Genomic DNA, 576716 nt, shown 5'->3' with positions numbered 1-576716 from the left:
CAGTGTATCACTATAGATATTCTGAGAAAAAGTTTGTAAGGGATCACCCATGCCTGGCATAGAGGTGCAAACCTAGATCTAATTGCCTAGTACAAATATTATAGGACAGAAACTACATGCAATCTGGAAGAAACTAGCAAATCAAAGATTTCCGTTTCATTCCTACTTGGAGAAAACATTTATATAGTAGAATCTTAAATAATTTTACCCTATCTTTCTGTATTATAGTTGTTAGATGCATGGGCTACAATGAGAAGGACTGTCCATTCTCAGTGTGATGAAGGGTCTTAGGATCTCTAGGCAGGAGTAGCTTCCTATTCCCACAAGAAACAATGTAGACTTCATGTTCATTGTAGCTAGGGAATATTCGATCTCTGAGATTACTTTAGTTCCTAAAAATTCAGACATTTTTAAGTGGGTTATTAAAAATTAAAATTATGAGGCAAATAGTACATATGGTATAAAAATTTATAAATATATTTATGTAAGTATGTATATATAATAGCACATATATGGGTATGATTTTGACAAATATATTTCTCCAACAAAACAGATATCATTAAAACCATGTGCTAGAGATTGATTTTTCAGTTACCTGCCATAATCAGAATCCTGGGTGAAGATAAAGCTTTATATTCAGGTTTCTTCCTGTTACCCCTAAATACTGTTCATCTCTATTGTTGTCTTTCTTTCTTTCTTTCCTTCTTTCTTTCTTTCTTCCTTCCTTCCTTCCTTCCTTCCTTCCTTCCTTCCTTCCTTCCTTCCTTTCTTTCACTTCTTTTTTTAAATTTTTTATCGTGAAAATACCATACAGAGAGGTTACAATTACATGGGCAAGGTAATGAGTACATTTCTTATCAAGCATTTTTACCTCCTCCTTTGTTTCCCCTTCTCATCTCTTCCCGTCCTCCCCATCTCCCCACCCCCACCAAAGTTGTAAAGTTCTTTTTTCAACATAAGACTTGTACATCTCATTGTTGCAATGGGTCCACCAGTATCCCTATTTAAACAGTTTGTTTTTGCCCTTTCCCTTTAAAAATTATACCAACATCAAATACAATGATAGCAGGGGTTATACCGTGGGGGAGGGACATACAACGCAACAAAGAAATCATCTTGTAAATATGTTAGAAACAATCGCAAGAAAAAAAAAAACATTTGAATACTTACCTTGGGGTTCATTTCACCTAACATGGACTTATCTGACCTTTTCTGCTTTTCTCAGACATGTACTAATTATTGCAAATAAGGGAAAGCATGGGACATGGGACCTATGTTTTTTTGAGCCTAGCTCTCTCTCTCTCTCTCTCTCTCTCTCTCTCTCTCTCTTTCTTTTTGGGACTGGGATTTGAACTCAGGGCCTCACACCAATCTAAAGTGTAATCTCCTATTTATACCTTCTTCATAGGTAGAATGGCAATTGCCATTAGCTTCTTTGTGTCTGTTTTTTGAAATACAATCTCACTAGTTTGTTTTTTGTTTTTTTTAAATCTTAGGGCTGGGCACTGTCCCTCAGCTCTTCAGCTCAAGGCTTAGCGCTCTACCACTTGAGCCACAGGGCCACTTCCAGTTTTCTGGTGGTTTATTGGAATACAAGTCTCATGGACTTTCCTTCCCTGGATGGCTTTAAATTGCGATCCTCAGATCTCAGCCTCCTGAGTTGCTAGGATTATAGGCATGAGCCACTGATGCCCGGCATCTCACTAGTTTTTAATCATCTAGCTAATCAGATATAGCTTTAGAAGATATTACGGATTTCTTTCACAAATTTGTTATATTAATTTAAACACCCAGTAGCTATATATGAAAATTCTAGCAGTTCCTATGTTTAACTGTTAGGTTCATAGTGAAACTTTTATTTTAGTTTTTCTTTCATTTTAGTTGTAGTCATTTGCATTTTAGATTCAAGAGTGGGACTCAACTCTGTACATAGGAGTTTTGATTATTGGCTAATGTTTCATTAATTGAAACCATACTTCCAATCCTATTTTAGTCATTTTTTCTTATATAATACTCTTTTATTTAATAAGCCAATTTATTTACCTATTTTCACTCAAGCCAAATCATTAACCAAGTTTCTAGTTTCTATTTTTATACGTTTTTTAATGTAAAAGTGCTGGACAGAGGGGTTACAGTTACAAGAGCAAGGTAATAAGTACATTTCCTATTGAGCATTGTTGCCTCCTCCTTTGTTTTCCCCTACTATCCCTTCCCTCCCATCTCCTCAACTATCCCCCCCCACCCGCCTAAGCTGTAAAGTTTGTTTTCAACATAGTGTTTTGTACATCTCGTTGTTACAATGGGTCAACTTGTATCCTTATTTAAGCATTTTGTTTTTTCCCTTCCCCACCCCGAATTTGAGAAGTGCATATACAAGATGCAGGGCACCGACATCAAATACACTGAAAACAGGGGTTATACTGTGGGGGAGGAACATACAAAGCACCAAAGAACACACATGGGACATTATAATACGTTAGAAACAATAGCAAGAAAGAAAAAAAGATATTTGTATCCCCATCTTGGAGTTCATTTCGCTTAACATAATCTTCTTTGGTCATATCTACATAGCTTTTGGCCTTTTCTGCTTGTCCTACACACATGATGTGGCCAGAAGGGAACCCTACTGCATTGTTGGTGGGAGTGTAAACTTGTTCAACAACTTTGGAAAGCAGTATGGAGGTTCCTCAAAAGCTCCACATAGAACTCCCCTATGACCCAGCAATCCCACTTTTGGGCATTTACCCAAACCATCACCAACAAGTCCATACTAAGGCTACCAGCACAACTATGTTTATTGCAGCATTATTTACCATAGCTAAGATATGGAACCAACGCAGATGCTCCTTAGTAGATGAATGGATCAAGAAAATGTGGTATATATACACAATGGAATTCTATGCTTCCATAAGAAAGAATGACATTGCCACATTTGTTAGGAAATAGAAAGACTTGGAAAAAATTATATTAAATGAAATAAGCCAGGCCCAAAGAAACATAGATCCCATGGTTTCCCTTATTTGCAATATTTTAGTCATTCTTATGTAGTCCTGGTAGAACATTTTGACCTAGCTTTCATTTCCCTGATGATTAATAAATTTAAACATCTTTATATATCACTGATTTGATTTCCTCTTTTGTGAAGTGCCTTTCTGCATCCATTGCCAATTTTTAAAGTTTGACCTTTTTAATATATTTTATGAATGAACATAAAATTATCAACTTCCTCCCTCATTGTAAAGTGCTGTAACTAATCCAGTGTAGAAAGGCTAAAACAGTCATTGGGTACTTGTCAGCATCCTTCTCCATTCCAGGACTCACTCAATCATCTCTAGAAAAAAGCAGTCAGCTGGCAGAAAGACAATCCAAACACAATCACAACATGTACTGTCAGTAAGTCTGACTTTGATTATAATTTCATCAAGTATAATTTGCTACCCCCAAAAGATAGAAATAGCTAGGAGGCTGTATGAAGCTTGCTACATTTACTGAGTGTCAATTCAATTATCTCAAAGCCTGGCTGCTGCTGTGGAGTCTAGCAAAGAGACAACAGATAATCCCAACACCAACTATAGCATACCAGCTCTTCTTTCACTTCTCTCTTTAGCCAGATGCAATGTTCTGATTTAAAGAATAAGGACACAGGAGAGGTAAGGATGGCTTTTTTTTTTTAACCTCTAAAAACCACAACTAGGAAGATACATGTTCTCATTATTTAAGCCATGTACATGGAATTGAGGCATTTTGGATTAGGGCAAGGAAATCATAATATGAACCTCAGAAGACGAAATGTTTCCCACTTACACAATAATTTATTATAATTTGGCTGGTATTTTCCATATATATATATATATATATATATATATATATATATATATATATGGGTTGGTCATGTGGCCTGAACTCTGGGCCTGGGTGCTATAATTCAACTTGTCAATTCAAGGCTAGTGCTCTAGCACTTGAGCCACAGCACCACTTCCAGCTTTTTTTGCTTATGTGGTGCTGAGGAATCAAACCCAGGGCCTATGCATGTGAGGCAAGCACTCTACCACAGAGCCACCTTCCCAGCCTGTTTCATCTTTTTATGCCAATACTTGAGCTTGACCTCAGTGCTTGGGCCTGTCCTTGAGCATTTTTTTCCTTAAACTAGCCCTCTACCCACTTGAGCCACAGCTCCAATTCAGGCTTATTTCTTAGAGATAAGATTCCCCTTTCCATCCCCCACCCCCTCTTACTTGTCTGGGCTGGCTTCAAACAGTGATTCTCAGATCTCACCCTTATTAGCAGTTAGGATTATGGACATGAGCTCTTAACTTTTCTTTTGTATGTTACTTGAATTTAAACAAGCTATTTAACTTTTATAAATATCACAATCTCATTTGGGAGGGCATGCACCATAGAAATGTTTCAATTTTTTCATAACTATTAATGACATACTGACAAGAGGCTGAGAATGGCATCTGATTCCATTTAACCATCATTTGGTAAATGTTAGCTGTGTATAATACATGCATTGTTATTCAAATGATTTTTCAAATCGTTTGAACTACAGAGGGAAAATTTCACTTCGGTTTCTGTACAGTGGTCTTCCAATTTTCCCAGCTCGACTCATTTCACTGGGAGCAGTGTTATTGTCCTACCACAAGTAATTTCAGAAAATGTCTTAATAACAACTAAAGTTCTAAAAGAACTTTAAAACTGAGGCAATAAAGGTACGCCAGCAAGAGTAAAGAAGCAGCAGAACTGACAGCATCTCCAAGGAAAAGAGTCCATACAGCCTTATTGCCAGCAGTCTGCTCCAATGCTTGAAAACTCAGAGAGGGTTACAGATGAAACAGCGTTTTGAGCTTCCCATGGCTTCCTCATGGTGCAAGTGTTTCTGCTTTGCTGTCAAGAGTAGAGGGTCCTAGAGATAAAAAGCTCTCTGCTGTGCTACTCCTTAGCAAACTTATTTGGTCAATGTACTTCAAAGATAAGAGGAAACAAGTGCATCAATGTATGCACAAGAGTGTGAGATCCAAGCTAGTACTGAATTCGTATTTAAATCTGCAAATTATAAATCTGACTTCGAATGGGGACAAACATATCGATGCCACATTTGCCATTAGTTATCACTGAAAAGTAATAACTATTCAGCTGCAATAGGGAGTGAGTGTACATGTCTTGTACAAGTGTGTCAATTCACAATGTGTTTTCATGTGCTTACCATGATTCTTGTTAAGAATCTCAAATGGCGTGTGTCTTCATTATTTGTTCTAGGTATCATTCTTGTCAAGAAATTCTGATTCATTTTTGTATGTGGATTATAACACACAACTTCGGGAAAGGTCCATAAAAGTCACACTTACTTTCTTTTGACTGCTGATGCTGAATGTGCTTTTGAGCAGGCACCAGTAATGCACATTTAATGACAGTCATAGCTATAGTTTATTTATCTTTCTGCCATCCTGACAGCAACAGAATAGCATGTAAAATCGTCCATTATCCAGGGAGATTGTTTAAATCTAGATAGTAAGAGATCAACAATATTCAACTCTCCTTTGTTGAGGATTTCGTCTAACTCATTTGAACATATTCCAAGTCAGTGAGCTGTGAAATGGCTGTGTATACATTGTAGGAAACTTTTCAAAGCAGATAGGATGACAAGATCTTGAGGGGACATTTGAAGGCATTACAGTCAAATTGAATAAATATTATAGGTAGTTGTGATAGTCACTCAAATTCCCACAAAATGCTAGTTTTTATTTGTTCAATAATCTACCAAATAAAAAGGCCTTCTTTTCTGTACATTTTTATTGTAAATATACTGTACAGAGGGGTTACAGTTACATGAGCAAGGTAATGAGTACATTTTCTATTGAGCATTGTTGTCTCCTTCTTTGTTTTTCCCTACCATCCCCTCCCTCCCACCTCCACAACTACCCCTCACCCCCCACCGAAGTTGTAAAGTTTGTTTTCAAGGTAGTGTTTTGTACATCTCATTGTTAATTCTTTTTTAATTTAATTGTCAAGGTAATGTACAGAGGGATTACAGTTATTTAGGGAGGTAGTGAGTATATTTCTTGTCGAACATTGTTCATTGAGAATTTCAATGGATTCAAAGGCCTTCCTTATTTTAAAATGTGGAGTAGACAGATATCTCTCCAAAGATGTCCACATCCTAAACTCAGATGGAGAAATACATTATTTTCCATTGCAAATGGGAATTTAGGCTGCAGAATAAATTAAATTTGCTAACGAGCCAATAGGGAGAGTTTATCCTGGATTATTCAGAGGGAGCCACATGCAATCACAAAGAATATGAAAGTGTAAGAAAAAGCCAGAGAGTCCCAACACGATGTCAGCATGGAAAAAAAAAAAGATTAAGAGAAATGCAATATAATTGTAAGGGGGTAAAAGAAAGTAAAAGAGGTAAAAGAAGTGGGGATTTACAAGCTTGAATAAAAAAACAACAAGAAATGGAATCATGCCTACAGCCTATGAACAGAAATACAACACATGCAATATTCAATGTACAGATGTGAAAATGAAACTAGGTAATTTGAAAGAACAAGTAAGTTGGAGCAGAGGCTTCAGGAGAATGATAGAAAGAGTGAGATTGATCAAGATGTCTTGTACTATTTTACTCGTAATGTGGAATGCAGAATTGAAATCTTTTTGTATAACTACTTAATACAAAAGGAAATCAGAGCAGCATAAAAATTTGTAAAATCCATCATAGAGAAGTTAGAAAAAGTTTAACTGAGTCAGAAAAACAAGCGAGGCAAAAGCAGTTCTTCACACTGAGAGAAATGAGCAGAGCTTCACAATATGGGCCGGGAATATTTATAATAGAGAATAAGAGGGTCCTACAGAAATGGGAGAGCTTAAAGGTCAGTTTTTATCTTGTGGATGAGGTCTGATTGGCTGACATCTAATGACTGACAGAGAAGCTCAGGGTCTCTGGGTACCAGAGACTCAGATACTTGTTAAAATAATATGCACTAAATATTAGTTTGCTTAGCTAATTGGGTATACTACAGTTTCCAAGGTCAGGATTCCTAATACTGACTAAAATAGCAGTTGGCCAATATGACAACATTTACTTTGCATATCAGGAAATCAAGTCACCATGAATTTCCTTTGTTTTTGTTTGTTTTTTTTTTTTTTGGTTGGTCATGGGGCTTGAACTCTGGGCCTGAGCACTGTCCCTCAGCTCTTCAGCTCAAGGCTAGAGCTCTACCACTTGAGCTATAACGCCACTTCCCAGATTTCCTTTGTTGTAGCCATTAATAAAAGATGTAGAATAAACAAAAAACAAAGTGAGATAGTCTTTTCACCTTCATATGTATATTAATACAGACTACCTTCTTTATGTAATAAATGACCTACTTCTTTGAATACAACACTAGTTTTTGTCTTGCATTTTATGAAAAGGCATTGTTGTTTAGCCTGGCATGTTGGCTCAACACACCTTGCTGTGCTAAACCTCATCTATGCATAGCATTAGGACATTGTACATCGCTAGGGATAACAGTGAAATTCAACTTTAAAGTACCATTTTAATAGTGTCAATAGTACATCATTCATTATCAAAAAAATCTCTAAGGTAACGAATTGTTTTCCTATCTTTTTCTATTTTTTTCCCAAAACAACTTAAACATTGCAGTATAGTAGATAATTTAAACTTTTTTCCTGATTCCAAAACAAGAGCATTTAATATCTGAATATTTATCTTGTCGTTTGTCCCTATGTTTTTAAAAGATTCATCTCAGACACGTGAAGTATAGGATTTCAGTATTCAGCTCAGCAAACAATGTCTCTTGCATATGCAGTTTGAATGAAGGTATTTCATAAATCATGGAGTCACATAATGGAGCATCTGGTAGGCATCAACAAAGATTACCAAAAATTTGTGTGGGAAGGGTGGGCCTCAAGCAAAACATATTTTGTTATCAGTCACCTGAAGAAATCAGGACTACATAAAGGGCTGTTTTACCAGGAGTGGAAGAAAAGTAAATCAGAGAAACAGATAAAAAATGATTTGATGTTTCCAGATGAAAGACAGAGTACAAAAGGAAAATGAACAGTTAAATTACAATGTTTTCCCCTTTCTCTGTTACGAAATGAGCACAAAATCCATTTGTTTAGCCAACATGCTTTACGTTTAAAGTATTCTCTGGTATTTTAGAGTTGTGATTTAGATAAAGCTCCAGGTTTGACTATGGCATAATGGAAGCTTCCAAATATATTTGCTACACTGAACTTTTTATGTATTAGTCATAGATATAATATTTAATATTCTATATTTTTCTTCACATTGTTTAATGATAAAATACTTATATATATCAAACCTATTTCCTAGAGTGAATAAATTTACATTAAAATTTGGAGGCTCTTATCTCTATCTTTAGTTATACAAGTTCTATTAATTCTATATTTTAATGTTTCAAAACACATGCATCTATGTTCTGTTTTTACATTTTTGTCTTCATCCAAACTATTCTGTCTCTCTCTCTTTCTCTCATGTCAGCACTTACAATCTGATGTCAACCTTTCACCCAGAATTACAATCTTTGATAGGAACATACAAATTTTATGGTATTATTTTGAATTTTTTCTTTCAACAAGATGCATTGTAATTATTTTTTTACTGTTAATTTTTATTGTGAAAATACCATACAGAGGGGGTACAATTACATGAGCAAGGTAACGAGTACATTTCTTATCAAGCATTGTTACCTCCTCCTTTGCTTCCCCTACCATCCCTGCCCTTCCATGCCCACCCCCTCGGCCAAAGTTGTAAACTTTGTTTTTTTACATAGCATCTTGTACATTTCATTGTTGCAATGGGTCCACATGTATCCCTATTTAAGCATTTTGTTTTTTCCCTTCCCCTCCACAAAGTATACCAACATCAAATACAGTGAAAACAGGGGTTATACCGTTGGGAAAAGACATACAAAGCAACAAAAAAATCACCTTATAAATATGTTAGAAACATATAATAGAAAATAGCAAGAGAGAAAAACCACTTGAGTCCTTATCTTGGGGTTCATTTCACTTAACATCAACTTATCTGACTTTTTCTGCTTGTCCCAGACATGTACTAGTTATTGTAAATAAGGGAAACCATGGGACCTATGTTTCTTTGGGCTTGGCTTACTTCACTTAATATAATTTTTTCCAGGTCTTTCCATTTCCTAACAAATGGGCAATGTCATTCTTTCTGGTGGAGGCATAGAATTCCATTGTGTGTGTGTGTGTGTGTGTGTGTGTGTGTGTGTGTGTGTGTGTGTGTGTGTGTGTGTGTGTGTGTATCACATTTTCTTGATCTATTCTTCTACTGAGGGGCATCTGTGTTAGTTCCATATCTTAGCTATGGTAAATAATGCTGCAATAAATATAGTTGTGCTGGTAGCTTTAGAATGGTCTTGTTTGTGATCATTCGGGTAAATGCCCCAAAGTCGGATTGCTGGGTTATAGGGGAGCTCTATGTGGGGTCTTTTGAGGAACCTCCATACTGCTTTCTAAAGTGGTTGAACAAGTTTATATTCCCACCAACAAAGCAGCAGGGTTCCCTTCTGTCCACATCCCCTCCAGCATCTGTTGTTATGGAATAGAATTGAAAACCCAGAAATGAACCAATAGACCTATAGCCATCTAATCTAAGGGAGGTAAAAAAACAGAATGGAAGAAAGACAGCCTCTTCAGTAAATGGTGCTGGCAAAATTGGTTAATCACTTGTAGAAAACTAAAGATAGATCCTTATATATCACCCTGCACCAGAATCAACTCCAAATGGATCAAAGACCTCGGAGTCAAAGCAGGCATGCTGAAAACATTACAGGATAGTATAGGAGAAACCCTAGGTCTCCTTAGCACAGGCCAAAATTTTCTTAATAGAGACCCAGAAACACAACAAATCAAAGAGAGGTTGGACAAATGGGATTGCATGAAATTGCAGAGCTTCTGCATTACAAAGGACATAGCCAGCAAGATCAATAGAAAGCCCACGGATTGGGAGAAGATCTTCACTAGCCATACAACAGACAAGGGTCTCATATCTAAAATATACTTGGAACTCAAAAAATAAAATCCTCCAACAACAAATCCTCAAAGAAACAACTGCCCAATAAATAAGTGGGCTAAAGACTTAAAGAGAAACTTCTCTGAAGAGGAAAGAAGGATAGCCAATAGACCCATGAAGAAATGCTCAACCTCTCTAGCCATAAAAGAAATGCAAATCAAAACAACACCAGTTAGAATGGCTATAATCAAGAACTCTAATAACAACAGATGCTGGAGGGGATGTGCACTGTAATTATTTAAAAGAACTATCCTGCGTCCATAGTACATAATGAATCGAGGACACAGAGAAAGGAAGGAGGGAAAGTAAAAGGGAAAGAAGGAAAGAAGTAAAAAAGGAGAAAGTAAATAAGGAAGGAAAGGATATGAGGAAATAATTCTATATTTCACCTGAAAATATCAAAGAATAATAATGATGTCTCATATATCTCATGGAATTCCAAATACAACAGCACAGCCTCAGATAGCTATCAAGTTTCATTTATGTAACTGTATTAGCTATTGATTATTTTCAGTGTATATTTAATTGCTCATAACACTTACCAATTAATCTTAAATAAGAAATATGGGTTTTCAAATCTCCTGCAATTGTTCCTTCTTTCATATTAAATGTTTTGATCCATACTTATTTCATAGCACATGCTATATTACTTTTCAGTATGTCATTTTATATACTTTTGATTCAGCTGGAATGAGTTGTTGAAAGTTTGCTTTTACACATTCATTTTTTTGTTCTCTGGGATAAGACACAGTTTTTCTAATATGTTAATTAAACCATCAAACTTACTTATTATTTTGATTTTTTTGTTTACATTTTGCAATTTGCATCCATCATCAGTAATTATTGCATAAAAATTAATAAACACCATTATTCATTTCAAGTAGACAACAAAGTCTCCTTATAGTCTAATCTATTTTACAGCTCAGAGTTTTAAAAAAATCTGACACAGAAAAGCAAAGTACCCAGAATTCTGATTTTCAGCACGGTAGGCAACACCTAAAGGGAATATTAGGGTACTGACTTGTTGCCTCCATTTTGGGCATTTTTGAGTTAGAGAATGTGTGTGCCTATGAGTGTGTGTGTGTGTGTGTGTGTGTGTAATTTCATTCTTTAAAGATGGCTGATTAAAGGAAAATTAGTGTTCTAGGGAAGAGGATGACTGCCTTGCTCTAATGCAAGGCACTCTATAGGATTCGTTGAAATGATCAGATCTTTCAGTTCAAGATGAAAGATAAAGCTCACTGACTTATTATCCATAGAAGAGCTTTTGATGTTTTCTTTTTATTTTCTGAAATTGTCAGATAATAAAAGAGCAGAAAATGAAAGGTCAGGAAATGTGGTATAAAGAAGAGTTGAGTCCTTTATTAAAAAATAAAGTTATAGTGAACGCAGACAAACATTTCATATGGAGATAAGTTAACAAGAAAACAAGACTGAAGCTTGTAGTCTTGTTTGTGCTTGGGATAGTTTCTGTTTTGCTTATTTTAATTTATTTTAATTTCAAAATAAGTAATTAATACAATTATAATGAATTGCTAAGAAAAATGAACTCCAAGACATGGACACAAGAAGTTTTTCTTTGTTCTTGTTGTTCTTAATGTACTACATGCTTTCTTTATTCTTTTCTGGTTTTCTCCTTATGGTTTATCCATGTTGTCATTATATGCAATATTGGTATCCTGGGTATTATATATACATTTATCTGAACTAGGGAAGGGAAGGGGAACGACAAAATGATGAGAGAAAGGATAAGGGGGAAACCAATGCAGCAGCGATACTCACAAGACAATACGGTGAAAATGATCTGTACGATGGGGTTGGGGTGGAATGAATGGGAGGGAAAGAGGTAGGAAAAAGAGGGAAGGGTAACAAGCTAGACAAAAAATGTAATCACTACCTTACTTATGTAACTGCAACTCCTCTGTACATCATCTTGACAATAAAATTTAAAAAATCATTACTATTTTATTATGGAAAAATTTTGTAGTAGGAATCAACAGCAGCAAGCATAATCGTTCTCCTATTAAAATTTTTTGCTTCCCCATGTTTCCATTAATTTCCTTAAAAAATATATATCAAGCCTGGTGTGGTGGCTCACGTCCATAATCCTAGCTACTCAGGAGGCTGAGATTTGCGAATCACATCCAAAACCGTTTTGAGTAGAAAAGTCCACATAGGGCACTTATTTTCAATAAACTATTCTAAAGAGCTGGAGGTGACATTATGACTCAAGAGTTAGAGCGCTTGCCTTGGACACAAAGGGGCTCAGGAAGTGCCCAGGCCCCAGGACTGAAAAAAAAGATATGTGTGTGTGTGTGTGTGTGTGTGTGTGTGTGTGTGTGTGTGTAATATATGTGTGTATTCAAAATATACTTTCTTTCTCTTACCTAACTTGCTACTGTTTCTACTATCGATCTAGATCTTGACACATATTCGCACAAGAACTATAGTGTATAATGCTAAATAGAGTTATATGTGATTAAATTTATCTTGCCTTATTTAAATATGTTAAAATATGTAACACTCTTCTCAACAAAAACACTTTTTCATTAAAAAATACAGTCATTTTATGAGAGGGAGGGGTTAGACTCTTGGCAATAAATTATTAGTAATTTATTGGGAAATCTGATTGAGTTAACATGTTTGTGATATTGAAACCAGAGACAGTCTCATCCTATTTCCTACAAACCTTTTCACTATGCTTCAGTTTTCTATGCCTATTTGCTATTGATAAATAAAAATAATAAAATAACTTCCCTAGATTTAGATAGACATCTTAATCTCACTTGATTTTCAGAGAAAATATTATTTCCATTTCTATGTTGCAAACAAAGATACTAAAAAATCAAAATAACTTCATATTATTAATAGATGGAGAGAGAGAAGGATAGAAGGCAAGAAGGCAGGAAGGCAGGAAGGCAGGAAGACAGGAAGGAAGGAAGACAGGAAGGAAGACAGGAAGGAAGGAAGGAAAACAGGAAGGAAGGAAGGAAGGAAGGAAGACAAAGGGAGAAGAAGCAAAATAAGAGATCACTTGCAAGGCCTTCCTTTGTGGAATAGCTATTTAAATGTCTCTTAATTATCTGGGTGCCAGTGGCTCAAACCTGTAATACTAGCTACTCAAGAGGCTGAGATCTGAGGATCACAGTTCAAAGCCAGCCTGGGAAGGAAAGTCCATGAGACTCTTAACTCCAATAAACCACTCAGAAAACCGGAAGTGGTGGTACGGCTCAAGTTGTAGAGCGCTAGCCTTGAGCTGAGGGATAGCGCCCAGGCCCAGAATTTAAGCCCCATGACCGACAAAAAAAAAAAGCTCTCTCAATTAAAACATTTTCTTTATCTTCTTAGTGTGCAGTTCTTAGAGTTATTTATCCATGTCAGTACCTAGAAAATTGGATACTCATATACAGAAAATAAAACTAGACCTCTATTTCCAATGTTACAAAAATCAACTCAGATAGAATATAGACAACCTGAAATATAAGAAACTATAACACCTCTCCCCTTCCAAAAAAAAAATCTAGAAGAAACAATAAGGAAAAAGCTTCAGGAAATTGGAATAGGAAAGCTATATTTCGAATGGACCCTAAAAGAACAGGGAAAAAAACAAACTGATTAATGAAATTATAAAAATAGAATGTTTCTGCACAGCAAGGAATGAAGAGACAAAATGTAAAATGAAAAATAAAGTTGTCTCTTTGTCATTAGGTCTCAAATTTTTGTCAAACATTTATATACATGTATATCCAATTTGTCATAATATTTATACACATATATAAATATATATCCAATTAGGCATTATTTTCTTTGGGGATATTACTTTTTATAAGTAGGGAGGAAAACTGTACATCTACAGTTGTAACAAAAGTCTTTCCTTTTGTATTCTAAAGATGTTTAGGTTAGATTCACATTCCAGTCTGTGATACCTCTCATGTGTATGTACATGTAGATGGTGTGGTGAGCCTCTTAGGTTCCCCACTACATGATATTTTCAGGTTGGTATATGAATTCTTTTTTATAAAGTATTTCCAGAATAATTGAAATAATAAAGGATGATGAGAAACAAAATTTTAGGATCTATTTGGCTCAATGTCATCTACTTGTCTACCTTTATTCCAGTATTATTTTTAAAGGTTGGTAATAGTGTGCTGCATAATAAAATCAGTTTAAATTTTCAACTCTATTTTTGTCTAGTTTACATAGGCTGGGTACCACCACCCTCATCCTGAGGGCCTGGGCACAGTCCCTGAGCTTCTTTTGCTCAAGGCTAGCATTCTACCACTTGAACCACAGTTCCACTTCTGGCGTTTTGCCAGATAATTAGAGATAAGTCTCAAGGTCTTTCCTACCCAGTCTGGCTTCAAACTGCAATCCTCAAGACTCAGCCTCCTGAGTAGCTACAATTATGGACAGAGCCACCCACTAATGCTCAGCTATGCTGGGCCTTTTGAATATCCAAATCATTTATGGAATTTTCTTTGATTTATAGGTATTTATCTATTTAACTCATTAAATTAGATTAAATAAAGAAGTGGCTATTTCAAGAACCATTTCCAAATATACTTTCATGTTATATAGTTCTTAATTTCATTTTATTAGATTATTGACAAAAATTGTATATAATTTTACTATATAATTTGTTTTTATTTTTGTGAACACTATAGGGCGGAAAAGTCACTCCATATTTTCATCTATTTTTGGACAGGAGCAATTTTACCTTTAAGTGTTTAGTCCTTTTAAAAGATAAACTGCTGTACTAGTAATTACAGTTACGATGCCTTTTTATGTGATTCTCAAGCAAGGAATTTAGGCTATTTCCATATTTTCAAGTTTACGAATTCCTTTACATTGGTTTAAATGACTCCAATGTGGGAACAAAATGTGCCATTTTCGTTTGTACAACCTATGTCTTGTGAGTTTTATTATTGGAAGTTTTCTATTTTGCTGAGAAGTCAGTTTTGCCCAATAAATGAATGCAACATGAAATGACTTTAAATTAGACCAATGACTTTAAAATTGCGGATTATTAAGTCAAACATTATAGGTGTGATTTCATTTTACTAAAAGTCTTTTTATAATAAAGATGAACTGCCTCATTTTAATATAACAATGCCATAGCAATGAAGAAATGGAGTTTGTCCAAGCCATTTTGTATTGCTCAGGTTGCTTATCTCTTAGAGCTACCACGTAGGGAACTTTGGTATTTCAATCTCAAGAGAACTGTAATCACTGCAGATAAGTTTATATGTGTTCTCAGGAGAAGCTACAGAGTATAATGTTTTTGTATTTTCACAATTCAGATTTTCTTTAAGTAGATAAACTATTTTCAATAGCATCTGTAGAAAAGACTCCTATTAGTGGAAATTTCCCATTTATATTCAACTTAATAAGTGAATCAAATAGGGAAATCAATGAATAATTTTAGATAACTTGATATTGTATAATTATTTTAATTCAATGCAATCAAATAAATATTGAATTATAGTGCTGCTTCCCCATTAAATAAATTAGCTGAATTATTTATTTGTATGAAATAAAGCATTCCTTTTTGGGAATCTCTTTTTGCTAGATCATAAAGTTGAATTAAATGGTTTAAAGTCTACAAAAGTACTTCAGCATTATAATAAAATTCATAATATACCAGAATACTTTCAAAAGTTAAGGTATAATATAATTTTATAGATTTAATTAACCACAGTGTTACTTTATTAAAAATAAAGAGTTCTTTAGCATTATAGCTTCATGAGAATCTATTTTTAGAATAATTCAAATCCGAGAAATAAAAACATTGAAAACCTTTTTCTTTTTCCTTTTTTGGTCAGTCAAAGGGCTTGAACTTGGGGTCTGGGCACTGTCCCTGAGCTCTTTTTGCTCAAGGCTAGGGCTCTATCACTTTGAGCCACAGCTCTACTTCTACTTTTTCTTGAGGTTGATTGGATAAAGATGTCTCACAGACTTTGCTGCTGGAGCTGGCTTTAAACTATGCTCCTCAGATCTCAGCCTCCTAAGTAGCTAGGATTACAGATATGAGACACCAGCCCCCAGCTGAAAATGTTTTCTACTAGTGCATTCCAACTCTTATTTGAGGATGAGAATTCAATAAATATTTACATTTTTTAAGCATATGCTTAAATGATCACTCTGGTCTCTCACAACAGTCCTCAGCCGTTTTTGTTTCTTCATATCCTAAAAGTACATACTAGACTCCCTGGATTCACACCACTCAAGACCTGTGTCCTTTTAGCTTTTGCAGACACAAAAAGCCCAAAAATCTATTATTTACAGATGTGTTCTTAGAGACTAGAATTACATTGAGCAAACTCACAAAGTAACAGTTGTACTCAAACATGATAGTTCATGTTGATAACATATTGTATATTTTGAAATGCCTTTCAATTACATTTTTATTTGTTTGATTCAATTAAGCAAGGCATTTTGAGTACAAACAAAGAAACTTTTCTTCTCTTATTCAGATATTTAGACTTCATAGTCCATCCATTTTATTATCACTAGAATGAACTAATTTTCAACATCATTTAGCAGAATGATTTTTCATTTGCAGAATTCAATCATACTATAATATTATAGTATATTTAGACATCAACATTTTGGTGTTTGAAGATTGAAATATTTTATATTACCAGTATATAAGACTTATTATTAAAAATTGTTGTCTGGGCTGATCAAAATTTATTTGAACATTTAGAAGAATGTCCTAGTTCTATTCAAGCAATTATAAAAGGGTATGATTTCAAATACATTAATTTCTTAACAACTTTTTAACTATTTTAAAGTAATCTACTTGGGGAAAGTTAAGTGTAATTCAATTAGTAAGCTATGAACATTAATGCAAGGGGAAACATTAATGTTTAATTTTGTTAGAAATGACTTTTCTGAGAAGACTACTCAGAGTAGAAAGTGATTTGTTTTTAAAATCTCCTAGAAAATATTTTGAAACAAGTTTCTTGAACACAGTTTATTCCAAACATTTTCTCCATTTCATGTTTCCCCAATACATTTCCTTCAAGCTCCAGATATTATGGGTCAAAAGAAAATATAAAGGAATAAAAGTGATTTATTTTCAAACTTTGAGGGCCTCCTAGTTTTGTAATAGAAGTTCTTAAGATGCCTTATTAAGTTTGCTATGGCTATCTTTAAAGAAGGAAACCAACCAACCAACTATAAACTGGGTGACAAATAACAGAAATATATTTACTCAAGCATCTAGGGGATAGTGGTCCAAGGTGAGAATGTAATAGATTTGGTGTCTCTACAGCCTCTCTCCTGTGCTTGCAAATGAACGTTTTATGCATCCCCTCATTGCCAGATAACTCTTCTTTTTTTAAAATAAATACCAATGTTGGTTTAGGCATCACTCATATTTATGCCTACTTACCTCTTTGAAGTTGCTAGATCCAAACACATTCATGTTAAGTAATGGTAATCAGTATAATATTCTTGTGAGTGAGGGTGCAGGGTCAGAATTCATCCCCTAAAATATACCAATGGGAGAGTTTCTAGTAATGGGAAGAAAATTTCAAAGTTATGGTAAAGCCAAGCTGTAGAGCAGAAAGTGACATATTTCTTTAGTGTTGTATAAAGTAATACAACATATGTAACTGCCCTAAATCATGTTTCTACAAACAACCAATCAAACAAGCAAAAAACAACCAACTGGTCAAAAAACAAACAAAAAACACTCCATATTTGGAATTCAATATACAACTTAATTTAAATAATAGAAAAAATCCACAGAACTATGAGATCCTACCATCCAAACTTTTATATTCAACTGAATTAAGCTTAATTTTGATATCTTTCTTTAAGAAAAAGTAGCTGAAGTTTGAGCACATTTCATTTTACAAAAGCTCTTTGATAAGTGTTAGTTCCTTTTCCTTCGGTTCTCTATTCCCAAGACTGAGACATCCAAGGAAGGCCATAGCAAAGACAGGTGTACGACATTGTACATGAAGGGGGAAGGAGGGAAGAGGAGGAAAGATGTGTGTGTGTGTGTGTGTGTGTGTGTGAGAGAGAGAGAGACAGAGAGAGAGACAGAGACAGAGACAGAGAGTCAGAGAGACAGAGAGACAGAGAGAGACAAAGACAGAGACAGAGACAGAGAGAATACTACCAATAGCAACCAAATTTTTAACTGGTTTTTGGAGGAAATAAGCCATATCCAAACCATAGTACTATGTCTTGAAGAAAGCCTGCAGGCAAATTGGAATGGTTAGCCTGCAGGAAATATTTAGAAGAGAAATCATGTTGTCTGCTTATGTTGGAGAATTTGTTCTATGGAAGAAGAAAGAACTTTGCTTTGTGTTGTCTGGAGGATAGAAATTAAACCAATTGGTGAATGCCAACGGGAAATTGTAAAGAAGATTGTTCTGATAATTATAGTTATCCATCAAGTGTGTACATTGTATTGTAAGAATGGGACTGTCAATTCTCCAGGGGAAGTAGCAGTTAGACAGCCATGGAGGAAACAAAGGTGGGTGGTGGGACATTAGATACTAAGTGGATATTTGAACTAGAAGGTTTCAAAAAGTCTTGTAGCTCTGAAATTCAACATTCTAAAATAATACAGTCCTTCAGGGTTTAATATGCTTGGAAGACATTGAAAACACAGATTTATTGAGACACTAAACAGGGACAGAAATTATGCTGCCTTTGTTCAATAATTTCAGCCCATAATCAATAATTAAGTTCAATTTACTCAACTACTTCTTGAATTTATTCTAAACGTGACTCATCACCCTATCATAATCCCTTGTAAAGCAAGTAAGAGGAATTCTGCATCATCATGACTGACTTAACTCCACAACATTTCAAACTTTCTTCTCATTGATCTTTAAATAAGTGCCTGGAAGAAAATTCTTTCAAAACAAGCTATACAAATGATGTTTGGGATGTGGCTCTGGGGACTAAACTAAGGATTTATGGTTACTAGGTAAGTGCTGTACATTTGAGCCACATATGTAGTCAATTTGGTCTTAGTGTGGTATTTTACGCAAGGTCTGGGCCAGCCTTGAACTTCATTCTTCCTACCTCTCCCTTCCACTTGGATTTCAAGAATGTGCCTATATGAATAAAATTTTCTTTTCTTTCTTTTTCTTTTTCTAAGCTGTTACTAGTAGCTGTTACTAGTAGTCACTCAAGGCTGGCTTTCTACCAAATCTCTATCTTTTTACTGGTTAATTAGAGATGAAAGTTTGGCAGATATAGTTGTCCACACTGGCTCTGAACCATAATTCTCAGGTCTCAGGAGTAAGGATTATAGGCATGAGCCTCTAGGGACCAGCTATCATTAACTCAATGTTTACAAAGAAAACGAGCTCAAAAGTTAACACAAAAAATAAAGGCTTTCATTTGCATACATTAGGGAGGAGGTAATTTTTCTAATGTCAGTTCATTGGGTAATTTCTTTATGCATCTAACATTTTTCCACTAATTTTGTATAAAACAAAATATATTGAGTGAATAGACTGAATTATTTTATGAGGCAAAAGATCCGACATATTCCTTCAATACAAACAATATCTATATTTGATTATACCTTTTTAAAAATGAAGAAAAGTATGAATCAGACCTTTCTATTTTTAATTTGCTTTTTAAAATTATTTTGCTTTGTTTTTATCAGTTTTGAAGTTTTAACTCAGGGCCTGGGTGCTGTCCCTGAGCTCTTTTGCTCATGGCTAGTGCTCTGCCACCTTGAGCCAGAGACCCACTTCTGGATTTGGAGTGGTTAATTGGAGATAAAAGTCTCAGGGGGGCTTTCTGTCCAGGTTGGTTTTGATCTGAGATCCCCAGCCTCCACAGGCTTGAGACACCATCACCCACCTTAAAATGTTTGTCTTATTATGCAAACAAAGATAATGAGATGAACATAGTTTGTTTTATACTAGTGTGTTTAATGCCTTGAAATGTACACACTAAATTGAAATATACACACTAAATGAAGATATTTCTTTTTTCTTTCCTTTTTTCTTTCTTCTTTCTTTCTTTTTTAATTGTGAAAATACTGTACAGAGGAGTTACAATTACATGAGCAAGGTAATGAGTACATTTCTTATCAAGCATTGTTGCCTCCTCCTTTGTTTCCCCTTCCCATCTATTCCCATCTCCTGCCCCCCTTCTTGACCTCCCTTCCCCCACCCCCAATCTGGAAAGCCCTCCTACTCAGATGTTTCAGATTTTATTGAGGGGCCATACATAGGCATATACTACTGCTCAATTCATCTATTTAAACAGCATCCCTGCAACCAATCTCCTCAGCAAAAGTGAATGTTCAGTGTATATCTCACTATGCAGATAAACTTACCAGGTGAACCTGATATACCACAGCCCAAATGTTTCAGAGCACAGAATCAGTCTTTTACCATAAATGCAGCCTGCTTAAGACCTCAGGCATACAGACATACTCTCATCAGAGAGAATATTCTGAAAGCTCAAAGTTTATATACCAGAAGCTAGGAGCTAGCTCAGGGCCTATACTGAAAAACAGCCTTTTTGGAAAGATTCAGAATTTGAGTGACACAGGCTTTTATTGCTGAAGTAACACTTTCTTGCTCGTCTCTTCCTTTCCATGAAAAATCCAAATTTATCACAAGTTAATAGCATCATAAATTAGTTTTACCTGATTTTGCACTTTCTATAGTAACATCTCTATAGATATAATAGATATATAGATATCATATATTTTATATATTTGCATACATATGATTGCATTGTGCTTAACTCCCTCTAAAAGATTCATCTATTCTTAGACACTTGTAGTTTATTTCCTTTGGTCTATATTCTATAAACATGTTATTTTTTAAATATTTCTACTTGCTGATAGATATTTGTAATAGATGCAGTTGAGATTATACAAAAATCCATAAATATCTGTTTTAATAGATATATGGAACCTTTACAATTCTAATGGTTGCATGAAATAGAGTCATGGACTCTGAATATGTACATCTTTATTTGGTACTAGAATTTTTTTCTGTAATGCTAGATAACATTTACCAACAATGTTGCAGATTTTCAGCTTCCTTGATTAAGACCTTGTTATATCCGAATGACATTTTAATAATCTTAGAGTGTATTTCTTTTAGTTTTGCTTATATTTGCTGATAAAGAATGAGGTTAATCAGCCTTTTATATTTGTTCATTGGCATTTGGGTAAACATTTTGTGAAGTATGAAAATTATGTATACTTACAATTTCAATTTACTTATTTCTAGCAGAACTTTAAGCATTATTCTCTATATTGAGAAGAGATGTCAAATATCATCTCTTAACTCTATGCTTGTTATCTATTCTACCAGAAACTCCTGATGAATAGCAGCTCTTTTCAATGTTAGTTTCCCAGAATCCCTCCTGGTATAGGTAAGAAACTAAGATTTGTTTTTTCTTAGCCATAGTTACCAACATATTGTCTTGCATTATGTCTTAAAGGATTATTGTTTAGTTTTTACATTTAAGTTTGTAATTTATCTGAAATCAAATTTTATGTATGATAGAGCATAGGGAGCAAACTTAATTCAGACTGTCTTTTCATTGCCACAAAGTGATAATCCTATCTGAGTGAGCTTGCACCTATTTTCTTTTCTCTTTCATTTGTCTGCTTATCTTACCTTGAACATACATTACTGCTGGAATTTTTATTTTAGCTCAGTTGACATTTATATGGATCACATATGTAAAATTGGATTTTGTAACAACAAGAGGAAGCAGAAAGCAAGCAATACTGGGGGATAAGGAGAACTACAGGAATCTTCCTCTCTGCATGTGTGTGGGTGTTTGCATATATATATATATATATATATATATATATATATATATATACATATCATAATGAAACACATTAAACACTGTTGTTCAATAGTACATATACTGTGCTGCAGAACTGCTATCATTATATATAATTTCCAATTAGTTAGGTCCATATTAGTACAATATATAATTAAACAAATATCTGAATTCAAAGTGAAATACCACTAAACAATATGCATATATTAATGACTACATACAATCTATATTACAGGTTACGTATATTACAGGTCACTGGCAGTGTAGTTCAATGGGAAGAGATTAACTTTTCTAGAAGACATGAAAAATCTGCTATGAGGATGAAATTAGATGTAGAACTATAAAAGTTGTTAGTATTATACATAAAAATCATAAATGGAGTGCTGGAAGTGAGGAAACTGAACTCAGAGCTGACAGTCTGGCAAGTGAGATGTGGTCCTAAGCAATGAGCATTCTTATGTGTTTAACATTTTTATCTTTTGAATAGCCAAAACGGAGGATGGAAAAATTACTCTTGGATTATTTAGAGACTTATTTAGTACTAGAGGCCTCTCCACAATTTTTTTTGACAAATATGTGTGCTTTTTTTCTGAGCTAGTTTATACCTTTTCCATTTTCTTTTTTACCAAGTAAACTGGGTAGATGAAAATATTATAGAGGACTTATCAAATTTACATCTTTTTTCAAGTTTTTCCATTTCCTTACAGATGGTACAATATCATTCTTTATATCACATAATATGTGATATATATATCACACACACACACATATATGTATATATATATATATATATATATATATATATCACATTTTCTTGATCCATTTGTCCAGTGAGGGGCATATGTATTGATTTCATATCTTGGCTATGGTAAACAATGCTGCAATGTACACGGTTGTGCTAGTAGCTTTACTATGGCCTTGTTTGGATAAATTGGATGAATACCCAGGAGTGGAACTTCTGGGTCACAGGGAAGCTCCATATTTAGTCTTTTATGGAACCTCTATACTGCTTTCCAGAGTAGATGAATAAGTTAACATTCTCACCAACAGTTGTAGTAGCATTCCCTTTTGATCACATCCCCTCTAGCATCTGTTACTCTTAGTTTTCTTGATAATGGCCATTCCAACTGTGGTGAGGTCATATTTCAATATTGTTTTGATTTGCATTATTTTCATGGTCAGCGCTATTGCACAAGAATATAATTTAAAAAATAAGAAAAGTTGCTGAGTGTCAAGAAATCACACCTGTAATCCTAGCTTCTCAGGAAGCTGAGATCTGATCATCGCAGTTCAAAACCAGCCCAGGGAGTCTGTTAAACTCTTATGTCTCAATTAACCAGGTAGAAGTAGAAGTAGATGTAGAAGTAGAAGGTAGAAGTAGAGCTATGGCTCAAGTGGTAAAACACAATAGCCTTGAACAAAATTAGCTTAGGGACAGAACCTAAGCTCTGATTCAAGTTTGAGATCTGGCACAAAAGAAGAAAAAGGAGGAAGAAGAGGTAAAGAGAAGAGAGGAGGAGGGGAAGAAGGAAAAGGAGGAGGAGGAGGAAGAAGAGGAGGAGGAGGAGGAGGAGGAGGAGGAGGAGGAGGAGGAGGAGGAGGAGGGGAGGAGGAGGAGGAGGAGGAGGAGGAGGAGGAGGCGGAGTTGTTGTTTATTTTCATTCCCTTTGTAGGCTCAAATCCATGGTCAATATTCTGCTTGCTGTAGAGCTTGTATTGAGGCAGTATATTATGGTGTTCCCATATGTTGAACAAGGTTGCTTACTTCTTAGCAAGAAGCAGAGAGAGAGAGAGAGGGACGGAGGGAGGGAGGGAGGGACAAGAAGAGAGGGAGGGAGGGAGAGGGAGAGAGAGAGGGAGGGAGACCAACATCTCTTCAACCTTTCCAAGTGCATTTCCTCAATAACTTAACATCTCACTAGGCCCTAACTATCAAACAATACCAGTCAGTCATGCAGACCAAGTGTTTAATGATTCAGATTTCAGGAGACACTTATCTGAATCATACAAACATATAGAAAGATATATAACATTAAATTTGCAAAGATTTAAAGTGTAGACTTAAAGAGAACCCTAGCCAATAAAGAGTAAGATAGTACGTATGTGTGTGTGTGTGTGTGTGTGTGTGTGTGTGTGTGTGTGTGTGTGTATTTCCATACACTATTTTCTTAACTGCTGAATTATGCTGTGCAATATTGGCCCATTTGTTCATGTGTATATTGTTAAATATGTCATTGATAATTTTATATTAATTATGTTTTTAAATAATGGTACTTTGTTAGCTAGTGTTAAATACAATATTAACATGGATTCCCTTAGGTTCTTTTTTATTATTTCCAATAAATTTGTGAGAAAATTTAAGGTTCATCCATGACTTATAAGGGGGCATTGTATCCATTAAAATTCAAGAAAATTTCAAATGCAGGGCATCAGCAAAAGCATAGATTGAAAAATATGTGGAAATTTTGTTCTTCTGAGATCATGTTGGAAAATCAAGGAGGTAGGGTGTGTAAAAATAAATGCTTAGGAAAATAAATTTACCTGGTTAAATATAGTAGAATTTATAAGCTCCATTATGGGACCCTATGGTCATAAATTTAAATTGGGACCTATTAGAAGGCTTGTGTGTTTTTTCTGAACACATGGGGGAAGCAGGCAGGGCTCTCAGTACTGAGCTCAGATTGGAGGTGTTTTATGGATGTTCTCTTAGAGAACAAGCAAATAACTTAGCTTATTGGGAGTCTTGAATCTAAAACAGGCAAGGAATAAAATGAGAATATGAAAATGACAATTGGTAGTAGAAAAATCAATGTGTAAATTGTCAATCAAAAGTTTTAGAGGTGAGGCTTGGATTGTTAGAGCAAGTGCTCTGGACTGAAGTTTGGCACAGCCCTTAAACTACATGTGTGAGAATGGGCTCCAGTTGGTAGAGTTGGAAACCAGTACCAGTGGGAGGTGTAACATATCATAGTAGAGACTTCATGAACCTTATCAAAAAGTTCCCCATCTTCTTCTGACATTTGAGGTAAACGAGACAATCAGTTGTCTATGAATGAAAATTAAAAAGAACTGGCCTTCATCATATATCTAGCTTGGTACATTTTGATCTTGGACGTCTTGGCCTAAAATTGTAAGAAACAAACCTGTGTTTTTCATGGAAAAGTATTCTTTAATATGTTATAGTTAAATATATTGGTGAATCAGTGTTACTGAACTAAGTCAGTGAAATTGAAAAGAAATAATTTGGACAATGCTACATGTTATACATTGGAAGGTGTAAAATCTCTGGAAATGAAAATGGTGAAGCAATGGGAGTGTTAAGCATGAGGAACATCAGACATAGGAGAAGAATACTCCAAAAACCTGAGCAGCCAGAGAACTGAAGGGAATAATTAAAATATAAATGAATGCCAAGGAATCTTCAGCAGCCAGGCTAGTAGGAGACAGTGCGATGATCTGTGAAGGGAAATTTTAGGTAAAAGAGAAAAGTTGTGGTAGACAAATGCAAATAAAGACCAAGATGTCACTTTCCTTCCAGGGGATGATTGTGAAATAATACTAGTACAAGATGTGCACATTCTATATTCAAGCCAGAGTTTTAATATGATGAGGAAGGTCAGAGGAGGTATTAAAACAGAGACAGTTTGCTGAAATCAGGCTAGGAATGCCTCACAGAAGGAATGTGTGGACTATGAGGAATTGAAATAGAAAGAGTGTTTCATAGAGATGGATTAAACATAAACGATGAGTACCAAATGCTTTGTGGCCACATGAGTTAGTATGGATATCATCATGATGAATTCACCCTGAAAGTCTATTCAAGGAGGCCAATGATCCATTCTAATCATATCCTCCTTCTTGGAATTGTTTCTCAGACAGATTGTAGTGGTCATTTGCATAGTATAGGAAAGAGAAAGGGAAGACTTGCCAAAATTTTCAGTTTTGTGCTTCCTCTTCTAAAGCCTGCCAAGTGTGGTGCCAATGCCAAGCAATTAAAGGATTTCTCAGAGATAGAAAGTTATAATGCCGTTGCTATGTATATATTTGCGCATATTTGGAAATATTTGGGCTAGAAAGCTTAACATATTCTTCTGTTAAACAGCAGATTTTCTTAAGCATAATTTTATCTAAGTATTTTAAGTATAATTATACTGAAATACAAACTGATAAGTGTTCAGGTGCTTATCTGTCCTCTGAGATAATTTGGATCATTGTTTCTTGGTAACAGTTTCTCTCAAACTTTTAATTATCAGATTGAAATAAATATGATTATATCTCTTGCAAAACTAGAAATCTAATTATAGTGAAAATTGGAGACTATAGAACATCTGGTATGTGTATATATATATGCGATATATGTTTGTGCATATATAAATACATATGTACAAATCTACATAAAGTCAGCTGTTCCTAAAATATTATCAGTAAGTCATCATTATGATTACCTAAGATGTTTATTTAGTATGCAAATATATGTGCCTAAAGATTCTCAAATATTTCTTGAATAAAAACATGTAAGGAATGCTAATTTTGATAAGTATTTTACACGTTTAGCATCATTCCATTCTAGTAGAAATGGAACTAAAATATTTTTCAAATGATTTTCATTCATCATTTGCTAAGATCTAATGGGAAGAATGATTCTTCAAATCTAACCCACCACAACTATAGGTAAAGCAGGCCTTGGTGACCAAAGTCCTCCATCCAAGAGACAGAACAGTTGGTGCCACTGACCTAAACAGTAGTGGGGCTAAGAAGATTTGTGGGTCACCAGCATATTTTTTTCGGAAAATCTTTTAAGAAATGGCCTTTTTAATCCTCACTTAAACTCTATAAAGTATAATCATTCTGTATTAATTGTACTTCTCTTATGAGGTAGAGCATGATGAGGGATGATGGTGTGTATCAATTGATAGAGTACTTGCCTAACAATATACGGTTCTAAGTTCAACCACAGTATGAGCAGAGAGACAGAGAGAGAAAGAAGACAGAGAGATTGATTGGTTGCAGACAAATCTCAATTCATCTTCTTCAATGCTATATAATTCTGTATGCAGCTGTGATTCTACCCAGTTGTGGAAGGAAATGGTCTTCACTTTGGAACTGATTACAGACTATTGTGGGCTGATTAGTTCCTCTGACCCTATCTGCATTATGGAGTCTCATTTTAAAATACATGGTGAACATCCTTTAAAAGCTCAGAAAGAGGTACACCTGAAAGAACAAGCACCGAACAAGGAATTGGCTTAAAGCAAATTATCCTTCCCTTTCTAAATTTATTTTTCTCTTGTTCTCACCACATATATTTCACTACACTTTTAGAATATGTAGGGAATAATGACTTTAATCAGAAGTTAGAAATAATTGTGTGACAAAGTCAGACATGTATTTCGGAACTCAGTTACGTAAAGACAGTGGTTCTAGGCTTATTAAAAAGAGGAATGGGAGAGATTGAACTAAAAGCTCAATAATTGAACCTAGTTCTGTTTATCAATTAAAAGAAACTACAGATGTAGACAATGAATATAACTAGGTGTAGAGAATGTGTGGGAAACAGAGGTAGATGTAGTAACAAAAAGTACCTGGGCCTCTGCTCTAGGCTTTTCCTCACAATCTCTGCTCTGTTCAGTTATTTGAAAATATCCTGGAGAACTATGCTCTTTTTCTCTGGAAGTCTGAACATGCCAATCCATTTGCCTGTGAAATATTTTCCTTTGTAACTAATAACATAGCCTACAATACTGAATGATGGCCTCCTACAGTTTGTAACAAGGCACAAAAGCCAGTGTTTTATCTGTTTAATTACTTACTAGCTAAGAAAAAAAGAAAACTTTTTAAAATATGGTGGAAAGATCAGAAATCTCTCTCTGTATATATATACATATATGTCATATATATAACTATTTTAAGATGCTATGAATTTTTACATAAAATGTAAGTAAATATATGACACATTATTTACCATCGCTAAATTTAGAAAGCTTTCCAAATACATAATCTATATTAAAAAATCAACTGACAATTATAAAATGGAACTTTACAAATTATATTCTTAAGGAAAAAAACAGAAAATGAAGAAGAATAATTTAGCAAACAGAATATATGACCACTGCCCTGAAAACCATAGAACTTTTTAAAGAGAAAGCATTTGGTCAGGAGGCAGAGATCTGAGGATCGTGGTTCAAAGCCAGCTCAGGCAGGAAAGTCCATAAGACTCTTATCGCCAATTAATCACCAGAAAACAGTGATTGTCAGGGATAAACAACTAGAAAAAGAAAAATGAAATATAATAAGAAGAGAGAACTAGATACAGTACATTGGTAATAACAAGGTGAACAACCAAATAAAAAAGAAACGAAACGAAACGAAAAGAAAAGAAAAGAAAAAAGACCTGTTGTTTCCATGTCTTGGAGTTCATTTCAATTAACATCATTTTGTAGGTCCTATGTACATAGTTATTGAGCTATATTATTCTTGACTCAGTTGTTGCCTGAGCCTGGGAATGGGAAAGAAGTGGAGTGCAGCATCTTTTCTGGAAGATCATTTGTTCTGCATCTTAGTTGTGGTGGTAGGGTGATAAGCATATGCACTAGTGTGATGGTGTTGACCAAAATGGATGCAATTTATTATACATAACCTATGCCAGAAAACAATAATCATTCCCCAATTGACAGTATTTTTTATTTTGAATCCATACGTTATTCCCTTAACAAAAAAGATTTGTGAGGTATTTCGAATTACAAAGTAAGTCAGATAATGTCTAATTCAGCTAATGTTCACATAGCTCAGTGGTAAGTGCTTGCCTTGCATGCATGAGGCCCTGGGTTTGATTCCTCAACACCACATAAGCAGAAAAAGCTGAAAGTGGTGCTGTGGCTCAAGTAGTAGATCGTTAGCCTTGAGCTGAAGAGCTGAGGGACAGTGCCCAGGCCCAGAGTTCAGGCCCCACAATCGACAAGAAAAATAAAAAGGAAAAAGAAAAAGAAAGAGTAATACTCAATCTAATATTTTGCTGCACCATGAAGGCACCAAACAAACAAAACTCACTCAACACCTTTCTCAACAGTAGCCTTACAGCAAAGAAAGAGTGTCTGTGGAATGCACAGGATTGGACCAATATGACAGCATTAATTTTCTTCATTTTTAATTGATAACTATGACGTAGTTATGTTTTCTAAGGTTATCAAAGTCGTTAAATAGTTGTAAATTGCCAAAGACAAAGTTTCATATTTCTTGACGGTAACCTGATGGTCTGCCAAAGCAACTTTTGCAGCACTAAAAACTCTGTTATTAAATGTGTCAGCCATAATTGATTTTCTACTTCTTTGTAAAATACTCATATAGAAGGTATACTGAATGTCTAGGAACTATGGCTGATTTTTCCCTTATGACACTGATACCTTTCAGGCTTTATGATAACAGCTATACATATGTCTCAGCTTCTTAAAAATCTATTTGAAAACATGTCCTTTATCCAGCTGCTAGTGCTCATGCCTGTAATCCTAGCTACTCAGGAGGCTGAGATCTGAGGATCATGGTTTGAAGCTAGACCGGGCTGGAAAGTCCATGAGACTCTTATTGTTAATAAACTACTCAGAAAAAGCTGGAAGTGGCACTATGGCTCAAGTGATAACCTTGAGCCAAAGAAGCTCAGGGACAGTGTCCAGGCACCCAGTTTAAGCCCCAGGACTAGCAACCACCAAAGCAAAACAAAACAAAAAACAAAAAAACCCACATCCTTCAATATATGAAAAAAATGATTGGCTTTGATATTCTCCTTTAATACAGCAGATCACCTTTGAGAGTATTCAGCATAAATAAATGATTTCTGCCTTTTGTTCCTGTTCTTATAAAAACTAAGTAACATAAATCAACAGATAGATGGCTTCTTCTGTCATTTGTTAGTCTAGTATTGTTTCAAATTCCTGGCTTTGATAATGGTTTAAATGGGAATAATTCCCAAACTGTGAATATTTCACAGATTTTTAAACTATATCCATGATTTTTATACGTAATTGTTAGTCAGTATAACATTGCATTCACTTCAATGTAAAGACATTTAGTGTAGAGTATATTAAGATGGATACTCTGACAAAGAGAAGCTGATTCAGAATCATATGGATAAGAAAGTAATCAAGGAACAGTGTTTTGAGTGAGAAAACAGGGGGGGAAGGATTAAAATACACAAAGAACCTTCTGACCATCGTATAGTTTTGACAATTTCAAAACAGTGAGAGAAATAAGCAAATACTGAATTAACAAGTTACTGCCTATTGAGTCACTCCAAGAAAGTGTGGAGAGCACTTAAATCAATTACTTCTCAGAAAATTGCATTATATTAAATGGAGTCAGATCCACAGAACATAGGCTCCTTCATTTGTAACAACTAGAATAGGCCTAGGATATTCTTAGCAGAAGATCACAATAGCTCAACAGCTATTTGTGTAGGGCCATATAAAATCATGCTTATCAAAATGAACCAGAAGAAATGGAAGCAAGAGGTCTTTTTTCAATTGTACTATTTGAAGTTATTTCTTTTTCTCTTATTTTTTCCCTTTAGTTTATTCCCTGCTTACACTGTTTTTGATTTCTGTACCCTTTGCTGTATATGTTTATGTGATTTGGAGAAGGGAGGTGGAATCACTGAAACACTAGAACAAAGGATGAACCAATGCAAAGGTGATTCTCACCAGACACTATGTTGGAAATGAATTTTACAACTTGGGGTGAAGAGGAGTCAGGAAGGGTGGGAATGGGAGAAAATGAGTGAGGGGGCAACAGTCCAAAATGAAATGTACATATTATCTTTCTTCTGTGACTGTTAACCCATTTCTATATCATCTTTACAATATTTTTAATAATCACATTTCCTGAAGGAATGATCCAGAGTTAATACCTCCACCATGTTCAGACCTTGAAGAACAGTCATGAACTATGCTACTTATATTAAATACCTTTCAAAATTCACAAGGCAACACCTGGTATCAACAATGCACAGTGAAGAATGTGTTTTTATAACCACAGTTCACCCCAGTAACTAGCTAGATCACCTTCTGGGGACATCTAGTGAACAGCTTCTTTTTCTGATGAAGAAACTTAGAAAATAAAGAGTAGAGTGTAATTTGGCAAATAGTCTCCATCACTGTGGTGGATTTTAGGTGGTCAGTGAGACTCTTCATTTCCAGTCAATGGAGTGTGTATCTGAAAACTGGCAAAAGACCGAGAACCCGAATTGGACCTGAATTGAACCTGTTAATGATTCTCCCCTCTTTTCTGCATGTTACTATTAAGTATGACCTCTACTGGCTGCTTTTACTTTACCACTGGAGAACATGTGTTCATTTTCATTGCCAACCCTCCCTCTAAGTCACGCTTTCTTCACTGCCTTTTAAACCTGCTGATAATGGTGGGCTCTAGGTTCCATTCTTTTTCAGTACATGTGACTTTATTACACGAAGTCCCACAGTGCCATCCAACATGAAAGAGCTCATCCCTGTGCCACCCCTCCCCATGTCAGGAATGACCTCTATTAGATTGTAGTGAACCATTCGAATGATTTTGATTCTAATGATTCTGTACCAATGTATTCCAAGTGGTCGGTGCAAAAAGTGTATTATTTGGGGCCTTCCATGGAAGATAAAGGCTTTGGTGGGTTTTTCTGTTCTCACATGATTTACTCAAGCAGAGCCAACTCAGCCTCTTTATTGCTTGTCATAGATTCTGCCAAGACAATTTCAAATATTACTTCATGTTCTCTCCATTATGTTCATTTTTGCCAGCATGCTTAAATCCTATATCCTGGCAAATGCAAGAGCCAAAAAATTCCAGCTGCTTCTTGACTTCTTAAGAAAAAATCCAATCCTGCTGGACACTAGTGACTCATGCTTGTAATCCTAGCTACTCAGGGGGCTGAGATCCGAGGATCACGGTTCAAAGTCAGCCCAGGCAGGAAAGGCTGTGAGTCTCTTATCTCCAATAAACCATCAGAAAAACAGAAGTGTCATTGTGGTTCATGTTGTAGAGCACTAGCCTTGAGCTGTAAAACTGAGGGACAGTGCCCAGGCCAAGAGTTCAAGCCCCATGACCATAACACACACATACACACACACACACACACACACACACACACACACACACACACACACACACACACATCCAATCCTGTGGATTCCTCTAGTTCTTCCCAAACTTTGAAACAAATTCATTCTACTTACTTATTTTATATTACTTTCCCTCCCTGATTACTCCCAGAATGCTACTGGCCAGCCTCTGGAGGAAATGAATCAAGGCTATCAACCTTAATACATAAAAAGGGAATTTGACATTAATTGAAGGAGAGACTTACAATTTAGTAGAAATGAATTATCGGAAACATCTTGTAGTATGTAGGCCTAAACCGTATTTATTGGAGAAGAGAGGTAAGCTTCTCTCCTGAAAATAGAGATAGATATGCTGAGATAACATTCTCACAGATTCCATAAAGTCATATTTTTGGGCCCCAGATCTTCCCACACAGTCCTGAGCTTAAAATAAAAAAGTTCGTGTTGGCTGGGACTTTTCATATATTTTTCAGAGTTCCGTGGACCTATTTTATTCTCCATCTACATCTTATATTTTCCAGTTTTTCTAGTTCCACAAATTAAAGTCTCTAGACATGATCTGGTTCTCACATTTTGGCCTCAACTGCATGGAAGAGTCAGATCCCTATTACAAGGCAGTAACCAATCTACTTCTCTTGTCATCGTATCTGTTCTTGGTACATATTTGAAATGTCTCAATCACTAAACCTAAATGTCTCCTTGTGTGTGTATGTGTGTATGTCTGTAATCTCAGGCATTGACAGGAACTGGCCAGTCTTGTGGTTGTAGGGGCTATATGATTGAGGATGTCAACTTCTGTGTCTGTGAGATATATGCCAGTCTCTGTGTTGTATCTCATGCCTTTTGTTCCTCCAGTAGCCATGCTGGCTGTACTTACGCTTTTGCAGGTCCTAAGTAAACTTGGTACTAAAGAAAGTATTATAGAAATAGACATATCTTAACATGATGACCTACAATGGAGAGTGAAACATGAGAACTAGGACAAGCCCTCATGGCAACACAATGCTTTTAGTTGAGAGAGTGAGTGTAGATGTCACAGGTGAAGGATTCCTGGTTTGGATAAAGCGCTGTGTGCAGGAGGTCTTGGCTCTAATTCTCAAGTTCTAGTTTCCTTGCCTAATGCCCATTAAGAAGGATTGGAAAGAAATACGATGCCCCAATCAACATTTTCTATGCTTCATTCTTCATTTCTAACTTAATTGACTTTATATGGGAAGGCTTTTTTTTCCTTATTTGACATTGAAATGTATAGAATTAAGCCTGCTGCCTAGATTATTCATATGCTGTCTGTATAACTGTTGTGAGCTCTTGGATTCTTTGTTGCTAATACTTGAACAAGTCTGAGGACAAAGGTGAAATGCAGCTCTGAGGAAACCTACACAGTATCTAGAAATACTTATTTAATTATGCATAATATATTTTACCAAGAGATCTGTTTTCAGGGATATTTTTGAATTAGAGGTACTTGTCACAAAAATACACAGCTTTTTTCCAAACACTTTTATTTTATGCATCGAGTCATTTCTGCCTGCGGGATGGACTTTGATTGTTCACAGAGAGCCTGAAAATCCACCATGAAGGATTATCATTTAAACTGAGGACTTCAACAGGCTCTTGACTTTTGATAACTAGTCCTTAGAGAAGGAACATAATTAAAACAACACAAGAGGACAATTTCTAAGTACTATTAAAAGAGAAAGTGGCATTTGTGGGTATGAGCTAACTTCTGGTGACATCATTCAGAAATCTATGAGTTTGTTTTACTAGAAGTAAAGAAAGTAATATCAAAGTTTTAGATATTTCTAAAACTTAAAAATATGAGCTGTAGAGCTTATTGAATTTTAGAACATAGAATAATCATGGAAATATTTTGTTATGTGAGAGGCAATATATTATCTAAAATAAAAAATCTACTTTATTATTAGAGGCCACATAAATCTCTAAGTAAAAAAAGAAAAACTATGCCTGATATTGACTGCAATCATGCAAAAAAATCTCTTATGATTGTGTAACATTCTCAACGTGGATCATATAAAATTTATTTGTCTTAGTTCCCAAGTTAGTGTTTTCTCTACTGCTCCATATTTCTCCCTGATAATGTCCCATCAAATCAGTTTGATAAACTGCCTGCTAAACTGCCTTTATGGGATACATTTTAATTACAATTTAAGTAATTATCAAAATTGCAGCCTTTCATAAAGTCATTTGAAGAACTGAATTTGGATAAATTAGTAATTAAGTTGGATTACATAGTAAAACATTACACTTGATATCTCATCTATACTTAATCATTTCGAACAAACTTTTAATATGTATACTGCAAATTAATAGTTCAATTACTTAACCCACTCTGATTGAACATTACAAATTTCATTTGCTTTCTTTATCTCAGGCACTGTGTTATTTTGCTATTTCTGCTCTGTCTCTCTGTCTCTGTCTCTGTCTCTCTCTCTTTTTCCCTCTTACATACCTACAATATTTTGTTACTTTTGTTTTCTATGTTAGGGACTGAAATATAGACCTTGAACATAGTATGGTAATGTTCTACCAAAGAACAATAGGCCCAATAGCACTCAGAGTTTTATTTCTTTTTCCCTTTTTTTGGTGTGTGTGTGGGGGGGGGGGAGTGTCTAGTCATGGGGCCTGAACTCTGGGCCTGGGAGCTGTCCCTCAGCTCTTCAGCTCAAGGCTAGCGCTCTACCACTTGAGCCACAGTGCCACTTCAGGCTTTTTTCTTTTTGCTTATGTGGTGCTGAGAAATCAAACCCAGGGCCTCAGGCACGCAAGGCAAACACTCTACCACTGAGCCACCTTCCCAGCCCAAGTTTTTATTTCTTGTATGCTACTTCCTATGGCCTCTGTCCATTTTCAGTGTATTCTATATAGATTGATTTTTCTAACAAAATTTTAATTTTAAACTGTATATATTTTAAAATATTAAATTTTGCCCATTTTCTAGGATGTTGTTAATTGAATGGAATGAGAATTTTAAAGATTTTTTTTAACGCTTGTATTAATCTTTGTTACGTAGGAACAGATCTGCTAATTTTGTCTTAATCCTAAACAGAGTCTCAATGGATACTCCCCTAATGACACCATTTTATGAGCAAACAAATACATTCACACTATTAGTAGGCTTTTGTACTCTGGGAGGCACAAGGTTGCTTTTTGTGCAATCATCTATATTCTTCTTGAATATAGATGCCAGTGATCCAGTGTTGTCTATTGTTGAATATAATTTTTTTTGCTTCTTTGAAGAAGAATGATACTTTTCCTTTAATGTTCCTGGTTTTATTTTGCCTCCTTTTAAAAAATCAAACTGCAGTCTAGGAATTTTTCCCTATGCATTTAACTCTATTCCAGCTCTTTTGAATATGAATAGTGTGTGACCAATTTCAATACAAAATGAAAAAGTTAAGAAACAGTAATAAAGAGACTTCATGAAGAGCATACACAATCAAAAAAGAACGTTTGTAAACTGTAGTTGAGAGCAAGATGAAGATAATTGTTAGTCTAGGAAACAAGAAGTCCCAGGATGGGAAATAAAGAATGGAGAGAAGCCTGGAGTTAGCTCTAAGTGTAGTGAAAAGTCACTAAGTACTGACCTACTGAATTATCAGTGCACTAGACCAGAAGAATAAGTACCAAAAATGTCTGTGTACCATGTGGTTATATTTGTGTGGTAATTTGGAAGAGGTAAGAGTTCTTTGGCCTGGATTCAGTGAACAGTGTTCTACAGTTGAAGAGCTTTTCTGGTTGACACTCTTTCATTCATTGGTGCCCTCTGAGAATGATTTTGTAAGTACTTCTGAATATGTCACATTTGATTCATGTCTAGTCTTTGTTGATCCACTATTCACATGTATCTTATGAGAGAGTTTTGTGAATAAAGTTTTAAACTAAGATACTTGTGGCTGAAATCATTACCTTGTTCTACCACCCAGAAAAAGAGGGAATGTTCCAGATAGATTAACTTTATTGGTTCATTGATTTCTTTGTCCAGATATCTGAGAAATATCTATGTAAATCTTCGCAGAATATATCAGAAACTTTGCTATTAAATTTATGAGATCATAGATTCTGACATTCACTTTAATCTGTTTTAGAAATGTAAGTAGAAGTAGGTTATTTTCAGGTTTCTGATGTCATATTCCCTATGGTTTTTATAATAAATTTTACATGTTTATGGCTTAACCATCTAAATTCCTTCAATAGAGGTTAGTAATCTCTGCAGTCATCTGTCTCGGGACTTATTGTCCCCTTTACTATGAGTTTTCAACCTTAACAGAATGGGAATGATTTTCCTTTGCCAAAGATGACAGTGTACTTGGAGCCCAGCATGAATTTTTTTCTGATATTGTCAATCATCTGAAACAATAGTTTTTTTTTTCATCTTATACTATTTTATACTCCAAACAATGCTCTCACTTTAGAAATCAACTCTAAACTCATACAGTAAGTTCACAGCGACATGAATCTCTTTTATAGGCCTATATACTAAGTGATTTTAGTTCATTTTAAGGGTTAGATTTATATACCATTGTTTAATGTTGTATACTGTTTTTGCAATATGAATTGTTACACCTTTTATGTTGATGCATTTTATTTTATTTTTTTCTGGAGAAGTGCTGGTACTTTTTTGGTATATTTCTTTATTGTAAAGATACTGTACAGAAGGGTTACAGTTACCTTAGAAAGGTAATAAGTACATTTCCTATTGAGCATTGTTATCTCCTCCTTCATTTTTCCCCTACCATCCCTTCCTCCCTGCCTCCCCAACTCCTCCCACCACACCCCCCCCCAAGTTGTAAAGTTTGTTTTCAACATAGTGTCTTGTTCATCTCGTTGTTACAATGGGTCAACCTGTATCCTTATTTAAGCATTTTATTTCCCTTCACCTCCCCAAATTTGAAAAATGTATGTACAAGATGCAGGGCACTGGATCAAATACAGTGAAGAGAGGGGTTATACCAGGGGGAAGAACATACAAAAGAAATAAATTCACATAGTATATTATAAATACATTAAAAACAACAGCAAGAAAGATAAAACCGCTTGTGTCCCTATCTTGGGGCTCATTTTGCTTAACATCATCTTATATGGTCATACGTACATAGCTTTTGACCTTTACTATGTTTATTACAGCATTATTTACCATAGCTAAGATATGGAACCAACCCAGATGCCCCTCAGTAGATGAATGGATCAAGAAAATGTGGTATATATACACAATGGAATTCTATGCCTCCATCAGAAAGAATGACACTGAGCCATTTGTTAGGAAATGGAAAGATTTGGAAAAAATTATATTAAGTGAAGTAAGCCAGGCCCAAAGAAACATATTTGCAAAAACTATATGTCTAGGACAAGCAGAAAAGGTCAAAAGCTATGTTAATGCATTTTAAAACCTACAAAGATACAAACTAATCCTCCCAGAGCATAAATTCACATTTTTGTTTTACTATTTGTATTATAGAGACCATGAACTCTTACCGTCCCTATGTTTCTATAGTGTCTTTGTCAAAATCAAATATTGCTAGATGCCAATGTCTCATGCCTGTAATACATTCCAGTCAGGAGGCTGAGATCTGAAGATCTGCTCAAAGCCATAGGAGACAGGATACTTTGTGAGACTTTGTTTGTTTGTTTGTTTTTATTGAGGTTTGAACTCAGGGCCTGGGTGCTGTCCCTGAGTTCTTTTGTTCAAGTCCAGCTCTCTACCACTTCCAGCAACAGTGTCACTACATGAGTCTAACAGGATTTTTTCTGTCTGGGATGGCTTTGAACTGGGATCTTCATATCTCAGACTTCTAAGTAGGTAGGATTACAGGTGTGAACCACTGGTACCTGGCTTCCATGAGACTCTTACTTCTAAAAAACTACCAAAAAATAAAAGTTGAAAGTGGAGCTCTGGCTAGCCTTGAACCAAAACAGCTGAGGGATAGCAGGAGCTGTCATACTTAAGCCTTACACTGTAGCTAGGTCTATGGTCCCATTTTCTGCGGAGCTCCCTTCTTCAACAAGCAATTCATTCAATTGTGCATTATCTTTTTTATCCAGGATTTTAAAATATATCCAGGAAAATCTGTCTTAGAATTACTGCATGCTTTGGCAGCAACTTTATGGGACTACAGATTCTGACATCCACTTAATCTCTTTGACAAAATTAAGTTTTTATTGGACATTTTCAGCACACATGTTATCATTGTGGGACTACCCAATGTCTAATTTAGTAAAGCAATCAGGTAAATTAATAATTACATATATAATGTTATATTCTATATGTATGCATTTTCATGTCCTATGGATTCCAGTTAATGCTGGCACATTGAGAAAACAGAAGTGGAAAAGAGCCAAAGGTAGCATTGAGTCATGCATGCATTCATCCAGAAGATTAAACGAAAGCAGGAGAATTTGCAGAATCGTGATTCCTTTTCTGTTCTTGTAGATTTGAATTCAACCAAATGTGTGTGTTCATGCCTTCTTTAGAGTCTATGGAAAAAACTGTGAACTTTAAAAGAAAACCCAGAAGCCCTCTCTGACAGGGCTTTGCTGTTTTAACACTGAAACTAGTAATGAAGATTATGATTTCCTTTCTGCAAATCTCTTTTCCTCATCATATATACCCTGCTAATCAGAAAAACTGCTTTCCTGTAAAGGAAATTAGAAAAAAAAGACATAATCTTTCATTAAGTCAAACTAGTTGCATTTATTGTTCTTTTGTTTCTCTGGCACAATTTAATATGTTTGAAATTTTTTTTCTGTCTTCTTCCTATGACTTTAAGTACCTGTTTTATTTGCTGCTGTTTTACATGGAAACATATAAGGGATTCTAAACATAAAACTAAATATGTAGATTTACAAATTGGTTGTGTTAATTATTCTTTTATGTAATGCAGAGTCATTTCTGTTATTTCTCCCTGAGATCATAAATGAAGAATCTTGGCAAGGTCAGCCTTCTGAATTTATTTATTTGAAAAATCGTATTTTATTTTGTGATTATAAAAATGATGTGTAGCCAGGCCTTGGTGGCTCACACCTGTAATCCTAGCTACTCAGGAGGCTGAGAGCTGAGGTTCAAAGCCAGCCCGGTCAGGAAAGTCCATGAAACTCTTATCTCCAATAAAACCACAGAAAACCAGAAATGGCGCTGTAGCTCAAGTGGTAGAGCGCTAGCCTTGAGCTGAAGAGCTGAGGGAGAGTGCCTAGGCCCAGTGTTCAAGCCCCATGACTGACAAAAAAAAAAAAAAGATGTATAGTGCTTATTCTAAAATCTAAAAATACTGTAAAGAATTAAGGGAGAATAAAGTTAAAATCCTATTGGACTATTTCATATAGTTTTGTGTTCTCTTTTTCTCCTTTCTCTAGCTCTCATAACATAATCAACAAATATCCTGTATTCTTTTGCATAGTAAAGATATCAACCATCTTATTTTAAACTAATAGAATAAAAATACATTTTAACAGTTCTTATTAAAGCTTCTTATGCAAAAGAAGAAACAGTTCCTTACCTTTATAGACTACTTTGGAAGTATTAGGACATAGGAATAAAAATGTCTACTATGTTCAGTTAGCAAATAGAGTAGAAAGAGTTTTAGCAACATCAAACAAATCTAAATATTACAGATAAAGATATCTTTTACCTTCCTACATCTTGTATTTACATTTCTCTAATTTGGGGAGGGGAAGGGAAATAACAAAATGCTGAAACAAGGACACAGGTTGACCCACTGTAATTATGAGACGTAGGTGACACTATGTGGAAAATGAACTTTACAACTTCGGAATAGAGGAGGGAAGAGTTGGGGAGATAGGGAGGGAAGGGATAGTTGGGGAAAACCAAAGGAGAGGTTAACAATGATCAACAGGAAATGTACTCATTAACTTGCTCATGTAACTGTAACCCCTCTGTACAGTATCTTTACAATAAAAAAAAGAAAAACAGATATCTGTTTTGATTTTTCAGTTTCCTGGCATGTTTGACACAAAGATATTTAAATGACACATAATTTAATTAATATTAAATTATGAGTGTTTAAAGACAGAAATTGTATAAAGCTTATGTCCACACAAAGACTTGTGTCCAAGCCTTAGATAAATGCTTAGATTAAAAAAAAATTCTGAATTGAGTGAGAGACAATGAATACAATGAAAATTTGTTTAGGTAAATTTGATAAAAAGGTACCTCATTCAAGGTATGTGTTGAAAATTCAGCTCTTGTAACAATACAGAACCAGATAAAATTAACAGTGCATACTCAGCTATACTGAAAGTCAACTTCATTACGTTTTAACTCTAGAATACTTTATTACAGCTTTGTTATCCTGACTAGTTTTCTCTTGACTTTTACCAACTGCATTTGTGCAATGTACATTAATGGATTAAGTTCTGGGTCCTGACGATATAGCAGCAAATTAACTACTTTGCTGTAACAAAACTTTATTATTTTGCATATTTTTGAGTTGTCTAAAAGACAGAGGAATGAAGAAACAGTGGGGTGAGTGTTAAAAGTTTTTCATGACAAACACTAGCAGTAAAAAATTGGCAAATGCAATATATCATTGCACTGTTTTTTGTGTTTTATTTGTAGGTTAATATACAGAATATGTCTCATCTCCTTTTAATAAAAGCAATTGAAAAAATACTCCTGCCCTACAGTTCACAATTGAGAACATTCCATAAATATATTTTGGTCAAGTTATCATTCAACTAATTAGTTACTTTAAAGTCAATCTCTAGTCACCAGAAATAACACCTTTTATATATTTTATATATTGAGATTACTGTAATGTGTATATAGATGTTATTCACAGATCAATATATACTTACTCTTTTATCACCTGGAAGTTCCTTTTTCCTCCTAGAGCAATTTGTTGCTACTTATCCCTTCAATGGTATGCCTAATATCTTACCTATTGAACATGAACTTTCTTTATGTGATATTGCTTTTAATTAAACTCTCTGATTTTTATGGTTCAGGTATTTTATCAATTATATTAACAATCATTAATGTCATCCATAATTAGAATTACACCCCCGACACCATTCTGTCTGCATTAGGAGTTAACAAAGCTTATATATAAGGAGATTGGAAATCTTTGTATTATGCTTGTTTGTCTGCTTTTCTAATTAACAATTACGCACTAGTCACATTATTGCATTAAACAATTCTTAATGGAATCTGTCTTTAACAGTTTTATTCCTGGTTTCCCATGTCTCATGTGCTTTGTGATGATCATTTGTATGTCACTTTATCACTTCAGATTAAACACTAATTATGATCTTAAATGCTTTTAGCAATAGTAAGATAATCCATTTGCTAACAATTATTGAATGTTCACAATGTTATAGATATTTATAAAGAATCATTAGAGAAACATCACATAAGAAACATTTCATATGGTCTTTGTATTCTTTAATTATGTGCTTTCTCTCATGAAATTTAGGTAACAGTGGTATAGTAATATGCAAATCACTGAAAATAATGATCAGATATTTGTTGTCATCTCTTTAGAAATGGTTGAGGTGATTGATGATTATCTTTGTCCTGACTTCAGTAAAATATATTCATTTATGTTGCTCACATTTTAGATTTTTTAATCCAAGAATTTCCAAGTAATGCAGAAAGAGCCTCAACAGAAGTCTTTAACTCTTGATTGGACAGATGTTTTCTCCATGCATGTACTGTTAGTGTAACAAAAGGTTGTTGGAGGGATTCTGCTCATTTTAAGCATTTAGGCACTCAGGCTAATAAAAAAAGATAATCTAGGCATGAGCTTCCAGACAACTTCAGCATGGAAAATAGCTGAATGCATAACAATTTTTCTAATATTAACAGTTTCTACCTCAAAGGGAGACCTGCCAATTGCATCCACTTCGCTGGCCATTGTAAGTAACATGATCATTCTCAAATTCAAAATAGGATGAGGAAAGACAATGATAATATTTCCATAAAGATATTTGGGAATATTTGATTAATGGGCATTTTCACTTTTATAGGCGTATGGTACATTTTATTATATCTGTTGCTTATCATTTCAAATTTTGATGAAAATACCTTTTAAAATCAGTACTTGTCAAAATTACCCAAATGCTGAGAATTAAATTGCTGTTGGAAAGAATTGTATGATAGATGAAAGAAAACTGTTTATTGAAAGTCGAGGGGCAAAACTTAGTAACTTATTTTCATATTTAGAGTGTTTATATACTCTTCTGTGAAGAAGACTTTTGTATTGACATAATAATATTTCAACATGGACCACAAAAATTTATTTTACCACTCTTAAAATACTTATAAGCAGTTAGAACAAAGTGATTATCACTGATTATTTCAGTTTTGACATTTATTTGAGTTTTATTTGCATCAAGTAAATTACTACAGGTGTAATTACTAGATAATTTTAGGACAACCTCTTTCATAAAATGAGAGTTATTATTCATCCATTTTTTGTGCAATTGTAATCACTTAAGTATTATTTGATACAATATAAATAAGTAAATAAATAAATCTCTTAATCTAAATGAGTAACTAAATTATCTTTAGGAATTTGTTTTATTTTTCTTCTTAAAATATTTTAGTAGAATTTTTCACATTAATACAGAGTAATATAGACAATAAAATCTACAGCCTCAAAGTGCTCTGTAGAGAAGAGAAAAAAATGGATAAATGGTACTGGATTAAATTTAAAAGTTTTCCATGTGAAAAAAAAAACAATTCCCATAGTCAAGAATCAATCCACAAAATGAAAGAAAAAATTTGAAAACTATATTAATGTCTAAGATATATACAGAATAAAAAAAGAAATCAATAATCCAATTAGTAAATGTACAAATGATCAGAAATTTTCTAAAGAAGAAATAAAAAAAAAACGGCAAGTGAGTACCTGAAACCTCTTTGATATGTTTATCCTCATAGGAAACAAAAATCCAGATAACACTGAAATCGCATCACCTACCCAGTCAGAATGAAAATCAACAAAAGGACAAACAATAATAAATTCTGGCCAAGATGTAGGGGAAAAGAACCCTTCCAGGATGTTTTGTGTGGATGTAAACTAGTGGAGGAAGTTACTATAGAAATCAGCTTGGAGCCTCATCAAAAGATGGGAAATAGAATTGTAATGTGATTCTGCTCTTCTATTGTTGGGCATATGTGCATAGAAATGTCTAATCAGCATACAATAGAGAAACATGCACAGCCACCTTTATTGCAATATTATTTGCAATAATAAAGCTACAGAATCAACTTAAGTGCCCCAAAACAATAAATAGGTAAAGAAATGTAACACATATACACAATGGATCATTAGTGAACCATAAAGAAGAAGCAGATTGTATCATTTTTAGTAACATTAGAACTGAATATCTTAAAGTTGAGAAAGATACACCCATCTTTAATAAGACAAATAGCATGTTTTCTATCATAGATGAAATCTAAACCTGAGTTTAAAAATATTAATAATCATAATAATAAACATAATAATTTAGCATACTTAACAAAAGAGACTGGGTAAATAACCAATATGAGAGGGGAAGGGAAAAGTAGAGTAAACTAGGGTGAATTATGTGAAAGAAGATTTGGTATGTACCAAAACTGCATAGTGAAACCTTCACAATTGTAAAATAGAAAAAGTATAAAAGGAATAAGGGGCAAAAAAGTGATAGAAGGTTGTAAATTGGATGACAATATATTATATTATGGACATATCACAGTAAAATCTTTGTACAATTAATGTATACAATAAAATAAAAATTTATGATAATTCAGTATCTTAATGATACTTTGGGGCAAAAATATGTCTAATAAATAGAATAGTAATTCTTACTTTGTCTAGTTAATCATTAGACAACCTAAAATGGCTAAATATAGATAGGTAATTGGGTTTATTAAATGTGAGAACACAGACTATAGAACATTTCCATCAACACAGAAATCTTAGTCTGTACCTGTTCTGGAGTCTGAGATGTATGAGAATTGAAGTTTGACAGAATGCTAGAAAGGTGAATTGACCCAAGCACCTCTTCCCACCTCCCCTTTATAATTAATACCCTCCTTCTTTATTTCATTATACTTTTATGTCATTTCCTTTTTTATTTTTCTGCATTTAAAAGCAATTGAATAACCTAGAAAGGCAGTAGTCTACTAATTGTTATTTTCTATTTGATGTCTAGAGACATTTGTTCAAGGTTCTTATCAGTAGCACTAAGAAAGTATCTCTCTACTTGTTTAAAATAAATGAAATATAAGACACTAAAGCCTTCTCCTGAAGTTTTGAATCTCTTATTTTACTGCATTTGTCCTGATTCATTTGTAATGGATCTTCTTTAAAGGTGTTATCATCACTTTCATTCACTACATTTTTTGAATCAAGTTCTACTCTCCCTACATCTTTAGATCATTTATGATCAAGACGATTCATTGTTCACACAGTCAAGTCACAGAGAGTCCAATGAAATAGGTTGTATGGCATTCAAAAAATAAAATGGCAACCCAGATGCCCCTCAGTGGATAAATGGGTCAAGAAAATGTGGTATACGTACACAATGGAATTCGACTCATCCATCAGAAAGAATGATGTTGTTTCACTCATAAGGAAATGGAAATACTTAGAAAAATTACATTAAATAAAGTAAGCCAGACACAAAGAAATAAGAGTTGTATGGGTTCCTTCATTTATGGTACCTAGAATATGCCTATAAACCTACAAATAAGCACATTGGATTTTGTTTTAAAATAACTGGGACATGATAAATATATGGTCTCTAGGCAATCACACAGTGAGACCAAAGGGGGATTTTCCTAGGAGCAGATCATAAAGGCTCAATAGCTATGTGCACAGGATAATATAAAATAATATTTATGAAACGGACTCCAACAAATGGAAAGAAGATTTCTGTTGCTGTGTGGCTGTTTTTGTTGATTTTTATTTTGTCTTATTAGTTAGTTTATTTGTATTTGGGATGGAAAGGGGAGCACAGAAAAGTGGAACAAATGAGGGACAAATACAGTAGTGGTATTCACTAGACACTTGTGCACAACTTGTGGATGGGGATGGGAGGGAAAAAACTGGGAGAGAACATGGGAAGAGGTGACATCTTCCAAAAATAAATATTCACTCTTTACCTGACATGTAACTGTAACCCCTCTGTACATCACCTCTACAATAACAATAAATACATTTTTAAAAAGTAGAATAAACATAAAACTGATTTATCTTCTCTCTTTTCATACTCATTTTTAAAGATCTTAATTTCAGAACACAACTCTCATTGTTACAAACTGGAACAGTTCCATTATTATAGTGTGGAACACTGTTAATGATAGCCTAATGACAGTTTACCACACAGAACTTGAAACAATTTTGAATAAAAACTTTGAATCTACTATTTTTGTCTTGGTATCATTTAACCTCTTCCAAACAGTGCCTAGAGAACTATTACCAAAGTCTTGGTCTTCTTTTGAGGTCAAATCTTCAGGTTCTTCGTTATCTTTTATAAATATAAGTTAAGACTTACATTTCTTTGAGCAACACAATATCAAGGATTTTGAGTTGAAATGTTGCTATAGCATAAGACTAGGGCATGGCTCAGTGATCCAGCTCTTACCTATCATATTCCAACACTTGCCTATCATATTCCAACACTTGCCTAGCATGCACAAAACCGTATATCTCTGGGATATTGGCAATAAATTGCCTTCATTTAAGAGGAACTTAAAGACTATTTCATCCTCCAGAAAGACTTATTTGCCTTTGAGGAAAGGAGATACCAATAATATTATGGCAAGAAGATAAAATATAGTACTATGGAAAAGAATGCAATGAAGATTACAACAGTTAAATGGAGGGTGCTGCCATCAAACGTAACATAGCTGATTTCGCTAGAGAAAAAGGATTTTCTTGACAGCCACAGACAACAGAGGTGAGCATGGTCTTTCTCTCCTAGAGATTTAATTATATTGAGGACTGAGTAGAAATAATAACCTTGAGAATTCAGCAGAAAAATTCTGTATTTGGCATGAATGTTATTGAATTTATTAAAGTAATTTCTGAACTAGGAGCAACAATATATAAGTTCATAAGCTGTTATCAAGACAGTTATTTGGCTTCATTGATTTTCAAATTTTTGGTAATGATTCCCAGCATACAGAAGGCTCAGGTCTCTCAGTTGTTATGGGGCTCAGCACAATCCCATTTATAGGATGCTAACATCTTTGGACAAGTAAGAAGCTGATGCTTATTAAATAATTTAATCAGAATTTGATGAATGTCCTTTCTGTCAAAATTATTATGCTAGTTGGTGATTTGGTTGATTAAAAAATCCATTCGGGCAAGGAACAAACAATCACTAGTAAAATAATTAAAACCATAAACAATCAATTAAAATCAATTGTTTTATTTTATTATGGTCATGGTGTGAGTGTGCCTCCCAATGAATTTTGTAAGTACTGTAAACCCATGTTATAGGAAAAGGTGTCCTCATACTGTGAAGGCAAGTGTTTTCTGGAGCAAGTGGGAAAGAAGAGACAAAAGGAAGGGGTTTTTTTGTTTGGGTTTTTTAATTATTTCTTATAAAGGAATAAAATCTCATCTGAGAACTGAAAGGAAATTAGTGTGAATAAAGGAAGTATATTCTAGCAGAGATTGTCAAAGTCCCTCAGGTAAGTAAAAGCAGGTGGCTCATTTGAGTAACTGGGAAAAGGAAAATTTGCCCAAGGCCCAGTGAATTAGAGAAAAAAATGACATTAATCTAACTAGTTCCCAATAAAATGCCTTTCTCTTTCTGTGTAGGCAAATTCGTGTACTTAGAGAGCCAAATCCAATTTATTTCTTCCCCAATCAAGTGTCCTTGTTTTTTCTTGCCCAATGTGTTCAGACAGCCTTTGGATTTCTATAATTATTTTTCTCTATGCTCCTTATTCTGAAGGGGCTCACCTACAGAGCCTCCTATTTTTTACTTACCTGGCTCATTAATGACATTTTTCTCACCTTGTGTCCCTGGATGACTCTGATCATTTCTCAGAATTAATATGTTACTCTGGAAATTTAACACACAGAGCTCTTCACAAACATTGTGTCTTCAGCTAACACTTTGTAGATCTGTGAGTTGCCTTGAGTAATGTATCTTTTTTATTGGAAACATAATCTTTATTTATTTTTAATTAAGTTTTTGATTGTGAAAATACTGTACAAAGAGGTTACAGTTACATGAGCAAGGTAATGAGTACATTTCTTATCCAGCATTGTTGCCTTCCCTTTTGTTTTTCCCCTACCATCCCTTCCTTCCCACCTCTTCAGCTACACCCCCCACTCCCGACTAAATAGTAAAGTTCATTTTTCAACATAGTGTCTTGCACATCTCATTGTTGCTGTAAAAACTATACATCTGACTTTTGTCTCAACAAATTCTTGTAATCACCACCCTTGTATTAGGCAATGAAGTAAACATTTATTCTGCAATTTATAATTAATCAACTAGAGGGATTGCAAATAGTGTACTGAAAGATAAGAAGACTGAAGTGAAAACAAATCTATTGCTATTTCACTGGAAGATGTCACGCAAGTTCACCAGCATCCTTTGAGCAAATACTTGTTGATGATTAGTAAGAAGCATTGCTCTAGAAACAAAGAATATACTAGGGAAAGGTAAGACAAGTCTCATTTATGAAGTACTGGCATTATGATCCAAGATACTCGAAGCCAAATTTATAAACAACCATATTCTACTTTTTATTCTAATTTGGTTTCTCTCTGGGTCTATTCTCAACCTACTTCATTGATAAAGATAAATTCTGAAGAAAAAGATTATGACCCCTAAAAATTCCCAGCTATCAATAAATAGTACTATGAGGTAATTAAACATTGACCTAAGGCCAATAGAATGTAGAGGTAAGGAAGAAGAGGCCACTGAGTTTCCTTCTCTATAGTCAAAGATCTCAAATGCTGTTTCCAGATGTTTTAGTAGTTGGTATGGCCTTCAAAATTGCCCTGTTAGGCTATTTTGTGATGTGAAAGAAACTACAGTTCTGCATTCTAGAGAATCATTTCTTTTTTGTTTTTTTAATTTTTTTATTGTGAAAGTACCGTACAGAGGGGTTACAATTATATAGGCAAGATAATGAGTATGTTTCTTATCAAGCCTTGTTGCTCCTCCTTTGTTTCCCCTTCCCATCCCTTCCCATCTCACCCCCCCCAAAAGTTGTAAAGTTCGGTTTTAACATAACGACCTGTACATCTCAGTGTTGCAATGGGTCCACCTGAGAAAAATCATTTCTGCCTCCTACGATAATTATGATGTGCAGACTTTTTTAATTTTTCTGTTACTGATACAGTTTTTCATCACAGAAAGATTTGAGTGATGAGTTGTTAATCCTTTCTCTGTTTAACCTACTCTTTCTAGAAACATCATGACAAATGTCTAAGTACTTAGGAAAATGTAAACTTGGTCACTATGCATGGAACATCCAGGACTAATGCATCACTAGGCTTGATTTCCCTGTAGCCAGGGTGGAACGTCAAAATGTGCCTTTTGAAAGAGAAGATTTCTTCAGTTTATCTGCCCTTCCCACATACAGTCCATGTCCACAAGGGATTTTTTGAGTCATAGGAACTCCAATGTGAATGTGATGGAGAATAAAGATATAGTTCAATCATAAAATCATCTGATAATATTCTACACAGACTCTTCTCACAGTTTACTTATGTGCAGGTCAATTCCCGTGGTTTTGATTCTTTATGATCTAGCTCATCTGGAGTCAGCTTTGCTCTGTTGAGTTTAATAATGTATGTTACAGGCTCCAACAGCTACTTCTTAACTACCTAGATAGGTAGTTAATATTCAATTAATATTATGTGTCTCTCCCATGTGTTGATAACCTGATCAATGAAGAAGGTGAGCAGAGTTTTGCAATCCCGTGCAATTCATTGCATCAATAATTGTATGATCATTGCTTTCTCAATGTTTTATTTTTGTATCCAGAGTGAGGCATATATGTATATGCATATATATAATATTTTGTTTCTTATTTATTTTGTATATTTTTATTGTAAAAATACTGTACAGAGGGATTACAGTTACATGAGCGACGTAGTGAGTACATTTCCTATTGAGCATTGTTGTCTCCTCCTTTGTTTTTCCCTACCATCCCTTCCCTCCCAACCTCCCCAAATACTCCCTTCCCCCAAGTTGTAAAGTTCGTTTTCAACATAGTGTCTTGTATATTTCATTGTTACAGTGGGTCAACCTATATTGTTATCTCAGCATTTGGTTATTTCCCTTCCCCTCCCCAAATTAGAAAACTGTGTATACAAGATGCATGCAACTGGAATCAAATACAGTGAAAACAGGGGTTATACCACGGAAGAAGAACATACAAAAGAAACAAAACAATCACAAGGTATATTAAAAATATATTAAAAACAACAGCGAGAAAGAAAAAATTACTTGTGTCCCTATCGGGGTTCATTTTGCTTAGCATCATCTTATACGGTTATATGTAAATACCTTTTTTAATCTATCAATAAAGTTTTAAAATTGCTAAAACACTTGTATGTAACCCGTGTTTTCTGTTTCTCATTTCATATTTCACATAATATTGTTTCATGAAGTCTTCAGAGTAACTGGCCATCTGTACAAAGAAAAAATATCAAAAAACTTTTTCTAAAAAATGTATTCTCAGCCAAACAATAAAAAACTGTCATTTGCATTTTCAAGTGTGCTTTTTGAAAAGCTATTTAAAACATCTTCATTGTTGATTCTTTGTGAATGTTGCAGCAATGCTACTTGCTAGAATGATTTTATTATCACTTTAACAAATGTATGTGATTTAAGAAATCTAATTTGTACTTCAATAAGAATTCCAATTGATTTTCAAAACCATAGGAATTTTCAGTATAACATTTATTTTAAAAACTTTAAAAATTGCCTATGAAGATAGTTACTATTAGATGTTACTTGACATGACTCAAAGAGGAATAATTAAGAATAATTATATTAATTATAAGAATAATTTCCTTTACAATGACTGACATTATTGTGTGTTCAGTTTATCATTGATGATAATTGAGACTAAAAATATTATTTAAAAATAGGTATTTTGTCTAAATATTTCAAATGAAATCTGATTTAAAAATTTTGTGCACAGATGCCTACTCCAGTTTTGTCTTTAAATTGAACATACTTTATTTAGAAGTTTTATGTAAATTAAATGTCTCACCATTTAAAAATCTGTTTTTCCTTGTAGCTGTGTGATTTGAAGAAAGCATAATGACTTGTACCAGCAGACTTCTTGCAAGAAGAAAAGAAATTTACTCCATGCAAATATCAATAATAATGGGAGTAACAATGTGAAACCTTTGAAAATGCTGACTCTGTATATAGTGTTCTTCAATTGTATAGAGATTTTAAGAAAATCACATATGGACCATCAAATTTATTAGCTGTTCTGAAAAACCTGTCAAAATAGTTATGTAAAGTCTCATAAAAAAAGAGCATATGTCGTTCAGGAGATAAAATATAAAAAAAGATGAACCTTTAGCTTTATCAGAAAGCAAATTGAAATCTCTTTTTTTTTCTTTTTTTCTTCTTCTTCTTTTTTTTTTTCTTTTTTTGTCATGGGGCTTAAACTCTGGGCCTAGTCGCTGTTCCTCAGCTCTTCAGATCAAAGCTAGTACTCTGAGCTGAGCAATTATTCAATTACTCAGTTGAGCCACAGTGTCACTTCCATTTTCTGAGTGGTTTATTGGAGATAGGATTCTTATGGACTTTCCTGCCCAGGCTACCTTTAACCATGATCCTCAGATCTCAGCCTCTTGACTAGCTAGGATTATAGAAGTGACTCACTGATGCCCAGCTGCAAGTTGAAATCTTTATGGAAAGTGCATGCATAATCAGCCACAAAGGTTTGATAGAGTTTAAATCTAAACATAATAAAAATTAAATGAATATGAAATATCCTTCAGATTCCAAACACAAGAACAAGCAAATTAACTCTACCTTAGTTTGTGAATAAATGGATAGTGCAGATGGAATAAAATATTCATAATTTCCCAGGCAGGGAAGAATGAACCAAATGTCATGAGAGATCCAAGAAGTAAGGTCACCACAGCATAAATCAAAATATTAATTATAGCTTATTTACATCCTGCTGTGTGAAATGTAGTACACAGAACATGAAAGGCCACTGGTCAGATACTGTAACAAGGTCCCGTAGGCACAGGTTAAAAAGAACTCAATTCTAACCACATGACGCCATGTCTCTACACCAGGCAGAGAGCTTGATCACATATCCTATATTTAGGAGAACTTTATGATATCACACAATATTAATTCTCAAAACAATCCTTATGTAGTTGCTATTATTGCACAATTTCATAGATAAGAGAGTAAAGAAAGGTTAAATGTCACCCCCCACACTCAGAGATACATATTTTCCCAGGATTATACATTCTTTATCTCTTTAATCTCTCTGTTAATATTTTTCAACGGCATATGTGCTCTAACAAATAAGACTAAAACAATGGTGATGAAACTTTGATTATAGATACTTCAACCACAAACCTTGCTTTTGTTGCATTATTAGGAACTATAAACGCTAACTATACACAAATGATTTGGGAATATTTCATATTCATTCGCTAAAAATGAAAGAACAAATCACATCACAGATACATTCTTGCAATTATTTCTTTTTCTTTATAATTCATGTTTCACACGTCCAGGCTCCTTTGAAGACAAAAAGGAATAATCTCTGCAACACAGTTACAGTCACTTGAGTAAATCGTATTTTGAACTCATAGCCCTTTATAAGATCTCATGTGCTCTCTATAAAATACTTCTATAAAGGAGGGATTTTAAGTTGACTTCACTGTAAACCTCAGAACACTTGTAAGGAATAAAGGTTTGCTTATTATTCCTGAGACCGTAATCCTCAAAACTCATATTGCATATCACTTATTTCCTAGACTTTTTCTCAGCCCCAGATGTATACATGCAAAGTATTCAAACAGAACAGCAGATGTAGATTTGAAAAAGAAAAAAAGACAAATTTGCTCCTAACGAGTGCCCTGTAGAGACAAGAGCAATTCCTTGAAATAAAAGAGAAATAAGGAACAAATGGTTGATGCCTATCATCCTAGCTATTTAGGATGCTGAGATCTGAGTACAGAAGTTTGAAGCAGGCAAATCTGTTAGACTCTGATCTTTATACTCAGCAAAACCTGAAACTAGAGATATGGCTCAAGTATTTCCGCTGTTGATGAGAGTTGGTGAGCAAATGATACTGGTCATGAGGTCAAGCCCCAGTCCTAGTGAGACTAAAATAAGGGCAAGGAATTATAAAAAGTCTGTCATTCTTCCATCTTGTGTTTTTGGCCTTTATAAAATATTAGGTGGCAATAGGTTTGTGGGTTTATTTCAGGTCTTATATTCTGTTCCATTGGTCCTCAGGTCTATTATTGTACCAGTGCCAAGCCTGCAAAAGAATTATATTTTTATTAATTTGTTTTCTCCAAGTCTGTCCATCACCTACTGCACTGATAAAGTTAAGTCTCAAAGAACAAAATCATGACCCCTATTGCAAACAATGATACTCACAAGACACTCTGTTGGAAATGAACTTTAACAACTTCTGGGGTGGAGGGCAGTGGGGTATGGGGTGAAGGAAGGGATAGTAGAAACAAAAACAAAGGAGGGGTTAACAATGTTCAACAAGAAATGTACTGATTACCTTATCTTATAACTGTAACCCCTCTGTACAGCATCTTTACAATAAAATAAAATTAAAATTAAAAAAGATCATGACCCCTAACATTTTCCAGCTATCAATACATAGCACTATGAGATAGTTCAACTCTGACCTAAGGACAACAAAATGTAGTGGTAAGGAAGAAAAGGCCACTGAGTTTCCTTCTCTATAGTCAAAGATCCCAAATGTTGTCTCAAGAAGTCTTAGTAGTTGGTATTCAAGTATGCCCTTTTTAGGCTTTTTAGGATTATTTTTGTTATTCAAGGTCTCCAATTATTCCACATGAATTTTTGGGTTGCTTCTTCTATATCATTGAAGAATGTTGTTGGGATTTTGACAGGTATTGCATTGAATTTGTAGATGGCTTTGGACAATATTACCATTTTCATGAGGTTAGTCTCGATCAAAGAGCATGGGAGGCTTTTTTATTTGCTTAAATCTTCATTTTTTTTTCAGGTTTTTTTTTTCAAGTTTCATCATGGAGGTCCTTCACATTTTTGATTAATTCTTTTTGAGGCTATTACAAATGGAGTTGCTTCATTCTTCTCATTGTTGTCATACAGATAAACTTCTGATATTTGTTCATGGATTAATTTTATACCCTGATATTTGCCAAAGTTTTGGATGAACTTCAGAGAGTAATTTATGTGGTTCTTTAAATACAGGATCATGTTATCTGCAAAGAGGGATAGTTTTACTTCTTATTAAGTGAAGTAAACCAGACCCAAAGAAACACAGGCTGCATGATTTTCTTCATTACAAGTAAAACCAACAGATAGTAAAGGACAAATAATTACACTTGAACATTATTAATTAAACCATACTCTAGACACTCATACTATGTTACCAAAGGAGGATATTCTTAGAAGAGGATCACAAGAGCTTAATAGTTATGTAAATATATTAAATGATGCATATTGAAACAAATCCCAAGAATTAGAAACAAAAGGTTTATTATTAATTATTATTATTATTATCATAGAGCTTGTGGTTCCTTTTTTTCCTTTGGTATATTCTTTTTGTCATTGTTTTGGATTTCTCTACACTTTATCTTATACATAAGTTTATGTGATTTGTGTAGGGGAAGGGGAAGCACTCAAATGGCGGGACACAAGGAGAAATGGTTCAGCAGTGATACTCACTTGACACTCTGTTGGAAATGAAATATAGAACTTAGAGGGAAGGGTGGTCATAAGGGGGAAAACTGGGAGAAAATAAGAAGGTGACACTGTTAAAAAATAAATATACCTATTAGCAGACATATAATTGTACACCCTGTATATCACCTTTCCAATAAAAAATTTTTAAAAATTAAAAGAAAATAAATTGTCTTATAAATGTTAGAAACAATAGCAAGAAAAGGGAAAAAAAGCATTTGAATCCTTATCTTGGGGTTCATTTTGCTTAACATCAACTTATCAGACTGTTTCTGCTTGTCTCAGACATAGACTTGTTATTGCAAATAAGGGAAACCATGGGACCTATCTTTCTTTGGGCCTGGCTTACTTCACTTAAAATAATTTTTTCCAAGTCTTTCCATTTCCTAACAAATGGGGCAATGTCATTCTTTCAGATGGAGGCATAGAATTCCATTGTGTATATATACCACATTTTCTTGATCCATTCATCTAAGGAGGGGCATTTAGGTTGGTTTTTCACTGTATTTGATGTTGGTATAATTTGTAGAGGGGAAGGAAAAAAACAAACTGTTTAAATAGGGATACAGGTGGACGGACCTATTGCAACAATGAGATGTACAAGATGTTATGTCGAAAAACAAACTTTACAACTTTGAAGGGGGCGGGAAAGGGGAGCACAGAGTGGGTGGGAAAGATGGGAAGGGATGGGAAGGGGAAACAAAGGAAGAGGCAACAATGCTTGATAAGAAATGTACCCATTACCTTGCCCATGTAATTGTAACCCCTCTGTATGGTATTTTCACAATGAAAAAAATGAAGAAATTGTATAAAGAAATTCAGTGATAGTAATATGAACTGCTGAGGGCCCATTTCACATTTATCCAATTCATTTTTTAAATTAGAATATCAGTAATGTAACATTATGCCAAAATTATGATGATTGGGAACTGCTTTTGTGGAGCTTTATGAAAATCAAGAATGTTTAAACTTGGGACATATTAAGAAAGTGTTTGCTTGTTAAACCTTTTCATCATATTAAGGCATCTAATTTAAATGCAATCTAAAATTTTATCTGTTGGACATACTCCATTAAATGAAAAGCTGGTTACTTAGAGAACATTATATAATCACTTGATCTAAGTAAATATATACTATTGTTTGTGACAGTATCTAAGTCCATTGGGATAAAGACTAAAGCATATAATGGACAAAGAGTAGTTTATTTTACAGCATGCTAAAATGAAAGTAATTTTTATTAACTCTAACGAAGGCTACAGAGTAGTTGAATGATCAGAAAGTCACTCAGAGTTCCCTAAGAAAGCATCCACAGGGATATACAAGGAATTAGCAGTCACACTGTTGGTGTAGGGAGGGGGCAAGTTTACTATCCTTAGGCACGTAGCAAATGAACAGCCTGTCATTAGTCCAAACAAACCTAAGGGAAGGAAAACTGAGCAAGTTCCAAAAGAATGCTTACTAGAGAGGCCTGATGAAATATTAATATGTCATGAATAAAGAAAGCAAAAGTGGTTCCAAATATGAATTTCAGATGAGTGGCAAATAATTATCACAAGAATTAATACTTGGGTTCCAGGAATCAGTTTTGAAGTCGATTTGCCTCTTATTCGACATTAGCATGTAATGTTCTCTTTGGTGACTGGGAATTACCCCAGCAAAGCCAAGAAACCATCATCTTTTCCACATACTTTGGGCAGGAAGCAGAACTCTTCTTAATGTAGCAGAAGCACACATCCTGCGCTGGAAATGTCTAAGGCACAGGTCCCAGTGACAGTGAAAGGGGCTCATAATGTGGTAGACTTTTTTCACTGTATGTTGATGATATTTCTTCAAAATACATTAGCATTTTTGAATCCTGAAGTGCCTACTTCAGGAATAATTTCAGATATAATTTAGAAGAAAGCAAGAGCACTGAAAGCACATTGTCCTCAACTTGAGCTCTGTTTCTCCAAGAAAAATAGATTAGGTCAACATTAATTATTAGCGTCTTTTCTTAAGTTCTCATTCTCTTTGCAAAGTGTTTTCTGGGTTTAAATTTTTCAGTGATAATCCTGATACGTATGCCTAAACAAGAGTGATAATCACATTCATTTCTGACATTTGCTATGTGTAGTAAATATTCCTAGTGGTCTTATTATATAAGAAAAACTATAGATAGTCAAAGTTTTAAGTACAGGGAGACAACTTATTGTATTGCATAAATGGAAATACAAATACTATTTAATAAAAAATGGATAACGTCTAATATAGAACTAGAATATTTAAATATCAAAAGCAAATGTTAACCCCCAAATCCAAAGTAGGTACTCATTTCTTGTATCTATGATTTAAAATGGAATGCCATTATCAGTGATATTGCTTTTAGATTTTTATTTTATGTATAAAATATTATTTTACCTAGTCTTAATATCTTGAAAGTGTGGCATGGATAAATTTAGAAACGCTTATTGAAAGTAATATTTCAAAGTTGGGTAGTTTGACATACATATTTTTCTAAGTTATTCTCCCATGCTTATGGAACATATATTACAAAACCATCATTTTGTATCTCTGCATTTCTTTCAACTTTGAATATATCTCAGAAATATTTTTTGCAAATATCTCTGTGAATTTCCAAGTTTGAAAATTACTGTACCATATGAAAAGTTGCCAACCCAGATGCCATTTCCAGACGAATCATTTGATCCAAAGGGCTCACATTCAAAATGGAATCTCAACAATCCCTATCTGAACAGAATCATTAACATGTTATAAATGACGGGGACTAACATTCTCAATACGGTTTACAATGTCAAATAGCAATGAACTATGAACAAGGGCTACCTAGGAAAATGATTATTTTTAGGATCTGAAAAATCTCTATGTGTGTGTGTATGTGTGTGTGTGTGTGTGTGTGTGTGTGTGTGTGTGTGTGTGTATGAGAGAGAGAGAGAGAGAGAGAGAGAGAGAGAGTATGTGTGTGTGTGTGTCATGGCTTGAATTTAGGGTCTCTCATTTTCTTGGTGCTTTTCTTTCTCATACTTGGTCCTCTACCATTTGAGGCACATCTTCAGTTATGAGTTATTGTCAGTTAACCAGAGGTATAAGACTCTCTTAGATTAGTCTGATTGGCTTTGAACCATGATCCCCTGAATTTAGGATTCTGAGTAGCTAGAATTTCGAATGGTGACCTACTGATACTGAGCTTCATTTTTTTGTAATTTACTTGTTTAAATACTAAAATCTATGTGATTATTCCTAAACATGCAAGATGAACAATTATATGTATATTTACTTTTATCTAAAGTATAAGAATCACTTTATAATCTTTTTCTTCATTCCGCATTTTTACCAATTAAGCACCATATTTATACTTTATGCTCATCCAACATTCATTCTAATGATATTTGGACTAATACTGCCACCCACATATATCAATGATTTCTAAATGCTTTCTTTATTGTTCAGTTGCTCTCCAAACTAGGCTGCACCTTTCCCTTTCCATCTTGGACAAGGCTATGTCTACATTGTGAGTATAAGCTTAACCTTAACTGGCTTATACTATTATTATAATGGATATGTTGTGGGCCCTACTCATTTTTCTACCAGAATATGAAAGTGTGGAAAATATGTTTCCAGTTTTCCACTCCTCTTTTTGGATCTGTTATGATAAGCTTGTAAGATATTTTGAGTCTCTGTCATAATGCTAATGGAATAATATCAATTATATATGTAAGACACTACTAAAGCTCTATAAAGTTCTGCAATATATTACAGACCACACTAAACACTGGGCTCCATCTTAAGGTACTATCAACTAATCTATAAATGAGAAACACTTCGAATACCATGCTTCAGAAACTTTACCACAATATAAATTAATTTTGTTTCTTTCCCTGGGTAAATATTTATGCAGATCTTGCTTTTCAAAATTAAAATTTTCACATGTAGACCTGGGGGATAAATATTCTCTATTCTAAAACTTAACATATTTAATAATTTTAAAAATCTGCCTATATAGTTCTAAGCTAAAGAATAGATTAATGTGAATTTACAGAAAACTGTTTATTTGTATGAATATAAATACATAAACATAACGTGTGTACATACAAATATATCTAATACAAATTAATTAAAATATTATAAGTACATATACATTTACTGCTCCTGATTTACCAATGTCTATTTTAAATTATTTTCTAAGAAGATATGTGGACCATGTAACAGTCTGATGATGAGACTCTCTCCTCATTGTGCCATGAATGAATTATCAGGAGACCAGAAAGCACGTACATGAAGTATAACGTTACATATACAGCATGCTTACATTTTACCTCAAACTGTAACATGATAGACAGAAGACAAACAGACAAACAGACAGACAGACAGATAGATAGACAGACTGATATATATTTGAAGTAGTTTCTTTTTTATCTATGCATACTTGCTTTTTTTCCTATTGTATTTCTCTCATTTTAAGTTTAAATACATTTACAGACGAACACATTATATAAGATTTTTTTAATCCAGCCTGCATTTTGAAACTTTAAAGTAAATATCTCTGACGTAGAATTTCAAGGGAAGACACAATAACACTTATAGAAAAATTCATATTTTTTTAGGTTCAGAACCTATGAAAATATCTGAGTGAATATGAGGTATTTTTCCAGTGCCTTGATAATATCCTCCTCAGTGATTCTTCTATGCTTAGGAGTCAAAACAGATTTGCAATGCAGGATAAATTTCTTCTTTGTGATAGATCACCACAATCCCAGGTTCTTGGTGTGATTAACCCTTTGATGTACCCTCTTTTTATTTTTTTTCACAATGTGAAGGCAAAGACATACAATAAAAGAGATATTTCATATATTTGCCGTAATATTTTTGGATTTTTAAAGAAATTTATTTGTGTGCTCTGTTTCAGAATAATTTGGAAGGTAAATTCCTGCTTGTAATTAGTGCTAAGCTGTAGTCAGAGAACAAAGGAGGGGATAAGAATGCTCGATAGAAAATGTACTCATTGCCTTACTCATGTAACTATAACCTCTCTGCACAACATCTTTACAATAAAAAGATAAAAAAGAACTGTGAAATAAAATATTAAAACATGTAAGCTAGTTGCTTCCTTTGAATGAGCATAAAGTAGACACACAAGGAAGAATCTACTCCAGGGCATTTCTTTAGGTACTGTACAATGTATTGGATTTTAAAACATGATTCCCATATTGATCATTGACATTTTCAGAAGGATTTCTTAAAGCAATGACAGATGGTGCAGTTGGGGGAAAGGCTAATGATATCTGAATAGTGGCTTCTACACACAAGTCTTTGTCTTTGTTATGTAGAGAGATCAGCGATTAGAGATTATCTTCTTGGTGCCAAAATATACACAAAAGAGGAAATTTAACATATTAATTATGACCTAATTTTGGTATCATTCTAAAACCTTACTCATATAACTATAACACCTCTTATACAGTATCTTTACCATAAAAAAAACCAAAAAAATTTCCAGCCAAGTCATATTGCCATTTCATTTTAACCATGTGACATATTTTGAGGCTAATCATGAATACCAATCCTGTAAAAATGATAGATGGTAAAATGGAGGAGGCAATGAGTGACTATAAAAGGTAGAGACCTGATGCATAAAAGTATGTGTTATATACCCACATACTTTTGAGAAAGCCCAGTAAGAATGATATTTAATTAAGTGAAGTAAACCAGACCCAAAGAAACATAGGCCTTATGGTTTCCCTCATTTGTAGTAATTAGAATATGCCTAGGATGGTCCTGGCAGAGAATCATAATAGCCCAATAGCTATGTACATATGACCATACAAAATCATGCTAATTGAAATGAACTCCAAGACATGGAAATAACAGGTCTTTTTTTCAGTTGTCAAACTTGATGTTACCAAAGTACTCTATCTGGTTCTCTCTTCTTATTTTATTTCATTTTTCTTTTTCCATTGGTTTATCCATGACAATCTCTTTCTTTATTTCTGGTACCCTTCATCTTGTATATACATTTATCTGATTTGTGGAAGAGAAGGGAAACAACAAAATGATGAAAGAAGCACAAAGGATGACCCATTACAGAAATACTCACAAGACACTGTCGGAAATGAACTTTACAACTTTGGGGGCCGGGAGGGGGAGGAATGTGGGGAGGGAAGGGATACAAAGAGAACAATAATGGAATGTATAACAATGTTCAACATGAAATGTACCTTATGCATATAACTGTAACCCCTCTGTACAGCATCTTTACAATAAAATAAAAATTTAAAAATAGTATTTATACTGCTTCATGAACTTCACTATTGGGCCTTCTTCACCATCTCCCAGGGTGCAAGTAAAACAAACCCAGGCACAGAATTGTTCTCATAGTACAAATTACATTATAAAAATTTATTTTTCTGAATGAATTAGTTTTCAATTCATACTGACATCTGAGGAAAGAAAGTGCTCAACAGCAGATATCATGCCCTTAGTTTTCTCCCCTTGCCCCAGTGGAATGATCTCTTACATAAAGGCTACAAAATGCAGAATTATCTTCTAATAAGATACAAAAATGTATTAATACCAAAGTCAAACTCCAATGAAAAATTTTCAGCTTTCATCTTTCTTCCCTATGACTATAACATAATCGATAATTACCTATGATATACAGAAAAATATTCAGTCCAATAATGTGTCTCAGTATTTGTTTTGCAGTCATTTCTCCATAAATACAATTCAATATATTATTCAATTATATACTTTATATCTATTAAATTTATATTTAATATATTATTTAAATTGTTTACTTCAAGAAAATAACTACATGTCAAATGGTATTTAAGTGTATAACACTTAAACAAATAACCACAAAACTATGGTTTAAATAAATACAAAAGGAGAAAAACCTGGTATGAGGGCACAATCCCATAAAATCAGCATTTAGGATACCGAGGCAGGAAAATCACAACTTAAAAGATCATATGAGAAACAACAAGAAAATGGTCAGAAAAAGATACTTAAGATTGTATGAAATAAATATATTACACTTAGCTCATATTTTAATATTAATAAAAATTAATCCAATATTTAAGCTTTGCCAAAGGATGCCAAGTACAGTAGCTCAGGTCTGTAATCCTAGATACTCAGAATCAGAGTAAGTTGAGGACATTATGGCAGACCACAGTGTATATGTCTATCATTCCAGCTAACTGGGAAGCATGTATATATAAGAGAATCATGATCTTGGCCAGTTTAGGCAAATGGCTAGAACCTATTTAAAACTAACAAGTGCAAAGGAGCTGGAGGCATGGATCAAGTGGTAAAGCCACTCTGTATTCAGCCCAAGGTCTTCGGTTTTAACCACACCAACTAAAAGAATGTATCATGAAGGGAAATTTCATAAATCACCGAATGTCTCACAATAAAACATTGGTATTCTAGCTTTCTCGACCTCGTGGTAATAATCCCTTTTAAGTATCTTTGGTACTTCAGAGATTTCAAATCTCTGAATTTGGAGGCCTAAAGCCATAACTAGTAAGAGGTGGCTTTTGCACCAGATTCTCCAGAAAAAAAAAAAGTCAGTGATGAAAAAAACACCCAACGTTACAGAAGTCGCCTAGCACTCAACTTCCCCAATATCATGGTGGGGCCCTGACATCAGCGCCAAGAGCAATTGGTCTGTAGGTAGATGACAGAAAAAAATGAAGCCAACAGGGGAAATGTTAGTAAAATATTCAATAGAATAAGTAAGATTCATATAGTGCATAGCTAAACTAACATAAGATACTTTGTCTTACATTGTTGTTGCAGAAACACTTACGTATAAGAATCTTGATACAAAAATTTCATCATGTCCAAAATTATATTTCTGTGCTACCAGAAAGAACTACATTCCATCTAAGCAAACTTTGAGGTAATGAAGAAAGTATTTGAATGGGATTTTTTGTTTATATTTTGTTTTGTTTCTTATAAAATAGAGCTTTTGTATATTGCAAGGATTGTTAATTTCCAAGTTGCAGCAACTGTAAGGTGCTCTTCAGAAGCAGAAGGCAGGAAGATCATGACTTTGAAGTACCCCAGGGAAAGTTAATGAGATCCTATATCAAAAACAAAGCATAGACAGACAGGCTGAAGATCTACCTCAAGTAGTACTGTATTCCCTCTCATCTAAAAATCAGAAACCATGAGGTCAATCTCTAATAGCAAAATTAAAACCCAAACAAAAAAGGATGCCCGTGCTATAAAAATGTTGTTATTTTTCAATTATACAGTTATGATTAGTTGATGCTTACATAACAAAGAAGAAACTATTCATTCAATTAAATAGCCACTCCATCCTTTGGCTTTTTAAATCCTCTCATCTATAAAGTGAAAATTTGGCAGAATTATTGACAGAGATCATTTTGGACATTTTCCATAGTTCTAGCCTAATAAAATTAGTCATACATTGCTCACCAATAGTTGGAGTAAAACTCATAATTCACATTGTGAAGGGAAATGTTCCTGGAATGTCCTGATATTCAAGGACAGAAGAAGAAGAATAGAGCAGCTCCAAGAGAGAATGTTTTATGGAAGAAAAAATAATTGCTGTTTTTAACAAATTAATTTGTAAATGATCTCAAGTTGACGAATGATGAGATCGATCTTAAGACATAAAAATGTACCACTTACTATTTTTGTAGATATGATGTGCATGTGCTGTGACTCATTAAAGTTTCACAGTTAATTTTTAAATGGTGCTAGTATTATCCACCTTTATATGTGGAAAAATAAGTAGCCAGAGAACTTTTGTGCAATCTCAAGATTAAAAATCCAAATGATAAAGACAAGTCACCTGATTTTCGTGGGCATTCTTATAAGATGTATTGCATTCCTCTATTTCATAACCATGTTGAACTTTTTTGTGGCCATAACATGGAACTTTTCTAACATTGTTTATCTGAAATCTTCCTTCTATATTCTAGCTTTTCATATTTGCTATATAAAATATTGAAGCTCTGATCTTGAGCCATTAGAATTAGAACCACGTTAGAAGCGTGAAATAGTATGTGCCTAATCGATGGAGCCAATACTCCATACATTTTCTTTATCTAGGAATAAAGATAGTTTATTATTTTAGTATGTAAGTTTTTCATTATTTAGAAATAAATCTATAACATATACATACATACATGCTTAATATGCATTATTTTGTATCTACACAATGATCTACCAAAACTTCTTTTATCTAATTTGAAACAAATATACATTTTCGTATTGATAAATGTACTTAACTGCTTCATGCAAGCAAAATATTTCAAATTTCACAGTTGAACTAGCAGGAAATTCATTCTTAAGGATGCTCAAGTATTCAAATGATTTAATTCTAAAAAGATTGGATTTTCAAAGTAATGATTTTGCTTTAATATTTTTCACATAAGAGAAGAAACTTAAAAGCTTTTCAGCATACCATATGAAATATTATCTATTCATTATTATTGTCAAAATGGCTGTAAAATATTTCCACTTATTAATTCATTCATAGTCTTAAAGGCATTCTATAATAGTTATTTTAGAGACACATTGGCACTAATTCATTTATGTATTTAAATGTAGATCACAGTTTCTCTGAACTTGAACTGTTTTTTGGCAAAAATCATGAGTGTTACATCTATTCTCTGATTTTTAAAAAAAGCAAATAGAAATATCTTCAGAGACTGTTTCTATTTTCACTATAACAGTAAACTGATTCAGAATACTGCATTGCAGTCAATTTGTCTGGGTTTAAGACCAAGCTTACCTATTTCACTGCCTCGGGAAAAGTATTAAGGTTCTCTAAGCCTTGATTTCTTCATCTGGAAAACACTGATAATAACATAATTCACTGAATAGAAAGGCACATTTAGGATTAAATGAAGACAAAAAATGCACATAACTTTCTTAGACCACTGCCTAGTCCTTAATAAGTAAATCAAATGTATGTATTAAGGAATTAAAATTAAAAGGAATACAGAGACCTAGATAGAAAACATTCTGGAAATGGGTGAAATAAAGGCAAAATTCTGTGATTGTGTTGGAAGAAAATATTTTTAAAAAGATTTTAGGAGACCAAAATTTAGGGCCAAGTGATCTTCCAATCCAAACTCCTACAAGAAACAGGAAGTTTATGGCTTGAAGCTATTGTGAGAATAATAATAATAATAATAATATTTATTTGGGCATCTGTGTGACTTTTAAAATTTATTACCCACTTTTCTGACTTTTTTTTATGATTCCAAATACCTTTTGGAAGTAGTAAAAATGTAAAAAATATATATATCAAATATATATTAAAATCATGTTATTACATGCACAAGAAAAATTAGTGTCTATAAGACTTAAAGCTATTTTCTAGACGTGAAATAAAAATAGTTATATCAGGAAAATCTTGGTTTGAAGACAGCCTGGGCAAAACTTTTACAACATTCCATTTTAACCAATAGCTGGGTGGTGGTTTGTGTTTGTCATTCTCATCTACATGTGAGAATCATAGCTCTAGGACAGCCCTAGCAATAAAAAAGTTCACAATACCCCAAACTAGCAGAAAGCTTGGCAGAGTGATGTGCATTTATTATCCCAACTACAGAGAAGAGTGTAAGGAGAAAGACAGTTTTTCTACCTGGCAAAATACCAGACCTATTTCAAAACTGATCAGAGCTAAACGTGTTGGAGGCTTAATTGGAACAGTATAGTGCCTGTCTGATATGGGTAAAGTCCTGAATTCAAAAAATATTCCAAAAAGAAATATACAGAGATACATATACACATATATAAAGAATTGGGGGGGAGGGATAGAGCAGAAAAGAAGGAAGGATGAAAGGATGGAAGGATGGAGGGGAGGAAGGGAGGAAGGGCAGAAAGGAGGAAAGGAGGAAGGGAGGGAGGGAGAGAGGGAGAGACAGAGAAGGAAAGAAAAAGAAAGAATGAAGGAAAAGAAAGAAAGAAACAAAGAAGAAGCAAAGAAACAAAGAAAGAAACGAAGGGAAAAGAAAAAGGGACCACAATCTTTAAGGGCACCATTCCAATGACCTAAGAATATCTCTAGGCCTAGTTCCCAGTAACATGTCCCTGGGAAGGAAGTATTCAAAACAATGGCTTTTAGGGTGAATGGATTCATTCAAGACCTAGACTATTGATTGCCATTGATCAAAGGACGACATTTTGAAAATTCATATTTAGAGAAATCACACTTTTTTTTAAATTTTCCTTTTGGGATGTCAATGGGTGAAGCCTAAAATGTGCCAAATTAACTCTTGATACAAAAGATTTTACAGAGTATCATCTTAATAACATCTTGAATCTTTCCAAGAGGGGCAAGGTTACTTTATAACAATGCAAAAAGCCCTGAAATTGCTCTGAAAGCACTTTGTTGGCATGAGAAACCCCCCTGAGATTCTTTATATTGCCTTGTGTTACTACCTCAGCAAAGAAAACCTAACTTTTCTTCATTACATTTTAATAGTTAATAGCCTGTATATTGAAACAATACATTGAAAATTCATAACGCATATTAAGCTTATAGGTCAAGAATATGGCTGATGAAAGAGGATTTATTTAATTCATAAAATCTACTAATGATGGTGGGCATAAATCCTAATACCCTGTATCTGTAGCACGAGGCTAAAACCAACTCAAAGTTTTCCTTGCACAACAAACACTAATATACTTCCAAAGTGTTTTTGTGTGTGAGAGTTGGGCAAGAAATATCAGAAATCAAAACACTACCCTTAAATACTGTTTTCGATTAAGAATATCAGTAGTAATTTGGATATGTCACTTTATCTAGGATACTGGAAATGGGATAATTGTTTCCTTAGCAGCATGAAGGCAAGTGAAATTACAACTAGATTCTGGGATAAGGACAGGAAGCAAATGCAGATGAAAAATGTTGAAACCTTTCACCTGTTTTATAGCACAGGCCTCCTAGTATAGTCGTTAGAAAATGGAGTCTCTTCTGCTATTAGGCTAAAAGAAGCATGGTAGCAAGGAAGGATTCCATCCCCAGAAATACCATCCCTCGAAATTACTAGGTCCAGTGTAGTGATTTGAGAACTAGAACTGGGGAAACTAAAGCAGTGCCCTAATGACACTTACTCAACCTTACAAATAAGCAAACCAGCCAATAAAAAGATTGTCCCTCATCATGGATGCAAAGCCACCAAATTGCACTGAATAAACAGTTGGATGTCTTCAGTGGTGATGCATACAAAGAAAAATTGACTCTACCATTTTTTTTTCTAAAACTGGAGATGTCTATAAGACTATGAAATAAACTGTGTTCAAGGAGAGGAAGTGCCAAAGAGATGGTTTGCCTTCAGTCACACAGTTCAAGAAAGCTTCCCAATTCATCGGCTTGTTGATATTTACATAGAGATTTTAAAGCCTATGAAAACAAATGACATATTTTGTATGAATTATAAAACATAAATTTAGATAAGAAAGTGCTTCCTGTTTTTTCTAAGTGTGGATACATTTCCATTATTGGTTTCCTAAAGAATTTAGCTCTGAATGCAGTAAAGACAATGTTCATGAGGTTTCAGAGAGGAGTCAGGATTCTATAAGGAATTGCTCTAGAAGTTTTGATGTACTCTAGCAAAAAAAAAAAAAAATCCAAAACAACAACAACAACAAAACCTGTCTATATTTTGCCCATGCTGTGAGTCTTTGGCGGGTGTGGAGAGGATGGGGTTAAAGTCAATGAAATAAGAAATTGAGGCATCATAGCATTCAGGTGTATCACAGAATGTTAGCTCTGATTTTAAACAATTTAAAGTGACAATAGGCAAAAACAGGCAAAACATTTGTAATGATTTTAGATTATCTAGAAAGGAGTTTGTGCTCAGGTCTAAATAATGATATAGTTGCTGAACAGATCAACACCAGTACCAAGAAACCAATCCTTTATTCAAGACAATGGGAAAGATGCTTTGAGAGTAACTCAGGGCTTGGTGAGTCCTATCTATTAAAACTGAAGAGTGTTGGGGCTGGGAAGTTGGTTCAGTGGTAGAGGGCTTGCCTTGCATGCATGAGGCCCTGGGTTCGATTCCTCAGCACCAAATAAGCAAAAAAAAAAAAAAAAAAAAAAAAAGCCAGAAGAGGCGCTGTGGCTCAAGTGGTAGGACGTTAGTTTTGAGCTGAAGAGCTGAGGGACAGAGCCCAGGCCCAGAGTTCAGCCGCCACACCCGACAGAAACAAACTGAAGAGTGTCAAGGTGCAAACTAATTGAAAGACTACTTTGAGAAAGAGTTCCCCCTTGGTTGGAACCAGCAAGGAAAACGTTTCAGAGTCTGAGTCTGCTGCAGCCTTGGCCTGACCACCATTCCAACTGATGCAGACAATGGTGCCATTTATGCAATTCTGATTTTATAGGCTTACAGAATTTAAGAACTGCAGACTCACGGAGACTTCCACCACTCAGGTTTAAAAGGAAGACCTGGGGGGCTGGGAAGGTGGTTCAGTGGTAGAGTGCTTGCCTTGCATGCATGAGGCCATGGGTTCAATTCCTCAGCACAATATAAACAAAAAAAAGCCGGAAGTGGTGCTGTGGTTCAAGTGGTAGGGCGCTTAGCCTTGAGATGAAGAGCTGAGGGACGGTGCCCAGGCCCAGAGTTCAGGCCCCACAACCAATAAAAAGTAAGCAAACAAACAAACAAAAAACCACTGGGCTGGGAAGGTGGCTCAGTGGTATAGTGCTTGCCTCAAAGGAAGATCTGGGAGATCAAGCAATGTCTTGTCAGGATCCAAATCCTTTCAGGCAACTTCTGAGGGGCTGTGGAAAGTGATGAGAGTAAACATAAAAAAGAGAGACAATCTTCATAAAGTTGGAGATGTCATGCTATCATGTGTGAAATATCTATTGAGGAAAACCACACTCGATAAATGTCAAGTGAACTGCAGCTCTTAAGCTTATGGGACACTGATGTACAAGCCACTCAGAATTAATATCAGTTTCACATTATATCACCATGTGGCCTGAATCTCAGACAGAAAAATACAGAATTTAATGTTTTGTTATTGTGAAAATACCATACAGAGGGGTTACAATTACATGGACAAGGTAATGAGTACATTTCTTATCAAGCATTGTTGCCTCCTCCTTTGTTTCTCCTTCCTTCCCATCTCAAACACCAACCTCCCCTGCCCTGGCCAAAGTTGTAAAGTTTGTTTTTCGACATAACGTCTTGTACATCTCATTGGTGCAATAGGTCTACCTGTATCCCTATTTAAACAATTTTTTTCTCTTCCCCTCCACAAAGTATACCAACATAAAATACAGTGAAAACAGGGGTTATGCCATGGGGGAGGGACATACAAAGTAACAAAGAAATCATTTTATAAATATGTTAGAAACAATCTCAAGAAAGAAAAAAACATTTGAATCCTTATCTTAGGGTTCATTCCCCTAACATCAACTTATCTGACCATTTCTGCTTGTCTCAAACATATACAAGTTATTGCAAATAAGGGAAAGCATGGGACCTATGTTTCTTTGGGCCTGGCTTACTTCACTTAACATAATTTTTCCAAGTCTTTCCATTTCCTAACAAATGGGGCAATGTCATTCTTCCTGATGGAGGCATAGAATTCTATTATGTATACATACCACAAAATTGGTTAATCCCTTGTAGAAAACTAAAGCTGGATCCTTATATATCATCCTGCAGCAGAATCAACTCCAAATGGATCAAAGACCTCAGAGTCAAAGCAGACAATCAGAAAACATTACAGGATGGAATAGGAGAAATCCTAGGTCTCCTTGGCACAGTCCCAAATTTTCTTAAAAGAGATCCAGAAACAAAACAAGTCAAAGAAAGATTGGACAAATGGGACTGCATGAAATTGCACAGTTTCTGCACGCCAAAGGATATAGCCAGCAAGATCAATAGAAAACCCACGGATTCGAGAAGATCTTCTCTAGCCATACAACAGACAAGGGTCTCATATTTAAATATATCTGGAACTCAAAACATTAAATCCCCCAACAACAAATCTTCAAAGAAACAACTGCCCAATAAATAAATAGGCTAAAGACTTAAAGAGAAACTTCTCTGAAGAGGAAATAAGGATGGCCAATAGACACATGAAGAAATGCTCAACCTCCTTAGCCATAAAAGAAATGCAAATCAAAACAACATTGAAATACCACCTCACCCCAGTTAGAATGGCTAAAATCAAGAACTCTAATAACATCAGATGCTGGAGGGGATGTAGACAGAAGGGAATGCTACTTCATTTTTGGTGTGAGTGTAAACTTTTTCAAACATTTTGGAAAGTAGTATGGAGGTGCTTCAAAAGACTCCACATAGAGCTCCCCTATGACCCAGCAATTCCACTTTTGAGCATTTACCCAAATGATCACAAACAAGACCATACTAAAGCTTCCAGCACAACTATGTTTATTGCAGCATTATTTACCATAGCTAAGATATGGAACCAAGTCAGATGCCCCTCAGTAGATGAATGGATCAGAATTTAATATTTTCTCAATAAAATTTTGGTCTTGTTTTGTTCTAATACTTCTATAGTAATTAATTATATTTCCCCACTAGAAAGGGAATATTCACCCAACATAATGATCTGCTAGAAGTATGTAATTTGCATTTTTGAATGTGAGAGAACTTTGGAGCTAAGTGTTTGTCTTTAGTCTCAGAGGAGACATTATACTTGTATACTTAATGAATCTGGAGACCCTAGGATACAGACTGAATACATTTTGGATTAGGAGATTCACATTATTTGGGAACCAAGGATGTCATGTTATTTGAATGTAAAAGGTCCTCATGAAATATCATGTGTTAAATTTTTGGTATCCAACAAGTAGCACTACTGAGAGGTTTGACTTAATCCACTGGTTGTTTAATAATTTGATGGGTTGTGGGGGAGACTGTGAAAATCATGAGATGAGCCTAGTTACAAGAAGTCACTAGACATTTGCCCTTAAAAATTAAACCTTATCCCTAGGCCCTCTTTCTTTCTGAGATGCACAGCCTCCTCAAATAACTGTTTCTCTGCTCAATGCCCCTGTCTTGTCTTAAGCCCAGAACAATGGTTCCAGCCAAGCTCATGTTGAAACACCTGACACATTGAACCAAAACATACCCTTTCCTAACTCAAGTTGTTTTCCTGATAACTGAGAAACAAAATCCCATTTTAGAAGTAGCAAAATATCTATGCAAATCTAACTGCATTATTTTGATCTTACATAGATTTTTTTTTAAAAGCTCATATCTTCTAGTTTGAGACGAAGACAAAAAGTCAGACAAAAGGTTTGAAGAGAAAGATGTTTCACAGAAAAGGATTGTGGTCTAGCTCTTGGGTTTTTCTTCTGCTATTCAGTGGGTCCTGTTCTTACATGTCTTGGGTTCTACATAACCAAATCAGATGCTACATAAAACACACAATTATTGGGTTAAATGTATAAAATATAAGGAAATTTTGGTTTCATAGATGTCTAGATGTTCACTTTCTTCTACTTAAAATATTTTGTGAGATGTTTGAAAGTTTTTTTTTCTGTCACTAGGTTTATTTCTCCTGAAGATTCTAATAAAAGGCCTCTTTTTACTCTGAGAGGCCAATTATGCCAAGTATTTTGGACCCAGGATTCCAGCACAATTTGCTTTCAGCATCCTTTTACACCTCCAGAATTCTCTGGATAAGGTCTTTCTCAAGTTGAACCATTCCTAGGTCCTTTCTACAAATTCCACAAGAAAGACACAAGTAAGGGGCCTGTTGTGTGTAGGTCCTGGTGAATCTGGAGACTTAGATAAAGACATACTACTTACAGATCTTGATAAAGGAATTCTGGCTAAAACTATCTTATCTGAATCCTCACTAAAACAGGACAATACAGATGAACGTGGCAATTCAAACCTATTTGAACACATCATACTAAAAATGAGTTGGGAGATTTAGTGCAGTAAAGTTTAATTAATATAGTCAGACAGTGGGTGTGTTATTTATAATGTTGTTGATCAATAAGAGGTTAATAGCTAGGTAATGAGAAGGAAATAGAGAAGTTTATTCTGAGGAAAATATATAATATAAATATAATATACACATATCTTAAATACCATGGAGGTTTCTTTATTGTGAAAGTACCATACAGAGGGGTTACAATTACATGAGCAAGGTAATGAGTACATTTCTTATCAAGCATTGTTGCCTCCTCCTGTTATCATCCCTGCCCTCCCATCTTCCCTGCCCCTACCAAAGTTGTAAAGTTCGTTTTTCAATATAACGTCTTGTGCATCTCATTGTTGCAATGGGTCCACCTGTATCCCTATTTAAACAATTTGTTTTTTCCCTTTCCCTCCACAAATTATACCAACATCAAATACAGTGAAAGCAAGGGTTATACCGTGGGGGAGGAACATACAAAGCAACAAAGAAATCATCTTATAAACATGTTAGAAACAATAAGAAAAAAGAAAAGCCATTTGATGTTAGGCAAAATGAACCCCAAGATAAGGACTCAAATGTTTTTTTTAAATTTTCTTGTGAAGGTGATGCATGGAGGGTTTATAATTATATAAGACAGGCAATGAGTACAGTTCTTTTTAAAAATATATGTGTATTGTAAAGATACTGTACAGAGGGGTTATAGTTACATAAGCAAGGTAATGAGTCCATTTCCTATCAAGCATTGTCACCCCCTCCTTTGTTTTTTCCCTCCCATCCCTTTCTTTCCCACCTCTCCAACTCCTCCCTCACCCCCTGAAAAGTTGTAAAGTTCATTTTCAACATAGTGTCTTGTACATCTCATTGTTACAGTGGGTCATCCTATATCCTTATTTCAACATTTTGTCATTTCCCTTCCCCTCCCCAAATTAGAAAATTGTATATGCAGGACAATGTGATGTTTGAAGATAATTTTGTCTACAATCTTAAGAAGAGACTGGATTTATGCACAAGTGTGTGAGAAGAATAAGAACTGAAGTTAATTTGGCATAAGATGCTAGTGATAGAGATGAAGATAAATAAATCAATGAGACTTAGGAAGCAAACTTGTCAGAATTTGGAGACTGTCGACAGCTAGGTAGGAGTAGATTTGGGGACTGTGTTATCTTTTATTAATGGAAAAATGATAAACTAGATGATAAACATTAAACTGTTATAAAACACACACTGATAAATGTTAACTGACTGGTGTGGCAGATCAACTTTACATGCATGGAAAAATTTTAATAAGCTTGTGTATCTTAAATACATGAATACTTATACATTGTTATCTATTCTGAAATTTATATTGAAAAGACTGAAATTGACCTCATATTTTTCTTTTAGTGTTTTTCTCCTCTTCTTACTAAATAGCTACCTCAATAATAAATGTTTTAAGAAAATTATTCAACTACTCTTCTACAATATAAACTAGAAATGCTATACTAAATGGCTTCTGTGATATCTGAAAGAACTATACTACTACTTTTTTTCTGAAAGACATACATTTTACTTTAATCATTTTTTAATTTTAAAATTTATTGTAAAGATGATATTCAGAGAAGTTACAGTTACATAAGTCAAGTAATGAGTATTCTTTTTTTTCTTTTCTTTTTTTTTTGTAAAAATAGTGTACAGAAGAGTTACAGTTACATCCTTAAGGTAATGAGTACATTTCCTATCAAGCATTGTTACCTCCTTCTTTGTTTTTCACCTACCAGCTCTTCCCTCCTTACCTCCCCAATTCCTCCCTCCCTCCTCTCCACAAGTTGTAAAGTTTGTTTTCAACATAGTGTTTTACTTCTCATTGTTACAATGGGTCAATCTGCATCCCCATTTAAGCATCTTGTTTTTCCCTTCCCCTCCCCAAATTAGAAAAGTGTATATACAAGATGCAGGGCATCAACATCAAATACAGTGAAAACAGAGGTTATATCATGGGGGAAGAACAACTGGCTTTGTTCCATATCTTAGCTATGGTAAATAATGCTGCAATAAACAGTTGTGCTGGTAGCTTTAGTATACACTTGTTTGTGATCATTTGGGTAAATGCCCAAAAGTGGGATTGCTGGGTAAATGCCCCAAAGTGGGATTGCTGGGTCGTAGGGGAGCTCTACGTGGAGTCTTTTGAACAACTTCCATCTGCTTTCCGAAATGGTTGAACAAGTTTACACTCCCACCAAGAATACATCTCTTTTCTTTCTTGCTATTGTTTCTAAAGTATTTATAATGTACAATGTGAGTTTTTAGGTGCTTTGTATGATCCTCCCCCATGGTATAACCCTTGTTTTCACTGTATTTGATTCCAGTGCCCTGCATCTTGTATATATACTTCTCTAATTTGGGGAGGGGAAGGGAAAAAAACAAAATGCTTAAAAAAGGATACAGATTCACCATTGTAACAATGAGATGTACAAAACACTATGTTGAAAACAAACTTTACAACTTAGGCATGGGGGGGGGGGATAGTCGTGGAGGTGGGAGGGAAGGGATATTAGGAGGAAAACAAAGGAGGAGGCAACAATGCTCAATAGGAAATGTACTCATTACCTTGTTCATGTAACTGCAACCCCTCTGTACAGCATTTTTACAATAAAACACATACAAAAAAGGAATGGCCAATAGACACATAAAGAAATGCTCAACTTCTCAAGAAAAGCAAATCAAAACAATAATATGTATTCTTTTTCAACAGTTACCCCCTCCCTCACTTTCTCTCAGTTATTCCCTCCTATCTCCCCAAGTTATAGTTCATTTTCAACATAATGTCTAGTGACTAACACTGATGAGTTAGTGCTCCCTTTGTCCAACTGATTCAGTGTTTCCCTTCCCCCCGCCCGGAAATCAGAAAACAAAAGGTACAGAAATAAGAACAGTAACAACAAGAAAAGGGCAAAATAAAATAACTGAAAACAGTACAATAAAATACTTCTTGTTTAAGTTTCTTGGAGCTCATTTTGATAAGTATCTTTGTACATGATCATATGCATGTTGTTATTAAGCTCTTCTGATTCTTTCCTAAGAATATCATCCTTTTGTTTTACTATGTGAATGTTTAGAGTTCTGTTTAATTAATCATGTCCAAGTGCATTTTTAAAAAAAATTTTTAATACCCACTGGATGTACTAGTAGATTTATAGGCACATTTTAATTATTACAAATGAGAAAAACCATACAACCCATGGATCTTTGGTCAGGTTAACTTCACCTAATGTACTTTTTTCCCCATTATTTCCATTTCCTCATGAATGAGACATTCTTTGTGAGGGAAGTACAGAATTCCATTGTGCATATATACCACATTTTCTTGATCCGTTCATCCACTGAGTGACATCTGGGTTGGTTCCATATCTTAGCTATCGTAAACAATGCTGCAATGAACATATTGTGCTGTGGCTTCAGTGTGGCCTTCTTTGTGGCCTATTACATTAATGCCCAGGAGTGGTATTACGGGGTCATAGGAAAGCTCTATGTTTAGTCTCTCTTTCCAGAGAGGCTGAAATTGTTATTGGGAATGTAAACGTGTTCATCCTTTTGTGATTATCTTTAATCCCTGGGAAGACCATTTAAATGTGATCGCTTATTTTTAAAAAGTCCAGCCTATTTTTTTAAGGCACTCATACTTGACCAATTAAAGTAAATTAGTAACTCTTTTTTTTTTTTCCAGGGCTGAGGACCGAACCCAGGGCCTTGCGTGCGCCGGGTGGGCACCCTTCCGCTGGGCTAAACCCCCAGCCCCTAGTCCAGCCTATTTTTACCTATTTATTTTTGCAATAAAATTAATTAAAAGAAAGGAAAAATTTTGGAACTTTCATAGACCTCATTATCATTAAACCAGTCCTTAGTTTAGAGAAAATAAATATATATATGGTTTAGAGACACTAAGCATATCTTCTCCATTTCTTTTAAAGATAATTATTTTGGATTTATCTCAACAAAACTTCATAATTCCATTTATGTTTTTTTCAAAAATTTTACTGTTAATTTTTTTGGTATTTAAAGTTAATGTGAGGGTTTTATTTGAGTGTCCTAAAACTGTTTAACTTAAAAATTCTAATTCTTTAGTACTTATTTAAAAATATTTGATCTGTGAAACACAAGGATTGGATAATTGTCACAAAATGTAGTCATTTATCCTTCAAGAAGATAGGAGTCTTTCTCTTATATTCTTCCCTGTAAACTGTTCAATTTTGTTCGGAATCATAATCACTTTCACGATAATTCACAGGTGTATAAATCTGTGATCTTTATTCATTAAATGTGTGTACTCTTTCACTCTTCATATTGGTAGAGCGGGGCTGCTCTTTGTTGTCAGGACAGTTTATTCATTTGTTTATTTTTCTGCATAGGTAATATTGCATGCTAAGCAGCAAATTTTAAAAAGTTATATTGAAATTCATGGAAACCCCTCAGAAGTGCTTAAGAGGCAGACAATATTAATAGCTGGGTATGTTAATATACCTATAATATGAAAACATTTTAAGTTATTCAGTGAGAAATTTATATAAACAACTTCCTGTTAAACTGGAGATGAAAACATTAAAATATTGAATGGTTGTAGGTAGTTTACATGTTGCTCTATAGTCTAACTTCCTGTAATTTTCATAACCTAAGATTTAGGAAATTTTCTTAAAAGTACACATGATATTGCGATAGTTTGTCCTAGAAACTGTTGTGGTTGTATCTGTCTCTTCTGTGGTCTAAAGTTGTAGAACCCACACCTGTGCTGCATTCTAGAAACCAAAACAACACCATCTGTGTTAATATTCTTTTTCCATGTATTTTACTGTAATAAACAGAAGGGTTACAGTTTCATAAGTCAGGGAAAAATGTTCATTTCTTTTTGTACCATAGCACCCCTTCCCTCACTCTCTCCTGGTTTTTCTCTCCTATCCCCACTCACAAATTATTTATTAATATTCAACATAATGTCTAGTGAGTACTATTGATGCATTTGTTGGTCCTTTGTCTCACCTTTTTGGCACTACTCCTTCCCCTTCTAAAGACAGACAAATGAACAAAGAAGATAAAAACAGCAACAAAAGCCCCTCATGTCTGAGTTAACATTTTTTAATTTACTTTTTCATTAACATTACTTTGATTTTTTAAATTGTAAAAGTGATATACAGAGGGCTTATAGTTACATAAGTAAGCTAAAGAATACATTTCTTTTTGGACAGTGTTAACCCCTCCTTCAATTTCTCCAGCTTCCCCTCCCCCCTCCAAGATGCAGAGAGTTCATGTCCAATACAGTGTTTTAAATTAGGTTGTTTTAAAGCCCTAAATCTATTTTAAATTAGGTTGTTTTAAAGCCCTAAATCTAATGTTATGCATACTCATTTGATAAATTATATTTTTAAGGGATGCAAAGGAATCAGATTTCCACTATTAAGTCAGATAAACACTCAGAAGATATTTGATTCTTAAGTTAATATGATCAAACTATTTTGGTTATTGATGATATTAAACATCAAAATAGTTGTTGTACAATATTTTATGAAGAAAAAAAATAAGTCCATAATAACATTAATAAACTGTTAAATCAATACAAGGAATTCTATTTGCTATCTCTGGTTTTAGTAAGGTTTTCAGGTGTTAGAATTGAGAGTAAGCTTTATACAATAAATACGAAAAATAATGAGACATTGTCATTCTTAGTCTTATTTTCCAGAAGTTATATCAAAAGTGGAATTTTTAAAAGTAAGAAACTTTCTACTTGGTGTCCAGGTGTATTCGAAGTTTGTAGTTACCTACCAATGTTGGCAAATAAAACACTGGAACACAGAAAAAGAAATATTTCAAAGATAAAGCAGAAACTCTCTCAAAAATCTACCTTATGCTACAGAATAATGCTCACAGACATTATGTGGTTTTTTAAATTTTATTCTTGCTTACCACTCTCTTTGTCCCCATATCTTTCTTTCTACTAGTTTCTTGTAATGTAGTCCCCAGGTTATGGGCCATGGTAGAACAAATTATGAGTACCTAGATTTTAAGCTGACTTTACCAACTCAGGACACTGTGACTTGAGATGTTTTATTGATCTCATCTGAAAGGCAATGTCATTGTCACAATCACATCTCCCTGCAACGTACTAGAAAAGTTAAGTGAGAAAATTCAGTTAAGCGGCTGAAATTCAGTAAGGCAGAATGGAAATTTCCTCCATTGCATTCCAACTCTCTCCTACAAAATTATTTCTGGGTTATTTTCCCTCAATATCTTTAACCTTTACTAAGCCTTTACAGAATAGAAAACAACTATTGTATTTTCTTTCAACTTCTAAAAAAAAGTAAAAATGTGACAGTCTTATTATACTTCACACTGTCTTTGAAACAGTTCCACGAGTTGAAAAGGATAAGACTGGACAGAAGGCTGTGAAGAAATGACAAAAGTCAATTCTTGCAATTATTTCTATGCATTTCTAGCAGGGTAAATATAGGATAAAATGGGCTTTATAAGGAGCATCACTCTAACTGGGAATATAAATTGAAAGGACTAGAGTGTTAGAAGGGATTCTTAAAAGATTAGAGATCATGTGACAACAAATAGATAAAATGATGATGCTAGAAATATATACAGGAAGATTAGAGACATATACAGTAGATAATGTTGACCTGGTGATTAGTTAGATTAGAGAAGGAAGAACGTTATGACAAGAATGACCTGGTGTTATTGCTCTGAACCACTTATCAGATGACTGTCTTTGTTTTTTATCGTTTTATTTTAGTGTAAAGCTGCTGTACAGAGGGGTTACAGTTATATGAGTAAGGCAATGAGTACATTTCTTGTTGTGCACTGTTCCCACCTCCTTTGTTGTTCTCCCACTATCCTTTTCCTCCCCCACCTCCCTCACTCCTCCACCCCCAAGTTGTAAAGTCCATTTCCAATAGAGTGTCTTGTGGGTATCATTGTTGAACTGGGTCATCCTATGTCCTTGTTCCAGCATTTTATTATTCCTCTTCCCCTCCCCAAATTGGACAAATGTATATACAAGATGCAGGGTACCAATATCAAGTACAGTGACAATAGGAGATATACTATAGGGGAAAGAACATACAAAGGAAACAAAACAATCACATAATATATTAAAAACAACAACAAAGAAGAACTTCTTGCGTCCATATCTTGGGGCTAGTTTCGCTTAGCATCATCTTATATGATCATAGCTTTTCTGTTCATTTAATAAAATCATCCTAGCTATACTAATTATTGCAAATGAAGGAAACCATGTGGGGGGGGGGAACAACAATAGAGAAAAAGAACAAACTGTATAGAGGGTCTAATGAGAGCCTCTTTTTTCCAAAAGTTGGAGTTCATGTTAATATGCTTCATTATATATAGTCCTTTGCATACCCATTTGGGATCCTGAGATATCCTGTTTAGCGTAACTTCTACATACTGGGGATAATGTGACCTGCTTTTCTTTAGTCTGGCTTAATTCAGTTCATATTTTTTTCCAAGTCTTTCCATTTCCTTATAAATGGAACAATGTTGTTCTTTCTGATGGAAACATAGAATTCCATTGTGGTGGGAGTGTAAACTTGTTCAACCACTCTGGAAAGCAGCGTGGAGGTTCCTAAAAAATTACATACAGCTTTATTATGGTCTTGTTTGTGATCATTTGGGTAAATGCCCAAAAGTGGGATTGCTGGGTCATAGGAGAGCTCTGTGTGGAGTCTTTTGAGGAAACTCCATACTACTTTCCGAAGTAGTTGAAAAAGTTTACACTCCCACCAACATTACTGTAGGGTTCCCTTCTGGCCACATCCCCTCCAGCATCTGTTGTTATTACATTTCTTGATTCTAGTCATTGTAACTGGGGTGAGGTGGAATCTCAGTGTTGTTTTGATTTGCCTTTCTTTTATGGCTAGAGAGAGATGTTTATTGAAGCATTTTTTATTACCATAGCTAAGATATGGAACCAACCCAGATGCCCCTCAGTAGATGAATGGATCAAGAAAATGTGGTATATATACACAATGGAATTCTATGTCTCCATCAGAAAGAATGACATTGCCCCATTTGTTAGGAAATGGAAAGACTTGAAAAATTCTACTAAGTGAAGTAAGCCAGGCCCAAAGAAACATAGGTCCCATGGTTTCCCTTATTTACAATAACTAGTATATGTCTGACACAAGTAGAAAAGGTCAGATAAGATGATGTTAAGTGAACGCCAAGGTAAGGACACAAGTGGTTTTTTCTTTTTTAAAAATAAGTTTTTTTATTGTGAAAATACTGAACAGAGGGGTTACAATCACATGATAAAGGTAATGAGTACATTTCTTATCAAGCATTGTTACCTACTCCTTTGATTTTCCCCTACCACCTCTTCCCTCCCATCTCCAAAACTACACTCCCCCCCAATTGTAAAGTTTGTTTTTCGACATAGCATCTTGTACATCTCATTGTTGCGATGAGTCAATAATTTGTTTACCCATTTGTTGTTGACCAACAAATTTGAACAATTTGTTTTTCACTTCCCCTCCCCAAATTATACCATGGGGGAGGGACATACAAAGCAACAAAAAAAATCATGTGGTGTCTTATAAATATGTTAGAAACAATAGCAAGCAAGAAAAAAACCACTTGTGTCCTTATCTTGGGGTTCATTTTGCTTAATATCACCTTATCTGACCTTTTCTGCTTGTCTCAGACATATACTAGTTATTGCAAATAAGGGAAACCATGGGACCTATGTTTCTTTGTGCCTGGCTTACTTCACTTAATACAATTTTTTCCAAGTTTTTCCATTTCCTAACAAATGGGGTGATGCCATTCTTTCTGATGGAGGCATAGAATTCCATTGTTTATATATAACACATTTTCTTGATCCATTAATCTACTGAGGGGCATCACTTGTAGAAACTAAAACTAGATCCTTATATATCATCCTGCACCAGAATCGACTCCAAATTGATCAAAGACCTCAAAGTCAAAGCCGACACCCTGAAAACATTACAGGATGAAATAGGAGAAACCCTAGGTCTCCTTGGCACAGGCTGAAATCTTCTTAATAGAGACCCAGAAACACAGCATATCAAAGAAAGGTTGGACAAATGGGATTGCATGGAATTGCAGAGCTTCTGCATGGCAAAGGACATAGTTAGCAAGACACTAGAAAGCCCACAGATTGGGAGATCTTCACTAGCCCTACAACAGACAAGGGTCTCATATCTAAAATATACCTGGAACTCAAAAAATTAAATCCCCCCAACAACAAATCCTCAAAGAAACAACTGCCCAATAAATAAATGGGCTAAAGACTTAAAGAGAAACTTCTCTGAAGAGGAAATAAGAATGGCCAATAGACACATGAAGAAATGCTCAACTTCTCTAGCCATAAAAGAAATGCAAATCAAAACAACACTGAGATTCCACCTCACCCCAGTTAGAATGGCTATAACTAAGAACTCTAATAACAACAGATGCTGGAGGGGATGTGGACAGAAGGGAATGCATTGTTGATGGGAGTGTAAACTTGTTCAACCACTGTGGAAAGTAGTATGGAGGTTCCGCAAACGACTCCACATAGAGACTCCCCTATGACCCAGCAATCCCATTTTTGGGCATTTACACAAATGATCACAAACAAGACCACACTAAAGCTACCAGTACAACTATATTTATTGCAATATTATTTACCATAGCTAAGGTATGGAACAAGTGGTTTTTTTCTTGCTTGCTATTGTTTCTAACACATTTATAAGGTACCATGTAATTCATTTGATGCTTTGTATGTTCCTCCCCCATGGTATAACCCATTTTCACTGTATTTGATTTTGGTATAATTTGGGGAGGGGAAGGGAAAAAACAAATTGTGGAGATGGGAAAAAGTGATGGTAGGGGAAAACAATGGAGGAGGCAACAATGCTTAGTAAGAAATGTACTCATTACCTTGTTCATGTAATTGTAACCCCTCTGTACAGTATTTTCATAATAATAAAACTTATTTAAAAACTACTATAATACTCCCTTATGACCCAGTAATCCCACGTCTGGCAATCTACCCATATGTGTACAAACAAGGCCACGCTAAACCCACCAGTACAACGATGCTCATCACAACATTAATTACCATAGCCAACATATGGAATCAACCCAAATGCCCCTTGGTAGATGACTCTATCAAGAAAATGTAGTGCATATACTCAGTAGGATTCTATGCTTCTTTCAGATGAATTTTAACTTTCTTATTATAGTAGATCCTTACCTTTGAATAGAAAACAATAAAATGGGCTGGGAAGGTGGCTCAGTGGTAGAGTGCTTGCCTTGCATGCCAGAGGCCCTGGGTTCGATTTCTCAGCATCACATAAGCAAAAAGAAAAAAGCCCGAAGTGGTGCTGTGGCTCAAGTGGTAGAGTGCTAGCCTTGAGCTGAATTGCTGAGGGACAGCGCCCAGGCCCAGAGTTCAGGCCCCACAACCGGACCCAAAAAAAAGAAAAAGAAAAGGAAAGGATAAAATGTAAGTTCTAAGACCCATAGATTAGGATTGCTAAATTGCTTATTTTTCATAGGTGACATTCATTAAATGTTTCATTGATTCACAAATGATTTAACAATATTATTTGAAGACAAAATCTATTTTGCATCTCCCTGGCTTTCTGCATTAGTAGGAAATTATTTCATTTGCATTGATTAAAACAACAACCTAAGTATACCTCTGAAGAATATATTCATTTAATGTACCTCAAAACAACAAATTTTCGTTATTTAGATTTAGATTTCTTTAAACAGTCTCAAGTCGACTCTGTAGTAGGTACAAGGGTATTTGGGGGAAACACACTCAAAGGAAAACTGATTTTTATCTTGCAGAAGAACAGAATGCTTACTGTCACTCAATTCCTTACTGACATGTATTCCTGTCCAGAAATGTATGTTTTTTGCAATTATTGGGATTTACAGTTGGCCTACCACCATGTAAGTGAGTGGTGCTATAAACGTGAGTGACACCCAAATCCTCATCAACACAAGAGTCTCTGTCATAGCAACATGATGTGAAAGTTAATAATTACACAAGCAGACTTGTCATGCATACATTTCACATTTCATCATTCTCTTTCATTCACACAAGGCAGACTTAAGTGCCCTTATAGTCCTGCTGGTAATGGACTTGGCTTCACAAATTCTTTCAAGCTCCTGTAAGCTCCAAGTTGCTTTTGCCAATCACTTGACATTGGTATGTGAGCCAAAACCTACTTGTATCAATGGAAGACTCTCAGTGCAGATGATATATGTATGTAAATGAAGCAAAATAACTTCTTTCCAATATTATTGACTCAATCAGTTTCTTTAAAAAACCCAACTGATATTGGCTCTTTTTGTTTAACAAATTGTTAAGTGGAAAACATTGAAAACCTTTATACATCTTTGTTAACATAAATTCATTTTTAAATGAGCCTTCCATAATAAATGGGTTCAGGTAATATTTTGAAATTGCATACCTAATCTATAGGGGATTTTTTTAGATCATATTACCCATATCTTCATTTTTGGCTTACAGGAAGTAATTAGTCATGCAGTATAATCCATTTATCATCTCTGGGAATTTTGGCATGCTCTTACTTGTCAAAAATAAATAAATAAAAAAAAATAAAGTGTCCTATTTGTTATCAGAGAACAAATACGAAAAGTCTGGAAGTGATTTTCACAGCTTCTTTATAAGGAGCTAGATAGAGTACTGCATCAAGGCCCAGAGTAGCTACTATTTGCATTGTGTGGAGGAATTAGATCAACTGCTGTGCTCACAAATGTCTTAGATTGGCTGATTTCCTATCTCTGTCTTTTCTCCCCTTTTTCCTATGTATGATATTGAAATATAATTCTGGTGCCTATGAACTACTCAAAGTCAACAGGTAAACTTAGGGTAATCTTAGTTTCAAGAGAAAATATGTTCATATGAACTAGGAATGGGAGACAAATGAGCAATGAGTGTTGGATGTGAAGACTTAAGGTTAATATGGCCTGATCCCCAATGGTACAGAATAGAAGGCCCAGAAATGAACCCACTCTAAAAGATTTCTAGGAAGCTGTTAAGTATCAATGCTATCCTGAATTAGGAGACAAAATAGTGAACTTTTATAAAAATATCTAAAATTTTCAAAGGTATTTATTTTGCTTTTAAAGTATTATTTTTATAAATTTATTTTCTTCCCATATTGAGGGATCTGATCTAATTAACTTCAGAAAAATTAGACCTGTTTAGAGAGATAGGAAACTTTGGAAAGCTTCTGTCTAAATAGAGGAACTCATCCTATTAAGAAATATTAAGGCAGGGGCTGGGAAGGTGGCTCAGTGGTAGAGCGCTTGCCTTGCATGCATGAGGTCCTGGGTTTGATTCCTCAGCACCACATAAGCAAAAAGAAAAAAGCCAGAAGTGGTGCTGTGGCTCAAGTGGTAGAGCGCTAGCCTTGAGCTGAAGAGCTGAGGGACAACGCCCAGGCCCAGAGTTCAGGCCCCACTACCAGAACCCCCCCCCCAAAAAAAAGAAAAATTAAGGCAATACTTGATTAGAAATGTGCTCATTATCTTGCCCATGTAATTGTAACCCCTCTGTACAGTATTTTCACAATAAAAAAAGAAATATTAAGGGGTCTAAGCAATAAATTATCTCACTTTATTCTTAATTTTGTTTTAGAATTCTTTTTCATTTGTTTTCTCAAAAACATTTGATGATGAAAGGGATACCACTGATCAAGATTCATTGCACTCAAATAGTACTTTTCTGAATGATAAATTCCTTGCACAACTACTTAAAAGATCAAAACGAAATAAAATGAACAAATAAAAAGACACTTGGTAAAGACAGTAATAGGGTCAGTAGGTGCTATATTGTATCAGATACCAGAAGACTGTGTTCTCGCCCTTTACCATCTATCCTATGCTTGGAATAGATTTTATTAAGTTGAAAATACTGAATGATATTTTAGAAATTAATCTTATGTAATATGAAGATAAGCTAATTATAGATGTTCAACTCCATGATATCAATATTTCAAAGCTCTTATATTCATGAAACCATTCATTCCCCTTGCCTGCTCACTCATAAATTAGTTCCATTAATTATCAAAAGTTATTTCGTCCTACAAAACAACTTTCACCAGCTACCTTAATAGCAGAGTGACTTGTTCCTTTGAAGTATAGAGACATATTTAGATGTATGCATTTTTTTCAATATTCAGACCATTTTGACCCTAGAAGGTAAAGTGAAACAAGTACAAAGCACTATGATATGAAATCAGAAGAGCCTAACAAGAGAAAATGATACACTAAATTACATTTTTATGTGAAAAGCATATTGTCTTATAAAACCTATAAAGCTTAAAATATCACAATAACATGTTCCAAATAGATTAATATAAACCCCTTAAAATAATGGTCATAGAAGTTAATAATAATAAAAATAGTAGATAGTTTAATCTTGAACCTTAGATCTTTATTTTACCAAATACACTTAGTTTATGTGCTTTCATTAGAAATATACATTCTACTTTTACATAGCATATAAACAAACAGAAAAATCACTTGTAAGATTAATTAAATACCTACTTATTTATTATACATCAAATACATCTATTTTATAGTCTAAACATCTAGATAACATACAAGCTATCTGTCTTTGTAAAACAGAGGACATGAGCAACAAAAACACCATATGTATTTATGTATTTTTTAAAAATTTTTTTCTGGTCCTGGAGCTTGAACTCAGGGCCTGGACACTGTCCCTGAGCCTCTCTGTGCTCAAGGCAAGCACTTTACCACTTAGTCATAGAGCCACTTCCGGCTTATTCTGTTTATGTGGGACTGAGGAAACAAACTAAGGGCTTCATGAATGCTAGGCAAGCACTCTACCACTAAGCCACATTCCCAGTCCCCCAAAATATATTTTTGAGATATCTTTTTTACTACCAATGCCAAAACTTTCAAATTCTTTCCTTGATATTTTATACTTGAATGTCTTTGTGCTTGTGTGTGTGTTTGAATGTGAACATATGCATGTGTTTGTTGTATTGTATAGGTTCTAGATTGTGTTTTCCAAAGTAAAATGTATTTAGTTAAAGTTACTGTGTTTAGAATTACACATGCAGGACTTCCTTCTGTTTACTTTCTGTATCCCATAGTCTGAAATGTGTCCATGTACAAGCTAGAAAAATAAGTTGCTCAGCCTAGGTTATTCTAGTAAATATCCAACCCATGAAACTTTTCAAACATCAGTTTCATTCATGCTGTTCACGTATTCTCCAATCTGTTTTTTTTTGTTGTTGTTGTTGTTGTTGTTTGTTTTTTGGGGGGTCCGGTTGTGGAGCCTGAACTCTGGGCCTGGGTGCTGTCCCTCAGCTCTTCAGCTCAAGGCTAGCACTCTACCACTTGAGCCACAGCACCACTTCGGGCTTTTTTCTTTTTGCTTATGTGGTGCTGAGGAATCAAACCCAGGGCCTCATGCATGCAAGGCAAGCGCCCTACCACTGAGCCACCTTCCCAGCCCCTTCTATGTTTTTTTTTTTTTTTTTTTAATAGTCAGTTTCTAAGCTGTTATATGCACAATCTTCTCTTCTCTGAGTGAGGACACTGGTTCATGTATGGTGACATACAGACACTATATTTTGAGTCAAATGTTAAGGCAAGTTCCAGAACAAAAGGTTTATATTTATAACTGTCTGTTCCTCAGTGCAAACCAATAATAACAAGCCCTCAGTTTTATTTTTAACAGTAAATATACACTGAATAAACATTCCCAAGTCCAGAATTCTTTTCAGTTTAACACTTAGAATCAGCTAGCACTGTTTCCTATGTAATTTTCCCATGTGAATGTTTATGATGTTTCTGAGACAGGTAAGAATGGGGTGTGTAATTACAGGAGAAGGAACTCAATATGTGTCTGCAATGGAGGAATAAGCACCTGGTGTACATAAACATATCTTTCAAAAGTTTTGTAACTTTGTGCTTTGGTGGAGGTGACTTGCCTTCCCCTAGGCTTATCCTCAGTGATTTAAATACATGTCCTATTTTCCTTTGAAATGTGAGATTATTTAAACATATTGGCACATTTGACTCTTTGTTTCCACTTGCCAAGAAAAATCAAAATGCTATAAATTGTACTGTAAGTCTGGAATTTAATAATAAAATTGTTAAGTATATACAGTTATGTCTTTTGATTTTTTTCTTAATAGCAGAGCTTCAGGGTATAGAAACATTGCAATATTAAGGACTTTGTACAGAAACACAGACACTATTAAAAGACTCATTCCTACAAACATACATCACAAAAAACCATGAAATATTGTCAGGTATAAATTTACCCTTATTTACGACTAAACTAAATGCAAATCCTTGTCTTAAATGTGTCAATATTAGCATAATACAGATTATATTTGAAAAGTTAGATGAAATAAAATAATGTAGTCTAATAAATCACAGACATTATTCATGGTATATCTTCCAAAAGAATTCATTGCTTGAACTACTCTATCCTCCACACACACAAGGTGGCCTTTGATCTTCATTAATAACTGGTACATGTGCTCCTTTGTATGTGGAAGCTAGATTTAGCTTATAAACTTCTAAGTAAGTAAGTTGCATGAGTTGAAAGTGTATAAAAATGTATTAACTGAAATATAGTAGATTCAAGGAAGAACTTAAAAAGTGTAATTCCATAGAATGGCAAAGTAAAAGTTCAGCAAAATAAAATTCCAGGAAGCAAAATGGGTAGAAAGGAATCGAGAGGAAAGGGCTGGACAAATAAAGAGAAGAAGGGATACATGCAGTCTAGAATCCAATGTGTGTCATACAAAATTACTAAGTAGAGTGTGGAATAGGGTAGGCTGGGGAGGAATGGTTGAGATTGTTTTAAAAGGTGACATCAGGGGCTGGGAAGATGGCTCAGTGGTAGAGTGCTTGCCTTGCATGCCTGAGGCCCTGGGTTCGATTCCTCAGCACCACATAAGCAAAAAGGAAAAAGCTGGAAGTGGCGCTGTGGCTCAAGTGGTACAGTGCTAGCCTTGAGCTGAAGAGCTGAGGGACATTGCCCAGGCCCAGAGTTCAGGCCCCCACGACCGGACCCCCCCCCCAAAAAAAGTGCTGTGAATACCCAATTAAGTTGCATAAGCAATGAAAAATGATTTGGCTTTAGAAGAAGGAGAAACTTCTATGGGCCAAGACTAAGTTCACCATGCGGCGCTCTGCCTCCAAGTTGAAAGAACTTTAGAACACCATTTTCCATATCACCCAGAGATAAAAATGTTGGCCTGTAATAATAAACATGTGTGTCCTTGTTTCTTTTTTCAATACTTAGGAAAAGACATGGGGCCTCTGAATGTGAACGCTACTGTCTCCTCATTGAACCTCACGTTTGACCTTCTACTTATGATATAGTTCAAGTATAGTTTATCTAACCTCACCTGGAATCACAATGAAGTAATTAGCTCTTGCCTTCAAAACTTACAAGTCTGTACTATCATGTCTGGTAGAAAAAAACGGCTGTACCTAATGTAAAATTGTATATGAATAAATAATTTAAAATCATAAGCTGGGGCACAGGAATTATTTTGAGGTACACTTCAGTATATTCATAAAGGCCTTCATTGTGACATATATGTACATATGTAAAGTTTGTCTTGGCCAAATTACCCCTCTTGTTCTCATCCCTCTCTTTCTGGAGACATGATACATTCCTAAGTAAATATGGGACTCTGAGTTCGAACTTCAATATTTCCAAATATTCCTAACCTTTTATATAGTTACATGCCACTTTCTCTTACAATACTATCTAATATATTTTTCTTCCTTTTTGTTTTTGTTGTTGGTCGTGGGGCTTGAACTCTGGGCCTGTGCACTGTCTGTTAGCTCTTCAGCTCAAGGCAAGCACTCTACCACTTGAGCCACAGAGGCACTTCTGGTTTTTTGATGGTTAATTGGAGATAAGAGTCTCATGGACTTTCCTGTTTAGGCTGGCTTTGAACCGCAATCCTCAGATCTCAGCCTCCTGAGTAGCTAGGCTCACAGCCAAGAGCCACTGGTGCCCAGCCTGTATTTCTTATTTTCTAGTAACCAAAATACTGGCATACAGAAGTTACTCTCAAAAAGTCTATTCAATAGTTTGGTAGTTCACATTACAGAGTTTGCAGTCAGATTTTCTAGCTTTAAAGCTTCATTTGCTCTTACTATCAATGTTAGGCAGGTTTACTTTCTACTGACTGCTTATGATTTCTCATTTTTTAAATTTTATTTTATTGTAAAGGTGATGTACAGAGGAGTTACATTTACATAAGTAAGCTAATGAGTACTTTTATTGTCGAACATTGTGATCCCCCTCATTTTCTCCCACTTTCCAATTTCCCTCCCTGATGACTCCTTGCCCCCACGTTATAAAGCTCATTTCCAATATAGTGTCTTGTGAGTATTGTTGTTGCATTAATTTAACCTTTGTCCTTTGTCTCAATATTGTGCTTTACCTGATCTATAACAAAAAGTCTGTTCATAACTGTGAAGTATTCACATACATGTCTACAGCAAAAAATGTCAAGGGGCTGGGAATGTGGCTCAGTGGTAGAGCGCTTGCCTTGCATGCCTGAGGCCCTGGGTTTGATTCCTCAGCACCACATAAGCAAAAAGAAAAAAGCTGGAAGTGGCTCTGTGGCTCAAGTGGTAGAGCGTTAGCCTTGAGCTGAAGAGCTGAGGGACAGCGCCTAGGCCCAGAGTTCAGGCCCCATGACTGGACCCCCCCAAAAAAAATATTGTCAAGAGAAGCTATTATCATCAGAGAAATATAAGATGATTTGTTATTATTTTTATTTCATTGAAGCAGGTCTTGCATCTTGGTCTGAAGTATATAATTCTTCACTTAATATACTTAGTAAGATCTCACATACTTAATTTTTATTTATTCAGTGACTAACTGAATCAATGCATCTATAAATTAAATACTAAACTTTTATTAGCACTAGAAAAAGGTTTATATACATGCATTACATATTTATAATGCCAACCATAATTCAAGTATTATGCTAAATGAGTCTATCATGACCTATTAGTCTTTGTCCTTGAGGATGCAAAAGACTAATGAAAAGAAAACAAATGGAAATATATGGAAATGAGTTCTCTAGAGGAAGGTACACGCAGTTATAAGAGCTAAAAGGCAGAGATCCAACCAAGGAAAGATTTGTTAAAGTCCTCTTAGAAAAGGTATGTGAAAGAAAATGTGGTATAGATACACAATTGAATCCTATGTTTCCATCAGAAAGAATCACATTGCCCCGTTTGTAAGGAAATGGAAAGACTTGGGAAAAAAAATCATATTAATGGAAGTAAGTCAGACCCAAAAAAAATAGGCTCCATGATTTCCTTCATTTGTAATAACTAACATGTTTCTAGGATAGTCCTAGAAGAGTACCATAATAGCTCAATAGTTATGCACATATGAACAGATAAAATGATGCTAAGTGACATGAACTAAAAGTTACGGAAACAAGAAGTTTGTTTTTAGTCTTTTTGAAATTTTTAGTGTCCTCTAGGCAATTAATTCTTTTTTTCCTTCATGTGTTCACCCCTACTTTGGTATACCCCCTGTTGTCACTATTTTTTATTTTATAGTATATGCGTTTGTCTGATTTGGGGATAGGAAGGGGAATCACAGAAATGGTGAGTCAAAGGACAAAGGTTGAACCCATGCAACAGTGAGACAAATGAACTTTACGATTTGGGAGGAAGGAGAGTCAGGGGGAAAGGAAAGCCTGAGAAAAGCCCTGGGGGAGGGAGGAGGGGGAGAGGGGGACAGGGGAGGAGGGGTAAATGATGTTCCAAAAGAACCTCATTCATTTCCTTAGTTTTGTAACTGTAACCACTCTGTACATCAATCAATCAATATGTAAATGAAGTAAACCTTTACCACTGTGTTGTTTACAAGTATAAGCAACACAATATTATAAAAGTGTCTTCAATGAACAAATAAATATTTATTTTTGCACCTCACACAGGATAATAACATAGGGAAGACTCTATCCCCAATGGTTTGATTAAATTTTGTTTTTATTATAATTTTAAGAAAATACTTCATTCAGCTTCCCAAGCCCATGGATCACATTTGGCTACCCTCTGCTTCAGATTGTTATTGGGGCTTTGAAGGCTTGGAAACAACCCTCACCCCAGACAAGAGAAAGGCTATGGAATAGAATCTAAAGTTGAGAAGTGTCTGGACTACTTTCATGAAGATCCTATCCATAAATTGGGAGAACTTATTAGATGCACTTAACTGTTTCATCCCCAAATGCAAAATTGCTGAGGCAAGTAGTCATACATTTTTAAAGTCAGATTTTTAAACAGTCACAGAGAGTAATATTATAGAGAAATCAGCAAAGTATCATTCTTCATTGAATAATCCCTATGAGACTCCATGAGAAGCAGAGACTTAATATCTTAAACAACAAAGAACTTACAAGCATGTAGGGTAAAAACATTATTAAAGGAACAAATGTGTAAAAGTTGGAATCTAAGAAACAAAGTACTTCTCTTATAAGAAGCCATAGCAATCAGCTGTTTGATGTGGTCAATGCAGAAATTGTTATGAGGGTACAATCTCCTGGATGATGCTTGTACATGAAATAGAATCTGTTCAACTTTTATCTTCAGGACAACTAGAAACACAAAGAGAACGATTCCTTCCCTCTAGTGCACTATTCCACAGACACTCTAATGTACAGTGCCAAAAGAATTGGGAGGAGAGTTAAGCTTCCTTCTAATAAATCTACCTAGCTCTGTTGGCAGTGAGTTATTGCTTTTTTGTAGCAGACAAAATTTGCACTCTTGGTTCCCTGGAACATCCTGCAATAGAGACAATATATTCCTTCTGGGGATTCACAGTGATAATGAAACAGAAAAAAAAAATAAGTTTTGCCTTCTGGATGCCTTGCTAGATTACAAAATAAAAACCTGGAGCTGCATTAGCTCTGTTATCTGCAATTTCAAGCTGTTCACAAATAGTGAAGCTGGATGATAAAGACTGGCACATTTAGTGCAGTGGCACTGACGGAGGAATAATAGTTAGCTGTTGAAATCCACAGTGGCGAGGCTCTCCAAACATCATTTTCAAGTAGAGAAAAAAAAACAAATATTAATAGCAGTTCTTTCTTTGCAAAAGAAAGCTGAATGCGTGCCAGCATGAACTTTGTCTGTAAAGACTCAAGTTTTATCACATTGATGATTCTCTAACAAGTCTGATTCTTTCCCTTTTATTTTAATCTGTGAATTCTTCATTATGAAATGTGATCTATCTCATAGGGAAATAAATTACCCCAAATCGTCTGTCCAAAGGATAAAAAATAAAACATGAAGTTGCCTCACAGCTTAGAGTATGTGAGCCAATTACACTTTCTCATTCTCTTCTAATCCTAATCCAATTGCTTAGATTTAGAGAAATGAAGGCTGATAAAAGAAAATGACATAATGACTTGTACACAATAAAAATTTAAAAAGACATTTAAATTGCTGGGCGCCAGTGGCTCACGCCTGTAATCCTAGCTACACAGGAGGCTAAGATCTGAAGATCGCAGTTCAAAGCCAGCCCGGGCAAGAAAGTCTATGAAACTCTTATTGCCAATAAACCTCAAGAAAACCAGAAATGGCGCTGTAGCGTAAGTGGTAGAGTGCTAGCTTTGGGCTGAAGAGTTGAGGGACAGAGCCCAGGCCTAGAGTTCAAGCCCCACCCGGACAAAAAAAAAAAAAAAAAAGACATTTAAATTATTTGTTTTTTAAATTATTGGGCTTAATTTTATATTCCATACTCTGTTACCTTTTTGCTGAAACACACACATGCTTACAAATATGACAACACTTTGTGCATAATAAGCTTTCTTAAAACAATTTTGTTGAACATAGTCAAATATTTGCTATATTTTGCATATACTTATTTATAGAATTAATATATTTGCTAGATATTGATTTACTCTCAACTTATTAAATAAATTAACAAAATTTCTATTATCTGACACTGTTCTTTTTCAAATTCTGAAACAAGGTTGGCTATATACTATTATGAGTATATTGTTGCCTATGTCTAATATACAGGCTATTTACTAAATGTACAATGTATGTTAATTAAATTGAATATTTATTTAAATATTAAACTAATATTCTATTGGAAACAAGTTCTTTGTAAGATGACAACACTTAAACTTTTTTTTTTTTGGTGGGTCATGGGCCTGAACTCTGAACCTGAGCACTGTCCCTCAGCTCTTCAGCTCAAGGCTAGCACTCTACCACCTGAGCCACAGCGCCACTTCAGCTTTTTCTGCTTATGTGGTGCTGACGAATCAAACCCAGGGCCTCCTGCATGTAAGACAAGCACTCTACCACTGAGCCACCTTCCCAGCCCCCAACGCTTAAACTTAAAATAATTATTCATAGACTGTTTTTTTAAGGAAAAACTAACACTTATTCAAACAATTGTTACTAAATGCCTACTATAAACAGGAAGTCCAAGACATTCATGAGACCCTATGCACAGAGGTTACAATTGCAGATTTGCACTGAAATTGGATGGAATTTTCACATGTCTAGCTTTCTAAATTGAAAGTTCTTGCCTTTGTCCCACTTTCAAAGGATTATGACAAACAGACTTCAATCATCACTACCCAGAAGCTAGAAAACATAGAGAACTAATTTTTTTATTAGGCTGTGTTGGCAAAAGAGAATCCCTTATGATTCATTAAAAGCCACAAATTATCCATGAATGGAACATCCACATTTTATTTGGCTACAGAATACATGTTTTCCAAGATTCTTTGTGATAAAAGTGAACATGTTAAAACTCGGGGAGAGCCCCTTTTCTAATTCTTCTCACCTCAAGATCTGAGTAACCAAGCAATTCCATTGCCAGTAACTAGTGTTAGGAATACCATTGATTTAGAATGAAGTGTTGAGGATGGTCTGTCAACTTTGTCACAAAGTATACCTAGTGGATGACATGTTAATGAAAAAGGGGAGTTTGTTCATTGCGGATCACATAACGAATTTCTATCACTTATACAGGTATGATAGTTTCAACATACAACAAATTTAATATGGTTGATATTTTGTGAATTAGGATACAGGATAGAAGTATAGGTCAGTGGTAGACTAACTTGCCCAGTAGGTATAAAATCCTGAGTTTGATCTCTACAAGTGTCATACACTTAAAAAGAAAACAGAATACATAAATGAATACATTAGTGTCTGCCATCATTCACATGCTTTTTCTGGTGTATGAATCATTGTAGATGAATAGGTTTGGGGAGGAAAAAATTGCTACTGTTCCAGTTTATATTCTTCAAGGACAGATGAGGAAGGACAAGAAATATGGTTTGGAAACAGGATTTGCCAGACTCTACATCCTGTTCTTCAACAATTAAGTCCTTCTCTCTCCCATTTCCTTCCACCTGCTCTTTTTATGTCAACATGGAGAGTATTTTGGAAGCAGTGGGGATATGAGGCTTAGCATAAAGATATGCAAATCTCATTTAAACAAATCTATTATTCCCAGTCCTTGGATGTCTCATTAGCAGGATTAAATCCCAATTCAACAGCCTTGTTTTGTGTACTTGAAATAAATGGAGCATTAAACATGGCAAACTGTTATACTTGTTTAGCTATTTGCCAAGTCTAAATATGTCTATTGTCTATTGGGTAGTATGTTAATAAATAAAATACTTGAGAAATGTTGCCATGGAAATATTGTATTGCTTTCCTTTGTAAAAATTATTCCTATGTATATTTACATCTAATTTATTCCAGATGAAGTATGTATATATATATATATATATATAATTTTCTATAATTCTCTTAATTGCTCATCTAATTTTGGGAGCAATTTTCCAGGTTATTGTAATCACAGCTAAGCTAGGTTTCTGTCATTCTGAGTACCTTCTTGCCACATACTTAACAGTAGCCAGATCTATATAGGTATAAATATCCACAGGGCATATGCTCTGATCAGGTTGGTTAAGCTTGGCAGCCAAAAAACCCTCAGTCTTTAGAAAGTGGACCTTTGTAGTACAAGTATGACCAGGTATTGTGAACAGGAGATAAACCATTTACTGTTATTCTGATGACAAAAGAAAACAAAAAACAGAAAAATAAAACAATTCTAAATGGGTTTCTGTCCTGCCAGAACAACCTGAAAGTATATGTCATACTATAACTGTGTTATCTTATAACTTGCAAAACTTTAAACTTGGAATATGTGACAGCTATTGGTACTCTGCCTGGGTAAGGCTTGACAGACAATTTTGCTGACCCAACAAGTGAGATTTTTCTTAATGCCCATTTGCTCGCATTGTATTAACACTAGAAACATAAATTATGACACAACTTCTTAACTTTGTACTTGATCATTTGTTTTTGGGGGTTTTGTTGTTGTTGCTTTGGTGCATTGTGGTTTGGTTTGGTCTTCAGTGATCACATCTCACTGGGTATCCTAGACTGATCTCAAAATTTTACTGTCTCGGTCTCCCAGCTCTCCAATTACTGACATGTACCTCCATGCTTGCCCCAGGAATTCAATTTCTATATGTTTTCCCCCATTTATGTTGTGCCCATGAAATCAAATCCAGTATCCCTTGTTGAAAAAGCAAATTAACTTCCAAGAGAACTAAAATATTACCTCTACCTTTTAGCATATTTTTATGGAGCAGTTGGTTTCACTGCAACATTTCCTTATTTCCATCCCACATAATCCCACATACTGCTATTTCCATGACTTTTTCCTGAATTTCAAATATGAAACATCATCTCTTCAATGAGCACTTTGCTAATCTCTTGTTTGTCCACTTTCACAGACATAAGTGATCCATAAATGATGCTTGATCTGTGACATGACATGGAATGTTTCTTCATGCATGAGGTTCTCTTCTGCCTGTTAATGTTTAAAGACATCTTTTTTTAAAAGTCTTCCCTAGCATTCAATGCTGTGCACACAGTATATTCTAAAATTGATAAATGTCTCATTTGTGAACTAAATGCAATTCATACCCATTCAAAATACTTAAAAAATTAAATTTTATAGAAATTTAAAGTGCACAGAAAATTAAATGCAAATGCTCAGTGAGGAGAAGAAAATAGTGCTGGTACCATTTTGCATTAGATATTAAACATTTCAGTTGCTCTAAATCCTTGAAAAACTTGGCATTATTACTGGCCTTTGCATTTGTGACTATAATTTGCCTCTCTCTAATGATTAATTATCTTATTCGCTGCTATATATTCTTGTGTAAACTTTATGTTTATGTCTATAATTATGAAAGCTTTGATTGATACATTCACTTTTTTGGATTCATTGAGTTGTAAATTTTACTCAGGCATCCTAGATAGAAATGATTTTTACAAAATCCATAATGCATATTTTAGTTGTTACAGTTAATTATTTTTTTATTTTCTCAGCAATTATTTTAAAGATTATTTTTCTCATAAAAAGCCATGCAATTACCATCATCCATATCATTACCATTTTACTTACTTATCTTTTGCATGTGTTATAGTACATATAGTAATTAGTATTGATTTTTATAGCATAATTTTACAAAATACAAGATAATTACTCTACTAAAGCCAAAAAATATTTAAGATATATACTTTAAATGGTAATTATCTAATCTATTCAAGAAAATCAACAAGTATTGATGAGCTCCTAGAATGGTGCTCACGCTTGCATTGTCTTATCAAAGTTTTTTGTGCAAGTTCTTACTTTTATCTCCAAATAATTGTACAGAAAAGATAATATCCATGACATTTATTTTACAATTAATTCATGTATCTTTATTTTTTATTCCATTTTTATTGTAAAGATACTGTTCAGAGGGGTTACACTTACATGAGTAAGGTAATGAGTACATTTCCTCTTGAGCACTGTTACCCCCTCCTTGCTTTTCTCCAGCCATCCCTTCCTTATCCACCACCCCAATTCCTCCCTCTCCCCCAAGTTGTAAAGTTCATTTTAAACACAGTGTCATGTATCTTTATTTAACAAAGTTTTTAATGTTTCCTTTTTTTTTTTACTATGAAAATAACTATAAAAATAACAAGCCTTTCACATTCTTGCTTCTGTAGACTATTGTATATTTTATCTATGCAGTGTTTTCTTTCTTTTTTTTTCTTTTCTTTCTTTCTTTCTTCTTTTTTTTATTGGTCAGTCTCAGAGCTTAAATTCTGGGCCAGGGTACTGTCCCTGAGCTTTTCAGCACAAGGCAAGTGCTCTACCACTTGAGTCCAAGCACTAGTTTTGGTTTTCTGAGTGGTTTACTGGAGATAACAGTCTCATGGACTTTCTTGCCCTGGCTGGCTTTGAACCACAATCCTCAGATCTCAATCTCCTGAGTAACTAGGATTACAGGCATAAGCCACCAACTCCTGGCAATATGATGCTTTTCTTAAGTGTTCATTAGTGTGCATGCCACATGGATTGGAGAAGATATATAAATAAATGAAAATATTAAACCATACACTGAAACATCCATTAGACTGATTCATGCATTAATCATCTTCAGTCAATGTTCCTATATTTATGTGTTTTAACAAAGTTAATATTTCTGTGGAAAGAAGGCAATGTTTCATTTGGATGGTATTTAATGCAGCAAAATGGATTCTGTGCTCACTTTTTTTCTGCTTAACTTTGCTACAGGAGTTTTCAATTTCCAGCTGAGAAGATATTGTTTTCTGTCAAGATAAAATATTACCAGAGAGTTACATTGATTTAGAACCTAGAAGCTATAGAAATGGGCCATTGACAGGTAACAGGTTTTCGATGTTACAAAATTAATTAGGATAATGACAAATCATGTAATCAATTGTTTATTTTCGTTCCTGAAAGACGAAACATAACCTACCACTGTATTACACTTGATATAAAAAAAAACCTTAAAACTGAGTGAGTGAATAATGTCAAGTCAGTGCCAAAAGTAACTTTAAAACATTTAAGATCTAGGGTTGAAAGTTTCCAAGGTGCTTTAGTGACTCAGGAGGGTGAGATCTCATAATCGCAGTTCAAAGCCAGCCCAGGCCTGAAAGTTTGTGGGACTCTTATCTCCAGTTAACAACCAGAAAACCAGAAGTGGTGCTATGGTTCAAAGTGGTAGAATGCTAGCCTTGAGGAAAAACAACAAGAAAAACATAAAAAAAAACACCAAAAACCCTCAAGTGCATCACCCAGCCCCTGAGTTCAAGCCCCATGACCAACAGCTTGCTTTAGTTGTATGATAATTAAGTGCTAATATGTGAAGATATTTCCAAAATTAGATTTATCAAACTCAATTCTTCCTCCAGTCATCTACTTGCATATTATCACATAGCCCTATTTTAAGTTTTAAATTAAAATACTAGGAAAATTAAGATAACTATCAACATCAAAACCTAACCATGTCAAATTATTTTTTTAAGTAATTAGATTGTTTCTATGGACATTTTGGTAGGGAGAGAAACTCCGGAAAGCTAGATGAAGATTTTCAGTTTTTCTGGATCTATCACTCTATACCATTTTCCTCAGATCAAAGTACTAGAATAAATGAAATAGGCAGACACTATTTATTTCCCTCTATGATTCTGCTTTTTTTTACTATGTAAGGAGGAAAAGTTACCTTTGAAACATGATATATATGCCCCACAATTTTCAAAAGTTTCAGCACTTTTTAATAAGCCATACGTATAGGCCAGTTAAGAGCCTGCACAAACAACTTTATCTGCTCATTTCAGAGACACAAAAGGTGGAATTTCAGGAAATTCACTTGTGTAAAACTAAATGCATTTAACAAACTCTATATATTAAAAAAAATCTAAGAATCCATCCATGCATTCAGAACTGGTAATTGTGTACACAAGTATATATTCTTTTTAGTGAGCATATGCTTCCAAATGAAAATGTGCTGGCTAATTGAAAAGGAAATTGCAGAGAAATGGCAACATCTGTCATTGAAGATTTAGCTCTTGAAATCAATAAGAACGAGGTTCTAAGAAACTTTCCTTTGCCATATAAGCATATCTTTGTTGTCTTCAAATGTTTTCTATATTAAAATTCTCTAAAATAATCAACCATATATGTTATTGACCTACTATTATACATTATTTTCATTTCTGAGCACATGATTAATTTATACTTGCTATGATACATGCATAAATTAAGTATCATTGTAAGAAAGAAGAGGTAGAATATGCAACTCAAATATATGAAGTTTGACAAAACTAATGTTTGACAAAATTAATTACATATTTGTAATTATTTTATTAGTCTCAAAATAATTTTACCAATAATCATCTTGAATGCATTTTTTCTTTGACTGCTCCATAGTATATTTTTACTAAATTTATATACATAGTCTCCAGAATTATTAACTTAGGTAATTATTATTTTTCTATTTAATACCAAAGTTTGTCCCATAAAATTCTACCACAAATATAACATTAATATAAAATCATCTCTTGCGCAACAAGAATCTGGATAATCTTTCAGTGTCTTCGAAGCCAACTGCATATATCATGTGATATCTATCTTATTTGATATCCTCTTTCTTGAAGTCACCCGAGAAAAGTAACTAGATTCATGCTGGTATTCAATCCAAACTCATTGCTTAGCTCTACTTATTCAAATGTAAATATATTGTTACTTATTCAAATGTAAATATATTGTTGATAGTCACTGATATTTTAGTGGCTCTGTGGGAATCATTGAATTCAACGAAGTGGATGGGAAATGAGGGGAAGAAACAATACAAATAGACAAGCTTTAAAATGGACTTCCCTTGGGATGATGAGCAAAAGACTAAATTTAGCCATCATTGGGCACATAGATTAATTCACAGCTTGAGTATTGTTAATAATGCAACAATAACATAGATGTGCAGATATCTTAATTTAATATAGACACACATCCTTCAAATACACCCACAAGAGAAGTTTAGCAGGATGATATGGTGATTCTGTTTATTTATTCATTTATTTAAGGAAGTTTCCATATTGGTTTTTACAGCGGCTGCATTAATTTACATTCCCAATAACAGTGTTTAAGGATTCCTTTTTCTCTGCATCCTAATCAGTATTTATTGTTTATTTCCTCGAGGATGGTAATTCTATCTAAGGTGTTCATTCCTTTAGCGCTAAGGATTTTGAAATTGTATCTAAATATTTATTTTTCATTTTTACTTTTCTTTGAGAATCTGATCAATTCATTTACCCATTTACTATTTCAAGTATTTGTTTTCTTGGTGTTCTATTTTCATAGCTTTTTGTACATAGTGGAATTTTATTTTATTCAATGAATGGCTTGCCAAGATTTACACCCACTCTATTTTTTTCTTTTGCTACAAATATATCTTTTGATTTGATTACATTCCATTTATCAATATCTTCTATTTCCAGAGGAAATAGACTGATATTCAGAAAATCTTTGCCCATATTTTTATCTTCAAGTATTTGCCTTATGCTTTCCTACAGCAATTTCAAAGTTTCAGGTCTTACGTTAAGTACTTTGTACATTTTGATTCAATTTTTAGAACTCATTTAAAGGCCACTGATTTGTTACTGTCCAGCACTGCAAAAAATAGACCAACTAAATATGGTGGCATGTCCAATGGAGGAGACAAAACAATGGGATAGGTATTTCTCCGATGGTGTGAAAAAAAAGTGTCCATTATGCCTAAAGCATTACATTTTAGGGGTTCTATTTAAAGAAACTGAGAAAATTATTTCTTTTGTCGGTCGTGGGGCTTGAACTCTGGGCTTGGGCATTGTCCCTGCGCTCTTCAACTCAAGGAGAGCGTTGTACCACTTGAGCCACAGCGCCACATCCAGTTTTCTAGTGGTTTATTGGACATAAGATCTCACAGACTTTCCTGCCCTGGCTGGCTTTGAAGCGTCATCCTCAGATCTCAGCTTCCTGAGTAGCTAGGATTACAGGCATGAGACACCAGTGCCCGGCTAGAAAATTATTTCTTTAGGTTCAAAAACAAATTCCTTTGTTGAAAATAAACTGAAATTTCTTAAGGAACTTAAAGTTTCCTGATATACACTCATCAAAAAGGTTTTATTTGCATGAAAATTTCTGTGTATACATGTAAGTTTATTATGTGTTTTACATTATCTATTATAAAATATATGAAACAAATTGTATATGTTTGTATACACAATGTAACAGAAATTTAAAGGAAGGCAACATAAAATTTTGAGATGTCTTTCTATAGAGAAAGAATTCGTGTTTTTACATCGAATGCTCCATTCATTAGGTGGTTTCAATGATTGTATTTCATTCTTTGAAGATATTGTTGGAAATATCATAAACACATTTTGAAAATGAGATTGTAATTACTAGTATTTTTACAAATGTTTTATTCAGTAAATTATAGTCAGGAACTCCACAAAGTCAGATATTAAAGAACTGCTTACATCTCAAGGTGACCAAAATGTGAACCAATGATTACTTGAAGTATGTTATGAATTTGTTTAAAATTAACTTTTCATGAAGCAATTCATTCAGTTTTAAATGACTCATGATTGTCAGAAACATATCTTTGTTTCAGTTTTTTCTTTGACACTCTATAAATCTTTAAAATAACTCTGCATGCTGTCTATCTATGCTTTGACTAGTAACCTTCAACCAACCTTAGAATGTAATAGGAAAAGTACATTATACAACTAGGGACAATGATCTTACCACTTTCTGTAAATACTCAGAAACACCATTTATAGGTATATGTTTGTCCAATAAATAATTTAAAACCACTTTATGAAGAAAATACAGTGTTGAATCCTTTAACTTTAATAGCACTCATTATTTGTATGCATAATTTACTTTTACGATTATGCTATCTAAAGAAATAGCTTTTAAATTGGGATATAACAACTTTACCAAGTGAATTTAAATTGCATTTCATTCTAAGAATTTTGAGTAATATCAGCATGGAGTCTTCAAATTAGTCTGTATTGTTAAAATCAGGAATATTCATCAGGCACATGAAAATTTTAGAAATTTTAATGTGACAGATGGCTATCTTCATTTCTGCTAAATCTTCATATGTTTAGATGAAACAGATATCAATGACCATCAACTTACGTGTTTTGAAAGTCCATTTTGAGATTACTTCCAGAGAATATATATTGTTATATATCATTTAAACATTAAATCCACCTACTTTGTGAACAGAAAAGAAAAGTTTCAGGGATGGAGGTGCAATTCAAGTAAAGAAGAACTTTTCTAGAAAAGTCTAAAAAGAAAAGAAAATCAAGTTTATTTTTTGATTGAAGCTCTCTCCTATTTCACCATGGTTTTATAGATAAGACAAGCTCCCCCTCTAAGTAGGTGAACTGAATAACAACTTAGAAAGACAGTGAAAGTCAAATATAAGGGAACGTTACAACTTATAACTTCCCATGTAGACCACTGTAAAATATTGACTAGTAAGGGAAAAATCATTTTATAAGCGAATCACAAAGTAATGAAAAAATTTTTTAAAGAACTAAGATTTTTATGTCAGAGAGTATATATTTACAGCAATATAGTATTTTATTTAAATTGCACTACACTGTTACACTTTTCAAAGCCAATTATGTATATTATCATTGAATGAGCTTCAATCTATCATCCATTTTTCATTTCTTACATTCATAATCAAATATCTATAATGCTTATTATATATCAGACATTATCTATGCCCTTTAACCTCTATTATTCAATAGCTTTCAGCGAGTTTCTTTATACATAGACATAGTGTACTTTGGTATTGTCTTCCATCATTTTGTGCTCCCATAATTTCTCCCACTTATTCCCCAAACCATATATTAATATGTATGTGTGTATGTGTGTATATGTGTGTGAGTTATATTTTGTTAAGCAGGTATTTTTTCAGTTAATCACTCTCAAAGGCTTTGAAAATTGAGAATAAAGATAGGGTCAGATGTCAAGTAATGGTATAAATTAACACATAATTAAATAGGGATACAGGTGGACCCATTGCAACAATGAGATGTACAAGTCGTTATGTCAAAAAATGAACTTTACAACTTTGGTGTGTGTGGAGGGGTAGCGGGGAGGATTGGGGGGGAGGATTGGGGGGGAAGAATGGGAAGGGATGGGAAGGGGAAACAAAGGAGGAGGCTACAATGCTTGATAAGAAATGTACTCATTATCTTGTCCATGTAATTGTAACCCCTCTGTACAGTATTTTCACAACAAAAAATAAAAATAAAAAGAATTAACACATAACTATTTGCCTGGAAGTATATTTAACAGCTATATTATTACAGATGCTGATGGCTCGTGCGTGTGTAATTCTAGTACTCAGGAGGTTGAGGTCAGAAAATGGAGGTTCAAAGCCAGGCTGGCAAGAAAGTATATTGTATCACTTGTAAAGAAATGGAAAAATCTGGAAAGGGTTATGTTAAGTGAAGTAAGTCAGGCTGAGAGAGACAAAGGTTGCACGTTTTCCCTTACATATGGAAGCTAGAATTAGTTTATAAATGTATTAGTAAATACTTTGGGTGGTTTGTAAGTGCATACAAATGTGTTAAGTGGAATAGGATCTAGTCAAGAAAGAATTCAAATACTGTAGTTCTTTAGAAAACAAAGTCAAAGTTCAACAAAATAAATGGCAAAAAATAAATACATGAAAGCGTTAGTGAGGGTAAAGGCAGGAAGATAGACAAATGAAGAGGAGAAAGAAAATGCAGCCAAGAATTAAATGTATATTCTATAAAATTAAGAAAATGAAGGAAGGACAGTTTTGGGAAAGATGGGTAGGAATGTCAAAAGAGGTGACATTAATCAAGATGAATTGTAATTATAAGTTGCTTTGTTAAATGTCAACTGTTGCACAAATATTTAAAGATAATAATAATAATAATGGAAACACCACACCAATCAATAGAATTGCATTGTATATTTAAGAAAACAGAAAAGTCAGAAATAGCTTGTATCCCATTAAAATGCTTATTATATGATCATTTTCATTTTTTGTTTATTAGATGTCCAGTACTGTTAGAAAGAAAAATGATAATCATTATTCACATTTAGCTAGTTGTCTTAAAACATCCCAATCCTATTGGAAGATGTCAAAGTGGAATTTTTAATTCAATTGCAATTTTTATTTCCAAGAAGTCTACTTTTTTGACAAGCTGCTATTACAAGTTCCAATTCAACTGACTAGTTAGACACAACTTCATTGACATAGAACACCTGTTTCCTGAAATCATAGTCATTACAAATCATCCCTTTATGATAAAACAGAATTTAATTCATAGTGTAACACCTCAGAAAAATTCACATCTTTTTAATAATAATTGAAAATATATGTTCAGTGTGATTTGGCACTGAAAACATATAGGAAGGAGATAATCAGCAGAACTAGATGTATAACAAACATCTATAGAGAAAGGAGGAAAGCAATCCTCTATTAATAACCGCATGTCCCCAGAAAAGAGATGTTTATATGGTAGATAATAAGCTGTTTTCAGTTGTATATTATGAAAATACCTATGAAATAGCAAAAATTACACATATAGTTTGCTAGAAAACTACATTCTGTTTTCAAAGATATGTTTAGGAAAACAGATGGCTGTAGAAATTTACCATGGATTTCTGAAAACATCCATATTTGTATTGTAGCATGTTTTAAGCTGTGATCACAGAATGCCAGAAATATTAGAAAAATAAAAGCTTTCCAAAATGTTTGTTTTGTTGAATCCAACAATTTGACTCATTTCTCATTTTTCATCCTTGCTAACTGAATAAAGGAATTGAAAATGTTTTAGTTTCATTCAAAACATTTAAAAAAGGATTTAATTTAGGTAAGTAATGATCAATGGCTCATTTTTGAAAATGTTGTGGCAAAAAGTAGCTTTTCTTCTAATGTAAAATATTCCATATTGTTGGCCACATTTTAACGGACTGTGTAAATCTTTGAGGATAAAATAAGAATATAATATCATATTTCTTCTACTTTTTGTAAAAAATGTGTTCAGAACATATAAAAATCTTCTTTATATATATATATATATATATATATATATATATATATTTGGAGAGATTATCATACAAACATAATATAAAAAATACAAATGTCTTTAAATGTCTATTTAAATGTCAATTATGGTGTGTTCCTCTTTTAAGACAAATTTAATGAATCTCATCATATTTTCAAAGCTTTTATTCCTATACTTTAACATATAGTGGGAAAGAATTAATGAAAGAAATAGTACAATTCACTGGGTTAGATTTAAGATTCATTCTTATAATAAGATATATGAAGTGTATTCTTGCTGCATTTTGAATATATTAAGATAAATAAAATTAGAAGAGAAACATTTTTTTCTTACCCCACACTTAGAGTTTCTGAAGTCAATGTTAACATTAACACAACTTCTTTATTAAAATAAGGAAAATGTACAACAACAGCCATATGAGCACATGTTCTTATTGGAATGACATGTGCATTCTTTCTATATACATGCACAATCAAATTTCTAAATAATCTTATTCCCAGACAAAAACTCTAAAGTGGTAACTAACAATAGACAGAAATAAGAAATACTACAAATGCATATCAATTTTCAATAGGTAAAAATAAAATATAACCATTCACAATTATAATAAAGACCCAAGGATAGAGGAAAGTGTAAGTGATCTAAAAAAATAGGAATACCATTGCAGGATGGCTGACACTATGTAAATTTCATGTGCAAGAATGTCTATTTCTCACTGCCAATATAAGTTATAAATTAAAATTTGAGCCATTGAAAACAATACGGAGCTGAGTGCCAGTGGCTCATCTGTGTAAACTTAACTGCTCAGAAAGTTACTATCTGAGGATCATGGTTTCAAGCCAGCCTGGGCAGGAAAGTCCATGAGACTCTTTATCTCCAATTAGCACCAGAAAACTAGAAATGGAGTTGTTGCATAAAGTGGTAGAATGCTAGCCTGGAGCAAAAACGTTTAGGCCCTGAGGTCAAGCCCCATGACTGACAAAAAAATAAAAATAAATAAAACAAACAAAAAAACGCTCATGAACCAATATTCAACTTAGTCCTCCAGTGAAAGCCTCAGGAGTAGCACAATAACAAAACACAATATAGAAATGTTATTTCATAGATAGAAATGTCAGAATTTCCAGAGTAGCAACAGTTCAGAGGGAAGGTAAGCTAAGGATTGTGCTCTTTATTAGACTTGCTGAAATAAATCACCTATTCAGCCTATTGAGATTGTTGTCAATTCAGCCTAGTTATAGGCATAAACTCCTATATGTAGCTGTTATTGGTGGAATCACAAGTTTATTATATATATGTATATATATATAATAAACTTGTGATATATATATATATAGGAGCTGTAAAGGGCCAACAAGAAAGTCATGTGACAAGTTGAATTCTCCCCGTATGTTTTGGCAAATTGATCCCTCAGTGCGAATCACTCGACCACCTTGAGCTTGAGATTTCTGTGGATCAAATATTTTTTATTGATCTTTTACATTTCCCTCATTGTCTGGTTTAATTCTGAAAAAGTAACTAGAGCAGAAGGCTTTAAGTCTGAAGAGAGGAATAATCTGTGTGTGTTTCACTTGTTTTGTTTATGTGTTATATATCTGACAAAATGCTCAGAAAGGGCTAATGAAGTTGAACGTGTTCTAATTAGATGTCACAGTCAGTCTTCTTGACACTCAATCACAGTGGAAAAAAATCAATCATGGTTGGAAAAGGTCAAATTTGTGCTTTTTCCAACTTCCATCCTTAGTTTGGCATCTGTATACCCCACGTGGCATTAAAAGTTGATTGCACAATGGATCTTTTGTTCTTGTGCTTATTTACTTGTTTGCAGGTATAGCTAGATGAGACAGAGAGACAGAGAGACAGACAGACAGACAGACAGACAGACAGACAGACTGACTGACTGACAGAATGATTATGAACTTTGTAGGATAAGTTGAGTTGCATTCCAACAGTAGGAGAAAACTAATTTCATTCTAACAGATCTCTTCGTGGTGAGAGGACATTACATTTTTGTCTCCTAATGATGCTAGGATGTCTCATATGACAGCATAACCTAGTTTGAGAATGGTTTATTTCTATCTGTGGCCTAATGTCTCCTAACATTCTAGAATATTTTAGCTTGCATAAATACAGAGAATCATGGGAATATATGTGTGTAAATTATGTTACCTAAAGCTGAGAGAAGAGAGTAGACTGTTATTTCTTTAAAGAACAGCAGGGATAATAGTCAATAGAGTAGATATTGATTAGGAATAGACACAGGAATTAAAATTTCACTGAGTTCTTAGTGTTTTACTTTGTGGGTTGTAAGGGAATTCAAATACATTTTTCTTTTTTAGGTGTTTTCCCCCCTCCTAAATCATAGCTGATCTCTGGTTCTCGTTTTCCACTTTGGTTTTTATAAGTGCTGCTTCACAGAGCTTTGTGACAGGATGGAAGCTCTTCTCACTCAGTTCATAGAATGCTGCAATACAGTTCAGAGAAAAGTACCTGTATTTCTTTGGATATATGAAATTTCATGCACAAATTTGTTGTTCTGTAAAATATAGTACTGGTCACATATTGTATAAGAAACAATAAATCCTGTGATTATTTTTATAAATATTATATAATCCTGGCTATTTTTTATTTTTTTAAAGACATTAGGTTTATCATGAATTCCTTGTTAAGGCTTTATATTGAAAGCTAATTCAATAAGGAGTTTATTTGCTAATAGACTTGTATTATCATATCAGTAGTCTGATACAAAATATTCACGTTATTACATTTATAAATTAGTAATGTACAACTGAGCGTGGAGGTAATCACACTACTTATACTTGGAGTCCTATATTCAGGGGTATCAGCAATAGTGAAAAAATTCACACATAACCTCATAACCCTTATTTACATGTGAGTTAAATAAAGAACTTAAAGGGGCTGGGAAGGTGGCTCAGTGGTAAAGCGCTTGCCTTGCATGCCTGAGGTCCTAGGTTTGATTCCTCAACACCACATAAGCAAAAAGAAAAAAGCTGGAAGTGACGCTGTGCCTCAAGTGGTAGAGCGCTAGCCTTGAGCTGAAGAGCTGAGCGACAGCGCCCAGGCCCAGAGTTCAGGCCCCACGACCGAACCCCCCGCTTCCCCCCGCAAAAAAAAAAAAAAAAGAACTTTAAAACAGCTGGCACAGGTGGCTCAGGCCTGTAATCCTAGCTACTCAAGAGGCTGAGACTTGAGGATAGTAGTTCAAAGCCAGCCCTGACAGGAAAGTCGGTGAGACTCTAATCTCCAGTTAACACCAGAAAACCGGAAGTGGCACTGTGGCTCCAGTGGTAGAACACTTGCCTTGAGCTCAAGAGCTCAGTGACAGCACTGAGGCCCAGAATTCAAGCCCCACAACCAACAAGAACAAAAGAACTTAAAAACAAAATGTAAAACACTCAAAATGAGTAAGGGAAGAGTCTGGATAAAAAGCAAGGAGAAATCTCTTAAGGAAATGGCAAGGTAGGAACATGAATGGCATCATACAAATTGTCTTTAAAGATCTGAACAAGGGGCCAAGAATGGTGGCTCATGCCTGTCGTCCCAGCTCTAAGTGAGGCAGATGTTAGGGCAATTGCAATGTCAACCCAGTGTCTGTGGAGAAGTTAGTGAGAAGCAATCTCAATCGATGTCAGGCATTATGGTGTGCATGGTTTATTCTAGCTGTTTGGAAATTATAGATAGGAAGAAGTCAGTCCAAGATGACACAGACAACAACCCCATCTAATGCAAAAAACAAAAGTGTTGGAAGTGTGGCCCAAGTGTTAGAACACCTACTTAGCAAACACAAAACCTGGAGTTTGACCCCCCAGTACCATCAAGATAAAATGAAAGAAAAAGAAAAATAAGAAGCAAAGAATGAAAAAGATCTGAACAAGGTGAGGGGTAATGGTGAAGATTTTGGCCATGTGGTTGGTGCCTATAATAATAGTGAGATTCTTTTTCTAATTTATTTTTATTTTTTATTTATTTTCATTGTGAAAATACCGTATAGAGGGGTTACAATTACATGAGCAAGGTAATGAGTACATGTCTTATCAAGCATTGTTGCCTCTTCCTTTGTTTCCCCTTCCCATCCCTTCCCATTCCCCTTTGTAAAATTTGTTTTTCAACATAACATCTTGTACATCTCATTGTTGTAATGGGGCCACCTGTATCCCTATTTAAACGATTTTTTTTTCCCCTTCCCCTCCACAAATTATACCGACATCAAATACAGTGAAAGCAGGGGTTATACTGTGGGGGAGGGATATACAAAGCAACAAAGAAATCATCTTATAAATATGTTAGAAACAATAGTAAGAAAGAAAAACCATTTGAGTCCTTATCTTGGGTTTCATTTTGCCTAACATCAACTTATCTGACCGTTACCCCAAATAGCAAACATGATCCTTAATATAGTGAGATTCTTAACTGCTTTTAACCAGCAAAAATCTGGATGTGAAAAGACAGTATAAAGAGTGCACAGGCTCTGAGTTCAAGCTTCAGTAATAACAAGAAAAAGAAAGAAGGAAACAAAAGAGAAAGAAAGGAGGAAAGAAAGAGAGAGTGAGAGAGAGAAAGAAGTGGGAGGGAGGGAGGAAAGAAGGGAGGAAAGAAAAAAGAAAGAAAGAAGGAAGGAAGGGAAAGAGGGAGGGAGGAAGGGAGGGAGGGGGAAGGAAAGGAGGGAGGGGGAAGAGAGAAAGGAAGGAAGGAAGGAAGGAAGGAAGGAAGGAAGGAAGGAAGGAAGGAAGGAAGGAAGGAAGGAAGGAAAGAAGGAAGGAAGGAAGGAAGGAAGAGAAAAAGGAAGGGAGAAAGAGAGAAAAAGAAAGGAGGGAGAAAAAAGAAAAAGAAACAAATGAAGGAAACAATAAGATAGACTAAGAATTCAGATTCCAATTTCTGAGTGAAGAACAAACTGTACAAAAGTACATGAGGCAGAATAAAATGTCCCCTTCCTCCATGCGTGCTTAAGTAGCATAAAGTAAATTTGAAAATGTGACTGATTTTAGTATCATGAATGGGGAGCTCACCCCTGGATGACTGAGCTAGGTTCAACTCAGTAACATAAGACTTCACAGTGAAAGATGAAGACAGAAGAGTTGGAGTCAAAATTTTTAAGATGAAAGTCTGTGTACTTTGAAGATAGAACAGAGCCATAGACAAGAAATCTAGGTGGTCTTTACATGCCAGAAAATTCACAAGTGGCTCTAACTGCATGGAGGGACTCTGGCCCTTGGTGCTATGGTTTCAATTTAATGAGACCCATCTTGACCTCTAATATCCAGAAAAGTAGTGTCAAACTTAGATTTAGGCTTATTAGAGCACACAGGAAATAAGTACAGTGAATAATGACATAAAAATAGGGGAAAAAATTCCTTCCAGGTAATTTCCATAGTACTGAAAAAAGAATTGTAACATAGATTTAAGAGATAATAGAAATGATCTATAGATAGCCTTTGATGTTTAAAAGGAAGTATCATATTGATTTACAATAGATTGGGTGTTAGATGTTAAGGGAAAGATCAAACACAAGGATATCTCCAAAAGTCAGACACTCAAATGAAGTTGCTGCCATTTATCCATACAGGGCACATGTACTGAAAAGAGTCTGACAAGCATCTAAGAAGATGTTCATGTGGCCTTGTGAAATTGTCAGTTAGCTAACATCCTCCTCATTTCAGTGATGGAATCTGGGATTGAGAGTGAGTAGCCACTTTGAATTTATTTTGAAGCAAAGCCAAAAATAGGATGAAAATATATTTTGTGTTTTCTTTTTCAAATGGAATAAGTGAAAAGAGAAAAGAGGTCCCAACCCTGAGCCCATTCCATTATAACATTTGAAAATCTTAAAACTATCAAGGAAATAACAAAACGAAGAAGTAGCAAATGCAGTTTGACTAAACAAGCGACTAGTGATGCCTGGAGAATGATAGAACGCAGGCAAGAGAAGTCAACATGTGCTTGAACCGCTAGGAGATGTCAAGATGAGAATAAAAGCTTGGTTTCAGCAGTTTATAAGTTATTGGAATCTTGACAGCAGGCAGCTTCAGGGAAGTGTCACAGGGAAAATAGAGTATTCGTAAGTGTCTCTGGTTTCTATTAATTTTGAAACCATGGATACATTCTGTAACCTCTATGAATGTCAATTTCTTTTTCCATGACATGAGGTACTTACTCATATGTTAAAATGTTTATGTGAAGATTAAACCATGCAGTGCTGATAAAGTGTCACTTAAAATTTCTAGGATACTAAAAAATGACAGCTATTTTCCTACTCAACAGGCTCTCTAGGATTGTACAATGAAATAAATATCATAGGATTATTCATGTGGTACAAGATGACTGTAAAAGTAAGCATCACAAATGTGCAATGCAGGTAAAGGGAGGATTTACTGTACAGATTACGTCATCAAAATGATTAACAGGCCTCCTCTTTCTTGGTTTACATTAAGTCCACTAACCTCAGACAAATATATATGAAGAGGTGATACAATTTTCATTTTATTTTTATTATCTTTAAAAAAGGATTCAGTTCAACATGCTAATTCATGAATATGATACCTTGTAATAAGTGTCACAATTTCACCATTTCCCCTCCTCTATTCCAACCTCTCTCATCACCTCAAGTTTCCTGGTTCCATTTTCACATATATGCATTGAATATCATGACCACCTTTTTTGATTTGTCAAAATACTTTGGCCAAAATATGGTCTACATTAGAGAAGAGTCCCAAGAGCTGATGAGAAGAATGTGCATTCATAAACTACTGCAAAAAAAATCTAGAACTTTTTTTCAGGTTCATCTGAATTATAACAATATCAAACTCCAATGCTTTTGTATTAATTTGTTGTCCATTGATTAAAGTGGAATTTTAGAATCCTCAACTCTTATTGTATTGAAATAATTACTTCCCCTTAGATTTAGTAAAGTTGTCATTGCAGAAATGGAAACTTTGATATTAAGTACTTAAACAGCAAGAATTGTAATTTCATCTTTTTAATCTGATACCAATATGACTATAAAATGATCAAGGTATCATTTTAAACTGTTAGTTCAAAACTCTTTTATGTTATAAACATAGCTAAGGGTGGGGTTTTCCCCTATGGATAGAATATCATTTTCCATCTTTCATTTTCACTCTTTGCTACCAGGGAAGTTCCTTTTGATGACTTTATAGCTTGTTACTGGTGTATTTAATCTATTTCCATTCTAAGTTATTTGGGGGACATAAACATTATCCTTGCAAATTTGTTTAGCTTTCCAATTTCATAAATTATTCATTGTTTTATTTATTAATTGCTGTTTTGTGGTTTATTGGTTTGGGATATATTTAGGTGATATTTCTCCTTTTGATACCTTCAGGTTTTTGGCTTGATCATTTTCAATGTGCATTATTTACTGTGTATATTGATTGTGGTACATACTATTCTTTTGTTTCTTAATATTGGACTCTAAAGCATTTTATATTGGGCTAGTATAATGGTGATACTTTTAATTTTTTATTTGAAAGTGATCAGTGAATACGTTATTTTCCATAATTTTTCAATAGCTGTTTTTCTTGCTTTCTTGTGATTTTTGTTGAAATATATGCCTGTGTGAAAACAGTTTCCTTCTGATCCTGTCAAACTCTTCCTGAAAAGGATGCCTAATCTTGTGTTATATCTCATTTCTTGTGCTTAGCTCATGGACATTGCAAGCTAAGAGTCATTGAGTGAGGCTAGGAATGAAAAAAAAAAAAAACCCATCTCAAAGAGCATAATCTCTACCATATAAGGGAAAGTAAGACCTAAGTGAGCTTCTTATGCCCAGAGATTGTGTTCTCATTCTCTACATGCATATCTCTTTTCATAGTGTATTTTTCTGATCCAAACTGATTATACAAACTTCCATTTGTTGCTTCTTGTAGTGGGAATTATTCCTTCTTTATAGTTTCGCCCAGATATAGTATAAAGCTTACCATTAGGAAGATATTAAGGTAAGAAGAATTTTCTTCAGAAGAGTATTTTGTATATTCCCAAATTATAATAGTTTGGCAATATTTTTTCCTAAAAATCAAAGGACCATGGATCTATTTCTAGAGTTCATAGAACTGCTGCTTAGATTACAGAATGAACAGGGTTTTGTCCATTTTGCTTTATTTTGTCTTGCTCTCTCAGGCAGTGCAGGATTCTATATCAAATTACTTCTCATAAATCTAGTTCTTTAAATAATCTTACATTACACTCTTATAATCGTCACATTTCTCAGCCAGTAATGGTGGTTGCTGCTGAGAATCTATCTCAAAATATCTTATAAAGCATTTGGTGGCCTTTTGACTGTCCATGTATTCTACCATGTATACTAAATTCATTGTCAGCCATCCAAGGACTGACTTCCACAAAGAAACTGTCTGTCTTTTAGGGTGTAATGTACCTTGATATTTTCTTCTAAACATTTTTTTGGGGGGGATCCAGTTGTGAGGCCTGAACTCTGGGCCTGGGCACTGTCCCTCAGCTCTTCAGCTCAAGGCTAGTGCTCTACCTCTTGAGCCACAGCGCCACTTCCGGCTTTTTCCTTTTTGCTTATGTGATGCTGAGGAATCGAACCCAGGGCCTCATGCATGCAAGGCAAGCGCTCTACCACTGAACCACCTTCCCAGCCCTTCCATACATTTTGTATAGATCTATTGTATATAGATCTGCTATTATATTATATGATCCACTATTATTATATGATCCTCTATTATTATATGATCCACTAATAATTACCCTCAGTTTGGAAATGAGAATCTATTCAAAGTTTATGACTATCAAAGTGTAGAAGTTATATTTTTAAAAACTAGTATTCTTTGATGCAAGAACACCAATAGTACTCTGTGGTTCAAAAGCACTCATCATCGGAAACATTCTAAAAGCAACTAGAAGACATGTGAAAACACAAATCATCAGGCTCTACCACCAGAGCCTGATGACTCTGATGGGCAACGCCAAAATTTGCATTTTCAACAACATCTCAGGTGGTGCTTAACTGTTGGTTCAGGGCAAATACCTTGATGATCCCCGGTTTAGGGGGGAAACCTTGAATTTCCATCTAATATTAATTGCATTGTCTCTTTCCTTTGAGTTCTGAGGATGCCCCCTTGTGGAAATATAAACTGAAAATAGGGAAGACTGCATCCAAATTGCCAGTGATGGAAACAGCAGATATAAACACATAAGTTTAAGATGTCTGCTCTACTCTGGTAGGATGGAAAGCAATAATTAGATTGTTACAAATCATAGTGACTAAAAGCCAGAACAAAGAGATAGATGAATCTGAGTTCAAAGGTCCATGTCAGTGTATAATGTTGAAAATGTTGGATAAATGACCCTCTAATCCAATGCTTCATTATCTGTAAAGGATAATAAGAGTCAGGGTGCCCATCCATGGCTCACAACTAATCCTAAATAGTCAGGAGGCTAATATCTGAGGATCACCAGTTCAGGGAAGGAATATCTATCTCCATTTAACCAGCAAAGACCAAAAAGCCAGAATAGAGGTGCAGCTCAAGTAGTAGAGAGCTAGCTATGAGAAAAAAAATGAGATTGTGAGACCACGAGTTCAAGCCCAGCATTGGTACACACACAAAAAACAGCAACAACAACCATAATGTAGTCAAAGTCATTTAACCATATGAACTTGCAAAGTCTGAATTATGCACTCTGCCTTATAATTTAGAATGTGAAATAACATTTCTTTTGAATGTTCTCAACCCACTCCTACACCTAAAATATTAGCCCATCTAATGCCTTTCTTTTAATTATCCAGTAATAAACCCTTATTCAAGACAAAGGGGAAAACTATATTCAGAACCCAAATATGCCTCTTATTTCCAGAAGATTTCAAAACTTTCTCCTGGCACCTAAGTCAGTTGCTCCACAAGAAGCTACTCTACTACACAGACTCTGACTAATGGCAAAGGCAAATATTAATTGACACATCCAACACCAAGATACCCCAACCCAAGTTATACCATTCTAACTGCTGCAGATGTCTCTGAGCTATGTAGTTAGAAAAGAGATCTGAACTTTGAGACCTGCCACTGTTAGATATAGAAGTACCTGCCTCAGGTTGCAGAAGTCCTTTGAAATTCCAGATAAGAACATTTAAAGCCCAGTCACTGATAGGATTGGCCACCGGTGTACTACATCCAGCCAAGACAGGCTAAATCCAATGGGGTGAGGGGAGACACATTAGAATTGTTCAATCAATTATTGTCAGCCTTCCAAAAAACCTCACACACCCACATAATTATTTTGCAAAAATGGAGACAAAAAAACCACCAAAATAGATACACTCAAAAACAAACCAAAACATGCACTTTACTTTAAAAACAAAATCGATGTATACCTTCATATTATTTGCCCATTTTCTGACTATGTGAAAAAGAATGTAAGTAAATTTAACTCATTAGCTCTTTCCACAAAGACCTCCCTGTGTAATGTGGGAGATAAATAGATAGTGAATTTCTTTAATTTGAAAAGACTAAATTTTCATCATTTGGACAGTTCTAAAATTGGGATGACATTTTTAATATGATGATGGTTCTTGTTCTTTGAAAGTAAAGACTGTTTATAGATCTGCGCTGCATTTTTTAATATGTGACATTTCAAAATTAAAACAAGAAAGGGAGAAATTGGTTATAATACAATCTGAGGGCTTATGTAAGAATCTAGCAAGATATTTTCTGGTTATATATCTATTGGGAGGCAATTTTCTAATTTTTTTAAAAAATAGTTATTGTAAAAGTGATATACAGAGCGGTTACATTTACATAAGTCAGCTGTTGAGTGCATATCTTTTTGAACAGTGTCATCTCTTCCCTCCTTTCTCCCAGTTTTTCCCTCTCAACCCTCTCCCCCACAAGTTGTATAGTTCATTTTCAATATAGTGTCTAGTTAGTATCACTGATGCATTTGTTCACCCTTTCTTCTACCATTTCTTTGTTCCACCTTACCCTCACCAAAGCTGATAAACTAATATACAAAAGATACAGAAATGTAAAACAGAGATAAAGGAGAAAAAAAGGGAACAAAAAATCATGTTTCCATTTCTCTGAATTCATTTCATTAAACACAATTTTATATGAACATCTGCACATAACTATTGAGCCTTGATGATCTTTCCTTGTGCATATCCTCCTTTGGTCTCACTGTGTGAATATTTAGAGTCCTGTATGTCCAAATGTAATTTTTTGTCTTTTACCATCCAGTGTGTTTACTTGTAGATTTATAGTCACATTCTTGTTACAAGTGAAGGAAACCATAAGTTGCAATAAGGTTAGCAATTTAAAATATAGTTATTAATTTCCAAATACACACACACTCATACATACATATTTATTTACACATACACATTCTATCCACTCAAAAGCACTACTGTCATATTGACTCTCTTCCACCACTAGCTCTATTCATAGTTATGAGCCTCAATTTCTTTGAGAGGAGCCATGAACCTACCCCAAAGCTATATTAATAAACATAAAATATTCCTTTAAGCCTTTTGAAGTGTTGTTGTAACGTGAGCTGCATCAAAATACTCATAAATTCTAATTGGACAAATGAAGCATACAAAATCTGCCTCTATCCTCTTCAAATTCAATGTCGTTTTTTTATACCTAAAGATAAATGTCACTGAAATAGAGTTGCAAACTTATCCCTAAAATTTTTATTGGAAACTTTTTAAATGAATGTCTGAATAGAATTGAAAGGACAACTATACTGAAATAAAGACTCTGAAAGCAATCTATTCAACAAGTGGAGGTAGAGAAAAGAGATGAATGGGGTAGGTTAATTGGACTATACTATAACATGCATATGTAAAGCTTACAGTGAGCCCTCTTGGTATAATTAATACACACCAAACAATAATAATATGAGTCATAGGAAAGAAGAACAGAATCTGCTCAGGTACCTGTATTAGCAGGAGGGTGAGAGTGAACAGAGACCATAGGAAGGTGTGACTGTAGTTGTGACTGTAGTAGACATTGGTGAAAATAAAAACATGAAACCTGTTAAAGTTGTTTTAAGTGGTAACGGAGGGAGGATGATAGAGCATTGAGTTTGATGAGGGAACTCGGTATTCTCTATAATATAGTAACATGAAACTCTCCTTGCTCAACTAATATATGCAAAATAAAAATATTCTCATAAAGACATATTTAGAGAAGAAGGACTCCACTTTACATTTGCCTAGGCAACGGTAGCAGGGGTGAATATTGCTGCCTGAGAAATGCTGTGTTGTCTTTCATGACTAATGTTTCATCTCTGGATCTGTTTTCTTCAAGTAGTCCTGAATACTCAGTCAAGCTGAATTCTTCTCTGGTCGTTTCTGATACTCACTTCCAGATTCATACCTAGAGTGAAAAAGACACAATGATTCTATAAAAATCAGTTTTTTAAATTGATTTGCACACTTGGAAAATGTGTGATTATCTTCCATGGAGAGAAAATAAAAGCTGTTTTCTTTAGACTGTCATTTTGATTTCTGTCTCATTTAGTAAAACATCAGTATATGATACAAAAACTGCTTATTAATGATGCATAGTTTTCCCTCCTAATCACTCCTTCCACAGAGGTAATCAGAAACAAAATAAAATAGACCTGCTTACACTCAGTGTATTTCAGCAGAAATTTCAGGAAAGATAGTCAGTGTATTCCACCATGGATGTCATGAAAGAGAAGTTTAGAGGATGATGGCAGACATTACTTAGTTGTGTGGATTTAAGAAATAACTCAACCATCTAAGCCCTACTTGTTTTTCTTATTTTTAAGAGAGATAATAATGTCTACCACACAGGTTATTGGAAGGATTTAGTAGGCAACGTATGTACACAACTGTCTGTCACCTGTTAAGTGTTCCCCAAATAATATCAAGGGTTTCTCATTCACATACAAAGTATCATAGCAAGTATACATTGTATAAATACTTTCTGAAAATTATGCACTTGTTCAAAATTGGTGCCTTTCTAAGAAAGAAGAATGAGCTTGGAACAAGAACATATTCTTTTCATTCTTTTGAGTTTCCTACATTAGCCAACCGCTGATGTAGAAACAGTGACACAGAAAGAAAGGGGAATTGATTAGGCAACCACAGTTAACTTGTCTTTCAGAACTTATTGACTAAACCTCAATCTGAAAATGGAGAGTATGGGTCAGCTTTATGGAAATCCAAGGCAGAAATAAATCACCAAATAAAGATGGTGCCAGTCTGCTATTCTGGGAAGTGCATGTATGTAGAAGCTATAAATATGAAGTATATCATTTCAATGGAGGTATATCATTTCAATGATTTATATGCAAGTTAAATAGTCCTGTTTAGACCTATCAGCAATTTTTTTTTTTTTTGAGGTCCGGTCGTGGAGCCTGAACTCTTGGCCTGGGCGCTATCCCTCAACTCTTCAGCTCAAGGCTAGCACTCTACCACTTGAGCCACAGTGCCACTTCCGGCTTTTTTCTTTTTGCTTATGTGGTGCTGAGGAATCGAACCCAGGGCCTCAGGCATGCAAGGCAAGCGCTCTACCACTGAGCCACCTTCCCAGCCCCTATCAGCAAATTTTTAATAATTAAAATTTTTAAGTTCAAAGCATTTAAAACTTGCCTCATAGAATGTAAAGGTCAGTGACTAAAATTCAGGCTAATAATTTATTTTTTCCTTTTTTTAGTAAGTTTTTTTAAATGTGAAAATATCATACAGAGGGGTTACAATTACATGAGCAAGGTAATGAGTACATTTCTTATCAAGCATTGTAGCCTCCTCCTTTGTTTTGCCCCTACCATCCCTTCCCTCCCATCTCCATGACTACACTTCACTCTCCCCCCAAAGTTGTAAAGTTCGTTTTTCAACGTAGCATTTTGTACATTCCCTTGTCGCAATGGTAACCCCTGTGTCCCTATTTAAACAATTTGTTTTTTCCCTTCCCCTCCCCAAATTATACCAATATCAACTACATTGAAAACAGAGGTGGGGAGGGACATACAAAGCAACAAAAAAATCACCTTGTAAATATGTTAGAAATAACAGCAAGAAAGAAAAAAAAAACACTTGTGTCCTTATCTTGGGGTTCATTTCAACTGACATCATCTTATCTGACCTTTTCTACTTATCTTAGACATATACTAGTTATTGCAAATAAGGGAAACCATGGGACCTATGTTTCTTTGGGCCTGGCTTACTTCACTTAATATAATTTTTTTTTTCAAATCTTTCCATTTCCTAACAAGTGGGCCAATGTCATTCTTTCTGATGGAGGCATAGAATTCCATTGTGTATTTATACCACATTTTCTTGATCCATTCATCTACTGAGGGGCAGCTGGGTTGGTTCCATATCTTAGCTATGGTAAATAGTGCTGCAATAAACATAGTTGTGCTGGTAGCTTTAGTATGGTCTTGTTTGTGATCATTTGGGTAAAGTCCCAAAAGTGGGATTTCTGGGTCATAGGGGAGGTCTATGTGGAGTCTTTTGAGGAACCTCCACACTACTTTCCAAAGTGGTTGAACAAGTTTACATTCCCACCAACAATGAAGTAAGGTTCCTTTCTGTCCACATCCCCTCCAGCATCTGTTGTTGTTAGAGTTCTTGATTATAGCCATTCTAACTGGGATGAGGTGGTATCTCAATGTTGTTTTGATTTGCATTTCTTTTATGGCTAGGGAGATTGAGCATTTCTTCATGTGTCTATTGGCCATCCTTCTTTCCTCTTTAGAGAAGTTTCTGCGTAAGTCTTTAGCCCACTTATTTATTGGGCATATTTTTTTTCTTTTAATTCACATAAGGAGTAATTAAAATGTTAAAGTGGGGGAAGAATTAAGTAAAGGGAAGAGCTATTTTTGGTCAGTCCTGGGGCTTGAACTCAGGGTTTTGCCACTGTTCTTGAGCTTCCTTTGCTCAATACTAGTGTTCTACCACTTGACACACAGCCCCATTTCCAGCTTTTTCTGTTTATATAGTACTGAGGAATGGAACCTAGGGCTTCATGCATGCTAGTTAAGCACTCTACCACTAAGCCACATTCCCAACCCCAAGTTTCACATTTCAGTACCATTCATATTCTTTCTGTCTTATGAATTTGTGCTCCCATATTTGCATTCTTCCTGGACGCTGATATATTGGTTGATGTACCTTACTCTGGACAGAGCTAAGACAAATCTAAGGGAATGGAAAAGGAAGGCTATGATGTACATAGAAACACATGTGTGAGAAAGCCATTCTCACTACTCAAGGGCTAAGAACGTCTTGGGCTGCTGTCAGACATGGGCTATTGGCCTCCTCCAGAATGTCATCAATATTGATCAGGCTCATGGGCTTCCATATCTTACTGTTTTTTGTGTGTGTGTGTGTGTTTTTTGGGTCTGTCGTGGGGCCTGAACTCTGGGCCTCAGCGCTGTCCCTCAGCTCTTCAGCTCAAGGCTAGCACTCTACCACTTGAGCCATAGCACCATTTTCAGCTTTTTACTTTTTGCTTATGTGGTGCTGGGGAATTGAACCCAGGAGCTCAGGCATGCAAGGCAAGCGCTCTACCACTGAGCCACCTTCCCAGCCCTCCATATCTTACCGTAAGGGCATCTCTTTGTGAGTATTTGTGCTGCGTAAGTCCCAGATCTGGAGAAAGAGCAGTGACATTGCAACAGTTAACTACTCTTTCCACCAAACTTATGATTGGAGGTTGCATCTGTAGGTCTGCTTGGGGTTCTTCTGGAAGTAGGCCCGAAGCTATCTCCAGGAGGCACATCTGTGTCTAGGACCTATTTCAATTGTTCAGTCTCAAGGAGTGGTAGACACAATCAAGACAAAGATGCATTGCCTAATTCTTATATAATGCTTCTAGACTTGAAAAAATATCACCTCAAGCAATTAGCTTAAATGAGTATCTTTGGTCTTAGAAGGTAATTATGGGAATAATATTACTTTTAAAATCATCCCAGAATAGGAGTTAAGATTCTATCACTCATTGTATAAATTAATTATCTCCTGAATATACCTCTTTATTAATACTGAGTAGACATTTTTGTCTTTAAAGTATAATTTGAACACATTAGATACTCTCTTAACTCTTGTCTTATTGTAAAGATTGATTGATATAACTCAGTGTCTTCTTATCACCCACATTCACCCCAAATTTTGAATAATGTGCTATTGATGAACAGAATAAAGGACTAGCAGAATTTCCATTTCTGAGGTTGGCATCAGCAGCCCAACTACATGGGATTGCAGATGCTTGCTAAAGCTGTGGCCACTTCAAAGCCATCAACACTATTGGATGTGTACCCATTGATGATGGCCAAGTATGCAGTCTGTGCCAGCATCTTGCTACTAAATAATCAGAAACATTGCTCAGAGATGCACAAGTCTTTGACTTGGCTCTTCCTCTCTCCCAGAGATTCTAAGGGCTGCCACATCACCTTTGAATAATGTTCTATTGTGTTCACTGGAGTTATTTTCTGCTGGCTGAACTAATAACCTCTCTTGATGCAGTTGTTGATGTACACTTTCAGATATTCCAGGAGGTCTTGACAAATGATGTCGAGATAAATAATAATTCATTTCTGAGACATTATTTCTACACTGTTCTTTGGAAAGGCTAACCAAACCTTTATGACTATATGACTTTACCCCTGAGGAGAAATGGTGAATGTTTATTTCATATTGTGCTAAAGAAATAACTACTGAATCTAAATGTGTAAGATCACCTTTAAAGCGATAAGTTGGCTTAAGGGAAGGAATGTTCTTGGCTTTTAGAATGTGTTGATTATATTTTTTAAAATGCACATAAGCTATGTAATTGTAATTCCTGAAAGACAACAAGAGATTCAGGCTAGTTTCATAGAAGAGTCTCTCAAAAGCTTTTAACCTAATTTTCAGTAAGAAAACTAGAACTCAGGGGCTCTCTAGCGTGTAAACCATGCCCTCAGCTATATTTGCTTTTTTGTTATTGTTCAGATAAGGCATTAGAATTTTCTCCTAAGGTGGCCTTAGATTATCATCCTCCTACCTCTTCCACCTAGGAATCTGAGATTCTAGACATGTACCTCCTTGTCCAGTGTGCTCATTGAAATGAAGTCTTGGTATTTTTTACCTGATCTGATCCCATCTACAGTCCTACATATGTGCCCCTCCTGAGCAGCTTTGATGAGAGCATGTGCTGCCACATCTGGCCCAGGAAAACCTTTATGACTTAATTGTATGCTGTGTAGTATTTAGTCTTCTCAGGCTGCTACAATCAACTAGCTTACAAAGAGCAATGTATAAGCAACGTAAGTTTATTGATTACAGTTCCAAAGGGCTGAAAGATTGAGGCACAAGGGGATTTGGGTCTATAGTGAGCTTATTTACTCTGAGTAGAATCTTCTATTAGTACAATAGCATCTTTTTTTTTTTTTAATCAAGATAGTAATCCCATCTGACTATCTTAAATTCCACCTCTTCTTACCACCAAAAGAAGCCTTATTTCCACATGGTTTGTACCAAAACAGAAATTTGTACCAGTATGGGTCAAAATGGAAATGTTTCTCTATATATTCTCAGCATTGCAATTGTTGAAAAAAAGAAAACTTGTTTGGCTGATGATCTTAATGAAGACATTATGAAAACATATGTTTGGATCTGTCACATGCTTATCAGTCTTTTACCTAACAGGAGACAACGTCAGTCATATAGGATTTGTGTGAATAAGGACTAAATAGATTTAGAGGTTTCAAAAACTAACATCTCTGCTAGTCTGTGATTTTGTGATATATTTACAGCAAAAGTATCAGTCTTTGAGGACCATAGCTTCCTTATGGAGTTGCTTTATCTTTTTTTTTTTTTTTTTTTTGTCATTCGTGGGCTTGAACTCTGGGCCTGGGCGCTGTCTCTGCACTCTTTAGCTCAAGATAAGCACTCTACCGCTTTGAGCCACAGCACCACTTCCAGTTTTCTAGTGGCTTATTGGAGATAAGAGTCTCATGGACTTTCCTGCCCGGGCTGGCTTTGAACTACAATCCTCCGATCTCAGTCTGCTGAATAGCTAGGATTACAGGCATGAGCCACTGACGCCAGGCTAAAGAGTTCCTTTATTTTTCTCTTTGGCCCTGGCTCCAGCATTGAGTCTTCTTTTAGGAGATTTCATTTGCCTCTTCTTCTTAGTGTCAAGTGTCCTTGGGCTTTATATAAGACATTGTTTTTCATTGGCTTAAATCTCTAAGACTCCTGCAGCCTAGAGACATTTATCTTCTAGATACCTTTTCTTTTTGTTTCATTTTATATTTCATTTTCTTTATTATTATTATTTTTTAAACCTATCTTTAAATAGCTATACAAAGGAGTTGACATTTAACAAAGCAGTTCAAAAATACAATGCATCTTGATCCAAGTCACTCCTCAGCTATGTCTCCCTAGAGATACTTCTTGGTATCTGTGCACTAGTCAGCATCACATCTCTTTCCAAAGAAAAAAAGAAGAAAAAAGAAAGAAAAAGAAATGGCTTTATTCTTTACTTATCAACAATCTTTACTTTCAAGAACCAACATTTTTAACTACAAGGGGTCTGAAAAGTAGACACTGCTACTGATAAGAAATTTTTACTATAGAAAAAAAAACGTTTAAAGGACCCAGTAACTTAATAACATCACAAATAAGCCAGATATATGAGATCTTTCCACAATAGAGAAGGGATGTCTCCTGGCTGTAAGAAGGCTGGCATATGTCTCCTCAGAATCTCCATATTTCAATTGTCTCCAGTTATTATAACCTCACATTGCCAAAAAAAAATACTGGAATTGAATGGGTTGCTCTTCATATGACCCTCCATTTTTACTAGCAAGTACTACATTCCTCAAAATCTCCTTAGATAACCTTTCATTACAGTGTGCCCACCTCTTCCAGAAATAGCACACTACAAATGATTGGGTCACTGATATCTTAGCACTTAAACAAAATGTATATTTCTTTAACAAGAATTGAAGTGCTAATTTTCTTCCAGATTTCTGGATAGGAAGCATGTCTTCAGACAAAGCAGAGAGACACACATTTCTTTTGAAAAAAAGTTACAAAACCATAGCTTTAAAATGAAAAGTCCAGGGCTGGGAAGGTGGCTCAGTGGTAGAGCGCTTGCCTTGCATGCATGAGGCCCTGGGTTCAATTCCTCAGCACCACATAAGCAGAAAAAAAAAGCCAGAAGTGGAGCTGTGGCTCAAGTGGTAGAACGCTAGCCTTGAAGTGAAGAGCTGAGGGACAGCGCCCAGGCCCAGAGTGCAGGCTCTATGACGGGACCCAAAAAAATAAATAAAATGAAAAGTCCAGGAACATAATTCAAATTTTAGGAAGCAAGTTATATTCATTGTGACTCATGACAGAAATTGCAGTTTAATCTGGTCCCAAGGGTGGATTCCTTTAGTCCCTGAGAGAAACGTCTTTGTTCCTGCTTTGTTTCATCAGATTCAGGCCGTGGTAGAAGGACGTGGTCACAGAAGAGCAGTGGAGCTGAGCGGTCCATGTGAAGAAGACAAATCACATCAGGGCATTTAATTCTTTTGCAGGTTCTTGGATCACGGCAGGTGAAGGGCTGAGCACTGCAGGTGAAGGTAGACGAGCCAAAGGCGGATGTAAACCTTGCTTTGTGTGAGCTACTGCACCCTAAGCCTGTGGAGACACAGCCCAGGGTGATAAAGTGTTGAAGAAATAGAAAGAGGGATCCAACTGAAAATTATTCTGACTGCAACATAAAAAAATATAATAATGCCACTGACTTGTGAAGTTATCTGTTAAAAGAGAAGGCTTAAAAACAGCTTTTAGGTAGTTGTACAAAGGATTTGCCATTTAACAAAGCAGTTTATGAATATATCTTGATCAATATCACTCCTTTCAATATTCTCACCCATGCTTCTCCTACCCACCCCTTCCTTTACTCTTCTTAATCTTATAGGATTTACACTGGAAATAAGAGAGTAAATAAGGGAAGACTTTTTCATAGACATGTAAAAAGTAATAATTACAAGTCAGGAAGCCTCAGCCAAAATCTGACCCATAAAGTAATTTGTAATTAATTACCTGAGCAAATAAACACAAAAGAAGCCATTCCTAATTTCCATATAATAAGAACTTCTTAGTGATTGTTTAATTTCCTCATATTATCTGCTCTAGAAAACAGTCTTGGGTTTGAGCCTTCAAATCTCTTGAATAAGTACATTTGAAAAAATATCGATGGGAAATGACCCAGAAATGTTAGCTGCAATCAATATTTTGAGAGTATAACTGTAGCAGTACTAATAAAACATAAAGAAATCTTTTATTGACATTTTATTCTCCTGACTTGGTAAAATGGCTAATAAAAATATTGATCATTTCTTTTTAACCTTGTGTTAAGGACCTTGGCTCGCATGAATTATTTTTAATGACGATGAAACCCTGTCTAAAATTAAACTGAAGTTTATGTTATTCAGTGATAGGCAGTTAATGAAACTTGGAGGAGCTGGTATTACATTCCTGGCCTATTTACTTCTTTTTAAAATTTGTTATTGTTTGTTAACATACATTAATTGTACAAATAGTTTACAGCATGCATGCAAAGTACTTTATTACATTCATCCTATCTATATTGCTCTTTCTTAACTCTTTCCCTTTTCATCTCTCTTGTGTAACGAGTTTTGGTAGTTTATATGATTTCATTATGATATATGTATATACAATACATATTACGTCTATAATATTCACCTCTGTAACCCTCTCTTTATTCCTTTCTACCTCCCACTGGTTCAATCACCCTCCTTCCTGCAATCAATTTTATATATCCCTTTTACATGTATAACATAGCACCTTTTTAGTTTGGGTTTGTTTTTGTTGTTGTTTTGCTTTTTTAATTTATTTTTAATTATCTTAATTTTTATTATAAAGGTGATGCATACAGGGGTTACAGTTTAATAAGTCTGGACAATGTCACCCCTTGTATCATTTTGAAGTTTACATTCTGCATAGGAGAGAAAACAGATTTATTTTCCTAAGCCCGGTCTTTTTACTTCTAATAAAGTATTTTAGAGTAAATAGTGTATCTGGCAATACCATTATATTTTGAGACAGTAACAGAAAATTTTATTTTATCTCAGGATTTCAGGCATGTGAATAAGGAAGTAGGAAGAATAGAAAAAATGTAACTGATCCTATCTCAAATGAAGAGGAGGAAAGGACTGTATATAAACCTGGTATAATCCTGAAACCTGACTAAATTGCCTCAAACACACATGTATTAGGGTTTTCCAAAGAAAAATACAACCACTGGAATATATTTTTCTTTTTTTTTTTTTTCTGTTGCGGGGCTTGAACCCTGGGCTTGGGCGCTGTCCCTCGGCTCTTCAGCTCAAGGCTAGCGCTCTACCACTTGTGACACAGCACCACTTCTGGTTTTCTGGTGGTTTATTGGAGATAAGAATCTCATAGGCTTTCCTGCCCAGGCTGGCTTTGAACCACGATCCTCAGATCTCAGCCTCCTGAGTAGCTAGGATTACAGGCATGAGCCACGGATGACCAGCTCCACTGGAATATCTATATCGAAAGAGGGGGAGAAAGGAAAGGGGGAGAAAGAGATGGAGAAAGAAGGTGAGAGGGTAGAAAGTGAGAGTGAGAGAGTGAGAGCAAGAGAGAAAGAAAGAGAGACAGAGACAGAGTCAAAGACAAAGAGAAACTGAGTTTTAAGTGCTGGAACTCTTAACACAGTCAAACAGACTCTGGAGTTGATATTGCAATTGATGCCAGAAGCAGTCTAGAGACAACAGAGTTTCTCTATACTCCATGACCTTGGCTCATTCACTAGATGCCTTCTGATTAGGTGAGACTCTCTACCTGACAATCTACTGAATTAAATATTAACATTTAGCTCATTCTAAAATGTAACTCTGGTGTCTGACAATTTTGGGTGTACTCCTGCCTAGTGGAATTCACATGTAAAATGAAAAATCAGAGCAGAGAAATGACATCAGAAAAATTCTTCCAAGAAAGAGAATCAGAAAGACGAGAGAAACTGAAAGAAGAAATGATCGATTTTTCTGTCATTAAAATTTACAATTGGCGAATTCCCCAGTGTCAATACTAATTGTTATACAGAATAATGTACTTCTGCCTCAAATCAGTCTCTCTCTCTCTCTCTCTCTCTCTCTCACACACACACACACATACACACACACACACACACACAAACACACACGCACACACACACACACCAAAGGTTATTGGACTCTCATTTCCTATTATGCAAAATCTATGATATACATCAAGCAGTTTGTCAAGCGAAAATAAAAATTACGTAGACTGTATCTTAAGAGTTTTCTAGTCTGGTGATAGAAGCAAAAAAAAAACTGTATATAAAGGAAGAATTACATCTTCTTTTACTTACTAGGATTAATATCAAAGTTACTGTTCTTATTACAATTATTAATTTTACTTCAAATCACCTTTAACTTGTTATGTATTTGAAGATGAGGGTGATACACCCTACAAATAGGAACAGTACTCAAATTTTCAAATCAAGAATTCAGTTTGTTAAAAATACAATGAGTGCATGTTAGGAGAAGAGGTAATACAAGCTTTACTAATTTAAGAAAATCATTTCAATGAAAATTGTTCCACCAAGTCTGTATATGCACTAATTTTTTTGATGACCAAATACTTATATAGGTATTCAACAAAAATATTTGCACAGCAAATTAACCTGTCTTGTTTTCTAAGGGACAATAGGAAATAAAACAGGTGTTTTTTATTCCGATTTGAGTTCAGTTGTGTGCTATCACTAATAAATGTGACTTAAAAAATCTATTTGCACTCAGAATCCTAAGTTGTTTTCCTTGTCAGGTATATGAGTTGGAATTTTAGGGTGGAGTTGCAGGTTAAATGTGATGAGCCACCTGGAGCTGTCCCTTATAATCAGGAAGATAAAAGCTCACGATCAACTTGAGCAAACTTAGAGAGATCCTATCTTGAAAAGAACAAATAAACAGAAAACAAACAAACCAAGGGACTGGGGCATAGCTCAAGTAATGGAGTGCTTGGCTAGTAAGTACAAAGGCCTAAGTTCAATCCTCAGATTAAATGTGGCCACTCACGTATTACTGGATCACACAGAAAATAGTTCATTACCTTACAGTGTTAAGCCTGCCACTATATTTCCCATTCCTTTCTTTTTTTTTTCCCTTGAGTATGCAATAGGCAATTCAACATGAATTAACACCATGCCTACTTCTCAGCTGAATCTCTGGTGCTTATACACAGGAATAAACACACAATAAAATATGATAAACACTTTTATATTATAAAACTTTGGTAGAAATTCCTACACAGATGACTTGCACACAGCTTATATTATTCAACAGGCAATTCAATATACCCCAGGAATACTCTGCTTTGAACATACAGTAGTTCTATTCAAACTAAAAGAAAAAAAGTTGCTATGGAAAAGTCTCAGGCTGAGTAGGTGAATAGAACAAACACAGACATGAATTGTGTTCTGACCTTTGCTCTAGTCACTTCTCACTGCAGAACTTCTGCAGGCAAGAGACTTGGGAATCCATCTGCATCAATATGACAAAGGCGTGGAACGCTGCGTGTACTCCGAAGCTCTGCAGTGATAGATCTTCAGTGCATTTTAGGAAACAGGACTCAAATGTTGATAAATGTTACTTAGAATACCACATAAGAGTGAACGGGAAAGAGAGACTAAATATCCAACTCGGCACTTTTTTGTTTTCTAGCACGAATCATAAAATTTTAGAGATGGATGAATCTGGCTCATCCAACTTCTCCTTTCAATGACAGGAAACTAACCAAAAATATTAGCATTACCTTTTTTCCCCCTGGAACTTGTTTTCAGAGCTATAAAGGCTTAAAAGCAAATATCTCATCTCTAAGCCCAGTGTTCTTTTTATTCATTATTAATAACCAATTCATAGTTTATCATTTAGAACATTTTTAAATGTTGATTTGTGAAGAAAACTATTAAACAAGTAGAGCATGAAATGTGTGTTTCATATAAGATACATTTTTGTGATTTCTCACAGTTTTTATTACATGCAGTCTTTACAATTCTGAAGTGTGTGTGTGTGTGTGTGTGTGTGTGTATGTGTGTGTGTGTGTGTGTGTGTGTGTGTGTGTGTGTATTTTTTGTCGGTCGTGGAGTTTGGAGTTTGCACTCTTCAGTTCAAGACGAGCACTCTACTGCTTAAGCCACAGCACCACTTCCCCCTTCCAATATGTATATATATATATATATATATATATATATATATATATATACACAAAACTTAAGTCTATTGGCATATATCTGTTTTTAAAGCTTTATCATTTTCCACTTAAAGCTATTTGCTCAACAAAAATACAGACTTTTCAACAGACTTGACTAAGGAATCTGGAGAAGGACTGCTATTAACTCAGTGAGCTCTAAGTTCTTTCTTATTAACTTATGTCTTCCTGTCTGTGAATCTATTTCCAAATTAAAACACCAGTAGTAATTCAGCCTTGTCTTCAGGTCCTTTTTTATTTCTATCCCCTACCTGAAGCTATTTCTATTAAAAGATGTATAATCAAAATTCATCCTAAATGCTACCTTGTATTTCACTCATGCATGTTAAATAAATGTTTCTAAAATTAACTTGAAGCAATGCATCCAAAATTCTGCATTACTTGACTGTAATAAAGCTTCAGTTTTATACCTCGTGATTTATAATGACAAATTCAAAGTATTCTGTCATTCTCAAGCTAGCTCTGTCTGTCTCTCTCATACACACATAGAAATACACACACACACAGAGTATATGTTGTCTTATATACAGTGTTTGCTTTCTTACCTCAATGCTTTCATTCACATCTTCTTAGCTAACTCTTTGCTTGATGATATGTTACTGATGCCATAAACCTGGTATAGATTCTTCATAATGACACACACGATTCACTATTCTTCATTGTGACTCCTCAAAATCTCAAAGAGGACTTGTGTGAATCAGACAATACTATAAATGTTACATGACTGAAGTCGATTTTAACACCATGATGCTATTATTCATTCAAACCAGAAACTATTTTTAGAGAATTAAGTGGGAAGTTGACTTCACTTCAACAGCTGCCACAAAAACAATGCAAAGAATGTATACTTTTATGTTTCACATATAGAATCAGCCAAAGTGGAAATCTTTATTTTGGGATATGATTTCACTATGAAAAACATAAACATATACACACATACACTATATATATATATATATATATATATATACACATATGTTTTATACATATATATATTATACATATATGTATAAAAGCTACTTATTTTTGAATAGTTTTATGTGTTTTATATTGTAAAAATACTGTACAGAGGGGTTACAGTTACATGAGCAAGGTAATGAGTACATTTCCTATCAAGCACTGTTGCCTCCTCCTTTGTTTTTCCCCTACCATCCCTTCGCTCCCACCTCAATAACTACCCCTCACTCACTAGAGCCAAAGTTGTAAAGTTCATCTTCAACATGGTGTCTTGTACATCTCATTGTTACAATGGGTCAACTTGTATCGCTATTGAAGCATTTTGTTTTTTTCCTCCCCTCCCCAAATTAGGGAAGTGTATATACAAGATGCAGAACACCGACATCAGACACAGTGAAAACAGGGGCTATACAGTGGGGAGGAACATACAAAGAAACAAAAAAATTACATGGTTCATTATAAGTAAGTTAGAAACAATAGCAAGAAAGAAAAAAAAATACCTGTTTCCCTTAGTCTCTAAGTAGTTTAACAAGGAGCTGTACAAAGGAGTTGCCATTCAACAAAGCAGTTTATAATAAAATGCACCTAGATCAATGTCACCCCTTCTAACACCCTCCATCACCCTCTCAAACCACCCTTCCATTACTTGTCTTAGTTCACATTATATACTGATTTTTTTGCCATTTAAGAAAGCAGTTTATCTGTATGTAAAGTCATCTTCAAAACTTCACCTCTCTTCAATCCACCTCTTCCTTTGTATTTCTGGATTCTATCATATATACACCTGATTCTTTCCTGCATTCTCCCCACTTTTCCCTTTTTTCTTTTATACTTTTTACTTGACCCCACCCTACCAGCTTAGAAGTACCCATTTCCTGGTACTTACTTTTTTGGGCTTTGACTCAGTCTGTTGCTGTTGTTGTTTTTTTTATCAGATACTTAATTCACTTAGATTTAAAAAAAATATTTTTTAAAAGTGATGTACAGAAGGGTTACAGTTACATAAGTAATGAGCACATGTCTTTTGTAACTATCTTTTTAAAGAATTATACTAATGTGCTCTCAATGGGGATCTATTAAACTTCAGTTAATTATTTCAGAAACCCTTGTTTATCACCCAGTGTGTTTACTTATAGATTTATAGGCACATTCTAGCTACCACAAATGAGGGAAACCATGCAATCTATGTTTCTCTGGGTCTTTTTTTGTTATACATCATTTTTGTTTACTAAAAGAAAATCCTGGGTGCTAGTAGTTTATGCCTATAAATCCTATATAGTCAGGAGGATAAGATCTTGAAGATCATAGTTCAAAGCCATCAGAGGCAGAAAAGTCCTAGAAACCCATCTCCAATTTACCAGAAAAAAAGCTCAAGTGGTATCAGCCATAAATAAACTAGGTAAGTTCTAGGCTTTGAATTCAAGTATGAGTACTCTATATCCCCTCCCTCCAAAAAACATCCAGCATTTACTGAGTATTTATATTTATGATTTTTGAATCAATGTTTGTCGTAGCTATGTGAACAACTGCCAGGAAGCTGATATAAATTAGAACCATTTAAAATCTCATCTCTCTGAATTAAAACTGCATGGGCTTTAAGTTACATTTGAAAGGTGAAATAATATAAAATTATTAATTGATGAGCTCTCTAGATGAAGTATCAAAGAAATCTGGAACAATTTTGAACTCCAAGAAAATCATTAACTTTCCCATGTCTACTTTTTTATATGTTTTTATTGTAAAAATACTGTACAGAGGGGTTACAGTTACATGAGTAAGGTAATGAGTACATTTCCTATCTAGCACTGTTACCTCCTCCTTTATTTCTCCTCTACCATCCCTACTCTCCTCAATTCCCCACCCCCCTGTTGTAAAGTTCATTTTCAACTTAGGGTCTTGTACATCTCATTGTTACTTGTATCCTTATTTCAGCATTTTGTTATTTCCCTTCCTCTCCCCAAATTAGAAAAATGTATATACAAGAGTCAGGGTCATAGGAGAGCTCTATGTGGAGTCTTTTTGTTTGTTTGTTTTGTTTGTTGGTCATGGGGCTTGAACTCTGTACCTGACACTGTCCCTCAGCTCTTAAGCTCAAGGCTAGCTCTCTACCACTTGAGCTACAGCGCCACTTCCAGTTTTCTGGTGGTTCTTGGAGATAAGAGTCTCATGGACTTTCCTGCCCGGGCTGGCTTTGAACCGCGATTCTCAGATCTCAGCCTACTGAGTAACTAGGATTACAGATGTGAGCCACTGGGGCCCACTGGGTGTATGTGGAGTCTTTTGAGGAACCTCCATACTGCTTCCCAAAGTGGTTGAACAAGTTTATGCTCGCACCAATAATACAGTAGAGTTTTATAAGTTACCATGTGATTTTTTTGTTGCTTTGTATGTCCCTCCCCCACGGTATAACCCGTTTTCACTGTATTTGATTTCAGTATAATTTGTGGAGGGGAAGAGAAAAAAAACAAAATGTTTAATTAGGGATACAGGTGGACCCATTATAACAATGAGATGTACAAGACACTGTTGAAAAACGAACTTTTCAATTTAGGTGGGGGAAGGAGGGAGAGATGGTAGGGGAAAAACAAAGGAGAGGCAAGAATGCTCGATAAGAAATGTACTCATTACCTTGCTCATTACCTTGTAACTGTAACTCTTCTGTACAGTATTTTCACAATAAAAAACTTATAAAAAAAAAAAAGGTGCAAGATACCACCCTCAAATACAGTAAAAACAGGGGTTATATGGTGAGGGAAGAATATACAAGAGAAACAACAACAACAAAATAAATCATATACTACATATTAAATATGTTAAAAAAACAATAGCAAGAAAGGAAAAACCACTTGTTTCCCTATCTTGGGGTTCATTTCACTTAACATCACCTCTACGTTTTGCTTATATCTTAAAGAGAGAGAGAGAAAAAAAAACAACTTAGTCTGATTATGCTGTTCAGATACTCTGGCAGACTTTCTTTTTGGAAATTCCAAACAGGAACGATAATTATTCCTGTTTCAGTCTTAAATCAACTTCAAATCATCTTATCCTTATTTTATTTTATTTATTTATTTATTTTAATTTTTTTTATTGTGAAAATACTGTACAGAGGGGTTACAATTACATGGGTAAGGTAATGAGTACATTTCTTATCAAGCATTATAGCCTCCTCCTTTGTTTCCCCTTCCCATCCCTTCCCATCCCCTCCACGCCCCCACAGCCTCAGCCAAAGTTGTAAAGTTCGTTTTTTCGACATACATAACGACTTATACATCTCATTGTTGGCAATGGGTCCACCTGTATCCCTATTTAAACGGTTTGTTTTTGCCCTTCCCTCCACAAATTATACCAACATCAAATATAATGAAAGCAGGGGTTATACCATGGGGGAGGGACATACAAAGCAACAAAGAAATCATCTAATAAATATGTTAGAAACAATCGCAAGAAAGAAAAAAAAACATTTGAATACTTATCTTGGGGTTCATTTCTCCTAACTTCAACTTATCTGACCTTTTCTGCTTGTCTCAGACATATACTAGTTATTGCAAATAAGGAAAACCATGGGATCTATGTTTCTTTGGGCCTGGCTTACTTTACTTCATATAATTTTTTCCAAGCCTTCCATTTCCTAACAAATGGAGTGATGTCATTCTTTCTGATGGAGGCATAGAATTCCATTGTGTATATATACCACATGTTCTGTTATCTCTTGACTACAATTTTTCAGCGCCTCCATATCAGCATGAAGTATAAATGAAAACTCCTTATGTGATATAATAGGACTTCCAACAACTAATAGCATAGACCAGACCTCTCTACATCACATTATGTTTCAGTCACACAATACTGCTTCTAGTCCAAAATCGTACTGTGACTGCAGACTTCCATTTGTTTTCCCATACTGATGGGTCTTTGCATGTCATGTCTTTTGGAAAATAAAATCTTCCTTAGTGACTCTCACAGGGAGGATTTCCTATTGGATTTATTTTAAAATTCCACTCATTATTGGCATATCATATTTAATGGACACCTAGTGAGAGTTCATCAGTACTGTAGACATAGTAGCCCAAATGAGGAACAAAGTACTTCTTTCCACTCTGTGTATATGGTATACTTAGAAGTGAATGGCAAAGTCAAATAGTATGGAAGTAATGCTGCTGACAGGACAATGGAAGGCAATGTACTCACAAAGCAGGGAGACAAAGCCAAGATGGAGACTATGAGAGGATTCTCTTTCAGAATGAATGAATGAATAATAGACCCTCATTTCTCAGCGTTCGTTGGATTTCCTGTCTTTGTAAGAAATTCTTACTTTGTAAAAGTGTTTGAAAAATGAAAAAAAATATTTTTTATGGTCCTGTAACAATTTTGTTCTCACTTTTGTTGCACTAATCCTACTTTCTGGATACAGTTAGTCATTTCAGATGAATATGATAGATACATAAAAATACTACACCCCAGGGTCAAACTTGTGTTCCTTACTAGCACTGATATTACTTGGTAGTTCCTTTCTATTTACTTAGCATTGCAAGGAAAAAACAAACAAACAAAAAACAACAACTTTCAATTTTCCCATTGGTGGAAACTCCATTCTAAACGTGGAAGGTCTGAACATCAACATGTTAAAAGACAAATCATACTTGTTTCTCTTTTATCTCCCAAGCTTGGAACTATATTAATGTTACTTTTTTTGACCGATGACTATTACTTTGGCATTGTGCTTAGGAGACAGCATTGTTTCTAACAGCTAGGGTGTAAACATTGAAAAGCTGGCATTGAATATTTTAATGTGATCACAGTGTATCCCATATCTCCAATACCTCTAAAATCCTCACTCAGTGAATATTTATAATCTGTCCATGGGACTGCACTGATAAATTGAATTATATACACATTTTGTGACAGAGAGGGCCAATACCCAGGAAAAGATTTACAAAGTATATCAAGAAAGTCCTTAGAATGAGTAAACACATAATTTACATTACTGTTATACATTTGTTAACTTTCCTTTTCTTAGCCAATGGCCTTTATAGCAATGTAAGTGAAAGAGTGAAAAATGCATTACACAATCCATGACTATCGCTTTTCCTTTGTTAGAGCCATAAACTGGCTGCTGTAACATTAAAAAAAGAAAATCACAATTCTTCACCTTACAGAAAAAAAATATCAATTTGCAATTCAAGCATCCAGAACTTTTTAAAAATCTGCTTTTCATTTTTATGTATAACTATTTTTATTGTAAAAATGCTGTATAGAGGGATTACAGTTACATGAACAGGGTAATGAATACATTTCTTATCGAGCATTGTTGCCTCCTCCTTTGTTTTTCCCCTTCCATCCCTTCCCTCCGACCTCCACAACTACGCTCCCTTCTTGCCGAAGTTGTGAAGTTCGTTTTCAACAGTATCTTGTACATCCCTTGTTACAATGGGTCAACCTGTATCCCTATTTAAGCATTTTGTTTTTTTTCTTCCCTTCCCCTCCCCAAATTAGAGAAGTGCATATACAAGATGCAGGGTATGGACATTAAATACAGTGAAAACAGGGGTTATACCATGGAGGAGGAACATACAAAGAAACAAAAAACATCACATAGTATATTATAAATAAGTTAGAAACAACAGCAATAAAGAAAAAAAAATTGTGTCCCTATCTTGAGGTTCATTTCTTTAACATCATCTTATATGGTCATATGTACATAGCTTTTGACTTTCATGATTAAAACCTTTTGTAGAAGTATTTTTAGGTTCAAAATATCTTGACTTTGTCTAGATATCAGTTGTGAATGGTTCCCATTTTATAAAACATCAGTCTGGAGATTGTTTGTAAGCATTATGCCACTTTTGGTCCTCAGCCCCACCCAGACCTGCTGGCCCCTCCCTCGCTCAGCCCAGACCCTCCTGAGCTCCCACCTACCTCACTTCCTACCCCCAGACCCTACTGCTACCTATAATAGGGGCCACCATGCACTCTCTCTCTGTGGAAAATATGGCTCCTCTAATAAACCTTGTAATAATCTTTCTCCTGTGCCTGTCTGCCTCCGCATGGTCCCCTGGCATGTATACGATGGATCCGTTCATTGGTCGCCCTAGGGGGCTAGGTTCCCCAGTGAATTTGCTCCCCCTCTCCACTTCAGATGGGGGTCCGACCAGCTTTCCCGGGACCTAGCCTGAGATCCTACACGTTGATGGCCAGAGGACCTACAAGGTAACTTTTCCTGACCAGTACTCTATCTGCTGCCCAACACCGGCTAATTAAGTCCTACTCCAGGTCAGTGACCAGTTCACCAGAGTACCAGGTTTCCGATTTCTGTTCCTCCATCGTTTGACCGAAATCATCTCGGCCAAGTGCCCAAATCTCACCCCGTAGGCCTTCTGGGGCCGGGGGACCACCGTGGAGAGGGGTGAGGATTCTTCCCACTGGTAGGTCCTTGTTCGAGCTTCATTGCACTGCTGAGGACGCTCCACAGTTAGCTTTTGGTTCCAGTCACTTACCATGGAAAAGGACAGAACTAAATTTCCTGCAATCAAATTTGGCCCAAAATTTAAAACACTTACGTGAGTGCTCAGGCAGGTAGAACTAACTCTCTCTCCCTCTCTCTCTTTCTCTCAACCTCTCCCTTCCAAATGAAGGTAAAAATATGGATGAGTTTAAGTTTAAACTTTTTTGTGGCCTCCCTTGCTTGGCACCTCCACTTCTGCAGCCTCCCAGGCAAGGTACACCCTCATTTGTGGCCTCCCTTGCAAGGCGGCCTCCCCCTTGAAGCCCTCCCCTCCTCTGCGGCCTCTCCTGCAAGGCCCCTCTATGAGGCCCCCACTCTCCTACGGGACCCCTCCTCTGCCTTTGTAGTGAGGGTGGATCCTGAAGCTCCATGTATGCCAGAAGCAATGCACCCTCATTGTCAATCTTTACTCTCTGGCATTGTCCACGTGGCAGGTGCGCCATCTTGGCATTATGGGAGCTCAGCTGCTATTTTGTGCCAACTTGATTTTGCACCAACCTCAACTTGTTTCTGTGACCCTCCTCCTTGTGACCTGACCAGCAGAGCCATTATATCATGTCATGTGTCTATTTTCTTCTGTTTAGTAAAAGGTTGTTGTTGACAAAGTTTTGTATTTTAAACTGACCACGTGGTTCCATCATAATTAGGCAAAGTAATTCCAAAAATTTTAATGGCCAATTTTAAAATCTAAGTGTGCTCTATAATCTTCACACAAGCATGTCTGTCTACTTGTCTATATGTAAACGGTTATGGTTCCAAGGTTACCAAATACTCTGCTTACTAAAAATCTTTGTCAATGGAACTTGTGATTTAATCTAAATTGCTTTAAAACTTTGTGACCTGACTATAAATGAAAGAAACTAAGGCTAAGGTTTTAATTCTCTATCTTCTCCCCAGTGTGCCAATCAACTCCCTTTAAGATCAAGGGACCAGAGTGAAACCAGTGTGGCACCAGCCTGCAAAAGCCAGTGCAAACCAGGTCTTAACCAATATATGTAGAAATTTTGCAGGTAGCCAGGGACAGATTCCACAGACAGATGCCACAGACTCACCCAGACTCCGGCCTTGCTCCATCACACATGACCAAAAGCCTGCTAATTTGGGGTAAAATGCAAGCTACCTTAGATACTTGTTTCGAAAATGTTTATCCCCACAAGTTAGGCCAGAAGAGGAGTTTGACCTAAAGATAAATCTTTGGCCTAGAGGTAAAGGGTGTAGCCCAGTGTTTCAAGGAAGCATTTAAATGCAAGTTAAAGTAACTTTAGAAAAAGGGATTAAAAATGGTGTCGCCTTTCTGAAAATTTGGGAAGTTGTAGGAAGTAGCTGGCCTCCCAGACAAAAAAAAAAAGTTTAAAATATAAAATTGTCCTAAAGTTTTATTTCCAGGTAAAAAAGATAAATTAGGATTAACAGAGACCTGAAATTGTGTCCCAATTGAGATGGGCCTAAATCAGTTTCCTCAGCCAGCCAGAAAAATGCTTTTATAAACCAGAGTGTTGTATAGGCTACCCTGCTGTAGCCCAAGATATAAAACACTTTAAACATGATGCCCAGAGCAATGGGCGATACTTAGAGTGCCAATCAGTCTCAGTTTAAAAAACATCTACTGGGTTTTCTTTAAAAAAAAACAACTCTGGCAAGTAATTGTTAGTCCATTTTTAACAGGTTATAGGTAACTTCTATCTCATTGATCTCCTTGTTGCTTTAATTGGAAATGAAAAGGGCTTTTGTAACAAAGATTCCTTTGCCACAGTTCAAAGCCATTCTGGGCACAAAGAATCCCTCTATTACTCCATCTCCCAGCCAATCAGCACAGAGCCAGGTTGGAGGCATGGCTCGAGACTCACCTCTAAGTACCCAGCCAAAGGCTGAAAGTGGCATTGTGACTCTAAGTGGTAAAGTTCTCACCTTGAGCAGAAGTGCTCAGGGACACTGCCCAGGCCTTGAATCCAAACTGCAAATGCCAACTGGGACAAGCTATCCCAGCAAATGACACTGAGACACCCTTCAGGACAATGTCAGTCAGTTCTGACAATGGAAAACCATGGAGAGGAGTAAGAGGAGATGACATCCTAAATGGAGTCACTTTATGCTCACCCTTTCAAAATTAATCAGAGCCGGGAGATTTAGAGAAATAGTTGCTTGCTCACCTAATGTCCATACCTGTCTATCTTCTAACTGGGCAGAAAGTTAACAGTCTTGCCTTTGTTACCTGCTGGTTGTATTTATAGTAGTTTCTGACTGGTACTCCCAACCAATCCATTATGCTCTCCCCTACTCAGTTGCCCAAAAGACCCCTAGAGACCCTTTCCTGCCTTCCTTGCCCCGAGTCCAGTTATTCCACCTTCCCTGTAAAGGGCTGTAATTGGGCTTTATACTCCAAATAGAACTTTTTTGGCCCATGGTCAATGTGTGTTCTCCTATGTCATTAATGTTAACTGACCTTGTCACCTTGTCAGCTTTTTGCCAGATCTTTCCAAAAGTCTCTTTCAACAGGATAACATCCCCTGCCAGGATTACACTTGGGAACAAGTCAAGGCCATCCTGTTCCTTCAGGCAACCAGAGGTATCACTTGCTTTGCCCAACACAGACCTGGACCCTAAACACCCCAGTTCCAGGAATTCCTTGATTCCCCAGGGCAGCAGGAAGTAACCAAAAGAGCCCATGACACCTGTTGGCTCTGGAACCTTTAAATATCTCTGCTACCTCCTCCTCAAGTTACTGTGAACTGAAAGCAGAAAAAGTCTTACTCCTCCTCCTCCAGGATGCTGGAGTCAGGTACAATGCTGTATCTCCAATCTGAGACAGAAAAGGCAATTTCAGGTCTTTGATAGCCCCTTCTGGGAATCAATCCCTCCATAGCATATTCCTCTTTTGTGGTACTAATAGCAAATTTTGTCTTTTATTAATTGTCTTGAATTTTAGAGAACTATTGTCATGGAAAAAGGAGGACCTTTAAGCAGATGCTTCTTGGATGCTTCAGGGATGCCTGACCACTTCGCCCCTTTACAGCAGGAAGTAGCTCCAGAAGAAACGGACCTCTGCCCATACCCCCTATTTTTATTAAACAACAGAGTAGGGAATGTAAGCATTATGCCCACCTTTGGTCCTCAGCTCCACACAGACCTGCTGGTCCCTCCCTCTCTCCACCCAGACCTACCTGAACTCCCACCTACCTTACTTCCTAACCCCCAGACTCTGTTGCTACCTGTAGCGGAGGCTGCCATGCACTCTCTCTCTCTCTCTGGGAGAAATATGACTCCTCTAATAAACCTTGTAATAACCTTTCTCCTGTGCCTGTCTGCCTCCGCATGGTCCCCTGGCATGGATGTGATGGATCCTTTCATTGTGAGGTCCACCATGGAAAATGGCCCCTCCTCTCCAGGAGAAGCTGCACATATACCTTTTTCTCTCTGTTTTCCATGCAGAACCCCACCTGTTCTTCCCTAGAAGTCTCTTCCCAGCACCAGCAGAACACAAGTGATTGGCACACCTAGGGGCTGTGGGAGGCCCTCCTGGCTTGGGAGTCACTTCCTTTTCCTCTGAGGTCACATATTAGACTGCCCTGGTCATGCCTCTTTGGAAGCATGGGATGTTCCAAGTCTCTGAGGTCATGCCAGCATCTGCCTGGCCACTCCTTCTTCCCCTGCCCTCTCCTTACATTAACCCCAATCTCACCATGCTTGGCCTCTACATACCAACACCTCGTGTGGCTTGTCAGTTCTGTTACCTCTAATAAACTCTTTTCTGCCTGAATGATTGCATGACAGTCTCCTTCAGCCTCACCGTACAGAGAGTATTGGTCAAAGCTGAGGCATGGTGTTCACACTGTGTGGATAACACAGAGAACAGTGATTCAAGGAGGTCCAGGACAAATTTGTTACAGCAATTATGTGCAGAGTTCAGAAGGAGCAGCAAGGTCAATAGACATACCAGTTATGTGGCAATATTATGTATTATACATTATGAATCCAAAATCACACCATATGTTATTTCTAAAGTAGGTCACCATATACAGTATTCTAAAAATAAATAACAATAGGAAGAAAAATGGATGACAATTGAAGTTACTTTATATTTTATTCTCTCTCATCTTAGTTACGTATTACAATATCTAAGCAAGAAGTTCCTTCTTATCCCTGAAATAGAAGTCCAATATGTAGATAGATATCAAGGATTAATGACAAGGGGACAGAATATAACAGCTGGAAATCAGTCTTTTAATCAGATGCTACAAGAACATAGAACGATTAATTTTTCTTTGTCTTAAATTGGTGTTGAGAGGAAGAACATGAAAAAGACAGTAGAAATAGGGGCTGAATTTAAACAATTGCAGTTTAATTTTGGCAATTCATTAGGTTTTCTTGGATGTTCATTTGGCTTACTTAGGAAATAAAATATCTAAGCTCCATTTCTTGACAGAAACTTATAGGTGGTATCCTACCTTCAACATCATGTGATTTATAGATTATTAAATCTGTTTTTACAACAATGTTAAAAAATACCATTTACAACTATTAAGTATGTTCTCTATGAAAAACACCTGAATTGAAAAGGTCCATCAAAGAACACATTAAGATGATAGATTTCATACATTTCATATAAGCTTGGCTGCTCCAGACTCTTAAGGAGGAACTTGATGATAAGAACAGTATTGATGATAAATCACTTTGAAGATATCTTTTAAAAGCAATGTTTCATATTAAGCAAAGCAAGCCAGACCCAAAGAAACACAGGCTTCATGGTCTCCCTCATTTAGGGCATTCTTAGGAGAGGACCACAATAGCTCAATAGCTACGTGCATATGGCCATATAAAATGATGCTTATCGAACTGAACTCCAAGAAATAGAAAAAAGAGGGTTTTTTGTTGTACTGTTTGCAGTTATTTCTTTTTCTTTATTTCCCTTTGGTTTATTCCCTGATGTCACTGTTTTTTTATTTCTGTACTCTTTGTCTTGTATGTAAGTTTATCTGATTTGGGAAAGGGAAGGGGAATCCAGAAATGTTGGAACAAAGCGTGAAACAATGCCACAGTGATACTCACTAGACACTGTATTGGAAATGAACTTTTCAACTTTGGAGGAGGGAGAGAGGAGGGGAAAAAGTGGGAGATAATAAGGTAACACTGTTCAAAAAGCAATGTGCTTATTACCTGACTTACATAACTGTAACCCCTCCATACATAAACTTTACAATCAAATTTAAATTAAAAATAAAAGCAGTGTTTCCCTTTTTATTAGTCTATACTAATTTGGCAAAAATGGCTTTATTTTTATGTCATCTCAGAAATATTTTAAAGCAATTTGATCATTTTCACATTCTCTATTTCTCTCATTCCCCTTTTTTCCGCTTCCAAATTATAATAGCACCTTTATTTTCCTGTCCTTTTATTTTCCCCTAAATTACACATGTGAGAGAAAAGATAGTAACACTTACATTTTTGAAACTGGATAATTTCAGTTAACATGATGATCTCCAGCTCTGTTTACATTCCTGAAAATGACACTATTTTATGCTTCTTTATGGCTGAAATAAAATTTTGTGTATGTATACCACACTTCTTTATCAACTTACTTCTGATTAACCTCTACGCTGAATCCATTGCTCGGCTATTGTAAATAGTGCAGAAATAAGCATATGAGAAGACCAATTATTTTGGGTAGAAAATTGTATTTTTCTGATTTTAGCATTTTGAGGAACCTTCACACTGATTTCCACTGTATCTGCATTACTTCACATTTCTAGCATCATTATTGGGGTTCTTCCTTCCGCTTCCCTACCAACATTTGCTATTTTTAAAGCATATTTTTGTAACCTTTAAGAAGTTGTACAAAAGGATTACCATAGAATAAATTAATGTATAAGCCCAATGTATCTTGCCATTCTGAATGGTATGAAACAGAATCTCAATAATATTTTGATGCAATTAATGGACAGTTTAACTGCATTCAAAAAGTATTTACTTCATTTGCTGCTTATTGTTGGACTATTATTTGTTGTTGAATTTTTATATCCTGGTGATCAATACCCTGTCAGACAAATAGCTGTAAAATATTTTTCTCCCATGTTTAGACTGTCCTTTCATACTGTTCTTTCCTTGCTATGCATAAGAAAGCAGAAGCTTTTTGATTGGACACAATTCCATTCACCAATTCCTATTATCCTTTATGATTTCCTTTATCGGAAAGTTCTGGCTGTGCCTACACCTGGAGGTGTTTCCCTTGTGTTTTCAGGCAGTGCATTCAAAGCCCAGATCTCATATTAAAGTCATTGACCCACACTGAGCTGATTTGTGTGTATCATAAGAGATATGAATCTACTTTCAGTCTTCTATGTGCGGCTATTCAGCCTTCCCAGCATCTCTTGTTAAGTGGCTGGGACTTAATTGTTTTTGTTTTTGTCTTTTCCAATATGGGTTTTGTTATCTTTATTCTTTTGACTGTAGCCTCATGGGCTTAATTTTCAGCTCTTTATTTTGTTCTGTTAGTCTATATGTATTTTGTATCAGTATCATACTGTTTCTTTTACTATTGTTCTACAGCTAAAGTCAGATATTGTAACACCTCCAGCTTGCTCTTTCTGTTTGGTAATTCATTCTTCTGTATTTTGATGTACATGTCAAGAACTTTTTTTTCTGCCTGTGAATAATGTCATTTGAAATTTGTTGTTGTTTTTATCTGCTTCTGAGTGAATGAAAAAGTCGAAGACTGGTATTTTTGAAATATTGAACTTATAGAATTTGTAGAACATATCCATGAACAATGGAACAAAATCAACAAGTATTTTGCAGAGAGATTTCTACTGATTTTCTAGTAATCTACTGTGACCATTAGTGGGAGAAGAAGGCACAACTGGGGAGGGAGGCCAAAATCAGACAAAACACTCTACATCTGTGTATAAAAGGAACAAGTCTATTAGGAGAAACTGGTATGGAAAAGGGCAGGGAGAGGATGATGAATGGAAGAGGGGTGATTGAGACCAAAAAAAACGTTGTACACAATACACTTCTTAAAATGAACTCCATTGTTTGATTACCTGATGTCAATATAAAAACAAAGAAAATAAATGGATAAAATACAAGTCCTAATTGAGGCAGCCATATCCTATGAGAGTCATATTTTTATATTCATTTAATATATTGGATGAAAGCTAACACTGGATCCCTTGAAATTTATATATGGTACACAGCCCTCAATCAGTTCAAAATACCATTTCAATATGAACCTCATGAGCCATCTCTTGACAGTTTTGTTTTGGTTTGGTTTTTCCCCACAGTGACTGGAGGAGAGGACCCTGGACTCTAAAACATCAGGGCAGTTTAAGTTGGGCTTCATTATGTGTATGGAGTGAATCTATCATGTATTTGTGATCAGGACAAAAAGAAAACAGTCAGACACATTGCTTCCATATTTTATTAAATTTCAGGCCTGAAGGTCTACTCTTTGGAGACAACCAACACCCAATTTAGAAAAGACTAAGAACTTTACAGAACTGTTTGTTTTTATTTAACCCTGAAACTTTTATCACAATATATCTTACTCTGACGATTCAACGGGACATGCTTAGTTTCCTATGTATTGAGCTAGGTGCCAGATGGGCCTGCATATTTATTCCCAAGCTGCATTTTTACCCCAAATGACTAAATCAGCAGGTACTCCTACCCATGCACCCAATCTTCCACAGATTGGCTCTGGACACTCTCAAATGCCCAAGAGATAAGAAGTAATGGTATTTTTCTAAGATCTCTCTTTGTGTCAATTTAAAACATAACTCATTAAAAATATTTTTCATTTAAAATATATTTATTATCACTCCACATATTGCCATATAAATGAAAACGGTTATGGCTTATTCTAGTGGTCTGTCACTACATTAGAATTTTATCTCCAATGAAATTGCTTAACAGGACATCCATCACATTTGTTCTTGAATCTGAAATTGGACTGTGTTTTATGGTGACTGTGTATCTGCACTCAAAGTTGCTTAGTTTGGGGCTTTCCAACTGGCTTCCATGAGTCAATTCTACTTCCAACATGATTCATTCATGGGCTGGCAAACTGGTATGGCCTGTTGATTTCTTTCCATTGGTTTTTCTTTCTTTGGGTTGGCACTTTGTAAATAGTGGGCAAGTTCCAAGAAAGATTGTCCTAAAATTAGACAAGTAGAAATTACCATTTTCCTGGAATGTTGGCCCACAAACTACACTAGAATGAATTGTATCATACTCTTATTAGCCAATTAATCTTAGAGGCCTTAGTCTAGGAAAAGGTTCATACTATAATAAAAGAATTGACACAATGAACTTGGCGTGGTGGTGAATGCCTGTAATCCCAGTACTTGGAAGGTTGTGGCAGTGTGTCAAAGCTGAGGCCATTCCCAGACTACATAGTGAGATACTGTTTTGAAAACAATAGCTGTAGAAAATAAGAACTGACAAAAATAAAGATTCTTATGTTTAGGTCATTAGATAATTTACTCAGTATATTCATTTAGACTATCAGTAGATGAGTTTTTCATATTGCACAATTATTAAGGCATATTATTCTTTGGATAAGAATATTTGGATGCTTGGGAAAATGCAGGAAGAAATAGAAGGCTGGGTATTAAATGGAACAAAATAAGGAAAAATTCAGAAAGAACAACACCACAGATTTACAACAGCTTGACGCTATAAATTTCCTTTTACAATTGACAATTTGACACAGCCAAAGGAAGGCAAATCTGTTATGTTATAGTGCTTTACATGAGAAGTCAAATCAATCTCAATAGGCCAAAGCTCAGGTAGTAAGCAAGACTGTATTTCTTTAGAAGAATATTTCCTTACACTTTGAAGTTTCTAGAAGTTGCATCATTCCTTGTCTCTTAGTCCTTTCTTTTCTTCTGTATTCACACTAAGCGTGTAGCTTCCTGCTTTGTCTCTTGATTAGACTCCTGTCATCTATGTACTTTTATGCACTTGGCTTTTCCTGACTTCCTTCTTTTGTTGTTGTTGGCAGTATCAAGTTTGAATTCATAACTTTGCACTTCTAAGCACATGCTCAACCACTTTCATTTTTTAAATGTTTTGTCCAAGATCAGCGTTGGACCACAGTCTTACAACCAATGTGTCCTGCCTATCTGGGATAATAGATAAGGAACATTACACCCAACCCAATTGTTCATTAAGAAAGGATCCTAAGGTTCTTTTTGTTTGTTTGTTTTTTCATTAGTTAGTTCTAAATTCAATCATCTTGAGAAAATAGTTGTGCACAACCGTTCTTAGCCCTTTCCTTCTGATCATAAAACTGTGGGTACAATAAATCCACCTATACCTTATCCGGAGCATTATCAGAGAGGCCACATTTTGGAAGACAGAATATTGGAGTCTTCATTACACAGTTAGCAGTCTTCAAGCCGCCCATTATTACAAAGGCCTGCAGCAGCCAAGTACACATAACACCGCTAGGAAACAGGCCAGAGAGAAAAGAAAGAACAAAAACAGTACCAACAAATCAACTCCAATGGAGAGCTGAATTGGGACTCCATGATGACCAGAGGGGATCCAGAGACAGGATACAACAAACACTGAGACACGTGTGGGGTACAATAATGGTGCCTATGCTGTTCACAGGAAGTTCCTAGTCCCAGGCATGGACAGGTTCATAACCTACCAGCCAAGTTCTCATTCTTGCCCCCAACGATTTGGGCACTTCTATCACCTGGGAGGCTGGGGGTTTCTTTCCTTCAGCATGAAGAAAAAATATCAGACCCCACACATTTTAATTTTGAATGTGATTACTAATTTTCTGGTCCTGAAAGACAGGTTTGAGAAATATTATCATATGACATTTGCTGGGGTTTTAGTTCAGTGGAGAAAATCTCTTTACATGCATGGCTTTTGTTATCTTCATAAATTTATATTTAAACAAGCACTGATGAAATTTCTTTAGGTAATTGGAATACTGTCTGCCAGGGGAAAATATTAATAGATTTATTATTATCCTCAAATCTTTACTATTGCCTATGAACTTGCCTGTACTTGAGTTCACTTTATTTCTAAACCTATTGTTTCTCAATTAAGAGAAAATTGTAACAAGAATTTGTCATCTATGCTTCCACCTCTGATAAATATTCATTTGAGCAATTGGATTACTACTGTTTAAATTTATGTGTCCAGATCATTTTTTCTTTCTTTTTTTTCAATTTTTATGTTACCTTAAGGATAATACACATTTGTCATATAAGGAAGTATTGATTTATTTAATATTTCCACATATGCACACAATGTATATTGAACAAATTCATCCCTTCATCACCTTATTCCCATTCCTCCTTGTCTTAGTAATATTGATGTATGTTTTACTATAATTTTATTAATATATTTTAGTTGTGCATTACTTATACAAGGAGTGTTATTCTGACACATTTATAATACACACAATGTGTTGAGATCAAACCTATCTATATTACATTCCCTTCATTTCTTCCCAAATCCCCTTCTAAAATGATTTGAAAAGATTTCATTATTCTATGTAACATATATGCAAATAAGCTACTTAGACTTTATTCATCATCAGTTATCTTCATCCTTCAGTGACACTGACTGAATCCCAAACAAAGCCTGTTATTCACTCCTGTCATTTGTTTTAATTTTTGTGTGTATTAATTGTACCAAAGGTTTTCTACATAATATTTCTGCTGTGTTTGTTATATTATATCATATTATATTTTGATCAGAATAAACTTCTCGATAGCTTTCTGTATTTCAATTTAGAGCTATGGTTTTAGTGATAGGGCATCAACCAAGTTAGTATGAAGCCCTGAAATCAAACCCTAGTAATGAAAGAAAAAAAGTGAGGGAGGGAAGGAGGAAGGAAAGAAGGAAGGAAGGAAAGAAGGAAGGAAGCAAGCAAGCAAAGAAAAAAAGAAAGAACAAGAATGTAAATAAGAAAGAAAAAATGAATTAAAAGAAAAGAAAGAGAGAGAGAAACAATTAGCATACTCCAAATCATAACTGATGTAGAGAAGTCATGTGATAAAAGTAAGCACATCTGGCCTGTGTGAACCATAAAAGTTTGAAAGGGAAAGGGAGAAGTATAAGGAAAATTCAAATGGAATTTTAGAACCTAAAACAATAAGACATATGAGAAAAAGTCAGTGGGAGTGACACATCAAAATGGAAATTAAAAAGTTGGATTATGGGATATTAAAGTAAATATACACTGTTTTCTGATGTTTTAAAATCAATACTTTAAAGAAGCATTGTGTCTGGGAGTCACTGAGCAAAACCAGAGGGTAGAAAACTAATGTCACCCTAAAAGAGGAGAAAGGAACTGGTCAAAAATCTTGTTTTTTTTTTAAAAAGAAAAATAACCTATATTTAGGGTCTTTATAAAATTAGTAGTTCTAGAAGTTCTATGATTTTAGACAGGATAAACACACACACACACACACACACACACACACACACACACACACACTTTATACATCATAAAGTTGCTGAAAACAGAGAAAGGAAGAAGAGCTGAGACATATACTTCTCAGGAAGTATAGTACCTGCCTAGCAAGTGTGATAGCCTTAGTTCATTAAGAAAAGGAGTGAGAAAAATAACATACAAAATAACACACAACATAAAAGCAAGCACTACCTGGATGACCTGAGGTTTCTCATCAAATATCATAGAGGGCTAGGCACAGAAACAATGTCATGTCATTTTAATCATAGAGGGCTAGGCACAGAAACAATGTCATGTCATTTTAACTGCACTTACTTATAAGAATGGTAACTGTCCAACTAAAGAAAGGGAGAAATGGGGAAAACAATGCATTGTCAGAGCCACTGCATTTAGACTTTCCTCCACATTGGTGTTGAGAGTGAGTATGGAACAGCTCCACTGAAAAATTAGCTGAAAGTCTATTAGGCAATTACATGCTTGCCATGTTTGTGAGCAAATCAGATTTGGAGGCATTTACTTGACAGAGGTGAATATGTTCATACAAAACATGAATGAGTGTTTATAAATGGCAGAGTTCTAGTAATTTTCACCCAGATCTAGAAGCCAGCCATACACTATTCTGTTAGAGAATGAAGAAAACATTGTTCAACAGAACAATATAATATTGGTTATATTTGCACTATCTGTAATTACTAGTAGTTAACTATCCCCGAATCTTATGGTGTAGACAGAGATCAAATACAATCTCCTAAATTTAAGAAACCAGATTCAAAGTTTAGGATAGCAAAACAATAACAGATGTGCATTGTTGGATGTGGAGAGGCAGACATGACTATAAATGGGCAGCTTGGGGACATAGAAAAAAAGATAACATTTTGCATCTTTTGCTGAGAGTTTATAAAAGTATACATTTGTCTAAGATCCAAGAACTATATGGTAAAATCAGTGAATTGAGCTGCATGAAGGAAGTCAACCAACTGAAAAAATACTGTCAGATGCCTGTGGAGATAATAACTCGATACATCAATCGATACTTCTTCCATTGCTTCCATCCTCATCCGAATTAATACAACACTGGCCTAAAATAAGGAAGGCTAAAGGACATGGTCACTAGATTATGGACTACTTTGAAAGACTTAGAAATAAAGGCAATATGGTTTCGTTTATTTCATTTATGGGAGACTCATCTTGGGCAGGATGAGATTTGGCTCCTTTAGCAATGGAGTTTCCTGGAGCTCATGGATGAATCTCTCGAACTTCCCAAACCTAGCTCTACAGGATCTCATGCATCCCCTTTGTTCAGAACGATTCTATTCTTATTCATGTTTATCGTTTCTTATATGATTCTTGGGAACTTACTCCATTTGCATTTGCATTCCTGTGGGAATGAACAAACATTCTGCAGTGTTTAGGTCACAAATTTATTTATTTATTTATTTTTTGGTCCGGTCGTGGGGCCTGAACTCTGGGCCTGGGCGCTGTCCCTCAGCTCTTCAGCTCAAGGCTAGCGCTCTACCACTTGAGCCACAGCGCCACTTCCGGCTTTTTTCTTTTTGCTTATGTGGTGCTGAGGAATTGAACCCAGGGCCTCAGGCATGCAAGGCAAGTGCTCTACCACTAAGCCACCTTCCCAGCCCATAGGTCACAAATTTCTAATGAAAGGTCTGGGACCTCTATTTCAAATTCAAGTCACTCCTTATTGGTCTCCCCTTAACCTTCACAGTAAGTCAGCTGTCTAGTTCATTTATTTATTTTGTATAGTCCAAAAGAAAGTCAGTCATGGATTTTCTTCTCAACGTGATCCCATTAACATTTCACTGTCCTGGATCAATCTTTTTGTCATTAATGAAAACAATGGGTCTCAGCTGTTAGTAGTGATTTTTAGCTGGACAACCATCCCTGAGATAAAAGTGGTCTCATCTGGGATCTGTGGGAGCAACTGGCAGAAACTGAAGTGTCATGTCTATTCTCTCATCGAACAGAAGAAACAATGGGAAATTCCATTGTCATCTACAAAAATCTTATGGGAGAGAAACCTATGCCTACAATGTATTATGTCACAGTGAATCAGAAAAAAAATCAGTAATGATGTAAACTGTTAAATGGAGTAAATTAATCTTCATCAAACATCTGTATAGTTTTTACATCTCTAACAGTTTTAACTTGTTTTATGAACAAGTTAGAGCATTTATAAAAAAAGTTGCATGGATAACATGATATGATAAATTATCTCCATCTTTATTTAAGCAAAAGGAAATGCAACACAACATGGCTTCAACAATGAAGGCATTGAACAGACATGGTGTGCAGATGTCTGGTGACTTTGTCATCAGTGGGATCCAGAAGTCCCAGTTGGCAACATCCAGGGACCACTTTCATTCTTTAGGCTCAGCCTGTCCTGTGCTACTTAGGACAGTTGGCACCACATTCAGAAGCAACATGTCTCTACCTATTCAGAAACATAGTGAGATACTCTTACCCAAGAAATGGAAGCTCATGGCCAGCTTTGGCAACATAGACTCAGAGATTACTCTAGATATTATTGTGACAGTGAACAGACCTGGGCCTGGGCTCTTAGTACTTTCCAGAAACACTCAAAATAGAAAGAGAAGCAGGGCTTGGCTGATTGAGAAGGTAAATGCATGTTTGTCCCTAGAGCTGGGATTCCATTTCCTACATCACTATTTGGCTTTCTACAATATAAAGAGGTAAGGAGAAATAAAAAGTCATTATTGACCACATCCAAAAAAGGCATACCAAAATATTTTGTATGATACTTAGCTCCTTGTATAAATTGTTTTATTAAAACTATCTTGATCATATGCACATAGCTACTGAGTGAACTCCAAGAAAAGGAAACAAGAGACATATTTTTGGTGTTTTTTGTTTCTTTTCCTTTAGCCTCGTTCATTAGTTTATTTGAATTCGGGAGGTAATTGGGGGACCCAGAAAAGGTGGAACAAGGGTGAACAAATACAACAATGGTACTCACTAGACACTACATGGAAAGTGAACTCTATATCTTGTAGGTGGGAACCACAGGGAGAAACTGGGAGAGAGCCAGGGAAAAGGAGACAGGATTCAAAAAGAATTGTACCCATTACCTGGTTCATGTAACTGTAACCCCTATGTATATCACCTCTACAATAACAATCAATCAACCAATCGATAAACTCTTAATTGCTCAGTGAGTAGCCTTAGAGAAAGCACTTTACCTTTGTAGTTCCTCATTTTAAAGTAAGCATACTGGGTGTATAGGGGGAGAGATGATATCACATGAAGAAGAAAGACTTCCAACAAGAACAATATAGGAATATATGGAAATTCCATAGTGAAATACAATAATCTATACACATACAGAAATTCATATACAGTCCTGTGTATATGTATGTTATTTTGTTTTAGGTCTAGCATTTGCTAATATTCATATAAAATCCTTTGCATGATTACATACATATAAAATCTTATGTATGATCACATGTAGGTTTTATGTTTAGCCTTTGCATATGAAAGAATATGAGATATTTGCTCTTCTAAACCTGACTTACTCATTTTACATAATAATCTCTAGAGGAAGTTTTTTTTTCCTAAGTGTCTTTAGAAAAGTTATAGAAGCTTGTATAAAATGAGTCCATTTTGTTTGAGAGTTTCCTTACCTCTTCCTTTGGTCTTTCAACTTCCCTTAATTTCTGAATTCCAGATCACAAGTAAAAGTCACAGGGAGAAAAAAAAAACATTTTCCTAAAATTATATATATTTTTATGACTGAATAGTGTTTCACCTTGCGTGTGTGTGTGTGTGTGTGTGTATAATATTTTTTTAATCCATTGAACTGTTGTAAGGCATCTTGATTGCTTCCATAGTTTGGATATTGTGAATAGTATTGTAGTGAATGGGAATATACAAACATTTACATTATTGTATGATGACTTACATTCTTTCATGTATATGTCCAAGATGTATGTCCTTGAACTATAGGAGCTCTATGCACATCTAAACCCAATCATAATGATAATCAGCAAAAAAAGAGGAAATATCAAAAGCTGATGAGGAGTTCAATAAAATGGCCCATATATGCCTACAGTGGGAATTTAATAGAATAACCATTCTTGAAAATGTTTAAGTTCACAGATACAATTTTGTAAAATTATTTCTAACATATAGAAGAGCATTATATATTTACTATGGAAGAAATTCTGTTCAAAAGAATTTCAATGACAGAACTTGAAATTAAGAAGACTTAGAAATTTATACAATAAGATAAAACACAATAAATAGATTTTATTGTAAGAGTAAGCTTTATTTTTTTCCTTAAGTTTCTTATAAAAGTTATGGAAGCTTGCATAAAATGAGACCATTTGTTTGAAGTTTCCTCACCTCTTCCTTTGGTCTTTCAACTTCCCCTAATTTCCAAATTGCAGATCACAAATAAAAGTCACCAAAAGGAAAAACATCCTTACAAATAAATGTTTATCTCAGAAGTTGAATGATAATTTTCCCAATGGTCATGATGGTTAAAAGCTTAAATACTAAGTTGAAGAGAAGTGGAGAGAGTGGACATCCTTGTCTCATTCCTGAGTATAGAAGAAATGGCTTTAGCTTTTCGCCATTAAGTATAATGCTGGCTGCAGGTTTGTCATACACAACCTTTATTATATTAAGGAATGTTTCATGGATTCCTGGTTTTTCCAGATCCTTCATTAAAAAGGGGCGTTGGATCTTGTTAAATGCTTTTCTGCATCTATTGAGATAATAGGGTGTGAATACACACACACACACACACACACACACACACACACACACATACACAATGGAATTTTATGCCTCCATCAGAAAAATGACATTCCTCCATTTGTTAGGAAATGGAAAGACTTGGAAAAATTATATTAAGTGAAGTAAACCAGGCCCAAAGAAATATAGGTCCCATGGTTTCCTTTATTTGCAATAACTAGTATAAATGTAGGACAAGCAGAAAAGGCCAAAAGCTATGTACAAATGATCATATAAAATGGTGTTAAGTGAAATGAACCCCAAAATAGGGACACAAATATCTTTATTCTTTCTTGTCATTGTTTCTAACATATTTATAATGTACTATGTGATTTTTTGGTTGCTTTGTATGTTCCTCCCCTACAGTATAACCCCTGTTTTCACTGTGTTGGATTTCAGTGTCCTGCACCTTGTATATACATTTTTCTATTTTGGGGAGGGGAAGGGAAATAACAAGGATGCAGGTTGAGTCATTATAACAATGAGATGTACAAGACACTATGTAGAAAATGAACTTTACAAATTGTTGGGGGGAGAGAGTTGGAGAGGTGAGGAGGGAAGGGATGGTAGGGGGAAAGAAAGGAGGAGGCAGCAATGTTTGATAGGAAATGTACTCATTACCTTACTCATGTAACTTTAACCCCTCTATACATTATATTTACAATAAAAAATAACATATAAAGAAATAAAAAAGCTTAAATAATCCTTAGCAAAAGTATCATACAATTCCCAATAAATGAGACCTCCATATTTATCTGTGTATACATGTTAGTTATATGCAATTATGAGTAAATGTGTGCACCCCTGTTAAATAGAAATTAGTAGATGTTATGTAAAAAGTGGTGTTATTGTCAACATGATTTCTAAGTACTTGCTACATATTGTATGATTAAATTTTATTACTTGAGGGACATAGCATATGATGTGTAGAGAATATTTAATCTTTAGTAAGTAAATAGCCATGTAACATTGCATTTTATAATTATGTATCTTAACTCATCTACTCGTTTAGAATTGGGGACAAGGGCAGCAGAGAATGCCTGCCCAAGTGGGAAGAAACTTTAGGTGGAAGGAAACCTCCTTGTCCTCCACTCTGCCTAAAAACTGGAAATAGCTTGAGAAACAGCAGTGATTCCATCTCCCTTGTCATTGGCAAGAATAAAGGGTAATCACTGCAGACAGCTAGAGTCATCTTGTTCTGGAGGTTAAACTAGATTCCAGCAATCCGTACTAATAAGCTTCACTAAGCAGCCTTTATCTGCCATTTATTTGCCTTACCACAAGTTCCACTCAGAGATTCAGGGATCTTTTCAAGAGCACTTGAAAATTTAGTTTCTTTTTTAAAGATGCACAGTTAACCTAGAAAAGTTACTTATTTGATAATTCCTTATCCCCCAATGTCTCCAATATAAGTGAATGTATGTGTTTGCATGTGTATATGTATATATATTCATATATGTTTTATTCTTCAGCTGTATATCTAAGAAAAATTATTATATAATATATATAGTTTGGTTTGCTTTTCTTCTTAAGGGTTCATCATTTTAAAAATGAATGAAGGATGAAAAGAAATTTAAGTTCTTCCTTTCAAGGATCAGTTATAGAGTTGGAGATGTAACTATAGTGCCACAGCAACTGACTTGCAAGAAAGACATTTTGAGTTCAAACCTCTATACTGACAAGAAAGAATCAATTCCAATGTATAAGAACAAAGTTGTGGGCTGGGAAGGTGGCTCAGTGGTAGAGCGCTTGCCTTGCATGCATGAGGCCCTGGGTTCGATTCCTCAGCACCATACAAGCAGAAAAATAAAGCCGGAAGTGGCGTTGTGGCTCAAGTGGTAGAGCGCTAGCCTTGAGCTGAAGAGCTGAGGGACAGCGCTCAGGCCCAGAGTTCAGGCCCACAACTGGACCAAAAAAGAAAAAAGAAAAAGAACAAAGCTGTATATATACAAGATGCAGGGTACCAAAATAAAATACAGTGAAAACAGGGGTTATACCATGGGGGAAGAACATACAAAAGAAACAGAAAATCACATAGTACATTGTAAGTATGTTAAAAAACAATAGCAAGAAAAAAAATCCACTTATGTCCCTATCTTGGGGTTCATTTCACTTAACATCATCTTATATGGTCATATGTACATAGCTTTTGTAATTTGGGGAGGGGAAGGGAAAAAACAAAATGTTTAAATTGGGGTACAGGTTGACCCATTGTAACAATGAGATATACAAGACACTATGTTGAAAACAAACTTTACAACTTGTGAGGGGGAGGAAGAGGGGAGCTAGGGAGGTGGGGAGGGAATGGATGGTAGGGGAAAAACAAAAGAGGAGGTAATAGTGCTTGACAGGATATGTACTCATTACCTTACTCATGTAACTGTAACCCCTCTGTACACTATTTTTACAATAAAAAAAATCTTTTTTTAAAAAAAGAACAAAGTTGTATGATATAGAAACAACAGTATTTCACAAAAACAAACAAATAAACAAAACCCAGAAATTTCATCTTGCTTTCCCAGGTAGGGATTCCTGAAGACACAACAACCAACTAAAGGTGAACTGAACAGGCAAAATTAGGATGAATAATCATTTCTGTCTCTCACAATCCATCATATATTTAACATTAGCACAATGACAATTACTAGTGACATTGAGCATTAACTTGATGCAAACAGGGAGTTTACTGAACAATTAAAAAGTTGATTTCTCATAGAACATGTTAAGGGCCTGCGGTGCTGTCCAGGTGCTGAAACCCCTTCAATGCAGAAGAAAAAAAACACTTTACACTCTAAGAAAATAATGCAGGAATATTAAGACACTGAATACACAGGATTTACAAGTATAAACAAATATTTTTGCCTTCTTAACATTCAGTGCTTTAGTATATCAGAGATATAATAAAAGGTACATAGCTGTATAGATGAGAATACTTCTATTGTGATGATTGTTGTCATTAAATCATAAAGAACAGGGTTGAATCCTTGCCCACAATCTTACTAACTGTGTGCATTAGGAACATTCATTACCCACCTGCTTTTATGTTTACTTTCTTCAAATAAAAAATAATAAAACCTGTATGACAAGGTTTTCATTGAAATTCGACATAATATGTAAATAATCTCCTAATTCAGGGATAAGAATACCACAGGTTCCTACCCTGATAGCATTGAAGATTTAGTGTCAGATTTCAAGAATGGAAACAACAGTGTATGTTTGTGATAAGCAATTTTAGAACAAAAATTCATAAGTGAAAAGCTAGTTATCTATTAGCCTTTTCTCAAATATAAACAAATTTCATCTTTATTCTATTATTTATGAGCACGGTAGGCAGTTATGGGATATTTGAAAAGTTACAAAAATTCCTCCATACAAAAACATGGTCTAATTTATAAATGAGCTCTTTAAACATAAATATTCCAATTTACTGTTATTGAGGGGTTGGCTGATTCTAATCTGATACTAAAATGCTATGCATAACATTGACCTCCTTGCTGAAAGTTATTTGTGATGAAGTCACTCCTGGACTGAAACCCGCTTGTGTTATCCATAAGAAAAATCAATACAAAGGCTGTGGAATTCTTTGAAGCCATTGTTAAGAGCTACAGCCTTTTGATACTTTAGTTACGATGATTTGTGCCACCTTTGACTGCTTTTCTTTTTGAAAAGTGGAAAGATACTGACACAGAGAAGACAATTTGCAGCTTCACTGAAGCCAGGAACCATCCAAGTCCTACTTACATGATCATAAATTAGAGTGGTTTGTGAAGGTTTTCTGTGTGTGAAGAGGCATCCCTTACCAGTTAAATGATGAGTATCTAAAGGTGATTTGAACACATATTTGAAATTTTTCAATGTTGAGTGAAGTTTTCAATATTCATGTTTCATTTCAAATCTACAAACGCAGAATGATATGATTTTTTCAAATAATTTCATGGTTTTAAAAAATAGCACAAAAAGTCCTAGAAACAATAATTGCAGTGCTATATAACAAAAAAAAACCAATATGAATTACAATTGAAAGAATTTTCTTATTGGACTCTGATTTTTTTTATTCACTTGCAGCCATGTTTTGGGTTGGACATATAATACTAATTTCCTTTTGTAAAACAAATGATAAATTTTATTTTGTGTGTATGTGAGGTTCACAACATGGTGTTATGGAATAAGGAGAATGGCTCAGTATTTTTTCTGAAGCCTACTCACTGATACACATATAAAAAACAAGGATGTCTTGCTAGTTCCTTTCCTTGTGTAGGTGTGTGCAAATTAAAAGAGTCTTGGTGGTGATGAGGTTGTGTGTTAAACTGGTTTTGTTCTTCTCAATCCTAAAAGTCTTTCATAATACTTACCCTAGGATGTGGGTGAAGAATGTATCTAGTGTGTTATAACTAAGTCCTTGTGTGATTTAGCTATTTTTCAGAGAGTTTCTCATGCTTTTCGCACAGGGTTAACCACAGGCTGCAAATGTCCTACATAGACCTACATGTTTTTAAATTTTATTTTATTGTAAAGCTGCTGTACAGAGGGGTTACAGTTACATGAGTAAGGTAATGAGTACATTTCTTGTCGAACATGATTACCCGTCCTTTGTTTTTTTCCTACTATCCCTTCCCTCTCCCTATTCCTTCCCCACCCTGAAATTGTAAAGTTAATTTCCAACATAGTGTATTGTGAGTATCATTGTTGTAATGTGTTACTCGGTGTTCTTGTTTCAGCATTTTGTTATTCCCCTCCCCCTCCAATTAGATAAATGAATATGCAAGATGCAGAATACCAAAATCAACAGGGGATATATCATAGGGGGAAGAACATACAAAGTAAACAAACAAAAAAAAACACCTCATTAAAAACAACATTAAAAACAACAACTCTAACTCTAACTGTGATCCTCCTATTGTTGCTTCTGCTGTAGCTGGAATTACACACGTTGACCTCTGTGCCCAGTCTCCTATTTGTTCAAACAACTTCACTATCAACATTTTATCATGTATCTCTCTATCATTGACCTGGAAAAGCTCCATTTACATTTCAGACTCAAAGAAGTGCAGTAAGGCATTTCTGAAGTGTGTATGTTTCTTTCTGCTGTCACTGGGCAAGCAATAGACCATAGTGCCTTTTTTCCTACTGACTGGTGATGGTATCAACTCCAAATTTCCTTGTACTCCCCGGCCTTTTTCTGAGCTCTTTCTTCAGTTTCATCATTTAATTAATCTATGCCTGTGACTCTCTACACCATTTTAACTACTCTAGCTTTATAATAATGCTCAATAAAGAACACTAACTCATTTTTTTTAGTCTTCTTGGAAACTGACTTGGCTATTCATAATCCCTTAAACTTGATGAATTCTAGAAGCAAGGTAAAAAATTAATTGGCATTATATTGAATTACTGATGACCTGGAGAAAATTAGTTTTCTTGTGTGACAAGAAATCACACAGGTGACCATTATAATGTTCCACTTATTCAAAACTTATATTTCCTCTCATATTGTGTAGCTTTTTCATTAAAGAGCTTCTTGTTTATATTGGAAAGCACATACTTGTTTCTGATAACTCAGCACAGAATTTAACACTTCAGTGTTAATAATATCAAAACATATTAAATTCTTTAGTTTTTAGTAACAGTATTATTTCTTTTTTTGAGATTTTTGGCTTTACTGTTAATCGATATCACTGAGAATGTATCATGACACAGTTCTTATTTTTATGTAGTATTTATTTCAAGTGCATTTCATTTACAAATGGAGAAAGAATAATAAAATTAAAGAGCATGCAATAAAATTTTTCTCTGGAATTCTGTTCATTATTTTGTTTTGATGAGACCCATGGACTAGAGAACCTGATATTCAGCATATCTTTTTTTTCTAGATTTCTCAAGAACAAGATTCATACCATGACCCACATTACTACATGGAAAAATATCATAGTAATTGAAGAAATAGAGAGAGTGTCAGTCAGCTTTCATTGCTATGGCAAATACCTGAGATGGTCAACTTGTATAAAACTATGTTAGGAACATAGTTTTGGGGGATACAGTCCATTCCTATTGGCCTGGATCTTTTGGGCCTCTGGGAAACAGCAATTGTGTCAGGAAATGTGTGAAACAAAACCATTTCTTTCAAGTTCAAAAGAGAACAAGTAAGAAGTCTTTAAGAGGTTTCCCCTAGTGATCCAAGAACTCCCATTAAGACCCACCCCTAAACCTTCCTTTTGCCAGTCATGCCAAGCTGAGGACTAAGACATGTTTGACATCTGGCCTTTGAGGGGGCATTTAAGGTCAAAACTACTTAGATGCTAATGGGACTACAATCCTAGATACTCATTATATTAAGATCTGAGGATTCCAGTTCAGAGCCAGCAAAGCCAGATAAATCTATGAGGATAAAACTAAGGATAAAAGTATCCTCAGTTAACCAACTGAAAGTCAGAACTGGAGACGTGGCTTAACTGCTAGAGCATTAGCTTTGAATTAAAACAAAAGTTAAGCATTTTGTAGACTACAGCAAAGAGTGAGGTGAATCATGCAACAGAGCCTTTATTGTGTTTTTCATGGAAAGAATCAGTGTAAACAGCTTTAAGTTTTGCTAGACTAATTTCAAGGGACTTTGGGGCATGAGTGTTGATTCTAGTTTTCTGGTACCTGGTATTTGTGTAATTATGATGAATAATGGTGCTATTTTTAAGAGCCTAATAAAATGAGTGGTTGTGTTATGTCTGAGGATTGACTGTTTTTCATATGAGAATTGTGCCGTTCAACCAAGTCATTTACTGTCTCCAAGAACTGGCTAACCTTGGTAAAGGAATTCTTTCCAGTATCTGCAAGGGCCCACATGTCAGCACACTGGAAGAAAAGGAAATAAGAACAAGGCCAGAGCTGGTAGATCATGCTTATAATTGTAGCTGATCAGGAGGCTGAGAACTGAGAATCAATGTATGAAACCAACCATGGAAGAAAGTACAAGATACTCTTGTCTCTAATTAACCAGCAAAAAAGGTAGAAATGGAAGTATAACTTACATGGTAGAGTATCAATTTGGAAGAGGAGGAGGGGGAGGGGGACGGGGAGGGGGAGGGGGAGGGGGAGGAGGAGGAGGAGGAGGAGGAGGAGGAGGAGGAACAACAAAAATGTGGCAAGGCCCAGAGTTCAAGTTACAGTAACTGTACAAGTAAATAAATAAATAAATAAACCAGGAATAAAAATGCATGGTTAATCATCCATCTCCAGCAAACATTGTCCATTACTTCATTTGTATAGATAGTCTATATATTTCAAGCTATGTAATCAAATTTTCACAAGGTATTTTGTGTTTAATACATTTTCTTTTGGTTTACAATATATCAGACATTTTTCAAACTGATATAAGTAAACTCTTTTATTATAAGAAGATCAAAGTTACATTATATTGTCATGTTATAATTTTGTTGGATCTTCTTTGGCTAGAATACATTCAGTTTGTTTCATCTTTTGTTTATCACAGATCATAGTGCACAGAATATGTTTATGCATGTATAATTAACCTGGACAAGTATATGCAGGAAAGGAAAGAATTACTGATTTATCAGATTGGGCATTAGGAATTACACCATGTATTCACATGCTCTCTTTCGTAGAGTTTATGTCAATTTATATTGCCATCAATAATGTTTAAGGAAGCCCATTTTACTGACACTAAAGTCATTGATAAAGTGTTATCAAAATTTTGTAAATGTGCATGCAAGTACACACACACACATATCACTATGTATATATATAGAAGACATCTATCCATATTAATATAGTGTTATATGACAATAGATTTTGTTAGGACTACTTCAGTTCTACTAAATATATTTTCCTGTAACATTCCTTGCTCAAAATCTTTATAGTTTTGATATATGGTCTACAAATTATATTAAATATTTCCCTTTCCCTTTCCTTGAATGTGTAACAGATATTTTCAGGTTTTATTTATTTGTTTATTTCTTTAGTTGGCAATGGAACTAGAACTGAGGGTCTGTATGCTATCCCTGAGCTCTTATGTTCAAGGTTAGTGCTCTACCATTTTGAGCTACAACTCCACTTCCGTTTTCAGGTAGTTAATGGAAAGAAGAACCTCACAGAATTTACTACCTGGGCTGATCAGACCTCAGCCTCCTGAGTAGCTAGGATTACAGGCATGAGCCACCAGAGCCCAGCTATTTGTTTCTTGAATATGTGGTACAACTGCCTTGCAAATTATTTTGATTTTTTTCTTTAAAAGATGGGCAAGATTCACAAATCAATCATGATTTTTTATCATGGGTGTGGTTAAATTTAAGGCTTCAATGAAGATGAAAGTAAACATTTAGAATTATCTAGAGTCCATTAATTTCACTTAGAGAAATGATGTGCCAAAATCTATCTCTTTTTTGTGTGTGTGGGGGTCTGGTCATGGGGCCTGAACTCTGGGCCTGGGCGCTGTCCCTCAGCTATTTAGCTCAAGGCTAGTGCTTGAGCCACAGCGCCACTTCCGGCTTTTTTCTTTTTGCTTATGTGGTGCTGAGGAATCGAACCCAGGGCCTCATGCATGCAAGACAAGTGCTCTACCACTGAGCCACCTTCCCAGCCACCAATATCTATCTCTTTTTTTTTTTTTTTTTGTCGGTCATGGGGCTTGAACTCTGGGCCTGGGCGCTGTCCCTCGGCTCTTCAGCTCAAGGCGAGCGCTCTACCACTTGAGCTACAGCGCCACTTCCGGTTTTCTGGTGGTTTATTGGAGATAGGAGTCTCACGGTCTCTCCTGCCCGGGCTGGCTTTGAACCGCGATCCTCAGATCTCAGCCTCCTGAGTAGCTAGGATTACAGGCGTGAGCCACCAGCGCCCGGCTCAATATCTATCTCTTAACTAACTCTTATAACAACCAAAAAACTTTGTTAATTCAGACACAGAAAGAAAAATATCTTGCCATTAAATAATTTACTACTGATATTCACATTCAACAACTAAGTATGTTTTCTTGGAGCGCTCATTCATGATATATATACATATGTTATATATATGACAATATATGGTATGCATAATATATCATGTATATCATATATATGCATATGATATTGAATTTGAACCCAGAGATTTGAGTCTCCTTGGAAAGCACTCTCCCGTTACAGCAGTAATGTCCTCAGTGCATTTTTTCTTTAGGGTCTTTCTTTCTTTCTCTCCTTCTCTCTTTCTTTTTTAAAAAAATTTTCTTTGTCAGTCCTGGAGCTTGACCTCTAGGCTTGGGCGCAATGCCTCAGCTCTTCAGCTCCAGGCTAGCTCTCTACCGCTTGAGCCATAGCGCCACTTCCGGTTTTCTTACTGGAGATAAGAGTCTCATGGACTGTACTGCCCAGGCTGGCTTTGAACCATGATCCTCATGGTTAGTAGCTAGGATTATAGGCTTGAGCCACTGGCACCTGGCGATTTATTTACTTTTGAGTTGCTCTTCTCATGCTTTTTGCTGACTTCCGTCTCCTAAGTAGCTCAAATCACACCCATGCTTAGCAATAATACGGATTTTAAAGTCAGTTGTTGCATGATCATATCTATTAGAAATAGTACAATGACAGATTTTCTCAACCTTTATTTACCTACTTCACGTATTTCTTCAGTTAGCTGGAACTTATACCTTGTTCTTTCTGGGCAATTGCTGTGCCACCTGTCACACATCCCTCATTGGAACTTTAGGTCATTTCACTTTTAAAGAGGCCACTCAGTTGCTGGGGCCAGTGTAAGGTGTGGAGAAAGAAGACTTTCATGGAGTTGTTCACGCAGGAGAAAGTTTGTCAGCAGAACCGAATCACAGGCCCTCATAAGACAGAGGTGCACAGAAGAGGACCTCCAAAGTGCAGAGAGGATATATAGAGATAGGGTAGGAAGGAGATATTTCCTCAGTGGAGGAGAAATGACCTCAGCGCCTAGAGAATCTCTCACTGTCCAAAGGAGGCAAGATGGGGATGGATGAGGAAGTGCTCTCAAAGCCTGCCTTCCCCTCCCCACGCCCCCCATGTTCCCAGGTGTGCCAGTTACCTGAGTTATAGGTGCTGCGAGGGAACTTCTAGAAAGGGTCCCAGGTACACTGAAGGAGAACAAAGGAGATAGGGCCATTTTCCCTTGGCGGACCTAACAGCTGACTCATGACTTAGGTTACACACACACACACACACACACACACACCATATAGCTAGACTTAACAGACATGTATGTTCACACCTGCCATATTTCATTAACCCTGTGCCCAGGCTGGTCTCAGTCCTATCAGTCTCTTAAGACTATACCATGGGCTGGGAATGTGGCTTAGTGGTAGAATGCTTGCCCAGCATGCATGAATCCCTGGGTTAGATTCCTCAGTACCACATAAACAGAAAAAATCAGAAATGGTGTTGTGGCTCAACTGGTAGTGTTAGCTTTGAGCAAAAGAAGCTCAGGGATAGTGCCCAGGACCTGTGTTCAAGCCTGAGGATTTGAGATATATATACATATTTTTTTCCCCACATTTGCTTTGCCATTATTAAGTCTAGCTGCATTTATCAGCAAGAATAAACTGGGAAAGTGCTTCTCCATTCTCAGAATTCTGAGATATTGCCTCTGTGTGTGTACACAAAGACCAGCCTAAAGAATAATGAAGCACATCCGTAATGATTAAGATCTATATCTGAGTTCCTTTCCTCTTCAAGACTCATTCCAAAGCATGACAGTGCATTTGCGGAAAGTCAATAGATATAAATTCGTATCTAATGTGATGTCTCATGGTTTATTTTTTGATGCTGGTATTATTTCCTGCAAGCAATGTGAAGTTAGCAAAATGTAAGAAACAAAACACTGGTCCTCCTTTAGCCTTTAACTGTACTTAATACATGGCTAATATGAAAGTTAATTGTGCAGCAATACCAGGAGCCACTAATGAATGTGTTTCTGTGTGCAAATTTTTGAAAAGGGAAAAGAAAGTACTGTTTGACTTGTGACAGTCAAACTCACTGGCTTGGCTTGATTTTTACAAGCTAAATGTGGAAAGTTTGACAATAAAATGTTACCTATATGAAGAGATCTTTTTCCTTTCTTTCTGCAATTCCTTTCAGATATATGGCTCCTTTCTAGGCCTTTTGCAGGCTCAACTTAGGGAACCTGTACTTAAGACCCAAATTGGATAATTGCACCCATTATATCTAGGAAGTAAATTATATTAGCTCCCCAAACAAGACAACATCAGTGAAAAGATTTCCTTTTCACTTTCTGCAAAGACCTCAGGCAAAGAAATGACAGTACTGTTATTTTAATGAGTGGAACTTAGGGTAATTCTTTCTTCCTAGCATTTCCATTAGCACAAAGCTTTCCTTTTGCAGAGGTCACTACTCAAAGGAACACTCTGGGTCCAAATCCAATACCAAGGGACTCTACTGGGCAGAATTGGCTAGAGGAAAATAAGTGAGAGTGTCAGAGAGTGTTGGGTATTCACACCCACTGAGCCATGAAGTCAAATGTGGAGCCACTTTACTATTAAATCCAAACACAAAACCAAGCTTTTCTTTGGTATCACATTAAAAAATTGTTCATTTGATGAGTATATGTAAATTATTTGGGTGTCTAAGTGAATGAATGTGTATGTTAACATTGGCCCATATTTTCTGGCTTAACTGAGCATCAAGGTGATGAACGTATCATAACAATGTGTGTGTGTGTGTGTGTGTGTGTGTGTGTGTGTGTGTGTGTGTGTATTTTCATAGTAATTGTGTTCAACCTGTTTGCTTTAGAGAAATTGAAAGTGAGAAGTGAGATAGACAGGGATTTGTCCAATGTAAAGCAGGGAAGGCCCTACAATCCTACTAAATTCTGCTGAATCCTTTTCCCTGACCTGAAGGTACTTTAATTCCTTCTTAGAGTCTGACATACAGTAGAGTATCCTTAAAGCTCACCCTGTTCCTTCCAGCAGTGATTGATAATCTAGAGCGGTTCAAGTACCCTTTTAAAGGAATCTCTTCTTACCTTCCTTTAATTCTTACAGGACATGATCCTAGCTCATACTATATCTCTGTAATTCATTGTGTCCACTCACTGTCTACATTGGAATCGTTTTTATTATTGGCTTTTTTATACTTGTCGTGAACTCTTTTTTCCTACATTGCAGAACAGAAACTAGTTTACTTATTGTTTATCTTCTCTATTTATGTCTGATGAGCTTTCTAATTGAAAACTGGAGCAGTAAATATATATATTTGGAGAACTTAATCTTTTCATCTGTTTTAATCAGGTTCCTGTCTCAATAAAGAATTTTAGACTTCTGTTATATGACATAGATATAGATAAAAAAGCAGGACATCAATGATCTCTTTGTTTAAAATAATAAACACTAAGATGATAATATTCTATAAATACATGATTTCCAACAAAGTTTTGCTTTTCCATTTTAAAGAAAGGGAAGAGCCGGGCGCCAGTGGTTCATACCTGTAATCCTAGCTACTCAGGAGGCTGAGATCTGAGGATCATGGTTCAAAGCCAGCCCAGGAAGGAAGGAAGGAAGGAAGCAGGGAGAGAGAGAAAGAGAGAGAGAGAGGGAAGAAGAGTTTGCCATACAAGTCAACTAATCAAGAAAGTATTTATGCCTATGTAATAGGAGACAGAGATTGAAGTCAAGTGAGTTACAAAATGCATGTAGCTATAGCCATGTAATTGCTACCTAGATTCCAATAGAAATCATTAACTGTATTCTGGGAGGGACGGCTTTCCCCTTCCTGGCAGCCTCTCACCCTCTTCCTCCTATATACTAAAATTTATTATATCATCTTCCAAAACAATCGCTCAGTGGTGCCTGCTTGATGCCTTGGCAATTTTTGCTCAGGTATTTATTATATAGATAGACATCTTGAAGTGTTGCAATAATTAGATCAGTAACTATACCTGGTACAGTGCTATTTGCAATGTCTCTTGGTGGCTTTTCTAGTTTAATCTCTTATTGTTGAATCCTACTGTTGTGATTACACATGTACTTATTTTGTAAAGAACATGTATGCAATCAGAACACAATCTAAGGATGGAATTGTTACAATAAAAAGTATATGTATGCTCAGCTTCAATGGGCACTGCTGAAAAGATGTCCAGGATGGCTGCACTTCTTCCTGTCAACCAAATATGGAAGTTCACAGTTTTATCTTTTCAAAAAATTTCTATCTACAATAGATTACTATTATAGATTATTATTATATGTCTTAGCAACCATTTTATGATGTGCACTGTGATTTCAATTTGTACTTCTGTGATGCCTAAGAAAGTCTGAGAGATATTGGCAAATTTCTCATCATTATTTGTAAAGAGACTTCTCAAGACTTTAATCATTTTCTATTAAAATAACATCATTCTATTAATTTGGATTATAGATCTTTTGCTAAATCCTTTGATGGACAAATGTGCTATAAAATACATTCAACTAGCCTATGTTTTGCCTCTTCTTTATTTAGCTTGTTTGTATGGACAGTCTCATTGTGTGTCACAGTTTGGCCTCCAGTTCATCTCAAAATCCTCTTGCATTAAGTTCCCAAATTCTGGTATTACAGGTGTGAATCACATGTTTAGCTTGCTGTTATTTTTAAAGGGCATTTTAGAAACTGAATGAAATATCTATATAATCCTACTTGCTATATTTATTCTTCTGCTAGTAGCTTTTAAATCCTTATCATATTTTTATCTAAACCAAAATATTGAAGATAGTCTCTCTTGTATTGAAAAATAATCTGCCTCTGGGATTGAGGCTTGAAGTTATCATTTGTCTTCGGGCTTTTATTATAAAATTATATTAATTTTCTGTGACTGTTGTAATTATCAGTATTCACAAACTTAGTAATTTAGTAACTTAAAACTGCACTGGCATTATACCATGGGGGAAGAACATACAGAAGAAACAAAAAAGTAACATAGTACATTAAAAACAATATCAAGCAAGCAAGAAAAAAAAACCCTCTGTGTCTCTATCTTGGTGTTCATTTCACTTAGCATCATCTTATATGATCATATGTATATAGCTTTTGAACTTTTCTGCTTGTCCTAGACATATACTAGTTATTGAAAATAAGGGAAACCATGGGGCCAATGTTTCTTTGGGCCTGGCTTACTTCACTTAATATACTTTTTTTCCAAGTCTTTCTATTTCCTAACAAATGAGGCAATGTCATTCCATTGTGTATATATACATTTTCTTGACCCATTCATCTATTGAGGGGCATATGGGTTGGTTTCATATCTCAGTTATGGTGAATAATGCTGCAACAAACATAGTTGTGCTGAGAGCTTTAGTATGGTTGTGATCATTTGGGTAAATGCCTAAAAGTGGATTTCTGAGCCATAGGGTAGCTCCATGTGTAGTCTTTTTTTTTAATTGTGAAAATACTGTACAGAGGGGTTACAATTACATGGGCAAGGTAATGAGTACATTTCTTATCAGGCATTGTAGCCTCCTCCTCCTTTGTTTCCCCTTCCCATCCCTTCCCATCCTCCCCCTACCTCCCCCAATCCTTCCCGCTCCCCCCTCCCCCACCAAAGTTGTAAAGTTTGTTTTCCACATAATGACTTGTTCCATGTGGAGTCTTTTAGGAATCTCCATACTGCTTTCCAAAGTTGTTGAACTAGTTTACACTCCCACCAACTATGCAGTAGGGTTCTCTTCTGGCCACATCCCTTCTAGCATCTGTTGTTATTAGATTTCTTGATTATAGCCATTCTAACTGAGGTGAGGTGGAATCTCAATGTTGTTTTGATTTGCATTTCTTTTATGGCTAGAGAAGTTGAGCATTTCTTCATGTGTCTATTGGCCATTTTTATTTTCTCTTCAGAGAAGTCTCTCTTTAAGTCTTTAGCCCACTCATTAATCGGGCGGTTGTTTCTTTGAGGATTTGTTGTTGGAGGATTTAATTTTTTGAATCCTAAGTATATTTTCCATATACTGGACTTATCAAGTTTTCAGTAGGCCTAGATTATATGCTGTCATCACCTAAGGGAGAATCTGTCTTCTTGTCTTCCCCTGCACCTAGAATCTCGCTTTATTTATTATCCTTCTATCTTCAAAACCAACAAAGGCCAGTTGTATTGTTATAGTGTAGAAGTCTGACTAATGATAATAGGATATGGCTTCATTAAAGGTCAATTTTCTGCCTACCATGTCTGTGCAGTAACTTCCCATGCTTATATTGAATTAACTAAATATCACTAACAGGTGTTTGATGTTTTAATGATAGCACAATAACAGTGATATCATGGCTTTCTATACGTCATGCTCTCTCTTTGCTGCTAATACATGAAGTACGATTTGTTTTCTACATTGACCTTATTTTCAATAAATTTATAACCTTATTAATGTGTACTTGTCTGTAGATAGCCATGAACTCTGCTTCTGAGAAGCTGCCAACTTAATGCTATAGGATTTTACCTGAAAAAGTATAAGAATGATTATATTTCATATCAAGGCATGTGAAAAGCCAGTCAATTCTCCTGTCTTGAAAACAAAAGACTGCTCTAGTAGTTTTCCCCTGCACAGATAATTCCTGGATTCTCAGCCTGCTCTCCCTCCCTAAATCAACAATTATGTCCCTGAGGAAAGTCCTTTTTGAAGGTCAGTTGATTTCTGTGGGTACATCCTTTCTAGAATCTTAGTTCCTTCTATTTCAGCTTAATGATTTAGAGGGTCTTTGAGGTTTTAAACTGAAGAATTTTGTATTTGTCTGACTTTATAATTGTTTCTTGTCTGCTGTTCATGTTATGTATAAATTTATATTGGATGGTGAACTTCATTATTGTTTATGTAGATGCATTGAAAAGGGAATTTTTGCTGCTTTAGAGTTTCTCATAAAACTTTTTTACTTGCCAAATTAAGCTATTTGTTTGCTACTTAATTTAATTTTATTTTATTATTTTTTTTTTTTTTTGGTCTGTCGTGGAGCTTGAACTCTGGGCCTGGGCACTGTCCCTCAACTCTTCAGCTCAAGGCGAGCGCTCTACCACTTGAGCTACAGTGCCACTTCCGGTTTTCTGGTGGTTTATTGGAGATAGGAGTCTCACGGTCTCTCCTGCCCGGGCTGGCTTTGAACCGTGATCCTCAGATCTCAGCCTCCTGAGTAGCTAGGATTACAGGCGTGAGCCACCAGCGCCCGGCTATTGCTACCTAATTTTAATACAATTTATTCTTACAATTTGTTTCTTCCATATTTATTAGTCTCTGTAATTTAACAATTTAATGTTAAAACTGAGTTGTAATTTTTGAGTTTTTATCCAATGTCAATATCGTATTTATTAATTTAACTATAATCCCTATTGTATATCCTACAACATTAAAAATTGAGAAAGAATAATAGAATATCTTACTATACATTTAGTTTCAATATCAAATGAAGCAGTAAATGGGAGGTTCAGTTGATAAAGGAATCTTCAAATGAAATAAACCAAACAATAAGACATTACACAAAAAAAACAAAATAGAAATGCAAGAAGCACTATATTGACTGACATGAAAACAAGTCTAACACATTTAATCTAAGGTCTTAGAGATGTTTGGAAATACGATTTTTTGAACCAAATATGCTTCTTCTAAAGGAGTTTGCTCAGGATGTTGTGTGTTGGTTTATGTGTTTCTATCAGATAAAACTCCTCATAATTTAAGATAGCTAGCTATGTAATTTCAGACATTTGGATGGATAACTAGAGAGGAGAATGGGTTGTTTTGTCATTGCCAATATAAATCCATATATATATATATATATATCTTAAAAAATCATCCTAAGAAAGAATTTTGATTGGTGCAACTATACTACCTAATGAGGAACATAAGAGGTTTTGCAGGAAAAAAAAAAAAAAAAACTACACACATGCACACACAGACATACAACAATACATTATATATAACATATTCAAATATTTAATAGATGTCAAATTGGATTACTTTACTTTTGTTTACATTTAGAGTAGAGAAAAATTTGTCAGTGCATAGAGCCAATATCATCTTGCAATTTAAACATATGTGAATTCTAATGTCAGCTCCCAGAGTAGACAGTGAAAGTACATTGATTTGTCTTTGTGAGTTTCGCTCTTCTTTCTCTCTCTCTCTCACACACATTTTTTTCTCTTTCTCTCTTTTCAATGTAGAGGATACACATGAATAATGTATTCAGAAATGTCCTTGATAAACTTAGATAAAAATTGGATTCTAGTGTGTATTATAATGTGTAGTATATTTTCAAAAATTAGCAGTTCAACTCATCTACTGTCTTAATTGTAAACGTGTGATTTTCATCGCAATTCTGGCATTAGTTATGAGGATGTTATACTCACTAAACTTCCCTCTGTTTCTCTGTACACCTATAGAAGACTCAATATGAGAGTGTTGCCACTTCTTTTTTTAAATAAATTTTTATTGTGAAAATACTGTACAGAGGGGTTACAGTTACATGAGCAAGGTAATGAGTACATTTCTTTTGTTTTACCCCTACCATCTCTTCCCTCCCACCTCAACTACAACCTCCCCTCCCCACCCCTCACCCCGCCACCCCTGCCTAAATTGTAAAGTTTGTTTTTGGATGTAGCGTCTTGTACATCTCATTGTTGCAATGGGCCAATCTGTATCCCTATTAAACATTTTGTTTCTTCACTTCCCCTCCCCAAATTATATCAACATTAAATATATTGAAAACAGGGGTTTTACCATGGGGAAGGGACATACAAAGCAGCAAAAAAATCACATGGTATCTTAGAAATACATTAGAAACAATATCAAGGAAGAAAAAAACACGTGTCCCTATAAGAATAGTCACTGTGGATATAACACAACCTAAAATGATAACACGCTAAAAGGCTACATTTGATATTTAGACAGGGATTATTAAAACAGATTTTAAAAAGTACTTAAGGTGCTTTTCTCAGGTATTTTATCATAGGGATGAAAAAATAATACAGACCCCAGATTACTCTATGTTCTTTACCTTATACACAATAATACAGAATATTCTTTTTTTCTCTCTGTTTTTTGTCGGTTGTGGGAGTTGAACTCAGGGCCTGCTCATTGCCTCTGAACTCTTCTTCTCAAGCCTAGCACTCTACTAATTTGAGCCACAGTTCCACTTCTGGTTTTCTAGTGATTAATGGAGAAACAATAGCAAGAAAGAAAAAAACATTTGAGTCCTTATCTTGGGGTTCATTTCCCTAACATCAACTTATCTGACTGTTTCTGCTTGTCTCACTCATATACTAGATATTGCAAATAAGGGAAACCATGGGACCTATGTTTCTTTGGGCCTGGCTTACTTCACTTAATATAATTTTTTCCAAGTTTTTCCATTTCCTAACAAATGGGGCAATATCATTCTTTCTGATGGAGGCATAAAATTCCATTGTGTATATATACCCCATTTTCTTGATCCATTCATCTACTGAGGGGCATCAAGGTTGGTTCCATATCTTAGCTATGGTAAATAGTGCTGCAATAAACCTAGTTGTGCTGGTAGCTTTAGTGTGGTCTTGTGATCATTCAGGAAAATGCCCAAAAGTGGGATTACTGGGTCATAAGGGAGCTCTATGTGGAGTCTTTTGAAGAACCTCCATACTACTTTCCAAAGTGGTTGAACATGTTTACACTCCCACCCACAATGCAGTAAGGTTCCCTTCTGTCCACATCCCCTCCAGCATCTGTTGTTATTAGAGTTCTTGATTATAACCATTCTAACAGGGTGAGGTAGTATCTCAATGTTGTTTTGATTTGCATTTCTTTTATGGCTAGGGAGGTTGAGCATTTCTTCATGTGTCTATTGGCCATTCTTATTTCCTCTTCTGAGAAGTCTCTCTGTAAGTCTTTAGCCCACTTATTTATTGGGCAGTTGTTTCTTTGAGGATTTGTTGTTGGGGGATTTAATTTTTTGAGTTCCAGGTATATTGTAGATATGAGACCCTTGTCTGTTATATGGCTAGTGAAGATCTTCATATTTACAAGATGATTTCTTTGTTGCTTTGTATGCCCCTCCCCCATGGTATGACCCCCTGTTTTCACTGTATTTGATGTTGGTACAATTGTGGAGGGAAAGGGAAAAAACAAATTATTTAAATAGGGATACAGATTGACCCATTGCAACTATGAGATGTATAAGACATTATGTCGAAAATGAACTTTACAACTTTGGCCCGGGAGGTGGGGGGGGGGGGTTGGGGGGGGATGGGAAGGGATGGGAAAGGGAAACCAAGGAGGAGGCAACAATGCTTGATAAGAAATGTACTCATTGAGCCAGACACCGTTGGCTCAAGGCTGTAATCCTAGCTACTCAGGAGGCTGAGATCTGAGGATCATGGTTCAGTCAGCCTGGGCAAGGAAAGTCCGAGAGACTCTGATCTCCAATAAACCACTAGAAAACTAGAAGTGGTGCAGTGGCTCAAACGGTAGAGCACTCGCCTTGGGCTGAAGAGCGCAAGGACAGCTCCCAAGCCCAGAGTTCAAGCTCATGACCCACCAAAACAAAACAAAACAACAACAAAAAATTACCTTGCTCATGTAATTGTAACCCCTCTGTACAGTATTTTCACAATAAAATAAATTGGGGGAAAAAAAAGAGTCTCATGGACTTCCCTGACTGGGCAGGCTCTGAGTTGTGATCTTCAGATATCAGCCTCCTGAGTAGCTAGGATTACAGGCTTGAACCCACCAGTGCCCAGCTCAGAATATTCTTTCATTTCTTTTATGTATAAGGAATAGGCATTTAAGTTGTACTTACTGATAGAAATAATGAAAACAATAACTTATTTGTCTTCTAGTATCATTGAATACTCTTTCAAATTATAGCTATGGACTACCTCCCAAGTAGTTCTTAGGACTCACTATAGGAGCAGGCCCTTGCCCCTTGGGGACTGTTGGTATAAAGGTAGTCCACTGTAGTCACACCTTTTTGCTGAACAATATTACAGAAACGGTAAGAAGATGTGGGATTCAAACGAGCCAATCCTTGAGAGATTTAAGAAAAATCATGGGTATATGGCTGTGTGGCTGTGGCTACTCAGGAGACTGAACTCTGATGATCATGGTTTGAAGCCAGTCAGGAAAGTCCATGAAACTCTTATCTCTGATGAAACAGCAAAAAAGCTGGCAGTGGAGGTGTACCTCAAGTGGTAGAGCACTAGCCCTAGCAGAAAAGCTCAGGGACAGAGGCCAGGCTCTGAGTATGTGAAGAGGACAAATGCAAAGATTTACATATACTGACTGGGAAATGTGAAGAAATGGCTATCATTTCTTTGTGTCAAAACTACAAAACTGAGTGTAAGTGTATTTTTCCATGTTGCCTTAGAGTAGCCAGAGGAAAGAATGAGGACTTAACAAATGAAAGGGTAAGCTGGGTGACAGATTCAGAGAACAGGGCCTTGTCCTGAATGCATTCAAAGTGAGTGTTTTTTCTCCTTCAGTTGTCTTGCTCCTCATTTCATCCATTTTCCATCTTAAAAATATTTGTCCTAGCAGGGACTGATGGCTGATGGCCTGTAATCCTAGCTACTCAGGAAGCTGAGGTCTGAGGATCATGGTTCAAAGTCAGTCCAGGAAGAAAAGTCAGTGAGACTTTTATCTCCAATTAGCCACCAGAAAACCAGAAGTGGGGTTGTGGCTCAAGTGGTAGAGCACTAGCTTTGACCTGAAGAGCTGAGGGACAGTGCCCAGGCCCAGAGTTCAAGCCCCACGACTGAACAAAAAAATAATTCCTTTCTTCTATCATCAAATAATTTTAAAAAAGTAATCAGCATACACCTTGAGTGCACTTTAGGGTTTTTCTTATTGTTGTTTGTTTATTTCAGACATTGTCTTGTGATGTAGATCAGATGGCTGCAAATTCACAATTCTCCTGCCTCAGACTCCCAAAGACTCATATGACAGGCATGTACTGTATTGCCTAGCACATTTTTTAACTCTATGGAAATATATTTCATAGCATTTCTCACCTTTACCTTGGTTTGCTTTTGTTTCCTTTGATTTTTGTTCTTTTGTGTCATGCTTTATATTGACAATAGATGATAGGCAGAGCTATAGAGAGAGTACTAACCAAAGGGAAAACATTTAAAATACTAAGTATTATTCCTTCCACATCTCCCCCTTCAAGGATCTCATAAAACACCAACAAAGTGCCAGAGGCTCATGGTTCACAATTTCAATCCTAATTACTTAGGAGGCTAATATCTAAGGATTGTGGCTAGAAGCCAACTCGGTCAAGAAAGCGTGTGAGACTTTTATCTCCAATTAAACACCCCCCAAAAAACAACAAAACAAAAAAAAAACTTGAAGTGGAGCTATGGCTCAAGTGGTAGAATGCTACCCTTGAACACAAAAAGTCAAGTACAGTGCTCAGGCCCTGAGTTCAAACCCCAGGACTGGCACAAAAACATAACAAAAACAAAAACAAAACAAACCCAATGTAGTATTTATTAAATTGGGTCCACTTCTGGAAGTGACTGCTACATAACAATAAATCACAAACTATCTATAACCTGGAAGCATATTGAGAAGAAAGATATTCAGTGAATTGTACTGTAAGTATATTGCACTCATTTTAAATGCAGCTGCTTTGCAGCTACTTTAGAGTTATGAAATATTTACAGAAAAAGGCCTCAGACTCAACCTTAAGTAGTTGTACCAAGTGTGTTTGGAAGAACCTTTAGACATTTAGAATTTATCTTTATAATCAGTACCTACTGATATTGGCCAGGATTGGGCATTTGTTCCCACAAGATGATTGCTCAAAATCTGAGGGAACATTTCTCTTTGGGTATAAGATTTGGGGAAATAATACATAATAAGATCCTGGAAATCCAAAATAGGATTGGAATGCCCATTAATATGAATGAACCTAGAATATCAATTGTTCAGAGGTGCTCTCAAATCCTGTATGAAAAATTGTCTCTGCCATTTTTTTTCACAGTCAATTTTTATGGTCCTTAGAGACTTATATTCATACCACTATTACTAAGAACAATGGCAGTAGTATTATTGCTTTGAAACATTTACACAATTACAGAAATAACTGTAAGTTTCATATCTCCTTTCCCTTTTCTTTCTTTTTCTTTCTTTCTCTCTTTCTTTCTCTCTCTCTCTCTCTCTCTCTCTCTCTCTCTCTCTCTTCCTTCCTTCCTTCCTTTCTTCCTTTCTTTCATCTTTGTCAATCATGGGACTTGAACTCTGGGACAAGCACTGTCCCTCAGCTCTTTAGCTCAAGGCAAGTGCTGTACTACTTGAGCCACAGCACCACTTCCAGCTTTTTCTGCTTATGTGGTGCTCAGGAATCGAACCCAGGGACTCATGCATGTGAGGCAAGCACTCTACCACTGAGCCACCTTCCCAACTCTCCTTTCCCTTTTCTTATCAGCTAGCACCTGAGTGTGATGCCAAGGTTATGCAGTAAATATGATAATCTCATGAGGTAACAAGATTCACTGTGAAAAATAGGAGTTTGCTTATTAAGCAGAAAGTAAAATAATAGTCATCTCTGGCCAAATTTTAGGACATTTTAGCAATTGTTCATGTTAAATGATTGCCACTGCTCTAGGCAATAGTCATATTTTGCTCAATCACTAGTGCTTGTTATCTGACAATTCTCCTCAAAAACCACAAACAAGGACAACAGCCATTGTGACTGTCCTTCCCAGGACAGGAAAGTTACATAAACAGCAGATTTTGAGTACAGTATGCTGAGTTGTGACAGGGAATTGATGAGATCAATTTTATCCTCATTAAGTTTTTACTGATGGAAGGTACGAGTGCCCATAACTCTGTTTCTGCAGGCCAAATAAAATTACGGCAAACTAGGCTATAATAAATATGATAATAGTCATTTGGAGTCTTGCAATCATAGGCTAGTTCCCAAAGGGGACAGATGGACTAGCATAGTGTGGGCAGGCATAGAATGATTCTCACTTTTATTCTAGCTGTAGGCTTTTCCTGCTCTCTGGCCCCCGAAGTCAAGCTTAATGAAAACCCCACATTTACTTGCAAACAGCAGGTCATACTTTGCATGAAGGTTTTAGCTATGCTGCTTTCCAGTGCACACGCCTGCCGCACAAATAACTTGACAGGTCAGGGCCACAACTCTACTGTGCTCTCAAATAAGCTAATGGGCAGAGTGAGTTTCCTGGATCCCAATTCAGAAGTCATTTGTTCTTTCTTACCACGGAGTTCCTGTCAGAGGTCAATGAGAAAGTCAATCTAGAGCAGGGAGGTGAAAAATTCTCTAGGATTGTATCAAAATCTGGCAATATCATCTCCAGCCACTGAGTTACATCAAAGGCTGTGCCAGAAAGCATAGGAACACTAGGGAGAAAACTTCACAGATTTAAATGTTTATATCTAAATGCTAGCATTTGGGGGAGGGTACGCATATACACTGATGCAGTTAATTACTCATCCTCACTTGTACCTTCAAAACTGCTACCCTTTCTAAACAAACTGTTCACAACAGATGGAGTGCTCCAATGATTACTAAAAATAATGACCCCTCTGTGCACATGCTTAGCATACAATAATTAAGTGAACATCTCAGGCCTGGTATGTCCTTGTCCTAATTGTAAGTTAATCCAACTTATCCAAATTCTTATCTCGTATGTTCAGTAATGTGTAGCCTTCCTGACTAATTTCACTTATTCCTATGTTTATATCTCCCAGATACTGTTAACCCTTTCTTTTCTTTTCTTTTTTTTTTTTGTCAGTCATTGGGCTTGAATTTGGCTTGGGCACTGTCCCTGAGCTCTTCAGCTCAAGGTGAGTGCTCTATTGCTTGAGCTCCACTTCCAGTTTTCTAGTGGTTAATTGGAGATAAGAGTCTCGCAGACTTTTCTGCCTAGGCTGGCTTTGAACCGTGATCCTCAGATCTCAGCCTGAGTAGCTAGGATTACATGAGTAAGCCACTGGCGCCTGGCTACTGTTACCCCTTTCATTGTAAACTTTGAATGATTTAGGATATCTCTATTCTGTCTATTGCTGCTATTTCTGACCACACATCAGGAATGGGATGTAGAACAAATGTCTTTAAGGTGTGGGAGTTTGGGTGACAAAATGAAACCAGAAATATCTTGAGGAAAATTGCTCTTTTTGCACATTTATTCTTTCATTCATTTGAAAAATATTAATCAAATATCTACTGAAAGTCAGTAACAATTTGAGGTGGCAGGAGACTTCCTGAACTGTTGGATGTTGTGCCAAGAATAGTGCATGCTAGTGGCTCATACTTTTATCATAGCTATACAAGAAGCTGAGACCCCCAAAATGATCATTTAAAGACAGCACAAGCACTAAACTCCTCCAGAATCTATCTTCAAAACAACCAGCCAAAAACAGGGCTGGAAGTTTGGCTCAAATAATATCCTAGCACATGAAAGTTTTTAAATTCAAACACTAAAACCACTGGGAAAAACATAGCAAAAAATCATGATCTCAACTCCAAATTTACTTATTAGTGTTTATTTTAAATTAAATTTGACAAATTTGAATTATTAGATTGTTATGGTTATCTACTTTGTGGATGATGCCTTGAAAAGTGACATGAGGAATTAAATAGAAATTTAAATCAAGACTTTATGAACATAAATAAAAGGCAGGCAAAGCCTGGAAGTTTGGCTGTCTTCTTCATCAAACACCAAAAATACTATTAGTGTAGACTTGTCAAATATAACCTTAATTATGTTGGAGTATTTTTTTCTTTCACTGGAATATCTTCAGACTTTGAAAGATTTTATTATTAAAAGGTGGTGGGTTATTTTTGCATCTATTGATAGGTCACTGATACCAAAGACATGATTGGAATAGTTGGGTAATATCTTTCAGAGGCCTAGGGATTCTGGCAAAGAATAGCAAGTTACTTTTTTAGGAAGGATAATTTGACAATACTATAAGAAAATGTCAGTAATATCTGTTAAATGGGAAGAAAGGATCCAGCACAGAAAAAGCAAGAAGGATGGTAGGAAATCTACCCCAGATATTTCTTTATTCCTACCCCAAATCTCTGTATAGAAAATATCTTTGAGATTTCTTAATCAGAATTACTTTCACCTGTAAACAAGACAACATTGTCTTCCTTGCATCCAGTCTATGCTTCTATGCTTCTATGCTTTGCTGGAGAAGCCTAGTTACAGTCCTAAGAAACACCAAAGGACCAGCAGTATGTGATCCATTCATATCAGAAGTCTAAGGCACAGAATGCTTTGGCAGGCATTCACCTATGACTAATATTATTGAGTTATTAGATAAATATTTTCCTTTATTGCTACATGTAAATGGTTTCTGAATATAGATTTGTTGTCCACTTACAAAAAATACTTTATTCTACGAAGCAAGGTACAGTGGCTCACACAAGCTAGGTGTGATGGATATCATATGTTGATATGATCCTATTATTTTCTCCTATGTTTTCTTGTATACTGTGATTCTTGATTTGCATATTAAAATAGTTTGGGTTCTCAAAATTTATCCTGATTGATTATGGTGTATAACGGTACATAATAATTTTATAAGTGCTGAATTTGTTTGTTTTTTTTGCTCAGGATTTGCCTAAAGTCACAATCCTTCCATCTCTGACTTCTAAGTAAGAATCTGTGATTATAGTCATTCACCACCACTGCCACAGCAGGCTACACTTTGTCCTTTTTAAACAGTTTTGCTGTTGCAATTTATAGTTTGCTCATTTATTTTGAATGTTGGCTTACAAATAATTCCACCTATTTAATTTATTGTTGCTTCATATTTTTTTAGCTTTTTTTTTTTTTGGGTCCGGTCATGGGGCCTGAACTCTGGGCCTGGGAGCTGTCCCTCAGCTCTTCAGCTCAAGGTTAGCGTTCTACCACTTGAGCCACAGTGCCACTTCCGGCTTTTTTCTTTTTGCTTATGGGGTGCTGAGGAATCGAACCCAGGGCCTCAGGCATGCAAGGCAAGCACTCTACCACTGAGCCACCTTCCCAGACCCAGCTTCATATTTTTTTAAAATGGTATTTGTTGTACGCAAACATTTTAGTTGAATATAGTCTCACCTATTTATTTTCAGCATTATTATCTGTGGCATTGATATCATAACCAAAAAAGGCATTGAAGATAATAATGTCAAAGAGCTTTTTACTTTATGTTTTATAGTTTTGTATTTAAATATTTAATCTCTTTTAAGTTTCAGTATATGACAACAATCACTTTCCCCTTTCTCCCTCCCTCCCTCCCTCCCTCCCTCCCTCCCTCCCTTCCTTCCTTCCTTCCTTCCTTCCTTCCTTCCTTCCTTCCTTCCTTCCTTCCTTCCTTTCTCCCTCCCTCCCTGCCTGCCTGCCTGCCTGCCTGCCTGCCTGCCTTGCTACCTTGCTTGCTTGCTTGCTTCCTTTCTTCCTTCCTTCCTTCCTGCCTTCCTGCCTTCCTTCCTGCCTTCCTTCCTGCCTTCCTGCTTCCTGCCTTCCTTCCTTCCTCCTCTTTTCCTTCTTTCCTTTGATCTCTGTGTGTGTGTGTGTGTGTGTGTGTGTGTGTGTGTGTGTGTGTGCTGGTTTTGGTGCTTGAATTCAGGACCTGCATGAGGTCCCAGAGATTTTTTGCTCAAGGCTAATGATCTGCAGTTTGAACTACAATTCCATTTTCAGCTTTTAGGTGGTTAATTGGAAATAAATAAGAGTTTTGCAGACTTTCCTACCTAGGCTGGTTTTGAACCACAACCTTCTGATCTCAACCTACTGAGTAGTCACAATTATAGGCATGAGTCACAAGCATCTATCTCATTTTTGTGTGCTGAAAGCAAGTTTTCTTTGTTGTTGTTGTTGAGATTACACAGTTGCCTAAGTGTATTGTTGTTCTTGTCAAAAATCTATTGCTACATATTTGTGAGTTTTTGTCTCAACCCTCCGTATGGGTGTGTTTGGTCTGTGGGTCTGCTTATTTGCCAGTGACATACTATTTTGGCTGCTCTGACTTTCCTAGTATACAGCAGTTTGAAATCTGAAAGTCTGATGCTTCCATTTGTTACTGTTGTTGTCAAGATTTCTTAAGCTATTTGTGAACATCTGTGATACAAAATTTTGGACTGGTTTTATAATTCTGACAAATATGACAATGGAATTTTCATAGCAATTGTATTGATTCTACAGATTGCAATGTGCTAATTTTGTAGCCTGAGGCTTTACTAAAATTCATTTTTTTAATATTCTAATAGTTTGGGGGAGTGTCTTTATGATATTCTGTACAAAAGACTATGTTATCTATATACAAAGGTAAGTTGGCTTTTCCTTTACTGTTAGAAGTACTTTCTTTTGTGTTCACAACAACTTAAACTTCCAGCACCGTGTTGAATAGAATGAGTATAACTGTCTTCTTCATCAAACACCAAAAATAGTATTAGTGTAGACTTGTCAAATATATCCTTAATTATGTTGGAGTATTTTCTTTTTTTTTTGCTGGAGTATCTTCAGACTTTGAAAGATTTTATTATTAAAAAGGTTTTTTGCATCTATTGATATGATCCTATTATTTTCTCCTATGTTTTCTTTTATACTGTGATTCTTGATTTGCATATTAAAATAGTTTGGGTTCTCAAAATGTATCTTGATTGATTATGGTGTATAATGGCACATAATAATTTTTATAACTGCTGAATTTGTTTTTCTAGTATTACCTTGAGGATTTTTGCATCTGTGTTCATAAAAGATGATGGTATATAATTATGTTGCTTTGTGTTCTTACTAGGCTTTGGTGGGAGGGTAAAATGGATTCATAAAAAGGAATTGGGAGTATTCCCCCTGGATTTATGTTTAATATTTAGAGATGCTTAGGAAGAATTGTTAGTAATTCTTCCTTATTGACAGTGCAATCATGTAATCCTTAGAGTTTCATATTGAAAAGGCTTTAGTTAATAATTCAATCATATTTTCAATCATATTTTCATTATTTGTCTACTTTTCTATTTTTTCATTATTCAATGTCAATAAGTTATGTATTTCTATGACTTTACCCATTTCTTGTAGATTGTCCAATTTTTTGAGATATAATTGTCTATAATTGCCCAAAATAGATTTTTAATTTATGATTTTTTTGTGCCAGTCCAGGGGCTTGAACTATGGGCTCAGGCAATGTCTCTGAGCCTATTTGTATTCAAGGTACACTTGAGCAACAGTGCCATGTCCGGTTTTTTCTGATTAATTTATTGGAGGTAGGAGTCTCATGGACTTTCTTACTGTAACTGGCTTCAAACCACAATCCTCAGATCTCAGCCTTCTGAGTAGCTAAGATTATAGGCATGAACTACAGGCACTAGCCTTTAATGATTATTTCAATCAGTGGTATGAGTTGGAATGTCTCTTTCATTTGTGAATTTATTTATTTGAAAAATTCGTATATTTTTCTTTTTTAGTGATTCTGTGTAGCTCATTTAAGTTATTTTTGAAAGCTAATTTTAGTTCTACTATGAACTTTTCAGTTGTCAATCTAGATTTTGTTTCACTTATTTCTTATCTAATTTTATTAATACATTCCTTCTGCAAATGTTGAAATCAATTTACCTTTCTTTTTATGATTCTTTGAGTCGTGAAATTAGGTTTTTTATGTTGAGATCTTTCTTTTTCTTACTATACGTATTTGTTGCCATGAACTAATAAAGTTCTAATAAAGAACCAATTTTGCTATGTCTCAGAAACTTTGCTATATGTGTTCCTGTTTTCAATTATCTTTAAGACATATTTTATTTCTCTATTTCAATGAATTACTTATTCATGAGTGATTTACTTAAGTTCCACATATGAAGTTTCAAAAATTCATTGGTGTTCATTTTTAGTATCATATTTATTGCTTAGGTAAGGTGCACTCAACAATTTAAATTTTGAATGTGTTCAGTTATTCTGTGATCCAATGTTCTTAGGGTACTTGACCAATAGGAGCAATTAGCTCATGTATATCCTGTAATATCCTGTATATGTGTGATAGAATTTCTTCTTCTTCTTCTTCTTCTTCTTCTTCTTCTTCTTCTTCCTCTTCTTCTTCTTCCTCCACCTCCTTTTCCTCCTCCTCCTCCTCTTCTTTATATTATTATTATTATTATTATGGCACTGTCCTTGAGCTTCTTTGCTCAAAGCTAGTGCTCTACTACTTGAGCTTTAGTTTGCTTTTGAATTTGGGTGATTAATAGGAAATAAGAGTCTCATAGACTTTCTTTCCCAGGCTGACTTCCAACCACAATCCTTCAATCTCAGACTCCTGACTAGCTAGGATTACAGATGTGAACAGCCAGTGCCCAGAATGATAGGCCTTCTACAGTGTTCTATTTGTCTACTCTATCTTATGAATTTCCTGCTTGATCACCTCACACATCTCTGCCTATTTTTTTTTTTTTTGGGTCCAGTCGTGGGGCCTGAACTCTGGGCCTAGGCGCTGTCCCTCAGCTCTTCAGCTCAAGGTTAGCACTCTACCACTTGAGCCACAGCGTCACTTCTGGCTTTTTTTCTTTTTGCTTATGTGGTGCTGGGGAATCGAACCCAGGGCCTCAGGCATGCAAGGCAAGCGCTCTACCACTGAGCCATCTTCCCAGCCCTCTCTGCCTAATTTTAAAACTCTCTTACATTTACATTTGGTTGAGGACCAAATGTAAGGTGCCAAGCCTGAGCACTCATTCTCACATATCACCAATATCACAAAACAATTTTTTTCTTTGTTTGGTACTTCAAAATACCAGTATGGAAAATATATTTGTGTGTGGGGTTTCTTCATGGTACTTAACAATGAAAGAAAAGGTTTAAAGATGAACAAGCTATTCTGTTATGTAAGCCTAACCTTTCAGAATCTATGGACAAAATTAAGGAGGTATGGATAAAAGGAAACAGAGTGAAATGTATTTATTCAACTCTTCTTTTAGACTGCATTCTGTTTGTCAAGCTTTACAGAATCTATCCTTCAATAAGTGCTTAACGTCTGCACTACATGTATATAATGCTCGGGAACATTGAAAAGCTCTGAGCTAGCCCTTAAAGGCACTGCTTTATGTGAAATCTTGTCACTGAATTGCACTATAGCCTTGAGCAGATCAAGTGTCCACTCGGGGTCCACTCATCTCCTCTATGATGGGCTGGATAAAACACTCACATTTCTTCATCTAAAATCCAGTGACATGGGACTCTTTGTGTGTCAATTTATTATTTATTTGCAAAATGAAAAGATTTGGGTTGGTGCCTTCCTTCTGTAACAGTAATAATATGTTTTTCAAAGATATTGATGCTATATAAATGCAAAGCTGTTGCCAGCAGGTTTAGATGGTGTTAAGGTTTTGCTGTTAGTGTTCATAAAACTCCTATAACACTTGAGCATCTGTTATATTCCATGCTCTATATGTCTATATTTATGTCTTTTAATTAAAGTAGAGGAGACTGATTTGTAAACAAGTATTTCCAAGAATGGATCCAAAGAATTTGTTTATTTTTATCAGGAACATTTTTTAAAAATGGAAATTAAAGTCTGGTGCTGGTTTTTCAAATTCATTGATAGTTTTTTTTCTTTCCTGTGGCCTACAGAAGCTGAGGACGTAGTTACAGGAGTATCTGTTTCTGTCTATATATCTTTTGATGTGAAAAATGTTTGCATCTTTTCAATCTACCTACATTTTGGGTGTACACTGATTAATGCTATCGAAGGCCTTGTTTCTTCTTGCAAGGAAGAATGAAATTGTTGAATATTCCTGTGAAAACTCAATTACATAAGGGAAGGTGCCTTTTGCTGTGTTTTGGGGTTTCTGCTTAAGTAAATCTATTTTTACTGATACACTACTGAAATAATGGCTATATTTTTTATCTCCAATATCTTAAAAACTCAAAAACTCAACAGTCTCAATTTACAAGTACAATGTATCTTAATCAATGCATTCTTCCCTCATCTATTGTAAACCCACCACCCCCTCGAGTTCACATATATAGAACTCATAAATTCATATGTTGAATGGATACGCCCTTCATACACCTACTTAATGATAACAATAAGCACAATACCTGTGCTCTTCAGCTCAAGGCGGCACTTCTGGTTTTCTAGTGGTTTATTGGAGATAAGAGTCTTACAGACAGACTTTCCTGCCAGGGCTGGCTTTGAACTGAGATCCTCTTATCTCAGACTCCTGAGTAGCTAGGATTACAGGCGTGAGCCACTGGCGCCCGGCTTCATTGATGTTTAAATATATATGTGTTTCTGTGTGTGTGTGTGTGTGTATGTGTGTGTGTGTGTGCCAGGTGTGATAATACATTCTTGTAATCCTATTCTATGAGAAGTAGAGATGGAAGGATTGAGGGTCAAGGTCAATTTGGGCAAAAACAAACAAGCAAACAAAAAATAGTAAACTTCATGTGAAAAATAAATTGAGTTCAAAAAAGCACTGGGAACTGTGCACCAGTAGTTCACACCTGTAATCCTAGCTACTCAGGAGGCTGAGAGCTGAAGATCGTGGTTCAAAGCCAGCCTGGGCAGGAATGTCCATGAGACTCATCTCCAATTAACCACCAGAAATCCGGAAGTAGCTCTGTGGCTCAAGTGGTAGGGCTCTTGCCTTGAGCTAAAGAGCTGAAGGACAGCACCAAGGCCCAGAGGTCAAGCTCCATGACTGACAAACAAAATAAAAGCACTGGGGCATGTTTCAAAAGTCGTTCAAGTGATGGGCTCTTGGTTGATTTGCCTAATGCATACGAAGTTTATCCCTAATTTTTTTTTCTCCCCAAATCATATCATTCTAATTTTCTCACCATATTTCAATGCCTTTGTTATTTTACTAAAAATAATAAATGTGTACCCAAGCCTGGTGTCAGGAGTCTGTAGAACATAGAAGGCACATGAGAAATTGTGGTCTAATACTGGTGCAGACAAAAAGCAGGACAGCCTACCTAAAAAATAACTAAAGCAAAAAGAGTAAGAATGTTGCTGAAGTGATAGATTATTTATTTAGGAAATACAAGGCCCTAAGTTCAAACCCAATGTCACCATAAAAGAAATTATGTATGAAATACATATTTGTTGATTTGTCTCTTGTGTTACTCATCTGCATGGTCACCAGGAATATAAATATATCTTGTGCATTGCTATATTTTCAGCATCAGTAGTCAGATGCAAAAAAAAGTAAATTCAAAATCTGTATTTGTTAAATTAAATAATGGTCTTGGTTTGTGTCATGTTCAGGATAGTTAAGCAGAACAAGTTACAGTATTCTAATTTTTAGAAGGGATCATGGCTGATGGACCTCACTATTCATCCCCCTTGGGAATCATCTCTAGTTTCCTATGATCATGCCCCAAATCACATTCTCTTTCTTAGGTGTCTTGCACGTGATGGCCTTGATGTGGAGTTAACAACACTGGACCTTCTTAACCAAATAATTAAAAAATAAATAAATAAAAAGTTAAAAAAGGTTCCAAAAAGCCCTGTCAGCTCACACAGTTTCAGAACTTCCCACAAGTTCCCTAAAGAACATGATATCTCCACTTCATCCTACACCAAAGACCATCTTATGCATCCTTGCTTTCAGTAAGTCTGAATATATTCTGATTTTTCTTGGCAGTGCTAGGGTTAGAACTAAAGGCCTCACACTTTTCTAGGTCAGTGTTGCACCATTTGAGCCAAGCCCTTGTCCTTTATTTACTTTTTTTTAGTTACTATTTAGTTAGAATTGTTTTTTGGGGGGGGTCTGGAACTGACTTCAGAGAACAAGCATCCTATCTATATAATAGCAATAGTGTTTGTTATTTATAAAGATGGGATGGGGGGTTTCACACCAACTTTTACCTGGGCTAGACTTAAACTCTTCTTCATATCCATCTCAGAATTAGGCATAATTACAGACCTGTGTTATCATTCTTAGCCTAGATGCACTCTTTACCTAATCTTTCATTTCCATCTTTCAGTATGTATTGAACAGTCATTTGCTGTAGTAGCTTAATATGTGGTTCATCTAAATCTCAGTATCTAAGTGTGAGAAGCATGGACCCTGGGAAATATTGTAGAACCATTCCAGGGAACCCTGAATAAAGAATTTATTGATAAATTGTCAACAGAAATTTAGACTGACCTTTAGGTCAATCTTATTATGCCATTGTATAGGGACTCATGGTTTACATAATTATTTTAATAATTTAGATAATCTTCACAGATGCCTAGATATTGTGGTATGGTGTCTTCTCACACACACTTGGGTAAAATGAACCAATGGCATCATTTCATTTAGCTCCTAAAGGAAATTCTTAATTTATTTGTTTATGCAAATGTGTTCCAATGTTGATCTAATTTATTTTATATCAGATTTATATGTGGGTAATTTAATGATTAAGCATTAGAAGATAATGTCTTATGGATATTGCTTTTTCTAGAAACAAAGCTTAATTCATGGAAGTATTGAGGGAGTAGTTTTCATTTGCTGCTGGCATTGCCCCAATATTCTAATACAATTTCTGTTTGTAATTTATGTCTTTTCCCTGAAAGACAGTAACTGTCATATATCAGAAAGATTCCCATTCTTGCCTTGACAAGGCCTAGTATTGCTATAAACTCAGAAGTATATTTAAATTACCTTTAAGAAGTTACATGAATACATGAAAACCATTATACACTATTACTGGGTACAGAAAATCCTTGCAGTCTAAAACTAAGCTCCTGATTGAATTACATATGTTGACATCATGGTTCTTACTTTAACTATGGACTTCCAGAACTCATTTCTGGCCAGTTTTCCACAAGAGAAGCTGGTAATGACTTTCACAGTACTGAACCTAGGTCCTTTTATAACATGGTGTAAACTTTTCTCTTAAAAATATTGTGCTACTTATCCAAGACTGCTTGACCTTTATAAATTTAAGAACTTAATAGGCTAACTATAATAAAAATGGCCAATCAATAGTGAGTCTTCCTTCCAAGTGACATAGTTGTAGGATGCATTTTAATCATTGAAAATCTATATAATCTAAAGGATTGTTTTTCCTCATTTACAGATGGGATAGTGAAGAGGGTAATTTAATGGTGCCTTACTGAATAACCAACATATTGTAGAAATGGAAATTTGAATCTGCTTTTATGCCTTTATCTGAAGTTCCCCATTAATAGTAAATCACAAAATAGTCCACAAATAAAGCTATCCTTATAATTTGAGTTTCTCTTTATAAATCTGTAGCTTCCATATGTTCTTAGACAAGCTCAACTTTGAAACTTTAGGAATGGTATGGAATTGTGTTCCTCAACTATAAGTCAAGGTCTGGGGAAATAATAAAATACTTTGATTTTACTTTAGATTGTTAACTTGTTTTGCAGCAAATTTTACACAAGTAATGACAATAAAGCAATCCATTTTGTCTATGTAATAGTCCTGTCTAAGAAATTCTAAAGGCTTTACAATGTCATCTCAAATAATAGTCTCATCATCTATTCATCTTACAACCTGTGGCGGAAACAGATGGCAAATAATTGGAGCTCAGAAGTATTTGACGACTTATCTAAGCCCAAAGTGGCATTCATTGTGAACAAAAGGGACACATGATATTATTTAATTTATTTTCATTTATTTTCTACTTTACTGTATAGTGCATGAAATCTTTTATATAATTACCAACCTGTGCCCAGAATTGCACCTTCATTTGACAGGTCCCAAATTAAAAGGTGAGTTTCTAGCTTGACACCTTTCTCTTTCACAAATAGATGTAGGGAAAAAATGCTTCCTTGTCTGTGTTTGCCGGTTGCAAGAGCTTTGTCACTGTGATTGAATCTTTGAACTTCCACAAGTCTTAGGAGTATAATTGTCTCACTATTTGAATAAAAACCTTAAGGCTTAGCATAATGATTGCTACTTTTATTGAGTGTAAGCAGAGTACTTTACAAATTGTGTATCTTACTATCCTAAAAATAATCTGAAAATCTTTCATTAATAAATGAAATAATAAGAGAACTAATAATATTTCTCTTGTATAGAAGACGTGACCTAAATCTGGAATTTGCTTCAATTGTTAACAGTGTGTTTACTAATAGTTTATTTAATCCCATCTATACAGTCTGAGGCAGATTATAAATATTCGATCTCTCCCTTGGACTCTGTCTGTCTCTTCCTTACATCTGAGCATGTGCGCACATGTGCATGTACGCAAGCAAGTGCACACATACACACACACACATACCACATATGCACACAATTTATTTTTTTATTTTTTATTTTTTTTTGCTTATGTGGTGCTGGGGAATCGAACCCAGGGCCTCATGCATGCAAGGCAAGCGCTCTACCACTGAGCCACCTTCCCAGCCTTTTTTTCATCTTTTTTTTTTTATGCACACAATTTATAATTAGCAACATGTCTTTTAGGTTCCCTAAGGAAAGGAGATAAGAACGGGGGAACAACAGACTAGTAAGACAAGGACAAGGGGGAACCAATGTAACAGTAATATACAAAAGACAGAAATGTTGAAAATGATTTGTATAACTTAGGGGTGGGGAGGAGAGGAGAAAGTAGAAGAAAAATGAGGGAAGGGGTAACAAGTTTGAAAAGAAATGTATTTATTATCTTACTTCTTTAACAGTAACTCCTCTGTATATCACTTTGACATTAAAAAATGCTAAAAAAGCAGCAGCAGGAACAACAACAACAACAAAACCAGGAGAGAAGATTGCATGCATGTTAATTGGAAAGAATTGTCTGGAGAGACAACCAAAAGCAAGAAAGCAAAGAAAGATACATTGGGTAGGATAGAAGATAACCTGAAAGTTACTGAAGCTAAAGATTCAACAGGTCCTTTGGGAGCTTTGCTAGTGAGAGATAGCCTTAAGCGTTTACCAAAATTGAGCAGTGATGCTGTCTTTGAATCTACACAGGAACCTATCAGTGTGTAGAAGATATCCTCTGATGTGGGGAGTATTTTCCGGCAAAGCAGTTCTCTGCAGTGTAGAACAACTCTCTTTGAAGGAAACATTTATGAGTCAACTGGTATTTTCAACAGACAGGAGGACATGTGGGCCTTGCGGAGGAGTTCTGAGCAAAGTAAGTACCCACTATAATTGGTAGCACTTATCAAGCATTCATCCTACAACAGATATTGTTCTAACCTATTTACATGTACCATCTCATTAAGGCTTTCTGAGTGTGTGTGTGTGTGTGTGTGTGTGTGTGTGTGTGTGTGTGTGTGTGTGTGTGTGTGTGAGTGTGTGTGTGCGCGCGCACACACACACACATGATACATTTAAGTTTAAACTTATGGACTGGGAACTGTTATGGGGCCTTTTCTTTTTCTGTTTGTTTTCCCCTCAAGCATAGTTCTGTATCACTTGAGCCACAGTTCTGCTTCTAGCTTTTTTTGAGGGTTAATGGGAGATTATAGTCTTACTGACTTTCTTGCGTAGGCTGGTTTCAAAGTGCAATTGTCAGATATCAGCCACTTGAGTAGCTAGGATTAGAGGCATAAACCACTGTTGCCTGATTCTGTGGAGATGTTATGAGGTGGATCTTAGTTTTATTGGTCATTTCCAGTGAATCTAGTTGAGAATATATATCAAGACCACACAAATACCATGAACTGAACCATCATCACATACCACATTTTAAGACTTAAATTTCTACCCCAAATGAGTTTGAGAGGAGTCTTAATTTTTCTGCAAGTTCACAGATGAATTATGATCACCAAGCTGTCTATTAAAATGGTCAGATCAAATTAAGGGAGAAAGTTACATATTGTCTGCACAGATAATGTATTCAACGAATAGAATATATTTTTGTTCCACATATCTCAGAAAAATTGATTTCAGTGTTGCCTCTTCGGAGCATAACTCTTCCCATCTAAAAGATGCCAAATGATTTCTCAGATCAATAAAATTGATCTTTAAGATCAATTGACCTCCAATCAACTTAACAACAAAAACAAATAAAAGATACTCTACTACAGGGATAAGAATGTAATTCAGTTTTAGGCTGCTCACCTAGGATTTCTGAGGCTTTAATTTTGATTCCCCAGTATCACATTAAAAATTAAAATTAGTAGTATACTTAAATCAATCAATCAATCAATATTTTTGTAGAAATTTGCTGTTGCTTACAACTCTAGTGTGATTTCAAACCCAAGGTACAATTCAAGAAGGATACTCACAGGCAGAAACCAGTACCCTTCTCTACCTTTTCTCAGAGTACAATACTGAAATTTATCTGCAATGAACCTAAACTTGATCTATTAGCTACCTCCTAGGATGTTTCAAGAACTTTCATTTTCACCTTGAGAAACACATAGATGGAGGCAGAATAGCATTGTTGAAATTAAAAGAAAGCATGAAGACAGAATTGTTGACTACTTAGGCAAATTTGTTTGTTTGTGGTGCTCAGCCCCCATTAAAATGAGCAAAGAAAGAAAAATAATAGAGCTTTCAGTGAGATGCTGTATGTTAATAATCCTTGCATTCATCATCTTCCATAACAAAATTCATAGCCTTGCTGTCTCAGAACGCACTGTTTGGAGAATAGTGCTAGTAATTAGAACAAGAAACTGATCATCTTTGTTCTGCACCAAAATCTCAGGTTGTTTATTAGTGTCCAGGGTGACCTTGTATGCCACTTACATCCCTGGGCTGTTTTTATTTCTGTTTTAATAGCACTACTTGTTTTTATTTGCTACATATTTGGAGAGTCTGAGAGTGCTGTAAAGACTTAGCTTTATTACCCAATTACATTTTGATGCAATTGTAACCAAAAACTTGTGCAATCATTTTATTTCAAAGAAAGAAATGGATCGATTGATTTTTTAAGTGAATGACTAAGATCTCAGCATAAATATATATAGTTATGTAATATACAGTCCTATTTTCACACACACCATGAAAAGAGAGTACAGTGGATATAGGCTAAAGATAAAGTATGAAATGAAATGAAAACAAAATACTTGAACTAAATACAGACTTAAATGTTGTATGGATTTTACAGTTGCTGTCACATTTCGGTGATGAAGTGCTAAAATACAAAAAAGGAAAAACACCTCAGATAATTCCAAGGAAGCAATGCATAAATATCAGAGAAATGTTTACATTTCTAGCCACAAATCAAATAGTCAAGATCAAATAAATGGAGATTTGAGGAAGTAGAATGAGAAATATATTTTAAGAACTATTTAAGATGAATATAAACAAGATCTTTGCACAAAGACATGTCACAACTGGTTGGTAATGGAGGAAAAATACTATGAAATTGGCATTAGCCATCTCTTCTGAGTTTCTCAGAAGTCATGTCCATTAAGAAAAACTAGAGCTTAATATGGCCTGGAAATTTTAATAAACTGATAGTTTATTTGATATAGGCTGTTTTGTTATTTAATTTTAAACATAGTCTCAATGTAAATAAAATAGTCCACATTTAAACCTATATTTGTTACCAAAGTAAAAATAATATACTAGTTAACCAGTCTTGAGTAGTCAACCTTCCTCTTCAGCTTTGTTGAGGATTAGCATCAGGGTCAAAGTCAAGGCACACACCTCTTTTTTTAGGTAAGATTTGACACCAGCCTTATTCATAACATAGGTTAGTGAAGACTGGTATTTTTACAAAACAAAGCAAAAATCAATGCCTATTATGCTGAGACAAAAAAATACAAGGCAAGCCAATAGAGTACTTGGAAATTCTACTGACAGCAAACAATATTTCAAACTTACACACAAATTTACACATACTTATCTATGCATATATGTACTTTTAAAGGTTATATGCATACTGTGTAATGATCAGTATTATAAACTTATCTGCTAGTTTTCTACCCAGAAAAATTCTTTGGAGTAAAAATATATTTGGCATTTCCTGATTTTCACATGTAATCTCTTATAGTTGGGTTTTAAGATGAGACCTCCCTTCAGTAGCATGTAGGGAAAATTTTGTCTACATCATTTGACAAGATAACAAATTATCCTAGTGGGAATGAAAACTATCCCATGTCTTGGTCTAGGTATTGGGACAAATACCAAAATCAATGACAAAGCAAAACGCTTTACTTCTGGATTTAATGGAGAATAAAATAAAAAAGTTTGAGGAGAATGGTTAATGAGAAAATTATTAGTAATGGGGAAATAAAATAATGTACATAAATTACTTATTGAATGATGTTTCATGGTATGAATTTTTCCTATAAATTAGTTCATAGTTTCCCCAAAGAAAAACAAAATAATGTCTTATAATAACAGAGAAATAGACAAAAAAAAAGTCACTATAGCACACCATGTGAACATTTTACTGGAAACCACAATTTTTGGCAAGTTTAAGTACATTAGAAAGTATTTCATGGCTATTGGAGGGTAAAAACTAGTATTAAGCTTTAATGTCTGAGAATTGATGTGTTTGGATAACATTAATTTAATTTAAAATATTCTAAAAATCAACATTAGTCTTAATGCGCTCATTATGCTTACATAATGTTATATTTTCAATCAAGTGTTCATATTAAGTTGAAGAAAATTATAAGTTAAGGAAAATTATTTAAGCAAAAAATAGAAACTGTATTGCAAATGAGAAAATCTGAGCTCAAGTTTTGACTTTTGTTAATTATTGATTTGGGGCTAATTATGTGCTCTCAACATTTCAGTCTCTAAAATATTATAGGTAAATTTGACTCAAATACATCCTTGACTCTTTTTTTGTTGGGGAGGGGGACAAGGGGCTTGAACTCTAGGCCTAGACTGAGCTCTTCAGCTCAAGGCAAGTGCTCTACCATTTGAATCACAGTGCCACTTCAGTTTTCTGATGGTTAATTGGAGATAAGAGTTTCCTGCTCAGGCTGGCTTTGAATTGCAGTTCTCATATCTCAGCCTCCTGAATAGCTAGGATTACAGGCATGAGCCGCTGGCACCCAGCTGCTTGATTCTTTTTAACTGTGAACAAGTTGTGCAAATTTCCTGAGCTCCTACTTTATGTTTATTCACTGAAGGCAAATATCACATTCCAAAGAACAGTTAAGAATACTAAATAAAATTCTGTTTTGAAAAATGTTGCATATTACTAAAATATGTTGAATGGAATTTATCTTGTTAATGAGTTTCATCTCTCCTAGCAAAATAATTAGCAAATGATTCTCAATTGTTTGTACTTTTAAAATGCAGAATATATAGAAGTAACAATGGCCAATAGACACATGAAGAAATATTCAACATCTCTGGCTATAAAAGCAATGCAAATAAAAACAACATTGAGATTACATATTATCCCAATTAGAATGACCATTATCAAGAAAACTGACAATAATAGATGCTGGCAGGGATGTAGCCAAAAGGAAATGCACTGGACTGTTGGTAGGAATGCAAACTTGTTCAATCACTCTGTAAAACAGTATGGAGGTTTCTCAAAAGACTAAGCATAGAGTTTTCTTATGACCCAGCAATTCCACTCCTGAGCATTTATCCAATAGATGGGAAAATAAAAAGACTACCCTAGAGCTATTAGCACAACTACATTCATTGTAGCATTTTTACCATAGCCAAGATATGGAATCAACCCAGGTGCTCCTCCATGGGTGAATGGATCAAGAAAATGTGTCTCATATATATGTGTATATATATATATATATATACACATATGTATATGTATATATATGTATATCATATATGCATATATGACATATTTTCTTGATATATATATATATATATATATGTATTGGAATTCTATTCTTCCATCAGAAAGAATTATATTGTACCATTCATAAGGAAATGGCAAGATTTGGGAAAAAAAAAATATCTGAACCAAAGCAAGCCAGACCCACAAAGGTATAAGTTTTCATGATTTCCCTCAGTTGTGGTAACTAGACTGTATCTGTAAATCTACAAGTAAAAACACTTCAAGTAAATAATAGCAAGTAAATCAACAAGTAAACACATTGGATGGTAAAAGGCCAAAAAATACACTGGGTCATGATAAATAATGCAGGTCTCTCGATGTGCATTTCATGTAGTGAAATCAAAGGAGGATATTCTTAGGAAAGGATTGCAAAAGTTCAATAGTTATGTGTATTGATCATTTAAGATATATATTGAAATTAACTCCAAGATATGGAACTCTGAGTCTCAAGCTCCTCTTTTTTCACTCAGGACAAGCCAGCATTTTACAATTTGGGCCATACCTTCTTATAGCTGGTTAACTGGATACAAGAGTGTCTCAGATTTGACTGTTAGCACTAACTTTGATCAGTATCCTAAGACCTCAGTCTTCTGAATAGCTAGTAATAGATCTATGAGCCACAGGCTCTTCATAGTATTTGTAAAGCTATTTTACACTTTCGTAGTAGCATCAATTGCATTTCCACATGAAAACTTATATGACTTGTGATTGATGGGCAAAATGGACTAATAGGTTTTCATCAATTATTGGCAAATTAATAGATTAATTAATAGCTACATTGATAGACTAATATATAACAGTCATTCTACCCAGTATTTTGTTAGAAATATTATTTATTCCATTTTATAAGTAAAATTTATGTAATGGCTATATATAGCTGGAAATTGTATGATTTGTGCCTCAAGCAATAAAACTAGTAACTTAAAAATTAGATGACTTTTTGTCATGTTTTCACTTGCTAGTAATCAACACACTGATTAGGATATAAGTCAATTTCATTAGCTCCTCCCAAATTCTCTTCTACACATTGTTCTGATTTTTATTACCTCAGAATAGCTTTGCCTATTACTGAACTTCATGAAAAATGGATAAATGGCACATAATTTTTATGTCTGACTTTTTAGTTTTTAATACTTGCTTTGAAGTTTGAAGCACTTTCATGGAATAGTGATTTTTTTTTCATGCTAGGAAAAAAAAAAAACCAAAATTTTGTGTGCCTTCTCCTGGCAGATGCTGGAGTTTACAGCTGTTTGGGGGCTTGTATGAACAGTGCTTCTATACATTTTTTCCCACAAATCCTTCTGTGAAATGCACTCATAGCTTTTGAGTAAATAACTAGATTGAAGCTGTTCTTAATTATGATTGTTTTTTAATTTGCTTTTTACGTTGTTTTGACAGTCGTAGGGATAGCATTCAGGGCCTCAAACTTGCAACGTAAGCATTGTATAAATTAAGCCATGTTTCCAACCCTTTATTCCACTGGATATTTTTGAGGTTGGTAGTCTCACCTTAGGTCTGGGCCTGGAAGTGCTGTAGTACTGGATACTGTGTAGTACCTGTGCTTTTTTTACATTGTCAAACATTAGCATCTCTATATCCAGCCCTTGTGGTTCCCCTGTAACAGGGATAACATGTGAGTGCCACTTTGCCCAGTCATTTGTTGAGATGGTATCTCACAAAGTTTTATTCCCTTGGCTGTTCTTGAAGAACAGTCATCACCAGTCATCATCTCCCAAGTAGCTAGGATTTTAGCCTTGAGAAATTTGCCTGGCTTGTATGCATATTTTAAGCAGTAGTATGTGTCAATTTACAAAATCTTAAGTGTTATGAAACTGTTTTAAAATCTAAGTGAAATATATATGCGTATAAGCTGTACAACCTTCTTGGTAATATTAAATGTCAGTAGATATTCATTTGAGCATTTCCTTTACATTTTCCCTTTCTGGCAATATCTCTCATTATTGGCTTATTTTGCATTTCTCAGATGGCTAGTTGTGTGAAACACATTATCTTCTGTAGATATTCTAATGTCATCTTTCGGAAGTGCTTTCTCAGGTCTTCTGCCAAGCTTTTTATCCCATTGTCTTTTGTTATCTATTATTGTCACTCCTTGTCACTTGTCAAAACTAGGTTGAAACTATTTTCCTCCAATATGCTTGATGTGTTTTTATATTTTCAATGGCTTCTTCAGAAATAAAAGTTAAGTTTTGAATAGTCATTTATGCCTTTTTCATATGGTAAATATTAAGCCCTCTCTAAAGAATACTTGCCTAGTAAGTCCTAGTATTTTGGCCATATGCTTGCTTCTTTTATGTTTTTTGTGTATGTCATTACTTACTTCCCACATTCATCATAGCCTGCTCCCTATTCATCTTTAGAATTAACACAGTAATAATACTTAATAATACTTAAATGTTCTTTATAAATTAAATGTAACTTTCTTTACATTTTGTGATAGTAATCAAATATTGATGATTTTTTGACTAAAAAAACGAACATGAAATGCTTGTAAAAACTCCCACTTGGAGGTAATGTCTTAAGCATTATAGTACTTTCTTGAGAATTTTTCATTTTGGGGCTGTAAGATCAATCAGCTTGTAAATTTATTTAAATCTTACAATTCCATTTTCCTCTATTACTAGGGAAGTAATTATGATAAGACAATTATAAAAGTAGACAGACAGAATGAACATTCTTCTCCAATTTTATGTAAGCATATTACTTTTAACTTCAAATGTCACATGATACTATCTTCGATATTTTTCATAATGCATATTACTATCATTCAACATTTGGTAGAATGCATGATTAAAATTCTCCAGAATTTTCCTTTTCAGATTATTAATTCAGGTTTGAAAAATTATTAGTATTTTCCAATTCTACTTAGGTGATTTTTGATTGAAAAATCTATATTATTCATTATATTAGAAAATATGCCTTTGTTATCATTTCATATCTTATACATTTATTAGATTCCTCTCTTTTACTTGTTATTAGTAGAATGTACTTCAGTTCTTTTATTCTTAAAATTGTTAGAGATTATAAAACCCCTGTACTGTCAAAAATTGCTAGATTTAACAATATTATTAATTTTTCAAAGAGTAATTTTTGCCATATTTATTTTCTTTCTTTGAAATTATTTTTATGTAATCAATTTCTAATATTATTTTTATTATTTCTTTCTATGCAGTTTTATTTGATCCTTTTATAGAATTACTTAAAGAGATTTCTTTTTTCATTACAAGCATTGATTCATACGTTTATTGATATCTGACAAAATATTTTTTTCTTTTTCTGTAATTTCTCTTTCATTCCATTGGCTAGTTAAAATATGTGAAACAGTGATGTTGAATTGTTAATTATATTGAGGTTAGAGAACATAATCTGGAGTTGCTATATCTAAAAATTTATATAAGTATAATGACGAGCATAAACTCAATATTTTATCAATCATGGTTTGTTCTGGGTATACATTTCAAAAAAGTGGTGTTTTTCACTCACACTTATCACCCTAGCTCCTCATGAGGCTGAAGCTTGAAGAATCTAGGTTCAAAGTCAGCAAAGGAAAAGAAGATAGTAATATTAGATCTCCAGTTTTGTGGAAAAAATATATAAAGAACATTGGCTTAAAGGCAGGACTCAAGTGGTACAGTACCCCCAGAGGGAGAGGGGAACATGAGGCTTTGAGTTAAAGCTTCAAGGTCCATGAAATATTTTTAATGTATTGATTGGATTTGAGGTGAGGTATTCAATACATGTTAACTGGGTCTAGTTAGACAATAATATTTTTCAAATATTCTGTATCCTAACTTGTAATTGCTGTGTTTTATTTTCAGTTAGGAGAATCATTTGTTAAAATCTTCATCTATAAATACATGTTTTATTTTCCACTGTATTAGACCAAGATTTTCTTTTTCAATTTGGTTTCTCTGTATATAAACATTATATAATGAAGAAAATATTTTCAAAACTATATCATTTAGTTTCATATATACCTTACTGTTGTATACTAATTGCAACTATTATAATCATATAATAAAATGTTAGTGCCAATAATTTCCCTTTTAAAGAAATTATGCTTTCCTTTAAATAACATACGCATGCATGCACACACATACACACATAGACACACGAATATTGGAAGCTTTTCATTCTGTTCAGTAAATTTTTATACTGTATTATTTATCTTTAGGTTAAAACATTACCTATCATATGTGCTAGAAGATATATGTTCTTAAGTAATTATTTCAGGTTTCTTCCCTGGGAATTGCCTTTATATTGTTCTTATTTTTGAAGGATATTTTGGTTATCAAATTTCCATTTTGAAGATGTTGTTGTTTTCTGCATTCCAATATTTTTTAGAGAATGCTGCTGTCATGAGTCCTGAAGATATCCTCTGTTGGATATCTGATTATGACACATCTAAGAGTAATTCTCTTTGGAATCATCCTGTTTACCTTTTATGGAACTAAATTCTGAGATTAAACCTCCATGTTTGCAAACGTGTTTGGTATCTTTGTCAGTTTTTCAGGAATTTATCATTCAACTGTTAGAATGTGTTAGTTCTTTGAAATCTTGTCCATATATTTACTTATTTCCTTTTGCTTTCACAGAGGACTCTTTTTATTTATATAGAGTAACATTTATAACTCTGAATCATTCTGAATCATTCAACTCTGAATCTAACTCTGAATCTGTGTTTAAATTTTCTTATTGTGTTTCTAATTTCCAGAATTGCATGCATATCTTTTTCGATAGTTTTAGTGTCTCAGAAGTTCTTGTCTAATCATTTCACAAACTCTGTTGATATTAACTGCCCTTATTTTAATATGACTACATTTCATGCTCTCTCATGTGTCTAATAATCTTACTGTGTGCTTAATATTGACTAGATATTCTGCAGAGATGCTTTAGCATGCATTCACTCTGGTGAATATTGGATTTTCTCATATGTATAGAGCTTCTTTTCTTACCAGTTATATACATATATATAATTTTTGTGTTTGTTCTTACTGTTGCTTTTAAAAATATTTTTATTTGTACAAAGAACTGAAATCTGTGTTATCATTATATTTCTCTTTGCTCTTTAAGGAAGAAATTGTTCTTTTTTTCAAATAGACTATTGGCCTAATATCTTTGTTAGTAGTATTAATAAGCAGTGATAAAACAGTGAGAATAAAAGTAAATTTTCACTGAGCTATATAATTTATTTTTCATTTCTTTTTTGTTTCAGTTCCCTTGTTTACATATTCCTTTGGAAAACCAGAAATTGACTTAGAAAGGACTTACATGATTAGTAATTTTATGTTGTGTTATCACCTTTCTTACCATTTCTTACCATTTTCTTTAAAAATGAAAAATGTCTTCTTTCTCCTATTCTTTACCTATTCACAGTGAGGTAAGGCACAGAAAAATATTAAGTGCAGTATCATACATGAGATAAAGAGAAAGATATCTTTCCTAGCAGCAAATGAACTACAAGGAAGATATGATGGAATTCATGAGACTTACATGATTTAAGTAGCTATTCAAATAAGATGAGTGAGATAAAACTTCAAGAAGGCCAATCATCAAAACAGACACAAAGAATAAAGGAGTACATAATACACTTTGGATGTCTGAGAGCATTTGCAAGGTACTTTCTGTCCATAAAGATATTTGCATCTCAGGAACATCATGCCAAGGAAATAGACTTTAGGAAAATCCACTTGAAATTAGAAACACACTTGAAAATCAAGAGATGCTGAATTTATGTATGTATATACGTATTATGAGAGCTATGGTGGCTAGCAGAGTACATGGGACTGAACAAGGGAGGGACAATACTTAGGATTAGACTGAGGGTGATAGAAGAAAAGGAGGAGGACCAGACAGAGGAGAGACAGAATGATCTGGTGTGGATGAATTTGACTTGGAGGTATGCAGAGGAATTATGTTAACAATATTGTAGATAGAAAACAGCAACCAAACAAAACAGCAATAACAAAAACAGAAAATGGACAGGCCTGTAATCCTACATACTCGGGAGGCTGAGGATCAAGATTTTAAAACTGGCCTGGGCTAGAAAGTATATGAGACTCTTGTCTGCAATTAATTAGGAAAAAAGTCAGAAATAGAGCTGTAATTCAAGTGTAGAGCACTAGCCTTGAGAACACAAGCTCAGAAAACAGCACCCAGGCCCTGAGTTGAAGCCCTGGACCCAACCGAGGGGTTAGGGGAGGGAGAAAAATGATGAGTTCAATTTAGGAAGTAAAATCTCTAGGAACCATCAGAGGTTTAGTAAATGAAAATGGAAATTACATTCAGAAATGAGAATGGAAAAAAAAAGAAAAACTCTGTTGAAAAAAGCATAAATACCAGAGTAAGTAAGTTGGACAAAACAGTATGTTGGAAATGACAATATGACAATTGGACAAGTTGATACCTGAATAACATGATGAAACTGAATCTCTGAACTCACAAACATATAAAAATGACTAAGTAGACTGTAAGGATGACTTCACAGCTTCATTAATGCTATAAGTGCTTTATAACTGAGACACAACCCTAGATAGTTTTTATTTTGAAACCAAATCTTACTCTGCTTTTCAAGTCATGCCTACAACTTGAAATGTTTCAGTTCTATTTCCTAAATAGCTTGGATTACAGGCATGTGATCACCATGTCAGGGTAGATTTATCTTTAAGAGCTAGAACTTTAAGAGCATTTTAGACATAAACATTTCTTGTGTTAGGTGAGGCAAAGACATCAGCATAAGTGACAGAAGAAAAAATAACACAAATAGCTAAAAGAAAAATGGAAAGAGGAGTAGTAGTTGAATCCTAAAGGAGTCAGTATTTATTTAGTGCTTCCAGAATTATATAACTGTTAAATTGTTACCTTTATGAGTATATTTTAAAATGAGTACATTTTATATTTATGAGTATACTCTTTATTGTTAATATATTATTGTAAAACTACTGTACAGAGGGGTTACAGTTACATGAGCAAGGTAATGAGTACATTTCCTATCAAATATTGTTGCCTCCTCTTTGGTTTTCCCCTACCATCCCTTCTCTCCCACCTCCAGAACTACACTTCCCCCTCCCACACTCAAATTGTAAAGTTCGTTTTTCAACATAGTATCTTGTACATCTCATTGTTACAATGGGTTAACCTGTATCCCTATTTAAGCATTTTGATTTTTCCTTTCCCCTCCCCAAACTAGAGAACTGCATATACAAGATGCAGGGCTCTGCCATCAAATACAGTGAAAACAGGGGTTATACCATGGGGGAGGAACATACAAAGAAACAAAAAAATCATAAATTATAAATATGTTAGTAACAATAGCAAGAAAGAAAAAAAACACTGTGTCCCTATCTTGGGGTTCATTTCTCTCAGCATCATCTTATCTGGTCATATGTACATAATTTTTTACCTTTTCTGCTTGTCCTAGACATATACTTGTTATTCCAAATAAGGGAAACCATAGGACCTATGTTTCTTTGGGCCTGTCTTACTTGTACATTAAAATGGTGATATTTTGATAGTTCAATTGCATCTCACTGAAGACATTCAATAAAAGTAGCTTCTGTTCCTTTCAGCTTGGACATTTATGAACATTTTTGCAGCTGCCTGTATTTTCCTGTTGTTCTTTCTCAGCCCTGTGTGTGGTGAATGAAAACATTTGATGCGTTTAGTATTGAGACACAGCATAGGACAAACGGCCTCTGCAAAGTGTATGTGCTGTTTGCTCTCCTGCCTCTTTACTAATCATATGGCAGCCCTCTGAAGCTAGACAATCAAATTTGATGTCTCTGCTCAAGGATAAATAATTATATATTATCTATCACTTCTCTATACTTTCCTCAAAAAAAAAAAAAAAAACCCAAGCAGAATTGATCTCAGTCTTATCATTACTATACAGGTGAGGAAAAGTAAGAATTGACCAAGTTGAACTGGATTTTTCTCAACCTATCAGTAGTTTTGCTAAGTCCTAAGAAAGCTCCACTATTGCCATGAGTCATGGAGACATAATCTTTCAGTTCGCAAGAAGAAAAGGGTTCTGCCAAGAGGCACATCTGTATCTGAATATAGAATAACACTTCAAACCTCTAAATCTGCAGGGGTCTCCAGTCTCGCTCAAGATCACCTTTAAAGAGATGCTTCTCTGGCGCTCTCATAGCCTGTTTTCTTATGCTTTGCTTGAGGCAAATTTACCAAGCCCAGCAATCCTTCTGGTTCACTCTAGACATCCAATACAAAGATACCTTTTAGGTGAGAAAAGTAGGGGCTCAACAAAACTCTGAGATACAGTTGAGAAAGTTCACACTAATACTTCTCTTTTTTAGTTGACACTCTAAACTATCATTGATTATTGTTTTATGCTGTATGGCTATTAAGCAGTCATTATATTTAGGCTGGAAGCCATCTTTTTCTTACAAAAATATAAAACTATTTTTTCTTAAGAAAGCATGTATTTGAAAGTAATTCAGGTGGAATCTGAATGGGATGATTTTGACAATGTGACTGCAAAAGAGGAAAAAATAGTAGCATAATTGCCATGATAGGTTTTAATGCTCATGGAATAAAAATAATAAAAGCAAAGCTGTTATGGAAACAGAAATGTGTTCTGTAAATGAACTTTGCCTCATACATATACACATTATTGTATTTTATTTTGCTTCTATGACGGAGCAGTTGTATTTCGTCATTGGATATGCAGCTCAACTTGACACCTTTGAAAGTTAATAGGAAATTGGATGTGAGAAAACTCTGGCAGTTACAAACCAAAGTACTGATTTTTCCTTGGAAAATCAGTTGTGGGCTGGGAGGGTGGCATTTTTCTTTGTAAATGACAAGCCATCTACAAGTGAGTTGATTTGTATATGTCTAGTTATATCTGGTGTGGATTCTGGTATTGCCTAAAGGGCTGACACTCACTCACTGCAGACGTTATTACCCATTGATTTTAATGCACTGGGATTTTAAAGCAGATCTCTTTTTAAGAATGTTTTTAATAGTAACCTCATTAAGAACAAAAATAGAAGTGTAATTAGATTAATTCTGTGCATTTTCATCCTCCTTAAAATCAAAGTTGGTAACAAGTGCATTCATTTCCTACTGGTAATAACTTCAAAATGAGATTAAAGGGGACATTGTATGTAAACTTGATCTGGCTTGCTCCCCGGGGAAATACGGAATATGAACTGGTCTTTCTGAGTAGGAATTTCTGAATAACTGGTTGGCTTTTTTCCCCTCTGGGTTTTTGGTGCATCTTTCCCTTTACAGAGAACCAACTTTATGTCAGTCTTGGACAAGTGCGTGATCCAGGTGTGGTATTCAAGGCAACGTTGGCTTTCTTAAAACCCATAACTAGCATTGGTTGAGACTAGTTATTGGTTGAGACACACTCATTTCAATTTTGTCAACCCTCACATCTATGACGATGATAATACTGTTTCTATTTTGCGATGAGGGAATATATGAGTAAGGTGTGAAGGATCGATATATAATATATAATTATCACGGAAATTATATTAGAACGTGAGTGTGCATGCGCACCACACAGAAACCCACAAGTTGCAAAAACAAAAAATCCTAGCCCTTGAATATCTGTTTGGATAAAGTGGTCCTTATTTTTTGGTATTTTGTATTTAGATTTGTGCTCTTTCATCTCTCAAACTGAATGTTTTAAGCTTAGCTTACTATCTGGTGCCTGTTATAAATATTTGGAAAAATACAGAAAACTCCGAGACACACTCTGCTTTCTTATACCACCGTTCTGAGTTAATTCCTGTTAACATGTTAGGAGTCCCCCTCCCCCCCCCCCCCCATAGTTTCTGACTAGTGTCATTACAAGGAAAATAACTCCTTCAGGTGAGTGAACTTGAGCCCCCAGCTCCAGCCTCAATGCCAACAGCAAGTAGGAAACCAGATCGCTTGGTATGAGAAGAAGACCTGGAAATCTCTAAAACCCAGGACCCATTAGACTTCTTCACAGTCCCAGACCTCTCTCTCTGTCTCTCTCTGTCTCTCTCTCTTTGTGGTCCGCATTTATCGGTTCCAGAGCTCGCGGTGGCATTGTGCGTTCAGGGTCCAATTCCGAGACGCTGCTGGAGTGCTGCCCTGCTCCCCTCCGCAGCGCGCAAGTCATTGAACATTTCTAATTAGAACCATATTTTAAACACGTTCTCCGGAGAGACGTTCCTCCAAGCACGGCTTCCTCCAGCGACAGACACCTGCCGAAGATGCTCGCGGTCTGATGTCTTACTCCTTGCCAAGCAAACCCGTTGGATATCGGTGAATGAGATGCCTTCTGGTCCCCGCCCCTCTTCCCCCCATCCTTGGGTAAGAGCTGAATGTAAGGATCGGTTCCGGCTTGGGGCTAAGCGGAGTGACCCGGAGCGCCACGCGGTGACCAGCGCGCGCGCACGGGGCCACCTTTGGCCACCCCTCCCTCTGCGCACCGCCTCCAGCGCGGGTGACAAGGCGCCCTCTGCGCCCGAGAGCCAGCGCTGAACAATCCCGGGGCAGGGCTTGCCTCGCCGGTGACATCACTCTCCAAGAGACTCCCCGCTCCTACTTAGTTCCTGCCTTCCTGAAGCCTCCGAACCTTCGTAGGTCTCCGCGGGTCCGTCGGCGGCGGGCCGCTGTGGAGGACACTTGTCCCTTGCTGGTGACAGAACCGGGCACCGAGGAGCAACGGGACCCTAAAGAAGCAAGGAAGCCAGGCAGCCAGGGAAGGAGGACCCCGGCAGGACACAACATGAAATTCAGCCCAGCTCACTACTTGCTGCCTCTCCTGCCAGCGCTTGTCCTCAGCACCAGGTGAGTCCAGGAGCGCGAGTGACCTGAGCGCAGGGGCGCAGCCAATGCGACGTATGTCCTACTGCGGGTCACTGAGGAGAACCGAAGGCAGAGCGCTTTGCATCTCCCGCTCAGCCCAAGTAAGGCGTTAGCTGCATGCATGTCTGGGCTCTAGCAGCTATCCCAGCCCCTTTGGAGAAAGTCTCAGTACGGCAATAAGGAGGGAGCCCCAAGAGCTTCCCAACAGAAGAAAAAAAATAAGTCATTAAAAAAAAAATCTCCTGCCGTACTAGCCATGATCAGAACTAGCCATGATCAGAAAAACGCAGTAATAGAATAAAATAAAGAAAGAGGAAGTGGGGAGATAGAGCAGGGTCACCAAGCACGGTCATTAGGTGCTTCGTTTTCAGAGTTGGGGAGCTGCCTCAATGGGTCTGATGTTTCCTGCTCCCATAAGCAGAGACCGCAGGGGAGAATGGAAGACACTAAATGTTGTACAAAAGTTCCTGTCCTCCTGAATTAGTCTGTTTTGACATTTGGGGTAGGCTTCATGACAGTTGTTTTCTTGTAAACAAGTCTAATTAAAGAATAGAGGGGGGTGTGAATAAAAGTTTGAAGACGTTCTTGGAGAGCTGATGTGGAGACCCTAGTCCAGAACAATTAAGTACTGTACTTCATCATTGGCTAGAGATGAGACTTTAAGCCCCAGCACAGAGACGCTATTTTTAGTGGAGATTTAAAATGCAGTGACTGAGAGTAGTTTTCTGACTCTCTACTGTTGATGGAGTCCAAAGTTGGTGTTGGGTTGGCTTTTTTTTTTTTCTTTTCTTCCATTAGAACAGCACAAGGGTGGCCTGTTTCATTGCCATGGATGGATTTTTTTTTTCCCTTCCTGCATGCCCCCAGTATTATACTGGCAGCAGCCTCTTTGCCTTGGCTACTGTGAAGTAAAATAAGCCACACAGGGTGAGGATTCTTTCAAATCTGCATGAATAGAAACACTATCTGATTGTGCATTTGGGTAAAAAGGAAAGGAGGGCCAGGGAATTGTAACAAGTTCTGAAATGGCACGTTATCTGTTGAAAATCTAGACAATAAAATTATTGGTTCTATTTTCCAGTCTATACTTCTTTCAGGCCTGTGCAATATAACTTTCCTTTTTGTACGGAGACTATTTTATCTAACCCAATAATTTTTGAATTTTAGTTCTTTTGCTGGCATACAAAGCTCAGGAAAATACCTCAGAATAAATCAAATTTTGAGTTTTACTTCATCTAAGGGATGCTCCTTACTCCAGTTCATAAAATGCACATGGTGTTGAAAAGAACCATTCTGCTTTTCAGTGTTATCCTAACTCACTCCAAATACATAGCTTGTTTTAATCTTCATGGTTAGCTCTAAGCAGACTAAGGAAAAACTACACATCTCAGTATTCTAGTGATTGCCACCAGCAATAGTATGTTCTTCTTTAATGATTATGTATATATATATATAGTCTGACACAAAAAGAAAATCTCTTAAGTTTGTATACTTATGTAGAAGTCTGTCAATCTATGGCTAACCTAGTAAATATTTGAGCAATAGAAACCCAGGCAACAGTCATTTTTAAGAGTGAAATTCTCCAGAGTTCTGAAAGAACACTTGTCTTTCAAAGATGCAATAATTTAAGGGCTAAGAAGCTCTATAGTCTCCATCTTCCAAAGTTTCAATATTAATTATGTAACATGGGGGTAATAGGCTGTCAGCTCTGTCTTTCATGAGAGTGTTAATTTCTATGAGATAAATGTCTTTAATAAAAACATGAACACAATTATTATGAAAATTGAAACATTCATCTCCAGGTTTATGGAGATATAAAACTTCTGTAAATTAATTGTAGATGAAAACTGAGACAGGACTTAATATTGTAGAGAAAGAACATGCTGGGCTTACAAAATGAAAATTTTATAATTAAGGACACATTATTAGGATTTTATTCTGTACAAATTTATTCTACTGTATATCCAGATTAGGTTGTAAGAGATGAGGTACTCAGCACTAAGAACAAACTTGAAAACTAAATGTGGTTCTATCAAGATATCACTTTGTAAGAAGAGAATATGCTTTAAAGAACTCTAACCAAAGGCCTTTTTCTGGGCACTATTTCACAGTTCCTACAAGCATATGTTGAATGTGCAGGTTAGAATCCAATGTGAACAGCTCTGTGAGAACAGTTGCCTTAGTAAGGATGAGCCTCTAAGTCCTGCTGACAAAAACTATGTAGCTTAGCCATGGCCACCTGTGACAGGGCATTTTTCTAGCCAAAGACTTCTGTTCACTTTGTTTCCTAGTCAGTGGTCCCTTATATGGACACATAACACTTCACATGTGTAAGGCAGCATTGAGGGCATTCATAGAGGATGATAATTGCTTGCTTTCCCCATAGCTTTTGGATGATGTCACTTTTTTCTTTTCTTTCTCTTTCTCCTTTCTTTCTTTCTTTCTTTCTTTCTTTCTTTCTTTCCTTCTTTCTTTCTTTTGTCTTTTTTTTCTGACAACTTTTTCTAAAAGATGGGGAAAGTAGAGCTTGTAAAGTAGACCTTTGATGCAAAAGCATATTTTTTCCATTATTTCTTTCTGTAAATATAGCTCTTAAATACTTTGACATTTGCTTCCAAATAGCCCTAAAGTTTCTCTGTATTAGACACAAGATCACTGATATAAATGCTGAGAAAGCTAGTCATTTATAAGGAGATAAGTGGTCACTCTGTATTTATATTCTCTCTACAGTGATGACATTGCTAAGATAATCCTGTCTTCAAGTTGTAATTTACTAACTATGCTCCTCTTCCTCCTCACTTTTTCTGCAACAACTTTTTTTGGTATGTTTTTTATTGTAAAAATTCTGTACAGAGGAGTTACACTTACATGATGAGCAAGGTAATGAGTACATTTCCTATTGAGCATTCTGCAGCAACTTTTGCGTCAGAAACATACACACACACATGTACACACACAATTCCATAACTTTGTCAGAGTAAATATATCATTGTCTCCCACCATCAGAGTCATTTGATTTCTCCTGAAAGGTAAATGTTCACATTCAACATCAACCAAGCATTTTCCACTATTTTCTGGTAAGCCCCATAGTGTCAAAAAGAACTGTTTAATTTCTTAGCATATTTTCCCTCTTGTTTAGAGAGTACATATACATTCAAAAAAATCAAGTTAATGGTTTGAATAATGTAGCTAATACAAAGACCCATTTAACCTGTGCACAAATAAATATTGTAAAAGAAAGCAAACATATATGTTGATTGAATAGCTTCAGAACAGAATAACTGTACTTTTTTAAATAGCCTTATTCTGTAGAAGTATTAAATTGCTATTCCAAGCCAGCCAGTAATTCTATTCAGAGAATAGTGTAGGTTTTAAAAGGAATGGTAGGGTGAAAGACTCTTTAGAGGTTCTTGGTGAAAAGAGATTCATGGAGTGCTGGAGAAGGCTTGTGCTTTAGTCGGCGGAACCTCTGTTCCTTTGTGTTACGGTTAGACTCCTGATATCTTTGGATTGCTAAATTTTAAATGACTTAATAGGGAGAAAGACATATCAGGGGAGGAGAGGTCTACTGATTTCTGGTAGTTATCTGTCAAGCAAGCACTTTGAGCAGATGGTAGGTTGAAATCCTCCCAATAGGCTACACCTACGAGGTCTCTCTTGGGTCCTCTGATCAGCAGTCATAACACATGTTTACTTTAGGATTTATTTTTAGATGATACTATGAATTAATGATGCCTCAGGCTATTTGTTGTGTGCCCCTTTCTAACCTCTAAATCATACTGATGTGTAGGATAAAGAAAACGACAAGAAAGAGCAAACATCAGGTCAGTACACACATAACATATTCTAAAGGAAATCTGGCCAACTAAAGAGAGTTGAAAGAACTTGATGGAAAACCAGTCTGACTTCAAGTTTACTGAAATACTTCCAGTGATATGGAAGTTTTCTTCTAAGTTCAACACATACCAACACATTACTCTTTTCCAAAAATCTTTAGTCTAACACCATCTATTATATTACTTTATTTATGATAAGAAACCTACCATCCTGTGTGCATGACTAAGATAAATACCTTTCACAAGAAAATATGGTAAAGAAATTTTATTGACTTCTAAATCTGAAATTCTGGACATATGTGGCTATTTCCAATACCAGCCTGTAAAATTACTTTGATGAATATTAGCTTTGTGGATTAAACTTTCCTAAGGTCAATAATAAGGACATCTAAGACAATATATACCAATTGTGCAATTGTCTAAAACCAAATTCCCTGTAATTGAAAGATCCCAACCAGAGAGCGAAAATCATTGAAACCAATGAAGATTGTGAAATTATCTATCTATCTATCTATCTATCTATCTATCTATCTATCTATCTATCTATCTATCTATCTATCTATCTATCTCCATCTGAGTTTTGTAACATTGTGCATAAGTACCTATTATTTAATGATTTGGTGGTTATTTGCTAAAATCACGTTGAGATAGGGCTAAATGATTAAATCTGATTGAACAGTGTTGCAAATTGTTTCCTTCTCTGGAAAATTTACAGGTAGAAGCTATTTGAACACACACACACACACACGCAGATTTTGGATTTATCTGTGATGGTTTCAGTCTACATAATGAGTGTCTGTCAGGTGTTGTGTGAGACATCAAGACAATAAAATAGAAAACTTGTAATTACATGGCCCCAGAACCAGCACACAAATAACTGTAAAAGACAAAGTTGAATAGCTACAATAGTTTTATACAAAGCTCCAACTTTGAATCCAGAGAGAATAAATAATGCCTATAAAAGCATCAGAGGTAACATCTACTTTCCAAGTCAATGAACCAAATAAATGTTGCCATCAATTCCAGTACTAAGAAACTTTCCCTAGGTTCCTCAAGTAGGAACTAGTACTGCTCAGAAAAGCTACCTGCAATAGATGTTATGGTGACTGAATGAGTTAATTTATGTGAAGTATTTAGCTATATTCTCTTCAGAAAACAGTAAGCACTCAGCAGGGTGTTAACCTATTCAGCTATTACCACCCTGCTATTACCATTTCTTCTTTAATTGATTTTGACAAAGAAGAATAAAGAAAATCTTGAATGTAATTCAACTGAATGACACAAGAAACACTTATCTCAAAAAAAGAGAAGAAGCAGGAGTTTCAGTGAGGATTCTTTAGTAGCTCAGCTACTCAATAGTGTTTAGTTCTATAGTGTCTAGATGGTTTGATGAACAGCATGAAAATTAGAGTCATTTAGTTTAATATCATAAACTGTGATTTAGCACAAAAGTATATATTTAGTTACTTCTGTTCCTCTTTAAAATGTAATTGCATTTACCCTTATAACTCATAATATCTAATCAAAGCTATGAACACAGGTATCAGTGAATAAATAAAAATAAGATGTTTTCTAGCTATATAAGTAGAATAGATTTAAATATTTCTTTGAAGTTTGTTCTATGTGCTCACTGGTTTCATGATCCATTAGCAATCTCTAAAGGTACAAACCTTTAGAAAAATTAAAGGAAGAAAATATATTGAGATTTTTTTCTAACATGGAAAAGAATGAGATGCATTCATATAGAAAATGTTAAACCATATTCCTTACAAATTGTTCTGTGAAAGGGAACTCATACTAAGACAGTTTTCAAATAGCTTTAGAAGTGAGCTAGTTTCAATTAGTTTGCACATTGTCATGACCTCTTCAGCTATGCCTTGAAAAGCAGACTATTACATGAAGAAATGTATCTTTTGTTCACCATAGGCTTCTGAGTGTGTGAATTGGTATTAGTGACCCTCTGAACAGTATAGGGATGGTCATTCAAAGGAAGTAAAACATACCGACCCTGTTGAATGTTCGTCAGAGAAAAAGAACATGCTTACTAAATTTGTAGGAACTTTGTTCATGAATATAAGAGGACAGAATATTAAAATGACAGTATTCTGCTTATTCACAATCTGAAGGTCAATCAAGCAATCAGTGATCTCTGAGTGTACCTTAGTAAACACTGGGAGATGCCATTAGACCATAGGCGGTGATTGCTGTGCAATTATGTCTGACTTATTTACAATTGGCTTTTGTGTGCTATAATTCCTTCAAGTGTACTTTAAAGGGTCTACTATTGGAAAACCTGCTGTAAAACATGGTTAGAAGTGAGATAATTGATGTCCTGGAATACTTGAGACTTATCTAGGGCCACAGAGGAAAAACAAAACTAAAACCCAGAGCTCTTCATCTTTGATACCATGCTTTTCTATGACCTTTCTTCCATCGTGCCTATAACATATCCAGACTCATTCTAGATATAAAGTATAAACTTGTTTTAAAACAAAATCTCTGTTCACATGTGATCATGATAGAACAGCAGGCTATCGACAAAGGGGAATACAACAATAAAGAGGCTGGCCATTTCTCACCGTGTTTTGGTTGAAGAGTGGCTGATCTAAAAATGTATTCTAGATCATTGTTAATATCCAAATGAAGGATCTTCCTCTTACATGAAAAGGGAACACAATTTATTTCTTAACACACACTCCCAAACAAGTTTCTTTTGACCTCAGATCTCCTGTAAACTGACATCTTTGGTTCTGAGACATAATCATTACAACCATTTCACCTGTATGTAACTCCTCTACACTTGGTCATATACTCTTCTTGTGTAAAATCACTGTGAAATGGAGTAGTATTGCCATAGGCAGATGGTGACTATCTTGGCAAACTGAGATCTGCAACATACTCACATCCAGCAATAATGTAAGATGACATTAATTTTGTTTGGTTCACATTTTTCTATACTTTCATCATAACATATTCATTGTTTATATTTCTATATCATTTTGGAGTTCAGTGGTATTTTATCTCACCCTACCTTCATATGTCCTAACATTTTTGCCTTTGTATATGTGTTTTTTTATTTTTTATTTTTTCTAATCATGTTGACTTAAAGAAACTGTAAAAGTGATAATGATTGGAGAAAATGCCTTTAAGTGATGTTGATGTTCTAATAGGTCACACAAAACTGTATCATGTGGTCCCTCAATAAATAGCTAAGATAGTTTTGCTATTACTTTACATAGATTAAAATCTAGTGAAAATGTATGGATAACACTAAGAAATATGTAATTTAAACTATTAAAAATAAAAAAGAAATTGTCCCAGGCACTGGTGGCTCATACCTATAATCCTAGTTACTCAGGAGGCTGAGATCTGAGGATCATAGTTCAAAGCCAGCCCAGACAGGAACGTCCATAGACTCTTATCTCCAATTAACCACCAGAAAACTGGAAGTGGCACTGTAGTTCAAGAGGTAGAGTGCTAGCCTTGAGCTGAAGAGCTCAGGGACAGCACCCAGGCCCAGAGTTCAAGCCCCACCACCAAAAAAGAAAAAAGAGAAATTGGATGTTTGGTGGAATGTTACAAGTGTTAGAATTGCTTTTGAGCAAGCACAAAGCTCTGAGTTCAAAGTCCAATACTACCAAAAAAACCCATAATGTAGACTGGTATATTTAAAAATTATAGAATTATGGTTTAATTCATTTTATTATTCTGTGTAGCAGAAAAGAGTATTGAAAACTTTCTCTGATGACATTAAGTCCTAGCCAGTATGGCAGGAAGCATTTTAGAGAGTACCAAAGAAGAAAATGTGATATTGCAAATTCTAACCTTGTTGATAATAAGCGAGTAAAGGTTACGGACATTTACTCCATCATCTCCTTGTTCTTTGCCTTTTTTCCCCTCTTATTTAAAGACAAAAGAGCTGAAAGTATGCAGTGACTTGGTGCCCTTTCATGTAGTCACTGCAGATGAACCAAGATAGTAATTAGTAAGGGTTAATGCAAACTCATTTTATATCCTCTGCTGAGGGCATAACTTCCCTTGGCTTCCTTCTCTTAAGAAGATTATGGCAATTTCTCATTTCCTGCCTTTCAGACTCTGATTTGGAGTTTCAGGTTAATAGTCTTGAGGATGGAGGAGGAGAATGGAAGTTACTTGAGATATTTACCCTTTTACATGTGGTTAAAATCTAAAATTATAAAACCAAGCTAAAATGGAGGATTACATGACCTTAATATTATTGTCACATTTATGATAACAGAGTTTCTCTCCTAAGTGTGTCAAGAGGGTTATTAGGATAGAGCAATATAAAGCAAGTCAAGCTCACATAATCACAACTCAATATACTGCCCTGTTATTTGAGCAAAATTATTAGACACATCTTACCTACTGAAGTGTACTTGCATTTCACAGCTATCTTTAATGTCTCTCATCTCGCACTAATGTAGGCCAACAAGTCAAATTTTTGGATATGATAATTTGAGATCATGTTTACCTTTCCTTATTAATTAGGGACAAAAAAATGGAACCAGAATTTTCCCTTCCATTATATGAACCTAACTGGCGGTCAGTTTTCTATCATCCAACCCTATCCTACTTTGGAACACCAATTTAAATGTTTGTAATATCCTCAAAGGAAGAAAAAGAAAATAATATTACTTGGTCCATTGTGGAACTGAAACTCCAAATTTTATTGGGAAAACATTCTAAAATTAAAGATAGTTATCAAAAGTTTATTTTCATAGTGTCTCATTAGCGCTTCTATAGAGGTACATTGTTTACTCACAAATGTCAAAATGAAAGGTTACATCTTAAAATAGAATGGCTTAAGCATTCTAAGTCACTGAATGCCTGAATTTTTCCTATTGAGTAGTTCCAACATGGGATGGGCTTGAATTCTACTAAGTGATTCAGGAGAGGAGTGGAATGGCAGAGGTAAATAAGGAGCATTGCCCCATGGAGATATTTGAATACTGTGCATAGAAAGAGATGTTGGTAGCAGTATCCTTTCTTCCAAAAAACAAAGACAAAAACAAAACAAAAAACTCTTTTTCCCTCATGCTTGCCTTCATTCTTTGCCTATCTTTGCAGTTAACTAAGTCTTTAAGATTAGGCAGGAGAGAGGGTAGGAATGACATAAGAAAATGCATGAAAAATTAAAGTGACATTTTGGCAAAAAACAGACAAGGTTGAAGAAGCTCTGTGTTGTTGAGAGCATTTAGAATTTCTTTTCAGATGCCACAGGCAGAAATGTGAGCTCATTCAACAAGAAAACTCACACAAAAAATGGGGAGGGCATTTCCCATTTTTTTTTTAACACTTCAGGAAGACATTGGAATATATCAAATCCTTCCAGCGTTTTCTGCATATGTCTTTATTTCAGTTGGTGGTTTCTTTCAGATTCAGTGGACATTTTTATGGAAGAAAGACATTTCTGTAAATACGATAACAGCATTCTGTCACTTAATCCTGGTATCTTAAGAACACACTATTTTAAGACCTGTTTTTATCACCAGGGAGACCTTACTTTAAATATATTAAATGGCTAGAAAGTGATCAGCAATCTAGATCACCCTAGCTGGGGCCCAGTGTCTTCCTTAATGATTGAAGTTTCTTCTTTACTAAACTCCTTGCTTTGCCACCATAAAATAAAGACAAAAAAAGAAATGAAGAAAGTGATCAAAATTCAATTTAAGGCTAACGTTCTAAGAGTGGCTTTATGAATGAAAATTGAGTGCCACTTATAGAATTAGGTCTCTGCGCAAAACCACTCAGAAAATACAGTTACACACAAGAATGCTGAAACCAAACCATGTTGGCAAAATATACATGGTTTCATGCGGCAAGATCTACAACATTAAAATACTATTAAATCAGCCATAAAAATCCAGGCTTTTGTTTGATGGCCTACCAAACTAGAGCTAGTATTATAAATCCTTTTTTTTCTATGCAAATTTATGCTTCTTCTAAAAAACTGAAATGTCCTAAGATAGATGCTTCTCAAAATTCCTTATCATATCAGAATGAGAATATCCTGAGTACTTCTTAAAAGATACATTTTTTTCTACTTGCCCCAGACATATACTAGTAATTACAAATAAGGGAAACTATGGGACCTATGTTTCTTTAGGCTTGGCTTACTTCACTTAATATAATTTTTTCCAAATCTTTCCATTTCCTAACATATGGGATGATGTCATTCTTTCTGATGTAGCATAGAATTCCATATATATATATATATATATATATACATATATATATATCACATTTTCTTGATCCATTCATCTACTGAGGGGCATCAGGGATGGTTCCATATCTTAGCTATGGTAAATAATGCTGCAATAAACATAGTTGTGCTGGTCAAAAGCTATGTACATATGACCAGATAAGATGAAGTTAAGCGAAATGAACCCCAAGATAGGGACATAAGGGGATTTTTCTTTCTTTCTATTGTTTCTAACGTAGTTATAAGGTACCATGTAATCTTTTTGTTTCTTTATATGTTCCTCTCCCACGGTATAACCCCTGTTTTCACTGTATTTGATGTCGGTATAATTTGGGAAGGGGAAGGGAAAAAACAAAATGTTTTAATAGGGTTACAGGTTGACGCATTATAACAATGAGATGTACAAGACACTATGTGGGAAAATGAACTTTACAATTTAGGGGCGGGGGAGAGGAGGTTGGAGGGAGGGAAGGGGGGGAGTATAGTTGTGGAGGTGGGAGGGAAGGAATGGTAGGGGAAAAACAAAGGAGGAGGCAACAATGCTTGATAAAAAATGTACTCATTACCTTGCTCTTGTAACTGTAACCCTTCTGTACAGTATTTTCACAATAAAAAAGTTTTAAAAAATAGTTTCTTGTTCCTGCACTAGTCCACACTAGTATGGTTAGTTTCTCTGAGGTAAAACCAATTATTTTTTTCTCTTAATGTGTAATGTGGTGCTTTCTATAGATATATGAAAACTACTGACTCAGAATTTGAGAACTACAGCATTTGAAACAAGCTGCCCTCCTTGGCATTGACTCAGTAGATGAATCTTTTCTGAAGTCAAGTAGAAAGAATTTGGTGATGTTTCGGCCAAATTCTCGTCTATTTTGAAGATGCATTTAATAGGCAAGTTTCTGATATTATACCACAGTGTGTTTTTTCAATCAAGTTATGTGAAAATTTGTTTTCTGTATCAAGGATTTTTTTTTTGCAAAGGACAGGGAAAATATTCAAATAAGTTCAGTAATTTCAGGGGAAAAGTTCAAATAAATTAAATAATTTCACATTATTTTACATGAATTCATCAAGAGAATATTCTACTTAGAGAATGTATGACTGGGAGGTGAAATCGTTTAGATACACTGAAAAGAATGGAATCTTGACTCTACCTCATCCCTAACTTTTGTCACTCCAATTTAATAAGAGGAAATATAAGCCAATATGTGGAAAGGGTGCCATATAAATGAGACTTTACTTCTACTTGAAGTAGAAAAATTAGAATTTGTAGACAAAGTAGGTGTACTAAATAAAAGTTTTGACTTCTCACTTAGTGCCAATTGGTTTTTCCATGGTGTAGGAACTACTTATTTTACAGAAGATTTTTCTAAACTTACTTGATAAGGCAACTCTGGTTTTCATATTTTTCTATGGCTCTTCCACTCTGCTATACCAGTCATATATCTCATGGAGGATAAAATAATCAAGAAATAAATTGATAATAAATAGTAGCAATTATGTAATAGCTGACTTCAACCGGGTTAATCTTCAATAATAAACTTGGGAGGTTGTTGCTGATATGGCCATCACTCTTAGATGTAGAAACAAGACTCCACAGGGCTGAGATTACTTGTCCAAAGTCAGTCCATACTGCTGCCAACATAAATTCAACCCTCTATGGGACTGGCACCCATACTTTTAACGTACTACAGCATCTCCTAGTGTGCAAAGCAATGCATTGCACTGATTTAAATTTGTGTTGCCTTACCTTGGGTTTTGGTTTTATATACATATTGTTTTTCAAGTAAATAAGTAGCTAAAACTATCTATAGATATGGATGTAAGGAAGACAAATTGTAACTTTCTTTTAGATATCTTCACAGATATCAGATAACAGAAAGTGCCTCTTAAATTTAAGTTTTCCTTAAAGCTTGAACAAAATATTGATCTTCTTTTATTCTGAAAAAAATAATAATATATTGTCTTCATGTAGGCAATTATCTTCATGTGGGGGTTGTTTCACAAAAAAATTCCATTGAACAGTACTTTACTGCCTAGTTCCAGATGTCTTCCTAATATTAGACATGAGACTTAGGAACATTGTGCAGAAATCAGGCTGACCTTTGTTCAAACTGCAGCTCAGTACCTTCTGCCTTTGTGATTGTGCAAACCTGTTTCAGTGGCTGAGAATCAAATTTTAATTTCAAAAATAATTTATGGCGGTAGCTAACACCTATTATGTTTATTCTTTCTCTGCATTATGGTTGTAGTATGAATTTTTCTGGGGTTACTTGGTTTAATGCTTTCCAGTATCTAATAAAGCTCCTTACTTTATAAATGAAGATGTTAAGAATTAGAGAAGTTAATAAATTTAAGGTCACAGAATTCATAGAGGGTGGAGCTGGAATTTGAACCCATGATTTAATAGGCATGAGCCTCAAGGCTGGAATCCTGACACAGTTAATGTTAGCACTAAAATTTGTGGTGTCAAGATTTCAGGAAATAGCTAGGGCAAAACAGAGCTAGAGGGAAGAGAGACTTGTCTGTGTCATACACTCTCATGAGTGTGTAAACTGAATTAGGGTGCTGTGCAGGTAGCTTATAGATCTGTTTGCATCTTAGCCCTTGGGCTACCTCTTATGTTAGTAGTATCAAATTTTGTTTTACAGATGTAAAAAGCAACTCACCACCTTAATCCATATGTTCTGAGAATCTTAAAACTTAATAATAAATAGTAACCATAGAAGCCAGATTTCCCTTAGGAAATTTATCTAACTGGAGCTGACCTTCTGTTGTTAGTCAGAAGATGTCACTATCAAAAAGAGTCATGTCACTGGCTAGATTTAACCTAGTTACAAACTGACACATCACTCTCAAAACTGACCTAAGAGAAGCTTGATTTCACATTGACGTTATTGCCTGGAAAGTATATATTTGGATAATTATCATATGTTAAAGATAATACCTATTACATGTAGCGATCTAGTTTTCTGAAATCTTATTCTTCGTAACAGTCTTGGTTAGGCAGCACTCTGCTTTCAGCTTAATTCTAATTATTGCTAGAGTATTTTTACCTTCCTCTTTGAATGAAATTAGGCATGAAAATTTAATACTGTACCCATTTTTTTCAAGTACTACTTTGCTCAGTTGACATCATATTAAAAGGACTGTGAAAGATAGCTTTGAATTAGTGTTGCACATCTCATTGTGACTGAGGCAATCACTGGTGTTTTATAAGGTTTCCACTTAAGCTCCTATATATGTCCATACATATTCATAACATCTGTGACGATTAGTCATAGCCTCACTTATGAATAAGGAGACTGTTAGTGATGCCATTTCTGTTGTCCATACCTAAGGCTCTGAGATATACCTTTATGGCAGTCCAGTTGTGCAAGTCACAAAAATCCTGACAAGGAGGCACACGTGGAGGCAGCTCCATGCACATTTGTGCATGGATGTATAATTTATAGGGATATATTTGCTATGGTACCAAGAGAGTTGGAGCAGAAAGATCAGAGTTGGCCTCATGACTGACTTCTAGAACTAAAAGAAGAAGCAAAGAGCAGAATGTGGTGTTAAGAGCAATCTGGAAATAAACTAGTGATTTCAGTTTTCATATTTGAAACGTGAACCACAAGCTTCTAGCATAAGGTGCCATGCAATACTTGACAAGTTTCATGAACTGTGGCTCTGTTGCCACCTTTTTTAATAAATTTCATAAGTTGATGTTAGCAACACCTGCTTGAAAACCTTGCAATGTTAATTGGCTTAGATTCAGGTTTTTTTTCTTAGGATATTTTAACAAACCTCAAATTACAGTGGTTTAATCAACATGTAAATGCATTTCCCTCACTCAAAGCATGTAGTAGGGTTTAAGGATGGTGGCTTCCCCATGGTATTCAAGTAGGTAAGCAAGTCATCAAGCTTTCTACCAAATATGTATATCCATCCAGATATATCCAACCAGATGGCCCCTTAAGTGACATGCAGATGGCTCTTGAGATGATGGGGACACTTAGGACATTCCATCACTATAATGGTGTCAAAGGTACTGTTAGGAAGTAGACACAACCTTTAACTTATATCAATATAAGTAAGTGATGATTAGCTATATGATCATCTATTTTTTTGACTTTTCATACTGTATAGAGTACATGAGGTTTCAGTAGACTTTTTAATTTTATTGTAAAGATGATGTTGTATAGAGGGGTTACAGTTACATGAGTAAGATAATGAGTATACTTCTTGCCGAGCATTGTTATCTCCTCCTTTGTTTTTCTCTTATTATCCCTTCCCTATCCTACATCCCCCAGTCTTCCCCCTACCCTGAAGTTGTACAGTTCATTTCCAAAATAGTGGCTTATGAGTATCATTGCTACAATGGGTCCTCCTGTGTCCGTGTTTCAGCATTTTGTTATTCCCCTTCCCCTCCCCAAATTAGACAAATATATATATAAGATGCAGGGCACCAAAATCAAATACAGTGACAACAGGGGATATATCATAGGGGGGAAGAACATGCCATAGAAACAAAAGACAATCACATAGTACATTAAAAACAACAACAATAAAGAGAAACTGCTTGCGTCTATATCTTGAGGTTCATTTCACTTAACATCTTATATGGTCATATTGAGTATACATTCTTATAATTAGGTGTTGTATAAGATGATTTTTCCAACCATAGAACACTGACCATTATAAAGTACACTAAAGGTACACTAGGCTAAGCTGGATTTCTAGTAGGATGTTAGATTAAATTATCTTTCAGTTTACAGTATTCTCAGCTTAGAATGATTTTTATCAGAACAGAACCCCATCATAAAACAAGGTCTCCCTGTGCCTACATGTATATAGATGGAGAGATAGATAGATAATAGGTAGACTTTATATATTTATATATAACACATGTCTATATATGTATTGTATTGTACTTAAGTACATATGTGTGTATACATGCATATAAATGTATACCTATGCTTAATGAGTATATTGGTATAAATATAAATATAATAATATTGCATCGTCCTAAATTTCATCCTAAAATCATTTCTTTCTAATACAGTAGAAATTTGAAACATTTGTAGACCTATAATCGGTGCTTTAAACACAGTAAAATTCAACAGAGTAGATTTGCCTACCTGGTTACTGAGGAATGTGGAAACCAGCTAATTCATATACAAACTTCCTTCAAAGATAGAAAAAATACTAAAATTGTGATTTCTGATATCATGAAAACTGAACATTAAGTGGCTTTTCCCTGCATAAAAACTCATGAAGAGTGTCATTTTTCACCTAGAAGAATCTCTATGGAAAAGACAATATACAGTCATGGTTATTCTCTCTATTAGTAATCACTGGTATAGCTGGTCCATCGTATTTTTATAAGTAATGTAGCAAGTAAGAAAATAAAGAATAAGGTTTTTTCTGGGTCAACACCTATATCTTAGAGCATTTTCAGATATTGAGAAGTATGTATTTAATAAAGCAATCTAAATTATATTCGTATTTTAACTGTTTTTAATACAATTAAAGAAGAAATACTGTTATTTTACACATGCTTAGGATTTATACAAGCAGGATCCTGATGATTTTGCTTGTGTCTCTTTTGTGCCCTCATACCCTACAGTAAGTGAAAGGGACAGGATTTGAGCCTTTCATTCTGATTCTAAAGCCTAGGTTGTACCATGGAAAAATCAATCTATGACTTTTATTTGTACCACAGAAATGCTAAATTCTGGAAAGAAATAATTGAATTGCTCTTTCAAAAATAGGTGAGTTGGTCTTTTCAGGAAAACATCAGCTTTTGTTTCTTTGTGACCTTTCAGAGGCGATATGTAAACAGTGTTAATCCCAAAGAAGAGATGAAAATGTGATAGGCCAGGAAAAGCAGCGATGTCTCACAGAATGCTAAGAGGAGGAAGTGAGAAGCAAGCTCATCTAGTATTTGAATGTCTGTCAGGGCTCCCTGATAATCAGCTTATCTAGCTGGGGAAAGAGCAGACCTATGGAAGATGGGGCATTTTAAAGATGAATGGTGAGCATGGTACCCATCAGTTCACATAAGTGGTACATCATTGATGTTAAGCCAGGTCTGCATTTGTGGCAGAAAAATTCTCCACTAAATGCTGGGTAACTACATCTGTTTTCCTTTATCATCCAAGAGTGTTAGCAGAAGGAACAGGAAAGAGAGGGAAAAAAAGGAAGGACAAAAAGGCACACGTGTGCGCGCGCGCACACACACACACACACACACACACACACACACACACACACACACACACACACACACACACACACACACACACACACCAGAAACAAGACAGGTGCAGAAAGAATGGCTGCTTCTCTGGATCCTTATCCATGGTGAAAGCGACAGCACGGCAGATCAGAAAGAATTGTGTGTTACGCTGTTCTTCAATACTACAGTGTAACATCTGCAGGTAAGTGTCTTTGCAAAGAACAACAACAACAATTTACTTAAGTCACAGTTTTTGAGACTGAACATTTATGGTTGGGCAGCTATCTGGCTCAGCCTCTGATGAGGTCTAACTGTGTACAGCACTGTGGCAGAAATGGGAGCAAAATTCAGATCTCTAAGCAGGAGGCTAGCGTGAAGAGGAAAGTTTAACTTGCTCTTTAACAATTATTATTATATTTGTATCTTGCCAGAACTAACCAAAAGGTAGGAGAGGAATTTCCTTAATCTCTTTGTAGGGAAACATCTCTTACTAAGCCTCCTTTCACACAGTTCCACACCACTTCCCCACAGCCCAACTGAGGACAGAGCTTTCAACACAAGAAGCTTTTGGGAGACACATTCAAACTCTATTAAAACCATTGCAAATGGAAGCCGAGCACTGGTGGCTCACACCTGTAATCCTAGCTACTTAGGAGGTTGAGATCTGAGGATTGAAATTCAAAGTCAGCCCGTACAGGAAAGTCTGTATGAGACTCTTAGCTCCAATAAACCACCAGAAAACCAGAAGTGGCACTGTGGCTGAAGTGATAGAGCACTAGTCTTGAGCTGAAGAGCTCAGGGATAGCGCCCAGGCCCAGAGTTCAAGCTCCACAACCTGCCAAAAAGAGAGAGAGAGAGAGAGAGAGAGAGAGAGAGAGAGAGAGAGAGAGAGAGAGAGAGAGAGAGAGAGAGAGAGAGAGAGAGAGAGAGAATATGTTTATTTAGAGCTGAGTGACACTGAGAAAATACTCTATCACCATCCAAAGGGAGCTGAAAAGGAGGGTCACCCTATAGGACTGTAACATAGTGTGACAAAGTTGTGCTGTTGAATTAAGAAAACTCTTATACTAAGATCATGAACTGGCCTAAGGAACAATGTGTTGATTATGTATTTCATGTTTTCAGGAATGCCTGGGTGCCAGCTTCACACAGAAACAACTGAATATCTGTTGAGTATATAAAGAAAATTATAATTTTATGTTACTAGGGTTTGGACTCAAGTCCTCATATTTACTAGTGAGTACTCTATATCTTGAGTGAGATCTCCAACTAATCAGAGCCCCAACTCCAGGTTATTTTAATGATTTATTTCAGGTAATCTCTTGCATTTTGTCTAAAGCCAACCCCAGACAATAGTTCTGCCACATAGCTAGGATGGCTAACCACATAGCTGAGACTGTCTAGAGACACAACTATTCTTGGTTTATTTGTTGAAAGGGCAGGCATCTGTTAACTAACATTTTGTCTAGGAGAGCCTTGAACCATAGCCCATCACATCTTTCTACCTCATTAAATAATTGGGGTGACACACGTGAGGTACCACACCACAAACAAGAGAAATTATTAACACAATTTTGTATTTTAATGTGTAATCCTACATGCATGTAGCACATACATAGCACTGAAAAAATAAAAATGAAAAGATTTCTTTCTGCTGCCAATGAGGGAAGCAAAACACTTGGAACTAGCATGGCAGATGAGGAGAGTTCTGTGAGAGCCCTCAAGCTCAAGGAAAGGCAAACACAACCCAGCACTGAGTGAAAAAGGCTTAAACTCTAGAGTAGCTATTTTCTTATGACTCCTATCAGGGTCTCCAAATAGGAAAGTCTGTGAACTGTTATTAGCAAGATCAAAGCTATGTTGAGCAATTACTGTGGTTAAAACATTTTTCCTGTCTTGAGCTCTCAGTGCTTGCAATTGATGGATGCTGGGAGTTCAGTTATTTATTGTTTCCTAGATTTCTTGTTAAGGATTCTGGGAAACTCATCTAGAGCTTCCACTTCAGAACTTTTTCATCTATCTAGAACATTTTTTTTCTTTTCCCTCCCCCTGCAACAGGTGATAGATTCAAACACAGTGCTCAAAAAGGAGGAAAGTAGCCTTGCTGTGAGGATCTATTTTCAAATATATTCTCTCTCTCTCTCTCTCTTTTGGCTGTCGTGGGGCTTGTACTCTGCCTGCCTGGGCGCTGTTTTGGAGCTCTTCAACTCAAGGCTAGAGTTCTACCACTTGAGCCACAGCGCCACTTCCGGTTTTCTGGTGGTTAATTGGAGAAAAGAGTTTCACGGACTTTCCTGCAGGGGATGGCTTTGAACTTTGATCCTCAGATTTCAGCCTCCTGAGTAGCTAGGATTACAGGTAAATATATTCCTGATACCAAAGACCAATAATGAATGACATTTGGCTACAAGAAGAAGAATATTAATACATTTACAAAGAACCTGGTATAGGCCAGAAAATATTCCTGGAAATAATGTAAATTGTTTGGGATCCCAATTGCTTAGTAAATGAAGATTTCATAAAATAAGAAAGAGATGAGCCAGGAGTTGTTAGCTCACTCAAGTAATCCTAGCTACTGAGGAGGCTGAGACCTAAAGATCAGGTCTGAAGCCAGTGTGGGTAGAAAAGTCCCAATGAGACTGCTCTCCAATTAACCACCCTCCCCAAACTGGAAGTGGCACTGTGGCAAGTGGTAGAGCACTAGCTTTAAGCACAAAATGGCTCAAGGACAATGCCCAGGCCCTTAGTTCCAGCCCTACAAATGACAAGAGAAAGAGGGAGGGAGAGGGAGAGAGAAAAGGAGAGAGAGGGAGAGGGAGGGAGAGGGAGAGAGAGGGGTTCAGTGCAAAGTTTTTCTTGGAAAAATAAACTCTTGTAAGAGGATAGCAATGTGCCAAGGCATCAAGGAATGGTAATAATAATAATAATATTCACAAGTCAAGGACTTGTCTCTGGCTGGTACAGCAGACACCTGCCTCAGGGTGAATTCAGAGTATGTTTACCTCTGTCCTGAAGATAGAACTGCAAGCTCCCCAGGACCTGAGTGAAGCCATTTCCTTCAGTGACTTACTGCCATACTCAGCTTCTCTGTCCAGCTATATATTCCTTCCAGCTTCTTATGGAGGTTAAGCGGCCATTCATCACAGGGAAATACAATTTCTAAAGGCAACTTTTATCTAGGAAAGCTTACTTAAGCCAGAGCTGGATATATCTGGTTTGAATCCCAGTCTTTCATGTTAGTCTTTATGTGATTTTGAATGGTCTATTAAAAATGCATGTATGATATCTTGTAGGAAAAAAGTCAGTTTCTTCAGAAATCATTGCTGAATGTGGGGAATCATTGATCTATATAATCTTCATTCAATTTCATATATACTTTTTCTCAGACATCTAAACAATTTCAAAAAAAACGGAGTCATTGCAATGCAGGTATTACTTACATCACTAATGTATTTATTTGAAACAGAATCCATATTTTTGTCTTAATTCATTTCAGGATGTTACCAGATGAATTATAGCAATAAATGTGAATCTAATGTAATGAAAATGGCTATGTTATTAGCCAAGATTATTTTCATGTTGTATCTAAAATATGTGCATAATGTGCATTTAAGATTTTAATTCTATAAAAGCTGTACATCTTTACATCTAGAACATTTTTTCCATTCTGTAAAATATTGTTTCATTTGATTTTTAAAATGACATGCTCCAGAATCAATCTTTTTTTCTTTTTATTTCTTTTCTTTCTCTTTCTTTCTTTCTCTCCCTCTTTTCCTTCCTTCCTTCCTTCCTTCCTTCCTTCCTTCCTTCCTTCTTTCCTTTCATCTTCCTCTTCAGTACTATGTATGAATTCAGAACTTTGTGCTTGCTTAGCTAGTACTGTATTGTTATTTCTACCTGGCTGACTAGTTATTTCTACCTGGCTAACTTAAATCCATATCCTCCAGATCTCAACATACTGAGTAGTTAGGTTTACAGGCCATGAGCTACTGGCACTTGTCCCTGGATAATTCTTAATAAGTAAGACTTGATAAAAATTTACAGTATTTATAGTTTGGATATTGTTTTGCCTAATTAGTATGATAGGTAATCTAAACTACTTAGGCTTAGGTGAATTCATAGGCTTGCTGTAGATAGTTAGCTAATTAATAGTAAAATCAGAATTTATATTCAGTGTATTTTGATCCTAAAAATCTAGGTTATTTACCAATAATTGCTAAAGACCTTCAATTATTTGGAAGAAAATTCTGATTTCCTATATTCTCCTATTTATTAGTATAAAGCTAGACATTGAGTGATCACAAAGTAATTAGAAATCTGAAGAATACGCTTTTATTCTTGAGAAATGATTCTATTCCCTTTGAAACAAATTTAAGAAATAAAACTGAAGAAAAGTCTTCAAGGAATATGTGTTAAGATTCCTTATAATGTTTTCCTTTTACTGGGTCTTTAACTCAGGGTCTCATTTTCCCATAGCTAATGTTCTACCACCCCAGTTTTTTATTCATTAATCAGTAAGTGTTCCAGACTTTTCTCCCTGAGATAGTTTTGTAAAAGTGATCCTTCCACAGTATTGCTCCCTCAGTATCTAGGATACAGGTCAAGAGCTCCTTATGATGATTTTGAGAATTGTAATATTAAAATCAATATTAAAATGATATTATTTTCATTCAGATTGCATTTAAAATTCCCCTCTTGCAAGTAATGACAAAAATAAGTTTCTGGTACTTGCCAATCTGACCATTATCCATTATCTATTTAACTGCACCCTTCATGTTTCTTACACCTAATCTCTCCAAGAGATCAACTCTTTTCTTTTTTCTTTTTTTTTTCCTTTTCTTTTCTTTCTTTATTTTATTTTTTTGACTATCGTAGGGGTTGAACTCTGGGCCTGGGTGCTATCCCTGCACTCTTCAGCCCAAGACTAGTGCTCTACCACTTGAGCCATATCGCCTCTTCTAGTTTTCTAGTGGTTATTGGAGATATGAGTCTCATGGACTTTTCTGCCTGGGCTGGTTTTGAACCGTGATTCTCAGATCTCAGCCTCCTGAGTAGCTAGGATTACAGGTGTGAGCCACCAGCACCTGTCTCCAAGAGATCAACTATTATACCACTGGAATTTAAGCTGGTTTATGTTTAAATTTATATATCATTCTTTACCCAAAATGGATATGTAACACTCTAGTAAGGAAATGTGACAGAGAGACCAGACCATAGTATGCAATTCCTTGTCTATTGAGAAAAGTTTATTATGTTATTCAGTAATTTATTGAAATTTATATTTACAAATGTTTTTCTGTGAAAGTATAAAATTATATTTTTTGTAATATATGGGCTTCTCAATAGAAACTCAGAAATCACAAGTGGCAAAAAGAACTCCAAAATGTTGTTCAATTCAGTCATAGATGTACACATTTGTATGAATCATTTCTGGTTTTGCTTTCCCTTCCTGTAGATAACAGTTTCATTCCCCAGTATTTCTTTATGGTCATACATTAGTAAGTTTTGGAGTAAACAGAAGCATATTTTTAGAGGGCAGTTCAAGTAATTCTGCTGGCAATAATTCCAGTGGATCCTGGCAGCTGTCATTCCATCAGATTTCCTGTGAGCAATTCTCCACCAGTCTTGAAAATCCTCTGATACAACTCCTCCAAAGTTGCTTAAGTATTAGGTAATTTATTGTTGCGATAATTTAACTTCACAGAATTGTGTAGTTTTCCAAGCTAGGTAATGAAGTAAGACAGCAAATGAAACAGAAGAATCAGATACTAAAACTTAAACATTTAGAGCAGGACCTGGCATCTATACTTACTCTAGGTATTGTGTCAGTTATCAGAGAGCAATGATAAATCCTAGCCATGTGCTGGCTTGTTTTCCTTTTTATTTTGAGGCTTGAATTCAGGGATTTATTTACCACTTGAGATCTCTACTACTTCAGTGGTGCTCCCAGTTTTCTACCTTTTTATTCTATTTTAGCACATATCAAGGACAACTAGATGCATTGTTCATTTTATCTATCTTTTCTAGATACAAGTTTACATACATACCCAGAAATAGTATTTTGCCCACTACTTGGTCCTCTCTTAGACCAGTCAAGTTGGCTGACACCTATGCCAATTTTGACTAATGTGTTAAAATTTCCTAGTTATTTTCTGAAAAGTTCTTGTTGAAGTGGAAGTTTTGCAAATCCCAGGCACAAATATATGCTCTTCTTCTTCTAAGACATGACTCCCTCTCTGACTTAACAACAGTCTTTTGAATGTCAATGGCAAACGTGACTAAAAACTAAGGAATGTGTTAAGATGAGGATTTACAGAAAATTTACATTAAGTAATCCACATGTGTCTCTAGATGATATATAATATGATCTGTAGTAAAATACATTAATAAATCTTGAATTAATATTACATGAGTTTCACGGACTTGGTGGACTTTAAAATTTTCAGAGAAAAGACTGATTTAATAGGTATCATTTTATAAAATACTTTTCTCATTCCTACTGGTGGTTACAACAGGTTCTCTATCAAGATTTCCAAGGGTTTCAAACAAGTCAAGAATGTGGTGGTGGTCCTATCCCATGTGTTAGCTCTGGAGTATTGGAACCTTTTTGAAAATACCCAGTACAATTTTAATTACTTGTCTATGAGTTTCTATACTTCACCACATCCGAGCACTGCAATTTGGTATAAACTTTTAAGAAAATAGACTGCCTTGCAGCTGTTTAATTGTAGGTAGTGATATCAGAATATTAAAAAGAAAGTAGGCCTAGAGTCTCTAGGGCAATGTTTCTTCTGAAGGAAAAAAAAGATCATATTTCAAGGTTATGGAAGGGAAACTTGGACTTGAAATTTGAAGATACATGGTATACCTACTTTATGAATCAATTCATCATTGCCCTGGTTACTTTTCAAGCTATAATGAGACAACTCGCATAGAAGTCGCCACACTTGGTTTAATTAAGGGGAAATATATTTGGAATTACAAGTTTAATAACTCTGGTTCCAGTGAAGCAGATCACAATGAGGGAACAGCTGCTTTGCAAGTCAAAGCAGATGGTGCCTTTCTTTTCCACTTAGGTTTCCCTTTTTGAAATGGCACGTCCACCGAATACAAGAAAAGCTCTGACTTCAAGAATTCTGTCAGGAAGCATGGTTATGGAGGAGGCCTATTGGAAATGTGTCACAGTTTGTATGCAAGCTTTCTTTGGCCATTGATTTGTAACCAGACCATGGAAACCGTTTTATTCACAAAGAATGTGAGGAATTAAACACTAGAGTAACACCTGTGTTGAGTAGATTAATGTTTGGCCTAACTTCCCAGAATTTCTTCTAATAAGTAAAAATAGCATTTTTTTAAAGTAACAGGAAGAACATAATAGCTGAGAAGACATCATTAAAGAAAGTCTTGAGTGAAAGCCATAGTGTCAATTTGTCCTACTGAGGTTTTTACAGTCAGGCGTGTCTATGGCTTAACATCAAAACTAAAACCCCCTGTGCCCAAAGACAGGGAATCTTGCATAAATATTCACATAATTTTATGAGACTAATTCTGAAAGTCACCCCCATCTTAATTCTCTTAGATTGCTGAGCTGTTGGTTCTGATTTCCCATAAGACAAAGAAATCCATTTCATTTATGTAATTATACAATGCCAAGATCAGAGTAACCCCGGAATTTGAATGCATTGGATGGGCTTGCATAGTGGAAGTTATAAATGTCCTTAGAGGGCAGAATCCGAATCAGGCTTATTAGTGTCCTGCATAGCTCATACTCAAATCCTGGCCCAAAGTGCTGAATATGAATGTGGTTTGATAATTTTCAGAGTGGCTGCCTTTGAGGTGACCTTTAAGACTTATTGCCAATCCTAAAATACTTGACATTGGCTTTTATATAATCAACGAAAAGAAAGGTCAGAGATTAAATGTACAATCATCCTTTTTGACAATAAGAGGCTTCTTGGGCTCTTAATTGGATTTTTGATCTTAATGCTACTGAGAATGTCTGTGATAGCTTACAACAAGATTTATATGTTAAATACATTTATATTTATGATTCAAATAAAGAAATAAAAATGTGAACTTAATCTTTCAATTCCCAGTTTCTATGGCAAAAAAGGACTTCTCTGATTCACATACACACTATTATAAAGAATCTGGGGCTGGGAAGGCGGCTCAGTGGTAGAGTGCTTGCCTTGCATGTATGAGGTCCTGGGTTCAATTCCTCAGCACCACATAAGCAGAAAAAGCTGGAAGTGGTACTGTGGCTCAAGTTGTAGAGCACTAGTCTTGAGCTGAAGAGCTGAGGGACAGCACCCAGGCCCAGAGTTCAGACCCCACGATGGACAGAAAAAAAAAAGAATCCCCTCCCCCAAATCACTCTTTACTTATTCACATTTAGTATTTCAGCAGCCATTTCATCTCTCAGTCTCTAAAATATTATGCCTGACATGCTATCTCTTGATAAACCTTCTTGCCTGATATCTGTTTTGGTATTCAGTGAGAATCTAACTGAAAAGCATTTTTGTGATATTTTGCCTATGGTTGTTTTGAATTTAAGAAATGAAGCTTTCATATCCTTTACTCCTTTAAATTATGCTGAATATTTCTGGTTGAAATTTGGAGCTCAACTTAGTGGCTTTTTATCTAAAGAACACTTAATTTTCAAAAGAAAATTGCCATTTTCATATCACTGAAGACAATGTAGAAAATGTAAGAATGCACAAAGGAATTATTAAAAGCTTAGCTATACCTTTAAAAATGTGTATGATATTTCATATACAAGAGATGATGTGGAATGGATTTTAATGGGGTTAAGTAATAAATTGATCCATGCTATTTCACTTATATCATACATTAAAAATGGCATGAAAAGTCTTAGTTCACAAATCTGGTACATGGTAGACATTGGAAATAGTTCTCATTTTATCAAGTTACTTGTTCAGATTATTGCTGAGTTACAGATATAGACACTGGTAACTAGTACTCACAGGTAAATGAGCCATAACAGAATACATCATTATTTTAATTGAGGTCTGATCTTAATTTCTCTGAATAGGTAAAGATTCAGTGGTCCTGGCTTTTATTACGGAACTCCAGCATTACTTTGTAATGTATTAATTCTGACTACAACAAGTAATATATTTTTAAGATATATCTTAAATTCTTAGACACAGTGGAACATAAAGCTTTAACTAAAGGTAAAGATGCTTTTATGTTTATATACATATACATACATATATATATCACAATATAAGGATAAAGATATGAGAATAGCATTGGATGGGTGAACAATGGTGGTGTTTCCTTAGCTAGTCAGACTATCCTTTGAGAACAGGCTTCTGAGTATTCTCCATAGTTCAAACATCAAGTTTGGCTCTGTGAGGAACATCTTTAGAAGTCCTGAGGTCAGATGAAACATGCTGGCAGAGAAAGGCTAAGGTAGTAACACCTTAGCCTATCTATTCATTTTGCTCATGAATGAGTTCAGATTTAATTTACTTTAAACAAGAATGTTGGACAGATTCTGGTATGGAATAAGACGCTTGCTCCCAAATTAATATTCTTGGATATTGGAAGTGTTTTCTAAATTGGACTGGCCAATTTAATCATTATTTTGGCCAATGATAAAGCTCCTAAATGCTACATTTCATTCTGAAAGCTTTTCACAGTAAAGGATTTTAAACATAAGAGTTTTTAATCTAGGAACATTACAATTTCTGTCATGATTACCGATAGTCTCTTGCACTGGTCGCTCAAGGTGGAATAATGTGGTTAATGTAATAGCTCATGACCCACTTAACAGGATGACATGTCCTCATGGGAACTGAAGCCTGACGAAACATGCCAGCTGCTAGGGCCTTCCTTTGGAGTCAAGAGTTCTTCATTAGAAAGAGTCCACCCTGCTGACTTCTGAGCCTTCGAGTGAAAAAAAAATAAATTTAACTTTTCTATTTTCTAATTCAGACCTCAATCCACTTGGATAGGAATTTTATATAAATATATATATATATATATAAACACTTTCCTTGACATTTCTGTAATATACAGAATGCTACATTTGCTGAATCCCAAACATAATTATTTATAGATTATGAACTCCAAACTCCTTAGCTCAGAATTTATAGTACAAGCACCAAACAGGACAATTACAGTACAGTCAGACCATTCCTCAGATCACTGGGATGAGGAGCACAAAATAAGGTCTCATTTAGAATGTCATTCCATTTAAAACAGTTGAATCAAGCCATAAGATCAAATGCTCTACATTTTATCCTTTCCTGATATTTTCCTATTGCAACTTAAAGTTCCCTTAATTGCAAATGTTTATCTCTGGGTAGTCTACATTTTATGAGGTTTATTGAATAAACCGAGGGTGCTGAAATCCTGTGATTGCTTCAGAAATACGTGAATGTAGGACATGAAGGAAGTATAATATTAAATGAATATCTTTAGTCCTTAGCTACTTTCTCCTATATTCAGTGGTTGAGCAACTTTACTAATTTGGGTTTACTATTGTTTATCACTTATGGTACCCTAAGGAAAGACACACACACACACACACACACACACACACACACACACACACACACACAAACACACACACACACACAAATGTCTATAAAGTAATTTAGAAAGTAGAATATATAGAAGAAAGTACTGGCTAATAAAACAAATGACAGAAACTAAATTTATATTTTAAATTAAATCATGAGAAATAAGTACAAAAGAGTAATATTAAGGTAGTGAATACTGAAGAAAGAAAATACAGATTAAAATATGGACAATATTGCTTTAACATATAGCATGACTTTAGGAATCTTGCTAAAAGCTGGGCAAACATTGTCTCTCTATTTAGTTTGCAGTATATATGCATACTCAAAATTGTGCTGAAATCATGTAATTCAAATTTCTGCATAGTTTAAGAAAATTTATTCATTCAGTGAAGTATACTCTTGCCCATCAGAGAGACTGAAATAATATCTTACATGATTTCTCAGAGATAATCATGCTCAATAATCTAGGTAGAATTTTATCTTACATAATAAAAGATGAACAGCATATCTAAGTATGGTGTAGCACACCTATCATCCTGGTATTCAGGTTAGAGGCAGAAGGAAATCTTGAGTTCCAGACAAAGGTAAGACCTTGTCTCAAAAGAACCACCATTAGCTGGACACCGATGGCTCATACCTGTAATCCTAGCTACTCAGGAGGCTTAGATCTGAGGATCTAAATTCAAAGCCAGACTGGGCAGAAAAGTCCATGAAACTCTTATCTCCAATAAACAACTCAGAAAAAACAGAGTAGCACTGTTGTTCAAGTGGTAGAGCACTAGCCTTGATCACAGAGAGGCTCAGAGATAGCGACTAAACCCTAAGTTGAAGCACCAGGACTGGCAAAAATATAAATACATAATCACCTTTATTCAGATGTCTTCTTCAAATGTTATCTTTAAATGCTGACTAATAGCTTGTCTCAACCAAAATTAAACATTTTCCTTAGTTTATCTTTCCCTGATCTTATTTGTTCTGACTCCAAGAATGCTGTAATAAGGTGTGTATCAGATTATTTTGAGTTGGCATGTTTCTCTTTCTATTTCCTAAAGCAATCATTTTTCTCAGACTGCTTTATTTCCTATGGGATGCCAAAGTTAATAAATCAATTAACACCAATTAATCATTTATATAACTTGTGACATTTAGGAGAGAAACAGTTTACAAGTGCATATTACCTCTGATGTGGAACATTTTAAATGGAAAAATAATTCATTTAAGTTTCATTGAAATGTCCTCACTGAGTCAAATGCTACATTTTTGAACAATTAATGACTAAAGTAAGAGGTATAACTTTGGATTTGTGATAAAATTTAAATCCCCTTTTTGATGAAAAATAGTATTAAATTTCAAGAGATACCAGTTATAACTCTTCCTTGTGTATTTGTTCTTGGTGATATACCATCACAAAGTCTATATTTTCTTTTCATTTTTCTATTTTGCACATTCTGTAAGAGCATTTCATGTTTTAAAGAACATTCAGAAAAATAGATTATTTTAATTTGTGCTACTGCTTGACAGTTCTTATAATGCACTTGATTCTTATTATCCTAGATTTTATTTATTAACCTAGATTTATTTTTAATATATAAAATTGTAAAGATTCTATAAAAAAGGAGTTACAGTTGCGTGAGTAAGGTAATAAATACATTTCCTATGGAGCATTGTTACCCCCTCCTTTGTTTTTCCCCTACTATCCCTTCCCTCCTTCCCTCCCTAACAACTGCTTCCTCCCCCTAACAAAATTGTAAAGTTCTTATTAACCAACATTTTATTTATCTCTGAAACCAGTCGTAGTTAAATGACCATTTCTATGTCTGTGAGAGCGTAGTTTGATATTGAGACAGCCGTGTCAGGACAGAAGTTTCAAGAGGAAGGACCCAATCTCCACAGTTCCTCTACCATGCTGCCTCCATCAAGAAACAATGCTTTCAAACAACACTTGAAGTGATACGTTTACCTGACTTGGGATGAAAATCTGTGCTGCTCTGAGCAATCTTATGCAGGCACTATTCTAGCTTACTTGAACAAGGGGTGTAGAAACTGGGGATTTTAAAAAAGTTACATTATTAGTAAGTTTTTTATTAGTAAGTTTTTTAAATTGTGAAAATACCATACAGGGGGGTTACAATTACATGAGCAAGGTAATGAGTACATTTCTTATCAAGCATTGTTGCCTCCTCCTCTGTTTTTCCCTTATCATCCCTGCCCTCCCATCTCCACGACTACCCCCTCCCCACCAACGTTGTAAAGTTCATTTTTTGCGTTTTTGTTTTGTTGGTCATGGGTCTTGAACTCTGGGCCTGGGCGCTGTCCCCACTCTTCAGCTCAAGGTCATCACTCTACCACTTGAGCCACAGCGCCTCTTCCTAAAGTTCATTTTTTGACATAACGTCTTATATATCTCATTGTTGCAATGGGTCCACCTATATCCCTATTTAAACTATTTGTTTTGTTCCCTTCCCCTCCACAAATTATACCAACATCAAATACAGTGAAAGCAGAGGTTATACCATTGGGGAGGGACATACAAAGCAACAAAGAAATCATCTTATAAATATGTTAGAAACAATACAAAGAAAGAAAAAAACATTTGAGTCCTTATCTTGGGGTTCATTTCACCTAACATCAACTTATCTGACTGTTTCTGCTTGTCTCAGACATATACTAGTTATTGCAAATAAGGGAAACCATGGGACCTATGTTTTTAAGTAGTTGTACAAAATATTCCATTTAAGCAATCCGTTTATGCACCTTGACCAATGACATTCCTTTCAACATTCCTTCCATCCCTCCTAACCCACACTTTACCTCGATTTTCTTAACTTTGAAAGTATATATTGAGTTGATACTGGGGATTTTTTTAACAGCTAAATTCTGTGGCCAATGGAAATTTAATGTTTAAAATTATCTTTATTGGAATTAAGTGAGACTCAATCATAATTTGGGATTCTGGAAGACAAATATATATATGCATATGATATATATATATGCATATATATGCATATATATATATCAAATGTTGCACAGAGGGGTTACAGTTATATGAGTAGGGTAATGAGTACATTTTGTAGCAAGCATTGTTACCTCCTCCTTTGTTTTCCCCCTACCATCACTTCCCTCCCCACCTGCCAACTCCTCTCGCCCCCTCACCCAACATTGTAAAGTTCGTTTTCAACATAGTGCCTGTACATCTCATTGTCACAATGGGTCAGCCTGCATCCCCATTTAAGTGTTCCCCACTATCCCTTCCCCTCCCCAAATTACAAAAAGGTATATACAAGGTGCAGAACACCAGCATCAAATACAGTGAAAACAGGGGTTATACCATGGGGGAAGAACATACAAAAGAAACAAAAGAATCACATAGTGCATTGTAAGTACATTAAAAACACTAGCAAGAAAGAAAAAGCCACTTGTGTCCCTGTCTTGAGGTACATTTTGCTTAACATTATCTCATGTGGTCATATGTACATAGCCTTTGACACAACAAATCCTCAAAGAATCAATTGCCCTATTAATAAATGGGCTAAAGACTTAAAGAGAGACTTCTCTGAAGAGGAAGTAAGAATGGCCAACAAACACATGAAGAAATGCTCAACTTCTCTAGCCATAAAAGAAATGCAAATCAAGACAACATTGAGATTCCACCTCACCCCAGCTAGAATGGCTATAATCCAGAAATCTAGTAACAACAGATGCTGGAGGGGATGTGGCCAAAAGGGAACCCTACGTATTGTTGGTGGGAGTGTAAACTTGTTCAGTCACTTTCGAAAGTAGTATGGAGGTTCCTCAGAAGACTCTACATAGAGCTCCCTTATGACCCAGCAATCCCACTTTTGGGCATTTACCTAAATGATCACAAACAAGGTCATACCAAAGCAACCAGCAAAACCATATTTATCAAAGCATTATTCATCATAGCTAAGATATGGAACCAACCTTGATGCCCCTCAGTAGATGAATGAATCAAGAAAATGTGGTATATATACAATGGAATTCTATGCCTCTGTCAGAAAGAATGACATTGCCTCATTTGTTAGGAAATGGAAAGACTTGGAAAAAATTATATTAAGTGAAGTAAGCCAGGCCCAAAGAAGCATAGGTCCCATGGCTTCCTTTGTTACAATTGCTTTGTTTTTAATAGAAACATTCAAACATTTTAGTAGGCTTCCATTTCAAGTAAATCTGATAATTATTATATCCTAAAAATACTACTTTTCTTCTTTCTCCATATGGCATATCTCTTAGAAAAAGAGGCACACGGTAATGCAAAAGAACACTTTATGTCTGCATAAGAACATATATCTTAACATGTCTAAATGAAAGGAAAAGTGTCACCAATTTTGATTAGTTATACATTACTTAGGTTACTTTGATCTATTAAAATATTGCTGTTTTCCCAAGTTTCTAGGATAAAGAACCTTTAGACATAGTTTAGTATTTCAACCTATAGTAAGTAGTATAATGCTAACTACAGTCTAAGTCTATTAGTGCTAAAGAAGAATATATGTGTCTCACTTTTTCCCACTGTCATCTTATATGTCTTCCTGCTTGTCTGTCCCTCACCTCACCTCACATAAAATGTATTTTTCTTTTCTTTCTTTCCTTCTTTCCTTCTTTCTTTCTTTCTTTTTTATTTTTTTGTTGCTATCTTATGAGGCTTTCAGTTGTCACCTTCTTCTTACACACAAACTCCCACGCAGGCCACTTAATCCAGCCCTGAGAAAATCAGATCTCACCCTGAACATGTCCTTCTTTTCTTATAAACTGGGTCACTCCGCCAACTGCTTTTGGGTCATTGCCTCATTATCTTTGCAAATGCTCCCCTCTTCTTTAAAGTTGTGAAATTTTCCCAGAGCAGAGCCCTACAAATCTTTCAAACTCAAACTGTCCGAGTACAAATGGAGCTGAACAGAGGGCAATTTATAATTGGTAGTGCTGCAGGATTTCAGTTTGTGACTACAGAGAGCACCATGTTAAGAAGCAGGAAATTGCAAATGCACAGGGCTGGACTTCCGTTGTTGATTAGATGTCTTATGCAGTGGTCTTTCTTAGTGACTGCTATTAGAACTACATATTAGTCTTGTATTCCCGGTAGATATAAGCATTTTGTTGACAAAGTTATGTGAGTTTTCTTTCATAAACTCCGAACGCTAATTGCCAATTCCAGAGGAAGTAAATAACTCTGTGTAGTACAAGTCAGTTCTCCCAGAGTGTTTTGAGGGACCCTATTTTCAGTGGACATTAAGAGACATTAAATGGACAAAATAATTTTCAGGGAGGAAGGAAAGAAGTTCTAAGAAAGTTAGACAAATTTTCCTGCTGCAGGAGTTTTCATAAACTTTGATGTGATAACATACCAACATTTCTGAAGAATGGATAATTACACAAATGGTAACACATTAGTTTAGCCCTTAAGGAATAGGAAATGTTGTCATAACTGCTTGTTAGGATAAATACTTTTAAAATAGGGATTCCAATTAGAAAATCTATCTTTGTTTATAGAGACAGGTGGTGACCTATTTGACCTATTTGATAAGCTCACACTTAAATCAATCTTCAATAAAATGTTTCATTTATCCGTAACACAAGATCCTTTTCTATCAAGTAACTAGCCACAAGACAGGGTTGAAAATTTGCTTTCTAGAAAGATAACCTAAAAAGTGTTGGAATTACCATCCAGTGAGTCAAACTTCCAAATAGCTTACCTATTATCTTATCTTTTCTGGTCATACTTTTTAGCTGCTTACAAACATTCAATAGTTCTTCATTTCTATAAATACCAAATCTTGAAAGAGAGAATTTTTCTGCTTCACAAATGCATTTTTTTCCTAATGAGTTTATTATTTGTTTAATCTTAAGTGTCCATGAATTAGATCCAGTGCTCTTACTCTGGCAATATTGGGAGTAGGTGGGGCCTAGAGTTAGGTCTTTTAATCGTGGAAAATTATAGGTAAAAGGAATCCATCACATTCATCCCAGGGGACCACGCTGAGGCAGGCAGACACAGGAGAAAGATTATTAGGAGGTTTATTAGAGGGGCCATATTTCCCAGGAGAGGGAGCACATGGTACCTGTCAGAGGTAACAGGAGAGTCTGGGGACAGGAAGTGAGGCAGGTGGGTGCTCAGATGGGTCTGGGTGGAGAATGAGAGTGACAAGCTGTATGAAGGGAACTCCAGGTCTGGGAGGAGCTCAGGTCTGGGTGGAGCTGAGGACCAAAGGTGGTGTAATGCTTACAATAGGGAAATCCTAGTCCCTATTTCCTCTCTTTTAGCTTCCCTCATATGAGGGAGTAGATTCAATTTGCTTTGTGCTCACTTCAACAATGTCCTGCTTTGTCCTGTGGTAAAAAGCAGCAAGACCTAAGGATCCAAGGCTAGAATTTTGAAATTCTGGGCTAAAATTAAACCATTTTATTTCAAAAGCTCAAGGTTCCAGTTATTTGTCATAGTAAATCACTGAAACCGTGTGATATACATCATAGGTCATAAATCAGTACTATTGTGTTAAGTCAGTTAATGTGTCTTGAACACTGTAGGTTCAACATAAAACCAATCTGTCATCTGGCCTCGGCCTCAGACCTGTGTCTATTCCCACCATGGCCTATATCAGGAATTACTGTCATGTGAATTCCTCATAGCATGTCTGTGCTCAAAATCATGGAGCTTGCTCCAGATGCTAATTATGAGTCTGCTTGTTGGTATACTTTTAGAATTGTTCCACCTCCCCTAGGTTTATGTTTTTCTCATTAGTTCTTAATACACGAAAGCTGGCATAGAAATAGGTACCGTGTTGCTATCCAATAGGGTCTGAATGAGCAAATAAATGCAGGCATCCGGACTTCCTCTACATCTGGGTAACAGTTCATGAGCTCAAATTACTGAACTCAATCATGCAGCAATAAGCCCATTATGTATTTGCCCTCCAAGGGGAAAAACATCTAAATGTTAATCCATTTTTGCTAATCATAGCCCTCTTGAAGGTGTATACAATAGGTCTGAAATTAATGCTAGGCAGGCAAAAACAAAAACAAAAACAAAAAACGGTGCCTGGTAGTTTCTCAGAAGCAAATGGATTACATTGTCAAAGTAATTAATTTTCATCATCAGGTAGACACACTTTCTAACTATAAATTTTCCCCTCTAAACAAAGATTATATGTTTTTGGTTAAAGTCAGTTTGTTTTTGCTTTAGACTCTGTTTTTTGGTTTGTTTGTTTTTGTCAGTTGTGGGGCCTGAACTCTGGGCATGGGCTCTGTCCCTCAGGTTCTTCTACTCAAGGATAGTGCTCTGCCACTTGAGCCACAGCTCCACTTTCAGCTTTTCCTACTTTTATGTGGTGCTGAGGAATCAAACCCAGGGCCTCATGCATGCAATGCAAGCACTCTACTACTGAGCCACCTTTCCAGCCCCCTTTTTTGTGTTTGTTAAAGAAGTTTTCATCTGAAATATGCTAAAAAAAAGATATTAACATAACTTATTCAAATTTATTTTTCCTTTCTATTTCTCGGGTTGTATATTTTAATACAAATGCCTTTGTTTAATTAATAAAAGGGGCTTTGAACTTGGAAGGCATTGGAAAAATTTAAATACAATGTACAAAGATGTTACTGTGCCAAGAAAAACCATACTGTGTCTAGTCAGGTGCTGGAGGCTCCAGCTTGTAATGCTAGCTACACAGGAGGCTCAGATCTGAGGATCTAAGTGTGAGGTCAGCCCATGCAAGAAAGGAGTATGAAGAAGTGGTACTGTGGCTCAAGTGGTAAAGCATTAGCCTTGTGCTGAAGAGCTGAGGGACAGTGCCCAGGCCCAGAGTTCAAGTCCCAAGACCAACCAAAAAAAACAAAGGAAAGAAGGAAAAGAGTAAAACATCTCCAATTAACTCCTAGAAAACTTGAAGTGGAGCTATGGCTCAAAATTGGGGGCACTAAGCCTTGAGCAAAAGAGCTCAGAGATACTGCCCAAGCCTTTGTTCAAGCCCCAAAACTGCCAAAAAATCTGTATCTTTATCTATATATATCTCATTATAACTAGGAATTCAAAACCTACTCAATGCCTACTTCTGCATTAGCGTAATCAGTCTGATATTTGCCACATTGTTACATACATGTGCACTTTATTTTTTTTTATTAAATTACTATTAACACAGTCTACACAATACACAAAGACACTATATACAAAGACTTATACACCTGGTTACCCATACACATATGTGTGTAAACACTGTTATATTATAAACAAAGTACTGTTTTAAGCTCAAGACCTGCACTCTTGCTGTTTTGTTTTTGTTTTCTTTTTCCTCTCAGATTTGCTGCCCTACCACTTTAGGCAAGCATTTTTTTTGTAGCTCTTTTTAAAAAATTTGCCAGTTGTTTCTATTTTGCCAACTATTATTTATTATAATTTTTGTCATATAGCTCAGTAAAAATTAAGCTATAAGGTCAATCTATGAGGAGTATTACTATAGTTTCCCACTAACATTTAATACAATTGTTTTAGTAGCCAATGATTTTTTCACTTTAATCTTCTATTTTATTAGGGCATTAAATGGTGAACTGTCCCATATTCTCCTATGAAAGAGATGGCAAGCCAATAAGAAGAAAGCCTGTTTGTCACTGTTTGTTTAATTGCAAACATCTTAAACGGAAATGGGAAGATTTATTTGTAATTGTTCCTGTTATCAATTTTTAGTATGATGCTTTGATTTATTTAATATGTATTATTTTTTTGGTAAAGACACTGTACAGAGGGATTACAGTTAACATGAGTAGGGTAATGAGTCCATTTGCTATTGAGCATTGTTACCTCCTCCTTTGTTTCTCTCCTACCATTCCTTTCCTCCCCACATCCCTAACTCCTCCCTCCCCCCAACCCTGCAAAGTTGTTGTTTTCAGCATACTTTCTTGCACATCTCATTGTTACAATGGATCATCCTGTATCCTTATTTCAGCATTTTGTTATTTCTCTTCCCCTATAGAAAAATGCAGGACACAAGATTCAGAACACAAGAATCAAATACAGTGACAACAGGGGGTTGTACTATAGGGGAAGAACGTGCAAAGAAACAAACAAAAAATTACATAGTACATTATAAGTACATTAAGAAAAACACCAAGAAGGATAAAATTTCTTGTGTTCCTATATTGGGGTTCATTTTGCTTAGCATCAGGTTATATGGTCATATGTACATAGGTTTTTACCTCTTCTGCTTGTCCTAGACATATATTAGTTATTGCAGATAAGGGAAACCATGGGACCTATGGTTCTTTGGGTCTAAAAGAGAAAATAAGAATGGCCCTTAGACACATGAAGAAATATTCAACTTCTCTAGCCATTAAAGAAATGCAAATCAACATTGAGATTTCACCTCACCCTAGTTAGAATGGCTATAACCAAGAAATCTGGTAACAACAGAAGCTGGAGGGGATGTGAGCAAAAGGGAACCCTACTGCATTAGTGGTGGGAATGTAAACTTGTTCAACCACTTTGGATAGTAGTATGGAAGTTCCTCAGAAGACTCCACATAGAGCTCCCCTATGACCCAGCAATCCCACCTTTAGGCATTCACCCAAATGATCACAAACAAGACCATACTAAAGCTACCAGCACAGCTATGTTTATTGCAGCATTATTCACCATAGCTAAGATATGGAACAACCTAGATGTCCCTCAGTAGCTGGATGGATCAAGAAAATGTGGTATATATACACAATGGAATTCTATGCCTCTGTCAGAAAGAATGACATTGCCTCATTTGTTAGGAAATGGAAAGACTTGAAAAAAATTATATGAAGTGATGTAATGCTTTGATTTTTTAATATCTTACAAACAAGGGTAGTAATGAGAATTCACTATTGTAACAAAGCTATGGGAGTTAATTATTCTGTCTGTTTTAATGAAACAAAACAGTTGTGTGTCATCTTTGAACATCTAAGTCAATTTTGGTTAATTTATGCATTATATTCTTTTGTTATAACTATCATAATATTTAAGAATATATCACTTTTTGGTAAGTTGAGATATTTTAATCATAAATATCTGAATGTGCATATATCTTTATACTAGCAGTAACTTGATACTCATTCAACACTTTCTATCTATATTGCTTTAAAACATTTTGTATTTGTTATTTTTCCAATATTTACCTAGTTTCCATATCCTTACCATCATTTAAATGGAAACCTCCTGTGTCTTAAGTAATTTTATTTGCCTTTCAAACTGTTTTCTTAAATTGTTTCTCTGATATAATTTCAAACATATAGGCCTGGAATTTAAAATATTTTAGTCTCCTGATAGAAAGTGTGCAAACACAGAATTTGTTCTTCCTGATTTCTGCTATCTATCCCATTTAGATATTCTTCTGTTTATTCTCTTAAAACCTCTTGCAAGAGTCTCTGTAAATAGTTTCAAAAAATAGCAGTCATTTGCTGTTGAAAGAGTTTCAAAGTTATCACTTATCAGCTATTTGTGGCAATTTATTTAAATCATTTTTCTCATTTTGTTGTATACAGATGTAGAACTTAGCATACTGATAGCTACTTTGCTGAATATTAAGATTATTTGATATAACAGAAGTATAATACACAGGTATACAATTTTTTGCGCTTTTCCTCTCTACCTTTCCAATTTGCATCCTGAGCTTTTCTTGAACACTCTTTTAGAACAATAATCACTTCTTAGTCTCCTTGAAAAATAGGCACTTATTTTGGTAAAATATAGCAAATAAACCTTTTCTGAATCTAAACAAATTACCTATGTGGCCATAGCAGTTAAATCTTTTATCATTTTTGATTTATTTGCTGAATATAAGTTTCTGAATCCTTATTTTTCCCTGGAGTTCTGTACTCTTCCCCCACCCTCCCAAAGACATTCTAGTAAATACAACATACATAAACAAAAGGGAACTCACCCTCTCCCAGGCTCAGGCCTGTCTCTGAGCCCTGAACGCAGCCCCTTCCCCAGGTGGGAAATAGATGCCACTCCTGGACTCCATCTGGACGATTTCCCTGCCCCTTGCTCCTTGTAATTTCTTTTCTTTTTTTTTGCAAATGGAACTTACTATCTATGTTGCTTTGTATGTCCCTCCTCCACGGTATAACTCCTGCTTTCACTGTATTTGATGTTGGTATAATTTGTGGAGGGGAAGGGCAAAAACAAATCGTTTAACTAGGGATACAGGTGGACCCGTTGCAACAATGAGATGTACAAGTCCTTATGTTGAAAAACGAACTTTACAACTTTGGTGGGGGCGGGGGGGGGGGGGGGGAAGGATCAGGTAGAGGGAGGTAGGGGGAATATGGGAAGGAATGGGAAGGGGAAATAAAGAGGAAGCAACAATGCTTGATAAGAAATGTACTCATTATCTTGCCCATGTAATTGTAACTCCTCTGTATGGTATTCTCACAATAAAAAAAAAAAAAAGAGATGAACACATGCACTTAGGGGTGGGTGGATAGGAGTTCTCATTTGTGTTTTGAGATCCCAAATTAATGAGCATGATAATCTGTTATTGCTGGCACTGGCTATGCTGCGAGTGGTCATGTGGCACTGTCTGACTCTACTCTGAGTCCTTAGTTGCCAAGCTTTCCCCTTCCATTGACTTGGGACAGCCCTTGTCCACGTGCCAATCACAGTGGGAAGGGGGGAGAAGGAAGTCACAGTGCTTGGGGTTCAAGGTAACAGTGGGCGGAGCAAGGCGGATCACACTGCAGGTAAGTTAGGTCGTTCCTTCTGCTCAAGTCCAGCTGTCTGCCACGACAGTATGACCCATGGCAGAAGACCAAGGAAGCGGTGATGGCAACGGTGGCACCCTTTCTTGCCTCCATGTATCTTCGCTGTTTAAAGCCTTGTGACTCATCAGGACACAAAGGTTGTCTGATCACATTCCTGGGCTGCCTGCTGTTTTTGGGTTAGGAGATCCTGGTTGACCTGTGGAGGATGAGTTTCTCTTGCTCCTCCTCAGGGCTGGCACCACCCAGGATCTGCTTCCGGTTACTCAGCCTCCCTCTGTGGTAAGGACTTGACTGGAAGGGCGAGCCTGCTGGTGGAGTTGGGTCTGATGACCACGCAGCTGCTGGTGGGCCTCTTGAGGATGAGGATCTTTGGAGGGGGTTCCTTGGGAAGGCTACCGTCTTGAATCACAATGGGCACTTTGGGAGGAGACTTGGATTTCCTGCCCCCTGTGTGCCGCCTCCTCCCAGCTCTCAGAGACCTCTTCAGGTTCCAGCTTACTCGCTTTCCCTCCTCCCCCCATCCTTGTAATTTCTTAATGCAAATCTAGTGTGGAAGTTGTGAGGAATTATATGAAGTTGATCTTTAAAGAGGATGGCATTTTTGGTAACTTCTCTTTCCCAAATGTTTTTGAGGTAAAGCATAAGGGAATGGAAGTGACTATCTATCTATCATCTATCTATCTGTCAATCATCTATCTATCTATCTATCTATCTATCTATCTATCTATCTATCTATCTATCTATCTATCTATCTATCTATCTATCTGTGTGTTCACATATATGCAATTGTGAGCGTGTGTGTGTGTGTGTGTGTGTGTAATAACTTTTTCTATAGCTCTTTCTCTATAGCAAAGAATGTAAGGACTTCAAAAAGATAGAAGGCAGTATCTGTGTTAATTGAGATAATTGTGTACTAGCTATATTTCTGAATTTCTTTTAATGTACATATAAGGACCCCACCTCTAAATGTCTTAACATATTTGCCACAGGGAGGAAAACTTGATTTCTACAGAGTAAGAGAATGTTGTGATGTATAGTCATAAAACCAATCATCATATTTAACTTTTAAATATACAAGCAATGCTTCATTGGCTTCTAAAACACCAATGGACAATATTATCAATAAACAGTTTTTCAATGAAGATAGAAATATTTTATAGATCTTTCAGATTAGATCACTGAAAATGTTTTTTAAAATTTTATCATTAAGAAGTTGAACAAAGAGGTTACAATTCAAAAAGTCAGATTATGTGTACAATGCAAGTTGAGAAATATCACCCCTTCCACTGATCTTCCCATCTCCCCCATCTTTAGCTTTGTAACTTAGTTTAATTTTTATATTTCACATTGAATACGACTGTATTTACGCACTGAAAGTTGTTAACAGTTGAATTTCTTAAAAAAAGTTTCTGCCATCAACACATAAAGATAAAACTTGTCTCTTAAAGCAATTAAATGCATTGTCTTATATCAACCAACTAAATATAATCACATTCCTGAAATGCATAAAGATATGTTGTTGAAAGCCACGTACAAGTGGCTCACACCTGTAATCCTAGCTACTCAGGAGTCTGAGAGCTGAGGATCACAATTCAAAGCCAGCCTTGGCAAGGAAAGTCCATGAGACTCTTATCTCCAATTAACCACCAGAAAAACAAAACAAAACAAAAAACCTTAAACAAAAAATAGAAGTGGCACTGTGGCTCAAGTGGTAGAGCGCTCACCTTGAGCTTAAGAGCTCAGAGACAGTGCCCAGGCCCAGAGTTCAAACCCCATAACTGACCAAAAAAAAAAGTTTTATTTTCTAAAAGTGAATCGGTGGTTAATTTTCAAATCCCCCTTTAACTTCACGGTCATAAAATTTTATTACTTGTTAACTTCTAGCATTCTAAGTTCTTTACTGATAATGCTTTACTAAATATGCAATTGTATAATGAATTCATCCCAAGATTTTTTGCATTAAAGTGCCTTGTTATATGAACATGCCTGTAAGCATACACACACACACACACACACACACACACACACACAACACAACATTCAAATCAAAGTTTCTTTTATTATTGGGGTGTACAGATTAATGATGACAACTAAAGACCAATATGTAGCTTTACATTTTAATTTCTGAAGTAAAATAGGTGTTAAATTTTATCAAGAGTGGCGCTTTGGCTCCCGCGGTTGAGCTCTCGCCTTGAGCTGAAGAGCACAGGTACAGCGCCCAAGCCCAGAGTTCAAGCCCCGTGACCGACAAAAGAAAAAAAAAAAAGGAAAACCAAATTTTATCAAGATATGTCTTAGAGCTTACTTTCACCTTTCCACAACATTGAATTTAAATATTTTCTTGTAAATATGACCTTCCTTCTCTCTGCATAGTATGCATTTACCTTGCTAAAATTTCAACATTCTAAGTAAATCAAGTTTCATTACCTTGGAAAAATATACTGCAAAGAGATTTGTGTGCTTGTTTTTTCAAACAATTATTCACTGCCAGTTAGCAATTGTTTAAGCACAAGTTTTTCAAGGAGAGAGGACCAGTATTTTTCCCTAAGGACTAAAAATAATTATCTACACACCTACATACATATACCTCAAAATGAGATAATTTAGCTAAAGCATGCATATATGCATACACTGCCCAGTCTTCATTATGTATACAAAGAACGTTATGATTCTCAACCACTGATATGTTAAAATTAAAGAATGCAAATTAACCACCAGATAGCCAAATGCAAAAGAATGACTTTGGTCTTATTTATATCATGTTCAACAATTAATTCAAAATGGGTATTAGACCTAAATATAAAGGGTAAAGCTATAAAATTCAAACCAGGAAACAGAAAGAAATACTCTGGATAAAAGAATACTTTCTTATATGACACAGAAATCACAAGTGAGAACAGGATTTGCTAATCACTACAGGGTTTGTTTTTTTCTGATTGATCTTTTATATTTATAGAATATCTCAGCCATTCATTGCAGATATACATTTTAAGTTGTTTTAAAGAGGCAACAAAATGCTTGATAAGAAATGTACTCATTATCTTGCCCATGCAATTGTAACCCCTGTAGTACCTTGATGTTGGAATTACAGACTCCAGAGATAGGGGAAAATACATTTTTGTTGCTTTAACAACCCAGTCTATGGCATTTATTATGGCAGAGAGGTATATCAATAGATCACCTGAATTTTTCTATGTAAGAATTTTTATGTTTCATCCCAATTGGTACAAAGTTAACTTTGAAAGGAGAGAGTATGAGTAAAGATTGATACAAAAATTGACATTGTTCAGCCTCTAGAAATATGTTCATGAAGTGTTAGTTATAGAATTGTAGTCATGGATATCAGAGTTATGTCAGGTTTAAACAAATCATACTTCAAAATAGCATGCACACACACGACTCACAGTTAAACAAAATAGGAAGAATATCATTTAAATAATTGCATAACTCTTCTAAAGATGCCCACACAAATCTTAAACAGAGAGGCAACTTCATCCACTACAGATTTTCAGCCAGACTATCAGATATCAGTCATAATTTAGTGTTTGCTTCTGACAGTTAATCTGTTTCCTCTTAGCTTTCTATTTTACTGAAAAACACAAGTTAGGACCGCTAGAAAAATGTCTTCAAATGTTAATTAAGAAGTCACCATTTTCTTGTTTTTCTTGTCATTTCTTGTTTTCAATCTAACTTTATATCTAATGAACTGAGGTTTCCTTGTTTTGACTTTCATTTAATTCACAGATTTGTCTTTCTAAATTCTCTATTTTTAATAAATAATGCATTACCTTATGATGGTGAGACTATGATTTGAGGCATAGAAAAGCTATACGATTAAAAACAAAGAAGACTCAGTGTGGACAGTGACTTATAGGTTTAAAGCAGGCTTAGTGTAAAAATAAATATAGTCTAAAATTCTAAAAGTATCATTAAGTAACTTCACTTTGCACACCCTAAATAATTTTGTACTTCTAAGTGTATGAGAAGCAATTATTTGAACAAGCATAATAACAACTTCTGTTATTTAGAATTATGCACAATTCTGAAAAAGATAGTGGAATTATATTTTAGGGAAATACTGGTAGATCAAGGAGATTAATTTAGTTTCCATTTAGTGGTGTTCTCTTCCTGATAATGTATAGTGGAAAGGAAGCAATTCCCATTAACAAGGTGCAAATGGCACCAACAATGACAAATCATCTCAGAGATAATCATAGCCTTTGAGAAACTGAGACAGGACGGATATAAATTCAATGTCAGTATGGATTACATAGGGAGGTACCACTATATAGTGTCACCTGTATTATAAATATGTCACAAAAAGGAAAGAGTGGGATGTCTTCTAATTGCAAACAATTAAATTGACTTCTATTTTCTGTGAAATTCGGGTGGCTCGCACCAGTATGCATTTAAACAGCACTTCAAATGACCTCCTAGAAAAGACTAATGAAAAAGGATTGTTATTTTATTTTATTTTTTCAGTACTTGGGTTGGGACTTGCACTTGCTTTGCAAGCATGCTACCATTTAATAATTACCCTTCAACCCTAAACTAAGAACTTTTTAACCAAAATCAAAAGGAATCCCTTTGTGTGTGGTTGGAAAAGAACACTTATCTTACTAATTAATGCCTGGTCAAAAAATTGCATGAATCTCAAACTCTGATTTGATTTCAACAGCATAATTCAAGGCAGAACAAGTAGATTTGACTATTGATTCTCCATTGGAGAATATCAAACCCAAAGGCATGATAAAGATCAGTTGGAGACTGGAGTTAATGAATTTAGAACAACCTTCACAAACTTTGCAAGATACCAAACCACTTGTCTAATTAAAACTATTGAAAACAATCACATTTGGCATATATCTGAAGAAGTGTAAATCAACACATGAGCTATCTTTGCATCTATGCATATTATAACTCTTTTCACAACAGATCAGATTTGGAGTCAGCCTAGGTGGCCAACAACCAATGAATGGTTTTCAAAAGTATGGTTATAAAGACACTGTGGAGTATTATTCAGTCATAAAGAACAATGAAGTCATATCATGTGCAGGAAATGAATGAAATTGATATCATCATGTTGACTGAGATAAGCCAAGCTCAAAAAGACAAATGCTACTGAGGGACATCTAGGTTGGTTCCATATCTTAGCTATGGTGAATATTGCTGTAATAAACATAGTTGTGCTGGTAGCTTTAGTATTGCCTTGTTTGTTATCACCTGGGTAAAGCCCAAAAGTGGAATTCCTGGGCCACAGGGGAGCTCTATCTTTTGAGGAACTTCTATATAAATGAATGGATCAAGAAAATGCTATATATATATACATATATATATATATATATATGTATATATATAATGGAATTCTATGACTCCTTCAGAAAGAATGACACTGACATATTTGTTAGGAAATGGAAAGACTTGGGAAAAATTATATTAAGTGAAGTATGCCAGGCCCAAAAAACGCAGGTCCCATGATTTCCTTTATTTTCAATAACTATTATAAGTTGAGGACAAGCAGAAAAGGTCAAAAGCTATGTATATATGACCATATAAGATGACATTAAGTGAAATGAACCCCAAGATAGGGACATAAAAGGTTTTATCTTTGTTGCTGTTGTTTTTAATGTGCTTATAATGTACTATGTGATTTAGTTTTGTTCCTTTTGTATGTTCTTCTCCCATGGTATAACCCTGTTTTCACTGGATTTGATTCTGGTGCCCTGCATCTTGTATATATATTTTTCTAATCTGGGGAGGGGAATGGAAATAACAAAATGGTGAAACAAGAATACAGGTTGACCCATTGTAACAATGTACAAGACACTATGTTGAAAATGAACTTTACAACTTTTATGGGGGAAGAGAGGGAGAAGTTGGGGAGGTGGAGAGGGAAAGGATAGTAGGGGAAAAAAAGAGGGGGTAATAGTGCTCAATAGGAAACATACTCATTAACTTACTCATATAACTGTAACTCCTCTGTACAAACTCTTTACAATAAATAATATGTATTAAAAAAGACAAATGCTGCATATCATCAGTCATTTCTGGAACCTACATGTAAAATGATGATAATGATGATGATGATGATGATGGTAATGATGATGATGATTTTACTTCCTTAACATATAGATCATTAATATCTTTATTAGAATTGTATATGATTCTACATAATGGAAGCTGTTATTATAATGACAGAGATAAGTAACAACAATAAAAACAATAATAATAATAAATAATGAGGCATAAATGTAAAGTAAGTCTGGAGGAATTAGCAAGAAGACGAAAAGGAAACCCTACCCTCAAATAGTATCTGTTATCACTGATACTATTTGAGGGTAGGGTTTCCTAAGAATTATGGGGCTTCTTTGTTTAAAATAATAGCAATAATATTATGACTGCATCACAAATACTTAACAAATCACTAATTCCTCCAGACACAGTAGAAAATGTGAGAGAGTTTTATTGAAGGTGAAATGAAGACATGTAAAACACTAGTGTTCTCAATAGGCCAATTAAAATGACTAAAAATAAAATCATTATCATCTACTTTTCCATGACTTCTTGGGAAGATAAAACATTCACACTGTGCTCTGTAATTAATCAATCTTCTTTCTTTTGGAAACAATCTCTGTCACCATATATTTATATTGGGAAGATTTGGGCATGCTGTCACACCTCTGTACTCTCAGAGCTTCAAAGGCTGAGTCAAGAAGATATTCAATTTGAACCTTGACTGGGCTCATAGTGTAACCCAGTCACAAACAAACAAGTAAACATATACAATAAGTACAATTATTAGACTTGTTGGAATTGTTTAAGAAAGGAAGATAAGGAAAAATGATAGAAAGTTTATCTTTGTTAGAGGATACATTGTAAACATGTATATAAATGCTACAATGTATAATTAATATAAGAAAAAATATTGGAGGAGGGTGGATCTTCTGCTTTCAAATGTATGCTTACATATTTAAAAGCTATTAACACTAGAAAGTTGAAATATGTATATAATAAGACTGATCAATAGGAAGGACTAAATAACAAATAAAGAATCCATTTATGAACAATCTGTCTTGAACTTTGCTAATTACCTTCTGATATTCATATGAGGAAGACATTACAATCAGAGATCTATCACAAAAATATCTTGTCATTTCTAAAAATGGGACTTAGTGTGACTGTACCTATCTGACCATTTATCTGGAGCTATATATATATATATATATATATATACAGTGCACAGAAATAAGATATATATATATATACATACACATTATATGTATATATATATATCTTATTATGTATATATACCTTATACATATACATGTATATGTATATATATATCTTATTTCTGTGCACTATTATACAGTTTTAGTTGGCTCCCAAAGAAAATAGAGTACATCACAATAGTCTGTTTGATAAATGGTCATTACTACACACATAGAAAAAAGGAGAAGGCAAAGAGAGATTTCAATATTTTTCACATGCCACATTCCAGTACTGTTGAGAACAGTAACATTGAGTAAGACAAAATATATTACTTAAGGTGCTTACTGCCTAAATAAAGCCACCAGAACATCCATGTTCTTGTTCATGGAGGTTGGTTGTAGTAATGGGAAGCTTCAGTAAATAAAGAAACAAAATTACAAAAGGTAGAAGAATAAGAAAAAAACTGTTATCCACTAGGCCAGAAAAATCCTACCTATACAAATGCAGAGAAAACCTACCCAGTTTTGAATGAATTCTATAAATGTGCATTAAGTAACTGCTCTTCTTTTTAATTATCCCTGTGATTCTGTCCCATTTTTGGGGTTTGGGAACATTTATGAAGCTGCTTCAATCTTATATAGAGTATCATGTCAATCTTAGCACAATGACTCATATGTTCTCATTCTTGTGATGCTAATTGTGCTAAATGACAGGGTGCTAGAAATATTTTTAAATAGAGCCTGTCTACATTTATGTATTAAAACACAGAGCTAAGAATAGATTCAAGAATAATTTTGAAGTTTTATTTTAGCTTACTTTTACATTTTTCCTTGGAATTTTTATCTTTCGTATTTTGTGTCCTTTGAAAAAATAGGTTATTTGTAGTTACTTTGTTCATGAAAGTTCATGGTTGCACATGGGAAATCTACATGACAAACCACAATAACAGAATGAAAGACCAAAAAAAGGCTGATTATCTCAATGAAGAAAAATGTGTGACAAAGTTCAATATCCTTTTATGAAATATTCTCAACCAATTTATTAAAGTATTTCTCCTATAAATAATGCTATTCATGATATACCCACAATTGACTTCAGATGTTCTGTGGGGAAATGTGGGAAATTGTCCTCTAAAATTTCTATAGAGTGAAGATACTAGACTGCAGTATTTTTTCACAAGTGTTGAAATATCACAACAGAGAGAAAAATAAATGTCATCAGAGTCGAGAAGTAAGAAATAAAAATCATTCCTGTTTACACGTGACATGCTCTTATATGTACAAAACTTTAAAAATCTCCTCTCGGCTAAAGAATAAGAAGTAATAAATCCAGAAGAGTGTGTAGGGCCCAAAATCAACATAAAGAAATTATTCCAAAAGAAATAGTGAAAGAATGTCTTCTAAGTTAGCAAAAATATGAATAGGAATTTTTAAGGAATTAATTTCAGCAAAGGAGGTTAAAATATATGAAACGGCAAATTTTCAAACATTCAAAGAGCCCAGGTGTATTCTGTGGTTCAGAGTTAAAGTGGTTGCTAGCAAAACTCATGGTCCAGTGCTGACAACTAAATAGAAAGATAGACTCTGTGCCTGGATTGCAAAAATAACATATTGTTAAAATGTTCATAATAGTCAAATCTAACCTAATTTTGGTAACAATTACCAAAACTACCAAAGGATTATAGTTAGCAAAAACTCTTTTTTCTTTTGTCTGTTTGCATCTTCTTTTTCTTTCATTTTCTTTTCATTTTCATTTTCTTCTCTATCTGACTCTTTGTCTCTGTCTGTTTCTGTCTCTCTGTTTGTCTCTCCCTCTCTCTCTCTCTCTCACTTGTCTTATTCTCTTACCAACACCAGACTTGAACTTAGAGATTTCTGCTCTCACTTAACTTCTTGGCTAAATGTTTGCACTCTACTACTTGGGCCACAGATTTACTTGCAGCTTTTGGATGGTTATTTGCAGGTCTTAGTTTTTTCTCCCCAGGTTGGCTTTGAACCAGGATCCTCAGATTTCAGCCTCCTGAGTATTTAAGATTATAGTCTTGAGCCAACATCATTTGGCCATGAAAGCTAGCTTAAGAAACACAAATAAATTTGCAATTATCTATGAAATATTTTTATTTCAAATTATGACATAAACCTATAATATTCAAAATTATATGATATTGGCATACAAACACACAAAGACCAATATATCCTTAACATCTATCTGTTTGTAGAATATTGACAAGTTAAACAATATCACAATATCCTGTTTTGCAGGATACTCAGAGTAATGAATGTTACAATGGAGATTTTTGACAATTTATATCAAATACCTAATGGGATCGACTCTTTTTTCTCCTATTTAAAATACCACTATATAAACTAACTGACTGGATCAATTACCTCAGAACAATCAGATCCTGGTAATAAAGCAAATTTAAAATAGATACATGCCACTTTATAAATAGCTTTCCAAAAACATATATGATTATCATTGAAAAAAATTCCACTGAGAAACGGCCTATTTATTCAGAATGTTGTTTCAAAAGAAATGCAAAAAAAAGTTACATTGCCAATGAGGAAAAATCTCAGGACTGCTCACATCAAGGAGAATAGTATATTATATATGTTGCATTGCTGATGCAATGCAACCATATCTAAAGTTACGGTTATTTTTCAACCATGTTTTTAACCATGCAGACAACGTACTTGTCTGCAATCCCAGCTATTTGAGAGGTTGTTGCAGCAGAAGGATTAGGAGTTCAAGTCCATCCTTGTAAATGCACTACAATCAAGTCTCATCTCCAAAAAACAGTTAAAATGTTTTGGGAAATGAATCAACATTTTTTATTTGTCTCAAAGTTTCTCATTTGGTGAAGGACACTGATTTTTCAAGTCAGCTGACTTGTCATCAAGAATCAATATTTTGTTAAGAGTTTCTTACAATTAGTTAGGTTGAATAATTTAAAAACCAAATAACATGGGTTATTTAAATTTTTGTCAATAAGGTTTACTTATTTCAAAGAGAGAAAATTGTTGTCGCATTCACTCTAGCACTTATTGTATAAGAGATTGGACTCTTTTGAATCGCTGATTTGGAAACCCAAAATATTCACTTTTGATTAAGGAGGAAATCTTAAAAATATAGAACTGTAGACAAAATGTCAAAAAGAAAAATCATTGCTCTTATAAAGTTTATATATGATCTGTATTTACATGCATTATTGAATGTTATTTGTGTTTAGAATGAAGTACTGATACATGTGACTTCATGGATGGAACTTGGGCATATACAAATTAGTAGAAGAACAACTTTCTTAACAGTGTGAAGTAGTTTATTGTTTCGCAGGCTTCTGATGGGAAGAGAATAAAGACTGTAGGGTTTTACTTGTGATCTTGAAAAATGTTCTATAGTTAAGTCATAGGAATGAAGGCAACAAATCTGTTTGTATATAAAAAAGCTAAATTGAACAGCACGTGAGAAAGCATAGTGTCATATGAAATACATTGCAATAAATCTGTAATATTTGTATGACAACTGAAAAACAGGACAGACAATTTATCCAATAGAGCATAAACAAGGCTTCAGTAGACACCAAAGCAACCGTGTTCACTGCAGTACATGTACCATAGCTGAGATAATTGACTCAATCCAGATGTCCCTCAGTGGATGAATGGATCAAGAAAATGTGGTATATATACAAAATGGAATTCTACTTTTCCATCAGAAAAAATGATATTCTACCATTCATAAGGAAATAGAAAGAGTTGGAAAAATATATCTTATATACATTATATTCAGTGAAGTAAGCCAGACACAGAAAAACAAAAGTTGTATGCTTTCCCTCATTTGTGGTAGGTAGAATGTTCCTATAAATCTATAAGTAAACATACTGGATGGTATGCAAATGGTTACAATGAATTAATTGACATATAATAGACATAAATAGTATTATTATTTAGAAAGACAAAGTTAAAACCCAACAACATAAGTTCTAGGAAATGGGTACTGGAAAGCTGTGGGGCCAAGGGGAGGTTCTATAAATGAAGAGAGGAAGAGGATAATGCAGTCCAAAATTCATTGTAGTTATCACTGAATTGAGCAAATAAGGGAAGGGATATGTCAAAGTGAGGTGGAAGTGTCCTCATTACCTTGCTCATGTAATTGTAACCCCTCTGTACGGTATTTTCACAATAAGAAAGTTTAAAATATGTTGAAGAGATGACAGATGAAGATGCCTTCTAAACATAGACTGCTTTGTTAAATGGTGAAACAAAGTCAACATATATCCTAAAAATTAAGAAAACTGAGGTTGGATGGGATGGGTGAGAATGTTGAAAGAGGTGCCATTGACCAAGATGCATTGTACTCATAAACTGAATTATTGAATCACAGCTTCTTTGCACAACTACTTAAAGATAATAAAAACATTCCCCAAATTAAGATGTATACACTTGTAAATGATAATGAAGAGTATTACCTCTTTCTACATTTTAAATAGAAGTATACTATCACATTAAAAATTAAACAAAAAACCTTCCAGGCTTCCACCTTTGATGGCTTTACATAAAGATTGTACCATGCTTTCCGAAGATATAAAATTGTTTAAATGTAAGCACAGTAAAGCCTTTTTTTGATGAAAGTTTCCAAAAGAGGATACTAATTATGGGTATCATCATATTGGTTAAAAGGATATACTTATTAGGCAGCTGATAGAATGGAAATGATACTTTGATGTTTGCAAAGAGGTAAAACATACTGAGCAAATTAAATCATAGCCACAGGATGTATAAGTAAGGCTTTTTATTTATAAAGTTATATCTGAAATATTCAAGTGATGTGCAAAATAAAATCCCTCTCTGTTCTTTTTATTTCACTGAGGTTCAGTTTTTACTTAGAGTGAGTTTTGTCACAGATCAAGACTCAAAAAACAAAAAAAAAAAATGTACCCTTGAGCAAGGTTTTTTTCATTTCTGGGTCCACATCTTCGGTATATGTTCTTTCAATTCTTGTAATGGAAATCTATCTTTATATTTGTTCATTTTGACAAGCTTCTTTTCTTAATGGTGACTCTTCTTGAGGAGAAAAAATAAGTGAATATGTCATTTTTTTCAATGTCCCCTTGTTCTCTTGGGATTCAAACAAAATACCTTGAAAATGTTTCTCCCCTGGTTCACAGGAAGGTGCCGTTGTGTGGGTTACAGAATTAAACTGATTTCTCTGGTACATTTACTCTGTAATTCACAGGAGACTGAGAATTTGATGTTTGATTGTCTTTATAAATGTAATGTTAAATGGCTGAGATTCACTTCCAACATCTAGTCAAACTTTATTGAAGGATTAAGAGATGAAATGATTAATATAAGATGTACAACTTTAGAAAACTGAAATTGCATAGGTAGATACAGCCTTACCTCTAATGAATTAAATGCTTCCTTTATTATTATCCAGATATTTATAGCACTGGTTGTATGAATATATTAAATAAAATCCCTTTAATAAAAATAAATAGGTGTTGAGTGAGCAACTAAGTTGCTTATATAATTATTCTTCTTGGAAAAAAGAAAACTCATTTAGTCTAAGGAGTTAGTATAAAGAAATGTGTGATTATTTTAGATTAAAATTCACAGCAGTAATTGTTTTCTATTGAATAATAAATGTCTATGCAACCCTAAATAGGCTGCTTTCCACAATTTTTCATACAGACTCTCAGAATTTTGTTCCATCATTAGACTCCTAGCAAAGTAGTGAAAAACAAGATTAAAACTAAAGTCTTACAAATAAATTAACTAAAATATAATAGACTGGAAAACTCTACTAGAATAATTCCTTACAAATATTGGCAAAGCCCAACAGAATAAGTATCAGGAAATGGGTACTTGCAACTAAGAAGCTGGGGCCAAGGGGAGAGGAGTAAAGGAACAGAGGAGGAAAAGAGGAGAGGGAGGAGTATGGGTTGTATATTCCACAGAATTGAGAAAAATTAAGGGAAGAGGTGGGTCGGAGAGGGGTGAAAATTTTGAACAGTGACACAAATCAAGATAGATTGTATATATAACCTGCTTTGTTAAATGTAACAAAATTCAATACATAGCCTACAAAATTAAGAAAAACAAGGGAGTGAGTAGGTGGGGAGGATTGATTGAGAATGTTGAAAGGGTGACATATATAAAATGTACTATATTCACAAATTTCCTTGTTGAATGGCAACTCCTTCATACAACTGCTTACAGATTCTACCTGGAAACACACACACACACACACACACACACACACACACACACACACACACACACACACACACACACACACACACACACACACACACACACACACACACCTGAAACCTTGCGAAAGGTATGGGTGGCTCCTAGCAATCTGGGGATCATGCCAGCCTGTGAGACTCTGATCTCAAAGTGGTAGGGTGCTAGTCTTCAGCCTAGAACACAGAAATTTCAAGATAGTTCCCAAGCCTTGACTTTTAGCTCCAGACCTGGCACAAAAATCAGTCAAGCAAAACCATGAAACCTTGATTAGAACTCTATTCTAAGATTAATTCATCACTCAAAATGTATAAAACATGATTATTTTATGTGCATTGTACTTGTGATAATTTGAAATAGCTGAGCAGGGGACTAATGTAGATATCAGATCTATACTTACACAGTGCCCATGCAGTTATACAGACTGGAGCATATAGATGGCATATGATTTTTATCAGTAACATGGAAAAGTTTATTAAAATATATTTTTATTGTGAAAATACCATACAGAGGGGTTACAATTACATGGGCAAGATAATGAGTACATTTCTTATCAAGCATTGTTGCCTCCTCCTTTGTTTCCCCCCACCCACCCCCCTATCCCTGACCAAAGTTGTAAAGTTCGTTTTTTGACATAACGACTTGTACATCTAGTTGCAATGGATCTTATGTTTTATAATAGTTTTCAGAGATTAGAGGGAAAATATACATTCTTTGAAAAGGTATCAATAACATACAGCAATAAAGTTCTGCTTAACATGCTATCAATGTATTAACAATTTAACATGGAATTTTTTTAGAGTAGGAAATGCAACAAAAAGTCTTGCTAAGTAACATATTTTGATTTCTGATTTTAATGGTAAAAGAAGTTAAGTCTGTGCTTTCATTTCAATAAAGTAGAGTAATATCTAGAAGACAGAGAGAAAGAGACAGAGGCAGAGAGACAGAGACACAGAGATACAGAGAGAGACAGAGAGATTAGAGTTAAATTGATCTTCATTAGCAGATACTGTGTATAATTTTCTTTAAAGTCTAGTAGGGAAATTTACACTTAGAGGAAAACTCATCCAAGTGTCCTTTTGTTTTTCCATCTCAAGTTTATGAAGCTCCTTACTTCACAGAGGTATTTATCTAAGTGTTTCTCAGACATTCAGTGGGAAGGCTGAGAATCCACATCCTACTTATTTTTCATACACACAGCATTCCATGATTTCATATTGTAAAACTTTACTTTTTAAAGGTTAAGAAACTTAAGGTAAGCCAGACACAAAAACAATCTACCTGGCATTTTACAGCTTGATATGGGATAAAAGGTAATGTTGAATGTGAAATCAAGGAACAATGACAAACAAAACTATAACCCAGCTACTTACTAGGTGGGAAATAGGGAGGATCAAAGTCAGAAGTCCACCCTGAGGAGGGATGGAAAACTAAACCACAAGGTGCTGGGGGTTTGGAATATGTGGTAGAGCACCTAACTAGCAACTGTAAAATCCTGAGTTGAAACCCAAGCAATAACTCTCAACAAATTCGGTGTTCATAAACAACAAAAAAAATTGCTTATATGTGGAAGGAATAGAAATCATTCTCTGGAGTTTCTTAGGAGAACAGTTTTATCAGTGGGTAGAAGATGAAAGCAACAGAAAAATAGAAGACAGTCCTATTCAATTTAAGTTATCTAAAGGTTAGCTTCTAAAAGGAGGAGTAGATTCTCCTGAAGCAATGCTGAGAGGGAATCTGGAATCACAGTCTCTGGGCTGATATTGAAGGAAGAGATGCAGCTGATCAAAGCACAGGTGAAATGTCTCTGAAAAGCCTTTCTCTTCTAAGAGTTTGTGATTTATTAATTATGGAAGATTTATTAAACATATTTTTATTGTGAAAATACCGTACAGAGGGGTTACAATTACAATGGGCAAGGTAATGAGTACATTTCTTATCAAGCATTGTTGCCTCCTCCTTTGTTCCCCCTTCCCATCCCTTCCCATTCTCCCCCCCAACGCCTCTTTCCCACCTCCAGCCCCTTGGCCAATGTTGTAAAGTTCATTTTTCAACATAACAACTTGTATGTCTCATTGTTGCAATGGGTCCACCTGTAACCCTATTTAAACAATTTGTTTTTTCGCTTCCCCTCCACAAATTATACCACCATCAAATACAGTGAAAGCACGGGTTTTACCGTGGGAGAGGGACATACAAAGCAACAAAGAAATCATCTTATAAATATTAAACATATTTCTTCAGTGATTCTTTTTTAGGTTGATGTTAGGTTTTGCTGAAAGCAAATTTGAAAGTATTGTTGAATTTCTTGTCTAGAGAAACCTTAGCAATATTGAACATTTTTTCCATATGTCTGTTGAAACCTTTTTCTTTTTTGTTTTTTTTAAATTTAGAATGCTTTAAATATATTTTTTTATTTTAAAGATACCTTACAGAGGGGTTACAGTTACATGAGTAAGGTAATGTTGAAAACTTTTGTACTACACTTTGAAAAGTAATGTCTATTTAGGTCCCTCAGTCACTTTTATTTAATTAGTTTTGCTTAGTTCCTGTTGAATACCTTAAACTCATCTTTTGCTATTAATCCTTTATTAAATATATGGAATGAAAATGCATCCTCCTGATCAATATTTTTTCTCAGCACACTTTTGTTTCCTTTGCTGTGCAGAACTAGTTCTGTTTGTTATAATCCAATTTTCCTTTCTGTTTAGGTTGCTTGAACTACTGGAGAAAAATTCAAAATATTGTTTCACTAAGTGTAGATCTTTTGCTAGTAGTTTTCCATTTTCTGTTGATTGTGTTTAATTTTTAGTACAATTTAGTGTATTTGTAGTTACTGTGAAATTAGAGTCAAGTTGTGTTCCTCTACATGTAGTTTTCCATGTTTCTCAATATCATTAAATGAAGGTAATCCAGAACATAATAGTTCGGTAAATTCACATTGCATGTTTTCTATAAGATTATAAGTAAATATTTTCATAACATTTGTTAATCCCAAAACTATTAGGTCAACAATAGTATAATTCGCATGTAATATTTCTGTTATGCATGTCAAAAATCTAATTGAGCTTGTGTTTAATACTAAGCAGTAATTTTATTTTTATCCTGATACACATTATCTTTGGGTAATTTCTTAAATGTATGGCATAATATTTATAGGCTAAATTGTTCATTCATAATATTCATCTGGGTTACCAGTATAAAATAAGGAGACAATGTATGTGAAGAATTAATAAATTCATTTAAATAAATTTGGTTAAAGAATTAACCTGGCTTACTTGTCATTTTTAAAAGGAGTTCAAGTTAGTCTGTTATTTCTGGTTAGTAACAATTGTAGATTTTATAAATTTTAAAATATTTAATCATGTTTCAATCCACAAATACTATGTACACATCTACATGTTACTTTCTTTTACTCTTTTCCTGGTAAACTAATTGTCAGAAATTTTATGTTCTATTATATTCTGGGGCAGTGTAGGAACAATACCATTGAAATCCTTTCTAATTCATTCAAAAGTTGTACATTAGGCATTTAGAAGTAAAACGGCTGTGTACCTACTACATACAATATAGGAAAGATTCCTTTTCCTTCTCTTTTGCCATCATATCATACAAATGGGTTGAGAATTTATCTATGATAAATTCACCCTATTATTGCAATGGGACAGTTCCTCAATTTGAGCACCTAGCACAGTGTCACCATAAATCTCCTTCTGGTGATTTAATTAGCTAAACCTCCATGTTATTCACTTTGCAATTAAACTTTTTGAGTCTCACATTGAAAAAATATAATCCTTTGACAAAACAAATAAAATGAAAATGAGCTTTTAAAGAACAGTGATTTGCATTTTTGCAAATGTGTTAAACAGCTTATGAATTATTCAACACTTGGTGTTGGTTCGGGAGCCTTAGTAAGCCTTTCTAATTTGACTTTCATGCAAAATTATAAATTTTATCCCATGTTTATGAATTGAAAAGTATTCATTAGCAAGATGCATTCAGCATTGTACTCCATGTTATTAAAAGGAAAGATTTTTTAAGAAAAAATGTCGAAAGCATTTTGTTCTAGTATCACAAGCAGAGCTATTGCTAGTGATGTTTTATAACCATTATTCATTTTCCATTCATCGAGATTGTCAACATAAGTGAAAAATCTACTTTTGTCACTATAATTTCTACTAGATATTGTATCTTGTGTTGGCTAATTGCATAGAATCCCTTTACAGTCATTCCATTCACTTATTGTAACTTCACTGTATCTCAGATTCAAAAAATAAATATATATCTATAGCACAGTTTTCACTATATCACAGGATTTTGCAGTTTATAGGTATTTTTATACTATTTATGGTTTTAATTGTTTTGCCTAAAGCACTTAAAATAATATAAAAAATGTTTAAAATGTTCATCAAACATATTAATAGAATATTAAATCAAAATAAAATGCAGTATGTATTTCATCAGCAGATGAATACCATACTGTACACAATGGAAATGCGGTATGCCCCTACTGCTTCCACAAGTTTGCCAACATGAGATCGTACACAGCACACTATTGGATGGTGAAATGGAAGGTGACTCACCACAACACTGTATTCTGTATACTGGGCACTGATTGGCTCAGTGACCATGGAATCAGTCTGTTCACTCTTGCACACTGTGCCCATACCTACAGCATCTCTCCTTGTTCACTTCACATTGACATCTGATCCCTGTGTGCAATGTTGCTGTGCATTGTTGTGTTTTTGTGAATTTTTTGTAAAAGTTTGAATTTATTTCAATACCTATGATGCCGCCAAACCTTCTGTACCTTCTAAGTCTTCTGGCAGTGAACCCAAGTGCCAGAGGAAAATGCTTACCATCAAAGAAAAGGTGGAATTTCACATATTAAAGGAAAGCAAAAGCTATGCAGCTGTAGGCCACCGTTACGGGACCAATGAATCTATTACTTGCTTCATAAATTAACTTTACAACTTCTGGGTGGGGAGAGGAGAAGTTGCTGAGGTAGAAAGGAAAGGGATGGTAGGGGAAAAACAAAGAAGGGGTAACAATGCTCGATAGGAAATGTTCTCATTACTTTATTCATGTAACTCTAACCACTCTGTACAGTGTCTTTACAAATATATATATATATATATATATATGTATATATATATATATATACGAAAGTTGAAAAGAATATTAGATCTACGGCAATGATAACTTTTAACAAGATTGCAAAGAGGGTGATGCTTCCCGCAATAAGGCTATTATGAAGATGGACTCTACATTGGCCCTGTGGATAAATGACTGCAGGAAGAATAGCTCTCTGGATAACACCACCATCCCAACAAAGGCTAAGAAGCTTTATGGTAGTTCTGCAGAAAGTACAGATGTTCATGACAGTGATAAGGATGATGATGCAGAAGCAGAAGCAGGAGCCTCGAGTGTTTCTCCCACCAGGCCAACCCCCACTCAGTGCCAGCACGGGATGGTGTGAACAATTTCAAAGAGCTTTGGACTCAAAAGCATTTTTTTGCATGGAAAAGCTGTCTCTGCAGATAAATCCAGAGCCAGGGAGTACATGAACAACGTATTCAATTCCATCATCAAGGACGAGGGGCTATAAGCCTGAACAAGTTATTAACACAGATGAGGTGAAATCAGCAAGTGAAGAAGAGGATGAGAAACAAGACAAACTATGGTTTGGAGAAGAGGAGGAAGTTGCCCTAATACTCAGTCATCTGCAACCATGGTCAGAATGGACAAAGAACTTCAGTGAGTGGTTGAAGAATGAGACCCTCTGATGCTTCATTTGTTGCACTTCGTAAATATAATGGAGAGTGGCATGTCAGTTTACAAAAACTTTCTCACTAAGGCAAAAAAGCAGCACCAGTAACTCCCCATAACTATGCTCATCATTTGGTAGAAGAGATCAGTTATGCCTACACCTTTAGTGGAAATAGAAGTTATGGTCCAGGGTGAAAATACTGCACTACCTGATGAAGCACCTGGTGAAGTGGTACCTTCAGAAGATCTGTAATGCTCTTCCTGGCGATGCAGTACATTCATATCACCATCATCTTCCTTACCATCAGTACTGCACAGCTACATGATTCAAATCGTCACTGTTCAAGTTGTAGTATACTTCACTGGTGAGTACCCATATAGAATTTTATATATTGTTAAAAGTATGTAAATTTAAGAGTGTTCAAAGTGTTTAAGAGCATATAAAGTTTTTACAAAAAATGTGGGAAAGGTTAATAAAAGAATGGGAAATGTTTATAGGAGAGTGGGAAGGATTTATAAAGCCTTAATATATATACATATATATATATTAAATATAATGCTGCTACTTCAAGGATTTTCACCTATCACCAAGGTCTCAGGAATGTAACTCCAATGAAAGGTGAGAGGTCGCTGTATGCATATTTCTCAAATTGCTATCTTAGTCATCCTCATTCTTTTATGTATTTATTTATTATTTATTTATTTAGTCAATTGTGGGTCCTAAACTCTGGGCCTGGGCACTCTCCCAGCTCTTCAACTCAAGGCTGAGCCACAGTGTCACTTCCTTTTTTTTTCTGCTTATGTGACGCTGAGGAATTGAACCCAGGGCCTCATGCATGCAAGGCAAGCACTCTACCACTGAGACATTTTCCCAGCCCTCATCCTCATTCTTGAGCATTGTAGTTCAAAGATTTAACAAACTTGCTTTCTGTTTCTACAAAGGTAAGCTTCATAATGTTTCTCAAAAAGGAAGCACATACTCAGTTCTTACCTGCAAACTCTGTACTTGCAAATCAGGAATTCTTTCAATGCATAATTAAAGAAAAATGCTTGCTCAATAGGAAATGTACTCATTACCTTGCTTATGTAACTGTAATCCTTCAGTACAGTATTTTTACAATAACAAAACATACAAAAAATGCTTACGGTCCTTTCAGTAAATTTACAATATATATGTGTGTAAGCTACTGAGTAAGACCACTTTAATTAACTTGCACTTCAACAAATAGAAATATTAGGAAGGTAAAGCATGTCCTGTCTTTGATGTGGGAACTATTGGGCGGGGTCAGGTGAAGGCAAAAGTTGGAGGAGGCAAATGTGGTCAAAATATTTTTTTTTGAACGAGTGATAATAGAACAATGAAACTTGTTGCTACTGGGCAAAGAAAAGTTGGGAGGAGGGGAGAGTTCTGGAAGACATAACTCTGATCAAGTTTGTGCATAAATTACATGTTGAAATGAATCCTCTTGCAAAACTGATTGATTGCCAATAGAAGAAAAGAAACCAGTCATCAAATTAAAAAAAATCCTAAATAAAATTAATATTCTTTAAAAAACTAACAACCACATTTATAACAACCAATCAAAATCAATAATCTGTGTACTTTTCAAGATTTTCATAGTTTTTAATTTTCAGTATAGTCTCTCATACACTGGGTTGTATGAATAAACTAATACTGAAATACATTATTGAACACTTACTCCATACACATTTCTGTTTTAATCCTCATGAGACATAATGTTAGGGATTGGATATAATCGCATTGACTTATTAAGAGGAAACTGTGGTTCAGAGTTAAATTGTTTACCTTGTGGAAATAAGTAGTTGGGTTAATAAATGTTGAAACACAGTCTTATTCCAAAGCTGGTTACCTTGTTGATATTTCCTAAAGGCTACCCCTCTCTAAACTCTGAGGCAAGTACTTAATTCTGAACAACAGGCATCATTACATTTTGAGTGGTTTTATTTTGGGGGATATAAAATTTATGCTCTTCTTCAAAATAGTCTGCGAAATTGGCTCATAAAAGAGTATAACAATGCTGATCATCCACATTATTTATAATCATTTCTTTATGCATAATATTATTTTCATAAATTTTCAGGATTCTTTTCCAAGTATATAGTCTACAAGAAGCACTCACACTTAAAGATATTTTATTCAAGAAATAATACCCAACCTATATCACTGCAGATTGTGTCACTGAAAAAATATTGACATATGTGGAATCTATAGATGTTTTATAATTTGAAGTTCTTTTTGGATTATAATTCTGCACCCTATTTGGAAAGAGTTTTGCAATTGTAGCATATCTCCAATTGGTCTACTCACATTAATTTTCTTTGTTCAAAACATTCAACATTAAGAACCTTTTCTTGCTTTCTCCAGTTTTATTATTTTCTCATCTCAATATTCCTGTCATGGCATTTTAATATTCAAATAAGTAAATTTATTATTTGGTACAGGCTTCAGTCCATTTTGAAGACTGCAATTGACTATACTGTGAATGTGCCAACATATAACATGTGATAATTAGTATAACATATACACTACTGAAGTATAAAGGTTTTATATACAAATGGTGATCTCATATTATAGAATTAAGATATTATCATGTTATAAAATTATACCATAAAATATTTACTATCACTACTATAAAACAGTAATATAAAGTTATAGCATTGCTGCCCTCCATTATTTATAAAGAATTTACTCCTTGTAATAACCCTAACTTGGGCCCCTTCCCTAGCAATCAATGGACACTTAGATGTCCCTCAAGATTGGACTACCTCTCAGCAGCCTCTGCTCTGTCTGTGTGCAGTTACCTTGTTTCTCCTGCCACCTCATTATAATTAAGCTCACACACACCATAGTACATTTTAGAGCAATAGTAGCCCTGGGCTTTAGATGTTAGCATCCCAAACTCATCATTTTCATCAATCTTGTAGAAGAAAGGTAGGCAGGACTCTTTTGCCAATGCTTGCAAACTCTTGGTGGGGCTGGATATCAGGCAGCCATTGCACAATAGGCTCTGTAGTGAGGTTGTCCAGAGCCCCGGGTATTCCAGACTCTCCATGGACAGGCTTCATGTTTTCTTCAAGTTGTCTGCTTTCAAATCCTTGCAGTTTCCTGATAACTTCCAATTTTTTGTGGGGCCAGAAAGGTGTGAGGTGTCCACAACAGCAGGATTCTAGGCAATGGTCAGTGTCTTGTCCTGGAACTGTCCTTACCTAAAAGGTGCAACAGAAGCTCCTTTTTATTCTCCCTCTTCTCCTGGGACAGCAAGCTGACATGCTGGTATTTCTCCTGATGCAGTTTATAAAGGATTTCCATTCATTATGGAAAACAAGATTCTCTTCAATGGTGGTCATATATGCTGACAGCTGGCTGCATTGATGTTGGAGGTCATCAGCTTGACTCAGGTAATCCGCCATGTCTAGGAAGTCATTGTTGAAGTAGATTTTCAGCTTCTTCCCAGGCATCTGTGTGTCCTGTTTCTTTTTCCCAAACAGGCCACAGATTCAGCTATTTGTGAAGAGGGCCTGGCACTCCAGCTTTCCTGGGCACTGAGCTGCCAGGTTTCTCAGTCACCTGCAGTGGGCCTGCAACTGTAGTGGGCTGAACTGTGGGTTGCTTACATCCATGGAGATATGCATATCAGGGGGAATACTCCTTTACTGTCTCTAGGGAAAGCCAGGAAGCTCAGTTGGGGCCACAGCTGAGCTCATTCTCATGTCTTGTTGCCTCCTCCATGCACATCAGAGTTTGCTGTAACTTTTCACTTCCCATCTGGGCCCCCAATTGCTCTGTACCCGCTCCCGTTTCAGCTGCCTCTTTCAGCTGTGTCTGCCTCAGCAAGGGCTGCTTCTGGGCCTCCTTTTCTCAAGTCAGTGGCTTATGGGAGGCCATGTGCTGTTCACAGGTGGCTCTGAGCTTTTGCAGCTGGGCCAGGTACTGGTCATGTCATTCTGTACATTCTAAGCCTCTTGGTTCTTTAACTTGACCATATCGTTTCCTTTTTCTAACTTCTGTAGCTGGTCTAGCTTCTTCTGTGAAGGTTTCTTCACTTGCTGCTCTGAGTGCAGGAAACTGGCAACTCCTCCTCACTGCTCAGACTATGACATCCTGTAGCTGGGCCAGCTGAGATTTTAGCTCTCTGATTTGTCCCCTATTCATCTCATGGTCTCATGTTCCTTTTCCAGTGTCCTTGTGCCCATCTTTGGCATGTTGATCCCATTCCTTGGCCTTCTTCTCCAGTATCCACAGCTGCTCCTGCTGGTCTAGCTCCTGGAGCTCAAGGCTCTGGTTTTCCTAAATGTGGCGTTGTTCCTCCAGGTTCTTTAGCTCCTTCTGCAACTGGAAGTTCTGGGCCTGCAGCTGCTACTCAGCCTGAGATGGTCCTACAGGGGGTTGTGGAGGTGGCAGCTCTGCCAGCTGCTTTCTGAGTTCCACCAGGTTGGTCTCTAGGTCCAACACTTGCCTCATTTTTTGCTCTTTTTCCTCTCTCAGTGGACTCATCCTGCTCCAAGAGCTTCTATACCTTCTTCATCCTTGTGGAACCTTTTCACCTTAAGGTCCAAAGGTGTCTTAAGATTTTCACCTTCTGGAAATCCTTAGTACATTTTGCAACCAAGATATATCAACCTTGTTTTTCCCTACCCAATTGTAAGATGAATATTTTTGAATCACCATGCTTTTTTTGCATATTGCAATATGACAACCCGGTTAGAGGCCCATAGTGATGGGGCTAGAAAATCAATAATCTCTTCTACTAGAACACTTACTAATATAGATACAAACATCAGGAATTGACTATCGTTTTCATCTTCTTTGTATCAACCATACCCTCCCCATAATGCTCATCTCCCCTATGGTTTTATTTTCCACCTCAAGTCCTTCCAATGTAGTCAATCACTAGCATATTGTCCTCCAGTGTTCATGATGTTTGAAAGTTGTTCTTTTTCTTTATATTACCTACCAATTCTTGTGCTGAAATTGACAACCACTTATTTTAGTTCACTGAAGAGGAGCACAGCTGGATACTTTCCATTCTGTAATTGTACAACTGATCTACTGCTTCCTTAGTACTTATGTATAGTTAAATGACTTAATGCCTCACAATCAGAGGGTTCTCTATGTTTCCTGTGCTAATTGTCTTTCTTCATAATTGTTTAGGTCTCCTAAATGAAGTTATTAAACTCATAATTTTAGTGATTGAACAGTGTTACAGTGTGTGTGTGTGTGTGTGTGTGTGTGTGTGTGTGTGTGAAGCCTGATACTATCTATAAATATACTATGACAGAAACTTTCCAACAGTCTAGTTTCACAGAAGTGAAAATAGCCCTGAAATAAACACATCTACAAAAAAATGCATTGAAAATTAGAAATACAATTGAGAAAAATAAGAAAAGACATAAACACTAGATACTATCAGACTAATCATCTCATAACTAAATTGACAGCTCTAGCCAGAAAAAAAGGCTGTTTCCAGAGAACTGAAATGGCTTAAGCCCTTGCATGCATGTGTGCCCCATAAACAAATTAGTTTCACCAGCCAGACAAATCTGTGAAGAACATGCTGAAGTTTCTTTGATTGGTAAGGACAAATTTTCCCAAAGTCAGACCCAGCAGTAAATATTTGAACATCATTTTTAAGCTTAATGCATCCTGCTGTCCATTGCTGCTATCTATATGAAACCTACTCTCTGTGTGTATTTGAATGGCTTTATCCAGCCTCATCAGCCAGAATTCAGAACTGAATCTTGCTAGTGAATCAATAGCCAGTGTCAGGCTTAAATTGAATTTTATTGCTGCTAGTTTCTTGAGTCATCATTTTATGTCTCACTGCATTGCTTCTATCAACAGAAAGGATTTTATTTCAACAGCTTAGCTTTTTCCCTTCATCATTCTCATCTCTGTACTTGCTAAGTTCTTTTATTTATCACATGCCTTTAAACATATCTCCTATGTAGTTACTCTTCTTTAATTGATAATATTTAAAATCCTTTAGTTTTACTTGAATTTTTTCTGATTTTTTAAAATTATGCATATGTAGTTTTGCAAAAGAGTTTCAATTCGACGTGTCTGTTTGTGAGACAATGTCACCCCTCCCATCATTCACCCCCATTCACCCATCCATCTTCATTTTTAGAAGAATTTCTTAAGAATATATTGGCACTCTTCTTAGACTGATGAGATGAGCAGTAACACTGAAACCTATTTGCCTATTTTGGCCAAAGGTTGTACAGTTCCTATAGCTCAATGATTCTATTATCAGTGACTTTTTAACTTGCTATTCAAGTGAAAGATATTTTCTGATATCGGACTTCAAAAATCTTGGTTTGTTCTTCTCTTTGATCATATTATACATTGTAAAATCTGCAGAAAGAGTAAAACGGATTTCTAAGAATTCTTTACTTTTTTTCAAACTAGTTCTTAGATTGTAATTTTTTTAAATTTTATTTTTGCATGTGATTGGCTCTGAGGGTTAAATCTAGAGCCTCTTGATTGCTAGTCAATCAATTTACTACTGAGTCACCTCACCAACCCAGATGATGGTTTTTTTTAAGATATCCTCTAATTTTATTCAAACTTTGTGATAAAGTAGATATTGTAATTGGCATTAAAGACTGCTTGACATTATACCTAACAGAAATGTTCTCTTCTTGCTTAGTATGATTTTGACACCACTTTATTTTCCTCAAGTTGGACCTCAAATTATGTTATATAAGAACTTTTCAGCTCATCTAATCCAAATATTTTTAATCCAAATACCAAATCTTAGCTCTGAAATAGTAGTAACTGTGTTCATAATGGAACTGATTAGAGCTTGAAAACTCCTGAATTCCTTCTCTAAAAATTCAGTAGTCTAGGTAGAGTATCCACCTAGTGGACTATGTTAGTTTGATTTATGTGCATTTAAAATTGTCCTGTTTTCTCTTTTCATTCACAAGGATAAAATTTTTCACTCCTAGCATAGGTACTTGGCATTCAATTTCCATGTAGAAACAGGGATTCTTTAGAAGAATATAACAGTAGAATCATCATTGTGCTCCTTCAAATCAGTTCTTACATGTGTACAGCTTTGACAGAATATCAAACTTTATAAGCTGTTCCTTGTAATTCTTAGCAGAGAATTACAATTACTTCCTATACAAATATCTGTATTTTGTAACTAGGTGAAAATGCCTTATTGTCTTTGATCATTTGGACAAAGCACATTTATTTTTATTCATATTTAACTGGATTTTTAATGACTATTATAGAGATAAATCATAGTGATTACTACATTTACACAAATATATAGAGACTAACTCTCCTCTTCTTTATAAAGTTTTATTCAAAACAGTTACATAGTGTCACTTAAAATGATTTGTTTCATCTTATTGCTAAAGCACTGATCTAGCATTTAAAATAATAATGCACCAAGAATAGGATATACATTAGCCATTTCCATACTGCTGCCTAACACCAATCCCAGGATGTTTTTCTCCCAAATTTTAGGTTCTACCTTGCCAAGTTTTCAGTATGGATACTACCATGTACAATTTTGTCATAATATCACTTCTTTGTTGTATGTACAGATCTGAAATGTAGGAATAATTAACTTTTTATGAGCACTTATAATATAGATGCTATTACAGATTTACAATCAACTCAGTCATTAAAAAAAATGTAGCACTGTTAGGTGTAGTGTCTCATGCCTGTAATCCTAGCTACTCTGGATGCTGAGATCTGAGGATCGCAATTCAAAGCCAGTTTGGGCAGGAAAGTCTGTGAGACTTGTATCTCCAGTAAACCACCAGAAAACCAGAAATGGCACTGTGGCTGAAGTAGTAGAGTGCCAGCCTTGAGCTGAAGGGCTGAGGGACAGCGCCCAGGCCGAGTTCAAGCCCCACGATCAACCAACAAAAAACAAAGAAAACAATAAAAAAAAACACACAAAAAACAGGTAATACTACAAAATTTCATGTAAGGAAGCCAATGTGGAATAAGTAAAAGTGACACAACCAGATCACATAGCAGTTTAGCCCAAGGCTAGTTTTACAAATCTTACCACTGATGACTTTTGGATTTCATATGTTACACATTGGTATTATTAAATATTGATGGATTCTGTTACCTTTTGTTTCTTTCTCTAATGCCCTAAGTTAAGACACTTTAGTTGCACTTGCTATTTGTCTGCACTTGCTTGGTAGAAAAAGCCATGGAATTGTTCTAATAATGCATTGCAATGGGAATAGGTTATAAGTAAATTTTTCTCAAATTCTGACTTTTTCTTTTAATTTCCTCCATGACATTGTATAAATTCTGTATAAATACAGAATCTCCTAAACCCAAGCAAGACTGGAAAGTTAAATTCACTTTAAAATTTATATAGTACATACGTAATTCTTCAGCATTAATTTTGAATACTTACAAATTTTGGTAAAAGGTAATACTTGCGTGTCATTCTGTGATATGATTCTACGCATCATGAGGACAAACTGTGCTCTGGAGAAGTGGAACATTCCATAAAATACGTCGGTAATGATTTCAAAAAATTATATCCCTAAAATAAAATCTATCAACGTGATTATTCTCTAGTGCATATTGTTCTAAAAAGCAGATGCCTGTGAATTCCCATATTTGTTTGTTTTCCTTTCATTTTTGTGTGACATTGTCTCACTGCATTGTGCAGGGTGGCCTCAAAGTCATGCTCATTCTGCCCCAGCCTCAAGAATGTCAGAATTATGGGCAGGTGCCACCAGGCCAAATCTCCCTGGTAATTTTCACTGCAGTTTATTTCAGCCATTGACTGAAATGGCAATACACAATTACGTTTTGTGTGGACAAAGGGCCCTTGGAGAAGATGAACTGTGTAGAGAGGGTGCTGATAGGAAATGAAGAAAGGAAAGAAAGAAAGAAAAAAAGAAAGAAAGAAAGAACGAAAGAAAGAAAGAAAGAAAGAAAGAAAGAAAGAAAGAAAGAAAGAAAGAAAGAAAGAAAGAAAGAAAGAAAGGAAGGAAGAAAGGAAGGAAGGAGAAAGAAAGAGAAAGAAAGAAAGAAAGAAAGAAAGGAAGGAGAAAGAAAGAGAGAGAGAAAGAAAGAAAGAAAGAAAGAAAGAAAGAGAAAAGAAAGAAAGAAAGAAAACAACCTACAGGACATATTCTGGGTACCGTTACCTATGAGTTGACAGCAGTTTTACTGTGACTTATTGCTTTTACTCTAAGGAAACATTTACTACTTTAATTAGAATATTGCATCAGGCTCTTCAGATTTTACTTGTTTCTGACAACAGGCCTTTTTAATATGCCATACTGGTTATTTTTCACTGGTTCTTTACTTTTAATTCAGATCTACTCTTTTTACAAATCTTGGTAATTAGAATCTGAGGATTATTTCACATTTAATTTAGGGTTTTGATTTTTCAACAACTTTCTAGCAGGATACTGTAAGCCCTGACAATTTTTTTTTCAAAATGCAGTTGTTTATTTAAGGAGGAATCAACACAATGTGAGCACAAACATATGGCCTCCGATGAAAAGAAGCTTCATGTTTGATGATGCTTTTCAAGTCTTAATATTCCTCAGGTCCCATTGTTTTAATATGGCTGTTGACATTATAAATGAGCTAAAATATATCTGGACAATTTTTGTGGCTTTATTAATTACTTTGAATGGTCTTTTGAATGTTAAATGTCATGAGGAGACACCTCTGTAGTACAGCCTGTGTAATCCTCCTGAAGGAACAGAGTTACTCACAGACAATGCTATCTAGGCGTCAGGTGCTTGTCTAAAAGTGAACACACACACACACACACACACACACACACACAACCTTTGGAACAAATTAGCAGAGAAAGTATTACCAACTGTGGGGAGAGGGCACTGAAGCATTGCTTTTTTTAAATTCAGAATCAGAGCCATATGCTAAAAAAGATAGGCCAAAAAATCAAATTGCAGAGAAAAAGAGACAAGTCATTCAATAGAACACTTTGCACCTTTAAGAATAGAATCCATTAAAGATATCTGCCAGTTACACACAGGAGTCAAACAATATCCATTCTTCAGTGTCCTGCTACCTCAAATGGACTTTGAAGGTCTTTCTTTTTTTCCTGTTAAGAAATGAACTACTTTGAATGTGAGACTTTCCTTTAATAGTCTGGTTTTCCTAGCTTGATATGTAATAGAAGGGCTAAACAGGATAAAAGGAAATCCTGTGTGGGAGACTTAACCTGTTCAATATTGAAGAACAACTCACACTCAGTAAGTGTGAGAGGATAGAAGTCTCTGCCATGAGGACATTTAATTTTTCTCTTATCCAAACTATGTACCTCATCTCGATGAACCTCTACCCATCTCTTCAATTATCTCCAATTGAGGTCTCCCATTACATGATCATCAAATTATTTGTAGGCTCATTTCACTCTGGTCTTCTATGGCACATCATGCTGTTTATTTATTCATCTTTTGTTCTACCACCATACACTGTTTTCAAAATTCCTAACATTATTTTCCTTCCCATTTTCATACATCATATTGATTGGTTCTTTTTAAAAATTATCTTTAATAGTTATACAAAGGGGCTTCAATTCAACACATTAATTTATGAGTATAGTGCATCTTGATCAGTGTCACCCATTCCATTATTCTTCCTATTTCCAGCTATCTCAACTCCAGCCATTCCTCACATTTCCTGTTTCCATATTTTGCTTGAATTCATTGAGTATTATGACTATTTTAACCCATCTTTTTTCTCTCCCTTCATATTGTCTACCATCTTCTTCCCTAGACCAAATATGTTTCAGCTCCTTGATATTCATTTTGTTAAATTCACAGTTGATTGTTTAAATGTGTCATCTTTTCTATTTAAAAAATTATTTCTTGCAGACTTTTAGACCACTCAGTTTTAGCCTTTAATTGCAAGTTAACTTCCTTCTATTTATGACTTTCTTAATACTATACTGAAATTATCCTTACAGTGCTTCATACTTCTTAATCTTCATTGGTAAATAATTTATTTTATAAATGTAATTTTCAATTTTACATTTATTTAGCATATAACCCCATGTTCCTGTTATCATTAGCTGAGTAAGACAATTCTCAATATTAATTATCTATTATTGTTATCTGTGGTCTGACTAGGTCCAAGTGGATAGTTTTTCTTGAAGAACTCTTATGAGGTGGCAGTCTTGTGAGGGCGGTGTAGCTCAGACTTAGCTCACTAACACATCAGTTGGGAACAAAGATTCTTTTCCAAAGTGCTGCAACTCTTTTATACCTCAGGGTGACCAGCTAATCACAGCTCCCTATCCAGAGATCTCCAATTGTTTGGGGCCAAGTAAGGTTATTATTCACCCATTGAAGCTTAGGATGTTTATAGCCTCAGGGCTGTGTTTCCTAGAGAAGTCTTCATTTAGAGCATGGAAGTTCTCAATGTTTACAAACCAGACATGACTTCATTATTCTAGTCAAGCAAAGCTCTTTCCATTTTAATTGAAAAGGAATTAAACTCTATATTGAGGTCACATTACTGGAGAGAATTTGGAATGGCATTTGGAATATGTAAGGTATGTCTTGCCAACTCAAAAGACTAAATTCAATTTGTTTACACTGAACACTTCATGTATTCTTGATGAATCCTTAAAAATAAAGATAAAATGTTTCTTTAGCCAAATTTTATAATTAATCCTTATGTGAAAATAAGAATTCACATTCAGTTTCATTTGATTGAGGTTGTATCTTAATTTATGTGGTTAAATGTGATGAATTTGAATTAAGACAAAGAGAAAGCAAAGACCGTATCTTAAAGAAAGTCTGAGATTTAGGCCAAGCACTGTCAAGTCTGTTAATTACTCCAGATGCTGGACATAATTTTGATCTAATAGTACTGAGAAACTCTTGATTTGTTTTACGTATCTGCCATTGTAGAAATAAGTAAAAAGTATACCAACAAGGAAGTATAATTTCTCCTTGACACTTTTGGTGTCTTGAGTGATTCATACTCTCAAAGGATCCATACTTTTTGTCTCAACAGAATGTATCAACCTTCAGATGAACAGTTTCAATCTCTCCTATCAAGTTTTATTTTTTTCGTTTTTGTTTTTGTTTTTTTACAAGAACTTAACTTGTTTTTCCCCCCCCCAAATGAGCTTTATGGATCCAAAGCTAACTTGTTCCAGTAAAATTATACCAGTATCTTATAAATGAGAAAATCTTGTAATAATCCCACATATGAAATTAATTTGTACCTAAACACTAACCTTGATAAGTTAACACAGACACTTGACACGGATTGCTCCAAATTAGCATGGTTATAGATCCATAGAAAATTCATTTTGGGGTAGGGAAATGCAACAATGTTCAAATTGTAGCACAGAGGCCATTTTAATCTTTGTCAATACTAAAGCCAACTCTATTAGGTTCTCACAGAAAGTGTTGGTCACAGTTTGTGAGCAGCTCTGATGGCTTTTATTACATGGGCTGAAGCACAGAAGTTCAGCTCTGTTGAGTATTGACGTAGAGTGCATTTTACAGATTTGGATGCCCTCTAATTGCTTTCAAATGTCAGGTGCTCAAGCAGGATCAGGGAAGCACAGGCAGTGAAGAATTAATTGGTATTGGGACATGAAGCTTTTCTAGGTCACTGGCTTACATTAGGCTCAGGTCAGTAGTAGCTCAAATTCATCCTTTATCAATAACAAAGACCTTTATGAAAAATCAGGCCCGCATCAAGTGCAGCTTCTGATGAATATTATGTGTACTTCAAAAACTAAACTCCACTTGTCTACTTTCTTGGCATTAAATGTTATTTATCTTCGAGATATTTAATTACAATATCCTAATGTTCCATTTTAGGAAATAAGCCATACTTGACAAAACCCAGTTGGGAAGACAAGGCCATGGCTATGTATAAATAGACAAGACTCGATCAGAGCACTCTAGGGACCTCTGCAACGAGAATGAGGGTATAAAAAACTTTATTACCCTTTTTATTTCAATGAATAGTGATAACTGAGGCTGACAGTGAATTTAAGTGAATCAATAATTAGTATCTTTGCTTTGGAGAAGCTCATAGTCAGCAAAAGCCAGGCTTTCAGTCAGTGTCGTGCTTCTTGGGTTATTTTGGATGCTCTAACATCTTAAATGTGTTGGTTGTTAAGAGAATCTTTAGCAAAATACTCTCTTTAGTTTACATTAGCAATGAGGACACATATATATTAGACTATTATTAACCTGTTATTCTAGAACCTCCCCTTTCAAATGTTAGAATGACTTGCCTTTGCTTTGTGAGAATAAAAAAACAAAACAAACAAAAACAAAAACAAACTATACTCTCTGGGCACAGATCACAAGACTGTAATTCTATGACTCATGAGGCTGAGGCTGGAGGATCACAAGTTCAAAGCCAGCTCAGGCCACATAGTATGACTCAATTTCATTTGAAAAAATCAAGAGAGCAAAAAACAAAGACACAACTATATCATGGTGGTAGAATCTCTTTTATCCATTGAAGATCCATACGCTTCAACAGAATGGAAGATAATCCTAAAACACCATAATACATTCTTTGAGGCATCAATTCAGCATTCTCAACTCCACCTTTCATTTTAATTTTCCTCTCTATCTTAAACCAGATATTACTTTTAAAACTGTTCTATCTTTTCTGACAAATAATCATGCAAGCTATCTTAAGAGAGGGAAAATTATTGTTGCTAGGATACTATGTAAGATTCATGTAGAGTACTGTATTGGAGCTGTTTATGTCAGATGGGGAGGATTTTTATATCAGTAATAGGGACCATGTGGGCACTTTCAGTTTAGGAAACAGTAGCACAGTACTCAGTGACAACAGAAAGCAGTGCTATATTCCTGCAAACATAAAATTTATTGCTTTCACTAGCAAATTATTAAGGGAATGTCCAAAGTATCTTGGTGCCTTATTATAGGGCACTGAAAAAAAATATTCCTGAGAATTCAGTCAGGACTCTATAAAGTTGTCTCTGAGAATATAACTGTAGGAGCCACAAATGCAGGATGTGTGGCACCAGGATTGAACTGCTATTGTTACAACACTCTCTCAAGAGTCCAGCTATCTTCACACCTAAGAAATATAATTCTAGCAATTTATAATCTCTCTTTTTCAGCCGTAATATCAAAATAGGAGGGAAATTTGTTCAGTAGATTACATCATGTTGTGTTTTAAAGGGCAATGGGAACACTATCTTTTGGTATTGGCATTTTAACCCACTGACCCGTACTTCCTAAATAAGCATTTCACTAGATGAGCCATATTCAAACCTCTTTATGTCTATTTTGTTGGTGAGATATTTTGTTTGCTAATTTTGCACAGGCTGGCCTTCCTCTGTTAAATAGCTAGAATTGTATGCATAAGATATTAAATGAATTTAGCATTTATGCTTTATAATCCATTTTTAAAATGCAGTGCTAATTACAGGTTTGTCATCATAAATACAATTAGAGAAAGGAAATTGTAGAGTCACAAGAAATACACATGTATAATTAAGGTCAGACATAAAGTTGTTTATATATATGTATTAGAGAAAGTATGTTCTTAAGCATCTACATTGTCTATATGTAATTTTCCCATGCATTTATCTTGGGTTATTTCTCAGTTCAAAGGAGTATTACTTCTTTTCCAATGTATATGATTACATCAGCATATCTGACTTGAAAGTAACTCCTTAAGTGATAAGATACAGTTGAATTTTCTTACATCCAAAGAAATAGTTAGCAGACAGATAAATAAATAAATAAATATTATATATATTAAGTTCAGTAGTCTGTTGAGTGCTATGATTTTAAAGACTCCTTTGTGCAAGTAAATGCATGGGTGACAATATAACCATATCTTTCAATTTCCTTAAAAATAGTACAATATCATTCTTTGCAAGGGATGAGGAGAATTCCACTGTATATATACCACATTTCCTTGATCCATTGTTTCATTTAGGGTCATCTGGGCTGAGTTCCTAAATTGACAAAAGTAAATTACGCTGCAATGAACATGATTTTTCTGGTGATTTTACTGTAATCTTATTTATATTCTGCTGGATAAATGCCTAAGAGTAGAATTGCTGGGTCACAGGGTAGTTCTATGTTTAGTTTTTTGAGGAACCTCCATACTGCTTTCCAGAGTGGTTGAACAAACATATTCATATAAACAATGTAATAGACGTCCCTTTTGTCCACATCCTTGCCAGCAATTTTTATTGTTAGTTTTCTTGATAATGGCCATTCTATCTAGGGTGAGGTAGAATCTCAGTGCTGTTTTGATTTGTGTTTTCTATATGGACAGAGATGTTGAATACTTCTTCATGTGTCTATTGATCATTCTAGCTTCCTCTTCTGAGAAGTCTCTCTTTAAGTCTTTAGACCACTTATTAATTGGGTTGTTTTTCTGAGGGTGTGTTTTTTTTTTTTTTTATTGTGAAAATACTGTACAGAGGGGTTACAATTACATGGGCAAGATAATGAGTACATTTCTTATCAAGCATTTTAGCCTCCTCCTTTGTTTCCCCTTCCCATCCTTTCCCATCCTCCCTCCCCCTCCCCCCCCCCACCCCGCCCCAATCCTCCCAGCCCGCCCCCCCCCTCCAAAGTGACAAAGTTCGTTTTTGACATAACTACTTGTACATCTCATTGTTGCAATGGGGCCACCTGTATCCCTATTTAAACGATTTGTTTTTCCCCTTCCCCTCCACAAATTATACCGACATCAAATACAGTGAAAGCAGGGGTTATACTGTGGGGGAGGGACATACAAAGCAACAAAGAAATAATCTTATAAATGTGTTAAAAACAATCGCATGAAAGAAAAAAAAAACATTTGTTGAGGGTGTGTTTTTAAGGGTTCATAAAAATTATATTAAGTAAAGCAAACCAGACTGAGAGTAACACAGGTCACATGGCTCCCCTCATTTGTGATAGCTAGAATTTGCCTATAACTCAATAAGTAAACACAGGGGATGGAATACATGCAGTTACAAATGAATTAATAAGTATAATAGACTTTATAAAGAGATCAAATAGTATAATTCTTTAGGAAGACCAGATGAAAGCCCAACCAGGAAATAGGTACTCCTTGGTGGGGGTGGTGGGGGTGGGAATACAGTAGAAAAGTGGTAAACAAATAAAAGAAGGGAAGGGGGAGAATGCAGTAAAGAATTTATTGTTTATACCACAGAATTGATAATATAAGGAAGGGGTGGGTCACAGAGGGGTAAAGATGTTGAAGAGATAACACAGATCAAGATGCATTGTATAAATAAACTGCTATGTTAAATGGCAAAGAATTTCACTACATGTCCTAAAAAATGAAGAAAAGTGAGAATGTTGCAAGGGGTGACATAGACAAAGATGTGCTGTATCCACACATTGATTGGTTGATTGGCAATCCCTTTGTACAACTAAAGATAATAAAAGCATTAAAGAAAAGGTTTTTATAGAAAATATGAGCAAAGCAAGCTAGAGAATGAGACATGACATACTTCCAAAACAAGGTTCATTGTTTCATTGGCCAAACCTAGTCAAGCAGTAGGCTTTTGGTATCTTTCAGGACTAACTCTGGGTTTCCTGGCTAGAAGTTCAATAAGTAAACTGTATTAAAATTACTAAGTGTTTTCGGTTATTATTCTCCTTTCCTCTGCCCACCTTATGCAGATTACATTAGAAATCAGTGATAGTCATTTTCTAGTGATCTTTCATCAAACAATTAAATGGACAAGACCTAGAGAATATAGAAAAGAATATATATGCTTCTTCTGTCAAGATCAGTATTAAAATGATAGCTATTTATGAAATATAAGCCTTTTATATGTCAAAGTATATGAGATTCTGTTTAACAAGAGAACAAAAAGATGAACCTTATTTTGCCTGAAACTAATCTCTTGAAATTACCTAAACGTAGGAAAGTCTCATAAACCTGGGAACAGAAAAAGAAACATTGTAGTAGACAGCTTCTTACTGAGGCCAGAGTATGATTTATATCGTTAAGCAAAATTAGATGGCTGTTAAAATGAATGTATTGGTAAATGGGATGGAAGATGACTTCGAAGGGTCTAGTGTGTCTGTAAAATGTAGCTCAAATAGTATTCAGAGAAAGCAAAAATGATGTTTTCACCTTGTTCCTGAAAATAAGATCATCAAAATCAGGAGAAAAAATGATATTGCTATGAAAAAGAGGCTCCAATCAGACTATCAAGCTATTTTCAAACACAGAAATGTGCCATCAATAGTGTGGAATCCGTCCTTTTTTCCCCATTTTGTTTTGCTTTGTTATTTTGTCTATCTAAGGCTAATCCTTATGGCACAAGGAACAGCTGCAGCTGTTGACAGCACAATGGGATATCTTTGCCTCCAAAGAAGCAATTCCACAGATAGGCTTGTTGCCAAAGCTGCAAGCCTGCAAACACCAGGAAGTCAGGGACAAATGAAAGTAAACGTTGTAGTGAAACCTCATAAAGTGAAACCTCACGGTCTGTTCCAATGACCACATTCGTTTTTATATTCTAGGCCATTCAGGAATGTTAGACATCATTCATTTTCTATGTCACTAGCCATCAGTAGCTGAGGTGGAAGACAGATGGTAAAGTTTCTTTGGTTTATACTAATTGGATTATCTACTCTGCTTAGCTGTCAAATGCTGAAGCTCCCACTGAGTTAGGGAATGTTTTCTCTATAGGCAATGTGATGAGGATGTAAAAGGCTCCTGGAGGTACTTGGGTTTCAGAAAAGATACAAGGACTGAAAAATGAGTTGATTTTCAGAATTGTGAACTGATCTCAGTGCCTTGCCCTTGCTAGTCAGGCTGTCTGTTACTTGATCCAGGACTTCAGGCCCTTTATTCATCTAGCTTGTTGTTTAGCTAGATTGTCAATCATTTTATTATGGCTGGATTCAGACTATGGTCCTTTTACCTATGCCTACTGTGTAGCTGCAATTACAAACATAGACCATCACTGTTTGGTTTATTCACGGAGATGGGGGTCTCAAAAACATTTTGCCTCAACTGCCCTCAAACTTTAATTATTCCGGTCTCTGTCCCCTGAGTAGCGAGGATTACAGGTGCAGACTGATATTCCCAGACCATATCTTAATCTGAAGGAGAACTGCTTTTGTTTTTCCAGAGTTCTTCCAGAGAGGTTGTATACACTAGATTCTCAGATGAGGGGAGTATATTACCAAGTTTTGGGGGAACTAATTTCCACTTCAGTGTGCCTGCCAGGAAAATGCATGCTGGTTTCTGAAAGCTTACTTTATATTTAAGTGCAAACAATTCTTATTTGGGCCAATTAAACTGTCAGAAAACCCTTCGTCATTTCCCCTATAACTGACATCTCTGGAGCCCACCTTCTTGTTCTGTATCAAGCATTCTTATACGTCCTCATCTAGTCAAATACAGCAAGCATAGTGGAGAGCCTTTAAGCTAATCAAAATAGCTGATATTCAAACACTCTTCCATTGTATGCTTATTCCTTTCTTTGCCTATTTTTTTCCTTTTCCTAACTAGTTCCTGCAGTTATAGTTTATCTTTTAACATATCTCTCTTGTAGTGTAAATTTATTTGAGTTTATCATGAAAGACAAAATATACTGAAATGTTGCTAATTATGTTTTTAGCATTTTAGTGAATCTACTAAATTTGAGAAATATATGAGAAGACAAAGAATTCTCTCACTTGTATTGTTAGTATAAAGTTTCAGTCTGTTGTTACTCAGGCTTTTGTTACTTTCTCATACAAATATAGGCTATATTATGCTTGTGAAATGAAACCCAAGTTAATTGATTTTCTTTGTTTCAGATAAATTTATACGCACATAATATAAAGTGAAATGTGTTCCCACCAAACATGTGTGAATTCCCACTGCTTGTGAACATGACCTCATTTGGATATAAGGTCTTGATATAAACTGAGATGAAGTCATACTGGACTGAGATGGGTTATTACTCCTGTGACTAGTGTCTTTATAAAAAGAAAAGGGAGATAGATAAAGATGATTGGGCTTGGGCCTACACCATGCAATGAATGAACACAGGAAGGAGAAGCAAGTGACCACAAATGCAGACCTGTGAGTTATTCAGCTATAAACGATCACCAAGATCTAAGAGAGAACGATAATGGCCTTGTTAACAGCCTGATTTCCTAGTTCTGGCTTCCAGAACTAATGAAGGCATAACTGTGCACTGTGTTAGGACAACCAGCAGGTGGTACTTGATTGTAGAAACACGTAAAGTGATAAAAAGGGTGGAAACTTGACAGAAAACTAGGTTCATACCTCACTTGGAAGATGTCTGCTTTTCAGTGAGCTAGCAACCTTCACTGTGTACCACTGCTCAAATCTGTTATATGAAGATAATGAAATCCTAATGACAGTTTTAACATTAAGTGAGATTGTGTATGGAATGCTTCATACTGCATCTAGACTTGAGGAATGGTATGCAAAGAAGCTAAGAGAAGAATAGGCTGCACCCACATCACTTATTTAAAAAGGAGACAGGATTTTCAGAAACAAAGATGCAAATGGTTAAAATATGAATCGAAGATTCTTAATGTTGACCATTTTTCACTCTCTGATTTGCAACTCTTTTGTTATTTGTATAAGTATCACCTAGAATGGCAAAACAGCCTTTCAAATAGAATAGCATAATAAAGTTTATGAATCAGCAGGGTACTAATGGCTCATGCCTGTAAGCCTAGTTACTCAGGAGGCCGAGATCTGAGGATCACAATTCAAAGTCAGCCTGGGAAAGAAAGTCTGTGAGATGGCTATCTACTAATAACCACCAAAAAAGATGGAACTGGAGCTGAGGCTCAAGTGGTAGAGAGCTAGCCTTGAGCAAAAAACAAGCTCAAAGTCAGTGTACAGGTCCTAAATTCAGTATGCCCCTGGTCTGGCATACATATACCCACCCATCCACACACACACACACACACACACACACACACACACACTACAGGATTATGAATCAGATGATTTTAAAGAATTTATTTTCAATTATTGGGCCCAAAATGATCATATGGATCTTTGAAAGCCAGAACTTTCTTTTTCTAAATGAATAAAGGAAAATAAAAGATTTGAAGACATCAATATGAGACAATTGTCCAAATGAGGAGGAGTTTTAGCAGAGATAGAGACTTCTTTCTCATGAATTCAAGAAAGTGAATTATGCTAGAAAACAAAATAATTTTGAAAATAAGTTCTTCATAAACAACTTCTATGTTTTAAATTTTGTCTTATGAAATCTTCCACAAAATTCTAGCTTTTTATTACATACAATTTCTTAATCTACAAAAATGTGAGTAATAATTTGCTTCAAGACACTAAAATACTGACAATCTGCTAAGCCTTACTAGAAACCTGCATGGAACTATGTAGTTAGAGCAAAAGTCCTAAGTCCAATTACTTATTCTGGTTGCTCTTTAGTTTAACAATCTGCATGATATACATGTTTTTTTTTATTGGTTGTGGGGCTTGAACTCTGGGCTTGGGCGCTGTCCCTCAGCTATTCAGCTCAAGGCTAGCGCTCTACCACTTGAGCCACAGCACCACTTCTGGCTTTTTCTGTTTATGTGGTACTGAGGAATTGAACCCAGGGCCTCATGCATGTGAGGCAAACACAATACCACTGAGCGACCTTCCCAGACCCTCTGCATGATAATTAAGATCATTTTTGTGATACAACTTTGTCAGTCTAAACAAGTCTCTGTTTAATAACATGTATGTAATTTAATTTTTGATTGTATTTTAATGCATGCTGTAAAACCAATATCCATAATTTTTATAGGATCTCTTTAAATCACCACAACTTAGCCAAATATGTAGATTCTTGACAATGGTAACAATACAAGTTCATGTATGCATGCATATGTACAAATAAACATAGAGGAAATATATAGGCCTATTGAAATGGAACATAAACAAAAGCACTATTATTTGTGATCCTTTATTAAGTTAAAATTTGACCCAAATCTAGATATATTAAAATGCTAGTTCAAAATGTTTCCATTAAGATTCAGGATTCAGAAAGATTCTTTGCTTCTTAAATGCTGTATTTTCAATTTTGAAGGTTGACTTTGGAAAGTGATAATTACTCCCACTTTTCCTGACCTGAATCTATTAAAAATGGAAACAAGAAATGAAAATGTAAACTTAATTATTGTGAACAGTAAGCTAAAAAATAATGTGGGCACCCTTTGACTCTGTACATTTCCTCTTAGGCCAGAGTCAACGCACACACACAGGTTTGCTCCTTGGCCAACATGCTCTTCTTTCATTGCTAAGAAAGATACAAAAAGATTAGCAGTCTCTTTTTTCCACAAAGTTTAAAGTTTTCCACATAAGTTTAATGTAGAAGAATAACAGAGAATAGCATAATCCAGATCCATACGTATTCACTTAGAAACCACGGCACAGGCAAAATCCCTTATGTCATGATAGTTACAGATACCTGTGGTTTTCAACCTTCTTAAGTCAAAGTACTTATAATTTATTCTATGCCATTTGTATATGTCTACAGCACATTCGGGTCTAAATAATCTATAGAAAGCAGTCTATTTGATTCCAAATGCTGGACCAGGTGTGCTATTTTAGGGAAGTGTTTTGGGCTGTTTTCTGATATGAAATCCCATGATGAAGTGGAGAGTTGGTCCAACTGTCATATGATGAAATGTTCACACACTTGCAATGCATCTGGCCTCTTTGTGTGGCTCTAAAAGTTATTTCTGAGTGACCCAGAAAATCCTAGCTTCACTATTATTTTCTAAAGAGAAGATGACTTTTTTGGGGATGAGGTATAGCTCATTAACATCCATGTTGAAGGAATCTTTATCTACACCATTCAGATGTTCATGTTTTTGGAATATTTGAATATCATCCAAGTGAGAGCCAGAAAAGTGACATTGAAACTGGAAACTAAATTCTGAAGAAACTTTGTGGATTCAGAAGTGTAGAATAAGCATTCTCTTGTGAATTCAGAAAGACAAAATAAGCATTCTCTTCTAAAGCAATATTTTGTAATATGAATGGAGAAAGGCAAAGAAAAAGTGTTGAGATGTGCATAAGTATGTGCAGAAGAACGTTTGTAGCCCAGTGTGTAAATATTAGGTGTTTTTCTTTGTAAAATAAGCCTAATAAGTGAAGATGTGATCTGTTTTACAAACTATTTTTATATAAAATGCAGAAGAATATACATATCTTAGTGGTGAATGTTTTAGGCATGTGTTTTCTGTAAAACCTTTCTGTGCATCAAAATGGGGAAAATGCAAGCCTATAGTTTGTAATCAATGGATCTTGTTTCACATCAAGTTTTGTTATTTGCTTTTAAAATATGTTATTTGCTACATAATTTCTCTAATGTTGACTTCATAGTTTAAGGTAAGAGTTAATAGGTATTATTTACAAGATGTTTACTTTGCAGAAAATATGTATAAGCAAATATTGTATAATTAAAGTTAAATGTTTATTTAATCCAGTTTTGGATTAAATCAATTAGAAAGTTAGGCTCTTACATTGTGTCATTTGACCTTATAAATCATAGAATACATTGTGGCTCTCAGAATTCTTTTACCATATCATTGTGTGTGCATGTGTATGTGTGTGTGTTTATGTGTTATTGGGGAGTTAGAGCCTAGCATTTAGTCCATTTTCAATGCTTTTGCTTTTAGTTTGTTTTTGTATAGGCTATTATGTCTGATTCTCATGTTTCTATCTCTTCAGTGGCTCAAATTATAGACGTGTACCACCACAGTCTGGTGGTATACATCTGTAATTCTAAAAATAGAATTATCATGTCTTAGAGGTTGCAGTGTTTCATTATTTTTACTAACCTTGAGGACTTTGAAGATGTGATTTTTTTAATTCACTTTAAGCCATCATTTCATACTATATCTATATGTATGTATTTGTAGGTTCTACATGCATTTTGCTTTCTGATGGGTAATTTTATTAATTCAAAAATTACCTAATTTTGAAGATATATTATAATTTAAGCTGTAGTATGTGCTAATAATGCAATCTTAGACAACACATGAATTCCATTACTTCTGAGCTGAACACTTTAAAACCAAGCATCAAAACAGCTTTTGGCCATTTTTTCCTTATATAAGGAAATTAGTAGTAGTAGTAATGGTAGTAGTAGTATTTCCTTATATAAGGAAATTATAAGGAATTATTACTTCCTAGAAAATACATAGATTTATACATTAAGAAAGTGAAGGTATGGTCAAAAAGCAACAATACAACAAAGACAAAGACAAAAAGAAAACCAACAAATAAGTAAACAAACAAAAGTAGAGAAGAAACACAGAGGACAGTAGAATGATGCTTTACATAGCATTTATTTTTACTTATTTATTTTTATTTTTTTGTCGTTCGTGGGGCTTGAACTCTGGGCTTGGGCGCTATCCCTGCCTTGAAGAGAGCTCTACCACTTGAGCCACAGTGCCACTTCCGGTTTTCTAGTGGTTAATTAGAGATAAGAGTCTCACAGACTATTTTTTGCCAGGGCTGGCTTTGAACCGTGATCCTCAGATCTCAGCCTCCTGAGTAGCTAGGATTACAGGCATGAGCCACTGGCGCCCGGCTAGCATTTATTATTATTACACACCATTTCTCTGACATTGAACAATATATTTGACTTAGCAGTTTTTTTTTATTTTATCAAGATTATAATGTTAATATAAGAAAGAATCATCTTTACCAAGTTTTTTACTGATCAGTTTGTATATTGTGTGAGATAAAGGTCCAATTTTATTCCTTGGCCTCTGAATATCCACATTCCCAACATCATTTATTAAATAGTTTCTCTTTTTCCTGATTTGCACTTCCAAAATAATGTTAAATATCAACTGTTCCCACACAACATAGGATTATTTGAGGCTCTTATTTCCTTTCATGGTTGTTGTACCTTTATCCTATATTCTTTTAACAAGTAACGTCTGTAACTTTAGGGCCATCTCAGGAGAAATAAAATCTATTTGTCATCTAGTAAAGATTTTGAACTTGATAAGGAGAATTAGAGTAAATTGTGAAAAAGGAAACTACTAACAAGTGAAAGAAATTATGGGCTGGAAAGTTGAAGAGAGCAAAATTATAACAGAAATCACTAATTTTATGTTTGATTATTTAAATTTGTATATGTGAACCAACCAAAATTCATAAAATATCGAAATACTTGGTTTTATTTCCATTACATAAATATGCACGTAGATATATAATAAGCAAATATTTTACACTTCAATAGAAATACAAACATTCATGCTTCAGCAAGATAGAGACTATAATACAAGGGGGTGAGCTGAGGAAAACTTTGCTAGATTAAGACAGAAAGATGGATTCAACCTTTGAAAGTGGGAAGTATGTTGGAAAAGAAGGCTGACATGGAAAACAAAAGAATTATATCTATAAAAGGATGAAAATATTTTTCTTTATCATGTCCAGTCACCACCACCACCACCACCATTGTCATCATCATCATAATAATGTATACCCTATATTGAGAATTCAACATAGCATAACCATTCATAGACACTCTATGTAAATTAACCATTGTAATTCTCACAAGTACAGGTATAATCCCCTACCTTAATCACATCTTAAAAATGATCAGTCCAACAGAAGTAAATGTAAGTGTTATTATATACTCATTTATCATTGTTCCTGGTGGCATATCTCAGGTGGAAGAGTACTTTCCAAGTAAGTACAAGGCTCTGAGATAAAACCAAGGCAACAGCAGTATTCACAAGATATCATGTTTGAAATGGACTTTACAACTTGAGGAGGGAGGCATTAAGGGGGGAGGAAAGTGGGAGAAAAATGAGGGTGGGGGGAACAATTTTCACAAGAAATGTACTCATTGCCTTACATATGTAACTGAAACCCCTCTGTACATCTCTTTGACAATAAAATTAAATTAAAAAAGAAATATAACCGATCATGATAAAGACTATGTAATGCATATTACCAAAAAACATCCCAAAGACTACTAAATATTTCCATGAATTGTGACCTACCCTTTAATTTCTATTATACTCATATATACTTGAACTAATATATTAATGTTTCATTTTCTGAGGAATAATTCGGACTTAGATTTCACCTTCCTTCACACACTTGACACAAGAGTTGCTGGCTTTTAAACCATCTATAAGTATGTGAATATTTGAGTCATGTAATTTCTGAAAATAATAAGCAAACCAATTATATAATCATATCTTGCATCACCACATACATTTTCTTTGTATTCAATTCCATCTGTGCAAATATTATGAGGAATATTTTATGATGCATGCTTCAAAAGATAGAAAAATATCCATTAGAATTACATTTTTAATTTTCTTCAATTATATGTAGATTTCACCTTGTCAGTAGAAATCTAAACAATTTTTTTTTCTATCTTTACTTCCTTCTATGATAGGTTACCCTACTATGGCTAAACAAAAGTTTAGCCATACTAAACAAAAGTTTAGTATACAATCTGTTAAAGATTTTTGGATGTTTTTGGACTGCTGGTTTGAATTCAGGGTCCAGCATTATTAGTCAAACATTTTGCCACTTAATCCATATGTCAGGACTTTTTGCTGTGGGTTAATTCAGATGGTGCCTCATAATTTTACCCCACAACTATCCTTAGGCCACAAGATCACATTCCTCCTACTTATGCCTCCTGTAAAGCTAGTATCCTAGTTATGCATCATTACATCTTTGTAATACATGCTTTTTAAAAAACACAATTTTATGTTATTGTAAAAGTGATGTCCAAAAGGCTTATAGTTACATAATTATGGCAATGAGGACATTTCCTGTTGAATATTTTACCCCCCTCCCTCATATTCTCCCACTCTTCTGCCTCCCCCACCCCAAGTTGTAAACTTCATTTCTGACATAGTATCTGTAGTTGAATGGATCAAGAAGAGATGGTTTATATACACAATGGTATTCTTTGCTTCCATCAGAAAGAATGATATTGCCCCATTTGTAAGAAAATGGAAAGGCTTGGAAAAAAATCATATTAAGTGAGGTAAGCCAAACCCAAAGAAATATAGGCTCCATGGTTTCCCTCATTTATAATAATTAATTTATGTCTAGGATATTCCTAGCAGAGGACAACAATAGCTCAATAGCCATATTCATATGACCATATAAAATTATACTATTAGAAAAGAACTCCAAGATATGGAAACAAGAGTTGTTTGTTTATTTTTTTAATATACTGTGTGAAGTTGTTTCTTTTTTTCTTTCATTTTTTTTTCCTTTTGTTTATCTCCTGTTGTCACTGTTTTGAATTTTGTATCCTGTGTCTTGTATACACATTTATCTGACTTGGGGAAGGGAAAGGAAATAACAAAATGGTGCAACGAAGGATTAAAAGTGAACCAGTACAACAACTGTAATACTTGATTTTAAAGATAGAGAGTTGTTAACATTTTTCCCCCCTGAGCTGGCTATGAACACTGAGCCTTCTATTACTGATTCCCAGTGTCTGAGTTTATAGGCATGCATCACTACTTCCAACCTTAATATTTGCAAATGGCAAAGTTCAGATGTATCCTGTGTTTGTTGAAGTATAAGTGAAAGATTAAGCAGGATTAGGTTGAAAAATGTCTTTCATTATTCACATAGTCATTGTAGCCTTTGGGTCCAATACTAGATTCCTCCATTAAAGAAATGAATAACTTGTATAAATATATTTAGAAAGATAACACAAGTTACTTTAATGGAATAATATGATGATATAAGATGATACTTTGAGATAATTGTGGAGATGCATTGAACAATATACAGTGATCATCTAAGAGTACGTTTCTTATACACAGTGTTTCTAATACACACACACATATATATATATACACATATATACACACATACATATATATGTGTGTGTTTCTAATACACACATACATATATATATGTGTGTTTCTGATACACACATACATATATGTATATATATACTTGCATGTGTATATATGTGTATATATGTGCTTCTAATTCACAGTGTTTCTAATACATGCATACACATATATGCATACATATATATATGTGTGTATTAGAAACATTGTGAATACATATATATGTATGCATGTATTAGAAATGCTGTAAATTAGAAGCACATATATACATATGTGCATGTACATACATATATGCATATATGTGTATATATACACATATATTGAGTTTGGAAGGAAGAGAGCCAGAGAACAGGGAGAGAGGAAAGGAGAAAGAGAGAGATGAATAGATAAGAGCTAGGTCTTCGAAATTTATAGGCTGACACATCCTACTTTTTTAACCTTGAATAATTTATTTAAGGTTTTCTGAGTCTATGTTTCTCCTATTATAAAGTGCCAACCTCAGAAAGTTATTATCTTGATAAATGAGCCAATGCCCATGGAATGCTGACCACAGAAGAGGACTTCCGTGAGCTCACAGCAACTGGGAGCCTCTGTCATCATTTTTTGAGAATAGCTAAGGATGAAGTTGGTTCAGGGAGAGAAGTAAATTTTTGTCAAGTAAAAACACCAAGAAGAGGTTATATTCTCTCAATTTTGTCTTCAAATCACCTCTAAAGAAATTCAGAAAATATCATTGCAGCATGCTCAGTAATCAGGTGGCTTGAAAAATACCTGCTTATAGGCAGGAGAAAGTAAATTAAACCATTTCTTGTCTGTGAAGTCTTGAAATTAATTCTTAAATGCAATTTCACAAAGAATTTCAACTGTATGTTTCTCCTTTAGATATCCCATCCATTGCTCCTATTTTCGTGTCTCCATTACACTTCCATCAATAACATCATAACCATCATTGTCAAGCTAAGTTAGGAAAGTAGTACTCAATGAATCACATAACCTTTGTAAGAGTCACAGCCAATTTAATAATTTCCACTTAACTGCTATTAATTTTAACTAATTATTTCTAAAGAAAATATTTAGCATCAAATCTATGAGCGTAATATCATGGTGTGGGCTAGTCAATATAAAATGACTGGTAAAATCAATAACCCGAAGATGACAAGTTGTGAGTTCTCATCAATATTAAAATAACTTATAGAGGTCTTGAAATTCAGTATGTGTGCTCACCTCATTGTGGCTACAAATAGTAAATCTCAGGATGATGGGTGACTAAGAACTACAGAAAACATGTTGGTCAATATGGGTTGGTGATGTTCTTCAAATAGAGTTTTACTGCAAGACAGCAAAGCTCTTTATTTGCGTTTTATCTCTGGCTGTTTTTTGTAAGAGTTGAATATTTGTGTCAAACTATTTGATTCTATAAGCTTAAACTATTTGCTGTCTGATCTTTATTTTTGTAAATACTTTTCAACTAATTCCCTAAAGAGTAAGACTGTATTCAGTGAGATTAAAGTATGATCATTTTTACTACTATATTTCAATGACAAGAATTTTCTCTTCTTATTGAGTATACATTACGCTGTTGTGTAAATATTACAATCAAACATCATTTACTCTACATCTCAAACATATCAGTGAGGATTTTATTCATATCTGAATGTTTCAATTTGTAAGAAAATGAAAACATTACCATTTAGTGCATATATAGCTCAGTTTTAGTATTATAAAATTTTCTGAAACCTGATTGTTTTGAGAGGCTGATGTTTTGATTAGTGTGTGTTCAGTTAACATTATTTGATCATCATCAGTAACTAAGTATTGGAAAAGTAAGTCAACAAAAAGTGACCATTCTTAGCCCTGCATAGAGAAATTCCCGATGCCAGCAGTCAGTTTTCCTTTAGGAAGAAGGACTCCGCAGAACCGTTCTTCATTTCCTTCCAGCTTGTCTCTGCTGAGGGACAAGAACATCGTGATAAAAAGAATGAATTTGAAATGTATTTAAAATTATTTTTAAAATATAGTTAAGTATTTTTGACTATTAGAACTGATTATCTTTGTTCTCTCTGGCTGACCCAGAGCACTGATGATAATTTGCTTTAACTGGCATCCAGATATTTTCTAGTAGTAACTGGTTCTGGTTACAAGCACACAATTTTATGAAGGTATTCTTTCTTATTTTTCCCCACAAAATAAAAATAGAGTTGGAAGTACTGGCAATTTTGAGTTTATAGCACAAACAGAGGTTAGTCATAGAGTATAATGCTTCTTGCAAACCTCTTGGATGATAAAGAGCTAGTGTGTCTTATTAGGATTCAGAGCATAATGTACAGCTCAGTCTTCTTTAATTCAGTTGAAGAGAATACCATCTTCTCTTCCATGTGTATGGTCATACTTGATCAAATTTAATGAATATTATAACATATTTTATGTACATTAATCAGGATCAAATCTAGTCAAACAATTTTGTTCCTGAAATATTTAAAACTATTGACTCTATGAGGAATTATGCTTAGTGTTTGGCTTCTGATCAAGATGGTAACAATTCAGCCATGATGATGAACTTATCAACTAAATTATACTTTTGGAGAAGGGTTATATTACACACTCATTTTAGTTTCATGCTGAATAAAGATAATTCTTATAATGTTACATTTGTCTCTCACACATACACACAGGCATAAACACACACATATCACACATACATACACACTAAAACCACACGTGGAAATGAGCACCATAGACACATATCTAATGTTTAACCTAAGGATATATGTATCAATGCATTCGAGAAACATTATGATGTGCCACAGAATTTTATGGCTACTTCCCGGATATTTGTAGAGGCCTTATAGCGGATTTAAGATTTGGGATGAACTTTGGAAAGTAGTATGGAGGTCCCTCAAAGGACTCCACATAGAGCTCCCCTATGATGCAGCAATCCCACTTTTGAGTATTTACCCAAATGATCACAAACAAGACCATACTAAAGCTACCAGCACAACTAGGTTTATTGCAGCATTATTCACCATAGCTAAGATATGGAACCAACCCAGATGCCCCTCAGTAGATGAATGGATCAAGAAAATGTAGTATATATACACAATGGAATTCTATGCCTCCACCAGAAAGAATGACATTGCCCCATTTGTTAGGAATGGAAAGACTTGGACAAAATTATATTAAGTGAAGTAACAGGCCCAAAGAGACATAGGTCCCATGGTTTCCCTTATTTGCAATAACTAGTATATGTCTGAGACAAGCAGAAAAGGACAGATAAGTTGATGTTAGACAAAATGAACCCCAAGATAAGGACTCAATTTGTTTTTCTTTCTTGCAATTGTTTCTAACATATTTATAAGATGATTTCTTTGTTGCTTTGTATGTCCCTTCCCCACAGTATAACCCCTGCTTTCACTGTATTTGATGTTGGTATAATTTGTGGAGGGGAAGAGAACAAACAAATCATTTAAATAGGGATACAGGTGGACTCATTGCAACAATGAGATATACAAGTCGTTATTTCGAAAAAGGACATTACTACTTGGGGGGAGGGGGGGGAAGGGGGAGGGGGGAGGGGGGGAGATGGGAAGGGGAAACAAAGGAAGAGGCAACAATGCTTGTTAAGAAATGTACTCATTACCTTGCCCATGTAATTGTAACCCCTCTGTACGGTATTTTCACAATAAAATTAAAAGATTTGGAATGAGATCATAATTTTGGTCTTCCAGGTATTTCCCTTTTCCTCAATTTAGATGTGAGTTAAACTTGATTCACTAATTATATAAGCATTTTCTGGATAATTAGCTTGTTTTGGTATGCCAATGCATACAGATGCAAAATGCATATAAGTGACTATGTACAGACATACCCACACATACACTCATTTATAAGTAAAGCGATTAACACTGAATATATAATATAAATAATATATGGTATACTTAAATAAACATGGCAAATTCTTCCAGGAATGCAAAATTTTCTCTGACAGCTCAAGTTCTTAGCTGAGAAGACATGTGAATGTAATGCTACAGTTACTAAAGCTGACCAAATGGTTGACATGCTGTTGTTGGTTCCTATTTCTGACATTAGAAGTAGACCATGATGAAAATATTATATAAACTTTAATTGATTACAATAAAGTTGGGCATCTGTAGATATTCAATATTTCATTTTAATACCAAAATAAGTGACTACAGCTGACATTTGAAAACATTTTTGTATTAAACAACTCATGAAGCACCTTTAAGGTCAGAATTTTGCTACAATATTATTAGAGAAATTTAAAGGAATTTGTACAGGTATCAAGTGACTATTAAGCAAAAGTAAAATTAGACAATTATCCCTACATGAGGATATTGTGAGCATCACAGGAATTATTAGGTATTTTGTGTCATCTTAAAAAAGATGATAATTTTCTTATCCATTAAAATTAACACACAGATAATTTAAAGTAAATCTGCTTCAAATGTCTTAGAATATTAGAAAAAATGTCAGAATGCTTCTATACAGGAGAATGATAATTAATGTTTAAACTCTCCTCTCCTATAAGATATTAAATGGTGTACTATAAAATTAATATTACTTTAATAGAAATACTACAATATGTTTAGTACATGTATGTGTTCAGGAATCTCACATAGGAATCACAGATTCATTTTTTCTTGATAAATTCTTGATGTTCAAATATCATCACTTGAAAATCCCTGTTTAGGGGCTGGGAAGGTGGCTCAGTGGTAGAGCGTTTGCCTTGCATGCCTGAGCCCCTAGGTTCGATTCCTCAGCACCACATAAGCAAAAAGAAAACAAAAACGGAAGTGGCGCTGTGGCTCAAGTGGTAGAGCATTAGCCTTGAGCTAAAGAGCTGAGGGACAGCGCCCAGGCCCAGAATTCAAGCCCCACGACCAGACTCCCTCCCCACCCCCAAAAAAAAGAAAATCCCTGTTTGTTTATCATCACAATCCTAATAGCATCTCCAACAAACAGAAACTCAACATCAAAATCAAGAATGCTCTAAAGTCTCAGGAATCCTACCTAGCATGTGTCAACAAAAATAGATTACAATAGATTATCCTTAATCACAGAAAATGCTCTAAAATACATGCAAATATGGGATGTCACAAAGATTGTAAAACAAGCTGACTGATTGATGTTGGAGTAATAGCAAAAGATTTTATTATTTTGATATGAATTGCCTTTTACATTCTCTAATACTCATTCTTTTCATTTTTCTGATAATCAGAGAGGAACGTATATTCATTTACAGTGGTAAATGCAAACTACAAAGCATTCTTTTATTCACAGAAGTTGAAACTTTCTATATAGTCTCAAAATAAAATGCCAGATTATGACAATACAGGAAGCATATTCACGTAAGTTAGGTTGAATTGAGTGACTCCTTTCGATCTACTAATGGGTCACCTCTGGAATGTTTATTTATTTGATTTTTTGAATATTTTTATTTTCTTTAAGTAGTTGTACAAAGGAGATGTCATTCTCCAAAGCAAATGGTGAATATGGTCTATCTTGGTCAATATAATCCTTTCACAACATTCTTATCCACACCTACCAACCCATCTCTTCCCTATTTATCTTAATTTTAGGTTATGCATTGACTTGTTTTGCCATTTAACAAAGCCATTCATGTGAACAATACATCCTGATCTGTATCATCTCTTCAACATCTTCATCCTTATTGACCCACCCCTTCCTCAATTCTGTTTTATATTCAATGAACTGTTGCCTGAGTTCTCCCCTTTTCCCCACTTCATTCTTCTAACCCTTTCTCCTTGGTCACATCCTATCTTCTTGTAAGAACCCATTTCCTTTTACCTATTTTTGGAGGACCCTCAATGGACAAATGGATCAAGAAAATGTGGTATACACAACGGAATTCTTCTCATCCATCAAAATCACATTAGATCATTTGTAAAGAAATGGAAAGGCTTGAAAAAAACAATAGTAAGTGAAGTATTAACTGAATTAATGAATTAACTGAAGTGTAATAGACTCTTTGGAGAGCACAAATAGTATACAGTAATTCTCTAAAAGGACTAAAACAAAGCCTTTTGTATTTTTTTTTTTAGTTGGTCTTGGGCACTCTTCAGATCAAGGCAAGCCCTCTACTAATTGAGCCACAGCGCCACTTTTGGTTTTCTAGTGGTTTATTGGAGAAAAGAGTCTCACGGAGTTTCTTTCCTGGGTTGGCTTTGAACTGTGATCCTCAGATCTCAGCCTCCTAAGTAGCTAGGATTATAGGCATTAGTCACCAGCCCCTGGCTGCCTTTTGTATTTTTGATGGTTGGTTGTCTTTCCCCTCTATCTGAAACATGTGAAAAATTACTTTTATCTGTCTCACTTTGCTTACATTCAAGGACACTTGAGAGTAGGACTTATAAACAGTTTTTCTACAAACAAAAATATGTTTCTACTACAAAGTTTTCAAATACTTAAAACTAAAATAAGGATATAAAGGTTAGCTTAAACCAAGCCCAAATACATTAGAGATGACTTCAAATAACATTTTTATGTTCTTAGCAAAACATGCACTTCATTGAACTCAAAAATTGTGAAATAAATTTCTGAAGTACTTTCTTTTAACAGGCTGGTCTCTTACATTTGAGCTATGCCTGCACCATTATTTCACCCCTTATGTTTTAAATATGGTCATTACAGGTGTGAGCCAATATCCCTGGCTTCTCAAAAGTTTCATATAGAACAAAATGATTTACACATAATGCAAATATATAGAATATTTGGTTTATTTAAATATATTGCATTACTTTCTATCTTAAAATGAATTATCTCAAAATGTTTGCTAATATTTATAAGATCACATATGAACCACAGAATATTTTTGTCTCTCAGAATAACCATTAACTTGTTTGACCAGGAGAAGTTAAAATTAAAAGCAGGAAAATAAGACCCATCATTTTGTTAGTACATTTCTTACTTGGTAAAATGTTTGTGCCTATTAAAAACAATGAAGCTCCAAATTGTTTAATTATTAAAATAAACAAGTAAAGAAGATTGTGCTCTGAAGAATGATGTCTAGCTTTTATTTAGTCAGGTTCAACATTCGTGAGAATATAATTTTCCTACAATATAATTCTCTGTGCTTGTTATCTTTTATAGCAATGTTTTATGGAACTTTTGACCAAATGAAACTTAGAATCAAACACTGTTGACTCATGCCTATAATCCTAGCTACTTAGGATACTAAGATCTAAAGATTGAAGTTCAAAGCCAGCCTGGGCACAAAAGTCTGTGAGAGTATTTCATCTCAATCACCAAAATGCTAGAAGTAGTGTTGTGGCTCAAGTTTTAGAGCAGTAGTCTTGAACAAAGGCTAGCTGAAGTACAAAAGACAGTGCCCAAGTCCCTAGTTCAAGCCCCAGGATTAGCACAAAAGTAGATAGGTAGGTAGATATGTAGGTAGATAGATAAATAGATAGATAGATAGATAGATAGATAGATAGATAGATAGATAGATAGATAGATAGATAGATAGATAGATAGATAGATAGATAGATAGATAGATAGGTAGATAAAACATTTAAAACCTCATCTAGGGATGTGATAAGCATGGATACCATAAGGTAATAATAAAAACAGAGCCATTTGCAGTAAAAAAAACATCTTACCAGCTGTAACTCTGACAAGGAAATAGTAACTAGAATAAATAGGAGCTCAAAACCTACACTCCCAAAGAATCAAAAACCCAATTAATAAGTGGGGAAATGTACTGAATAGACCCTTCCCAAATAAGAGTAAAAATGGACCATAAATACATCGAAACACATTCAAAATTTCTGGACATGAAGGAAATGTAAATCAAACCGTGCTCAGATTTCATCTCAAGGGCTGTCATGAGGAACACAACAACAATTGTTAAAAGGTCAAAGGGGAAAGGAAGGCTTACATTTGGGGGTAGAGGGAATGTGGGAATGTCAAATCCTGAAATCATTATAGAGATCATGATGGAAATTTCTGGAAAAAGAAAAGTAGAACTACAATACATTCCTGCAATACTATTCTTGGACATCTATGCAAAGGAATGAAATTCAGGAAATAATAGAGGAATGCATTCACTGCAGCTCTATGTACAATATCTAAGCTATGTAAACAGTATAGATGACCTACAAATTATGAGTAAATAAAAGTGTGGGATACACACACACACACACACACACACACACACACACACACACACACACACACACACATTCACAAACGAGAGCTATTGAGCCCTAAAGAATGAAATTTTGTCTTAGCTGGGAACAGGGTGATTCTTGAGACAATCTTAGTAAGCCAGAAGTCACCCAGGTTCAGAAAAATGAAGGTCACAATTTTTTCCCATACCTGATTTATATCCCTAAAAGATAAACATATGCATAAGCATATAGAGGATGAAAAATATTTTTAATGATAATTGTATTAAAATATGGTATGCATAGATACAACGGTGAAAGACTTCAACAAACATGGGCATTAACACAGGGTTTTCTGTCTTGGGTACTAATGGGATGGGAAAGGAGAAGCAGAGAGTAAAGAAGAGTGAATATAATCAAATCATTTTATGTTCACATGCAGAGAAGTAATAATTTTTTTCCAATTTCAATTTTTTCAATTGTCTTCTATTATATATTATATATTCCCATTTTATGTTTTATTTACATATTATTTGCATTTCCTATTTTGTTTTAGGTTATTTTGTTGTTTTATTTTGTGCAATACCAATAATTCTGAATATACAATTCACTTTCTTCAGTGTAACATGAAAATTCACTACCAATATATTTTAACTGTACCTGGAACCTGGCTCTTCTCTTCTCTTTCTTCTGTGTGTTCTTTCCACTGCACCTGGAGAGGAAGGATTCATTTACAGTCCTGTGTAATCTTTATTTAAGAGAATATGTCGGTTTTTACCTATGGTAATATTTAAATGTCTTCTTGAAAAGGTATCTGTGGGGATTGCATATTGTTCCTTATTGAAGTGACATTCTTAACTCCCTCTCACAGAGACCAGAGAATAAGGTAGGTATCTCTTTCAATAATTGCATTTCAAAAGAATGACTACCACTCTTTTAGAAGGACATTTCTGCACTGTAAATTTAAATTTCAGAGAAGTAGAGAGAGTGAAATTGGAATTAGATAGCTTCTAAAACAAATGTTCTAAACAAAAGGAGTTAGAAAGAATCCTGTCTCGGGTTTACTCCAGCTGAGGAGAAGGTTATTTTATTGTGATTTTTAATAAGCATGTCAGGAGATATATAGAATAATATAGCATGAGAGGTTTAGGGATTATTGTCTTGTTGAGGGAAATTTTATTTATATAAACAATTCCTTCATTGAGAAGAAGGCATGGAGCTGAGGTCGTGTATTAAATCATATCTGGTGGTCATTTCTGAATACTGATACATGTGTAAAATCTATCTGGATACTAAGAATTTATATTATTTTCTTTTATAAAATCATAGACTATAGCCAGATGAGGTAACTATTGTCTGAAATCCAAGCTTTCCTACAGATGGCTACCAGGAGGGTTAGGCCAGCAGCACAGATAACATAATGTCTACAAAATTCCAGCAGCACAGATAACATAATGTCTACCTGCTCCGTCCTCAACAACATTATCAACTCACTTCCAATTTGAATCTGTCTGTACATATAGAAAATTTTGTAAGTCATTATTTTGTGGAAATGAAAAAAAACTTTAATAAATTTTTGTAAGTAAGTAATATGCACAGATATGGATTTAAATGTCTCATTTGGATTGGATGGGAGTGAGAATGAGCTTTTAGTCCAATATTTGTTAAAGGTGGTAAGGAATGCTTTATTTACAGCATTACTTCAGTGAGATGTTTACAGAAAGGGGACATACTGGGCTTAACTCTAAAAACAACAAGGGAAATTGAGTTGATTTTAGTTAAATAGAAAGTAGGATGTCAGTAGATAGAAAATTACTGGGAGGAAAAAAAAAATGACACCATGACACTTGAAAGAATTTAGAAGCCAAGTGACTAGAAATTGAAGGTGAAGGACTTTTGCCAAACTGAGTAGCAATCTTTCTCTTGAGGGAAATCCTCCAACTTCCCATCTCCAGTCCTGAGCACCAAATTAAACTTGCTAGGCAAGTACTTTGCTACTGAGTTAAATCTCCAACCCTTGAGGGAAATCTTGAGGACAGAATCTAATGATCAAGCTGGGGGAGGGGAGGGTAGGCAGACTGACAAGACAGACAGAAGGAAAGAAAGAAGAAAGGAGAGAAAAGAGAAAAGAACTGAACTTAGAGAATTCTGATAAAATGTTGGTTAAGGAGTGTCTTGAAATAGAGAAATTCTGACAAATCTAGACAAAAAATGTCAAGGTGCCTAAAGCCTTAATTATGAGGTGACTCAAAAGAGGACACATTTAGAACTGGCTAGCTAAGCTGTAGAGAAGGAAAACAAGTATACTATGCTCTAAGAATTATTGTGAGAACTAGGAAACAGGTCTTCCTTCTAGACCACAAAATGAGGCCATCTGCCCTATGACATTACTGCTAAGGATGTGCTTTCTTGCTAATGAAGAGTGAAGTTTTTAGTTCCCACATAAAATTCCTCCTATCTATGAAAATTATGTGGGTAAAGCTATCATTCAACTGAAATTGTTTGCCAGTGACTTTGCAATAGCAAGACTGGTCAATGATTCAGAACAACCCAAGTTTTTGCTTGGCAAGGATATTGGAAGATAAATAAGTTGTGATGTCCTTAAGTTATATTTAGTGCCACAAACAGTCACTCTTATTTGCCAAGATACCCTTAAAGTATGATATGTCATTCAGTATATTGAATAGAGTTCTACTTAAATACTTTCAGAGTCAGCAAATTCTGATTCATAGGATTACATAGTTATATACTTCATTCTAATATAATACTGATTAATAATGTCTTCTCTGTATCTGTACTATACTTGTCTTTCTTTTATTCAGTTGGTGCCATGTCACCCTAAATTAAAAGACCAAACAGGACAGGTCATCGCTCCTTACCTCTGTGATACTACTCTCAGATATGTGGCCAGTTTTTACATTTAATCCTCATGACTACTAATTACCTCTCCAGGTTTAGTAATTTCCATCCCCTGAGTCATCAGGGAACTAACTCTCCTTCCTCCTATTTCCCTTCAGAAGTCCTGCCCTTAGTTTTCAATATTCCAAGCCATCCGTGATTTCCAGACATTTTCATTGCATTGTTTGGATGAAGGGATTCTTGGCTCTGTCTTGTGTTTCTATACTGTCAATTGCCAACAGCTGGGCCTGCTTGCACACTACACTGTTGGAACTTTCAGAAGAGAGATGTAAGAGCAGCATGAGGGGGAGTCCTTCACAGTCTGCTTTCCCTAGGAGCTTCAGTACAGCCCACTCAGATGCTGTTTACAACTGTGCAATGAAGGGTAAATCTTCATCTGCTCAGCTCCTTCTGCTCATGCTGCATCAAGGAGAATTCTATACACACCTTTGCCAGTTCCTAAGTCTGTTTGTACATCTACCCAAACCATGTGGAATTAAGAATGAATGCTAACAGGATAATTTATTTGCTTTAGATTATTATTATTATTACTATTATTATTGTCTGTAAGTAGTCAAACAAAGGAGGTGCCATTTAACAAAGTAGGTTTTTAATACAGAATGCATCTTGATCAATGTCATCCCTTAAAACATTCACATCCATCCCTCCCTAGTACCACCTTCTCTTACATTATTAATTTTGTAGGATATATATGAAATTCTTGATTGCATCCCCCCCCCCACTTCTCTTCATTTGTCTTCCTCTCTCCCCAGCTAACCCCTTCTAACTACCTGTTTCCTGGTGTTCATTTCATTGACATTTGACTTTGCCTTTCTAAGGAATTACACTGTTTGAGTTCTCCTTTGAATCTACCATATTTCATTTTTATGTGCATTTTATCTACATGTAGACCACAACACAAATGAAAGGTTGGAGCAAGGATGGATATGCACCATCAATGCCAACGCCAGTGTTCAAGCAGTGAAGCCAACAGGTACTAACTAGCCCTCAGGATTCAGACAGAAGGGAAGACAGGAGGACTCTTTCACTGTATCAGCAGAGAAGTTCCCTGATTCTCCATTAATTTCTTTGAGTCCCTTACTTTGTTTCTTATCTCATTACACTCATACCAGACACATTAAAAAAAACTATGAAAGTAATAGCCACAACTACTGGTTAAACATTCTAGATCTAAACAAAACCAAGCAAAACACAAGTGAGAAAACAGGAAATGAAATTTATGTTTTCATTTGCTCAAGCAGAGCAACCATTTTGTGCAAATCTCTATGTAGACCCAATTTCTTTTTGGTAATTTTTCCTCGTTTGGGTTTTTGTCTAAGAGTAATTTTTTGAGGTTTTCTTAAATCTCAATCCTGTTAAATAATTATCCTGCAGACTTCCAGCATTTCACCTAATAATGACTAGGAGTCTATTTATTAACAGATGGTTTCTGCTTACAGCAAATTTGGAAAAGAAATCATTTAATCAAAAAATCTCAGGTTGAAAATGAACTTTATAATTTGGATGGGGGGGAGGGAGGAGTTTGGTAGGTGGGGAGGGAATGGATTATAGGGGAAAAACAAAGGAGAAGGTAACAATGCTTCATAGGAAATGTACTCATTACCTTACCCATGTAACTCTAACCCCTTTGTACAGTATTTTTACAATAAAAATATAAATAAAAAAACCTTAGAGAATCGTAGGTCACATCTTGATCACCTCCCTTTTTATTGCTGATAGGCATATAGTCGTACAAAAAGAAACGTATACACATAAGAAAGAAAGAGAGGAAAAGTGTTTGAATTTATTGTATCACATTTATTTAATGTACCTAATTCTATTACATTAATGTTTTGCACACTTCAATGGTGTCCTGCTTGGTTCCTTTAATATGGATTGAAAAGCTACCTGAGGTACCCAGGGTACTGGAATCATGCCTTTAGCAAGTGTGGAGGTTCTGACTCTAGAAGAGAATTTTGACAGCTGTCATCCTTGTGTTTGTTTCCACAAATGTCAGGTTCCATAGAAAATAGAAGCATACTGTGTCCAGTTTACCTAATTAGCACAGTACCTGCTACTTCAGTCCATTAGCAATCTGCCAGTGCTTTTCTTAAGAGAGTTTTCATCAAAAAAGTAAACATATATATTACATAGTTGTAAATTTCAATGGGGATGATATTTGGCAAGTTGCTATGCTATATAAGAGAGTATGAAGTGATAATTAGTAATAATTACAAAAATTCAGTAAGGATACTTAACAGGCCATATAGACTAAGGTTGTGTATGAAAGACAATTGTACTAATTCCTACTTTTTCATAAATGGTATAATGGTCATTAAAAAGCCCAACAAAATCAACACCTGGAAATTAGTACATCCACTTGGGGTCCAAAAAGAGAGGGATAGATAAATGAAGGGAAGAAGTAGGGAGAGAATTCAGTAAAAAAAGAAATCATTATATATACCACAAAATGAAAAACAGTAAGAAAAGGGGTGGGCCAAAGCAGTATGGGGGCAGTTAGAATGTTGAAGTAGGTAACACTGATCAAGACTGCATTCATAAACTTCTCTCTTATATGGTACTTCCTTTGTACAACTAATTAAAGGTAGTAATATTTTTAAGTCATTGACTTTATCTATTAAGCCACTGTAATCAAATGCCTTGTTCATTTTAGAAGGTGAATGCTGTACTACACAGATTATTAGAGACTTTAAAGCAATCCTAACATCAGTCCAATTCTAACTCTACCTTGGCCAAATTTTTGTGGCCTTGGCTGTGCCCTATTCTTAGGACTCTGGTTCTTTGTCTATAAAATATGGAATGATGCGCCAGTCTTTGCCTGGTTCAACATAAGAGCCTCATGAATGTGGCCTTCTGTATTTATGCCTCTTGAGCTTAGAGTAATACATTGTAAACAATCATATTGTATATCTCAAAATATGAATGTTAAAATAGAAATTGGATTTTGAGGCAATGTCTATTAGAATTATATTCATGATTTTATTATGTAAGAACTTACATGATGGCCTAAGCAACAATATGATGACATGTAGGATTTATTTTTCTCGGTTCTATCACCAAGGACACAGAATTTTTAATCATAATGTTTCAATCTCTAGGCTCTGATTTTTGTAGTCTTCCAGTTGCAAAGTACCCAGTTCTGTAGAAAGCACCATATCTATATGCAAGATTGGAAGACTGACTTCAGTGGAGCCTACCAGTGACTTCAGTTTGTCTTTATTCAGGAAAACAAGGGACTTCTGCACTTGCAAATGTCTCACTCTGGCTGTATGTCTGTCCAGCTGCAGTAGCTAGAACTCAGTGTTTAGCTAGAGACTGCTCCTCACAATGAGATAAAGTCTGTGATTGCAGACAAGAAGTGGGACAGGTATCAGATGAGCAAAGGTTACTTCCTGCCAGACATGTCAACAGGAAAACAGCAGTATTTTGTGAGACTTCCTCATGCTCATGCTATCATTTAATGCTTTTTGTTTTTATATTGAATTATGAATGAGGAAAAAGCACTATTACTTTTTCATGCTTCAGGCCTTTGAAATTTAAATTTACCTCTAGTAAGAAGGGTTATTTATACTGAAGTTTTTATTTATTTATTTTTTTATTTCTGCATTTCTGTTTAACCTCCAAAAAGAAATAGCAGAGGTGGCTAAATGCCCAAAAGTGGGATTGCTGGGTCATAGGGGAGCTCTATGTGGAGTCTTTTGAGGAAATTCCATTCTGCTTTCCAAAGTGGTTGAACAAGTTTACACTCCCACCAACAAGGCAGTAGGGTTCTCTCTTGGCTGTATTCCCCTCCAGCATTTGTTATCAGATTTCGTGGTTATAGCCATTTTAACTGGTGTAAGGTGGAATCTCAATGTTGTTTTGATTTGCATTTCTTTTATGGCTAGAGAAGTTGATCATTTCTTCATGTGTCTATTGGCCTTTCTTATTTCCTCTTCAGAGAAGTCTTTTAAGTCTTTAGTCCACTTATTAATCATTCTTACCAGTGTTGGCATTTTCTCTTACAGGATGACTTATATTTGTGCTGACTCCATCCCACCTTACATAGAACATATCTCAGTTCTGAATAGTTTTCTTGAATCCTTACGGAAACAGTGAAGTCCGGGGTGCTGGTTATAAGTTTAAATTTCCAATTTTCCATGGTTTTATGTGCAGGACATCCAATATAAATCCTCAAACATATTGCTTTCATTCATAAATTCTTTTTCATTGAAGAACTGCTTAGAACCATCGATGACTTTGATGTCTGTTCTCTTCAGGTATTCAAAAATCACCAACATATTTTCGCCTTAGGTAGTTTCAACCTCTTCTATTTGGCTATTGCGATTTCAGAAAGAGTCTTGAGTGTTTTCTCCTAGCAAAGCATTTCATTTCTGGGAGGCCATCTGGGGGGACTGAAACCTGACTGAAAAGGGAAATCACTTCCATAAACTCGAGGTCTTCTTCAGGGTCTGATTCAGTCTATTATCCCAAATTGTATGTGCTATTTCCAGGCCTGGGATGAAAGAATTGCTATTACAGGTTCATGGCAAATTGACTACTCCGTGTCCTCCTCCTTCAGAATTAAACCCCTGCAACATTTAGAATTTATAGTCACACACATTCTGAACAATTGTATCCATGTCCTATTTATGTTACATGCTATAAGAGTACAACATACGGACATATCATCATGTATACACACACACACACATCTTTTTGGCAAATATGCAAATGTTGCATGGCTACTTTCTTGCTTCTGCTGACCAGATACCAATATATACAAATAGACTGCACACAAAGGTAAGTCACATAAAGAGGTCAATCCTTTCATTAACATTTTACAGTGTTGTGAGGAAACATCATAGCACTAAATGAAGGAAGATTCTCTATGGTACAAAATTAGAGCAGCTGAACCTTCAGTGCAGAGTGCAGATCCATTAGTGATGAAAGAGTACCTCCAAAATTATTGATGTGCATTTTCCAAATGATGCCATAGGGAAGTAGGTGACTTTTAACTCTGCTACTGAGTAGTTATATATCACTGAGTCGACAAAAAGAGATGCACTGAGGGGGAGTTTGTCCTGAGACAGGACACCAGACAGTCTAGACAAACTGCCTGGTAGGAGGGCAATACTCAAACACAGGAACCAATTGACCATCACATATGAGAATCTCCTTAATCAATTTCAATAATATGCATTTAATATTTTATTTTAATAATTTCATATTTCATGCTATTTATGAACGTTCATTTCAACATCCATGCAGCTAAAACCTTCAAGAGGGGGAAGGGTGGGATTGAAGAGGTGGGGAAGGAAGGGATGGTTGTGGAAAAACAAAGGGGAAAGTAACAATGCTCAAGAGGAAATATACTCATTACCTTACTCATGTAACTATAACCCCTCTGTACAGTATCTGTTCAGTAAAAAATATAATAATACTAAAAAAAACTTATTCTTTCTCCTCAGTAATTTCCTAAGTATAGTGGACTATCATTAAACAATTACATTTTTTTAAAATAACATTTCCTTTTGCCCAGTCCTGGGGCTTGAACTCTGGGTCTGGACTCTGTCCCTAAGCTTCTTTTGCTAAAGCTTAGTGCTCTCCCACTTAAGCCACAGAGCCAATTCTATCTTCTGAATAGGTTAGCAAAGATAAGGGTCTCTCAGAATTTCCTGCTTGGACTGGCTTCTTAAAACTTTTAATGCAAGATGAATTAAAAATTTAGCACAAAATTCTCCCCTGGAAAATTGAGAACAGACTCATACTTTAATTAATTTTCTTTGTTGAGTTGCTTTTTTAAACTAAGTTACTTATAATAAACCTGAAACAAGCCAAACAATATGTGTTTAGAAACTAGCCATTGTATTATTTTGTTTTATTGAAAGAGGAAAAATGTGTCACGGAAAAAATACAAAAACAAGGTTTTCCATTCATGTGAATCTCAGTGCTTCCATTATAAAGTGGCAATTAACCAAAAAGGATATTTTCAATTTAATTGTTTTGTTTCAATTTCACACTGCGATAATTAAGATCTTTTGTTAATTCATGCTGGCAGAGATTTTTGTCAGTGGATAAGACAAATCTTATCCTTTTAATCTTCTCTTATATGTCAATAAGTGTTTAAAATCATAATTAGTTATGATTTTATCACTTTTGCACCCGAAAAGCACAAAGGAACTTGGGAAACAACTATGTCTTTACATCCTGACCCAGAGACATCAATGTTACAGAAGCAAAGGATACATTGGTTGGGATCTAGGTGATATCTATCACTCAGTGGCTAGAAGGCATAACCCCATTAAATGGTCATTACAACAAAAGATGTTGTCAAAAGAAGTAACATGGTAAATTAGAAAGTAAATAATACAGACTTGAGACTGTAAAGAAAAGTGTGCTTAGTGATACATTGCTCTGTTTATGTGCTATGTAGGAAATCCCATGGGCATTGAAAATGTAGTGTGAAATGTACCAGGGAAGTGCCTGTCTTTGGAATTTAGTGACATAGTCAGCTTGTCCACTGGGGTTTTCTTTATCTTAAGTGATATTTTCCCCTGAGACTTTTATAAACCCTTCACTGTATTTCCTACCGATCTTTGGACAATGTGAAAAAGTGCCTGTTAGGTATTATCCATTGCATTGTGGGAAGATTTTGGATGATAATTCTATTCCTCTGTTACCTTGAAGGTTTTTTCTTGGTTTACGAATGAGAACATTGGCCTTCAGCATTCATGAATGATATACAAATTCTTACAAAATTAATTAGACTTAATTGAACTTTGTTTGGATACTAAGGCTATTGTTCATTTCTTCAAGGAAAGAAGGTGCTAGGCGCCGATGGCTCACGCCTGTAATCTTAGCTTCTCAGGAGGCTGAGATCTGAGGATCATAGTTCAAAGCCCACCCAGGCAGGGAAGTCTGTGAGACTCTTACCTTCAATAAAACTAGTGGCGCTGTGGCTCAGTAGCTCGCTTGCCTTGAGCTGAAGAGCTTAGGGACAGCACTCAAGCCCAGAGTTCAAGCCCCACGACCAACCAAAAACAAAAAAAAAACCAAACAAAAAAGAAAAAACAAGGAGAGATGGCAAATAATCATGAACTTGAAATAATGATTTAAATAGTTATCTTATTCTTCAATTTGAAATTTTAAAATTCAAAGTGAAAAAGTTAAACATATTAATATCAAATTCCCACTATTGCTTAAAGTACTTTAAATTTTCCAAGGCAAATACATCTTTAATTCCTTATTGGTTAATAAATATGTCCAAACAAATATGCTCACCGTGGTCATTTTCTATTGCTATGTAACACCTTATTATAAATGTGTTAGATGAAGTCAGAAAAAAGTCTCACACTGTTCAGCAGAGTTAGTGAGGGATAAATGAGCTTGTAATCAAGTTAGAAAGGTAGATGGAACTGTGCTGCTAAGACTATGAGGGGTATTGTATAGATTATCTATCATTTCAAGTAAAAATTACTGCAAACATGGTGAATACAATCTTATTGGTTCACAATTTAGGGTAACAGAAATTTGGTATATGTGTCATCAGACTAAAACCAATATTTTGTCTGGCTTCTTGTGCTCCTGGGTTACTTGGAGAAAAATTCTCCTGGATGTATACTCATTATTGCAAATAAGGGGGTCTATGTTTCTTTGGGTCTGGCTTATTTCACTTAATAAGAGTTTTTCCAAGTCTTGAGCAGAATAGCTCAATAGCTACATACCTATGACCATATAAGATGATGCTAAGTAAGATGAACTCCAAGACATGCACACAAGAGATTTTTCTTTGTTGTTATTGTTTTTGATGTACTATGTGATTTCTTATTTCTTTTGTATGTTTTTCCCACTGTGATGTAGCACCTGATGTCACTGTATTTGATTTTGGGACCCTGGTATTGTATATATGTTTATCTGAATTAGGGAAGAATTCAGAGACAAAGGACAAGGGGAAAACCAATGCAACATGCAACAGTGATATACACAAGACAATATGTTGGAAAAATCTGTATAATTCTGTGAGGGGTTTTGGGGAGGGAGGGAAAGTGGGGGAAAATGATGGGAGGGTAACAAATTTGACAAGAAATGTACTTATTAGCTTACATATGTAACTGAACTCCTCTGAACATCACCTTGACAATAAAAGCTAAAGAAATTCTCCTGGGAGCTCATTGTGATTTTTAGCATCGTTCAATTCACATTATTAAAGGACTGTTAACTCATAACTGCTTGCTAGTTGTTGTACAGGCCCATGCTTTCTTTCTTGTAAGACATTTCTTTTCCTCCAACAACAAAGCAACCATGGGCTGTGTCTTAATCAAGGTTTAAGACTTTCCCATCTCCTCTTGTTTTCCCCAATCATCTCACCTATGTTGTAACCAGAAACATTTTCTGATATTAAGGGCTCCTATGGTTAAATTGGGCATTCCTGGACAATCAGTACAAAATCCATACTTTAAAATCTGTCACTCTAATGGATTCTTGGACTTAGAGAAACTCAGAGCAGAAGAAAGAGTGCAACCTTTATTATGCCAGAGCTTTTTTTCCCCAGTAATTTGGTACATTTTTTTCCCTTCGTTGAATGATAAACCAGTTAGTTCTTTAGATGTGAGATTTGGTTGATATACATTCCATAAGAGGAGAATTATTTGTAGGAGAGTGGGAAAAAAAGAACCCTAGTGGGTAGAAAGCCATTTAGGAAGCTATTGCAAATGTCAAGTCAAGAGATATTTGAAGGATATTTAGACGAGATAGTAGAATAATAATGTGCTTGGATTTGAATTGTAATTTTGAAAAAAGAACTGACAAGATAAACTGATATGTTAAATATTGGTTATTAGTAAAGTAGAAAAATAATGAGTTCATAATTTGGGACTTAAAAATTCATTTGTGAAATAATCTTGAACTATATCTTTTTCAACTTTATGATTCATTATTTTGGCAGCCTAGCAAAGTCAATAAAACTCTTCTTAGAATACTGTTGATAGATACACATAGTAAAATGTGTAGGATGAAAGCAGACAAAAATAGGAAATTGCTTCAAACTGTGGTTAAAAATGTGAAACTCTAATATTTTTGCTTACTATACGGTATGCAATATGGTGGTAATGAGTTTAAAATTGTTCTTAATAATCTTATCTCTGATTCTTCCTTGTATAAGAGCATAATCCTAGAATAAGAGGGATTCTATATCTCTAAAGTATATTATGTGACAAAGGGAGAGACAAGTTTGTTGATTAATTAGATCCATAATCCTTTTCGTTTGTGTAGTCAAAAGGAAGATTGTGCTGAAGGGGCGTGGCTTCATGATCTTGAAGTCCTCAGCCTCTATAACTGTAAAACATAAATACCACATAGGAGAGACAGAATAGGTGATAGCATCCTAACTTTCCAGGATTAGAATTTTTAGACAACCATTACTACTACCTAATGCACTAAAATAAAGATATTTGAACACGAAAAATTTAATACGAATTAAGCAGAAATTCAATAGTCACCAATAAAATTCTGGGGAAAATAGAACAATGGCTGGGCACCGGTGACTCACACAAGTGATCCTAGCTGCTCAGGAGGCTGAGATCTGAGGCTCGCAGTTCAAAGCCAGCCATGGCAGGAAAGTCCAATAAACCACCAGAAAACTGGAAGTGGCACTGTAGCTCAAGTGGTAGAGTGCTAGCCTTGAGCTGAAGGGCTGAGGGACAGCACTCAGGCCCAGAGTTCAAACCCCAGGACTGACAAAAAAAAAAAAATAGAACAATGGGTGATGCATGCTAAAAATCAATAAGAAAGCATCTAAATGCCTGGGCACCATCAACAGAAATATATAACTTTAAAGTTATAAGTCATTGTGTTAATGAATAAATTAGTTTTGCCTGAGAAAGAACCAACTGCTGTAGACTATGGAAAGTTCTAAAAGAGTACTTGCAGATATATATTAACTCTTTCAAATTTAAATATTTAAATTTAAAAATGATTGACACAGCTATTGGTAGAAAGCTATAGAAAATTAAAGTAATTCAATTTGAATGTAAATTTATATAATAGATTACCAGTTATTTATTTAAGCAATCTTCTAAAAAGAGAAAAAAAATATTTACAGTCCTGGAGATTGAACTGAAAGTATGAGCTCTCTAAGAAATTATTCCATAACTTAAAACTCCAGTTCTTTGGTTTCTAGTTTGATTTTATCCGTAGGGTTTCATGCTTTCAACTGGTCAATCTTCGAATTCTTATCCTTCTCCCTATACCAGCTGAAGTTGCGATTAAAGGTTTAAACCAGCATGTCATTTGTTTTTTTGACTGAGGATTTCCATTTGCCTAGACTGTTCTTAAATTGTTCTCCTCCTATTTCTGCCTCCCAAGTAGCAGAGATTATGTGTGAACAATTATGTTCAATAGGAACAATATATTCACAGAGATTTTTAAGTGATAGCAGCAAGAGATTGTTACATTTGAACATTTATCTAACATAAAATGTTTAATGCATAAACACTCCAATGATGATGAATAACCCACATATTCATAAGTAAGAATTTATGTTACCAAGAAGAAGAATAATAGCAGTATTGAACTTTAGATAATATGACGTAATTCAGAAAAAATGTAAAACAGAATCATACGAATTACTAAGGAAAGTATCTGATTAAACGGTTCATTGATATGATAAACACCTTCACAAAGACAATGATGCATTTACAATGGAAAGCAAAAATATGCAAAATATTATACATAAATCAGTATACAATTGAAAGACCCAATTGTAAGTTTACATAAATAGGAAGTTCTAGATTTTATTTTTGATAGATTTGTTACAGATTTAGGCAGAATCGTCCTTCCTCAAACATTTATAAAACTTGAATAATTATTCTCCAGATGAATTTTACAAGTGTGAAGTTTCCCCTAATTGTTAATAATATACATATTTCTCAGATGAATACTCATTTCTGTTGTTAAAGCCCAAACCCAAGGAATGGTAACACATATTTATAATTCTAGCTACTTGGAGGTGAACGTAGGGGAACTAAGATCCAAGCTAGCACTGGAAAAAAAGGACAAAGCATAAGTATCCCTGCCTGAAAAGAAATCATTAAAATGAAAAGGGTTAGGTGATAGAGAACTTAGGCTTAAGTGATAGAGAACTTCCTAGCAAGCGTGAAAACCTGAATATAATGGGATTTGTTTAGAAAATGTGACTGAAGCTACATTCAAGAATGCGATATATAAATTCAAGAATGAATTAATAGTAATGAATATTAGTTTTGATCTACAGAAGTGATTAAAAATCATAGGAGGGCTGGGAAGGTGGCTCAGTGGTAGAGCGCTTGCCTTGCATGTGTGAAGCCCTGGGTTCAATTCCTCAGCACCACATAAGCAGAAAAAGCCAGAAGTAGCACTGTGTCTCAAGTGGTAGAGCGCTAGCCTTGAGTTGAAGAGCTAAGGGACAGCATTCAGGCCCAGAATTCAGGCCCCACGACTGACCCCCCCCACACACAAAAAAAGGAATATACTTTTTATTTCTTATCAGTGGAAGCACATAGTGTACTGATGCCTGAAACGAAGTCTTTACCTACTTCAAGTCACTCATTTTATAAAGAAGAATATAATTAAACATCCCTGAAAAAGGGAAGCTGAGATTGTAGAGGAAAGAATAGCATTTTTTTTTTGTACCAGGAGATGAAGGTCTCAAAGAAACCTTTTTGGCACTGGAAATGATGATCATGGAGTGCTCCTTTGAAAACCAACCCTATTTGAACATCAAAGTTGAACTTAAAACAAATGTAAGTGCTGTTCTGGGATGATTTAATTCCTCAGTATTCTGTGTAGAACCTGTGAAATTGAAAGGCAATTATATAATTGCATCTTTTCTATGACCTAAAAGAGATGTTTCTTTCAGAGACATTCAGATTCTAATCATAAGAAAGACACTAACATAGATGAAGTTTGAATTATTAAAGAAGATTTCTACCCAAACATTGGAAGTAAAGACTATATTTTTTTGTGTACTCTGGCTAAATAGGTTATGAAGGATTATTTCAACTAAAAGGCCAAATAGAACTAAACAAATCAATGACCATGCAGAAAAATTTGGCAAAGGAAGAAACATAATCAAGAGACTGCATGAGCTCATAATGCATGACAAGAATGCATGGCTCACAATGTACTTTTGGTCTCATGACATTTTAAAATTGCTTCGTACATGTTTCTTTTTCTTTTCTCATTCCAATCATCAATTTTCACATGAAATACCTTGTGAAAATAAGGTGATAGAACATAGAATTTTTACCTAAATTTGTTACAGGCTAAGTGGCATACTTAGTATTACTCATCAAGAAGGTCTGAATCACTATGCATTTGCATAGTTGAAGAATAGAGTATTTTGATTCTGAAAATATGTATAAACATGAACAAGCAATTGGAAGACATCCTATGTTGAAAGAATTGAACATTATATACTTTATAGAGGAGTTGGGAAGACTTAAATGGTACATATAAAATCTGAGTGCTTTATTCCTCTACTTTCTGATTACCTGTTCGTATTTCTGAGAACATTTCCTTCTCAGGTTTCCAAGGACCTGGGAAAAATGAGCCTAGAAAAATCATACATAAACTATATCCTGTTGACAGACAAAGTTTTATGGATCTTTGGAATAAGCAGTTCCTTGAAAAGGCTTCTATTTAACTTGACTTAGAAAGCTGGTACTTCAGCCATTCAACTACCTAAAACCCATGTTTTCTCAGTTCATAGCAGTTAACTTCATTTCACACAAAACCTCAAAGGAGGAATAGAATTCAAAGGAAGATAATCAAAAGATTATTTATTCACTTTTATGGAAATTAGACCTTTTAAACAACAAAGCTATCAATTAATAATATCAGTGTCAAGATAGTTAACACTGTACTGAAAACCACAGGGATTAAAAAAAATGTTTCCTTTTGTCAAGAGTTTACACTGTGAATTTGATTACTTAATTAAAGCAACTTTGGATTTCTTTTTTAATCATTGATTTCTTGTGTGATTTAATTACTGATTGAATTCTTTTTTTTTTAAACTTTATTTATTTTTTTGGGGGGGGTCCAGTTGTGGGGCCTGAACTCTGGGCCTGGACGCTGTCCCTCAGCTCTTCAGCTCAAGGCTAGCGCTCTACCACTTGAGCCACAGCACCACTTCCGGCTTTTTCCTTTTTGCTTACGTGGTACTGAGGAATCGAACCCAGGGCCTCATGCAAGCAAGGCAAGCGCTCTACCACTGAGCCACCTTCCCAGCCCTTACTGATTGAATTCTAACTGCTGGTATTTATTACAAACTTTTTGCTGACCAACTAACATACACATTCCTCTCTCACTTAGTCCTACAAAGGGCTAAGCTGGTTCCTAACATATGTTGGGTCTTCATGACTGGGTACAAGGTAAGTAGGCAGTTTCCTGGGTTCCGTGGATGTTTCTTCCCTCTTACAGCTATGTTCTCAATTTAGGACTTTATGTGCAAGCAAGTAGAAACAGAACAGAAATTAGCAACTTCAAAAGAAAAACAAAAAGTCATTTTTGCTACCTATTTTTTTTGGGGGGGGTCCGGTCGTGGGGCCTGAACTCTGGGCCTGGGCGTTGTCCCTCAGCTCTTCAGCTCAAGGCTAGTGCTCTACCACTTGAGCCACAGCACCACTTCTGGCTTTTTTCTTTTTGCTTATGTGGTGCTGAGGAATGGAACCCAGGGCCTCAGGCATGCAAGGCAAGCGCTCTACCACTGAGCCATCTTCCCAGACCCCTTGCTCCCTATTTTTTTTAGATTCTTTTTTGCTCCATTTTTTTAAAATTCATTGTGATGCTCTCTGAACAAACTGAGCCTTTGTCCACTTACTGAATTTAGCTAAAACTATGGAATCTCCCAACTCTGAGTAGTGGAGACACATGGGATGACTTCTACAGACAAAGTCACATGCTTTTTTTGGATCATCAAACTACAAATGCCTATTTCACCCCACATACCACACTCTTTACTACTTCTAAGTTAACTTAGCTCTTTCCTCATGAGCAATGAGGTGAACCAATAAATACTAGATGATAACCATGGTCTCCTAAGTTTGATTCCTTCCTGGGTTAGTATACAAGCTCGCTCTCATCTTTAACATAAATATTAGCTAAGAAGACAATGCAAAAAATTATTTAACTGTGGCTTGCACAAGCAGAACTTGAACAAGCACTAGATTTTCTTGATTCCTTAAATAATTAAGTATTGTACAACACAGGTTATAAAGTGTTCCTCAGAAAATGTATTTAAATACTTTACTGGACTATCTTTTTAGTCTTTCATTATACTGTTTTTATTTTCCTGCCTTTATCCAGAAAGGCAAAGTTGAAATAGAATCTGCTTCTGGAAAAATAGAACAATTTACATCAGTTGAAATAGAATCTGCTTCTGGAAAAATAGAACAATTTACATCACTAGAGACGGAATTCAGAAGTGAGTTCATGACCTACCTCTACCAAGAACTACCTTTGAGATTTGGGAGAAACAGCCTTACCTTTATTTTCTCATCAATCAAGTGAGGGAATCTTCTGATTAGCAAATGTAAAATATGTATGCCCAGATTTGTATAAAAGCAATATTAGTAGTTTGCTCCCCTATGAATCAATTATCCCACTCTTCTAAATTATTTATTAGTCATGTGGCTAGTTGCTTTCAGTTAGACCCAAATATATTTTATCACAGTTTTTTTTAAATTCTTTGTTTATAATAATTTAAAAAAAGTTTTGTTTAGACCTTCTGTATGCTTTTCTGTTTGTGATTATAGTTTGTTTATAAATGAGCTATGTGTTTTCACAGAACGAATCTTCGGAGATTTCAGTAATGGTGCAATTCTTTAAAAAAATCAAGGAAATTGCGATGAAACTTTTCCTTTGTTCCATCTTTATGTTTTTTGCTATGGCAAAACCCATCTAAGATATTTAAGTAGCTTAAGTTCGTGGTTGAAATGATAGGATACTTGTTAAATTTAAGCAGACACATTTTATAGCAACTGCTTACAGCTACACCTCATTGATTTTATAGGTACAGTGTTTATGCCCAGTGTTTGAGGAACTGTGTTTTGGTAGTGTTGCTTAGAACAGATACCTGCTTTCATTCTAGACTTTAATGGAGTTGGCACCATACAAGCTGAAGAGGCTATGAGACATATTAATAAGTGCTCCTGAAGAGACCCCCCCATAAAGCCTAATAACAGACCCACATTGGCAGGTCATTAGTCCATCTACCTAATGAATGTAGATATCCAAACATATTCAGTCTAATAATGAATATGCTGTATGGAAATTCCTGTTATTATGGTACCTCCAATTAAATAAATTACCATTGTCTGCTTCCAAAGAGAGGTTGATACTTTATGTTATATCATGAAAATAAGAAATTCTGAACTGAAATAAATCTTAGCTTGAATCAAAGACGACAAAAAAAATGTGGTATATATACACAATGGAATTCTATGTCTTCATCAGAAAGAATGACATTGTCCCATTTGTTAGGAAATGGAAAGGCTTGGAAAAAATTATATTAAGTGAAGTAAGCCATGCCCAAAGAAACATAGGTCCCATGGTTTCCCTCATTTGCAATAACTAGTAGATGTCTGAGACAAGCAGAAATGGTCACATAAGTTGATGTTAGGTGAAATGAACCCTAAGGTAAGGAAACAAGTATTTTTTTTTTAATTTCTTGTTATTGTTTCTAACGTATTTATAAGGTGATTTTTTTTGTTGCTTTGTATGTCCCTCCCCCAGGGTATAACCCCTGTTTTCATTGTATTTGATGTTTGATTAATTTGTGGAGGGAAAGGGAAAAAACAAATTGTTTAAATAAGGATACAGGTGGACCCATCGCAACAATGAGATGTACAAGATGGTATGTCGAAAAACAAACTTTACAATTTTGGCGGTGGGGGGTGGGGGGGAGTGTAGTCGTGGAGATGAGAGGGCAGGGATGGTAGGGGAAACAAAGGAGGAGGCAACAATGCTCGATAGGGTATGCACTCATTAACTTGCTCATGTAATTGTAACCCCTCTGTACGGTATTTTCACGATAAAAAACTTATTAAAAATATTTATGATCTTATTTACAGATCAAATCGCTTTTACATATCACTGGCCATGAACGTTCTGTCTTAAATATATGTTAATGTGATACTAAGCACACAGAGACAACAACAAATATGTGTTTAACTGATTGCCTTCTGCATCCTGAAGTATTCATTTACGACTAACTGTATGTTACTATATGCTAGTATTACCAATACACAGCATCAAAAATCCCTATACGTAATAAATTGAAAGCAAAAATGGAGTCAGATAAATGTTACTTAGATAATCTATGTGATATAAACCGATGCGTTTAGTTTGGTAGTTCAAAATTCAGGGTTTAAAGAAGTGACATTGGATTTATGTGTCCTCTGACTTTCTTTTTGTCAGTACAAAGCACCTGAGGGAGGAAAAATAGAAAACTTAGAGGAGGAGCACGATGATTTTGTCTCACAGTTTCTCAGTATTGAATTCACAGTCAGCAGGCTCCGTTGCTTTGGGACTTAAGTGAAGCAGAGTACCCTGATGTCCACAGTGTATGCCAGAGAACATTCTTTACTTCATTAAAGCCAGGAAGCAAAAAGAGATAGAAAATTCTAGGAAGTCATTTGAGGAACCTCCATACTACTTTCCAAAGTGATGGAACAAGTTTATACTCCCACCAACAATGCACTAAGGTTCCCTTCTGTCCACATCCCCTCCAGCATCTGTTGTTATTAGAGTTCTTGATTATAGCCATTCTAACTGGGGTGAGGTGGTATCTCAATGTTGTTTTGATTTGCATTTCTTTTATGGCTAGAGAAGTTGAGCATTTCTTCATGTGTCTAGTGGCCATCCTTCTTTCCTCTTCAGAGAAGTTTCTCTTTAAGTCTTTAGTCCACTTATTTATTGGGCAGTTGTTTCTTTGAAGATTTGTTATTGGGGGATTTAATTTTTTATATATTTTAGATATGAGACCCTTGTCTGTTGTATGGCTAGTGAAGATCAAAGACTCCACATACAGCTCCCCTATGACCCAGCAATCCCACTTTTGGGCATTTACCCAAATTTTCACAAACAAGACCACACTAAAGTTAGCAGCACGACTATGTTTATTGCAGCCTTATTTGCCATAGCTAAGATATGAGAACCAACCCAGATGCCCCTCAGTAGATGAATGGATCATGAAAATGTGGTATATCTGCACAACTGAATTCTATGCCTCCATCAGAAAGAATGACATTGCTCCATTTGTTAGGAAATGGAAAGACTTGGAAAAATTTGTATTAAGTGAAGTAAGCCAGGCCCAAAGAAACATGGTTTCCCTTATTTGCAATAACTAGTATATGTCTGAGTCAAGCAGAAAAGGTCAGATATGTTGATGTTAGGGAAATGAACCCTAATATATGTATTCAAATGTTTTTTTTTTCTTTCATGGGATTGTTTCTAACACATTATAAGATGATTTCTTTGTTGTTTTGTATGTCCCTCCCCCACAGTATAACCCCTGCTTTCACTGTATTTGATGTTGTTATAATTTGTGGAGGGGAAGGGAAAAAACAAATCGTTTAAGTAGGGATACAGGTGGACTCATTGCAACCACGAGACGTACAAGTCGTATGTCGAAAATGAACTTTACAACTTTGGTGTGGGGGGGAGGAGGTTGCGGGGGGGAGGATGGGATGGGAAGGGGAAACAAAGGAGGAGGCTACAATGCTTGATAAGAAATGTACTCATTATCTTGCCCATGTAATTGTAACCCCTCTGTATAGTATTTTCACAATAAAAAAATAAATATGAGTTAAAAAAAGAAAATTCTAGGAAGAACACTTACATATTTGATTTCCTTTTGTTTACTTATTTTGAGTAGTTAAATAAAGACTTCAAATTGCCCTGTATTAAAGACCTTATAAACAGACTGGCAAATGTAGTGAACTCCCTCCCATGACAGACAGGGCAGATACTATATAGAACAGATGCATTGTAATCAAGAGATATCACCTGGGATGTGATTATTATATTTTGTACAGTCTGATTCTATACAAAGGTGTAGCATACTTATACATTGCTAGGAAGGTATTGTATTATTACAAGTTTTGCATTGTACAGGAACTCAGCATCCAGCTTAGTGGATCAAATCCTCCACTGAAGCCTTTAGTCCCTTTGGAAATATTGTAAGTCTCCTAGTATGATAAAATTAGTCTTAAAATAAACTTAAGGATAGTTAAAATTGTAATTCTGATTATCTGATTTCTTTGCTGTCTTGGGGAGAAGTTATCATGAATTCCTTTCTAACTTTTGGGAAGAACATATATTTAATTATAAAATCAGTACATGCATTCACTTGTTATTGCATCTACCTTGCTGTATTTGTTTAAATTCAACAGCTCACAAGAGACATTTGAGATAAAGCTATTTCAGATGAAATGACTTGCTAAATATTTAAATATACTATAATTAAGCAAAGATGATTAGTGTTCAGGCTTCTTTGCTTTCCAAACTTCTGATTTTATCAATTCATTTGTTATCACAATATCACAATATTCAAATTGTGAAAAGACTTAGCAAACACTGCTATGAAAGCTCATATTACAGAAGGACTATGTGGTGTCATTATCCATTTATTTCTTTAAATCTAGTAAATATTCTCTCTCATTAGCCTATTGAAGTTTATGGTCATCTCATAATATAATAATTTCATATTTACAAGTCTTCTTGAAGAAAAGGTCATTATCATCAAGTACCATGTTGAAAAGGCCATCATAATCCCCTTTATAAAAATTCTAGTGTTGCTTCTTTGTAGAATATTCCTAAAGTTCAGCATCATTCCTTTTCATTGACTTCCTGAAACTCTGTGAGAGCAGAGATTGTCCCATGACCCATTTCTAAATCAGGTTTAATTTATATGGCCCTCGCTACGAATGAGGGGGGAGTGTTTGTGATGAGATCTCTACTTGGATCTTCAAATTATTAATCTTGCTCATTTAGATTGATATGATCTCTCCTGTATATTTAATTTTTAGCTGTCAACTTTTTTGTTTCACTGTGTTATGTTTTTCAGTCTATTGAGTATTTTAGCTTTGGGTTTTCACCCTCAGCAATAAGGATATTTGTATTGGTATTGATATTGTATTTTCAGTCAATTTTTAGTTTTGTAAGGCCTGTCCAGTACATGACTGACAGGATAGTTTACATACGCACACACCATGCTCTCTCCTTTTCCCTCTCCACCCCAGCTGATATACACCCAAGAGTAGTGTTTAACATCAACTACAATGCAAGATCTATGGTGTATTCTCTCTCTCTTGCTCTCTCTCTCTCTCTCCCTCTCTCTCTCTCTCCCTCTCTCTCTCTCTCTCTCTCTCTCTCTCACACACACACACACACACACACACACACACACACACACACACACAAAGAGTAGAACATCCACAATAATGCAGGATCCATGAGTTTGTTTTTTTGGTTTTGGTTTTGGTTTTTCCCATCAGAGCCCCCAGATGACATTAGGTAAGAGGCAGTCCTTCCTCCTCCATCTAAAACTGGGACTTTCCTTTGAAAATTTGAGTTCAATTTTTTACCTAGAGCCACTCTTCATATTTCACATATATTCATACCTGAGTGCATTTTTAAGCTGGTTTCAAAAACTTAGTGAGCCTTTTGAAAACTGCTCCTTTAAAGGATAGAAGTTATGATAGCCTGGGCCTTACTGTAGATATGACCTTTATGTTGGTTTCTGTCCTGTGATCACTTTGAGAAAATGAGGCCGTGGTTCAGGTACAAAATAAATCAATAAACTCTTTAAAGTAGAATAGGGTTATCTGAACACTAATTTTCTGCCATGGACCAATGTCTAGGTGAAAAATCAACCCCATTTTCTCTAGCAGACTTGGAGAATGGATGTATTTGGCATTTGTGAACTTTGTACTGTGAAACATACTTGCAATATTAAGGATGTAGACAATATTTCAATTATCTTTGAGAACTTTTATGGGGAATTTTAGGACCATAGGAAATTTGAAGTTGTTGCTACAAATAATGAATTAATTGTATTAGGGTCGAATTTTTGCTCATTTATGTTATAACATTTTTATATTAGGTACAGAATGCTGTCAATACAGAACTACTCAAAAGAAAATTAGCTTAGCAGTGAGGATTTTCAGAGTAGAACTATCATGAGTAAAAGTGGAGAATTGTGTATTTATCCACTCTTCAGTATTGCAGGTCTACATTTGAAGAAAAATTCTTTATTTCTGTTATTATTACTATTTATATCCTTGCTTTATTTTCATGTATATAGTGACTAAATATAAAAATAAATATATTGTTAGATTTGGAAAGGCTAACATGAAATAGCTGTGTTTTAATTTATTATGGTTAATATTTGCATGCTAATACATTCCCATTTTTCTGCATCTGAAGATATATACAAAAATATCAAAGAAAATGCTAAAGGTAGATAACAATTATTCATACCTTTCCTGACATAATTAAAAAGACATGAGACCAGAAGAATAAAATCAAATGGTAGAATAATTTTGAAGAAATGTATATTCTATAGGCTGTCATTTTTCAGTAACATCTCACTAGTTGACATAGTTTATAAAAGTTCAAATAATAACATATTCAAAGTCTATTTAAGATACTCTCATGTGGTACATTTGGTATATACAAGTTTTCCTTCAAATAGGAAAAGTCTTAGCTAGGATATAACTTAAAAGTCTCTACTAATATTGCATAATCTTCATAGTTTATAAAATTAGGGTCTGAAATTTGCAAGCTCACAATAATCATTACTGATCTTAACAGATAAGGAAAATGAATAAAACTGGCTAATAATCATGATCACATTTTGTGTGTGTGCTAATCCTGGGGCTTAAACTCAGGGTCTGGGTATTGTCCCTCAGATTTTTTCTGTTCAATGCTGGCATTCTACCACTTGAGCCACAGCTACAATTCTGATTTTGATTTTGTGACTAATTAGAGATAAGAGACTCACAGCCTTGGCCCAACCAGGTGTAGAACCACAATCCTCAGATCTTCCACTTCCTGGGTAGCTAGAATTACAGGTGTGAGCCAATAGCAGCTTCCTAGGATCACACACTTTTTATATGATACAAAAGTAGCATGAAATATTCCTTAGGAATATCTGATATTTTAATGCTCACAGTTAAACCTCTTGTTGATTTTAACAAAACTTATATTTCTATAAGACTTTTATAAATGATGGAGTTGAAAAAGGTTCATGTGCATACAACAACGGACTAATCATCATACATCTTGTTTTGGATTTTCTGCTCCAAATAAATGTCAAATGTCACTTTTGTTCAGTTCTACTGTGAATATTGGGAATGAAGTCTTGATTCTCCACTGCCTGCACTACCACCAGAATCTCCTTGTGGCTTCCATTCTGAATTTCCTCCTAACTCACGGCCATTCAAAATCTTAGAAATCACAAATAGACATCTGCATCAAAGTGTTTTTTGTACTGAGGATACTAGAAAGCAATGCGACATTAATAGTAAATAGATAAATTTCTAGATCTCATAAGCCTCTTGTGTTCTCATTTTTGATCCACCAACCTAGATAGTGTTACCTTATGGTTCTTTGGGGTCAGAGTTAGCATCTTTCCTTGTACACTAGATGTTCAAGCAGTTCTTGAACCCTCAAGATTGCTATTATCTCAGAGATTTGTCATGTGCCCTTTCCATTGTCTGGAATTCCACAACCTCCTATCTTTGCTCTACAGCAAGGATGCTTGTGTTATTTATGAACCCTTATGTTATTTTCTAGCAACAATTTCCTGCTCATTCCAAGTAGCTTTGACTGTATGCTCTTCTCATTGTTCCTTGCTCATTCTATTCAGATTTGTTAAAATAATTTTGAAGACATGAATATAAGCATGTGCATGTTACTCATACTCATATATAAATGCATATATTTCTAGAGAAAGAAAGAGGACAGAGGTCAATTGCAACAATGCTTGATAAGAAATGCACTCATTACCTTGCCCAAGTAATTGTAACTCCTCTGTACGGTATTTTCACAACATAAATAAATAAATAAATGGAAAAAAAGAATTAGGCAAAACAAGGCAGAAAACAAAAAAGTTTGCAGTTGGTTTGTTTCTTTATGTTTTCCCCTTTAATCTGAATCTTTCTTTCTTTTCTTTCTTTATTGAATTTTGCACTCCAGCCTGGAAGGCAGACACTTTGTGAGTCAGGCCTCCAACAATGCTTGCCTTACTACCTTCTCTGAGAGGATCTTGCATTTTTTGCCACCAACTATAATCTTCCTCCTGATGTCTCCTGTGCTAGGATTACAGGCTTGTACCAAAACCGTCCAAACCACCCAGTTTATTTATTGAGATAGAATCTATTTTTTTCTCATCATTCTAGAATTGGGATCTACTTGATCTCCACTTCCCAATGCCTAGGATTTTAGGCATTAGCTAGTATGGCCAGCCCTTGACCTGTTTCTTCTAACACTGCTAACCCCATAGAGTCTAGAACTGTATCAGTCCTATTCACTAAAATGTGTGTAGTGCCTCATATAATTCAGCACCACATGATTCACTTGATACATTGTTTCATAGTATATTATATGACTGGATGAGAACTTTAATAAAATAGTGGATATCTAATTTGATATAGCAATATGGCTGTGAATCAATTCTTGGCATTTTCAAGGAAAGCCATTTCTACTCTGCCAGACTGGATCTGCAGCCACAACAAAATGTCCTCTCCTGTGCACACATCTTGCCTGGATTCTGCTTTTGTTCCTAGTCTGACTGCTGTAATTATCTTAAAATATTTTGGGGGGATCAGTCCTGGGGCTTGAACTTAGGGTCTAGGCACTGTCCCTGAGCTTCTTTTACTCAAGACTAGCACTATACTATTTGAGCCACAGCACCATTTCTGGATTTTTCTGTTAATGTGGTACTGAGAAATTGAACCCAGCATGCATGCTAGGCAAGCATTCTACCACTTAGCCACATTCCCAGCCCTTAAAATATACTTTATCCAACATTGTGATGTTGCCATATGTTTTATGTCCCCAAGCACTTCTGCTCTGCTCACATGGTAGCTTAGACATTATTTACTTGGAAGAAAAAAAATAAGACAAAAATGCAACAGAAATGCTGGTGCTTAGTTATATTACTTAATACATGCATATTAAATATTTTAAATTTGAAATAAATACAGATAAAACAAGGTGAAGATAAAGGCATAGCTTTGACTCATCTAGATCACTCAGATCATTTCTCAATGTCAATTTATGCTTGACAAATGAAAGATGAATTCATTTGTAAGAGAGTTCATGTCATCATTGGGAAGTGTTATTCTTTCTTAAAAGAGTATTTTCTGCAAAATAAGATAGTGCTGCACCATGGCATCTAAGTTAGATCAGGAAGGAAACAACCCTTGTCATTTCTACTAAGTGCTATGTCTTCTAGTTGGGAAATGAGTTGTGAGAGGTATTTTTCATTTCTAACTTCTGATCAAAGTAACATTTTAGTAAGCTCAGATGAAGACAGCCACTGCAGAGCAGGTTGATTTTCCCTTGGTTGTAAAGTAAAATATAAGTAGAAAAAAATGTAGTCATTTGCTTAGCTGTAGCAACTTTTTGTCACATAAAGACAGCAGGACTCATAATGTCAGATATGACAGTCTGTCCTTATTCACTTATAGAAAAGAGAATATCTTTCTATAAGGTGCTAAGTATGTTAGTGACATCTTTAGTCCACTTATGGTTACTTTGAGTAGAGACAGAATTAATAACAACATAGGCAAGTTACATCTCACAAAACATCTAGAAAATAAGACATACAACAAAAAGATACAATATATTTCCTAAATAATTTTGTTCAATCCATTGTTTGTGGCAAAAATATGAATTAGACCCTACTTTGTGACAAGAACAATATTTTATAGAAATTGTCATATGAACAGAGGTCTGTCTTCTCTTTTTCAGTGATACTTTACTTTCTATTCTTCCCATTTTAAGAGTTAGTGTATCTATTCGGTTAATGGATTGGTGGATAGGTTATTTCTAGTGATTATATGTCCTCTGCATGATATCATCCAGAAATTACTGCCTAATTTTGTTAAATTCTATTTTAAAAAACAAAAAGAACCTCACTAAGTTTTAAGGATTTTCCTAAGTGAAATTTTAAAATTACTTTGGCTGAAAGAGAGAAGGGAAAATATTACAGCATAAAAGACAATTAGTCTGACATGTTTTCAGTAAATCATCAGAGTATCTAGGAGCTTTTAGGAAATGAAGATTCTCAAATGAACAAGCCTCCTAAGTCAGTAAGTTTACCTTCTGTGCTACCTACTGATGTGTGACATGGATACTGTGATTAATTCCACTCCAAAATTATCCTTTAAGCCCTCACCATCCTTCATTTAGTTTGTGCTTGTGAAGTTTAGAAATCTGACTAGAAAGTGGAGCTAAATGAAGCAGCACAATCAACACATCCTTTATCTCCCCTGGCAGCTTGTCTTCCAACACATAAACACAATTCTGTAATGCTGGTTTAAAATCAGAAGTGAAATGCTTTAAAACACAAGAATATCCAATTTATCATTTCCTGAAAGTTTAGAAAATGTGCTTGACTTTTTCATAATTGCTGCCATTCATAGTCATCCCATACCTTCCTTAATGTGTATAAAAATATATAAATGGGGACTAAATCTCATTGAATTTTCATTTTTGCTATCTTCTAACTTGCCATGTATTATGCATGCAGTCTTCGTTACTTTTACAGTACAAGCTGGTGAATGAAATATCTTAGAACTGTGGCCTATGGTCATTTGCTGGAGATTCTCTTTGAGTTATTCTGAAAAGGACTTCTAAAAAATCATGTAGACAAGGAAAATCAAGGGAAATAATTTGTGATAGTACATGAATATTCTGCCTTGAGAAAACTTACAAATGTTTCTATATGCATTTGGATGTTTGAATTTTAACCAAAGTACCTGTTAGCTTGGGGTGATTTTTTTCTTATTTGAAAAATACAGTTTACTCCTAGCAAAAATACCATAAATTCATATTAAATTAGCTTTGTGATGCTTTGAGAGTTAATTTACATAATGCATAGGACAACATAAATTGAAATAAGAGTATAAATTCAGGGGAAGGAAGATAGCAAGTTAAAAATACTTTGTAGTCATGTAAGCATGCAATATATCCCTTCAGTTCATTTCAGATGTATTAAAAATAAAGTCAATTATATTTCTGATGAACAAATGATATCAGTGAACATATTTTAAGCTACAGTTGGGTCAGATTGGCCAGCTAATTTAGCAATAAGACACATTGTGAGTCCAATATTTATTGTGTTTCCTGTACTATGTAAGTAGGAAGAAATCAGAGTAGGGAGACATTATCAAAAGGAAGTGTGAAAGACACAAGAGAGTGAGAATTCCTTAGAGATTAGGAAGCTGAACATAAATATATCTTGCACTTCTTCTTTTGCATACTTATTAACTTCCAAAGTATTTCTCCTTTCTAAGTCAGTCACATAGGATATTTGTAACAACGTATAGAGTCTCCAATCTTAAAAAAAAATACGGCCATTTGGAGTGATAAGAAAATCACAAACTCCAAGTATTCAAGTTAGCCACCTTGCTTTTACATTCATGTTGTTATTGAGAGTAATAACTCTTCCTTTCTGGACAACTGTACAAAGATCAAGAAGCATTCCTAAGTGTTATAGTATAGACTAGAGTAGTTCTTGGTTGACACTAGTTATACTAGTCTATGGCACTGACTCTGGGCAAGTCAACTGCCTTTGTTCTGAACCTTGATTGTCTTACTTGAGGAATGGACACAATGATCTATTTTTCCTCACTTTTATGACTAGTATTTGGGAATAGTTATATAGATAGATAGATAGATAGATAGATAGATAGATAGATAGATAGATAGATAGATAGATAGATAGATAGATAGATAGATGCATACATACATACATACACATGTACATAGATGGATAGACAGATGGATAGATAGATTAATATAGGGTTAAAGAGATACTATAAATACTATAGATAGATCTGTATCTCTCTATCTTTATCTTGCCTACTCAATATGATTGCTGTTCAACACAGGTCTATTATCAGAGACCTCAACAAGAGAAATTTTCCCATTAATGAGTGGAGAGCACACTTAAAACTTCTATCACAACAAAGCAGAAGACTGAAAATAGAGATGGTAGACCCTGCTACCATTTTACTCCTTGTTTGATCTAGAGACATGCTACTTTCAGCCCTTCCACCATTGAGAAAGGAAGTGCTCAGGCAGTGCCCAGCTCCTAGAAGTCTGGCTTGGAATGGCGCTGCATGCCCACTGAGGAAGCTCATTCAGGGCATGGTTAATCCTTCTCTGTGAAGCAGCAGCCCTCAGGCGACCATTTAGAAAGATTTTTAAACGATCTGACATGTTTGCCATTTAAGCAGGTCCAGGGCTGCTACAGAAGCAGCATGGGGATGCTGGGAGCAACTTTGGAAAAGTGTAGAAATAATGAGCCTTGCTCCTTTTCTGCCAGAAGGCCATTAGCAAATCTGTACCATTTCTGTAGTGTGCCTCTAGGCAAGAATTTATTCTAGACCATGTTCTTCTTATCTTTTATTTTCTCTTATTGTTTTCAGTTATTATGATCTCTTTTACTTTTTGTTGTCCTGTTTTGAGGTTTTTTTTGGTTTTTATTTATTTAGTTTTAATTTCACTACCAGTCAGACAGTGTGAACTGATCATTACTGTTTGCAATTACTAATGGTTTCAAGCTGTACCAAAATAAATTAAATAAATAAAAAAGGAAATGCTAATTTCCCTTTTCAGTCATCTGCCAGCAAGTCCTGGTAGGAGACAAATGAATTCATGGATTAGTGTCTCATCTCCCACACCAACTTATTTGAGCCTTACCTTTAACTAGGGATATTGGGCTTATCTGTTTTAGTATACAATCATTTTTCCTCCCAATGGCACTCACACAACACACATGCATTTGCAGTGCATTTGAACTTATCGCTGTTTACAGCTGCTTCAGCTTGGCCTCTTTTAATAAGCTGACTATGATGCGATGGCTTATATGATTATAGTTCTAATATGACCCATCTTATTTCACTCTGTTTCATTGGCTGGAGGTCCAACCAGCCTTGTAAACAGCAAAGACCAAACTAGAATCACCTTGCTGTTATCTCAGCACAGATTTTTATCTTGCTTTCTTTGTCTTTAGGGCAGTCCCACTTAGTAATTATCTACTGCATGCTCAACAATAAAGCATCTGTGAATTCTTAGAAGAATCTGTCTCTATCACATTTCTCTTCAGTTATTTCCAATTTGTATCGCTTCTTTCTCAGATTAAATCCTTAAAACTTCTAAGATGCCTCATAGAGCCTTCTAACTGGCCTCCAAATTAACCTTATGTTTTCTTATTATTTTAATAAAGGAATAATTATTACATTTTCATATAGTCACCAACTGGATATTTCTGAAGATTAGTTTTCTGATATCTTTTTACTGCTAAAACCTTTTGCTGGATCTGCTTGCCTATAGGACAATAATGAACCATTTGGCCTAGACCTCTAGCATAGGCTTTATTTCATTCAGACTTCCTTTTAACTCCCTTATAGTTCACAAATCCTTTTCATACCGTCCCCATTTTTCTCTTTAATTTACAGTCTGCATGCATTTTATTATCATATATCTTGTGTCTTACAGATTTCTCCCTCCAGTTCACTTAGGTCTTGTCTAGCTTTCCTAACTGCTTCAAAAATGCTTTTGAGCCTTGTTCATTTGTTATTCCTTTTGGTCATAGAAATAGTCCTCAGCCAATAAGACACAAGGATTGGAGGAAGATGAGAAGACATCAGGAGGGGTTCTTTGGTGTTTATATCTGTGTTACTCCCCAGTTTCTTTTTTTTTTTTTTTTTTTGTCGGTCATGGGGCTTGAACTCTGGGCCTGGGCGCTGTCCCTCAGCTCTTCAGCTCAAGGCGAGCGCTCTACCACTTGAGCTACAGCGCCACTTCCGGTTTTCTGGTGGTTTATTGGAGATAGGAGTCTCATGGTCTCTCCTGCCCAGGCTAGCTTTGAACCGCGATCCTCAGATCTCAGCCTCCTGAGTAGCTAGGATTACAGGCGTGAGCCACCAGCGCCCGGCTCCCCAGTTTCTTATAATGTCAATCAATTCCTTTTCCCATTTCCTTCCCCACTCCCAACCAGGGGTTTAGTTATGTCAACATTCAAATAAACTATGTGAAAATAGATCCTGTGTCAGAGTTAACATAATGCAATAACCATTATCCATTCTTCAATTAAATGTGTTGTATTTATAAATTAAGTTTTTGAATGGTAATTGCTTTGTACAACAACTTAAAAATTAAAATATAATTTAACAAATCAACAAGAAAAGATTGCCTCCATGTGAACATCTCTAATTCTATTTAGCCAAAAGACCTTTTTCTAACTGTATGTAACTATGTGCTCATTTAAAGAATCATTATTTCCAGAATTTGGGTTTGTGTGTATGTGTGGTTTAGTGTATGTCTTTCCTAATAGTATTAATTTTCTCTCTCCTTTTTTCTTCCTTCCTTCCTTCCTTCCTTCCTTTCTTCCTTCCTTCCTTCCTTCCTCCCTCCCTCCCTCCCTCCCTTTCTTCCTTCTTTCTTTCTTTCTTTCATTCATTCTTTCTTTCTTTCTTTCTCTTTCCTTCTTTCTTTATTTTCTCCCTCCCTCCCTCCCTCTCTCCCTCCCTCCCTCCCTCCCTTCCTTCCTCCCTCCCTCCCTCCCTTTCTTCCTTCTTTCTTTCTTTCTTTTTTTCTTTCTTTCTTTCTTTCTTTCTTTCTTTCTTTCTTTCTTTCTTTCTTTCTCTTTCCTTCTTTCTTTATTTCCTTCCTCCCTCCCTCCCTCCCTTCCTCCCTTCCTTCCTTCCTTCCTTCCTTCCTTCCTCCCTCCCTCCGTCCCTCCCTCCCTTCCTTCCTTCCTTCCTTCCTTCCTTCCTTCCTTCCTTCCTTTCTTTTTCTTTCTCTCTCTCTCTCTTTTGCATGTGTGTGTGTGTGTGTGTGTGTGTGTGTGTGTGTGTGTGTATGTATGTGTGCACATGTATGCTGGTTATAGGGCTCAAGACCTTGAAGTTGTTAGGCTTTCTTACTCATGGGTGGTTGCTCTACCACTTAAGCCATATCTCCAGCTCAAATTTGATGGTTAATTAGAGTATGGCAACTTTTCTTCCTGATCTGGCTTCAAATCAATATCTTCCAGATCTTAGCTTCCTTATTACAAGGATAACAGGAATGAGCTACTGGTACCTGACTTGTATACGGTTGTTACTCATATGCAGAAGATCTATCCATTAGCGTTCTCTTTTATCTTTATATTCCACTTTCTTTCTTTCTTTTTTGTTTATGAAAATTTTTTTGATGGGACTGTAGATTGAACAGAGTCTCGTAATAGAATTCTGAGTGTGTAAGTGCTCTCTTACCTGAACCACACCCTAGCACTTTTGCTTTCAATGTTTCTTTTAGCAAGATCCTTGTGATTTTTTTTCAAACCAAACTCAGATTGTAATCCTCCAATTTTTGCCTCCTACGAAGTTGGGATTATAGCATGTACCACCTAGTTCATTTTAGAGATAAGGTCCTGGTCATTTTTTGCTGTGCTGAACTAAAATAACAATTTTGCTATGTCACCCTTCCAAATAGTTTTAAATACAGGCATTTGCCATCATGCTTCTTAATTTTTTTTTTAACATTTCTCTGCTACTACCCAATGAGACAAAATATCAGGTACCAAGTTTGATGTGTGGTCTAAGAACAAAAGAATGATGAAAAACCTAATTTCGTTTGAGTTTCACAATTTGCCATTTCTGGCTTGTTGCTGCATTCAATATTCACTTCTCTAAGTCATATTCTTTGGATAATGGTGCTGACATTTAGTACCTGAGCCCTTTGTTCAAAAGGCAGTGCTAGAATATAAACAATTCAAAGCCTCTTTCAGATACTTTATCCCAAGAGGGATCTTTCATTTGTTCTCAGAAGACCTCCATTCAAGTTGCACCATTTGACATCACAGCAAGTGTGTGTCCCTAAATCATTCTTCACTCTTTTCTCTTTCTAAATATGTAAGCCCATTTCACAAAACATAATCTTGTATCAAGCTTATAAAAACAATGGGCTTTCTTTCAGATTTTAAATAATGAATTATACAAAACTACCTTAAAAATGAAAAAAGACAGTACCTATTATTATCCATTTAAACATATTGGTCAATAGTCCCATCTCACAAATAAGCATTGTTAATATTTTAGCATGTAGCCTTTCATTTCATTTTCAACATGTATGCTTACATGTATAGCTATGTAAATGGTATCATACTACATGTAATGTTTAAAAATAATCTCTTGTGACAATTTAAAAAATATACACAAATGACTATCAAAAATATATTTCCCATATATATTATGTGTTCTAAGTAATTCACTTAAATGATCTCATATCTGAAGATTATAGAAAACCAACGATGTTGTGGAACCCAGTAAACTCTCACATGTTGGCTTCCACATTTATTCATAATAGGGAGAATACAGTACTTGCTTATGAGCATAGACACTTCCAAACATTAACCACGCCTGTATTATATGTCATACTAACATAAATGAGTCTTAATCTTCTCACCCATAACTGAAGCCCTGAAGCATTTTGTACTGAAGTCTTGGACTTCCTTACTATTTCTATTGCCTTCTCTCAGATTTTTCTATTAACTTAACACAAAAGTTTGGAATTAAATTTCCCTGTGTATGTGTAGCAATTATGTTTGATGCCTATGGGAGCATCAGGGCTGTTTCAAATTAATTGGTATCTGCTAAGTTTTTCAAAGATCTGAGATAAAGTTAGAAGAGAAAAATAAAGACATCATATTATAGAAATCCGATGTAGCTAAAATTCACCTATTTGAAAAATATGTTTTATATAGAGATAAGGTCTATATTTATAATAATTTCACATTTCAAAAATGTTGGAATTAAAATACCCATATTATACATACATATATATATAATTATAGCTAACACATATATCTATACATAAATATATATTTGTGTATATATATATGTACATACACATATGTATATGTGTGTTTATTACTTGTGTATAGGTACATATATATGCATATATATGCATGCATATATAAGCATATGTATATATACACATAATTTTTCCTGATCCGCTAACCCATCTGGCTATGATGAATAGTGCAGCAATAAACTTGTTTGTGCAAGTCCCAGTTTAGTGTATACTGTATACTGACTTAAAAAGTTCTGGATATATGCTCAAGAGTAGTACTGATAAATCATAGGGTAGTTCTATGCTTTATGAAAAAACACCAAACTTACTTCCACAGTGATTCTACCTGTTTATAGTCCCACCAACAGTATAATAGAGTTCCTTTCTCCCTCTATTCCTGTCAGCATCTGTCTGTATTCTTGTTGACATCCTTACTTTTGTGGCAATAAACTATATATATATAATTTATTATGCGGAATCTTCTTCTAAAATGTTCTATGTATATTGTCTCAATGAATTCTCACAGTACATTTTGGCCATAATTACCTTAATTAATTTTAATTAATCTCAGAATTCATTTAACTTTCTGTTAGTTACAAAGTGTCTAAGAGGCAGAAACAGATTCAGATCTGGTAAATTTTTGCTCTGGTGATGCTGTCTGTGACTAATAGGTTGACCTATAGCCAAAGGGAAAATTTGTTTGTCCATTTTGCATTCCCCTACCTGGGGCTATTATGCTAGCAAAACATCTTGTTTTCTGTAGGTTAATTCATGGCATTGTGATCTGTCTCTTATGCTCAGGTAAACTTTTCATTTATGTGTAAGTCACAAATCCTCTCAAGACTCAATGAAATCTCATTGCCTTTTCCCAGAGCTTGCCTGAGGGTTAAATGTGGTTGAATCAATTAGGTCTGAACTTAAGACCGAAATAATTAAATAACACGCAGGAATCAACAATTTTCATCCAAAGAGTCTTTACTCAAAACTCCTCCTGCTACCTTCACCTTTGATTTGAACAATGTATCTCCTGGTTTCTTTTGATAAATGTTGGTTTCACTGCAATCTAAGTCTTTTTATTTACCTCTCAATGCCATTCTTTTCTTGTGGGTTATCTGCAAATCAGACACATAAGTTATCAGATCTATTCTTTTTTCCCTTCCCTTCCCCTCTCTTCCTTTTCCCTCTTTACTTCCCCCCTTCCTCTTTCCCTTCCTCTTCCCTTCCCCCTTCCTTCTCCTTCCCTCCTCTTCCCTTCATTTTCCTTTTTTTCCCTCCTCTTCCTTCTCCCTCTCTTTCCTTCCCCTCTCTCCCTCTCCATCTGTCTTCTAGTCTCTCTCCCCTTCTTTCTTTCCTCTTGCCAACATTGTTAGTAATAATGATGAAAGCAACCAAAATACTAAAACTTCAGATTATAATTAATGTATCTTTAATTGTCATTGTAAGAATGACTATAGAGGGGTTACAGTTATGTAAGTCAAATCAAGAGTACATCTCTTTTTGAACAATGTCACCTCTTCCTTAGCTCTCTCAGGTTTTCCACCCACAAGTCGCATAGCTCATTTTCAACATAGGGTCTAGTGAGTACCACCGCTGAATTTTCACCCTTTGTCCCACCATTTTTATTCCTACCTCTTAATCTCCCAAAGACAGATAAATAAATAAGACAAAAGGAAAAGAAAACAAGAACAGCAACATGTTTTTAAAAACAAACCTTGTTTCCATTTCCTGGAGTTCATTTTAAAAGAATATTCTCAAGGTGATATCTAGAGGGATTACAATTACCTAAGTAAGGTAGTGATTATATTTCTTGTCTAACTTGTTACCTCTTCCCTCATTTTTCTCTTTTCCCTCCCCTCCCAACCCCCCCTGCAAGTTGTACAGATTGTTTCCAACATATTGTGAATATTGCTATTGCATTTCATTTTGATAAATATTATTTTATAAGATCAGATGAACGTAGCTATTGTGCCTTTGTGACCCTTGTGATCCTGAACTAAAACTACCCTCCTTTGTTCTCACTGATACTTAAGAGTGCTGTTTAATTATTCATTCCAAGTGTAATTTTTTTACTATCCATTGAATTTTCATGGTGTAAATTCTGTCATTAATACTACTACTAAGTGTAAACTTTGTGAATTTCATATTATTAATAAATAAAACTTTTAAAGACAAACACTTGGACAATTATGGGCAGCCAGTGATTGATATAGTTGTGATTTTTTTCTCTTGAAACATGCTCTGGAAACCTGTCCACTACTGTATGAAGCTAGAAATTTCCTCAGTGAAGACAATAACTTGTAGGCCAATGATCACTGCCTAGTTTAAAAATCAATGCCTAGTGAATGGAAAGTTTCTTTCCTGTCTCCAAAATATGTAGCTCTCAAAATCATAAATATATCAACCACATTCATTGGAAATGTCAGGAAGTAGAATTTATTTCAATTTCTGTACATGTTGAAGTAAAAATGTGTAAGTGTGCAAGAAGCTTCACATATAACCATATGTGTCAGCCACCTGTTTTCAGCAGCCTAATGCTTCAGATTAAGCTGTATAACATATGATACAGTTTATCCTGGAAAAATAGGTGCTGCCATACAAAATGTCAAGGAAGTCGGTAACAATGCCAAGAAGTGACCAAAACAAAGTACTGTTCTCTTGAAAAGTCCAGAATAGATTCTACACTAAGACAATATTAACCAGATGAGTTCATGCAGAAAAAGTTGCATAACATTTCTTCCACAACTGAAAGCTCTTTTCCCCTCAGATGAACTGTGAATTTCACACATTTTCCATTGAAAAAAAGACTTGATTTTTCTGTTTATAGTAAGTTGTTTTGGATGTCAGGGGATATAGATTTCACCAAAGAAAAATGAGGACAAGAGATAAAGTTGCATTACTTTATGTATCAAAGATACTGATGGTCATAAATGAATACAGTTAGCAAGTATAACATTATCAATATAAAATAAGTGATTTAGATTGGGAAGACACAGCAATAACTAACAAATATATCAAGTTATTTTCCTGACTATCAAGCAAGAACAACATAAGGAATTGTTAAATACCAGATTTTAAAAAAAAGAAAAAATGATTTATTACAGCCCAAATATGTCAAGATGACAGGGATAATCATGCTTTTATAATCATTAACTGATGTCTATAAAAATGATGGAAACTTCAGAGCTAGCATTTGGCAAAATTTATGTAAATTCTACTTATGTGATTTAGCTTTTAATTTGTATAGTAATTTCACTTGTCTGTCTTAGTGGAAGCCAAGGGTTTATGTTCCAGGACCCCCTTGGTTCTTGGGTACCCTATGATTTCCTCAATTTGCTGTTTTTTGTTTTTTTGTTGTTACCACCCTGGTCTCTGACATTTACTGTGCCAGACAAACATGTGAATTGAGGATTTTTTTCTTTATTTTCTTTCTGGGATATTCCCTCTTTGTATCAGTTTAGCTAACGTCTTCACTATCTTTGGCCTCTGTTGAAATCTTAGTCTCAAGGTGGTTTATTGCAAGACAATCTTTTTCTTTTTCTTTTGTTTGCTTTTTGGTTTTCTTTTTTTTAAATGTTTTTTATTGTGAAAATACTGTACAGAGAGGTTTTACAGTTACTTGAGCAAGGTAATGAGTACATTTCTTATCCAGCATTGTTGCCTAAGACAATCTTTTTCATTTATTTGTTTCAATGATTTTCTTGAAGATTCTAGAACTTACCCAGGGTTTTTTGTTTAATATTTCTTCTATTTCTGCATTGCTTACTTACAACATTAAGAGATATTTCACGTATTCCTCAGTATAAGCCATCCTGACCTCCAGTCTAGGAAATATTATGCTAGATTTAACTAAATGTAATAGATGTACATATTTTCACATGAAATCACGGCAGAGCCATACAAGTAATAGGTAGTAGTTTCAGAATGAGTTTGTGTATGACTGGGTACTGATAGGATAAGCAGGCATGTCTCTGTTCCCGGCTTCATGGTTGTCTACAGATAAGCATGCATGTATATATTACGTATTTACAAAATTGTAACAGTCAAAATGAAAATCCTAACTGTCTACATACTATTTTGATGTTATTTTTTATTCTTTCTTCCTTGAGACAAATAGGAAGTTAATTTACTAAGAAAATTACCAAAGAAGAGTGAATATGTGAAAAATGAAACGAAGCAATCTCATGAAACTTGCCTGCCTCTATCTCATTGTTGTTGTTGTTGTTGTTCTACTACATGCACTTTTGTCTGTCGAAAAGGTTGTTTTTGCCCATTAAAAAATCATGGAGGAGGAGTGAAAAGGAATACAAAAGAAATAAAAATGAAAAATGTGTACAGCACGGCTTATTTTTCTACACATTTTCTTTTTCTTGCTTGTAGTACTAGGAAATCCAATCTGGACCCATGTACATAATAGTCAAGTGTATAACTACTGAGCTAAACCCCTAGCCCAAACAGAATTTTTCAAAGTCATTTTTAACTTTTTTCCTATCTTGATCATTATTCCACAGAAAATGAAAGAGAAATGGGTATGAAATGTCCAAAACTAGGAAATCAAGATGTGAAAACTAACGAAAGAACTTTACCATAATCACAGAACTGGGTAAAATTTTCTAAGAAGATCTAAGATCTGGGAGCTTAGTTTTAATATCTATTGATATTAATCTTTCCTTTGTTTATTTACTGGGGCATATTGATGCTAAAATAATGACACTAACAACAATAATAATTATAACTATGGTTGTTGATAGTAATTTGAGAAATCAACATGGATGACACAGGTAAGAACTGAATTGCCCAGGTCTGAAAGCAGAGTTAGAGACATAAATTGACCTACTGAATTGTATCACATGCCCTCCACCAGGTGGAATATAGCTCAATGCCACCACTCTGCTACCAGATTATCTTGATTAAAAAAAATATCTTCAAGGTTGCCTTCCTAGATCATTGAAAGGTGCCATTTTCAAGATGGATGATTAAGCAGTGCAAACCTACTTAGATTCATAATCTGTAATGGACATCCATATATTTCAAAAGAGGCTGTCACATCAAAGAGTGACTATTCAAGTTTCCATCTATGATAAATATATAGTCATGATGCTGAGAATTAAAAAAATAATAAATATGTCCTAAAGTGTCTTACAGCCCATTTAAAAAGTGCTGAGTTACAGCCTAAGCAGGATTTTAACTTCCCTCATAAGGTTATCTCTTTCTGGATAAGACCAACTGTAAGGTCAGAGGAAATATTGGTGAATAGACATTGTTTTCACAGATAGTGTAATAGTTCTATTCTAATACAAAAAAAGTTACCAGGAACTTTGTGGCTCTTTTATTGTCTATGCTTATAAAAAAGAAGAGGAGGAAGATATGTTTGACCAGATTGTGGTAGTGTAAAAATGTTGATTTAGCATTTATTGAATGCCAAGAACCTGTTAATTATCTTGTTATAATAGCAATGTTAGCAGGTGGGAGTTGAAGACATTTATCATCTCTTTCACAAGAGCTTTAAAATACATTTCAAACCTCCTTCTCAACCCTGAGAAGAGGAAAAGCCAGTAACTCTCTGCTTTATTTAGTAACATTAAGTTCTCTCTGAGGTCTCTTTCTCCTCAAAATAGGAAGGTTCCTCACTTCCACCAAATAGTCCAGGCTGCCCCTCTCTAGATCCTATATGTACTGTTTATTGTCTGTTTTCTAACAACCCTCTGTAATGTTCCCAGATTTAAGAGTGGATCCATTTTCTTCCATTTTCACACAGCTAGGCTCCTGGAAATCATGAATAATGAGAATAGAACACCTTGTACACTTTTGAATCTCTTACAAAATTTAGCACTTTGTCAGCTAGCTTATTTTTTAAAGACTATCTCAAGTTGCTAATTGTTATTTTCCATGTATAAAGTCTTTAATTCATTTCTGTATTGGCCAGATAATGTTTCCCTCCTATCTCTTCTCACTTTTCTCCTCCCAGCACATTGGTTTCTATCTATTTACATCACTCTTCTTTTTCTAAGTGTCATAAATAAATAAGCCTAATTATGTTTTAATCCTATGTTCTGAAACCTCTGTTTAAATGTCCAATTAGTTAATCAGATCATTGGCTAAAATATGGATACCTGTGTTGGGTTAACAAAGGATTAGTGATACGTTTTCTAGTGGTTGGGGTAGTGTATCTAGGAAGAGAGACAGACAGAGACAGAGACAGAAACAGAGACAGACAGAAGCAAACAAGGAAATGAACCCTGAAACCTACTTGATATTCTTCTTGCTCACTTACTGCCTTTTATAAAAAAAATTCATAATAATCCTTCCAGAAAAATGATAATATCTCCAATTTTCCACCATGAAATGAAGCTTGTGATGTTAATTATGCAGCCTAAGTCACAGAGCTTCTAAGTAGCAGAGTTTCCTGTGAAACCAGAGCTGTCAGAGTTTATATTAAGGGAGAGGTACATGTGTTTATGTAATGTCTTAGGACAAAGCCAAATATAACATCAAAAAGGTCTGTCAATTTTGATGAAATCAAATGACACATACAAAAAAGAACAGTGATGGTTGAAACTGTCAAACGAGAAATTCTTTTTTGAGTGTACATTGATGTTTCCTGAAAACAAAAACAAAACCAAACAAACAAAAAAACACAAAGCCAACAGTATAAAAACACATAAAATGAGCATTCTTTCCTGTGATTCAGGATCCTGAGAAGACCCACAATGAGCCATGCTCAAAACACACACCCAGAAAAGGTATTGTTGTAATTCAGTCTGAGGTGAAATGTAAAAGAAATGTACTCCTTACCTTGCTCATGTAACTGTAATCCATCTGTACAGTATATTCACAATAAAAAACTTATTAAAAAACAGAAATGTATCAGAATTAGAAAGCTCAACTCCAAAGAAGAGAGTGGAATCTTTTCTCTAGCACTCTGTCCTTTGCACTTCACAGACCGAATGATACTTACCAATGCTGATGTGATTGCCTCACTTTACCTACTGATTTGAATTTTAATCTCTCTGGAATCTTGTTCTTAGACACACTCAACAATAAAAAATTACCTGATACCTGTTTGGGCATCCTTTAAACTAGTCAAGTCAATACACAAAGTTAGCTATCACATAGAGGGTTATATCTTATTTCCAAATTGTATACATTTCTTATTTACCACATTTCCTCTAATCTTTTCCAAGCACACTCCAGCAAATGCCTTTTGCATATGACTACTGCTAATGTAATCTTGAAAAATAGGCAGGTTAGTATGGTTTCAGTTCCTATTGGTAGATACCAACTCTTGTTGATCACACACCTTAAGGGAATATAGTGCAAAGGTAACACACTCATGCAGACCTACTTTTGTTGATACAAAAATTACCTGGAGTTTCTGAGTTCCTCCTTGCTAGGAGTGATTCTGATTCAGTAGTGCTAAATGAGATTCAAGAATTTGCATTTCTACCCAGTTTCTAGTAAATGATGAATCTGCTGGAATCCACAAAACATGATGAATGACATGGCACCAGACATTTTGCAGTAATTAAAATGAGTTCAGATGTAATTACCAGGAAGTCTGACAGGGACGTAAAAGTAAAATCATTTAATAACACTTTATAACAAAAGTCAGTGTGTCAGGATTTTAGATCTGGTTGAGCAGAACAGATGTGCCATTAAGTACCAACACTGTTTTCATACTTACCTATCACAGTAAGCTGACTTCTCATCAGGTTTAAGGATTAATGTGTCAGGAATGCAAGCTAATTATTACATTCCTAGAGAGGGGATGAGGTAAGGAAAACAAGGTGGCAGGCAGTGTGTGTGTGTGTGTGTGTGTGTGTGTGTGTGTGTGTGTGTGTGTGTGTGTGTGTGTGTGTGTGTGTGTGCATCCCCAATATATAATGAAAAACAAAAAGAAAGGTTCACAAAGACCTGGGAAGTTAACATCTTTTTTTATCTGGCCTTGTGACATGGAATGACTCACCTGAGTATCTGATGACATTTGTGGCTTTGTGAGCATGTTCTAGTAGTTACATAAAAGAAAGGATTGGCTAATTGTTAAGCAACTTAATATATCTCACATTCTGGAAGAATGGGTAAAATGGTAATACACATCTATCTCAAGGAGAGAATGGAGTAAGACATGGAATTATTACAAATTGTGAAATGGGAATGGAAGAGAAGCTATTTTGCTTGAAATATTGCTTGCTTCCCAGACTGTGTTTCAAGTTCTCTGACTTTACAATGGTATAAATGTCATATTCAATTAAAGGACATTCTAGCTCAAATTTTGTATACTAATATTTTTCCTGGAATGGTTTCTTGCAATGTGACTGGAAATACGGGGAGAAAACCCCCATGTAGTCCATTGTATTGTGGGTGAACACCCAGTGCTGTGCATCTACTGGATGGTTAAACTATGATTTTCCAGAAGTTGAATGTGTGAAACTTGTTTTGAGCTCAGGAAGTTTCAATATCCTATGAGTATACTGGGACATAAATCCACTTAAAATCTTAGGGAAAATGTTTTGAATTTTCTCAGGCAAAGCTGGAGTGAGAGACTGATTCTCATTTTGGTGATTGCATCTACCTTTTTAGTGATTATTTACATAATCATATTTAGTACATTGTTATGAATTATGTTTTAACTTATGTTATAATTCAGGAATTTTATTTCATATTTTTTGAGGAATCATTAGAACTCTTTCAAAGTAAAATATTCTTTCCTAATGGGATGCCAACATAAGATGAATATATTTTTGTTGCTCATAACTTCACTGACAAAGAGATGTAGATACATTTGTCCATTTTACTTTTTTTTGTAGTTGTCTCATGCTTATTTTTGTAAATTTCAAATGCATTCTGAGGAAGTAACTAAGAATTGTAGAGAGAATTTTGTCATATAATTCTTTCTGCTCACCCAAATTCCATCTATGGAGAGAAACTTACAGCTTACAAAGTACTGTGGTAGTGTTTGCTTCTCTTAGATGCTGGTTTATCAGATTCCCAGAACACGAAAAGTTTAAGTAAACATGAACCAGGATTCAATCATCTTTTTACAAGTCCCTCCTTTGGGAAATTAAAGAAATGCACCCCTAAGCTGGGCACCAGTGGCTTACACATGTAATCCTAGCTACTCAGGAGGGTGAGATCTGAGAACCGAGGTTCAAAGCCAGACTAGGCAGGAAAGTCCTTGGGACTCTTCTCTCCAATAAAACACTAGAAAACTGGAAATGGTGCTGTGGCGCAAGCAGTAGAGCGCTCACCTTGAGCTGAAGAGTGCAGGGACAGCACCCAAGCCCAGAGTTCAAGCCCCATGACCAACCAAGAAAAAAAAAAACACCCCTCCTCCGGTGAGGGCCTCTTTTTTGACCTCCAGATAAATATGATTATCATTTGCTGGAACCAGACCCCCACTTAGCATTTTAATAGATCCCTGTCAGTGTCTTTTTGGAAGCAAAGTGAGCATCAGTGGAACAAAATTTCTGAACCACCAGAAAGTGTTGAAAGGAAAGGATTAATATAAATGGAAAGTAGTGATTTTATTATTCTAAAGGTGCTTTTGGGGTAGTATCCCTTTAGATCAGATGTCATGCAGGGCTTGTAGCTTATTTCCCCCTTGTTTTAGAATCTTCTCTCTAACCGGATGTAATTTTCACAAGGGCAAGGTCTTAAACTACTAAGTATCACAGGCTTACTAAATCAATAGAATTTCTTCCAGTTGCTCTCAAAAGATTCATTTCATGCATCAAACAGAAAGCAAAGCCACACATTCAGCTACTAGCAAAATGTGTTTCTGTATAGATACATGAAGTTAATAAAAGCCTTACCCATAGACTGTATTGACAAGGTTACTTTTCTCTGTAATTAACGATCTCACCTCCCATGCCAAAGCCATAGCAAAGCTTTCTGAAATTATTTAAAATTCTTTTTAAAAGTAGTCTCCCAACATCAAATACAGTGAAAGCAGGGGTTATATCGTGGGGGAGGGACATGCAAAGCAACAAAGAAATCATCTTATAAATATGTTAGACACTATAGCATGAAAGTAAAAAAAAAACATTTGAATACTTATCTTGGGGTTCATTTCACTTAACAACAACATATCTGACATTTTCTACTTGACTCAGACATATACTAGTTATTACAAATAAGGGAAACTATGGGGCCTATGTTTCTTAGGGCCTGGCTTAATTCACTTAGTATAATTTTTTCCAAGTCTTTCCATTTCCTAACAAATGGGCAATGTCATTCTTTCTGATGGAGGCATAGAATTCCATTGTGTACATATACCACATTTTCTTGATCCATTTATCTACTGAGGGGCATCTGGGTTGGTTCCATATCTTAGCAATGGTAAACAATGCTGCAGTAAACATAGTTGTGCTGGTAGCTTTAGTATGGTCTTGTTTGTGATCATTTGGGTAAATGCCCAAAAGTAGGATTGCTGGGTTATAGGGAAGCTCTTTGTGGAGTTTTTTGAGGAACCTCCATACTACTTTCTAAAGTGGTTGAACAAGTTTACACTCATAGCAACAATGCAGTAAGGTTCCCGTCTGTCCGCATCCCCTCCAGCATCTGTTGTTATTAGAGTTCTTGATTACAGTCATTCTAACTAGGGTGAGGTGGTATCTCAATGTTGGTTTTTTTTTATTGTGATAATACTGTACAGAGGGGTTACAATTACATGTGCAAGATAAGGAGTACATTTCTTATCAGGCATTGTAGCCTGTATTTGATGTTGGTATAATTTGTGGAGCAGAAGGGAAAAACACAAATCGTTTAAATAGGAATACACGTGGACACATTGCAACAATGATATGTATAAGAAATTATGTAGAAAAATGAACTTTACAACTTTGGCCTGGGGGTGGGAGGGGAGGGGGGATACTGGGGGAGGGATAGGGGAAGGGATGGGAAGGGGAAACAAAGGAGGAAGCAACAGTGCTTTATAATAAATGTACTCATTATCTTGCCCATGTAATTGTAACTCCTCTGTATGGTATTTTCATAATAAAAAATTTAAAAAGTAGTGTCCCATCTAATTTTCAAGGACTTTTTTTCTTTTCACCTTTTTTCTTTTGAATCCTGATTTGAGCTGAGAAACTGGCACATGGCATGCATGCTCAGCTGGCACTAGACCAAATTTACTAGATACATATGTGAATATAGAAACCTATCATGTACTAATTCCCCCCTTAATTATATATCTTTCATATGTGTGTTTGTGTATGTGTGCATTAGCTATAATATTATAGAGTGTAGTTATTAAAACACTGTTCACACAAGTTGAAAACTGAAAAATCACAAGAGTTTTTCTTTTTTTTTTTATTGTGAGAGTACCTTATAGAGGGGTTACAATTACATGGACAAGGTAATGAGTACATTTCTTATCAAGCATTGATGCCTCCTCCTTTGTTTCCCCTTACCAACCCTGCCCTCCCATCCTCCCCCAAAAGTTGTAAAGTTCGTTTTTAGACATAACATCTTGTACATTTCATTGTTACAATGGATCCACCTGTATCCCTATTTAAACCATTTGTTTACAAGCTTTTCTATTAACACTGGGATAGAAGGATTGTATTATTACAAAAAAGCACCCACCAATATATTTGGGGCAATAAAATATATGCCTTTGTTATAAGTAATGGAAGAAATTTACAGAATTAATACTATTTTAAAAAAACTATAATCCAAAAGAAGGCATATTCAATTGTTGCCTAAGCCTAATTGTCAAATCTATTGACAATATTATATATATAATATAAATATAATATATATAATATATATTATATATATGTATATTTCGGTTGGGACATGGAGATGCTAAGTGAGTGAAGCCTAAGGAAAGTTGTGCTAAGTTTTCTATTTCTTCAATTTCTGATTTATGTAATTTGTGACAGTACAGAAAGTGTTACTGAGATCAGAAAATTTTTCTGCATGAATCCCACACCTCAACAAAACTCAAATTTTAACAAATGGTTCTAAAAAATCCAACAAACATTGTGTGCAGTGAAGCAGCCTAAGTAACATTTCTACCTTGCAAAGTGTACAAAGTGTTTGTTCTGTTTAACATTGTTTAGGAGGCTATCCCAGTATAATAAATAAATAAATAAAGTGTTAGAACTTTTAAAGAAAAAGAGGTGTATGTGTGTGTGTGTGTGTGTGTGTGTGTGTGTGTGTGTGTGTGTGTGTGTGTGTTGTACTGAATATTGTACTGAGGATCTCAAAGCACTCTTGAGCCATGAAACTGATCCTTTTTCCTATAGGGCCGTAGTCTGAAACCTCTACTTCCCCATCACAAGCAACTGAAATGATAGTTTTGTGCCACTATACCTGGCTTATTTTTCAAATAGGAGCAGAATAATTCTTTACCCAGGTTTTAAAAAATGATTCTCCTCCCTCTGCTTCCCAATTAACTGTGAGCCCTCCTCCTCAGCCAAATAAAATGTTTCTTTTCTGTTTCAAAGAAATATTGTTTTCTGCTTAACAAAGCCAAAGTATTAACAGAGTAACTATTGCAACTAATAAGATTAATAACAACCAATATATAGACATGATATCTTTAACAATTATCAATGTCAATAAGCAATTAAATGGTAAAATCTACTTAAAATATGAGCAGCAAGCTTAAAAACAAATGAATAACTGTAGTAACTGTAATGCTTTGGTGAGTCATAAAACATAATGGAATAATATATGAAACAGTTCATGTCTCTAAATGTGAAGGTTTATAATTGTTATCTATTTAATTAAATGTAATTATAATGTGAGTTGAATTTCCCTGCAAGTTTTTTTTTAGGGTAGTAATATCATGATTCAAAAATTCATTGAGAAGAAAGAAAACCTACAATTTATCAATAAAACTATAATCAAAACAATAGTGAAATAGATTGAAAAGTATAAACATGCAGTGGACCATTTTGATAATTATACCAGGAAATAATATGGAGCAGGACATAATATGGAGACAGAAGCTTTCTTCAATAAACCAGAAATGATTATTCGCAAGTAGGCAGTACAAATGAGTTCAGAGGTTGTATGTATATACATATATGCATACATATATATATATATATATATATATATATATATATCCTTCTGTCATATACTCTATTCATCTTGCTCCCACTCACTGGATCTCATCCCTCAAGAAGTCTCATTTTATAATTATGCCGTATTTTTATTGTATTAGATCTAAATTTCACATGAGTGAAAGCATGCAATACTGATATATCTGAACTTTGCTCATCTTTTTTATGTTTTTTTATTGAAAAATAGTGTACAGAAGGGTTACAGTTACATGAGTACGGTAATGAGTACATTTCCTATTGATCATTGTTACCTATTCCCTGTTTATCTCCTACCATTTCTTCCCTCCCCACCTCCCTAACTCCTCCCTGCCCCCCATGTTGTAAAGTTCATTTTCAACATAGTGTCTTGTACATCTCATTGTTACAATGGGTTAACATGTATACTTATTTCAGCATTTTGTTATTTCCCTTCCCCTCCCAAAATTAGAAAAATGTATATACAAGATGCGGAGCATTGACATCAAGTACAGTGAAAACAGGAGTTATACCATGGGAGGAAGCACAAGCAAAAGAAATTTTAAAAATCACATAGTACATTTAAAGATGTTAAAAACAATAGCAAGAAAGAACAACAACAACAAAAAAAAAACAGTTGTGTCCTTATCTTGGGGTTCATTTCACTTAACATCAATCTTATCTGGTCATATGTACATAGCTTTTGACCTTTTCTGCTTGTCCTAGACTTATACTAGTTATTACAAATAAGGGAAAGCTTGGGACCTATGTTTCTTTGGGCCTGCCTTACTTCACTTCTTCACTTAATGTAATTTTTTCCAAGTCTTTCCATTTCCTAACAAATTGGTGATGTCATTCTTTCTGGTGCAGACATAGAATTCCTCTCTCTCTCTCTCTCTCTCTCTCTCTCTCTCTCTCTATATATATATATATATATATATATCACATTTTCTTGATCCATTCATCTCCTGAGGGGCATCTGGGTTGGCTCCATATCTTAGCTATGGTAAATAATGCTGCAATAAATATAACTGTGCTGCTAGCTTTAGTATGGTCTTGTTTGTGATTTGTTGAGTAAATGCTCAAAAGTGGGATTGCTGAGTCATAGAGGAGCTCTATGTGTAGATTTTTGAGGAACCTCCATACTGCTTTCCAAAGTGGTTGAAAAAGTTTACACTCCCACCAACAATGCAGTAGCGTTCCCTTTTGGCCACATCCCCTCCAGCATCTGTTGTTATTAGATTTCTTGATTGTAGCCATTCTAACTGGGGTGAGTGGAATCTCAATGTGGTTTTGATTTGCATTTCTTTTATGGCTAGAGAAGTTGAGCATTTCTTCATGTGTCTATTGGCCATTTTTATTTCCTCTTCAGAGAAGACTCTCTAAGTTTTTCGCCCACTTGTTGATAGGGTGGTTGTTTCTTTGAGGATTTGTTGTTGCTTATTATGATGACCTAAAGTTCCACCTACTTTCCAACAAATGACCTAATTTTATTATTTTTATGGATATCATAAATATACACCATATGTTCTTTATTCACTCATGTGATATTACATCCCTAGGCTGGTTCCCTACTTTGGCTGTTGTAATCCTACTGCTGTAACTTTGGGTGTGTTGCTCTTTCTCTTGTATGTTCATTTACATTCATTCAGGTGTATGCCCAAAGATGGTATAGCGTTCTACCTCTAATATTTTGAGGAAACTGCACATTATTTGCATGGTGTCTGGAAGCGGATCATGGAAATTTATAAAGAGCCGATTTTCATAAACACCTCTTCCCCTCATGTTCATGCTCACTAGCATATTCTATTGCTTGGTTGCTGAATGGCTGACATTCTGATTGGATCCCATAAAATGGGATATCAGTATCAATTATGGGGAAAAATAAGGGACATGCCATTCATATTTTAATTTAATAATGTCACAAATGACAAATAAGTTCAATTTTGTGAACATCTATATGTAGAAAAGTATTACTACAGTTGCTTAAGTGATGGATTTGTTCTGAAGATTAAATGAATTTTTATTTATAATAACACCTTGTGTGTAATATATTGTCAATTCATATTATCTACCAGTTTGATTAATTATTGTCACAATATTTAGAGATGAGATTACTGTATGCGAAAAAGAGTTACTTGAATTAACATTGAAATGAAATGAAGATGTGTCTTTTCTTTTGTTTCTTGACTGTCAGTGAGACTGAATAGACTCCTGGTACCTTAATAGCTTTCCTTTTCTTGTCTTTTCTTTTTTCTTCTTTTTTCTTTTTTTTTCCAGTCCTGGTAGGTCCTGGGGGTTTAATTCAGCACTTGGGTGTTTTGTTCTCAAGATCAGTATTCTATAACTTGAGCCACATCTCTATTTCCAGTGTATTTCGAGATAAGAGTCTCACAGATTGTATGTCCCTCCCCCACGGTATAACCCCTGTTTTCACTGTATTCAGTGTTGGTATAATTTGTGGAGGGGAAGAGAAAAAGCAAATTGTTTAAATAGGGATACAAGATCCAGTGCGACAATGAGATGTACAAGACTTTGTGTCGAAAAACGAACTTTACAACTTTGGTGGGGTGGGGAATGTGGGTGGGGAGGAGGGTAATGGGGGTAGGGGAGTGGAGAGGGGAAGGGATGGTATGGGGAAACAAAGGAGGAGGCAACAATGCTTGATAAGAAATGTACTCACTATCTCGCCCACGTAATTGTAACCCCTCTGTACAATATTTTCACAATAAAAATAATCATATATAAAAAAAGAGTCTCACAGACACTTTTGCCCAGAATGACTTCAAACCATGAATGTCAGATCTCTGAAGTAACTAGGGTTACAGTTGTGAACAAAGGCACATGGCTTATTATTAATATTATTATGGTCTGGTAAGTGCAAATCTCATAAGCAGTAGTCCTTCCGATTTCAATTAAATAAAAATAATTGAAGATTGATAGAGACATTTAGCAAATAAGTTGTGAAGATTATAATACAAGTCTCTTGTATATGGGACACCCTTATTCATTTCTAAAGTCTCTGATGAATGCAGTTATTTTATAATTTTTCAGAATGACTCTAAAACTCACTAAGTATCTCAATAATTGATATGTGGTATTTTTAATTCACTATTTATTGCAGGTTCAAAGACTTATTTAAGTTTTTGTGTTCACACATAAAAATATGATGAAGCCAGCCCTGTATTTTACAGCTAAATGAGGTAAAGCTCAGAGAGTTTGAGCCAACTTCCTAAATGTGAACTTAACCCCTCTTACCCAAATACTGTATCTCAATGAAAGAAGCTGTCCATTAGTTGTATATATCATCCTCTCCTGTTATTAAGTAGCTGCCTCGCACACACGTCCCGTAACAGAGATGAACAAAGGCATTTTATTAAAAAGTATCTAATTGATTTTATGTTTAAAATTTGGTGAAATCAATAAAAAATTATTTTTGTATTTTTTTATTGTGAAAATACTGTACAGAGGGGTTACAATTACATGAGCATGGTAATGAGTACATTTCCTGTCGAGCATTGTTGCCTCCTCCTTTGGTCCTTGTTAGATTGTCCCAATCTTTTCCTTGGACAAGCAAAAATGCTAAAGTTCCTCAATTAATAGCCTCCCTTTCTTTTTATTATTTAATTATTACTTATGATCTTTAAATAGTTGTACAAAGGAGTTGCCATTGAACAAAGCAGTTTATGAGTACAATGTGTCTTGATCAATGCCACCCTTTCCAACCTTCTCACCGCCTCTAACTCACCCATTCCCTTACTTTCCTTAATTTTGACAATGAATTCTTGACTGTGTTCTCCCTTCCTTCTTTTCACTCGTATCTACCTACTCCTCTCCCCTTTGCCTCATACTGATTAATACCCATCTCCTGGTGCTTATTTTGTTAGGCTTTAGCTTTGTCTTTCCAAGAAATTTTATTATTTGTGTTATCCCTAGAGTTATAGCCACTTGCATGCCATACAAAGTGTTTATTATAGGAATAGCCTCCCTTTTTTCTTTCTTTTTGTGGGTCATGGGACCTCAACTCTGGGCCTGGCTCAAAGCAAATGCTCCACCACTTGAGCCACAGTGCCACTTCTGGCTTTTTCTGCTTATGTGGTGCTGAGGAATTGAACCCAGGGCCTCACGCAGGCAAGGCAAGCACTCTACCACTGAGCCACCTTCCCAGACCCGAAATAGCCTCACTTTCTCAAGGGATTTCCTCTGTTTCGATACAATCTAATGTTTTTGTATAGGAAAACCTTTCCAGACCATGTCTGTCCTATTTACTTCATTTACTTGTCTTTCCTTGCCAAACCAGTTTTCAAACTTTTAGGCTTCATTTTAGAAGCTTGCTTGCTTTTCTCCATCCTTCCCAAATCCTTATTTCACAGTAGATCTCCTTATTGATGACAACTTCAAAACTTCTGATATTTACTATCTCCTTAAAAGTTCAAATGAATTTATTCTTTGGATTTATTTACAGAATTTGTTTTTATTATATGAATATTTGTTATCTTTAAGTACGTATTCAAAGGAGTTGCCATTCAACAAAGTAGTTTATGGATGCAATACAACTTGATCAATGTTACCACTTTCAAAATTCTCACCCATCCCTCTAACTTTGTAAGACTATAATTCAATATTTGACTGTATTAAAAAGTTTTCTGTTTTGATTTTGTTTTAGCTCAATACTAGAGACTGAACTCACAACCTTGCACTTATACTCCTTATGCTATACCCCCAGTCTTTTGATTTTCGTTTTTAAGATTTTTTTTTTTTTTTTTTTACTTAGTCATGGGCCTGGACACTGTCCCTCAGCTCTTCAGCTCAAGGATAGCGCACTACCACTTTGAGCCACTATGCCACATCCAGTTTTCTGGTGGTTTATTGGAGATTAGAGTTTCACTGACTTTCCTCCCAGGCTGGCTTTGAACCTCCATCCTCAGATTTCAGCCTCCTGAGTAGTTAGGATTACAGGCGTGAGCCACCAGTGCCTGGCTGTTTTTAAGATTTTTTTTTATGATAGAGATTCATGCTAACTTTGCCCTGGATGATGTCAGACCATGATCTTACTACCACTGCTTCCTAAGTAGCTAGGGTTACAGGCATGGGACACCAAACCTACCTTATGTTTTTCCCTTTCATGTAACAAATTTCTATTTATTTCTCAAAGTATCTGATATAGTTTATACTATTTTTTTCTATAATGTTTTTTTCCTGGCTTTGTGGTCCCTTTCTGTGTCTGATTAATCACTGTGATCTCCCTCTACCAGCCCATAGGTAAAGATTACATGGGAAATTATGTTGTCTTCTTTCAATCTATGCCAAAACTCCCCTCACAGGCATATATGTACACATTACTTGCATACCCCTTCCTTGAATAAACCCATTGGATAGTCACTTAATCCCTCAGTTAGAAGTTGTAGCAAGTTTTTTTTTTGGGGGGGGGGTCCTGTCATGGGGCCTGAACTCTGGGCCTGGGCCCTGTCCCTCAGTTCTTCAGCTCAAGACTAGCGCTCTACCACTTGAGCCACAGCGCCACTTCCAGCTTTTTTTCTTTTTGCTTATGTGGTGCTGGGGAATCGAACCCAGGGTCTCATGCATGCAAGGCAAGCACAATTGATTTACTTAAACATACTTTCAACAAGTATCTATTTCAATGACAATTAGCAAGACACCAGCTTCCTAGATTAAATGTGTCTAGACTAAATGTGTCTTTAAGTTTATCCATCAGTGTCAAAATCAGTGTCTCAGGGATATACCACACCCAATCATCTGTCTTACTACAAATATCAAAGAAAATATGGCATTATTGTGGGAAATAACTTTTTATCCCAGAAGTATCTGATTTTCTGTTATCTATTAATTATATAGTGATTGTGTAATATGCCTTGTTGCCTCTTTTCTGTGTAGTTCTTCTTGGAAAATCAAAATGCTTATAATTACCCTGGATTTTCATTTTTTTTTTTTATATGAAAGGAAACCTAACATATCTTAGCAGTGGTAGTTTCAGTCTGTAAGTTACTGAAAACTTGAGTGTTACTGATTTTGACTAAAGCCAATTAGAAACCTTTGGGGACTCTCATGCCTTTTCTTTCTGTGTTAGACAGGACTATGAAGAACTTGAAAAGCAGCTAAAAGAAGTATTTAAGGAGCGAAGCTCCATCCTGCGTCAGCTAACAAAGACATCAAGGGAACTTGATGGAATTAAAGTGAACCTTCAGGTAAGATAAAAACTTAATTTTCACGGAAGGCTAGAATGAACATTCATTCACATGATCTCCCTCAGCAAATTAGTATGCATTTTAAATAGCTTTAATAGGTTTTGGGGCTTGAACAGGCTAGTTATTGATTATTATGTAAGCATTGAAATGAGATGTGATTTGAAATCTAGTCAAGGGGCCTGTCTTTGCAAATACATAAAGGAGCAAAGTGGATGTTTGGTAAGGCTACCAATTCTTCATACTTCTGACAGCAAATTGAATCTTGTATTTTCATATTACAAAATGATAAAAATAAATAGGCCAAGAGTTGAATGGATTTAAGAATAACATTTAGCTGGGCGCCGGTGGCTCATGCCTGTAATCCTAGCTACACAGGAGGCTGAGATCTAAGGATTATGGTTCACCAGGACAGGAAAGTCCGTGAGACTCTTATCTCCAATAAACCACTAGAAAACCGGAAGTGGTGTTATGGCTCAAGCAGTAGAGTGTTCGCTTTGAGCTAAAGAGCACAAGGAGAGTGCCCAAGCCCAGAGTTCAAGCCCCACGACAAAAAAAAAAAAAAAAAAAAAAAAAGATTTTTAAATCCTCTTAAATAGTTTTGAAGATTCCATAATAAACCATAAACTTCAATAGTGTGATACATAGTTGCCATAGATGGAAGATATATTCATGTGGTGAAATCTCAGTGGAAAAGATCAAATCGAAATTTATTTCAGATTTGAAATGTTGCTGACACTTCTTTTTTCATGGGCTCACAAGTGTCAATTTATTATCAATTGTTATTATAGCTGATCAATAGGTTAAATGTTTCTGTTTTTTCTTTACTTTTTATTGTCAAAGTGATGTATATAGGGGTTGCAGTTACATAAGTAAGGTAATAAGTACATTTCTTGTCAAGCTTGTTACCCCTTCCCTCATTTTTCTCCTAATTTCCCTCTCCCAAAGTTGTACAGATCGTTTCCAACATATTGTCCTGTGCATGTTGCTATTGCATTGGTTCTCCCTTGTCCATTGGCTCACCATTCTTTTGCTCTCCTTCTCTTCCCTAATTCAAATAAATGTTTTTTATTTAATATTTTTCTGAGAGTAACTACTTCAGTTTTTAGTCCCATTTTATGGGTAATAAAATAGACTTACAGAATTGCTTAGAAAGTAAAAGCCCACAAATAATTTGGGACAGAGCTGGTATGTGAATCCAATGCTCACTTCTGAAGTTGTGTGACACCTATAGAAGATAGAAATAAGTGGAAAACAGTCCTCCACAGCCCAGTAGCATTCAGTGAGTGACAGGTGGCAAACAGAGATTGTGGCTGTGTGAAGGCAAACAATGCCCAGGATTAGTGGAGATACAAATTGCAACTTATATCTTATCCATCAGTGTCAAAATCAGTGTCTCAGGGATATACCACACCCAATCATCTGTCTTACTACAAATATCAAAGAAAATATGGCATTATTGTGGGAAATAACTTTTTATCCCAGAAGTATCTGATTTTCTGTTATCTATTAATTATATAGTGATTGTGTAATATGCCTTGTTGCCTCTTTTCTGTGTAGTTCTTCTTGGAAAATCAAAATGCTTATAATTACCCTGGATTTTCATTTTTTTTTTATATGAAAGGAAACCTAACATATCTTAGCAGTGGTAGTTTCAGTCTGTAAGTTACTGAAAACTTGAGTGTTACTGATTTTGACTAAAGCCAATTAGAAACCTTTGGGGACTCTCATGCCTTTTCTTTCTTATATCTAAATGCATGAGATGTACCTTTTGAAGTGGAAATCCATCGGGTGAATATGACTGGAAAGTATATTCAAGCCATGTGTACACTCTCAGAAACATGAACACCTGGCCATTCATTAACACTGTAAACATTCAGGGAAGTGCCCAGGAACAATTAATTTTCAAGATATTCCCAGGACACTCAGTCTCTACACCAATTGTCTAAGTGAAGAAATCAAATCCTAAGCTAGCAACTGCCTAGCAAAATATATAATTTCATAGAGTGACTGTGCTTTAAAAGGTAACAATTCCAATTTTAACATAAATGTTGTTTGAAAAATGTTTTTGTTTGTTTAGTGTGAGACATTTTTATGAGAGGTTTCACCTTTGTCTCATCAAATTTTCCTTAGTAAACTAAAAACTTCAAAGGATATATTCTACTCATCATAAAACAAAGGGGCAAAATGCTGAGATCAAAAGAAGTACGTAAACTCACACATACAGTGAATGGCAAGCCCAGATTTCATAATTATACTGAATGGTTATTGTCCATTTTATTTTTAAAAGGGAAATTTAAAAAACAGAGCATTGAAAATTCAACTTCACCTTCCAAATCTTATTCATCCTTGTAACCATATCACCTAAATGAGATCATAACTAGTAGTTTGCCTAATTAGATGGTATTACACCTTTTGATGTCATTAAGGAAACCAAGATTACTTTCAAATAATTAGAGTGGTTCCCCTGAACTTTGCTGAGGAAATGATAGCCAAGCATATTCCAGCTCTTACTGATCCTATCTGCATAGATTTATTCCTTCCATATCCTCACCTAGTTTTGTTCCTCCATGGTATACGTATGCCTTTTTTTTGTGTATGTGTGCAAAAATATGTGTATCTATGCATTTCTAAATAAACACAAACACATGTTGGTATATTTTGTGTGCATGCATGGGTTTGGGTACATGTTCATGCATACATAAATAAATGTCCATGTGTGCACGTGTTTATGTGGGTATTTGCACATATATTTGTGTGTGCACAGGTGTACATACCTATGTGCATGTGTGTGGAGAATAAATCTTCTGGGGAATGAACCCTGAGCCTCTCACACATGTACCCCTGCTATGTATGCCTTGTCCCTGAGCTAAACCTTCAGCTTCATGACTACTGTTTTTTTTCATGCATTTAAAAAAATTGTCATAAAGGTGATGTACAGATTGGTTACAGTTACATTTCTTTAGTTCATCAGTCTCATTTTAATCTGGTGTCTTAAACATATCCACATTATAGAAGATTGTCATTAAATGAATAAATATTTCAGCACACCCTTTTCCCTAGTGTTTTTACATATCTGTCATCTCCATCGAGTTGGGACTGAAAGAAACTGAATAAGTAACTGAAGAAACTCTTTATATTTCCTCTATCTTTTGTAGAAGTCAAAGGGCTGAGTTCTTAACCGGCCCCAGTTTATGTGACCGTAATACACTCTTATCTGCAACTCTTATGAATGATGACCTTTTCTTCTATTTAAATTCCTCATCCATATTTCTTTGTATTTTATGTGAAGCTATTCTTTACAAACAAACAGAACACTGCTTATTGGCAGCTTCCTGGTGAGAAATTCAGCCTGTCCTGTTGGGAACCACATCTCCATAATGATACATTTCATATTATATTTAAATTGTCTCTTTTAGTGTGAGAGTGAAATACCTGTGGAGGTGGGCACCATGCTGCAGTAATGAGACCTTTGCAGGAGTTATAATATGAATAAATAACTAAACATAGCATTTACTGTTTTCTTTTCTTTTCTTTCCTTTTCCTTTTCTCCTATTGTTTTATCTTGTCACAGATTCTCGGCAAACAATATTACTACTTTGCTTTTTTAACCTTTATGAGATGTCGAGTGACAACTTACTCAATTAAATAATGTATTCCATATGGAAGAGAAAATTATTAAAGGTTTAATATGACAGATTATTTTACAGGGAAGGCTCACGGGTCTTTTCTAATTCAGTTGAATCCTGAAGTAGCAAGAGTATGTAAACACTCTTTTCTTAATACCCAATCCATAGAAACCACTCAGAAATTTCCACAGCCCTATGTTTCCTGGTATCTTAATGCACTAATCATAAATAAGAAATAGACAAGACCTGACAGGCATGTGCCTTTTGACTGCTTTCATCTTTAATTGTGTTATTTCCTGACTTACACAAAGACGCTTTTTATTTCTGCTTGTATTTGTTGAAAGTAAGCTAGAGCTAGTTCAGCATGCCTGCAGAGAACACAGCAAAACTTCAAAGGAAATGGAAAAACTATATTTTATATTCACTTATAAAGACGCTTAGATAGCTGGAGAATGTTTCTCCATCAAACCTCCAAAAGCAAAACTCAACTTTGTCTCTGCCATTCACATTGTAGAATGTATAACAGCGTATGGCCAAATTCCCAGGATCCTGAGGAACACTAAGACCTTGCTGCCACATTTTTGATATGGGGCACAGATGTAGTCACAGCTGTATTAGACAACTAATAGTAAAGTGAGCCACAATTTTTAACCTAAATAACACTTGCTTTTCCCTCTTCTTTTGTCAGTCTTTAAAAAACGATGAACAGTCTGCTAAAACTGATGTTCAGAAGCTTCTGGAATTAGGCCAGAAACAAAGGTAAGGCTGTTTTTTATTTTTATCTCAGATTTTCTTGCAATGATGTCAAATATTATCTTGGAAATTTATTAAAAAATCATTCATATGAAATGTGTGATTCATCTTTGTATTTACACTTGCATGTCTATGAGATCCACCTGGCAATCTTAATTAAAAGCAAATTTTTATACAGTAGATCTGGGTTGGGCTTTGAGAGCCCACATTTCTAACCAACTCTTTGGTTGATGATCTTTGTAAACACATTATAGATGGAGTTCTAAGGCCTGTAATACTTTGTTAATAAGTTGCAAGCCTCTCCCATGACAGTATGACAGTCAGGCCACATACCATAGTTCTAATGGAAATTTATTGAAAAAGATCAAAATTGATCTTTGGTATAAGGAATGACAAGTGGTAAAGAAATAGAAAGTGCTATTAACAATACCATTTTAATAATAGAATGATGATGCATTATTAAATGAGTTCTTCTGTTTTTAATTGCACATAAATTTGCTATTTGTTTGTATGGACCTGGACGATATTGTGTTATGTGAAATAATTCAGGCACACATATATATGCTTGATCTGACTTACATAAAGGAAGTAAAAATGGTAATTCATAGAAGTAAAATTGAATAGTTGTTACCAAGTTTTGAATGGTGAAGATGGGGAGAGAATGGAAAAATGTGGTCAAAACTTACAAGCCAGCTAGGGAAAAAGCCCATAAGATTTCACCTTTAATTAGACAGAAAAATGCTGACAGGAAGCATGGCTGAAGTAAAGTTCTAGCTGTAAACACTAACACTAGTCAAACTGAGTTCAAATTCCAATACTAAAAAAAAAAATAAAAATTAAAAGGAAAGACAGAAAAGACATTACAGACATGGAAAAGTTATTATGATAGACCATTTCATGTTTGGAAAGGAAAATCATCAAAAATTAGTTGCGAAAGTCGTATTAAGTGAATTAGCCAGATCCAAAGAAACATAGGCTCCATGGTTTCCCTCATGTGTAATAACTGGAATAGATCTTCACTTGTTCTAGCAGAGGATCACCACAATAGTTCAATAGCTATGTACATATGACCATATAAAATGATGCTAATTAGGAAGTGGCACTGTGGCTCAAGTGGTAGAGCGCTGGCCTTGAGCTGAAGAGCCCAGGGACAGTGACCAAGCTGAGAGTTCAAGGCCCATGACTGACAAAAATAAAAAATAAAAAAAATGATGCTAATCAAAATGAACTCCAAGATATGGAAACAAAACAAGATATAGAAACAAGTGTGTGTGCATGTACTGTTTGCATTTTTTCTTTTTTTTAATTTTCTTTTCTTTTCTCCCCATGATTTATCCCCTATTGTCATTGTTTTTTATTCCAATACCCTTAGTCTTGCCTATAAGAGAGAAGGGAAGGGGAATCACAGAAATGGTGAGACAAAGAAGAAAGATGAACCACTGTAACAGTGATACTCAAAAGACACTGAAATACAGTGTCTTGTATTTCCAATAGTGTCTTACAACTTGGGGATGAAGAGAGCCAGTGGGGTGGGGGAGGAAGGGAGGGAAAGTGGTAGAAAATGAGGAAGCAGGTAACACTGTTCAATAGGAAATGTACTCATTTTCTTACTTATGTAACTGTAACCTATCTACACATAACCTTTAAAATAAAATTAAACTTAAGAGAACTTGAAAAATTAAAAACCCCACAAAAACCTTGCTACAACAAGGAAGGGGTTGTAGCACTTGAATGACACAGTGCAGATTGAAGAATGTAAGAAGATACACCTCTGTAGCAATGAACAATAGAATAGTCATTGTAGATAATTCCATGGGAAATTATACCATGGAATGTACATTTTCTGTCAGCCTTGTTCAGGAGGGGATGACAGATGCATGCAAAAAGAAGACCCTTACTCCAGAAGCAACAACAGTTCTCAGCCAGGATCATTATATAAAGATTAGAATGGGGTTAGAATTTTATTTTTCAGTAAATTCAGCCTTTCTTCATTAAAGGAGAGAACCAGTTTGTGTCTAATACTATTAGGGAAAAACCAACTGTGTCAGTTTGCTGATATTTTCTGTAATTTTTGGTGTCTGTTCTCATGGCATGAAAAAGTACCTAGAAAACCAGGACAATGCTTATTAGCTTTATTGAGAATATTGAAGTCATCACACCATCTACATGTTTAGCATCACAAAGGACTAAACCTTTTAATGGAAGGAATAAAAATAAAACATTTTGATCCTGAAATGTAAAAGCTGAATCCCAAATTCTGAAAGTAGTTTAACGCAAATATAATTTTGTGCACACAAAATCAGAATAAGCATTTCAATAAATTCTAAAGAAATGCAAGTTTTCAAAAGGGCTAATGATATTTTTGTATAATAGTTATTTGTTAATTACTTAAGAATTGGTATAGAGTCAGATGCTTGTGGCTTTCACCTCTAGTCCTAATTAGTCAGGAGGCTGAGATCTGAGGCAGGCAGGTGAACACCAGCCCACCAAGAAAGTCTTAGAGATTCTTATCTCCAATTAACTGCAAAAGCCAGATATGCCTGAGGCCAAAGTCATAGATAGCCTAAAGCAAAAATGCTCAGGGACATAGCCCAGGCCTTGATTTCAAGTTCCAGATCTAACACAAGATAGAAGCAACAAAAACAAAAACAAAAATGTTTTTTTAAAAAGGAAACCATGATTATATGACTTTGACTGGGATCAGTAAGATACGTTACTAAATAGAGAAAAAGTAAACAATAATTTACAAAGATGATTGATATCTTAATATCAAATAGTAATTATTGTGAAATTTTAGCTATCTTCTATAAGGACAAAGAAGTACAATATGCTGTGGCTCTCTTGTAGATCTATATTAGCTCTCAAGTGTTACATTTTCCTCACATCCTTTGTCCTCAGGTCCTTGACATCTGGACTTTATAGTTTGCTCCCAATGGGCCATCCTTCTCTATGTGTGCTAAATAAGCTGAGTTGGCAACCAAAACAAAACTGCCTCAAATTGAGTACCACTTTTGAACCGAGTGAAAACTTTGAGAGGTTTTTGAAAACCATGACTAGATTTTAAATAACTTGGTGTATATGAGTTGGCCATAGACAGCTATGTGGAGAGAAACATCAGAGTGTACTTCTGTCAAGACTGAGTGAAAAGTGCGTGCATGACACACACTGTCAGATAGGTAGGTAGGTAAGTAGGTAGGTAGGTAGGCAGATATATAGTCAGAGAGAAAACATGAATTGACTACATTTTTAGGATTATTTAGTATTCGAGATAATATTCATAAAAGAGTCACAACATGATAGAGAGTCACATGATAGAGCTACTAGTGTAGCTTGATGTGAATCTTATAAAGATGCTGTGAACATTATAAATCAAATATATGCACAAACACATACATATACATATACTTATAGATATACAATGTAAATCTTAGAGTTTAATATATTTAATATATTATACATACTACTATATATTATATTCATTCATATTATATTATATAATGACCCAAATGTACTTTTTGAAACGTATTGAAATTAATAGTGTAATCTGAGTTTTGAGTGTTCATATAGGAAGCCAGTCTGATTAATGAAATTACAATGAGTCTATAAAGAAAGGTATAATTTAACAACCACTTTAAGTAAAACACATTATTCAAGCACATATGAGTCATTGAAGGGCTAACATGAGACTATAATTATATTAACATTTTTGTGACTGCATTTTGCTTTACTAAATAAAGTCCAACTTGATTCAGATAAGCATTTAAATACTTAAAATCTTGAATGTTAAGATAAAGAAGATAAAGAAATTCCTAGAGTTCAAAATCGAGGAGCAACTTTAAGACCTCATAGATGTAAAAACTGCTGTGTTTTTATGTACATGATGGTCAAAGTTTGAATATAGAATGCTGGTGATTTGCTTGCAATAGTCTAACATTTGTTCTATAACTTTTCTGAACATTGTGCCATTATTTTTTCCCTATGTCATCTAAAATGGACCTGCAAGATCACAGCATATTTTTATCACTATGCCCAGTTTATGGATGAAGAAACTGAGTATGAAGGAGTTTGTTCTTTGCTCAAGTTATCAGAGCTAGTACTTTTTCAATTAATTAATAATTTTAAACTAGTTTAGGTCAGTAAAACTAGAAAAAGTTCCTGTTTCATTCTTGGTGCATTCTTCCCTAATAAGAATGCAAATGTGTGAACATACTTCTATTTCAAACTAGGAGGCAGTTTTTGTATGCTAATGAGCTTGAGACACATTGTCTATGTATATAAGGGAATGTGTTTCCTAGAGAATGCCCCTTTAATGAGGAAACCATTGTTAGAAATGCTTCTTTTCCTTTTAAATTGTTTTTAAAGTTCTCAGGCATTGTAAAGGGTGTCTAAAGCACCACAGTATAGAATTAATCAGTTAGGAGCACCAGAAGAAAACATTATTTTGTTCTATCAGCAACACTATGCTGACTTCTAACCAGCATGTTCACTCACATTCTGGCATGCTGTCAGTGAAATTAGCTTTTAAACTTGAATTAATGTATTGATTTGACCTAACACATTATGTAGCTCACAAATGACTCACACAGTGGAGTTCTTATAAAACATGATAGCAAGGCAAGTTCCTTTAGTACAACTGGATTTTAATATTTTCATGTGAAAGAGAGCCCATATCCTGTTTGTGTACGTTTAGCTCTATAAAATTCGAGTAACCTGTTTCCTAAATGTAGGTAGCGAGCCAAACTTCCTCTTATAATGTATACAGGAAATAACTGTATCTTCATTTTTCTGTCTGTTTTATACTAGAGAAGAAATGAAGTCTCTCCAGGAAGCACTACAAAGTCAACTTAAAGAAACATCAGAGAAAGCTGAGAAACACCAAGCTACTGTAAGTGCATTGTGTTCTTTATGCAATTATTTTGGAGCTGGAAAATCTTTTTTCAATCAATATGGAAAATTGCTCCTATGTAAAGTAAAAATGAAAGCAGAATAAAAAAGTATCAGTTATGACAATACTGATTTGGTTATTACATATCCCGAACAAATATTAATGTCACATTTAATCCTCAGGAGTCATCTAGTTTTCAATAAATGGTTCACCAATAGACAGAGGACATAAAGGATGCTGCCTCTCTAAGCATCCTGGCTTTTTGGATATTGTAATAAAATTGCACTGAAATTAAATTGAACTCTGCTGTTCTCTAAGCTACACTCATAACTACTGAATAGTAATATTTTAAGGGCAGGGTTATGCCATCTTTACTATTCAATAATTTATATTGACAATATCAATAATACACCCCTACAAAGTTAAGGGTTGAGCTACTCTGCAGATCTTTTTCAAAACAATGTTTCCTTTCCTGTCCTTTTTTAGCTCCTTCAATAAGTATTCACCAAAAGCAGAAACTAAGGCTTCTGAGGAAATTCTATCCATAGATTTCTGCTCTATTTTTCAGGTCCACCTTTGGCCCACATTCAGGGATTGGCCCTTATATATCTGTTTCTAGAACAGGAATCTGATTTAAAGCCTATTTGGTTCCTAAAAGAAGTGATGTTTCACAAAGGCCAACAGATCTTGAGAATGCTACTATTGATAATGAAATGAGTGTTATCTTGTAATTTCCAGAGCCCAGACAGAATCAATAGATCTTTTTAAAAAGTATGAAATGCTCAAAATATTTGTTCATATATATGTGAATATCTATGACACCTAATATGCATGTATAGAATGTGTTTATTTTCTATTTTATTTGCATCAAGTAGCATGTTTTTGAAGACAAATTTCTTACTACTGAAATTATTTTGTACAAATTTTGGTATATAATCATGCAGAAAACTGATTTTTCTTCCAATATGAAAAGTTTAAGCTAATTTAGCATTGAATAACTACATATTTCTTTACTTTTATCAATCACTAATTGAATATTTTCTGTTTGAAATACTATAAATATAAATGAATTTAGGGTTAAAATAAAGAACAGCTAAATTATAATTTCTCACTCTCTCTAAAGAGAAATATTTTACTTTGATTCCACAAGTATTTTGTTCAATTTCACATTAAGGACAGGTAATTCCTAAGCTGCCTCTGATTACACTTTGGATTTTTATTCCTTTTCCATAAAGATTAAAAAACACAATTCTGTTAAAAATGTATTATAGATGCTATGAGTTATAGTGGTACTTTTGCTTATTAAAACATAAAAAAGAAAGATGATGCATATTTGAATAAATTATAAATCAGCAAATATTTCTTGATCTAATTCTGTTTATTCAAGCATTGCAAGAGACATGAGCGTTTGTTTTTATCCCTAGCCTAGTAATGGAGGGGAATATCTTTCAGCACTGTGTTCCTCATGGGAAACCCTAGAACACAGCAAAGAAAAATAAACTTCCAAGTCTAACAAAACAATTAAGAATATTAATGACCAATGGATGCTTTTAGCTATTCTTATTTTTTGTGGCTTAATTTATGCTAAGTAACATAAAAATAAGTCAAAGCGAGACCCAACCTTAAAGTTTTTATTACCATTAAGAACAAAATGCCCCTGTTCTTCTATTCTTTATTTGTCTATAAATAAAAACTATTTTCTGTCTAGGAGAATTATTTCATAACTAGCTGCTACGAATATTTAAACTAAGGTTGTTAAAATCTGCTGGGATTCTAAACCAGTATTCTCAAAATCATAATATTTTTACATATTGTGAATATAGTGTAGGTAATAAGTATTAAGTGCTGCATTCACAAGTTTTTGTGTCTGTATTTAACATTTAAAGAATTATATACCTATATGCACCAATATACAAGCAGGATATGGAGAAAATATTGTATCCATGACAGTAAGCTATTAATAAAATTAATGCTTCAAGTAGTTCATAGCTTAAAGACAAATCTGTAATCTAAAAAAATTTCTAGGTTTAATAAATGATTAGGTAGAAATGGGCAAAACCATCTTATATGGGAGGCATATAGATATTTAATTTCAAATGACATTTAATACTTTCATGTAATATCATTGTTCATCAACAAATACCAACTCTCTACACAATGAGGTAATGAGTGTGTAGAATATTTGTCAGAAACCTGTGATGTCAAGCTTTCTTTGTGAAGTAATATGGTTAATACTATAGACACAATAATTCTTCTCAGGCATCTCATGGCTTTTCACCATCAAAATTGGTTGGTGTTTTTTGTAGCATATTAAGGGAAGATATGTCCTTATGGTTCAGCAAGGTGTGGGCATTAATAGGGTCTGTAAGGCTTTCAGTGAACCTTTAGCAAAGTCCTTAGGAAGGTCCAGGCACCTGTGGCTCATATCTGTGATCCTAGCTGTTCAGGATGTTGAGTTTCTTATTGTCCATAAACTACTCAGAAAAATCCTGTGGCTCAAGTGGTAGAATGCTAGTTCTTTTTTTTTTTTTCCATTGTGAAAATATCATACAGAGGGGTTGCAATTACATGGGCAAAATAACGAGTACATTTCTTATCAAGCATTGTTACCTCCTCCTTTGTTTCTCCTTCCCATGAGTGCTAGTCTTGAGCAAAAAGATACTCAGGGACAGAGCCCAGGCCCTGAGTTCAAGCCTCAGGACCAGCAAAAAAAAAAAAAAATCCAGAACCAGGTATTTCTGCACCTCCACTCACCCATCAACACAAACAAACATGTGCATGCATACACACACACACACACACACACACACACACACACACACACACAGTTGGAATAATAATTACGGAAACAGAAAGATTACACAATGAAGGGGGAAAAGTGTTAAGATTTATTTGGATTAGTATCTAAATTGCTCCTATTTTGGGGGAAAAAAACATGTTTTTTTCTCAAGCTTGGCCATCTGCTAAACTTATCTGAGAACATTTTAAGGACAGGTATTACTATACTACACCATAGAATCTATTTTAGTCCTAAGCCTTGAATTTCAGGACCTAAGTCCCTGAGGTTTTATGCTCAAGACTAGTGCTACCAGTTTGGTCACAACTCCACTTCTACATTTGTAGTTTTTCCTTTGTTGTTGTTGCTTTTTTAAAATGCATTTTTGTTGTAAAAATACTGTATAGTGGGGTTACAGTTACATGAGTAAGGTAATGAGTACATTTCCTATCAAGCATTGTTGCCTCTCCTTCATTTTTCCCCTACCATCCCTTCTCTCTCACCTCCACTCCCCACCAGCCCCCACCTAAATTGTAAAGTTTATTTCATTGTTACAATGGGTCAACCTATATCCCTATTTAAGCATTTTCCCTTCCCCTCTCCAAATTAGAGAAGATGCAGGGCACTGTATTTTTCTTTCTTGCTTTTGTTTCTAACATATTTATAATGTACCATGTGATTTTTGTTTGTTTGTTTTTTTGTATGTTCCTCCCCTACGGTATTTTTTTTTTTTTTTTTTTTTTTGGTGGTTAATTGGAGATAATAGTCTCAAGGACTTTTCTTCCCAGGCTGGCCTTGAGTAGTGAATCTCAGATCTCAGACTCCTGAGTAGCTAGAACTATATAATAAAAAATATAAAAGATATAGAAATAAGCTTAGAATGTATTTACATAATATTCTATTTATTTTCAGATTAATTTTTTAAAGACTGAAGTGGAAAGGAAAAGCAAAATGATCCGAGACCTCCAGAATGAGGTAAGATTTGTACCTCAGGAGATACGGAGAATACACACAATTGAACACACAAAATTTCAATAAGATTGGAGTATTTATCACAGGCTAACATGACATCCAATTACAGACTAATGGAGAGGAAATGAAAGGCTGAGAATTGCAAACACACACACACACACACACACACACACACACACACACACACACACAAAATAACATTATAATACTAAAGTTCTTCCTTTTTTTTCCTCCTGTAGTTATATTCTTCTTGGGCATGTATCCTCAAAGATCCTGACAAGGAAAACTAGCTGTAATTGTCTTCATGCTGTCAAGATACAATCTAGATTGTAAAATGTATTTAGGGCATAATCAAGCCATAACTGCTTTCATGGTAACCATAAACATGGAAGGAAATTATTATATAAAATGTGCTTTCTCAGGGCGTCCTATTTACTCAGTGAGCACTCTTTATTTCTGAACAAATCCTCCAGCCCCATTTTTAACTCATTATTTTTGAGATAAAGATTTACTTGTTTTTGTAGGCTTGGTCCTGGGCTCTTGATATACCTGTTTTATGCATCTCATCATTCATGAGATGATAGAGTGGACATGGTATCCAACTTCCATCTGCTCACAAGAATTTTCACAGATTTTATTGCCTGGGCTGGCCTGGAACTGGGACCTCTGAATCTCACCCTCCACACAATTTGAGATGACAGGTAGTTGCCACCCTGCATGGTTGAGTATGGGCTAACACACTTTTCTGTCTACATGGTATCCAACTTCCATCTGCTCACAAGGATTGTCACAGATTTTATTGCCTGGACTGGCCTGGAACTGGGACCTCTGAATCTCATGCTCCACATAATTTAAGATGACAGGTAGTTGCCATCCTGCACGGGTTGAGTATGGGCTAACACACTTTTCTGTCTAGACTGGCCTTGAACTGTGATCCTCCCATTCTCAGTGTCCCACATAACTAAGATTACAGGCAGGAGCCGCATATTCCTGACTGTAATGATAGTATTTCCATTAATTTTTGTATTTCCTATTTCCACCTTTTTCATCTGTATTGGATGCAATTAGTTAAACCAACACTATTTTATACTCAAAATCTCTGTGATTAGTCCCATTCTTTCACCTGCTTCTTTGGCTCATGAATCTCAGGACTCATTCTAATTCTGATCTACTAATCTGCCTCTTCAATCGCCAGCTATAAAGCTACTTAATCTTTTCATTTCGTGTTATATTGTCATTTAAAGAAGTTGGTGGAAGAAAAACATTGCCAGAAATGAAGTCACTGGTCTATATGCAGATTTTAAGTATTTACAAAAATCCATTGATTGGTACATGGGGATAGGAAGATTAGTAAATCATGTACTTTTAGAGGAATTGTAGGAATGATTGTTTTTGGTTATGGCAAAATACATCCCTTGGTCAGAAAGTATTACTAGACTATATAGAGACCTCATGTAATCACTAGGAGAAACAGGAATGTAGCTTGGATGCTAGCTCTCAGCAGTAAAATCTATTAGCACATTTCTGGCTTTATCTCAAGGACAGATGATCTCTGCCAGAATCTAGAAGCTAGCAACCTACAAGTCCTCTCCACACCTGCAGCATCCTCTACCACATACCACTACACCCAAAACATAGCTTGTCTTCTTATCTAACATGTTTCTGTATCCATATATAGCAAGGATCATGCCTACTTAGCTGAGAGAAAGTCATTTTCTATCCTATACCTGCAATGTTTTTTTTTAATTTATTTCTGTGATTTGTTTCTATGATCTTCGTCTCTCTACAGTTTTTTTTTTTTAATGGAAGTATGGATTTCAAGAATACTTTCCTAATGTAGAAACAAAAGCTTTTGTCAATAAAATACTATAGCACATGGCCAGCAGTTTAAGTTTCCAATAGGTGATCACTGAAGAAGAATGTGGAACAGTCCGAGACCAATCCAGAGTTCAGTATTTTCTGTTATAACACCACATGTGGATGTGGTGTCTTACCCATCTTTATATGGCGATCTTAGCTGTTTGTCTTGTATGTTTCCTCAACTAGATGCAGACTCTTGAATAAAAACCTTACTTTCCATATATTTCATAATCCACTGATTTCACACAATAGTCCACAGCTAGGAGTTTGTGAAAATACATTAACACCACATTTAAATCTGTTCTTAACCAAATGCATTAATTGAATTGAAGATATCTGAATACTACTTTCAGATTTGGAGATCAAATTTGATTTACTAATTTATTGTTTCTCTGATAAGGTTGTTTAGAAACACAATAATATCTAATCCCTGGTATTAAGATGTATCTGACAATTCTAAAGTGATCACAGTAACACAGTGCATTATCTGTATATCTGTATGTGTGCATGTGTATGTTTATTTGCATATGTGTACTTTCCCAGGAAAGAAAGGATAAGGTCTAGATTCTTTGAAGGAGTTTGAGACTGATACAAAAACAAAATATGAGTCAGTAATCACTGAAATGGAGGAAATGGTTGAAATTGTGTGTGTGTGTGTGTGTGTGTGTGTGTGTGTGTGTGTGTGTGTGCCAGTCTGGAGACATTAACTTGGGGACCTGGCCACTGTCTCTAAGCATTTTCTTTTGGTACAAGACTAACGTTCTACTACTTAAACCACAACCAGCTTTTGGGTAGTTAATTATATATAAGGTTCTCATGAATTTTCCTTCCTGGGCTGACTTTGGTCTACTATACTCAGATCTCTTTCCTGAGTATCTAGGATTATAGGTGTGAAGCCCCAGTGCCTGGCTCAAAACTCCAGTACATTTTAAGAAGAATGAGTATTTTGGTTCAATTCTTTGTAACTGTAAATCTCTTTAAGGTGAATTATTCCATCTTCTTGTCTCAGACACACTGAAAAGTGAAAAGGATGGGCAGTTTCGTAATGTGATAGAGTGCCTCAGGTCATCATTTTGACAATGGATTCTCATGCCTGCTTGCAGATGGATAGGCCGAAGAATTTGTGTCAAATATGTGCTAAGCCCAGAGCATGCTCAATATATTGTAAAAATGATTTCATCACAACATTTCCATTTGTTCCTGGTGATTTTTCTCTCTTAAGAAGTGATGCCTAGGAACTTTTTTTTTAATTGTGAAAATACCATGCAGAGGGGTTATAATTACATGGGCAAGGTAATCAGTACATTTCTTATTAAGCATTGTTGCCTCCTCCTTTGTTTCCCCTTCCCATCCCTTCCCATCTCCCACCCTCCCTCCCACCCCCCTCCCTCCCCACCCTGCACCAAAGCTGTAAAGTTCTATACAGCTTATCATTCTGATTCATTATTACACCTAAAATACTTACTATTACCAGTCCATATGAGCTTCTAAGGCTATTTTTTGAAATACCAAAGACAGAGTGGTTTAATATGTAAGAAAGTTACTCTCCTATACTTCTGTATGGTGGAGGTCCGAAACCACCATCAATAAGGCAGCTCTCTCCTCTACTAGCTGTAAAACAATCCTCTTTACTTCTTCCTGTCTCTCTACTATGGCATTCATTGGTTTTCAGTGGCATCCTCTGATCTCTGTTTCTGTCATCATATGGTTCCACTCCTTTTTTTTTCCTGATCTTTTTTTTTTATTGTGAAAATACTGTACAGAGGAGTTACAATTACATGGGCAATATAATGAGTACATTTCTTATCAAGCATTGTAGCCTCCTCCTTTGTTTCCCCTTCCCATCGCTTCCCATCCTCCCCCTGCTCTCCTACCTGATCCTCCCTGCTTCCTCCCCCCTCCCCCACCCCATCCTCCCTGCTTCCTCCGCCCCCACCCCCCCACCAAAGTTGTAAAGTTCGTTTTTGACATAACGACTTGTACATTTCATTGTTGCAATGGGTCCACGTGTACCCTTATTTAAACGTTTTGTTTTTCCCCTTCCCCTCCACAAATTATACCGACATCCAATACAGTGAAAGCAGGGGTTATACTGTGGGGGAGGGACATACAAAGCAACAAAGAAATAATCTTATAAATGTGTTAGAAACAATCGCATGAAAGAAAAAAAACATTTGAATACATACCTTAGGGTTAATTTCCCTAACATCACCTTATCTGACCTTTTCTGCTTGACTCAGACATATACTAGATATTGCAAATAAGGGAAACCATGGGACCTATGTTTCTTTGGGCCTGGCTTACTTCACTTAATATAATTTTTTCCAGATCTTTCCATTTCCTAACAAATGGGGCAATGTCATTCTTTCTGATGGAGGTATAGAATTCCATTGTGTATATATACCACATTTTCTTGATCCATTCATCTACTGAGGGGCATCTGAGTTGGTTCCATATCTTAGCCATTGTAAATAGTGCTGCAACAAACGTAGCCATGCTGGTAGCTTTAGTGTGGTCTTGTTTGTGATCATTTGGGTAAATGCCCAAAAGTGGGATTGCTGGGTCAGGTTTCATTCCTTATATGATCCATCAAGGCTATGATGATATTCCCACATGTACAAAGGTTCTATTTGTAAATGAATTTGCATTTGAAGGAGCCAACTAGACATGAATGTGTAGGAATGTTTGTCCACCAATTCTTTCATCAGTGGCATTTTGTACATTACTCAAAAAGAAAAGAAGTTTTTTTTTTTTTTTAAATGAGAAAAGGGAAAAAAATCTATGTAGTCTAAGTTTGTCATGAAAATGTTACATTATAGCTTACTTAGAAATATAACAATGAATTATTTTTACATTTATCCATTTCTACAACGAACACATTGCTTGATTCACAATATCATCTCAACATTCTATTAAATTCTAGAGAGGCACAAAAGCGTCTAAATATGAATTATACAAAACAGACTCTGATCATAAAAATGTATTCAACATTTAATAATAGATGAGATCTTTGACATATACAATATAAAATAATTACAAAATGACACAGAGTAAGTGCCATACCACAGGGATTAAAATAAGCTTTTTAGAACATCATGTCACAAAGATGCTAATAAGGACAGCAACCTATTCAGGTGTATTGGGTATTAAAGGCTTGGTCTTGCCTGTTAAAAGAATTAAAATTTATGACTACTCACTCACAACCAAGAAAGCAAACACATACACAAAACGTTGATTCTTCATAAGTTGCATATAGGTGAAAAAGAGTTTCTTTCTTTATTTATTTCTTTTCCTTCCTTCCTTCTTTCTTTCTTTCTTTCTTTCTTTCTTCCTTCCTTCATTTTTTTTCTTTTCAGTCAAGAGACTTGAATTCAGAACTCTGGGCCCGGGCATTGTCCCTGAGATCTTTTGCTCAAGGCTAGCACTCTACCAATTTGAGCCACAGGGTCATTTCTGATTTTCTGGTTGTTAATTAGAGATAAGAATCTCATAGACTTTCCAGCTCAGGCTGGCAAAAGAGATAGTTTATTTTTGTTTTTTGTTTTTAATTGTGAGGAATGAAGTTAATTTTGGTGTTTCCTTGTAGCTGAGTCCAATGTCAAGCCAATTTATTGCAAAGAATTTGTTTGTAAATCCCCAAATCAAAGCTATACATACCTGTTACAAGAAGGTTCTGGAAAGCTGATCTGATTGATAAAATCAAAGTGAAATTACATAGAATATATATATTCATATTCCATTCTTGGGGTTTGAACTCAGGGCCTGGCCTTTGGCTCAAGATTAGCACTCTACCACTTGAGCCACAAAGCCATTTCTAGCTTTTTCTGTTTATGTGGTTCTGAGAAATCGATCTCATGACTTCATGCATGCAAGGCAAGCACTCTACCATTAAACCACATTCCTAGCCAGAAAAATTAATTTTAATAAAGCACTTCTGTGATATACAAGTTTATCAACAACCTTTCTCATGATATTTTTTCCTAGACTATCAGAAGTGAGCCAAGGTAGTTGTCTGATGGATGCTTACAGAATCTACTTCAGATTCTGTTCTACTTAACATTAGAACATGTTAATTCTACTGAGTATTTTCCTGCTTAAAAATGCTGTCTAGATACCTACATAATGTAGAATCTTAGAAATCACTTAATTGAAGTTGTAGTACATCTGTTATTTTCCTTTTTTCCACTCTGGAGTAGCTAGTGATCTTTTCCAAAATTCAGGAAAGGGAGAATGTATTCTTTATTCTTGCATACTTTGTGAAAATTATTTCATATGTTTTATGTATTTTCAAGTACCTCTAATTTAATATGCAAGAAAACTTGTGTAAGACATTTGACAAATATTAGACTTAAAAAATGGAAACAGTTCTCATCACCTTAATGGTTGTTATTTGTTTCTAAGGTAAATTAATTCATCAATAAATTGTGCTAAGCATGACTAAACATTTGCTTAATAATGGTCTTAAAAAAATAAGCCAAATGCTGAGCATTCATGGCTCATGACTCTAATTTAATCTACTCAGGAGGCTGAGAATCACGGTTCAAAGCCAGACTCTTCAATTAGTTACCAAAAAAAAAAAAAAAAAGCTTTCAGTGGAGCAAGGTACAAGTGATAGAGCACTAACTTTAAGCAAAAACTAAAAAGTGAAAAAGCACTAACTTTGAGCAAGGAAAACTCCCAGGCCCTAAATTCCATCCCTAAGACCAGCACCAGAAAATTAGTTAATTAATTAATTAAAACAGCTAAAAATTCCATAAATAAAAATACCTAGGTAAAATGTGACTGTCTCATTCAACTCTATGATCACATACAATAATCCGAAGTATTTCTTTGCACAAATTTGACTAACAAACTACCTAAATCATTTATTTTCTACTTAAAGCATAACCTCATTAGAGAATCTTTTCCATTTTCCTAAGCAGTCAGTTCCCAAAAGAGTTCCTGAAATGCTGGGATAGTTGCAATGGCCAGGGAAATAGACAACTGGATTTGCCATATCTTAGACAAATTTCTTTCTTTGTGTAGAATGGATTTAATTCTGTTCAAACCTCAATTGTTTTCCCATTAGTCATAAGGGTGGTTAGATCCTGGATTGATAAAAGGAGATCATAAACCATTAAATGCTTCTAATTCTCCCCAATCATAGAGAGTAAGTTATAGTTGAATGATTTCTTATAACATCTTTTTGTTAGCAGTGTTCTCTTAACCACAATGCCATCTCAATCTAAATGTAAATTTACTCTTCTCATTGTACATTCATTTGACACATTCAGATTCTTTGTTAAGATGGTACCTAGGAAGGTCTTGTCACACAACATCCAGGAAAAGATCATCTTCATCTTTTTTTCTAAAAATAAAATGGGAAAGTTGCTTTCATTCCTCATACATGCCTTACAGTAAAGCCTGGATTTATTCACAGAATTTTTATATGCAATTTTGACTAAGTGTGATCCAAAAGAATTAATAAAAAATCAAAGGGAATTTCCCAAACAAAATATTAAATTTCCATGTGTATGACACAAAATTTAGCTGATCGGGAGTTCTCAATCTGTTGACAGGTTATTCTGCCACCCCAGCCTTCCAGGTACTGGGTCTATAGTTGTATGCCTGGCTATATAGTTTATTAAACTCTAGTTGGGAGTGTGGATGGCTCACAACTGTAATCCTAGCTACTCAGGAAGCTAAGATCTGAGGATAATAGTCCAGCTTGGGCAGGAAAGTTTGTGAGACTCTTATCTCCAATATACCACCAGAAAATCAGAAGTGGTGCTGTCACTCAAAGTGGTAGAATGCTAGCCTTGAGAACCAAAAGCTCAGGGAGAGAGCCCAGGCCCTGAGTTAAAGCCCCACAATAGACTAAATTAATTAATTAATTAACACTAGTTGGTTCAGACCACATAAAACATTTCTTGTTGTTTCATTATCCATAGCTTTTATGTAAGGAACTGAGACATAGAAAGTTAATGTGAAGGGTAAACAAAGGAGGAGGCTGCAATGCTTGGTAAGAAATGTACGCATTATCTTGCCCATGTAATTGTAACCCCTCTGTACAGTGTGTTCACAAAAAATTAAAATTAAAATTAAAAAAAAAAGAAAGTTAAATCCTAAAGTCAACCAGAGCTGGGCACCGGTGGCTCACGCCTGTAATCCTAGATACTCAGGAGGTTGAGATCTGAGGATCACAGTTCAAAGACAGCCCAGACAAGAAAGTCTGTGAGAGTCTTATCTCCAAAAACCACTAGAAAACCAGAAGTGGAGCTGTGGCTCAAACGGTAGAGTGCTCGTCTTGAGCTGAAGAGCACAGGGACAGCGCCCAAAGCCAGAGTTCAAACCCCACGACCTTACAAAAAAAAAAAAAAAAAAAAAAGTCAACTAGGTACTAAGGTTTGTAAACTGACTACAGAAGAATTGAATATCTTATTTTATTAAAATTCTATATTGTAAATCCAAGTTACAGTTTTCAATTCTTAGCTTTTTTTCTATATACAGCCTAGTTTTTAAAATGCTTCCATTTTTTTAAACATAATTACAACAGCTCATTTTCCCTCTAGTCAGTATTGAATTCACTTTGATATACTTCAAAGAGGCTAGTCATATGATCTATAATGATGTAATACTAGACTAATTTCAAACTCATAGAACTGTAGATATTATTTAATCTGTGCACTCTTAGGAGATTAAAAATAGCTTGAATTTACTCCACCTGATCCTCAAACACAGTATTTCATTTCTTTCTAATTTATGTCTGAATGTGGCAGAAAACAGCAAAAGATGGAGTAAATTTCCTCTATTACTCACTGAGATTTGTTTTCAAAGACATTTCCTTTACTTATAATTATTATCTATTAATTGTAGAAAATGTTGGGTTTCATTGTCCAATAATTGTTTTAGTCATAGATAAGACAATTTTTCAATCAGGTTTCTTTTCTTTTTCTTTTTGTTCTAGTACAGAGACTTGCACTCAGGGCTTGGTGTCTTTACTTAACTTTTTCTGTTATACTTCTACTTCTTGCTTTTGACTGGTTAATTGAAGATAAAAGTCTATGTCTCCAAGGCTGGCTCAAATCTTGATCCTCAGATCTCAGCCTCCTGAGTACCTCAGATTACAGTGTGAATGCAAGGCATCTGGTCCCATTTTCAGTTTCTATAACAACTATGAACCTTTTAACAGGCCATAGCTACACAAACTAAAATTGCATTAAACTTGCAAATGAGTTACTGTCTTACAGAAAGAAATTTTTGGTGCATTAAGAACATTCTAAGCAAAGCACATTCTACATATAAAATTAAATCACTGATTTGATCCAAAGTTGACATTTAACTCAGAATTTTAATCTCTACCTTAACCACTATTATTTTTGAAATAGGTATCTTTCCCAATGATTCTAAATTTTAATGTGCCTCCACAGCACCTTGGAATCTTGTAAAATTGAAATTTTGGTGAAGGCTAGGTCTTGGGTTTCTAAGTTTCTACCAAGTTCCAAAGTGATGTATGTATGTATGCATATGTATATGCATATATATAATAGTACACATATATCTCCTGTTATAATATGTGATCTATTTGTATATATTTCTTTTCTCCCTTTCAGTCATCATTATCACTATCATCATTTTCATTGAGTAATTTGTTATACATTACATAGTCCCTACTAAGTAATTATATATATGTATGTATAAATATACATATATAGTTGATTGTTTTATGATTAACATTTTAAAATAAAAATATCTTACCAAAATGAGAATTTAAAACTCTTTACTATTTGATCAGGCAAAAGGTTTATAATTGCCATCTATTTGTACAAATGTCTCTTATTGAATTATCAATGTTTATTCTAGTGTGATCAGAAAATAATACATTTTAGATAGTTTTGAAAATTTCAGCCCTTGATTTATGCCTTCAAATTATGAGAAGAATGTATGCCTATATCTAGCAGCATCTCTATAAAAGGTAACATGATATAAGAGATCAAAATTGTACAAAGGAAAATGAAACTATTATTAATGTTCAGAGAAATGCCTATTTACATGTCCTGAAAAGAACCCATCATGAGATTATCATCTAACCAGAGTTAGAATGAAGATAACAAAAATGTCAAAAACTAACCAATGCTGCATGGATCCAGAGAAATGGGGACTATCATACACTGATGATAGGGATGTGTACAATAGTCACTATGGAGAACAGGATGGGGGCTTAAAACCTTAAAATAAAAACTGGGGGCTGGGAAAGTGGCTCAGCAGTAGAGTGCTTGCCTTGCATGCATGAAGCCTTGGATTTGATTCCTCAGCACCACATAAGTGAAAAAAGCCAGAAGTGGCACTGTGGCTCAAGTGGTAGAGCACTAGCCTTGAGCTGAAGAGCTGAGGGACAGCACCCAGGCCCAGAGTTCAGGCCCCATGACTGGCAAAAAGAAAAAAAGAAAGAAGAAAATAAAATAAAAAAATAAAAACTGGAATTACAGCTCAGTGATTGTACCTTTCCTCAAAAGTAAACCCTTGACTTTAGTCCCAGCATTGTAAGAAACAAATCTAAATGTCGAAATACTAGAAATACTACTACTGGGACTATATACAAAGATGAGCTCTGCTTCTCAGTGAGAAACCTGTATCACCATATTTATGCCATCCGTATTTATAGTACCCCAGACATGGATTAAACTATATCTATTCATTCTGCAAATAAATGAGTAAAGAAAATGTGGCACATATACTGTGGAACATGATTTAGCAATAAACAAATGGAATTGTCATTTCAGCAGCACAGGCCACTTGTAGAACATGGCTTAAGTGAAATAATCTAAAGAAAGAGTACAACACGTTCTCATTTATAAGGAGTAGTTTAAAAATGTTGATCTCATAGAAAAGAACAGATTAATGATGGTCAGAGGTTAGAAAGAAAGACTAGAGGTAAAAATGCTATTTACTCTGGTGTAACAGTAGATATTATATGCATGCGCCACATTGTCACAATGCACACCATGAATTTACCCCATCACAGTGGCAATTAAAAATCACCGCCTCTGCCACTGCCACCTGGTGGCAAGCATTACACCTACACCCGGTCTTCATCTTTACCCAACCCAGTAAATTAGACAATACATGGTCTGAAGTGGGAGGAAAATGGAAGGAGATAGAAATACATTATCGACTCTTCAAGTGGTTAAATGTCAGAGCTAGAAAAGAGTGGAAAAGTAAGTAGGCATCAATTGTTCCTCTCCTTCTCAGGTGCTCTTCTAACTATGCCTGCTCTTCTCCCACTCTCAAAACTATAGTCTTGAAAAACAAAAAAAGTGACCCTAACAGCCTAAGTAAGTGTGTTTTTAAAAATCATCTGCAATGTACATGTGAATGTCAATTGGCTAAGCTCTCTGTTCTTGCTGGTGGTGAAAGACAGCAATCTCATCTTTGCTTTTTTTTTTTTTTTTTTTTTTGAAAAAAAGCAATTCTGTTGTGTTAAATGTTGCACCCATGTACTTCTCTCTTAGATAACTTTAAATAGTGTTAAACACAGCATAGAACTACTTCTCTGGGCTTTAATTAATATTGCATTTTTCAAATAAGACTGACACTTTTATTATTGTTCTCAAAATTCAAGCTTATTGAAGTATACACAATAAAAGATAAGGTAATCAATTGATATTTTTATCCAAATAAGATTCAAATACACAGTAAATTAGAGAAATAATCATCCATAAATATATACTGTCCTAGTATGCAACTTGAGTTTCCCGTTTCCAAAAACGGGGCACATTTTCTTACATAGTAAAAGCTGCATATTTGACCCCTGGAAAATAGTTGTCTGGAAGCAAGCTTTATTTTCAAGCCATGCTATAGGGCTTAAATTTACTGCTCAGAGATAATCTTAAGAGTTCCTATATTTCATTCATAGTCCATCCAGGTTTAAGAATACAAATATTGTAGTCCTTACTCAACCGGACTATTTTATCTACTGTCTACTTCTCCCTGTCATGCTTTGTTCCTGATTTAAAATAAGATGCTGTGATGAAAATGACCACCTGTCTACCAATGTTTGTTTCTATTTGGTAATTTAACATGAGTTTGAGGTGAAAATCTGAATTTACTTGGTCATGGACTATGTTTCTTAGCATGTGATTTTGGTTAGACAGAGCCACACGATGGAGTTATGGCCAAACAATATGAACATAAATCTCAGTACATAGGTATATGAATGAGGAAAAACTGTAATTGCTAAGGTTAGTGTTTTTTACTAGCTAGCCAATATTAATTTCTAGTCACTATACATAACTTCGTTTTAAACTAGAAACACTTTGCATATCTGAAATCATGCTAGTATTGACAAGCTATTTTTTCCTTATTTATTTTATGCTTACCTTCAAGCTAGTTAATACATTGCTTCCATATCTGAGTCTAATCTAATCTAATGTGTAGGATAATTTGACTCATCCTTATAAACCTCCACATACTCCTAGTCTCAGCTACAGTTCTGTCTCTGAGTCCCAATAGCATGCTTTACTTCTCATACTTTGAGAGAGATGACACTGAGATACAATGTTTATCAGAAAAGGGGCCAAGAATACGTTCTTAACAAATTCCCATTTTCTAAGAGTGTGATATATAGTTCATTCTTAATAAATAGCTAATACCTAGACTGACTTCTCTCTCCCACTATCACTTTGTTTTGCCTTTCTCTCTCTCTCTCCCTCACTTTTCCTCATTCCTCCTCCATTCATTCTGCCTTGTGTGTGGTAGGAATGAAGGAGTGATTATTTTTCTCTGAGCTGGATGGATCAGCATTCAAGGAGATAGAGTTAAAATAACCATATTATTAGAAAGGAGATTTCCTCACTGATTATTTTTTCTGAAAATACTACCATTTAAACTTGAGACTATTACTAAACTACTTTATGCTTGATTTGTTGTGAATCAACAAGGCATAGAACAGCATTTATGTAAACAGATACAGAACTTTCTTTTCTCACTGGTGCTGAGGATAAATCTCTAAGAACTCTAAAAGTCCTGTAAATTGGTTTACCATCTATCTTGCTATTCTAATCTTTCTGTCTATTCAGTTTGTGAGTGATTAATTCTTATCATTTAAAAAATTCCAATAAAATGATGCAGAATCTTTAAAGCTTTCCTTTAGGAAAAATGTTGACAAGACTATATTCTGTAATATGTTGTTATCTGCACTTATTTAGTGATCTTAGTTATGTGATAATATTTCTCTTAGAAGTCATTTTCTTCCATTCTTTAGACATTGCTTTTTGATATTGGTGCAAAAAAGAACAACTTTTTTTCTTTTTTTAAAAAACATTTTCTTTTTTTATTGTGAAAATACTGTACAGAGGAGTTACAATTACATGGGCAAGATAATGAGTACATTTCTTATCAAGCATTGTAGCCTCCTCCTTTGTTTCCCCTTCCCATTCCATCCTCCCCTACCCCCCCACCCAACCCTCCTCCCCGCCACCAAGGTTGTAAAGTTGGTTTTTGACATAACAACTTGTACGTCTCATTGTTGCAATGGGCCCACCTGTATCCTATTTAAACAATTTGTTTTTTTCCCTTCCCCTCCACAAATTATAACAACATCAAATACAGTGAGAGCAGGAGTTATACTGTGGGGGAGGGACATACAAAGCAACAAAGAAATCATCTTATAAATGTGTTAGAAACAATGGCATGAAAGAAAAAATATTGAATACATATCTTAGGGTTCATTTCCCTAACATCAACTTAACTGACTTTTCTGCTTGACTCAGACATATACTAGTTATTGCAAATAAGGGAAACCATGGGACCTATGTTTCTTTGAGCCTGGCTTACTTCACTTAATATAATTTTCTCCAAGTCTTTCCATTTCCTAACAAATGGGGCAATGTCATTCTTTCTGATGGAGGCATAGAATTCCATTGTGTATATATACCACATTTTCTTGATCCATTCATCTACTGAGGGGCATCTGGGTTGGTTCCATATCTTAGCTATGGTAAATAAGGCTGCAATAAACATAGTCATGCTGGTAGCTTTAGTGTGGTCTTGTTTGTGAACATTTGGGTAAATGCCCAAAAGTGGGACTGCTGGGTCATAGGGGAGCTCTATGTGGAGTCTTTTGAGGAACCTCCATACTCCTTTCCAAAGTGGTTGAACAAGTTTACACTCCCACCAGGTCATGGGCCTTGAACTCTGGGCTTGGGCACTATCCCTCAGCTCTTCAGCTCAAGGTGAGCACTCCACAGCTTGAGCCACAGCAGCTCTTCCAGTTTTCTAGTAGTTTATTGGAGATAAGAGTCTCACTGACTTTCCTGCCCTTGCTAGCTTTGAACCATGATTCTCAGATCTCGCCTCCTGAGTAGCTAGAATTACAGGGGTGAGCCACCAGCCCCCCGTCAAGAGCAACTGTTTATCTGCTTCTCTCAAAGCCAGGTGACTTCATTATCTCTAACTTGTTGTTTATTTTCCCAAAGCTGCCTTTGTAAAGAGCCATGAAGTTGAACATTGAGAGTCATCTGTCCAAAGAGGGCAGTAGTGAGTTAGTGACAATTGGAACAAGATCTCTTGCAAGAGTCTATTACCCACACACAAAGTTGAAGTCTGAAAATAAATAAATAAATAAATGCATTTAGTGTGTCACTTTCTCATCGAAAATCATATTTTTGAATATATAAATGCACGTGATGAAGTGTGTAACATGTAAGCTTGACATAAATGCAGCATTATAAATGTGTATAACACACATACATATATATTTGCCTATATAACTATCTATTCATGCATATATGATGCATCTGTATGTATCTAGACATTAGATGGAATTCATTTGCAAGCAGCCTTTATGGATGTCAACTGAACTTGTTCCGAATTATGAAATATCTTTGTGAAAACACAGAACACATGAATTCTCCGTTCAATTGTTCCATGAATCACTGACCACTCCTCCATCATACCTCGTTCAAGCTAATTTATCCATGAAAGACCTCTGCTCTGGTGTTTGAGAACCTATTGTGTAACTAGTTGGTTTTTATCATGTATTCAGAGGTGGCACAGAGCTCTTTACTGTGACCTTTCCAGTTTGCTGTCTACTTTTGATTTCATTGCTTTCCTAATATTCTAGGTTTCTGAGGACCTTCTATTTTATTGTTATTGTTCTTTGTGTGTATGTACCTGTTCTGTGGCTAGAACTCAGAGTCTGGTCACTGTCCCTGTGCTTTTCGGCTCAAGTCTATCTAGTGCTCTACCACTTGAACCACAGCTCCATGTCTGGCATGTTTTAGGTGCTTAATTGGAGATGAGTGTCTCTTGGACTTTCTTGCCCAGGCAAGATTTGAAGAGTGTTTTTCAGATCTCAGTTCTGGATATCAGGACTACAGGGTTGAGCCACCAGTGATGGTATTTTTTGAATTATCACTAAGAAGCATTAAGAAGTTGTACAAAGGAGTTTCAATTCAACATGTCACATCATAAATGCAATGAATTGTGATCAATAGCTTCCCTTCCATTATGCTTCCCCATTTATCCCAACTCCATCCATTCACTCAAGTTATTGGGTTCTGTCTTCATTTATGTCCATTGGGTATTTTGATTGTTTTTGTCCATTCTTCCTACATCTCTCTTCTTGCTTTGAACTTCTTCCCCTGACTGCATGTGTTCTGTAAGTTAGTCATTTGAAGGAGTTCTGCCATTGAAATCTTTCCCAGAAAGTATGCTTTTGTTCAATATAATTAGAAAGCAGCTTTGTTCTTGTTTTAATTAACCTTTGAGAGCTTTGAAATGAATCTTTCATTCTAATGCTGCCCAATCATTTCTTCCACATATAGAAAAGTACACGCAGCCCTTGTGACCTATCTTTCTTACACTTCTACATTCAAAGATCTGAAATTTTAACTAAGACTAATGATCGTTTAAATAGGGATACAGGTGGACCCATTGCAACAATGAGTTGTACAAGTCGTTATGTTGAAAACGAACTTTACAACCTTGCTGGGGGGGGGGGCGGGGAGGGGGAGAGCCAGGGGGGCAGGGGGGGGGGGGGAAGATGGGAAGAGATGGGAAGGGGAAACAAAGGAGGAGGCTACAATGTTTGATAAGAAATGTACTCATTATCTTGCCCATGTAATTGTAACCCCTCTGTACAGTATTTTCACAATAAAAAATATTAACAAAAAAAGATAATAGAGCAAAAAGTGTTTAATACAATTACTAGAAATCTGTGAAGTCTATGCTAGGATTTTTATTTTCTATTCTTTACAGCCACGAAGCAAACACTAAAAATCCCTTATGTACTGAAAAATGTAATAATGTGATAGTTAAGTTTGGACATCAAATATTAACCCAAAACATGCAAAAAAATGCTATTGTTCAAACAAAGTATATGTGGCTCTAAAATCTAGATGTATGATTAACAGAATACACTTGTCTATTTAAATTATGGCCACATCTCCACCCCCCCCTCCACTCACAAGTAGCAATACTATTTATTTATTTATTGTCAGTCCTGGAGCTTGAACTCTGGCCTGAGCACTGTCCCTTGAGCTCTTCAGCTCAAGGCTAGCACTCTACCACCTGAGCCACAGCGTCACTTGCTGTTTTCTGAGTGCTTTATTAGAGATAAGAATCTCATGGTCTTTCTTGGCCAGGCTGGCTTTGAACCATGATCCTCAGATCTCAGTCTCCTGAGTAGCTAAGATTACAGGAGTGAGCCCCCGGTGACCAGCCTACAATATTATTCTTCTACTACTGCTGTGAGTTCACTACTCATCTTGGTTTCTGGTTCAGCCAGCAAAGTATGTAAACTAATATACAAGACATCCCTTACAGTGGTTTCCATGACTTACAGGTTCCATTCCTTCTCCCCGTTGTTAATAAAAGATTGTAGCTTCCTGAGTCCTGATAGGCTATCCACTTTTTGAATTAAATATTATCCCTTGCTTTAACTGTCAAATTTTAGATAACTTAATATTTATCTTAGTATTTTTCTTTGATGACCAGTGTCCCACATGGAGCTTATCCTCACAGTGAACGGGGTTACGTTGTTCATTAGAATTGCTGATGTACCAGTTGTTGCTATTTTAATCTTTCATAGATTCAAATTTTGAGTTTCAAGTATAAAACTACTCAGCTTCAGGGGTGTATCACTGCTTCAGATTCCCCTTGGGACGTTCTTTACTCCAATTTTGGTATGAGGAGCAGGAAATATTTCTTTCTTTCCTCAACTTCCTTGCTTTACTTTATTTTGTTATACTAAGATACATTCGTATTAAACTTTTGAAACAAAGATTATTCCTTTGCAAATTATTTATATCTATATGTCTACATAATCCTGCGGTCTAAAACCGTAATCTAAATTCTTTTCTCTGTAAACTGGCTCTGTTAAGGTTGGCACCTGCAAATATCTGTGTGTGTACTCCTCTCACAGATGGAGTGCAATGAAAAGATTTTTATAGATCTTCTGAATATCAGCTGTAAATCTCGACTAAATCTTGCCAAAGAAATATTGCACCAGACAAAATTAAACAGACATGGGAATCTTTTACTCACTAATATTAGTGTCATGGAGAATCTTTGCTAGAATAGATTCTAAACTCAACCCTGCTGAAACAAGGCAGGTAAGTTGTTAATCATTGAAGTGAGTATGAAAAAGGGATTAAAGAAAGATTGATTGATGTGATTTGCCCTATAGATTGAGTTATTTCTTAAGAGATAAATGTTTTGCTTGCTGAAAAGGCCACATATGGTTGATAATTACTGCTTGAGATGTTTAGTTCCTACTGGCCCAGTGAAACTGGTCATCTTTCTTGGCTACATTTCTAAGAGGTGGCTCTCAGGTACTTGAGGAAGATATTTTTTCAACTGAAAATGTGGCAGAAGGATTTAAAGAAAAGATTTGTAGCTCAAAAAAAAAGGCAGAGAAGGAATTTGCAACCTAAGCTCCCACAATAAATTCTCTGAGGAAAATAAAGACCAGAAATGAAAATTCTCAACAGCTTTAACATAACTTCTATCTGCTGCTTTCTCAAATTGATCCTCTGGGATTTATTCTTAAAGATGTTTCTTATATGTTTTATGTCTCTATTATCACTATTCATTAATGACAGGAGAATCAGAAAAATCAACATTCTAACATTATCTGAGAAGAAAGTATTATCTCTTAACTTTCACTTTGTGTTTCTCATTTCAAAAAGTTGATAAGATAATGCCATTAAAATATCAAATTTTCATCTGACAGTAAAGTTCAGAGTGTTACCAATGTTCTTGGCATTTTTATCTTACTAAACATGCTTAATTAACTTATAGAGAATTTTGAGGAAAAAAATCCCATTAAGCTCTGACCTAGAAGAAGAAGAAAATCAAAAGGTTGATTTTATACTGTGCTTTCCATCTCCCACTGTGATAATCCATGCATTTCAAGTATTTTCCATTTGATACACTACTTTTAAGGTACAGAAATATATATTAATATTTTTTTTAGTTTGGATACCAATTTTGGAGAATAATCATTGCATCTCATCCTGATGGCACAAAATAGCATACCTTTTTAGAATGGTTGTGGTTGGAGTGCATTGAAATTGAATCAACATGTGCCAATAAAATTTATCATTTAAAGTGCTAAGATCACTACAAGTACATGCATCATTCAATTGAGCTAAATACTCTCACACATGTTATTATCTAATGGTATAGAAGAAACCTGATATATATATATATATATATATATATATATATATATATATATACCAGTTATCGATTTAAAACAAAAGCTTAGAATGACATGATTTTTTCAAATGAAGAGTATAATTAGTTATCTTTGGCTCATGTAATGTTTTCTAAATTTCTTATTTAAGAAAGATTGATAATATTCTCATAATAACCAAGGTTCTTTCAAGATAAACTAAATTGTGATATAGAAGATACACTTGGAGATGTAGAGCACACAAAGTTATGTCACCACTAATAGAGAAGTAAATATATCATTCATCATACTATTGATAATCAAATTAATTTTAAGGATTATAAACTCTTAGCTAGGCACAATGGGGAAAAACAACAACTATAAACCCAGCACTCAGAGGATTAAGGTAAATGGATCACAAGTTTGATATAAGTTTTGTCTCAAAAACAGAACTGGCTAAATAAACAAATAAATGTTAAGAAGATAGTCTTTTAGAATATGAATGATTTTTAAATGTCACTTAGCCATAAATATCCTCATTATTGCTTTATTTTGAAGTGAGTAGAAAAATAAAAGTTATTTATTTAATTCACACAAAATGTAGAGTCCAAATTTAATTGTTTAACCTCCCAGCATCATCTATAAACTCTTTTTTACTTTATTGAACTAGTTCTTGATTAAATTTTCTTTGTTTTTGACCACTAGTATATACATCATATAGATAATAAGAAGGATTTAATACAAAAGTTGTGTGGTATAAACATCATGTACTCTTTGTCAGGATTCCTATTATATAAAAATGACTGTGATCATCAGAAATTATCCATTTTTCATTTGTTTCCTAAGTGCTATCCACTCCTCTTCTCTTTAAAACAAGTGGCAGAATAGTCATGGAATATTTATTTTTATATGCAGAAAGTTCAGTAAATTGTTCACTGACTATATCTAACGCTTCCAGCACTAAAGGATATAAAAATGAATAAATCAGTAACAGCAATAACAATTAACAGCTGTGAAGAGAATGCATCTTGCAGAACATTTTAATGTGTTTTATTATGTATAAATCTCCTAATACACATGTGAAATTGAATTTTCTAGGCTCATTTCACTGACTAAATGACAGGGCTCTAATCAGTACAAATCTCACAAAGTAGTGCTTCAGACTCTTGAACTCTTCACATTCTTCAGCACTGTTGTCATTAATAACTTGTGTTCCTATATAACTTTGACTTAGAACCTTGAGATTAATATCGAGAATCACAGGAAATCATCTAGCACTAGGCTCCATCAAGATTATATGATTCTCATCTGAGCCTAGTAGGACATATCTTGTAAATTTCTACTTTATGAAATCAGAACCATAAGGATCCAGAGTTCAAGGCCACCATTGGCTATATGACAATGAAAAAAATACAATATAAACAGAAACAAATATCAATTTCCCATCTCCCAGCATTCCAGTCAATGGTGGAACATCATCTTCTGGCTGAGCTGTGAGGGCCCAGCAATACCCAAAGGGCTACCACAGTACCAACATGGAGTGAAGACCAGGGCTTATGGACTGGACCCCCTACTGTGCTATCTCAGAGCTTCTCAAGGTTTTCTGACCCTCTAAGAACCATGATCTTACTCTCAGATATTGAGCTGCTACTACTATCCTCCTCCTCCTTCTTCTCCTCCTCCACCTTCTCCTTTCTTCTTCATTTTGAGCTTTCTCCTTTTGTAGCAAATCTCTCTCTCTCTCTCTCTCTTTCTCTCTCTCTCTCTCTCTCTCATTCTGTCTCTGTCTCTCTGTCTCTGTCTCTGTCTCTGTCTCTGTCTCTCTCTCTCTCTCTCTGTCTCTCTCTGTGATCTAAGTTTGATTTTTGAACCCTTGGTATTCACAGGGAGGTGATCCAAAGGCAGTAGGTTTTTTAGGTAAAAGTGAGTCAGTACTTTCAAGGACTGAAGCAGCATTTGATGCATAGAAGTCCAATTGCACTTTTTCAAAAAAGTTTACAGGTTGGTCCTTTTATTTTTTTGTTTTTTGGGTCAGGTCGTGGGGCCTGAACTCTGGGCCTGGGCACTGTCCCTCAGCTCTTCAGTTCAAGGCTAGCACTCTACCACTTGAGCCACAGCACCACTTCCTGCTTTCTTTCTTTTTGCTTATGTGGTGCTGAGGAATCGAACCCAGGGTCTCATGCATGCAAGGCAAGCGCTCTACCACTGAGCCACCTTCTCAGCCCCAGGTTGTTTCTTTTAAAGCAACCTTATTAGCAGTTTCTATGTTCATCATGTCGCACTTTTCTAGTTCCCCTTAAAAAACATTTTGGCAAGGGGTATGGTGCTGTGTGTGTGTGTGTGTGTGTGTGTGTGTGTGTGTGTGTGTGTGTGTAGAATTACCAAAGCTAGAAAAGAAGTACAAAAAATTGAAATAAGAGCTATAAGAGAAGGTGTAGCAGCCATATGATAGATATTATAAAGGCATGTCATCAAGGTTTGGGCAAGCTCAATTGTTTAATATTTATATAGTCAAATTGTGCATCCTTAGATGATACATTTCTCTAATGGCTTCTACTGTGGAATACTGCTTCATACTTGACATGAGTTAGATATTGTACAGACTTCGTTTGTTTTGAAATATGTATCCAGAAAAGCTTAGTTGAATCGATTATGTAGATATATAGGTAAATAAAGCAAATCCTCCTCAAGTGTAGTGCAAACTATGAACATATTCATGTTTCATTTCCACAGCAAACCAGCCAGCCTGATGTGAGGTGAAAGAACTAGGGTTATGTCTGAAAACAACAATGGATAGACCACAGTGGAAGAGGTTCAATTTTTTAAATCAGAAGTCTAAACATGATTTTCCAAACTCCAGCTTTCAACGCATTTACTGTGTGACTGCCAAATACTTCTAACTCAGCAAGTCTCATTTTTTCGTGAATAAAATGGAGAACACAATAGTAGCAAACTCAGAGACAGATGTGAAATAAACTGAACTAATATTCATAAGGCATCTAATATAGTATGCCACGTTTAGTGAGAAAATAACATAACCATTATCACTTTATATATGAATTAATGAAGGCAACTGAAATTTTATTTAGATTTAAAATGACATTTCACGTCTATGCTATAGTTTTTGGCTATACTATTTGGCTCAAAAAACAAAAGCTCATAATTTTTACAACAAAATAACACACTTCTTTAATAACATGGTTGGATTATCTATTAACATTCTCAAATCCCTTTCATTAGTAACTTAATAGCTTTTAGAAGGCTATTATCATTTGGAGACATTCCTTTTGTTTCCATGAAGAAATTCCCTAATGTGATACTATGAATATCAAACATCGTGGGCAAAGTGACTTTTGCCTGGTGGAAGGGAATTTTACTTTCTAAATATTTGACCCCAATTAATTGTGATGTAGTTTAAGTTTACAACACTGCCTCTTTTCACAATCTTATGTCTGTAAAGCAATTGTGTTATTTTTTAACTTAGGCTGTATATTTATTTAGACGGGAGAGAGAATGATATGCAAATATTATGTTCTTAAACACATAATGGTATTGTCACTGGGCTCTATCACTTTCCTTCTTATGATGAAATAGCCTAAGTGTTTATTTAAGTCTTTTTCCCCCCAGAGCTGAAGATGGAACTCAGGGCCTTGCACTTGCCAGGAAATTGCTCTTCTACTGAGCTAAATCCCCAACCCCATGATTTAAATCTTCATTGACAAAATCTCCCTTCTTAAAAAATATGATACCTTACAGTATAATCTGAGTTAACTAAGAATTAATTATTAAATTTGATTATCCAAGCGAATTAGAAATTCTGATGTTGATGAAGATGATGCCAAAATATTTATTTCTTCATTTGGAATGGAAGGCTTTCAACTCAGGGCCTGCAGGTTACATTTTGAGCCCCACCATGTGTTTTTTTGTATTGGCTAGTTTTCAGTAGCTTCTCATCTTTTGTGTATTTCAATCCAGATCATGATCCTATAACAATCTGCTTCCCACATATCAGGGATCACATATGCATCACACCATACTTGTTTTTTGAATTGAATTGGAGTTATAGCCACCATTGTTCACTGTCAATTACTTAATCTTGACTTCACAATTACGAGTACACCATACTCAGCCCATGAACTTTTCATAATAGAGAATGATTAACGAATATTATATGAAGTTACTTTTACTGGAGTTTCTTTTCTTTAGGCTTTTCTCATTGCCATTTACACTTCTTTATTTTTATTTTTATTTTTTTATTGTGAAAATACTGTACAGAGGGGTTACAATTACATGGGCAAGATAATGAACACATTTCTTATCAAACATTATTGACTCCTTGATTAATCCTACAAACAGTTATGGAAGGAAAGTATTATTTCCTCAAATCTTACATGGAAAAAATTTTGGGATTAAAAATTTTCTTATACAGGGTCAGAAAGCAATGGAGCAGTAAAACTAGGATTCTAGCAACAGAAATTTGTATTACTTGCAATAACCCTGTTAATCTACAGTGTACATGCTCCCCCTGTATTAACAGGTGATCATTTAGGGAAGAAGAAGAGAAGAAGAAGGAGGAGAAGGAGGAAGAGAAAGAAGAGAAGAAAGAGGAGGAGGAAGAAGGAGGAAAAGGAAGAGGAGGGAGGAGGAGGAAGGAGGAGGAGGAAGAGGAGGGAGGAGGAGGAGGAAGGAGGAGGAAAGAACAACCCTGTGGGCAGCAAACGCTTCTAGGATTCAGATTAGAACATTCTATAAAACAACTTAGAGAAATTAGTAATTTATTTACGGATGAAGTATTCTTAGAAATCTGATTCAAAGAAGTTAGTCAAAACTACTGTCAAAAGCTGTGTAGAATTCACCGACTTGCATATTTTTATTTTTTTCTTCAAGATATTTTAAAGCCTTTGTTACTTCTGAGAGAAAATAATGAGGGTCTGCCACATGACAGGGAGAAAAAAAGTAATCCAAACATACAAGAACAGGACTACTTTACTAACACACAATTGCAGACAATAATGTGTTTATATTTTATTTTCTTCTTTGTTATTAATTTTTAGTTCTGATGAAGTAAATGCTACCCCTGGTTTTTTATTTATTGTATGCAAAAAATTGAAATATAATTCCCCCTTAAAGCCAGAGTATATTATACTTTATGGTATTTACATCTGAAGGACTTGCAACAAATGTTTATTCCAGCAAGTAAGAATCCCTGAAGTTTCTTTAGTTCTTTAATTAATGCAAATCAGAATATGCATGCAAATTTTGCTGAGAACCTGGAAGGAAACAGCAGACTTCCCTCTTACACTGGACTGACAAAAAAACAAACTATACTGTATTTACCAGCGTGCTAGAATTCTATATATTGGATTCAGAAGTGCAGTAAAAATCAGCATACTGAATTTACCAGATCTATAGAAACTTGAGGCTACCCTTCATGACAGTTGCATAGTCCTATGTTCCCTACTTGACTTAAAAGAATAGAAGGGATTTCTTTGAGAATGAAGAGCTGAAATGAAAAGATTCAGCCCATGCGTAGCATTAGGAACAGACTCCAGATAGGCTCTCTATGGAAACTATATGGCAAAAACTGGGTATAATTGGACAAAGCAATGACACTTGGGCAAGATATTCACAGAATCTTCTTGGCAAGGTGAGCGTCATCGTATATCTACCATTGTTTCTAAGAGAAAATGCGTCCTTGTAGCAAGCTAAGTTGACAAGCTAAGTTTTACCCAGAATGGAAGCTTCTCTAAGTATGGGAATGGTAATTGTCACAGAAAACCCTGTGTCTCATTGTTACATGATCCTCCTTTACTGTCATTCTCCTTAAAGCAAATGATGCCAACAGAGCCTGTCATTCATTATGGGAAGTATTTTAACCACTTTACACACACACACACACACACACACATGATTACATCCAATTGTTTACATGCAATTGTTTACATGCTTCTGGCAAAGGATACTTAGGGAAATATGAAGGAAGAAACCTACTCAAGATTCCTATTTATCAAATTCCAACTGGTATATAACTTCATATTCATTCTCCAAAATGTTTGCAACATCCAGGGTAAGAATCTAGTAAAAGTGAATTCTCGGGTTGCTCTGTGAAATCTCACCTATGGAAATGTGATAAATATACTAACAAGGTTGGCTATCCATATAATGTGACGAGCAATCATAATAATCTCCTTATAATTTTGTATTGCTATTATAAGTGCAATATACAAAGAGGTTACAGTTTATAAGTCAGGTAAAGAGTACATTTCTTTTTAGGTGATGTCACCCCTTCCTTCGCTCTCTCTGAGAATTTTCCCTCCCATCCCCATCCACAAGTTGTATACAGTTCATTTTCAGCATATTGTCCAGTGATTACCATTACTGTATTTGTTTATCCTTTGTACCTCTAACTCTGTGCCTTCACTTACCTCCTAAAGACACTTAAATGAGCAAACAGAACAAAATGAAAAGGAAACAAAAATGGAAAGAAGGAAAAAAGCCAAAAACCTCTTGTTTCCACTTCCTGGAGTTCATTTCAATAAATGCTATTTTGTATGAATACAAGCACATGGTCATTGTGCCTTTCTGTTCCTCTCCTTAGAGAATCCTCTTTTGGTCTCACTCTGTGTGAATGTCTAGAGACCTTTATATTTCATTATGTCTCAGTATATTTAGATCTAGCTTCCACATAGGGGAGAAAGCATGTTCCATTTATTTGACTCTCTTAGCTTGACCTTACTTAACGTGTTTTGTTCTAGGTCTACTTTTCCCCCACAAATGGCATAATATTATTCTTTCTAATGACTCTGTGATACTCCATTGTATATAGGTATCACATTTTTTTGGATCCACTCATCTTTTTTAGGATGCTTGGGCTGTTTCAAGAACTTGGTGATTGTGAATAGTGTAGCAATGAACATGGATGTGGTCTTTATGGTATTCTGGCTTGTGATGTTTCTAGTAGCTGCATCTCCTTGTAATTTAAGGACATTAAAATAAAACATAAAAATGAATTTGGTGAAAATTGCTACCTGGATACAAAATTATTAATTTACTATTTGTTATTAGAAAGAATTAAGCAAGAGTAATTTTCCCTTTCACTGTTGAAGAAAATTCAGGCCATTGAAAGCCTGAGAAATACTGTGGTACATGACAGGGCCATGTCCAGGGCCATCACAGGCCATTCTGTCCGGCCTGTGAATGACATACATGTATATATATCTATATCTATATCTATATCTATATCTATATCTATATCTATAGATATAGATATATATATGTCTCCAAATGTCATTACAAAGGAAGGGTCATATTTTCTTATTTGATTTCTACACTAAATAAGAATGTTAATAGAAGTGGTTCACTAAGCTTTGCTATTGTTTTGGAAAATCCTAGACATCACTGGAAATAAGGCTAGCTAGATGTTCAATTTCAACTTCTTTAATTCCATTCATGTTAGCTTATTTCCTAAAATTTCCTCTTCATTGACTCCTTAACTTTTCTAGGAAAAGACCGAACATGTGAGTTACGTCTATCTACTCTGAATGCACATAAATTAAGTCTTGAAGGGAATATCCCCAAAAGTTCTTGCTGTGGAATTGATAGAAACATTTGGTCCCTCCTCTCTCCCTGTCAACCTTGCTTGAAGTTTACATGGAATTGTACTTTAATATCATTTAGTGCTAACTTGCAACTGAAAGTCAATAAAAATACCTGGATATGTGACATTGGTCATATTAAGAATGATTGAATGATTTAATGATTTAAAAAAAGCATGGCCAAATGAATGAATGCTAGACACCAGTCTTGGCAGTGCTATCTGAATTCCTAAGTCATACACATTCACAGATGTAATGGTCTCGGGTCAAGCGTTTTTGTTGAAGTCACATACCTCTCATTCAACTCAACATCACTCCTGGGGAATGCTAAGGCCTTGTTTTACATGAACACACTCCTCTCCAGTATCTTGTTTCTGTTAGGTAACTGAGCAGCACTGGACAGGACTGGTTCTTTACAGTTTTATTTTGGAAAAGTTAAAAAAATAATGTAAAGCCCAGGATAGAAGTTATTAAATGATAAAGATGTTAAAAATAAAAGATTATTTCCTTCAAATCTACTCTCTCTAGAATTTCTTTTCAAACTCAGCAGATGACATATTTTCTTTACTGAAATCTATTTTATGCATATTTCAGTGTCAAATATGGAACCAAAGCTATTGTGAATTCTATCTGCATTTGCCACAAGAATCAAAATGACTTATACCAAAAAGTCTGAGTAGATTAACCTTAACAACCCCTTTCATTTCAGGTTACCTTATGAAATCTGGTTTTATTCCTCCTTGTATTTGGTTCACAAATGTAAATCTGTGGAAAGGACTTTTATCTAGCAAACAATTTTCTCTAAGGATGCAGACACCACAAGGGAATAGACTTCCTGCTGAGTCAATGGAGGACTGAGCACAGGGAAGAGGTGCTGATAAAATAATTTCTGGAAATCTTCTCAGCAGGACCACTGTTTTAAAACCACGGCTGGTGAGGAAATATTATTTCCCTAAACTAGGAATAGATCTGCCTTCCTCTGTCATTTGAGCCCTCCGTGCAGTCTCAAAGCTTATAGTTCCCCAGTAAGTTTAGATTCTTCTGGTTCTTCTAGCTGTCATATGTTCATTAATGATAGCTCCCAGGTTTGAGTGATAACCAATTTTCTTAGTCTGCTTTTTGTTATTGAAACATAATAGCACAGGATGAATTAATTATTGAGAATGTAAATTTATTTCTTATCTATGTGGAGGTGGGGCATTTTAGATCAAGACATATATGGATTTAAGTGTCTAGTCCTTCTCTTTTCTGCTTGCAAATGGGTTAATTCACATACATACGTATATGAATAGACGCATATATTCCCACTAAAAGTGCAAATGCATATATATAGTTGCACGTACATAAACATATATATGCATAGATATATATTACATATGTTCTTCTTGATATCTTTGTCTCTTTACAGATTAGGATATGCCTTTTCTTTGCTCTAATAATACAGAAACTATATCTGGAATGAAACTCTTGTAACATCCTAGGTTGTAACACAGTGGTAGAGTATTAGCTTGACATGCATGACCTTATGGATTCAAACTCCAGCACAAGGAAAGAAAGAAAGGAAGAAAGAAAGGAAGAAAGAAAGAAAGAGAGAGAGAAAGAGAGAGAGAAAGAGAGAGAGAAAGAGAGAGAGAAAGAGAGAGAGAAAGAGAGAGAGAAAGAGAGAGAGAAAGAGAGAGAGAGAAAGAGAGAGAGAAAGAGAGAGAGAAAGAGAGAGAGAGAAAGAGAGAGAGAAAGAGAGAGAGAAAGAGAGAGGGAGAGAGGGAGAGAGGGAGAGAGGGAGAGAGATGGAGGGAAGGAGGAAGTGAGGAAGGAAGGAAGGAAGGAAGGAAGGAAGGAAGGAAGGAAGGAAGGAAGGAAGGAATGAAGGCAAAGACAAGATGAAGAGGACGGAGAAAAAGGAGAAGAAGAAGAAGAAGAAGAAGAAGAAGAAGAAGAAGAAGAAGAAGAAGAAGAAGAACAACAACAACAACAACAACAACAACAACAACAACAACAAGAGGAAGAAGATTCTCATGGGCTATTTTTAAATAATTAATTATTTATTATAGAGATGATATAAAGAAGGATTACAATTACATTAGTTACACAATGAGCAGATTTCCTTTTGTCTAGTGTCTTCCATTTCCTCATTCTCACTGAGTCTTTTCCACCCATATCCACACATGAGTTGTCTAGTTCACTTTCATCAGTGTCCAGTGAGCTCCACTGCTGCAATTTCCACTCCTTTTCCCTCAAGTTCAGTACCCTCCCCCATACCCTTCCAAAGATATACAGGTGAATACATCAGATATAAAGAAAACAGAATCATCAAAAAAATAAAATCAAAAACAATATATAAAAAGGCAACTTGTTTTCATGTCTTAGAGTACATTTTGAAATATGTGTGTGTGTGTGTGTGTGTGTGTGTGTGTGTGTGTGTGTGTGTGTGTAACCACTGCAATTTTGTGTTTTTTCTCCTAAGAGTGTACTCCTTTGGTCTCACTGTGTGCATCTGGAATCCTGTATATTTTATCATACCCCAGTTCATTTTAAATCTAATTTCCACATGTCATAAAGGACATGTGCCATTTTTCTCTCTGAGTTTGGATTACCTCACTTAACATAATTTGTTCCATCCATTTCCCTGAAAATGAAAATATTTATTCTGTCTAATGACAGTGTAAAATTCCATTATGTATAGGTACCACAAATTTTGGATACACTCATCTATTGTGGAGTATCTGGGCCGTTTCCATACCTTGGCCTTGTGAATAATGACAATGAGCTTGGATGTGCAAGTGTCTTTGTCATATCCTGGCTCATCATGTTCAGAGTAGGTGTCCAGGAGTGGTATGTTTGGGTTGTAGGGAAGCTCTACGTTTAGTTTATGGAGGGATTTCCAGACTGCTGTTCAGAGTGGTTATACAAATTTGCATTCCTGCCAACAAGGCAATACATTTGTTGTTGTCAACATTTGTTGTCTGAGTTCACAATGTTTGCCAGTCTAACTGGGGTGAGATGGAATCTGAGTTGGTTTGATTTACAATTCCTTTATAGCCTGGGGTGATGAGCATTTTCTCATGTGTTTCTTTACCATTCTTACCTCTTCTTCTGAGAATTTTCTTAGCTCCCTAATCCATTTCTAATCCATTTCATGATTGTTTTAATAGGTTGTACAGGAGCTACTTTCTTGAGTGTCTTGTACATAATGGATATTAAGCCATTGTCTCATCTATTGCTGATAAAGATCTTCTCTCAGTCTCTTGGCTGTCATAGCTAGCAGAAACTTATTTTGATGTAGTCTCACTTGTCAACATTCTCTCCTATCTACTGTGGGATCAGAACTCTTTTCAAGAGATTTCTCCCTTATACCTACAAGTTGTAATGTTTCTCCTCCTCTCTTGTAGTAACTTCAAAGTTTCAGGTCCAATTTTCAGGTCTTGATCTACTTTGAACTGATTTTTGTGAATGACTATAAAAAGGTATCCATTTGCAATTTTCTGCATTTGGATGCCTACTTTTACCGAGCACCAAATATTAAAGAGATCATTTTTTTCTCAATAAATGTCTTTTCAAATATCAGATAACTATAATTGTATTGTTTTATTATTTCTGGGTCTTGTAGACTGTTCCATTGAACTTAGAGTCTATTTTTTGTGCCCACACCCAAGATGTTTTTTGTTATTATAGTTCTATAGTAGAACTTGAAGTCTGGTATTCTGATACCACTTGTATTACTTTTTGGCCTAGACTTTCCTTGGCTCTTCTTGGTCTTTTGTTGTCCCATACTAACTTTGGGATTATTATTTTTCTTTATCTTACTAAAGAAAGATGGGTATTACATTGAATTTGTATATAATTTTTGGCTGTATGGCCATTGTCATAATACTTATTCTACCTATCCAAGAACATGGAAGGTATTTCCATTTCCTGGTGTCATCTTTGATTTCTGTCTTCAAATCATTACAGTTTTTACTATAAAGTTCTTTATGTCTTTTTGCAGCCTCAGTCCCAAAGACCATGAGGACATAAAGTTATGTACTGCAAAGTTTATTGTCAACAAGCTGATAGGCTGACACACTCAGGCAGGGAGAGCACTTGTCTTTGAGCAATGGGTATTATATGGCTAGGGAGCTGGAGAATTTCACTAGGGGTGGGAATAGTCTGTGAGGTGCATGAGAGCAGGAAATTTTGTTGTGAGGGCTAAGGTTTATGGTTGCAGCTGCCCATGTCACCTGATTAAAAAAGACTAACTTCTGGGAAGGACATTTATCACCAGATTTCAGGAAATGCCATGCTTTACAGAAGGGCTAAGCAGTGGCTCCTAAGGTGGAGGAAATTAGGCTAATAAGATTTTTCCTTGGGCATTTTTTCTTGAGGTTATTGCCAATCTAGTTGTTTTCCTGACTTCCTTTCTGTTGTTCATTGTTGGCAAACAGAATGGCTACTGATTTTTGTGGGCTAAATTTGTATCCTGCTGCCTCTCCAAATGGTAGATCAGCTGTAGGGACTTGGGGATATAGTCATTTTTTTTATTGAAAAAGTGATGACACCCATGTCACAGTTACATAAGTAAGGTAATGAGTACATTTGTAGTTGTTGTTGTTGGTTATGGGGCTTGAACTCTGCCTGTGTACTCTTCAGCTCAAAGCAAGCACTCGACCACTTGAGCCACAGCACCATTTCTGGTTTTCTGGTCCTTTATTCGTGAAAAGAGTCTTGTGGAATTTCCTGCCTTGGCTGGCTTTGAACTGTGATCCCCAGACCTCAGTCTCCTGAGTAGCTAGGATTGCAGGCGTGAGCAACCGGCACCCTGTTACATTTGTTTTTAAAACACTGTTACCTGGTCCCTCATTTTCTTCTGCTTACCCAACATATTCCCCTCCTTGCCCCAGTTGTAAGGTTCATATCCAATATAGTGACAAGTGAGTATCCATATCGCATTAGATCATCCTTTGTTCTGCTGTTTCTGTGATTCCCTTTCCTGTCCACAGACAGATTAATCTTATATACAAGATACAAGCTACAGAAAACCAGGAGAAACAACAACTACAACCAAACTATATTCAGGACGAAATAAGAATTTCTTGTTCTCATATCTTGGAGTTCATGTTGATATGCTTCATTGTATATGGTCCTATGCACAAAGCAATTGGAATATTGAGATCCCCCTATTAAGAATATCATAGACACATTCTAGTTCTTACAAATGAAGGATATTATGCAACCTATATTTTTTGGGTCTGGCTTATTTCACTTAAAGTGATTTTTTCTAGGTCTTGGGGATATAGTCTTTTGAGTCCTTTAGGTATAAGATCATGTCATCTACAAATAGAAATAATTTGAATTCTTTTTCTATGTGAAATATATCTTTTTCTTGTTTTATTGCTCTGGCTAGGAATTCCAGAACTATATTGAAGCAGAGTGGAGAATGGAAATCTTTGCTTTGTTCCTGATTTTAGGGCAAATGGTTTTAGATTTTCACTGTCCTGAATGGTATTAGCTGTTGGTCTGTCATATAGGAGACACACTAGGGTTCCTTGGAATAGGTTGACTTTTTTTTTTTGTCGGTGGTGGGGCTTGAACTCTGGGCCTGGGCACTGTCCCTCAGCTCTTCAGGTCAAGACAAGTACTCTAACACTTGAACTACAGTGCTACTTCCAGTTTACTAGTGGTTTATTGGAGATAGGAGTCTCATGGACTTTCCTACCCGAGCTGGCTTTGAACTGCAATCCTCAGATCTCAGCCTCCTGAATAACTAGGATTACAGGCATGAGCCACCGGTGCCCAGTTGACATTTTCTTATTAAAGACCCAGAAACAAACACAAAAAAAATCAAAGAAAAGTTGGACAAATGGGATTACATTAAACTTCAGAGTTTCTGCCTGGCAAAGGACATACCTAGCAAGATAAATAGAAAGTGCACAGATTGGGAGGAGATCTTCACTAGTCATACAACAGACAAAGGCCTCATATCTAAAATACACGTAGAACTAAAAAAATTGAATCTCCCCAAAACAAATCCTCAAAGAAATAACTGCCCCATTAAGAGGCTGTTAAGACTTAAAGAGAGACTTCTCTGAAGAGAAAATAAGAATGATACATGAAGAAATGTCATATATAATATTTATTATTTTATGGAATGTTCCGTCTATTCTCAGATTCTCTAAAGCTTTTAACATGAATGGATGTTATATTTTTCAAAAACTTTATCTGTGTATTTTGAGATGATAATATCATTCTTGTTTTGGCTCTGTTGGTGTGGTGAATTACATTTATTGGTTTACATATATTAAACCACCCGTGCATTTGTGGGACGAGTCTACTAATCATAATATACGATTAAAGTATTTTCTGGATTCCAGTGGCTAGTATTTTACTGAAGAGCTTTGTATCTATGCTCATCAGAGAAATTATTCCATAGTTCTCTTTTTTGATGTTGCTGGATCTTTGATTTGGGGATAAATGTGATATTGGCTTCAAAGAATGAGTTAGAAATTGGGCTATTTTAAGGCAAATTTAGAGAACTGATAACATGAGATCAGAGAGATCATTTTGTTTCTACTAGTTCCTCTATGCTATGGATTCATTTTGTATATATCACCACTTCCCTTCATAGCATACCATTTTCAACATTGCCTTAGTTGTGTTGTCAGTTAGTTCATCAATAATTAGGCAGCTTGCATAAGCAAGTATTGGCATGAATGCTACTATACCTTTTAGCTTGTAAATGTTAAAAACAATAGCTGAGTGTATTTTGATTACTGAAAATTCAAAGCAGAAAAGATCACTGAGAATTTGTAGCCCACTATTTTTTCACCACCACCATCATCATTATCATCTTTTTCCTCCTCCTCCTCCTCATTATTACTATTGGGATTTCTACCAGGCAGCCCTTAGACAAAAGATCAAAACTAATTTACTTGGGGAGGCAAATGAACAATTGCAGAGTAAATTAGACAACAAGAAAGGGAAAGTAGCAAAATTAAATGTCATAAAGTTTAGTCTTCCTAGGAAACTTTTAGATATGATTGAAACTTCTCTTAAATTTTGGCAGAGAGCTGATTTTGGGGACCTGAATTCCATAGTGTTTTTCTCTTCAATCACAAGCAAGAAAAATGTACCTTGGTAGCAATACTCTTAGTGAAAAATTGCTGCATTTAGGACTAAATTGTATGGAAAGAATGCAGTACAAAGATATGGACAGGCCAAAAATGGTGTTAGTGTGTATTCTATAGACAGCAATTTAATAGTAAAAATTTTTGAGTGAAATCTGTCAAACTAAAGGACTTATCTCATTGTATCATTGTGTAATGAAAACTGATAGGCAAATAAAATGACATCTTTGCCATTTGTTGAGTGTTAATACCTAAATATTTAGGTATTGTGAGCCAGGTTTTAGATAGTAATACTTGAAATAAGACATTTTGAGACTATTTGCCTTGCAGTATTTGACAAATATAATGAGGTTGTCTCCATGAACCCAGACATTGCTTATCTGAGTAACAAGTTTGCACAGATTTTTGCAAACTTTTAAATTATTGGAACATTGTATGTATTCTTTGATCAAATTCATTTGATTACTTCTACAAATGAGCAACATTAATTCTTTATTAGTACTAATTTATTCATAAAAGTAAAAAAATACTATAGCGGAGGGAGATAAGTCAAAGTTGGGCCAGAATATATAGTATATATAGATATATATATATATTTATAGTCCCCAAATAAGTTATTCCTCTCAATTTAATAATTTTGTTTTAGTTCCTTATTTCTTGAAGCAAGACTTAGAAACATAGAAAAATTCTTACCAGAAAAGAATTATGAACTACCATTTTGATAAAATAAACTTATACCCTCTTCTGTAGCATCACGTAAAAGTCATTGAAGCTTTTCATCAACACCACAAAACAAAAATAAGATGCAAAGAGCTCATTCATAAATAATTTTACTCAAAACTTTGGTGAATACTCCAATTGATTTATCATCTGACAAAGATCACATATCCTTAAAGGATACAGAAGTGATCCTTCGTGGAGCATGAGAGCTCAGCTTGTTCCTGCCCATTGTGGTGTCTATGGCATGGAGTGCCTAGATGCTGAATGTGTATAGGGTTATCTAAAAATGGAGCTGAGTTCAACAGGAAAATAAAATGAAAAAAAGATGTTAATTAAGTGAAATCTATGTCACTGTGCTAATTTTGCAGTGTGAATTGTGCAGAAGTTTAAGGTTTGTATTTTCAAACTAGTAGATTATAGAAAAAGAACCTGAAATAATAGCAGCAGCAATTAAAAATAATGTACATAAATAATGTACATAAGATAGTATTTATGCACTGAAAAGACAATTTCAATTAAATGATGGCCTCCAATTTGATCACATTTTAGTATTTGTGGAGTTGGGTGTCAAACACAGTGCCACGCTCATGCTTGAAAAGTAACAATGAAATAGCTCTGCATCCCTTTCAGTTTTTTAAGTTAACAATATGAAATTGAATTTAAATAAATTATGACTATATCATATTTTTCTATGTCCTTATGCTCAAAAGCTTCAAATAATCTTTTAGAGAATACACAGAATAAATTCTAATAATGCTCAGCACCTGTTTCCTTGAAGGTCACCGACATCTTATCTTGTGTTTATTTAATCTTCTGTCTGGATTTTCAGTATATTCAATTCTGAAGGTTGGCAAATTCCAGTACTAAAATAACCTTTCCTATAGACATTATCAGATAAAATGAGGCTTAGGAAATTTAATTCTATGCTAATCTCTGGAATACAAGAAACCTTTTCTAAACTCAAATTCTAACACAGAGTATTATTCTCTTACCAAACAAGTATTAGGTGGTAAAATAAAAATGTAATACCTTGATTCATTTAAAGTTCCTATTTAGAAGGAGTTAATAATACATATGGAAAGATTCAGCCTATTTGGTTCATGTCTTAACGTAAAATTCAATGGCGTTTTTGGTACACATTGACCTTTGTCCTTTTTTGTCAGAACTAGCTAATGTAAAGTTTAAGATAATACTGAATTTCCAATGTTCTAGAGTCACTTGTAAACAAATACTAACTTTCAGCCCTAAAAATATTATTTTTTTCAGATTTAATGATACATTTGTGTGTTATAGTATAAGGCAATCTCTTTATATAAAGTAAAATGCTGTATTATTTGCCAAATGACAGTACCAGATAAAATATATATTGTCCAATAAACTGCTTTTGTATGGCTTATAGTCTAAATAGTTTCTCTATGTGAAGTGTCATATAGCTGCAAGAAAATTATGCTCAGAATGATCTTGCACCTATATAACAATTCACATTGAATATTTAACAGGAGGCATAGCTTCCTGTTAATTGTTTTTGAGAGAAAAAGAAACGTATCAGTATTTTCCCCCTTGTTACACTTTGAATGTAGTTATTAAAAATACATTTGAAACCATTACCAGTACAACAGTATTGAGATGCTGGAGTTTGGGGAGGATTTTATGTCCTGAGCACTCTTCCTTAATGATTCTCAGTTCAGAAGAAATTGTGAAGAAGTTTAGGCTGTGTCTGATCACTCGTAATCTTTCTCTTGTCCTTTCATGAAAGAATAATAACACATGAAAACCCTAATGAGACATAGCATGATGCTCATGAAATACCCAGCTTCCAGAAGCATGATTCACATACATTTCTGTTCACTATAAATTTCCCATTGTATAGGATTTTTTTTACAGCCTTACATTCTGATGTGATTAAGTCACAGCCTAAATATTTGGAAAGTATGTATAGAAGTTAAAAATGTAAGGAGATTGGACCAGATTAGGATGAAAATTTCTGTCAATGAAATCAAAAGGGAGGAAGAGAACCCTGAAATTGGAAATGGCTACTGAATAATATTTGTTTGTTTGTTTATATTTATATATTGATGTTGATCCTGGATCTTGAATCAGGGTTTACACATTGTACTTGAGCTTTTATGCACAAGGCTAGCATTGTACCACTTGAGCTACAGCTCTTGTAACTGTTTAACTGGAGATGAAAGGCAAATGGACTTTTGTTTGAGGGGGGCAATCTTAGCCTCCTGAATAGTTAGGAATACATGTAAGAGCCACCAGCACTGAATTGGGTGAGAGTTATTATAGGGATGATTTCCACTAATGAGATGATTCTCTTGATGAAATAACTCTTCGGAGTACTATACCAGTTAAGATTATTAGTGCTTAATCGGATAGAGAAAAATAAATGAATGATGTGTAATAATTTCATTCCCTCTAAAAATTAGTATTGGTCAGTACTTTGGGATAAATGCTAACCTTTAGTATACTGCCTAGTCATGAGTATGTTTTCTTCTTAAAAATAGCTTCCTGGTTTTCCATAGGAGGAGAAACGTTTTGATAGAAAAAGGATGTGCATTTCAGGAGCTCTATTAGTTTTGAATATATTACTTTAAAATTGTTTTAACTTATTTCTATGCCCAAATGAAAAGCATGTATACCCAAATAAATAATGTTTTGCCAGTACTGGGGCTTGTAGTCAGAGACTTGCTCTCCTTCTTGGCTTTTGTGCCCAAGGCTGCCACACTACCACTTCAGTCACAGCTCTACTTCTGGCTTTTTAAATGATTAATTGGGGTTAAGTGGTTTATGGATTGTCTGTTCTGGTGAGTTTCAAACCACAATCCTCCATCTTGCCCTCCTGATCACCTAGAATTAGAGATGTAGCCAAAAGTGCCCTGCTAGGTACTTTTATAGGGTTCTATTCATAAGAAAATATTGTCTCCCAATAGCAGATGATTCGTTCATTTCCTAAAAACTTTTTTTCTGTCTAAATTACAGAAGGCTTGTTGATAATTGTTGCTTAGCATACATGAAAGAAGACATTTAAATATAGTGTGCTAGTATTTCTCAGTGTTGTAAAAGAATCACTATGAGGGCAAATTTGATTATTTTATTAAGCTTTACTTCACATATGTATATAATATGTGTGTGCATTATATATATGCATACATATATAATTCTTAAGAAGTAGTACAAAGGAGTGGCCATTCAGCAAAGCAGTTAAAAAATATAATATATCTTAATCAATCGCCCCTCTCAACATTCTTATCCAACCTTATCAACTCTTCCCTTCACTCATTTTTCTTAATTTTGTAAGATATACATTGAATTATTTTTTTACTATATTCTACCCTTCTCATCTTTAAGCTGCATTTCTTTAATAATTGTATTTTATCTTAAGAATGATAATATACACATTTGTTAATAAAATTATGATTTAATCTAAAGTGGAAATGCATTCAGTTTTGCATAATTGAACATACACCAATCTTATAATATGGTTACTTATCAATAGTTTAATATTAGTAATTCTATAATTTAATTGCAAAATGAAATATTAAGTATTAAGTAGAATTATGTCAACTTAATTTTTAATTTTGCATTCAGAAATGTTTTTACTATTTAGAAGAGCATTTTCTGCTTTGATGTATGGTGCGTGAAATTACAAATTGTATTTCAGATAATAATCAAAAGTGTTAATCAAGAGATTAGCTTTAGGCATTTTGAAGAACAGTTATAAAATTGGATTTTTTAATATCTTAATGCTTCCCTTTGGTGAAGAGCTTAAAAAATTCATTTAGTAAAAAAATTATTTACTTTAATATCATAACTCTTGAAGCCATTGGGGGCACATAAATAAAAGTTAAACATAGACTCCTTCTAGGATGCTTTTATTTCTTTCTTGCCAGCCTTTAGGAACTTAACACAGCGCTATACCTCCCAAAGTAAGGGTAGGTAATCTTATGTACAGCTTGCAGACCTCTCAGCCTCCTCTTAGCCTAGAAATCCGTCAGTCTGAAGGGTTTATCTGGCTCTTCATCATGGTTTTCAAGTGCATAATACTCGATATAGTTACAATAGTTTCTGAAAATACATTTTGTAACAGGAGGGTATTGATTTCAGTTTGCATATAAGACTGAGAAACACTGATAAGTCTAGATATATACAGATACTTTAAAAGCTAGGCTACATGTAGTCTGATGAATCATACTGCTGGTGGGAATGTCACATTTCCAAATGTGAAGTGGCTTGCACTGGTACATCTCTTTGATCTTCTCTAACAGAGAAATTAGTGTCTCTCAGGATCTTGGTATTTTTATCATTATTCATGTATCTATTCCACTCTTCTCATTTCCTTTTGTAAGTAGGATATTCTTAACATGTGTGAGTGTTAAAGATAATCTTATAAACTCATTGAAATATCTTATATCTCATATGGAAGGTTATGAATCAGACAAGCGGTTTTCCTCCATGGGTATTTTACTGCTTTGTAGTATATTAACTGGACCACATTAGCATGAAAATGCTCTGCTTCACTCTGTCTTTCTGTGTCTGTATGTCTGTATCTGTATCTCTGTCTTTCACTGTTTCTCTTCTCTCCCCTCTCCCTCCTGCTCTCTGCCTCTCCGTCTCTTGCCTTCAAGTTTAACATTTTATAAACCTGTGTTAGTGAAACCTTAACAACTTTGAAGTGGAATGATATGGGAAAGAATAACTTTAAATAGCTAAAGCCTCATTAAATGTATGTGAAAAATATAGCAATTTTATGCTTAATAAGAATTTAAATAAAATATAGTGGCATTTATAGAATTTTAATTAGTCCAATACGTTCATCTCATTTGAAACTTATAGCAATATAAAACAATATTTGTATTTAAAATAATTTCTGAAGTGTTCTCCATTACATAGAATGATATCAAAATACTTGGCTAAACCAAATATTTATTTGTTTTAAATGAAGTCATGAAATTAGTCACCTGTACTTAGAATTTGCTTTGTAATTTTGTAGGCACCCTGTTCAGTGATTTAAAAATATTAATTCTTTGTGGCTTATTTTCCATGCATGACTACCACAAAAAGAAATTATATCATGATTTCTACTTTGCAAGTAACAGGTAGCATACTGCTGTTTGCTGATTCTGTTCCATAGTAAAGTTTACCTCTTTGCAAGGGTTTTCCTGTTTAAAACTTGCATGTATTTGATAACAACCATATTTCCAACTTTGTACAACTGTTAAAAAAGAATAAAACTTTAAAATATTTTGTTGTATAGCTATGGCACAAACCCTACCCTCAAGGACTAAACAAATTTGTACAAAAGCATCTGGTACTAGTATTCTCAGAGGTTATCAACTATGTGGTTTGTCATATGGATTCATAGTTTGTCCCATCAATTTAGGTATGATCCCTTAAAGAATTTTTATGTTATTCACCAATGGGAACAATAATACGTAACATTTTAGGCTTTGTTCAAATGAACGCATGTTACCATTTAGGAGTAATCATTTAGAACATGAATCAAAGTATAGTAACTGAAGTTTGACTAGGAGGTAGGAAGTCTCATGCAAAAATGAAATCCTTAAAATTATGCTTGAAAGATATTTCAAGAACATACTATACCTCTATTTTCTTCACATATTTTATGAAGATAGACAATAGAACTAACTTACTAACAAAAATCTATCTTTGAGAGATTAAACAATCCAATAAAGGTTATATAACTAATTAATGGCAGAGAAGGTATCTGAAACACAAATTTCAAATGACCTATTGTATTCCAAGCCCACATAATTTTAAATTAAATTACAAAAACGAACATTACAAGTTTTTTAAGAACAAATTCAATTATCCAAAATCTCTGAGGATTTTCAGATAGCTACCAGTTAAACACCGATAGTTTCAGAACTCTGCAACAGGGAGTGTTGAAATCTGTCTTCAGCAAAGACAAGAAATGGTTGCTTTGTTCAATTCTAGAATGAAATGCAGAAAAAAAAAATTCCAGGAAAAGGAATTAGCAAATCAACAGAACACAGTTCCTTTCATTCTCTGTATGGATGATTGCCTGTCTTATGTTGTATAATATTTTCATATTTTCAATAATTTGAACCAATTTTTCAACTCATTTTTGTAAATATATGGATAATAAAATTTACTAGAGTGATTTTTGTCCCTATTGACAGATTATATTCACTTATTCAATTTGTGTGGCAGAAAAATGCAGACGGACAATGTTATGATGAAAATAATATTTAGAGAGTAGGCTAGAAAATTCCCTGAGCACTTTAAGTGGTGACAACCTAGTTTTTAAAAAAAAAAAGAAAAAAATTCAATAAAAAACTTTTGGCTCTTTTCTCTAAACAGATTAGCAAAATAAATTGAGCTGTCAAGAAAAATTTTCAACAAATCTGTGCAGATGAATGAATTATCTTACTGGTGAATGGCACTTGTGTGTGTGTGTGTGTGTGTGTGTGTGTGTGTGTGTGTGTGTGTGTGTGTGTGTGTGTGTGTGTGTGTATGTGTTGAGAAGGCAGGCAAACAAAGAGATCTATTCCTTCTGGAAGAATAGCATGCAATACTTAGTTTGCCTTTAAGAAAATGGTTTGTTAAATTTGTTAGCCAAGTTGAAAAGTGCTGGGCAGATTTTCATCTGTATAATATGAATGGGTTTCTAAACACTGACATAGTTCATGAATGAATGCTAGCTTCATCACTAGTTTCATAGCAGTAAGCTGCACTCACGCAGGGTCATCATACATTTAGGTTGTATAATCCAAAGTAAGTATTTAGGTTGGAAGTCTATTTTGAAATGTTTAATGTAATTTTTTTTTAAAAAAACTTAGTTTCAGGCTCATAATTTCCTCAAACAATAGAATTTTACAAAGATGAAATGGTAAGTTGAGGAAAGATTATTTTCATTGTTTCATTCAAGAAATACTTTGCTTTTCTCCCACTATCACTTCCCTCACCCACCTCCTTCACCCCTCCCCCTCTCCTGAAGTTGTGAAGTTCATTTCCAACTTAGTGTCTTGCGAGTATCATTGTTGCAATGGGTCATCCTGTGTCCTTGTTTGACTCCATACTTACTGTATCTTCTGTAATTTATTTATACTTCTTCATTTTCAAACTTACATTTTATTGTTACTTCTTTTACTACTGACCTCTTCCCTAAATGTCTAAGTTTACTAAGGCTAAGAGCCATCTATTAAGGTAGTTAATTTAATTCCAATGCACATGCATAGCAGGATCAGCATATTACCAGATTTGTTAAAAACAAGTGAAATAGATGTAGCTTGAAACAATGTTATTTTTATTATTAATTACATTTGTTAATAAGTGCAAGGAATATATGACCCAGGCAAAACTTGATAGTCTAAGACATATATTCCTCAGGATATATGCCCAAGGTTGGTATAGCAGGATCATATTGAATTATAATCTTAAATTTTAAAGAATCTCCATACTGACTTCCATATTTACTAAATTAATTGATATTAACATTTCTACTAATGTTATGTAGGTAAACTCTCCACATGTCATTACTAACATTTTTTTCTGTTTTATTTTTCATTGTTTATTACTATTTGAACTGGGGTGCAATGAAATCTCAGTGTCATTTGGAGTTGCTAATCTTTTATGACTTAAGATCATTGAACATTTCAGAGGAGCATATTTGTTTAATTATTAGCTATATTATATATCTGGTTAATAATCTCTTATCAGATGAATCACTAACAATAAGATTCCTTCATTCTATAGGTGACTCTTAATTTTAGGGTTTATGTGCAGAAACAATTTTTTACTTCACGTCAGGGTCTCACCCTGTAGCTCAGGCAGACCTTGAACTTATAATCTGCTATCTCAGCCTCCCAAATGTGGGGAGAGGTACATGCCAACATTCCTAGCTGTGTTTGTCCTTCTGACACACAGGTTTTTAATGATAATTCAAAGGCTGATTAGTGTTTTTTTGTCTCCTTTCCATAAAGGAGACAAAAAAACACTAATCAGCCTTTGAATTATCTTTTCTTCCACAGAATAGCCACCTATTCTTTACTTATTCTTTTCCTTCCTCCTCCCCTAGAACACCCATTTCTCCCACAGCAATGAGCCTGAGGTACAATTTTAGTTTCTTGGAGATGCAGAAATATGTTAAGTGTGTGTTATCAATCATTTCCCTGTTCAACTTTCATGTGTGTAAAGAAAACTTGTAATGGGCTTTGAGTGAGTGGTTACTTCTAGCTTGACACATTTATAGTCTTTACCTGAGATGCTTGGACAGTTAGTTCTTTTGAAATTTATGTCTTGATGAATAAAGTTTAGCTTGTTTCTTTTTCTTTAGTTAGATTTTGAACTCGGCTTGGGCGCTGTTCCTGTGCTCTTCAGCTCAAGGCAAGCGCTCTACCACTTGAGCCACAGCGCCACTTCCAATTTTGTCATTATTTTGTTTTGAATTACCAAATAGAGTTTGTATTTTATATGTTATAAAACACTCACAGCATGTAGTGTGATTTTTTACTGATAATCAAATTCATATCACCTGCCTGGAGGCTATATTTTCTTTTTATACATGAATCACAGAGATTTATTTTTCTAAATATGACTAAGGAGAGAATGTGTTTTGTCATGATGGAATAGTATGCATCAACATGTGAAATGCTGACACTGTTTAACATTTAGATGTTACTGTAATAAAAAAAATTCCCTTACTTTGAAATATAAGGAAAATATTACTTCAGAATTATATTAAAATATAGAGAGAAAACATTCGCTACAGACACAAAATTGACAATTCCTTATTTTTGTGATGAGTTTTGTAACATTTCATTCATGTTTTTTACTGAAGAGAAAATTTGCATGAAACAGTCCCAAAGCATAGAGTGAAAATTGACTTATTTTACTCATTTCACATGAATTGATGTGTATAAAATCTTACATTGCTTCATAACAAGGATTCATTCTGGGAAATAGATCACATGATTAGATAATTCCATCTTTGTACAAGCCTCATAAAATATATGAACTCCAACCCAGAAGTTACATTCTGTGATGTACCTGGGCTTTATATATTTACCACATAATTTATTTCTAAGGCCACAATGAATAAAATCATACAAAATTAAACCAACCAATTGAGTGAATCACAAAATGGTCAATGTCTTTTAACTGGAGATGAAGTAGAATAGAGAAAATACATAGTTGAGTCTGGAAAGTTAGGTAAGTTTTAGCTCACTGGGAGCCTTGAAAGGCAAGGGAAATATCTTAATTCATACTGAGTATAATGCAAGATATTACAGAACTTCATGCAGCCCCAACTGAAAGGTTGAAGAATGTTTGCAAATGCTAAGGATTGTGCTAATATAAGTATAAAATGGTTTTCTATACACATGTTGCCTAATATTTATTTATCCAATGTTTATTTATTTTAAGCTAAGATTAAACTATAATACATCTTGCCACTTTACACTTGCAAAGAATTTTCATTGTTTACCAAACACTATTCATAATAATTTCACAAAGAATTGTGAGAAAAAAAGCTTACAATCAGGTTGCTCTGATCTCCAGATGAGAATTTAGATACCATGTTCATGTTCACAAAAGGACACCTAGGATCTCCATGGTTACTAATGTGGGATTTGGAGTCAGATAAAACTGGGAGCAAAATCACCATATTTCACTTTGTATGGTAAAGCTTTGGCCATAAATTTACTAGACCCAGATTTTCACTTTAGTATTTGGGCAGAAATGAAGATAGAAATAGTCAGTACAATTCTCAGATGGGATTTGAGTCTGATGAGTAGGTGTGAAAGTCTGTCAAATGGGTCATGACACGGCCACAGAAAAGAATGCTCATTCTGCTTAACACCATCAAGCCCTTGAAGTTTGTGTGTACAAACAGTATATAGAGTACACTATGCTAAAATGGCAGTGAATTAGAAATAACAAGAAATGTGATAGAAGTAATGTCATTGAAGTAATCAGGCTCCAAGTAGATTTTATGGGGAACAGCACAGAGACCAAATGAGTTAACGGAGCTAGTGAAGAGGGAGAGGAACTACAAGTTCAGCGTAGGTACAGGTAGGTGCATGTTCCTGCAGACCTGTAGCTGAAGTCATCCAGGGGCATTATCTCAGTGATTAAATTTTTCAGTATGTTTTTGCAGCAGAAGGTTATACACTGAGAAGGAGAGAAATACAATTAGAATATATTCACGTGAAAATACCTTTAGTAAATATAGCATATGTGTGTATAAATATAAAATTACATATACAACATATATATGTTATAAATGCCTCAGCAAAATCAATACAATGGCTTCAAATGACTATGAGCCAAAATAGTGTGCAGACCTTAATTTTTGAAAACCTCTATAAAAAAGACGAACTACTTGAAGAAATGATTCATTCCAATGCTGGGCCATAGAAAAACAAATTTAATCTGGAAACGTATATCATACCAGAATATTATCAAATGGTATCTGAGTCATAGAAAAGAGCGCAGTAGAGATAGGGAATGAGAGGAATATAGCATGTCCATGCTCTGGATAAAATACAGCTGTAAATGGCTCGCGGCAAAACATGACTCATAAAGGTAAATCTATAACCTGGAAATACAAAACAGCTCCTTTCACATCTGAGGACTGAGAGAGAAGTTTGAATTGCAGGTTTTTAAAGTTGCTTCATTTTGCTCTTTTTTTTTTTTTTTGGCGGGGGTAGGGGGTGGGGGGAATCGGTCATGAGGCTGAACACTGGGCCTGAGCCCTGTCCCTCAGCTCTTCAGCTCAAGGTTAGCGCTCTAGCACTTGAGCCACAGCACCACTTCTGGATTTCTGATGGTTCATTGGATATAAGAGTCTCATGGACTTTTCTGCCTGGACTGGCTTTGAACCGTGATTCTCAGATCTCAGCCTCCTGATTAGCTAGGATTACAGGCGTGAGCCACCAGTGCCCGGCTTCATTTTGCATATTTTTTATCGGCATAAAGGATACTCATCGTTTTGAGATTAGATGACTTGGAGAGTTGAGTGTCCTTACAATATGTAATTCCAGGTGCTCAATATTTGGTAATTTCCACCGCTGTCTCATGTTAGCAATGTATCTAATGGCAATCAGAGATTCTATGTTGAATTTGCATACATGTCCTGTGAATTCACTTGTAATTGCATACTTGTTTGTCAGCCTTTGGCTAAGACCAAAAGTAGTATCTGTTCTTACCAGTTTAATATGGGTTTACCAAAATTGTGTACAAAGGTCAAAGCTAGGAATAGGTGGGATGTATTAAGAAGTACTGTGTAAGATTCTACTGTAAGCCCTACATTTCTTACAATTCAATTTGTTACATGTTAAAATTTTTCTTCATAATGTGGGACGCAATTGAGACATAGAAGAATGTTGAATGTTTAATTGTATTAGTGCCATTTTTTCTGGTATTAGTAGCGTCAAGATAAAATTGCATCTACCTGATACCTTTAAGTAAAACAATTATTATACTTTGCTCTGAGAAATCAGTTTATATTGCCATTTATTGTCACAGCAATAAACATAATTTAACACCATTTAATATTTGTATAAATGTCTGCCTATGTACTTTTACTGCATTCTTAAAAATTTTTTATGTGACACAGGACTCAGTTCTTCTTAACTTTTTATGTATGTGCTGGCCACCGGACAATAGTTAAAAAGTTTCCAGGCTTCCTCAAGTTGAGTTAAATAAATGCACATTTATCTTCTACTTTAAGTACGTTCACATAGCATCATGTGATGGTATATAGGGGTTTTTTATAATGTATTACATTTTCTGACTTCATGAGAATGATGACAAATTTGGAGCCACTCCTCAGTGAATTAGGGAATTGGTAGTCATTTGGGACTACTGACATTTAAAAGGAATTGAAAACTTTTGACGTGGTTCCTGAAAAAATAAAAGTATGTGCTAAAAAGAAGGCTTTCATATTTTCAGTTGAAGTCTCCAGAGTTAAAAAATATTTCATACTTCTATCATCATCTCTTCCATCATTAGCATTTATAAAAAATTGCTGTACAAATTTTATATTTGATATATAATTTTATGATGTTAACATTATAATTTTAATTTAAAACATGAGATTATCTAGGTTTCATTTCTTCAGATTTTTTCTCCAAAATTATCTCATATGAGTTTAATCTGTATCTATTTTTCATTTTTGTATATACTCATCTAATTTAGTCAATGAAAATGTTGACTACAACAGGTTTTATCTTGGTTCTGTCACAACCCCACTACATGTATTTCAATACAAACAAAACAATATACCCCATGAAACGATTTTTTTCCTTTTTTTTTTATAATAAAAAGGGTATTTTGTATCATTAACTGGTTTACTGATTTTTGTTTAATTCTCCAGAACAAGGCTCACACCAAGGGCTAAATATTTTGTTCTCTATAAACGATCATTTTTCTAGACACTAAACTTTCTAGCCTGAAAAAGTTCAGACACTATAAAAAATAGTCCAAATGCAATCACACCAGGTTATGACTCATTAATATCCTAAATTGCATGTATTTCTGAGTTTAGTGCCATAATCCATTTAGATATTGATGATAAGGAAAATCCCTAGGCTTTTATCTTTATAGAACTCTTTGTCACTGCTAAATGATCTTTGCAAATGTTCCTGTAGAAAGCCAGATGACTTATCTGCTCAGTGGCATCTTACTGTTAAAACCCTTATTCCTATCAAAGAATATGGATTTCTGTGGAACTAGCAAAAAACGCCAGGGGAGCCTTTCTGTGCCAGTCAAATTATAGTTGCTTCAGTGCACTCTTGTACAGTCTTTCCCTTCCACAGGAAGGAAACAGAGTGTCAGTGATGAAGGATATAAATGAAAACAAGACTTATTTCTCACTGTGAATACTGATGATACAGCCAGCTAATATAATTAAAGTATCTCTGGACTTAATCCATGTCCTCCTATTTCTATATTGATTTCTGACTCAACGATCATGCCAGTTACCTCTGTTTTATTTGGCTACAAAAGGAGAAGAAAAGCAGTTCATAGTTCTTTCCCATAATGTTGATGAGTTAATGAAAACTGCAAGAAAAATGTCTTAACTTTATGTAAGAGCACCTTCATTTGTGTTGGAAGGAGGGACTGGTGATTGTTTTCTATGACTATAGATCAGGATTAAAGACTAGTTTTTGAAGTTAAATATCATTCTTTCTTATTATTTTCAACTTCCACTCATGCCTATGCCTCTCATTCTTGGGCTTAAAACAGAGTTAAAGCTTATTCCATTTCAAGGTCAGTGGTAGCCTGTCCTGGAGAAAGAACTCTAGAAAGCATGAAAGAAGTATAATGGTAGAAGATGAATAGATTCTTAAGGGAAGAATTTGACTATGTTGATGACTATATGATGCGAAAACACCTCTAATTCTTAACTCTATTGAAACTACAAAGCCTCTGCAAGGATTGGAAGAATTATCTTGTACAACAACAAGGAGCAATCTTAACTTTTATCCAAGCTTTTGTTCTTTTGTAGTTGAGAAAATTCTAGGTTATGTTGCTGATAAGAGCTTCAACTTCAGAGATTACAAAAAAATAAAAATAAAGAAAATTTGATGCCATGATCTTTTTGACAGAATTTCTCATTTGTGATTTTGACCATGAAAGATTTCAGTCAGAATAACTTGAGATAAGACCTAAGAAGATACTTTTTAAAAATCCAGGAATAATAAAAAATGGTAGTCAAGGCTAAAACCATAAGGTTAACCAATTTCTCTAATCCTCTTAAAGTAAGAGGTAAATAGCCAATGAAGCTTCTTTCCAGTGATTTGGTATTTATTGGATCAAGGTTCATACTATGTCCTTTGAAAATACCAAATCCTCAACATCATTCTATTTGCCAAGATATATAAATATTCTAACCAAAGATTAGCACAACACTAGCCAAAAGACTTAACATTTCTGTGGGTTAATAACAGGCTTTAGAGGTTGGAGGTCAGACTCAGTTGCTTTTGCAGTAGCCATTGAGAAAAAGTTTCAGGTTCCTACTTTGAGTCTCAGTCTAAGACCTAAAGAGAGTGGGGGGAAATAACTTAAAAACAATTTTGAATTAAACACACTGTCACACCAAACTTGCCATTGGATTTTAAACATGAGTGGTTATAAATGAAATGTTATATAATTGCAAATGGAAGAATCTATTAAATATAAAAAGGATAATCTGTCAGTAAAATGTATGACAATATATTTTATCATTTGAAGAAATATGGAGGTTCATATAACTATCAAAATTCAGTAAACAAGTATCATGAATTGACCTTACCACTAACAAAATGGGGTTATATTTTTCCCCCAAAAAGGACAAAATAAAAGTCCTGCCAATGTGATTTTAGAAACAAATTTTGCCAGAACTTATTAGATATTTTGTTAGGTAATATAGAATTGATTAGGTAACTTATTGACAAATTATTAGATAATTTTACCAGAACTTATTGTATTTATTTGTATAATCTTATGTAATTGTTTAGAAAGCAGATGATGAGTGATCTTTTTCCCAATATTTTTAACCCATTGTTAATACAAAGTATAACTGTGTTAAAAATACTATCTCACATCATTGTCTCTCATTAGTAATATTGTAAACATTATTTTTAAAATCTATTCTATGTTTAGCCTTTTGAGGAACCTCCAGTCCACTTTTGAGTGATTGAACAAGTTTATATTCCCACCAACAGTCTAGTAGAATTTCCTTTGACCACATCCCCTCCACCATCTTTTGTTATTAGATTTCTTAATTATAGCCTTTCTAACTGGGGTGAGATAGAATTTCTATGTTGTTTTGATTTGCATTTCTTTTATGGCCAGAGATATTGGACATTTCTTCAAGTGTCTATTGGCCATTCTTATTTTCTCTTCAGAGAACTCTCTCTTTATGTCCTTAGCCCATTTATTAATTGGATAGTTGTTTCTTTGAGGGTTTATTTTGGGGGGATTTAATTTTTTTAGCTCTAAATATATTTTGGAAATGAGGCTCTTGTCTGATGCATAGCTAGTAAAAATCTCCCATTCTGTGGGCTTTCTTTTTACCTTGATAGCTTGTCCTTTGCCATACACAAACTCTTCAATTTGATTCAATTCCATTTATCCACTCTTTCATTGATTTGTTGTGATTCTGGATCTTGAGAAGTTGGACCTGTGCCCAGAAGACTTAGTATTTCCTCTACTCCTTCATGTAATATTTTCATGGTATCTGGCCTTATGTGAGGTCTTTGTACCATTTGTAAGAAAATGGAAAGACTTGAAAAATATCATATTAAGTGAAGTAAGCCATACTCAAAGAAACATAGGGTTGCATGTTTCTCTCATTTGTTGTAACCACAACATGCATGATAAATTTTGCAGGACTCTAGACATGCATGCAGTGAGACCAAAAGATGATTCTCTTAGGAGAGGCTCACAAAGGCTCAATAGCTATATGCATATGATCATACAAGATGATATTGAAATGAACTCCAAGAAATGGGAAAAAGGGTCTTTTTCCCCTCATTCTTTTGTCTCTGTTTTTGTTTTCTGTATATTTTGTATTATGTTTTAGTTTATCCTTTTGGGGAAGGAAAGGGGGAACCACAAAAATGTTGGTACAAAAAGTAAGCAAATGCAGCAATGATACTCATTGGACCTTCTGTTGAGCATGATTTCTACAACTTGAGGAGGGGTTTCAGGAGAGAAAAACTGGAAAAGAGTGAATGAACAGGTGACACTATTCCAAAAGATATGTATTTATTACCTGATTTGTTTAACTGTAACCCCTGTGTGTATCACATTTATAATAACACTTAAAAATCCCCCTTCAATGGGAAAGAAAGATGAAAGGGGTGACATTGATCAAGATTCATGGTATGTATAAACTGACACATTTAATTGAAATCTTTCTGTACAAATATGTAAGATAATAATTAAATGGTGAAAAATCATAAACATTTCCAGTAAATCCAGTGATATTTTAAAACTATGATACAATATAGGCAAAACATAGACATACACCATACTGGCAAATAAAAGAAGATCTTGCCATAACATGTGGCAAAGTATTTGCCAACTAACCTTCTATAGAAAAGGAGAAAAGTTAAAAAGCTTTCTTAGCTACTATTAACCACATACAACCCATCAGAGGGTACATACATGAGTACATATATTCTACATTTTCGGAGGTTGCCAAAGTCTTTCTGTTCCTATCTCTCCCCCCATATAGTAAACAGTTCATCACTCTCTATCCTGCTCTTTCTTTCTATATATCTACACAAGCATGCACACGTAGATGATAGAATATTTACATATAGTTATATATATCTAATTTACATAGATATACTTCTAATTATTAATATTATCATACTATCCTGCCATTCTTTATGACACCATTCTATAAAGTCAAACGTTTTGAATTAATGGAATGGAATAAATATGAATATATCAACTTCACCTGATGCAAAGAAATCATTCAAGTTTAATAAGTCTCTTTCAACAATCCTTTTTTTCTTATTCAGAAACTAATGCAAGATCACCTACAATATTATTATTCATGTCTCTAGTCTTCACTACTTATGAGTTCTTTAGTTTTCTCAGACTTTGAGGTTTCAAAAGAATACAAATATCTCATTCTGATGTACCTGCACAGTGTGTCTAATTCTCTGTAATGTACATACACAGTTTATATATTCTGGGAGGTAAAGGGTATCACAGATATTATACTGTGTTCTGACATAAAAGCACATGAGGTACAAACTATTACCATGGCAGCCTACTACTTACACCTCCTACAAAACAGAGATTACAAAAATGAATCACCACGTTAGATGTGTTCATTGATATGCAATCTGATTAATGTACTTTTATTGTCCTGAAACATAATGCAGTCTGATCCATAACTCCTAAGTAGCCTGGATTCAATGTGTGACTCACAAGGCCTGGATGAACAAAACCATTTTTCTTTCTGTGAATGCTAAATATATGTTAATATATGCAATACTCTTAGGATGGTATCTGGCAACATATGCACAATTAATAAAAGTAAATTGTGATTATTCCCCTCTTGTGTGGCATTCAAGTGGTGAACTCATTTAGCATGATTTCATTTTTAAATGTTACTTAGCACATACCCAGGAATATCCAAACCTCCAAAGCTGATTCCTACAGCTTTACTATGTCTTAAGATTTTAAGTGAATGCTCCAGATATCTCCAACAAATTAAAAGAAAAAAAAAACAAACTTTGGTTAGATACTATAACTTCATGTTTTTGGTTGTTTCTGTTTTTTTGTTGTTTTTTTTTTTCACTCATTTTAACTGTAGTTGAGGGCTTTGGGATGCAGAATATATAGAACTCAAACAACTCCTTCAGTAAAATAGTATCATTTTCGTGCCATATGCATTGCTATTTTGTTTACCTGTTTTTGTCAATCCATGGACTTCATCACACCTAGGTACCCTTTAACATCTTTGAGTAGATTTTTTTTTCAGAAATTTGGCCTTGAAAAAAATCCCCTGAAAGCCTCTTCTTTATAGATTATTGGGAAAGATACTTTCAGGACTTTATTCTTTATAAAACATTCATTCCCAGTCTTCCCCTAACCAAATGATGTCATCTAAACCTTGTTCCCCTCTACAATAGAAAACATTGTAACTTTACTCTTTTTCTTGATGTGTTCCAAGACTGTTACCATTAAAGTGAAAGATGATATCTTCTTTTAAAGATAAAGCAAATGTTTTTCAACCAGCATAATGATAGCCCAAGGAAAAGCAAGTGACTTGGACAATTTTGTTTTTATTTCTCAAAATAGGTAAAAATTTCTAAGCAGTTCCTATTATCACATCCAGAGAAAATAAATTGTAAAATAATGTCACACTTCTCAGTATCTCAACTGACATTCTGAGAAATGAAAGGATTATTACCAACTACAAATAACTGAGTGATACTCTTAGCATTGGAAAATATTGACATAACTTTATATTGTGAATTATGTTACAACTGCGAACAATGTAATCATTTTTTGGAAAGATGCCTCTTTGAACATCAAAATCAGGTACTTAGCCTTTCTGAGATACTTAGACATAGAATAGCAACAAAGACAACTATAAGGAAATCTTTCAAAAACACCATTTCTTGGGACTTCATTCTTGTAATAGAGTGTTCTTTGGAGACATAGTATATTTAAACAATAGTAACTGCTGAGCCAGTGATTACCAAATGTTTGTTCCATGATGATGATAACATTAGTGCTATGAATAAGAATATTATGTTACACATATTTTGTTTTGATATTGCACACAAACTGATGTACATGCTACAGCTTTGAATGGCAAGAATACAGCCTGTCATCATAGGCGATGCAAATTATCTTCATAGAATAATGATCCATGTAAGACCAAAATGTCTCCGAATTCCTGACTTAGAAATTACTGAATTTTCAGGTAAAGGAAACTTAAGAACTTAAAAAAAAATCTTTAAGATGTTGTACAAGCAGTTGCCATTTAACAAAAAAAGTTTATGAATACAATGCATCTTAATCAATGTGACCCCTTTCAAAATTCTAACCCACTGTTTCCTAACCTATCCTGTTCATAACTTTTCTTCTTTTTTTTTTTTTTTTTGGTCGGTTGTGGGGCTTGAACTCTGGGCTTGGGCACTGTTCTTGTGCTCTTCAGCTCAAGGTGAGCGCTCTACCGCTTGAGCCACAGCGCCACTTCTGGTTTTCTAGTTGTTTATTGGAGATAAGAGTCTCACGGACTTTCCTGCCCTGGCTGGTTTTGAACCATTTTCCTCAGATCTCAGCTTCCTGTGTAGGTAGGTTTACAGGCGTGAGCCACCCGCACCCTGCTCTAACTTTTTTTAATTTTGTAGGATATACATTGAATTCTTGGCTGCCTTTCCCCTCGTTCTGCTCTTCATTTGTCTATTTCTTTCCCTTTGACCCCACCTTCCTCCTTTCTAGTCCTGGCTTTGTAATGTAAATTGTATTGAACTTTGACTTTGCCCTTCTCAGGAATTATGCTATTTAAAACAAAATGTGTCCTTGAATATACTATATTTCAGAACTAGTTTATAAATGTATACATACAGTAAATATGTTGGGTGGTATACAAGTGGGTATTTTTAATACTTAGGTAATTACTTACAGTGTATTTACCCTGATAATATTAAAACCATCTTAAATTTAGTAATTGATCAGAGATTATGATAGTCTATTTCGAACAATAGATTAGAGTTTAGATTTATCTAGATGTTAGGCTCAGTGACCCAATGGTACTCACTTTCTGTGTTTCCGTTTTTAGACTTGGTTTTTTATTTGGTAATTTCTTTCTCAGGAGACCATGTCCTTAGACACAAGTCCTTGTGGAGCAGTGGTGGAATTTTGCATGAACCTGGCCAAGAAAGCATATGGCATGCTGAGGATTAATTTGCTCCTAAACCTCTCATTCTGACCAGAATGGTTTGGGTTATGTACTGGTTTTATACTGGTATCTAAATTCTACTCTCCAAGATACAATTATAAGCCTTGAAAATATGGGCTTATAGTCCATAACTGACATCATGTTCACAGGAAAGTGTGTTGGGTATGAGATTAGCAATGAACAAGACTATCTTACATTTTATTATTTTAAAGGACACAATTTTAATAATTTTAAGGTTTTTTTTAGGAAATCTTTTGCATCTATAGTCATTTTAAGCACACAGTTCCTTTACACTGCCATGCCATTAGATGCCATATCATTAGACTTTCTTTATCCCACAAAACTGAAACCCTACTCCAATTAAATAGCATCTCCGTTTCCCCATTCCAACCATCATTTCACATTGTATTTCTTTGAGTTTGACTACTTCAGTTAGCTCATGTAGGTTGAGCCTTATCATATTTTTTGTCTTGTGACTGGCTGACTTCATTTAGCACAATGTCCTTAAGCACACTACTGCCTATCATCAACCACATATCTAATTTTTGAATGTGACACATTTGATATATTTGTTTAATCTTAAACAAATTGATTCAATTGATTCAATATTTGCATTAATCTGTACATTTATATTCAGGTTCCCATTTATTGCTACCATAAATTGTACTACAGTGATCATTTTTGTATATATATCCTTTGTGTGTCTTTCTGAATTTCTCTAGAGTGTACTTCCTACTAAAATTACTGTGCATCCTACTTTCAAAAATATCTTACTGAGAGAGATTTTCACTTCTACACATTGGTGGAGGTAGAAATTGAAAACAAATTTTAACACTCAGGTTTTCATACTCCCTGTACTTCAGAGTTTGCAGGATTGATACTAGCAGGAATGTCGCATTGAAGTCAGCTTGTATCATGGCATTTAATGTCAAGATTAGGGAAATCAGAACAAGTTGACGTAAAATAGAATCTTTGTCACATCTTTCTGTGCGTTCCAAAATGTTGTTCTTTTCTAGTAAAGTGATCTTAAAACTGATGAAAAACTTAGCCTTTTTTCTACAATTTCAAAGGTATTTTGGAAATATTAATTCTTAACTGTTTTCTTATTTTGCTTATGCTGCTATTTTTGTCTTCACATTACTTTCAAAATGTTGAAGAGGTATTCACACAAACATTTGTAAAATTGTCTGATGAGCAAATATTTAATAAATAATGATATATAGGTCTGGGAAGGTGGCTCAGTGGTACAGTGCTTGCCTTGCATGCATGAGTCCCTGGGTTCACTTCCTCAGCACCACATAAGCAAAAAGAAAAAAGCCGGAAGTGGCTCCATGGCTCAAGTGGTAGAGCGCTAGCCTTGAGCTGAAGAGCTAAAGGACAGTGCCCAGGCCCAGAGTTCAGGCCCCATAACTGGACCCCCCTAAATAAATAAATAAATAGTGATTTATAAAGAAAAATTAATTTGTTGCATTTTAATATTATAAACCTGTTAAATGTCTCTGGTCTATGCATTTAACATAAACTGTCTGAAACATGTTTTAATTCACTATCCCTGGGATTACCAAAAGCCATGTCCTATTGCTACCTGATATCCATTGATTTCTTAGAAGACTATTGATAAGTTCCCTTTATGCATAAAATTCTTTGGTATAGTTTTCCAAGAATCCTTTTCATTATGTATGTATATAAATACATTTATATACACATATACATACCCACATATATGTATATAGATTTAGAACCCATGTTTCTATAAGCTTAGACTGACCATTTAAATCTAAAAATTGGTATCAAATATTAAAAAATAACTACTGACAGATATATAGATTAGGGCAATCAACCAGCAAATTCTATGAAAATATTTTCAAACCCTAAACTCCAAAATCTGAAGAATTTCTAGTCTCAAACATTTTGCACAAGGGATAGTCAAGCTGTACATATTTTGTATCATTTCTTCTTAATTGTGACTTACATTCTTAAGATATTGTCATGGATATTCATTGACTGGCAATCATCCCCTGATGTTTTCTTAAGATTGTGATTTAAGAGCCCAGTACAATGTCTTCTTGGGAGAAAATGATCTCATCGAATGTAGTTTTCCGGATCTACACCCATTAGAGTAGTGAAGTAAATATATTTTTCTCATTGCCAACCCACAGCAGCCATTTGTATGTGTATGGCCAAAATAACCAAACTGGAACAAGACATTCTTGGGCAATTGCCCAAGACATTCTTTCAATAGCAAATGGCATGACCTAAAGTGATCATTTTTTTTTTTAACACACATAAAACAACAATGCTCTGTAAAATGGAAAAACTACTAAAAAGATGTAGTAAAGTGGAATACACCTATGTGTTACACAGTTTTGTGGAGATTAATACAAAGAATGGTACTGCCTGCTGTTAAGAACAGAAGAAAAATAAATTTTGATTTTACCGTGTGTGTGTATGTGTGCACACACATGTGCATATGTTTGTATGCATTAATGCAGAAAGGAGATAATGTGTTTCTAATATAATGGACAGCGTGATAAACTAAGAAACACATTTGTTTCTGTGGAAATCCGTGAGTGTTTCACAAAACTGATCATAGTATTATTCTAGAATTTTCACATGTAGAAACATGTAGAAAGTAGGCACATGTAGAAGACAAGACCCTGGCATAGATATAATTACAAGGTCTGGAAAATATGCAGACTAATTAGAAAGTGAGATTAGCACTGTGGCGGAAGCATACTGGGAAGAGGTCTGGAGAGGGACAGATCATGCTGTCATATGCTAGTACTGCTAATTATGTCAACCCCAGTCTTGAACTTTGTTTCCCAGCTAAGCAGGACTCTGGGGAAAAAAAAAAACCTAAATGATGTGATTAGTTTCAAAAACCTTTAGAAGAGTTTAGTTGGCCACCAATTCATTGGCTGGGCATAAATTTCAGTCTTCTTTTTCAGAAGAAATGCATTTCCACAAATGGAAGGAAAAACAATTTCCTTGATGAGCTCAAAATACTCACTTGTATTGGAAAGGCAGAACTCCAGAAAATAAGGGTCTAGATTTGAAGCTCCCAGGGAAGCATTAGAAATTATTTGCCTGCTGGTTATAGATTATAGTTTTTCTTGGTTTTGTCATATAGTTCCTTTAGTCAGCTTCTCAAAAAGGCATTAGTATGTAATTTCTCTACAGTCTCTCCTTTATTTATATATATATATATATATATATGTATATGTGTACACACACACACACACACACACACACATACATATATATATCTTTCTCTATCTTTCTCTTTTCTCTCTTCTCTTCCCCCCTCCCTTTCTCTCCTCTCTGATGTCTGTTCCTGTCTTTCCTCCTCTTTTTTTGTTCTTCCTTCAAATTTGATACTTGTCTTCTTTTTGCTTCTAGTATTTTTCTCCAGAAAGCAAAAACCAGAATGATTAGCAAGATTTAAGATTATTTTTTATAATAAGTAACTGCAGGGTTATTGTTGAAAGTTCCTTCTTCCTTCTCAAAACTGATTAACTCGCAGGTAAATTTAACCTACCATTATATGTATGTATCCTATGAGACATATTCTCACTGCTTCTATCTCTCATGATCTTTGTAAGAGATCATGTGATGTTTTCTTATTTTAGAAAATTTATCAACATATACACTCACTGTGAGGGAAGAAACAGTATCTGTTTCTCTAATTAAGAATATCAGTATCTCTCAAACTATGATTCAAATGAATTAGCTATATTTGATTCAGGTGTGTGATATCACATTTTTGCTTTCCAGAGAATACTTAGCCATATTTCTTAGTATTACAATGCATCCATTCCAATGTGGAAATAAACAATGTCCTTAAGTGATTGTTTCAAACTTTGGTATCACTCTGAGAAATGCACACGGAGAAACTGAAACTTCCAAATCTAGTCCACAAACAAGCTCTTCAGAGAGTTTTCCATTAACCTTTGCCCAGCCACTTACTGAGCAATGTCTCACTGTGTTCCTTCCATACCTTTGAAATATCATCACTAACAAACAAAATAATCTAGCTTAGAGCAGGATAGAAAGCATGATGTGCTTCAGTGAGAACTGGCTTTTGGTCCCACAGTATTTACTTTAGTATAAATTAGAAGTCTCCCTATGAGGGGTGATAAGCTTTATTCCTACTTGCTATCCAGTTGTTTTCTTTTCTTTTTCTTTTTTGTCTTTTCACTTCCATTCCTGGCTACATGGGAATTTACCAACAATGTATTCACAATCCTTGGCAGATTACCAGGCATTAAAACTCATGACTACCTAATTGAAGCTTCCCCTTAGATGAAGCCAGGAATATAGAACATTAAAATAGAGAGAATTATAGAGAGAGAGTGAAGGCAGCCAGCCAGAAATGTTCTCAAGTAATAAATAACATTGAATTGGCAATCCATCTTTTGATTCCCCTTCTCCCTCAGGAACGTATGGAATTTACCAGCTTCAGGAATGGGAGAGATTTTGTACTGTGATCAAGACCTCCTTTGGGGATTTGAGAGTTAGTTGAGTGAGGTGAGCAGATGTAAGCTTAGAAATACTCTCCCTGACATATGTTGGTAAATTAAGATTTTAGTGGCCAGAGAGCTACTAATGTTGTTTAAAGACAATAAATTGAAGCAAAATACTTGTACTGATATTCTTGGTGACAATAAAATTGCTTCTAAGTTTTATTTTTGCTAATCATATTATTTTTGGCATTTTAAGAAATGTACTTATTACCTTATTTATGTAACTGTAACCCCTCTGTATATCACTTTGACAATAAAAAAGAAAACACAAAATGTGGATAATAAAAAAATATTTTATATGACTTTTACCATGGAGTTTATTCTGCTATGCTACATATGAATATAATGTCCTTTACTTAACTTTTCTCCATTGATTATTGTTCATTACCTTCTATATTTCACCTCTTTTTAAAAATGTTTTAAGTGAGCTTCATTATATTATTGGTATATATATATATATATATATATATATATATATATATATATAATGGAAATTAATCAGATTCAAGCCTTCATCACTCTTTCTGTTTTGTGTATGTTTCACTTCCCAGCATACAGTTTCTTTTTTCAATTATATCACATTACATTATTAGATTTTGGATATTTTGATTTCACAATAATCCTAGATTTGCCATTCCATCCATTTTCTTGCAAATGGTATATTTGCATCCATCTTTACTGATGAATAATACTACATTCTGTGCATTTACCATGTTGTTTTATCCATTAATCAGTTAGTCAGCACTTAGGCAGATTTCACAGCTTGGTCTTGTGTGGAATGTTGCTCTAAACTTGGCTGTGCTGGTCCCTTTAGTGTATGCTGAATTAGATTCTCTTGAATATATACTCATGAACAGGTATATAGGATCATATGATAATTCCATTTTCAGTTTCTTTCCAGAACTTGCATTCCATTCTAATTAATATAGAAATGCATCCCCTTCCATTGCCAACATTATATATAAGATTTCCCCATCACATCTGCTCCTGCATCCTTGCCAACAATTTTTATGATTACTATTCTCAATAAAGAAATAGGAACTTTAGTGTAGTTTTGAGTTTTATTTATTTTATAGCATTTGATGTTGAAAATGTTTTCATATGTTTAATAGTCATTTAAAGTTCTTCTGAAAAGTGTCTGCTCAATTAATTTATCCTCTTGTCAATTGGGCTATTTATTCTTTTGGTATTTAGACTCTAGGTTTTTAATTTACATATTCTGGATATTAATTCTTTGTCTCTCTATGAGTTTTGATGTATATATATATAGAGAGAGAATATTTATACTGACAGACAGATAGATAAATGGGATATGTGTGTTCCTGTGAAAGAGAAAGACTGAAAAGGCGAGCGAGAGAGTAAGAGGGAAAGAGGCAGATAGCTACTGCAACATAAAATCTAGTTGATATTTATATCTAGATATATTTGTGTATCTGTCGGTGCAGATTAGATTTTTTGGGGGGGAGGTCCAGTCATGGGCCTGAACTCTGGGCCTGGGCGCTGTCCCTCAGCTCTTCAGCTCAAGGCTAGCACTCTACCACTTGAGCCACAGCGCCACTTCTGGCTTTTTTCTTTTTGCTTATGTGGTAGTGATGAATCGAACCCAGGGCCTCAAGCATGCAAGGCAAGCGCTCTACCACTTGAGCCACCTTCCCAGCCTGCAGATCAGATTATTAAACTATGCTTATATTTCTCAATGTATTTGACAATAGAAGTAGAAGTAGAAGTTTTTATTCAGGAAAATAAGGAGAATGAAGAGAGAAAGTAGCAACTTTTTCATAATGATAGACAAAATATCTAGGAGGAGGAACTGGATCTACTAAATAAGCTAAAAGCAGCAATGGCAGTTTTCACATAAGAAATGTCAAATGAAATAATAATGCCACTTGTTAAGGATAATAGCACCTTGGATTGAATTCATATTCTCCTAGTGAGACTGGTAGGCAGGAAGCAGAGTTAACAATGGAAGCAGTAACTGGGATAATACATGAAATACAAATAGGTTGGACCAGATAAGCTAAAATAGAATCTGACTTCATGGAAAGAGCCCAGCATACACTAATCTGATATAGGTGTTACCAGTTAACTCCTTGTAATAAGGAACATAATAGATCAGCTCCTACCAATGAAATGATGCGGTGAATAGAACAGATTGTGGTGTTTGTTTGCTGACCTCGGTGATTGTAGCGCAGCCTCGGCATTATGTCATATCATCTACATCCAGCAATCATACATTACAAAAATACTTTATGTCCAGGAAATGGTTGAAAGATCTTATAATAGCAGTTACATCATAATTTTTCTTACTTTTCAGGCAGAAAGACCCCTTCTTTCCCAAGTGTCCTGTCTGTTTGGCAACCCTCATCCTTGTTCTCCTACACCTGTTGAAATCAGTGAACACACCAGTTCTCTCCTTCCCCATCTCTCTTTCTCTCTTCTCCCTATCTCTGATTCTCTCTCATTCTCTTCCCCTGCTATCGCTTTTCCTCCTTCCCCCTTTCACATTTTCACCCCAAATGCATGTTGTTAGAGAGACAAATTTATTTTGGCTAGTTTTTCCCAGATATATGTCTCTTTATTATTTTTTATTGTGAAAATACCATATAGAAGGGTTACAATTATATGGGTAAGATAATGAGTACATTTCTTATCAAGCATTGTTGCCTCCTCCTTTGTTTCCTCTACCCATTGCTTCCCATCATTACCTCCCCCCCACCTCGCCCCCGGCCAAAAAGTTTGTTTTTCGACATAACTACTTGTACATCTGTCTCTAATGGTTGACCCCAGCAATGACTCAAGTGGAGTAAAGACTTGAATGAACAAACTTGGAAAAAATCCTCTGTAAATATACCAAATGTTCTGTGCCTTTGGTGCTTTAGACTCAAAGAGATCAAGAAATTTGGTCTATTTTCATCTTGGTTATATTAGTTTTACAAATGTTTATGCACATCACTTTCAATGAACACTTTGAGAATAAAACATTCATTTCATTAGTGTTTCTACCATGGTTTTTCCCTTGTAAAATTCAGTAGCTATACTCTACACTGGTATCCCAAGCCACAATCTAAGTGCATGCAAGAAGCATGTGCAGTTAATCAGTTGCATATTTTATCCTGAAAAACACCCAATATGTTCCCATTTAAAATATTATATAATATTTTAAGAAATGAAAGATCTTATTTTCTGAGGTTCTTTCCTTTATTATATTTAGGGTCATTATTAAGAACTGTTAATATTAACTATGGAATAAGAATCTTTAGATATTTAAAGAAATTGCCAAATAATTTTTGAAGAGGTTCTACAAAAGTAAAATCTTTTTGGTCTTGCTTGCTAACCTTTTTCTTTGATCTTCACATTCCCAGTATACTTTCTTTAATATTTTAAAATGAATTTGATATCAAATTATATCTCTTGTGAGGAATTATTATGAGGTTGTATCCACCATAATTTCCTCTATAGAAATGGTCACTTAAAAGCTTTAAGACTTGGAAAAAATTATGTTAAATGAAGTAAACCAGGACCAAAGAAACATAGGTCCCATGGTTTCCCTTATTTGCACTAACTAGTATATGTCTGAGACAAGCAGAAATGGTCACATAAGTTGATGGTAGGCGAAATGAACCCCAAGATAAGGACTCAAATGGTTTTTCTTTCTTGCAATAGTTTATAACATATTTATAAGATGACTTCTTTGTTGCTTTGTATGTTCCTCCCCCACGGTATAACCCCTGCTTTCACTGTATTTGATGTTGGTATAATTTGTGGAAGGGAAGGGAAAATACAAATTGCTTAAATAGGGATACAGATTTACTCATTGCAACAATGAGATGTGCAAGATGTTATGTGGAAAAATGAACTTTACAACTTTGGGTGGGGGGGGAAAGGGATGGGAAGGGATAGGAAAGGAAAACAAAGGAGGAGGCAACAATGCGCTCATTATCTTGTCCAGGTAATTGTAACTCCTCTGTAAGGTATTTTCACAATTTAAAAAAAGCTTTAAGTGACCAATAGTCTTACTGTATATTTGTTTATGATCAGGCTCTTGAAATTGTATAATCTCCCCTTGCAAATTTTCTGTGGTCAGTCAGGAAGCATGTATACATGTTCCAGAGATCACCTATTCTGTACAATTTTTTTCCAATAATCCCTTCTGGATATCTCAGTATTTTTTTAATTGTCAGAGCTTTCTGTTTAGGGAGAAGGAGGTTTACCAAAAGGGAAGCCACTTCCTGTCTGCCTCAAAGCATCAGTCAGTTGTTATTAGAGTTCTTGATTATAGCCATTCTAACTGGGTGAGGTGCTTACTCAGTGTTGTTTTGATTTGCATTTCTTTTATGTCTAGGAAGGTTGAGCATTTCTTCATGTGTCTATTGGCCATCCTTCTTTCCTCTTCAGATAAGTTTCTTTGTAAGTCTTTAGCCCACTTATTTATTGGGTAGTTGTTTCGTTAAGGATTTGTTGTTGGGGGATTTAATTTTTTGAGTTCCAGGTATATTTTATTGTATGGCTAGTGAAGAGCTTCTCCCAATCTGTGGGCTTCCTTTTGATCTGGCTAGCTATGTTCTTTGCCATGCAAAAACTCTACAACTTCATGCAATCCCATTTGCCCAAACATTCTTTGAATTGTTGTGTTTCTGGGTCTCTATTCAGGAAATTTTGACGTAGAGTTTTTCCTATTCCATCCTGTAATGTTTTCATGGTGTCTACTTTGACTCCAAGGTCTTTGATCCATTTGGAGTTGATTCTGGTGCAGGGTGATATATAAAGATCTAGCTTTAGTTCCCTATAAGTGATTAACCAATTTTGCCAGGACCATTTATTGAAGGGGCTGTCTTTCTTCCATTCCATTTTTTAGCTCCCTTATCGAAGATTAGATGGCTGTCTGCTGGAGGGGCTGTGGACCACTGAATTGTTGGTGGGAGTGTAAACTTTTCAACCACTTTGGAAAGTAGTATGGAGGTTCCTCAAAAGATTTCACATAGAGCTCCCCTATGACCCAGCAATCCCACTTTTGGGCATTTACCCAAATGATCACAAACAAAACAATACTAAAGCTACCAACACAACTATGTTTATTTTAGCATTATTTACCATAACTAAGATATGGAACCAACTTAGATGCCCCTCAGTAGAGGAATGGATCAAGAAAATATGGCATATATACACAATAGAATTCTATGCCTCCATCAGAAAGAATGACATTGCCCCATTTGTTAGGAAATGGAAAGACTTGGAAAAAAAAATTATTATTAAGTAAAGTAAGCCAGGCTCAAAGAAACATAGGTCCCACGGTTTCACTTATTTGCAATAACTAGTATATGTCTGAGACAAGCAGAAAAGTTCAGATAAGTTGATATTAGGCAAAATGAACTCCAAGATAAGGACTCAAATTGTTTTTCTTTATCTTTCTTTCTTTTTTTTTTTTTTTTTGGTCGGTCGTGAGGCTTGAACTCTGGGCATGAGCGTTGTCCCTCAGCTCTTCAGCTCAAGGCTAGCGCTCTACCACTTGAGCTATAGTGCCACTTCCGGTTTTCTTGTGGTTTATTGGAGATAAGAGTTTCACAGACTTTCTTGCCCGGATTGGCTTTGAACCACGGTACCTCAGATCTCAGCCTCCTTTGTAGCTAGGATTACAGGCATGAGCCACCAGCACCCGGCTTCAAATTGATTTTCTTTCATGCTATTGTTTCTAACATATTTATAAGATGATTTCTTTGTTGCTTTCTATGTCTCTCCCCCACGGTATAACCCCTGCTTTCACTGTATTTGATATTGGTATAATTTGTGGAGGAGAAGGGGAAAAACAAATTGTTTAAATAGGGATACAAGTGGACCTATTGCAACAATGAGATGTACAAGATGCTATGTCGAAAAACGAACTTTACAACTTTGGAGGAGTGGAGATGGAAGGGAAGGGATGATAAGGGGAAACAAAGGAGGAGGCAACAGTGCTTTATAAGAAATGTACTCATTACCTTGCTCATGTAATTGTAACCCCTCTGTATGGTATTTTTACAGTGAAAAAAAGAAATGCATTGAAAAAGAAGCATCAGTCAGGCTCTATCCAAGTTGGCTTCCAGCATATCTTCTTGCTGAGAACAAAATCTCTCAAATGGTTTTCAAAGTAATTTAACTTGTGATGTTCTGACTGCTATTATTTATTCTATAATGCCTATATTCCTAAGAACATACATTAAGAAATATTTTAATAGATTTTTATTGTGAAAATACCGTACAGAGGGTTTACAATTACATGAGCATGGTAATGAGTACATTTTTTATCAAGCATTGTTGCCTCCCCCTTTGTTTTTCTCCTACAATTCCTTCCCTCCTATCTCCACAATTACATTCCTCTCACCCCCGCCTAAATTGTAAAGTTCATTTTTTGACATAATGTATTGTACATCTCATTGTTGCAGTAGGTTCACCTCTATCCCTATTGAAACAATTTGTTTTTTTCCCTTCCCCTCCACAAATTTTACTAACATCAAATACAGTGAAAACAGGGGTTTTACCATGGGAAAGGGACATACAAAGCAACAAAAAAAATCCCATGGTACCTTATAAATATGTTAGAAACAATAGCAAGAAAGAAACAAAAAAAACACTTGTGTCCTTATCTTGAGGTTCATTTCACCTAACATCAACTTATCTGACCTTTTCTGCTTGACTCAGACATCTACTAGTTATTGCAACTAAGTGAAACCATGGGACGTATGTTTCTTTGGGCCTGGCTTACTTCACTTAATATAATTTTTACCAAGTGTTTCCATTTCCTAACAAATGGGGCAGCGTCATTCTTTCTGATGGAGGCATAGAATTCCATTGTAAATGATATTTGAAGAAAACATTTAACACAAACTTCCATGAAATTGATGTATATACTTATTCATTAGAGACCATCCCATTCTTTATGTCCAATACGCCATGCGGTTCCTTGACAAAAATTCTACCCAACAATAGCACGCACAGCAAGTAACATCCTCAAAGGTGTTCAGTTCATTTCTTTTTCATATTAGCTAAGAAACACATGGGATCCATAAGATGCTTGTGATTCTGGCCGCCTGTCGTCTCTTCTCTTGTATCTCTTCCACTTTAGCTACCAGAACTCATCCCTAGCTCCCTTTCCAAATGTTGTACCTTTAATTCTTCTTATACATATCTTCCAACCTGTGCTACCTCTCTTCATGTATCAGACACTGGCTGTCCCACATTCTTATTAAGGCTAACATTTTTCCTAGGCTAGTTATCATCTATAGACTTTTCTCTGTCTTTATATGGACGAACAGAAAATTCACCTTATCCTTCATGCTAGTTTAATTCAGTAGCATTATGAAGGAGTTTTTTCCTTTCTAATGTGCTCAGCAAAATGTTTGATACTAATTATGGGTGCTTAGATACGTCTGGAATGGCTTCACGCTATATTTGCTTGCTGTTTGCTGTGGTCTCAGCTGTACTCTTGAATCTAAGCACTTTGTTCTCTGCCCTCATTCTAGCAGCTCATCAATGTAGCCATTAAACCATTCTAGAGGATTAAAACATTTTGGAGGATTAAAAAACATATTTAAAATGTTAATAACCTATCAATTCTTTCTTTATTAGTAAGTTTTTTTTATTGTGAAAATACCATACAGAGGGGTTACAATTACATGAGCAAGACAATGAGTATATTCCTTATCAAGCGTTGTTGCCTTCTCCTTTGTTTCCCCTTCCCATCCCTTCCCATCTCCCACCAGCTCGCACCCACTAAAGTTGTAAAGTTCATTTTTCCACATAACATCTTGTACATCTCATTGTTGCAATGGGTCCACCTGTATCCCTATTTAAACAATTTGTTTTTTCCCTTCCCCTCCACAAATTATACCAACATCAAATACAGTGAAAACAGGGGTTATACCATGGGCGAAGGACATACAAAGCAACAAAGAAATCATCTTATAAATATGTTAGAAACAATAGCATGAAAGAAAAACTGACTTGAGTCCTTATCTTGGGGTTCATTTTGCCTAACATCAACTTGTCTGACTTCTGCTTGTCTCAGACATATATTAGTTATTGCAAATAAGGGAAACCATGGAACCTATGTTTCTTTGGGCCTGGCTTACTTCATTTAATATAAGTCTTTCCATTTCCTAACAAATGGGGCAATGTCATTCTTTCTGATGGAGGCATAGAATTCCATTGTGTAGATATACCACATTTTCTTGGTCCATTCATCTACTAAGGGGCATCTGGGTTGGTTCCATATCTTAGCTATGGTAAATAATGCTGCAATAAACATAGTTGTGTTGGTAGCTTTAGTACAGTCTTGTTTGTGATCATTCGGGTAAATGCCCAAAAGTGGGATTTCTAGGTCATAGGGAAGCTCTATGTGGAGTCTTTTGAGGAACCTCCATACTACTTTCCAAAGTGGTTGAATAAGTTTACATTCCCACCAACAATAGAGTAGGGTTCCCTTCTGTCCACATCCCCTCCAGTATCTGTTGTTGTTAGAGTTCTTGATTATAGCCATTCTGACTGGGGTGAGGTGCTATCTCAGTGTTGTTTTGATTTGCATTTCTTTTATGTCTAAGGAGGTTGATCATTTCTTCATGTGTCTATGGCCATCTTTCTTTCCTCTTCAAAGAAGTTTTCTATATGTCTTTAGCCCATTTATTTATCGGACAGTTGTTTCTTTGAGGATTTGTTGTTGGGGGATTTGATTTTTTGAGTTCTAGGTATATTTTAGATATGAGACCTTTGTCTGTTGTATGACAAGTGAAGATCTTCCAATCCCTGGGCTTTCTACTGATGTAGAGAAATCCTAGGTCTCCTTGGCACAGGCTGAGATTTTCTTAATAGAGACCCAGAAACACAACAAATCAAAGAAAGGTTGGACAAATGGCATTGCATGAAATTGCAGAGCTTCTGCATGGCAAACGACATACCTACCCATTCTTCAGTAGTCTTTTCTTCCTATGTGTTTTCATCCTCCCCTTTAAAGCACACCAGGACAGCAAACAAATTGAGCATATGAATGTAATGGAAATATATGTAGATGTTGCCCATATTTTAGGAGATCCTCCATACTCTAGGTTCCAGTTTATGCCTCAGTAACAGTGACATGATTGTGAGGCATGCACAGGATTGCACTTTATACATACCAAGCATTTGCACATTTATTGCCATATTAACACAATGAAGAGGTAGACATTAGTGCTCGAGACACTGAGGTGTAGGAATATCACAGAGCAGATATGTCCATAGTGATTGTTTGTGGCAGATCCAGAACTAGAATATATCTTGACTTCTTTGTTCATGCATTTTTTTCTCTAACATTCCATTAAATATATAAAAAGATACAAAATTTATGAGTATCACTGCCGCATTTTTTCACCTTTTGTCCTTTGTCTCACCATTTTGTTGTTCCCCTTCGCTTCCCCAAATCAGATAAACATATTTGTGAGACACAGTGTACCAAAAGAAAACTATGGGGGGTGGGGTTGTGAAGAGGTAAAGTGGGAGAAAAATGATGGAAGGAGTAACAAGATTTAATAAGAAATGTATTCATTACTTTACATATGTAACTGTAACCTCTCTGTATATCACCTTGACAATAAAATTAAAGTATAATAAAAGAGAAAGATACAAATCTTAGTTTTGACTGAAGGAATAATGGTTTAAAATCACTCCCCTGTTCTTGTTCAATCAGGCAAGTACAGGTGCACACTGCATGAGCCAACGGAAAAGCAATTAACACAGATGTGATGACAGTTCATTCACAGACTCTAATGCATCCAAACCCCAGCGATTGTCTGAAAGCACAGGTCACAGCTGGATGCCACAGGAAAACTCAGATGTGGTCATAGAGTTGACAAAGTGGTGGGACTTCCTGAATTTTGACAATGACATGGCAATATCATTGTCAATAGCATGATGAAAACTTTGGAAGAATTAAATTCTACCCAGTTCTTCCTCCAGCTCTCTTCTATGCTTAAGATTCAACTCAAAATAAAGCTAAAATACAGATTCCTGAGCCCTATGGCCAAAGATTCTGATTGATTTAATCTAGATTGGAACAAAAATTCTGACTTATTCTGAAGTTCAATAGAGGATTCTGAGGAAAATGTAAGCAATCTCAATTAAATCTTTTATCTACATTGCAGCAGGTTTCTCAGAAGAGGGAAAATCAATACCTTTGAAACAAGGACTAAGGTCATAATTAAGTGATTTCTGCAGCTTCCTGAAGTTCACTTAGACTAAAGTTTGCTGCTGTAAAAGGTTTTCTTTAATTCATTCTCCCAGTTCACTTTAGTACTAAAGACTTTTGCTACTTCTGACTTTTCACTTCCTCCTTTCAGAATTAAATAAACCTTCTCAATGGGGATAAGGGAAAGGGACTGTGGAAAAAATGGACAGCTTTCCCAAAAAAGCTACTTCCAAACCATCATATCTTATATCAATGCAAATGGTCACTCATCTTTGTAGCTTCCTACCATCATACATTTAAAGTATGGTACCTGAAGAGAAGAATCCTATCCAGAGTAAAAACAGGTTTGCTCTTTTCTTGTACTTTTTTCTTTACCCACTGTTTGAATTCAGACATAGACATGAGAATAACACTTGCCCAGATAGACAAGAGAAATGCCACAGATATGTCATGAGGAGTCTGTTAACACACTTAAAGAACAGTCATACTGCTGTCTATTATTTAAAGAAGTCAGAGGGAAAATGTATCTTTTCTCTGGGACAAGATTTTGCTGATTTTTAATGTTACAGTGTTTAACCCATTTTTCCCTATAAAAGCAACAAATAAGCATGCAAGAATATGACTGTACTAGTACACTGTGGCATACAGAACTTTAGAAATCTCATCCTCAGCTTAGACTCTATGGCAACTCTCATAAGGCAGAGCAAAAGAGCAAGGGAATATGAAATTGATAGATGAGGAAATGCTAGAAATTTTTTAAATGACCAGTTTTGTATTTAACATTTTTTAACCAATGAAGATTTTTACACACTTTTTTATTGTGAAAATCATTTTTTAGCCTTAGTACTAATGCCTATAAACTTTGACTCTCTAGTAAAGAGACTGTCCTAAACTAGAGTAAGTTGCATATAAATAAAACAATCGGTCTCAAATTCTACACTTTAAGTGAGACTATTTAAAGGAATTCCAAACTAGAAATCTTGAGAGGAAAACCTTGGCTTCAGAACCTTGGTGACTTTGCTGGGAGCTACAAAGGAAAATCACCAGGGCCAAGGCTGAGTTCTAAAGCTTTAAAAAACTACCTAGGGAATGTCTCGACCAAGTAGGTATTAGAGAGGTGATTCCAGTGGCTAGTTAATTATTCGTGGAGAGTGTAGAGTGTCAAAGGCTTTTTGAATCACAGTTCAATCATCATGAAGAATTACTCATGACAGTACTCTGTCTGGGAAGATTGATGTATGAACTTTCCCCATACTGGAGAAGGCTGCTCAGTCAGGTACTAGAGCAGTAGATGAGAGCAATCAGCTCATTTTACTCTTTGAAATCACACATGATGATATGGCCAGGGGAACAAATGGGAGTAAGTATCCTAATGTGATGGAAATTAGAGTATTTCCTGGTCGTGAGCTTACAACCAGACATGGAGAAGACATTAGACTCCACCTGTACCAAGCTAGGACAATGTATTGCATAGGCTTCTATCAGTGCTTCTTAAATGAATTGCAGCATCTCCTAACAACTTGATTCTTGGAGAACCTAAGCCTGCTTCTCAGTTTCTGATTCAGTAGTTTGAGGTTAAGCACTGGTGAGGTGGGATGATAATGTTGATATCCCAGTGACCACATTTTGAGATCTTATTATGTACAGAAAGCTCTTGTGTGGGGTAAGCAGAGCTCAGGCTGTGTTGGAAGCTCCTGGGGCCATTTCCTATGCACAGATGTTAGATCATAAATTCCTGGGTACAGAGGCTCTGTGTACTCCATCACAACCCTGAGGCTTCACGTGATTAAGTCTCTGCTTCTTTCTCCTTTTTTGGGATTTTTTGCTTGACAGAAATGTGTTCCTTCAAATGTATCTATTTTGTGTCAAAGGCTTTGTAGACTGACAACAGCATGTAGTAATTGCTTCCTAGGAGAGAATGGTAACTAAAATGAAGTAATATGTACACAGATGTGCTTTTCATTAGGAAGCAAGGACATGGATTTTATGAGCCTGGGCCTTGGAGAAAGGAAATTTAATTCTGGTCCAAGTTGTGATGGAAACTTGGCTCTGTTTATTTATTTATTTTAATTACTATGTAAACTTAAGGGAATTCTTAGCCAATATAAAGCGTTTTACTTGGATATTAGATGTGTTCAGTCACTTCAAGTAATCATAATGTATGAGGCAATTTCAAGTCTTTAATGAGTTAAGTTTACTTGTTTCTTTTATATGAGTTTTTAGTCAACAAGAGGTTCTTGATTCAAATTTAAGGCAAATGAGAAATGTGCTTGATGAAGATGTGTCAGTAAGTATGAAAGACTGAATATTGTCAAACTCTATCAGTAAAGTCAAACAAATACCTTAGCCTGAGAAGTTTGACAATGGAAAAGAGATGAAGGAAGACATAACATTTGTATTGCCCAGGAATCAATAAACAGTAGGCCCAAAAACCACTGATGAGCTGTGGTTTAAACAAAATTTATTTGAGTGAAAGAACAAAGCACTGACATGTCAGAAACGTGCCCAAGGCTGGGACCTTAGGGCACGGTTCTGAGTGCCAGCCTGCATCAGCTTTTAAGCATTCATACCTAAAAGGGGGAAAGGGATGAAGGACTTAAGCCTGAGCAGTTGGGCTCTTTGTCCATTTTGGCCAATGGTCACTCCAGAAGTGTTTACACTTCCCACCAGGGCCTTCTGCCTAGGGACTGTTGACAGGAAGCTTGGAGAATAGAGCAAAAGATGGAGGTGAAATATTTAGTTAATGGAGAAGTGGAGTTGCAGTTCAATTTTATAACCACAAAAACAAGGTTACAAAATCATCCATTATTGATAAGCAGAGACTTCTAATTTCTACATGGCCTAAGTACCTAAATCAAATATTATATCATTAAATTTCATACCACAACAGTAACTATTTCTCGGTATCTGCAAGTTGGATAGGATAGGCAAATCATGTGTACAGCGGAGTACAATGTGCTTTTGCACATTCTTTTCAACTAGAAACACAATGAGAAAAGCCCAAGTAATCATGTGGATCATGAAAACAAAACAATGATTGAAAGTGGCAATACAATAACAAATTTAAGCACAAAAAATATTTGCTAACATCCATAGAACCATAAATAACACACAATAGCTGTGAAAATAATGTTGCAAAGATACTAAAATTGTGAGTGAACTAATATAATGAAGTTTGTAAACACTAGAGAAGAAAAATAAACAATTGCATAAAAGTTGCTTACTTGAGATGTGCATATTTGTAAAATCACACAGATAGTAAAACTTTATTACTATTCCTATTCTTTTTATCCAGTGTTTGTTTTTTTTAATTTACCACATGAGGAAATTGATATGTGTAACTTAACTTGTGATGAGTTAACAATTAGTTAAATTTTAAAGTATGGGATTTTATTTTTCTAGTGCATGGAATTAACTTTTGTCTTTGAATATTCTAGCAAATGCACTACCAGCATCAAATCGCAAGTCTTTAATATCCTAACTATTAAGCCATAACTTGAAAAAAACTTTTAAGATTTCTTAATTTACGGAAATAAAAATCATATTAGTAGGATTACATTTGTTAATCCTAATGATAATACATATCACTTTACTCAATCTATTGATGTCACTACTGAAACAAAATGTTCTTTACATGAAAGTTTCAATAAACTTGATTTACACGGTGCACATAGTTTAATCTGTTTTCATTAGACTTTAAGATTAGACATTCAATTTTGCTATTGTAATAGGAATTTAACATTGTCTCATTACTTTCATTTGAAATTGTCCAATAACTTGCATTGAGAGTAAATGTATTTTGGTATCCACTGTATGTAAATTGTAAAAGCATTGCTTCAATATCTGAGGAATGACTGAATGAGTTCATACTAAGAGAGTTAAAGAATAAATCCAGCATCTGTCTTTATGAAGAGTCTTTGGACATCATTAGAGGCTTAAATTGAAGTGTAGAGAAATAGTCTCTTTATGTATATTATACATTATTATATGAGCAATTGTGCTCCACACAGCACTTGGGATGAGAACCAGCTGTTTTTTACAGGAAAAAATACTGAGAAAGGTAACAAGTTTTCCAAGAAATGTACTTATCACCTTAATTATGTAACTGTAACCTCTCTCTACGTCACCTTGATGATTAAAAATGCTAATTGATATGCATATAGCTCATACTGATATTACTCAATGACAAAGGATAAAGTCTGTGTTTTACTAGCTGTACTTGTTCTCACAGCATGCCCAATCATTTAGAATACAATTTGATATCAGAGTTATTAAGCTTTAAAGAGTTAAAAATGTTTCTATTAGGACACTTACTCAAATTACCAGGAAAGAATTTCATTTGAGACTGAGCAACTCACATCTTAAGAAAAAAGACAGGAAGTAGTTAGAGGTCATTCCTACAACACAGGTTCTTTTTTTTTTTTTAAATATTTTATTGTAAAGATGCTGTACACAAGGGTTACAGTTACATGAGAAAGGTAATGAGAACATTTCTTGTCGAGCATTGTTACTCCCTCCTTTGTTTTTCTCCTACTATCCCTTTCCTTCCCCTGCAATAGGTCATCCTGCATCCTTGTTTCAGCATTTTGTTATTCCTCTTCCCCTCCCCAAATTATATACATGTATATACAAGATACAGGGTACTAAAATCAAGTACAGTGACAACAGGGGATATACTATAAGGAGAAGAACATACTAAGGAAACAAAAATCACATTGTACATTAAAAACAAGAACAAAAAAAGACCACTTATGTAAATATCTTAGGGTTCATTTCATCTAGTATTATCTTATATGGTCATATGACAACACAAGTTCTTTATCAAGGAAAATGTTGAACCAGGCACCAATGTCTCATCCCTGTAATCCTGGGAACTCAAGAGGCTGAGATCTGAAGATCACAGTTCAAATCCAGTCTAGACAGGAAAACTTGGGAGACTTTTATTCCAATTGATCATTGCAAAGCCCAAAGTGGAGCTATGATTCAAGTGATAAAGCCCCAGACTTGAACATAAAAGCTCAGGGACAGGACCCTGAGTTCAAGCTCAAGGACTGGTGTGTGTGTGGTGGGGGGTGCACATACACACAGACAATGCGGTTATGAATTTTTCCTTCATAATTTTATTTCTAGGTTGGAATAGGCAGAGTTGAGAATAATGGAAAGCTTGTTATTGATCAAGGTGTATTTTACTTATAACTACTTAGTGAACACAAAAAATAGAAACTGAGAAAATAAATTATTTCTGGAGTGGATGGCTTCCCATATGTGAAGCAATGTTTTAACACATCACAATTAGAACTCTTTCATAAGGAACATAATTATTAATGACATAAAAGCAGATTCTTTTCCCAAGAAGATTCTCAGTATTAGATAAGGAAATAGTTACATATAAAGACAAACACAATCCGTGCAATGACTTTCACATTAAATATTTCTTTATAATAAAACATTTTAATAGGAACTTCAGTTTATTAAAAAAAAACTTTAGTCTGTGAGTATGTGTGTGTGTGTGTGTGTGTGTGTGTGTGTGTGTGAAAGAGGTGTTGAGATCATGAAACATTTCCAGTATTTTCAAATAATTGATAATATTATTCTTTAACTTTGTTAAATGAAAAGATTATACTATGATAGTAAGTGATACAGTTTATTGAGTGCTTGATCTGTTGGCTACTTTTATGTTTTACCCATGAAATAATGTTTATTACTACCATCATAATTTTTCCCTTCTTGTATGAGAAAGCAGAAAGATGCATAAAATGTGTCTCTTTGGACACAAGATATGTCCAAGATCAAACAGTTTATAAGAAGCAGTACTTAAATCCAGTGTTCCTAGCCTATAAACAGCAGACTATTTGGAAAGTCATCTTGTGTGTAAGATAAAACTAAGTAATTTTCAGAACATCAAACTAATGCAATCAGTATACTAAAATTTGTTCATATTTCATCTTACTGAACCTCAGAAAAATTCATTATTATTAATTATTATTCATTTTTTTCTCCATTAAAAATGTTTAATTTGCATATGCATTTGTACCAGACACCAAATGTACTGTTACCTTGATCTTAGACGTCTGAACCTCCATAACCATTAGAAATAATTTTCATAGGCATAAGAAATGGCTGTCATCATCTGTCTATAATCTGGTACTTTCATAGAAATCTGAACTAAGATGAGGCTTTCTCAAGGAATTTGTACATCTACTATATTTTAATCAGCTTATATTATGCATCCTGGTTTGTTGGTTTTATGTGCTCATATTCTTTTTCCTAATTACCAACTTAAAATTAAAAACTCTATAATTTTAACTCCCTGGTATAGAGGGAGTAGCTTTTTGTTGTTTGTAGCTAAGAAAAATACTAATCCCGTTCTCTATCTCTCACTATAATATGGGACATATAATTTCCATTTGCAAAATGACTTATTTGAAAGGACAAAACACTACCTTAACAGTTATTTTTTAAAAATCCAAACATTTAAAATGAAGGCAATGCAAACCTCAAGCTGTCATCTAAAGTGGTTTCTGCACAGTCAGTTTTAGTAAGTTCTAAAATAGGAACTGATTTCCACAGTGAGACGCAACAAAGTCTGGTTTTATTTTAGATGCCGCTGCAGGTGCTTTTGCTCTGGGGTTAAATTTAATTGCATTATGAAGAAATTAATTCATGTTTATTCATGTTTTCATCTTCTTAGCCACACTGTTATATTGCATTTATGTTTAAAATGTGTGATGAACATATTTATATAGTTTACCATATTTGATTTTCTGATGTGGCTTCAGAATCTGATTTTTAACTTTGAAAATTCATTGAGGCCACAGAATTCTGTCACATTTTAAGTACAGCCACTGGGCTGTGGTCAAAACCACTGTTATATGTCTCAAGACTGAAGATGCCTCTTTCCATTTTGTTCTTGCCTATATTCTGATTATTTTTCGTAAGCTCTGACTTTACTGAACACATAAGTATTACAATACATTTACTTTTGCTAGACATAACCATTACTGGATATAGTAATTTGAATTAAACACATTTCTATTTTTTAACCTAAAACACATTCAATGTATCTTTAAGGAAAGTTTACTTTTTTTCACATACATACAAGCAAGACTCTATATTGGAATTGTGATTATTCATTTGAGCTTTGTAGGTCAGAAGGTTTTAAAATTTTTATTTTTGTTGGACTGGTGTTACTGTGTATGTAAGCTGCTCTAAAAATTCATCTTAAGCTCTCTAACATAAGATCTAGATGCAAAAGATTTATTAAGTGTGCTTTGCCTGTCACTATCAGTTTCATCCAGTAAACAATGGGAAATATTAAATGGTGTTCTTAGAAGTGATAATATGTATGCAAGCAGGATACCCAACAAGTTGTAATATTTGTTCCTAACACTCAACACCAGAGCTCCATCTACTTGACAGTATCTGCTGTGCAGTTTTTTGGGCCTATGTTCTATCTGGTTGGGGCTAATGTAGATGGCTATGCCATTTTCCTATAGCCTGTAAAAGGATGGCAGTAATTTGCATGGGAGGTATGAGATTGGTTATTTGACTCTACTTTCCTGTTCTCCTTAAATTATTAGAAACTAGCAAATTTTTGCCATTACATAGCATGTGGAAGAGCAAACATATGTAAGGATGATTTTAACACAGGAGGGTGGCTGTGTAGATGTTTGTAACTGAATACTGTCATGAAACAGCACAAGGCAAAGTTTGTATCAATACGAGAAAAGTGGAACAAACAGAATGAATATTCGCTATCTCTTCATGTTCATGAATTCTTCTGTGAAGATATATTATCAGATATTATTTTTTATTGTGAAAATACCATACAGAGGGGTTACATCTATATGGGCAAGATAACGAGTACATTTCTTATCAAGCATTGTAGCCTTCTCCTTTGTTTCCCCTTCCTATCCCTTAAGAGCGCAGGGACAGTGCCTAAGCCCAGAGTTCAAGTCCCAAGACTGACCAAAAAAAAAAAAAAGAAAAAAATGTATCAGATAATACTAACTTCATGATGCCCTTCAAAACCATTTAGGCAGTTACTATACACAGAGAGACATAGACATACACACACACCAATTTATATTTAGGTCTCCTTAGCAATGCTTGTGTTACTTCAGTAGATGGGACCATGGCTGTAATTGAGGAGATGTAGGTCTTACCATTTCCTAAATAATGAGTTTGAGCGAGTACCCTAAGGCAATGTAAGAACTGCATGGAGACTTCTCCCGAAAATTCACCATCATGCCAAGAAGAGGGCATATGTCATAAACACGACATAAACACTAATACTTGATGACTATGTAGAAACTTTATTTTAAAATTCCCAGCTCACCCACACTATATTCTGACTTTTGGGGTGCAATTATTATTTTAAACCCTGTTGTAACATAGGTCTTATGGGGATAACTTTCACTAAATAGAAAATAGATAAAAATGATAGGTGTCTGAATACAAAACTAAAATACAACTTCATTATTTGTTACAAAAGTCTAAGTAATATTGAGCCTAATAATTTTTTTCAGAAATAAAAAGTCCTCTCAGTGACGGTGAGTAGACAAGTTCAATTGGTGAATGATCTGAGAATCAATATACTCTCTTCAATATCTTACAACATGTACGTGTCTAATGTCCATGCCTTTTAATGACCATCATATTATAGGCCTTGCTAAGTGTATCCCTATGTAAAAATTCCTAATTATGTTAATATAATTTTTCATTCTTTCTGATGGAGGCATAGAATTCCATTGTGTATGTGTATAATTATCTATCTATCTATCTATACCACATTTTCTCAATCCATTCATCTACTGAGGGGCTCTGGGTTGGTTCCATATCTTAGCTATGGTAAATAATGCTGCAATAAACATAGTTGTGCTGGTAACTTTAGTATGGCCTTGTTTGTGATCATTTGGGTAAATGTCCAAAAGTGGGATTGTTGGGTTATAGAGAAGTTCTATGTGTAGTCTTCTGAGTAACCTCCATACTGCTTTCCAAAGTGGTTGAACAAGTTTACACTCTCACCAAAAATGCAGTAGGGTTCCTTCCAGTATCTGTTGTTATTAGATTTCTTGATTATAACCATTCTAACTGGGGTAAGGTGGAATCTCAATGTTGTTTTAACTGGCATTTCCTTTCATTGAAAGACTTGGAAAAAATTATATTAAGTAAAGTAAGCCAGACCCAAGGAAATAAAGATCCCATAGTTTCCCTTATTTGCAATAACTAGTATACATCCAAGATAATCTTACCAGACAAGCAGAAAAGGTCAAAAGCTATGTACATATGACCATATAAGATGACGCTAAATGAAATGAACCCCAAAATAGGGCTACAAGAGGTATGTTGTTGTTGTTGCTGCAGCTGCTGCTGTTGTTTTTAACATACTATGTGATTTTTTATTGTTTCCCTTGTATTCTTCCCCTATGGTATAACTCCTGTTGTCACTGTGTTTGATTCTGGTGCCCTACATTTATATGTATATACATTTTTCTAATTGGGGAGGGGAAAGGATATAACAAAATACTGAAACAAGGATACAGGTTGACCCATTGTAACATTAAGATGTACAAAACACTATGTTGAAAATGACAACTTTGGGGGTGGGCGGAGGGTGGAGTTGGGGAGGGGAAGGGATAGTAGGGGAAAAACAAAGGAGGGGGTAACAGTGCTGGATAGGAAATGTACTCATTTTCTTACTCATGTAACTGTCACCCCTCTGTACAGTATCTTTACAATTTTAAAAAAGATCATTTTCAGTAAAATAAACTGTTCATGGAAGCATAGGCATATCTAACTATATTACCATTTCCATCCTCTAAAATGTTTATAGATTAACTCATTAATAATTCTTCCATATTCTAATACATTGAATCAGGTCTGATTTGCAAGTTCATTTCCTAGCTGTATCTTGATGACTAAGTAATATGGGTTTTTTATATAAAAAGAAAATGTCAGATTGGGGTCATCATTTTTGTGTGGGTTACTGAATTCATTTACTCACTTAACATTCTGAATACATATTTTGTCCTATTTATACATCCAGAGTACCTTTTATATATAAGAAAAGAAGAATCAAAATCTCTGACTAAAAAGTGTTGTCAAAATATAGAACAAGGCAGAAAAATGAAATATCATAATGTACCTTGACACCAAATGGTATTTTGCAAACACCAAACAAAGCAACCCTTCTAAACTCAACATTTATAGAAGTCCCAAGTGATTAGAGAAATGTGCACTGCCTAATTTTTCATGAACTGCTATAATTTCCTTCCTGGGTTCCCAAGGAACATCATGAACACTGAGATAATAGGATAATTATATTTAAAGATGGATGTATTTAAAATGTACAGTCATTATCAAAGGAAGAACTAAAATAAAAGTGTTACACTGTGACAATGGATTGTTAGCTTAATCTTTAACAATAGTAAAATCTTTATTGCCAATTTACACTAATTTACTAATTTACATTCACTAATTTACAATTGTATTTTTTCATATTCATAGAAAACAGCTATAAGTTGAAGAGTATGTCTGGCATTGAAAGTAAAAATCTGTATCAGCTGGAAAGTCTTTCTTTCCATGTAGATGAAGAAAACAATTGATTTCAAGCAACAATGAAGTCAAAATAAAACTCTTGAAATTCAATACTTGACAATTCTGAGGGGAATGGAATGTACTCTCTCTCTCTCTCTCTCTCTCTCTCTCTCTCACACACACACACACACACTATAACCCATCATTTATTAAAACGTGTTGCATATTGACATGTTTTTCATGTAAATAATAATAATAGTTGTAAAACTAAACTAAAATGGTAAATTCTTCAAATATAATAGCATACATTCTTTGGGAACATAATACATAATTATATCAGATAACCATACATTAGTTTAACTGCTCATCTTGCCTTTTAAATTACAATACACACATTTAAGATTTATACTATTAAATTAAAATGTAAATAGTATATTATAGTCTGCTTTTTTGTTCTGTTTTGTTTAGGTTGTGGATCTTGAACTCAGGGCTTGGGAACTGTTCTTGAGCTTTTCTTCTTCTTCTTCTTCTTTTTTTTTTTTTTTTTTTTTTTTGGTAAAAAAATGGTTATATACCTGATTTTTAAGGCTCTACCACTTCGAGCCACAGTTCCACTTTTAGTTTTCTTCTGGTTAATTGGAGATAAAAATCTCACATACATGGCTGGGAAGGTGACTCAATGGTGAAGTGCTTGCCTCGCATGCATGAGGCCCTGAGTTGTATTCATTAGCACCACATAAATAGAAATAGCCAGAAGTGGCACTATGTCTCAAGTGATAAAGCGCTTAGCTTGAGCTGAAGAGCTGAGGGACAGCTCCCAGGCCCAGAGTTCAAGCCCTATGGCCGACCAAAAAAAATTCTTTTCTGCCCAGACTTGCTTCATACCTTGATCCTCAGATTTCAGCCTCCTGGCTAGCTAGGATTATAGATATGAGCCACTAGCTTGTAAATCTGTTTTAATAAAATGAATATTTGAAAAACACTACATGTTTGTTTTTTTCATCCAATTTCCTACATATACACAAAAACATTCTCAAGTGTATGCATACTTTTTTCTCTCTCTTTCTCTCTGTCTTTTCAATAGCAAGTAATAGTTTAAAATATCCTGTGAGAGATCTGCAGTAATGTTATAATTCTAGACATATTTTAGGAAGTTGACTCTATAAAGAATGTTTTATGTAACTTGAATTATAAATGACATCTCTGAAGTCTGAAAAGGAGACTTTTCAACCAACACAGCAAATGGGAACCTGAGTTGAAGGAGACTGAAAAGGACAAAAAAATTAAATGTTTTAAAAAAATGTAAGCAAGATTATCAGATTTTTAAATATATTTGGGAGCCAGAAATGGGAAGTTAGTGGTTAGAAAACCACCCAAGGAATAGTGGTGAGATGTTATATCAAATAATATGGAAATGATTATGCATGTGTAATCCAAGTAGTTTGGAGGTTCAATGCCTAAAATCAGAATGATCTAAATGCACAAGACATTATCTGGTAGAAAAAAAGGAACCCCCAGCAACATAAAAAGGAAAACAAAGGAGCCCCCAGTAATATAAAAAGAAAAATAAAGAGGAAAAAATTATTTAGTATACATGCCCTAGACAGGGCTATACGGATATAAAGAAAAATGAAAATATATCATTTCTACAAAAAATAGGAGTCAGAAATTACTCTGTTAAATGAAACAAGTCAGACGAGAAAGACACACTTAAAATTTCTATCACCTGGGAATTTAGACTGTTAGAAAACAATGACAAAATTGTGCAATGAGGATTGTTTGAATGCAGAAACCAATATTAGTGGCAAGGGTAAAATTTGATGGTGAAGAGGTTGATCAAAGTGTTTTAGATACATGTATGAAAATAGAAAAAAATGAAAGCCACTGGAATAGCTCCTAAAAAAGTGGAAGTGGAAGAAAATTTAATAGAGTAGGTACATTTGATCAACCTAGTTTATATGTATGAACTATCAAAACCATTTAAACAATGAATATAAGCCAATAAAAATAATAAGATACTACAATAAAAATTTAGTCCTCAAAAAGCATGTAGATGTCTTAATGTGACTGTGTCTCTACATGATATGTAGAAAATTTAACAAATAATGAACTAGACGATGCTCAACCTAAAGACAATCGCAGACTAAATGCTGTAGTTTAGAGGTGTTTGATCAGAATCTAGCCTGCATTATTGATTTGCAGATCTATTTATAAAATCATGCACATAAGTATAATAAATAAAGTTAAATATAAGGTTAAGTAATATGTATCTTTAAAATCAGTATGCTAATTCTAATACATGGACACTTTAGTTGGAAAAAGGGAACATATTTACATTGCAGATTTTACTCAGCTTTTAATGAATTCATTAGACTTTGTATCATGAAGGTCTAGTCTGTGAACCAAACACAGAGTAATGTTGCTGATTTATTTAAAGAAATTACAATTTCTCACTTCTTAGCATAAAACTGTATTTCTTTCCACAGAATAAAAGCTTGAAAAACAAACTCTTGTCTGGAAGTAAGCTGTGTGGAATTCATGCAGAAGAGGTGAGTAAAATTCACCTTTTCTTTCTTTTTTTTTAATCTTCAACATGATACAAATAGTGCTCATGGTAATGTTTTTTTCCCTTCCTTCCTTCCTTCCTTCCTTCCTTCCTTCCTTCCTTCCTTCCTTCCTTCCTTCCTTCCTTCCTTCCTCCCTCCCTCCCTCTCTCCCTCCCTCCCTCTCTCCCCCACTCTCATCATTTTCTCTCTGTAGTTCTCTCTCTTTTGATGCATAATGATGTTTGAACTCTGGGATCTCTAGGACCTCTGGGATTTATGCTTGCCTTGAAGATACTCTGTAGAGCTATGCCTCCAGCCTTTTGGGGACTAATTATTTTTGAGTTTAGATCAACCTAGATCTTGATCTTTCTTGTTCACACATCCCACCATAGCTTGGTTGACAGGCACATTCCACCATGCCCAACCTTTCCAATGGAGGATGGTCTCATGATCTTTTAACCCAGGATATCCTGAAACCATGATCCTTCTGATTTCAGCCTCCTGTGTTGCTAGCTTTAAAGTTAAGAGCCACTGATCCCAGCTCCAAATTTTGTTTAGAACCCAGATACAAAGTAACCATCCTTTTTCCTGAGCACAAATATAAAATTTTGAATAAGACAATAAAATCATTTCAAACTTTGGGATATTCTTGAATGTTTTAACATTGTATAGTAAAGAGAAAAGATTTAAAGTTCATAAAGCACTCATTTTATAAGATGATGTTCCACATTCCTAACATATCTATATTTATCAGGATTTCCTTAATAGTGAATACCTGGAAGCCCATTAAATTTTTCTGCTTTGTGTTCTACCTATGTGATGTGTAATTTTTTTTCCATTGATGAGTGACTCAACATGACTTTTCTAGATTGATCATCCTCTTCACAAGTAAACATATCTGTTGGATTTATTTGTTTTATAGGAAAACTATTTCAGTGTTTCTTCATAAAGAAAATTATTATTATTGTTAATATAGATTTAACTACAATAATCAATCTCCTGGATTGTACAACTCTGCATATGTCCATAATGCTATGTTAAATGTTGAAATACAATTAAGGAATTCTAAGTGATAATAATGAAATAGTAGTGATAATGTTATAAGTATTTATTTATTAGGTAATAAGAGGGAATAAGTGTCAGTGTGCTGTCAGAGAGTTCCAAGAAACTCACACAAATGATTAGAAGAACAATTTTTTTAAAGTCCTGTGAAAGATTGGGGGAAAGTAGGGAAATCTATTCATTCTGTCATCACTGTCAAGTCAGATTGGAGGAACTCATGGGTTGTTGGTCTTACTAAGGATAGAATTCAGGATAGAAGACACACAGGAATTTATAGTGGATCTGTTTTTACCTGATAAGCTGAAGTAGAGAAGCAGGTAAAATACACTCTTAAAAAAAAAACTGAGCATAGCTGGATAACCGATAGTCAAGAGCAATGAGTGTTTAGATAAGTTAAATATTATATTCTATGAGTGTTATGGGCTTCTTCATGAGGTCTTGTCTGACTTTTGTACAGACTTGCTCAGGATTTCTGTGGCAATGGACCACAAATTAATAAAAGAGGTAGAGATTTTAAGAACTAATAGAATGATAGAAAGGGTCTCAGAGGTGTTAAAAAGATGATAGGAGTGGAATCATATTACCTCATTCATCTGACCTCATCTGTCATTTTGGGGCGGCTGCTGCTCGGGCTCATCTTATTTCTTTGACTAACTGTGCCTCACTACCATGGTGAACACCTGATGTTTACAAAGGTAACAGAAAGACAGGAGGTTTGTTTATGAGAACAGTGGATAAATAATATTAAAAGTTTTTCCCCACTTTATAGTTGTCTAGGAGTGAAGTACAGAGATGTCTAAACAACTCTATTGTCTTCTTTTTTTATTAATAAGTTTTTTATTGTGAAAATACCGTACACATGGGTAACAATTACATGGGCAAGGTAATGATTACATTTCTTATCAAGCATTGTTGCCTCCTCCTTTGTTTTTTCCTTACCATCCCTGCCCTCCCATCTCCACGCCTACACTCCCCGCCCTGTGCCAAAGTTGTAAAGTTCGGTTTTCGACATAGCATCTTGTACATTTCGTTGTTGCAGTGGGTCCACCTGTATCCCTATTTACACAATTGGTTTTTTCCCTTCCCCTCCCCAAATTATACCAACATTAAATAGAGTGAAAACAGGGGTTACACCGAGGGAGAGAAGCATACAAAGCAACAAAAAAAAATCGCCTTATAAATATGTTAGAAACAATAGCAAGAAAGAAAAAAAAACACTTGAGTCCTTATCTTGGGGTTCATTTTTCCTAACATCAACTTATCTGACCTTTTCTGCTTGTCTCAGACATATACTAGTCATTTCAAATAAGGGAAACCATGAGACCTATGTTTCTTTTTCTATTGTCTTCTAAATGTGGATCCATACTTATCATTTCCCCCTAAGTACATTTCTTAATTGTTACCATCCTTCTTAAGGAGAGAAAGAGAACATTGTCTGGAAGAGAAAAAGCATTAATCTTTCAAATTCGAACTAGGAAATAGGCTCATCTATCTCCAGACCCAATGCACCGTATGTATCTAAACTAATCACATGCCAAATCAATTTTTTTGAGAGGTTAAAAACTTTTTTTAGTATGGTCTTAGTTGAGATCATTTGGGTACATGCCCAAAAGTGGGATGGCTGGGTCATAGGGGAGCTCTATGTGGAGTCTTTTGAGGAACCTCCATACTATTTTCCAAAGTGGTTGAAGTCTTTTGAGGAACCTCCATACTATTTTCCAAAGTGGTTGAACAAGTTTACATTCCCACCAACAATGCAGTAGGGTTCCCTTCTGGCTACATCCCCTCCAGCATCTGTTGTTATTAAAGATTTTGATTATAGCCATTATAACTAGGGTGAGGTGGTATCTCAAGTTGTTTTGATTTACATTTCTTTTATGGCTGGAGAGCATTTCTTCATTTGAGCATTTCTTCATATGTCTGTTGGCAATCTTTCTTTCCTCTTCAGAGAAGATTTTGTGTAAGTCTTTAGCCCATTTATTTATTGGGCAGTTGTTTCTTTGAGGATTTGTTGTTAGGGCATTTAATTTTTTGCGGTCCAGGTATATTTCAGATATGACTATATTTATTGCAGCATCATTTACCATAGCTAAGCTATGGAACCCACCCAGATGCCCCTCAGTAGATGAATGGGTCACGAAAATGTGGTATATATACACAATGGAATTCTATGCCTCCATCAGAAAGAATGACATTGCCCCATGTCTTAGGAAATGCAGACTTGGAAAAAATTATATTAAGTGCAATAAGCCAGGCTCAAAGGAACATAGGTCCCATGGTTTCTCTTATTTGCAATAATTAGTATATGTCTGAGGTAAGCAGAAACGGTCAGACAAGTTGATGTTAGGCAAAATAAACTCCAAGATAAGGACTCAATTTGTTTTTCTTTCTTGCTATTATTTCTAACATATTTATAAGATGATTTCTTTGTTGCTTTGTATGTTCCTTCCCCATGGTATAACCCCTGTTTTCACTGTGATGGATATTTGTATAACTTGTGGAGGGGAAAGGAAAAAACCAATTGTTTAAATAGGGATACAGGTGGACCCATTGCAACAATGAGATGTACAAGTCGTTATGTCGAAACACGAACTTGACAACTTTGGCGCTGGGGGCCAGGGAGAAGGGGAGAAGGGGGGAGGGGGATGGGATGGTAAGGGGAAACAAAGGAGGAGGTTACAATGCTTGATAAGAAATTACCTTGCCCATGTAATTGTAACCCCTCTGTATGGTACTTTCACAAAAAAAAAACAAAAAAACTTTTTGTAGAAAAAGTTATGTTACCTGCCCAAATAAGAGAAGACTTGCAAAAGGTAGCACACACATACACACTCACGCACACACACACACACACACACACACACACACACACACACACACACACAAATTATCACAAACACTACAATCCGTTTAGAATATGTAATATAATTCCTTCCATAAAGTCTTTCCAATAGTATTATATTCAAGATTAGTAGAAAATTTCAATATGTAGAAAGCCAATGCATGGTTTGTAGATATGGTCCAGTCTAGGATTTCATCTCATCTTGCTTTTCTCTTGATAGAAAAAGCTCCACACCCTGTTTATAGACATAGGGAAGATGTGATATGTGAAGGTTTTGAAGAGCATAATCAATGGAATGAGGTTATGAATAAGAAATATCTAGATTGAAGCTATATTTTAGGATAGCTAGTATATTGCTTGAGTCCCCACAAAACTTCTGCACATGAAAGAGAAAGAAGCTATTGAGAGAGAAATAAGTAGGGACTACAATTATATTTTAGGTTGTCAGTTAAAGGTGATTTATATTTTCCTGTGTCTCAATGCCTTGGAAAATATATTATCATTAATTCCTATTCATGAATTCTGTTTTTTTAATATTTGCTTTACTTAATATTTGAAAAATAATGAGTTAATTATGATTCCTTCATTTGTCCAACATTATAAATTACTTAAATTATCAATGAAGTATATTTAGAGCTTAATATTCTGGATAGTGTGTGAGGCACTTATTTTGTTACTTTAGAATTTTGAAAAGTTATGGTGAAAACTTAATTATTTGGTTCACCATCAACATCAAAAAAAAAAAGCAAAAATGTTTTCTGCTGATTAAGGAACAGAGAAGGATCTTGACAGTTTACTAATCTTCAGTTTTAATATTTATACATGAATAAACTGTGTTTAAATTTTCATGGTAGAACCTTAAAAAAGAGTAAATATTACAAACATTGACCAACATCAAAACTACTATTTCATTAAATGCAAATTCTTCTATTCTACAAAACTGTAGAATAGAATAATCTTGGATTTAAAGATACTCTTTTAAATGAAACTGACTAGCCTAGATAAAAATATTCTGTAATGATTGCCTGCTTCTTCATGAAATTAATATTTTTATAATTTTCACAATGATGTAAATTTGTGTGAGTTTGTGTGTGTATTGGTAGAGATTGAACCCTAGTCCTAAAGGTAGAATATTGGGCATGCCAAAATGACAGATACTTTATGTGTTTGGGTATAGAATAGAGGAAGAATAATTAGCCAATCACTTGAAATAATACCTTTATAAAGATACAAGTTATTGAATAGGCGTTAATTACTTTTCTCAATCTGCTTGGACATAGAACTCTGATACCTGAAGAGAGCTTAAAATTTTCTGTTTTATTTTCAAAATTGTAAGATTATATTTAGTTTCACTGAAAAAAATTCTGAACAGAAATGTAATAAATTTTAATATTCAAGATTGTAAAATTTAAATTAGTTTGAAGACTAATCCATGTCTCTGTTTTTACAGTCAAAAAAAATTCAAGCTCAGCTGAAAGAACTTCGGTATGGGAAGAAAGACCTGTTATTTAAGGTGAGCATCTTTGTCTCTTTTCCAAATTTCTAGCATAATATTTAAACAAGAATAAACAATTTTAGCTTAACATCAATTCTGAGAATCTTGATAATAATTATGAACTTTTTTTTGCCAGTCCTGGGGATTTTTTGTCAGTGTTTGGTATTGAACTGATGAGTGCTATACCTAAACCTCTTTATGCTCAAAGCTAGCACACTACCACTTGAGCCACAGACCCACTTCCTGCTTTTACAGAGTAGTTTATTGGAGATAAGAGTAGCACAGACTTTTCTACCTGGGCTAAATTCCAACCATGACCCTCAAATCTCAGCCTCCTGAGTAGCTAGGATTACAGGCTCATGAGCCACAATAATTAAGAACTTTAGCTGAACTGAAGATACTTCTGGTTTCTGGCTCAGCTAATGAAAGTGAATATAATTATGACTACATTGATATACTACTTCTAAAAGATAAATATTCTTCTATACTACTTCCAAAAGATATTCTTCTAAATATTTAAAGTAGTTATGCAACTCTAATTGCTTTAACTTGAAATTGAAGAACAATGTCTCTCAAAGATTTCTGTCTTTTTTATTGTAAAAATACTGTACAGAGGGGTTACAGTTACATGAGCGAGGTAATGAGTACATTTTTTATCCAGCATTGTTGCCTCCTGTTTTTCCCCTACCATTCCTTCCCTCTCCCCTCCACAACTAACACCACTTCCCTAGCCACCAAAGTTGTAAAGTTCATTTTCAACATAGTGTCTTGAATGTCTTGTACATCTCATTGTTACAATGGGTCAACTTGTATCCCTATTTAAGCATTTTGTTTTTTCCCTTCCCTTCTCCAAGCTAGAGAAGTGTATATACAAGATGCAGGGCACAGACATCAAATACAGTGAAAACAGGGGTTATATGGTGGGGAAGGAATATACAAAGAAACAAAAAAAATCATATGAGACATGATAAATATGTTAGAAACAATAGCAAGCAAGAAAAAATTGTGTCCCTATCTGGGAGTTCACTTCACTTGTGATAACATCATCTTATATGGTCATATGTACATAGTTTTTTACCTTTTCTACTTGTCCTACACATGTACTAGATATTGAAAATAAGGGAAACCATGGGACCTATGTTTCCTATGTTTCTTTGGGCCTGGCTTGCTTCACTTAATATAATTTTTTCCAAGTCTTTCCATTTCCTAACAAATGGGGTGATGTCATTCTTCCTGATGAAGGTATTGTGTGTATATGTGTGTGTCAGTCGTGGTGCTTCAACTCTGGGCCTCGGTGCAATACCTGCACTCTTCAGCTCAAGGCTAGCCCTCTACCAGTTGAGCCACAGCACCACTTCCAGTTTTCTGGTGATTAATTGGAGATAAGAGTCTCATGGACTTTCCTGCCCAGGCTGGCTTCGAAACATGATCCTCAGATCTCAGCCTCTTGAGTAGCTCGGATTACAGGCGTGAACAACTGGTGCCTGCCTCCCTTAAAGATTGTATAAAGTAGAACATGTATTTAGGAATATTCCAGACGTATTGTTTACTAGTGAACTATAGTCAAGAAGATTCTGAAAGATTTCTCTTAATTATAAGAGTCACTGTATTTAATAATGACTGATTGCTTTGGGCTATTTATGCTGTTTTAAGCCTGTGAGGTTAAAGCCTATAAATAAATAGAAAGATGAGATAACATCTGAATATAGTGAACTGAATTATGGTCTTCCAAAGATACTCAATTCTTAATTTCTAGAATTTATCAATCATAAGATTATTCAGGGATAAGTCCATTAAAGAGCTTGAGATTGTAAAAGTAAATTTATCATCACAGTCATCACTAATTTATCTACAATCCCTTTCAATATGGAATTGTAAATAAATTTAGGCATTGAATGAGCTCAAAGAACATTGTATACATGTATGAAGACAGAATATTAGAGGCATTAAAAAGCCATAATTACATTTTTAAATAAAATTAAGCAAAAAGACTACCTAATGAACACATATGTAGCAAATTATTAAAAGAAAATGTAAGACTGAAGAATTCTCATTTTGAAAACAGTACTTATTTCCCCATCAAAAGAAACAAACACAGATAAATTTTTCCCTTTCTTGCTCAGGCCAGATACTAACCAGGTTTTTAGACTTTTTTGTTATATAATTTGCTTGTGAAATGTGTACAATGAGCCCTGTCATTTTAACAAACAGGAATAATACTTTTTATTAACATAAATGTAAATTACTTTATATGTTCTGCTTAATTTCTAGTATCTTCATTACAAGTATCATCTCAAACTAGAGAAATGAGATTTTAATTGAAGGGGAATAACTCTGCCTTACTCAATGTGGAGTAGTATGGCAACTTCTCTTATGAGAACAATAAGAAATATTTCAACTCCACAGTACCTTAACATTTGGCTTTAGAGTTGCCAATATTTACTACTCACTGACTCTATGTAATCAGTGTATGCAGGCATATTTTGCCATTTGCTTGTCCATAAATATACTTCCTGCCTTTCCATTGGCTTTATTTACCAGTTGAACCATAATCCTTCCTGCCAACCGTCATCTCCCAGCATACCTACTCATTTTATGTGACAAACAGAATCAAAGAATGAAACCCAAGTCTTTGGCTATCTTAAACCTTTCACATTAAGAGTATAGACCTCATTTCCATTAATTTGGTTTGTCCTTAGTTCTTTGAGTCAAGTAGACTTGAATTTACTGACAGAAATAATATGTGTGTGTGTATGTGTGTGTGCATGTGTGTGTGTGTGCACACATGGTTTGTGCTCAAATCCTTAGCCCTCAGTGAAGTCATTTATGTTAATAAGGTTAGGGGTGTTTTTAAGCAGTTAAAATTTCTTGAATTAAAATTGTTTAAAATTGTTAGAACTTTTAAAAATGTGCTGCAGAGGAGCACACACATACAAAGTTAGGAAGTATGTGTATGAGTAGGGCATGAAGTTGTGTGTTGGGTGCCAACATACACTGTACTTTATCCTCCTAATCCTCCTGTACAATATTAAATTTTATTAACTAAAGAATCTTGTCATGCTACAGCCATGACAATTTTATCAATTGTTGACTACTACTAGAATGACAGGCTTTAGATTTGATTTTTAGTCTTCTCTCACTTAATCATGTTAATTATTATATCTCACAATCCCCATCTTGTTGATGGGTATTTTATTTCTTTCTTGTTCCATGATAATTGCTAATGATGTACATGTGCTATCTACCACCAACTGTGTTTAAATCAAAGAAGAAAACAACAGGCTTCTCCTACAAGGTCATTATGGTCAAAATGGGAAGAATGTTTCTAAGAGATCTTCTCTTGTGAGCTTGTGCATCCCTGCAAAAGTACACATTCAACATCTTCTAGTCCAACTTGGGAAGGTGATTTCTGTCATAGGTAAAGTAAAAGGAAGGAATTGATTTAAAGCCTGGTAATAGCTTATGTTATAATGTTATTCAACCTTAATGGCAAAAAAATAGCCATTTTGTTCATAGCCATTCTGTATTCAGTTATTAGTTTCTTTTGTTTTGGATAATATGTATTAAAAATAAATGAATGTGGACTGGGAATGTTGCTTAGTGGTAGAATGGCCTAGCATCATGAAGTCCTGGGTTCAATTCTTCAGTAGCATATAACAGGGAAGTGTTTCTGTGACTCAAATGGGAGAGTGGTAGCCGTTAGCAAAGGAAGCTCAGGGGCAGATCCTGAGTTCAAGCCCCAGGACACCAAAAAGAAAAAAAAAGACGATAAGTAAGTAAATCACGGAAGCAAGTTGTAGAAATTCTTCTAGATTACAGTGAAGAGAATTGCTATTGGAATTGACCCATGTACTTTTCCAAATAAAGCAACAAATATTTGCTGAAGTGAGGGGTGGATAATTCTATTGCAAATAAATATCATCTTAAGATCTGAATCTGTGCAGTTTTGAATAAACTTGATCATTTTTGCTAAACATAGACATTGGAGGCAAAGCAATTTCTGCTGATGCATTTAAATTGTCTCCTCAAAATAATGGCTTTGCTGACAATTGCAAGCCATGATGATAAATCCCATACCCTTATTAATGCTTGAGAACTGGCTTTTGCAGACAGAAGGCTGCCAGCAGCAGTAAACACTGTCCATGGAAGAATGGGATTTGGCTTTACTGACTGTTAGTTGCCCAGGACACAATTGAATTTAAATCCTTTGTGATTCCATGTGCAGCAGATCTACTCTTCATTTTGCTACTCTATTTATGTTTCCAAGAATATGTTATTCATTGTAGAAAATTTCTAAAACTGCCAAAATGTATGAACATAAAGTATTTAAAATCAGGCCAGACATAAACAATGTTTTGGCATATTTCTGATTTTTATTTTGTTATTTTGTATAGGATAAAATCTGTTATATGAGATTTACATAGGTACATACATATTTTTTGGGGGGGGGATCCAGTCATGGGGTCTGAACTCTGGGCCTGGGCCTGGGCGCTGTCCCTCAGTTCTTCAGCTCAAGGCTAGCGCTCTACCAGTTGAGCCACAGTGCCACTTTTGGCTTTTTTCTTTTTGCTTATGTGGTGCTGAGGAATCGAACCCACAGCCTCATGCATGCAAAGCAAGCGCTCTACCACTGAGCCACCTTCCCAGCCCCGGTACATACATTTTAAAATAATTTTGATAAAAAGATAATTTCAGGTTAATTTTTCTATAAAATTAAATAGAGTATCTTCTGTGAAATGGTATGATAATGATTTAAGCTTTCCCTAAATGTGTGTTAATGTGGGTTTGTGCAAATACATACATGGTGTTATGATTTCAAGGTACAATATGATTTAAAATTATTTCTTATTATCAAGCCTCTAATTAGTTTTTATCAACTACCAGTAGTTCACTAGAATTTTTGAAATTATTAATTGCATTAGTGGCTAGCACTGATTATTATAACTCTAAGAGTTACATTGTCATAAATTTCAACATTAGACCAGTTTGTTGAATCAAGACATTTTTGCACTCTAAAGAAAGACAAACAAAAATGTTGCCATATTATAGTAATACCAAAATCAATCAATTCAATGTATAGAAGACAAATTATGTTGTTTGAGAGATTAGACAATAAAGATTATTGATTTGTGATAAAATTTTCTACTAGGAGGATTGAATATGTAGTTTAACTCTTGTCAATTAATTTTGATTTTTAGTTTTATTTCATTTGTTTTTTTGTATATTCAAAATCACTTCTACAATATTAACAACTTACTCAAAATTTAAAGTATCTGTTGTAATGAAAGAGATGGGGTACTCTGACTACATTCAGAAAAAGGAATTTTCTTATGTAAGGGTATTGGCTCTGAATTCTTGATTCATGTTGTGCAAAATAAAGATCAGACACAGCTGAAAGGAAAAATTCTTGGACACGTATAAATGTCATGAAAAATGTGGGAATAACTTTCCTTTTCTATGGGTATTATATTTTGTATAAATGCTTAAAATTATAAGTAGAATACCAATCCTTATTTAAAATTAATTTACATTAAACATGCATTTACAAAGCTAATTAATTAAAAACAAATTACTTATCCTATTTAGATCACCAATGTTAATTGATTGAATATGTCTAGTAATAAAACTGATATATATTGAATACTACGTAAATTTATAGACATTTTAAACATTTATATAATGTGGTTTATGTGCATTGTTTTACTTATTCCTTAGGACAATTTTTAAGTAAATATTGGATGTATATGATATGTATAAATGTACAGGTATAAGTAATATATGTAAATATATCAGTATTGCCAGCTACATTAATACATCCACTATTCCTATTTTTGTTCCATTCTCTTATTTTCTGTGGTCTTGCTGATACTTGGCCCTTCACCTGGACATTTTGTCCAGTTTCCTCATATTCTGTTTTCTTGTCTATCATCATATTGATTACTAGCTACAGAACATACTGAATGTTTTTTTTCTCCACAAGTGCTTATAGATTCTTTTTTCTATGTTCTGACTTTAGGTTGCAGATAGTAAGGTCTTTGGTGCCTCCTTTTCTTTTTTTTCTCAACATTCCCATTTTGGAGGGTCTTCAGTTTATTTTATAAAACAAGAACCCATCCAAAAATTTCTTTTAATTTTTGACATATTAAATTTCCTGTGCAATGCTGATGGTTTCTGATAACTCCTGTCTCTTTAGTCAAATAGAACAATTTATGTAATGCTATGCACACCTTTGTTTTTTTAAATGAAATGCTGTCTTAAGTTACTGAACTCAATAAGTTCATAGTTTAGTGATAAAAGATAGAGAAATTGTACCTATTTGGCATTTATAGGAGCCAAAATTTTATAACCTATCACCTCCATCATAAGGGCAATAGAAAATAGTTCTAGTGTTAGTTTAACAGAAAAATGCAAGTTTAAAGTATTTCATGACACAGTATCTTTCAGAAATGAATACTCAAAGACTCAGAAAAAAATCTTTCTATTTTTATGTCTAAGATGGATGAAAAATAGATAGGAAAAAGTGTGATTGGACAAAAAAGTATGTGGTAGTGGGAACAAACTGGGAGGAAAGTAGTCATCTTTCTATTCTGTTCAGTTACGTCCCTTTCTGACTGTGTATTGTACTTCGCTCCTAAGGACTGGGTCAGACCCCGTGGAATAAAGAGTCTTATGACCTACACCAGACAGACAGATCAGAGGATTTCTTTAGTCTAACTCTTTCAAAGAAAGGCAGAGGGAGTTTTAGATGTTAATTCAAAGTGTTTTGGATGTGTTTGGGAATATGAAGTTCTTGTTTCTATGACTTGCTGGTAAAGAGAGGTGGGTGGAAGAACAGAGAGAACTTCTGCTTCTCTCCCACTGTCATTCCGTTTAAAGTAGTCAGCCTGCCACAGTGCTATACTTTGAGGTAACAGTTCCTGAGCTACAGCACCTTTTATACCATTTTTTAAGACTGTGGTATGTATTATCACATCATCTTACCACATTACTATGAGACAGAATACAGAATCCATTTCACAAGAAAATAAATGAAGCAAGACAATACTTTCCCATATGCATAAACACTAAAATATTTATCAGAACATTTATAAGTAAGTAGAAGCTTGTCACCATTTATTTTATTTGTTCCCTAATAAGCAATGTCTTGGGTTGTATTGGTCAAGGATGTTTGGAAGCATTTTATAGTAATTCCTTTAAAATAAATACCTTAGCATGCATTCATGCTGTGGTATCAAGTGGATAACTTCATGACTCTGAATCCTTATATTATGTATCTATTTCTTATAAAGTATATTTGTAAGAAATATAAAAGAGGTTTATGTTAAAACTCAGGAAAATGGCCTTTTCCAACGTGGGTCATCATGGTTCAACATTTTCTTTATAACTCACATGTTGAAGTAAGGAGATCAGATCTGGCCAGTGACATTGGCCACATGGTGGATGGTAGGGTCTGGCATCTTGTCTTCATGCTGGAGAAAGGAAACGCCTTCACCCATCACCTACCTCTCAGGTCATGCCCAGATCCCTGGAGACAGGGATGGGCACTTGACCAATAGGTTACTGAAACTGGGAATTTCCTGTGGACCTGCCCCTGCTCTGACCCTATTTAGGCCAAGACCATTATGCCATGCTACATGTGTCTCCGTGATCCTGTCCTGTGTGTGTCCTTTCTCCTGGCTCATCTCCAGTCCTTAATGGAGTCCCAATTCAGCTCTATCCATCAGAGTTGAATTGGCTTGTTGATATTGCTTTGGGTTCTTTCGTTCCTTTCTAACATGCTTCCTAGCATGTTTACTATTTGGGGGCTGCAGGCCTTTGTAACAACTGAAGGCCTTTGTAGCTGCGTGAAGCCTGCTAACTGTATAATAAAGACACCACTATTTCACATGAAAAAAGTGGTTTTCTCGGATGATTTGCCTTACAACAATGTGTTCAACTTTGTATTTGCCTTGTCAGTTGTTTCCAAAAGCAGTTGTTGTAAGAGAATTCCATAAAAGGGCTGATAGTGTTCAGTTATCTCTTGGTCATTGAGGATATTTATGAGGGATTTTGTAGAGCTGTTTAAGCCTTAGTATGTAACATGTCTTGTAATTTAAGTTGCTTTTGGTGCATCTGTCTTTCATTAATTTCTTCTCATCTCATTCATATGTTAAGCCAACTTCTTAATCAGCAAATGAATTTTCAGTGACACATATGAGCATGTTAATTCATCTCCAATTTAGTTAAATTTGACACAAAAATGTGGGCAACTCACAGAAAGGTTTGAGTGGATGCTGATTTCATTTTCTTATATAACTGTTAAGAGTTTTCCTAACACACTCACTTGTGCCTCAAAGTAACTCCATGGACCAGTAGAACAGAAAATAATTTCTTATCATAGGTTGTAAAACCAAGATCCAATAAATTAATATATTTGCTTGAAATATAGTGCCCAATAAATGGCAGACCATTGCTTAAAGTGTTTTGATTCCTGCAATTTACATATTTTAGTTGTATGTCTGGCTTATATAATAATGAGATTTGTGTGTTTAAAAATCTTTTCTAAAGTACTGAAACTTGTAAAAGTCAAACGTCTAGACAAATGTGCTTTCATTTAGCAAAGAAGACCATTTAATCTGTGTCCAAAAGTGAATAAATGTCCTCAAAACCACCATTTTTTTCTGTGGAAAATATGATGCATTGAATTGATATTTGATTGAAACAAGAATGTCTTTCTTCAGACTTCTAAAAATATTTTGATCTACTTGACTAACTTTAGTGAACCATCAGACTAAAGAAAGGAATTTTCTATGGATTCTAAGAAAGTGAGAGGTCACTGATTTGATTGCCAAATGCAATCTAATTGTCAGCTTTTCTGCTTTTATGTTTAATGCATGAAAACTACACACATTCATTTATTTTTCCTTATTCAAAAAAAGGGAAAGATAAATTCAGGATTTAATGAGTCGCACAAGTTTCTTGTGATTCATGGTTATCAAAAGTTAATGTTTTTTTTTCTCCAAAATCTGTGAAGATTTTTCAAATTCCTCTAAATACAAGATTTTTATTTCCCAGAAGAATTTGTAGAGATTCGAAGTGATTAAGTTATGATTACATATAAATGTAATTTATTAAATGGTATACTTATATATCAATATTTAATCCATAATTCTATAATTATACACACATATGTAGATATACATATACATACCTACACACAAATTATATACATATGCATATATATTCTAATCTCATCTTCATTTATTTGCATGAGAGCATCTTTAAAGATAGCATTAGAAATTGTGTTACACCATGGGGAGAGAACATACAAAAGAAACAAAAAATCACATAGTACATTATAAATATGTTAAAAACAATAGTAAACTTTGTACAATGATGTTTATAAATCAATTCATCATAAAAGAAAAGAAGACAATGACCACTAAAGATAATTATATGGGAGCTGCTGCAGAAGAGTATGGTATATAGCAATTAAGCACACGGGGACCACAATAAATTTTATAGTCTATTTAAACAAACAATCAAAAGGAATGTAGACTCAAGAATTCTAAAGTAGACTCCCTAGGGAGTACAACGATGAGTCTTTTCCACATTAAGTCATAGTGTCTGAGTTTATCTTTTTAACAAAGTATTTCAGATAACGGGTCCCTACCATGGTCAAATGTATACATGACATTTAATTTACAAAAACAACTGAGATAATTTTATTCCATGAATTTTGAATTACCCATAAATGTAATAAATTGACCTTCACATTGTCAGATTCTTATAAGCACTTTATCTTCCATAGAAAGAATTTCTTGTTATATATCATGCACTTTTTTCTAAGAAAGTTTTTATATTAACTTGGCAAAGAATAGAAATATGCACTGAACAAGAATAAGTGAATTTTAATAGAATTGCATTTACTATTGTGTGGAAATACAGATCTAACAGATTATATTATTTTCAGTAACTTTATCGTTTGTAGAAATACTAAATTTTCTAGTACCAATCTTTTAACACATTAAAATGCATTGTCAGAAACATATAACATATATATATATATATATATATATATATATATATATATATATATCACATTACTCCATGGTAGAAACAGTTGTTACCAGCTGAAAAGAATTTTGCACCTCTTTCAAAATCTTGTGACAATCACCACTCTCATAGATGGTACATCATTAACCACATTCTTAATCAAGAGTTGCATATTTAATTTACATTTTATTAGTGTCCCTTATCATTCAATGCAGTGGATATTTTGTAGTAGGAATAGGAAAATCAAAGTTGAAGAAAAATTTCTAGACACTTAATGTTAATTATGTAGGTTACTTTACAACCATTCTCATTAAAACATGGCCAAGTATTTTATAAACATTTTTCTTACCACTCTTGGGAGAAGGAATAATAGTAGTACAATGGTTGATATATGCAAAGTAGTATTCATACAGTCAGAAGGAAAGAAAAGGTATTGACAAAGCAGTGAAAAACATTGCCTTTGTTGAGAAAACTATCTAAGAAAACTGAGGTGATTTGAACATGAGTTACTAGTGGGTTTTCATAGGACTTTGCTAAACTTTGTGGTGCTCATACATTTCATGAAGGGCTTTCATGAAAGGCACCCAGGTTGATATTAACAAATTTGAGAGAAAAATGGGATGATTTCATATAGAGTACTTCTTTTATGGAAAAGACTCCAGCTCCTAATGAGTTAAAATATTGCAATCAGAATCCCACTCTGAGCTACTGTTCTGTTTCTTTTTATTATTATTATTGTGAAAATACTGTACCAAGGGGTTACAATTACACGGGCAAGATAAAGAGTAGATTTCTTATCAAGCATTGTAGCCTCCTCCATTGTTTCCCCTTTCCATCCCTTCCCATTCCCCCACCCCCCACCCAATCCTCCCCGCCCTCCCACCAAAGTTGTAAAGTTCGTTTTCGACATAACGACTTGTACATCTCATTGTTGCAATGGGTCCACCTGTGTCCCTACTTAAACGATTTGTTTTTCCCCTTCCCCTCCACAAATTTTACCGATATCAAATACAGTGAAAGCAGGGGTTATACTGTGGGGGAGGGACATACAAAGCAACAAAGAAATAATCTTATACATGTGTTAGTAACAATCGCATGAAACAAAAAATAAACTTTTGAATACATATCTTAGGGTTCATTTCCCTAACATCACCTTATCTGACCTTTTCTGCTTGACTCATACATATACTAGGTATTGCAAATAAGGGAAAACATGGGACCTATGTTTCTTTGGGCCTGGCTTACTTCACTTAATATAATTTTTTCCAAGACTTTCTATTTCCTAACAAATGGGTCAATATCATTCTTTCTGATGGAGGCATAGAATTCCATTGTGTATATATATGCCACATTTTCTTGATACCTTGAACTCAAACAATTAAATCCCCCAACAACAAATCTTCAAAGAAACAAGTGCCCTATAAATAAGTGGGCTAAAGACTTAAAGAGAAATTTCTCTAAAGAGGAAAGAAGGATGGCCAATAGACACATGAAGAAATGCTCAACCTCCCTAGCCATAAAAGAAATGCAAATCAAAACAACATTGAGATACCACCTCACTCCAGTTAGATTGGCTACAATCAAGAACTCTAATAACAACAGATGCTGGAGGGGATGTGGACAGAAGGGAACCTTACTGCATTGTTGGTGGGAGTGTAAACTTGTTCAATCACTTTGGAAAGCAGTATGGAGGTTCCTCAAAAGACTCCACATAGAGCTCCCCTATGACCCAGCAGTCCCACTTTTGGGCATTTAGCCAAATGTTTACAAACAAGACCGCACTAAAGCTACCAGCACGACTATGTTTACTACAGCATTATTTACTATAGCTAAGATATGGAACCAACCCAGATGCCCCTCAGTAGATGAATGGATCAAGAAAATGTGGTATATATACTGTTCTGTTTCTGTGGGTCTAGCTTGGCTTATATTTCAGTTTGCATTCCATAGCCACTTCACTGATCATCAGTCCTGTGGTTTTTTTCAATTAGTGGTTACCACTAATTCAGTTATAATTTTTTATTATGTATGTTATTTCTGATTGGCATACATACATATACTTATTCATGTTGTATAGTGTACTTCATCAGGAATGTTTGTCGATAAAATTAAGCAGTCTCATGTCACCATTTCAGAATGTGATCAGTAGAATTTTTTTTAGTGTCAGGAATGTAGTTTGTGGTGATATATCTCATTATATTCTGAAAAGGAGTGTGGAAGTTCCTGAAAAACCTAAATATAGAACTATTACATCATCCAGCCACACAACTTCTGCAGACATCTGCACTCCTAAGTTTCTTGTAAAATTATTCATGATAACAAAGGAAAGTAATCCACTGAGGTGTCTATATATTGGTAAATAGTAAAAGAAAATTTAGGGTATGTACACAAAGAAATCATGAAATCCTTTCATTTTTTATAACCCCAATGAGCCCAGAAGACATCATGTTTCATAGACCAAATCTATTCGCTGAAAAACAAGTACTGCATTATCTCCTTCATAGCTTGACACTGATTGTTTATCTCATAGACATATGGAGTGGACTTGTGATCACTGATGATGGGGAAAACTGGGAAGAGGGAGATGACAGTATAAGTTTGGTTAGTGAAAAAAAGGCACAGTCCTAAAGTTGGGTTATGTTCAACTTTCTATAGCACATGATGGTTACTATAGTTATATATGTTCATATATAAAGTGACAAAGAAGTTGAAAGAGAAGAATTAGACTATTACCCAAACAGACAAAAAAAGAGGTATAACTAGTTTAACTTGTGATTTTTCAGTGCAACATCAGTCAAAAGTAGAAGGGAAAGAAGACTAATGGTTCAGAAGCCTTGTACCAAGAAAAATAGACTAAAATATATGATCTAATATTTTCATATTTCTGCCTAATATGAAGTTTAACAAAAATTGAAACTATATTGTTACTTAATGGGGTATAAAATTTTTTCTCATTTGAAGTTAAATACTTGACTCTGAGAAGGGAAATTGCCTTAACTACTATGGGTAATAAGGGCAACTCAGAACACTTGACTTTTTCTTACTTGTTTAAGCATTGACTAAGCCTTTATTTTAACTAATAATGAAACCCATCCTAATTGTCATGGACTGTAAGAGATAGAATTGTGAATCACTGGGAAGGAGAGATTTTAAATCCAGTTTTGCTGTGTTTAATAGGATCTTTTTCAATTACAGTATGCATTTGAGTAAGTTGAGTCTTTCCCTTTTTCTCAACTATGAAATGGCAGCATTAATCACCTTCATATCATATAATTATTTCAAGAGTATAATGAGTTGATGCAAGTAACTTATGTTCATAATTATGTCAGGAACTTGCTCCAGACACACAATTAGTTATTAATTCTTGAAAAATGAAATTACTACTTATTTTTAAATTATAATATCCCTAAACGAGCACTTTGAGTTCAACAGTATAGGTTAAATGGAGGCGCATCTTACTCTTCAGTGAATTGCATAACTTCAGAGCAATTTTCCCAACAGCAGAATCTAAAATATTGCTGTTTCATGGAAACACATGTGGGTATACTGTAGAGATAAAGTAGGTGAATCATAATAATATGCACTCATGAAGTCCTGATTACCTTGGTCATCTCTTTCAGCTTTTTTTCTGTTTGTTAATTCTGCTTTGTTAAATACATGAAGACAAAACCAAATATGTAGATTTTTCCTTTTTTCAATATATATTTTTCAATATATTTCAATATGAAAATACTGTTGTCAGATGGGAAGACAAAGATGAAATTCATTGAATGTACTATTGGGCATAACATCATAAATCCTTGATTTCTAAAGAAATGTGGAAATTTATTTCTTTGTAATGGCGATATATGAAGTTGTTGTGGCATCTTATGATTGGAGCTATCAATTCATCGTATTTTAGTCCAAAAAGATTACATATCAGAGCTGGGTTTTGCATTTTTTAAACATTGATTGTGAGTTGGATTGGGAGGGATGGAGGAGAATGATATAGGGGTAACATTGATCAAGAAGCACTGTACTTGTAAACTGATCTATTGAATGGTAACACCTTTGTACAACTATCTAAAGATGACAAAATATAATTAAAATTTTAACTTGTAATTTTCTGAAACATCATTGACAGTAATTTCATAAACAATTTTCAAAAGCAAACCTATTATCATTTCTCATTTAGAAGTTTGAGATCTGGGTCTTTCTGTATAGGGAAAATGTCTACATCACAATGTCAAAATGTATAAAACCAGAGAGGAAATTCTAGCCTGAAAATTAAAAGTGATAAGTTGGAGAAGGGAAAAAACAAATAGTTTAAATAGGGATATAGGTGGACCTATTGCAGCAATGAGATGTACAAATCGTTATGTCAAAAAATGAACTTTACAACTTTGGGGGGGGGGAGGGAGAGACATGGGTGGGAAGGGGAAACAAAGGAGGAGGAAACAATGCTTGATAAGAAATGTACTTATTATCTGCCCATGTAATTGTAACCCCTCTGTAAAGTATTTTCACAATAAAATAATAATAATCTATTCAATAGATGCTCAGTAAACAACTTCATTGCCTCAGGTACTATGTGAGATGCAATTCATCTGTAAGTAAAGGATTCACATAAAATTCCTTCTCCTGAGAGGAGAGTCCATAGTAGATAAGTAGAGACATAGAATACCTACCCTCCAGAAAACCACCATTTCCTTTGCATGCTTTTGTAATCTAACCCCCCTAATTTTCTGTGTAAACACTAGACATAAAAGTCCTTCCATCCATGTGTTTATAAAGTGATTCATATACACATATACACACATTTAGATACATAGTTTTTTATTGTAAACATGTTGTAGAGAGGGGTTACAGTTACATGAGTAAGGTAATGATTACATTTCATAGCAAGCATTGTTAGTACCTCCTTTATTTTCCCCCTACCATCACTTCCCTCCCCACCTCCCCAAATCCTTCCTGCCCTTGCGCCTTGACATTGTAAAGTCGTTTTCAGTATAGTGTCCTGTACATCTCATCGTCACAATGGGTCAGCCTGCATCCTCATTTAAGCGTTCCACAATATCCCCTCCCCTCCCAAAATTACAAAAATTTATATACAAGGTGCAGAGCACCAGCATCAAATCCAGTGAAAACGAGGTTATACCATCGGGGAGGAACATACAATAGAAACAAAAGAATTACATAGTTTATTGTAAGTAAGCAAGAAAGAAAATAAAGCAAACAACCTCTTGTGTCCCTGTCTTGGGTTACATTTTGCTTAACATTATCTCATATGGTTGAATGTACATAGCCTTTAACCTACTCTGCTTGTCCTAGACATGTACTAGTCACTGCAAACAAGAGAAACCATGGGACCTATGTTTCTTTGGGCCTGGCTTACTTCACTTAATATGATTTTTTTCCAAGTCTTTCCATTTCCTAACAAAAGAGGCAATGTCATTTTTTCTAGTGGAGGCATAGAATTCCATTATATACATATATATATATATATATATATATATGTATACACACACACACACACACACACACACACACACACACACACACACACACACACACACATATATATCACATTTTCTTGATCTATTCATCTACTTAGGGCATCCAGGTTGGCTCCATATCTTAGGTATGGTAAATAATCCTGTGATCAACATGGTTGTGTTGGTAGCTTTGGTATAACCTTGTTTGTGATCCTTTGGGTAAATGCCCAAAAGTGGGATTGCTGGGTTATAAGGGAGCTCTAAGTAGAGTCTTTTGAGGAACCTCCATACTGCTTTCCAAAGTGACTGAACAAGTTTGCACTTCCACCAACACTGCAGTAGCAAAATGTCAGGTTAAGGAAGAAGACCAGGATCTCATGTTTCTCATGTATGTGGAATCCAGGGAAAAAATAAACCACAAAAATAAAATGAAGATTCTGAATGGTATTGGAGGTATTGACGGGATCCAAAATGAGGCAGGGTATTATCAAAGCATATAACATGCATGTATGAAAATTGTATATTCATTTTAATGAATGCATTTTAAAGAATATAATTTATATTTCATTAAGCTTAATGAAACTAGAATTTTTATATGCATAGTTTTATTTGTTTTTTTCAAATATTTCATTCCATTTAAAAATATATTATTTGCATACTTTTTAATTAATTGAGTTGTAATGGCTCCTCATCTATTGTAGGTTCAAATTCATAGTCACATATACCTTCTTTGCGTTTTCTCAATATATTTCTTATTTTTAAAATGTTTAATGTAACTTATCTATTTTTATGAATTCAGAGCTATAGATGCTTCTTTGATACTACAGTTTTGTTTTGTTTGAGAAATGTTTGCCTTGACCAAAGTCATATTGATTTGCCCTTGTATGTTTTTTTAGCTGTTTTGAAATTTTCAGATTGATGATCTACATGATTTTGGGTTTTACATTAACTGTGAGTTGGCGATGTAATTTTGAATTATTTTTTATTGCAATCCAATTTATGCAGGTTCATATTTATTTTCAACAAAGTAATGATTAAACTGAAATTTGATGAATTGATGAACATAGAAGCCTGAGATGAATAGTGCTCAATTTCTTACAGTACTTTGTGCTTGAGTCCCTGAATAAAATAGCAATAGAAATTATATTGATTAAAATTGCATAGACAATCTTTATTCATGCAGTTCAATGAAGCATTTAAATACTCTTAATGTAGACTATTAAAAATTTAAAAGTGAATTCTTCATTTGCCACTGATGAGAGAAACTTTAGGGAAACTTTTCAACCTGTAAGTCATAATGTCAATTTTTTTTGGCAATTCATAGGTTTTTGAGATGCTTCCATCACTGACCAGTACATTGTCCTACTGCATCTTCTTTATTAATAACTGAGAACTACATTAATAACTGGAAAGTACAGTTAATCTTCTTCTTTATGTCATATATTCTGAGTTCACCATTTTGTGGTATGTTCTATAGAGGATATCTTAATGACAACTCACTTTTTGAATGGAGTTAGTATGAGTATTTTAATTTATTTAATCAATGAACCATTTATTGAGAACATTGTTCCTATATTTTACAGCTCATCTATGTCCCATTGATAAAATAAGGTAGGGTCTGATTTCTGCCTTCCAAAAAAATTCTCAAATATTAACAACAATTATCATTTGAGGCATCTACTAGAGCAAAGTAAGGTGCTACTAACTCAGACATGACCAAATTTAACGTCTCTGTAAACCTATTACAGCAAGACTTCCAACCTTGTTTAATGATTAGAATCTTTTGGAAGTATTTCAAATTTATTACATCTAGGTAATACCTAAAATGAATAAAATAAAAATATTCTTAGGAATGTGACATAGTATGAGTATTTTTGAAGCTTCAAAGTTACTTTTAACGTGCAATTTTGAGAACTAATTTTTGAGATTACCAACAAGATCACATCCATAGATTTCAAGTGCCACAGTTATGCTTCTGAGAATTTATGATGTGTTGATTCTGATACACCTTGAGCATATGTGTTATATCATATAGATGATATTAAATATTATGAATATATGCATGTGATTATGCATGTTTCCTTACCTATACAGATAAAACACATTTAAAATATTCAGATATGTGTAATCTGTCAGCAACATATGAACAGTAATGAGTAGAGAATTGACATAAAATGAGCATATGACAATTAGAAATTTAGCATCACTTTGGGGCTGACTATAAGTTGGGTGCCATGGATAGAGCACTTACTATATATATATATATATATATATATATATATATATATATATATATAATTGTAAAGGTTATAAACTGTAGGGTTACAATTTAGTAGGTCAGATAGTGAGTACATTTCTTTATGAATAACGTTTCCCCTTCTCGTTTTCTCTCCCAGTTTTTCCCTCCCATCCCCACCCATAGATGTATAGTTCATTTTCAACATAACATCTAATGAGTATTATTATTATTATTCACCCTTTGTCCCATCCTTTCTGTGCCCCCTTCACTTCCCCAAATAGATAAACTTACATACAAGATATAAAGATAATAGATATTGAAAACAAAAACAGCAACAAAGAAAAAAACACTTGTTTCCATTTCTTGGAGTTCATTTAGATAAATATTATTTTATATGATCATATGCACATAGCTATTGAGACATTGTGATCCTTTCCTAAGAATAACCTCCTTTGATCTCACTGTGTGAATGTCTAGATAAAATTGATAATTGAACTCCATTTAAAAAGAAGAGTAATCTACAAACAAGAACCGAGGAAGGTTCTTTTGTGGCAGATGGAATAGTTTGGTTTTCTCAGCTTGATCTTCCTACCCAAGGCATAAGAGCACAGGGGGAGAATCAACTTGGCATTCAGATAAATGAGACAGTAGTATTCTGGCAGACTGACTTAGAGTTAGGGCTGAACAAGATGCATAATTCAAATACCGAATTGCTTTGACTTTAGAGTATATATTTTAAACTTTGTTACTTATTAAAATTTTCCTGAATTGAAAGTTAAAGTGGGCATTATAAGCTGATAGCCACCTTGATATATCATTTTGTTTTTGAGTACAGTATGGTGGGAAACGGGATGAGTGCCAGATCTCTTTAATTCTGTGCAGTGAAATCCCAAAATCTCTGCAAGCTGGAAACTACATTTCAGCATTAATTGCCAGATGCCATTGGCAAGAAGCACACATCCCTGAATAGACTGCTATTTGCCAGTTCTAGAGATTAGAAATATAATTGGATATCAAACTGCATCCTTCCTGCATCTTCCCTACCTCTCCCTGCTGCTTTCATAATGAGAAACCAGAAAGGAATGAAGCAGATGATTCTCCTTATTCTGGAACACAGAAATCTACAATAAAATTCAATGAGATATTTTCAACAGGAGTGCTCATTTATTTATATCCTCATGGAAAAGTTCCAATTTTCCCTGGAAGTATTTTCTCATGTCCTTATAATCTTTGTAGTTCAAACTCTCTACTTTTTTTTAAAAAAGGAGTAACAGAGTTCTTTGCCCTCAGTCTCTCCTTCTAAGCTGCCTTACAGACTTTAGGGAGAAGATTGTGTGTTTCAATTTCAAATTTAACCATTTCTCTAATTCATGTTCTACCGTTATCTATTCATTTCTCATTAAAAGTGCTGGTTTAACTTCCAAAATTCTCCAGGCCTCTAATAACGACACCAGTCTTATTACCATCAAGCAATGGATTATAGGGGGATTGTGTAATTCATAGTTTTGTATTTAAACTATATTTTCTGTTATATTTTAGTTTCTTAACATGTATTTCTATCCTTTCTTCACATGACTATGAATATTTGAAGCGTTTTCTTGAGGTATAGTTTATATAATATAAAATATATCCGTTGAAAATGCAGAGTTCAACTATAACCTGAAATCTGTACAACTATCCTAGAAACTAGCTTTATAATGTGTTCTTTGCACAAAAAAATAACCCAGTCCAACATCAGTAACTTGTGATTTGCTTCCTATAATTAGCCATAGGCAATATGTAGAGTAACTTTTGTCTGGAGAGTATTTAAAAATAATTTTGATATTTCTTATTATTCAATATTGGGTATCTTATTTTTGGATATGATCAGTTAGCACAATATATTGAATATTTATCTTATAGTGTGTTAATATATCATTTTATTTGACTGACACATAATATTCCTTGGATGGATGAGCATATTTTGCTCTTTCTTTGGCAGATTATAAACATTACATTAATTTTACTTTTAGGTAGCATGGACAATTCTAATACAAATTCATCTGCTTCTAACTTTTCCCAGGATGATAATGTTTGCCTTTTGATTGGATTTATGTATAATATTATTATTTGTGTATTTGGAATCCAGCATCTTCCTTTCAATATTCTCAATACTTTATTTTTCTGGAATTAAGAAACTAGCGATTATAACAGTTATACATTTTGTGATGAAACATTTTGATTCATTTTAATTTTATTAACTGATATTTTGAGTTATGGAAGTAATCCTTTAGCAAATTACTTTCTGTCACTTACTATTTCTTATTAAAATTATCTAGTATACTTATATGAAATTACCTTCCATTCACTGGTTCTAAAATATTATTTTATGCTTGTTTTTTTTTATTGTGAAAATACTGTACAGAGGGGTTACAATTATATGGGCAAGATAATGAGTACATTTCTTTTTTTTTTGCCATAGCAACAATAAGTACATTTATTGTATAAGCAGAAAGAGGGAAAACGTTTATTTGATCCCTGTACTTTTATTTCCCAAGCCTCAAGTTTTCTGGTCTTTGATTCAGTTTGAATTCTCCATCAATGGCAGTTAGTTACCTTATAATGACAGTCAGTTCTTGAAGTGCCCAAGCCATGAAGTTACCTGTCTGACTCTATGATAGTTTATTATCTAAAAATAAACAAATCAAGGTTTTCTTTAAAAGCTCATTGACGAATTGCTTGAATCCTCTTTTCTCAAGCACAAAAGAATGGTCTCTTTCAACATTTGTATCCTTATTTTGTGGCAATCAATTTACAAGCAGACACAGTAAAGACAAGTACCTTTGAGCTATCTATGTGAATACTGCTGGTCAAATACTCTGTGGTTTTCCTTTTAGACTAGAATTACATAGTGCTTCTACATCATAGGCTCGCTGGTGCCCATTTGCTCTTGAGACAGACCTGAATGAACCAGACCATTTTCTAATGACACTGAATTGGAAAGAAATAATCTGTACCTCAATGAGTGCATTTCTTACCAAGCATTGTTGCCTCCTCCTTTGTTTCACCTCACCATTACTGCCAACCTCCCCCCTCTCTGCCCCCGACGCGCTGGCATCCTTTCCCCCCCTCCCCCACCCACCGGTGTCCTTCCCCCCTCCCCCCTTTCCCTGCCTCCCCCCCCTCCCCCGCCCGGCTCCAAAGTTGTAAAGTTAGCTTTTAGACATAACCTCTTGTACATCTCATTGTTAGCTCATATGCCTGAGTCTAGATCCATTTATTTTAAACTGAGTCGTTGAGAATTGTTGAGCTTATTTTTATATTACTTTTCTTTTTGGCTTCTTTCTTTTTTCTTCTCTTTTTGGTTTCCATTATTTGTGTGTTGGTATGGGCAAAAGTGACCTATATTTGTTTGAAACCATGCTCATTTTTCTTCATGTTGTTTGTTTCTTTTGTTTTGTAGAGAAGGAAAATTTGTTGAAAGTTTAGATTAATTATCTTTTTAAGGTTTATAAAAGAATCTATTAATGAAGACTTCAGTAGCAAATTTTCTTAGGGTTTGAGTGGCACAGCATTTACTACGCACACATAAAGCTGTAGATTCCAATATTTACCACCACAAACACATCTAATTTCATTTTTGTTTGCGTTTTCTGTGATCATTTCATGACATAGCTCAGGTGAAACCTCCAGTTTTTATTTCATCATATATTTTCTTTCTCAGAGAGTAAAATAGAAAGTTCTATGCAACATTAAAATTGTTATATTTGGAAGGCAAAAATGAAGCATGAAAAAGTGTAATAATTGGTGGAAATTACCATGACCTGGTTAGCACTTTACTTGTCTTCACTAGGTAAACACTTCAGAATTAGGTGTTTGTGTACTGAGAACCAAATAAGAGAAAGAATCTAGGGTCACAATTGTATAGACTTATTAATAAGCTCATTTTTGCTTTGACATGTAGTTGTACAAGTACTTAGAGAATTTTGCAAACCTTAAATATCCAGTAGGTATACTTATTAGCACATTTTTGTCATGTGGTCAGTATTTCATTGTTATATTGATACTATTATTCCACCTGGTAGAAGACAAACCAAGATGAATACAAAGAATCTTTCCATAAAGTATCAAAGCCTCTGTTTGTGTATGTGTGTATGTGTGTGTGTTTGTTGGTCATAGGGCTTATATTCTGGGCCTGGGTGCTGTCCTTCACCTTTTCAGCTCAAGACTGAATCTCTACTTCTTGAGCCACAGCACCATTTCCAGTTTTCTAGTTTTTTATTGGAGATAAGAATTTCACAGACACTCTTGCACAGGCTGGCTTTGAACCAAGATCCTCAGATCTCAGCCTCCAGAATAGAGAGGATTACAGATGTCAGCCACTGGCACCCAGCAATAAAGTATCAAAGCTTTGAAGTTCATTGTTCTTTTCTGTGGCCCTAATTTCAAGCATTTATTAAGTATTAATTTGGAAGGAATGAACAAAATTAGTCATTGTTCAATAAAGATTTGTACTTAGTTTTAAATATGTTTTAGGGGCTGGGAAAGTGGCTCAATGGTAGAGCGCTTGCCTTGCCTGAGGCCCTGGGTTCAATTCCTCAGCACCACATAAGCAAAAAGAAAAAAGCCAGAAGTGGCGCTGTGGCTCAAGTGGTAGAGTGCTAGCCTTGAGGTGAAGAGTTGAGGGACAGCTCCCAGGCCCAGAGTTCAAGCCCCACGACCGGACCCAAATAAATAAATAAATACATAAATAAATATGTTTTATTCTTCCTTGTGGTCTTAATCATCTTATTTGCTCAAGTAAACTATGTTTAAATGAATAAAAATAATCTTGTTTTATTAAATACCAGAAAGTTTTTAGTCCATCATATCTAGTAATGAAAAACAGGAAATATTATATGGCAAGGAAAGAAAACTTATACTCTACTGCCATATAAAAGTAGCAAAAGTAGAAAACAATTGTTCTACTTCCTGACAGAACTTCATGTCATCCTTCTTTGTAGTAGATGAATAACTGAATGGCAAATGATTCTGTATGTTTTGTATTCTACCTACATTGTAAATTCTTGTAGATGGAATTGATATCTCTTGCATCTTCCTCACTAGTACAATTTACATACTTACTGGTCCATAGAAGAATACATAGTAAGTATGAATTCTACAAGGATCAACCATAATTGATTTGAATCACTGAGAATAATAGATCATATATTTTCATATATTTTCAACTAAATTTATGTAGAATTTTAGGTCTGGTATTATAATTACCAAGTATTACATAATATGAAATTAGGTTAATTAAAGAAATCCTCCAAAAACTTTAAAATGAGGGAGGAGAAGAGGAGTTAAGAATAAGTAATATAAATAGCATAAATTGGATCAAAGTACATTACTTGCATTTTTCAATTATCAGAATCAAGCTCTTTGTACAATTAATTTATGTAAATAAATATTTTAAAGAAAATAACCTGGTTATAATATGGAATATCATTCTTTAAATACAATGAAAAGTCTAATTATCTTTATGATTATCTTTATAATTTACTGAACATCATGCATTATGAGCATATTAGACTGTAAAGATCACCTATAGTTTAGGTAAGTGACAATCCTGGGGCTTTAGCTCAGGGCCTGGGATCTGAACTTGAACTCTTGCTCAAGGCTACTGCTCCAGCTTGAGCCATAGCTCCACTTTCACCGTTTTTGGAGATAGGACTTTCACAGACTTTCCTGCCCAAGCTTGCCTCAAACTATAATACTAAGATCTCAGACTCTGAAGTAGCACTAGGATTATACCCATAAAGCACTGATGCCCAGCTGAACAAAATTTTGATATTATTATTACCATCAAATATTTCAAGGTGCCTATGTGAACAAAGTTTCAATAGTTTGGCAGAGTTTATATTCAAGTGTATTAGACAGGTAATATTCTAAAAACAGAACAATTATTTAGAATACAAGAAAAAGTGGAGTGGAATAAAGAATGGATCACACCTGGTATGAAGTAGTTATTTCCATAACACATTGGGCCTCCAGTTTTCAATTTGCACATATGGAAAATGAGAACAATTCATATACTTGTGTTTGATTGTTAAATATACTAGTAAACTGATTTAAACTTGATTTGCGCTACTGTGGTATTTCAAACTTAAGTTTTTAACTGCTACAAATTATAAGCTCGTTGTTTGTGATTACATGAAAAGTGAAATATTGAGATAGAATGAAGCTATATGGGAATCTAATTTTTCCAGGACTTCTTTGCTGTCTAGGGATTTCTATCCCTTATAAGAAAATTCAGTATATCTTATTTTTTGGTTCTACATTTAAATTCAAATGAAGAAAACAAAAGAAGATAACAGCGTATTATGAAATGACTATATACATATATATTTAAAAAACTCTAACAATATCTATTAAAATGAACTTGAAGAAAAATGCACATTCAGAATGGGAGGAAATTTGATATACTGATATGTAGATAGATGCTTCAATATGTAATGCTTTCAGACATTTACTAAAAGCCACCAAGCAAAGGATGTTTAGGAAAAAAAAAAAAACATTTGGTGCAGCTGCTGTTCTTTGGCAGTAACAAAAATTAAACAATTGACTTAATGCAGCCTCCAAATGATAGTAGGAATTGCACAGAGAGGAGACCTTAACATCCAAACAAATTCATATAGAAAAAAAACATCATAAATATTCTCACCAACTTAATAGTCATCTCTACAAAATTAGGTGCTGGGTTGTATCTATATCTCTTAAAATTAATATTAATAAACCATCAGTTCTTGCAACATTTAGGTAAAAGTGTAACTATAGTGTTCCATTCAAGTGGCTAATGAACTGAAAAGTTCCTAAATGAAAATGTGCTGGAGTATTATAATGACAACTTGGATTCTTCAGAATGTTTAAGGATAAATAGGGAGAATGCTCAATATCAAAACAGGGGTTAAAAATGTAACTATACTATAAGAGAAACTTGTCTTCTTAGTTCCAGTATGTGAAATTAACATTAAATTTACTCATTTGTTATTTCCTTCTTCCAATAATTACCAATAATGCCCTGTATGTGCTCTAAAAAATACTTATTTAGCAGTTATCAAAATGGATTCAAATCCCAGCTGTCAATGAGCATCTTTTGAAGTAAATGAATGAAATGTTTTAACAATCAAACAAATCAAAATGGCACTTGTAAGTATGCATAGAAGTTAACCAGTTTATACTGATGCAGCTACAATTTTTTTAGATATCAAATCACTATTCTAACAACTGATGAATTACTATTGCCATTTCATCCTGGCCCATCTCCTGAAACCATACACCTCTGACTTGCCTTTATTTATCACTCACGAATACATTCCAAAGACCCATTGTGCCACAGTGGTCTGGTCATCATACCCAATACCTTGTATTTCTCTATATTGTTCAGAAGAAGAAAGCTCACTCAAGTCATAGTGGAAGGACATGTAATATTGTAGAGGGTGTTGCCTGCAATTGCCTTCCTATTTGTAGGAAACTACCATGGAGCAATGTATTATCTATGCCTAAATCACTGTTGTCTTCCCAACAGTACCGCCTCTGTATTGTGGCAATAGCTGCAGACCATGAATTGCTTGACTATAGTTCTGAGTTGGATTTACACTGTCAGAAAGTATTGTTGTTTGCATTATCTGACATCTGGCACCCATTGTCCCATGTCATCTACAGACTACAAATGTGCATTACCAATAAGCTGCTGTTCATTCTTATGCTTTGAGTGTTAGTAATGAACTTTCCAAATTGCTCTGGGCCCATTATTTATTTCCTGGCTGAATGGGAGTTTAGTAGGCCAGCTTAGGAGTGAAGGTTTTTGCATGCTGTTGCCTAGGGATTGCTTGATTGCTTGAGGTCGGTAAAGCAATGAACACCCAGGACTTATTCCTGCATTCATTTCAAAGTCATATTTTGTTGGTTTATATCAATACCATACATGTATTTTCTATTTTGAACAACACAATTGTTATAGGTATTAGGAGAAACCCTACAACAATCAACAGCATACTACAAGAATGATACTAAAACTATATCTGTAGTTCAGAAGTGGGTCTTTATGAGAATAGCATCTCACCTAAGATTTGGAGAGTGTTTAGGAATTTCTCAGTAGTATTTTTTTTTGGGGGGGGGGTCCGGATGTGGGGCCTGAACTCTGGGCCTGGGCACTGTCCCTCAGCTCTTCAGCTCAAGGCTAGCTCACAGCGCCACTTCTGGCTTTTTAATTTTTGCTTATGTGGTGCTGAGGAATCGAACCCAGGGCTTCATGCATGCAAGGCAAGCGCTGTACCACTGAGTCACCTTCCCAGCCCCTCTCAGTAGTATTGAGCTGCAAGAAATTGTCCATAATTGAAGGCAGAAGGAGGCAGCACCACAGGCATTTACATTTAACTTATCCAATGAAAACCAGGAAGCAACACTTCACTTGTGTCCACATATATCATCTGACATGATAGCAAAATATCCGCAATGACATCAGAAAAATCACAGTTCTGAGACTCTGAAATAAAGCCACCAAGCAAAGTATCAAACTTAATATTTAATTTTATTGTGAAACAGTAATATTCATTAAAAACTTTGGTCAGGCCGGGCGCTAGTGGCTCACACTTGTAATCCTAGCTACTCAGGAGGCTGAGATCTGAGGATCTCGGTTCAAAAGCCAGCCTGGGCAGGAAAGACCATGAGACTCCTGTCTCCAATAAGCCCCCCAGAAAACTGGAAGTGGCACTGTAGCTCAAGTGGTAGAGCTCTAGCCTTAAGCTGAAGAGTTGAGGAACAGCGCCCAGGCCCAGAGTTCAAGCTCCATGAATGACAAAAAAAAAAATTGGTCAGGAGGAAAAATAATGTTTTTCAAGAAAATCAGCATGGTAGAGTTTCTAGGATGACTTCCTGGAGATGCAGGTACACTGTAGAGAATGCAGGCAGAACAGACAGCAGTGAACACAGCAACATGTATAAGACTAAAATGATGACCCAGTTTTCCTATTAAAAATAGTGTAGAGAGAAAAAAGAACAAGCATGAGTTGAAGACAAATTGCTGATTGTTATTAACAGGGGCAGAGATAATTCTGTTGAATACCCTGACAATATAATTTTAAAATCATTTCTATTCTAATGGCCCAAATATATTCAATGTTATCACATACCAGAAAAAGTAATTTGTAGAAGTCTGCACATGAGGATATTGAATTATTGAATGGGTGGTTTGTTTTGGATATTCTAAGCGATGCAAAGTAATTACAAAAGTCCTTATAAAGAAACGTGATGGTAGGAAGGTCACAGTAAGAAATGACTGTGAAATATATCAGTGAAAACAGCTTTGAACGATGTGGGCAATACAGGAGCTGAGAGATTCTTCTCTAAGCCCTTCAAAAAGAATGAGGCTGTTGACACTTTGAGACATATTTTGGATCTTTGACCTTAACATTTAAAAAAAAACAACTAAAATTGACTTTATGTCAGGTACTAAACTGATGGTGATTTCTTATAGAAGCAACAAGAAACTAACATAATATCCAATGACAATAATAAAGAGTGAAGAGGGGATGATTTCTGTTCTATGCAGCCTCAGTATGAAGGATCACATAATGACTAGAAAAAAATTAAGAAATAAAAATTTGAATTTCTTCTCAATGGGAAACTAGAAGTTTGGATTGATGAATCATAAGTGTAATGGGAGATAAAGCTTTTGGTGAATTATTACATTTAGTTGACAAGAAGGATGATACAAAAATGATGTTTTGTTCTCTTCCATAGGGTGGTTTAGACTTGACACAATTTTCTTTTAGTTACAAATAGTAAATATGTGAGCTTGTAGACAAGCATTTTCAAACTATGTTATGTATTTTCGTACTTCCCTTAGAGTAGGTAGAAAGCTTTGATTCCATCAAATGCCAATGTAGTTTCTTTTTTTTTCGGTGTGGGGAGGGTGGTCCAGTTGTGGGGCCTGAACTCTGGGGCTGGGCACTGTCCCTCAGCTCTTCAACTCAAGGCTAGCACTCTACCACTTGAGCCACAGTGCCACTTCTTGCTTTTTTCTTTTTGCTTATGTGGTGCTGAGGAATCGAACCCAGGGCCTCATGCATGCAAGGCAAGAGCTCTACCACTGAGCTACCTTCCCACCCCCGCCAATGTAGTTTCCTGAATGTGAATGGAACCTAAGTCCAACCACAAGCACTTGAGAATTGAAAATGAGTGACTGCTTTAAGAAAATATTATCCTCATCTCTAGATGAGCCTTGATAACACATTCCAAATGTATGGATATGAAATAGATTGAAGCAATTTATCAAAAAGCCATGTTGTTTTTGTTAGAAGGAAGGAATTCAGTATTAATGGCTTAGAAATAATTTGCTCAGATGTATTTTTTGTAAGTGGCTACCATGTTTATGTCCCAACCATAAATATGTTAACAGGATGACAATGAAATTTATTTTACAAAATATTAAACTTGAAAAATGTATGTCTGTATTTCTTAAAAGCAAAGTTTATGGAACTTTACAATTTGATATATTAAAATGTAATGGCTCTTATAAAGAGATAAAATGTTAAAGTATTTCTGTTTGTTTTGGGATCTAATTTTAGTTCTTATACATGTATTAGCCATTCAATATCAAACCTGTTAGTATTAATCATCAATTATTAATGTTGAAATGAACTGAAAAGAACTTGATGACCAAAATTAATGTTAATAATACACATAATGTTGCTATTACTGGTATAGGTTTAATAACCATAAAACAATTATTGACTGATACTTAATTGTATAGTTAAGGAATGCAAAGATGATGGTGGTGATGAGTTTTATATGTTTGTTCTTCCTAGCAAGATCCAAAACTCTGGTACAGTGCTTCTGAGACCTGAGTATACATACATACATACATACATACACACAAATGTTAGAAGTAGAGGTCTGGATCTATTCTGATTCTATACAAATTAGTTAAACATGCACACAAATATATGTGTGTTCATTTATATACAGTTATTTTTTCTATGTGTTTGATATTTTTAATAAGTGAAGAACATTAAATAAAACATTTCTCCAAACTTTGGAATTTTCTTTAAGCATTTTGATTTATATATCATACTAAACTTAAGCTCATATTATTAAATTAAAAATATGTAAAATAATTATAAATTTTATACACCAATATCTTCAATGGCTATGAATATTGTATATAGATTCAGACTGATAACATTCAAATTCCAAATCTGCTATTTCCCAGCTCTGTAAATTGATCAAGGTATTTGATTTCTTTGTATATGCTTTCCTAATTTCAAAACAATAGAAATAATATTATGTTCTAGATTGAGCTTTACTTATGTGATATTACAGTTAACATTCAGTCTAGACACAAAACAATTGTAATCTCCTATCTTTGAATTGTAACCTATTATCCATTTGTATTTCATTTAGTCTTTTGAAATGTGTGATTTTGGGGTGGTAAGATAAAAATCTATTGTAGAAGTCTTCATTCTTCTTTGTCTTGATTGTAAATCATATACACACATAGACACATACATAAAGCTGTAATTGAGGTTTTTGGGTTTTTTTGCCATTCTTGTCTGGGGCTTGAAGTCAATTCCTGGGCACATTCCCTGAGCCTATTTGGGTGCCAGTCTTGTGCTCTACCACTTGAGCCACAATACCACTTCCAGCTTCTTCTGAGTATTTTATCCAGGATAAGAGTCTCATCAAGGGGCTGGAAAGATGGCTCAGTGGTAGAGAGCTGGCCTTGCATGCATGAGGCCCTGGGTTCGATTCCTCAGCACCACATAAGCAAAAAATAAAAAAAAATGCTGAAGTGGCGCTGTGGCTCCAGTGGTAGAGCACTAGCCTTGAGCTGAAGAGCTGAGGGACAGCGCCCAGACCCAGAGTTCAGGCCCCCCCCCACAACCAGCAACAACAACAACAAAAAGAGTCTCATCAACTGTTCTGCCTGGGCAGGCCTTGAACTGCTATCCTCAGATCTCAGGCTCTTGAGTAGCTAGAATTACAAGTGTGAGACCCTGGCACCAGGCAGATGTAATCTTTGATTTAAATACCATAGATTTAAACTTTGTTTCCTTGGATTCTGAACCAAGTTATTCCCATGTTAGAATAAAAACTTTTTTATTAGAATTTTAATTCAGAACCTAAAATCTGGAAATGTCTGCATCTTTTTATCACTGGCATGTTACTCTCTTCTGTAATAATTGTCTTGGAGCCAACTATATTGCTTTTTATATTTGACTGCAAGGATTTTTGGAACAAATTTTACAGCTCAGTCAAGATAAATGGCTGGAAGTTTATGGAACGATTTTCAGGACTTTTTTCTACTGTTACTTGACAGATCTTACCTTCAGGACTACTTACTATAGGTTTTCTGTAAATAGATCATGCCAACAATACTGTTTTAAAACAGACTTGTGTTTTTATTATGAAAAGTATCTTCCAATTCTTGGGGAAAAGTAAGTAATAACATTTATACATTGTTTGCTATTCTATAAATCTCATAGAAATTCTTTAGGAAAATTAAAACAGATGAATATTTATCTAGAAGGCAAATTAGTGAGAAATGAAATGAAGCAACGATGTCAATATATAAACTTAAAAATTGTGGAATATCAGGTAAATTCAAACTGCAAATTTAGTCACATGCCATTGTACTAAATGTTTTTGTTGAAATTTCTGGATCAAGAAAATGTGATACACACACACACACACACAAACACACACACACAATGGATTTTTTTGCTTCTATCAGAAAGAATGACACTGCCCCCATTTCTAAGGAAATGGAAGAACTTGGAAAAATCATATTAAATGCAATAAGCCAGACCCAAAGAAACGTAGGGCCATGTAGTCTCTTTTGTGTAATAATTCGTATACATCTAGGATACTCTTAACAGATGAACAGAATAGCTCAATTATTATGTACATATGAACATATAAGATCATGTCAAGAAAAATAAACTCCAAGACGTGGACACAAGAGATTTTTCTTTATTGTTATTTTTAATGTACTATGTGATTTTTTTGTTTCTTTTCTATGTTCTTTCCCCAATGTTATATCCTCTTTTGTCACTGTATTTGATTTGGATACCCTGGTATTGTATATACGTTTACTTGAATTTGGGAAGAGAAGGGGAACAACAGAATGGTGAGACAAAGGACAAGGAGGGAACGAATGTAACAGTGATAATACATTGGAAATAATCTGTACAATTTGTAGGGGAGATTGAGAAGGGATGGAAAGTGGGAGAAAAATGAGGGGAGGGGTAACAAGTGTGAAAAGAAATATAATTATTACCTTACTTATATAAATGGAATCCCTCTGTACATCACCTTGACAATAAAAAATTGTTGAAATTTCTGGATCAAGAAAATGTGATAGGAATTGTGTATAGGAATTCTGTGTTTCCATCAGAAAGAATGACACAGTCCCATTTCTAATGAAATGGAAGGACTTGCTTCTACAAGTGATTAACCAATTTTGCCAGCACCATGTACTGAACAGGCTGTCGTTCTTCCATTCTATTTTTTAGCTCCCTAATGGAAGATTAGATGGCTATATGTCTGAGGGTTCATTTCTGGGTTTTCAATTCTATTCTATTTGTTCTGAGGTCTGTTCTGGCGCCAGTACCAAGCTGCTTTGATTACTATGGCTTTGTAGTAGAGTTTGAAATTGGGTATTGATATTCCTCCAGCACTGTTCTTTCTGTTAATGATCATTTTTGCCATTCAGGGTCTTTATTTTTCCATGGGAATTTTTGGATTGCCTCTTTTATTTCCTTGAAGAATGTGGTTGGAATATTGATAAAGTATCACTTGAATTTGTAGATAGCCTTGGGAAGTATTGCCATTTTCATGACGTTGATCCTTCTAATCTAGGAGCATGGGAGATTTTTTTCCCTTTTCCAAGTTCTGTTTTGATTTCCTTTTTCAGAATTTTAAAGTTTTCATTATAGAGATTGTTCACTTCTGTAGTTAAGTTAATTCCTAGGTATTTTATTTTTTGTGGGGCTATTACGAATGGCGTTACTGTCCTGATTTCAGTCACACTCTTCTCATTGTTAGCATACAGAAAAGCCATTGACTTTTGAGGGTTAATTTTATACCCTGATACTTTGCCAAAGTTTCAAATTAGCTCGAGTAATTTAGGAGTGTAGTCTGTGGGTTTTTTTAAATACAAGATCATGTCATCCGCAAAGAGGGAGAGTTTTACTTCATCTTTCCCTATTTGGATCACTTTTATGTTTGCATCTGTCTTATTGCTGTAGCTAGGAATTCTAATACTAAATTGAAGAGAAGTGGAGAGAGTGGACATCCTTGTCTCATTCCTGAGTTTAGAGGAAATGGTTTTAATTTTTCACCATTAAGTATAATGCTGGCTGTATGTTTAGCATATACAGCCTTTATTGTATTGAGGAATGTTCCATGGATTCCTCATTTTTCCAGAGCTGGAGTCAAAGCAGGCACCCTGAAAACATTACAGGACAGAATAGGAGAAACCCTAGGTCTCCTTGGCACAAGCCAGAAGCAACAAATCAAAGAAAGTTTGGACAAATGGGATTGCACGAAATTGCAGAGCTTCTGCATGGCAAAGAACATAGCTAGCAAGATAAAAAAAAAAAAAAAGCCCACAGATTGAGAGAAGATCTTCAATAGCCATACAACAGACAAGGGTCTCATATCTAAAATATACCTGGAACTCAAAAAATTAAATCCTCCAACAACATATCCTCAAAGAAACAACTACCCAATAAATAAATGGGCTAAAGATTTAAAGAGAAACTTCTCTGAAGAGGAAAGAAGGATGACCAATAAACACATGAAGAAATGCTCAACCACTCTAGCCCTAAAAGAAATGTACAAGTCATTATGTCGAAAAACGAACTTTACAACTTTGGTGGGGGGGGGGGGGATCAGGTGGGGAGCGGTGAAGGGAAAATGGGAAGGGATGGGAAGGGGAAACAAAGAGGAGGCAACAATGCTTGATAAGAAATGTACTTGTTATCTTGCCCATATAATTGTAACTCCTCTGTATGGAATTCTCACAATAAAAAAAGAAAAAACTGCAAATCAAAACAACACTGAAATACCACCTCACCCTACTTAGAATGGCTATAATCAAGAACTCGTAACAACAGATGCTGGAGGGGATGTAGCCAGAAAGGAACTCTACTGAATTGTTGGTGGGAGTGCAAACTTGTTCAACTACTTTGGAAAGTAGTATGGAGGTTCCTCAATAGATTCCACATAGAGCTCCCCTATGACCCAGCAATCCCACTTTTGGGCATTTACCCAAATGATCACAAACAAGACCATACTAGAGCTACCAGCACAACTATGTTTATTGCAGCATTATTTACCATAGCTAAGATATGGAACCAACTCAGATGCCCTTCAATGTAAGAATGGATCAAGAAAATGTGGTATACATACACAATGGAATTCTATGCCTCCATCAGAAAGAATGACATTGTCCCATTTGCTAGGAAATGTAAAGGCTTGGAAAAAATTATATGAAGTGAAGTAAGCCAGGCCCAAAGAAACATAGGTCCCATGGTTTCCTTTATGTGCAATAACTAGTATATGTATGAGACAAGCAGAAGCAGTCAGATAAGTTGATGTTAGGCAAAATGAACCACAAAATAAGGACTCAATTTGTTTTTCTTTCTTGGTATTGTTTCTAACATATTTATATGATGATTTCTTTGTTGCTTTGCATGTCACTCCCCCACGGTATAACCCCTGTTTTCACTGTATTTGATGTTGGTATAATTTGTGGAGGGGAAGGGAAAAACCAAATTGTTTAAATAGGGATACAGGTGGACCCATTTCAACAATGAAATATACAAGATGCTAAAAGGAAAAACAAACTTTACAATTTGTAGGGGGGGCAGGAGGAAGGCTGTGGGGGGATTGTAATCATGGAGATTGGAGGGATGGCAAGAGAAAAACAAAGGAGGAGGCAACGATGCTTGGTAAGAAATGTACTCATTACCTTGCTCATGTAATCGTAACCCCTCTGTAGAGTATTTTCCCAATTAAAAAAACTTATTAATAATAAGAGAAGATATGTAAAGACTTGGAAAAAAACATATTGAATGAAGACCCAAAGTAACATAGATCCCATGGTCTCCTTTATTTGCAATAATTCGTATACATCTAGGATAATTTTAGCAGATGAGCAGAATAACTCAATAGCTATGCACATATGATCACATACGTTAATGCTAAGTGAAATGAACTACATGACATGGACATAATAAGTTTTTTCTTTGTTGTTTTTCTCAATGTACTACATGATTTCTTTTTTTCTTTTGTGATTTTTACCTCTGTGGTTTATCCCCTGTTGTCACTGTAGTTAATTTTGGTACCCTGGGTATTGTATATACATTCATCTGAACTAGGGATGGGAAAGGGAACAACAAAATGGTAAGACAAAGGACAAAGCATAAAGGAAAACTAATGCAAGAGCAATACTCACAAGGCAATATGTTGGAAATAATCTGTACAAACTTGGGGGGGGGGGGATGGGAGGAGGGAAAGAGGGAGAAAAATGAAATAAAGGGACCCACAAGTTAGAAAAGAAATGTAATCACTATCTTACTTATATAAATATAACAACTCTCTACATCACCTTGACAATAAAATTTTAAAAAATGTTTACATATCTTTGTGTAGTTTATCTTTTATTTTGCTACATCTAATAGCTGTAGCATTATTTCCTTAAGAGGGTAAAACCAAAAGAAGACTTGTTCATTGAACAAACCAATAGGCTATTCTTAACAGTCTAGTTGAATTTAAACTCAATTGTTACAAATAAACAAAGTAAAACAGTTGAAACAAATAATAACAATACTATAGCAGAAAAAAGGAGCTTTGAGGCCATTTAGTTTGAAGTTATGGAGCATAGAATCAAACAAAACTCCAGAGTATTATGTACTCTGAGGGAGTTTAAAAAATCCACAGAGTTCTCAAGTTTCATTCTTTTTAGTAAGTTACATTAAGAATTATATGATTACAGGCAGTATTGTCTAACAACTGTAACCTTAACTACTATGGAGACTGAGACCTAAGGATTCCAATTCAAAGCTAGTTCAGGCAAAATAGATCATGAGACTCAGGCCTCCACATTACCATCAAAAAGTGGAGGAAAACTTAAGTGCTAGAATACCAGCCTTTATTGACTAATCTATGAAAGAGTGAGAGGCCCTGAGCTTAAGCCCAAATACAAGTACCCAAAATGAAAATCAATCCATCAATAAAAATAAATAAGTATGGTGGTGAGGTTACGATATGATACAATATGAACTTTAGGATCATGCTTCAAATCTCAAATGAGAAAATGATTGTCTTAGCTACATGTGAGTACTTTAATTAGAAGAGGGCATTTTTACTTTTCACACAACACTGGGAATGCCTCTTTTCTCAACTCTAGTTTAAAGTCACCTTTGATTAAGACAATAGAATATCACAAGGAAGCTTTGATCTTATTTGTTTACTTCATGTATATTTTGGCCTTTGCATGCAAGTGATGTATCCCAATCTTAAAACAATTTCTTCATAAACACAGCTCACAATTTGGTTAAGTTCTCTGTATCTTTCATTGCTCTTTGGTTAAGTTCTGGTCTTTCAATGTTTGTTTGTTTTTCCAACCCAGCACCAAAGTATTACAGAATGATGATACCAGTAATTGTTGTAATTGCTTTGATTACTTTTCTTTACACATTTGTAAACCTCTATGGTTTACTTTTTGTTGGTTTTTATCAGATCCACAAAGTTTATGACCCAATATTAGTTTCTTCAGTTGCTATACTGGTTCTTTTAAATATGTATAGACAATAGGAAAATAAAACAGGTTATCAAGTATTGAGATAGCACCATGGGTCTCATGCTTCTCTACATATTTATAACTGCTAACTTACATAATCTTAATCATCAATCCTATAAGGCAAATGTTAGTACTATAATCAGATCTGCTCAACAGGAAAGTGAAACATTCAGAAACTAAATACTTTTTCAAGATATTAAACATTATCTTTACAATAAAAATATATATTAAGAGAAAAAAGAGATAAAGACAGTTCTCCAATTCCAGTTCTTAAGTACTTAAGTATATCTTTTATCGTCTCTGTTCTATTGTCAATATGATCTTTGTACACTGGCCTAGTTTTAACTTACAAGCACAAGAATTATTCATCTTACATAGTTTTATTTTTTTTTTTATTTTTTTTTTTGTAGGAAAGTTGCCTTCTTTTTTTTTTTTTTTTTTTTTATTTTTATTTTTATTTTTTTAATTTAATTTAATTTTATTTGTGAACATACTGTACAGAGGAGTTACAGTTACATGGGCAGGATAATGTGTACATTTCTTACCAAGCATTGCAGCCTCCTCCTTTGTTTATCCTTCACATCCCTTCCCAGCCTCCCCCCTCCCCCCCTAATCCCAATCCTTCTCCTTCCTCCCTCCCCCCAGACCCCCCCCCCCCCACCAACATTGTAAAGTTCGTTTTGGACATGACAACTTGTACTTCTCATTGTTGCAACAGGTCCACCTGTATCCTTAAACAACTGGTTTTTCCCCATCTCCTCCACAAATTATATTGACATCAAATATAGTGAAAGCAAGGGTTATACTGTGGGGGAGGGACATACAAAGCAACAAAGAGATAATCTTATAAATGTGTTAGAAACACATGCATGAAAGAAAAAAACATTAAAATACACATCTAAGGGTTCATTTCCGATTGCATAAAGTTGCAGAGCTTCTGCAGGGCAAATGACATAGCTAGCAAGATCAATAGAAAGCCCACGGATTGGGAGAAGATCTTTACTAGCCATACAACGGACAAGGGTCTCATATCTAAAATATACTTGGAACTCAAAAAATTAAACCCCCCAACAACAAATCCTCAAAGAAACAACTGCCCAATAAATAAGTGGGCGAAAGACTTAAAGAGAAACTTCTCTGAAGAAGAAAGAAGGATGGCCAATAGACACATGAAGAAATGTTCAACATCCCTAGCCATAAAAGAAATGCAAATCAAAACAACATTGAGATATCACCTCACTCCAGTGAGAACGGCAAAAATCAAGAACTCTAACAACAACAGATGCTGGAGGGGATGTGGACAGAAAGGAACCTTAATTCATTGTTGGTGGGAATGTAAACTTGTTCAACCACTTTGGAAAGCAGTATGGAGGTTCCTCAAAAGACTCCACATAGAGCTCCCCTATGACCCAGCAATCCCACTTTTGGGCATTTACCCTAATGTTTACAAACAAGACCACACTAAAGCTACCAGCACAACTATGTTTATTGCAGCATTATTTACCATAGCTAAGATATGGAACCAACCCAGATGCCCCTCAGTAGATGAATGGATCAAGAAAATGTGGTATATGTACACAATGGAATTCTATGCCTCCATCAGAAAGAATGACATTGCCCCATTTGTTAGGAAATGGAAAAACTTGGAAAAAATTATATTAAGTGAAGTAAGCCAGGCCCAAAGAAACGTAGGTCCCATGGTTTCCCTTATTTGTAATATCTAGTATATGTATGAGTCAAGCAGAAAAGGTCATCTTACATAGTTTTAAAAAGTACTAAGCAAAATTTACTTACGTTATTTAGTTTTTGGCCAAAGTTAATCAAATTTAAAAAAAATGGTATTTTCTAAATGAATTGATAACATTTGTTGTAAAACAACCTAAAGTCAGAGTCTGAAAGCAACTATCACTTGTGATAGTTAGACAGGCTGGGAATTAATCATATTGACTTACGTTGTATATTCCCGCAGGGTCCTTTATGTACAAGTAGGTTTACTCTGACCGAAGCTTATCCACAAGAACTTCTCTGAGGCAGTTCCACTCCAGAGTTAGTTCACTCATGCATTTCATAGTGTCACATCAGAAGAGCAAAACTGTTTGTGAAGGATTTTTTTCATCCTGTTTGTAACTCACAAGAGAAAAATAAAAACCAATAAGAATGCAAGTATTTTAATGAAGGGAAAAAATCTGTTACTCACATGACCAACAATATGGATACATATAGAAAAAGATGTTCTATGATATGAGTTAATCTATGTAAACTTGTGCCTTTTCTAGTGGTTCTTCTTCATTTTCTTGATAATACTGTCAAGATCATATTACATGCTCATATATAAATTTAAAATGCAGTGATTATATGTTAAAGTAATAGAATTAATAATAGGCAATTAAAACCTCCTATATAATCTATAAAACTTAGATCTTATCTAAATTTATATATAAATATTTTTGCCTCTGAGAACTGAGACTTTTCCTTTATTATACACTTACTGCAGCCCAGAGTTGTTTATATGGGTTAAACTTCCCTAAATACAATTATTTTTATACTTTGAAATGATTGAATTTATTCTGATAATCAGTTAGTTGATAGAACTCATTAAGCAAATTAAAGTAATTTAAAGCATAATAAACTAGAGCTTAAAAACAAAATTTCAATTTATGAGAAAGAACTTTTCAAAATCTCTGAAAATTCCAGGTTATAGCACAGCATAAGGGACTATAAAGGTATAGAGATAACTGAAAAGATAAATTGAGGAATAGAATAATGAATAAATGCACAAGCTGATGTAGGTGCTATATCTATATTTCTTATTAAATTTCTAAGACAGAGGAATTTTACATTCATTCTTGTCCTTAAAAGAAGAAGGTTACTATAAAAGTGATGCACATTTTAACATTATTATCACTGAACGACATCGCTAATTTCTCTGTCACCTTATTAGCTATTTTAGACTTTATTAATGCTCATATAATTCTTGGCTTCAACATGTGAATTTGTTCATGGCTTTGAGGGGGACATGCTTAAGTTCAATTCAAATATGAACATTATTGGATATAATAGCAGGATATAATAACATAACTGGATATCATAACAAATGTTTTCAAACACTAGGGTTGAACTTCAGTGAAAAAAAGACTTTGGTCCAATAAAACATTCATTCAGAACACACAATTTCTTCCCTACAGAAGAAGGATCTTGGGATATTGTAGTTTATTTTCAATTCTAAATGATACCTACAGTTTTTTTTTCTGTGTTTAATTATCAATAGATGATAAATGATAAAAGTATAGTCCAAGGTTGTAGAATTTACTGGTGATTGTTATTTTTTTCCATATTGCAGGCCCAACAACTGACTGACCTGGAACAAAAACTAGCTATAGCCAAAAATGAATTGGAGAAAGCAGCCCTCGACAGGGTAAGTGTACATCAGTGGACAATCATAAACTTTTGTTTTAGCAAAAAAATTGCTGATGGATGCTTACTGTTTCTTTTGACTTATTAATGAAACTCTGCATGCAGTGCATATAAGATAGTTATGGAATCCATGAATATTTGATATTCTCCTCAGACACCACTGTTTTCCTTCTTTTTGCGGTTGCATTAAATTGAAGGTTCCATCTCTGATTTCATGGATTTATTTCTACCTTCCTGGCACAGTTATACCACAGCAGCACAAATAAACTTACTTTAAAGTGCCAAGGTAGAAGTTTTACTTTAAGTATGAAGGAAATGAGTTATGAAATAAATGGGAACAGTCATTTATAGCCATCTGCTATACCTAGCTTTTAAATGTGTACCTGAAAATTTGTACTTTTGTCAAGACTGAAATCCAGTAAGCAACTTCATTTGTAATAGTCTCAAAAATACTTAAGAATTAAACAAAGATGTGAATGACCTCTATTATGAAAACTCTAAAAATCTGAAAAAACAAATTATAGCAGAATTAAGGAAATGGAAAAACCTTCCATTCTTCTGGATTGCACAGGTTAACATCATGAAAAGAGCAATGTTTTCCAAAGCTATTTACAAATACAATGCAATATCAATTAAAATCCCCAAAACATTCTTCTATGATATAGGGAAAGCAATCCATAAGTTCATATGAAATAATAAAAGACACATAAATTGCCAAAACAGTTCTTAGCAGGAAGAACAGTGTTGGCGGAATAACAATACCAAACTTCAAACTCTATCACAAATCCGTAGTAATAAAAGCAGCCTGGTACTGGCACAAGAATAGGCCCAATGACAAATGGAACATAACAGAAGACTCAAAAATGAACCCACAGATGTATAACCAGATAATATTTGATAAGTATTCCAAAAATATAGGATGGAAGACAGGCAAGCCCTTCAACAAATGGTACTGGGAAAATTGGCTATCCACATGGAGAAAATTAAGCTAGATCCTTATATATCACTTTGCACCAGAATCAACCCTAAATGGATCAAAGTTCTCAATGTAGGGTGAGATACCATGATAATATTACAGAAAAGAGTAGGGGCAACACTAGGGTTCCTAGGCCTGCGTCAAAAGTTTCTATGTAAATAGCCAGAAGTATAACAAATTAAAAAATGCATACATGGAATTTGATCAAATTCAAGAGTTTGTACAATGTAAAAGTCATAGAATGAAAGATAAATACAAAACCCACAGGTTGGGAGAAGGTCTTCACAACAGACAAGTTCTCATAATTAAAATATACTAAAAGCTCAAAAATTACCCCCCCCCAAATAAACCCTCAAAGAAACAACAACCCAACTGCTAAATTGGCTAAAATTTTGGAGAGACCTTTCATAAGAAAAATGGCTAATAGACACAGGAGGAAATGGCCATAAAAGCAATGCAAAGCAAAACAACATTGAGATTCCACCTCACCCCATTTGGAAAGGCCATTACCAAGAAAACTAACAATTACAGATGCTGTTGGGGGTGCTGCCAAAAGGAAATGCTACTACACTATTGGTGGTAATATGAACTTGTTCAACCAGTTTAGAAAGCAATATGGATGTTTTTCAAATGATTAACTTTAGAATTACCCAATGCCCCTTCAATTCTACTCTTGGGAATTCATCCAGTAGACTACAAACAAGGCATCTCTAAAGCTACCAGTGCAATGATGTCCACTGCACCATTGTTTACTATAGCAAAGGTAGTGATTCAACACACATGTCCCTTAATGGATGAATGGATCAAGAAAATATGGTATCTTTATCTGTATCTATTTACATAGATCAGTAGATTCAGATATAGATCTAGATATATATCAATTGCTTTCTGCTTTTTGAGAGACAATAGCTATGTAATTAGATAGACAGATAGATAGATATAGAAAGACAGAGATGGACATAGAGCTGTATATATAGATACAGATGTAGATATTAGATAGTTTTATAAATACATAGATACAGAAATTTTATGTATATAGATATATAGATACATATATAGATATATAACTAGATACACATATAAATATATATATAGATATATCTCTATATATCTTTATATACCTATATCTATATATCTATGTTTATATAGATATATAGATACATATATAGATTAACTAGATACACATATAAATATATATAGATATATCTCTATATATCTTTATATACCTATATCTATATATCTATGTTTATATAGATATATAGATACAGAAATCTGATGGAAATTTTACATGAATGATATTTCATTCATAAGGAATTGGAAAAACTTTGAAACAATTACCTTAAGTGAAGTAAGCTAGACCCAAAGAAGCATAGTTTGCATGGTTTCCTTCATTTGTTGTAACTAGACTGTGCCTATAAATCTAGAAATAAACATCCTGGATAGTAAAAGACAAAATATACACCTGGACATGACACATTGTACAGGACTCTAGGCATTCACACAGTGAAATACAAAGAGTATACTCTCAGGAGACGATCACACAGGTTCAATACCTATGCACATATGCTCATTTAAAATATTTATTGAAAAAAAAATAAAATATTTATTGACATGAACTCCAAGAAATGCAAACAAGAGTGTTTTTTTCCTACTGAATCACTGTCTTTATTTTCTGTACCTTTTGTCTTGTGTATAAGTTTATCTGTTTGGGGAGGGTAAGGTGGGCACAGAAATTGTAGGACCAATGATGAACAAATGCAGCAGTACTACTCACTGGACACTATGTTGAAAATGAACTATACAACTTGCGGGGGGTGGGGGCGAGAGATAAAAACTGGAAGAGGGGCTGGGAAGGTGGCTCAGTGGTAGAGTGCTTGCCTTGCATGCCTGAGGCCTTGGGTTCGATTCCTCAGCAACACATAAGCAAAAAGAAAAAAGCCGGAAGTGGTGCTGTGGCTCAAGTGGTAGAGCACTAGCCTTGAGCTGAAGAGCTGAGGGACAGCGCCCAGGCCCACAGTTCAGGCCCCACAACCGGACCAAAAAAAAAAAAAACTGGAAGAAAGCAAGGGAAGTAGTGACACTAACCCAAAAGAAATGTATTCATTACTGGATTTATATAACCCCTCTGTACATCACTTTTATAATAACAATAAATTAAGAAAGTACACCCAAAGACACTACATGGAAGAATGTTTAATAATAAATGGAGTTAATATAGCTACATACTATTGCAATCAATGTGCACATTCCATATATTTTCAATAGTCAAATTGATATATTAGTTAAAATATAACATTTGTTAATGAAATATATTTGCATCTTTGTGTTTCTATCTATATATTGTAGGTAAATCTGTAATAATACTGAGAATAAAAGAAATCAGAATTATAAAATATTGGCAATTATTCAAATAAATAAAATATATTGAAAATAGATTTTTATAACATATAAGTGAAAATATGCAATGCACATATGTTGACACTCTTGCTTGGTGATATCAGAAACAGAAAAAAGCATGTGAATGAATGTTCTTATTTGCAATCTTTCCTGTAACAGTTTGAAATTGTCTTTTAAAGACAATGCTATGCATAAAATGCCCTTATGAATATTTGAAACTAGTAGATTTCTTTGGAGAAAACTTTTTTTTTTTTTCCCTTTGGTATGTTTTTTATTGTAAAAATGCTGTACAGAGGGGTTACAGTTATATGACAAAAGTAATGAGTACATTTCCTATTGAACATTTTGCCTCCTCCTTTAGTTTTCCCCCTACCATCCCTTCCCTCCCATCTCCACAACAACTCCCCACCCTCCCACTCCCCCCACCCCCCTGAACTAGTAAAGTTCATTTTCAACATAGTGTTTTGTACATCCCATTGTTACAATGGGTCAACCTGTATCCTTATTTAAGCATTTTGTTTTTTTCCTTCCCTTCCCCAAATTAGAGAAGTGTATATACAAGATGCAGGGCACTTCTTATACCATGGGGGAGGAACATATAAAGAAACAAAAAAAAATCACATGGTACATTATAAATACATTAAAAACAATAGCAAGAAAGAAAAAAGATATTTGAGTCCCTATCTTGGGGTTCATTTCACTTAACACCATCTTATATGGTCATATGTACATAGTTTTTGGCCTTTTATACCTGACCTATACATGTACTAGCTATTGCAAATAAGGGAAACCAAGGGACCTATGTTTCTTTGGGCCTGGCTTACTTCACTTAATATAATTTTTCCGTCTTTCCATTCCCTAACAAATGGGGCAATGTCATTCTTTCTGATGGAGGCATAGAATTCTATTGTGTATATATACCACATTTTCTTGATACATTCATCTACTGAGGGGCATCTGGGTTTGTTCCATATCTTAGCTATGGTAAATAATGCTGCGATAAACATAGGCTGGTAGCCTTAGTATAGCCTTGTTTGTGATCTTTTGGGTAAATGCCTAAAAGTGGGATTGCTGGGTCATAGGGGAGCTTTATGTGGATTGTTTGGAGGAACCTCTATACTGCTTTCCAAAGTGGTTGAACAAGTTTACGTTCCCACCAACAATGCTGTAGGGATCGCTTCTGGCCACATCCCCTCCAGCATATTTTGCTTTTAGAGCTCTTGATTATAGCCATTCTAACTGGGATGAGGTAGAATCTCAATGTTGTTTTGATTTGCATTTCTTTTATGGCTAGAGGTTGAGCATTTCTTCATGTGTCTATTGGCAATTCTTACTTCCTCTTCAGAGAAGTTTCTCTGTAAATCTTTTTTTTTTTTTTTTTTTTTTAAGTTTTATTTTATTTTATTTGAGAACATACTGTACAGAGGGGTTACAATTACATGGGCAGGATAATGCATACATTTCTTACCAAGCATTGCATCCTCCTCCTTTGTTTACCCTTCACCTCCCTTCCCAGCCTCCCCCCTCCCTCCCACCCAATCATACCCCCCCTCCCCCCCCCCCCCACCGACATTGTAAAGCTGGTTTTGACATGACATTTTGTACTTCTCATTGTTGCAACAGGTCCACCTGAATCCTTAAACGACTTGTTTGTCCCCGTCTCCTCCACATGTTATACTGACATCAAATATAGTGAAAGCAGGGGTTACACTGTGGGGGAGGGACATACAAAGCAACAAAGAAATAATCTTATAAATGCATTAGAAACACATGCATGAAAGAAACAAAAACATTAAAATACATATTTGAGGTTTTGTTTTCCTAACATCACATTATCTGACTTTTTCCGCTTGACTCATACCTATACTAGATATTGCAAATAAGGGAAACCATGGGCCCTATGTTTCTTTGGGCCTGGCTTACTTCACTTCATATCATTTTTTCCAAGTCTTTGCATTTCCTAACAAATGGGGAAATGTCATTCTTTCTGATGGAGGCATAGAATTCCATTGTGTATATATACCACATCTTCTTGATCCATTCATCTACTGAGGGGCATCTGGGTTGGTTCCATGTCTTAGCTATGGTAAATAATGCTGCAATAAACATAGTTGTGCTGGTAGCTTTAGTGTGGCCTTGTTTGTGATCATTTGGGTAAATGCCCAAAAGTGGGATTGCTGGGTCATTGGGGAGCTCTATGTGGAGTCTTTTGAGGAACCTCCATACTGCTTTCCAAAGTGGTTGAACAAGTTTACATTCCCACCAACAATGAAGTAAGGTTCCTTTCTGTCCACATCCCCTCCAGCATCTGTTGTTGTTAGAGTTCTTGATTTTTGCTGTTCTAACTGGAGTGAGGTGATATCTCAATGTTGTTTTGATTTGCATTTCTTTTATGGCTAGGGATGTTGAACATTTCTTCATGTGTCTATTGGCCATCCTTCTTTCTTCTTCAGAGAAGCTTCTCTTTAAGTCTTTCGCCCACTTACTTATTGGGCAGTTGTTTCTTTGAGGATTTGTTGTTGGGTGGTTTAATTTTTTGAGTTCCAAGTATATTTTAGATATGAGACCCTTGTCCGTTGTATGGCTAGTAAAGATCTTCTCCCAGTCCGTGGGCTTTCTATTGATCTTGCTAGCTATGTCATTTGCCCTGCAGAAGCTCTGCAACCTTATACAATCCCATTTGTCCAGCCTTTCTTTGATTTGTTGTGTTTCCGGGTCTCTATTCAGAAAATTTCGGCCTGAGCCAAGGAGACCCAGGGTTTCTCCTATTCCATCCTGTAATGTTTTCAGAGTGTCTGCTTTGAGTTCAAGGTCTTTGATCCATTTGGAGTTGATTTTGGTGCAGGGTGATATATAAGGATCTAGCTTTAGTTTTCTACATGTAGTTAACCAGTTTTGCCAGCACCATTTACTGAAGAGGCTGTCTATCTTCCATTCTATTGTTTTAGCTCCCTTATCGAAGATTAGATGGCTATAGGTCTGTAGGTTCATTTCTGGGTTTTCAATTCTATTCCATTGGTCCTGAGGTCTGTTCTTATGCCAATACCAAGCTGTTTTGATTACTATGGCTTTATAGTAGAGTTTGAAATTTGGTATTGATATTCCTCCAGCAGTATTCTTTCCGTTGAGGAGCGTTTTTGCTATTCGGGGTCTTTTATTGTTCCATATGAATTTTTGGATTGCCTCTTCTATTTCCTTGAAGAATGAGGGTGGAATTTGGATAGGTATTGCGTTGAATTTGTAGATAGCCTTGGGCAGTATTGCCATTTTCACGATGTTAATCTTTCCAATCCAGGAGCATGGGAGGTTTTGCCATTTTTTAAGTTCTGTGTTGATTTCCTTTTTCAAGATTTTAAAGTTTTCATCATAGAGGTCCTTCACTTCTTTAGTTAAGTTAATTCCTAGGTATTTTATTTTTTGTGAGGCTATTACAAATGGAGTTGCTTTCCTAATTTCAGCCACACTTTTCTCATTGTTGGCACACAGAAAAGCCATTGATTTTTGGGGGTTAATTTTATAACCTGCTACTTTGCCAAAGTTTTGAATCAGCTTGAGTAATTTGGGAGTGGAGTCTATGGGATTCTTTAAATACAAGATCATGTCATCTGCAAAGAGGGAGAGTTTTATTTCTTCTTTCCCTATTTGGATCCCCTTTATGTCTGCATCTTGTCTTATTGCTGTAGCTAGGCATTCTAATACTAGATTGAAGAGAAGTGGAGAGAGTGGGCATCCTTGTCTTGTTCCTGAGTTAAGAGGAAATGGCTTTAGTTTTTCACCATTGAGTATAATGCTGGCTGTAGGTTTGTCATATACAGCCTTTATTGTATTGAGGAATGTTCCATGGATTCCTAATTTTTCCAAAACCTTCATCATAAAGGGGTGTTGGATCTTGTCAAATGCTTTTTCTGCGTCTATTGAGATAACCATGTGGTTCTTATTCTTGCTCCTGTTGATGTGATGAATAATATTAATTGATTTGCGTATATTGAACCAGCTTTGCATCCCTGAAATGAATCCTGTTTGATCGTGGTGTATGATTTTTTGGATGAATTGTTGAAGTCGATTGGCCAAAATTTTGTTGAGAAGTTTCGCATCAATGTTCATCAAAGAAATGGGTCTATAGTTCTCTTTCTTTGATGAGTCCCTACCTGGTTTTGGGATGAGGGTTATGATGGCTTCATAGAATGTGTTCGGTAGTGAGCTTTCTCTTTCAATTTCATTGAAGAGTTGGAGGAGAATTGGTGTGAGCTCTGCTTTGAAGGCCTTGTAAAATTCCGCTGTAAAACCATCTGGTCCTGGACTTTTCTTAGCTGGGAGGTCTCTTATTGCTGTTTCTATTTCAATGCTTGATATGGGCCTGTTAAGATAGTTTACCTCATCTTTGTTTAGTTTTGGCATGTCAATATTTGCTAGGAAAAGGTCCATTTCTGTCAAGTTCTCAAACTTATTAGCATAAAGTTTTGAGAAGTATTCCCTTATAATGTTCTGAATCTTGCTTGTTTCCGTGGTGATGTTTCCATTCTCATCTCTGAGTTTATTAATTTGGGTGTGTTCTCTTCTTTTTCTGATAAGATTTGCTAAGAGTCTGTCAATTTTGTTAAGTTTTTCGAAGAACCAACTCTTTGTTTTGTTGATTCTTTCTATAGTTTTTTGGGATTCTAATTCATTTAATTCTGATTTAATTTTGATTATTTCTTTCCGTCTACTGGATTGGGGTTTATCTTGCTGCTCTTTTTCAAGGAGGTTTAGATGTGTCATTAAATTGTTAGTTTCAGATCTCTCCAATTTGTTGATGTAGGAGCTCAGAGCTATAAACTTGCCTCTGAGTACTGCCTTTGCTGTGTCCCAGAGGAGCTGGTATTTTGTGTGTTCATTTTTGTTGAATAGCATGAACATTTGAATTTCCTTTCTAATCTCTTCCATGACCCACTCATGATTCAGCAGTGTGTTGTTCAGCCTCCATGTGATACCGGACTTTCTTTGGTGGCTTTTGGTGTTGAGTTCTAACTTTATTCCCTTGTGGTCAGAGAGAATGCAAGGTATAACTTCAATGTTTCTGAATTTAGACAAGTTTGCTTTGTGGCCTAAAATGTGGTCTATTTTAGAAAACGTTCCATGTGCTGCTGAGAAAAACGTGTATTCTGATGCTGCTGGGTGAAATGTTCGGTAAATGTCTGTTAAGTCTAGTTGATCTATGCAGCTGTTTAGATCTGCGGTTTCTCTGTTGAGTTTTTGCCGAGTTGATCTATCTAGTGGGGAGAGTGGTGTGTTAAAATCCCCAACGATTAATGTCTTTGGATCTATATGGGATTTGAGGGAAAGTAGTGTTTCTTTGATAAATTTGGGTGCTCCATTGTTTGGCGAATAGATATTTAGAATTGTAATATCCTCCTGAAGGAGAGATCCTTTAATTAGTATGTAGTGACCTTCTTTATCTCTTTTCATGAATTTTAATTTGAAGTCTATTTTATCTGATATTAGGATTGCAACTCCCGCCTGTTTATGCGGTCCGTTTGCTTGGTAGATTTTGTTCCAGCCTTTAACATTGAAAATGTGTTTGTTTTTATGGGCAAGATGTGACTCCTGCAGGCAGCAGATAGAAGGGTCTTGTTTTTTAATCCAACTAGACAGTCTATGTCGCTTAATTGGAGAGTTCAGTCCGTTAACATTAAGAAATAGGACTGAGAGGTATTTGGGAGTTCCTGCCATGTTATCTACCTTCTTGGGGGCTGCGAAAACTGGGTTCTTCCTATGGTTCTTGGATTCTCAGTTTGGGTGCAGTTTCTTGGCCTTTATTGCGGTCTTGTTGGTTTTCTATGTGTAGGACATCTTTAAGAATCTTTTGTAGGGCTGGTTTGGTGGAGATGTATTGTTTCAATTTTTCTTTGCTATGGAAGGTTTTTATTTGGCCTTCAGTTATGAAGGAGAGTTTAGCTGGGTACAGTATTCTTGGTTGATAGTTGTTTGTTTTTAGGGCATGGCATACATCATTCCAGGCTCTTCTTGCTTTGATTGTCTCTGCTGAGAAATCTGAGGTGATTCTAATTGGTTTCCCTTTATAAGTGATTACCCTTTTCTCCCTGACAGCTTTAAGGATCTTTTTCTTGTTCTGAGTTGATCCTGTGTGGATTATAATGTGACGGTGGGATGTCCTATTCTGGTCTGGTCTATTTGGGGTTCTAAAAGCTTCTTGTATCTGGACAGGCCTATCTTTTTGCATGTTTGGGAAGTTCTCTGCTAGGATCCTGTTAAACAGATTTCCTAGACCATTAACTTCTGTTTCTAGGTGTTCCTCTACACCCATTATCCTTAGATTAGGCCTTCTGATGGTGTCTTCCAGGTGTTGGATAGATCTATCATATTTCTTGGACTTGTCTTGGATGGTTGTATGTTCTTTCTCTATAATATCTAGGCTGTCTTCAATCCCTGAGATTCGATCTTCTGCATGGTCTAACCTGCTGTCAAGACTCTCTACTTTGTTTTTTATCTCTTTTCCTTCTAGTTGGTCAGCTTTGATGGCTTCAAGTCCTTTGTTGAAGCTCTGTTTTAGGTCTTGTATGAATTTCTTTACTTCCTTAATTTGGTGTTCAGTGTTTGTCCTCAAATCACTTAGTTGATTGGTTATGGTTTCTTTGGGCTCCCATTCCTTCTGTTGGGTTCCATTCAGCATTCCCTTTGTGGCCTCCCTGACTTCCTTCAGCTCTTTGTTAATGGATTCCATGAATGCCTTTAGTGATCTTTGTGTGTTCTCTACCTGGTCTCTCAATTCCTGTATTACTCTTTGATTAGCTTCCTCCCGTTCGTGGGATTCCTGCAGATCTCTTTGAGTGTTCTCAGCCTGCTCACGCCATTCCTCCCTTTCTCTTTGAGTATTCTCAAGTTGTTCACGCAAATCCTGTATCAGTTTTTGAGTAGCTTCCTCACGCTTATGATATTCCTGTATAAACTTCTGGGATGCCTCCTCTCTCTCCCTATCACGCTCATACAGAGTCCTTTGTACGTTGTCAAACTTTTCATTTATCATGTTTGCCACCAGTGTTTGTAGAGCTGTTTGGGAACTCTCCTCTGGATTATTCATTATCTGTTCTAACCCCTGATTATCAGGATTGGGAATTGAGATACCCGAATTTGCCATTTTTCTTGTGTTTTTCCGGCTTACTCTGCCCATTTGAGATGAAGATAGCACCAGTTTTGTGCTAGAACACTATCTTAAGGCAACCATCAACCAAAGTTTGCATTTGTACAGTCAATAGTCTACAGATACAATCTAGTTCAACAGATACATCTATTCGACATCAAACAACTATATGTTAAAGAACTTCGAACCGCAGAGAAGAATTTGGAAAGCCAGAAATTATTAGGGTTAGGAAGAGATGTGGGTAAAAAATAGGAATAGATTGGTGTGGGGAGGCACAGGGAGAGTTAACTATGTCCTAATCACAATGCAGGAAATAGGTTGGGTAGGATGTAAGTAGAGAGAGAGAGAAAAAGAAGAAAGGGAAAGGGGAATGAAAAGAGACCAGAAAAAAAATAGAAACGTAAAAATTAATGTTATTTTAGAGATTAAAAGACCATCTATTTATAGAGGAATATGAATATGTTGAGAGAAAGGGAGGGACATAGAGGAGATGAGAAAAACTTTAAAAAAATGCTTAAAATATTGTATAGGTATAAAGTACTGCTATTAGTGAATTTAAGTCTCAGAGGTTTTGAATTGAGTAATAAGTTTGTGGATTAAGTGTGTACACAATGGGGGATAGGGTCTACTGGTTAACTACGGGTTTATCTGAGGATGTGCAGGACGAGAGTTAAGTCACATAAAGATGAACAAAGAGGAAAAGATGGAAAGGATAGGAAAGTGAGAAGAAAAGATCAGAAGTTCAGTAGAGCTAGAAAAAAAAACAAAAAGATAATTAAGAATGAAAGAAAAAGAGAAAGAAGACAAGAAAAGAAAAGAAAACACACATTCACGTATTCCTAAAATAAAAATTATAAGAGGAGAAAAAAAAAAGTTAATGGAAAACAATTATTTTTTCAGAAGAGGCAAAAATTAAAGATTAATAAAAGTTTTAGAAAAGCAAAAAAAATTTTTTATATATATATAAGGTAACAAAAAACGAAAAAAAAACAAAACAAGAAAAAGAAAAAAAGAAAAGAAGAAGAAGAAAAAAAAAGTTCTTTGATTTTTTTTTTTTTTTTTTTTGGGAGGGGTGGGAAGAGTCCTGTATCTCCCTTTTGTCTGTAACCAGAGTCTGGTTGGAGTCTCTGGTCAGCTTGAGGTCCTGTGGCTTGATTGGTTTCTTAAGTCAGTTTGTTGGAACAGGCAGGAAAATGCTCTGCTTTACCCAAGATTTTGAGATCCCCCTCCCAGGTTAGTTTACTGGGAGGGTGATCTGCTTTGAGAATCACAAAAGAGGGGGATGTAGTGATGAGGCTAGGTTCTGGGTAGAGTTGAGGCCTTTCAACGAACAGTAGCTTTTCCCTGGGGCTATTTTGTGAAAAAAAACTCACAGCACCCAGCCTGGAGCCATTCTCAGGGTTTCTGTTTTTCAATTGATTGTGGTGGCTGCTAGAGGGAGGGGCAGCCTCTGGCTCTGGCCACCCAGCGAGGAGAGCCACTCCAATGGCTGGTGCCTGAGCTGGGCGACCCCTCCCTGGATGGAACTGAGTCTGTGAGGTCACCTCGCCGCCAAGTTCCTGTGACCTGCCAAATGACTAGCTCTATTCCAAGGCCTGAGCTGGAGCTAGCCGCTCCTCCGAGCTTTGTCGGTATCCAAGATGGAGATCACCGGTGCTGGGGGGGGGGGAGTGGTGGCCTTCCCTCCTCTGCTCCCAGAGGAGTGAGGAAGTGGGACTTCTACTCACGCGGAGTCATGGATCTCGGGTTGTCTCTGGTCTGGAAAGTGCAGGATGAAGTTGTCCGCTCCTTGTCGGTTCTTGCTGGTGTTGAGTAGAATCCGCTCGTCAGCTGCGTCTGGCTCCTTCGTCCCGGACTGCGTCTCAGGTATGCCTCCGCGGCGGTGGTCGCCGCTGCGACCCTGCTGCTGCAGCGGCAGCTGCTCAGATGTGTCTGCTTGGCTTCCCTTCTCTTGACTAACTCTCTGTCCTGTGATGGCACACTTGGTGTGATTCTCTGGCTTGGGACTGTTCACTGGAACTCTGAAACTGTTTTCTATGCAAGAGCTTGTTCAGATTCCAGCTTCTCCTCCGCCATCTTCCCGGAACTCTCCTCTTTGGAGAAAACTTTTTATCTTCTAAAAAGTATACAGATACACAGAAATACTCATTAATTAATATTAGAACACATATATATATCACATGCATTAGCTTCACATGTTATGTACAACTGTGGGCATGAGATACATGCAACATATATGTATGTTACTATTAGATTTGTATATATAATATCATATATATTATAATTGAGTATTATCTATGGCGTGTACATATATTATGGAACTAATGCTGTGCTTTTTAACACCTAATTCAGATTGTTCATATATTACTATATGTCATGTGTTTTCCATATGAACCTAAAACTTTTTAAGTCAGCTTTTAAGATAGAAGAGTATCTATATGTTGTCAGTTGCTTTCTATTTTTTGTATGTGTGACAGTATCTAAGTAATTATTTTTTGAGAAAATTTAGCAAGTAAAATCAATGTATTTAACACCTTATTTTGCAATAGTATACTTATGGGTTTAGCACTTTTATAAAGAAATAAATTTGGGGCTGAGAAGGTGGATCAGTGGTAGAGTGCTTGCTTTGCATGCATGAGGCCCTGGGTTCAATTCCTCAGCACCACATAAGCAAAAAGAAAAAACCTGGAATTGGTGCTGTGGCTCAAGTGGTAGAGAGCTAGCCTTGAGCTGAAGAGCTGAGGGACAGCTCCCAGGCCCAGAGTTCAGGCCCCACAACTGGACCCCCCACACAAACCGAAAAAAAATAAAGAAATAAATTTCCCTGCTAATTACCAACTTGAACCATAGGTGTCTTGCTACAGTCTGAATAGGAAGAGTGAGCTCTATTTTTGATATTTGTTACCTTTCTCTGTCCTACATTTTTCTAGGTGAAGATCAGGATAAAAGTTAATATTTCAGACATTTTAATCATTTTTTTGTAAACATGATTCTTCACTTTGGGATGACCTAACCTTTTCAAAGTTGACATAGGAAACATACTAAACATAAAGTGTATGCCATAGTAGTGTATTTAGTGCATGTCACAAATGCTAATTGCTTTATAAAATTGAAACTCTGAGATAACTGAAAAATTTCATTTTTGTGATTGCCACATTTTAATTTATTCAAATCATTAATAGTTAAGAGTATTAAGGATTCTGACTACTGCTTTGGTAGAGCAGGTCAAGCATGCTTCTTTTTATCTATACTAATTTTATATTTTATAAAGAAAATTAAGTGACTACATATGAAAGTCTGACAATATCTGGAAGTGTAATACTATATATTAGTTTTAAATTATGACTTTAACTCAGAAGTGAGCCTAACAAGAAAAAGGGCAGTCTTTTATAAAAATGCTTTCTTTGACATTTCCACCACTACTAATTTTTAAAATTTTATAATAGAGATGGTGTACAAAGGGATTATGGTTTTATAAGTCAGGTAATGAGTACATTTCCTTTTGAACAGAGTCATCCTCTCCCTCATTCTCTCCCAGTTTTTCCCCCGCCAACTTCCCTTCCCCATTAAGTTGTATAGTTCACCTCCAACATAATGTCTAGTGGGTTTCACTGCTGAATTGGTTCACCTTTTGTCCCACCATTTCTGTGCTTCCTCTTCCCCTCTGGAAATCAGATAAACTTATATACAAGACCAAGGATACAGAAATTCAAAACAGGGACAGAGGGGAATAAGTCAAAGAAAAAAATGAGGGGCTGGGAAGGTGGCTCAGTGGTAGAGCATTTGCCTTGCATGCATGAGGCCCTGGGTTAGATTCCTCAGCACCACATAAGTAAAAAGAAAGAAAGCTGAAAAGTGGTGCTGTGGCTCAAGTGGAAGAGTGCTTGCCTTGAGCTGAAGAGCTGAGGGACAGTGCTCAGGCCCAGAGTTCAAGCCCCATAACCGACCCCCCCCCCCAAAAAAAGAAAAAATGAAAGAAAAAAATAGAACTACAAACGGCACAATAAAAACCCTCTTCCTTCCAATTTTTGGAGTTCATTTCAATAAGTATTATTTTATATAATCATATGCATACAGCTATTGAGCCTTTGTGATCCTCTCCTAAGAATGTCCTTTTGCAGTTTGCTTTATTATGTTTTAAAAGGATATTGAGTCGTGATCATACAATAATGGTCTGACAACCTTATCTCTGACCATTATATTGAAAGTTGCTTTGATGTGACTTCACGTACTCCTTGTAGTTAGTCAATGACTAAATGGTTTTGAAACATTTTGGAATAGTTTTTTGTTGTTGTTGACACTCTTTTGCTTGGTGATATGGGAAACAGAAAAAAGCATGTGAATGAATGTTCTTATTTTCAATCTTTCCTGTAACAAAATATCCAAAAAATTATTGTAAACTGAAGCATGAATTCATAGTGTCATAGGAAGTAAGATGTATATTACAAGTTCACAAGGCTCAAAATGAATGTTATAGTCATACTATATATTATTGGTGTGTTATAATTTGATCACATTGTATCATAGCCTGGATTCAGTTTGGAAGGCTGAGGTAGTGCTTTAAGTGATGATATTAGAAGCAACTCTTCTTGTGTCTAAATCAAAACTCTTCTATTGCATAACTCTGTGTCTAAATCCCTCAAGCTCTTTAGGATTCATTTGCTCTATAATACAACCTAATTTTTAAGGATGAAGAGAGAATTAAATGCACCAAAAAAATTAAAGGACTAAGAATATTGTGTGGCCCATGGAAAATACTCAATAAATTCATACACCATGACTATTAGTGAATGCAGATATTTTGTCTTTGCCTAAAGAATTTCAGCACTACTTTTGGTACTGTGAACTATAAAAGCATTTCATGCATTAAGAGATGGATCTCAACAAATCACATGTAAGACATATAAGAGGAATATAAACTGCAGCCATAAAGCTAGATATAAATTCCAGCTCTCTTCAAAATGGATAAAAACAATTAGAGTTTAATGTAATTGCTCTTCACCACTTACATCATCTTTATATGAGCCTTATTAGAACTCTGCAGGTGTCTAACTGCTAAAAACATTTTATCTTGGTTATTTAATCAATTAACCCTAAATGTGTCATGGGAAAATTCCCAGACTTCAACTTAGTCCTCAGGACTAATTTAGTGACAGAGGTCTAAATGTGCTACTCTATGATAAATAATAAGTATCTCAAGCTCTAAAAATCAGTCTTGGGTTTTCAAGCACTAAATTATTTATTTGGCAAAACTCATAATTAGACTCAGAAGTAGAATACAAACAAATGGGATTATGGCATGGATATCTCCCAGATTATTACATGAAATATATTTGTGCAGCATCAGACTCTCAAAATTTCACCTAGGAAATCATGCATTATTGGAAAAGACAGAGTTATGCAAAACACAGTCTCCCAAGTTTTAACAATAATAGAAGTACTCATAGCTTTGATTCAGTGTCTGGCGTGTAGCAGGGGTGTGATACAACATGATTTGAATACAGAAAAAAATACATGACCGTAAAGTAATGTGAATACTATTCATGCTGTGTATGGGAGATGTGGGACCCTAGAACATGAATCCAAATTCTTTGAATAGGATTCAGGGATCATAGAACTAGTTATGTGGCAAAAATAAAATAAGGGAAAAATGTTTCAATTCCCCACAGTGTTTCCATAGCCAACATCTGATGTGATCCTGATCTTTCTGAGAAAATGTTTTCTTGTAAAGGAATTAAGAGAAACAGAAATGAACTTTCATTTACATAAAGAAAATGAATTATGAATTTAGGTGAGTTTACTAGGGTATAAATTGTTAAGGGTTAACATGTAATTATTTGTTTCTTAGAAAAGTACCAATGTGTAGTCTTTTGAGGAACTTCTATACTTGGAGTTCCTCTATGATCCAGTAATCCCACTTCTGGGCATTTACCCCAATGAGCACAAACAAGGATATGATAAAGCTACCAGTACAACTATGCTTATTACAGCATTATTCACTACAGCTAAGATATGGAATCAACCTAGATGGCCCTCAGTAGATGAACGGATTAAGAAAATGTGATATATATATATTCCATTATATATACACATATATCTATATATGTATACATAGATATAATGGAATTCTATGCTTCCATCAGACAGAATGACACTGCTCCATTTGTTAGGAAGTGGAAAGACTTGGAAAAAATCATGTTAAGTAAGCCAGACCCAAAGAAATATAGGTCCCAAGGATTCCCTCATTTGCAATAATCAGTATATAGCTAGGATAATTTTATCAGATGAGCAGAAAAGCTCAAAAGCTATGTACATATGAACATATAAGATGATGGTAAGTGAAATGAAACCCAAGAGGTTTTTCTTTGTTTTTTATAATGTACTATGTGATTTTTGTGTTTCTTTTGTATGTTCTTCCCCCTATAGTGTACCCCCTGTTCTTACTGTACTTGATTTTGGTACCCTGTTTCTTGTTTATACATTTGTCTAATTGGGAGAGAAGGGGAAATAACAAAATGCTGAAAAAAAGCGGACACAGGATGACCCATTGCAACAATGATACCTACAAGACACCATATTGGAAATGAACTTTACAACTTCATAGGGGGGAGGTGAGGGGAAGATGGATAGGGAAGGGATAGTGGAAGAACAACAAAGGAGGGAGTAACAATGCTTGACAAGAAATGTACTCATTACCTTACTCATGTAACTGTACCCGCTCTGTACAGCATCTTTAAAATAAAATAAAAAAATTAAAAAGTACCAATGTTGCATACTTAAAATGATATTTTCCTAGTTTCCCACTTTCACTATTTATATATGTTTATTTATAATTAACTTTTAGTAGCACATAGTACACATGCAAATATTTTTAGTATCTGAGATAAGTTTCTTATATTTTTCTAGTACATAGAATAAAAGCAAAATACATTTATATTCTGAAAGCTTTATTTTTTCACTTAACATTAAAGTACTTGTTGAGTTAGAGTCTATGAATGCATCATAGATGTTAACAACTCTGTGCCATTTTATTCCATTAAGAATAAACAATACAGAGCTGGAGATTTAGCTCAAACAGTAAAACACCTTCCTAGCAATCTCTAAGCCCTGGGTCCAATGTATAATAAAAATAAAAATAAGGACTAGATGCTACACAATTGGTAAGACATTTTGGAAAGTTAATTATTAGAAAAGATGATCAAGATTTCTTTCCAAAAACATGTTATATGTGAGACAGTTTTTGTTTTTTATTATTTTAAGTAGTTATACAAAGGAATTGTCATTTACCCAGTTTATGAATCCATCGTACTTTGACCAACATTACCTCTTTCAACATTCTTACCCATCCTTCCCTTACATACCCCTTCCTTTATTTTATTAATGTTATATGATAAACAGTGGATTCCTGACCGCATTCTCTGCCTTCTTTTCCTCTTATTTATCTATTCCTATCCATATGACTCCAACCCATCTCTTCTAATTTCCTACTTCCTGATGTTTATTTTGTTGAAATTTGACTTTGTTTTTTTAAGGAATTACACTATTGGAATTCTTCCTTGAATTTTCCATATTTAAGCTAATACTTTTGTATGTATTTTCATAATATGCAATGTATTTATTGGTAGGTTTATAAGCCGAATATATATAAGGGGAACATAAAATCCATTTCTCTCTGGGGCTGACTCACTTCACTTAACATTCAATTGGATCTTTGCATTTTTTGTTTTTGAAAATGGAACTATATAGTTCTTTCTAATGGATATATGGGTATATACCCATAGTGTATATATGCCATATTTTCTTGATCCGTTCTTCCACTGTGGGGAATCTGAGCTTATTCTATACTTTGGCTATAATGAACAGTGCTACAATGAATATAATTGTGCTGGTGGTTTTACTGCATTCTGGTTTGTAATCAGTCATAAAAACCCAGGAGTTGAATGGAAAATTTTGATAAGGATGTTTGGGTAAGGATCTGCTAGCTGTGGAAATGATACCCATGGATGCAATAAGGCAGGGAAGCACATTGTGTTATATGTCCACATAGCTACTTGTTGAGGAAGTTCACTCTGAGAAATAGTGTTTTAGTTATGGAGTTTCATTTACTTAGCATGTGGTAAAAACAAGTTGGAAAATTGATCTGGTCAGCAAGGAAAAACACAGCAAAAACATCAATGATCTCTGGAGAGAACAGCTTTTAGGATCTAAAGGTAAGTACACTAATATTGTTTACATCATATTTGTTAAAGAACATCTTGTTCTAGCAAGCTTCAAAATGAACAGTATTTAGCCTGGAGCTTTCCACACCAACTATCCTGAGCCTCATTAATTATAATATAATACCACTGTGGTTTCATAACATGGTCGGGGTCCTCCTCATGGAATTGTCATCAAAACCAGAGGAAGAGCAGCCACAGCCTCTCCCAATTTAGAGGCAGTTAATGGGGCTAGGTAATAAGACAAAATAAGAAAACAGCTCATAGCAATCTATTGTCTTGGAAGGAAAAATCTACAATATATAGTTAAGGCACAAAACTCAAATGATATATTAGAAGCCATGATAAAGCATGTGGTCCAAAGGAAGAAAATGCAAAGTAGGAGGTTCAGAATATGTTGAATCACATGATAGCAGACAAGGAGTTGTAAGAATTCAGTTTTTATTTAGAATTGATATTTCAAACTACTATTGTGATTGAATTTATTGTTTTCAGCATCAGAGTTTAACCATTACTCCAATTAGCAGATTTGTATACTCTAGCTACAGATAAACTAACCTTTTAGATATTTGGTATTTAAAAGAGACAATCTATTTTTTTTAAAGTATAAAACAGGCCTCCTATAGGAGATAAACACTGTAAAACAGTATTTCAAAGTCATGTGATGTTAGGTTCTTGGCTAAGTCTTCCCTGAGTATTTCATTAGTCTTTCTCCACTCTCTCATTTAGTATACAAACGGAAAAACATCTGAATTGTTCCACAAATGGGAAAACATCTGGATTGTTCCAAATGCCTAGACTTCTTAGTAGACTTCATGTTACAAGAGTCAGCCAAGATTCTAGCAAATAGCCTACAGAAATATTTGATCTATTCTTTCCTATTCACTTTGCAGATAACTTCCTTTAGTGACATTGAAAATAATTTCAGTTGACTTCTCAATTTATTTATTGAAAAAAATGTTGAGATGCTTTTAACATACCAGGATTTGTACTAAATTCCAGGACACATATTAGGTATGTTTTAAATCAATGCATTAAAGTGAGAATGCCAAAGTTGGCATTTTGGGTAAAACAGTTAACTCTTACATACCATCATCCAACTTCATCTCCTTTGGGCCACCTTTCCTTTCTCATGGTCACTTTCAGGCGTTATTTCATTTTAGACAATTTGACAATGCAAGAATAATGAGAAAAAAATGCATGCTGGTCCTATTTCTAATTCATTTCAGTTGTTCATTTTTCTGGCAATTTATAAAGTACCACAACATGGCCAAAGAAAGTGTTTTCTTATATTGGTATGTTTCCATGAAACCTATCTTGTAGGTAAATGTTTACCAGAATGTGCAACTTTTAGGGTGGATGTAAGTCAATTCTCCAGCAATAGAACATGAAAGGTTCCTAGAAGGGAAAGAGGAAAGCTGCATAACTCAGTAGTTTGTTTAGAGTTTGTTTTGTCAAACAGATGGGAACAGATGGTGTGGCTTCACTGAGCCCAGCATACACTAATAAAGATGAAGTGCATATTAGTGACCTTGGGTCTTGACCTAGAGATTATCCTGTCTCCTATCTCGCATGGTTGGGCCCAGGACAACATCTCATGTTCTTAATAATTCTAATTCAGATCGGTTCAGTAGTTCCTGCCTCAGTTTCTCTGAACTACTACCAGAATATCTAGTTAGCTGTACAAAAAGTTTCATGTCTTCAACTTTGGAAATTATCAAGTTACTTTAGTAGTGGAACCTGGTGAAAGTTTGCTTAGGTTTTCTGCTTGTTTGGGGGTCTAAGCCAGAAATTCTCCTATGTTAAAATTTTGATTCCTCTTTTCTTGAATAAAATAGTAATTCTAATGCCTGTTTCAGATATTTTGAAACTTATGGAATTAGTTCACATGCAAAATGGATGGGCATTGTGATATAAGAACATGAATATTCTTGCATTGGACTAACTTCTATTACCAAATAACTTCCACAAGAAATGAGTTCTCTAAGAAACAAAGTCTGCCTCTTATTACATTGGGACGAGAAGTATAGCATAAACTGAGAAGCACAAGGAGCTGCATTGATAGGAGAGCCATATTCAAAAAGGGAAGCTCATGCCAACAGAATGACAATAGGTGCCTCAGAAGGACATCTACTTCATAGTGACCTACAATAGGTTTATTTTCCAGAAAATTTTCATGATTGAAATTGTATCACTTGAAGGCCAGTCATCAGTGTTAAGGTCTGTAATCCCAGCTACTCTGAAGGCAGAGGTCAAGAACTTAATGATTAGAGGACATCTCAACAAATGATATCTACATGTTGACCAATGTTTGTAAAGCAGCTATGTGGATATCACTGTAACTCCTCTGTATGTCAGCTTTACAGGTCAAACTCTGGGCAAAATTGCAAACTGGATCTGGAAAATAACTGAAGCAAAAAATGAATGTATTGGTATTCAAATGATAACATGAAACTCGTTAGTTTCTAGAAGTAGTCTGATAATGAATTAAATAATATGCTATTGTGAGATTTACAGATTATTCAATTACATTTGAAAACTGATATATATATAAATACATATATATATATATACAATTTGTGGTGAGGGAGTAAACATCATGAGAATAGAAATTGAAAATGATAAGCAGAACTCTACTTAAAGTTGTTAAAGCCTCTCCCTGTGTGTCCCTTCTTTTTAGGAGTCACAGATGAAAGCCATGAAGGAGACTGTACAACTCTGTTTGTCATCTGTTTTCCGTGATCAACCACCTCCTTTAAGTCTAATCACATCAAATCCTTCTCAGATGTTACTTCCATCCAGAACAATTGCTTCTAAGATTCCAGATGCCAGAGTAAAAAGCAAGGTAACTTTAAATCATACTTTGAAGTATAATATCAACTAGTGTGCCATCTTCAAAATCTATTATAGATGACCACAAAGTACACTCAAATAGGGTTTCAAATTGCAAAATTAGGAACCATGTGAATTATGCTAGTAAATAAACTATTAATATTCCTTTGGAAACTTTTGGGAGGCAGGCTTTCTATAGCAGAGATTATGGTACTGTTTATAAAAAACAAAGCTAATATATATATATATATATATATATATATATATATATGTATCACATTTTTCTTGACCCATTTCATCCAGTGAGGGGTCTTGGGGATTGATTCCACATCATATCTTTGGTAAATAATGATGTAATGTTGTAATGAACATGTTTGTGCTTGTAGCTGTAGTGTGGCCTTGTTTGTGGTCATTTTGGTAAATGCCCAGGAGTGAGATTGCTGGGTTATAAGATTGGCCTTTATTTAATTTTTGATGAACTACCATACTGCTTTCCAGAGTGGTTGAACAAATTTAGATTCCCACCAACAATATAGTAGTGTTCTCTTTTGGCCACATACCTACTTGCATCTGTTATTATTAGTTTTCTCGATTAATGACCATTCTAACGGGGGCAAGATGGAATCTCAATGTTGTTTTCATTTGCATTTCTGTTATCACCAGAAATGTTGAACATTTCTTCATGTGTCTATTGGCCATTCTTATTTATTCTTTGAAGAAGTCTCTCTAAATCTTTATCCCATTTTTTTTTTTTGGTTGGTCGTGGGGCTTGGGCACTGTCCCTGCACTTTTCAGCTCAAAGCAAGTGCTCTACCACTTGAGCCAAGGCCCCCCTCCTGGTTTTCTAGTGGTTTATTGGAGATAAAAGTCTCATGGATATTTCCTGTCAGGGGTTGGCTTTGAACCACGATCCTCAGATCTCAGCCTCCTGAGTAGCAAGGACTATAGGCGTGAGTCACCAGCGCCCAGATTTATCCCACTTAATGGGCTGTTATTTCATTTGGGGTTTAGATTTTTGGGTTCCAGGTATATTTTAGATATAATTCCCTTGTCTTATGTATAGCTAGTAAAGATCTTCTCCCAATCTTTGTGCTATTTATCCTGATATATATGTCCTTTGCCATGAAGAAACTCTGCAGTCCCATTTATAAAGGCTTTCTTTGAGTTGTTGTGTTTCTGGGTCTTAGGAAGTTTTGACCTGTGCCATGAAATCCTATCCTTTCTTGTAATATTTTCAGGGTATCTGGTCTTATATTGAGGTCTTTGATCACTTATAAAACTTACCTCTAAGAAACAGAAGCAAGAGTTTTGTTTTGTTTTGTTGTTTTTGTACTGCTTGCAGTTATTTCTTTTTTTTTCTCCTCCCCCTTTTGATTTATTCCCTGTTGTCATTGGTTTGTTGTCCTTGCTGCTTAATCTGTACTTTTTGTCTTCTTTATCTGATGATTTGGGAAGGGGAAGAGAATCACAGAAACGGTGGGAAAAATGGTGAACTAATTAACACTGATACTCACTAGAATCTATGTTGGAAATGAAATTTACAATTGGTGGGGAGGAAAGTCCTTGGGAAGTAGAAGAAATGTGGGAAGGGGTAACACTGCTCAAAAATACATCTACTCATTACCTAACTTACATAACTATAAATCCTCTGTACATCACTTTTACAATAAAAACTTTAAAAGAACATGTTATAAACAACAACATCAGAGATAAACAGTGAATTTAAGGGAAATATCTGTTAAGCGAAATAGTAGTTAAGGGAAATATCTTGTGTTACATTCTATTAAACCATCGGATGTGATACTTTCTGCATCATGGGGTGGTATAATCATGATCACCAAAAAATTAAAATTCTTTATAAATTAAGTCTAGAGCACTTAACACTCCTTGAACACTGGAGTCATGTGCATTTTAATCGTATTTTGTCTTTGTACTTATTATGTTGGTTGGCAGGAATGTGAAAAAATTAAAGTTGACATTTTCATTTTCCCTTAGATTTTCCTTTCCTTTTGCTGAAAACTAAAAGTACAAAGAACTGTGCAGTTTTATGCTTACCACAAGAATTTTTTTTAAATTGGTAAACCACATAGCTACCTAAAACTCACCCACCTACCAGATTCCACTTTTAGCTTACCTAGGGTTCTTATAAGCTTTGCACTTTTATGGACCTGTGAAATTTGCCTTTGACCTGAAATATAATTATTTGAACCCATTATTAGAACTGGACTTTTATAAGAATAAGTCCTCATCCTGGCATTGAAATAAATATTTATTATTTTTCTTCACTCATCACAGAAAATGACAAGGAGACTTGAAACTAGCTGGGTTTGGAGATTGTTCATTTAAAAAAATAACAAAAATCCAATTGTTTAAAATGAAGTTCAGTAAATCTAAGTTAATGTACTAGAGAAAACCCTATTTCAGAGATTAGCATTACAAGCCTATCTGGTGTTTCTGTTTCACCCATAGTTTTTATTTTTTATTGATAATTTTTTTTATTGTGAAAATACTGTACAGAGGGGTTACAGATACATGAGCAAGGTCATGAGTACATTTCTTGTCAAGGATTGTTGTCTTCTCCTTTGTTTCCCCTTACCATTCCCTTCCCCTCCACAAATTATACCAACATCAAATACAGTGAAAACAGGGGTTATACCATGGGTGAGAGACATACAAAGCAATAAAAAAAATCATCTTATAAATATATTAGAAACAATAGCAAGAAAGAAAAACCACCTGAGTCCTAATCTTGGGGGTTCATTTTTCCTTACATCAACTTGTCTGACCTTTTCTGCTTGTCTCAGACATATGCTAGTTATTGCAAATAAAGGAAACCATGGGACCTATGTTTCTTTGGGCCTGGCTTACTTCACTTCATATCATTTTTTCCAAGTCTTTGCATTTCCTAAGACATGAGCAATGTCATTCTTTCTGATGGAGGCATAGAATTCCATTGTGTATATATACCACATTTTCTTCATCCATTCATTTACTGAGGGGCATCTGGGTTGGTTCCATCTTAGCTATGGTAAATAATGCTGCAATAAACATAGTTGTACTGGTAGTGTTAGTATGATCTTGTTTGTGATCATTCGGGTAAATGCCCAAAGGTGGGATTGCTGGGTCATAGGGGCTCCATGTGGAGTCTTTTGAGGAATCTCCATACTATGCAAATCAAAACAACACTGAGATACTACCTCACCCCAGTTAGAATGGCTATAATCAAGAACTCCAATAACAACAGATGCTGGAGGGGATATGGACAGAAGGAAACCCTACTGCGTTGTTGGTGGGAGTGTTAACTTGTTCAACCACTTTGGAAAGTAGTATGGAAGTTCATAGTCTTTATTTTTTAATAGTGGTAGGAATTGTGTCTTAAATATGCTTGGAGCTTAATCTTGAGAAAACTCACAGGTCATATTTTTAAAACCTGAATAGTCTAATGCTATATAGGTGTACAATAAGAAAAATAAACATTTCAGTCATGGAATAATTTTTCTCTATGTACACAAAATAATATTGTGTGTGTGCTTGTGTGTGTGTGTGTGTGTGTGTGTGTGTGTGTATGTGTGATAGTGTGTGGTATTGGGGATCAAACCACAGCTCTTTCACGTGGCAAGCAATTTCTCCACCACTATGCTACAATGCCAGCCCAAATTAGGACATTTAACTGCTCATCTTCAGAAAGGGTTAACTCTAACTACAGTGATCAGTGTGCCTGGATGAGAGTTGTGTGATAATCATGTCATCACACATCACGGCTGATCTCATAGGTTTATTGTGACATGAACAATGAAGATAGTATTTTTTTTCTTATTTGCCTTTATATATATGTCCAAGCTTGTATATTCTCATTTGTTTTTCATAAAGTCCAACTTATTGTGTTGTTGTTGATACCTGTAGATTATACTGTGGTATGAAGATTAGGGCTTGAGCTTGTTAGACAAGCATTCCACCACTAATTTATATATCTATGCCTTGTCCAAATCCCCTTTAAATACTTATTTCAGTGAGTTTTTGTAAACCAAAATTGCAAAAAAAATGTCTAAATTAATGTTTTTTGGTTTCTATATGAAAAATGATAGCACAGCTTCCAAAGATGGCATTTTTATTTCTCTCGAGAGGTCTGTTTGTAAGCTTATATTTTATTCCTGTGAATTTTTATTCCTTTGTATTTGTGTTTATGTAATGAAAACACATTTACGTTTATGAATCGTGTACATACACTTGTGTATATGTGATTTTATAAGCTCTAAGTTCACTACAGTTGGAGGAAGAAATTTTAATGGTTTACTGGAAAGTTTTAAAAACTAATGTAAACATTTTGATTCCAATATTACATATTTGGTTTTTCATTCTACAGCATAGTATTATGACGTAAAGTTCATGTGTATCAGTTTTTTTCTCAATGATTACATTTTATCTTTATCATTGCCTGCTTCTTTCTAATGTGAAGGAATTTTTTCTCTTACCCACTTAGTAAAGATGAAGTTTTTTATAAGCAGTGCTTTGGCAGCTGAATGTTGACTCCTCTTGTCTACTCTTGACCCTAGGTCATATCTCAGTGTAGTGATGCTTGCAGATTCCTCACTGTGCTTACCTCATCGATCTGCCTGACATTTGTCAGTACCCAGACAATGCTGCAGGAGGATTAATTTTAAATGACATTTACTGAGTGTCTCTCTTCCTACTAGACCTTTGCTTTATTTAGAAGAGAGAAAAATAGGTTATGAAGTTCTCATTAAAAGCTTAATAATAGTCAGTCTGGGAAAGTGGCTTAATGGTAGAGTTCTTGCACAGCATGCATGATGCCCTAAATTTTAAAAAAAAAAGCTTTATACTCAACCAATCTTTGCTTATCTGTATGTGATAACTGTTATAGGTTCTGATGAGGATAATGTGGGATGGTAAGGGTGTATCCTTTTGCAACCATGTCATTCCAAGAAAGCAAGAGAAGTGCAGGGGGTGTTTGTAATAGAAAAAATATTCTATCCTTTTATTAATATTCAAATTTGTTTTTAGAATTTAGGATTCCATATTTCAAACTGTTGGATTGAAGGTAATGAATTAGGAAAAATAGTTCTGTATGCACATAGGGGGAAGGATGTGGCTCCAAATTGTGAATAACCAAGATGATATTTGTAATGCCTTTGTGTGGATACCATGTGCTTATTTCCAGATGGAAAGGAGCAAACATGTACACCACAAAATATTTTTTGAATTTTGCAGAAAATGATCCATAGTACAGTAGAAATGAGCAAATTAGGACAATGGATTTATGATGCAGAAAATGAAATTTTGATTAAAAATGTTAGCAATATAAAACTGGTTTGGCCTCACGATTAAATGAGATGCATAGAGAGAGAGATCAAGGAATCCTCTGTGTCCACATTTATTCACTAAGACAAGGAAGGCAAGAAGAGACTTTACAACAAAGTCAGATTTTAGAACAAAGTCAAATTAGATGGCTTTGAGCTTGTTAATATTTGGATGTGCATCACAAAACCAAGTGCATATGTAGCTACCATAGGTACTTGTTGATTTTGTTCTAATACCTTTAAGAAAGCATCCTGCAGCATATATATTTAAATATATATGTATATATTCATGCAGAGAGGAAAAATGACAAGAGATTCAAAGCACATTATACAAGAGAAACATCTTGAGCATGATTATTTGCGATCTAAAATTTGTAGAATGTGTGGTACAATACCATAATTTCCACTTATTTGCTTAAATAATAGCCAATATTTTTAGAGCGTATAATTCACTAGTGTCATATATTAAAACTATCTCTAAAAAGAGGTTGAGACTAATGTCTTCTACCTAAATAGTATATAAACATGAATTTTAGGGAACAGAAACAAGAGGTTTGTTTTTCTTCTTCTTTGTTGTTGCTTTTGTTTTCATTTACTTTTTTCTTGTTTGTTTATTTATCTAACTTTGGGAGGGTAAGGAGAGGTATAGACATAGTGGGATAAAGGGTGAACAAATCAGCAGTGATACTCACTAGACAATACATTGAAAAATAACTATATAACTCCTAGGTGGGGAAGAGAGAGAAAAACTGGGAGAGAGCAAGGGAAGAGGTAACGTTGTTCACTCTTTATCTGATTTCTTACATAACTGCAGCCCCTCTGTACATACCTTGATAATGACAAAAAATACATTTTCAAATGTATGTAAGAAAAACAGAAAGTCAAAATATCACTCAAGAAACGTTAGGACATAATTATCAATAGATTATCAACTGGGCAAAGATTTTTGGTTTACAAAAAAGTTCCATGGGAAAAGCAGAGCTTTATCAATAAAAGTTGCCAGGGGGAAATAAATACATAAATAAAGAAATAAGTTCAATTTCATATATAATATCACAATGACTTTTGGCAGTGAAAATGTTCTCTATAGGATAGAGAACACTTGGCTCTGCCAGCTCCTTTCTAGTACTGCTGTCTTCGACTTGTGGTGGATTCTGTAGTTAAATGTTATATACCCCAATATAAAGAATGATGTGCAAGAGCACAAATGTGCAATTCAACAGAGTAATTGAGAAAACTGCCTTGTGCCAACCATGAAATGCATATGAGACCTTGAGCAATTATACAGCAACCTCTGATTATTTCCTTTTGAAAATAATTTTACTATATCAAACAACATGACTAATAAAATTATATCTTCTATATGTACAGCATAATACAAGAAACATTGTATTGAGTAATTAGGTACATTGGCTCCAAAGCCAAGTTGAATGTGATTGAATCTCTACTCTCTAATGCGTGTGGGAGAACTTTTTGAACTAACTTCTCAGTACAAACATGAAGGTGATAATATTACTTCCAGGATCTGTTAGGAAGATGAATTGAATAGTATTAGTTTTATACTTATTTAATCCAGTGCAATATTGATTTATGGTCTCCTTGGGGGTGTATGTCAAAATATCTGAGCTGAAATTCCCAGTACAAACTAAGTCATTATTTCCTTTTCATCCTTAAGGTTTTTATTTCTGTCTCCTTCATAATATACAATATATTTGTATTATAGTACATAGAGACATTCATAAATACATTAGAGGCATATTCTTAAGATTTTTTTTTCATTAATGAATTTAGGTTTTTTATTTAAATGTAATTACTGATATGCTTAGAGCTTAAATCTGATATTTTATTTTGATTTTTAAAATAATATTTTTATTATCTTTAAGTAGTTGTACAGAGTTACTATCATATATATATTTATTTACTGCATTTTCCCATTTCTTTCATTTTAGTTTAGGTTTTTCTATTGTTTTGCTTTTCTATACATTAGAATATACTTCAAAATATTATTTTACCTCCAGTGTATAAAATTTATATCTTTGTACAGATTTTTTCAATTTTTAGATTTGTAATAAGTTTTTAATTATGAAAATACTGTACAGAGGGGTTACAATCACATGAGCAAGGGAATGAGTACATTTCTTATCAAGCATTGTTGCATCCTCCATTGTTGCCTCCTCCTTTGTTTTTCCCCTACCATCCCTTCCTTCCCACCTCCCCAACTACTGTCGCCCCCCCCCCTCACCCCACCCTGCCTAAATTGTAAAGTTTGTTTTTCGACAGAGCATCTTGTACATCTCATTGTTGCAATGGATTGGTTAACCTGTATTTCAAGATTGTATAGTAAAATTTCAAACAAATGCACACCCATCTCTGCTTTGTCAAGTGGAAGTTTTGCCTTCAAAAATCACATTTAGATCATCTCAAAAGACAAAAGATTCTCTGCTGCGTTCTGGGAAAATCTCAGTGAAATCTTTTTGTTTTTCAGAAAAAGTATTATTAAAAAACAACATACAGCTCTAGGAGCATTAAGAAACTTTGAATTTGATCACATAGAATTTCCCCTTTTTTACAGTTCTGTAGTTTGTGCCATGAGAATATAGCACTCCTTTATCCCAGGTATGAAGCATCAAGTACTATCTTGAAAAAGTAAGGACAGCGACCTGGCATTGTGACCTCTGGTTTTCTAGAACTGTGACAAACTATTTTTTGTATTAATTGCTCTATTTGTGGTATTTTCTTAAAACAGTGTAATTAGACTATGACATTAAAGTTCTAGTGTTCTATGGTGTGTCACAAACAAGTTCAAATTTACTAGTGGAAAAATTATTCTTGTAGCAATATTCAGGATCCAGATTTCTAGATACTTCAAGGTACGATGAATCATTTTGAATGATGGTTTATTTATATGGTATAATAGCTGAAACCCCAGTTATAAATATTGTAGGAGCCTTTACTCATTTGTGAGAGCCTGGAATAACTCAAGAAGTAGATTGATCCCCTGGAGAGTAGGAGGTGAGAAGATTACTCTGACTCTTTCCATTTTCCTTGAAATTCCTCACAGAATGGAAATATCTCAACTTAGCCAGACTACTTCCATGGTTAACTTGTAAATGAAAAATAAAATTTCAGACAATAACATGACCTTTTACTGATTTTTTTTTAAGTGTAGAAATCTTTGGGTCATTCGAAATGGTTAAAATGTCCACAAACCTTTTACATTTAAAAACACTATGAAATAAACTTTACATCTTTGTAGGTGGGGAGGGAGGAGTTGGGGAGGTGGTGAAGTAAGGAATGGTAGGGGAAAAACAAAGGAGGCGGTAACAATGCTCTATAGGAAATGTACTCATTACCTTAGTCATGTAATAGTAACCCTTCTCTACAGTATCTTTATAATAAAATATATATTAAAAGAAGAAAAATAGTGTATCATTTCTTTAGGGTTATTGAATTGGCTAGAATTTTGTTGAGAAGTTTTGCATCGATGTTCATCAAAGAAAGTAGTCTATAGTTCTCTTTCTTTGATGAGTCCCTATCTGGTTTTAGAATGAGGGTTATGCTGGTTTCATAGAATGAGTTTGGTAGTGAACTTTCACTTTCAATTTCATTGAATAGTTTCAGGAAGGAATACTGATGTGATTTCTGCTTTGAAGGCCTTGTAGAATTCAGCTGTGAATCCATCTGGTCCTAGGCTTTTCTTGGGTACAAGGTCTCTTATTGCTGTTTCTATTTCAGTGCTTAATATGGGTCTGTTTAGTTGGTTTAAAGCTTCTTCATTTGGTTTGAACATATCAGTGGTTGCCAGAAATTATTCCATTTCTTCCAGATTCTTAAATTTGTTAGTATAAAGGTTTGAGAAGTATTCCCTTATACTGTTCTGAATCATGGTTGTTTCTGTGATGTTTCCATTCTCATCTCTGATTTTATTTGGGTGTTTCTTTCTTGCTTGCTGGCTTGCTTTCTTTCCTTATTTTTTTTTCTTTTGTTTTGTTTTTTGGTAGGATTTGCTAGAGGTCTGTCAATTTCTGGGCGTTTACCCAAATGACTACAAATAAGACCGTACTAAAGTTACCAGCACAACTATGTTTATTGTGGTATTATCATCATAGCTGAGATATGGAACCAACTCAGATGCCCCTTAGTAGATGACTTGATCAAGAAAATGTGATATATATGTATATATATATATATATATATATATATATATTATGCTTCCATCAGAAAGAATGATACTGCCCATAGGTCCCCTGGTTTCCCTTATTTGCAATAAATAGTATACATCTAGGATAATTTTAGGAGATGAGCAGAATAGCTCAATAGCTATGTACATATGACCATGTAAGATGATAGTAAGCAAAATGAACTCAAGATTTGGACACAAGAGGTTTTTCTTTGTTGTTGCTCCTTTTAGTGTATTATGTGGTTTCTTGTTTTTTTTGTGTGTGTGTTCTTCCCCCTATGGTATATCCCATATTGTCAGTATATTTGATTTTGATACCCTAGTATTTTATATATGTTTATGTGAATTAAGGAAGGGAAGGGAAACAACAGAATGTTGAGACAAAGGACAAAGGGGAACCAATGAAACAGTGATATTCACAAGATAATATATTAGAAATAATCTGTACAACTTGGGGGGATGGAGAAGGGAAAGTGGGAGAAAAATTAGGGAAAAGATAAGTTTCACAAGAAATGTACTTATTACCTTACTTATGTAACTATGACCCCTCTGTATATCCCTTGTCAGTAAAAAAATAGGAAAAAAAATACTTTTTTGATAGTGAAAAATACACAAAATTCCCAGTCTCAATAAATGAAGCTTTAAGGAAAAACAAAACAAAAAAAAAGAAAAGAAAAAAATAGCACACTGAATATTTTGATGAAATAATTTGCAAGAATATGTGACAGTATTAATTCCTGACACCTCAAAAACTAACATTAGTGGAAATAGAAAACTATTACAGTTAGATATCCTATGATAAGGAAATAACAGGGAAAGAATGAACATAAACATCTGTTTTTGTAAAATTATAGTGACGTTCCTCCAGAATTAATTTTCTTTTTCTCTCTCTCAGTTTTTCTCTCCTGGTAAATTATTTTGTGGTATAATTTGTCTTTGTTTTTGTTTTGTATTAGATATTATCTAGTGTGATAAAGTGTTATGTGTTGTTAATTATTTTAACTAAACTGGGTTGACTGAACTGAGAGACTATAAGGGATAACAGTTTCTTTGGATAATTAATGTATCCCATTCAAACCAGGAAGGACCCATCGAAGATGGGTTATATTAGTAAGTGAAGGGTTTAAAAGGACATAAGAGAGTGACTGCCATAGGACATTATTCAACATGTTTGTAGATATTTCAATGCAAATAGAAACAATTTTTATTTTCCTGTCATTTATCATGTATTTTGCTAATTCAAACATAACATTTAGATCAGTGTGCTTATTTGTAGAAGCATCTATTGGAATTATTCTAGAGCTGTGTATTACTTACTTACTATGTTACCTAATTTTTGTATCTAATTTTTCCAATTTTTAAATATAAACATTCCTCATTTGCATTTTAACTAATTTACTTTTATTCAGAAAACTATTCAAGTGTATAAATTATCTTAAATATCATGTTTGAATACTTACAGTCACATCTTAGGGAAAACATTTTATGAAAACATCTCATTATTTTTTGCAATTAAATAAATTTGGCATTCCTTTAACTAATAAGGAATGTGAAGTGTAGAGAAATTATACCCTTGCTACATATTAGCCAACTGGTACATTTCAGACTTAAGCTTGGTTTTAAATCTCTGTTTGAACACTCTAGTTCCTGTATCCCAGGCTGTGCTATACTGGCTCATCTGGCCAGACCACTTTGCATGGGAGAAGTGTAGATTGGGAGAACAAAATCAATTCCAGCAGATCTGTGTTACTTGGTCTTTTAATTTCAAGAAATAAGCAGCTATTAACTGAAAGCAGATGGATACACTGTTAAAATTTAAACAGTCAATACCAAAAACCTCTGTATGTCAATGATTTGAGTTTTTGAAACTGTTCTAGCCACTAACATCTTGTGAAACACTGTAGAAGACCCAGATGACATCATTCTTCTTTTGTCTTAAATACATTCTTCATATCTTAATTGTCTTTCCATCGCTGTCTGGATTTGTGCAAAAATATCTTAGATATATTAGATATCTAAAACATTTTAGGTATTTTTTAATTAATTAACTCATTACCTTTACTTACAATTTTTTTCTTCTCTATGGGAAACTATTGTCTTCATAATTGTGCTATATTGCAACTACCAAAATAAACAGCACACTGATTAGTATTAATATTGCATCTGTTTTCTGTTAGTTTAATGTTAACCTGAATCTTTTTAAAAACAAATAGTGCCTCGAACTATATCTTCATTTCATCCAGCATATCATTTGCAGCACAAAGATTTCAAGTTTGGTAAAATTTTGTATGTCTATTTTTTGTCTTACATATGTTTGCCTTTTCCTATATTTATTAAAGCTTTGCCTGGAGTGATGTCAGGAAGATGATTTCCTAAAGCTCTACCTTAAGAGATATACATTTAGCATTTACCTGTCAGTAGATGATCCAATCTGGTTTTATTTTTGTTTATGATGTCAGGTAGTAAACCAACATCGTTTTCTGCATGTAGTAGCAGGTTGGTAAGTACTTTTAGAAAACCAAGCTTTGTTTCTATTTCTGAATCTTTTTATCTTTTTACTCACTAGCTTTTCAGATAAATTTTGGGATCATGTTGTCAGTTTATAAGAATGAACTGCTTATGGTTTTTATTATTCAAAAATAGTAAAGTTGTAAGTATTTTACTTTCTTTTACAATATTGAATTGCTTATTTCATCCAATACTTGATTTCATATTTAAATTGTTCTTCATGACATACAGAATTATACTTTAAAGAAAAAAATCTTTTTACCCATAGAATTTAAGAAATATATTTATTTCTCTCTTCATTCTATTCATGTTTCCTTTGACTGATTGAATATATTTTCTAAGACACTATACAAAGTGACACAATAATGACATTCCTGTAGCTGTCTCTTTAGAATATTGATTTCATTCTGTTTTCATTCTCCATATTATACTCCAGTATTATATCGAACAATAAAAATGTTATGAAATACTTATCTACTTCAAAGTCTTGAATGATGTACTTTCAGTTTTTTTTCCCCAAAAGGCATGTGAGTGTCTCAAGAAAATCTTTATTATCATGAGGTGTGATGCTTCTAATAGCTAATTTGTCCAAATCTTTTGTTATATAAAGCCTGGAATGTACATAATACCCAGAAAAACAACGTAAAGGTATTTCTTGTTATTATGTACATGATTCTGTACAGTTGTTGTACTAAGTACCCACAACATTACCAAGTTTGGGGAATCTATTGAATTAAATTTTTTTTAGCTTTTCTTTCTTCTTCTCTTTCAGAGAAATTAAGAGTATTTGTTAGTTCACTTGTATCCCAATTACCTAAATATAGTTTTGGATATCATTCTTCTGCTTTTGTCAGTTGTTGACTTCCAAGTGTTTTATACTTACTTATTCATTTTTTCCATGATTTGAGTTCATTTCAGTACCAATTTCTGTTGACTCTCTTATTTGTACCCTTATATTTATTTATCTTATTTTATTGAATTGTCTGTCTTGATGGTTTTAAGTTTCAGTCAGTTTACTCTTCATTTACCTTCTTTGTAATATTGTCAATAGAGTTTTGAGGTTTTTACCTTTTCTTCAGATTTTCTGTCTTTCTCTGAAAGTTCATGGTGTCATGTTTTCTTAAACATATTATCGCAATATATTACAATTTTCTCTTTATGATTTTTATAAAGAGACTTTAGTATTAACAGTACTTTCAAAAGATGTGTCTTACCTTTTTGTATGGTAGGTATCTTGGTTTTTCTTCCAGTTGTACATTTTAATATTGACTCCTTAGCCAGAGGCAGGAAGTTTGATTCTATTTGCACATGGCCAGTTCATAGACCTTTCTTTCTCTAGAGTCTACATTGGGAAGATGATACTTCAGTAGTGCACTAGTATAAAAAAATGGTTGTGGTCACTTTAGCGATGGAAATACTGACAGTAAAATATGTGAGTACATTTTATGTTCTCTAGCAGTGGTGACATACTCTGGCCTCAGCAGTACTTAAAAAGACTAACTTCTATAGCTATGAAAAGCAAGAAGGGCATGAAGTACAGCTGCAAACATGGACCCAATTGTCATGGCCTAACATGCTCTGGGTGTTTAAGCAAGAAACCTTAACTTTTGAAATGATTGCTTGGGCTGATTACAGAGTAGTTCCTCAGGATAATTATGCAGCTTGAACCATTACCTTGGCAGCTCTCCTGAATACATTGCTCTGTTCATCAGGGTGGCAGCTCCAGGTGATTTTTGGCTGAGGCATGGGATATTTCAGCTCAGGCCAATTACAGAGGCAACTTGAGGTGATTGTAGAGCTTGGCATGATTAGGGTGGCAACTCAGTTAAATACACAGCCAGGTGAGATTTTGATGATGACTCAGGAGGTTGTGGAGATGGCTCTGTTTGACTATAGAGAGGACTAATGGAAAACATGACTTGCCCAACTATCAGGCTCAGTAGTGGAAGGATAGAAATTGAAGGATGCCCAATGTATGTCATGTACACTGTTAGAACCTGGGATCAGGTGTTTGTGGAGAGAATGCAAATTTCTTCTCTAGAGAAGGGTATTGTACGGATTGTAGTAAGCTTCCCAAACTGGGTCAAAACTGATCCTTTCTTTACCTACAGTTGTCAGTTTCCATGATCAAATTGCTGGTGAACCCAAAGGTAGATTCTGCTGAGATTTACCCATTCACCCATTTTTTTTTTTTCCTGTTCTTAAGGTAGTGTCCCGTGGACAGGAAACCAAGTTTTGTTTTGTTTCAGTAAGTACACCTTCTTCCGGTCTCTAGGTGACAGTTCCAAGTCACATATCCTACAGCATTCCTATATGTCCCAAGCTTTCTGTAGTACCTACAAGAGGTAATTTATTTTTATTCTATTTCTTTCTTTGAAAGATAAGCACCCGATGTTTCTATTGGATCATCTTTCATTGTTTACAATTTTAAGTAATTTAAAATAATTTAGTTAATAATTTAATTTGTTTTCATAACTTAGATTCTTTTTATATTATAATCTGTATATTAATAGGATTAATTAACATAGCTCTTCCTTGAATGTCAATGTGCTTTGTCGGGCAGTTATTAAACTCTGATAAACTTTCCTCAAGACTCTCAGATAGGCAACATTCAATATGCTACTCTTTATATCTTGATGAGTCCCTGACCTGAATAATCAGGAAATATGCATGCAATGATGCTTTTCATCATTACATGCTGCCAGTGATGATGAATTCCATCTCCCTGATTTATTTCTTTTTCTCTCACCCTCTACACATAAGTGCCCAACCATGTCTTAACTCGTCACTAACTCTCACTAGACATTATAAACACTGGAGCAAAACAGAGTCATTCTGTAAAATTGCCTATATGGCTTCATTTTTTTGTTTTTTTGGCTGAAGCTGCTGAAGTCCTCTTCGTAGATTAAAATCCCATTTTTTACTACACCACTACTGAAAATAAGAGTCCAGTCTTCTAATTTTTAATTTTTTGGTCAATAAGGTTTTATTTGAATTTAAGGTAAAATCAGATCCTTTCAAGTTTCTCCACATACTGATGTTTTATTATGACAAAATGTTTTAATTTTCCATTTAAACTAGTTGAAAATAGATTTAAATTTCTAATTATGTACTTTTTGTTATGTTTTTAGCTTTTTAGCAATTATTAATGCCTTTGAAATAAGCTACTCTTTTGAAAATGTACAGAAACATCAATTCTTTCTCATCTTTACATATTTAAATACATAAAACCACACACCAATCATACTTAAAACTGAAATTCCCTAAAATTTCATTAGCTTTTTATAGTAGTGAAGCTTATTTATCATTGAAAAGTTTAGAAAATATTGTTAATAATAATAAAGCCAAGAGTAATTGACTTTGATATATACTATTTTGATATACATCTTGTTAAGACATTAGAAGAAAGAAAATATAATCCTCATATTGTTAAACTAATTATTTTTACTTCAAAATACACTTGGAATTTCTTTCTTTTTTTTCCATAGTAAAGGAGCATGGTTATTGGAAGCAAAAACAAAGTACAGATTCTCCTTCAAGAGGAGCCCTGGAGTTGGCAGTATGATGAACTCCTCTAGGGAAGTGTCTTTTATGTTTTATTAATTCTTCTCTTACCTTGGGACAAGATTGGTAGGTGAAGGCCTAGACATCAACTTGGATCACTCATTTGTTTTTGCCACTGAGCATGTGGGAACAGTAAACCTAATTGGTTATGCTCAATTATTTATGAGGCTTCAGTGCTGATATAAGATTATTTGTGAACTTTAAAAAATTTGATGATATAGCAAGCCATAGTATACTTTTCACTGTTTTCTATAATATAACCATTCTTTATAACCAAAGTGGTTTGATTTTTAAAATAGTGCTCTTGTTAAAGTAAGTATTGCTTCACTATTATTGAGAAACTGCAACCTTACTTTTGATTCACTGGATTTTCTACTAATATCTTTTTCTATTTCAGGATCAAATCCAAGGGACCACATTGAATTTAGCACACTTTTTTACTTAGTCATTTTTAAATTTTGACAGCTTTCACTCTTACATTGCTTTTTTAGGATCTTGACACATCTGATGAGTGGGGACAAGAAATTATGTAGACTATCTCCCCTACCCCTGGCCAATGAATCTACCTTTGGGTTATAATATTTAGATTTGTGATTAGACATGGTAGTCACTTCAGCTAATTAGAAAGAGTTGTAATAAACAAGTGTGTGTAGGTAGCATTCTTGCTTACTGATTTACATTCCTTATGATAGGTGCCCAAGAATGGTATGTTAGGGCCATATGTTAGGTCTATTTTTAGTACTTTTAAGAATTTCTATGACTGATTTCCGGTATGTTTATATTTGAGGACATACATTTTTAAAAAGAATTATTGTTTTATTTTGTGTTGGTAGCAAAATGGAGTAGAATATACAGAGTTCCTATACTTCTTTCCGCCATCACCAATGCACAGATTCCTAACAGTGAACATTGCACATCAGCGTGGTACAGCTGTGATAACTGAAACCATGATCTGACCAACATCTGTACTCTACATTAGGGTTTAATCTGAGTGGTGCACATTCTATTGATTTTGGAAATTTTATTATTGTCATCCATCCATCAAATAGATTCATATCACACAGAATTCCTCTTCGGTATTTTATGAGTAAACATAAATGTTAGTAAGTGGTTCACAAAATGGGACACAGGGAAGTTATAAATTGCTTTCACTAAAATAAAATTGTAAATTGTATTTAAAATATTTTGCCTACAAATGCATAATAAATATATAGTGTACTTAATGCATGAATTTCATTTTAAATTAATTAGCATCAAACTTACCCAACTCTCTGTGATCCAACAAGAATATAAAGTATTTTCCTCTCGTCTTTGATTCTTTGCTCTCAAATCATTTATTACAACACTTCTACCAACACAGTAGGTAATGGATAATCGTTTGTTGAAGGAATAATTATTCATTTAGTTACCAAGCTTAAAGTTTCTCAGAAGTAATTTTCTTGGAGCCACTTTCTGAAGTGGTAATGTGAGCAGAATGTATGTTGCTTTGTTCTAGCATCACTTTATTTACCTTCTTATAAATGACTTCAAAGCATCAAATTCCAGAATGTTTTTTTGTATAATTTCATTGAAAACCTCATAATACCTTAAGAGAATTTATAGATTTTTAAAAATAACAACTGTACCCTAAAGCAAAAACATGATCAAGATACTAAGCCCTTTTAAAAGCCTATTATTTCTTTCTAGTCTAATGTCATAATTCATAAAATGAAAATAGTTCCAGAATAACCTTAAGATGATATAATAAAAAGTAACAGTAACATCATAACCATTACTTTGGGGAAATTACTTTGCAATCCCATATATTCGATTTTGTTTTGTTTCATTTTTTAAACACTAATGTCATTTTTGGCAATATTTTTCAGTTAAGACTCAAGTTTCCATGGAAATAACAAGAATTGACAAATGAGACAGCATCAAATTAAAAAGCTTTGAAACATCCAAAGAAGCAACTACAAAAATCAAGAAAAACCCCACAGACTAGGATTCTTTGTCAGCTATTTATCAGTATTCACAGCAAATTTGATTAATAAGTAGATGCTGAAAGAGATCAATAAATGAGCATCAAAAGAATTATCTAATGAACAAATGAGCAGATGAATCACATGTTTTCTGACTTGTAAATAGCTAGTAAACACTTGAAGAAAGCATACAGGAAATGCAAATCCAAACACTGAGATTCCATCCCATGCTGTCAGATTAGCTATCATTAACAAAGAAAACAACAAATTGTGTGAGGGAAAGGAAGAAGGAAGCCTCACACATTTTTGGTGAGAATGTAAACCGATAGAATCATTGTGGAAATCAGTATGGATGGTCGTGAAAAAGCTAAAAATACTGTATTTGACCCTGCTATTTGCCAATCTTGGAAACATTTGTAGGAGTGTAAATTAATTAGAAAAATCATTTTTACAGATAGGTAGCATTGATATTGATTGGTATTAAGTCGCACATGCCTAAATGTACCCTACAATTAACTTGCTTTGTTAAATTTAGGAAGTTTCCAAAAATCTGAATTCCAATTTACTCGTTTTTTTAAGCGGTGACAGGGTTGGTTTATACTTATTTTTTTCTCAGTCAAATGTCAAAGGCAAATAAAAAGCAATTATTATTGTTGTTGCTGCTGTTGTTTTATTTTTATTTTATTTATTTTTTTAATTTATTTATTTTTTATTGTGAGAATACCATTCAGAGGGGTTACAATTACATGGGCAAGATAATGAGTACAATTCTCATCAAGCATTGTTGCCTCCTCTTTGTTTCCCCTTCCCATCCCTTTCCATACTCCCCCCCCACCCCCACCGGATCCTGCACCCCCCCTCTTTGTTTTCGACATAACGACTTGTATATCTCATTGTAGCAATGCTGTTGTTGTTTTATTTGCTAGTTGTGGAGATTGAACTCTGGACCTGGGCACTGTCCTTCAGCTCTTCAGCTCAAAGCAAGCACTCTACCACTTGAGCCACAGCTACACTTCCAGTTTTCTGGTGGTTTGTTGGAGACAAAAGTCTCACAGACTTTCCTGCCCGGGATGGCTTTGAACCATGACCCTCAGATCTCACCCTCCTGAGTAGCTGGGATTATAGGCATGAGCCACTGTTGTCCGGCTTAAAGCAACTTTTATTATCTCTTACTTTCCCCTATAAGGAAAACAAAACGGTTTTAGTCTTAATTAGTTCATTTCAAATTTTACTTCAAAGCTCAAATGCTTTTCCAAATTGTTTTTGTAGATTTTAATCAAATGTGACCATGAGTTTCCTCAATTTTCATATATGCCAAGCATACCAAGAAACATAATATAAATTGGCTTTCTGAATTATTTTCAGATATTGATGCTTTTAATTATAAGTCTAGTATGTTTATCTGGTACATGAGAAGCTGTAATATCTACCCTAACATATCAATCTGAAAAATAATTGGTAATCCTGCTGTAAATAAACAATGAACATACTGATATCCCTCAGAAGTGAGTAGTTTAAAAATAAATTATTAATAAATAAATCCTCTTAATGTTATCAAGGGAATGCCCATAATGTAGCATTTATATAAACTTATTAAAAATTAATTATCAAGTCAATTTTCTACAGCAATTTTCATCTTCAAAATACTTTGGAAGCATGAGTGTTGCATTTCTCATGATTAATTTAGTAGAAATATCTTTATGTATAATATTATTTGCATTGATTATGTTTAATCATTTATTATAAACATTACATTATTTACAAATGCAGTTTTAAAAATACAAAAAGCCCACTTTTTGTCTTGATAGCTATAATTTCTACTTTATATAAAACTTTAAATGTTGTTGGTGCATAAGTTAGTTAAATGGACAATAATAGAGATAATAGAAATTAGCATTAAGGTACAATCAACTTCACTCATTGTCTCCATAATAAAGTCTACACTCCTCAGTCAGCACATCACTATTACAACACATTACTCACCATGTGTTAGTGTGTTCAGTTTTTATTTTCAATTCCCTAGTTCATACTCTTCTGTTTCTCTATTTTATGTTATCTAAAGACTAAATCCTTTCTTTTCTTTGTTCTCCTCTCAAAGTGCCAGTATGTCATTTTATATACTAGCATTTAGTTTCTACCTTTAATTCATCTTCCAGAAAACTTAAAATTTATTTCATTAAATCATTCATTAGCACTAAATATTTCATATTTTTTCTGACTTTCAGAATAATTTATCAATCTCTTTAAACCATTGAAGAATTTTCAAAAAATATTAAAATATTAAGTAATCTTGTACAACAGGGGAAATTTTTCCATTGTTTTCCCTTGGTGTTACACATCTTTATATAATTTTTACAGAAAGCATTGCCCTGTATATATATATATATATATACATATATATATATATATATATATAATTTTATTTAAAAATGTATATTGTTCTAATTTTTATACTAATAGTAGAAAGTGAGTATGCCAGTATTAGATAAAATTTTGTAGCATCATTATGACTATGGAGAAATGACTTAATCATGAGCTAAGCTTCCTGTGATTTTCTTCATAATTTAGTATTCTTTGACAAAGCAAATTATGAACTTGATTCATATTTTACTCTTGCAGTACCCATAGAAATATTAAATAAGGAATCCTTCTTCTCTGCCCTTAGAGCCACACCAATACCTTCTGTAACTAGTTATGGAAGAAAGGATATTACTAGCTATGTCCTTTGCCATATGGAATACAATCCCAGTTGTCAAACTTTTCTTTGATTTGTTGATTTCTGTGTCTTTATTAAGAAAATTTTGGCCTGTGCCAAGGAGCCCAGGTGTTTTTCCTTTTCCTTCTTGTAAAGTTTTCAGGGTGTCTGCTTTTACCTTGAGGTATTTGATATATTTGGAATTGATTCTGGTGCAAGGTGATATATATGGATCTAATTTTAGTTTTCTACAGGTGTTTAATCAATTTTGCCATCACCGTTTGTTAATGAGACTGTATTTCTTTGATCTTATTTTTTTGGCTCCCTTATTGAACATTATGGGGCCATAGTCTGTGGACTGTGGATTCATTTCTGAGTCTTCAGTTCTCTTGGTGCTAGTAGCAAGCTGATTTGATTACTATGGCTTTGTAATAGAGTTTAAGGTTTGGTATTGATATTCCTCCAGCACTATATATAATAGAAAGCCCACAGGTTGGGAGAAACTTTTCACTAGCTATACAAAACACAAGGGCCTTATATCTAAGATATACTTGGAACTCAAATAATTAAATAAAAGCAAATGATCAAGGAAACAACTGCCCATTAATAAGTGGGCTAAAGACTTAAGAGAGACTTCTCTGACGAGGAAATACTAATGGCCAATAGACACATGAGAAAATGTTCAACATCTCTAGCCATAAAAGAAATTCAAATCAAAACACTGAGATTCCACCTCATCCCAGTTAGAATGGCCATTATCAAGAAATCTAATAACAACAGATGCTGGAAGGGATGTGGCCAAAAGGGAAAACTGCAACACTGTTGGTGGGAATGTAAACTTGTTCAATTACGCTGGAAAGCAGTGTGGACTAAACATAGAGCTTACCTATGATCCAGGAATCCCACTTCTGTGCATTTACCCAAATGACCACAAACAAAATCATACTAAAGCTACTGCCACATCCATGTTCATTGCAGCATTATTTACCGTAGTTAAGATATGGAACCGGACTGGGAAGGTGGCTCAGTGGTAGAGCGCTTGCCTTGCATGCATGAGGCCCTGGGTTCGATTCCCCAGCACCACATATGCAGAAAAAAAAAGCCGGAAGTGGCGTTTTGGCTCAAATGGTAGAGCTCTAGCCTTGAGCTGAAGAGCTGAGGGACAGTGCCCAGGCCCAGAGTTCAGGCCCACGACTGGTCCCCAAAAAAAAAAAAAAAAGATATGGAACCAACCCAGATGCCCCTCAGTAGATGAATGGATCAAGAAATACACAATGGAATTCTATGCTTCCATCAGAAAGAATGGCACTGCCCCATTGGTAAGGAAATAGAAAGATTTGGGAAAAAAGCATATTAAGTGAAGTAATCCAGACATAGAAACATAGATCCCATGGTTTCGCTCATTTGTAACAATGTAAATGTTTGGGATAGTCCTAGCAGATGAACAGAATACTCCATAGCTATCTATGTATATATGACTGTATAAGATGATGCTAAGCAAAACGAATTCCAAGACATGGAAACTAGAGGATTTCCTTTGTTATTTTTGTTTTTCATGTATTATGAGATTTTGTTTTTCATTTGTGTTTTTTCCCCTTATGGTTTATCCCTTGTTTTCACTGTATTTGATTTTGGTGCTCTGGGTATTTTATACACATTTATCTGAATTAGGGAAGGGAAGGGGAACAACGAAATGGTGAGACAAAGGACAAAGGGAGAACCAATGCAACAGCAAAACTTACAAGATAGTATGTTGGAAATGATCTGCACAACTGGGGTGGGGTTGGGGAGGTAAATTGGGAAAAAATGAGGGAGGGGGTAACAAGTCCGGCAAGAAATATACTCACTACTTTACTTATGCAAGTGTAATCACTCTGTACATCACGTTGACAATAAAATTAAATTTTAAAAAAGAAAGCATGATTGAAGTTGGCCCTAAAGCATAAGTAAAATTTATTATTGTCTTGGAAGTAAGTAAACTGGAATAGGAAGAGTAAGTAGAGCAAAAGGACAGACATGACACAAACACTTGTTCACAGAGGTTTCAATAAGGTATTCAGATCAAGTATGCTTAGTTTTGATAATTTGGATATTTTTCTAATCTCATTATTTACAAAAGTTTCTGATCACAGTAGATAAAAGGGAAATTTCAGTAAAATCTCAAACTAACTTTTGTTAATAATCAAGTCAGTAACTTAGTTCTTTGTATTTTTTAGTGCCCAGCAGCAACCATAGGGCCAGATTATAAAGATGATAAAAAACAAATGTGTTTCCTTCCTATTCCTTGTTCGTATAACCAAGAATAAAATCATAAAATATACATGTTTTCTGTCCTCTGTTCAAGCAAAAAAGAGTGAGTTTAATAAAATGAGGAACACATTAAAAGAGGAGCCTTAATTCAGCTTTGAAAATCGATATATCTATACATCTATGTATATATGTATATGTATCTTCAAATATATATATTCATATATATATTCATATATATATATATGTTCACAGAATGCTCTTGCATCACTAAGCCTCCTGTTTACCTGGGTCTTGATATGTGAATACAACAGAAGTATATCTCCTAGATTCTGGTGCTGTCCTGTCACCTGGGGCATATGGCAGCTTACTCCCATCTCTGTCTCAATATCCACATTGCTTTTACTTCTGTGTTACTTTATATCTCTGTATTATAGGGTTACCATGATGATATATAGTGCATACAGGGATCATCCAGATGGGATGGATTGATTTCTATATTTTCATGTGTGAAACCATCAATAGGAAGTGCTAATGAGTCTAATTTTGGACATAGGCACTTTATGGAAGTAATAGGCTAAATGGTAAATGAACATACCAAGGTGGGGCATAATTTAGTAGGTTATTATAAGAATAGAAACCAAGCCGAGTGTTAGTGGCTCATGCCTGTAATCCTAGCTACATCATGAGCCTGAGATCTGAGGATCATGGTTCAAAGCCACTATGGTTAAATGCTATGGTTCAAATGGCAGAGTGCTCACCTTAGCTGAAGAACTGAAGGACAGTGACCAGGCCCAAAGTTCAAGCCCCATCACACACACACACACACACACACACACACACACACACACACACACACAGAGCAAGCTAGCGAGTGAGAGAGAGAGAGAGAGAGAGATAGAGAGAGAGAGAGAGAGAGAGAAAGGGGGGAACAGAAACCAAAGAATGCTAATATGGGCATCTACAAGTTAAAACAATTACCCTCGATAAAAATCAACCCCATCGGTATTTGATCTAAAACTTCTAGTCTCCAGAACTATATGAAATACATGGGAGTTTGAAGGTAACAAACCTAATGCATGGGTAATTTTCTCATCCCAAACTGCGTTATTTATATACTAATACTCCTCCTTTTGCTGTTAGAAATTGAATTATCTTTGGAAGGGCACCAAAATCTACCCTTTAGCCTATTACAATAGTCAATCTTTCTGTGGTCTATACCACTCTTATTTTACTTGAATATTTTAGTTTATAGTTGACTTGTAAACTACTATTTTTCAAACAACCATTGTTTAAAAGATACTTAGTACTGTTTTAAACTTCACTTCTCTTTTTCACAGAACAAATGACAACAAAGAAAAACAGACTTTAGGTTTTTTGAATCATTTGACAGAGCAGCAGAAAACAGAGTTACTGCAAAAATAAATACAGTCTTTGATGTTCTATTTTATTTAACACTTAAGATGGGATTGTAATCTATAATTTTTGACTCTATAATACATTCTCTTCTGGTTTTTCTTCATTAGAACCATTAATTCATTTTTTTAAAAAGTCACTGACAGCAAGAGACTGCATTAAGGATTACATTTATTAGATTTAAAAAACAGAAAAATCTTTAATTAAATACTATGTTTTGTAGTAAAAGAAAACTAATATATATTGCATTGGGCAGTAATACTTCATTTCTTTTCATTGTTAAAATTTTAGTTTATATTCTTTTAATTCAAAAAATAAGTAAAATAACAACATTTTGTATAACAAGTGAAAAATCAGGTGCCTCTGGGGCTGGGAAAGTGGCTCAGTGGTAGAGCGCTTGCCTTGCATGCTCGAGGCCCTGGGTTTGATTCCTCAGCACCACAAAAGCAAAAAGAAAAAAGCCGGAAGTGGCACTGTGGCTCAAGTGGAGAGCGCTAGCCTTGAGCTGAAGAGCTGAGGGGCAGCGCCCAGGCCCAGAGTTCAGGCCCCATGACCGGACCCAAAAACAAAAACAAAAACAAAAAAAATCAGGTGCCTCATTTATTGAGTATAAAAAACAGAGAGCCCTTGGTCAATTTTTGGAGGAAGAACTTGTATCTCATTCTTTCCCTATACTTTTTCCTTCTTTACTACCTTGGTTGTTGATGGAATATCTTTTTTATTCTACTCAAAATAAGCAAAAAGGCACAAGAATCAATTCTAGTTCATAGATACATTTATAGTCAATAACAATTTTTAATCTGGATATGTCCCTTTTCTCTACCCCCCCAAGCCATTGAAAATCATTATAAACCTAGAATATTGCATGAAAAAATGAAATTAAGCTAACATAAAACATATCAGTTAGATACATAGTGATATTTTAGAAATATATTGAACATGCTAAAATAAAATTTTCTTCACTAATTACTTTTTTTTTGGGGGGGGGGGTTCTGGTCTTGGGGCCTGAACTCTGGGCCTGGGAACTGTCCCTCAGCTCTTCAGCTCAAGGCTAGTTGTTCTACCACTTGAGCCACAGCACCAATTCCGGCTTTTTTCTTTTTGCTTATGTGGTGCTGAGGAATTGAACCCAGGACCTCACACATGCAAGGCAAGCGCTCTACCACTGAGCCACCTTCCCAGCCCCCATTAATTACTTTTTACCACTGTTAGCTGAGTTTTTTTTTTCAAGTTGTTATTCAGAACCATAGTCTGTGTCTCTACTTATTCTGTGTTGTCAATCACAGCTTATGAGATTGATTTCTTACATTGTCCTGGTATTTCCGGCTACAATTTTATACACATTAACTATAAATTTATAGCTATATTATAATGAATGGTATTAGTTGGTAGGACAGTAAGAGAGCAAAATATCAGAGTATAGGCATAAATATGAAGATTGAATTTCAGTATAGCCTTGGAACAAAAGCAAACACTAGAACCTATTAAAATAATTGAAGCCAAAAAATAAGGGTTAAGAGGGATTGTTGATGTGAATCAAGAGGTATTTCACTTGTGTGGTAAAATTCATACCTTAGTATCTCTCCTCCATTAAAGAATAATTCCAAGACTGGAACTATAAGTGAATTTGGATAATATGATCATGTCTAGTTTAAATCATTTATATCCCCTCAAATATATGGGATGCTCCCAAAATGAGAGAAAAATAATCCTTCAGAGAAAAGCCAGCAATCATTAACAAGTTACAGAAAATGAGAATTCTTGAAGAGCAATAGAAGTTCTTTAGGATCAAGAAATTTGTTTTAATGTCTGATCTCAGTTCTAAAAATAATGCAACTGCAATGTATACTCACAATAAACATTTGTTGAGTGGTATTGCTGCCAAAAGTAATTGAAAATTTCCCATTTTGGAAATATTCCTCCAGTTTCGCATATATCCATACCTTTCCACCAACATTTACTTACTATCCTTATTTCTTTGTACAGTAAAAATATATTATAAATCAACAAAAAAAATAATAAATAAGTAGTGGCTGATAGAAAAATACATGCTTGTTTTGAAAGATACAGTTAATAAATAAGAAAAGTTATCCTTCCTTTGGGAGCTCCTAGCCAGTTACATAGATCATACATTTCTAGTGTCAAGAAAATTAATTCTCATTGGAAAATTATCTATATAATCCCAAATTCTAAACTGTACAACTCATTAAATAGGAAACACAGATTTGTCCAAAACCGGTAATTTTATATCTGAAAATGATATATACAAAGCATAAATGGACATCAGAATTTTTGTATTAGTTTTTTTACATAAGGAATAAGTGGTTTGTGACTGTTCATGACGCTCCTTCAAGGGAACATTGCCAAACTGAAAGAACAGATATGGAAATAAACACAGTTATTGCTGCAACATATTTTCCCACCTCTTAAGAGCTATTGTAAAGAGATTTCCAAAGCAAAACTAGGACTATTTATTCAGCTATCTGATCATTCCTCAGAAACAAGGAACACTAATTTTTTTTTGTTTTTGTTTTTTTTCTCATCATGTGATTTAATGTATTTATGTTTATGCAGATGTGGTTCTTAATGTGAATGTCAGGGAAGAATCTCCTTCAGAACTAGCTTTTATCTCCTTGATTCTTTCAAACCTGACTCTTCAAAGTGTCTGTAAATAAGAGGCTATGGGAAGACCTGTGGTAGATAATCACTTGATTTCATTGAGAATAAATAGCTATTTTGATTGTGGTTAACAAAAATTTTCTTTTCCACACCACTATGGAATACTATCTGTTTAGGAGTCCTAGGTGTTTTAAAAGTGAAATCAACTTTACTACTAAGGGGGAGGAGACTTTTTGGGAGGAAGGAAAGAAAGAGGGAGAAAACAAGGGAAGGAGTAACACTGTTTAAAATGTACTTAATACCTTATTTAGTTTACTGTAACCCGGCTGTATACCACCCTTGCAATAAAAAACAGCCTATAAATCAAAAAAAGCAACCAAAAAAAACTGCACTGAGAATTTACAGTCATTCTGCTTATACTCTTCCATTTCTTGCTTTTCTATTTCCACAGAGTGCTTCAAATGTCACAATTCTAAGTTTGCTTTCTATGAATGATTCATGTCCAATCTCTTTTTAAGTAATTTGTATTGATACTTCAGCCCAACCTTTGTTAGTGTTTTCCTGATCATTTTCTATTCTTTTTTTGTTTATAAGTTTTTTTTTATTGTGGAAATACCATACAGAGGGGTTACAATTACATGAAAAAGGTAAAGAGTACATTTCTTATCAAGCATTGTTGCCTCCTCCTTTGTTTCACTTACCATCCCTGCCCTCCTATGTGCCTCCCCCCCACCATTTCCTCCTCCTCACTCCCCCTCCCCTGCCAAAGTTGTAAAGTTCATTTTTCGACATAACGACTTGTACATCTCATTGTTGCAATGGGTTCAACTGTATACCTATTTAAACAATAATTTATTTTTTTTCCTTCCCCTCCACAAATTATAACAACATCAAATACAGTGAAAACAGGGGTTATACTGTGGGGCAGAGACATACAAAGCAACAAAGACATCATCTTATACATATGTTAAAAAAATAGCAAGAAAGAAAAACAAATTATTCCTTATCTTGGGGTTCATTTTGCCTAACCTTAACTTGTCTGACCGTTTCTGCTTGTCTCCGACATATATTAGTTATTGCAAATAAGGGAAACCATGGGACCTATGTTTCTTTGGGCTTGGCTTACTTCACTTAATATAATTTTTTCCAAGCCTTTCCATTTCCTAACAAATGGGGAAATGTTATTCTTTCTGATGGAGACATAGAATTCCATTATGTATATATATCACATTTTCTTAATCCATTTATCTACTGAGGGGCATCTGGGTTGGCTCCACATCTTAGCTATGGTAAATAATGCTGCAATAATCATAGTTGTGACATAACGACTTGTACATCTCATTGTTGCAATGGGTCCACTTGTATCCCAATTTAAACAATTTGTTTTTTCCCTTCCCCTCCACAAATTATACCAACATCAAATACAGTGAAAACAGGGGTTATACTCTAGAGGAGGGACATACAAAGCAACAAAGAAATCATCTTATAAATATGTAAGAAAAAATCCCACGAAAGAAAATCCATTTGAGTCTTTATCTTGGGGTTCATTTCGCCTAACATCAACTTATCTGACCTTTCCTGCTTGTCTCAGACATATACTAGTTCTTGAAATAAGGGAAACCATGGGACCTATGTTTTCTTGGTCCTGGCTTACTTCACTTACTATAATTTATTCCAAGTCTTTCCATTTCCTAACAAATGGGGCAATGCAATTCTTTCTGATGGAGGCATAGAATTCCATTGTATATATATATACATACCACATTTTCTTGATCCATTCCTCTACTGAGGGGCATCTGGGTTGCTTCCATATCTTAGCTATGGTAAATAATGCTGCAATAAACATAGTTCTTCTGTAGCTTGTTTGTGATCGTTCGGGTAAATGCCCAAAAGTGGGATTACTGGGTCATAAGGGAGCTTTATGTAGAGTCTTTTGAGGACCCTCCATACTAGTTTCCAAAGTGGTTGAACAAGATTATACTACCACCAACAATGCAGTAAGATTCCCGTCTGGCCACATCCCCACCAAGAGTTCTTGATTATAGCCATTCTAACTGGGATGAGGTGCTATCTCAGTGTTGTTTTGATATGCATTTCTTTTATGGCTAGGGAGGTTGAGCATTTCTTCATGTGTCTATTGGCCATCCTTCTTTCTCATTCAGAGAATTTTCTCTAAAAGTCTTTAGCCCACTTATTTATTGGGCAGTTGTTTCTTTGAGATTTGTTGATGGGGGATTTAAATTTTGGAGTTCCAGGTATATTTTAGATATGAGACCCTTGTCCATTGTATGTCTAGTGAAGATCTTCTCCCAGTCCATGGGCTTTCTATCTATCTTGCTATGTCCTTTGCCATTTTCGTAAAATCATTTCTTCATCATTTCCTCATCATTTTCTATTCTTTTCTTGTCTTTTTGCAGTACTGAGGTTTGACATGTGGCTCCTGGTTCCTGTACTAACCAAGCACTCTCCCCTTGAGCTAAAACTCTGCTCTGTTTTGCAAATATGCTGCACATTTCACTCACACACAGGCTAATATGTGTATAATACATATTATATATATATATATATAGTTCCATATTTTCATTATAGGGATTTTTTTCTATGAAAACATAGCATTGCTTAGGAAATAAGATGAGTGCTATTTGGTTAAGAAAAAAATTGAAAAGTGATATTTGAATACACTGGTCACATCTTTCATCTTAGTCTTCTTGGTCCCCAGTGCTTGGAAATGTCATCAATCTACTGTTATCAGAGTGTCAGACTCAGGCAGAAGCTTTCAGTTAATTTAGTTTTTGCCTGTCTTATAAAAGTCCCCTCTTAGATGGATGAATGTAATACTATATCTAAATCAGCTCCGCCCAAGAAATGCATACTTATGTCCAGGTAAAGTTTTAGACCTAGTTATCATGACAATTGCATAGGTAGGTCTTGGAATACTCTCCTCTCATTAGAACCAGGAAACCTAAGCAGCAGCAGCAACAACAACAACAACAATGCTCCTGAAGAGATTCTAGAATGGTATTTACGATTCCCAGATCTGTAAAACAGGATTTAGCTTGTAGTGGGTAAGGGGCATGAATATGTTCCTCTCCAAAACTTCTAAGAAGTTGCAGAATGTTTTCTTTCTTATTGAGAAAACAAGACATGCACCTACTATGTGTCTGTTAAGCTCGGGATTTTATGAAAAGTGAACACAATATTTCTGTGATTGAAGGGGCCATCATTCTTGAAATAATATCTTAGTATTTTAGAAGCACATATTTTTAATGGGGAAAAATCTTATTATAAGTCATTGGTAAAGTCTAAGCAAATATTATTTTACTTTTTAAGTTCATTTAAAAAGGCTTTCTGCTAGATAGAAATTTGTGTGTTATTCTTTTTTTCCTTTGAGCAAAGTGCTGACATCATATCATCTGTCCAATAACTCTATGGATCTGTGTTCTAATTTGTAATTGCTTCTCTTTCAAGCCTCAACAAAGTATTCCTGGAAACAATGACACCTCTCCAGCTGAGTCAACAAAGGAAGAAACCCAGAACACTACCATCTGTGATTCTCAACATGTAAGTCTACCTTAGAACAGCATTTTGACAATTCTAGTTCATCTCAACCTAAAACATTCTGTTTGAATGTACTATCTAATATTTTAGCATTGTCATTTTAAATGTGAGAAAACAAATGATTAGGTAAGAATATTGGTACTCCAAGAGCAAGATTCCTGGGAAAGTTATGCTGTGAGATGTTACAGACACAGATAGGTAAACACAGGTTCAGAAATATGTGCATTCCACAACCACAACAGGGAAAGTTGTTAAGACGTTAAAGAACAAGCAAACATAAACAGCTATGAGATAGAGTTCTATAGTATTAACCCAATAAAACAAACTTTGCCTTACAGAGAAACCATGCTATAATACGGGAAATTTTTAGTCTTCAAATGAAAGTATGGAATACAGATGGGCTAGAGACTAGACTTAGATTAAGTGGTAGAACACTTGCATGCATGCATGCCCAAGGCACTGGTTCAATCCCCAAACTGTAAAGAATTAAAGAAAATAGGACAATATAAAGTAACCTTTTTCTTGTTGAACTTCAGAAAGAGAGAGTGAAATATAAAGAAAAAAGATGAATTTGGGTGTCTGTGGCTCACGCCTATAATCCTAGCTACTCAAGAGCCTGAGATCTGAGGATCATGGTTCAAAGCCAGCCAGGGTAGGAAAGTTTGTGAGACTCATCTCCAATTAATCATTCAAAAACTGGAAGTGGAGCTGTGGCTCAAGTGGTAGAGCACTTGCCTTGAGCTGTAGAGCTCAGGGGACAGTGCCCTAGCCCAGATTTCAAGCCTCATGACCAGCAAAAAGAAAAACAAAAAGAAAGATGAAACTTGAATGTTTATATTTTACACTCACAATAAGTGTTCTGAAATATTAATTTCTAAATTATACATCTGTCATGACTACATTTAACAAACAACAAATGACAATTATGACTCTGAGTAGATTCCAAGACTGTCTTGCATCCAAAATTCAGATTTTCTGCTGAAACAATTTATGCCTGAAGAAAATCAAGTTGTATCTAAAAGGAGTAAAGAAAACCAGAAAAGAAGTTCACCAATCATCACTACCCTCTGCTGGCTTCCAAAGGATTGAAAAAGAATTAATTTCTCAAAAATTGTCTTAAATCTATATGTAGAGAAACAGATATTCATATCATAAGGGTTAGGAAACAAAGTCCAGTAGAAATAGAATATCTTCTACAACATTCAAGATAAAAAAAAAGAGTCAGAAAAACTTTGGGCAGAAAGGGACATTAGTAGTCAGAAAGAGCAACTTCTTAGAAGCAGGAAATTATCAAAGCAACATGGATAGAGGTCTGGTCAAGTGAATATGTATCCAAAATGTTAACTTGGGACCAGAAAGTGAGAGACGGATTCTCTCCCTTGGAAGTTTGGTTTGAATTTAATACATTACATTTTAACTATTTCGAAATGGGCAAAAAGACATTGTGCTAATTTAAAAAGGGTGGCATAATAGGTAGGTAGGTAGGTAGGTAGATAGATAGATAGATACATAGATAGATAGATAGATAGATAGATAGGTAGATAGAATTTTCTTAAACTTCTTTTTTTTTTAATTTAATTTAATTTTATTTGTGAACATACTGTACAGAGGAGTTACAGTTACATGGGCAGGATAATGCGTACATTTCTTACCAAGCATTGCAGCCTCCTCCTTTGTTTACCCTTCACATCCCTTCCCAGCCTCCCCCCTCCCCCCCTAATCCCAATCCTTCTCCTCCCCCCCCCCCCCCCCCCCCCCCCCCCCCGCACCAACGTTGTAAAGTTCGTTTTGGACATGACAACTTGTACTTCTCATTGTTGCAACAGGTCCACCTGTATCCTTAAACAACTGGTTTTTTCCCCATCTCCTCCACAAGTTATACTGACATCAAATATAGTGAAAGCAGGGGATATACTGTGGGGGAGGGACATACAAAGCAACAAAGAGATAATCTTATAAATGTGTTAGAAACACATGCATGAAAGAAAAAAAACATTAAAATACACATCTAAGGGTTCATTTTCCTGACATCACATTATCTGACCTTTTCCGCTTGACTCATACATATACTAGATATTACAAATAAGGGAAACCATGGGACCTACGGTTCTTTGGGCCTGGCTTACTTCACTTAATATAATTTTTTCCAAGTTTTTCCATTTCCTAACAAATGGGGCAATGTCATTCTTTCTGATGGAGGCACAGAATTCCATTGTGTATATATACCACATTTTCTTGATCCATTCATCTACTGAGGGGCATCTGGGTTGGTTCCATATCTTAGCTATGGTAAATAATGCTGCAATAAACATAGTTGTGCTGGTAGCTTTAGTGTGGTCTTGTTTGTAAACATTTGGGTAAATGCCCAAAAGTGGGATTGCTGGGTCATAGGGGAGCTCTATGTGAAGTCTTTTGAGGAACCTCCATACTGCTTTCCAAAGTGGTTGAACAAGTTTACATTCCCACCAACAATGAAGTAAGGTTCCTTTCTGTCCACATCCCCTCCAGCATCTGTTGTTGTTAGAGTTCTTGATTTTTGCCGTTCTAACTGGAGTGAGGTGATATCTCAATGTTGTTTTGATTTGCATTTCTTTTATGGCTAGGGATGTTGAACATTTCTTCATGTGTCTATTGGCCATCCTTCTTTCTTCTTCAGAGAAGTTTCTCTTTAAGTCTTTCGCCCACTTATTTATTGGGCAGTTGTTTCTTTGAGGATTTGTTGTTGGGTGGTTTAATTTTTTGAGTTCCAAGTATATTTTAGATATGAGACCCTTGTCCGTTGTATGGCTAGTAAAGATCTTCTCACAATCCGTGGGCTTTCTATTGATCTTGCTAGCTATGTCCTTTGCCATGCAGAAGCTCTGCAACTTCATGCAATCCCATTTGTCCAACCTTTCTTTGATTTGTTGTGTTTCCGGGTCTCTATTCAGAAAATTTCAGCCTGAGCCAAGGAGACCTAGGGTTTCTCCTATTCCATCCTGTAATGTTTTCAGAGTGTCTGCTTTGAGTTCAAGGTCTTTGATCCATTTGGAGTTGATTCTGGTGCAGGGTGATATATAAGGATCTAGCTTAAGTTTTCTACATGTAGTTAACCAATTTTCCCAGCACCATTTACTGAAGAGGTTGTCTTTCTTCCATTCTATTGTTTTAGCTCCCTTATCGAAGATTAGATGGCTATAGGTCTGTAGGTTCATTTCTGGGTTTTCAATTCTATTCCATTGGTCCTGAGGTCTGTTCTTATGCCAATACCAAGCTGTTTTGATTACTATGGCTTTATAGTAGAGTTTGAAGTTTGGTATTGATATTCCTCCAGCAGTGTTCTTTCCATTCAGGAGCGTTTTTGCTATTCGGGGTCTTTTATTGTTCCATATGAATTTTTGGATTGCCTCTTCTATTTCCTTGAAGAATGAGGTTGGAATTTGGACAGGTATTGCGTTGAATTTGTAGATAGCCTTGGGAAGTATTGCCATTTTCACGATGTTAATCTTTCCAATCCAGGAGCATGGGAGGTTTTTCCATTTTTTAAGTTCTGTGTTGATTTCCTTTTTCAAGATTTTAAAGTTTTCATCATAGAGGTCCTTCACTTCTTTAGTTAAGTTAATTCCTAGGTATTTTATTTTTTGTGGGGCTATTACAAATGGAGTTGCTTTCCTAATTTCAGCCACACTTTTCTCATTGTTGGCATACAGAAAAGCCATGGATTTTGGGGGGTTAATTTTATAACCTGCTACTTTGCCAAAGTTTTGAATCAGCTTGAGTAATTTGGGAGTGGAGTCTATGGGATTCTTTAAATACAAGATCATGTCATCTGCAAAGAGGGAGAGTTTTATTTCTTCTTTCCCTATTTGGATCCCCTTTATGTCTGCATCTTGTCTTATTACTGTAGCTAGGCATTCTAATACTAGATTGAAGAGAAGTGGAGAGAGTGGGCATCCTTGTCTTGTTCCTGAGTTAAGAGGAAATGGCTTTAGTTTTTCACCATTGAGTATAATGCTGGCTGTAGGTTTGTCATATACAGCCTTTATTGTATTGAGGAATGTTCCATGGATTCCTAATTTTTCCAAAACCTTCATCAGGAAGGGGTGTTGGATCTTGTCGAATGCTTTTTCTGCATCTATTGAGATAACTATGTGGTTCTTATTCTTGCTCCTGTTGATGTGATGAATAATATTAATTGATTTGCGTATATTGAACCAGCTTTGCATCCCTGAAATGAATCCTGTTTGATCGTGGTGTATGATTTTTTGGATGAATTGTTGAAGTCGATTGGCCAAAATTTTGTTGAGAAGTTTTGCATCAATGTTCATCAAAGAAATGGGTCTATAGTTCTCTGTCTTTGATTAGTCCCTGCCTGGTTTTGGGATGAGGGTTATGATGACTTCATAGAATGTGTTCGGTAGTGAGCTTTCTCTTTCAATTTCATTGAAGAGTTGGAGGAGTATTGGTGTGAGCTCTGCTTTGAAGGCTTTGTAAAATTCCGCTGTAAAACCATCTGGTCCTGGACTTTTCTTAGCTGGGAGGTCTCTTATTGCTGTTTCTATTTCAATGCTTGATATGGGCCTGTTAAGGTAGTTTAACTCATCTTGGTTTAGTTTTGGCATGTCAATATTTGCTAGGAAGAGGTCCATTTCTGTCAAGTTCTCAAACTTATTAGCATAAAGTTTTGAGAAGTATTCCCTTATAATGTTCTGAATCTTGGTTGTTTCCGTGGTGATGTTTCCATTCTCATCTCTGAGTTTATTAATTTGCGTGTGTTCTCTTCTTTTTCTGATAAGATTTGCTAAGGGTCTGTCAATTTTGTTAAGTTTTTCGAAGAACCAACTCTTTGTTTTGTTGATTCTTTCTATAGTTTTTTTGGATTCTAATTCATTTAATTCTGATTTAATTTTGATTATTTCTTTCCGTCTACTGGATTGGGGTTTATCTTGCTGCTCTTTTTCAAGGAAGTTTAGATGTGTCATTAAATTGCTAGTTTCAGATCTCTCCAATTTGTTGATGTAGGAGCTCAGAGCTATAAACTTTCCTCTGAGTACAGCCTTTGCTGTGTCCCAGAGGAGCTGGTAATTTTTGTGTTCATTTTTGTTGAATAGCATGAACATTTGAATTTCCTTTCTAATCTCTTCCATGACCCACTCTTGATTCAGCAGTGTGTTGTTCAGCCTCCATGTGATACCAGACTTTCTTTGGTGGCTTTTGGTGTTGAGTTCTAATTTTATTCCCTTGTGGTCAGAGAGAATGCAAGGTATAACTTCAATGTTTCTGAATTTAGACAAGTTTGCTTTGTGGCCTAAAATGTGGTCTATTTTAGAAAACGTTCCATGTGCTGCTGAGAAAAACGTGTATTCTGATGCTGCTGGGTGAAATGTTCGGTAGATGTCTGTTAAGACTAGTTGATCTATGCAGCTGTTTAGATCTGCGGTTTCTCTGTTGAGTTTTTGCCGAGTTGATCTATCTAGTGGGGAGAGTGGTGTGTTAATATCCCCAACAATTAATGTCTTTGGATCTATATGGGATTTGAGGGATCTATATGGGATTTGATAAATTTGGGTGCTCCATTGTTTGGCGAATAGATATTTAGAATTGTAATATCCTCCTGAAGGAGAGATCCTTTAATTAGTATGTAGCGACCTTCTTTATCTCTTCTCACGAATTTTAATTTGAAGTCTATTTTATCTGATATTAAGATTGCAACTCCCGCCTGTTTATGGGGGCCGTTTGCTTGCTAGATTTTGTTCCAGCCTTTAACATTGAAAATGTGTTTGTTTTTACGGGCAAGATGTGACTCCTGCAGGCAGCAGATAGAAGGGTCTTGTTTTTTAATCCAACTAGACAGTCTATGTCGCTTAATTGGAGAGTTCAGTCCGTTAACGTTAAGAGATAGGACTGAGAGGTATTTGGGAGTTCCTGCCATGTTATCCACCTTCTTGGGGGCTGCGAAAACTGGGTTCTTCCTATGGTTCTTGGATTCTCAGTTTGGGTGCAGTTTCTTGGCCTTCGTTGCGGTCTTGTTGGTTTTCTATGTGTAGGACATCTTTAAGAATCTTTTGTAGGGCTGGTTTGGTGGAGATTTATTGTTTCAATTTTTCTTTGCTATGGAAGGTTTTTATTTGGCCTTCAGTTATGAAGGAGAGTTTAGCTGGGTACAGTATTCTTGGTTGATAGTTGTTTGTTTTTAGGGCATGGCATACATCATTCCAGGCTCTTCTTGCTTTGATTGTCTCTGCTGAGAAATCTGAGGTGATTCTAATTGGTTTCCCTTTATAGGTGATTACCCTTTTCTCCTTGACAGCTTTAAGGATCTTTTCCTTGGTCTGAGTTGATCCTGTATGGATTATAATGTGACGGTGGGATGTCCTATTCTGGTCTGGTCTATTTGGGGTTCTAAAAGCTTCTTGTATCTGAATAGGCCTATCTTTTTGTATGTTTGGGAAGTTCTCTGCTAGGATCCTGTTAAACAAATTTCCTAGACCATTAACTTCTGTTTCTAGGTGCTCCTCTACACCCATTATCCTTAGATTAGGCCTTCTGATGGTGTCTTCCAGGTGTTGGATAGATCTGTCATACTTCTTGGACTTGTCTTAGATGGTTGTATGTTCTTTCTCTATAATATCTAGGCTGTCTTCAATCCCTGAGATTCGATCTTCTGCATGGTCTAACCTGCTGTCAAGACTCTCTACTTTTTTTTTTATCTCTTTTCCTTCTAATTGGTCAGCTTTGATGGCTTCAAGTTCTTTGTTGAAGCTCTGTTTTGGGTCTTGTATGAATTTCTTTACTTCCTTAATTTGGTGTTCAGTGTTTGTTCTCAAATCACTTAGTTGATTGGTTATGGTTTCTTTGGACTCCCATTCCTTCTGTTGGGTTCCATTCAGCATTCCCTTTGTGGTCTCCCTGACTTCCTTCAGCTCTTTGTTAATGGATTCCATGAATGCCTTTAGTGATCTTTGTGTGTTCTCTACCTGGTCTCTCAATTCCTGAATTACTCTTTGATTAGCTTCCTCCCGTTTGTGGGATTCCTGCAGTTCTCTTTCCTCCCGTTCGTGGGATTCCTGCAGTTCTTTTTGAGTGTTCTCAGCCTGCTCACGCCATTCTTCCCTTTCTCTTTGAGTATTCTCAAGTTGTCCACGCAAATCCTGTATCAGTTTTTGAGTAGCTTCCTCACACTTATGATATTCCTGTATAAACTTTTGGGATGCCTCCTCTCTCTCCCTATCACGCTCATACAGCGTCCTTTGTAAGTTGTCAAACTTCTCATTTATCATGTTTGCCACCAGTGTTTGTAGAGCTATTTGGGAACTCTCCTCTGGATTGTTCATTATCTGATCTGACCCCTGATTATCAAGATTTTGAATTGAGATACCCGGATTTGCCATTTTTCTTGTGTTTTTCCGGCTTACTCTGCCCATTTGAGATGAAAATAGCACCAGTTTTGTGCTAGAACACTATCTTAAGGCAACCATCAACGAACGTTTGCATTTATACAGTCAATACTCTACAGATACAATCTAGTTCAACAGATACATCTATTCAACATCAAACAACTATATGTTAATGGGCTTCGAACCGCAGAGAAGAATTTGGAAAACCAGAAATTTTTAGGGTTAGGGAGAGATGTGGGTAAAAATTAGGAATAGATTGGTGTGGGGAGGCACAGGGAGAGTTCACTATGTCCTAATCTCAATGCAGGAAATAGGTTGGGTAGGATGCAAGTAGAGAGGGAGAGAAAAAAGAAGAAAGGGAAAGGGAAATGAAAAGAGACCAGAAAAAAAATTAAAAACGTAAAAATTAATATAGTTATGGAGATTGAAAGACCATCTATTTAGAGAGGAATGTGAATATAATGAGAAAACAGGAGGGAGATAGAGGAGATGTGAAAAACGTAAAAAATGCTTAAAATATTATATAGGTATAAAGAGGTAGTACTGCTATTAAGGAATTTAAGTCTCAGAGGTTTTGGATTGAGTAATAAATTTGTGGATTAAGTGTGTACACAATGGGGGATAGGGTCTACTAGTTAACTATGGGTTTATCTGAGGATGTGCAGAACAAGAGTTAAGTCACATACAGAAGAACAAAAGAAAGGAAAAGGTGAAAAGGATAAGAAAGGGAGAAAAAAAAGATCAGAAGTTCAGTAGAGCTAGACAAAAAATAAAAAGATAATTAAGAAAGAAAAAGAGAGAGAAGACAAGAAAAGAAAGGAAAACGTACATTCATGTATTCCTAAAATAAAAATTATAAGAGGGAAAAAAAAGTTACTGGAAAACAATTATTTTTCAAAAAAGGCAAAAATTAAAGATTAATAAAAGTTTTAGAAAAGGAAAAAAAATTTTTTATATATATAAGGTACAAAAAAAAAAAAAAGAAAAAAGAAAAGAAGAAAAAAAAGTTCTTTGATTTTTTTGGAAGGGGTGGGAAGAATCCTGTATCTCCCTTTTGTCTGTAACCAGCCTCTTGTTGGAGTCTCTGGTCAGCTTGAGGTCCTGTGGCTTGATTGGTTTCTTAAGTCAGTTTGTTGGAACAGGCAGAAAAATGCTCTGCTTTACCCAAGATTTTGAGATGCCCCTCCCAGGTTAGTTTAATGGGAGGGTGATCAGCTTTGAGAATCACAAAAGAGGGGTGATGAGGCTAGGTTCTGGTAGAGTTGAGGCCTTTCAACAAACAGTAGCTTTTCCCTGGGGCTATTTTGTGAAAAATTCACAGAGCCCACCCTGGAGCCATTCTCAGGGTTTCTGTTTTTCAATTGATTGTGGAGGCTGCTAGAGGGAGGGGCAGCCTCTGGCTCTGGTTACCCAGTGAGGAAAGCCACTCCAATGGCTGGTGCCTGAGCTGGGTGACTTTTCCCTGGATGGAGCTGAGTCTGGCAGGTCACTTCACCGTTAAGTTCTTGTGACCTGTTAAATGACTCGTTTTATTCCAAGGCCTGAGTTGGAGCTAGCAGCTCCTCCGAGCTTTGTCGGTATCCAAGATGGAGATCACCGGTGCTGGGGGGGGAGGGGTGGCCTTCCCTCCTCTGCTCCCTGAGAAGGAGTGAGGGAGTCGGGCTTCTACTCACGCCGAGTCTTGGATCCTGGGTCGTCTCTGGTCTGCAAACTGCAGGATGAAGATGTCTGCTCCTTGTCGGTTCTTGCTGGTGTTGAGTAGAATCCTCTCGCCCGCTGCGTCTGGCTCCTTCGTTCCGGACTCTCTGTGTGAGCGCTCAGGTATGGCCACGGCTGCGGTTGCCGCTGCGACCCTGCCGCCGCTACAGCGGCTGCTGGCAGGCGCTCAGATGTGTCTCCTTGTCTTGGCTTCCCCTCTCTTGTCTAACTCTCTGTTGTGATGGCACACTTGGTGTGATTCTCTGGCTTAGGACTGTTCACTGGAACTCTATAACTGCTTTCTATGGGAGAGCTTGTTCAGATTTCAGCTTCTCCTCCGCCATCTTCTACAGGTCTTCTAAAACTTCTTAAAATAAGGTTCCCCATGAAAAGTTTTGTGCAATTACCTAAAGTTCTTTAACAATTTTGATCCACTTTTCTAACTGAATTGGACCTGAGGAAAATCAAATGTATTTTGTTCTTTTTTTCCTCTCTTCTTATACTATTGATATCATTCAACTGTGACAACTCTTTTAACTTCAGTAAATCCTGTAAGCATCTTTCAATTTGGTACAAGTCCTAATTTGAGTCTGTCAGAAATCTGTCAGCACAATCATAAAGGCTTTCTCTCTAACCTCATCTAAAAGTTTTGGTATTTGGAGTGTCACTTTCCAAGAAGCCAAAGTGATTGTGCAGAGACAATTCTGTGTCCATGGGGCATAGCTTGTCAGAGTGGCCATGCAAATAATACTCAAAAAAGTGAATATCTTATAAGTAGTAGAATTTAGTGGGAGTGGTAAGAATATCAATATTCAAATTCTAGAGAAATAGATCTCATTCTTCAAAATGCTATGGACTGAAGAGTTTTGAAAAGTAATTTTGCACAGGAAACATTCTGGAAATAAGCAACCAGTTGTCTAGGACCTAGCTGTATATATGTTTTAATTTTTTAATGATTTATTATTCACATCAATTTTAGTAATCTTGGGTTGGTTTCATGCACAAAACATCGAGGGAACTTTATAATATTAAGATTTTGAATAAGTTCTTTCAGTAGAATCTAAGTAGAATGATGTAGAATTTGGATTTTTTTTGAAGGTTCAATAACTTTTTCCCACACCCGGAGATACTGAAATGACTATACTTAACTATATTTTGAATAAAAATGAGTTTAGATAAGGCATAACTTCTATAGTATATTATTTGGTAATTGATTTTTTTCTGCTTAGAACAGCACTTTGGCAATTCTAGTTCATCCCAAAATAAACAAGTAAATAACCACTTTGCTATAATTTTGATATAGGTTGAAGCTATATATGATTTTAAGGAGAAATATATCCTAATAATATTTCCTTTAATCTATAAAGATTGGCTGTTTCATATGCATAATTAAGTTCATAAAATCAGTATTTTCTTGTTTTGTCTAATATTTTTATTACATTCTTATGAACTTTAAAATGAGAAAAGCCAGATCAGACGACATTATCCAGGACAGAGCTATGCATATGACAGGTGTGCATAGAAATAATATTTCAAGTAAATATAAACAAGAGTGTTTGATGAAAAGTATCTGAAATAGAATTCAACATCGGAGGAGATAGCAAAGTACATAATAGAATATCAAAACCTAGCGTTTTTGTCTTGGGGTTCATGTTGCTTAACATCATCTTATCTGACCTTTTCTGCTTGTGTCAGACATATACAGTTATTACAAATAAGGCATGAAGTGAAGTTTGGAAATGATAGATTAGTATGGAGGGGAAGAATGGTCAAAATTTTCCAGGAATCTAGGGTCCTTAGTTCCTTGTTTCATTATTCTATGTGCAATCAACCTGTCAATAAATATTTAATTTGTGTTTTATTTCTCACTGGTCATAACTGAGACAGAAATTAATACAGGAAAATATAGAAATCCTTTTAAAATCTAAATTTGAATACCAACTTAGCTGTTTCCTAACGTTGCCTCTCTTTTCAGATTCCTTATCAGTATACAATAGATTTGAAATTGAAAAATATTTTCAATTTTCAACATGGCTGAAAATCACCAGGTCAGCCAGGAAAACTTGTCAGGTTCTCGTGCCAAATGTTAATGAACAGTAGGCTTCGACCAGAGTTTAGGAATGCCTGTTACATAAATAACACATCTAAACTTTCTTCTGTCAGTAGGTTATGCTAAATATTTAGAGCAACGTTCCTGCTAATTTCTTGAAGATATTACGTGACATTTTATATGAGATAGGTTTCAAGTATTCATGTTCAACTACATCATAGATGTTCATATTACTTTCCTCTAAAAAAAACTGCTGCTATTTAGTTTTAATATCCAAAGACTCTAAATATTATATACCCAACTTGGAATTAGAAACCAGCTCAGTTTTAGTTATGTTTGTCTACTTATTTTACATCCTGCTCATCCTTTTTTCTTTTTTTTTCCTGTTGGGCGCGGAGCCTGAACTCTGGGGCCTGGGCACTGTCCTTTAACTCTTCAGTTCAAGGCTAATGCTCTACCATTTGAGCCACAGTGCCACTTCCTGCCTTTTCTACTTCTATGGTGCTGAGGAATTGAACCCAGGGCCTCATGCATGCAAGGCAGGCGCTCTACCACTAGCCACCTTCCCAGTCCCCTGCTCATCTTGTAAGCAAACTTGGCAGGGTGATTTAGGAAAATGTCCTTTGGATTCCTTGATCTTTTTTGCTTTGTTTTGTTTTTCTGTACACTTAGCGAACTTGAAATGGATCACTAAAGGCTTAGCACCACATTGTAGTATCAGTTTGTAGTATATTTAAATGACTTTAAAAGCTCTTTTGCTGGAATGTTAGTATTGTATCACATTGAGAAAGCAAAGAATATACATACTTTGTCCCATTTTCCTACAGCTTGCAAATGTGCCTCATATGGCTTAATAGCAAATCGAGTGTCAAGGACATTGAGCGTTTCACTTTAATTTTTGCTTAGGGATTAAGAGTTAATGCTCAATGTAAATAGCATTGCGGTATTTGTGACTCCTATAACTAGCAAACATTTAATTTTTTTTAATGTACTGAGGAAATGAAAAGCAACAATGGCTTATGTTTGTTACTGGGAACAATTGCTCCGTCTCCCACCATTATCCCTGCTTATGAGTCCTGACCAAAGACAGCCTATTAAAGAGCAAAGTATTGTTTAGGGAAATGGGAGAAGAAAATGTGCAAAAATAAATCTGAGAGCTTCAAGTAAAAAACTGTGCCACTTTCATTTTATTGAAATTATAGTGGCAGTAATTTTAAGAATATCTAGTTTGCTATGACAGGCAGCACTCAGTGTTTGGAATTTGATGGCTTTGGTGAGTTATTGGATCATATATGATTATCAAAATAGGAGATGCAAGGCAAATCCTAGTGTGATTACATTGAGAGTCACACCCCATTATCATTCTGGGCTGCACTGTGTCAGACAATCTGAAAAAGTTGACATCAAAAAATTAGTTTTGCTATGCCCCAGAGTATTTTCCAGAAAGAATAAGTGTAACTCCAGATAAAAATTCCCTAAAAATTTCCAAATCGAATGGAAATCCTAATGTTTAGCTTCCTATGAAAATTCAAATAGCAGGCTGAAAAGTGTAAATAGTTTTGATTTAGTTCCAGAATCAATATGATCATCCTAAAAGCAATGAATAATCTCTTCTGTAAAGAAAAAATAGCCCAATTAACACAGTACTATTTTTGAAAAGGTTTTGGCTCAACCAGCATATACAAACAAAATAATCTCATCAGCAATTCTTTGACCTCATGTCTGGAACATGACATATGTGGCTTCCTCCTGTTTACTTCCATAGTGTTTGGTTTATAAATAAATGTATTGCAGTGTACAGATTACAGAGCAACTGTGACTTGGCCAGAGGCACGTGATAAGAGATCATTGATGACAGATCATTGAGTCCCTCTTATTGCTGGATGCAGCACTAAATAGTTTAAATATTTTAACTTTAAAAATAATGTTAAGTAATCTATTTCTTACAAAGTACAGCATTTAAAAAGTTAGCGAAAAATTCAATTTCTTAATTACATTAGACTTAAGTCATGGAGATGGGAGGGCAGGGATGGTAGGGGAAAAACAAAAAAGGAGGCAACAATGCTTGATAAGAAATGTACTTAATACCTTGCTCATGTAATTGTAACCCCTCTGCATGGTATTTTCACAATAAAAAAACTTATTACAAAACAAAAAAAATAAAAAACAAAAAATGGACTTGATACATTTTTTCTCCTTTGTATTATTCTAAGAATATGTGTTTTCAGCCTCTACTTTGCTCCATCTCTAACTTTAAATCTAGAATGAACTACAATATTGTATTTTCATAAATACTACATTGATATGATTTTGGTAACCCAATTTTGTATATGTGTCTGAGATATTTTATTGTTTTAGGGAAAGGACAAAAATCACAACTAACCTATTTTGTGAAGTATTATCAAATGTATAAGTAATAACAAATTTATGAGATCTCTGATAAAGCATTTTTTCCTCTTGAATTCTTAAAGCCTTATTCTTTATTTCTGAGCACAGGCCTAGTCTATAATTAAAAATAAACAAAAAACAAAAGAGCTCAATATCTTGTTAGAAGCGTTTTGATGACTATTAATTCAGTCATTGTGCCCTGTATAAATGGTCACTCTAAATAAATATACAACTTTATTTTCATGAGTAATTTTCAAATGTGAAGTTTGAAATAAAGTCAAATTTATCCATGAGCTATAATAAAAATCTTCTTGCCTAAGTTAGGTTAGGTGGGTGAATTTAATGATTTTGTATTGAGGATGAACATAAATAAAATTCTAAAATATCTTCATCAAAGGCAAAGTGACTCAAGCAAGAAGCTTGACTCATTAATGATTTCCTTTTGTTTAAAATTATAAATGGAATAGGAAGAAAGAAAAAAGAAAAATAGTGATCCAATTCTCTAATAATATCAAGGTACTCTATTATCAGTATTACTATATTGATATATATCAAAAATATAATCTATGAGAATAATAAAATTAAAGTTTCTGATAACCGCATTTTAAATCGCCATAGGATATAAGCACTCACTAATAAAATAGAGAGGATTTAATTAAAGGAAGAGAAACTGAAGAGAGGAAATTTATAAACCAATTTTAAATTATCACTTAGTATGTGAAAGTCATTTAGAATCTTCTGTATAGTTGTTAGTTGTATCTAATTTGTCCAGTAACCTATTGAGGGAGCTTTTAGTTTGCTAATCTTACAAATAAAAAATCAGACCTTAATAAGTTGAAGATCATATAGCTAATGAGGTAAATTACTTTATCTTAGTCTCTTAGTCACTATGCAAAATATTATTCCTGGGGAAATGTATGAACATTAAAATATTATATCTCATAGCTTTAGAGGAAATTTTAGTAAAAACGGAAATTCCAGGTCTTCTAATGAACAACTGTCTTAACTGTGGTAATTCTCTCTAATAAAAAGCAGAAGAGGTGAGGAATTTTGATTTTTTTTGAAACAGACTATATCCCATTCATGAGGGTGGACCTTGGAAAGTGAGCAAATCACATTCTAAGACATCTATGTCCTAATCTCATCATCCTATATATTAACATTTAAATTCTCATTTTAAAAGTAAACAGATATTCTGAAAAGGAGGAAATTCTAATCTGGAATGCTCTGCTCTTTAATAGCATTGACTTTACTTCTTCATTAGTTTTATTACTGGACTTCACTCTGAAATCAACACCTCAATTGTAAATACCGTTACCCTCATTTTATAACTAAAAGTGAGATGACTTGAGAATTCTCACTTAGCATTTTATAGTCTACTGCTGTCCTGTTTTTCAACTCAAAAGATACTGAGTTGTACACAAATTGATATGAAGTAGAGTGGAATAACTTACTGGATTTTCTGCTACTGCCTCTACTATCTCTATCCTCCCTCCCCCCAACCCCTTTCTCTCTCTCTCTGTCTCTCTGTCTCTGTCTCTGTCTCTCTCTCTCTCTTTCTGGCTCTGTCTTTTTCAAGATAATTACTCTGACATTGAATCCTTTAGGCATTCTTTAAGATGATTTTTTTTCAGAAATATTTTAGAAATGTAGTGTCTATTTTATTCTGTCAAAAATTAATGTTGATGAACCTAACATTTTCTATTAGTGAGCATTCTTTTCACTCCTATAAAAATCTAAAGTCCAGAAAGCTCTGTCTTTACTAACATACATGATGTCAAGAATGGAAGGTTATTGGAACTTCAAATTCATTTGAGATTGGTATCAAGCCATGCGCTCATAATTGCAAGGGAAGTCTTGATAATGACTAGAGACATCCTGTGTTAGACTCCTCAGCACTATGATTATAGATTGTTTTTTATGCACATAGGCTAGTAGCAAAATTCTGTCAATTATATCAATTTATTTTTAGATTGATTTTACAATAGCCATGTTCTAGTATTTTGTTAGGTAATAGTTCATTTCCAACACTAAAAAGCAAACTAGAATTTTTTAATGCTGTCAGAGAAGATGTGTATGTGTAAGAGATTTTAATGACTTTAATGTAAGGATGCATTTTGGCCCATCCCATTTCATACATCAGAGACCCAGCCTCTTTCCTTCCTAGTTCTCCTGTATAATGCAATGTGCGACCTGCATATAAAAGCAACTGAACCTGGGCATGTTTTCCAGATCAGTCTGTGTATTTTATTACTTGAATTTCTAAATGATGGAACAGTTTTGAAGACATATCTGAGCCTCTGATTTTCCTGTTCATGCCCCTTGCCAAGTAATATTAATTTATTCTTACTAGCCATGAAACAGAAAATACTTTGTGTAATCAATCCTTGTTATATTCTTTTATATAAGTATCCATTTGTCCCAAGTATGATTATATTGTTTAGTTGTACTTGTAAAGGGAAAATATAATCTGAACTTTCCCTTTACTATTAGGTAAAATAATTTTAAGATTCAAACTGATAATGATGGAAGAGCTTCTATTTCTAGAGAATGTTTCAACTTAAAAATGATATTCTTATCAACATAGGTTGGCCTAATGTTCAGTTTTGCAGAGTACCAGTTCTTTTGTAGATGGCAACATGTAAATAAAACAAACCAAATCAGCCAGGGATGCATAAATGGGGAAAACAAAACAAAAACAAACAAACAAACAATTGAAAGGAAGAATAGAAGGAAACAGGAAAGAAGGAAGAAAGAAAAAGAAGGCAGGAGAGAAGGAAGGTGGAAAAGGGGAAAAAGTGAGAAGGGAGGAAGAATAGATGCAGATACTGAGGGAATTATACAAATAGATGGTTACATGCATTATAAGTAGGGAGATATTCTTATTTTGGAACTAAGAAACATTGTGTAAAATTAAACTCAACATAGTTTTCCACTCTAACTTAGTCATTGTGCCTTGATTTTTGACAATATTATGGGTTCAATCACTTCGATGCTTTGTTTTATATGTGCCTACTTTGCTACCTATCATATTATTGTGTTACAATCAACATAATTCTTATTATATGATTTAAGTATTTTATATAATTAAGAATCTTAAGACATGATTTTCCAGATAAAAGTATTTGTCTATTATGCATTATTTAAATTACTCATTTAGAATAAATTTTTGTCTATATATGTTTTACAAACCCACATAATGTAGATAAATGCAAATTATTAGTTTAATGGTGGATTCATTTTTCAGAGGGACTAATATTAGAAATTGAAATATACTTTGTCAAAAACAGTTCAGATCATTTTCTGTCTTCTTAAATTGCTTACTGAAATATTTACATGAATATATTTTACACCAGAATTATAACAGAGAAATAGGTAAATATGAGAAATACAAGTATATTTCAACATGCTATAATAGAAAATGAATGTATATATTGACATTCTAAAATAAAACCATTATTTTCAATATAAATTGTTGACATGATTAGTTCTTGGTATTTTTCTTAGATTGTGATGGGCATGGCACCACACAAATGAAAAACTTGTCTGAAAAATTTAATATACCTTTCATCCCCAATTATAGTTAGCTGTTTCATTATAGAAACATCACCACCTTTGAATAGATGGATATTATTGCAGATATGAATTATTAAGCATCTAATAAGTGTTAGGTTCTGTATTCCAAGCTTCTTGGACTTTTTTACAACTCAGAAAAGTTCCATAAATATTCTTTCTTTCTTTCTTTCTTTTTGTTGGTTGTGAGGCTTGAACTCTGGGCTTGGGCACTCTCCTTGTGCTCTTCAGCTCAAAGCGAGTGCTCTACCACTTGAGCCACAGTACCACTTCCAGTTCTCTAGTGGTGTATTGGAGATAAGTGTCTCAGTCTTTCCTGCCTGGGATGGCTTTGAAATGTGATGCTCAAATCTCAGCCTCCTGAGTAGCTAGGATTACAGGCTTGAACCACCGGCATCCAGCTTAAATATTATTTCTTTTCCCTGTTCATTAAATGGAAAACAGGATACACATTGAAAAGTTGAGTAATGGCCCCAAAGTCATACAATGAACAAATGAAGAATTGAAGTCTATATCATGTTTTCTGAATACAGATACTAGATTTCTAACTGCTTAGGAACTTGCATATTATCTCAGATTACCTTTGTATATCTTGATGATAAGCACTATTACCTTGACTATAAAAAGAAAATATTTTAAACCTGAGGGGAATTTTGACTAAATATATTCCAATTCTGCCTTCCAATTGTGCTTTAACAAGCACATATCCTATCCCCTAAAATGTACATTTTTTTCAGTTCACATGCCATATGCTCTGCTTCAATATCGATTTCCTTGAGGAAGCAGGAACATATTACACAATTATGTCCTCATAGTGTCTATATGAGTATTCGTCTTTAAAATATCATTTATATTATACTCCACCCAGGATTTGGTTGACACTTATATAAGTAATGTTTATTAACATACCTATTACAGTGAAAACATTAGGACCAAGTGTTAAATCTATATCTTCTATTTCATACTTCTCAAGACCTCTTCTTTTACTTCATTGACGTCCATGACTCTTACAAAACATGAGATTATAGCTATTTAAACATTCAACGACTTCCAATACATGATCTTCATATGTTGAAGGGTACATTAAATTGAGAAAACTTGAGAGTTACGTTTGCAAATTTATTTTATATCATAATACTTTATGGAATTTGTTCCTGGTCTTTAAAAAAATACAAGAGATTTTTTTATTTGTTGTTGTTGTTGTTGTTAATGCACTGTGTGAAGTTATTTCTTTTTTGTTGTTGTTTCTTTTCCCTTTGGTTTATCCCTGTTGTCACCATATTTGATTAGGGTACCTTGTGTCTTTTTTAAATACATTTTTTATTATAAAAATACTGTAAAGAGGGATCATAGTTACATGAGCAAGATAATGAGTACATTTCCTATCAAGCATTGTTACCTCCTCCTTTGTTTTCCCCCTACTATCTCTTCCCTCCCACTTCCACAACTACACTCCCTGCCCTCCTGCCTAAATTGTAGTTTGTTTTTCAACATAGTGCCTTGTACATCTCATTGTTACAATGGGTCAACCTGTATCCCTATTTAAGCATTTTGTTTTTTCCCTTCCCCTCCCCAAATTAAAGAAGTGTATACACAAGATGCAGGGCACCGACATCAAATGCAGTGAAAACAGGGTTTATACTGTAGGGGAGAAATATACAAAGAAACAAAAAATCACATGGTACCTTATAAATACATTAGAAACAATAGCAAGAAAGAAAAAAGAAAACCAATGTGTCTCTATCGTGGGGTTCATTTTGCTTAACAACATCTTATCTGGTCATATGTACATAGCTTTTACTTTTTCTGCTTGTCTATACTAGCTATTGCAAATAAGGGAAACCATGGGATCTATGGTTCTTTGGGTCTGGCTTACTTCATTTAATTCATTTTTTTCCAAGTCTTTCCTTTTCCTAACAAATGGAGCAATGTCATTTTTTTATGGAGGCATAGAATTCCATTTTATATATATATATATATATATTATATATACATACACATATATATATGTATATATATGTATACATATATATATATGTATATATGTATCACATTTTCTTGATCCATTCATCTACTGAGGGGCATCTGGGGAAAGTGGGAGAAAAATAAGGGAGGGATAAGAATGTTCAACAAGAAATGCATACAATACCTTATATATACAAATGTAACTACACTATACATCACCTTACAATAAAATTAAATAAAAAGTATTGACAAGTGCTGCTGTACTTTCTACAAACATGATTTTCTTAGGTACCTTATGTAAAAATAAATTTTGGGGCTGGGAAGGTGGCTCAGTGGTAGAGCGCTTGCCTTGAATGCATGAGGCCCTGGGTTCGATTCCCCAGCACCACATAAAGCAGAAAGAAAAAAAGCCGGAAGTGGCTCTGTGGCTCAAGTGGTAGAGCACTACCCTTGAGCTGAAGAGCTGAAGGACAGTGCCCAGAGTTCAGGCCCCACGACAGGACCCAAAAAAAAATAAAAAATAAAATAAATAAAAAATAAATTTCATGTAAATGAAAAAAATATTGTAAAGATGATGTATGGAAGGGTTATAGTTACATAATTCAGGTATTGAATACCTTTCTTTTCTCATTTTCTCACAGTTGTTTTTTTTTTCCCTCCCAATCCCCCACCTCTCAAGTTGTATAGTTTCTGGTCTTCTAAGAGACTAAAATCAAAATCATCCATTCCATGAAAAATGCCTAGAATGGTGACCATTTGTCATAACATGAATATTGTATGTCATTTTATTTGGAGCTTCTCCTCAAAGTTAGCAAGGTGGTCTTCCCATTGTTCCCAGACATTATCTTTAACTTTTCTCTGTAAACTCCAGGACCCTTTCTAATCTTTCTTTCTTAACAATAGCCCTTCAAACATTTCATGTTAACTCCCAATTCTCTACCACTTGACATTTTTTATTTGAAAGGTAGAAAACTATTCCTAAATTTTAAGGTTTACTATGTTAACATTTAAAACTGTGGCCATAACCAACTACACAGAGAAGAATCTCCTGCAGTGTTTTCTTTGGGAATGAATGTGATAAAGTTGGTAAAAGGAAAGAAATAAGTTCTAAATGCCTAAAAACCTTCTATCAATAAATTGCTTCTTAAGTATGTTCGACTAAAAATTCTTCCCACGAATACAATAAGCTCATTTGAATTTTTAAAATAGAAATCAGTATTTTAATTTTATTTATTTATTATTATTATTTTATATGTATGTACATTTTGGTGTGGGGACTTGAACTCAGGAGCTGTTCATGATCTCTTACCTTTCTTAACTCAAGGAGCCACATCTCCTTCCAGCTTTATAATGATTAATTAGAGATATGAGTGTCTGGGTATTTCCTGCCTGGGCTGCCTTTGAACTATAATTCTCAAAGCTCAGCCTCTTAACTAAGTAGGGTTACAAATGTGAACCACTAACATACAGCTGGAATCAGTATTATTACATAGTCATTCTGCATAGGTTGTTCAAAACATATACAAAAAACAGATTTATGCTGTAATACATATTTATTATATGTTGAAGAAACAAATATTATTAACATTGCTTACAATGGCTATTTCCTGAATCATGTACCTTAATGTTCATTATTCTCCTTGCTTCTGTAATATAGGATATATTGATATAGGTGGGATGGGGTGGATAGTACTGGTTGTGTTTTAAATAACTCAGTGTTTTAAATGATTTTCTTATATGATCCTTATAAATATTTGTGAATAAAATGAATCCTCATTTAAAAACAATGTGAAAACTGAAAGTGAAAAACACTGAGTAATTCTCCAAGGACTCAAAATGAGCAAAGAGTAGATTTTAGATTACAAACACAGAGTCTAACTCATGTTACCTGTGTGGGACATGGGAAGTGTTTCTCTCTTCTTTTGTATTTTTTATCCTGTTATATGAAAATAAAACTTTTCTAAAATTGAATAAATAATATCTAAACATGTACATAAACACACAGTCATAAGAACACTGGCTACACATTTTAGCCCACAGGTTTAATCACACATTTACTGTGTATAGTCATAAACTGTCTTGTATAAAACCCAATTGAATTTCTAAAAAAGAAAAAACTTGTAATTCTATTTCAGGTGGTACCAAGGATACTAAAAGAAATGAAATGCCAAGAATTATATACTGTGGGATTTGAGAAGGATGAGCAATAGCATACCAATCTGACAAATAATTTTGTGATTGCAGGTGTATTTAATAGTTCTGATGAAAAGCAAATCTGTGAGGCTCAGTAGGTGAGAACAATGACTGATTTCTCCATGCCCTTTCGTTTATCTTGTGAGCCTGTGATATACTTCACCAAGGCGAACACATCTTACCAGTTTAGAAAAATAAAAATAAAACAAAAGAAACAAACAAGCCCTGATTTCATTCTTCTCAGTCATATTTTCCTTTTCACCTTTTGTGACTGGCACGATCAGAGAAAGTCATGGCAACTAACATTTGCCAGAACTCATAATTTTATACTAATGATCAAAATTCCAAGAGTTTCGATAAAAGTATTTACTAAAGGGAGGACTAGTAGAGAACCTGATTCATAATAAGTTTAACAGAAATGGCATTGTACCTTCTTTGAGGATCAGGTTTCTCCTTTCAAAAGTGAACACATAAATCTAGACGCTGGTTACTCAAGCCTGAAATCCTAGCTACTCATGGGGCTGAGATCTGAGGATCATTTCAAAGCCAGGCTGTGCGGGAAAGTCCGTGAGACTCTTATCTCCAATAAACCACTAGAAAACCAGAAGTGGCTCTGTGGCTCAAGCTGTAGAGCGCTTGCCTTAAGCTGAAGAGCAGGGATGGTGTCCAAGCCCAGAGTTCAAGCCCCACGACCGACCAAAAAAAAAAAAAAAGTGAACATATCTCCCTGTTCTTTCTATTACTTATAATTGACTAAAGGCATATTTTGTAAGACAGAACATTTAAGTCTGATGTTGCTTGGTAATAACCATGAGAAAGGGCAACATAAGAGTTGAAAAACAGAAAAGTTATACATACAGCAATCCAACACAAGATTTATGATTACCAGGTACTTAGAGTCTAAATTGGTGAAGATCAACTGGGTGGAAGTTTAAAATACACGTAAGAATGATGATCATTTGAGGCATTGAGTTGAACAGAGATAAAATTAAAAACTTGTCAAATTTGAAGAAGAGTGATTAAATATTATATCTGCTATATTCAATATGAGGCTGAGAGTGCAAACATGGTCATACTTTGACAGATTCTGTAACCTGTTTGACTAAGTGAATACTTAAATGACAGGCAATTTGTTGTCACCTACTTACAATAGAGATATTTTTCTTATTTGTTTTGGCATAACTCATTTTTTATGCAGCAAGTTTACATGATAAAATCTATCTTAGGAAGGTATTTCTGCAGTTATTTGTATACTGATTAAATTAAGGTTAAAGAACTGGGCAGGTTTAATTTGAAAATCCAGGAGGGAAATAAAGGGATAAACTCCAAGCTTGCTGAGAGACAGGGGACTAGCTCAGCCCATCATAATAAATGAAAAATGGATCCCAGCCTATCCATAGAAAAGGCTGTCAGTTACTGCTGCCAGACAAATTTAATTTTTGGAAGCTGAGATCACATAACCTTCAAAATCTTGAAAATTTTGAAGTGCTGCATATCGACATGGTTAATTAAGCTACAAGATGTTATTGTTTAAAACAAAAATTTTTTCATGTCTTGCATAGAAGTTGTTGAATATCTGTAAAAGTAAAAGCTCTCAAGACTTTCTACTTGATGCATTAAAATATCACAGAAGTGATCAAATTATAAGATATATTTTAGTTTTACTTTTACTTTTTTTTTTACTTTTATTCAGCTTTCCACATTTTAGTAGCATCAAATATTTGTAAAATGTGATTTTGTTTTGACATATTTCTTGTACTGGAAAGATAAATATTCAAATGTGATGTTAGGAAAATGAACCCTTAGATATGTATTTTAATGTTTTTTTCTTTCATGCATTTGTTTCTAACGCATTTATAAGATTATCTCTTTGTTGCTTTGTATGTCCCTCCCCCACAGTATAACCCCTGCTTTCACTATATTTGATGTCAGTATAACTTGTGGAGAAGATGGGGAAAAACAAGTCGTTTAAGGATACAGGTGGACCTGCTGCAACAATGAGAAGTACAAGTTGTCATGTCCAAAACGAGCTTTACAACGTTGGTGGGGGGGAGGGGAGAGGCGGGGAGGATTGGGTGGGGGTGGGGGTGGGGGGGAGGCTGGGAAGGGATGTGAAGGGTAAACAAAGGAGGAGGCTGCAATGCTTGATAAGAAATGTACGCATTATCCTACCCATGTAATTGTAACCCCTCTGTACAGTGTGTTCACAAAAAATAAAATAAAATAAACAATGAGAGAAAAAAATATGTAATTGTCAGTCTAATTAAAAAAAGAAAAATTGTTTTTGTTTTTTTTGATATAAGCTCTGAAAATTGACATCCAAATATTTGAATATTAAAAGCTAATTGTTAGAAATAGTAGCCAAGTTTCAACTGTCTTTTAGTCTAGGGAGATTTTAAAAAATAATGTTGCCTTGATATTTCCTGGTAATTTTCAGGGTATTGCAAATAAAAAAAACACGCACACAGACACACACGCACACACACACACACACACACACACACACACACACACACACACACACACACATATGGATTAAACCCCTAAAATATGCCAAATTTACTTTTAAGTGTGGTTAAAATAATTGGAAAGAAAGAAAGCAGAAGTGAAGGAAAAAGGAGAGGTAAGAAGAAAGATGGAAAAGCATCCTGTATCTTAAGTTTGATTAAAATAAAAGGTCAAATTGAATACTTTTTTCACTTCCTGCTCTTCATCTTCCTCATAACTACTAAAATTAATAAGTCAAATGAGATTTCCTGGGTAGTCAAATATGGAATCTTGGTTATAGAATTATGACCACTTAAAATATATGGAAGGCATTTTTCTAGACAGATTTATGATCATATTTATTTAAATTGCTCCCTGGCTTGCAGAATGGAGGCTCATGTAAGGCAACAGATCATGGGCTTATTGAAATTTGGGGACTAAATAGATCACAGATTCAGTATTTCTTTAATCTTTGGCTTTATTACCACAGGAATGGAGCTTTGTTTATACTGTAAATGTTATCAATTACCTTTTTTTCAAATTTTACTTTATAATTTATTTTTTTCTCTGATGGTCCTGAAGTTTGAACTCAGGGCCTGGGTGCTGTCGCTGAGCTTTCTAAAAAAATGTATTTTTTATTGTAAAAATACTGTACAGAGGGGTTACAATCACATGAGCAAGGTCATGAGTACATTTCCTATAGAGCATTGTTGCCTCCTCCTCTGTTTTTCCCCTACCCTCCCTGCCCTCTCACCTCCACAACTACACCCACTCTCCCCCCTCCCTGCCTAAATTGTAAATGATCACAAAAAAGAACACACTAAAGCTACCAGCACAACATGCTTATGCAGAATTATTTACCATAGCTAAGATATGGAACCAACCCAGATGCCAGATGAGTAGATCAAGAAAATTATACACAATGGAATTCTATGCCTCCATCAGAAAAAATGACATTGCCCCATTTGTTAGGAAATGGAAAGACTTGGAGAAAATTATCTTAAGTGAAGTAAGCCAGGCCCAAAGAGACATAGGTCTCATGGTTTCCCTTATTTGCAAGAACTGGTATATGTTTGGGACAAGCAGAAAAGGTCAAAAGCTATGTACATATGACCCGATAAGATGATGTTAAGCAAAATGAAGCCCAAGGTAGGGATACAAGTGTTTTTTTTTTTCTTGCTTGCTATTGTTCCTAATGTATTTATAATGCACCATGTGATTTTTTTGTTTCTTTGTATGTTCCTCCCCCATGGTATAACCCCTTTTTTCACTGTATTTGATGTTGTTGCCCTGCATCTTGTATATATACTTCTCTAGCTTGGGACCGGGAAAGGAAAAAACAAAATGCTTAAATAGGGATGCAGGTTGACCCAATGTAAGAATGAAATGTATAAGACACTATGTCAATTTAATTTTTATTTTGTACCTTTGAAAACATTTTTTTGAATAATCCTTAAGTAGTAGTACGAAAGAGTTTCAACTCCACATGTCAGTTTGTGATTATAATGAATCTTTATCCAGGTTATCCCTTCCACCATTCTCCCATCTCTTCTTTATAGTAGCTCATTCTACATATACAACAGAGATTCCAGGCAGACCATGAAAAACCTGGTGGTAATTTGTTCTCATATCACTAGCTCAGTCATAATGTTTTGTATCTACTTTACTTCTCAATGTACGTGAAAGTAGTGAAAACAACTTCATGGGAAATATCCATAGTGATGCTTCTATTTCCTTTCTTGTCTAATTTAACTCATTTGCCTTGTTTTCAATGTCTGCTTCTCTAGGAGGGCAAGTCCTGTTCAATGAAGCACAAAGAGAGCCCACCAAAAGTCTCCATCACAGAGTCAGAGTCTGTCCTACAGGTATTTTATTTGCTATCCTCTTTTGTTTGATCCATTAGATTTAATATAGTTCCACCTTGCTCTAGGTAGAGCAGGATTTTGAAGTGACTGCAATAAGACAGTTCTTTTATAGAGCACCTGGCCTTAGAATGGCTGACCTCCCTTCCTCTAGATCTAGTAGTTTGATTATGTGGGTTTCTCCTTTTCCTTCTACCCTTCCAACCAAAACAAAAGAAATCAGAACTGAAGAGAAGAGAAAGCATGCATAATTTTTCTTATGCAATAGGGGTTAAAGACGTATTGGTGAAATGGAGGAGGTAGAATAAAATACATAGACATCACAACACAGACAACAAGCACAACTCAAGAGCTTAATTCTGAGTTATCTATGTATTGTTTGCTAACTGACCAAAAATATGACATCATAGCGCTTTTAAGGTTAATTAGGAATAGATTATTCAGTGTTGAATGATCAAGTCAAAATTTTCTGTGTTGTATCACACCAATCTCTAGACAAAATATGACTATGTAGTAGACTTATTAAAAACTGTGTTACATTTATATCTGTGTAGATGTCAATAGGCCTTCATTGAAGTGTAAGGATTTTTCGTAGTTTTTTATTTGGATTTCTTAATTTTACTTTAAAATATATTTGTCTTCATTCTCCTAATTTTCTGTTCTGTGTTGTTTGACAGAAATTGCAAGTACCTCCTTGTTCTGAATGTGAGATGAAAAAAGTCCCAGAAAAACAGTTAACCAACTTTCAAGGAATTCCAGCTAGAGAAGAAAAATTACTGTAAATTCCAAGAAGCTGTATCTAAAATATCCATTTGCTACTCTCTTCATAACTTTTTAGACTACAGGCTTGATGGAGATACTAAGTTTCTAAGCATGTAAATTTTTTCATAACTTTATATTCCACAAAATTCCCAAAAATTCCAGACCAATTTTGACCCAGAAGCAATAACCTGTTTGAAATTAATTTCTGTTCTCTTAAGTATTTCACTGACATCCATAAATTACTCAGTATAAACTTACTGGTTTGAACTGAAATGCCACATAACATTTCTTGTTCATTTGGATACCTAAGCATTCCTAGGGCCTAGTCATTGAAATTTGCTGGAGGATGATTTAATATTAAATCTAAGCTGCAATCTTGGCATATACCAAGCTGGTATGAAGATAAATAGAATAGATCCCCATCTCATAGTATTATTTGGTATTCTCATTATTTTGAACTAATAATTATTTTGCCTAAACAATGCCAATTCAATTTTTTCAATGATTTGAATAAATAGCCTGATTTCTGACAAGGTTGATTTTTTAAATTTTTTTTTATTTTTCGGTTGCTTGAACTCTGGGCTTAGGCACTATCCCTCAGCTCTTCAGCTCTAGGCCAGCGCTCTACCGCTTGAGCGACAGCCCTACTTGGGTTTTCTAGTGGTTTATTGGAGATAAGAGTCTCATAGACTTTTCTGCCCAGGCTGGCATTGAACCATGATCCTCAAATCTCAGCCTCCTGAGTAGCTAGGATTGCAGGCGTGAGCCACCAGCATCCAGCAAAGTTAATTTTTTTAAGGAAGTTCTATAGACACTTCCTTTATTTACACTTACTAGAATTATTCTAAGTTAGGAATCAAGTTCCAAATGCCCACATAGTATTTGACTTGAAGTTAGAATGTCAACCAAAGTAAGAATATAAAATAAAAATAAGCTAAATGGCCCTTTACATATTAAAAACATATTTGATGAAAGTAAAATAAGTATCTGAACCAATAAATCCAGACTCACACTTTTTAAAAGACAATGTATTTTTAAAATTTCAATGGCTAATCTCTAAAGGTACATTCTATAAAAATCTCATTAATCAAAATGTGGCATTTGTAAATTGTCCAAAAGTAGCTTATGGTCAGAAGGAATTGACAATTCAATAATAATCTGACAAAAATCAAAGAATATCAGGCTTACAGAGCTGAAATGTTAAAAATCACCTTCACTTTGTTGGCACCAAGTGAATTCACATCTGCTTTTAAACATATTTTGCACAGGCTGAAGTAGAAAAATAACCATTGGTTTTATAGTGTGAATCTCATGAGACAATATCTGGACCAGTATATCCCAAAAGTGAGTTACTAAAAATATATTCAGTGAAATATATTATCAAAGCTGAGGTTAATTTCTGAGATAGACTGACATACTTTTGAGCCAGTGACATTTTCCAGGATATGTAACGATTTATTGTTGGAAAATATTAAGAGCAGATAAAAGGAACAGAGTGCTATATTTATGTAGGAATTCTATTTGCAAAGTAATTCATGGTTCTGCGTCAGCATTTTTTTCATGTAATAGGCTGGCTAAGAAAGAAAGTAAAGTAGTTTTATAGAGGATACATAGAATTTCCAGATAAAATAAACCAGGATGAAATAAATGATCCAGGTCTAAAGTTCCTGCTGATTTAATTCCACATTCATTTAATTCTACAAAACAGACTATTACTCATCTCCCAAGTCCTGTGCCTTGTAATTTTACCACTGTAAGAAGGTACCCTTTCTCATCTATTCAGACTTTCAAAGGGAAGCAAGTAATTTAGTTTCCCACTTTGCTTTGGATGTTAGTTTTTCTCTGAGTCTCTCTGGATCCTACAGGAAATCTTTCACCATATCACTTAACATAGCATGTTCTGAGGTATTTGTAATTGCTTTGTGTGATACTTTTGATAAAGGAGAATTTGATTTAATATTAATTGTGTTTGAGTAACTACATTTGTTTATTTTGTCTGTACTCTGACATCCTATTCTAGCAAATGACAATTTAAACAATTTGCTTTTCTTAATTCTTGGCATGATCAAGTGGTCTTTGAATCATCATATTTTATTTTCTCCTTTAAGCATAGGCAGCTTAATAGCATTGTGCAGTGTTTACTGTGAAATATTTATCACATACTTGTTCACTGTCTTCCCTAAAAAAGGAACTTATAACAAAGGGTGTCCATGTTTTAAAACTATAATGGGATTTTTTTGTAATTAACTAGTGTATTCTTTTCCATTCTAATAGATGATTCTTCCTAATGAATACATTTGTCTCTGGACACTTTAGTTGCTTTCAAACAGAAACTGAGTTTTTAAAGTGTGTTTCTTATATGTAATAACTTTTGTCTATAAGACAAGTATAATTTGTGATTCTTTGTTTTATTTTATTTTAGAGTCTGAGCACTGTTCCTAAGTTGTTTTATTCATGGCTAGCTCTCTACCACTTGAGTCACAGCTCCACTTTGGCTTTTTGTGTGTGTGTGTGTGATGATTTGGTGGTAAGAGTCTTCTGGACTTACCTGCTCAGGAAGGCTTGGAACTATGATTCTCAGATCTTAGTCTCCTGAGTAGCTAAGATTATAGGCATTAGCCATTCAATACACAGACTATTTCCTTAACAATCAGCTTTTTGAGGAATTAATATTCAAGCCCTAGCTACCTTTTGATATAAAAAAAAAAAACAAACTTAAATGCTGGCAATAGGTGGTGTGATTTTATCACTCTAATGATAAGCAATGAAAGACTAGTTAACATGTTGCTGAGTAGAACTGATTCCAATTGAGTAGCAACTCCAACATTTTGCAATTATACAACTTTTTTTTAATGTAAGTACTAATAGAACTAAGAGACATTTTCTTTTTCTCTAGTTTTTTTTAGTGCTAATTGAATTTCATAATGCTCATCATATGTCAACTATTCACTCCTATAGAAATTTGGAAATGTATTTCCTTCCAAATTCATTAACTATACAAATTCCTATCTAAAATGTATATGGCTTAACGAATTCTGACTGTAATTTCCCTAGTACCTACATGCTCAGAACAAAATGAATGATTTCAGTCCATAGTATGGATGAATAACTTTCTTCATCCTCTCAACTACCTTCGTACTGAAAACTAGTAGATGGCTAACTCTTCTTTTATTTTTAGTCTCACAATGCCATGTCAGTCACAATTCTTTCATAAAATATATTTGGAGGACTTATTTACTGTTTTAGGTGGACAAATGCGAATAGCCGGACTGAATGAGAAAACAATTTGTGAACTTTGCTATAATGAAATCTTTTATTTTTATAGCTCAGGTATTGTAATTAACAATTAACTGAATCCAGAGGCTGAAATAAGTATTGATACCATACATTAAGGTGAGCTAGACAGACCTGGAGAGTAATGGAAAAGTATATGGCTTACATAGGGGATGTTTTGTTACCTGTGTATGCCACATTATATCTTCCCCAACTATGTATCCATCCGGACTGTATTGTATAATGCTGATGGTCAAGTATGATGAATAAAAAAATGTTCAATAAAAGTTTATTATCACTACTATGTTATATATTACCCACAAAATGTTCAATAAAATTTTATTACCACTAATATGTTTTATATTACCCACACAGAGTAATTTTGAAAAAAAATGTGAGCAGTAAAACATAGTGTCTGATTCTGTGAATTAGAAGCCAATTAATTTCTTGAAGTGTTATTCTGGGAGTTTCCTTAACCTTACTGATAACAACCCAGAAATATTTTATTTTATTCAATGTTCATTCATTTTTGTATTTGTTTTAAATAACATGTAGCCAGATGCCGGTGGCTCACACCTGAAATCCTCACTATTCAGGAGGCTGAGATGTGAGGATCAGGAATTGAAGCCAATCCTAGCCAGAAAAGTCACTTTGAGACTCTTATCTCAACTAACCACTCAAACGCCAGAATTGACACTGTGGTTCAAGTGGTAGAGCACTAGCCTTGAGCACAAAGAGGGTGAGGGAGAGTCATTCAGGCCCTGAGGTCAAGCTCTACAACCAAAAGAAATAAAGAAATAACATACATGAGATGCATTATTAAAGTTTATTACTCCAAATTGAAAAAAAATCTATGTTTATTTTAACCTTACAATATGTTTATAATAGAAGTATATAGTGTGAAATGACTTTATCAGCTAGTGAGCACATTGGGGATCTCATATTAACCACCGGTCCTTGGCATGGCCTGATGTCTCAAGTCACTCCAATATGTTTGAATAAACACCAGGATATAGCTTCTGTAGTAGCAAACTGCTAATCATGAGGCCCTGAGTTCAATCTGAAGTATCGCCAAAAATTTTTTTAAATGCAAATATGTGTTGAATGATTTTTTTTCAGGTGATTCTGATATAGTGAAAGAGGATCTGTGTTAATTATAATGAGGGGCAGTTTGAGGAACAGATAACATAGGGAATATTTTAAATTCACTATTTAATTCCTTAAACAAATCCTACTGAAGGAGATGTTGTTTAAATATAATTGAATTTCTGTGTTTTTTAAATAGGATATTTATCTAGTTGTTTTCTTGTGTGTGTGTGTGTGTGTGTGTGTGTGTGTGTGTGTGTGTGTGTGTTGGTCAGTCATGGTACCTGAATTCTAGACCTGGGTACTATCCCTCAGCTCTTCACCTCAAGGCAAGTGCTCTACCTCTTGAGCTACAGCGCCACTTCTAGTTTTCTGACTTGTTTATTGGAGATAAGAGTTTTACGGACTTTTCCTTCCTAGGCTGGCTTTGAACCGTGATCCTCAGATCTCAGCCTCCTGAGTAGCTAGGATTACAGGCGTGAGCCACCAGCACAGGGCACCCAGCAATCATCCCCCTTTCTAAAGACAGTATAGGCTTTAGAATAAGGAATCATGTTTGCAGCTCTCCAGATTTCTCAGGCAGAAAATTTCTTGATCTTGGTTGTGCTTGCATGAAGCCTCAGAGGGATTTCATAAATTATCCTAATCATGACTAAATTATGTTTTGTTTGGGAAAAAGAGGGTAAGTATACTTGTTTTTATCCACTAGTTTATAACCATAATTTGTTTAGACATTTCTAGTTAAGAATTATCTTGAAATAAATACACTTTTAAATATTTGAAACAAGAAACTGGTATGTTGCTACTCTGTCAATCAATTTGGAATTTAAATATCATCAAATGTATGCCTATAACTTCCAGAATGAAGCAAGAAGTATGGCATATAGCAGCAGCTTAAGTTAATTGGCTTTTGCTGAAGATCCACTGTGTTTTGTGCAATTATCTTTTCCGAGATAATCTGAAGATATATTTGTCTGTCATAGTTCTCAGGTTTTATGAATTCCCTCTTCACAGGTAACCTGGTGGGCAATTATTTCTATGTAATAAATTATGTAACATTATCTCCTACTGTTCCCTGGAATGAGATTAAACAATGGAAGTGCATTGATTGATGTCTTTGTGTAGAAAAAAGAAGTAGAGGAAGCATTGTGATCATAGCAGTTTTTTTTGAAGAAATTCTCAGACTACTTGAGCCTTTTGTCAACATATTATCTTCAAATGCTCTAATTCCAAGTCATGATTTCCGAAAGATGCTTTACTACACACACACACACACACACACACACACACATACACACACACACCTTAAAATGAGGATACACATAATATACACATACAGCTGCATTAGAAATATTACCATGTTCCTATAAGGAAAGACTTTGTAGGAAGACTACTGTTTTTAAGGTATTTGTCCAAGTATTTAAACTGTGCTTCCAGCACATTTTCTGTTGTTATAACTCAATACTACAGATTGAGAGACTTTATCTACTTCAAGGTTTTGAAATCTAGAAAATCCAGTTTGAGAATTCATATCTAGTAAGGACTTACTGCTTACAAAAGGGGGTTATGTGACAAGACACAGCAAGCTTACATACTTATTATTTCACTAGTGTAATTATGGGATAGCCTTAAACTTTTTTAATCTTACCAATCTCTTCAAATTCTCACTTTAAATTACCATTAATATTTTACTTTGGGAAATAAGTTTCAGTATGAGATTTGAAGGGCCACACACCCATACCATAAAGCTGAGTGACATCTGAGAGATGGTTAATTTCTGAGTAATCTAGTGCTTTTGTCCATTGATTAGAATTAATAAAAATATATATCGAGATAAATATGGCTACTTCATTTGAATACTAAGTGGTATTAGAAACAGGCATAAAACAAGCCTTTATGAAGGTAAATTTATTGTTTAAAGATAACTGTAAGTGTATTCATGCATCAGAAATTTCCAATATGTAAAGGATACGGTGTCTATTTTAAACGTATCTGTAATAGATTTATAGCTACATTAAAATGTCCAATAAAAAAATTATTATGCATTGTGGTTAGACACATTCTCTCTCTCCTCTCTCTCTCTTCTTTCTTCCTATCTCTTGTTCCCACCCTCCTTTTCAGTATGTTCATGGGAGGGGTGATAGCTATATTTAGTGATCAGTAGATACATTTTAACTTGTTTCCAAATGAACTATTCAATTTTTATTATCTGAAGGAAACACAAAGATAAAATAATCATATACTTAAAACCTTGAATAGTGGTATCAAGCAACTCATCATTTATTCACTCCATATTATCATAGAATAATTTTTACAAATGTCATCTAATTTCTACCTGTTGTTGTGAGTTATAGAAGCTAATTGAAACTGTGATTTTCTGAATTTCAAACAAATATTATAAGTATGTATGTATTTTCCAGACATTCATCTTTATTAATAGATCAATTACATAGAGGAAAATGATAAATGTGTTTTTCTTATCTTGCCTCAACAATGATTTTAGCAAGATTTATCATAAGTTACTAGCAAAAGGGATTTGCAGGAGTTCTTTATAAAAAATATGCTGGAGTTTTTATATTCCAATAATAGTTTATAGAAGTCAGATGTGTTTTCACATTGGCTTTGTTTCCAAGTTTTAATATAAGATAGATCCAAGTGCTAGCTTTGTAGTGATATATATATATATATGTATATATATTACTAAATGTTGGTGAAAAACAAACACCACATATTTTATATATATATATATATATATATATATATTAATTTCTTTTTTCAATTAGATTTTTTTCAAAACTTCTGGTTTATGAAAAGAAGCATTCACTTTTCAATCTTTTTTCAACCCCAATTCACAACCTCAAAACTGAGTGGTTTCTTTATATACTCCTTCTTTGCTATTCTGCCTCCTATTACAGGAAAAGATGCCAATAGACTCAATCCTGATTTGCTCTGAGATTTCATCTCAAAGAGTAAATGAACTGGTCTCTGGAACTGAAATCCCTTGGAAAGCTTAGACTTCATATAACTCACATTCTACAGACTGTATACTTTGAACTATTCTGAATGCTCATTTAATTATCATACTCTGCCACCTTCCTCTTCACAGTCCATTCACTAGTGTCCAATCTAATTCTCGAAAAGAATCTTTAAACATATAAAATATATTAATACTATTTTTTCTTTTAAAATATCCAGCAATTTCCTACTTCACCCTATTTTGGAGAATAAAGTACTCATCATTGCTTACAGTGCTCTATTGAGCGAGGATTACTTATCTTGTCTGAATTTCTTTCTGTTCTGTGCATGGCTCTTCAGCTTCATTTATTGAGGCCTCCCTGACCTGCCTTGAATTTACTGAGAATCTCCTATCAATGTTCTTCATACTTGCTGATCTTCCTATGCAGTGTGTTCTTTTCTATTATTCATTGAGACTAGAAATATAATTCCTCATTATTCTACATAAAATGGTACCAGTTTCCCTATCACTGTTTCCATCATCCTCTATCCCTTTTTTGTTTTCTACAGATAAAAAACAGTATTGATACCATACAAAATACGTATATTATGTTACTTGTATATATATATATGTGTGTGTGTGTGTGTGTGTATTGTGTGTGAATATGTATAGATATATACATATATCATTTGTTTTTAAAAACCAGCTCCTATAGAGTTAGGGGTTTGTTCGCTTTGTTGCTTTATATTTAATGTCTGGAACAATTGGATAGGTGATGTGGAGATTATAGATATTAGCTAAATATTTATAGAACAACTTTGCTTTAATGCTTCCTTACCATGTCAATCAAGTAGGAAACACTCTGGAAATAGAACAAAAAGTCTTCAAGGCAGGTTACTGCTCTTCTGATTAGGGAAAATAAATCTAATGGTTTGGAATAAGTTACTCAAAGGAAAATGGAGGTTTGGTCATTTGCATATTATGGGACTGTGAGTCTTGGCCACTTCATCATTTCCATGAAAGACTCCAGCTAAAATTAACATACAGTTTACTTCTCGGTCTAATATGGAAAAGCTGATACTACCTTTCCTAAATATACTGATGAAAAATATGAGAAAAGTTACAAGGCACATTAAACTGTTGTTTTAAATACTACATCAGTTTACCAGACTATAATAAGATCAACACAGTTCTGTAGGCAGTTTACCACAGGCACATGAACCAAAATTTTAATACTAATTTGGATGCCAGTGTTGTCTTATTTGACTTAATGCTTAATGAACCCCCTGAATCTAAAATTTGCAGGGGCTGTGACACAAATAGAACCCCAGGGAAGGACGAGGGGGGAAAAACAAAGAAATGGGTAACAATGCTCAATAGGAAACGTACTCATTACCTCACTCATGTAACTGTAACCCCTGTGTACAATATCTTTACAATAAATATATGTATATTACAATAAGGCATTGAAATGAATTTTCTTGTACTAGATTATACAGTGTTGTTTTGGCTTTGTTTTTTATTTTGCATTAAGATGAATCATGACAAGCTACCAATAGGTTGAACTATTAGTTAGATCTTTCAGTACTGAGACAAAATTCCTGACATAAACAACTTAAGAAGTTAGCTCACAACTTCAGAGCAATCAGTCTAGAGTTTTTGGGGGTCTGTTGATTCTGGGTCCATGGTGAGACCACATAAGATCTATATATCTGCAGATATAATTGGCAGCCAAGAAGCAGAGATAGAAAAAAGAAATTAAGGGGAGCAGAAATCAGTTAGAACCTTTGCCAGCACACTCTTAGTGATTACATCCTTCAGGTGTGTCTCAGTTCTCAAAATATCTACTATCTCCAAAAATAACTCCAACATCTGAGGGCAACCATTCAACACATGAACCTATGGAATATACTTCATTGTCAACACAAAACAAGGACATATGGTCTATGTAATTACTACAGTTCATATCTCAAATTTGCTATTCTAGGACATATATCTAGTTATGCAAATGTTGCCAGTGGAGAATCATTTCCTAATAGTACAATTTCAGCTTTGTCACAAGATTTTTCTACTGCAGTTTTGCAGCCAATAATGAAATAAAATTGTTCCCCTTCCTGGTTTCTTTTTTAAGTAGCAACTCAAATGCTATACTATGTTAGCAAGTTGGCAAGATAATGGTCTCATCTTTTCCCTGATGTATTGAAGTGCTGAACATGGTAACTAATGGCTGATAAACTTAATTTTTTCTAACAGCAATTATCTAATTGTCTTCCATGCAATATGACTGCAATAAGATCTCCATAGCAACAGTCCCTTTAGGAAGCTACTGGTTTCATTATTTCTATGTCATTGTAAATTACTTGGAATACAGGATTTTATTCCCCTTTCACACAAAAAAAGACCTTTGGGGCTTGGCAATGAATGTTAGATGCTGAGGAGACTCTGATTTGATACAGGAACAAAAGTATAGCTATGATCAGGAAAAGGGGATCATAGAAAAATGGCTTTGGATAGAAATGTTCCTTCACCATTGTAACGGAAGAGACTGGAAAAACAAATTGGATATTGCCAATGATTCTGAAAAGGTTTATAAAGTGACATCAAAAGGTTTATAAAGTGACATCTTTCAACAGGTTAGCTACTGAGGGGGCTATTAAGGAACCTAGAATTGATTTGCTTTTTGAAGACGTTATAATATTAATCACAAATCCTTCAAAAAAGTTCAAGGGAATAAGTTGACATTAAATTCAGGGAAGTTGTTATTTGGAATACCTCTGAGGAACAGGAATTCAAATTATGTTCACAAGCACAATTCTTTACACGAAATGATAACCTAGAGAGTAAAATGCAAAATATAATGTTCCACTCTTTTTTTATTCTTTGAGAGTTCAATTTTTATTTTTAATATGTTCTCATTATCTCTAAGTCATACAAAGGAATTGCCATTCAACAAAGCAGGTAGTTTTATAAAGAAGCTGACATTTTTACAAAGCAGTTTATTAATATAATGATCAATGTCACCTATCTCAACATTCGCAACCATCCACCACCTTCCCTCTTCTTAATTGTAGAATATACATTGATTCTTGTCTGCATTTTCCTGCCCCCTACTGTGTTTTGCCAGTCCTGAAGCTTGAACTTTGGGCTGGAGGTTGTCCCTGAGCTCTTTTTGCTCTAGACTAGCACTCTAGTATTTGAGCCACAGCTCCACTTCTGGCTTTTTTGGTATTTAATTGGAGATAAGAGTCTCACAGACTTTCCTGCCTGGCTGGCTTCAAACCACAATCCTCAGATCTCAGAATAGCTGGGATTACAGATTGAGCCACTGGTGCTTAGCTTTCCTCTTTTCTATTCCTCATTCATCTACCCCTTACCCCTTGAGTTCATCCTACTGAAATGGGTAGGGTGGTTTTATTTTGCTGAATTTTGATTTTGGCTTTCTATGGAATTTCACTATTTGAGATATCCCCCAAGTCTACCCTATTTCAGTGAATACTGTATATTTGTATATACCACTCAACATATTTACTTATGAGTTTGTAGGCTAAATATTGCTTCTTCATATAAGGGAAAACATGCATCTTTTGTCTCTCTGTGTCTGACTTACATCATTTAACATAATTTTCCAGGTCTTTACATGTCTTTATAGTATCATTCTTTCTAATTGTATATATTCTTTCCATTGTGTATATACCATATTTCTTGATCCATTCATCTATTGCTTT

At 34.9% G+C, this 576716-nt stretch overlaps 1 protein-coding gene across 1 annotated transcript; it reads left to right on the top strand.

Moving 5' to 3' along the window:
- The first annotated feature begins 202852 nt into the window (after window positions 1–202852).
- Luzp2 (leucine zipper protein 2) lies at window positions 202853–566029 on the top strand. Its single transcript, XM_042691597.1, has 12 exons — window positions 202853–203103; window positions 349037–349154; window positions 353469–353539; window positions 358337–358418; window positions 362107–362169; window positions 443244–443306; window positions 448658–448720; window positions 487624–487698; window positions 509105–509269; window positions 539233–539325; window positions 564840–564917; window positions 565592–566029. Exons 1-12 carry the CDS (start codon window positions 203042–203044, stop codon window positions 565694–565696), a joined length of 1038 nt encoding a protein of 345 aa, XP_042547531.1. The 5' UTR covers window positions 202853–203041; the 3' UTR covers window positions 565697–566029.
- The last annotated feature ends 10687 nt before the right edge of the window (window positions 566030–576716 follow it).

The sequence above is a fragment of the Dipodomys spectabilis genome, unplaced genomic scaffold, assembly GCF_019054845.1.
Source record: "Dipodomys spectabilis isolate Male_0828 unplaced genomic scaffold, ASM1905484v1 ptg000145l, whole genome shotgun sequence".
NCBI lineage: Eukaryota > Metazoa > Chordata > Mammalia > Rodentia > Heteromyidae > Dipodomys > Dipodomys spectabilis.
This window is presented reverse-complemented; position numbering and strand designations above follow the sequence as displayed.

Coding starts and splice junctions, on each gene's coding strand:
- Luzp2 (XM_042691597.1), top strand. CDS start 203,042: ATGAAATTCAGCCCAGCTCACTACTTGCTGCCTCTCCTGCCAGCGCTT. Junction 443,307..448,657: donor GTGGAATTCATGCAGAAGAG/GTGAGTAAAATT, acceptor CTGTTTTTACAG/TCAAAAAAAATTCAAGCTCA. Junction 448,721..487,623: donor AGAAAGACCTGTTATTTAAG/GTGAGCATCTTT, acceptor TCCATATTGCAG/GCCCAACAACTGACTGACCT.